Source organism: Myotis nattereri, assembly GCF_964212035.1.
Source record: "Myotis nattereri genome assembly, chromosome: 5".
NCBI classification, from domain to species: Eukaryota; Metazoa; Chordata; class Mammalia; order Chiroptera; family Vespertilionidae; genus Myotis; species Myotis nattereri.
Genome location: NC_138080.1, coordinates 66941587 through 67518302, shown reverse-complemented (window position 1 = coordinate 67518302; position 576716 = coordinate 66941587).

The window sequence follows — 576716 nt, the reverse complement described above, 5'->3', positions numbered from 1 at the left end:
ACCTGACTCTATAACGTCGGAGCAAAAGATGTTCAGAAGCCCTTAATGCAGTACATATGCTCTCAGAGAAGATGAATGTTCAAGCTACTCCTTATTAATAAATCACTTGCCAAGAGACACCCATTTTTTCCCAGGACCCTTTTGTGTATTATTTATCGCAGTACTGTCTCTGTCATCGCAGCAGTAGACTTTGGTGGACTAGTGGCTCATCTGATTGCAAATCTCTTAGTATTTACCATGAATAGGGAATGAGTCAGAGTGTAGTAGAATATGGGAGAGGAAGAAAACCCAGGGTGCATCTAAACTAAATCTTTCCTAACTTGCTATTTGTGAAAGTCAAAAGACAAGCTTTCGAAGACATGAAAACTTGGGCAACCAAGCTTCAAACCCTTGAGTAACTTGCAATAACTATAATGGTTTTTTATCTCTATTTATTAGACACTGAAGTAACTTAGCACGAATTTACTCTAAATGATTGTATAACCTACTCATACAGAAAACCTAAACATTGTGAATGTCTTCCTTCCTGTCCTTAACATTTTATTGTTTACAACAGTGACAATGCATCTTTTCTCCTTTCTGAGAAGACCATTTTCTTTTGAAGGTAATGAAGTAGAATGATCTAAATCAGTGTCTTTTCAGGCTACAGGTTGCACACTTATTAGGAAGTGGATTATGGAATCTACGTAGTATGTTATAATTAAATAAATTGAAAATATCAGAGTACATCATATTTATGAGTGCATATATTGTTTCAAGGGTTTTGCTCTTACTTTGGGTGTTGTCACAAAAGTTCAAATCCATCAGTTTTGAGTGGTTACAGAGCACTTTGGTTTTTTACAATATTATCTTTTGGATAACTAGTTAATATCCAGAAGATTCTCAATGGTCAGTGACTGGAGAAGATTTGGAGGGGAACCTCACACTCAACCATGTGTTAATGCAGCTTAAAAACCAGAAAGAAATATAACCTTTTACTTACTCTTCAAATTGATTTCATTTATAAATTGAAAAAAAACACCCATATGATAGGTAAGACTTGCATATATAGATCCTCAAAATTTAAATACATTCATTGGAAGTGGTCTCATTTCACAGTATGTAGTTCTTTTTTCAGTCTATAAATTAGGATGATTTGAGTTACAAGTAAAAGTAAGCTCAACTGAAACCAGATGAAGCAATAAAAGGAGGCAGAGGAATTCTGTAAGTTTGATGTAGAACTTGTTAATCTCCCTGTGTCATCAGATTTCCAACTCCATTTCTATATGACTTTCTTTCCCTGCCATCTTCTAGATCATCTTTATCCAAAGACAGCTTCCGCTTTATATACAGAATGAGTGTTGGAGGGAGTTACAGGCCTCAGAACCATAAACCACAAAATCCAGCACAAGAGAAAATGCTTAATGATTTATGACACTATTCTAGATATTTTCCTCATATTTTAGAAAATTACATACTTTTTTTTTGATAATTGTATTCCCATGCTTTCATCTGTCTTCTGTATTTTCCGTGCATTACATCTAAAAGCTTGATTACATTTAGGTTCAACTTTTGGTAAGAATATGTCATAGATGGTGTTGTATTCTTCTATTGGGAGATGCATAATGTCTGGTTCTCTCCTTTTTGTGGTGTTAGGAGCCATTGATGAGCATTGCCTAAATCCATGAATTCAATATGTCAATAATGCAATTTTGTCCTTCCAGATTTCTTAGCTGGAATACTTGTATAAATCATCCCAATTCAACTATTTTGATACCAAGAAGCACTGTTTTTACAGGATAAATTCTTTTATTTAGCAGTTACCCTTTTTCCTTCTTTATTCACAGTAATTTGAAACTTTTTATAATGTGTTGATGGAAGCATTTAACTTGAGTATATAATTTTTCTAAGGCCAAATTCACTGTGTTCTCTGGCCAATCCATTTTTATAAATATTGTACCTATTGGAAGATTTAATTCAGCTTCTCAAAATATTTTCCCATCCTTGGGGGGGGGGTGTCACTGTTTACATAAATCTTGCTTTTTATTAATTGTATAACTAAACTTAAAAATCCTTTGCTAGACCATGTACCTCTTGAAGAGATATTTGGCCTTGGCTGTGTAGCTCAGTTGTCTCAGTACACCATGGTTGTGAGGTTTGATCCCTAGTCAGGGCACATGCAAAAATCAATCAATGAATGCATAAGTTAGTGGAACAACAAATCTCTCTCTCTCTCTCTCTCTCTCTCTCTTTCTCTCTCTCTCTCTCATCAATCAATAGAAGAGTTTAAAGTGATGTTTGACATACCACATATCAGTCAATATTACAGGAAGGATCATTCTATCCCTTCCCAACAGAAATGACTTCTCATATACCACACTTGCTATTGCAGGGGAGGTGATTAGATTCTATTTTTCAACAAATTCTGGGTCTCATCTGGTTTGTTCCAGATGTTTTAGTACAGTTTTTAACAGGTGTCATTAGGTAACATCTACCCTGCTTGGGAAGACACAGGTTGTTACTGTATCTGAAACTACATACCTGCTGGTTTCAAGAACCCAGGTAGCTGGCTCAGGAATCTGATTAAGGTATCTGTTTCAGCATTCCAATCTCCTTTCTGATCTGGAAACTAGATTTTTTTTCTGTGTGTGTGAATATCCACATGATCTGCTTTAATTTTTCTTAATTCTCAATGAGTTTTCCTTGAGTGCCACATAAGGGCCATTCTCTATTGTCTAGTGATCTAGGACCCATTTGCTCTTGACTACAGCCCAAAGTCTGTAAATATCTAAATGCTCCTCTGAGATCAGGAGCATAATTCTTCTCCCACTGCTAAATTAGCAGCTCTCAACTCTGCCAATTTGCAGACTTACCTGTTCTTTCTCTCCTCAACGTTTTTTCTCCCAGTAAGGCACATACATAGCTGCCAATTTCCAAGCAGGAGAATGGCCCTCAAGCCAGGAACTACCATCACAGAACCAGGCAGCTGCTTTGTCTTGGCTGGGAAAGAATCACAGGGCTTGGACCACAGGGCAGTGTGGGGAAGAGGGGGTCCTTGCAGGGCTCTCTCAGTGCCTCCATGAGCAGCTTGCCCCTGGCTGCTGCACTCTTCCCCTGCACTTCCTACCTGACAGCATCTTCCATGCAGCATTTTCTCTTGTGCTGACCCTTCCCTATTCAATGTCTTTCTGACATCATCCAAGGCATGATTGATATCTCAGCCTCTGAATTATTTGATGCCCTTCTATGGTGCAGCAGTTTTAATCAACTTCTGGGAACAAGCTAACAACTGTCGTTAAATGGGCTTTAATGAGCAGCTGCCTTAGTTTTCAAGTCCAAAATCCAAGGGGTCTTTGCAGAGTAGCCCTATTTGAGTCCTCCCAGAGGCTTCAAGTCTGCATATATTCTAGGAGCAGATATTGTATAATGTGAGCAGTTGGATCATGAGTTCTCAGTGGGGCTCCCTGTACCACCATCCTTTATAAATCTTTTAAGGCATCTCTGCTAAGGATCACAGTTACAATAAGATTTATTTTTGATGAGTTTGTGATTGAGGCTAGCAATATTCTCATAGGTGCAATGTGATTTTGCCAAAACTCAAACTTCCCTCTTAACTATGAGTTTCTTGCATGTTGGAAGGTGTCTGTGAGAGAAAATAACTTAATTCTCACAGTTTGAGGACTGTCTTTGGTTGCTCCAGGAGCTTCTCAGATTGGCGTGGATTTAATTTTAAGCTAGATTTGTCAACTATCCTCTATTCATCATAAAGGAGATTATAGAATCAGCCAATTCCAAAGGTTCTCATTTATGTTTTTAGCTACATGGACTTAACCCCAAAGGGGCTATATTTTAGTCAGTAAACAGCTCCATTTTATAGTCAGATAATTACGTTGCTTATGTGGCATTTTCTAAGGACCCATATCCCATCCATCCAAATCTAGTTTTGTTTTGTTTTTTATCATAAGCAATCTTAAACCAACAAAAACATCCTGTTCAAAGCTTTTCATAGATAAGGAATCTTCTGTTAACAAACATCCTTAGTTTGCAGGATTTGTCATGATTTGGTTTACAAGGGGATTTGACTGGTTCACTTTTTTTGCTAGGGCATCTCCACATAAAAGAAGAAAATAGGTTGCTAGTCTGCTGTTTAATTATTTTCGTCACAAAGACTTTTGTATTTTTGCCAGGATATCCTTGGTTTATATTCCTGCTGCAAAATCTTGCTCTTGCCCATATCTCTAGAATACACATTCTCCTAATTCCCTCAAATATACCCCTGTTCTCTAAATATGTTTATATATAAAAAACTTAACCATTTTATAGACTCACTCCAACCCAGATTCACATGGAGACAGGAAAATTGATTGGTGCTTTGGAATGACTTCCCTCCTCCCCCCCCCCCCCCCCCCATTCTTTGAGCTCCTGGCTCATACAAAACATAGGCTACAACACTTATCTAGAAATTGATGACAACTTCTATTCTTTAGGGATTAGAAGTTTTTAATGATCATTTTATCTTCCCTTTTGTTCCTTAACATTTTATTTTTGATAATCATATACATATTTTTTAAAATTTATATGTTTTGAATTTTTTTCCATCAATCTTTAGCATTTCAGCTAAGGTTTTCTAAGAACCACCAAAAAGCATGACACAAATATTGAGCTAATTGTAACTGTAATTGCTTATTGGCTACCCAAAGACTTGAAGGCATTGTTTACAAAATATTTGAAAGTTGTTTAAAAAAATCACCATGCCTATTTCCAAAGGTAAACTATGATAAAAAAAAAATTGCACCAAAGGGAGTGCTCTTAACTTTATTTTATAAACAAATGTAAATAAGTGTTAGATGCCATACTATATGCAGGATAATATGCTACAAAATTCTTGGTATATGTTAGGTACCCTATACACAGTAATGTTTCATCTCTATTAAATAGTTACTATTTGCCAGCACTTTATGTGTATTTTCTCATTTAGTTCCTGATAAAAACCTTATTAGATGGGCATCATCATTACTTCTGTCATACAGATCAGGGAACTGAGGCCCAAAGAAGTTACATGATTTGCCCAAGGTGCAAGAAGCTCATACAAATAATGAATAAAATATTAATGCTGGTGACTACATATATAGCTTGCCTGCAGTTTGCTTCTCAGGAACTGAGCTTGTCTATCGCAAAAGAAAATGTTAAATGCTAAGGTCTCCAGTTTTAGCAAAACCACATTATACCATGATACAAGGGACCTACGCATTTCAATCGCCTATAATGTGGGCAAGCATGATTGTGAAGTCAGTGAAATGAGTAGTGCCAGGCTAGGTTCCAACCACAGGAGCCAGTAGCCCTGATGGCCAGATACCATCACCATTTTGGCTCCAGCTGGCGCCATATGGTAACAACTGTTTGTATCAATTTGATTACTGAGGATAAGGCTTCAGGTCTTGTGGCTGATATCTAAACAATGCAATGGCTTCAGCAGTCTCCCCATCCTTTCCTGGCTAGATCCAGGGAGACTAGCCATGAGAATCCTGGATAAATGACAATCACTTCTGCCTTGCCGGTTTCCCAGATGGAGTTGTCCAATGAGCCCATCTCCTTTGTTTCAACCTCTCCTCTATGTCATTGCCCCATTTCCCCACCTTCTCTCCATTTGTAGCAGAACATACATTTTTAGGCTAGTCCAACCTCACATATTAGGGATAAGCTTTGGCCTTGGAGAGTGTGGAGAATGCACAACTATGCCATGTGTTGCATGTTATTTTTCATTGATGCCTTTGAAGCAGCTCTAATAATGTCAAGCAGATGATTGTACCTCCTTTAAATGTTGCCTCTTTCCCCCCTTTCAATTGACTCCATGCTTCAGGTTATAAAGTATTTCACTTCCTATTTTTGAAAAATTATTTTAACTGGTATTCCAGTGTGATAGACCAATTTCAGTGGCTCTTAATTTTATCTTTTGAAACCTATAATAGCACAGTAGTCCTGGACCTATAGTTGAGGAAATAATGAAATTCTAAATAGTTATCTAACAATTTGGTTCAGAAACATAATTATGCATACACAAACAGTTTCACCCTGTTTTAATGTGGAGTGATATATACCTTTATATATGTAGCAGAAGTCTTTGTTAAAAATGTGCTAATACATATATGAATTTAAATAATATTGATAGTTATCCCAGCTGAATGCTGTCAATTTGCTAAAATACTTATTGTTTAAAGAAATAATGTAAACCTTGGATGTTGGACTCTTACCATCAGTAATTCCTAAAATGGCATTTAGAACCATTTGACCCTGGTGTTTTTCTAGGACATTGTATCTTACTGCTTTTTGCCACTAGATGGAAGAAGCAGGTTAACAAAATGATATTTTTGGTGCTTCACTCAACTCTACCCAGAAACAACCACAAGGCTGTGTTTAACATAATGACAGTCTCAACATTCTTTTATTTTTGTATTTTTACTGAAGCACTTCTTTTCATATGAATCCTAGATCTAAATACTGTATTTTTCTTGGTATTTTTTGGTAGAGATTAATTTATTATTATTATTATTTCAAAGTACTGGGATTTTCAAAAGTAACCAAGAAAGAAATCACCTGCCAGCTGGAAAAAGTGAAGTAAGAATTACATAAAGGTATTGGTAACAGGCATGCTGCAGAGTAACTCTTCCAGTGAGTTATTGTCCAAAGAAGCATACACCTGCATAAACATCACCTCATTAATTTGATTATTCCTCCATGCTTCCTGAGCAACTGGCACATCAAAGACTAGGTGCTGAGAAACATACAAAGGATGACTCAGAGACAGCAACCATTTATGAGAACTTTACATTCTGCAACAGAGCTAAACAAGAGGTAAACCGTATGCCTTTATGCATACATCTAGGATAAGATAGAAATGGGTGTCAGAAATATAGATGTAATATTTTGGACAAACAGGGTAGATGGGGAGAATGTGTTTGGGGTATGACTTTTCATCTGAGGAATCAAAGATCTCTTCATGTAGAAACTGGAATTAAAATGAATTCTTGAATTGGGAGGGACAGAGAATGATGTTCTAGTGACAGAGGCAGACTGAACAAAGGCACAGAGGCAGGAAAAGCAATTTTAAAAAATGTTTAAATATGAAAGGACAATACAGTTCGAAGAGCAGTTAAAAATGTGCATAGATAGGACATTGTAATTTGTATTTTTTCATGTTATTCATCTTTTCTTTTTGCTTTTCTCTTAACTTTTATTTTTAAATTTACAGTTGACATTCAGTATTAGTTTATATTAGTTTCAGGTGTATAGCATAGTGGTTATGTATTTATACAATTTAGGAAGTGACCCTCCTGATAAGTCTAGTACCCACATGGCACCACGCATAATTATTACAATATTATTGACTGTGTTCCCTATGCTGTACTTCATATCCCTGTGACTATTTTGCAATTACCAATTTGTACTACTAAATCTCTTCATCTTTTTCACCCAGTCCCCCAATTCCCCTCTTATCTGCAACCATCAGTTTGTTCTCTGTATCTATGAGCCTGTTTGTTTCATTTGTTCATTTATTTTTGTTCTTTAGATTCCACATATAACTGATATCACATAGTATTTGTCGTGCTCTGTCTGATTTATTTCACTTAGCATTAATACCATCTAGGTCCACCCATGTTGTCACAAATGGTAAGATTTCATTCTTTTTTTATGGCTGAGTAATATTCCATTGTATATGCATACCACATCTTCTTTATCCAATTGTCCATTGATGGGCACTTAGGTTACTTTCATATCTTGGTTATTGTAAACGATGCTTCAGTGAACATAGTGGTGCATATATCTTTTTGAATTTGTGTTTTGGATTTCTTCAGATAAATATCCAAAAATGGAATTGCTGGATCACAAGGTAGTTCTATTTCTAATTTTTTGATGAACCTTCATACTCTTTTCCATAGTGGCTGTACCAGTTTGCAGTCCCACCAATAATGCATGAAGGCTCCATATTTCCACATTCATTTTTTTGTTGTTCTTGATTTACTGATAGCCATTCTGATAGGTATGAGGCAATATTTCCTTGTGGTTTAAATTTGCCTTTCTCTGTTGATTAGTGGCATTGAGCATTGTTTCATATGTCTGTTGGCCATCTGGAAAAAAATGTTCACCAATGATATATCCGATAATGGGTTAATATCCAAAATTCATAAAGAACTCATACAATTTAACAGCAAAAAACACCAAACAACCAATTAAAAAATGGACAGAGGACCTAAATAAACATTTCTCCAAAGAAGACATATAGATGGCAATAGACATGTAATTTGAATTTTTAAAAGAGATGATAGAAACGGGAAGTATTTTCACAAGTTAAAGTACCATGTGGACATTCTGGAAAATGGAAGCTTCAGCTTGGAAACAGAAGATCACTCAAGATAAAATAACCTGGAAATGGGAATTCCAGCATCCATCAGATGCCAGTGTAGGCTTACTGTGCATGTGGGCCTGTAAATGTATGAGAAGACTTCAGAAGAGAATGATAAATTCTAATTCTTAAGGCAGCTGCTATGGCTTCTATGCTCCTTCATCACTCTGATTCATGTTAGAAAGGAGACTAACATGGTAAACGTTGTCATTTGACTCCAAAGAACCAATACTTAACCTTTGAGAAAACACGTACCACCTATCTTCAGACCTAGTAGTCTACTGATATGAATGATCAGGTAATTCTATTCCAGCTGCTGAAGGCAATGAGCTTGAACACTGATATTATGAGTGCTATAAAATTATCCATCTTTTAAATCCTACCACAAAATTTGATTTTATGACCTCCTATGGAACTGTAGCTACAGGTTAACGAAAGGTTATGAAGTAATATTTCCTTTTTATGGTTCTGAATTCACTGCCTTGTAATTTCAGAGATCACCTTGTTCTATAGTGGGACAAGCTTTATAGCATTATAATTTTGTACAGTTCAATGAGGATCTTGTAGTTTTCTTTTTAAACTCAGATATTATTTGTATCTAGGTCATCAATCATTACTTTAATTGCTGAAATGTATATAGGAGATTTTATATGATGTTAAGCCTTATTTTCCTATTTTGTTCTGTGCCTTGCTTACAAAGGAGCTATAATTATAATAAAATTAAGTATTATTTTCTATCTTAATGGGGGTAAAATGCTATGCGTCAAATCCTACTTAAATGTGATATAATAGTACAAAGGATTACTAGATCATGTAGAATATATATGTATATATACTTTTATATAACTTCAAATGAATACATTCTGATTATAAATATCCCACATTTTTATTCTACAAAGAAACAGTATTAATAGCTACATGCTAGTATATGCTGGTTTCCCTTAATTCAAAATAGTAACTCCAGTGATTTTAATCCTATATAATAAAAGGCTAATATGCAAATAGGGCAAACAGTGGAACAACCGGAACAACCAAACAACCAAACAACCAGTCGCTATGATGTGCGCTGACCACCAGGGGGCGTGCGTGGAACATGGCAGGTATTGACCGTGGTGGGATGGTGGAGCAGGTGAGTGGGGGTGCCAGACCAAGGCAGGGCTCTGGTGGCTGCCACTGGGGCGAGCCTCTGGTGGTTACTGAAAATTCTTTGCTCCCACACACTGCAGTCCTGCCTGGCGATTGCACCTGCTGCCAGCACTGGCCCCACTCGCACCTACTGCCAGTGCCGGCCCTGCTTGCACCTGCAGCTGGCGCTGGTCCTGATCGCTCAGGGGTTCTCCATCGCCCCCTGCTTCTGAGAGGGGACTGGGGGCTGCAATGGGAGGGGCCAGGCGGGGGTGTGGAGGATGGGCCAAGACCCGCACCTGTGTCTACCACAGCCTTGCGGCCTACAGTTCCTTTCAAGGTGCACGAATTCGTGCACTGGGCCCCTAGAGTGTGTGTGTGTGTGTGTGTGTGTGTGTGTGTGTATAAAATGTTAGTCATGTTTACATCTCATTAGATAAAACTAATGATTTTATCTTTCTGACTCCTCTTCATATACTTTATAAAACAAAAGGTAATCTCCCTACAAGGAGAATGACATCAGTTTCATTTTATAACTTTTCTGCCCATCTGTAATTAAAATCTTTTAAAAATATTGTGCATGACTCAGTAGTAGTATTATATATGAAAAAAATGTAACTTCAAATGTGTTTGTCAGAAGGATAAAAAAAAGTCCTAGAAGCCTACATAAATTATCGGCTTTCTTTTAGGGCTGTGTCCCCATAGGCAAAGTAGGGAATAGAGGTATTTATTTGAAAAGAGCTGGGCAAAAATGTGAAGTTCTGTAAATGAAGAAATGATATAGCATGAAGTTTTTAGTTAGTTACCCAGACTCTGTATTACATTGATTCTATTGACTTGATAAAATTACATAATTGTAACTCTTTATCCTTATAAATGCAGGTAGAAAACTCTAGAAATAAAATTCTCTAATTTGAACAACTTAGCCCTAACTTCAATGCCACTTGGTTTCCTATTGTTGTCACTTGAAAAAATCATTGGTAATTTTCCTATAGAGACTTTTACAAAAGAAGTCTATCAAGAAAAGTTTATAAAAGCTAAACAAAACATATCTACCAAGAGTGTTGTCTGCGCTTTTATTGGCTTTTAGAAGTTTATTTCTTCCAGTTTAGAAAATTTTAGTTTTGCCTCTCAGGAGTCATAGCACTTTCGGCCAAATAACATCTCTCTGTTACTACAGGTGATATAATGTTTCTTTGTGGAAACATGATGAAAATGAACAAAATAAAACTCATCAGGCCAAATTCTGTTCTATTTAGTGCTAGCATCAAATAAGCATTTCCCAAGCTTAACAGAAAGCAGACTTTAAGTGGCTGAGAGTTTGATAAACATCAAGTTGTTTCGGAAAGAAGTCGACATCATTTTTACCTCAGACTTGAGCACAATGATGTCTAAAACTGTTGTGTTTAGTGTTAATGGGTTTTTAGTTTAGTTTTTCCATTTAAGTTTTTCCTTATATACAAAGTAGGTTTCATAGTATAGCTAGCTAGCTTAAGAAGTTTCATACCAGAGAACATTTGAATACTAGAATAAAAAATATGTGCTTCTTGTCCACATATGTTAGTGCAATTTTGTTCCATAAATTTTCAGGTTTGCATTTGCTATTTCTAAACTATATAACAAAACAAGTAAAATTTCCCATAAAATTAAGATTATTTTGACATTCTGAATTTTAACTAAAGGTGATATTTTGACATTTACAGGTTGGCAGAAGAATTCCTTTGACCATTTGGGGATATTAGAAAGATTATAATCTATTTATAAAGAAAGGGTAAAAACCCTCTACTTTATACATTGAAAAAATTATTCCAACTCTTTTTCTAAGCAAAAGTCAATCAGAGCTAAACATAACTTGAGACTATTTAGTGGCAAAAGAGCAATCATACTACTGCATACGTGGAGTTTTAAACTTTTGTGCAGATAAATTTCTTTTGCTTTTATGATGGAACTAGGGGCCCAGTGCACGAAATTCGTGTACTGGGGGTGGGGGTCCCTCAGCCCAGCCTGCCCCCTCTCACATACTGGGAGCCCTCAGGGGATGTCCTACTGATGGTATAGGCCCGCTCCCTGCTCCCCTTGGGGAGCGGGCCTAAGCCGCAGTCTGGCTTCCCTTTGTGGGAGGCGACCGGGCTGATCAGGGGAAGGCACCAGCCCCATCACCCCGCTGCTGCAGCCACTGCCAGTCACTGCAGCCACTAAGGTTTTTTCATCAACACGGACTCCAGTCCCTTCACCATGAAAAAATGACAACTTTCTTTAGGCATTTTCAAGATGTGTCTTTCATAGGATATGACATTTATTTATTTTTTTTTTTTATCCTCACCTGAGGATATGTTTCCATTGATTTTTAGAAAATGTGGAAGAGAAAGGGAAAGACAGAGAGAAACATCAAAGGGAGAGGAACACTTTGATTGGTTGCCTCCTGCATGAGCCCTGACCTGGGCCCCGGCCAGGGAGGAGCCTGCAACCTAGGTACATGCCCTTGGTCAGAATTGAACCCAGACCCTGCGGTGGGCAGGCCGAGGCATTATCCACTGAGCCAAACCAGCTAGGGCAGGATATTACATTTCTTAGCCCTCCAGCAGTGGACCTTTGTTTTTTTCACAGGAGTGAGGGGGAAAAACCCTAGATCACCTTTTTGGATTCTTATTACCCAAGTTACTAAGAATATTACCAGTGGCATACAGGGAGCTTAGCCAATGAGCGGTCAGAAAAGGTGTTTCCTCTGTAGTTCACACCAATCACCGGCTCGACCCCCCACCCAGGCCTGATGCCTCAGCCAGAGGCATCGACCCCCATCACCCTCTGATCGATGGCTCCGCCCCTTGCCCAGGCCTGACGCCTCTGGCCCAGGGATCAGGCCTGGGCAGGGGACCCCCAGACCCCTCCGATCCCCGGCTCTTCCCCCCGCCCAGGCCTAACGCCTCTGGCCGAGGCTTTAGACTTGGGCAGGGGCCCCCTGCAGATCCGATGGCCGGCTCTGCCCCTGCCCAGGAGCCCCCTGGCTCAGGCCCTTCCTACACTGCTCAGGGCTCACACGGGGCCTACCTTGGAGTGACCTAGGTGCTGATGATGTTCCCGGGACCCAGGCCGCTGGGTGCCTATGTATACAAATTAACCGCCATCTTTGTTGGGTTAATTTGCATACTCATCCGATTGGCTGGTGAGCATAGCAAAGTGACACTAATTTGCATGTTTCTCTTTTATTACTGTAGATAGTTGTCTAAATGGCAGTTTAAACCTATAGCATTAAGAGCCTACAGTAATTTATTCTTGGCTCTAAATTTTTTTTTCTTGAAGATCCTTTTCTCCTACAGACATTTCACAAGAGTCATTTGAAATTAAGGCTATAACTTTGCAAATAAAAGCACCCTAGTGTAGTTCCAGGAAATTGGGATAGAAAAGTAAATCTTGAATAAGACTTCACATTTCTTGGAGTATATTTGTTTTTCTATACATTCTCCAGAGTGGTAAACCTCATCAATAAGTTCTCTGCTTAAAACCCTTCAGTGGTTGCACTTGGCTTTAGTACACACACTAGTGTTAGCCTGCAGGGTCCTTACCTTTTCTACAACCAGGACCTCTCTCCCCACCCTGCACCTCCCACCATGAACACTGCTCTCAGTTTATGTCTGCTCTCCCCTCTCCCTTCAGCTCACACATGGCTCCATGCTTTTGTTCATACCTTTTCTTCCATTATAGTACACTCCCTTCCGTTCCTGTTCTGTTCCTATATGTCTGACAGCTGTAAGTTCTGTGAAGTCTTTGCATGCTGTCCACTCCTCCAGCTCCCACCCTCAGAACCACAGGTTCCCTGCTCAGTGCCTGCAGGAGCACTTGTCACAGCTTCCTCCTGTGTTGTGTACGGGTGTCTTTTCCACTAGGTTGTGAGTCACCTGAAGGCAAGGGGAATGTCTTGTTTTTATAGTTCTAGCATCCAGAACAGAAAAGGTGGATTGTGGTGCATGCAATTTTTTTTCTTAATTTTTACAAATTTGTTATTGATTTTTGGAGAGAGAGAAGAGAGAGAGAGAGAGAGAGAAAGAAACATCGGTGTGAAAGTGAAACCGAGTCTGAAACCTGGGCATGTGCCCTCACTGGGAATCGAACCAGCAACCTTTTGGTGCACATGACGATGCCCATCCAACTGAGCCACACTGGCCAGGGCAATAATTTTAAAAATAATAACAAAATTCTTATGTATGTGTGTCTTCTTGATGAGATATATATTTTTTCATGAGATAATAAATTATTTTAATATATTCACTACATTCTAGTGTGGTTTATTGCACAGCATTATTGTGGTGAATAGATAACTGATACAAATCTGCAAATCAACCCCGCTACTTTTATTTTTTTGTTTGTTTTTCCCTTTTGACCCTTGTTACCCTAAATAGTAAGGGGTTAACACTTAATAAGCATTTAATATATACCTAGGTAAGAAAACATTATAATACATTTTGGGGACTTAGGGGGAATACATACAAGTCAGCAGCTAACATGGATTGTGAACAATAAATGCTGACAGATTAATGTTGTTATTTTCAGTTCTAAAGCTTGAAATTAAAGTTGGCAAAATAAACACCTAAAATAAACTATCCAAAACACTTATATTTAACATATGTGTTCTCCTTTCTTATGTAGCTCAAGTACCTGGAGATATTTTCTGATGATCCAACCCATATTTTTCTTCATGTTACTATTAGTTTTTTGTGTTATCCAATCAGGTTCTAAGCCTTTGCTTCATTGAATTGCTCATTAATTTGTAAATGTGTGTTTTGTCTTTCCTTCTGCTTATAAAGATTAAATGTTCTTTTAGGGCAGGAATTACATCTATTTCTTTCAATTTTCTCTGCAGGACCTAGTGAGGATCTGCACACATATTTTGTCCTCAAAAGTTCTTTGTGGAATGAATGAAAGAAAATTCCCACCATTAAACATGGTAAATACTACACAAATAAATGTACCTGTGTATTAAGTCACAAAAACAAATTTTTTGAATATTTGCTTGTAGAAATTTTGCTATGGGTGAATATTACACAAAAGTGTTTTGCTGCAATCAATAGAATTCCCTAAAACGTAGTGGGGCATTGATTGCCTTGAGGATATCAGTAAAAAATGTTATTTCATTTTAATTTGATCAAGACCAGGGAGCAAGAAACACATTGCTTTACTTATATCATGGTATTTTCTCTTCTGTCTCATTTTGATTGTTGGAGTCTGGAATTCCCACAACACAGAACAGTTTGCCAGTGCTGCCTGGGCCTGTGACTGTCAAGGTTAGACCTGGGGTTCAAGGACTTACAGATGGAAGTGAATGCTCCTTCCTTTGATGGTCCCCCAGCACCACCAGGGGAGGCAGAACAGACTTTTCATAGGCTCTAAGTATGAAGGTATATGAAGGTGAGAAACTTTCTATTTTGAATGCCAACACTGAGAGAAAGAGTAGTACATGTTATGATATATGGCAATTTTCTCTTACAATATCAATTTATCCTCTCACTGCTTCCAAATACCTCATGCTACTCATGCTGAGAATCTCAAAAGTCAATGACATAGAAAGCTCAGGTAAAAAATTATGGGACCTGGAATTGAAAGTTTGGGGAGTTAACAGTCTATATCTGATAGGCACTTCAGATAATTATTTATGGAACAGTATTAATTGGGAATCTATGTGAAAATGTTAATCCGCCGAAACCGGTTTGGCTCAGTGGATAGAGCGTCAGCCTGCGGACTGAAAGGTCCCAGGTTCGATTCCGGTCAAGGGCGTGTACCTGGGTTGCGGGCACATCCCCAGTAGGAGGTGTGCAGGAGGCGGCTGATCGATGTTTCTCTCTCATCGATGTTTCTGACTCTCTATCTCTCTCCCTTCCTCTCTGTAAAAAAATCAATAAAATATATTTAAAAAAAGAAAAAAAAGAAAATGTTAATCCAAGTAACAGATATGGGTAATTGTTTTAAGTATTTTTTTTTATTGATTTCAGAGAGGAAGGCAGAGGGAGAGAGAGAGAAACATCAATGTTGAGAAAGAGTCATTGATCAGCTGCCTCATGCACACTCCACACTGGGAACTGAGTGGGCATGTGCTCTGACCAGGAATCTAACTGTGACCTCAACCACTAAGCTACACCGGATGGGCTGTATTTACAATTTTGAATTTAAGTGCTTATATTCAGAGTGCTTCTTATAGTTACAGTGCATGTCTGGTCCTCTGTATATCTGAGCACGAGATCTCTACAATCACAACACATCTTTTTTTGGGAGCATGTTATCATATCATGGGAGAAAATAAGAAAAAACAATCAGCATTAGATTCTTTCAGCTTCAATTCCCAAATTTCCAGTCAGATAATTTGCTTTCCATCCCATCCCTCTCCCTGAGAAGAAGGGGTAAGTGGCAGAGGAAACCACCATGCTATTCTTGGTGTTAGCACCAGTAATGTTGCTAAAATGCTTCATTGATTTGGCATGCACACCTGAAGTTTCATGCAGCTAACAGGAAAATCTGATCTTCATTTCTTTCATTGAAGCGAAGTGTGAGATGATGAAATAATCCAACCAATGAGGTGTTTGAAAGCATTCTATTGTTGTTGCCAAGTCACGCTAGGGAAACTAGGATCTGCTTATGGCAACGTCGGTTGTGTTATGTAACAACAGCAATGATAGTGATGAACACTAATGTCATCATGCTTACATGGTGTCAGATACTATTCTGAGTACTTTTTTCACATTTCAAATCCATAATCCATTTTATAGGCAAGGGAACATATCTCTGTTGTCTTACTTGACCAACATCTCACAGCTTGTAAGTGGCAGTTCCTACTCTGAACCCCAGCTCTCTGGTTTTAGAATCCATGCTCTTTGACCCTTGCCTTTGTCGCTAACTTAATAAGTATATTAACTTGAGTTGCTAAGGTAAAAACTTCAGAATGAATCAGTTGTTTTCTGTTCTCTTATTGTGTTGATATTCACACCTCAAAGCAAAGGATAGTTTCAATGAGTGAAACTCAAATGTTTTGCAGTTTTAATCATATAAAATGCACAAACATTAAAAGCAGAAAAAATAGTGCTTCTAGTTTAAAATATTGAATATCCATGACTTGAAATATTTTTATTTATAAACTTATATTGTAGCTCTAGATATTTTGTAACTAAGTAAAATTGAAACTCTCCTTTATTATTTTTTTTCATTATAAGTGAAAGAAGTACAACTCAAGGAAATTTGAATGGAGAGAGAATTATTGGCTTAGATACTAAAGATCAGAGGTGGACTAGCTGGCCTGTCTGAGTTTGCCTCAATCCAAAGATTCAAGTGATGTCAATGGGTATTTATCTCTTGCTCTTTTCTCATACCTCCATATCCTACTCCACCATCATCTCTGCATCTCTTCCACATCTCAGTGTGTCTGTCTTCTTTATTCCTCCTGTAGAGAGAGGCTTCCTTTATGAGGTGGTAGTGAAGAAGAAGACTCAGGCAGCCAAAAATGTGCACCACTCCCAGCTTAGCCACCTAAGAGGAAACAGAGTTTATACATAATATAACAGATTTCCTCTTTCCAGTTCAGTATGTAAGGAGGCCGAGATAATGTAATTGGCAGCCCTACCAGCATCACAAAGTAATTGGAAAGAATCACAATTCTCCAAAGGCAATGAGGATTCTGAGAAAAATGGGGAAGAAAAATCTGGCGGAGAGAAGCAATTGGTGTCCATGACATCCCCACATCTCTAGGACACTCATTACCTAAGTCTTAAATGTAAATCCTGTGGGTTCCTCGTGCTTTCTTCTATTCCTTCTGGAACCTTACCTTTTGGCAAATTTTCTGGAGTACTAAATGGGAAACCAGTGTTCAGAAGCTATTTTGCCAGGCACCAGGAATTACTAAAATATGTTGTTGGGAGATAAGATTGAAATTATTAGCAATTTTAGTTTCTTCTGTTAAAAACATTTGTCTTGTGTAGTCCCAAGATTAATAAGAAAATTGAATTTATCATTTTGGGTTTTTCAAGTTTTTATGTGGTAAAATTTTTTTGAGTGTCTAACGGATATGCTTAATTAACTCACCACCTTTATTGCCAATTTGAAGATTTTATTATTTATACATAGAAGTAGGCATTTTACAGTAAGTCGTTATTGCCTATGTAATATAATTTCTGAAGCAGGATGCTGGAAGGAACTAGATTATCTTGATATGTTAGAATCTTGCTTCATTTAATCTTGCTAGAGCATTCTTCCCTGTCATCTGTAATTTTCAAAATAAATGTTTATAATAGAGAAAATGAAATTATGTAAAAATGTCTTGATTCATTTATTAAACACTTTTCTTTTGAGTGCTTACTGTATTAGGCACTGGAGTTACAATAATAAAAAAAGCAAAAGTCTGCTGAGAGAACTTTATTTAATGAATTATAATACATAGATGATAATATGAATGGTTGTATTATTGCCATTATTTTATAAATATTATGTGATTGACTTATAAACAACATTTATTGAGGATTTACTATGTGACAGGCTGTGATAAGCACATTACACATATGATCTTTTCAATCTTTACCTGGGAAGGAAGTATTATTATTTATTATTATTTTGCCCATTTTATAGGTGAGGAAACAGGTATAAGAAACTGAGGTATACTAAATGGAAGAGCAGGGATTCGGACACAGATTCAATTGACCTGGAAGCCCCCACTCTTAGCCACGGCACTGTTTTGCTTACAGTACTCAGAGCATTGGCAGGTACACAGTAGGACCTCAATAAACAATCATTGACTCAATGTACTTTTGAGCCCCACTTACAACAGTGACATTGTGTTAGGTACTAGAGACAATGCAAAGATGAGCATGACATAGTCTTTTACCTTATTTGCTTTAATTAAACATATTAATAAATTGGAAGAAAAATTAATTAACAGGTTGGTAAAGTGACAGAATCTCAAGAAGATATAAATATAAGTATGGCAAAAGGCAACAGATATCATGTTGTAAATTAGGATAGTAAATTACTCCAGGATTGTAACATAAATCAATCAAGCAGTCTGAACTGGCTATTATAAATGATGAATGAAAGGAATTTTCAATCCCAATCAAATGAGACATAATTTTATTCCTTATGAGACATAATTTTATTCCTATATGCTGAATCTGGAGCTTGCCTTTTAGATTTTTGAACATATTTGTTTAAAAGATGTGGTTATTTTTTTAAAGGTTAGTGACATGTGAAACTTGGTATTATATAAAAATGATAATTAAAGCACATTTCCCTCTAGTGAGTCAGATTTATTTCCCTATAATTTACTTGGTTATAAGTTACTTAGTTGAGAAGGTTGCCTTTTCTTTACTTCTTCCTCTTCTTTGCCTCATTCTCTCCTGCTCTTTTGTCTTGCCTCCCCCTTTCTTCTTCTTCTCCAAACTTTCATTTTCCTACCTGTCATAAAGTACCAGGGCTGGAGAGACTTTAAGGGCCATCTATTTCAAACTTTTATTCAGTTCAGAAATCTCTCCTTCCATCCTGTTGCTGGAGCATATTATCTAGCCTTTGTTTGAAAAGAAGACAAAGTAGTGGAAGTGCCATAGCTTCTAAAGCATGCCATGGTGAAAAAACAACTTGTTATATTTAATGACACTCATTTTTATATACTTGCTAAATGTGTTTCCTAGTTTTGCCTTTTAGATGAACAAAAACACATTTTATTCCTCATCTATGTGATGAGTTTGGCCAAAACCTAATCACAGGGCCACATCTGGCTGTGAGGGAGGCTGGGGAATGCCACCTCTAGCCAGGCAGTCGTAGGCTGGCTAAGCCCAATGGTATTTATTGCTAAAAGGTAGCGGGGGAGAATAGCTACTGCTGGACCATCAGCAGTAAAGCTGCACGCAGGGAACAGGAAAACAAGTAGAACATAAGTATGTCTTGTGTTCTTTTGTGTGCTGGTCAGTCAGGTGCGGTCACAAGGGGAGACACAAGAGAGACACAGGAAACAAACTATATTATAGTCCTGGGTCCTTGAAACAGGAGGCACGGCCACCACCTTTACTCGAGTTTCTGAGAGAAAGGTAAGGCAGGGCAGGCTCAACAGTTTAGAATTGGATAATTTGAATAATTTTGGCAGGCTCTAAATTCTAAGGGTAGTCCCTCATTGCCTGGTGGTACCAGGCCCTGGGATGATTAAGGTAAAGGAATATTGCCTCCAGGCTGATATGTGGAGGTGGAGGGGATGTGGCTCTAGAATTGCTAGATTACGGATCAAAGGCATGTTCTAGGCCACCCTATGTCTTTTGATGGGAGTATTTAATCCATTTATATCTCTAAGAGTTGCCTAACCCAGGGAGGAGCAGTCTTTTTTTAGCCTGAAAGATATCAAAACATTGTAATACATAGAAAATAAAATATAAATAATACATATTACTATAAGAAATGAAAAATTTTAGAGCAGTGCTAATTTTTTTTAACCACATCCCACTACTTTTCATTTTATTTATTTTAAAATATTATTTTTTTTCAATTACAGTTGACATATAATATTATATTAGTTTCAAGTGTACAACATAGTGATCAGACATTTATATAGTTTATGAACTGACCACAAAGATGTGTCTAGTACCCATATGACACCATGCATAGTCATTACAATATTATTGACTGTATTCTCTACTAGTGGCCTGGTGCATGAAATTCATGCATGGGTGTGTGTGTGTGTGTGGCGGGGGGGGGGGGGGGGTGACTCCCTCAGCCCAGCCTGCACCCTCTCCAATCTGGAATCCCTCTCGCAATTCAGAACCACTGGCTCCTAAGCACTCACCTGCCTGCCTGCCTGATGCCCCTAACTGTTCCCCTGCTGGCCCTAACTGCTCTCCCCTCCTTGTCTGATCCCCCTAACTGCCTATCTGCTCCCCCTAACTGCCTATCTGCACTTCCCTCCTGGCCTAAACCCCTTAACTGCCTATGTGCTCTCCCTTCCTCTCCGCGCCTTCAGACCCCAGTGCAGGGGTGCTGAGAGCTCTCCACTGAGGCCCCGCCCCTGTCCTGTCACCCCCCTCCAGGCTGGGTGGCACTGCAGGTACACGCTTCTGCAGAGGGGACCGCTGTGACCTGTCCTGACTCCCCCCACCAGGCCAGGTGGCGCTGGGGGGGGGGCTGCCGTGGCCCATCCTGATGTCGCCCTCTGGGCCGAGTGGCACCGTGGACCTGCATGCGCTTCTGCCGGGGGGAGGGAGAACTCTGAGGTCTGTTCTGACGCCCCCTTCCAGACTGGGCGGTGCTGGGGGGGGCCACCAAGGCCCATTCTGATGCCCCCCTCTGGGCCGGGCAGCCCTGCAGGCCAGTGTGTGCTTCCACTGGGGGAGCCGCTGTGGGCCATCCTGATGCCCCCCTCCGGGCCAGGTGGCACCATGGGCCTACACGTGCTTCCGCTTGGGGGCCACCCCCGGCAGCAGCCTCATGTCCTGGTGGCACAAGTTCCTGCCCCTATCCTCCCCCCCTAGCTCCTGTGTGTGCACACCTTTGGACTGGTCATGACTTGGACACCATTAAGACCAATTAGCATATTCCCTTTTTATTATATAGGATGCTATACTTTACATACCTGTGACTATTTTTGTAATTCCCAATTTGCACATCTTAATCTCTTCCCTTTTTTACCCATTTCTCCTTCCATCTGGTAACCATCAGAATATTCTCTGGATCTATGAGTTTGTTTCTGTTTTGTTTGCTTATTTTGTTTTGTAGATTGCACATATAAATGAATTCATATAGTATTTGTGTTTCTCTGTCTGACCTATTTCACTTAGCATGGTCCATTCATATTGTAGCAGGTGGCAATATTTCATTATTTTTATGGCTCAGTAATATTCCACTGTATATATGTAGCACCTCTACTTTATCCATTAATCTAGCAATGGACACTTACGTTGCTTTCATATCTTAGCCACTGTTAACACTGATGCAGTAAACATAAGAATGCATATGTCTTCTTGAATTAAAGTTCTGGGTTTCTTCAGATAAATACCCAGGAGTGGAACTGCTGTGTCCTTCTTTGTCTCTTGTTATAGCCTTTGTTTTAAAGTCTATTTTGTCTGATGTAAATATTGCTACCCCAGCTTTCTCTTTCATCTCCATTTGTGTAAAATAATTTTTTATCTACCTTTACTTTCTATTTGTATCTTTTGATCTGAAGTGGGTCTCTTATAGATAGCATATGTATGACTCTTGTTTTTTTTTTATCCATTTAGCCACCCTATGTCTTTTGATGGGAGTATTTAATCCATTTGCTTTTAAAGTAATTATTGAGCCTGGCTGATATTACTCAGTGGTTGAGCATCAACCTATGAACCAAAAGGTCACAGTTCAATTCCCGGTCAGGGCACATGCTCGGTTGTGGGCTCGATCCACAGTAGGGATGTGCAAGAGGCAAGCTGATCAGTGATTCTCTCTAGTCATTGATGTTTCTATCTCTCTCTTCCTCTCCCATCCTATCTGAAATAAAAAATATATATTTAAGAAAATAAAGTAATTATTGATAAGTATGTAGTATTTTAGTAATTGCCATTTTATTATTCATATTTCTTCTTCTTAAAGAAGTTCTTCTAGCATTTTTTTATAATTCTGGTTTGGTTGATGATGGAATTATGAATAAGATTAAATAAAAATTGGATGACATTTTAATTTGAAAATGTCTGAACTTTCCTCTAATTTCCACTCTATCGTCATTCTCTTTTTGTGCTTAGGCAAGGACAGCATCCTGTACTCCTACTGTTTTCCAATGGGGATGCATTTGCAGTGAGTACTACAAGTTTTTACTCAATCTAATCAACCTATGTTGTACAATTACTATATTGTTTAATGTAGGTTAAACTTATTTTGGAAATTTGAATATTTATATCCTTGGTGTTTAAACTTTTATTTTCTTCTCCAAAGTTATGGGTAAAGAAGCAAAATAAGAGAGTGAAAGGGCATGAGTAGGGCTGATGTGCACAAGGCTAATTTTTAAAATGGTTTTGCAGGTTTATGGGTGGGTCATTAATAAGGCTTGCTGTTCTACATGTGCTCTTGAACATTAGTTTTAGTAATGATAACCATGCTTCTGGGGATAGAGTTTCTACTGAGTTCTGTAAAAGGAGCAGCAGAGAATAGTGTGTACTTGGTTGGAATATATCTTACAACTGAGGGCACTTTCAACAGTCAAAAAGCAGATTTTTTTAAGTGAAATATTTCAATGCAGCAAAAAAGTACAGAAAATAATGGACACCACCACCTAGATTTAACATTCACCACTTAGACTTGCCAGGTATTAAAAAATAACTCCTTAGAGACACACCCAGTGCCCATCTCTTGTCCCTTTCTCTTCCTTCTCTCATTTTCTCTTCCCATCTTTACCAGTTTTTTCAACTTTCACTATTGTAAAATTTATCTGTATCATTTCCATAGAAGTTTTTTTGTTTTTGCAACATGTATATATCCATAAAAACTGATATAGTGTATTTTAAATGTTTATGAAATGATATATTCTTCTTAATAAATTAGAAAGAGCTATGAATTAAGATGATTTATAAATGATGGAATCTAAAGACATACTTCTAACTTAATATCATCAACGAGTGTGTATATATACTTATTGATACATAATATTATTATATTTTATAAGAAAGAATGTATCTATTAAAGTCAAGTCTAGAAGATGTGGGTATCATAATATTAAAGAAAATTAAGGAATAATCTCCAATTGTGGCAGTCTTATGCACATTTATGTTATCTATCAATAAAAATTAACTCAGAATAATTAGAATATAGCGAGAACAGAACAGAGGAGGAGATTCATTAAAACAACTCATGGGTCTCCTGGGAGACAGGATAAAAGTGTGAAGAGAGGAGAGAAGAAGGAACAATTCTTGAATTCTATTCCTTTGCATCAGGATGAAACAGAATTGACAGATGCCTCCTTTCACTAATGAGAATTTGTTTTGTGTAGTATTCCGACAATGAAAATGTATTCATTGACAATTGACATACTTACAAAGTAAGATTAAAGGATTGAGATAGAATTTTCCACAAGATAGATGATGAATATTGGAGTCAAATGGATGTGGGTTCAAACTCCAGCTCTGGTGCTAACTTGCTGTGTGCCTTTGGACGAGTGAGCTAACTTTTCGGACACTGAGTTTCCTTGTCTGTGAATTAGAGAGAATAAAAATATTCACTTCAAAGGTTTTTGGAGATGATAAAATGAGATAATGAAGGTCAGGCACTATATTAATGTAAAATACATAAAGTAAGCCCTCAAATGGTGGTTAACATGAACTATTAATGAGAATATTTATAGCTTAGAAGAAACAGAGCATTTCAAATTCCATGTGGTGCATGTCAAGTATGGTGATGAAAATATGACTTAGAAAATGCTAATGAAAGGGAGATACTATCCAGATACAATGAATGAAGCTATGGAAAATCCAAAGGGAAAGTGTGAAATTTGTGAATTTTAAGTAAGGAGGTTATTAAGGAAGCTGTGAACATTTTATTATAATTTAAAATCTTAGGAAGGTGATTGAAATGGAGAAATGATGCTTAAAAAATGAATATACATGGAATGGGAATAAAACCCGAGTTGATGGCAAGTAGAAATGGAGAAAGAGCTTGGTTGTTGAATGCCCAAATGCTCTTAGGCCTTCTGGGGACTAGTCAAAGCTACAATCATCCATCCTGGTTACTGAAGTCCTATATACAAAAGCAATAAGCTCCATAAAAGACTTAGCTGAAGGCTTTTTCCCATTGTAATATCCCAGTCATGAAAGAAGAAAATTGTAAGCAGTGGCAAGAAATCAAAAATCGATAAGATGCTTACATATGCTTCATATCTACTACTGTATTTAAAAAGTCTCTCTTGATCCATCTCCAGTGTTCTCCCAAAAGATTTTCCTATTTGCTTTCTGTTCAGAAAACTCTACACCTGCAGCTCATTTTTCTTAAGTGTGTTTATTTCTTAAACTCTTGTATTTTGGGTTTTACCTGTTGAAGTTTATCTTGGTGAACAGATTTAATGCAGTCTTCTCATTCTTTGCTATTTCTCTGCAGCATGTGTGAGACATTGATAATTATTCCTTTTTCTTGAGATTCTTTTCAGGATTCTCCTACTTCTCCAATGAGCCTTTTTTGATATTACTCCTTTCTCTTCTCCTGGTCCTCCAAACAGGTCTGTCTCCTCTTTGTTTTTGCTACCAAAAACATTCTCCACAATGGCCACCTGATCCTCGCCCATGCCTTCAGCCGCCCTTCATGTTCACATTTCCCCCACATTTATTTATCTGGGCCCAAGTTCTCTCTAGGGTGTTGGTCCTACATTCCCAATAATATTTTCAAGTATCTGCTCCTAGGTGTCCTGCCAGCAACTCAAGCTTAACATTTCTGAAACTAAAATCAATTCCCAGATTTTGGTTGGGCCTTCCCTATAATGGCACCATTATTTTCTAAATTGGACAGATAAGAAACTTCTGCCATGTTCGATTGTTCCATCTCTCTTGCCTCCCATATACAGTCAGTTGCTATGTCTTGTGACTTTTTAGAATTTGGCTCTAAAGCAGTCTGTGAAGTAGTGTGAGTGACCACTGCATGGCATTCCTGTTTATTAAATCAAACTTAGCAAATATTCATTAGGAAGTCTATTAGAACTCTACACAGTTCCTGATAGTAGGTCAGTCGTGCAAGGGGGTGAGGATTGGAAATAAAGTGAGGCTGGACTGTTAGAGTAGGATGTGGTGAAAGAAAGAGAGAGGACTGGACCATGCCTCTCCTTGACAGCCACAGGGTTTGAGGCATGGCTCTCAGAGTCATCTCGGTATGGCTTTGTTAGAATTCTTGGATAGAAACATCTCTAAACATCTTTGAATGTCTTAGCAGACTACATTTTAGTGTTATTTAGATATGAACGGGACAAGAGAAAAAACATTTACTTATACATTGCAGATACAATTTATTTAATTTGATTTTTCCCCCTGCTATAAAGAATTTTAAAAATATAATAAAAGAAGTGATTTGAAGAGCAAATTGGGCCTCGTGACTGCCCCAGAACAATGTGTCCTGTACTGTTGTGTTTTGTCACCTCCTTGCCATAGATAACTAGAGGCTACATATTGTCAGCTGCTCTCCTAAGCCATGCTTCCTGGCATCTCAAGGTTAAGTTCTGGTCATTTGTTTTTTTGAAATCCTTCCTCTTTCCCAGTGGATTTATGACAATCTAGTAAAGGCCCATTAATACAGCATCGTTTTTTTAAAGTAAAGCAAATGGATTTTTGCATCTTTCCTTTACTGACAAGTTTGCAAATTGCCAATCTTTGCTCTTTTCTCTCCTTCCCAATTTTTCATGGTGATAATTAAGGACTGTAAATTTCACTTTATCATTTGTGTTAGGAAAGTAGCATAAATCATAGTAATAGCACCATTTATTTCAGTAATGCCAGCCTGCCTGCAAATCACTTGTAAATTGGTTCCATGGATGTACCTCTATCAAATCAAAAAAACCACCTGCATACATTTCCTGAGTTTATTCCAAAGGCTTAGTAACAGGGAAGAAGAAAGACCACTGCTGACCTTTTCATCTTTATTTATCTGTAAGTTCTGAATGGATCATGCATAAATTTTCATTTTGAACTCTGGCCACATCTAACTGAGCTTTTTATGTAGTGCTTTCTTTTTAAATCCAGGTAGGGATTTGTGCCCCAAATAATATGCCTGCCACATGGTCCTACTCTGATCCACACAGAGTAATAACAATGTTTGATTGGATATAAAATTATATACCACTTAAGAATTTATGAGAAACTAGAGGCCTGGTGCACAAATTCATGCATGGGTGGAGTCCGGCTGGCCCGCCCGGATCAGGGCTGATCAGGCTGGGCTGGCTTGGGGGAAGGGATGTGGGTGGGGCTGGTGGGAGGGGGAAGGGGCCCCAGGTGGTTGGCAGGTTTCCCCCACCCCTGGTCAAACTCCAGTCAGACTCCCGGTCCAGGGAACAATTTGCATATTACCCTTGTATTATATAGGATAATGCTTTTGTGCTGAAAAAAAAAAAAAAAGATTTCTCAAGTGAGCATAACAGTTTTCAATATTGGAAAGTTATGCAACAGTCACTTTTGTTTGTCTCCTTGTACCCAGAAAGGTGATAAGAATGTGTCATTCTGAATCTGGAGGAAAGGAGAGAATCTTCCTGTATATGCCCACTGGTGCTACCTGGAGTATAGCTAAGACAACTCCAGTTCATGTGTGCTGCTCCAGTGTACTGTGTATGTAACATGTTGAGTTCTGCAGGTGGTGTCTCCTTTTGGGTACTTCCTGATTTGTAACACTTGGGTCCAGCCTACCTATTACTTATTTGGCCATACACTAAGAGGAGAAAGGGGAATTTAAGTTTAGTAATGACTTACTCTTAGTCTTACCCTGAGTGAACCATTATTAAGGGAAAATATTGCAGGCCATTTATTTTAATTTTACATTTGAAATTGCAAAAATAAGGCAAAATCAAGTTCTAGGGATCAGAAAATAAAAATATAATAAACACAATATATGACTTTATATTTGTATATATACTTTTTTTCTAGTTCTGTTTCTGGAATACAAACTTGCTTTTTGAGAAACTATTATTTGTATGTGGATTAAATATTTAAGTGGATATTATTCATTGTAGAATTTTCAAGGTTAGTACAACAAATCAGAAATACTAGTATGTAGAGGAGGCATAACTTTTATAAACAGCCTGCTTTTGCATCTAATTAAGAAGATAATGAGCCCTAACCGGTTTGGGTTTGGCTCAGTGGATAGAGCATTGGCCTGCGGACTGAAGGGTCCCAGGTTCGATTCCCGTCAAGGGCATGTACCTTGGTTGCGGGCACATCCCCAGTAGGGGGTGTGCAGGAGGCAGCTGATCGATGTTTCTCTTACATTGATGTTTCTAACTCTCTATCCCTCTCCCTTCCTCTCTGTAAAAAATCAATAATTTTTTTTTTAAAAAGAAGATAATGAAAATTTCCCTTTAACTTTTAATAATTATATATGGTTTTTGTCTTTTATATTCTACATGCTAGTCTCTCTACTATTTAATGGTCTATATCAAAGACTTCACACTTGGGATTTCAGAATAGTTTTTTAAAAAAATCCACTCACTATTCTTTCTCTTCCTCTCCCTGGATGAACTTGTAAGTAATTGGCAGTAACTTACTTTGAAGAATTTCTTTTATTAGAAAAAAAAGAGACAAGAGCAATAGATTGCCTTGAATCTTGCTATTCTCTAAAGAAATTAGGCTAAATAGTTTATTTCTATGTAGCAAAATTTGAGTGCCCCAGAGTGAGTTTGATACCTTTTGAAATATTGTTGAATAATTGTTTCAGTAACCATTTTATAATTTAGTCCTAAGTATATCTTCAATAATTCTCTCAGGGAGAAAGAGCTTTGGAAAGCAATGAATTAAAGTGTCAGGTGTTAGGCAGAGGTTTTACAGAATGACAATTGGGATTATTTTGCAGTATTCCATGTGTGGAAGAAGCTCGTTTTAAAAATGTCTGAAAGGACACCCACAGTTTAAATAAATATTGGTTTATACTAGTATATAGATTCATGTATGAGCAAATGTATGTGTAGACATATCTAGGTTAAAGCATGCTTTTATTGTCTAGTGTTGCAGTTATCCATTTTACCAAATTTTTGTGGGAAAGCATAAATTAAAATTAGTTTAGCTACAGGAAAATTTTTTAGCCTATTTGCAGTGGTTTACTATTCACAAGACTTTAAAATATCTCTGTGTTATTCTTAAATAAAAATAAAAACAATAAAATTAAATGTTGAAAGCCATCACATTTTATTTAAAAATAAACTTATGATTAACTGATATGCAAGTTCTCCAAGTTGGTAGAATAAATAATCTTTCTATTCTCTTCACCTGTACCCTCTTCTAAAACAAATCATTTCCAGACTGTCAACAGCCTGAAAAATTTCTAGCTAAAGATCCTTCTTTCTATAAGGCTTCAGAAAGAAGGGCCCAGGGTGAAAAGTGCCATAAGTACAATTGTAAGTGCATTCTACCAATAATAAATAAAAATTGCAAAGCCCGACAGTGAAGAATAGAGAGAGGAATTCAAGTGACTAAAGGATTATCCTTGTGTGTGAGGAATCCATGCAGTAAGAAATTGATCTAGGAGCCTCTGCCTACAAAAGTGGCCGGATAGATTTTGAGCCACAGAGAAATTGCAGCTGAGGCCAGTCATCCTAACAGGGCAGTGATCTGGGAGCAGGTCTACAGGCTCTAGCAATGGACACCTGTCTTGGCCTTTTTTCTGTATAGTTACTAGGCTTTGAATTTATTTATCCAGATAGCAGCTGTCCTAAATCAATGACACTTGATCTATCAGGAAAGGAAATTTGGTAGACTATGTTTTTACAGCTCTATTAACTTTACCATTTGACTTTCTACTTTGTAAAAGGGGGAAAATGAAAATTGAGAACTGTGAATATATTGTTTGTTAAGTGGGTGCCAACAAGATTAAAATCCCATCAACAGCAATGGAGGTAGCAAGAACAAAGTGACAGATTTAATGCTGTTGTCTATTTAGGTGTCAGATAGACAAGATAAGAAGGCTGCTGAATCTTGGACTGGTTTGCTCCATTGTACGTAGTGTCTAGCAGAGTCCACTCTGAAAATTAGAGCAGTTTGTCTTAATTTGTGGAAAAAGTATGTATACTTGAGTATCAAGCAAATTGATATGTTAAAAATGGGTTTTATTAATAAAAACACAATTAGTTATTTATATAAATTTATTAGGCAGAAATAAATTCATTCATTCATTCATTCTTTTATTCTTTCATTTATTCATTTATCAAAGTTTCCTTGAGTACCTTTTATAGGCCTGGCTCTGTGTTAGGGGCAGAGGGTACAGACAGAGTCTAATAATAAGATGTGGTTTCTGCCCTCCTGGAGCTTCTGCAATGGAATGTATTCACCTTTCAAAATGTTTTGTTAATTTAGTTAATATTCATTGGATTTCTTACAAACACGGTTCCTCCAAAATTTTTTGTATATATGTTCTTTATATATACTTATTTACATAAAAAAGAAAAAATTGATTTCTAAATAAGAGGCGTTATAATCTTCCCCAAATTGTCAATATTATTGTTTGAAAAAAGGAAATAGACAGGCTATTAAAATGCACTGAAGACCTTATTTTCAATTTTCAACTTTTCTGGCTCAGCTTTATCTATGTGTAATATGGTAAGTTCTACTCTGATTTAACCTGTTGGTGCTGTATGTGGGGTTTGACAAATATAAGGGTTCGCAGACTGATTCATTTATCCAGCAAATATTTTGTCAGCATTTACCATGGAGGGAATTGTTCTTGTGGCTGGGGTTATATGCATGAACATGAATGATAGTCAAAGCTCCTATCTTCAAGGAATTAATATTCCAGGGAAAATCCAGACTTGCATATTGTAGATGGAGAGAATCCTAGTGATTCTGTCCCACGAAATGAACTATCTGTCTTGAGGAAATGCAACATTGCAGTATGAAACTCAATAACTCATACATTGACTCTTTTAACCGAAACTTAGTGTGTGCCTACTGTGCTGCAAGACCCTGTCCAGGCATTGAATTTTCCCTTATCATTCAGACTCAAGAGATCTTGAATGGATCCCAGGTGTTTATATTTTTATAAGTACCTTGTGTGAATTCATAATCAGACAGTTTTTTTTATGCGACCGCTTTAAACAATTCCTTTTGAATTTAAATGATTTTACCTGAGTTTATCATAAGAACTGTGTGGCAGGAAATTTACAGTGGGAAACAACAGCTAACACACTGTGATGATGCCTTCTAGTATGTGTAGCTGATTGACAGAAGACTGTTGTGACCTTACTCAGGAAAACTGATGGCCAGGATGGTATTTCAGGGGGACACGGAAGAACCTCACTTATATCTTTGCTGGAATGAAAACTCCACCCACTGTAAAGGAAGCTGTGCAGGTAGAGCCAGAGCTTTCCTCAGAAAAGCAATTCTGGTCCCCCTCAAATTCTTAAATAAACACTTGTTTGAAATTACAGAATAGTCACCATAAGCCTTGAAGAGATTGGCCTGGAATATTTATGAAGCCAGATTTTGTTGTTGTTGTTAATCCTCACCCAAGGATATTTTTCCCATTGATTTTTAGAGAGAGGGGAAGGGAGGGGGAGAGAGAGAGTGAAAAATATCCATGTGAGGGAGACACATTTGATTGGTTGCCTTCCGAATGTCCCCCAACCGATTTGAATGCACGACCCTTCAGTCTGCAAGCCTGTGCTCTACCCACTGAGCCAAACCAGCTATGGTGTGAAGCCAGATTTTTAATTAAACTTTTGAAACATGCTTATGTTTTCCAGTTTCAAATGTATGCAATCTAGTAGGAGACACTGGAGGAGGGCTTGGGGATGGTGGGTAGCATGCTGATGATGCTGCCGTTGGGGAAACAAGGAGCTATCCTTTGTGATCATACATAAATGGCACATCGGTTCCCTCCTGCAGTTACTACATGGTGCTTTTTCCTCATCAATCAGAGCAAAATTCAAAGAATTTAGCAGCAGAATATCCAAATGTTGGGAGGAGTAAGGGATGGGGGACAAAGGGCACAGAAATAGCTACTTCAATCTGCTACTAGTGCACTTACACTTTTTCTTAGGAACTTGCCTGCTGCCTAATATACTAGAAGGTCACTTGACAGAGCAGAGTCACTTTGGGAAGCAAGAAGGATGATACTGTGAGAAATTAAGGGTGTTAAATTAACCACTGTTATAGAGTTCCCAGTGAATCGATACTTTAATGATATTCATTTATTCATTCATTACTTGGCCTGTTGCTCATTAGTCATTCACAAATGTGAAGTATGCTAGACAGTGAGACATCATCTGTACAGACATGGTGTACAGTCAGACATCATCCTTGACCTCTTAGAACTATATCCTTCTCAAGCAGGAAGAAATAGCAGATGAAAAAATTTAAAAAGGCTATTCAACTGGATTAGTCATTTTTTTGGGCAGCATTTTCAGCAAATCAAATATGTTCTTCTCTTGGTAAATGAGTAAAGGAATTTCAGGTGCTGACAATCAAAAGTCTCTTCTCTGAATGTAACTAGAATATAAGCTCCATGAAGGCAAGGAATTTTTGTTGATCACATATGCCCAGTTCTTTGAAAAGGGTCTACTACATGGCAAGCACTTGATAAATACTTGGTAAGCCTGGCCATTGTGGGTCAGTGGTTGAGCATAGACCTATGAGCCAGGAGGACATGGTTTGATTCATGGTCAGGGTACATGCCCAGGTTATGGGCTCAGTCCCTAGTAGGGGGTGTGCAGGGGGCAGCTGATCAATGTTTCTCTCTCATCATTGATTTTTCTGTCTCTCTTTCCCTCTCCCTTCCTCTCTGAAATCAATAAAAAATATATTTTAAAATATACTTGTTAAGTGACAATCCAGAGCTTGATAAAGTCAGGAATTAATTTAGGTTTGTTGATACAGAAGCAAGTAGAATGAGAAAAATAATGGTGCTCCCATTGGATCCTATCATTTGTTGGAATTTGAAGATCTTAAATCTTGATAAAAAATTTTTTGTGTGAAAACTGTTTTTGGAGAAATGACATCACAAACAATTAATGCTTGGTTCCTATGATTATCTATATATATAAAAGGCTAATTTGCTAAATGTCCATCTGGGTAATTACGTCATGTAGCAACTCCTGGCTTCCTCTCCCCAGTGACTGGCCTCCTTGGAGTTTCTTCAGTCCAGTAACACCCAGGTGGAAACATTTTACACTATAACCAAATATTTGTGAAATGTTTTCCCATGGCTCATCTTACTTGATCCTCACTGAAGTTCTGGAGTAGGTAGATAGGAGACTCAGTGAAATCCTATTTTCTTTTCATTAACCGGAAAATGGAGATTTAGAAAGCTTAGAGATTTGACCTGACTGAAAAGAAGTAAGAAATGGTGGACCTTGAAAATGACTTCAGGTTTTCTCACTGCACAGAATATAGTCAAACATTGCTGCAGTTAAATATTTTACCCTTTGTTCTCCCTGTGTGATCTATAATAATAATCTGATTCATGTTGATATTTCCTGCTGTGTTGCTGACAACTACCTGAAAGAGAAGTTGGAGTGCTTCACTGGGCTGGAAAAAGTTTAGCTAAATCAGAAAGCAGGTCTAATTGAGCAAGTTTACTCTATATCTATAAAAAGCTAAGTTGACTCATGCATATGTGATACTTATAAAGCTCTTGCTGATGCCAATCACACGCGTGTGTTTCCATCTGTCATTGTTGATCGTGAGTTTAGTTGACACTTCTATTATAGAGAAAGGGCGAATAGTGATATTAAAATATTTCTTCTAATTAATTTCCTCTCAATGTGCATGAATTTGTGCACTGGGCCACTAGTCTTAACACATTGTTTGTGGGTAGTTTTTATCGCGTGCTAACAGGTGGCGCGGGCCATTTTTGCTAGTTTTTTGCACAAATGGCAACGTTCAGTAAAATTACGATAACTTTAGTTTTACATATTTTTTTCAATGAAACTTTTTGTGATTTACTATAAAATGTATACTGAATTATTTTTCTTAGAATCGCACTGAATGTGTGGCGAGGCAGAGAATTGTGTGAAGGGATGACTCTATGCAGTTGAATAGATTACCGTTATACCTGGAAGTACATACATAATTCACCATTGTATGTGTTAGAGACCTAAATTTTGTCCTTTGGAATTTGTATATCTGCATGTTAGCATCCCTTTAGAGCAATAAAAAAGTATAAAAACAAACGTATTTATACGTTACCCGCATTCTACCGCTAGTCTATAAAAAACGTATTAATACGTGTCCCGCGCTCTACTACCAGTCAACGTAAAACGTATAAATACGTTTCCCGCATACAATGTGTTAAATAAACTGAGAAGTTCTAGCCATAATGGAGAACTCTGGTGAGTGCCAATTTCAAAAGGATGCCAAGCAACTTACTCAAGTTGGTCCTGGCAGCAGAATAGTAAGTAGGGTTTCAATTATTTGGTGATGGATCCTCTATTTAAAAGCTTTTCTTTAAAAAAAAATTCTGAAAGGGAGACAACTATTGGCAGCTCTGTGGAATTATACCAGAGTGAGCTCCAGAGCTGTCCTGGATCAATTTCCTCATAGACCTTCTTCTCTGGATACAGAATAGACTATTAGGGGAAATGACGAGGATCTGTGGATTGTGCTTATAAGAGATCACAGATTTTAGTTTATGGGTCTCTTCATAAAAGTGTCAACTGACCTGTGAATAACATAGTCACAGTAGTCCTCTAATAGTTTTTTAAATTAAGTAGCCTTGATCTATAAGGGAATGAAATTGAAAGAGCAGAGAAGGTAATTTGGCTCTCGATCACCACTGTTTCCCAAATGGGTACTGTTTAGAATGAGATTGTCAATGATTCTGGCTGGCTTCAGTTAATATTAGATCCTTCTTTAGAGTTGACAGGATCTGCTCTGGGGGAAGGGGAAGAAAGTCTATGGGGGAGACAATCTGAATAAAAGAGGAATCCAATATTCTCTGTTTGGTACATGATGGTTTCTAAAACATATCTCTCTTATGCCTTATCCCTGTTAAAATATTACATTGATAAGCATAAGAAGATGAACAGTTTAAAAAGGTAGAAGTTGATATTAGCAAAAAATTTATTTAAAAATACATGTGATAAAATAGTAAATAAGACCAATATAATAAATAGGACCAGCTTCTGAAATATTGAGAAAGGACAAAAAGATTTATTCAAGCAGGTAAGTGCATATAGGGTCCATTAGAAATTATCTCTGTGATTCAGGTCAAGTTCCTTGGGCTAAGGTGGCTGGGTTTGCTGCGAGGGATCATCATGGATATTCACAGCTATAATAAAGTTTGGGATAATCAGCAAACAAAGTATTTCAGTTTCTTTTCGTTAGAGCTCCAAGCCTGAAGAACTAATGCCTAGATGAGCGGTATCATTATGCCTTCTAAAAGTTTACCATTTGCACAAATTGAATCTGACATTTTCACATGTTTTGTAGCAGACCACAAATACTTTTAACTTTTACTAAATAATACAACTGTGAATGGGGTGAATACTCAGTAGGATTACTAATGGATTTTCAACTCAGGAACCATAACTGATGAACTTGCCTCACAAAGCAATTATATAATTTTTATTTAATTTAAACCTTGGTTCTATTTGCCTAACACATAAAATTCACCAATTTAAACTTATGCTGTTTTGATTAATTCTTCCTAACTATGAAAGAAAGAGCCAAGTTTACAACTGAAAGTCAGCATTACCTGAACCAGTGGGCTGGGATTGGATCTCTTCCTCAGGAATATTGCCCACCTGGTATTGAGAAAATAAATTTATATACAGCTCATGGATTGGGGATTAGAAGAATTTATGTAGGCCTTTGTTCAATACCACTCGAAGAGTTTGAGAAGGAACAAGGGCCTAAATTGTGAGCATGCAACAATAATTTGAGTGCACAGTTATTTTCAGCTTTTAGTTGCAATGAGTTTTGAGAGGGAGATAAGAGTTTTTAACAAATCTTTAAGGTGTTTTTTGTTTTGTTTTTTTAATATCCAAGAAAGATCTTCATTGTATTTCTGCTAATAATAAATGGCTCTATTCACAAATGAGATTTTTACAAAATTAATTCTAAAACATTTTCTGCTTATACTGAATGAACTAATAGAAACTGAAAGCCAAAGAACAATTGTAAATTATTTAAGCTTTTAAAATTGTAGAATTAAATCTATCACGTAATCTTTCTTTTTTTTTTTTTTTTTAAATTAAATCTTTATTGTTCAGATTATTACATTTGTTCCTCTTTTTTCCCCCCCATAACTCCCCTCCTTCCAGTTCCCGCCCCACCCTCCGCCCTCACTCCCCACCCACTGTCCTCATCCATAGGTGCACGATTTTTGTCCAGTCTCTTCCCGCATCTCCCACACCCCTTTCCCCCCCAAGAATAGTCAGTCCATTCCCTTTCTATGTCCCTGATTCTATTATAATCAACAGTTCATTCTGTTCATCGGATTATTTATTCACTTGATTCTTAGATTCACTTGTTGATAGATGCATATTTGTTGTTCATAATTTGTATCTTTACCTTTTTCTTCCTCTTCCTCTTCTTAAAGGATACCTTTCAGCATTTCATATAATCCTGGTTTGGTGGTGATGAACTCCTTTAGCTTTTCCTTATCTGTGAAGCTCTTTATCTGACCTTCAATTCTGAATGATAGCTTTGCTGGATAAAGTAATCTTGGTTGTAGGTTCTTGGTATTCATCACTTTGAATATTTCTTGCCACTCCCTTCTGGCCTGCAAAGTTTCTGTTGAGAAATCAGCTGACAGTCGTATGGGTATTCCCTTGTAGGTAACTGAGTTTCTTTCTCTTGCTGTTTTTAAGATTCTCTCTTTATCTTTTGCTCTTGGCATTTTAATTATGATGTGTCTTGGTGTGGTCCTCTTTGGGTTCCTTTTGTTTGGGGTTCTCCGCGCTTCTTGGACCTGTAAGTCCATTTCTTTCACCAGGTGAGGGAAGTTTTCTGTCATTATTTCTTCAAATAGGTTTTCAATATCTTGCTCTCTCTCATCTTCTGGCACCCCTATAATTCTGATGTTGGTACGCTTGAAGCTGTCCCAGAGGCTCCTTACACTATCCTCGCATTTTTGGATTCTTTTTTCATTTTGCTTTTCCGGTTGGGTGTTTTTTGCTTCCTCGCATTTCAAATCATTGACTTGATTCTTGCGCTCCTCTGTTCTGCTGTCGGGAGTCTGTATAATATTCTTTATTTCAGTCAGTGTATGCTTAATTTCTAGTTGGTTCCCCAATATAACATCGAGGGTCTCATTAGTTTTCTTGTAGATCTCATTAAGTTTATCGGCGGCTTCTAAACAGTTCTTGAGAGACCTTAACAGTGTGGTTCTGAACTCTATATCTTCCATTGACAATTGTGTCCTGTTTCTTTGTCTCCGCATTTTGTTATGCTTCCTTGGTGCACCCCCTAGTGGTCTTTGTGCGCAGTCTTATAGTTAAATCTTGTAGCTAATTCCAGGGAGGGTTTGACCTCCAGGCCCAGTGGCTATGAGAATCAGCTGTGTCAGCAGTGAGAGAACTTCTGTCCTCTAGGGAGGTGCTAATCTGGCGTTTGCCTGAGGCTATCCGGCAACTGCCTCTGTGCAGGGCTTGGGCGGGGCGGGTCGCACAGGATCAATAGGGTGGGCCGGAGAGAGCAGTGATGGCGGCTCTCAGTCCTGTCCCCAGGGGCTCTGCCTCTCTGAGTCCCAGCACCCGCTGCAAAACTTGGAGAGAAAGCTGCACTCGCTCTGACCGAAGCCAGGCAGTCCCGCTTCTCCCGTTTGAGTCTGGGTCCCTAAAGACTCGCCCGGATCTGGAGCTCAGAGTCTGCGACTCCCTCCCGATTGAAAACGCCAACCGCGCCCTCCGCCGCCAGCCCGCTCCGCGCGCGCACTCCGCACCTCAGAATTTGACTTCAGCACTGCGCCTCCTCTGAGTGTCCGTATGCGTTTCTCTTTCCTCCTAGTTGTAGGACTTCCACTCAGCCAGCGTTCCAGTGGTTCTGGGTGATGTCCCTCCGTCTTTTAGTTTCACTTTTGAAGTAGTTGTTCAAAGCAGCAAACTCCGGCGTTAACCTATGCCGCCATCTTGGTTCTCTCCCATCTTTCTTATTTATTTACATTATTTTCTCAGCTCTTCATAATTCATAAAAAAACTGAGATATGGTTTGCCTTTTAGAAATATCCCCTATCCTTTCTAATAAAGAGGGAATATGCTAATTGACCCTCATGCTGTCGCAAAGATGGCAGTGCCCATAGCCAATAAGGAGGGAATAGGCTAATTGACTGCCATGCCCTCAAAGATGGCGGCGCCCACAGCCACAAGATGGTCAGCAGGGGAGAGCAGCTGGGGGCGACTGGGTTGGCAGGGGAGGGCAGTTGGGGGTGACTGGGCTGGCAGGGGAGGGCAGTTGGGGGTGATAGGGCTGGCAGGGGAGGGCACTTGGGGGCAATCGGGTCAGCAGGGGAGCAGTTAAGCATCGATCAGGCTGTCAGGGGAGTGGTTAGGGGGTGATCAGGTTTGCAGGCAGAAGTGGGTAGGGGTAATCAGGCAGGCAGGCAGACAGGCAAGCAGTTGGGAGCCAGCAGTCCTGGATTGTGAGAGGGATATCCAACTGCCAGTAAAGGGTCACAGCAAAGCTCCCTCCACAACTCTGAGACTGGCTGCTCCCAGTTGTCTCCCAATATCGATTCAGATACAAAGATTCAAAAGTTTAAAATACAGCAATGCTTCAGGACACATTGGAAAAAATAAAATTTTAAATATTCAACACATAGCCATGTTTTTGTTTATTCATTAAGTATAAGAAAAATGTAAACAAAAAATATATTATGTGTGTGCTTTATTACATTACAAAGTATGCTGAATATTTTAAATGATCTATACTGATAATAAGGTAATATGCAAATTGGTTGGGACACTGTCACATAACAACTGATCAGCAGGAGGCCAGGGCAGAGAGCTACAAGCGGCAGAGAACTGCAGGAGGACGGGGCAGTGAGCTACTTGCGGTGGAGAGCTACGTGCGGCAGTGGGTGGGGTGGCCAGCTGAGGCAAGCAGCAGTGAGCTGCTTGCGCACTGATTCATGCGCAGGGCCATTAGTATTTGTATAATTTGTAAATTACATGTGTAATTTTTCTATGTATACCTGTTTAGGCCTTGCCACAATATTCACTGAAGAGTGAGAAACCTTTCTTTCTATGCTAATGATTCTCTCTATATATAAAATCCAAGTGACTGGAACGCAGGAACGACCAGAATGACCGGTAGCTTTGATGTGCACTGCAGCCCTGATCGGCTCCTCCCACCCCGATCAGGGGTGGGGCCAGACGATCGATGGCCCACAGCCTCTCCCCGCAGCTGGCCTGGCACCAGTTGGGGTGGGGGAGCGATCAGGGATGGGGATGGCTGGCCAACCTCCCACATCCCCTCCCCGCAGCTGGCCCGACCCCAGTCAGCCCCAATTGGGGCAGACCAGCTGCACCCCACCCATGCATGAATTCATGCACTGAGCCTCTAGTGTATACATAACTATGTACGTCTTTTTATACATGTATCTCTTAATTCAATCACACCTAAAAAGGTTTATATAAGCAGTATGCTGAGTTCACATCTGAAGACATGTCAAGATGGTCTAAATCTAAGGTTCCCCATGTAGAAATGAAGGTAACCTCACATGGCTTACTAATGGTTTCTGTGAGTCCCTAATTACTAAACACAGTGGCTCAATTCACACAGAAATATAGTATAGTATAGGTTAAGTTCCAACAGCTTTTCTCATTTTATGTAGGCCAGTAGAGCTAGGAAAAGCATGAAACCATGATTCTGGTCAGTTTAAATTCTTTTGTCATTTCCAATGTCCTGTTGACAAGTTTAGGAGCTGTCTATTGAAAGAGGAGAAAAGATAAAGTGAGAGAGCAAGAGAGAGAGAGAGAGAGAGCCTTCCTCTGAGTCCTTTTCTTTCTTTTTTTAAATTGGGGTAGGAAGTATATTTTTTATATGTTTTATTGAATTGGTTGGGGTGATATTGGTTAGTAAAATTACTAGTATATAGTTTTCAGGGATACAATTCTATAATACATCATCTGTATATTGTATTGTGTGTTCACCAACCCAAGTCAAGTCTTCTCCTATCACCATTTATCCCTCCTATGCCCTCTTCTATCTTCTCCACCCCCCTTTCCCTCTGGTAATCACCATACTCTTATTTGTCTACAAGGTTTTGTTTTTGTTTTTTTTGCTTAATTCCTTCACCTATTTCACCAGCTATCCTACTCCCTCCCCTCTGAGAGCTGTCAGTCTGTTCTCTGTCTCTCTGACTCTATTTCTATTGTGTGTTAGTTTATTTTGTTCTAATAAGACTCTACCTTGAATCTTATTCCTCTAGATCTGTTCTATCCAATAGGATAGTAATTAGCAATATGTGGCTATTTTAATTCAATAAAATTAAGTAAAGTTAAAAATTCAGTTCTTCAGTGTCACTAGCTATCTTAGAAGTACTTAAAAGCAACATGTGGCTAGTGACTGCTGTATTGGTGGGACATTTCTTTTTTTTAAAATATATTTTATTGATTTTTTACAGAGAGGAAGGGAGAGGGATAGAGAGTTAGAAACATCGATGAGAGAGAAACATCAATCAGCCGCCTCCTGCACACTCCCCACTGGGGATGTGCCTGCAACCAAGGTACATGCCCTTGACCAGAATTGAACCTGGGCCCCTTCAATCCGCAGGCCAATGCTCTATCCACTGAGCCAAACCGGCCAGGGCTGGTGGGACATTTCCATCATTGCAGGAGATCTATTGGACAGTGCTGCCCAGACTATGGAGAACAGCCTCTGCTTCCAAAATTGTGTGGGTTCTCAAGCAACAACAATCCCATTTTATACTAACACTAATTAAGTCCTTCCATTCACTCAATGCTCTTGTAATATGAGCTTTCACTACCAGCAGTGATGTTACTACTACTACTACTACAAATAGAAATCATGCCATGCTGTACAGTGCCTAGTACAGTTTGAGAGAAATGGATTCAAACTAACTGCTGTGTAGATTTACTTCAAATTAGGTGGAAGTTGATCCAAATGATAGAGTTATCTATAATAATAAAAGTATAACATGCTAATTAGACCAGACGTCCTTCCAGACAAAGCTGGGGCCATGAGGGAAGCCCGGGTCCCAGGTGCCTGCCAGCAGCTGGAGTGAAGCCTGGGCCCCAGGTGCTAGAGGGAAGCCGGTGCCAGCAGCCAGGGGAAGGAAGGCCTACTCTTGCACAATTTTTGTGCATCGGGCCTCTAGTTAAAGTATAAAAGTATAAAAAGTAGTTCAAACAAACATGCTGAAAAAAATTCACCTGTGCTATACATAAATAATACAAAAACTATATTTATAAAATTTATACACTTGTATACTTATAGTTTTATATAAATGTATATTCTTTTAGATTTTAGGCACTGTGAAAAAATGATGACTGCTTAAAGTATCTTCCAAAAACATGTGCACTATCTGCAATGTGCAGCTATCAAACTAAAAAACTCAAATATTCATAAAATATAATATACTAGATGCCCAGTGCACAAAATTCATGCAAGGGGAGGGGGCTTGTCCCTCAGCCCAGCCTGCACCATCCCCAATCTGGGACCTATCCTCTTGTTTGCCTCTCTGAAAACAGTTTAGATTATTTGTAAATTGAATCCTTGCTTAGTTAAAACTTGCTATAAATTACACAATGTAGTTCTAATCTTGTGGCAACATCATAATCAGTTCTGGGCATTGCAAATAGGGAATATTTTTAACAAAACAAATAAGCAATGACAATAGCAAGCAAACAAAAAAACTCAAGAGAATTTATTGAATAACAGCTTCATTTAGAAACTCATATGAAGTACCCAAGTCCTGAAAGAATGAATAGAAAAATATTCCATTATTTCTGAGCACTTATTATGACCACCCAGTATTATAAATCTTAAAATTACCAACACTTCAGATGGAAGTTTGAAGGCATACTATAGTTTAAATATATGGTTCAGTGAAATTTAAATGTGAAATCATCCCCTCCAGGCTACCAGCCTTCCTAGTTGGAGTGAAAAAAGTGTATTCTTATATCCTGATTCATCAAAGTCCAGTTTTTAGGTCTCTGGTGATGATTAAATCTGTCTGACAAGAGGCAATCAATTTCATACAAAGGTTTTTCCGTAGGGCTGACTTGTCATACACTTCTGTAAATGTGAGTTTGGGAACTTTAAATGAAAGAGTGTATAAAGTTTTCTTTGCTGAGTGTGATTAACTGAGGGACCCTGGATTAATTTAGCAGCCAGGTTTGTTCTCTCAGCCATAAGCCATGCTGTCAGAGAAACTTAATTACACTTTAAGTGGGATGCAAATGAGTTGTGACACTACATCATTTCACATGAAAGGTTCATTACTTACATTAACTTGCACAATGCTTTCTCCTAAACCTAGACCTCATTACAGTATTCCTGGGATTATTATTTTTTTAAACATAGCTAAATGCAAGTAGGGTTTTAACTTTTAATAGCCTGTTTCTTTCTTAATATTTAAGACTACAAATGTTCACTTTATTAAATGATTATGAATTGAACTACTGGGTATGTGAATGTATTAAGGCTGGCAGGAAAAAAAGTGTTCTACCATGTGTCTGCTCAATAGCGTATTCTCAGATTATTCTTTAAAGTAACTTTATCTGAATAACTTCTTTAGCATTCCTGTGACTTGAAACAGGAAATTTAATAAGCTTTAAAATAAAAAGTCTAAGCCTTTATCCCAGGGATTAATGGATTTTTCTGAGCATCAGTTGGTTGAAGAAATACATAAATGTAAACATACATGTTTTGTATTGGTAAAGCAAAACATTGAGTGATAGGGATAAAGCAGTCATGACTATCGGGCAAGGTGTTAGAACAAATATAAAACATACAGTTGGTCCTATTTTGAAGAAATAGTTAAATAGTCCTGGAATTCTAAGGGTAGGGAGTTCACTTTAGATTTATTCCTCTAGTCTTTAATGAGAGAGTTTTAGAAAAAAAGATTGGTTGTTTCTTCTTTATATAACTAGTCACCATAATTCATCAAGAGTGTTGGATATAAGTAGAAGGGAATTTTCCCTACAATGGTGAACTTTTGTTTTACTTCTATTAGCTCATTTAATACACAGAAAACTCCTATGAGGCAGGAACTCAGTCCCCATTTTACAGATGACAAAACCAAGAAAGAGAGGAGGTTAAGCAAGTTGCCCAAAATGCCCAATAAGTGTGAGAATCAGTATACAAACCTAGTTGGTTTATTTTTAAAGTCCATACACTTAACCACTATGCATACTGCCTAAGTCACATAAAGGATTTTTATATTTATTAAATATAATAGGAAAAAAATTCTGTTAATTGAGGAACATGATGGATTAATGCTTATTGTCTGTTTATTCAAGTAAATTCCTAGAGATTTGAGTCAAAGGTTTTTATCTCATACTAACCACTAGATGCTGTTTCATTTTGTTACCAGTTTATATATTTTTCCCCAAAGAGTAACTCGTGGTATTTATTAAAAATAGAATTTAATATCAAACTGGAACAGATTTGGGACAATGAAATATATTTTCTACGTGGAACCGACAGGTGTCAGAGGGGATGGGGGATGAGAGGCTGGATGAAAGAAGGTGAAGGGATTAGTCAAAGAACATATATGCATAACCTATAGACAATAGTGTGATGGTCAGAGGGAAGGGGGGTGAGAGGCGGGTGAAGGTTGGCAAAGGGGGTGCAGAATGAGGACATCTGTAATAGTGTCAACAATAAAAATAAAGTCACAAAAAGAAAAATTATAGAATAAGTTAAAATCATATAATGCACTGAGATGCTCCCCTAAAATTTAATTCCCTGAAATTTTAGTTTATTAACTAAAACTTTGATGTTTAAAAGAATTATACAGTTTTTAAAATCCAAATTTACATCCTCATATCATAACATGACCATCCATCTTTTACATTTTAGAAAATCTGCTCCTGGATTAAGGATATAATGAATGCAATGAAATTTATATTACTCATTATGCCACCTATCAATTTCATGCCCTCTCAGCTTCAAACCATTCTTCATTGCCTGCTCTGTAGTAATGGAGCTGAATTCTGTATCATTTCTAATTTTCAACACAACACATGTTAAGCAAAGACAATAGAGGGCAGTGGAGAGACATCTTAGGAGGAAGTTTTTCTTTCTGTTTTCCATGTTTTCTGTTTGGCTTTTATTTCCTTCTACTGCTTGGCTTCCAGCAATGCGTGGAGAGCCGGGAACCTTGAGTTGCACTGTACCCTAGCTGTGCTCCCACAGCACAGTTCCTTGGTGAACCTGAGTTTCTAACCATGACCAGTTGACCACCTCACTGCCAATGTGAACACTATGCCCCTTGACTGAAATATACATGAAAATGTATATGAAGTTGGTGAAAAATATTAGCATATTGATGATAGAAGAAACCTTAGGAGTCTATGTGTTGTCGCACCTTTTATGTAGCATGTAACATTTTAAAACCTTCCTTTTCAGGGTTTATATTTTAAATAATAAGACATATAATTTTTAAAATAAACAATTTTAATTGTAAAGAAGCTTTTTACTGAAATTCAGTGAGTATTGACTTTCTACAAATTCTCAAAGTGTTTCATGGAATATAAGAATAAAAAAGATAAGAGACTCATATTTTCTAAGCTTAAACAAAATTTAAATCCTGATTAAGTAATAAATCAAGTTAGAATATGATAAGGACCACAAGAGTTATGCTGAGACTGGAGGTCATATCTGGGGCAATAAAGAGTGCTTTCATGAAGATGACAGGCATATAAAGAGGCCTTGAAGAATGTATAGGGTTTGAGAGTTGGGCTTGAGGAATGAGGAATAAAGACATGGATATTTAAAGTAAAAGCAAAGTTCTCGTTGGTGTGGCAAAGTTGGCTGAGTGTTGTCCCATGCACTGAGAGATCACCAGTTTGATTCCAATCAGGGCACATGATCAGATTTAGGCTGGATCCCCAGTAGGGGTGCATATGGGAGGCAGTATATGGGAGACAGCTGATCAATGCTTCTGTTTCTCCCCCACCCTCTCTTTCTAAAATCAATAAAAACATTTAAAAAATTATAAAGTAAAAGCAAAGGTTCAGAGGCAGGAAAATGTTCCATATCTGGAGGGAAAATGCCCTCCAGTTTGCTTTCCTGTGGGATAGGCTAGATATGGGAAATAGTGGAAAACTGGGCAAAATAATTGACTGACATATTGAATTCTAATAGATCCTGATACATGGATCAAGAAAATGTTAGATGAGATGAGTTGAGTAAATGAGTTAATCATAATTTAAATTCCTATAAATTCAAATACATTAATAAATTACATGAGTTAAAAAATAGAGCTTTGAAAGCAATCAAATTTTTCATCTTTGGCCTCTGAAAAAGAGTTTTTAAAAAGAGCTAAAACCATTACAAATGTGACACTAATATAAAGATTTTTCACTGAATCTTATATGTCAGATATGGTTTCATTTTTAGTAATCCTAAAATTATCTTCTCCATTATTGAATTGGATATTAAACCTAATATCCAATATTGATTTATATTAAACTAACTTAAAGGGCTTAGTATTTCTGGATAGTGATGATTAGAACAACCCAAACTGCCCCCAGTTTTTAAAAAACTAAAAATACTAGATAAAACATAAAAACTATTCATTAAAATGCTCACAAGAGAATTTGGAAAATCCCAAAGGATATTAATGATGAAGAAATGAAAGCTTTGTGGCAGGTATCTTGGGAGGTGGGAATGGTTGTGAAGGTTGGTACCATCTCCAAGTTATCAAGAATTGGAATGTAATGCTCTATGAGGACAGAATATGATGCTGTGGATCCATATGAGCCAGGGAGTTGAAAATGAAATAGAAAATGAAATGAAAAACTATCAAATAATTGAAACACCAGTGAATAGGTCAAGGGTGAATTGGAAAGATATCTATCCACTGGCAGAGAACACCAACTAAGCAACTTATCTGTCTCAGCCTGAGCTGGGAGTTAGGGTAGCAGAATTTTCCTCTGAAAATTTACAAATAGAGACCCACCTTCACACTCATTTGCAGCTCAACTTTACACTATCTACGTGGTTTATATATTGAGAAGTTAACCTGAAGCATGATTTCAGAGGGTAATATCTCTGAAAACACTGGGTTGAAGCAACCATAAATAACTAGGAGCCAGGCTTCATAGAACTTGGAGCATTTTATTGTTAGGTAGGATTTTTTATTTTTTATTTTTGGAAGGAGGGTAGAGATACACATTAACTTCAGACTTTAAATCAATTGTTTTATTTATATGTAAACAAAAATGAGTCCATAGATTATAACATGAACAAAAATCAATTCCAGATGGGTTAGAGACCCAAACGTAAAATGCAAAACTAAACTCCTTTCAGAAGAAAATACAGACAAAAATATTTTGACCTTTTATGTTATGAATAGATTTCTTAAATGAGACCCAGAAAGCATAGAAAAGATTGATTAATTTAAATAAATTTTCTGTGCATCAAAAGACACTAAACATTGTTGGTGAGAGTATAATTTAGTACAGCTACTTTGGAGAGCAATAGGAGATATAAACTTGAAGATGTGTATAACTGTAGAACTCAATAATTTCATTCCTACATGTATAATCTAGAGATACTTCCTTATATATGTATAAGATATATAAATGTTTATTGAAGCATTTTTTTAAAAATTGAAACAACTTACGTAATTATGCATAGGAGAATGAATAAGCAAATTAATCACATTAATTTATTACAATAGAACAATTAAAATTATGAGTTATAACCTAATTATCAATGTAGATATTCTCAAAAATATAACTTTGCATATATGTGGTATAAGTATAGTATGCTACTATTTTATGAAACATAGAAACATGCAAGATAACACTTCATGTATACATACTAGTATATAGAGTCCATATGATAAAATTATAAGAACATGATTGGAAATGATAAACACCAAATTTAGGATAACCACTATTCTGAGAGACACAGGGAGACAAATGGATTTTTTTTCTTAAAGTGGGTGTGTTAAAAATGATTTAAAAAGACAATTTAGATATACAAACAAACTTTAACACTGCATGAAGTAGTTTCCAGTTAGAGAACTGCAAAGTAGGGCTGACACAAGAAGCTTTTATAGGATAAAGAATAAAGAAAAAAGAAGAGAAAAATAGAAAATATCTGAATGCCTGGCACCACGTAGTCAACCTTATTTGGGGTGAGAAGGAACAAAAAAATTAGTTCAGGAATCCTCCTTTTATCTATGGTTTTGTTTTGCTTTCTGTGAGTTTAGTTCCTGAGATCAACCAAGGTCCAAAAATATTAAATAAAAATTCCAGAAATAAACAATTCATAAGTTTTAAATTGTGTGCCATTCTGAGAAATTGGTGAAATCTCCCGAGTCCAACCCTGTTCTACCTGGGACATGACCCATCCCTTTGTCCAGCATCTCCCCGCTGTAGAATGACCCCCAAACTGGCAATTTGGCTATGTCAAAGAGAAGCCAGAAAATGCTTCCTTTAAGTAAAAGTGAGTACCATACAATAAAATATTTTGAGAGACAGAAAAAGAGAGAGAGAGACCACAATCACATAGCTTTGACCACAGAATTGTTATATTTTATTATTAGTTATTGTTGCTAATTGTTTACTGGGCATAATTTATAAATTAAACTTTATCATAGGTGCATCTGCATAGGGAAAACATAGTATATCTGGGGTTTGGTACTGTGGCTTTAGGCATCCACTGGTGGTGTTGGAAGGTACCCCCCATGAATATGAGGGGACACCTATATAGACCACAGAACTGGCTTGGTGTTTGGGGATTGGCTGACTGAATACACTTTTTTGGTCAAGTGGAGCATTTACAGGGACAGGAAAGTTATCTTACATTTCAGTTTGCTGATATGGCATCTCAGGCAGGAGCAGCTCCATCTTGGGCCTGGAAAGTTATTTCAACAGGTAATTGATGCTTAGTATATCTATACTTTTTAATATGGCTGAAATATTTTATAATGTTAATTAAAACACTAATGACAGGTTCTTAATTAATATACTAATTTTAATATCAAATAAATATTTTTCACACTGGCTTGCACACAAAAAATTTTCTTAATATCCTTCATGGGTGTGATTTTTAATCTATGTAAATCCAAATATTAATATTAAAAGTAAACAGATAAAATTATAAAAAAGGCATAGATTAAAATCTTTGAATATTTAGATAATATTATAGATTAATATTCTATGAAAATTATATTTTGAATGTAAAAGGAAACTTTTTTTTTACTTAGAGTTTTAGAATTGATGTCTCTTTTCACTTTTTTTGACAGATGATAAAACCCTAGATGCACACAGATTAATTTACTGAGGCCATTCAGGAAAATAGAATCCAGTTCTCTATTCCCTTATCTAAGATATCAAAACTTTAGACTTTTCTCTTGATAGAACTTGAAACTATATTGATTGTTATCACATCCTTCCTTTAATGTTTTTCTTCATTTTATGCATATGTGGTTCTAAAGTTGAGTATGTAACAAAATTACAAAGGGCAATCAATAATGGAAAATGCACTAGAGTGGCAGTCTTTAGTCTTTTGGAACTTTAATTTTATACATCTACAGAACACAGATAGCAATGGCTCATTAACCATGAAATCTGGGCAATTTGTCAAAAAGATACCAATGTTGCAAAGCACCATTTGACTCAGCATCCAATGCTACCCACCAACTCCCTACCTGAAAACTAAATAATAATCTGCTGCTCTATCAGGATCTGAAGTACAGGCTTTTTCTCTCCATTGGAGATGAACATTAGGAGGAAGGTTTCTTAAATGTTTTGTTCTTATTTCAGAACCTCAGCAAAACCACTTTTCTGATAGATTATCCTAAGACCAACAATCTTGCCTCCCTTGAGGGATAGGAAAACATACATCAGCATATCAGGCCTGAAAAATGGCATATAGGTAATCACCGCAGTCCCATTGTCAGCCTTAAATCTGCTGCCTGCATCCTATCCTAAAACAAGATTTTAGAAAGCAGATTTTTGGGGAAATGTTCGTAGGAATTTCCTAAGCCTGTGGTTACTTTTAGACAAGGCTACTAAAAAGTCTGCCTAAATAGAGGCTGCTTTGTCACCCAACAAGGCAAACCTCCACTGGTGGAGGGAGTAGCATTAACAAAGTGAGGCTCTCTAGAGCTAAGGATGTTGTTGTTTCTTTCTAAATGACTGCAGAAATATTTACAGCCCCAAAACATGCAGTAAGATGAAAAATCAGTGCAATTGGAGAAAAAACAGTGGCTTAAAACAGTTTGGAAGAAAAGAAAGTATCCCAATAAATCACTTGTCATTGTTGGTAATAGAATACTGCATCATCTTCTATCAGCTAGAATAAAGGTTAAAACACTGCGCTTGCTCTCTAAACTCTATGATTTCACTGGCATATTCAGTAGTGCCTTCCATCATTATTGCCTGTTTGGTATTGGAAACACTTTTCTTTCCTGTAATTGTTTATAATTCCTGAAAACCCTTAGGGAATGTCATCTGCTTTAATAAGTAATAAATTCTCTGCAGAATGTGTTCAGAGATAGCAGTAATAGGAAGAGAGAAGGAAATTTCTTTTCCTTGTAGCATAAAATACTGACAGAATGCTTCACAAATTATTTAAAACATTTTGCATTAAAAAAAGTTTCGAAAAGAAAGCTTGCCTTGCTCTGAAAAATGATAAGTTTCAAATGCAAGGCTATGACATTGAAAACTTAATTTGAAAGCCTTGAGATATTCCATTTAGACCATGATCAGCAACAACCCATCACTCAATCCAACCATTAGTCCCTCTGAAATTCATCTCCTGACTGAACACCTCTTAATCTCTTTTGCACCACTCCCATCCTCTTTCTGAAAAAGAAAAAGAAAATTAAAGATATTATTTAAATAAAAATTGTGAATACACACCATTTAAGAAGTTGAAATATTATCCCAGGTTTACTACAAAATCATCAGTCTCCAGATATGCTTCCCATCATTCCCTCTACCCAGAAGGACCCCTTTCACTCCTTAGCTGATTATTTAACCCCTTTCATATTTCTATTGTAGTTGGCTAGATATTTAGTGATTGCATGACTACAACCCTGCAAATGCTATTCAAGGAGCCAAGTTAGGGAATAAACTATGTTTATGTAATTTTCCCATATAATTTATGGTTTTTCTGGAAAAAGTAATTGTCTTATTCTTCTTGCTCTTCTATGTAGCTTTCACTAATCAAACCTAATTGCCTAAATCTCCTCTCTAGATGTTCAGATGTACTAGGCATTTATCAAATTTTATTATTTTTGGAGTCATTTCCCCCAGAGCTTATTCCAATCTGGGCTGTTTTCCCTGGGACATTCTGGGATTTATTTATTATTTTTTAATCCTCACCCAAGGATTTTTTTTCCATTGATTTTTAGGGAGAGTGGAAGAGAGAGGGAGAGAGAGAAATACCAATGTGAGAGAGATACATCCATTGGTTGCCTCCCGCATGCCCCCAGCCAGGGCCAGGAGCTTGCGACCAATGTATGTGCCCTTGACCAGAATTGAACTCGGGACCCTTCAGTCTGCAGGCTGATGCTCTATCCACCGAGCCAAACTGGCTAGGGCCATTCTGGGATTTATTAATGATGATACTGGGGTCCCTTCACCTTCTCTCCTTGGTTTGTTCTATTTTTTCTATCCCTGGTCTTCCTCTTTGTTGGTTTACTCTCTCATTTGTGCAACCTTGGCTAGCTTTCACAGAAAGCACAGTTTGTGACTTCACATGTCTAAAAATGTTTATATTCTACCATGAAATATCAGTTAAGCCTTTTTAATTTTATTGAGGTAAAATTGATATAGAGTAAGTTGCACACGTCTTAAATGTAGTTTGATGACTTTTTACATATGTATATACCTGTGTGCTCCACACAAATTATTTAATCAATGGTGCAGTAGGTTGAGTGATGTTCTCCTTAACCCCTGCCTCCCAAGATGTTCATGTCCTAATCTCTGGAATCTGTGAATGTTACCATAAATGGGACTTTGCAGATGTGATCAAGTTAAGCATCTTGAGATAGGAAGATTATTCTGAATTATCTGGATAGGCCGGATGTAATCATAATGATTCTTATACAGAAGAAATCAGAGTCAGAGAGAAGGCCACATGAAGACAGAAGCCAAGATAGGAGTAATGTACTTTGAAGATAGAGGAAGGGAACCATATGCCAAGGATTAGCAATGGTTTCTACAAACCAGAAAAGGCAAAGAAATGCATTCTTTTCTAGCACCTCCCAAAGAAACCAGTCCTGCCAACACCTTTACGTTAGCCCAATGAAACCAATTTTAGTATTCTGGCCTCTAGAATGGTAAGATAAAATTAGTATATTTGTGCTATTTTAATTTTGTGGTACTTTGTTACAGAGGCCATAGGAAAATAATACAAATGGTTTTCTCTTTTTCCTCTTCTCTATGGAACTCCTATTTTATTATAACTTCTTGAGAACAATAACAATTTTAATGTTTATTTAATCTTTTTCTCCTTGTGCCCAACTTTCTAGAATATTTCCTAAATTTCTCTTTTCAAATTTTTAGTTTCTACTAAAAGTTATAATTTTTCAGAAATTTATCCTTCTTTTTTTCTCAGGATGTTCTTTCTTGGTTTTTTAAGGGTGTCCTGTTCTCATTCATGGTTGCAGTGTTTTATTTCTTTTATCCCTAAGGGTCTAGTAATTTTCTTTGGAGTTTTATTCTCCCTAAAAAACCATTCTCCTCCAACTTTTATTTAGCTGTCTGTTTTGATTTTTGTATTTCACAGTAGAAACTCTCTTTTGTTGCTTTGTAATACTTGGTTGTCTGCTCATACTTAAAAGTTGACAACTAGAAATAAAATGGAAGCACTGAACATGTGGGTAGAGCTTTAACCCAACTTTCTGAAGTATGTAGCACTGTCCATTCTTACTGAGCCTTTTGGGATGATGTTACAAAATTGGCTTGCTTCTTGGCCACCCTCAATACTGGGTAAGATTCTGGCGTGTGTGCGTGTGTGTGTGTGTGTGTGTGTGTGTGTGTGTGTGTGTCCAGCTTGCTAAATTGTTTATCATTTGTCCAACTGTTTTTTTACCTTCTAAAGTTGTGTGCTTTTTTCTTCTCTTCTTGTTGTACTCCTGTTCTGCCTGTCCTTATGTGTTATACTTTTATATATATATATATATGGTTTATGAATAGACTATATTTTTTTTAGTATGGTTTATGAATAGACTGAAAGTAGATGGATGTGTTCAATCTGCCACTTTTGGCAGAAATACTATGGCTTCCATTTTTTAACCTAATCCTTAAAATTGATGCTCTTCAGGTATCACCCTCATCATTTTTCCTTTTCATTCTGCATACTCTTGGTTCTTAATTTTATCCATTCCTATGACTTCAAATATCATCAATAGGCCAATTATTTTCAACTTTGTATCTTTATTTCCTACCTTTCCCTCGCATTTTCAGAGCTTTACTTCTCATAGGAGGTACTCAATCAGTAGTTAGGTCTTCTACATTTTCCTCAACATGTTTTCAGACTTGACCTCATTATTCCTCTGCAACCTTATTGTACTTTCCCTACCACAAGCTTGCTGCTTTTTGTGTGTTTCCTTTTTATGGGTGTCACTAACCCTCTAATATTTGAAACTGGAACTCATTCTTAGCTCTCTCTGTGCCTTTACCTCCTACATCTAATTAGTTATCAAGTCCTGCTAAATTTACTTGCTTAATACTTTCACTATACTTCATTTATCCCTCATACATTATCAGTCCTCTTGCCTTATTTCAGGGTTTTTTTTTAATTCTTTATTAGTTAAGGTATTACAAATGTGTCCTCATCCCCCCCATTAAACCCCCATCCTCCCCCCCCCCACTCATGCTCTCATCCCCCTGTTGTCCATGTTCATTGGTTTGGCTTATATGCATGCATACAAGTCCTTTGGTTGATCTCGTCCTCTTGCCCCCTCCTTCCCCTACTTTCCCTTTGGGGATTAATAGTCTGATCACTGTTTCTCTGTCTTTGGATCTATCTCTGTTCATCAGTCTATGTTGATCTCTATATTCCACAAATGAGTGAAATCATGAGGTATTTATCTTTCTCTGACTGGCTTATTTCACTTAGCATAATGCTCTCAAGTTCCATCCATGCAAAAGGCAAGAGTTCCTTCTTTTTTACCACAGCGTAGTATTCCATTGTGTAGATGTACCACAGTTTTTTAATCCACTCATCTGTTGATGGGCACTTAAGCTGTTTTCAAATTTTAGCTATGGTGAATTGTGCTGCTATGAACATAGGAGTGCATATATCCTTTCTGATTGGTGTTTTTAGTTTCTTGGGATATATTCTTAGAAGTGGGATCACTGGGTCAAATGGGAGTTACATTTTTCGTTTTTTGGGGAAGCTCCATACTGTTCTCCACAGTGGCTGCACCAGTCTGCATTCCCACCAGCAGTGCAGAAGGGTTCCTTTTTCTCCACATCCTCTCCAACACTTGTTGTTTGTTGATTTGTTGATGATAGCCATTCTGACAGGTGTGAGATGATACCGCATTGTCGTTTTGATTTGCATCTCTCGTACAATTAGTGACTTTGAGCATGTTTTCATATATCTTTTGGCCTTCTGTATGTCCTCTTTCGAAAAGTGTCTATCTAGGTCTGTTGCCCATTTTTTGATTGGATTGTTTATCTTTCTATTGTTAAGTTTCATGAGTTCCCTGTAAATGTTGGAGATTAAACCCTTATTGGTGATAACATTGGCAAATATGTTCTCCCATGCAGTGGGTCTTCCTGTTGTTTTGTTGATGGTTTTATTTCAGGTTTTTAACATCTACTATAGACTATCACAGTAACCTAACTCGACACCTTCCTCTGATCTCTCTAAAGCTCCAATATCTGTATTATAAAAAGCCAGTGACCATAATGCCGTAACGACCAAATGACCAGTCACCAGGAGGTGCATTAATGGATCTCACGGCGCAGTTGGTCTGGGTCCTACTGTGTGGCGGGTCTGGGTCCCGTGGTGCAGCAGGTCTGAGAGTCTCATGATTTCACGTGCTGGGCCTCTAGTATTGATATAAATTAATCATTCAACAAACACCTATGGACTACCTAAATCTGTGCCAGGTATGGTATTCCCTAGAGATAATGGGAAGAGACATGGGTTTTCTTTTTGCTAGTGGAGAAATTATTTTGCTGGGAAAATTTCACATTAATGGGAAATTACAAAACAGAGTGCTAAGTCTTAGGATAGGAGAACTACAGGGCACTAGTGAGCGATATAGAAAAGCAATCTAACTTGTATTTGAGGACACTTGGAAAGACTTACTAGAAAAAGATTATGTATATAAAGACCACAAAATTACGGAATATATTTCATACAGAAGATAGCCCCTGCCAAAGGCTCTGAGGTGGTTGGCACATTTGATGGACTAAGAGAAGTTTAATGACTAAAGTGAAGAGTGAGTAGAAAATGTAGTGAGTAAAGCTGGAGAAGTAATGAAGAGTTATATCCCTCAGTGCCTTCTAAACCAATTTTAGGAAGGAGATTGGGAATTTCTCCTAAGAAAAGAAGGAAACAAACTGGAAACTTTATGATTTGCACTGCATTTTAGAAAAATAGTATTTTCCTATGGGGAATGGGTTGAAAATGATCAAGTTTGCAGAAGGAGACCAGTTGTAATAATCTAAGTGGCAGATGGTGATAGCTTGAAATAGAGTTAGGAAAGTGGAGAGTAAGAAGAGGATATGAGGAGGTAGGTTTGAGAGGATAAAAAGAGGAGGAGGAATTAAGAAACATAGAAATGGTAGGTTTGAAGGAATGGTTCAATGATCAGTTAAACTGTGATATTGAATTTGAAATGCTTACAGGACATCCAAGTGATAATACAGAAAACTATTCATATATTTTCTTCCTAGTGTGTTCAAAAAAACCCAAAGCCCTTTGCATGTACACAGAGTCCATTCCATTCCATAGTACGTCTTTCTGGCTTCATCTCTTAACAGCAGCTCTTAGACTTCTTCACATATTTATTCACACTATTTCATGCCTCCTTGTCTCTAACTGTATTGTTATACCTAGACCCACATTACATCAATACGTTTGTGAAATTTAGCTTCATTGTGATTTGAAACACCAATCTCTCACCTCAGGTATTTGTGAGAATGGTAGCCTTGACTGAGGATCATGGAAGTTAACAGGGAGAGATCACATCACATTACATAGCACACAGGCTTCTACCATCTCATTGGTCACTTCCCCTTCTTTTACCTACTAGAACTGTGCTGTCCAGTATATTAACCATTGGTCATCTGTGGTGCCTCTTGGACACCTGAAATGGAGCTAGTTTGAGATCAGATGTGCTGTAAGTGTAAAATGCACACCAAATTTTGAAGACTTTAAAAAAAAAGAACATAAAATATCTTGGTAATAAATTTTAAACTATTGATATGTTGAAATGACAATGTTTTGGATATATTAAGTAAATTATTAAAATTAATTTCATTTAAAAAATTATGCTCTTCTTTAAAGAATATTTTTATTGATTTCAGAGAGGAAGGGAGAGGGAGAGAGAGATAGAAACATCAGTGATGAGAGAGAATCATTGATTGGCTGCCACCTGCATGCCTCCTACTGGTGATGGAACCCACAACCCAGGCATGTGCCCCAACAGAGTCGAGTCTGGGACTCTTCAGGCTGCAAGCCAGTACTCTATCCACTCAGCCAAATCAGCTAGGGCTAAAATTTTTGCTTTTTAAAAACTATGACTACCAAATACTTAAAAATTATATATGTGGTTCACATTATATTTCTACTCTACCTCAATCCTTAGACCTCAATACTACATTGTCAATTCTTTTTCCTTTATTTTGCAAAACAATTTAACTCTTAAAGTTCAGTCTAACCTAATCTACCCAATTTCATTCCGGACTTTAATTTTATAAGCTCTCCTTAGTAGGAAGTTATTATTGATATCAAAAACAAAAAATTAAAAATCTAAAACATTCATATTCCTACTTCACTCCATTTTGTATTGTTATTTAAAAAAATGTCTATGTGAACAAAAAGCTTGCCTTACTCCTCTTTTCTTCCTTGACGTGGCAAGCACATAGTAGGTACTGAGAAGTGTTTGTTAAATGGCAGGATCGGGTTCTTTATTATCAGAAAAGGAAATACTAGCTGAATTTGAGAATTACATTCATGGCCATCGGTTTGGTATAATTAAGAATGGCAGTAAGTATGTCCTGATAGTCTTATATCCCTCTATTTTCCCTTGACCCTACAAATTGATCCTGGAGCGATCACTTTAAGCTGTTCATTGTGTCTTTGTCACAATGTCTGTGCTAATATCATTCTCCTCTAGACATGTAAGTGGAAGCAGAGAAAGAATTTAAATCAATGCAGCTAACAAATAAATAACAAGCTGGAGAAGTGGAACCTGTCACTCAAGAACATAAGGGGTGAAGGGCATATTGACAGTTTCTGGTTACTAAGTAGACTGAATATTGATAGCAGAAGTCACTATGAAATGAACACTTACGTGAGATCATGTTTGCATAAAACTGTTATGTAATATTATAGCAAGTAGGTATTACTTGAGCATTGTCCTTGAGCCCATGAGGCCAAGGCTTATGTTGCACTGCAATTACTGGCTGCAGATATAATTCCTTTAATGCATATTTTAAAGTTTGAAATGTACTTGCTGACTTCACACAACACTAGACCCCTAACGACAGAAACTTTGCCTGTACTTCAGAAGAAAATTTCCAGAGAGACCAAGCATAACGTGATATGGTGAAAAATGATAATACCAATTGAGCAAGATTTCCCCAGTGGTTTAGGTACACCTTGACTTTAAATTTAAAAGTTTTGGAAATTGCCTTTACCATGTAAGGCCACACATTCAGTAGTCTCAAGAGGTGTCTTATAATTTCTGTGCATAAGAGACTCTAGGTTCTAAGGGAATACATATGGATAAGAAGAGTGAGGTGGATATTAGTTTACATTTTTGGCAATTAATATGTGAATGTCATCCTGAAACCCTCTGATATTTCAGATAGAGTGTGTGTATCTTTTTTGCAGAATCAAGAGTACACGCTTAGCATGCAGTAGTCATGCTGCAGGTGAATGGATGACATGATGTGCTTGGGAATTATTGTAGGCCATGGCACAGGAGCTGCTGGGGTAGCAGGCAGGCTTCACAGTGTGCCTGCGTGTCTACATTTTCTCTTCCTGAAACTTAGTCTCTAAAAGGAGCAGCAATCTTGAACCATGGCATCCTTTCACCACCTCCCATCCCTGCATATTTTAAGCATGCTAAAGAAAAATATAAATAAAAAATTTAAAAACTAACCGTTTATAATGCCTCTGTTTCCATAAGTACCTTAGCAACAAACCCTTTGGGTTTCACCAAAAACAGTAAATTTGCCAGAAACAAAAGTAAAGACGTGTGTACTATATTTTATCTCCTCCCCCATCCTCCCAGTGGTCCCAAAGCATCAAAAAGCCAGCCAAGGAATGGAACTTCTCAGCAGTTTAGAGAAGTCTTTGCATATGATGAGATGCATGGAGAATTTATTTCATTGTTACCTTTTAGTATAATATTAAACTAAAGTTCAGAAAGTGAAGTTTGCCATAATAAAATTTTCTAAAAGTAAAAAAATCAGCAACCCTTTCACTCACTTTTTAGGAAGTCTTCTCATAAGGGATAAGTTGTACCACAGCACAATGGCTCCTTGACTGATTTAGAGGATGAAAAAGTATTACCATTACTACCCGTATTTATCATTCATTCCTAGAGATCCCAAATCTAAACAGGTTTCAACTAAAGTCAGTTTACTCAGGGGAAAGACTATTGAGAACATGGGAAAATATCTATAATAATAAAAGTGTAATATGCTTATTAGACCAGATGTCCTTCTGGACAAGTTTCCGGATTAAGCTGGGGCTTCAAGGGAAGTCTGGGTCCCAGGTGCCAGAGGGAAGCCAGTGCCGGCAGCCGGAGGAAGGAAGGCCTACTCTTGCATGAATTTTGTGCATCGGGCCTCTAGTTTAAATATATATATATGTGTGTGTGTGTGTGTGTGTGTGTGTGTGTGTGTGTGTGTGTAAAACTATTCATTTAATCTACTGGTAGTCTGTCTTTTGTTTTGTTTTTTATGTGAATAAGTAGAACTAAGCAACTAATTTATTGCCTGTCAACTGAAAGTTTTTCATATTTCTCTGCTGGTTTGGCCAGCACATTTATATGTTGCCTTTTAAATAGTAATATGGCAATGAATATCCAAGTTTCAAATTGCAGGGTAGCTCAAAAAATTTCTATATTGCATGAGGAGGGAGAGAGAGGGAGGGGGAAAGGGAGAGAACGAAGGAGAGGAAGGAAAAATAGTGAACAGGCTGTTTAAATGATAAGCTGACTTTGAATAGTAATGACCGCCAGAAAAATACCTAAAAAAATGGAAATTGACCAGCGCAACAAACCTGAGTCTCATTTATCATGCAGTGAGAAAGCAGAGTAGGAGGGAATAGTAATTTCACTGTAATGCTTCTCTAACTCAAAGCCATTTTCCTTTAAGGAAAGTTTTTAGGTATTCACAATATTCATTCTTCCTAAAATTAATGAACTTTCTTAAACTTTTTAATTTTCTCTGTTCTAGTTGATCACTTTTGTGGTTATGATCAGAAAAGCCCAGAGTAGACATTTCTTCCAAAGTATTTATCTGTATTCATATTAGAGTAAAAAACAGAGCAACTGGTAGACTAAGCGTGACCATAGGAGCCAGAAGCATTACTGGTTTTCCAGAGTAATTCACATAATCCTCTCCACTCCTTGAACAGTATTTACCTCTAGTGCCATACTCTCAATTTAAACTGAATGGTGACAGTTTAGGATTATTTCTCCTTTATAGATCTTAACTGAACCTTTTTGATTTAAATAATGTGATTCAGTCTTTTTGTGCAATCCTCATGTTTTGTGTAGTGCTGCAGTGCAATGTTGCACACTGATTAATATTCATAAAAGTCTCAAGATTTAGGATTAGAAATAGAAAATCAGATGAGCAAAGTATAACTCCTCAAGATGGTGATAAGGATAAGTAGAATTACAGCTTCAGTCCCTGTGGGTAAGAAGTTGAGATCAGAGGACCAACTCTCCATGAAGTTCAAAGCAACTGTACCAGAAGCAACCAGCTGAACATCAATTAAGGTGTCAGCCTGAAAAGGATCACATTTCAGAAACACAGGCATTTAAATGGCTTGAGCCATGCTGATGGACTTTGTGGAGAGGATGGAAATTGGTATGAAGTAACTGGTTTTGGCTAAGAATAATGTAATTATGTTAAAATAAAACTTGCATTAACTGCAATGTCTTCAAGTAAAGTGAAAGACACCAACAATTTTGTTTAAAAAAACAACAAAATCTTTATTTATCCTCCCTCTCCTATCTCCCTCCACCTCCCTTTCCCTCTGATAATCACCGCACTGTTGTCTTGTCTATGAGAGTTGTTTTTTGGTTTGTTTTTGCTTAATCCCTTCACCTTTTCACCCAGCTCCCAATCCCCCTTCCCTGTGACAGCGGTCATTCTGTTCTGTGTCTCTATGAGGTCTATTTTATTTGTTAGTTTATTTTGTTCATTAGCTTGCACATATAAGTGAAATCATATGGTACTTGTCTTTCTCTGATTGGCTTATTTCACTTAGCATAATACTCTCCAGGTCTAACTGTGCTGTTGCAAAATGTAAGATTCTTCCTTTCTTTCTTTTTTTTCCTTTTTTTTTACACCAGAGCAGTATTCCATTGTAATAAATAATGCACTACAGCTTTTTAAATTTTTTATCCACTCATTCACTGTGGACACTTGGGCTGCTTCCAAATTTTGGCAATTGTAAATAATGCTGCAGTGAACATAAGGGTGCATATATTCTTTTGAATTAGTGTTTCAGGATTGTTCGGATATGTTCCCAGAAGTGGAATCACTGTGTCATAAGGCAGTTCCATTTTTAATTTTTTGAGGAAACTCCATAATTTTTCCACAGTGGCTGCATCAATCTGTATTCTCACCAACAGTGCACGAGGGATCCCATTTTTCCACACTTTCACCAACACTTGTTGTTTGTTGATTTATTGATGATAGCCATTCTGACAGGTGTGAGGTGGTATGTCATTGTAGTTTTAATTTGCATTTCTTTGATGATTAGTGATGTTAAGCATCTTTTCATATATCTATTGGCCATCTGTATATCCTCTTTTTAAAAAAATATATTTTATTGATTTTTTACAGAGAGGAAGGAAGAGGGATAGAGAGTTAGAAACATTGATGGGAGAGAAACATCGATCAGCTGCCTCCTGCACACCCCCTACTGGGGATGTGCCCACAACCAAGGTACATGCCCTTGACTGGAATCAAACCTGGGATCCTTCAGTCCGCAGGCCGATGCTCTATCCACTGAGCCAAACCGGGTAGGGCTGTATATCCTCTTTGGAGAAGTGTCTATTCAGGTCCTTTGCACATTTTTAAATTGGATTGTTTATCTTCCTTTTGTTGAGTTGTATGAATTCTTTATATATTTTGGAAATTAACCTCTTATCAGATGTATCATTGGCAAATATGTTCTTTTATTCAGTGGGTTTTTTTTTCCATTTTGTTGATGGTTTTCTTTGCTATGCACACCAACAATATTATTTTAATGGCAACTCAGATTATTCTCACATAAGGTAGGTATAGTTTTCTTGTTTATTTTTTAGCCTCTGGCATATTTTTCAGTTATCTTTTTAGGGAAAAAAGAACTAAATAGAAAAGACAAAAGACCTGATCCATCCTCATAGAAAAAAATGTCAGTGATGAGCTCAGCAAAGAAGTTTAGTCTGTTATCCAGAAGAGGTCCTACCAAACTCAAGGAACCTCACTTGACTGCTTTCCAGACTAGAATGCATCTATAATAATAAAAGCATAATATGCTAATTAGACCAGATGTCCTTCCGGATGTCCTTCTGGACGATCTTCCGGATGAAGCTGGGGCTATGAGGGAAGCCTTGGTCCTGGGTGCCAGAGGGAAGCCTGTGCCGCAGCCAGGGGAAGGAAGGCCTACTCTTGCACTAATTTTGTTCAAATATAAGTCTCTAAAGAGAAAGGCAATCTTTGTATCAGTTGTTTTATGATCATTAAATCCAAGGAACTAAGAGAGGTATCAGGAGGTAAGGAATCTAGATGAGTGTCCAGTATCAGTGTGCTGAGGCCACTAGCATGTGAGACAAAGGAGACACTGATCTGCCACATAATCCGGGTAGGAGGGAGAGAGATCAGCCAGAGTTAGAGGCATATTCAGGAGGTCCGAAGATATTCTGGCCTGATCTATAGCTAGTGGATGTCACCGCTATACAAAACAGTAACCCTTCTCCCCTGAATCTGGTATTCATTCTCCCTTCATCTTGTTTTATTATTTCCTGATAGCACTAATCTCCATTTAGCACCATCTACAATTACTTGCTTGTTGGTTTACTGGCTTTCTCTGAATGCCAGGATGTGAGTTCAGTGAGGGCAAGGACTTTGTCTTATCACTGCTGCATCTCCTGCACGTGTTGGTTAAATGTTTGTTAAATAAGTAAATCAGTTATGTTTGGCTTATTGGGATGGATATTTTGAAAAATAGATATCATTGTCTTAATAGTTATTCTTCATAAACAGATATGAGAACTTATAGTTGGAGGTTAGGCACTGCCTAATGATAGTATCCAAGTATGAAAATTTAAGGTTATTTTGTAGAGAATATTAAAGTGAAATTGCAAATAGGTTGGGACATGGGATGTCTCACACTTTAAACCACTTTAGTCACAGAGAATAGCGAATCCTATTTCTAAGCAAATGGCTCCAATTATAAACTACTGTATATTGCACTGTTTTACCTTTAGTCGGAGCCCATGGATTATGAAGACTAAGGAAGTACACCTGAAGAGTGAAGTTTATGTATTTGCTGTGACTCTGTTTTTGGCAAAAAGAATCACAATGATGGCTTAGGTACCTCATTCAACTTGCTTTGGGTACATAAAATAAATGTTTCAGAAATCTGTTTGAAAAGAAAAAAGTATAATCATTTTCAATTCTCTTTATCATAATGAACCAGGATCCAGGTTATAATAAGAGTGTCAAATGGAACACAGATAGCAATTTTTAAATAGAAGTTATTCTCTAGAAAGCACATTATAAGTGAGTTTTATCAAATTAAATAAAAGCAGTTCTTCTTGATCAAACCATTTTGTGGTATAATTCAGATGATTATACCATATCATTAAACTTGCTAATAAAAACGTATGATAACTTTAAAGCAATATATATATATATATATATATATATATATGTATATATATATATATATATATATATATATATTTGCATGGGATGAAAAAATAAAATACATAGCGATATCTTTGGGAATCTCTCCAGTAACAAATTGTAAATAGGTAAAAGGCAAGTTGTAGCCATAGGCAAATTGTTTATTCTATTTTATAAAGAGGTGAGTGAAGCACTGAAGTGTTAAACTACCAGTCATTACTGATGTCATAAGTACAATTCAACTGCTTTGACTTTCCAAGCAACTTGTAAACATTTCAAAAGATTAATTAACCCTTTTGTATATTTAATTTCCTTCCTACCAGCTACTTGAGGGCCATTGATATAGGTTAGTTACTAAGAGACTGGAAAGCAGGATGGCTTCAGAGAGAGTAATACATTTCTGAGCAGAAGATTCTTGAGGTTATACCAGACAAATTGGTATCAGCTCACAGGATGGGATAAAAGTGGGAGGCAAAGCAAAAGGGTAGGAGTTGAAAAAAATACAGTGACAATTTGGAGATAAGTGGTGCAAATGAAGACTGTGGGAACGGAGTCTAGGAAGTTGGTTACCAATAGGGCTTATTCTTAAAGATGCTGGTCTCATAGTGCATAAATAAGTATTGAATTAAATATGGGTACAAATTCTAGGTTTTGGGTTTTGAGCCAGATGCTGTGATTGGAAGATATTTTTTTTAGGTCTTAAAAAGGTGTGGTGAACAGCACATTCAAGGAATGTAGATAATTGTGACCAGACATGGACTGTAGGGATGAAGTGTATTTCCCCACCCCTTGAATCTGGGTGGGCCTGATTCTCCGGGAAGTACCCCATAGCAACTCAGGAGAGGTGGTCATATTTACCCTTCTGCTATCCCCTAATTTGTAATAAATCTTTTTTTAAAGCTTCAGCTTTGTTTGAGTTGAACCATGGAAGGTAAGAGTGGGTTTTGTGCTCATGATTTTTGCCATTTCCCAACTCTAAGAACCTGAACCTTAGTTTTCTTGTTTTTCAAAACAGGGATAACACATGACTCAAAGTTACTATGCATACCAAATGAAATAATTTGCCCCAGAATACTCTGAAACTCCGAAGGACCATGAAAGTAGAAAAAAATTACAGTAAATGCTTATACTAGGTTGTAGTCCTTACAAATTCCTGATTCTGACCACGCCTTTTTTTGAAACTGCATTTTATGCAGTAGAAGTTTATTCTTATATTAAAAATAAAACCCATGAATTAGAACTTAGAATCAGATAGTCTATAATAAAGCTGGTCGTAGTACAACTTTAACTCGGAAAGCTGAGGGGAGAGAAGAGTAAAATTATGGTAGCAATTGTGCTTCTCCACAATCAAAATTCTTTTGGGAAAAGGAGGGAATTCTTAAATAGAGTAATGCAGCCAGAGAAAACTGTTTGACCAAGGTTTTGTCTCTAAGAATCTGTCATTAACAACAGAGGAACCCAAAGATAGCCCCTTTTCTGAAAAAGAATGGTCAAACCCTCAGATTAATTGAGTAGCACAAAATTAATACATGTGCTGGCACTCTCCAAAGACCCATAGAAAGTCTGAGTCCTGTCAGATTTTGAATAGTAATGATGTATTTTGGGGATAAGTCATTAGAGAACCTAATTTATGTCTTAATCAAGTAAATATGTCTTAATCCCTTGTTTTAGTCAGTTGGGGCCGCTATAACAAAACCCCAAGTCCAGGTAGCCACTGCCTCTTCTCATGTCTTGTGCTTAATGGGATGAAGGCTAATAATCAAACTGGAACAGGACTGGCCACTTCCCTCATTTATTCAACATGGGCCCATTTCTGGAATCCTATGTGGCTGACAGAGCTACGGGAAAAGTTGTTCTTTGGACAGCTGACAGCTAAGAATCCAACTACATTTTAGACTAATTTATAGTGAAGGGAACTGACATCCATATCTTTGGTCCAGTCTAAAGACAAAGGATAGAAAAAATAGTATGGACCTTAAGAATTGCTAATTGTCCGTCTGTTTGGGTGATGTAAACCATTATGTTTATAAAGTAAATTTGACTTTGATGTTTATGGCAAACCCAGTTTGTACAGTTTTCAAATTTATGAGCCATCAGTCTTTTATTCTTAAAAAAGTACTGAAGCCTTGTGGTAAAGTTGTCTTTCTTTTGGGTATTCTCTAATTCATGTGCACAGTAGAGTCATTAACTCCTATTTGTATATTCCTATTGTATATTGTCTGTTCTGGAATGGCATCTCTTACCTTATTCTACCTGGTTTATTTTCTGGGTCTTGGGAAATAAAAGGATCTTTAATTGGCTGACTTATTCTTCCTGTTTATTTTTTCTTATGGTGGTTTAATTTTAACCTTTATTCTTTTCAAGTAAATTGAGTCAATTGTTAGATATTTTTCAATATTTTAATTAATTAATTAGGATAGAGATGAAAGTGTCAAAAATTTAATTAACATTCAGTTTTTAAAGCTTTATAAAACTTCTAACATTAATTTTGTACTACCCTCACATTGATTTTCACGTTGGCAGTGGTTTAATTTCCATGCTGTTTGCTAACTTTTCTCCAAAGGTATAGCAATATGCTTCAAAAATGATGACAGTCATCCCAAGAATTAGAAAATGTTATTTTATAAATTTTATAAACCATCATCAATGAATAACCTTTTAAAAATATGTTTTTATTGATTTCAGAGAGAGAAGGGAGAGGGAGATAGAGATAGAAACATCAATGATGAGAGATAATCATAGGTCAGCTGCTTCCTGCATGTCCCCTGCTGGGGATCAAGCCTGAAACCCGGGCATGAGCCCTGACCGGAATTAAAGCATGACCTTCTGGTTCATGGGTTGACACTCAACCACTGAGCCACACCAACTGGGCTGAATAACCTTTAGGGACATATTTATTATATTCAGTTCAGTTCAGCAAACAATTGAAGGTTGTCTATGGTGCTGTACTATTTGCTAGGAATAAAAGTTACAGATAAATAAGACACCGTTCCTGGTGTAAATGATACTGCATGCAGTTCAGCAGGATGAAAGATGATAGAAATTGGAATCTTGAGCATGGACTATTGGACTTCACATGTTAAGAATTCATCGAATATATACAAAGGATCTATCCTTTTCTATTGGGCATTTAGGATATATCTTTTATCAGAGTGTCTAAGGATTGGTGTATGGTCTTTTGTTTATCTTAAATTTTGATATGCATTGTTCATACATCAGATGTTATAAATAGAATAAGGAATTATGCAATTATTTATAATATTGCATATTCCTGATCAAGCAGAGTAAATCAAGGTCAGCATGTTATCAGCTGTGTCCTTGCTGTTCAGTACCCTGACACTGTGAACAGAGCTGTGCCTTGTTGTACATGACACCGAACCTCAGTGCACTTGCTGTGTGTTTGTTGCTGGGAAGTATCCTGAACCTTCCCTGAGGGCCATACGAATTGTTTTCTCTTTTCTTTACCTGCAGCCAAGGGGGTCTGTTCCAGTCGTAACGACCCTAGTGGCAGAAGTTTTGCAAATTTAAGAGCCTTAGAACTCCCCTGACCCTGGATTTAGGATGTTTTCTAGGAAAAATATAAATCCCTGCCTTCAGATTTTTTATGACCCTCTTTTATAGTCACTCACAAATGGAATTTCAGTGTGTGCTGTCTTTTTTAAAGAACTCATTTGCTAAAAAGGGATTTGAATTTATAGTTATTCAACATATTCAGAGCAGAGCAGTTTGCCATTAATTCTTTGGATTGTTATAGCAATAAAGATATTCACGACAAACTATTTTTTTCTATTATCTTTAACTGTGGAAATTAGATGTGCTACTTTAATGGGATTTATTCTGAATTTGGCATTTTGCTAATGAAACTCTCCTTTTAAAGTGTGACTTTTATTTCCAAATAAATAACCAATAGATAATTGTATTTGTGATCTAATAGTTATCGGTAGCTGCAAACGTTTTGAATTTCCAAAGGTTTTTCTGTTAAAGATGCTTCCACATACAGACAATCACTTTGGAAAATCCTAGAACATTTTTCTAGGGCAATAACAACCGATCAGGTTGGGCTGCTCTCGTCATCACAGCTTCCTGGAGATGGCAGCAAAGTACACAGAAGCAAGAGGACCATCCATAGCACATAAACAAGGAGAGATTAATGGCATTGTGTACTTCTGGGGATGCCTGGAGAAATGTATCGGTCTTTTCTGCTCTCAAAAGACAGGGCAGGTAAATAGAGAGCTGATGTATATATTAATTTGATTTTCAATTATGTTGGATAGCTTCCTGTACAAACTCCTAGTTTTTATTCCGTATACGTGGTCAAGTAATTGATGTAGTAATTGGCTTGTCCTGTCTCCTTTCTTGTTTGCTGCCTTTGTTTCTTTTATGGTAAAAGTATTGAGAGATCTCTAGAACAAACATTTTACGAAGCCTTTATTTTATGTACCAATCTACAGCATTTGGTTTCTTTACTTCATTTTCATGTAGCTATTTCTAATCTTGTAGCACACTGCATTTCAATCCCTCTAGGTTGTCAGATTTTCAGAATCTATAATGGGATGATTAACTGGCAAGGCGATGCAGAGGCTAATAACAGATTGCAAAGGACATCATATTAGACATTGTAAAAGCCCTCTTTATTCCAAAGTATACATCCAATAATGCCCAAGCAGACATGAGTAATGAACATTGGACCCAGAATAACAGGCACCCTATCGTTTTGGAATTTGTGCAGAAATGTTATTAAAATGAAAAAGAGAGAACTTTCTACGGAATTGCAGCTGTTGGTTTCAATGCTAAACTTGTTTGTCAAAATGCTGTTGCTGGGAATCAGTGAAAGCTTATATAAGATCAAAATATTTCACAAGTTGGTTGAGTACTATAAGAAATTTTGCTTTGCGGCAAGCTCAATGAAAAAACTCTAAGTTTAAAGATCCAGTGTTTTTCAGATAAAAACGAATAGTTATCTTTTGTGAGGATTTTTGAAGTAAATTTTACTTTTAAGAAAAGAGAAAAAAGAACACCCTTCATGATGATTTCTATTATCAGTTTTAAAAAGTTAACTTTTCTTAACAAACTTAAAAAAAACAGGAGGATGTTTACTTTCTCAGAAAATATATAAATAAAGTGAATTGATTAAATTGTTGTTTTTGGTCAGATTGTTTCGTTAGTACAATATATTTTGGTGCAGTGAAAACTTGGCTCTTTAACTGGAAATATACAAGAAGCATTATTCTGTAGTCATACACCATAAAAACTTCTGAAGCACTCATTTATAATTAAACACTTGATGAGCTAAATACAGATCATTTCCATCTATTCACCTGGGGAGACTACTTGGAACAGGTAAAGGAGCCCTAAGAAGAAAGGCCTGGAGGCTTGGCTTCAAATTTGGGTGCTCTTTTTCTGTGCAGGCATTTAATTCAGAGATGCTTTTTTTGGTAGGTGAGGGCTTGTTCACATGACACCTGAACATTTTTGAATTTTATGTTTCTTCATTATGATGTCATCAAGCGAACAAAGAGATTTGAATAGACATAAATGATGAATTATTTAAAAAAACAACACTAGTATCTCCTTTCGCTATTCGTCCTCTGTGGAAAAAAGTAGTAATTGTCTTTCTTTCAGAAGCTATTGACTTAAAAATAAAAAGTAAATTAAAAGAAACACAGGCGAAGGATCTCTCTGCCTCCAATTTTAAATTAAAAAGAGGCCTTGTGAAACAGTGGGCCTTCAACGATGCTGACTGTTTTTTTTTTCCATGCAGTAAACATTAATATTTCAAGAAAAACAGTCTAGTGGTCTCCCCTTTCAGTCCTTGGGTGTCAGGGTTCTCTCCTGTGAGTTTTCCGTTGATTATTCAGAAAATTTTTCTGTATTTTAGTTGTAATACCAGTTTGTTTCTGGGAGCATGTCCGTGCAGCATCCACTTATTCTGCCGCCATTTTTAATCTGTCAATGATGCTGACCTTTAACAGATAGGCAGGCAGCTATGTCTCCAGCAAAATGAGATTATTTGAGAACAAAGAATTGCAATTCAGGACATGTGATCTATTGGTGAACCACCTGCTAGTCCAGAGAAAGAAAGAGGAGGAACACTTTTTTTTTTTATGAACATAGGAGGGGCTATTGTAAAAAGAGGGCCCATTGGAGGAAACTGAAAGTTCAAAGTATAGTGGCTTTTCATTGGCTGAGTTATGGCAGTCTCCCATCGGCTTAGCTGTTACTGGGCAGGGAAGAATCTTTCTTCCTCCTGTTGAGTATTAAAGTAGTCTCACTGCCTGTTGGAGATGCAGGTACATCACTTCCTGTTGGGCTCAGTAGTGTGTGTTGAGTGAGAGGGGCCTGAGAGTTCTATCTTCTAGCCTCCTGACGCCATTTTAAATGAAGTTTTTGTTTATTGATTTTCACCATGTCCGTTTTCTAATCTCTAGAACCTGTTTGTTACCTTACTTGGCAAAATGGACTTTGCAGTGTAATTAAGAGGGAGATTATCTGGGATTACCTGGATGAGCCCAATGTAATCACCAGGGTCTATGGAGCATGAGGCAGGATGGTTGGAGGAGATGCAGAGGTGGGGGAGGTGAGGCCATGAGCCAGTGATGGGCGTCTTTTAGAAGCTGGAAAGGCAAGGTAGCAAAGTCTCCCCCAGAACTTCAGGAGGAATGGAGCTCTCTTGACCCAGTTTAGACTTCTGACCTTCGTGACTGTAAAGTAATGAATTTGAATTGTTTTAAGCCACCAATATTGTGGTAACTTGTTAACAGCAGCAGTAGGAAACTCATACAGATCCTGAAAGCAGAACTTTAGAATTGTTGAGTGATTCAATCCAGATAATTTTCCGGGTTTTAGTTGTGTTTTCCTTCTGTAAGGTTTTCATAGACTTAATAGAGCAAATACTATAGCTCTTCTGATTGGTGGTACCAAGTAGCATGACACCGATAATCATCTGAATTTACAAAGTACCTTTTACTCCTAGAATAAATGGAATATATTAGATACATTTTTTGAGTGACTGTAAAGTCTTTATTCAATGGGTGTCTATTTAACCTCTGTCCAGGTGGTTGATAAATGAATAAATAAGCAGTATAGTCTGCCAATTAGATTTCCATGCATTTAAAATGCATGAAGTAAAAAGACAGACAGTAGGTTTCTTTCAAGTCTTACACTTTTCAGAACGTTTAAAGTACCAATCTTTTGGGCCTCATTCTTGTGATAAAGAGGGTAGCAAAACCAGGAACAATGGAGCTGTTTGAATCCGTTTTTGAGTCAGGGAGTGGAATAAGAATGGACAAACAGTATGAGACCTCTGTACTATTTTTACAAGTCATTCTCATTAAAGTCTGAAGACTGTAAAGCTATTGGGCTCCTTCTAGGATAATGTCCCCCCTACTGTTATATTTCTTCCAATGAAACCCATCTGTGAGCTTTTTGCAGAATGTTCATGACATGCATTTCAATTGCCTGTTGTGTTTCTGAAACCCCTTCTTCCTGCAAACAAGTGGTGACCCCTCTGCTCTGTGATCATCCAAGGGACAGACACTGTACATCATCCCAGGCAGGCAGCCAAATGTGGCCACATCCTGTTCAATGCAAAAATACACATTTTCATTAAACCAAGATAATTAGAAAAAGTAGCATAGAGGAATATGAGTAATTCCATCAGTAATTACAGCAATTATGCCCTTAATTACCATGCCACCTCCAGTGTCACATTATATATATGTTCTAGCATTTTACAGAGAAAACACTCATATGTTTTGTATTAAAGATATACCTGGTTACATCAGATACTTCTAGTGGTAAGCAGATAATTGAGGTAGTATCGTTTCATTCCTGCAGTAATCAAAGCAGAATGCACTGCGTTGTTCTCATTATTGTCATCATTGAGTGCTTTTTGAAGACATGAATTTCTATGTAGTCAAGAAACACAGAGAAATAAAAAAAAATATACTAGAAACCATCATTTCTTAGTCCCCCCCGCCCAAACTGGTAAAAGCAGTTTCTCTAATTTTCTAATACCTGCCATTTGATGTATTTTTTTCAATTCTATTCCTAGAGCATATGTAATAGCCTATTAATATTTAAAATATTTACCTATGGATTTGACTTCCCAGTCTACCAGTTCTCTACTAGTGTATAAGAAATAAATCTAAAGTAAAAAAGTAATCCTTACATTCCCCCAGTTTTTTTTTTTTTTTTTTTTTTTTTTCCAGCAAGAAAGCTGAGCAAGGCTGTCCTCTGCCTACTGAGCTGATACCCCTTCCTCGGCTGCAGCCTAGTGTAAACGGTGAGGAAAAGACGTAAGTTCATCTGTCCTCTTGCTCAGCTACTAGGGGTGATCTGGGGCTTGGTCCCTTGCTGCCAAGCTTCCTGGGAAATGCCAGCCCTCAGAGATGTGATAACAGTTCATCCCTGGGAGGCAGGGGCAGAGCTGAGCTACCTGGGGAACATCACCCGTTTTGTATCCCACGAAGGCAGACTTTTGTAGCATTTGCTTTTTTGATTCAAAATTGTGTGTTTGGGATGATTCCATAATCTCACAACGAAAGGCACTCTCGTGTTCATCTTTGTTCCCTGCATCTCCCTCTCCTCACCCCACTGAGTGGCCTCCAGCTGCCTCCGTGGTAGCAAGGCCAGGGGGAGAGTCCTGGCAGCCGCATGTCCAAACTGTCCAGTTGCCCCACAGGGAGCAAGTGCTTTCCTGTTTCCTCCACCTGGGGTTTCACTTCCTGCAGCACAGATCCTAGTAAAACAAGTGAAGTTGCCCTGACTGGTTTGGCTCAGTGGATAGAGCGTCGGCCTGTGGACACAAGGGCCCCGGGTTCGATTCCCATCAAGGGCATGTACCTTGGTTGCGGGCACATCCGCAGTGGGGGGTGTGCAGGAGGCAGCTGATCGATATTTCTCTCTCATCGATGTTTCTAACTCTCTATCCCTCTCCCTTCCTCTCTGTAAAAAATCAATAAAATATATTTGGAAAAACAAACAAGTGAAGTTACACAAAATCACGGATATCTAGTTGCTTTACATTAAAGCCTAAGGCCATGTCAGTTTGAGTTACAGAGACTCCATGGTACCTCAGAAGTCCTCCCAGGCAGAGAGAATTCAATCACAGTGTACAACTGAGACCAGCCTCTTGTGGGAGCATCCTTTATTCTATGCACGAATCCCTCCCAGGCATTTGTACGACCTTCCCTGAAGGTGAATGCAGCTGGAGCTTGTGTACTTACTCTCTCCCTGCTTACTCTCGCTTCACTTTGCTTGTGGCTTTTTTCAGTATGACACTCTTAACATAGCTAACTTTCAACTGTGTTCTTGGGAGATAACATCTCATTTTGAATTTTCAGGAATGCAGGCATCCTGCAGATTCCTTCTCTTTATTTTTTTCTTGTCTTCTCCAGTAAGTAGCTGATGTTTGCTACTTACCTGCTGTGTATCTCAACCAAATGACGGAAACTCTCCCTGCCTCAGTTTCCTCTTCTGTAACAAAACCAGCTTCATAGAGTTATTGCGAGGATTTAATGAATTAAGTATTTTGGTGATATCTGTAATATAGTTAGTTAGTGCTCATTAGATCTTAGCTATTCTTCTCATCATGACTTACCCTAAATTCACTAAACTTATACATGCTCTTTTTCTTAATCCTTTCACCTCTTAGAGACAATATATCTTTTTCTGGTCAAGATTTCTCATCAATTTAAGCATAGGTATTAAACTAATGTAAAGCCCTAGAAGAGTGCTTTTCAGATCATCTTCAGATATTAAATATTGAAAAGGAAAATGGGGTGTGCAGGGGCTTGCAACCTAGTTCAATATCTGGTTAAAACTGTCGTCTTACTTCCCGACTCTGACTGACTTGGGCAGAGCTGCAGAGCCTAACCCCAGGGCCCTGCCTCAGCTGACTTGGGCAGAGCTTCGGTGCATGCCCCCAAAGCCCCGCCAAGACTGACTTGTCTGAGCTGTGGGGACCCTCAGGGACCCGCCACAGGAGGAGATACAGAGGCCAGAGCCTCCTCCACGAGTTCAGTTCAGGCTTTGGATCCGGAATTCCCCTGGACTAGCAGATCTGCTAAATAAAGGTTAAACTTTCCTCCCTCAGAGTGCTGGCTGATCTTTCTCCTGTGCATTCTGCCACAACAATGTAAGAGCTTAGCTTTTATAGATAGGTACAAATTTGTCTTTATCTATTAGCTCTGTGATCCTGAGCAAATTACTTAATCTCTCTGAGCCTCAGTTTCCTCATATGTAAAGTTGGGGATGGGGTGGTGATAAAAAATGTGCCTTTATATGATTATCATGAGGATAAAATGAGAAAAAAACCCTTAAATATGCTTACCCAAAAAGGTTCCTAGTATATAGGAAGTCTTCAGTGAGTAATTATGTTATTAATTAGAAATTATATTATAGATGCCACTTTATGTTTTGGGGCATGGACAATAAGAATTGAGCCTGATTTTCTATGTGATTATTTTTCTTTTCTTCTCTTTTTATTGAGGTCCATACATACAGCAAAATACACAAATCTTGCCAAAACCGGTTTGGCTCAGTGGATGGAGCGTCGGCTTGCGGACTGAAGGGTCCCAGGTTCGATTCCGGTCAGGGGCATGTGCCTGGGTTGCGGGCACGGTCCCCGGTGGGAGATGTGCAGGAGGCAGCTGAGCGATGTTTCTCTCTCATCGATGTTTCTGACTCTCTATCTCTCTCCCTTCCTCTCTGTAAAAAATCAATAAAATATATTTAAAAAAAAAAATACACAAATCTTAAAGGCATAGGTCAATGAGTTTAGACAAATGTGACTATCATTTGGTCATGTGACCATCAACTTAAACAAGAGATAGAGTGTTTCCACCATTTCAGAAAGTTCTATTGAGTCTCCTTCTAGTTAATCCCTGCTTCTTTCTTTTTTTTTTTTTTAAATATATTTTATTGAGTTTTTACAGAGAGGAAAGGAGAGAGATAGAGAGTTAGAAACATCGATGAGAGAGAAACATCGACCAGCTGCCTCCTGCACACTCCCCACTGGGGATGTGCCCGCAACCCAGGTACATGCCCTTGACCAGAATCGAACCTGGGACCTTTCAGTCCGCAGGCCGACGCTCTATCCACTGAGCCAAACCGGTTTCGGCTAATCCCTGCTTCTTGATAGGCAACCACTGCACTGATTTCTAGCACCAGAGATTAGTGTTGTCTGGTTTTCCCATCCTATGTAATGAAAGCCTAATATGCAAATTGTTCGACCAGGAGTTTGACCGGGAGTTTGACCGCTTGCTATGATGTGCGCTGACCACCAGGGGACAGCGTGGAACATGGCAGGTATCAGAGACGTGGTGCTCTCAGTGGGTGGCAGTGGAGGTGCTGCCAGCCCTGATCGGCCCTGATGAGAGCGGGGCTGCAGCGGGATGGTGGAGCAGGCAAGTGGGCAGCACCAGGCCAAGGTAGATGCAAGCGGGTGCCTGATTGCACCGCTGTCCCACAGACAGCGACAAGCAGTGGCAGAGTGGGCGAGGCCACTCTCCAGCTCCCAGGTGCTGAGGGAACCAGGCTGGCTCCTATCCATCGCCCCGCAGGTGGGATGGTGAAGCAGGTGAGGGGGCGGTGCCAGGCCACAGCAGAGTGCCAGGTGGGGCTGTGGGGCTTCGAGGTTGGGGGCTCGAGCTGGGGCTGCAAGCCTAGGGTTTCGAGCTGGGGCCCAATCCCTGCAGGCTACCCCGAGGGACCCAATCCGTGCACGAATTTGTGCACCGGGCCTCTAGTGATAGAATAATAGAGTAGGTACTCTTTTGTGTCTAACTTCTTTCACTCAACATGATGTTTTTGAGGACATTTCATGTTTTGCATGGGTCAGTAGTTAATTATGTGATATGTCACATTTTTGTTTATTTGTTTTTCTGTTGCTAGTCTGTGGGTTTTTTTAAAATACTTTTTGGCCATTATTAATAAAGCTGCATTATATATTTCTGAACAAGTCTTTGTGTGGACATGTTTTCATTTCTTTGGTAAATACTTTAGAATGGAATAGATGATGATGTAGGTGTACATTTAACTTAAGACACTGCCATTCAGTTTTCCAATGAGGTTGTGCTATTGTATACCCCTATTACCATTTTCTGAGAGTCTTTTTCATTTAGCTCTTCTAGTGCATATGAAGTAGCACCTCATTCTGGTTTTAATTTGCAAACCCTGATGACTAAGGATGTTGAGCATCCTTTCATGTGCTTATTTGCCATGCTGTATCTCCTTTGTAAAGTGTGAATTCCAAAATTTTTCCATTAAAATTTTTTTTTTTATCAATGAGTTCTTTATATATTTAGGATCTAAACCTTTGTCAAGTAGGAGCTTTGTAAGTATTGTCTTCCAGTCTGTAGCTTTCTATTTCATTTTCTTAATGGTATCTTTGGATGAGTTTTAAAGTTTGATAAAGTTAGTACTTGTATTCTCTAAAAAATATTTTTCTGCCTCAAGTCATATAAATATTCTTCAATTTTTTTTTCTTCTAAAGCCTTTAGGATTTTAGTTTTAAGTTCAGGTCTGTATTCATCTCAAATCAAATTTGTACATGGTGAGGAAAGGGTCAAAATTTTATTTTTGTTTTTTCATGTATTTACACAGATTTTCCAGTGCTATTTGTTGAAAAGACCTTTCTTTCTCCATTGATTTGTCTTGGATTGTTGTTTAAAACATATTCACCAGATACGCACAGGTCTCTTTTTGAACATTCAATTCTTTTCTATTAGTCAATTTTTTTTTTCATCTCCACACTGTGTATTTATTATAAGCCCTTTTAGCAAGGGATTTTGTTTCCTTCAGGGTTTTTTTTTTGTTTGTTTTTTCTGTAGCATCAAATACAGTGACTAACAACCAATAATTCTGAAAAATCATTAGACTATTTATCACATGTCAGAACTTTTCTGGACCTGTACTTTTTCTTTCTTTTAGTCTATTTGTTCATAGTTATTTTAAAACCACACTGTTTTGATATTCAATACCATTGTAAATAGTATTGATTTTTACATTACCTTTTCCAATTATTTGTTACTAGTATGTAGAAATACAGTAATTTTTTTGTAGGTTGACTTTATAAACTTCACTAAATTTACTTTGTAGTTTTAGTAGTAGCTTTTTTGTGTATTTCTTATGATTTTCTGCATTCACAATAACTTAGTATGCAAATAAAAAGTTTTACTTCTTTCTCTCTAATCTTGATGCCTTTCTCCATTTAATTCAATTAATGATTTTTATGATAAACTGAATTCATTTTACCAGAGAAAAGGAAATGTTGAAAATCTGATTATTTCTATTGCTTATCTATCTTAAAAGTATTTTGGAGGCATGCCTGTTTAGAATGCACTACAGAAATCATCTTCAGGAATATTTTGTTGAAAAAATATTAAGGTTGTGAAAATCTAGAAAGATGAGTTCTATCGATGCTGCTCTTAACTAGTTACCCAGGGTGTTTGTGAGTAACCATTTGTTCTGTGGACAGTTGGGAGTAGAGAGATCTTATCAGTCTGTTTTCCAATGTTAAGATTTCATGTTCCTACAAAACTGTTGAACTTCACAACTTTTCGTATCATTAGGATCCCTGTCTGTCTACAGGTGTTGTTAACCTCAATGCAGACTGAAGAAAATTTGGCAGGACATATTGAAATAAGTCAGCAGCACTGTAAAGAAAAACATTTTCTATTCTGGGCTACTCTCTCTTTTACCAGATACTGTGGGTTATCTAAATTAATCTGAATGATGACTCTTCCCCACAGGAAAAAAAATTAAAACTTTAAATCAACCCATCATGTTTCTGCCTGTGTGCTTAGGCTCCAGTGGAGAAGGTTTCTTGGATGCACTTTCATTATCTTAGGCAAATAAGCAGCAGGGGCTTCTGTGTAAATATGCAAATGAACATACTGAATTAAGGCGTATTGTTTGCTCAGTTAATATGTGCTTTGGAGGAGGCATTATTTGCTTATAAAGCTCTGAAATCCCTTTGTAGATACATCATCTTGGGCTGACAGCTTTGGGAGGTGGAAGTTGATGGAGGACTTACTCCAGCAGTCCTGCTTGAAGTGCCATTGGCACGGCTGGCGGGGAGGGGGTGCTGATGGGTGATGCTTCTTTCTGTCACCCTAGCAATGGCACAACCAGAAATAGCAGACAGCACGTGAAGATGATAGAGTATGAGGAACACACAGAATGAAAATTACCCGAAATACAGCAGGCCTTCTCCCTGAATAGCTGAGACTTGGCGAATAGTCACTCGCAGAGAGGCACAAAGTGGGGATGGTTCTATGGGCATGCTTACAGGAATTACTCCCCATATTCAGCAGGAGGTGAAGGGGACATCTATTACTTCCTGTATGTCTCCACCCAGCTCACAGTTTTGAAAGAATGACAGGGAAGAGAGCATTGTTGTGTTTTTTTGCTGAGTTATGACCATCTGCTATTATAAGTATAGACAATTAGAGATAATCACAACTCCTTTTCTCCTCTCTTCCGGAAGTTGGCATGCTGAAATTTGGGCTTGTGGCCTTGTATTCAGAAGCCCAGCAGGTGTATTCTGGGTCCTTCCATGTAAAGAAATGTAACCTCAGAATAGCACTGCAGATACTCAACCCAGATTGATGATCACTAGCTACTAAAAAATTTGGGGTTCTACATGGTGGTTAAATGTCATCTTTACCTAAGTCAGGAGCACTAGATTTTTATTGTAATGACAGGAGAACTTTAAACCAAGAAGTGCTTGGACAGAAAAGCACCATTGTGTGTCATCTCTTGTGGATGTGTAGCTTATGGCTGATGGTGCCCTTAAGTGAGTGGTGCAAACATACCTTTTATTCTCAAGCTTCTTTTACTTCTTCCTCTGGTGAGTGTTCAAGAATACAGAGATTATCATAACAAGGCAGAATAGTTTGAATAAAAAATTAAGGGTAAAAAAGAGCGAGCTTACTCATTTTGATGAATTTACTAGGAAAAGTATATCTGCCTGTGGCACTTTTTTTTTCCTGGCCAATTTGTTTGAGAAGAAGTTATAGAGTCAAAAGTTTTAAAAAGTGTGACACACCAAGTGAATTCATAAGCCAGCTTCTTCTATGAAACAAAGCTTCAAGGCACAAAAGCACAAAGAAAGGTTTTTGCCCGTGCCACAGACTCACTCCCTTGAAGTCATCCTATTGCTTTTATAAGCTAAATTGCAGCATAGCCAATGGGCAGGTTGAAGCAGATAGGGTCCCACTGTGGCCATAGTCCATCTGCAGGCCATTAGGAACCCGCTCCAGCTGTCCTGTGTCGTTCTTATTAAACACTGATCAAAAGGCTGGGGCTCATCTTTTTTGCAATTCTCCCCATTTCTTTTAATGCACCTACAAATAACACGAAATGGGCCTAATAGACTGAGGCTTTGACTGATTCTCATAGCTCTGCTGCACGGTCACTAGTTGCTTCTCGTGGTAATTTACAAGGTTTCCTGCTGTATGATAAAACACAGGTGCTCAGGCTGTCATCCAGAGCAATGATTTATTAGCGTTAGTGGTACCACAGACCTCAGGCAGCAGGCACTAAATCAAGAGAAAATATACTGAAATAATATGTTTTCCAGTGATGACCCATGGCGACTCTTTAGCTGTTCATGCCCTTTACCCACTGCTGTTGGCTTTGCCATTTCTCCTCATTATTTTAAAGCCCACAGGATTTACTTCCGTCTTAATTTCTCACCTGCCAGGATGGCCTCACCAACAGCTTTATTGCTATAGATTTCCACTTGATCCCTCACACTACCAAAGAGTTCCAGCTAATGAGTAGGAGAAAGGGAACCTCAGGGGATTTTTTTTTAGGCCTCAGGGATACTTAGAATTCCTATTCTGGGCTTTACTTTGACATGGTTGCTAGACAATAAAAGCTCACATTATCCTTTTTAAAAACACTTCTTTGAGGTTAACTCTGCCTGGACATTCATTTGGGACATTTCATCTACTGAATATTTCTTCATGAAAATTTGTTAAGAAGACCGGCCTTCCTACTTTTGTGACAGTGACTATCAATCAAAGTGACTTCTTGTTGATTATCAGAGAACCCTATGAACAGATCAGAGAAATTTCTAATTACCATTAAATGCCTGCCAGACATGGGCACAGGGAAGAATCACTCAGTCAATCAGAGCGAAGCCTGCTGTGAACTCTGAATTTTAATGAAGGACAGATTAGAGATGGAGAGGGAGTCCTAATAGGTAAGAAAAGGAATATAGGGAGTAAAGTGTCCAAAATCATTCTGAAAACAGAAAAAAGCAGAACACAAAAAGCAAGGCTAGAACAGAGAAGGCAATGATGGAAAATAGTGAGATAAAAATGAACATTGATTATGCACAACAGATTTTTAAAATCCAGAACTTTTTCCTAATGAGGCTGAAATAGGGAGATCCGAAGCTTTGACCAAAGCCATGGAGAGTCAGCGGTTGCCTGGCCTGTGTGGCTGCAGGATGACAGGTGCAGAACAGGAATGACAGAGCAGTGGAAGTCAGGAGGTGTGAGAAGGTTCTCAACTGAGAGTCCTGGGATTTGCCAACACCCGAGTGAGGTAGCCAAGTGGTGAAGATGGTGAGGAGATTTCTGAGTACCCTCAAAGGCAATGGATACCCAATTTGTTAAAAGGAAGAAGTGAAATATATATCGTTCCCAAGGTGATATTAAAAATGTTCAGCAGTGGTGAGGCATGGCCCTCACTCTTCAGAATGGATGACAGCCATGCCCTGGAGCAGGCTCCTGGATGCCTCTGCGGGGACAGGCATCAAACCTAAAATGGCTGTGTCCTGGGGAGGTCATGAGTCCTGGGAGGGGTCTGGGCAGCCAGGGCTGGGAGGGGTTTTGGGGGGTTTCCAGCCACAAAGAAAATATTTCAATATGTTGACTTCCTTTTCACCAGGGCATACTGTTTGATTTTTAGTACTGTCAAATTTCTCTTTAATGAACATGAATTCATGATGCTGCAGAAAATCTCCCCTTTATTGATTCCGCTTAAACTATGTAATGGGAGAAAGAAATAACTGAGATTTTTGAGTTTGCAGGCCGATGCTCTATCCACTGAGCCAAACCGTTTAGGGCTAATAACTGAGATTTTTAAAGAGCAAATCAACACTGTGAGGCAATGACTTTCCTCTTCCAACTCCCTAAATTCCCAGCAAAAAAGGAACATGAATACTGTGGTAACAGTAAGAAATAACCCTTGGGCATTCCTAACCAACTCCATTACTAATCTTTCACATAAACCCGTGACTGTTCTGCCTTGCTCTTTTCTGTTGGTTTTTAGGCTGAAGATTAATTCTGCTGTTTTACCAGATATGTTAACTTTTCATTTTCCTAAATACTAACAAACACCATGTTCACGGTATTCAAGGAAGGAAATTGACTAAAAGAGCTAGAGGGGAACTTGAGAAGCTATTTACACAATTTTCTAATGGGCATTGTACAGAATAGGCACTCAAAACTACTTGTTGAGTAAGTAAATGGGTAAATTATTGCAGTGAAATGATGTTTAAGTTATACAACCAAAGAGCATTTATCTGTCATCATCTATCTTATGTTATTCTTGGTATTGTAAAGTCAATACAAACAAGTGATAACAAGTATAAGAAACATAGAAATGTCTTTTTTTTCTTTACTGCATTGTTTTCCATAGAGCAGAAAAAATATGATTTACTAGTATATACCTGCTTCTTATTGATAGACATTTCAATTATATCTAATTTCCTACCTTCTCAACAATGCTATAATGTTTATTTTTTGGGAACTTGTTCAAGTATTTCTATAAGACAAATTCTGGGAGGGGAATTAATGTGAGAAAGGTATACACATGTAAGATTGTAAACATATTGTCAAATCATTCTCAAAATTTTATAATTTATACTTTAACCAGAAATTTATGAAAGTACTTGTTTCTCCACATTCTCAACAAATTCTCAAAAAATTATAGAAGTTTATAATTTTCATGTTGTTAAATTTACCATTTTTTTCTCCATGGCTTTTGTGTCATGTTTAAAAAATCTTTAAAAAATATTTCCTCCCTACAAAATCACTATAAAATATGACTATACATTTTTTCTAGTCCTTCTATGTTTTCATGATTTTACATTTAAGCATTTAATCTATCTAGACTTGTCTAATTTATATTTAAAGACTTCAGAGAAAGATATTCTGTAGCCTTTCTGGTTATACATTTAATCATTAGCCCTAGATACTTAGAAGAATCTATCTTAGAAACATAAAATTTTAAAGCTAAAGAAACTATCTGTGTTATTTAAAAAAAAGTAACTGTGATCTTGAGAGGTTAATAAGCATGACAACTTAGGGGCACAGCAGAGTAGACCCCATTTCTCTGATTTCCAGTTTAGGAACCTCTTCCCTGTGTCGTGCTGGCCTTTAAAAGAATATATAAAACTTTCAGCCCAAAACTCAAATGCTTGCTCATTGTTTTTTGTCTTCAGTGGGAACATTTTATTCTTTGTGTGTCCACAGTAGCCATGACTATATTAATTTCTGTTCAGCCATTTTCATCCCCACATCTGAAAACTACATAAAAGTGTGAGGAAAGAGATCGTAGTGGATAAAACTTAGAATCTCAGGAGTGTTTGGTCATGACCACTATTACTGACATCTGACTGAGACAATTTAGTTTCGGGAAATACCTGTCATCCCTTAAGAAGCAGCTGAAAATGTTCTCAGACTAATGTTTGAACCATTGGTCATTTGAGAAAGAAGCAAATGGCCAGTAGTGTTTGTGTTTACTAAATAGTATACAGTCACTTCCCTTATTGGGGTTTCAATTACCCATGGTCAACCACAGTCCCATAATATTAAATGGAAAATCCAAGAAATAAATACTTTATAGTTTTAAATTACCCACATTCTGAGTAGCATGATGAAATCTCGAGGTTCCCCTGCATCCCGCCTGAGGAGGGGACATGACCCATTCCTTTGTCCAGCACCTCCACCTGTAGCTGCTCCTGCCCAGTAGCCACTCAGAAGCCATATGGTTCTCAGATGGACTGTCAGGTATCATAGGGCTTGTGTTCACGTCTTCCTTGTTTCACTTCATAACGGCCCCAAAGTGCAAGAGCAGTGAGGCCAGGGATTTGGAAATGCCGTAAAGAAGCTGTAAATGCTGTCTTTAGTAAAAGGTGCAAGTTCTCCACTTAAGGAATAAAGTCGTATGCTGAGGCTGCTAAGATCTATGGTAAGAATTAATCTTTTACTGTGAAACTGTGAAGAAGGAAAAATAAATTCTTGCTAGTTTACTGGGAGAAAGAGAGAGAGAGATACCATACAGTATCCTATCTAATAATAGACAAACATAGTAATTGACCATACCTTCGCTATGCCTCCCATTGGCTAATAAGCAAGATATGCAAATTAGCCGCCAACAAAGGTGGCTTGAAGGCGGCTCTAGCCGGAACAGCGAAGGCTTGAAGGTGGCTAGCAGTGAAGGCTTGAAGGCGGCTCCGGCCGGAGCGAAGGCCTAGGTCCCAGGTGCCGGAGGAAAACTGGTGCCGGCAGCCTGGGGAAGGGAAGGCCTATTGCACGAATCTTTTTGTGCAACAGGCCTCTAGTCCTATATAATAAAAGGCTTATATGCAAATAGACCGAACAGCAGACCAACCGAACAACCAGTCAAAGCATAATATGCTAATGATATGCTAAGGCTGCTCAACTGCTTGCTATGATGTGCACTCACCACCAGGAAGAAGCCAACTGGTCGTCATAGCCAGTTGCTATGATGTGCACTGACCACCAGGGGGCAGATGCTCTGACTGGTAGGTTAGCTTGCTGCTGGGGTCCGGCTGATTGGGACTGAGATGGGCCGGACACACCCTGGAGTCCTCCTGCAGTTTCTCCCTGGCCTGATCTTGCACTGGTGGGGTCCTTCAGTCTGGCCTGTGCCCTCTCGCAATCAGGAACCGCTCGGGGGATTGTCAGAGAGCTGGTTTCAGCCCAATCCCGCAGGCCACCCCTTGGGAGGGCGCCAGGCGCAGGGCTCAGGGCTGGCAAGCACTGCTGCAGCAGTGCGAGCATCTCCTGATTGGGACTGATTGGGTGCGAGCCTGTGGCAGGCACAGTGGGGCCGGGATGAGCAGGGGCAGCAGGTAGGAGCTGCAGGCAGCATTGGACTGCGAGTTTTGGTCCGATCCCTGCAGGCCACCTAGAGGGACCCTACCTGTGCACGAATTCATGCACTGGGCCTCTAGTCTGCATTATAAAAAGCCAGGGGCTGTCATGACCTAAATGACCAGACGGACAACCAGTCACCAGAAAGTGCAAGGAGCACCTCTCGGTGCCTCTCCCATGGCCCACAGGTTCCTATCACAGCAAGGCTGGCAGCCGGCAGGTGGGCGGGGCAGCAGGGGGGTGGATGGGGTGAGGCGAGCTCAGTGAGGTCATTAGCCTCTGGCCCAGGGCCAGGCCGGAGACCTAACGACCTTGACACTGCCATGGTGGCTGCGGATCAGGCCCAGAGAGAGGCCCGGAGAAAGAGGCAGGGCCTGATCTGCAGCTGCCGCAGCTGCTGGCAAGGCCCAGCGAGAGAGAAAGGTGGGGCCTGATCTGCAGTTGCCATGGAGGCTGCAGATCAGGCCTTGAGAAAGGCCAGGAGAGAGAGAGGCAGGGCCTGATCTGATCTGCAGCTCCCACGGCAGCATCAATGCCTGGAGATAGGCCTGGAGATGCTGATTGGCATAGAAACCGACCAATCAGAACCAAATCTGGGTGAACTGCAAGGAGCCAATGGCTGCCTAGGAGGCGGAGCTTTTGACGCTGACTGGCATAGAAACCGACCAATCAGAACCTAATCTGGGTGTACTGCGAAGGCGGGGTTTTAAGGGCAACAGCTGTTTGTTGTAAGGTGTAAGAAAGTGGTTCAGTTTTTTTTTAATATATATATTTTATTGATGTTTTACAGAGAGGAAGGGAGAGGGGATAGAAAGTTAGAAACATTGATGACAGAGAAACATCGATCAGCTGCCTCCTGCACACCCCCTACTGGGGATATGCTCACAACCAAGGTACATACCCTTGACCGAAATCGAACCTGGGACCCTTCAGTTCACAGGCTGATGCTCTATCCACTGAGCCAAACTGGTTAGGGCAATGGTTCAGTTTTTTAATGACCAGTTTGGCAGCATAGCGTATATGGCTGGCTATCAGTCTAGATATAGGGATTATGTATTTTTGTCTGCCAAGAGCATCTCCTCTTACTGAAAAAGGCCTCCTCTCCCCGCATTTAAGCAATCCTTTCCTGTATAATCTATCTATACTAATAAAAGGGTAATATGCTAATTAGACCAGGTCAACCGGCCATCTTCTAGACATCTGACTTCCTTCCAGACAAAGCCATGGTGGTGGGGGCTGAGGCAGAGGCAGTTAGGGGTGATCAGGCTGGCAGGGGAGGGCAGTTGGGGGCAATCAGGCAGGCAGGCAGAGTGGTTCGGGCGATCAGGCAGGCAGGCAGGTGAGTGATTAGGAGCCAGCGGTCCCAGATTGCGAGAGGGATGTCCGACTGCCCAAGGGGTCCCTGGTTGGAGAGGCTGCAGGCTGGGCTGAAGGAACTCCCCCTCCCCCCGCCGTGCACAAGTTTCATGCATTGGGCCTTTAGTATTGTTATAATCATGCTATTTTATGAGTTGTTGTTAATCTCTACTGTGCCAAATTTATAAATTTAACTTTATTATAGGTGTGTATGTTTAGGAAAAAAACATAGTATATATGGGTTTGATACTATTCACTGTTTCAGGCATTCACTGGGGGTCTTGGAACGTACCTTGGTGGGTAAGGAGTGGGTAACGAGGGACTACTGTATTCACTTACATAAAAAGAGAAACTCCAGAATTCAGTGTTAATGGGTGATGTAGTTAGAATCAGTATTCAGTTTCTGCTACTTTTGCTCATAAACAGGCACAAGTACGTCAAAAATTTGTACATGCCTATAAATCTGTTTTCTCAACCCATTCTGCCCTCTCCCTTCACTCTCTGTGGAACTCCTGCACCTCCCTTGTGTGTCCAGGGCTTCCGCCACCTGCTTTCCTTTGCTCTGTGATAGTTATGCCATCAGTTTTTGGCCTGCCGGCTTGATTTCTGACCTGTGCCTGCCTGATTTCTGGGAGCTGGGAGGTTCTGCATCTGCCTGATTTCTAACTCGAGGCTCCTGTTTGCCCTCTGATGTGCAGTCCTTCTGGACTCCTGCCTGCCTATGGCCGACTCACCATTTAGTCAGAATTCAGCTGGCGTGGGATTCCTGGCTCTCAATCTCACTACCCTATCTCGACATTTCTATTATGGTCTGCAATTCTGGCATTAATGCCTAGGATTCAAGACCACTTTCTTTTTCTTTTATCTAGTTCAGAGGAGAATAGATGGCAAAACTATAACTTCACTGACCCCACGAAGGCACCAGGACATTGTGGAGTGGGGGACAAGTCACACACAAGTTAGATAAATCACAGGAACACTTTCAAGGTGTTTCTTTAGTTAGGCATAGACTTGAGATGCATCAGTATGGTTCTTTGTGGTTTCCTTTGCTTACCATGTCACCTAACTCTTGAAAGAATTATCCTTTGAGAAAAAAATTTTTATCCTAATTTCTCCTGAACTCTCAGGATGGCTGATTTCTGTAGATAGTATTCCTAGAGAAGTCCTCTTGTTACCAAGTCAAAACGGTTCTTTTTTGAATCCATCTGACTGATGCCTCCATCACTGACATGCACATTCTGCCCATAAAATAATCTCCGCAGAGTCAGTCTCCTCTGCATCTCTCAGCAACCCGAGGGGCAACCTTAAGTCCTACTCATATGTGCTGTCTCGTCTCAGCTCTCCTTTCATCCCTTTTTGAACTCACGAGTCTTTGAAGACTCCAGGCTTCCTTATAAACCTGGAGTTCCTGATAAAGCTGTTCGTCACAGCATTATGAACTTCCTAGATAAGATGGAGGGTCAAGATCTCCAAGCATTGCAGCTAACAGAAAACCTTTCTTTGTTCCCCACATGCCACATATAGTTTGTTAGGGTGTTACTCACCTTTCTTCATCTATAATTTGACAACAACAACAATAATGTCAAGCATGTACCAAGAAGTCAGTAGATACTAGCTTTTATTACGTTTGCTGTCTCCATGATTATTTTAAAAAGAATTGAGCAAAAACTGAAAAAAGGTGTTTGTTTTGGATAACTTGTCTTTTCCTGAGTCAAGCAGTCCATTCAAATGAATTATATGATGGCATAAAAAAACTGCAGAGGAGGGAAAACAGAAATTAAAACATAAAATTATTATGAATAAGGTACTGTAAATGGACGGTCATTGTAAGTGCCCATTATTGCTAATTTTAGATGTATAATATGCCACTGTGACCCTATTTGTTTGTGTGCTGGGTTTGTTTTTTGTTTCTGTGAATGTAAAGGCGATGGGTTCCCTCATAACTGTAACCTCCTCAATCAGATTTCCTTTAAGGTTTAAGTTTTCCGGCCCCTGAAAAGGTAGAATGTCTCTGACAGCTCAGGGAAGACTGTGTCCTCGCTCCTTTAGAATTGTTTTAGAATCTCAGCACCTTCTGGAAGTAAATTGCTAGCCACAGGGATTTTCAGGGTCATCCAGTGTAATTCAGAGACCAGTCTGTGATTGAAATGGTGTGGGAAGCGGAGTCTAGTCTGGGCCCTGGAGGAGCAAGGCCTGGAAGGGGATCAGGGCCACAGCCCCACTCAACAGCTCGGGCCTCCATTATTGATCCCAGAGGAAAACTGGATAAAAGCCAAGGAAGAAGTCAAGTCAGGCAGATCTGTTTAAACACTGCACATAAAGAGAGTGAAATAGAGTGATTGCAGCCCTGGAAACTAGATTCATTCCAGGCCGATTTACTGGGAAAGGGACAGTAACCTATATCCATACGCTCACCTAGACTGGAGCTCACTGGTTCAAGTCTGTGAGGCACAGAGCAAAGTTCTTCAGAGCTGGGTTTCAATCTTTTTGGACAAGCATTTTCACTGTGCTTCAATGTTCTAACCTATATAATGAGAACAACCTTACTTATCGTATAGGAAGTTAAATTCCATAACATTGCAATTAAATTTGGTAATGTGTGATAAATACTTAGGACAGTGACTGGCACATAGTAAGTACTCAGCAAAAGGCACACACTGTTATTATTGTTGTCATCATTGTCAACTGTTATTTTTACTGCTACGTAAGGCTGAAGCTGAGGATCAGACAGAGGCAAGCAAGAAGCGGCATGCAGTAACTTCTAGGAGTAGGGAGCAGAGAGGAGAGAGAGGAGGAAAGCTTTGCAGAACCCTTAATTGGCTTGGGCTTTGTAGACACTGTGGCTAACTCCCTTGTACCTAGGATGATGTGTGTGAACAGATTATGGCCATTACATGCCCTTTGTCAGGGATTAGCTCAGAGGTGGATAGGCCCATGATCCTTTGGATTGATAAGATGGGTAAAGTGTGGTTGGGCTTTGGGAAAGAAGTGACTCTACTATTGGGTGGGAAGAGGAAACATTAGCCACACTTGCTTCTGGCAGTACTGCTGCTGCCACAAGGAAAAGCAGTCTTCCCATGAAGCCATAGCTCAGGAGAGGCGAGTGGAGGGTGGAAAGAGCCTGCCTTCCTGCTGACAAGGATGTGGAAGGGCTTATACATGGAGCTATAGAAATTCTGTATAACTATGAGCAAAAACATGAAGGGGAGAAAGTCTGAAATATGTGTGGAAAATAGCCACAAGTTCACTAACAATCCTCTCCCCACCCTTCTGTCCTGCATCTGAAGTCAGTGTACAATAATTTTTTAAAAAGTGTTTCGTTATTTTAACTTTCAGAGTGTGTTTTGTTTTTGAGCTTTATACAGTTGAACATGCCAGGAGAACTCAATGTTTGGTGGTTGATCACTTTCTTTAATGGCCACTTAATTTGTGGGTTTTAAGGAATTGCTGTATCAGCAGTTTTGTTTGCGTTTCCATCACAGTCTCTTTGCCAACCACTTTCTGCCAGGTGTGTTTTGGGAGGAGCTTTAGAAACAGTTACCTGAGGCTTTGAGTCTGACTTTTGGTTGTGTGATAGGTAACTTTTAAACTGCATTTTCTTCTACTGTACCTTAATAATCTTTTTTTTTTTGTTAAAATAAATGAAATCCTGCTCATGTTCTAATGTTAATGTGTAGTCCCTGGAATCAAGACTTGACCTATTAGTTTAGGTTGTTACTGGAACAGTGGCCCCTCTTCCAGGGCTTTCAGGGAGAAATGGCTCTGAGAAAAGTGTCTTTTATGTCACAGGATGACGGCCTTGTTCTTTTTGGTGCTCAGGCCAAATTCCATTTGGTATGTCGTACTCTGTCACACTAAAATTCATACAGTTAAAAAATTAACCATTACCAGGTAGTTGTAGATAATTTTTTCTCACTTCTTGTTCCTTGTTTTACTGAATGGTTTTTAGCTGGCTAGAATGTAAGCTCAATAAATAGAGGAACTTTTTCAGGGTTTTGTTCACTTTGGCATAACTAATTCTCTGAAGAGTGCTTGAAGCATAGTCAGCTCTCAGTAAATGTTTGCTTATGAATAAATTAACTACTCAGCACTATTATACTCCACAGGAGAGCTAGTTTATTTTCATGTTGGGAACAGTGATTTCTCCATCACTCTATCTTATTAATTGAATTTAATTGGTGCTTGTTGGAAATTTATTTTCTAGATGTTAAACAGTTATATAAAGCATTTAAAGTTAAACTATGCAAGTATTTGTTTACCAAATTTTAAAATAAACATAGATTTTGAAAACATTATAATCCATACACACAGAATATTTCCTTTGTTAAGAAGATGTAGATGAATAGCTTAGTTTAAGTAATACTCTCCATTTTGTTGAGGTTTTTGTTGTAAAATTGCTTAATTCTGCTTCCTATTCAGATGTATACTTAATCTCATTGGCTGCTGTTGTAACCCTAATATTTAGATTCAAAGTATTAAAGATGAAGAAAATGTCCGTTTTGCAAAATGAAGACTCTCTTCCACTTGTCCCACCAACTGGAAAACAAACAAAGAAACAAACAAGAAAAAAAATTAACAAGAAAAAATTACAAATTCTCCAATGGCGTGTTAACTGAAACGAAATATTTGAAGTAACAAATGTCTCCAGATACCTGGATTTACACTTTGTGTGCCTTGCTGTAAATGAATGGCTGCTATAAGTAAGAGCTGGTGATAATGGTGGTGACTGCCCTGTATGTATAGTGAAGGCATATGTCTTGATGGGGAACAAGGGACTAGGAACATAATGAGATTCAACTGAGGGATTTGGGACTTAACTCTTCCTCAAGTTGGAGTGAAAGCAGATTCATAGCAGTAGAAGGACTCCATAAACATAATTCACTGAAATGAGAGGGTGATAAAAGGCGCTCTTTTTTTGCCTTTTGCAGGGATAAATTATATCCGAAGCCACAGAAATGTTCCTCTCCAGCTTCAGATTAAGTGTGCTTGTATAATAAACATTTCCGTAACATTCGGCTTCTTTAACCTAGACAGCTCAATTAGGGCTGTGCGATAAAATACTGCCTCCACGCACTTTGTGAGCACTTAATGTGACTGAGGGCCTGTTAGCAAGAAATCTCGTGGAAAATAGGTCTTGTTGAGTGTTTAAGGAAATTGAATTGGCACTGTGTTTAACAAATATCTATGCATATGTATTCTTTTAGATTCTGTGTAATTTAATTATATTGACGTATTTTAGTCTCCTTTCTGTGTGAATATCTCTTATTATCTCTCTTGTTTGCTGAAATGCTGTGGGGAGCCCTGGAGGATTGTTACATGTAGGCAGCCATGTTTAAAGAGGTTTGAAGTCTGAAAACTCACAAAGAGGTTTGAGAAAGTCTTACTCCCAAACTTGGAATAGTCATGAGTGGAAGGTAAAGCCAGTGAGTGATCCCCTTGACCTGGAGTTGGATTCTTGGTTAATTTGCATGACTCTATTCTGGAGGAACAGGAATATCAGGCCTCTTGTAGGAGTTGTTGACACCTCAGGATGGTGAGTGGTGTGTGGGTACCATCGGGTACTGGAGACTTTTGACAGTCAGCCCAACTCACTTATCTGCACGTTAGCATTACAAGCTCCTTCCAGACTGTAATTCTAGCCTTGGCATGGCACTATTACAGTGTCATAAATATTGTCATGATTACCTACCAGGTAAAGCTTCAGTTTCTTAGACTGGCTTTCAGGGACCTCCGCGTCAGGCCTTACTGTCATTTATCCCACCTTATATTCAGATTTCTAGTTGCTTATGTGTGTAGAGTCCCTGTGCCAAGCCAGTGGCTTTCATGCGACTCATCTATTTAATTGGAACTTACTTTCTACCACACGATGTCATGCCTCTGACTTTCATGACAAACCTCTGTCCTTACTGACCGGCGTCTCTGCACCTTTCTGCTGTCCTTCCCTCAGAGTCCTCTGCCTGGCAAGGCTCTGCTCCTCGAGCTGGTTAAAGCCCTTTTGCTGCATTCTCTCAGGGGATTTCCATGCGATCCCTCCCTGGTTGAGCCAGGAAGAGTCTCCCCTCAAACTCCTTGATTGTTTCATTTTTACTTCTCCAATGACACATCAATTTCTACTTGTATTATTGTTATTTTTGTACCTGTCTCCTCTCCCTTGAGGGCAGAGCTGGTGATGGATTCTCTGTCAAGCATGGCGCTAGTGCTGTATATTCAACTCCATTTTTCTACTTATATTGAGCATATTTATAAACAGGTCTGCTTTTTGAGAACACTGGCAATAGTTTCTGAATATACATAAGTACCATATATACACGTAATTCAAGGGCCCATAATAACGTTGTAGGCAGGACCTGAGTGATCATGAATAGAATACAGAAACACAGTCCCACTTGTAGCGGAATAGGATCATAGTGTCTTCGTGACAAATTTGAGACTTCTATCTTAGAAGAGAAATCTTACAGACTACACAGACAGGGAAAGTTTGGGGGGAAAATCAAAGGTAAAAGATTGATTTTTTAATGTTGCACGATGTCTCTGAAAGGAGATAATTCAGATGTCAGTTGCACCTTTTCTTTACTAGTTTGGTTTATCATCATGGTGTGAGGGAGAGGGAAGCAAACGCCTGAGCTTTTCAAAGAGCTTGTTTACCAGTGTTCCAATCACACAAGATAAGTGGGACATTAGGGAGTTCTTTATTTGTACTTCTAATTGTTTCCTTAAATGTATCCATAAAAATTCATTCAGAAAATTGCAGCAGATTTAAGGAGATAAAATAAGACCTCAGATGGCTGTTAGGAACACAAATAACTTAGATTGTTTTGCAAATTGCATGTCAGCCACAATTAACAATATGATGTTTATTTTGATGTGGATGGATATCCTCAGTAAGCAGTCTCTTCCAGCATGTCGGCAGTTCTTTTATGATGTCGTCATAATTGGAGCATTTTGTTTGCATAAGACAGATGGGCATGCAGCAAGTGTTGACGGCCATCTATTATGGTAGAGCTTGCAGGCACCAGCTTCACCTTGTCCTGTGAGCGATGGCTGTCCCCCTTGGTGCAGGGATCCACACAGACATCCGGGCTTAGGCCACAGTCACCTCACACTACCAGTTCTGCCAGTTCGAAGCAGTTTGGCATTGCCTAATTCGCAGGCATGTGAGGAGATTTTGGACAAATATTGATTGGTGAGAAGCCGATAAGTGTCATGGTTACCATTTTCACTATTCTCGTTTCTCATTCTGTAAAAATTGTCTAACCTCTTGAGAAGAAGTAAATAAGATATGGAAATGTTGCTCTACTGCATGAGAAGCTAGACAAATATTTTCTTTTCCACTGCAGAATGTGTTCGGGTGCTTGTCAAAATGTCTTGTGGGCTCTGTGAATCTACACTCATATGCCACGGCAGTGCTTGCTTTGTGAGAGTGCTGGGCTTGCGCTTGGCATCAGTAAAAGCAATATTTGGAGGCTTATTGAATTGAATTTAAAAGCCAGTCCATTAGTCTGGTAATTGATCTGCCAACCCTCTCCTCTTGCCCCACCATTGCAGTGCTCACTGTAGACTGGGACCAAACCAGCAACAGCCCTTTCCTGATAGGGGTTGGCTTAGTGATAACTGTTTTATCTCCTCTAGGGTTGCTTTGGTGCATATACTCAATCATCTGGATGGCTTTGTTTTTACCATAAACATCTATTGGGAACATTATATAAAAATTAACCACATTTTATTGTGTCTGACAATTATGGAGACAGTGCTGTCATGGAAATGGACTGCTTCCCGGACATAAGACGTAAACAGAGATGCTGCTTTCATCACTTAAGAGGGTGCTTGGCTGCAAATAATAGAAACCCCACTACATACAGTGTTTGAACACTCTCTGTCATTCCTAGCGTGTAGCATGGCAGAAATTTTGGTTGCAAGCTGAGTGCTGCACCTCCAGAATCCTGTCTGGGTCTGAGGCAGGAAGAAGGAAGGCAGAAGTGGAGGGTCCAGTGTCTGCATCAGGAAATCACAACTTCCTGGAATTCTCAGCTTACACCTCATTAACCAATTAGGGAACCTTTTGCTGTGGTGGGTTCTGGGGACTGCTGCACCAAGTCTGACCTGGAGTCTGCATCAGGTGAAAAGAGGATAATGAGAATGAGTCCACTAATAGTGTGCTGTATGGCTTACCTAGGGTCTAAGATAAAGGAGTGGGATGCTTGCTGACAGTTGCTTTTCTATGTTGTAGTATCTCACTCTGCTGGGCTGAATATTTATGAAGAGAAGGCTCGCTTGGGAAGAGTTGGCGAAAACTAGAAAACTGGCACAGATTGATGCTTTTAGTTCCCAGGTTGTTTTGGCTTAGAAACCAAAGAAACAGAGAGAAAAATCCTCTCGTCATTGAAATGTGACTCCTTATTTTCATCCTTCTTTCCCCTTTATGCACTCTAGCCTTATCCTTGATATGGGGAAGTGTATAAAAATTGCCATTTCATTGCTCATGACCTGCCCTATGAAGACAAATATTTGACAAGATAGATAGTGTTCAGGTAAGAAAATCCTAGACTAACACCTCCTGTGTGAGAAAGAAAAGGAAAGGAGAATATAAGGAGGAAAAACATGAAATGCTGGCAAAAATGACCTGCCAGGAAATTTGTTTGTAAACATTTGCCTGGTTTTAATTTCAATATTTATGATTTTGTTATATTACAGAGCCTTTGACATTATTGTTATCTTGAGTAGCTTCCCAGGGAAAGGCAGGTAAGTGATCAGTTGCTTTAGGGAAAAGTCATTTATTGGTGTCAAATAAGATTTTCACAGTTAATATTATATTCTGGCAATTACATAAATTAATCCAGCAAATCCAGCAAAGCTTATCAAGATTTTTCTGGATTTGTCATGAACATTAAAAGGTCATCAGCATATATGGTAATTTGTACTGCCTACAATTAACGGTAATCCCTTTCGTCTCCTGTGAGAATCTAATAACCAGAGCTAATGGCTTTAATGCTAAAACAAACAGCAAAAGATCTGAGCATTCTCTCTTCCTTGTGGCTTTTGAAAGTTAGTTACCTGGTGTGTGTAGAATAATTTCATGGTGCACATTTTTTGGGGGGAAGAATATAACTGTTTATTCCTATTCCAACTAAGTATCTCAATACATCATAGAATATGTTATTTGATTAGGTTAGTTACACATGTTGTGTTTTACTAGTATATGGTAAATATTTAGAATGCTCACAACTCCTCAAATTAATCCATAACTGTAATCTTTACACATAATGTCTTAAGCTACTACTAATTAAATCACTAGTTCTGTCACTATAACATGGAGATAACAATAGTGACAGGGCTACCACTAGCTCTTACAAGCCCATGTGTGAAATTCAAAAACAAAACAAAAACCTTTTCCAAGGTAGATGGGGCTTGTGGCAAATAGGTTGGCAAGCCAAACATGGGCTACCTTTTAGTCCCTGGCTTGCCCCCTCAGCTAGGTACCTGTGTGCAGAGCACAGCCTGCTCATGATTAGAATCCACTGTGATAGTAAGAGTCTACTTAATGAATTGAAAGGCACCTCTACAAGAGTTCCTATTAGGTGCCAATACATCTGAATAACCACGCTGATGAGAGACTATCATGTTGCAAAAATCAATACATTATCTGTTTATTTGCTAAGTAAAAACCATACAGATATTTTGATGTTTCAAAGGCTGTGCAAGTTCTTTTTCTTTTTTTGAACAATACCCAAAAAATATTAATTCCTATCAGTCATATGCTAGGAACTTTCTATATACACAACCTCATTTATCTCATGCAACAAACCTCATTGTATGAATAATGAAAAGTAAGCTTAGGTAAATGTGCAGGGAAGTGCTCACCAGTGGGCCTGGGCTGCTCGAATTCTGCCCATCCCCTCAGCCTCCAGTGCTGGCTATTGGATCCTGGGAGGTGACTTCTGAGCCTTTGGGGAATCCAACCTACAAGAGTGTCTCTGCAGGCTTGAGGCCTTTGGCCACACCAGATAGTTTATGCCAATGAATAATTTTTGGCGAATACCTGCTTTTGTATGTCTGAAGATTTGGGCCACTTTATATCAGTTCGGGAGGTTGGGAGGCTATGAGTAGCTGAGGTTAGTCATATAGGTGTCTACTCTGACACCTCCTATGTGATTAATCTCCAATTACTAGTAAAACTCTGAATACAGGGTTGGGTGAGTTTCCCTAGTTGACAATACTGCACATGTTTTGTCACACATTATGGTTGGGAGAATTAAGCACTGTCCATGTGACTCCTTTGGGGACAAATGGAAGTTTGTGCCTCGTTTTTCTTAGACTCCTCTCTTTGAAGTTTTCCCTTTGCTGATTTTAGTCTGTTTTCTTTCCCTGTAATCAACCATATATGAGTATAATAGCTTTTATGGGTTTTCTGAGTCTTTCAGGAAATCATGGAGCTTGAGGGTGGTCTTGGGAATCCCTGACACAGGAGGTTATGTGAGTAGTTTGGTCATGCAGATAATTGTGGCACATCTGGCAGTAGTTGAAGAGAAGTGAAATGGAAAGATTGGGCATCACTACAGATTCTTTCCTTTATAATAGTAGCCTAATATGCAAATCGACTGAACTGCGGAACAGCCAGTGGAACGACCAGTCGCTGTGATGCGCACTGACAACCAGGGAGCAGACACTCAATGCAGGAGCTTCCTGCAGCCCACAGGCCCCAGGCCAGCCAAGGTGGGCATCAGTGGGGGCCCCCATCACCCTATCAGTCACCCCGCAGAGGGAGGTGACCAGCGGTGGGGGTGGGTGGTGGGGCCAGCAAGTGCCCCATAGATTGGCCCTGATCACTGGCCAGGCCTAGGGACCCTACCTTTACATGAATTTTGTGCACTGGGCCTCTAGTAGAATATAAAAGGATAATAAGGGAATGTTATGAATATCTTTATGCCAGTAAATTAAATAATCCAATAAATTCTGTGAGAAAAACTCAGGTACTAAATTATCTCAAGAGGAAATAGAAACTCTAACAGTCCTCTATTAAAAATTAAATTCATAGTTAAAATATTTTCCACTAAAGAAAACTCATGAATTAGGTGGATTTAAGAGTAATTCTATCAAACATCTGTAGAAGAAATAAAACAAGTCTTACACCAATTCTTTCAGAAAATAGGAGAGGAAATGCCTTCCAGTTCAATTTATGATACCAATATTAACCTAGTACAAAAAACCAAACACATTTTTATAAGAAAATAAAATTAAGGATTAATATTCTCTATGAATATAGATACAAAAATGCCCAATCAAATAATAATGTCTCTCATTCATTCCACACCTATGCCTCATGAAATATATCCTATTAATATCTGACTGAGAAAGAAGAAAAATTAGGCTTTTATAGAGATGATTTTGCATAATATACAGGCACCAGCCAGAATTCAATGATGTAGCATCATAGTCTAACTTAGGAATGGTTAAGAAGGACAGTGGGGAAAAAAATCCTCCCATTTGGCAGAATATCAAGCAGTATATCTTGTCCTGTTTGTCTGGAAAGAAATATGGACAAAAGAAAAGATTCACAGGGATTTAAGGGAAATAGCTAACAGTTTATCCAAATAATCAAGACCTGGAAATCACACCATTAGGAAATCAGTGACAAGGGACTATGGGGAGAGATATGTGACTGGAACTTTGAAATGGCCACAGAGTGTAAGGATATTTGTGACCCATGAGAATGCTCAGCAGAGCACACCCACTGCAGAGGGGCTTTCTGTAACCAGGTGGATGAGGTGACCTGCACTGTGGATGGGATCATGAATAACGTGGACATATGACATGGAAGGAGATTATGCATGCTCAAAAAGAGGAAATTTTCCATTCTGAGGCAGATCTGGCCACTTGTGCTACTAAGTGTATAGTATGGCAACACCAGTGTTAAGTCCCAGATGTGACATCATTCCTCATGAAACCAGCTAGCCACACTGTGGCAGGTTGTTTATACTGGCTTTCTTCCATCATTGAAGGATCAGTAATTTATCCTCCCTGAGCTATTATATTCGTTGTCTATAATGCTTTTGGTATTATCACTCATGGAGATGCGCTGTATACGTTGAACCAGTGACTAATGTGTAGGGCTGTTTCCCCCACAGCCAGAGCACATGGACATGGAAATCAAGGTGTGGAAGTGAGTGTGCCTCCATTCACTATTAACTCTTATAATTCACATGACAAATTAATCTCCCTATCTCCATGTACATGGGCTCTATTGGTTGAGAGGCCTTAGTTCTCAAAGGAGAAATGTTTCTGCAGGAAATACACTCCTTCCACTGACCTAGAATTTATTTAAGATTTCCCTAGTTACCCTGGGATCCCACTGCCAAACAACTAAAAAGAAATGAAGGTTGTCACTACACTGACTGGATAACTGATCCTGATTAAAGAGTTGCATGTTGGAACCTATTGACTCAGCATTTCAGCTGTTTGGGGTTCTTAAACCCTTAGGGCAACCTAAACCTTTTACTCCTGAAGTACATCAGTCATTAGTGGTCCTATCTAAATTGAATTGCTTTACTCTTTATTACGCTTTACCACGGGCTAAAGTCTATTGGGGAAGAGAAAAGTCATACAAGTACAAAATAAATACATAATTACATGAATACATAATTATAAAATATGTTAAGTATTATAAGAAGAACCTAACAGGGAGACCAAATTTAGATCAAGGGATCAGGAAAGAACTCTGGAAAGATCTTGATGATATGCTTGGGCTAGCAGGGGGGAAAGCAGAAAGACCATTCCAAGCAGAATGAAATGCTGTAGAAATTTTTCCTTGGCCGAGGAATTGTGTGAGGATTGATGTGCCAGGGTGACAGTGGTAGTAGATGGGGCTGGAGAAGTAGGTCAAAACCAGGGCATAGGAGGAGTTGCATATGATAGTATGGAGTTTGGACCTTTTTTATTAGCTATGAGAAGACATTGAGAGGTTTAAAGTAAATGAATGATGTGATTATGTTTTATAAAGATATTTACTGCTAAGGACATTGATTGCATTAGAGGTGGCATGAATAGATAACATGAGGTTGATTATGAGGTTACTGTAATAATCCAACTAGGAGTTAATAGTAGTGGCAGATGGAGAAAAGTACAATGGATGGCTCAGAAATATGCAGTGAGAGTGAAGAAGACTTGTACTATGAATTGGAAATGAGGAAGAAGGAGGAATCTATGATAGTTTCAAGGCTTATGGCATGAAAATCTGGGTAAATGGGAGGACCATTTACTGAGATGTGGGGACAGGAATTCAAGTAGGTTTCAATTGGGTTAACTTTTGGATATATTATTTTATTATTATTTTTCTAATCCTCACCCAAGGATATTTTCTACATTGATTTCTAGAGAGTAGAAGGGACAGAAAGATGGGGAGAGACACACTCAGGAAAGAGAGAGAGAGCAGAGAGAGAGAAAATGCCTCTTGCACATACCCGGACCACCAGGGATGGAACCTGCAATCCAAGTACGTGCATTTGACTGGGAATTGAACCCACAACCCTTTGGTATGTGGGCCCAATACCCTAACTAGCCACATAGGGGCGGGATATGTTTTTTGTTTTGTTAATCGTCACCAGAGTATACCCTCTCCATTGATTTTCAGAGAGAATTTGTGTGTGGGGCGGGGGGAGAGAAACATCAATGTGAGAGAGATACATGGACTGGTTGCCTCCCACACAGGCCCCTACTAGAGGCAGGGAGCGAACCTGCAACTCTTGGGTCCCGGAGCCGTTGCTGAGCACACTGGCCAGGGTTGGACATGATATTTTTGATATGTTTGATGAGATATCAAGGGGAGATACCCAGTGGACATTTGGACCTATGAATTCTAGTCTGAGGTAGTGATTGTGAGTCCCTGGCAAAAATGATTTTTGAATCTCTGAAAATAAAAGAGGTCAGCTAGGGAGACAGAGAAGGAAAAGAAGGTAAGTGAACCTAGGACAGGTTGTGGAACTCTAACACTGTGAAGAGGGGAAAAGACAACAGAATAGTAACTCCATGTTCATATTATACTAGAGGCCCAGTGCATGGATTTGTGCCCTGGTGGGGTCCCTCTGCCTGACCTGTGGGGATCAGTGGACCTCCGTGCCGCCACAGCCCAGCCTTACCCACCAGCTTGTCAACGGGCTCCAGCCTGCTGTCTGCGTTGGCCCCACACAGCACAAAGTAATATAGGAAGTGGTAGGTGGTCCAGGAGGAGCTCAAGTCGGGGCTGGGCGCCAAGCTGCTCCCGCTCATCCTGGCCCCACTATGCATGCCACCACCACTTGGTAGGCTCACTGCTGCTCTGCTGTGGTCTCTGCGTGCCCACAGAGGGTGATACTGGTGCACCCATTACTGCGCGGACACTGCTTGTCATTGCAAGCCTCGCTCCTCACATGGTGCGGGAGAAGCAGCTACAGGCTGGCGCCCAGTCAGTCTGGATGCTGGTCCGATCCCAGTCTGGTTCGGATGGGGGAGGGCAGGAGTCCATGGGAGAGGTTCGTGCGCTGCAGCTGTGCTCGCCAGCCATGAGCCCGCCTCTGGCACTCATTGGTCAGCTGAGCATGCTCCCGCTGTGGGAGCATACTCACCACCACGGGGCAACTCCTGCATTGAGTGTCTACCCCCTGGTGGTCAGTGTGGGTCATAGCTACCGGTCGACTGGTCAACAAGTTGCTTAGGCTTTTACATATATAGATAGCTTATGCTAGTAAATGATAATTATATAGCATCTATTATCATAGTTTTATAATAAATAATTACATAATTGCATTTAAGATGCTACTGTTGTTTCAGATGAATATATTACATGTGATAGATGTGCTTGCTAGTGTAATTGTTTCTTTAAGAGTTAAGCATTCTAGCCGAAACCGGTTTGGCTCAGTGGATAGAGCGTCGGCCTGCGGACTGAGGGGTCCCGGGTTCGATTCTGGTCAAGGGCATGTACCTGGGTTGCAGGCACATCCCCAGTGGGAGATGTGCAGGAGGCAGCTGATCGATGTTTCTCTCTCATCGATGTTTCTAGCTCTCTATCTCTCTCCCTTCCTCTCTGTAAAAAATCAATAAAATATATTAAAAAAAAAAAGAGTTAAGCATTCTGATGTAGAGTCAGAAACTTGAGTTAAAATTCCACCTCTGCCACTTAGTAGCTTATGTGAGCTTGCAAGCTGGCTAACCTTTTAAAACCCCAGTTTTATTGTATGTAAAATAGGTATACCAATATGTCATATAACCATTAAAAGAGTTACTACCTAACAGGTATAAATCACGTTGGCAGGTACATAACAAGTACTTTAAAAATGGCTTATTGTTGTGTGGTTAGTGTTGTCCCAGTTGTTATCTTTAGAATCTAGTGGTTGCTGGCCTTTCTCTTCCATTCCCAGGGAGTCACGGGGCTGGTGCCTGCTTCTCGGGAGTGACGTCTTTGTCTGGACTCCAGCACTAGCAGGTCTGCCACATCCCTGCTGTCTCTTTCTTTTTATCCTCTGCACAGCAACCTTCTTAAAATATATATTGAATCACTTTAATGCTCTCTTTACACATTTTCAATGGCTCCTGTATTTACTTAGGATAAAATTTAAACTCCTTAACATGGCCCAGAAGGCCTCACATAATGTAGTTCCTATGCATTTCTCACAACACATTTTATGCCACTTTCATCCTTGCTCACCACTCAGTAGCCACACGACATCTTCCCCCAAGCTCCCTCTTGCACCAGGGCTTTTAATCTTGCCCTTCTCTGTGTCTGGAGCATAGTTTCCCTTTGTGTGACAGACTAGACTCCTTTTAATCCTTCTGTCTTAGCTCAGAAGTCATCCCTTGGCGTGAACTCTGCCCAGTCTAAAGTATCCTCTCTTACCCCTTGAATTACTCTCTATCTCATCGTCTTAATTACTAACAACATGAGTTCCATTAGGGCACTTCTATATCTCCATATTTAGCATAATGCCTGGCACATATTAGGAGCTTAATAAATACGTGCTGCATACGAGAATGATTATTGCCATCCCTTGGAATCGCTGAGGGCATAGACTCTGCTTTGTTAACCACTGTATTGCTAGCATCTAGCACATTGACCAGCACATTGTAACTACTCACACATATCTGTTGAATGAAACAATGCATGCATACGTGAGTGAATTAATTAATCACAAGTGATTTTCCAGTGTTAGCATCTCGGATAGCTAAGACTACATCCTTCATCACAAAATATGAGCATGTTAGCACATTGGAAAAGAAAAGCAATGCCAGCAGTACTTATAATCATCATGTAAACTATGAAATCAGCATGTCCTAACTGTGAGCTCTTTGATAGCAGAAAAGCTTTTCCCTTTCCATCACTGCATTTCAGCTCTTGGTACACAATCACATGTAGAATTTCCCTCTCCTGCTGATCTACAAATAAAGGGGACATATAACTGTTATTACAGCACAACTTTAGACATGTTTACTCCACAAATGCCTTTGAGCCAGTTGCTTCTGAGCAATCAGGGAATATATTGACCCATGTTTCTGGGCAGTGAATTTTCTTCCTTCTCACCTGTGACTGTCATTCAAATTATATGATTCTTCCGCAGACTGGGCAAACTGAAAAGGGGAGTGAATAAAAAACTTTCAGCTGGAACATTGGACCTGCTACACATATTCCCATAGCTAATGCAGATTAGGTTGTTTTAAAAATAAATTGCTAGTGTGAAAGAAAAAGTTCAAATTAAGAGACACACAAGTGTATAGATCTAGATCATATCCCTTACTGATTTGTCCTTCCTGACATCTATTGGGGCTGTTGTAACCCATGTTTCTTGTTTGATTTAATAGAAGGGCAAAATCTCATGTTTGAGAATTTATATTACATTCCTCTCGGGTGCACAGTTTCTTTCCTCTCAAAGCTAAATTCAGGTGTACTCCGGGATTTCTTTGACTTAAAGGACATTCTTTTTTTTTCTTCCTGATTTTTAATTAATTAATGTTTTTAATTTAAATTCTTTATTGCTTAAAGTATTACATAAGTCTCCTCCCCGCCCCTGCCATTGACTTCTCCCTGGCCATCCCCACCCCCAGCACATGCCCTCACCCACCACTGTCTGTGTCCATTGGTTATGCTCATATGCATGGATACAAGTTCTTTGGTTGATTTCTTAAAGGACATTCTTGACTTGATTGTGTTAGAACTTTATAGTTACTGCTAGAATTTTATGATTCTCTGAGATTTAATGCTCTGATTCTGGACCCCACCTCTAAGAATTTTCTCCTTGTTAGAACACCTAGTCCTAGACCTACCTACACTGACATTTATATTCTGAGGATTAAGCCTAATGTTTAAAAAATACAGAGTTCTTTAGAAGAAATATGCTATTTTGGTTCAACACATTAGTGATCCAGCAGAATCTTTTCAGTTATAAAAATCAAATCAAATGTGTTTACCAGAACAGTGCTTCCAATGTGAATGCCACCCACACGTTTTTATATGTCGAGCATATGCATAACTTATTAAAATATCTTACAGATGCAGTTGGATGAAAATGATGCACTTGAAATTTAATAACATTTAATTTACCAAGTACTTCTTCACAGTTCTGGCATAAAAGACCTCACATTCTGTTTGGTAGATTTAGCAATAGAACTGTAGTAATAGAACTGAATCTTTTGGATAATTTAGTCCTCTCATATCACTCTGTCATCCTGGTAGAAATTGCATCTTTCATTGAGAAGTTTTCTACTTGACTTTAAGACCAATCTATATGATAATAACTGCCTGAAGTCCTCAACTTGACATACACTTTCTGTGTCTCACCTGTGTTCTTTTAATTTATTCTGTTGGTGTCTTCTAAGTTGATCTGATTGTGTTTCAAATGTACCACAGAAGATTGTGTTTCTTTTTTTTAAAATATATTTTATTGATTTTTTACAGAGAGGAAGGGAGAGGGATAGAAAGTTAGAAACATCGATGAGAGAGAAACATCAATCAGCTGCCTCCTGCACACCCCCCACTGGGGATGTGCCCGCATCCAAGGCACATGCCCCCGACTGGAATCGAGCCTGGGACCCCCGAGTCCGCAGGCCGATGCTCTATCCACTGAGCCAAACCGGTCAGGGCCAAGATTGTGTTTCTTTAGACTCAGAAAATCAAGTCATTTTTTTTTATGTTTAGCACAGCACCATGTATGCAAACAGGGAAGTTATTAGTATCTTACAGATGACAAATTAAGCACAGCTAGAGACTGTATCAATTTCCTTAGGCTAATTAAAATAGTGAAGCAATAATTTACTAATAGTGTTGAACTTTGCCCACTATTGAATAGGCAAGGAGTAGAATGATCTGAGCCTTTTTCTTTATATTCTACTAGAGGCCTGGTGTATGAATTCATGTGCCAGTGGGGTCCCTCGGCCTGGCCTGTGGGATTGGGCTGAAACCAGCTCTCCGACATCCCCTGAGGGGTCCAGGATTGTGGGAGGGTTCAGGCCAGGCCAAGGGACCCCACCCGTACACAATCAGGGCTAGGGAGGCATGCGGGAGGTTGGCCAGTTGGGGAAGGATCACAGGAGGGCTCCAGGGCATGTCCTGCCCATCTTGCTCAGTCCTATTCGGCCGGACCCCAGCAGCAAGCTAACCTACTGGTCAGAGTGTCTGCCCCCTGGTGCTCAGTGCACGTCATAGCAACCGGTCATTCTGCTGCTCTGTCGATTTGCATATTGGCCTTTTATTATATAGGATTATCAAGGATATATTTTCTTACATAATGTTTGGCACATAGTAAAATCATTAAACAAATAATACTTAAATTCATTAAATTATATTGAATAAAAGTAATTTTTAATATAAAAGCTAGCACTAAGGAAGTTTAAAGCTAAATGGAAACAACATATCTAAAATTAAAATCTGGCCAATCTATTTATTTTAGAGCACATGTTATTGAGAATAGTTGTATTTTGAACCCAGATATTACTTTTTTTTCTATGACTTCAGTCTTATAGGTCAACTTAACAGATGCTTGGAGACTGAATTTAGGACCTTGAGTTAGGCTCCTGGATCCACAACCACAGTACCTGTCTTAATAGTTGTAGTCCTACTGAGTTGCTCCAATAAAAAAAAAGATTCTGTATCCAAATACGTTTGGGCAGTGCTGTCTATAATAGCTATCTCCTGATAAATTATAATGCATATTAGTATAGTAAAGCTCTGCGGGTATATATATATATATATATATATATATATATATAATACAACATTTTAAAAATTATATTTGACCATGTGAGCCTTTTTTCAAGTAAGTTCCATTAATATCCCAAAGATATAATGTTCTCTTCAACATATTTTGGGCAATGCTATCTTAAGGAGCCATTAATAATTTACATTAATTGTGAAAGCAAGATGAAGAAAAAGTAAACATGAATATTTTTAGCATTAGAAAAAATTTTAAGGGGTGCCCTTGAAGGAGGAAAAAAAAGCAAAGCATGGATCTATGGGGGAGATGGAGACCAACTTGACAATTCATCAAGTAGTAGTCTGACTGCGACTTCATAATTACTGACAAGTACTGTGTGTACATGTAGGGGATCTCATTTTATTCAGGAACTATTGTCCATGGTGGTTCAGAAATAAAATTAATTTCTTACCAGGGGGTAAGAAATTTAGGATAGTTTAATTTGTAATATAATAGAATCTAAATGGAGATGAAAACATTAAAGGAAAATCAAAATCACAACATTGGAGAAGGCCTTGAAAGATCCTAGTCCATTTTGGAAGTTATTTAAAACAAAACACACCCAATTACTTTGTTGGTAAATTCTCCTAATTTTCATAACTGTTATGTCACTAAATTCTTTATAATATCGAATCCAAATCACTTCTCTTAAACTTAACCCTCATGTCTTGCCTTGGTGTGCATATTGATTTACTGTCACTTAACGGAATTTTGTCATTTTTAAATCTGAAAAATTAAGCCTTCCTTGTCCTTACAACAGAGGGATTTAAAATGTATTCTGAAGCTAGATTTCTGTCACAGAGAAAATGGCAGCAATGCCTTCTTCATCAGTGTGTTCAGAGCCTCCCGCACAAAGCAAGAGACAACTATACAGAAGTGCCTACTTGCTGGGAAGGCCACGAAGAGGTTTTCAGTACTGTATTTGAGAAAGAGTTGGGATTTCTCTACATTTGGCACCTGAAACACAAAAGAAGTTTGTATGCGAATAAGTTACTGACTTAATCGTTGCCCAGGTAAATAAAGTTAGGCAGCATGTGGATTTGTCAATTCTCTTTCAAGTCAAGTCTGATAAGAAAAGAAGGACTTTGTTGGCTTCAGGTGCTTCAAGGGCAGGAAGAGTGCAGACGCAGGTGCTCAAAAGGGATCCTGGACAGAGGCTCTGCTCCCAGAGTGCTTTTGAACACCACGAAGAATGCCTTCCTATCCCTTCAGTTCAATAATTAATGTCACTATTCCTGCAGCTTCTCCTTGAGTTGCACAGGCAACTCAAGGCTTTCAAAGGATTTCACTTAAGATGCTTCATTTCATGCCATATTTTGGTCTTGATGGGTATATTGTTATACCTCAGAGTGACACAAAGTGGAGATAATTTTTGAAAAATAAAGGCTATTTTGATGAAGTCAAAATAAGAGTCAGTGAACTGTTTGACAGAGTATTTTACTAAATCTTTATCATAAAGAGGAGATCAAAGCAATCACATGATTGGTGCAGCACTATGGAATTGGGCTCTAATTGGAAGCCACAGGATTATTTGCACTTGACATGGAAGGTGACTTTGCCTCAAAATCTACAATATCTACACAGGTTGGCGCTCTCAAAAGGGATTTCAGTCCAGAGTCTCAAATGAATTCTAAGGGAATGCTGAAATGGAAGCCACTTCATGGAGAAAAGAAAACACACACACACACACACACACACACAGTCACACACTCAGTCGGCCTCTCTTTCCTGGGCTTTGAAGAACATGATGCTGTGGCTGTAATCATGGAGGGGAGAGCTGTCCTCTGTATTTTCCCTAGGGTTCTATTTCTGTGAGTCTCTGGTTCAGAGTCTTACATGTGCTTCTAACAGAATCACGCATGTGCTCTCCTTTATCTAGAAAAGCTATTTTATTTCATATGTAAAGGCTACAGTCATCAGATGTGGCACATGCTGGACATGATTTTCTACCACTTATCGTGTTTTCTGCTAAGTATTCTCAAAGTTATGTCTCATATTTTATATATTAAAATTAGTTTTAGCACTATAATTATACTTGTAACTTGATTTTTTGATTTTTTATTTTTTCAACCTGTTATTCATTGATACCCAGGTTTTAGTTCTAAGAGAGACCTTTGTGATCACATGCTCTAAAGCACCATTTTCATCAGTCTGGTACATTTATTTATTTGCCTCAGGTCACATGATCGCTTATTAAAAGAGTGGAAATTAGAATATAGACAACTTGAAGTCATCTGCAATCACAAACTCTTGGAATGCTTATTGTGAACTTAAGAAACAGTTTTGAAATTAGCTGCTTTTCATACTCCAGCAGTCTTGGGCACATATTGAGTTCTCTCTCAATATTTGTAGACTGAATGCATAAATAATAGATGTTGAATAATAGCTGACTTAAATCATGATTTCTGTGCACTTGTTTGTTTTATTTAATATTCTAAATCAGCCTTTATCCATTTATTTCTTCTGCATAAATTAATAAACTCACTTTATGCATAGATTCATAAATTTAATCTCTTCATAATTATAAACTTAGCCTCTTTTGCATGGAGACAAAGTGTTAGCCACAGTCTTTTCTTGATTTAAGTAAATTGTTTCTCATATGTTCATCATACCTATGCTGGCCCACTTGGCAAGACATACCCAGCCTTCTTTGAGTTGGGAGATAATATCCTCTACAACATTTGGAAGTGCCTAATGTGAATGAAAAGATAAAAAGTAACCCAAGTGCCAGTGAGTTCTTCTTTGATACTTGAAATGTTGTCTTGGTTCATATCAACCTTTTTACATATATCTCAAATCAAGATAATAAGAAAGCCAATCTTTAATCAGAAGTTTATTTTGTTCAAAAAAGTTATTTATAAAGGCGTGTTTTTTTTTTCTGTTCAGCTATTATAGTTTAACATTAATATGTCAAAGTCACCAGAAGGAGAACAATGACATCTGTGATTTAGACAGGCCTCTTTGGTAGTTAACCATGAGATGTTATGCAAAATGGAAAGGTTTCTTTTGCTTGTCTATTTGCATAGGTGCTCTATATATCCATCAGGGATATAGCACTTACAGTTTAAGTAAGATATATCTGAACTGACATAAGTAAGAGGTTGGAATCATCTATCTTTGTATTAGTGTCTATATGAAGACATTTATACATGCAGTAATAGATATGGATAATTAAATGTATATTGATTTCAGTAATATTTTTAAGGAATGTAATCAATCTTTCAAACTTTATATCATTTCCGATTCTTAAAAGTCTTGGTTCTAAGTATCAGGATTATTCATTAAATGATCCACTTCTATTCCTCTTTGCTTTTACATTCTGAAAATGCCACAATTAATTTTTTTCTCAAAGCTATATATATTGTCTCTCAGATTGCTTCTTTATGACATCCTCAGCATCATCAATTTCAAACCTGAGATGCACCATCTTATGTTTAATTACCTAGTACTCAGTGGTTATGAACACTGTTACTGCTTTTACTCTTTTCTGCCTTGCTCTGCTGTCCTCTCTCATTTTCACATAAACTGGTGCGCGAACTGAAATAGGTCCTGTGGTGTGGAGCTGATGAACTTCACACTCTGGTCTAGTAAGGTGCTGTCCTTGAATAGGTTTTATAGGCAATGCCAGTTAAGTTTCTCACTTTATCCCAGTAAACTCCTCCAGTCCAACAACCTATTGAGCATTTGGAAATCTTTCCTGATTTTCTATATATGGCTTCTTAGTCTAGCTTTCCAAACTTCCATGGTGTAAATTTAAATCTTAAATGTACTTGAGATTTTCCTGAAAAGTGTTCTTAATATAGACAGTGTTTAATTGAAGATGGTACTGCAACTGTAGTTTAAATACATTCTTCTGAATTGTCATCAGGTGTCTAAAACAGCAGCCAGTAACGTATCTTCTTTTCAGCTAAGCACCTATTAAAGCTACTGGCTGTATTTGTTGGAATGAAGCCATTCCAGACTGGCTTATCAATCAGATATATAGTTTTGACGTACCCTCTCCATGTAGTCATATCACTGCAGTTTCCTTTTAAAAATGAGCCAACACATCTACTTTTAACCCTCAAGTTTCTTGCACCTCTCTAATGTACTTCGTGAACAAAAGTATAGAATAACACAGTTCCTAATTTATAGAGACACTAGAAGCCCGGTGCATGGATTCATGCACTGGTGGGGTCCCTCAGCCTGGCCTGTGCCCTCTCACAATCCGGGACCCCTTTGGGGGATGTCAGGCTGCCGGTTTTGGCCAGGCCTGTGGGGATCGGGCTGAAACTGGTAGTTGGACATCCCCTGAGAGATGTAATAGTAGGCAAAGCGGCAGGCAGCTAGGGAGGAGCCTGAGCCCAGACTGGGCGTGCAGCTCCTGCTCATCTGGCTCCACTGGGCCTGCCACCGCTACCACTTGGTAAGCTTGCTGAATGGTGCTCCCACTATGAGAGCGCACTGACCACTAGGGGGCAGCTCCTGCATTGCGTGTCTTCCCCCTGGTGGTCAGTGCACACCATAGCGACCAGTTGACAGGTTGTTCGGTTGTTCAGTCATTCTGTCACTTAGGCTTTAAATACATAGATTATATTCTCAAAGGACAGTTGTAAGCTAGGTGTTTGAAATGACATTGTTTTTCCCCAAAACAGTGCTGCACTGTTGTTGCTTAGTTTCCTTCAGTAGCCTTCAAATTTTTATCCGTATACTTTACCCTAGTACCTGCCTGGTATATAGTAGGTACTAAATAAAATTTGTGGAATGGATGACTGAATGTAATGCTAACACTGTAAAACTTAATCACAATGTAGAAAACCATTGCTATAAGCAAATGTTTTCAAATTCTACTTTGGGATGATGCCAGACTTTTCTGAGATACGCTAGAGTTAAGAACTCTTACTCATGCCCCCACTTGAGAATAGAAACTCCTCTGGCTCAAGTCTGCCTTCCTGGGAGCCCTTAAAGTTCTGCATGGCTTACTCTCCTCCCTTCTTTCTTCTGCTGGTTCAATGATTTGGTTTCCTGCTTCCTGGTCCTTTATGTGTTTTTTGCATATTTTTACTTAAACTGTTATTTCTTAAATAAGGAGAAAAATTTTATTTCTAGAAGGGGTGTCTCTCTTTTTTTTTCCTTCCTTCCTTGTCCTAATAATAAGTAAAGTATACCACAAATTTAAAAATAAAGAAAACATCACAAAGAAACCCTAAACTGCCTTCTATATTTACTCTTTGTATTTTCTTTTCTGGTTGTTTACAATAACAATATAGAATTTTATATAAATTCTAGATGACAGAGGTATTTTTACTCTCAAAGGACAGTTAAAAGAATTTTCTATTTAGAGTGTCTGTGGTTAGGCTGTCCTGGGCCAGAGTCCAACAGTGGAAAGATTAAGTCTTCATGGGTCTTAAACAGAGTGTATCAGTCAACTTTGGCCAAATTGATACTGATTAAAAACCACTCTGAAACTCAGTGACAGGCAACAATAAACAATTTTTCCCCCTTGTTCCTACATCTGATATTTGGCTGGGGCTCAGCTAATGGAGACTGGACTTGGCAGCAAATTTCAATTGAGGTTTAGATCTGCTTCACATGTTTCTCACTCTTCCGGGATCTCTGGGCTACTCAGGGCATGCTTTTCTCATGCCTGTGGCAGAGCAGAAGAGGACAAACCTAGATGCATAAGCACACCTCCAGCCTCTGCTTGTTAATCTCCTGTTGGCTAAAGAAAGTCATATGGCCCAGCCCCAAGTCAAGACGGAGACTTCAACTCCCCATCTTGCAGGAGGAATGGCCAAATCACATGGCAAAGGGAGCAGACAAGGAAAGGAATGGACTTGAGAACAACAATGCAGTCTCTCCCCCCGGACGAGTGGAGATTATGTGAATGCCTCAGAACAGCTAATAATTTGGCACAGTTTAAAACCGATGCTCTTTAAATAGTTGTTTAGTATTTATGTAGTGGAGGGGGAGAGAAATGAATGTCTATTGGAATAAACTGTGCAAAGAAATATTTACTCAGTAACTTCCTTTTGCTGTTCAAACCAGGGTTACTATTTTGAAGAAAAAAGAGACAAAAATAGTGAAATAGTTAAGAATGCAGGTTCTGAACCAGGTTGCCTGGCGTTAAGCACCAGCGTTGCCCCTTACTGCCTGAGTGATGTAAGTCAAATCATTTAATCTCAAGTTAGATATAATTATTATTAATATGGTTGCTGTTTTCTCTCTGGATTTATTTTTCTATATGCCAAGGCAGCAAACTTATTAAGAGGCAAAGAATTGAAAATTTTTAAGCAATAAAAGAAATTTCACTTCAGTGAACTTGCATCAGTCAAATTTTGGAATTTCAGCTGATTGCAACTGACTTTTATCTGCCTACAACAGCAAATGTTCATTAAAAATATACTCAGGAGAGCTAGGTCTTTAGTAGATAGGGGTGCTTACTTGAGGGCATTATAAGCTTTCAACTTAGGACGAATTTAAAATATGACAATTTATTTCAGTGTTACTTTAGCACCCTTACAGATTGACCCCTAATGCAGCTGTTCCATGACTTTCCTCTCCATCTTGCTATGGTTCTCCTGGTCCCAGATAAGGGAAGAGAGCAGATTTAGTCAGGGTGGATACTGACTGCTGATCCCTGAGAGGTTTTGAAACATCACTGGTCATATAAGGACATGTGCTCTATTGAGTTGGAAGGGGTACATTTGTAAGTTACTTGGAGAGGGAGGTGCGATTGCAAAAGGCATATTTGAATAATAAAGCTAAGTTATTCTTTAAGGAAAGAGAGTTGGCTAACAGAGGGACTTTAATTTGTGTGTGTGTGTGTGTGTGTGTGTGTGTGTGTGTGTGTGTCATGAAAATTTGGGACCAGGGTTGAATTGCAATAGAAGAAGCTGACCTTGCCCTCAGTGGAGGGTAGAGGAGGACCATGATGACTGCAATGTTCTCTCCTCTACCAGATAGTTAAATACTTAAATAGATTTTGTTGAAAGCAACACCAATTTTTAAAGCTGTTTTCAATCATCCATGTGTCTTTGTTTATCTCTGCTATGTGACATAGTTTTCTTATTTTCAAGTCTGTCCTGCTGATTTGGTCTTGGGCCAAGGAGAAAATTAAGCTATGGCGGGTACATTATCAAACATTTATTAAATGGCTATTATGTTCTAGACATTCCTGTATATACTAAAGAGGAAAAAAGAACTTGCTATTTTTAACAAACTAATAGTTTAACAGTAGAGTTTATCATGTAAACCAATTACTCCATGCAGCCCGACAAATTAATCATTGATTGAAGACAGCTCCTGGCTAAAATACTCACCTCTACTACGACTCCTGTTAGGGAAGGGCATCAAGAAGATGTGATCTCAGGTTTGACCTGAGGGCTGGACCTGGGCAGTTGGAGGCTCCCCACTCCCTCCTGGGTGCTTGGAATGTACACTCCGCTTGCCTGCCCTGCGCTAGAAGCTGCCCACGCACACAGCCTTGAGATGGGAAGGTGGTGATGAGTCTGGGTTAAGTGACTGAACCCTGTTAAGGTCTCTAGATAAACTTTCAGTATTCTGGCGGGCAGGTGTGGAAAGCTACTTGTCTTGTGTCTGCTCAAGACAAGCCACATAAATCAGTTCCCTTGCTCATGGAACCTGCCACCTACCAATCTAGAGTGGTCTGCCTTTTTTTTCAGTCTCTCCCTGCCCTCCACTTATTGGGGCTGGTTTCAACTTATATTTGGAAAGTTTCCAAGGAGTTTGCAAAGCAACAACTTCTTTTTGATTTTGATAATAACAGCTTAGACAATCACCCACACTCTGGCCAGTAAGTACCCTGGCTTCCTCACTTCCTCTGATCTTGACCTCCTCATACCCACTTTCAGGGTTATACCCTAAGCCCTGTCTATGGTAGTAGTGGTCTCACCATTAAAATATCAATTTCAAGCATCCTGTGTGAAACCATCACATCCTATCTTTTAGCTCATGTTCCCTGGTATTCCAACTTCATTTGTCCTTCACTCTGTCAGGACCTTCAATCCATAGGTCCTCCCCCACTTCCACACCACTTTTCTCAGTTCTCCCTTCCCACCCTCACCCATGTCCCCACTTCCCTCCTTATCTAGCTTCAAAGTCAATAGCCTTTAATCACTCTCTTGCATACACCGAAAATCATTTGCTTTTCTCTTACCTGACAAAACTTTTACCCTATTAAATATAATTCGGCTTCATTTTTGACTGCAATCAATTAGCAGAATGTGACTGAGGGAAATACCCAACTGGTCTCTGTCTCTCTGTCTCTCTCTCTTTTGGAGGCCTAACTTTGCAAATTTATTTATTTAAAAAAATATTTATTGTTAAAAGTATTACATATGTCTCCTTTTCCTCCCTCCCCCACATTGAGCCCCTTCAGCTCACCCCACCCCCTTGCCCCAGGCCTTCACCACCCTATTGTCTGTGTCTATGGGTTATGCATTATATGCATACAAGCTCTTTAGTTGATCACCTCCCACCCACCTACCCTTCTTCAACTTTCTTCAGAGATTCTGCACTCTGTTCCGTACTCCCATGACCACAGGTCTCTGGTGAGTACTCAGCCCTGCAGGGCAATCTTACTACATTTCTCTAGTAAGTTTATTTTCCTTCTCTCTGAGGTGATGAAACTTTTCTCACTCTTTTTAAACTTCTATTACTTTTTATCCTTCCTTATTTTCAGCTGATGACAGAAGCACCATCACCAAACCTGCCTCCATCTTTGCTCCTTTCTGCTTCTTCTCTAGTTTCCGTAGATGAACAAATGCTCCCTGCTTCTCCCTGAAGCCAGGCTCCTTCCTTTGGGCACTGGCTCCTCCATTCCCTCTTATTTCCTGGCATTCTCTGGGACTGCAATGTCCCATCTGCTTAATCAGTATTTTTCTTTTTGACTGTACCATTCCCATCAGCTTATAAATATGGAACAATAGGTTTTTGTTTTGTTTTTTAATATTTTTTAATTGATATTTTACAGAGAGGAAGGGAGAGGGATAGAGAGTCAGAAACATCGATGAGAGAGAAACATCGATCAGCCGCCTCCCGCACACGTCCCACTGGGGATGTGCCCGCAACCAAGGTACATGCCCTTGACCGGATTCGAACCTGGGACCCTCCAGTCCACAGGCTGACTCTCCATTTACTGAGCCAAACCAGTCAGGGCAGGTACAATAGTTTTTATCTTTAAAAGAAAAACCCATTCTTGACTTATTTTCCCTTCCTGTTATCACTCTATTTTTATGCCTTCTTTTTTATTATTATTTTTTTTTATTGTTTTATTGCTTAAAGTATTACAAAGGGTATTACATATGTGTCCTTCCCCCCCCTCCCCCGCCCTTGACAATCCCCTGGCCTCCCCTATCCCCCAGTGTCTTATGTCCATTGGTTATGCTTATATGCATGCATACAAGTCCTTCGGTTGATCTCTCACCCCCCTCCCTCCTGCCCCCCAACCCTCCCCGGCCTTCCCGCTGCAGTTTGACAATCTGTTTGAGGCAGCTCTGCCTCTGTATCTATTATTGTTCATAAGTTTATAATGGTCTCTATTATCCATGAATGAGTGAGATCATGTGGTATTTTTCCTTCACTGACTGGCTTATTTCACTTAGCATAATGCTCTCCAGTTCTATCCATTTATGCCTTCTTGACAGTAAAATTCCTTGAAAAAAAGTTGCCTAGAGTTTGTGTGTCTATCTCATTTATTTTTAAAAAGGGTACTTTAATCACTATTTTCTTTTATATTTTAAATTTTATTTATATTTCAATTATATTTAAAATTAATTATATGTTTAATATACTAGTATGTACCCTAATTTTTACAAATCTCTTAACAATATATTTTTAACTAATCAAATATAGCTTAACTTAATAAAAAGAATTTTTCTTTTATATCTGTAATTCCAACTTGCTTGGGAGAAGGGCATTTCCTGAACGAGTCATTTGATCCATCTCTTTGAAAATAGCTATGTTAATATTTCATTGTGTGCATTTGCCATGTGGATCCTTTTCCTTTTGGCATTTTGGTTGTTTCTACATTTAAAAAAATAAACAATAAGGTTATTATGAATGTCTTTGTGCAAATTGTAGTTTTATGTGTAATCAGTGGGTCAAAGACTATATTACATTTACAAAAATTTATCTTTATTGTTGAGAGTAATACAGACATACCCCTTTTTTCCCATTGACCCCTTGTAGCCCGCTCCCTCCCCCCCACGCCAGGCCTTCACCACACTATTGTTGTCTGTATCCTTGGGTTATGCATATATGCATATAAATTCTTTGGTTAATCTCTTCCCATGCACCCATCCACGCCTGACTTACCTTAGAGATTCATCAGTCTGGTCCATGTTTCTCTGTCTCTGGATCTGTTTTGTTCATCAGTTTATTTTATTGTTTAGATTACACATATGAGTGAGATCATGTGATATTTGTCCTTCTCTGACTGGCTTATTTCACTTAGCATAATTTTAAAGCCTTTCCATATATATTTCTGTGGCTTTGTTTAAAAGCCTTATAGAAAAGGATTGGTCTAAGTTGAAGGGTCAATATGAGAACAGAAAATTGTGGGCTGCTCTGAATCCTCCCTACTCTTGCATCAGTGCTCTTTGGAGAGAAGGCCATGATGTGAGTGAAGCGCATTACAAAGATTTTTTATAGGACCCTGGGAGGAAAAGGCTCGACTTTATAGCCTTATTACATTGGTGAAGTGAGGAAACTGTGGAAGCATGGAACAGAGAAGCAGCGTGGGTCCCTGCATTGTTCAGTAGCAAGAGCATTATCAGCTTAGTTTAGGATTAGGACTTGGGCCAATAGATCCTCTTGTCAGTGTCCAGACAAGGCAGGAGAGAGTGACTGGTGATGATTACCTGTCAGGAAGATTATATAGAATTGGGTCCTTGTTTAGTTGAACAGAACTGGAGACCATAATTGGTGAGATGGGTACCTGTGAGCTGAAGTCGATCTCTACAATAAAGAGCCTTTCTAGGTAGGGCAATGGAGGGAAGAGGGGTGAGCTGGATTGGAAGGGGCCATGAGAGAGACAATGGCGAAGTTTTTGTGTTTATGAAAGTTCCAGGAGAGATGGAGAAAAAAGATTATACGTTTTTCCATATCTTGTGAATGTTCCTAAGAGCCTGCAATACATATCTAAATTCCTTTAATTGTTTTTCAGTTGTTAGCCTTTTTTTTTGCGGGGGGCGGGTGGGGTGGTAAGACATCATACTATGGCTTGCTTCCAGGTAGAGTAAGTTGGCCTGGATTAATATAGCATTATGATCAGGAATATTTATCTTGGCAACTTTGAAAAGGGCAGAAGGTCAAGCAGTGGCTATTCCGTTATTGTCATTGGTACCTAATTGTGTCTTTGGGTTGATGGGACCTAGGGAAACGGGGTTACACTTACAATTGCTAACATTTACAAACTGTTAAAGGAGGTGTGGATATAATATGAATAAATTAAAATATTCTGTGTTTTCATTTTTTAATTGATTTCAAAGAGGAAGGGAGAGGGATAGAGAGATAGAAACATCAATGATGAGAGAGAATCATTGATCAGCTGCCTCCTGCATGCACCCTACTGGGGATCAAGCCTGCAACCCAGACATGTGCCCTTGGCCAGAATAGTACCTGGGACCCTTCAGTCTGCAGGCCAATGCTCTATCCACTGAGCCAAACTGGCTAGGGCTATTCTGTGTTTTCAAGTTACATTATGTCACAAGCCACACTGTTTTTTAAATTGCACATCTTATCCATTTTGATGAATATATGTATTTATGAATGCCAAGAACAATAGGAGTCATTTTGTAACAGGTTTTAGTTAAAAGTCAGCTAATAGCACAATATTGAGAATTATGATCTACTTGACCAGGTAGAGTTCTGAAAGCTTGAGAAAAAATTATTCTGTTTAAAAAATAACTGTGGATAAACAGGCTGAGCCAAAAACTCTCTGTTACTTTACTGATGATGGCAATTAATTGTACTTACATACTTATTTAATTTGTCTTCATGGGAATAAGACTTTCCTTTTAAGTAGGAATGCAAATATATTAAATACCGTAAGTGGCATAGTGCATCATGCTTTGATAGCAAATTAACATTCAAAAGTGGGCATTTTGGAATTTCTTAAATATATCCTATTTACTGTGCCCCAGTGACATTAAATGTATCCGCAATGATGTGACGCAAATAAATCCAAGGCATGATTAGAGTTTTAAACCCCAAATTGCAGACCAGGGTGACTTGTTTTTTTCTAATATTCAAATGAGGAGAGCAAGCCCTTAGGCCCTCCATCACCTTGTGTATCAAAATCCGCGGAATGAGTGTGAAGAGTCCGCTTTTAATACCGTGGAACAACTGGTGTCTGAAATGTCACATTTGGGAGATTTTATGGTGTCACTTAATGTGAAATAAAACATGAAGGGATTTCAGGGGAAGCTTGTCTGGATGTGCCAGCAGGCCTCTCAGCTGTGTGGTAGGTGAAGGCCTAGGGCCTTCATGGTCCACCTTGTCATGTAGTCCTTGTCAGCCACTCTCTCTTGTTCTCTCAGAAGTGCAGGCTCCTGAATTTTCACCTTTTGTTAAAGTCAACAGGTATTTTTTATTGCTTTAAATTCTGCTTGGAAAGAGACAGAGCATTAAATATATCAATTTATTTCAAAAGTATATTTGAGATTCTACAGAGGATACTAATAAAATCAGGTGCATGGGCCAGCCATCCAGGAATGCAAAATTAATTGGGAGACAAGATCTGGAAATATAAAAGAGTCAAATAATAAAAAAAATTATGTGGTTGGGTGGGAAAATGAATGTTACTAACAGAGGTGGGAAAATGTGTTCTGGTAGGAAGTAGTGAGGAAATGTTGCTATGTCACTTGAGTGCTAAAGCCTGGGCAGGATTTCTGTCAGAAGTGAGGAAGGGGAGTGGGTTTGTAGAGACGAGGCGCAGTATATGAGTAGAGATAAGAAAGCAGGGGTCTTTGGATGCACAGTAGCAGCAGCTAATGACATAAATACATGTGTGTTAATGTGATGCGCTTCTGAGATGATTCACGACAGGTGTTGTTTATCCAATAGTAATCATAGGGTGGGAATGTCATACCTGAAGGAAAGGGAGGCAGTGAAGAGCAGTTTCCTGGAGATTAGGAGGTCTGAGTATTCGGCCCCATGCAGTTGTGTCCAAGTGACTTAAGAAGTGTCATTTTACTTTCTCCTCATTTATAAGATGAAGTAGTTGGGTAGGATACTTTTGAGGTCCCTTCCAACTCAGGGATTTTTTTTGAGTTGGCTTATGGTAAGCTGGGGAAAGGAGTTTCTGGACAAAAGAAACTTTAGGCACCTTTTAATTTGTGCTGTTCAGATGCCCTATTATTACATGTGAGATGGAAGCATTTATCCTACACGCTAGAAAGACAGTAGATGTTCTACAGGCTGTTGCATTTTGCCCTTTTAGACTAACTAGACTGTGAAGTTTAGCAGCTGATGTAAGATTTCCCTTTTGGTTATTCTGCAAGAAGAACAAGGTTACTTTACTCTTTATAAGAGAACCCTTTGAGAATAAATGGCTTTAATGTTTCATAGGGTCAAACAATTTTGAACAGCCGGAGTGCATTATTCTTATCTTGGCTTAGCAGGTGTCCCTGAGTCAGAAAATTCTCTAAATATTTAATGGGAAGCTTGCGAGGATTGGTCTGTTTTTTCCTTTGGACCAGTCACATCCTTAGTATTTATTAAGAAATGTCTATATATTCAGATTTATAAAACTTTATTATCTAAATTTGGTTCTACTGTCAGCATCCACTAACATTTATTGAACACCCACTGTTTCTCTGCCATTGCATTATGTATTAGGACGCTGCATATTAAGGTCTTTTTTTCTCAATGACTCTGAAATCATTCTTTTTAGGTTAGAAATAGGAATTGAAACTGGGTATAATAGTAAAATCCAGTGACCCAATAAATCATCGCAAGGTTTATATTCCTTTATCATAGTTTGATATACTGTATTCATCTATATATAAATTATCTTATTATATATTACATTTATTCTCCTGTTATTTAAATATAGCAGGTGTAACTAATTTGGATATCAACCATCTGCTGTGTTGTACACATCTCTATAAAACTTTATTCTACAATCTGGGATATATCTAAAAATATTCAGAAGTAACTATATCATCAGTAACCTGTCATAAATAGTGACAGTCCCAGAGAAATAAAAAATAGAAGCAAACTAATGAATGGTGAGATAGAAGCCCGAAAGTAGCCCCTAATTTGACATTTGATTTCGAAGGTCTGTGTGGAGGCAGGGCAGCATCACAGGAAGAAGCTGGGTGTAATTTCTCTTGCATAAGTTGTGTGGCCACACAATGTGCAGTGTTGTGATGAAATTGTTTCCTATTAGTCAGTAGCTTCCAACAGAAGGAAGACAAACATCTAGGATTCTTCTCCTTCATCCATGGAAGTTATAGTGTGGAAATTAATGAGTCACATATCGTCTGTGCATATAAGAACTATAACTATATAGTTCTAAGACTATCTTTAAAACTAGTGATATTAGAATTTAAAAATATGTCTCCTATGGGTCCGTGATGAGCATCCCATCAGTCAGATTCAATTGCCTTTTATTTTTGACAGTTCTGATCCTTATTGAAATCACTGTTTTTGAGACTTTCAACAATGTTGGCCATTCTTCCCTTTTAAGACAAAATTTCCTCCTTTCTTAAAGTAAACAAACCCTTATTAATAACACTAGAAAGTACAATTGAAAAAAATAAAAGGAGATACTCACCTGTAATGTACCAGTGAAAGAAAGTGCCACTTTAAAAAAATTTTTTTCTCACTTTATTATTTTTTCTTTTTTAAAAAATATATTTTTATTGATTTCAGAGAGGAAAGGAGAGGGAGAGAGAGATAGAAACTACAATGATGTGAGAGAATCGTTGATCAGCTGCCTTTTGCACAGTCCTTACTAGGGTTTGAGCCCACAACCCAGGCATGTGCCCTGATCAGGAATCTAACTGAGACCTCCTGGTTCATAGGAACACCAGAAAATGCCACTCTTAACAATATAGTATATAACCAAATCTTTTCTTTCCTAACATATATATTTAAACAATGGAATCATCTTTGCATATGGTTCTAAAACTACTTTTCTCATTAAACATTTTATTTACCATTTCTCACGTGAGCAAATATTTATAATAGGTATGAACAGCTACAGATCAGATCAGTGCAAAAATTGGAAGTATTTCATAACTGCATGTGTTCTCCTTGATTCTAATCCTCACTCTCTTGCCTCACCCTAGTCCTGGCTCTGCCAGAGACTTCGTTAGTCCATTTTGAACTTCATTTCCCTGTGGGCATCAGGCTCATCTTACTTCTATTGCTAGTAGCCCCAAGGCTCAGTCTCCTGAAACTTCCTTAATTCATTTAGGTTCCTGCCTCAGTGCAGCAATCTCAAGTTCAGTTCTCCTCTTAAGCAAGGGGCCTAAAAGCTGTTTCCTGATGCCGGTGACATACAAACATTTATCAGAGGTCCTCAAACTTTATAAACAGGGGGCCAGTTCACTGTCCCTCAGACATTCCACACATGCGCGCTGCGGGCCTGGGACAAGTTGGCTGCTAAGCAGGATAGGCAGCTGCGGCAAAAACACCCGGCGGGCCAGATAAATGTTTTTGGCGGGCCGCATGTGGCCCACGGGCAAGAGTTTGAGGACCCCTGATTTATATTCTTAGGCAACATGGCCTTTGGATTGTTTATAGTTCATTTCCATTCAGCCTAATGTTCTTTTTTGGTTCTTTGTTTGAGATTCCCCTTACGTTTTCATAAAACATCAATGCATTGAAAAATATGTTACTTCCCTAGGACTTACTAGTAATCTACATAATAAAAGCTTAAGTGACCGTTATGGCAGAATGACCAGAATGACTGGTCGCTATGATGTGCACTGACCACGAGGGGGCAGATGCTTAATGCAGGAGCTGCTCCATGGTGGTCAGTGCACTTACACAGGGGGAGTGCTGCTCAGCCAGAAGTTGGGCTCATGGCTGGCAAGCCCAGTGGTGGTGGCGGGAGCCTCTCCCACTTCTGCAGCAGTGCTAAGGAGCAGAGAGCCAAGTGGTAAGGAGCAATGAGCAGGGGGGTGGTAAAGAGCAAGGGGTCCCGGACTGTGAGAGGGATGTCAGACTGCCAGCTTAGGCCCAATCGCTAAGCCAGCAGGCAGACATCCTCTGAGGGGTCCGGGACCCCTTGCTCCTTACCTCTTGGCTTGCTGCTCTGATCTGGCCTAAGCCAGCAGGCGGGCATCCCCTGAGGGCTCCCGGACTGCGAGAGGGCACAGGCCGTGCTGAAGGACACTCCCGCCTCCCTCCACGCCCCGCCCCCATGCATGAATTTCATGCACCAGGCCTCTAGTTTTATTATGAGAGAAGCTCTCAAAATATGTAGTCAAAGTATATTTGAAATAGTGACAGCTAATTTTTTTAAAGACTATTATTTTTATATTTCATTCAACTAGAAAAATATAACTTACCATTAAAAAAAAAGCAGAACTCATTTTTTTCCAGAATGATTAGTAGATTAAAAGTGTAGACCAGCAGTTCTCAACCTGTGGGTCGCGACCCCTTTGGGGGTCGAATGACCCTTTCACAGGGGTTGCCTAAATACATCCTACATATCAGATATTTACATTATGATTCATAACAGTAGCAAAATTACAGTTATGAAGTAGCAACAAAAATAATTTTATGGTTGGGGGTCACCACAACATGAGGAACTGTATTAAAGGGTCATGGCATTAGGAAGGTTGAGAACTACTGGTATAGACAATAGGCTGAGCAATAAATATTTTCCAACTGATTGGTTTGACCTTAAATAATAGAAAAAATTTTATTTTGACTCATTCATCAGTCCTTAAAATAGTACAGCTAAGTGCTTGGTGATTTTCTTCCTTGACTGTGATTAAGCCCCTGCTAAGGCGGTGAGCCTGACCATGTTCACAGAATGCTGATTTGCTTTCTTAAGGTACTTTGCTCACAAGCAGGGTTTCTGGATGTGGTATATGCTCTGAAGCGCAAGAAAAATAAAAAGTGAAGCCTTCCCTGTAAGGTAGAACAAAGTTACAATTTCACCCTAAACCTATGGTGAATAAATACTCTAATTATTAAACGTTCTACTTCTGTGACAATAAAAATGAAAAACAGTTGATTTAATTAAGAAACTAAAGAATTTTCTTCCCTGAAATATCTAAGCTGTTGTTAGAGAATAATAGGAGAAAGAAACCTAAAATAATTTTATTTTATTTTATTTAAGGAACAAAAGCAGGCTTAATGGGCCCATGGTCCAGTTCCTTTTAGTAACATAGGCTCTCTCTGGGCTCTGGTGCCTTTCCTGTAGAACAGTGGTTCTCAACTTTCCTAATGCCGTGACCCTTTAATACAGTTCCTCATGTTGTGGTGACCCCCAACCATAACATTATTTTTGTTGCTACTTCATAACTGTAATTTTGCTACTGTTATGAATCATAATGTAAATATCTGATATGCAGGATGTATTTTCATTGTTACAAATTGAACATAATTAAAGCATAGTGATGAATCACAAAAAACAATATGTAATTGTATATGTGTTTTCCGATGGTCTTAGGCAACCCCTGTGAAAGGGTTGTTTGACCCCAAAGGGGTCGCGACCCACAGGTTGAGAACTACTGCTGTAGAAGAAGGCATTGGATGGGAGGGTATCTAAGGTGACCAGCTGGGCAACATAAAGCAGTACTCATAGCCGGAAACAGACAGGCCTGGCTGCAAAGTTCGGCACTTTAGCCTCCACATAAGAAAATGAATATAGCCCTGACCAGTTTGGCTCAGTGGATAGAGTGTGGGCCTGTGGACTGAAGGGTCTCAGGTTCTATTCCAGTCAATGGCATGTACCTTGGTTGTGGGCACATCCCCAATAGGGAGTGTGCAGGAGGCAGCTGATGGATGTTTTACTCTCATCGATGTTTCTAACTCTCTATCCCTCTCCCTTCCTCTCTGTAAAAATCAATAAAATATATTTAAAAAAAAAATGAAGATAATAACAGCCTTACCTTATTAGAGTGCTTTGAGGATTAAGTGAAATATTGCATGAAAAGTGCTTGGTACAAAGTAGATGTTGAATAAATATAGTCAATACTAGAGGCCCGGTGCACAAAAATTTGTGCACTCGGGGGGAAGTGGGTATCCCTCAGCTTGGCCTGTGCCCTCTCGCAGTCTGGGACCCCTCGGGAGATAACGACCTGCTGGCTTAGGCCTGCTCCTGGGTGGCAGAGGGCAGGCCCAATCCCTAGGTGCAGCCCCTGGTCGGGCTCAGAGCAGGGCCGATTGGGGAGCTGAGGCGTCGCCCCCTGTCATGCACAGAGCAGGGCGGATCGGGAGGTTGCGATGCCACCCCCAGTCACGCTCAGGGTAGGGCCGATTGGGGGGTTGGGGCACTGCCCCCTGTCACACTCAAGGCAGGGTCAATGGGGAGGTTGTGGTGCCACCCCCTGTCACACACAGAGCAGGGCCCATCAGGGGGTTGAGGAGCTCCCCCCTGTCACTCACAGAGCAGGGCCCATCAGGGGGTTGGGACACCACCACTCGCACACTCAGGGCAGGGCCAATGGGGAGGTTATGGCTCTACCCCATCACACACAGAGCAGGGCCCGTGGGAGGGATGGGGGTTGTGGCACCACCCTCTATCACCCACAGAGCAGGGCCAATCAGGGGGTTGGGGCGCCGCCACTCTCACACTCAGGGCAGGGCCGATGGGGAGGTTATGGCTCTACCCTGTCACACACAGAGCAGGGCCGATCAGGGGGTTGGGGCGCCTTCCCCTGTCACACACAGATCAAGGCCGATCAGGGGGTTGGGGCGCCTTCCCCTGTCACAAACAGAGCAGGGCGGATAGGGAGGTTGTGGCCCCACCCCCTGTCACACACAGAGCCGAAGGGCGATCAGGGGTTTGGGCGCTGCCCCCTGTCACGCTGATCCCAGTGCCAGGAGGCCTCGTGGCTCCGCTGATCCCGGTGCTTGGAGGCATATTACCCTTTTACTATATAGGATAGAGGCCTGGTGCATGGGTGGGGCTGGCTGGTTTTCCCTGAAGGGTGTCCTGGATCAGGGTGGGGGTCCCCACTGGGGTGCCTGGCCAGCCTGGGTGAGGGGATGATGGCTGTTTGCAGCTGGTCACACACCATTCAGGGTTGGGGTCCCCACTGGGGTGCCTGGCCAGCCTGGGTGAGGGGCTGAGGGCTGTTTGCAGCTGGTCACACACCCTTCAGGTTGGGGGTCCCCACTGGGGTGCCTGGCCAGTCTGGGTGAGGGGCTGAGGGCTGTTTTCAGGCTGGCAGGTGATGGAAGCTCCCAACCGCTCCTTTTTTTCTTTTCTTTTTCTTTTTTAATTCTGGGCCAGCTTTAGCTCTGAGGCTCCAGCTCTTAGGCCTCCGCTGCTGAAAGTAGGTAATCGAAACAATGTATAACTCCAGCTCTGACCCCAGCTCTGACTCCAGCTCTGAGATCCCAGCTCGGTGAAAGCTGGTTTCTGGGTTTTTTTTTTTTAGCTTCTATATTTGTTAAAATGTTTCAAACTGTAGGCTCAGAGGCCTGCAGCGGCAGGCGGGGAACGTTGGAGTCCTCAGTCACTGAAGCAAGCAAGCCTCATGTTCGTTTCAAGCTGCCTGGCTGCCGGCCGCCATCTTGGCTGACAGTTAATTTGCATATCTCCCTGATTAGCCAATGGCAAGGGTAGCGGTCGTACGCCAATTACCATGTTTCTCTTTTATTAGATTAGATTATTGTTGTTCTCCTCTTGGTTCAGGGAACTTGTGCCAAATCAGTTATAAGGCTGGACCTTTTGGCTTCCTTTGAGATAGTGCTCTATATCTCATAATAGAATGAGAGAAATAAGACACCTTAGAAAAGTTTCTGAAGAAGCTGGAATTTGAATATTTCATTAATGAATGTTATGTTGCAACCACCATATTGAGGAGTAGTTTCCATAGCTTAATTCTAGTGAGCTTTATATACCATGAGAACTAAACCAACTTCTTGTAATTCAGAGGGAAAATTTAAACATTTAAGCTAATCAACTCTATTCTAATCATATTCTTCATCTTATTAAAATGAAAAATTACTGTACATCTCATTATACTCTCCTGATTTTTTGTAGGCCTATGACCAGTATAATGTGATTCAGGCCTTCTGTTCATCGCCCAACTCCACTTAGTGGCTGCAGGAGAGTAATTAGCTTAGTTCAGTGTCTTATGTTCATTTCAGATCTCCATGAGGCTTGATAGAAACATTTCAGAAAAATGTAATGACAGGAAAAGGTTTAGAATGCTAATTTTGGTATCTCTTGAGACTTGGATGTAGAGTGGTTCTCTCCTAAAGGGGCTGGTAAATGCAAAATATATTTTTATATGTAAAATTCATATAGTATCTATCTCTACATATAAAAAGCCAGAAACCGGAATGCCATAATGACTAGAACAACTGGTCGCTATGACGCTCCCTGGGGCCAGAGAACCAGCCCAATCAGGGGTGGGGCTGACTGGCCAACCTCTCGTGGCCCCTCCCCCCAGCCAGCACCACCCCTGAATGACCTCTCCCACCCCGATTTAGGGCAGGGCAGTGGCCAACCTCCCCATGGTCCTTCCCCCTGGCTGGTCCCACCCCCGATTGAGCCCCCACCCCAATTGGGGGTGGACCCACCAGCCAATCACCCATGGCCCCTCCCCCCAGCCAGGCCGGGCTGCCCAGCCAACCTCCTGCCATCTCCTCCTCCCAACAGGCCCGGCCCCGATCTGCTCCGATTGGGGCCAGGCCAGCCAGACCCCACCCATGCACTAATTCATGCACTAGGCCTCTAGTCCTATATAATAAAAGAGGAACATGTAAATTGACCATCCCTTCGCTACGCTTACCAGCCAATCAGGAGAGTATGCAAATTAACCTGATAAAGATGGCAGGTTAATTTGCATACACAGGTGCCCAGTGGCCTGGGTCTGGGGAACATCCTCAGGATCCAGGCCGCTCCTAGCCTGTAGGCCCATGCATAGGCCCTGAGCTGCCAGGGTCCCAGAACTCCCCGGCCACTCCGGGCCTATGGGTGCAGGCACCAAGAGGATGTTCCCACCCTACGGCTGCTTCTGCCTGCGCCGGTGCCAAGCGGCACCTGGGTCCATGCCCCCAGCCCAGCACCCATCACAGGGCGAACAGGCCAGGCCAGACCTCCCTGAAATTGATCACGGGGGAACAGGCCAGGCCTCCTTGCCATCGATTGCAGGGCAAACAGGACAGGACAGGCCTTCCCGATCAATCATGGGGCAAACAGAACAGGCCAGGTCCCCCCGCAATTGATAGCGGGGCTAACAGGCCAGGCCACGCCTCCCCGCCATCCCAGGCGAAGAAGTCGTTCAGCTGACCAGCATGTGCTATGGACCTGTTTGGGTGGGTGGCGTGGAGTCCGGAGTCCAGGACCTCTAGCCTGCAGCCACAGGAAGTCTCCCTCTCCCCAGAGTTAGGAGCACCAGCCCAGGTCCACCCAGCGCCCGGTCCTGACTGCAGGAGTGAGTTCCTGCAGGCTGGGGTTTGATCCCTAGGCATTAGCAGTAGGAGACCAGTGCCTTTGTGTCCAGGTTTTAATTGGACAAATGCCCGGCGGTCCTGGGTGCCAGCTTAGAAAAATCTTTTAGGAGGAGAATTCTGTCTGGGTTTCCTCAAATTCCCTCAGCCACTACTCACCCCTCTGTAAAGACACAGAACAAGTGAGGCCCCGTAAATAAAAACCAGAGGTCTCCAGCAACGGTGGGCCTCTCTCATCACAGTCATTTGGACTGGGTGGCATTTGAGTATTTATCTAGGCACCATGACAGGGAACACACAAGCTCAAGTCATGATCTCCGCTCTTAAATAATTCACAATCTTATTAGAGCGAGTGGATGATAAAAGTGCTGTAATAACATCAGAATGTAAGGCAACAATATAGAGAGGAACAGAGGCCATTGCTAGGATGATTTTCCAACAATTAGTACAAAGAGTATGTGCTGTGAATTAAATAAAAAAAATATGTGTGGAAGTAGCTGCTTCATGAGTATGGGATCCCTTCCTATTTTAAAGGAAATTGAGTTCCATGTGAACTGTGTAATATGCTATGATATCTGAGGCACAGGAAAAGGGAGGCCCTAAGTGTACTATGCTTTGATATTTGAGTCATTCTTTATTGTTCAATGTGACTTATTTCTGCACGCCTCAGTTTTGTAATAGTTAAATTACTAGAATAATACATCTTGCTATAAAATATTACTAGAAGAGCAAATGATCAGGTGACATTTATTGTTATTTTCTATAAGTGAACACAATCTCTGGTATGCTAAAGTGGTAGGTATTATAGAAATATTCAGATAGGGAGACCTACAAGCTTAATTACAAGTGAGGCTTACTATTACAACCCAAATTTATTGCTTAGAAAAAAAAAAAAGCAGGGAGCCAACTAGAAACTGAACCAAATATAAGCCCTTGAAGGGCAAATGTAAATTGGATAAGCTTTGCTATTACAAGAGCAAGAAGAAAAAATTCAGATGCAAGAATGAGAAGCACATTGCATCCATTCTAAGTTGCTGTTAAAGAAAAAGAATGATATACTATGAAAATACTTAATACAGATTATAGAGATTTGTTCAAAGAGGATTACCTAGAGTAGGTAGTATTTCAGTTAATTTTTTAAAAATGTGAACAGGTTACCTAGATAAGAAAAAGGTGTAGGGGGTCCCAAATTTCAGAGGGTGCAGGTGGGGCTGAGGGACCCCCCACACCCCCATGCACTAATTTTGTGCACCGGGCCTCTAGTCCTATCTGATAAAAGAGAAACATGGTAATTAGCCGTACCTCAGCTACCCTTCCCATTGGCTAATCAGGGCGATATGCAAATTAACTGCCAGCCAAGATGGCGGCCGGCAGCCAGGCAGCTTGAAGCGAACATGAGGCTTGCTTGCTTCAGTGATGGAGGACTGCAACGTTCCCTGCCTGCCGCTGCCAGCCTCTGAGCTTGCAGTTTGAAACACTGTTACAAATATAGAAGCTAAACAAAACCCCAGAAACCTGCTTTCAGCCAGCCGGGATCTCAGAGCTGGAGTTGAAACAGTGTTTCGATTATAGAACCCAAACAAACCAGATACCTGCTTTCAGCAGTGGAGGCCTAAGAGCAGGAGCCAAGCTTCAGAGCTAAAGCGGGCCCAGAATAAAAAGAAAAAAAGGAGCGGTTGGGAGCTTCAGTCATCCACCAGCCTGAAAACAGCCCTCAGCCCCTCACCCAGACTGGTCAGGCACCCCAGTGGGGACCCCCACCCTGATCCAGGACACCCTTCAGGGCAAACCAGCCGGCCCCCACCCATGCACCAGGCCTCTATCCTATATAGTAAAAGGGTAATAGGCCTCCCAGCACCAGGATCAGCAGAGCAGCGAGGCCTCCCGGCACCGGGATCAGCGTGACGGGGCAGCGCTTAAACTCCCTGATCGCCCTGCAGCTCTGTGTGTGACAGGGGGCGGGGCCACAACCTCCCTATCCGCCCTGCTCTGTTCATGACAGGGGAAGGCTCCCCAACCCCCTGATCAGCCCTGCTCTGTGCCTGATAGGGGAGAGCTCCCCAACCCCCTGATCGCCCTGAGACTCTGTGTGTGACAGGCTGCGGTGCCCCAACCCCCTGATTGTCCCTGCTCTGTGTGTGACAGGGGGTGGCGCCGCAACCTTGCCATTGACCCTGCCTTGAGTGTGACAGGGGGCGGTGCCCCAACCCCCCAATCGGCCCTACCCTGAGCGTGACTGGGGGTGGCATTGCAACCTCCCGATCCGCCCTGCTCTGTGCATGACAGGGGGCGGCTCCTCAACTCCCCAATCAGCCCTGCTCTGAGCCCGACCAGGGGCTACACCTAGGGATTGGGCCTGCCCTCTGCCACCCGGGAGCAGGCCTAAGCCAGCAGGTTGTTATCTCCTGAGGGGTCCCAGACTGCGAGAGGGTACAGGCCGGGCTGAGGGACCCCCTTTCCCCCCCCCCGAGTGCACAAATTTTTGTGCACCAGGCCACTAGTATATATATAAAAGCCTAAGCAACTCTTACGACTGGTCAACCGATCAACCGGTTGACCGGTCACTATGATGTGCACCGACCACCAAGTGGCAGACGCTCAATGCAGGAGCTGCCCCCTGATGGTCAGTGCACTCCTCAGCCAATCTCCCACACTGGCCAACCTCCTGCGGTCCCTCCCCCTGCAGTACCTCCTCCAGGCAAGGCGGCCCCAATTGGCATGATTGCCAGCCAGGCCAACGGACCCCACCCATGCACAAATTCGTGCACTGGGCCTCTAGTATATAAAATGTATATTAATATGTATATTGAATATAAATATATAAAATTATATATAAATCTATTGTGTTATATTACACTAGTAGCCCTGTGCACAAATCTGTGTGCCAGTAACTCACTGCCAACCTCTAGTAGCTCTCTGCCAGTTGCCCCTCCCTCCTGTAGTTCCCTCCCCCTGTCCCCCCTCATAGCTTGTTGCCCTGCCCTCTCCTGTAGCTCTCTGACACCCGCTTGTAGCTCGCTGCCCCACCCTCCTGCTGATCTGTGATCTGGTCGTTATGCAGTTGGTCATTACACTTCACAGCATAATGACCATTTGCATTTTACATCTTTATTATATAGGATTATATTATATCTATCTATCTATCTATCTATCATCTATCTATCTATCATCTATCTATCCATCCATCCATCTATCATATTACTGGCATAGGAAACTGTTTTTGGAACGATAAGCTTGAAGTTATTGAGAGCCTTGTGATTACCAAGTAATTGACTTCATTTATGGGCCAGGCCAAATTGCATTAATTGAGTTGATCACAAATAATAGTCCCAAGCACCACTGCATCATGTGAATAATGACCTCAGGTACACAATACTATAATTAAGACTCTAGTTCTAAGTCATACTTAACCAATTTGTTCTTGCTTCTTGCTAAGTGAGGCATTTCAAGTGGCTTAACCTTAGCAGCTAACATGGTGGGGTTGTTACTGTAGGGCTGAAAAGAGGAAACAGGCTGATGGCCCATAGAATGATTATAGAGTATAGTCTGAAAAGATAGGCAGATCAAGCACCATAGTGATGTGCAGAATGAGGCATAGATAGAAGGTAACACTGAACCCTGCAACTAAGCAGACTCTGAAGCCAATTCCTAAAAAATACCATGAGCTTCTATTTTCACCTCAAATTCTGATAGCTTTTGAAACATCTAGTTGGATGTTGAACAATTTTGCATACAGACTCCAATGATTTTTTCAATTAAAAAAGAGATCTGTTCCCTGGTGGGGGTTCTCTTATGGCTTCTCGCCCTATGTTCACAGCATGTGGCTGACCAGATGGTGCCCTGGATTCCAGTCAGAGGAGCTGGGGTTGTTACTGACCAGCTAAGTGATGTGGGAAAGCAATATAGACCTTCTGAATATTGGTTCCTTATGTGGAAAAGGGATTATAAGGATGATTTCTTCTAAAAATAAATGAGGTAATTGGTATTAGCATGAGAACAGTATAAATAATTAATGTGAAATGTTTTATACAAATAACATTTTTTAAATACTACCATAATTTTATCTGTTTGTCTACTTAATTTACTTCCCTACCCACTCCCAGGCTACTCATTCCTTTGACTTTGGCTCTTTTTATATGCTTTCAATTACATTATCTCTCTCCATGGATCCTATTGTATTTATCATGTAGTTATTTGATGTTTTCCCTTCTAATGTGTAGGATCTATGCTCAAGGACCTGTGTCTGTTTTGTTCACCACTGTATCACACAATCTCTATTGGGATACAAAGCACAAATTGGCTCTCAATAAAATTTGTTTAATGAATGAATGCAAAGAAAAAAACTTTGTACTTATTTGTCTGATTACATTTGTGTACTATATCTGATTCACTATATATGATTACTAGCATATAGAAAAATCACAATATTACACAATCAGGCTAGTCCAAAGGTTATAACAGGAAAATATAATAAACTGTGTCAGAGTCTTCCATCCTCTAAACTAACTTCTGGTTTCAGTCAGTTCTCTCTCTCCCTAGCCGAGCTCTTCAATCTTTACTCATCTCTTTCTGATGTTTTATAACTCTTGGTTGGGTTGGGTTGGAAGTTATGAAATAGTGGAAAGAACTCCCACTATTTGGAAACTTCTGCCAGGTATTTCTTGACAAATTTTAAGGCCTTTGTTCTCTTTAGACACAATTCAATTTTCATTCTTTATAATATGGAAATTTCTCCCTTTAAGGCTTAGTATATGCTACTATCTACTGAATAGCTAAAACACACAGGCACTGACACTAATAAATTCCACTTACTAGCTATGTGACCTTTATCAAGTTTCCAATCCCTTCTACAATTTTCCCACCTATAAAATGATGTGAATGATAGCACCTACTACATAGAGTATAAAGTGCTTAAAAGAATGTCTGACACTTACTAAATACTTAATAAATGCTAGGTTACATTGAAAATCTGGGTCTCTAGTTAGTTTCTCTTGCCATACTTCACAGCCTTCACTCCCAAAATTATAGGACCTGATTGTCACTTAATTGAACAGATCTGACATCTTGGGGGATAGGAATCCATAGCTTGATCCCTCAATTAGATTATACATTTCCTAAAAGTAGGAACCATGCCCTGTCACAGTGCCTAGTATATAAAGAGTACTTAATATATATTTGTTAATGGACTTTCTTTAAAAATATTATTTAATTTCTACCTTCCATTCAAACTTTCCCTCAATAAGTTTAATTTAGTGTATTTCTTCTATCCCATCAGAAACCCCCAAATTAGTTTGCATTACAGTAGACATGTCAGGGGTCATACCTTTTTAATTATCACTAATTAAGGCAATTAGTTACCATTAATAAGCAAGAAAAACATGGATGACTCTGGACCTGTGATTTCTTTAAAGTCTTCTGGCTGCTGGGCCTTGCTGAAAGTCCACTTATTAAAATGTTTAAAATATCATGAGACTGCCTTGCTATTAAAGTAAGACCAAACCAAACAAAAAGAGACATGGAAAAAAGAGTGTCTGCTTCAAATAGGACAACCAGCTGTTATGGATACCTTTCAATCAGTCGGAATTATGGACCAATCACACAGCATATAGCAGTTGACTAGAGGTGAACAAAAATTAGGTCAGTCTTTGAACTATTTTAACAGGCTCAGAGTGCAGAAGAAAAAAAAAGAACTTAACTTGGTGTACTAGCATCTGTGGGACAGGAAGCTGTAGTCAAGTGTGCTTTTTTGTCATTAAATTGATCCACTTTTGACAAATTTGGAAATTTTCTGTCTGTCTCTAATTGGTTGGTGTGATCCAGATAGGACCTACCTTACATTTATTGCCACTTTTCACTCCTCACCCCAGCTGGAAGCACTCACAGCTGAAGCTGGAAACAGGAATAATAAAGAGGCGTTGTTGCTTGGTTCTCTGTAGTCTCTGCATCTTTAGTTCTCCATAGGGGAACAGTGCTGATTGAGAAAGAAAGGGACTTATGGAGTTAAGGAAAGGGACTTTGGCGACTGTCCAGAACCACATGTCCTTAGCTTGCTTTAATTAGGGTGGAGAGCTTGTGGGGGAGGAAAATATTTTATTCTACACTTCTAGGTTTTCTGGCTGGTCTAATAATTAAATTAGTGAGACATATTAATAAGAAAAAATAATCAAATTTAATTACATACGTACCTATGGCAACCTCACACACGAAAGAATCAGAGACCCCACATACATGAGAAGTTCAGAGACAGGAAAGGAAAATGGGGTATATATGTCATCCTGAGCTAAGGAATGAGGCAAGGCACCCTGGGGCTTCAGAGGAGAGGAGACTAATTTGCAGAATGATAAGAGCAGATGTTCAGCAATTAGATGTTTGCCCTGCCATATAGATAGATCACACAAAATTATTTCTGGTAAAAACTCTTATGGGCAAGACCCCTACTGTCAATTTTTTAAGGTAGAGGGGAAAGATTTTTGAGCCTGCAGGGTCTCTGTTGCCTTCAGCTCAAAATAATCCACAGTGGCACATCTTGGGGAGGCCTGCCTAAACCCCTTCAACTCATGGGAGATGAGAACAATTTTCCACCTTCTGTTTTCCCTTATATAGTATTATCATGTTTTGATTCTGAAATAAAGAAAAAATTCAGATTTTCCTTTGTAATTCAAATCTGAAATTTTTTATTTTTTAAAATTTTCTTCAACTCTCTTTTTATGACTTACATTAGTTGTGTTCTTTAAAAAAAACTCTACATTCCCCATCCCCATGGCCATTTAATTTTCTCTTCCACTCTATTTAAATATATTTCAGAGAATGTGATAAGGATGGTAAAAAAGTAGATACTTGTAATCCCCAACTTCAAGTAAATCATGGAAGATTAACTTTATCTTTCTATAAAAAATGGAATAGTGTGTGAAATGGGCAATTTGAATATTTTCAGGAAAAGAGGATTCTTGCCTTACTTGATTGCTTTAAACCAATTGGAGAGATAAAAAACATCGAACACTTGCTCCTCCCTCCCCCCAGCTCTTCTCCTACCAGGCACTCTCTCCTTTCTAAAGCACACATTGACAACATAATGAACACACAGCACAGCTGTCAAAGGAAATGTTTGAGCCCTTGTGAAATTACAGGCTGCTGCAGAAATGACTTAAGCATGCCATTAACTCTTGCTGCATTTAGAACAAATAAGCCACCTGCCCTTTAGGTATTATCTGATCTGTTTGAATAGTCTGCTATATAGACCCACATAGAAGGCTGCAAACATTCTCCAATTCTGCTCAAAGAACTGCAGCTTCAGCACCTCACACGTCCTTTTCTCAAAGCTTTCTTCTCTACTTCAGCCTTTGCATATATTATAGAAACAGTCACAGGTCTGTCTCCTGTGTTAACGGAAACCTCATTTTTGTGATTGTTGTTACCTAGTCCTGGGCTGCTGTATCTTTGAGCTATGCTAGTCTGACTTTAAACCTTCGTGCCCTCATTCCTATAAAACAAATTGTTTGGACATGAATCCACATCATGACTAAAAGCCCTTTGCTATCAGACATGGGTACAATTGCATCAACAATCTGAAGTGGCTAAATTAACTGATACCACGCTGCATTCCCATAGCTATTATCTCTCTAGCAAGGAGGTCCCTGTTAGGTATGTGCCCTCAGGAGCACTACCCTTACCTTTCTGTGCTCTTGGTCAAACTCTAATTTAAGGGCAATAAGTACTGCTTGCACCAGTCAGGTTCCTGGCAAGTAACCAAGGACACACTGGAAATGTGTAGGTGGAGGAAAATTTGATAAAGTGTTTCTTTGCTAAGGTATGGGAAAGCACCAGGGACCATGTGAAACCTGAGGGATATTGGAGTGGCTACTGCTACCACCCCGAGGTCTGAAGAGATAAGGCAAGAAAAGCTCCTGAACCTCAGAGAGAGAGAAAGAGAGAGAGAGAGAGAGAGAGAGAGAGAGAGAGAGAGAGAGAGAGAGAGAGAAGGCATGGAGTGGGCCACTGGACAGGAGCTGTGATCTTCCATCAGAACAGGGCATGGCCAGCCTGAGGTAACCTTGGGGGGGGGGGGGGGGCGAGCTGAGGAAATACAGGGTGGGAAAAAGTAGATTTACAGTTGTTCTTATGGAAATAATTACAATAATTAATAAATAATAATATAAATATAAACTGTCTCCTGCACTTACAGCTATAAACCTACTTTTGCCCACCCTGTTACAACTCAAGCTCACTCTCCTGCTTCCCCCAGATCTCTGTGGGTCCTTGCCACTGGCTGAACTTACTAGGAAATCTAGAGGGGGAGGGAGTCAGTGGGGCAGTCTCAGGTGAGAGAGCAGGTGGAGAATATGAAGTGTTCCTGAGGGCAAATGGAGGACATCCAGCTCACTTTCTGAGAAGAAGAACTATACATGGTTCTAGTGTTTTCCAATAGTTTGTTCCTTAGTCTCCTCCCCCGATTCCAATTTATCCTTTAAACTGCAGCCAAAGTATTATTCTCAAAGCAAAGCTGATTCTATCACATTCTTACGGAAAGATCTTTCATGGCTCATTCCATAGGGCATAAAGTCCAAGTTCTTTATCATTCAAGGCCACACAAATCTCCTTTCCAACTATGTTTTGACCCTTTGCCAACCACCTCCCTTTTACCCAAGTTGATTTCTTTAACCTGACAGTGTCCCAAAATTTCCCTCCCACCCCATTTCTTTATTGCCTCTCTTCCATTCCTCTAGATAGCTCTTAACTCTTGATAACTTCCTTCATCTTAAGATAAATTACAAACATCACATTTCCATGAAGCTGCCTTCTGTCATCCTAGTCAGAAATAATCCTTCTCGCCAATATGCTGCCATGGCATTTTTGTTTGTTTGTTTTCTTATAACATTATAACACATTCTGTCTTATGATTAATTGTGGATATGTCTGCACATGTCTCTTGGTAGACTACGAACTGTACCATATTCATGTTGAAGCTCGGGGTCTGATGAGAAATAATTCCTTTCACATGGAAATAATAGCCCTGGGTTGAGATATGCCTGGAGTGGCCAGAGATGGTGGAATTCATGGGTGAATCCAGGTTGTGTCTGAGTAGGTAGAAAGAGGGTATAGATGCGCCATGTTAGTCTGAGGAGTGAATGAAGATCTGAACACAGGAAAGCAAAACCAGAAGGGAATCAGCTGTTGGAATGGTTCTGGAAACAGTGAGTGAAAGAATACACGGATAATGTGAACGAGTGAAACTCGCTGACCGTGAACCAAGCTGTGAAGTACAACTATGCTTAGGGTTTCTGGTCATCTGAGCATCATCTGCGTGGCTACCTGTAATGAAAAGAGTGGGGTTAGGCCATGAACACGAGTGCTTTGAAAGCAGGGCCATGTTTTATTCATCTTTGTAATTATCTCTCTCTCTCCTCCACCTACACCCCCTTAACATCGTGTCTGGAGTTTAGCAGGTGCACTAAATATGTTTGTTGAATTGACTGGAAGTCTGCAGATTTTATTTATATAAAAATATTGTACGGAATGTGAAAAGATATGTGTGTACATAATGATGATATTTTAAGAACAGCTAAAGATAACCTGTTGTAAATAATTTTCAGAAGTGCATCTTTTGTGTAGGCTGTTATACCCACCTCAGGTAAACTTGCCTTCAATGTGTCTGTGTAATTGAGGGATGTTGGTATCAGATATCTGTACCCATCAAGTGCTTATGTGGAGTCCAAGTTATGGAGGTAGGGTGGCAATAAGAAAGTGAATTCAACCACTGTGGTCCTGGACATGTGGATGGTGTGGGAAACCTTTGCCTATTTCTCAGATGCCTTCCCTCCATGGCATGTTGGAGTGGTGCGAAAGAATAAGAATTTCATAGTTCAATGCTGCCTGAATAAAGATTGCCTGCCTTTTGAGGATCAAAATAATGTACACCTCAGAGGGTTGTTCTCAGGATTCACATAAGTTAATAGAAATAACTTAATATAAAAAAATAGTCTAACAGAGTCTGTCATGCAGTACGGGATCCATAATTGTTAGCCATTTTTGTCATCAATAATTATAGGAAAGAACTATGGTTTCCAAACACAGTAACAAGAAGATCTGGCATGGTAAAAGCATGTCAAAAGGACCAGAGGTTGCACATATTTTTGTGAGACTCGGTGGTCAGAAATAGGAACAGGGAGTGGCTGTTGTTGGGATTTTGATAAGGTCATTACACAGAAGATTTTAACAACTTGAGTTCTCTACATTAGGAATGAATGGTTGCATAAGGTATGAATTCTCAGTTCTGGAAATATTTCAAAACAAGTTGGTTGTAAAGGGTAGTGATTTGGACTATAAATACAGTTGATAAACCCTGAAAATGATTTTTAAATTCTAAAAGCACCAAAGTCCAATTACTTATTATTATCCTAATTACCTCTTAGATCTAGCTCTTAGAGTCCGGAGTCCTGTGGTTTTTCTTTTTGTTATTGGAAACCATTTTGATTGCTTTTTTGCAAATCTTGTGCGAGGAAGTGGTTAAGAGGAATCACTAAAGGATGAAAATGTGTAGATGGCTTTAAGGCTGCCATTTATTATGAAATGTACCTGTAGCCAGGTTTGAACTAATATAAGGATGGAGGTTGCATAAGATATATGCCAAAGGCTGCTCAGAAAATTTAGTCTCTTAGGAATAAAGTTTTTAGTGTAATGATATATTTTCAACATAATATTCAAAGAACAAAATTCAATTATATGGCAATAAACCACCCTATCTGATTTAATTAAATAATGTATTAATGCAGCCTCCTGTGGGTCCTTGCTCTTGGAGCCCTGGATTTCACCACTGTTTCTTTATCTCAAGTCCTAAATACAAGCAGAGTTTCATTAGACCTTGAGTTTTGTTTGAAAAGGATGGATAGAGTAACAGGAAAAAGTAAATGGGAATAAAGTTGAGTGTGTGTGTGCATGTGTGTGACTTTATGAATGCACGAAATTCGTGCAAGAGTAGGCCTTCCTTCCCCCGGCTGCTGGCAACCGCTTCCCTCCGACACCCAGGACCCTGGCTTCCCTCGCAGCCCCAGCTTCCTCCAGAAGGACATCTGGTCTAATTAGCATATTATGCTTTTATTCTTATAGATTATTGCTGTGGATTGAATTGCATATCCTCAGAATTCTAATGTTGAAGCCCCAATTCCTGATGTGATGGTATTTTAGAGATAGGGCCTTTGGAAGGTAATTAGGATTAGGTAATATTTTTAGGGTGGGGCCCTTTTATGGGATTAGTGCCTGTTGGTTTGTGGATTGGCTCCTGTACATGGAGGGCAAGGGGAGACCAAAGAAAGAGGCAGACCACTCTAGTTGGTAGGTGACAGGTTTAACAAGAAGGGAACTTATAGCCGAAACCAGTTTGGCTCAGTGGATAGAGCGTCGGCCTGCGGACTGAAAGGTTTCAGGTTCGATTCCGGTCAGGGGCATGTACCTGGGTTGCGGGCACATCCCCAGTGCGGAGTGTGCAGGAGGCAGCTGGTCGATGTTTCTCTCTCATCGATGTTTCTAACTCTATCTCTCTCCTTTCCTCTCTGTAAAAACTCAATAAAATATATTTAAAAAAAAAAAAAAAGAAGAAGGGAACTTATATACAGGGTGGGGCAAAAGTAGGGTTACAGTTATGCATACACAAAACAGCTTATTCTTGTATTATTAATGATTAATTATTGTAATATTTTCTAAATGAACAACTGTAGAGCTACTTTGCCCCACCCTGTATAAGACTTTTCTTGGGTGGCCACAAGGGAAGAAGATCCCTGCACCTACCCACCAGAATCTAATCTAATAAAAGAGAAACATGGTAATTGGCATACGACCGCTACCCTTCCCATTGGCTAATCAGGGAGATAGGCAAATTAACTGTCAGCCAAGATGGCAGCTGGCAGCCAGGCAGCTTGAAACTAACATGTGGCTTGCTTGCTTCAGTGACGGAGGACTCCAACGTTCCCCGCCTGCCGCTGCAGGCCTTTGAGCCTGCAGTTTAAAAAACATTGTAACGAATATAGAAGGTAAACAAAACCCTAGAAACCAGCTTTCAGCAAGCTGGGATCTCAGAGCTGGAGTCAGAGCTGGAGTTATACATTGTTTCGAACTGAAACAAACCAGATACCGACTTTCAGGAGCGGAGGCCTAAGAGCTAGAGCAGGGGTGGGCAAACTTTTTGACTCGAGGGCCCCAATGGGTTCTTAAACTGGACCGGAGGGCCGGAACAAAATCATGGATAGAGTGTTTGTGTGAACTAATATAAATTCAAAGTAAACATCATAACATAAAAGGGTACAGTCTTTTTTTTTTTTTTTAGTTTTATTCATTTCAAACGGGCCGGATCCGGCCCGCGGGCCGTAGTTTGCCCACGGCTAAGCTAGAGCCTCAGAGCTAAAGCTGGCCCAGAATTAAAAAAGAAAAAGAAAAAAAGGAGCGGTTGGGAGCTTCCGTCACCCACCAGCCTGAAAACAGCCCTCAGCCCCTAACCCAGACTGGCCAGGCACCCCAGTGGGGACCCCCATCCTGAAGGGTGTGTGACCAGCTACAAACAGCCCTCCGCCCCTCACCCAGGCTGGCCAGGCACCCCAGTGGGTACCCCCACCCTGAAGGGTGTGTGACCAGCTGCAAACAGCCCTCATCCCCTCACCCAGGCTGGCCAGGCACCCCAGTGGGGACCCCCACCCTGATCCAGGACACCCTTCAGGGAAAACCAGCCAGCCCCACCCATGCACCCGGCCTCTATCCTATATAGTAAAAGGGTAATATGCCTCCAAGCACCGGGATCAGCGGAGCCACGAGGCCTCCTGGCACCGGGATCAGCGTGACAGGGGGCAGCGCCCAAACCCCCTGATCGCCCTGCGGCTCTGTGTGTGACGGGGTGGGGCCACAACCTCCCTATCCGCCCTGCTCTGTTCATGACAGGGGAAGGCGCCCCAACCTCCTGATCAGCCCTGCTCTGTGCCTGATACGGGGGGAGCTCCCCAACCTCCTGATCGCCCTGCGGCTCTGTGTGTGACAGGGTGCGGCGCCCCAACCCCCTGATTGGCCCTGCTCTGTGTATTACACGGTGCAGCACCCCAACCCCCCCCCAACCCCCCCACAGGCCCTGCTCTGTGTGTGATGGGGTAGAGCCATAACCTTCCCATCGGCCCTGCCCTGAGTGTGAGAGTGGTGGCGTCCCAACCCCCTGATCGGCCCTGCTCTGTGGGTGACAGGGGGCGGTGCCACAACTCCCCTATTGGCCCTACTCTGTGAGTGACAGGGGGAGCTCCTCAACCCCCTGATGGGCCCTGCTCTGTGCGTGACAGGGGGCAGTGGCTCAACCCCCTGATTGGCCCTGCTCTGTGCGTGACAGGGGGTGGCACCGCAACCGCCCCATCAACCCTGCCTTGAGTGTGACAGGGGGCGGTGCCCCAACCCCGCAATTGGCCCTACCCTGAGCGTGACTGGGGGTGGCATCGCAACCTCCCGATCCGCCCTGGTCTGTGCATGACAGGGGGCGGTGCCCCAACTCCCCAATCGGCCCTGCTCTGAGCCCAACCAGGGGCTGCACCTAGGGATTAGGCCTGCCCTCTGCCACCCGGGAGCAGGCCTAAGCCATCAGGTCGTTATCTCCTGAGGGGTCCCATACTGTGAGAGGGCACAGGCCGGGCTGAGGGTCCCCCCCCCTCTTCCCCCCGATTGCACAAATTTTTGTGCACTGGGCCTCTAGTATTAAATGTTTACATAAAGGCCCTAACTGGGTTCCGTCCCGTATACCGTCCAGGTGGTCTCAATCCCACATTACTCTCTCAAGGTTGCATGCTTGAAACCAGTTCCTATTCTGGGAACTGGGCAGAACCTGATGAGCTTCAGTTGGGAAGGCTGAAATGTGTATAATGGAAGCTGGTGTCAGAATGGAGGTTGGAAAAGGGAAGTTAGGGAAAACTTGCAGGAACAGAGGTGTTTCTCATGTTCTCTTGGCCACTTCTGCGGAGTCGGCTGCCCCTTTCCTGGACACCCAGGGCAGTGTGGCATTCTTCTAACGGCACTCTCCACGGTGTTCTTTCTCTGCCTTGTCTGTTTCGCCAGCTAGACTGTGAGTACCTTGCATTGAGAGAGGAGCACTTTTTTTGTAGTTCTAGGGTTAAGATGGTGCCTGGCATATGCAATTTGCTTAATAGTTGCTGAATGGTGGATAAAATAAATGAGATGACATACCTGAAATTGTGCAAAACAAAAATATGTGACCAATGATACTACTATGGAGTTGGAGTAGTTAATTTGGGGGACTTGAGAGATTGCAGAACATGGATTAAGGCTGCAGGTAAACATTAAATTGACTTAGTATTTTTCAAGATAAAGAGCACATGCTGTGAGAGGGAGGAAGATCGTTAGCAAATATGTGTTCTCACGGTCTAAATAGGGAGCAAGCAGGATGAAAATGATGAGCACACGGTCAACACTCAACACTGGTGTTTGATGAAATATAATGGAGAATCATGTGTAAGATACAACTTTACAGCACCAAGAATAATTGAAAAATATCATCACTACCTCATGGAAACTTGATACATACTTTTCTAATCAACTTCCCATTTTCTTAACCAGTCTCAGCTGAGGATCAGGAGATGCTCTGAAGGTAAGGACCAGCCTTGAGAGTTGGGAAGTGCTCACTTAGCCACCAGCCACTAGTTTTGTGAGGGGCTCCAGGGGGCCCATACCCATTTGTATGTATATTGCAACCCTTCAAGGATACTGATGGACCGAAGTTTTAGTTCAATGAAAAGGGCTTGTCCTGCTACTGAGTGATGGGCTTTCTTCTGTCGGCTGTTACTGTATCATATCCCACGCTGTTCTGTCAGTTGCCATTTTCCAATTACTTCCTAGCACTTTATTCCCTCAGTATCTGTTGAGACAAAATCAAAATTAAAAAAAAAAAAACCATGCAGAATTCATAACTCATAGTAAAAAAGACTGTGAAATGCTGAGAACTTGAGGCTTTCATCTGTCTTGTCAAGAAAAAACTCTCCATTTCTAATTTGAATTAGGCCAGACATGCCCAGGATAATTTGAGGAGCTGCTGGTTAATAAGCTGCGGTTTACAGATTGGGCCTCTGCAGGCTTCCTCGAGAGCACATCGCACGTTAAGCGGTACACTCTCATTATAACCTCGGCCCAAGGAGCAGCCCGTTTGGAGGCGGTGTAATGATGTGATGTTATATATCATAAGAGAGAGAGAGAGAGAGAGAGAGAGAGAGAGAGAGAGAGAGAGAGAAGACAAGAATTAGTAGGTTATGGTAACTCTTCCCTGCCAGGGCAGGCTGGTTCCCTGCAATGTTTCTTTGAGTGCTTTTGTCCAGGCCTGTTTTAAATTTCCCGGGCAACGGAGCCCATGCCTCTTCCCTGGAGAGGCCGTTTGGCTGTCGAATGGGCTTCGCTGTCAGCAGACTCCCCCTTAACATTCAGCCTAAATTTTCCTTTGATTTCATCTCATTACTGCTATGATCCTGCTTTTGTGCACCCCAAACAATCCCTCTGTCTCCTTCACATTTACCCTGCCCCTTTGCTTGTGAATGTCTCCCTGCACCTCTCAGGCATTGTTGGGACCACAGAATGTTTGCCACAGTCTTTCAAAACTTTCCGCTCTTCCTCCATCCACCTTGGTGCCTCCCCTGTGAGTTCTTCCCTCTTTGTTCAAACTTTGCTGATTTGTCAGGGCCGGGAACAGCACACCGTATTTCACAGGACATGACGCTCCTAGGGGCGTTCTTCTCCTTCTCTGTGATGGATGCGTTTATGGACACAGCCTAAAATTGCATCGCTTCTCTTTGCTGCCAAACCACACTAAGTTGAGGCCTGATGTACTGTCTACGGGGGCTCACACTCTGTTAAACGGGAGAAAAGAGTTACTCACTGGGCATCGGCGATTGGGCATGTGCATTTGGCCATTTTTCTTTTCAAAAGTCTGCTTTAGACTCTTTGACTGGATTACAGTTTGATTAAGGACTGAAGAGAAAAACAAATTGCCCAAATAACAACATTGAAAATAATAATACCTTGTCCTCTGAAGCAGAGCATTTATTTATTTTTTTACCCTATAATTGCAGTGTGATGATGATAAAGTGAATAAGCTCTAACTTTACCTGTTCACCTTCCTGAAAAAAATGAAGCACATGGTTTTGGAATAGATATTCTTTCCTAAAACACTTTGCAGTTTTCCAGTTTGAAAGGACTGGCAAGTTAGAGTAAAAGAGAAATGAGAAGTTATTAAAACACCTTCCTTTTGCTCATCAAAGATGAGTTCACCCATGTGTACAGGCCAGATTCCAACTGAAAAGATTCTCAGAAATATTTTGTTGAACTTAAGTTACATGGAGTACAAATACACGAATTTTGTGCACCGGGCTACTAGTTAAGATATAATGAAGCAAAAGCTATTTTTTATTTATTGCTACTTGGGATTCTACCTCTTTGCCTTGGCATATGGTTGACCTCATTTGTTCACTCTGAGTTCACTTTTTGGGGGGTTGTATCTAGATTGATTCATCCATAATTCCATCCCTTGAAACAGTGGTCAGGATAAATCTTATACTCCCTCCCTCACCCCCTAGATTTACTTAGCTTACCATGCAGGTAGGTGACTATTGGGTTGGGACTTTAGTCCTCTGCAGAATGATTTTATAGTAAGAAAAGCTGCAGCCAAGGAAGTTTGATGATGACAGCTGATATCTGTGTGCCAGCCTTTAATTTTTGATCTTTAGTAAAAAAAAATCACTGATAATATGATTGAAGTATGACGCTAGGTCATGTTGCTATGTTGACCAATCATACGATGTTGATGTTCACTGGTACTGTGCTGGTCACTCTTGGGTTCTTCCGAAAAGGATAATCTCTAAGCTTGATCCACAAAGTGATTCAAATTTCTTGTTAGAGGCAAGAGTAATACATGGAAAATTAGAAAACTGTCAATGGTAGTAAACCGAATGTTCTATAAATTCATAACATTTATATGTTAAGTGGTTCAGGAAAGTCTGGCAGTTCAGTTGTTGGTAAGGAAGGGAGCGATCTTGGGACACAGACCTAAAAGCCATAATGAGCATTTATTGAAGACTTGCTATTTGAGAGGGATGGTGCTAAGGTGTTCCATCTATCGTACTGATAATTTATTATCTAAATTCCCCATCTTTACTGATGAGTCTCAGAGAGGATAAGTCACTTGACTCAATTCATCCAGGTATTAATAATGAAGTTTAGATTCATACACGGGGTTTTTCCCATGCAGAGCTTCTGCTATTCATTGCTGTAAGAGAAGGATTGGAACTGGCCTTGAAGTGTGGAGATTCTTACAGTTTGAATGAGGATTTTTTGGTATTATTTGCCATCTGACCAAGGAATCTCATCATGCTTGACTTTTTCCTTAAGCCCACAGCAACTTTTTTCTCAAGGAGAGAAATAATGGCCAAGAAATAATGGCACATGGCAAATGAGACATCATCCTGCCAACAGCTAGGGCTCTGCATGTGGCTCAGCACAATGGGGCTCTTCCTCCATCTGTTTCCATATCTTAACTCCACCTGGACACAAAGAATGTCAGATTACCTGACAGCACTTGTGGAAAGAAGTAAGACAAATATGGCAAGGTTTATCCCAGAGTACAGGTCCTGGCTCAGCCCAGTGATGTGGGGCACAGGGCACTGGAGAGTGCCAGAGAGAGAAGCTACTCCCACATATGTGAGCCACTAGTGTCCTGTCACTCCAAATAACCATTGTGGCCCAACTATAATCATGAAATTTGATTCCACTCAGAGTAATGTATTCAAGAGTGAGAGAAGGAGCACAGAAACACTTTGTCTCCTCATTAGACATGTGATGATGAAGAAGGAGAGAAGGAACCAGGCATGCCCTGCTAGGGAAGTGTGAGCATCAACTACATTAGAGAGAGAATCTGCAGATCTTGAAGGCCACTGAGTCACCGGTGTGGAGACATCCCATATAGATGGTGACTGGGTCTGCATAGTTGAGGAGCCAGGGCTTGAGGTGCAGGTTAGGAAGTCTTTTGCACAGAGATCCCAGGAGAGAGCAGAGAGCAAAGAGACTAAATAGTCAAGAAAATTCACTAGAAAGTGGTCATTGGCAGGAAGACAATCCATTAGAAAGAATATAAGAAAGATGGTAGTATATGCTGAAACCTAACTCCTAGTGTGATGGTATCAGGAGGTGGGGCCTTTGGGTCATGAGGGGAGAGACCGCATAAGTGAGATTCCTGACCTCATTAGGGGCCTCTGAGCGCTCTCTTGCTCCTTCCGCCTGTGAGGACACAAGGAGAAAGAACTAGGAAGCTGGTCTTCGCCAGACTCCCAGTCTGCCCATGCCCTGGCCGCTGGCTTTCCAGGCTCCAGAACGGTGAGGAGAAACACTCGCTGCTGAAGCTGCCCAGTCTCGTGGTGGTTTTGTTGTGGCAGAGAGAGTGGACTGAGACAGGGAAATGGAATGTTTGGAGATGGGCACTTGGACTCGCTGCTTAATTCATCTCCTCCAACGCTATCTCATACACATGAGACAGCAAATCCCTTTGTCTGGTGTGGTGGATTGCATTTTGTGTGCGAGCAGCTTCCATCTGGGGAAATTTGTGCCCAGTATTTGATGAGTTATCTTGCTTTTTAGTCCACTTTTCCCCATCTTCTCTGCTTCACCAGGTCTGGGCAGGACCCAGACTGCCTTAGATTCTGACTTCCTCTTCCTGCTATGTGGTGCCTGCATAAATCTACCAGGGCTTTCCAGAGAGTTTTAAGATGGTAACTTTTCCATTGGACACCGTCTTCCTGTGAAGCTTCCCAACCTTCTTGGTCTTGCTGGAGAGGAAGGGACCTGGATTTTCCCAGGGAGAGGGATTTGGCGATAGGAAGCAAGGAAGGGCTAGGAGGGAGGGGGTCAAGGAAAGGATGATTGGGAACATTAGTCTGCAGTGAAAAAGGCAACAGGGCACAACCAACGTGTCCAGCTGACAGACGAGGCTTAATGGGCATTAGGGTTAGTGGCATGGTTGAGAGATTTGGTCAGGAAATGTTTTATGAAGAACAGTGGAGAGAAAAGCTCTGAAGGGCACTTTGCTGAATAGGTGAGCATGATGGAATGGTCAGGTACACTGAAGGAAGACAGGAGGAAGGATCTAACCTTAGCCAGGTGCTCACAGGTAGACACTCAACATACGATTTCTGATCTCATCTGAACTTCAGCTGTGTGGGCTAGTTGTAATCCCCATTTACCCATGAGGAAAATTAGATGCATAAAGTCAAATGTCAGACTTGCCTAGTGTTATAGAGCTGTAAATTGACTTTCAACTCAAGCTGAACTTATCCCAAGTCCCTTGTGTTTTTCTCTGCACATTCATACTTTGCAAAGAATAAGGAAGCATTTGGAGGAGAAGGAAATCAAAGTGATAGGAGATGTGTATGGGCAGCGCGTGCTTAGATTGTAATACAAGCTGGGACGGAAGTCTGAAAGAGGCAGATGGAGTCATTAGAGATGCTGTTACTTCTCCTACCAGGTGTCTGTAACTCACTGCTCCTTCACGTGAGATACAGGGTTGTTTTTTTTTTTTTTTGTGTGTGTTTTTTTTTAAATAAAAACAACTGTATTCCTGTATTATAGTAACACAATATAGCGGCCCTCTAAACAGGGTGCCAATAATGTAACAATGCATTGCACCACATCTTTGCTTCTGGATATTTTTATTGTGGTATCCCGCTAGGAGTGAACTTTATTTGAACTGCAATGAGCAAAGTGTTTGGGAAACAGGTCGTTTTCCTATATAGTGCATAAGAATAAACTTTTCTCAGCGTCAACTTGTAGTATCACATAAGCCAAGAGATTGTCTTGTTGCTAAGGATGCTATGTAGCCTTTGGACAGACAGAGGTCAAAGAGGAAGGTTGTCAGGGCCAGCCTGACAGGGTTGAGCTGGGCTGAGGCAGGGAGGTGGGAATTGAGAAAAGAAAGAAAGACAGGAAAGCGGGGTCGGGAGGACCCCAGTTCTCTCGATGAACTGAAGCGAGTTTATTAGCCACACAATCCTATTTATACACAACACACTGAATAGGAGGTCTGTCAAGAGGAATGTATTCTTTGTTCCTCTTAATCTCTAAGGGAGAGACACAGCAGAAAGACAAGTTCTCAGTACAGCATATCTCAGTAAATAGTTACAGACTTCTTGGTAAGCTATGAAAGGCTGTTCTTATTCTACAAATGTTGCTCTCATTCTACTGATAATCGCCAACCAAACAAGTTTGGAAAAATTGTGTGGGTAAGGGTCCCAGCCTTGCTAGCCCTTCATGTGCAAGGACCTTGCCAGCTTACATCTGGCCCCCAACAGAAGGTGTCGGTCCATGGAAACAGAAGACACTGTCTGGAAATACTTGAAAAATAAAGATACAATGTTTAGTACTTCCAGAGGAGATGTAGCCATTTGCTGTTTCTGAAAAAGCAAGCAATTTAAAATTTAGCGCTGAGATTTTTTTCTCATCTGATTAATTTTGCAAAAAAGTAGCATATTTCCCAAGTCAGATTCCACTATTTCTATGTTAATCCTCGATCAGAAGAGCAGATCTTAGTAAAAATAAAAAGAAATGTTATTCTTTCTATATTTTACTTTTACTTTGAAATCAACAGTTAAAAAGTTAAGGAAATCAAAATAAATATTTTGAGAATGAGCATTTTGTATAATGAGTCAAATTAATAAGTCCAGTTTGTCAAAAATGCTTCAAGTAATATCATTCATTTATTAAGCACAGTAAATATCAGTAGAGTAAAACTTCAGCCATGCAAAGCTTTTCTTGCACATCTATGTGATAGAAGGACCAACAATTTAATGCTGTCAAGTGATCTTGTGTGTGTGTGTGTGTGTGTGTGTGTGCAGGTCTGTATTGTTTCCTCATTAGGTACCCTGGGCAAATCTAAATATCACAACAGAAAAACAGATTTTCTGCTTTTATTTCTTCTGGGGTGAACATTTGGCTCTCCTATTCATTTATCTTTCTTACGTATTTGTTTGTTTATATGTCCAATAACTGAGAGTATAGAAAAAAACAATATTTTCAGCTCTTTGCAATTTTTCTAGGATGCCAGGTTCTGTGAGAGACCTGGCTTATTAATGTACCTGACTTTTCCAGCATTTATCACAAATGTAAATGAACAGTCAGCCGTGTAGCCTGTTTCCAGGATTGCTCTGATGATCATGTTGCTATGGTGATGACAGAGCATCCAGGTTCATGAGACAGTATTAGTAATGCAGCAGCTTGAAACTTAATCAGCACACCGCGACTTCTCCCCCATATTTCAATATCACTTCGGCAAATTGAATTCCAGGCAGTTGTCAGTCCAATGTATTCCCTGTGGTTTCTCCTCTGCAGAATTGCCTCTTTATTCTATACACTGATGATCATGGAGTAATTGAAATCTGCAGCTGTTTGTCATGCTATTTATACAACTCTGCCTTGTAGTCAGGGACCTTTGTGTGGTGTGCACTGCAGGTGACAATTAGATCTAGAAACCTTTTTTTGCTTGAACAAGTGAGTGATTGTTTTCCCCAAATATGCCTGATTTTGGGTACTTTATGTGATACCTTGTTTTGTGGGGGGACAGTTCAGCCAAGGTTTAATCACAGCCTATTACGGCAGCGTGGCAGGGCTCTGCATTCTTAGCTTCCAAGGGTGGTGAGACAATGAGAGTGTTGAGAAAAAGGGCTCACTCCTCAGGGAAGGTGCCCCTGGTCCCCCAACAATCTGCTCTCCAGCCGTGCCAGAAACCGGGCTCTCCAGCCCCCTGTGGCCCTGAAACATTTACAACAATAGATGTGGAAACACAATTCAGTGTGCAGAAGAAAGCAGGACCCGGGCCTGTGGCATGGCTGGGGCGCGGAACAATGCTTTCTCTTCGAACTGCTTTTGTAACCTGGGAACTTAAGCCCTTTGCTCTCTTCCAGTGAACTGTTCCATTATCCAGTCTCCCCATAGCCCTTTGGCCTTGTTTTGAGGGTCACTACATGACTTTCTTTCTCTGACTCTGCACTCCAAGGGAACATAAACTGTTTCATTTGGAACCCAGCCGTGCCCCTTCTCTCCTCCTCTCTGTAATGTGGGCTGACATAATTGGGAAGCTGTTGCCTTCCCCTCCCAGGTGAAGGCAGGTGATTTTATTTTCTGGGTCCCCCCCCCCATCAAAAAAGTGGGCATGATAGCATGAGATGGGAATGGAGGATTTCTGTTTTCATAAAGTAAAATAGTGACCAGAGAGTTGCGGGGTCTTTAGAGACTCAGGAGGGATTGGTCCTCTTGTCACCCCACGACCCATCATAGTCTTCCTACCACACTGTCCTTGCCCGGCGTTGACTGAGGACCACAATGACCTGTTCCAGCTGAGCCCCTCCCCTGCTGTGTGCATTCTTCTCTTCCCTCAGCTGCCTCCCCCCTCCCTTCCTCTTGCTGTTGTATTCAGACATTGACATTGTCTAGGGGTTCTTTGTACAGTTGAAAAGTTACTGAAGGTCAGTTTGTGAACAACCCTTTTGTTGTGCTGTGGAATACCAACTGGCTACAGAAAAGAAAAGAAAAGTTGCTAGAAAGCTCTTAATGGGATAATCAGCAACAAACACGGATTGTATCTCCCCACTGCACAGCCAGGCAAATGTGAGAGCTAAGTTCTGCACTGTTTTGCTACAGTGTTGCTTCCCCTCCCCCATGATTTATTAAGACAGTTGTCCAGCAATTTGACAGTGTTCTTACTTCGCTAGCTCTTGCCTTCTGGCCAATAGGTATGCCCTGCAATACTTCTCTCTTCACAACAGGTGGCTTTGCATGTTCATAGAAGAGCTGATGGCAAAGCTGAAATTTAGTGGATTGATGGTAGTTGTTGATCCTGGAAGTATCTCTTTAGCATCAATTAGATTTATCTTTTATTTCCTTAACGATTTCACAAGTATCCCTCCTCCCCCTCCTCGATCCCTTTCAATAATACTTTAGTTCAAATGCCAGTGGAACAAATGTCAAGGGCAGAGCTGTAACTAGGGTGGAGGGCATGGAAATTCAGAGGATACCCAAATAGAAAATAATGTTTGAAAAGATTGCTACATTTACATGTTTATAGCATAGGCCCTCCTTCAGCACTGCAGAAGCAGCTGATCTTAATACCTACTTAGCAAGAGCGAGTGGCTCAGCCCTAGCCAGTTTGGGTCAGTGGATAGGAGTGTCGGCCTGCGGACTAAAGGGTCCCAGATTCGATTCCAGTCAAGGTACTGAGCCGCACTGGAATGGTAGTTGGTGATCCTGGAAGTATCTCACACTGGGCCAGGATTATACATTGATGATATTAGATAATCTGGAGGATTATGACCTTGTATTTGTGGATTTTGGTTTTTGATGACCCCAGGTAATCCTTTCTATACGCAGAAAAAAATCACGTGTAATTCCACTTAAAAGTGGTTCTCCAAGTATGAGACTATCCTCGGTTCCAGTCTGAAGGGTTTCCAGGGTTTTGTGATAATCTACTAAACCCCCCAGGAAATCCTGCAGGAACAGGTCCTCTTTAGACCACTCCTTGGAATTCTTAGGAGAAAAATAGAGAAGGGATGGAGGTATGAAATAGGATAGAAAGGAAATTATTAGAGTATATCACAAGGAATAAGGACAGGTGTGGCTTTGGGAATTGTTCTTTTCAGTTATATATTATATATTCATACAAATTACATATATAGAGAGGTTTGTTTGTACTGAGTTACATTTCTTCTTAATTTAAAGCAAGTTCAAAAAGATTGGAAGAGCCCTAGCCGGATTGGCTTAGTGGGTAGAGCTTCAGCCTATGGACCAAAGGGGCCCAGGTTCAATTCCGGTCCAGGGCACATGCCTGGGCTGCAAGCTCAATCCCCAGAAGGGGGCATGCAGGAGGCAGCCAATCAATGATTCTCTCTCATCATTGGTATTTCTATCTCCTCCTCTCCCTTCCTCTCTGAAATCAATAAAAATATATTTTAAAAAAGTTTGGAAGATACTCTAGGGTTTATTCATGGGTGTGAGTAGCTGAGGATAAGGCAATTGGAGGAGTTTGCATGTCCTAAATAATCTAGAAAAAGCCAGCCAGTTCCTGAGCCTGTTGTGTGTGGGGAAAGTTAAACCACAGCACACTCAGAGCAGACAGTGACACACTTATGAGGCTTCTGTTTTAAATTTCCAAGTCTTCTTCACAACTAAATACCTTTAAAGCTAGTTTTTTTTTCCTGCATCTTCCAAATACAAGTTTCTTTGAAAAATAAATAAAAAGCTAACCCTTTTTATTGAAACTTTTATACTCACTGAATATATAGTCAGTAACTTTTACACACAAACACACACACAGGCACACACACACCACCCTGATTTCCTTCAAGCCCAAACAAAATTTCCCAGTTGTATGTTTATTTTCATAGTCAAAATAGCATCATTTGTAAAATATGTGAACTTATTGAGATTAAAAATAAAGACACCTCCAAGACAAAACTTAATGACATTAAAAACAGTACACCTCAGCCAAATGGGTATATCCTAGTTAAACAGATTATGTTTCAAAAGTTCATATTTTATGAAAATTATTTAAAGTTTAAAACCATGTCTCCATGCTATCATTTGATAGTTAGCTTTTCAAGCAAGTCTGTGGGATCCAATGCACGTGTAATATGAGTGAAACAAACCCATAATTACTTCTGAGTACCTTTGACCCCTGGGAAACGGAAGTGGTTGTTGGCGAGGTTAGTTTTAGGCCAGGATAAGCCTCTGGTAGGTGGCGGGGCCTGGGGCGGGGGTGTGTGTGTGTGTGTGTGTGTGTGTGTGTGTGTGTGAGGGGGGAGGAATAGTTTCCTAGGCTTCTGTAATAAAGCACCACAAACTAGGAGGGCTTAAAACAACAGACATTTATTTTTGCACCATGCTAGAAGCTGGAAATCCAAAACCACGGTGTCAACAGGGGCATTCTCCTCCTGTGAGAGGTGGAAGCGTTCCTTGTCTCTGAGCTTCTGGTGGTGGCTCTGAATGCTTTGTGTTCCCGGGACTGCAGTGCATAACTCCGCCTCGGCCTCGGCGGTCACATGGCCTCTCCCACTGTGCCTACATTTTATAAGCACGCTAGGCATATAGGATTAAGGGCTCATTTTAACACGGGATGATCTACTCTTAATGAACTACATCTGCAATGATCCTATTTCCAAATAAGGTTGCATTCTGAAACATGTGGAGTTAGGACTTTAACATCTCTTTGAGGAACACAATGGAACCCCGAATCATGAGCCTTTCTTTCTTCTTTTTTTTTCCTGATTGATTTGAGAGAGAGAGAGAGAGAGAGAGAGAGAGAGAGAGAGAGAGAGATTGATTTGTTGTTCCACTTATTTATGCTTTCATTGGTTGCTTCAATAAGGGTTAGGCCAAAAGTGAGGTGCATTATGTAACACCTGGTGAACTATAGAAAGAGGTGAACAAAGACTGTTGATTGTGAGTCAAAATCTACTCTTAGCACTCAGCTCCTAAGCAATGGACAGCAGTATAGAGTGGTGAGAGCAGGGGCAAGAACTTTGTAGCAAATTATTTTTTCTACAAATATTCTTTTTTTTCTCCAGGCTCACTTCAGTGTAGATGGCTCTCCTGAAAAAAGTGAATTTCAAGGACCAATTTCTAATCTTGGATCCATTCTATAGATGCTGTGCTAGTCATGGTCAGCAGCAAACTGTGGGGCCAGAAGACACTAAGGATTATGGTTCAGACAGGGGAGCACGGGAATTAACGTTAAGGCAGATTTTATTCTCCATTGGTGTCTCAGAGAATTGTTTTTTAATGTAACAGGATCCTGAGATCCCATTTTATTTCTTCCTTATCCTTTCACAGGTACACTATTAAACTGATTTAAAATCTGAAGTAATATCACATCTCTACAACACACTGTTATTTTTAGCAGGCTTCTTATTTAATATGTGAAGGGAAAAAATGAAAGCAGGAGAAAGTATAGACTGGAAAGTCAGTCTCCTTCTCAGCCCAACAGTACATGTTCTTGTTTTATCTTTATAAGAAATATGGAAAAATATTTCTTCCAGTGTTACCTTCTTTCGTAAAGTTGCCCTTCCTGGTTCCTACCCAGTAGCTCTGGTGTGATGAGTTGCTTTTCCAGGATAAGAAAATAGTTTGCTGATAACCAGATTCTTTCTCCGTTAGTGGCCACTATAAAGAGTTTAAAAGATGGTGGTCAGGGTGACCAGCAGAGTCCATAACCAGGCCACCTCTGGCTTCCATGTGTTGGACCTAGAAACTCCTGAGAACCCTATGCAGGAAAGCACACCCAAACTGCAGTTGGAAGGAAAGGATTATCTGGGATATGAGGTTTATTGTTCTCATTAGAAAAAAGTAAGAATGGGCTTCAGTGGTGATCTTTATTTGGATGGGAACTTAAAAAGCCAGGGATGCCGATAGTCCTCATTAAAACGCCACCTGTGTGCTTCAGTCCTCCTGGGAAACCACCCACAGGAGGTAGGGTCTAGTGTGCTCAGGAAATCCCAACCACATCACTTACTGCCATGCAACCCATAATCCAGTTTCTGGTTTAAAACATTAAAATTTGCTAAAGGTGTTTTGCCTTTGACTTGTGGACTCCAATGAAAGGGCATTATTATAAAAGGTGATTGCAGCCAGGTTTATGAAAGCCCTCTCGATTGAGAGGGAAGAAAATGCAAGTAGACATTATAAAAGGTTACTTTCTGTGCCGCTAAAGAGCACTTTTGGTTTCAGTTTTCCTGAATGCTCAGGAAAGAACCAGAGAATTTGTTGCAAAGGAATAATTGCCCCGTACATTACACAGCACAGTAGGGTTATAATGAGTACTAGAGGCCCTGTGCATGAAATTCATGCACTCGGCAGGGGGGTCCCTCAGCCCAGCCTGCAGCCTCTCGCAGTCCAGGAGCCCTCGGGGGATGTCCGACTGATGGCTTAGGCCTGCGACCCCTGGGAGTCAGACATCCTTAATGCTGCCATGGAGAGGTGGGAGAGGCTCCCACCACTGCGCTCGCCAGCCCTGAGCCCAGCTTCCGGCTGAGTGGTGCTTCCCCTGTGGGAGCGCACTGAACACCAGGGGGCAGCTCCTGCATTGAGCACCTGCCCCCTGGTGGCCAGTGCGCATCATAGCAACTGGTCGTTCTGCCATTTGGTCTATTTGCATATTAGCCGTTTATTATATAGGATGAGGAAGTACAATATCGAGCCAACCCTTTGCTTTATGGTAATAGCTTGCCTCAACTTATGCAGAATGCTGAGCAACCAGATAGTTTTGTCCAAAGGATAGGACTGCAATTGTTTTGAAAGTTTCTTGGGGGAAATGCAATTAGACACACAATTTAATAATGCCAAAGCAACTGAATGTGATGAGAGGAACCCACCATTCTTTTGTTCTTTCTATGTAATGTAAGGAAATAGCAAGAAAACGATTGCATTATAACTAAATGAATTAAACAAAGCTCCAAAACATAAATTAGAATTTAACTACGCCATTAAAAACTAATTTAATTTGCAAGCCATCATTACTAGATAATAAAGACCCACTGCAAAATGTGCAACAATGTCTTGTGAACATGTGAAAAAAACAACAACAACTAATAAATCTCACTGAGCAGATGAGTTTCTGTTACATTAGCAGATAAAAATGCTGAATGGGTGTTTCAGTATAATGAAAACTAGTAAGTAATGGAACAATTGGTTTACTTATTTTATTTATTTATTTAGCCATAAATGGTTTTATAGTTAAAGGAAGGCCTCAGGAAAAGTTAGAGAAGTACATAGTGTATGGATCTGCTGGAATAAAACCTGCTTTCAAACCAAGATAAAGAAAAGGCATTTAAATGTTTTGTTTATCCACATATGAAATATAGTCTATTTCATTCAAGTGCCAGCAATATCTCATTTTAGCTAATTGAAAACCTGATGGCAAACACAGCCTTTTTCCTATAGTGTATCTTATTAATTTGTGCTGAGAATAACAAGGTATACATAAAAATTCCAAGAGATGTGTGAATGAAAAATGTGTTTAGTTCCAGGGTTACCATTTTGAAACTTACTAAGAAAATATCATTAACATTTCCTGGTATGATTGGAACACAATACAAAAAGGTTTGAAAATGAGTTTTAAATGTATGTTCTCTAATAAAATAGCTAATAATAACTACCTTCCTCCACCTGTGGTGTTATTGCTGGCAGAGCCAAGCCTGCAGGTAGAATTCAGTACCCTCACTGACGGTCATCATGAGTGCTGCCAGCAGATGGCAGTAAAACCCTGCCATTCTGATCTGGCCTGCTCCAGCATTTACAATTATTACCATTTTTATGGCATCACAGCATTAATATAGGGTGGAGATAAAAGCCTATGTACTTCCCCTGGTTGTGTCATCCCCTTTGAGGCTGTGCGGTGACTATGTAGTGATCTGCCTCAGACAGAATGGACTGACTCTTCCACATGTTGACGCTCCCATGGAGATTTTCACAGTCACATGCTGAATTATTGCGGTCATGATTTTATTAAATTGCTAGCTGATTTGATACGGTTGGACATGCTCACTGTTGTGGACGGAATGTTTGTGTCTCTCCCACTTCACCTCCTCCCATTCACATATTTGAGCCCTATTCTCAATGTGACGGTGTTAGGAGCTGAGGGCTTGGGAGGTAATTAGGTTGGCATGAGGTGATGAGGTGGAGCCCCAGTGATGGGATTACAAATGCTCTTGAAAGAAGAGGAAGAGACACCAGAGTTTATCTCTCTACCCTCCGAGCAAGAAGTGGTCATCTGCACCTTGATCTTAGACTTATAGTCTCTGGAACCAGGAGAAATAAGTATCTGTGGTTTAAGCCCCTCAGTCTATGGCATTTGGTTATAGCACCCCAAACTGACCAAGACATTCATTTATGTGTTATATTCCATTATGAAATCTTCATGTTAAGAAAGGTTAACATTTCGCCTAAGCGTCCTTCCCTAAATCACCCCATTGGACTGACCCTCCGTGCCCCTTTTGTTACTCACAGGCTGGGAGTCACACTGCTTTATCTTGAGACTTTCCATGTGTCTATCTGCTTTCTCACTATCATAAGGACAAGTGTTCTATTTTATTTTATTTATATCTAAATATATTTTTATTGATTTCAGAGAGGAAGGAGAGGGGAGAAAGAGATAGAAATATCAATGATGATAGAGAATCATTGATCAGCTGCCTCCTGAACACCCGTCACTGGGGATTGAGCCCGCAACCCGGGCAAGTGCCCTTGACCAGAATGGAACCCGGGACCCTTCAGTCCACAGGCTAATGCTCTATCCACTGAGCCAAACTAGCTGGGGCAAATGTTCTATTTTCGTTCTCCGATCCCTGGCACTCTGCCCAGGGTTGGGCAGTTTGTAGTTACTCAAAAATTCTTGTTGCATTGACTCAAGTCTGTGTGAAGGCTCAAAGGAAGTAAGCTTTTCTATATTGCTCCATTTTACAGAGCAGCTAAAAGATGTCTTTCAGTAGAAGCCAGAAATTCTTGCTTTACAAAAGGAAGCCAAAAACTCCTAACTTTAATTTTGCTGAGCATACAAACAAGAAACTTTACTGATTGTAGTAATTAATAAAAATATAATATATTGAGTTGCATTGCCCAACTATGAAATGGGGCCATGTTCTAATAGCAACTTTCTTACAGTTCATTCCAAAGAATGAAAAATTTTAAATCGAATGAAATGGCATGGGAGACAGAATATCAATACTAAGGTGAAATGAACCTTTAAATGCAGAATTATCAATAAATGTGTAATTGATTTGGGGAGAGTAGTCATAGATATAGTCATTTATTTGTGAAACCACTTACTTTTTGTTAATGATTTATTGCAGAAGAAGTGAGGAAAGACTCTTGCATTTCAAAATTCTGGATGCAAAGTGATGAAATAATTATCCAAACACCACTTATATTACTTTCCATGTCACACAACATTCTTTATTATGTTATATACTAAACGACAGCTTAAAATGTCTAGCTTGAAAGACTCCACCTATAAACTATTATTAATATGAAAACCTTTACTGAGCCCTCGGGGACTTTCAGCTGGAGAACATTTCCCCCCACAACTCAACTCGACTTGTCTTCACAGCTAGATTTACTGGTTTCGTGTGGCAAGGAGGGATTTCAGTGCTGCGCCTGCCCCATCCCTCACTGCAATGGCCTCTTGCTAGGACCCATTCTGGGACCCTCTTGTCTTTTGAGGAGATGGATTCTTCCTGGTGGAGGATTTTGCTATCAACACTTGGGCAGACAGGGAGGATTGCAGGGCCCGGGTGCATGTGCTCTGCTGTGTGGTGGTTATTTAGTGCTTGGGCAGTGCACTCGCTCACACACTCCTAGGTTTCCACCTTGGCAGGTCTTCTTTTGACAGCCTTCATTCCAATGAATCCATACAAGAAAGGAATAGGCTGCTGAATGAGAAACACAGACGGCCTCATCCTTCGGTATCTGAAAAGCGTCTTCCAATTATTTCCATGATGGGGGATGAACACAGGCCAGTGACAAGTTAAAGCTTTGTAATGCCCTGTTTTATAGTGAGGAAAATGGAGGTACCTAGAGAGTTTCATATCAGTGGTCTGTTTATAGTAGAAACGAGGAAGAAAATTATCTACTTCTCTGTGTTTTTTTCTCTAAGGGGCAAATGAAAAATGGAAATTTAAAAAAGTGCTTTGAATATGAGTATGAGTGTTCACCGTATAATTGTATTGTTAACAATTGTGAGACCAGGCCTTGGGAGCAGATAAATCAAATTCCGTGTCAGTCATAGGCCTCATGATGTGAGGAACAGTGATCCTAGTGAGTTGCAACTCATGTCATTATGTCATCAATGGGCCAACATCCCCTGGTTCCTCTGCCTTTTACAGAGATTCAAATAACATCATACTTCAATAAAAACCAGAGTGATAGGCCCATCTTCAGAGACCTCTCTCCCACTGCTGCTCCTCTTCTCTGTTCAGGAGATTGAGCGTGGGTGGGTGCGGGTGGTATTTTATGTTGGAAATAATTTTCTCTTGTTCTGGGCTTTTTAGTGACATAGGTCATCATCAGCAGGGAGTGCTTGTTAATCTAGCGACTCCTGCTTATCTTTGTCATCACATTAATTTTCACTAAACAGCCAACGTGGCATTCCTTTGTTCCTGGGGCGGAGGTTGGATTCCACATTCAGGTGGTGGCATTTAGCAGCAGGTTCTGCTATTTCTTCTTCATCCCGGTGGTACATTGGTGTTGCTCCTCACAGAGTTAAATTGTAGTAGGGAAACACGCAAAGAAAGCTCAAAGATGCTGTCTTGCATGGAACATAATGCACTGTTACAATAAACTGAGCTTGATACAATACCAGCAGTAGGGAGCACAGTTATTTATTGCTTCAAGGGAAAATCAAGCAAAATAGCTACAAATTGTTTAAAGTACACTTCCCCCCATCTTTCTCCCCATCAGTCTCTTTGGCTACGAAACAGAAAAGACCTTTGTTATTTCCTGAGCCAAGATTTTCATTCCTTGGTGTGCAGTGCTCGCCTTGGCTCCCTGCAAAGGAGCGAACTCAGCGCAAACTCTGAGAGCAGTTGCCTCCGAACCATTGCACACACGTGTGGAAAGCCAAGCGTGTGCTCCAGGTGGCTATGCCTCCTGTAGCCTCAGCCTGGGAGCTGTGGTTTGGGAGCTATCTCGTTACAATGCCAAATCACATTCCTGCTTTCCATCATGCCTTGGGACATCAGCCAGAATCCTGGGGTGGACACTATTTTTTTTTAAATATATCTTTATTTCAGAGAGGAAGGGAGATGAAGAGATAGATAGAAACATCAATGATGAGAGAAAATCATTTATTGGCTGCCTCCTGCACATCCCCTACTGGGGATCAAGCCTGCAACCCAGGCATGTGCCCCTGACAGGAATCAAACCTGGGACCCTTCAGTCTGCAGGCTGATGCTCTATCCACTGAGCCAAACCAGAAAGGGCGGGTGGACACTATTTTAAAGTGGTAGAGGAGTTGAGTACTGAGTCAAGGAGAACACATGGAGAATCTTGAATTACTATGTTTCCCATCATTTCTGATCCACATCGCATCATTACATTATCATACAAGACAGTGACAGGCTAACACACAGGCATGACCCCCTGGCAGAGAACTTTGCACCCCGTAAGTTGTCACTGATGTGGACAATGTCAAAACTCTCGGGTAACTGAGAGGCAGGTTGTCTCTATTAGGCTGAAGGGGTCACCATGAGGTTGAGAAAGTGTGTGGAAATGTCCAAGTTCAGTGACTGCAGCACGGGACCTCAGCTTGTCATTGAAACAGCATGGATTGCTTTGGCAATGTATTCTATCATCTTTACTCTGTCCTCAGGTCTCTTAGAGTTTAATTATTGAAAGTAGTGAATAAAGGAAAATCTGGTTAATGATAGGAACTGGCAATCTATGGAGACCAGGAAAGTAACTGAACACAAAATCTGTATGTCCACAGGATGCTATGGATTATATCAGTAGACATAGCATGCTGCTGATATTGTACATTTGCAATTAAATCTCAAGTAAATGTTAAGAATCAGAAAAGCAAAAACCCAGAAATTCTACCCAGGTCCAACTTAGAGACCAACTGCTATAAAATGGACTGGGCTTGAGACACAGATGCTGCTATTTAGCAAAAAGTCAGCAATGCAAACATTGGTTTGTTTGGCTTTCTTAAGTAGAAACAGGATAAAATACTTTGCAGAAATGAATGAGTAAGAATGTGATGATAACCCTTATCAAAACATTGAGAATGATGGCCTAAAATAACACATCTAGTAAATGGCACAGGAGTTAAGGCAGATGCAGACATTGAGTATTACTCAGCTAAAGCCAGTTATGATGTTTCAGAGCAACATTTTCTTCACATGAATTAACTGGTTGGATATTATTTCAATCTGGACATGCATTGGTATCAGTTAGGAATGCAGTGTCTCTTTGTGGTTACTACTGTGTTTTTGTTAGTAGGGTCCGTCCATCTGTTGTTATAGAAATTGCTCACAGATTATTCTTTCATTAATCCCACAAGAATTAATTGAATATATGCTTGGGATTGCTGGGATTACAAACATCTTTAGGACTTAGTCCCTGTACTCAAGGAATTTATAGCTTAGTAGAAATATAAAAAAGTGGCTTATAACATAACAAATAATTCAAAGAAGTGCATAATTAGTGCCAAAAGTTAGATCCTGTGGACTTTGGGCAGCTCCCTTTAAAACAAAGCCATGGACTAGATGGTCAGCTGCCTGCCAGTGGTTTGACCTTCATATGTTGCATAACTTTTCTCAGCCAAATTTTATATATTTACAATGGATATTATACTTCTTTACTGAGTACCCAATAATATGCTAAATGAAAAAGTGCTTTGTAAGCACTTTGCTATGTTCTGGACTATAGTTAGGATTCAGATGAGGGCAATGTTGCCTCAAATAAGTAGAATGATACAGCATTTGGCCTTTTATGCCTGACTTATTTTAGTTAGCATAATGTCTTCAAGGTCATCTATGTTGTCTGGTGTGTCAGAATTTCCTTACTTTTAAAGGCCAATTAATATTCTATTGTGTATCCATTTATCTTGGTCCTTGCTGCACACTTGGGTTGCTCTATACCTTTGACTATTGTGAATAATGCTGCTATGAACATGGCTGGATAAATGTCACTTCGAGATCCTGCTTCTGTGTTATTGAGTTGGAGGAGTTCTTTATATATTCTGAATACTAAGCCCTTATCAGATATATAATTTGCAAATATTTCTCCCATTCCACAGGTTGCCTTTCACTCTGTTGATGTCAAGTCCTTTACTGCATAAAACATTTAAATATTTATGTATTCTTTTGTTGCCTGTGCGTTTGGTGTTATAACCAAAAAATCATTGCTTAATCCATCATCATTAAGTATTTTTCTCTTTTCTTGTAACAGTTTTACAGTTTCAGCTCTTTTTTTTAAAATATATTTTATTGATTTTTTACAGAGAGGAAGGGAGAGAGATAGAGAGTTAGAAAGATCGATGAGAGAGAAACATCGATCAGCTGCCTCCTGCACATCTCCTACTGGGGATATGCCCGCAACCCAGGTACATGCCCTTGCCCGGAATCGAACCTGGGACCTTTCAGTCTGCAGGCCGACGCACTATCCACTGAGCCAAACCGGTTTCGGCCAGTTTCAGCTCTTAATGTTTAGATCTTTGATTTAATTTTGTGTATGCTGTAAGGTAAGGGTATAACTTTATTCTTTTTGCATATGGGTATCCAGTTTCTACAACACCAATATTTGAAAACACTCCTTTCCCCAATGAATGAAATGTTTTGAAGAATGGAACACACATAGAGTAACTAAGGATCTAGTCAAAGAGCAACTGACAGGTTTGTCTGTGGTCTCATTCTAGGCTGAACATTGAGTTTGGTAGTTTGGACTTAATTTAGGAGAGAGTAAGATGCCATTGATTAGGGCTGTAGCTTAGGAAAACAAACTTTTGGCCAATGTAGGAAGCAAAAGAGAAAACTGTAGAAACGTTTTTTTTTTCCCTTTGTTAACACCCATCATATCTAGTATAGAAACTCTTACAAATGGTATTGACGGATACTTTTACATTTTTATCACCTATAAAGCCTTTTTACGAATTTTTTAATGTGAATTATTTTTCTCATCAAAAATTTTATTGCTCATAATTCAGAACTTGGAAAATACAGAGTGGCATGAAGAAAAAACCCAAATCACCATTAATTCTATAATCCAGATGTCACTACTGCTAATATTGGCTGCCTGCAAGTCCAATTTTATAAACATATGCATTTTATGTAACTAAGACTAATATTGAATGTGAAGTTTTCCATCCTTGCTTTCCTTTTTATTTCACTTGGCATTGTTCTATGAGCACATTTCCTTGCCATTTTAATGAGTTTTAAAGTGTGCTTAAGTAATAAGTATTGCAAAGGGAGGCTGGAGAACTGCCTCTAATCTCCATAATACACAGACTTGCTCTGGGACCTTTACCCAGATATTCAGCCAATCAAAACCTCACTTTCAGTGCCTGCAAAATTGGATAATACTTGCTTCCTATTCCCTGGGGACGTGATGCAGAGCAATGAGGTAATGCCTGGGGATTGCTTTTCTTCCCTATCAGCAAGGTGCTATGCGTGTACATATGTCTTATTATATCTGGCCCTTGCTGAGCCAATGGTGGAGTGAGGAGGAGCCACTTTCTTTCCTTCTCCACCATCAGCCCCTGCATCCTCTCTCGGTGAGCTTGTGGGTCCGCCTTCTGTGTGAGGGGCTTATCACAGAAACACACAGCTGCATTGTGTTTCTGCAGCTACAGAAAATATTTATGGCCTGGAAAGCAGTCACTCTCGATGATTTTATTAGTGTGTTATGAACACACAGACAGTAGCAGGAGCACCCAGTAGCATCTCAGTATTCCAATTTCATCTGTCCCTCTAGTTATATTTATCGTTGTTCTGTAAATCGGAGGTGCTGCTGCTGCCTCTGCTGACAGTGTTTCTATCTGTGCAAGTACGTGTGGCTGTGACCTGTTGTCCTTGCCACACTGTGTGTGCCATTTCTCTGCCCATTGCAGGGCCGGCATCTGTTAGCGTATCTTCCTTTTGCCACATAATGGAATGGACAAGATGATTGTTTCATGCCTTTCTTCTGATTACAGAGTTCCAGGATGACCTATCACCATTGCCCACATACCATGCCTATAATGATAGGATTCTCAAGTGTTCATAGAATGGATTTCTTTTGGGGAAGTTGACTACATTATTCATTTTGTGAGACCATGGTTTATGTGTTTTCTGCAAACTTCTTTTCACTCTGAATCCACTCAGTTTTCCATAGGTGGTAATTGCATGATTTCTCCGTAGTCCTCATGACAGTAAAAGGCACTAGATAGCCGACCTCCTTTTAACAGCCTCTTACACCGAGTGCTTGCAGTCGACAGCATCTTTAGAGTCCTCCTTTGTCATCCTCCAAACAGCCTGTGGCATAGGATCACACGTGTATTTTAAAGATGAGGGTACATAGGTTTCACATACCAGAGACTTACCTTATGTAATCAGCCAAATCAGGATGCTCACTCAGGGCTCCCAGCGCTAGCCCAGTTCTCTACCCACTGCCAAAGGAGAAGACATGAATGATTTACCAAGTAGAGCAACTGGAAATAAGAAATCAAAGTAGGAATTTTGGACGGCCATATGTTAACTCAGCGCTCTTGTCTTAACTTGCTGGTGCTGGTGGCGCAGGTCAGCAGAGAATCTCCATTGCCTTTGCAGTGGGCACACTCTGCAGCACCTGAAATAGCACCCTGGACAGGCATCAAGGGCCTGAGGTCTCATTCTGCTGTCCAGACCAAAGAGTGAGCTGTTTGCTTTTGCTGCAGAGAGAGGCCTTTAAACACCCTATGTATGTGAACAAAGCCTCCAGCATCCTGAGAAATCTGTCCAAGTTATCAAGAGCACTTAAAAGTGCATTTCTGAATAGCAGTCTTTACACTTTATTCCATTACCCCTCATCTGTGCATCTTGAAATGCATTCCCAGCCCAGTTTTGTTAATCCTTCCACCTCTAATATGAGGAGGGAAGCGCCACTTTTATATCCATTTTATGGAGGTGCAGACCAAGTGGCAACCCATGCCCAGGGAGGCGTTAGGCGTTCTGACTTACAGGGTCTGGTGAGGACAGCGCTGATCCCCTTGTGCCCTCCCGCTCCCTGTGATTTTCAATTTGCTTTGTCGTCTGGAGAGAACATTTTCATTTTTTATATTTGGATGATAGTTTCCAGTTTCATTTGCGCCGTCAGTCTTGTAAATGTGTTTGTTCTGTAGAAGGCCTGGTCAGGGTGACATGTCTCTCATTTTTGGTGGGGGGAAGCAGGGATAATCTAGTAGATAGGAAGACCTGCGCCAAAATGAATCATTTTCTTTGCTTCTTAACTCTGCTGAGTTTATCATATGCTGAGGGCTTAGATTTAGATTTAAAAGGACTGGCAATAATGTCCATGACAATGATATTTAAAGTTGTAATACAATACCTAACTTATTTTTATCTCCTAGTGCTGCTTATAAATGTATAAATATAGATAGACCAATCTTAGAAAATTAAGTGGAAATCAGAAAATATATTCACTAAGTTTTTTCTTTTCTTCTTTTCTTTTTTAGTTATGCTCAAGGAAACTGACAATGACCATTTTTCATTACAAAGCTTCGGTTAGTATTACAAACTGGTTCTTGCTGGCCATTATGTTATGAAGTGCGGTTTTTGTCTATTTTAATTTTTTTAAAATATATTTTTATTTATTTCAGAGAGGAAAGGAGAGGGAGAGATAGAAACATCAATGATGAGAGAGAATCATTGATTGGCTGCTTCCTGCATACCCCACACTGGGGATTGAGCTGGCAACCCAGGCATATGCCCTGACCAGGAAATGAACCTGACCTCCTGGTTCATAGGTCGACACTCAACCACTTAGCCATGCTGGCCGGGCTATTTTAATTTTTTTGAAAATGAAGGATAATTAGAGCTTAATAGAAACTGTGCAATGTGCTTGATGACCCAACAGCAGAGAGGTCCTATCTGCTAGTTCTGTTTAGTGACTGATCAGCGCATGCTGAAGGGATTAATGAGTGAGTGAGTAGCTAATAGAGAAAAGAGAGCTAATAGAAATAAACTGGACATTGGAGGGCAATTCATGCCATCCGGATAGAGATCAATAGGAACAACCACCAAGACTGTATTAACTGACCTCAGGAAAGTCCGGTGGGAAAAGCTGTAAATGAGGAGATCTAAGAGTAAGTTTTCATTGAGGGAAAATAATCCAGAGGAATGGTAAAGGCATTGAGCCCAGCAGGGCAGGCACAACTCTCCCAGATTCATTTCCTTAAAGAACAAATGTGTGCTGACGGTTCTGTGCCAGGCCCGGCGCTAGTAGTTGAGCCTACGAAAGTCACTCCAGTTATGGCTTCTGTCTTCAGCTCAATTCAAATGGAGGACGCAGACTGAAAATCTGATATCAGCATAATATATCATTATTGATATAGTAGAAATAAATACCTATAAGATTAATTAAAGTATATAGAAAGGGGGTGGCCAATTTTGCTTGGTAGAGTTACAGAAGGTTTTACAGAGAAAGGAACAGGAAAGCTTTTTGTTTTTGTTTCATTTTAAAGTTTTCTATTCAGCCTACCATGAGGAACTAAGGATGGGTTCTTTACATCCAGCATCTTTAACCTCATGGCTCTGCTATTCCCACTTTATAAATAAGACAACCGAGGTCCCAGGAGCCAAGTAAGGTGTCCAAGATTGGCCAACTAATGAGTGCATCCAACCCACTTCTGTGCAGCTGCAAAGCACATGCTCCTTCCTGCCACCAGCTCTGCAGGCTTAGGAGGAGCTCAGCAGGCAGGTACAGGGCAGGGAGGGCTCTGCAGGCTTAGGAGGAGCTCAGCAGGCAGGTACAGGGCAGGGAGAGGGAATTCTCGGCAGCAGGGCAGCACCTTAAAGTGAGGGAGGCAATAGAGAGCGTGGAAGCTTGGAGGGACTGGGCATCTCCTTGGATTAGGAGGGAGGGGCTGTGTCTGGGCAGCGCTGTCTGAGAAGCAATAAAGGGATTCTTAATGTCCTTTCTAGCCTGGAGGCTTTATCACAGGTAAGAAATTACCACTAGCCTCAAGGGGCTTATTAAATCCTTCGCTACTTTGCCAAATATTATTAAGTACTTACTATTTGCTGCCAGGCTCTGTTCAGGTGCTGGTGATACAGCAGTAAGTAGTATAGAAAAAGTCCCCGCTGTTAGGGAGCTTGCAATAGAGGGTAACAGAAGCCAAACAAACACACATCGTTAGATAGTGAGAATGGCTGTGACACCAAAAAGTAGAGAAAGAGGATAGAAACAAATGGTGTGGGTTACATGGAAAAGTCATCTACAATAAGTTGATATTTGAGCAATATTCTCTAGTAGGGGAAATCAAATATATATATATATTTATATGTATGCACATATATGAGACAACAGAGAGTGAGTATAGTGACTGAATGAGACAGTATGTGATAAAGACTGAAAAAAATACTGGAAGGGACAGAAAATAATTTTTAAAAAGAAATGAACACTTATTGAATATGCTGATGTGTTGGAGAACCCTCACAATATGCCTAAAGGCCATCATCTGTCCTAATTTTACACATAAAAAGCTTATAATTAAAGAGGTAGATAACTTTTCTTAATGGCATAGATCCTGGATCCAAACTCAGATCTGTCTGAAACCATAGCCTGTGCTGTGCCTCACTCAGGATTGTAAGGACTTTCTCCTGGGACAAAAATGGGAAGCTTAAAGGAGGATTTCTTGGTAGAGGGGGTGGTGTCGGGCTTCAGAGGATGGGTGGTATTTTGATATGAGAACATGAGAAAGATGAATGGGAATGGAACACCCAAAGCAACAGATAGCAGAAGGGTGAAATTCAGGGTTTGCCTAAGAGCAAGTGGGGTTAAGCCCAGGCTAAGAGTGGACCCACAGGGAGAGATGAGACTAGAAATGGAACCAGATTTCAGAACAAAACAGAAGTAGGAACAGACCCCCAGGACATGGATGGCCCTGCAGATGAGTCTGACGTTTAGGAGGTCATGGGGAGCCGCTGAAGGTGCTCCCAAGGGAGAGCTGCTCATCTGTCAGCTAGATAAGCCCTTTGGGGAGCTCTTATAGTTCTCTGTTTCTCTGATTATTTTATTAAACTCAGCAGATTGAGCAGCTGATTGGCATGAATATTATCCACACTTGCTCACTTCTGGGTTAGATCTAGCATTAATTTGATGCAATGTTACATCAAAGAAAGGTATTTGGACATAGCTTTGCATGAAAAGCTTCAGGTGGGCCATTCTCAACTGACTCCTTGAGAAACAGCATCACTCCAGATATCACATTGCTAAATGTGTAATTCTTGGATGAACTCCACTTGGCTGATGCAACCCCCAACACACCAACAGGATGCTGACAGGATGAGGAGGTAGAGGCTAGAAGTGTTGGCATTACAGTAAGCATCCAGGGGGATGCTATTCATGAGAGAAGAAAGATCACAACTCAATTCACCTTTGCTCCCAGTTGGAGAGCAGATTACATTCTTTACAGTAACGTGATGACTCAAGCCACCTGCCGAGGAGGGAAAATAGACTGGGGCCAGTTCTTTAAGGAAGAACTCAGTGGTATCATGAGAAACCGATATATGCCAACTTGATGCCATGCAGGGTCAGACTCCCAGAGTGTCCCTGAGGCATTTTTGGTGGCTATTATGTAATCTGCCCTTTTTGTGTTTTCTGTCTTTTTCCCCTTGTGTATTGTATATCCCAGCCTATGTATATCAAGCTGCTGTATGCCAAAGGCGACAGCCAACATGTTTTTGAAAATCATCTTTCAGGTAAAATTTTCATTCTGAGACATGGTTTCATAATACACTGTAATGAGAAGGTTCAATATATGAATGGGCTTTGAAGAGAGGTTTGTGTATTCTTGTAATTGTTTGTAAATTTTTATATTTATATGCATTTTCAGGGGACTAGTCATGAAACTTTAAAAGATTCTATTACCCTGTTAAGGTCAAAACCCCTTTACTTCTCTTGGAATTTCTCTTGAAGAAATAGTGAATCCCAATGACAAATGTCCACTCTCAGTTCCCTTTCTCTGGCTTTACTCACCCTCCCGCCTGCCGCATGGTGAGAGTTCAAAAAATCTTTGGTGTTATTATTACTGTACTTGCTGCTCTATTCTTCCATGCCGCAAAAGTGGGAAGATGAGAAATATCCAAGTCATGCTATGGGGTGATTGAGAGGGTTCAAGACCCTGTGCCTCCTCCCCCACCCCAATTACAAGGTGCTTCTCCTGACACGCAACTGTGAGAGGAAGATGCACCTCCCCTTTCTTCATTCAGTGTGGGCTACGTTTTATGCAATAGATTGTACACAACATTTCATGCTTGGTCCCCTTAACTGGACCCCTACACACATTTGAAAAGAAACATGAGATAATAGTTTCAATTAAAACTGCTCAATCATTACTTTTCTTAAAGAGCTATTATCCACTACACAGAACACAGTATCCTGAAGAAAAAAATTTTGAATGAAGATTTCAACTTTTTTTTAAATAGCTAAATAATATGTGTGGCTTTAGATACCCAAGTTCCTCAGGAATTACTGTAAGACAATTCTGATGATGGGACAGTTCTGAAAAAAAAATAGCTCTTCAAACAAGGGTGACTTTAAGAGATGTGCAGGACTGGATCTGCTTGTAATCAAATCACAGCCAACCTGAAGACATCAGATTTAGAGGCCATGTGACACAAATTCATCCATCCTTTCCTCCTCACACATTGTATTTCATATTTCTTCCAACACTTCTTACTATTCTTTAATGGTCTGAATCCTCTGTGTGGAAATAGGAACATTCAAGGTTGCCATGGACTTATCAGTGGAGATTTTTTTTTGTTTCAGTCTTTGTTTATAATTGTAAGTGTGAGACAGTTTGAAATCTTTTTCTCCTCCATATATGTTCTGGCAGTGGAAATATTTTCCATGGTGTTACATATTAATTGGATCCATAATAGCAATTTTATAATCCTCAGGAGTTAATCTAGCTTGCCTGACTCAACCTTTTAAAAAACATATATATTTTTATTGATTTCAGAGTGGAAGGGAGAGGGAGAGCGAGATAGAAACATCAGTGATGAGAAAGAATAATTGATCAGCTGCCTACTGCATGCCCCACACTGGGGATCGAGTCCACAACCCAGGCATGTGCCCTGACCAGGAATCTATCTCTTGGTTCATAGATCAACACTCAACTACTGACCTGGGGCTGACTCAAACTTTTTATAGTTTCTTTTATATTTCTAAAGAGTGTATAGTCAACATATTATCTCCCCAAATTACCAATATTTTATGTCATTTGTTCCCTTGCATGGAATTATCTGATGTTACAAGTTTTCTGTTTCTAAATATCTGAAACAATTTGATAACTATGGCCCATCAAAGGTTCAGTTTCTTTTTCTTCAGTATTGCACTTTATTTAGACTTTCCCAAAATTGAATAGCACACGGCACTTTCCAGCCCATAATTCTAGCCCACCTAGGTCATTGTTAGTTTTATTGCTTTCCTACCATGTATTGGCTAACTATTTCTACTTTGTATCATCAGCACATTTCATCACCTTACAGTATTTTCCTTCTTTTAGGTCAGCAAAGTAACCAAAATCAATACTAATGCTGATCCTTATGACATACCACAAGTCACTTCCCTCCATTTGGCTCTATTTCCATTCACAAACACCTTTGGCTTCAATATCCTACCCAGGTCATTACCCACTTCAGCAACTTGTTTCTTCTAGTTCACAGTACATCTCCCCACAGAACATGTCTCTCAAAGGAGAGCATGCTTCTTTTTAAAGAGACTCTCATGTCTGTTATCAGAGATCCCTTTAAACCAAATATAAGTACCTTTTGAGAAAGCAGTGGCCATACGATAGCATGTCACTTCTCAAGGAAAAAAAGAACTCAATTATACTTCAATAGGATGGTGAATATTTATTAGGTAAAATTCAGGAATGGGAGACAAGTTATGCAGATACTAGAATAGTTTCTGATTCACCCTTTGCCACTGGTGATCTCAGAAAAACCACTTAACCATTATGTTTGATTTTATCTTTACACTGGAATTCCCATTAAGATTGCATTAGGTTGCTGTTCAATATCGATGCAATAATAATACATTGAGAGCATCACTGTAAAGAGAGGGATTTAATGCCTACTATCAGAGAGTGAGAAAGAACTTATTCCTTCCTTGGAAAAGGGGGTTCATGGACCTTTATTATAAAGTATCACTATATTTAAGATTTGAGGAAGCCTAACCATTTAATTTAGACCCAGGAATTTTATAATAACGATTCTGAAGCTAACTCAAGAGCTCAATTAATTGTCTCACAGGTCATAACTAATGAAAAGAAACTTAAAATATTTGCTTACATTATTTTTTCTATTTTTGTATATGTCTTTAAAGAGTTTAAGAATAAAATACCCAAGAGTTTCCAGGGATGCCTCACCACCCCACCATGTTACTGATAATATTGTGGATTTTCAATACTCTGTGCTCTAGATTTAATGATTTTTAAATGCAATCCATTTTCTTGTGATATTTTCAATGTAGTTCATGATAAATACAACCTGGCACACTTCATTTGCTATAAAGATCAATGCCCATTGTGCAAAATTATATCATGTCTATAAATCACCACTTTGCTGTAATTTCATCAAAATCAAAGGGTTGGTTGACTAACTACTTCTGTATTTAAAAAAATCACAGTGGTCTCTGTAAATTTAGCCTGAAATCTTGTAGCTGACAGATAATTTTATAGCATGTGTACAATATTGACTAAATCAAATTCTTAGGTTAATTCTGATTTAAAAAAGATACCACATGAATTCTGAAGGCAGTGAATTAGAAACATAAACACAAAAAAGTGATTGAAGGATCTGAGGAGAACAAAGGTAATATTGATGTAACTTGCAGGGACATCATGCTACACTTCTTCCCTTTGGTTAGACATGGGCTAGATTAGGGTCTGTCTACCTCTAATCATTTTAGCTGTTGTTGTAATGAATGTCAAATTATCACAGTCTCCTAAGATTTCAGTTAGGAAGACCTTCTGCTGAATCTTTTACCTTGTTTCCTTGCAGTGCAGCAGGAATTATAATGAAGAAATTAAATTGTTCTTCATAGACAATAGGAATACAGTCCCAAAAGCTTTTACGATTTGATGTCCTCTTGGCAACAGCATTTATTGAATTTCAGATTTGTATTTTGGAAGATTGCTTTTTTTTTTCAGGACAAAAATAAGTGTCTGAAATAACAATATCCTTAAAGTGAATGCAAATACCTATGTCTTTGTATTACTCAATAATTTATGACTCAATCCCATAGAAATACCTAGGCACAGTGGAACCTTTGTTTACAGTTAAGAAAAAGCTAAAAGATACTTAATTTCATATAAAAATATTCAATGAGTGCCTATTATGTTGCAGGGATTGTGGTAAGTTCCAGGTGTATAATTGAAAAGGATAAATATACCTGCTTTTAAAAAGCCTGTGTTGTAGTGGGGGATTCAGAAATACAAACAAGGTGACAGAAGCTGTGAAAGGGAATGAGGTATAAGGCTCCATGGGAGGACCAAGGAAAGGCACAACTTAACCTGGATTTGGAGAAGTCTCCCTGCAGGAGGAGACAGATAAACTGAAACTGGAAGGAAGGCTAGGAGAACAGTACTCTAGCAATGAACACGGGAAAAGGTTTAAGAGACTGCATGGAACAGAAATAGTGGCTCAGTAGAACTGAATGATGATGATGATGATGGGAATGGTGTTGGTGGCAGAGAAAAGGGAGGGTAGAGAGGCGGACCTGATCTACCCATGTTGTAAGACACGGTAGACTGAATTGTATCTGATGCAAGGGACTGATATTGGAAGGTTTCAAGGGGGACAGTGGTCTAATTACATTTACCAGTATTTAGAAAGATCAGAGAAATCATTAAGCAACATGTAGCAAGAAGCTGAGCTTTTAGTATCTGGAGTCATGGAGAACACAATGCATGCACTGTAGATTTTTTTATTAGATTCAATATAAATAAACTTCTGCTTTTAGGAGTCAGGTAGTCTGGATTTTTTGACAGATCTTCTGGCTAAAAACAATAGAAAACATTGATGTTCTGGTAAAGAATTAAGAAATTCTCATAGGCAAAACCTAAGCAAAAGTGAGAACTTGGACAGGGAACTGGAGCAATGTGAACAGCTAGCTTTCACTCTGAGAGTATTGCCAAGTCTAGGAGACCTAATCTTTATGTCCCCACAGGGCATAGAAAATGTGAGAAAAAGTCTAGGTCCTGCTTAATATTGGGATTAAAATAAAAGACCTTATATGAAAATGGGACTTCAAAGCCCTGTACCCTTGGTGCAAAGATGAAATAAAAACTTGAAATAATAATATTCGCCTTGCCACTCTTATCACAGCAAAGGAAATCACTTCTCTCAAAGTTTGGGATTAATTTGAAGGAAAGGGATCTCTTTTAAATTTCTAGCTTCAGAGTGCTCATCAGGTAGGTTGAAGTGGTGTGAGATTGATGTGTTTTAGGAAGAAGCAAATACTGTAAGATCTGAAGGAATCCATCTTTAAGTCAATTCTCAACGAATTCCCATGGATACTCTATGGAATATGAGCTCATAGCCCGAATCCCAAAACACAAAAGAAACAAAATAAAAAAGTGAGAGCTATCAGCTACCATCTGGTAGTATCAAGTCCCTTCATATATTGGTAGTATTAGAGAAAGCACAGAAAATAAGCTTGTTTAGTTTATTTATAGAAATAAAATATATTTTAAAATGATTAAGGAACAAGCTAATAAAAATGACTAAGTAAATATGAAAAAATAGATTTCTAGAAATGGAAAATTTGTTTTTTTAAAATTAAAAACTCAGTGAGCATGTTTAATACAGATTGGAAACAGCTAAAGAGAAAATTAGTGATTTGGAAGACACAGCTGAAGAAATTATGCAGGATGAGGTTCCAAGAGACAAAGAGATGGGAAACATGAGACTTCAGGATCATAGAACAGAGAGTGAGAAGGTGTAGCCTATATCTATCAAAGTTCCAGAAGGAGAGAACACAGAAAGTGAGGAGATAAAATATTTCAAAAAATTACGGCTGTAAATTTCTTAGAATTGATAAGAGATACTATTGCTCAAATTATGGAAGCCTAGTAATCCATTCATGAAAGGTAAAACAAGAAAATCTGTCTCTAGATTCATCATCATAAAATTACAGAATAAAAAAAACAAGGATATTTTAATTCAATATAGAAAAGTTTGTTAGGATAAATTTTATCCATATTAACATCATAATTTATTACATATAGAGGTTTTCCCATATTAACATAGTACTTAATTATAACTAATCAGAGAACATCTTGGGTGAAACTTTGGCTCTATACTACTTATTTATTAATCATTTTATTTTAGATTGTACCTAGTTTTTAACCACATGATTATATCGTAATATAACTAGGACTCCTAGAGTGAAAAGAGATTATAAAGGTCATTTATTCCATTTCTGACTTTTTTTTTTCAATGAGGAAATAGAATTACTGCTTTCCTGTATCATAGAGCCAGTTAATAGTTGCAGAAACATGTTTCAAATAAAATGTAATCCTAAATGATAATGACTGGTTAGTGCTATTCCCTTTTTTTAGTCTGATGAAGGGAAACTCTAGTTTCAATTATATCACGGATAAGACTCATGTGGTAGGTAACTATTCTTTGCTGAAACATTGTTGAGAAAATAGACAAAAAATTGGAATCTTTTTTTTAAAGGTATATTTTATTAATTTTTTACAGAGAGGAAGGGAGAGGGATAGAGAGTTAGAAACATCGATGAGAGAGAAAGATCGATCAGCTGCCTCCTGCACACCCCCTACTGGGGAAGTGCTTGCAACCAAGGTACATGCCCTTGACTGGAATCGAACCTGGGACCCTTCAGTCCGCAGGCTGATGCTCTATCCACTGAGCCAAGCCGGTTAGGGCAAAAAATTGGAATCTTTTAAAATAGGATTTTCATGGGCACAGTGGGAATAAATATTGTTTTTTGGCTCAAAGTCACAAATAGAATTTTAATTAACCACAAAATAATAAAATTAAATGTAGGGATTGGAATTACAAGTCACAGATACTCCTTTCCTCAAGATACTGAGAATAGTACAAAGGCACTTTGCCTTCCAGTGTTGCATGTGGGTACATTCTATTTCTAAATGAAACCTACGTTCTAACTTAAACAATTGTATGTCCAAAGCAATTAATAACATCCTATATAATAAAAGTATAGTATGCAAATTGTACTCTCAACTGGGAGTTTGACCAGGGGGTAGGGCCGGCCGGGGGAAGGGAGGAAGGCCCCGGCTGGCAGCTGTGGCGGCGGCAGCAGGTGGCTGGGGGAAGGGAGAGAGTACCCGGTCAGCAGCTGGCAGCTGCTAGGGACCCTTCCAGTGCACAAATTTTGTGCACTGGGCCTCTAGTATCATAACAATTACTGTTCTCTTGCTGTACCTAGCCTGTATATTGATGGAAACATCAACACCCCTATTTTCTTAGCCCCTCATCCCCATAAGCTCTATAGGTTTCATAATGTCTCCACTTTTGGCTTCTTTTTATAGCTATAGTTATTCCTGTTTTCATAATTTTCTAGGATATTTTAAGTTCATATATACTGAACATCACCACGATTTCATTTAGGTGAATGGCAAAACATTTTTTAAAAAAGGAAATGGTTAAATTATGCTGTAAAGAAGAACTATCAGAAAGGCGTGGAAAGAAATAGATGCACCGATTTGGGGTCCAGTGGTGTAAGGGCAACCCACATGTGATCCTGTGAGTGTCAATGACAGGGGCATGCACACCAACTCTTGTGTGTCTGTCTGTACTGAGGGAAGCTTCTTGCTAGGAGAGAACCACTTTTCATGAAATCCGTTTGTCCTCACCAAGACCATGTTTTTGTTAGAACAAAGGGTGAATAAAGGTGGTGTCTTCACACCAGATGAAGGGAAAATGAGTGGCTGGGCAGGAGGAGAATGAAACTCATTCCCTGCTTGCTCAGTCCCTCTCTGGTTCCTACCACTGCTCCCTCTAGATGGCAGCAGCACTCTTTCATTCCAAGACTGTTTTATCTTTTGAAAAAGAAAAAAATATCTGTTCTGTCTCACTCTCTTGCATAGTTCTCAGATCTGCTGGGCCATGATTTAAACAGCGCTTTGATGCTGCAGGATGTTGGCGTTCACAAATCAGGTCTATCCTTTCCTTTTGTCTAAAAAGATAATATACTGCCTTTTCAAAGTCAATTAACACTAGGGCAAGTGCAATGGGGAAAGCAAAAGGCCACTTTCTAAAGGGTTGCCTTGAAACCTTTTGATATCCTTCAGTTTTCATCCAGGAATTGCAAATCATTGGGAAAAGAAAGGAAATAATAATGAGTTCATTTTGTTTCTTGATAACACCCAATAAGATGGCTTAATATGGCTCTTCTGCTTTATTTCCTAGTGATGCCCAGGGTGTGTGCAGAGTGCTGGCTGGTAATTTCTATGTGTCTTGAAGTCACAAAGGCAATGGAAATGCTTTTGGGCCAATTTATGTACCGGGAGAGGGCAGTTGGAGAGAATCTCTAAAATGTCTGCATTGCACTGTGGCTAAATATGTTTTTTTTATAAAAGAAAGTGGCCCAGTTTGTGGCATGGCAGAAGATAGGGAGGTGATAGTAGAAATGGCAAAAATTATAGGACTCCCTCCTACAGGCTAGCCAGGATCAACTCCTCCCCCAAAACAGTGCCGCCTGGCCTAGGCTCTAGAGTTGGTAAAAGAGGCATAAACAGGGGGCAATTCCTGTTCCCACCAGGGAAGGACTCTGAAATCATGGCTTCAGCATCAAGATGGTTCTCAAATCAGCATCTCAGAATGTTACAGCTCAAGGGTGTAAAACCTTATTTGAATTTCATTTAGAAAACAAGCCTGGACACTCCAAAACAATAAGCAGAAATTTAAAAATAACCAAACACGTTGCAAATGAGATTATTAACAAATTCACTTTTAAATTGACTGCTGGCACTAATCCAGTCAGGACATGTGGACCTGGAGCCGTGCGTGGCTCACACCCCACGCCACATGCTGCCTGGGCAAGACTGCAGGCACAGTTCTTTCTTGTTTTTATTTTTTTGCTTTAATATAGAAAAGACCTTCAGTTGGTTTAATAACCTTTCTTTCTTGAATAAGGAGTTCCTGTTTGCAATCACATGAATAGAAAAAGACCTGCTCTAGAAACTCTGGGAGATGATTTCATGCTTAGCTACAAAAATAAGGTTTTGAAAGAGCAGAAGGGATGGAATAATGACATAATGAGCAATTTCTTGTGAGGTAAATTATTACTCAGGATTTTTTAACGATCTTTAAAAAAAGCAAATAATAATAATTACAATCCTGCAAATACTGTTGCCTGGTGGGAGGCAGCAGTAGCTTTGCTGGAAATACTGCCAGGTGCCTGCACTTCCTCCTACCACACTGAAGCCTGAAACATTATAGACCCAGGAAAAGTCCGGTGCTCACCAACCGGCAGTGTCTCCTTGCTTTGATTCTCCTGCACTCCCAGCGGTACAGGGAAGGACAGACACCGTGGCGAGTTTCTTTCCCCCGTCTGGGTCAGAGTAAAGTTTGAGACCTCAGGTCAATTATAAGCTAGCAAGAGCTGGTACAAATGTTGCTATTGGGGTGCAGGTGTCATCCGAATACCCATGGTCTACCCACAATTGGGTAATTGAAATTAGTTGGAGGAGCAAAGGAGAGGGTGCATGCAACCTGAATTCACAGGTCAGCCTCTCCTCCTCGTCCTGGTGTTCCCATTAGACTCTGCTTCACCGAGCTCGTGCTTTTGATCTTCTCCACCACTTCACAGCGACTGGGACCCATTTGATTCCCATTCTCCAAAGCTTTACTAATGACAGATATCTCTCTTTGCATTCAGTTGAAGATTTTGGCTGCGCTTTGGGAGAGAGTTGGTGAGAGCAGTTAGGAAGGTCTAGGAAGAGGGAAAGCACAAGGAGGAATGATTCTCTACCCGCATCAGAAACTCTCAGCCAGGAGGAGGCAGCTGATCTGAGGCAGCCGCTTACAGTGCTCTTGACTATTCCTGGTCTGATTGCGCTCTCTCTCCCACTGCTGTCAGGAAGGAGTCCTGTGTCTGTCTTCCTCTCAGCTCCTATGTCAGCACATTCAGTACATGTGACACAAGATTGTCACCAGAATCAGCCTGGGCCTCCCCTTGTCAAAAGGACCATCAGCGCCTGACCCTGCTCTTCCCAAGTGACTCAGGCTCTGGCAGGTGCTGCGAGTTAAAATTGAGTTGTGTGGCAGCTGGTCTTGGAACCCCTGTGACAGACCAGCATGCCTGGAATGGGGACAGTGCAGAAGCTGCCCTCGTGGTCTGCGCCTACACCACTCCTCCTTCTGGACAATATTGCTGCTTTCAAAAAAAAAAAAAAAAAGCTGTTTTATCTTAAATGAAAAAAAAGTGTTTTCTTTTCTTGCTTGTTTACCCAGTGCTCACCATTTTAAAATCATGCAGCATCTTCATTAAGGCGTAAACTTAAACAAAACATTACTCCTACTTACATTTTTCTCCATGTACCAACACACACCTCAGCAAGCTCACAGACAACAGTCACCTGGCAACAGTTTTTCATACATTCAATGATTTCAAACTCACATTTCCCTCCAGCAGAGCTATATATTTCACCTTTTCTCTCCCTCTTATGGCTCAAGAAAAAAGCAGCCGAGAAAGGGAAAGTATATTCTGTTTTATCAGTTATAAATGATTAGAGCCCTGGTGCACAGATTCGCACACTGGCGGGGGGTGTGGCCTGTGGGGATTGGCCCACTGTGGACCTGTCCTTTGAGCGGCTGCTCCCACTGTGGGAGCAAATTGACCACCAGGGGGCAGCTCCTGTGTTGAGCGTCTGCCCCCTGGTGGTCAGCGCGCGTTGTAGTCATTTTGGTCATTCTGCTGTTTGGTCACTGGGCTTTTATATATATATTAGAGGCCCGGTGCACAAAAATTTGTGCACTCGGTGGGAAGAGGGGGTCCCTCAGCCCGGCCTGTGCCCTCTCGCAGTCTGGGACTCCTCGGGAGATAACAACCTGCTGGCTTAGGCCTGCTCCCGGGTGGCAGAGGGCAGGCCCAATCCCTAGGTGTAGCCCCTGGTCAGGCTCAGAGCAGGGCCGATTGGGGAGTTGGGGCGCTGCCCCTGTCATGCACAGAGCAGGGCGGATCAGGAGGTTGCGATGCCACCCTCAGTCACGCTCAGGGTAGGGCCGATTGGGGGGTTGGGGCACCGCCCCCTGTCACACTCAAGGCAGGTTTGATGGGGAGGTTGCGGTGCCACCCCCTGTCACTCACAGAGCAGGGCCCATCAGGAGGGTTGGGGCTCTGTACCCTGTCACGCACAGAGCAGGGTGGATCAGGGGTTTGGGGCACCGCACCCTGTCACACTCAGGGCAGGGCCGATGGGGAGGTTATGGCTCTACCCCGTCACACACAGAGCAGGGTCCATGGGGGGGGGGGGGGTTGGGGCACCGCACCCTGTCACACACAGAGCAGGGCCAATCAGGGGGTTGGGGCACCGCAGCCTGTCACACACAGAGCCACAGGGCAATCAGGGCGTTGGGGAGCTCCGCCCTATCAGGCACAGAGCAGGGCTGATCAGGGGGTTGGGGCGCCTTCCCCTGTCATGAACAGAGCAGGGCGGATAGGGAGGTTATGGCCCCGCCCCCTGTCACACACAGAGCCGCAGGGCGATCAGAGGGTTTGGGCGCTGCCCCCTGTCACGCTGATCCCGGTGCTGGGAGCATATTACCCTTTTACTATATAGAGGCCTGGTGCACGGGTGGGGGCCGGCTTGTTTGCCCTGAAGGGTGTCCTGGATCAGGATGGGGGTCCCCACTGGGGTTCCTGGCCAGCCTGGATGAGGGAATAATGGCTGTTTGCAGCTGGTCACACACCCTTCATGGTGGGGGTCCTCACTGGACTTCCTGGCCAGTCTGGTGAGGGGCTGAGGGCTGTTTTCAGGCTGGCGGGTGACTGAAGCTCCCAACCGCTCCTTTTTTTCTTTTTTTTGTTTTTTTATTCTGGGCCAGCTTTAGCTCTGAGGCTCCAGCTCTTAGGCCTCCGCTGCTGAAAGCAGGTTTCTGGCCTTTGTTTACCTTCTGTATTTGAAACAATGTTGCGATCCTGCTGGCTGAAGCCCGGCGACTAAAGCAGGTTTCTGGGGTTTTGTTTAGCTTCTATATTTGTAACATAGTTGCTTAGAGTTGCAGCTGAGAGGCCGGCAGCGGCAGGCGGGGAACGTTGGAGTCCTCTGTCACTGAAGCAAGCAAGCCTTATGTTCGCTTCCAGCTGCCTGGCTGCCGGCCGCCATCTTGGCTGGCAGTTAATTTGCATATCACCCTGATTAGCCAATGGGAAGGGTAGCGGTCATATGCTAATTACCATGTTTCTCTTTTATTAGATAGGATATATTTGTGGCCTGGTGCATGAAATTTGTGCACATTAAAAGGGGATTAATTAGAGGAAATATTTTAATATTGCTATTTGCCCTTTATAATAGAAGTGTCAGAGATGAAAGAAAATTAGTAAAATGTATATGAAAATCTTCCTCCTGTCAGAGTCTGGGGTGCACCATGGGACCTAGAGTCAAGTCTCTGCCCACCCACGTGCGCCTCGAAATCACGTGAGACCCAGATCCAGCCGGCCCCACCCCCATTGAGCTAGATCCAGACCTGGCTGGTCTCACCCTTGTCAAGCCCCACTGGGCGGGGTCGCAGCCTCAGCTCCCCTGGCCCGGTGCTGGGTGGAGGGCACAGCCTTAGGTCCCCCGTCAAGCCCCACCAGGCGATGGGCATGGCCTGAGTTACCCCATCAAGCTCCGCCTGTCGGGGAGTGTGACCTGAGGTCCCCCAGCCCGGTGCCGGGGTGGGGGGTGCGTCCTGGGGTCCCCCAGCCTGGGCTGGGTTCGGGAGTACAGCCTGAGGTCCCCCCTTCCAGCACTGGGGTGGAGGGGAACACTTTGAGTCCCCCATCAATCTCTGCCTGGCAGGGGGTGCAGCCTGAGGTCCCCCGTCAAGCCCTGCCAGGTGTGGGGGCGTGGCCTGAGTTACCCCGGCCTGGCACCAGGGTGGGGGGAGCTGCCTGAGGTCCCATGTCAAGCTTTGAGGGGGGGAGTACTGGGGGGGCCACAACCTCAGGTTCCTGCTGATTGCTAGTTAAGGCTCATTATGTGAACTTGGCCTCTGCTGTGGGTGTAGCCATCTTGTGTTATGGAAACCCCATCTCCACTGTGGGTGCTGTCATCTTTGTGGCAGAGTGATGGTCAATTTGCATATTTTCTCTTTATTATATAGGACTAGAGGCAGGATGCGTGAAATTTGTGCAAGGGGCTCAGCCCTCGCAGCCCTGGCTGTCTTGACTGGCCCTTGCAGTTCCTCACAGTCCCTCGCAGCCTCGGCTGGCCCTTGCAGCCTTGGCCAGCTCTCAGCGCTGGCTTCGTCCAGAAGTTCATCCAAAAGGACATTTGGAAGGTCATTTAGCTGTTTGGTCTAATTAGCATATGAGCTTTTTATTATATAAGAAGATAGATTGCTTTAACTGTGTAAATATTTTCTGTAATAGTTTACTAATCCATGTGTGACTTTTTCTCTAAGTGACCAGGTATTATTAGAATTAGGTTCCATTGCAAGTGACAGAAAGGCCTAAATGGAGTGATTTAAACAGAGAAGAATGGACATGCAGGCTATCCTGGGCTGGCCCAGCAGTGCCCAGCTCCCTGGGAATCCAGGTTCATCATTTCTGATTTATCTACCATCCTCATCTGTTCCTTTGTCTGAGGTGGCTGTTGATGGTCCATTTGTATTCTCATTTCAGATACCAGGAAGAAGAGAGGAGAAATAAAAAGCTTACTCCTTCACTTCAAGGTTACTTCCTAGGACAGTGGTCGGCAAACTCATTAGTCAACAGAGCCATATCAACAGTACAACAGTTGAAATTTCTTTTGAGAGCCAAATCTTTTAAACTTAAACTATATAGGTAGGTACATTGTTATTAACTTAATTAGGGTACTCCTAAGCTGGCCTTTGCTAAAAACGTCCTCAATCTGATTGAGGTACATTCGCTGAGGTCGACCCCTTCCAACTCTCCCATCCACACTCGTCTTGTATACTTGTTTCAGATAGACGAGTGTGGATGGGAGCGTTAGAAGGGGTCGACTTCAGCGAACGTACCTCAAAACAATGTACCTCCTCCATGCTGCATATCCCACGGCCTACCTGCGCTGTGTCGCCCGACCGACCGACATCCCCCACTTCTTCTAATGCCACTTCTTTAAAATAGACTCGCCCAGGCCAAAAACCGACTTCTGCGCATGGGCCACGAAGTTTCAATCGCACTGTACATGCGTGCCCGCACGTGGTATTTTGTGGAAGAGCCACACTCAAGGGGCCAAAGAGCCGCATGTGGCTCGTGAGCCATGGTTTGTCGACCACTGTCCTAGGAGTTTCAAAACACATTTCTGGTTATATTCCATTGGCCAGAACTTGGTTATAAGGCCACACAGAACTTCAGTGCAGTCTTTATTTTGTGCCTTCATGTGGCCAGCTGACATTCAGGGGTTCTGTCACTGAGGAGAGAGGAGGATGGATATTGAAGAACACCTAATAGTCTCTGCTATAGGTCAAATATTAAAATTTAGATAAACTGCAGAATTCATATTCATCTCTAGGTCTTTTGTTCTACTAGATGAAATACTTTCTTTTCTTTTCTTGAGAGGAATAGACGACAGAGACAAACATGCAAACTTGACGTGAGTTGCAGTTGTTAGCAGGTTTTGAAAACTTCCTGGTGGATTGCACAGAGGCTTAGACACTATTGATAAACAATATTGGAACTTGACTGTGCTCCCTGTCACCCTGAGGAATTCAGAGTGAGGTCTATCTTGGTGCCCACCCAAGGGCATTTTCATTAAGTATTTCATGAAAAGAATTTCCTGTGAACCGCAGGTCACAGCATGGAGACAAGGTTATAGATTACCAGCTATTGAAACAAAACATAGCTTGTAGCTGAAAAGTATCTGGCATTTTAAGGAAAGGTTGAAGATGCTTAGTAATGCCCTTGGGTTTAAAGACAGCGAGGGTTTAAAGCTTCCTTACAGAATGGGGCTTGGCATCTAGGTCTTCACCAGCTGCCGGTTTTCTGGGCCAGCAGGACCATCCCATCATTGGTTGAATATTTTCCAGTGGTTACATCTACACAATTAAAACGTATTAGTATATAGATGCCTATTCCTCACCCCCGGGATGCTAATTTATTGGCCTGGAATAGGGCCAGACAGTGGTATTTTTTTAAGTTCCCCAGATAATTCTGGCACTCAACTAGGCTTGAGAACTAATAGATTAAATGCCTCCAAACCAGACACGTATGAACTCATACAGGAATCACATGGGGAGTACCATCAAACCAAGAGTAAGTCCATGAATAACTTTCATCTTTGGGAGGTGGTTTAGTCCATACATTCAGTAATTTATTACTTTGCGTTTATATTTTTGAAGATTCAGTAATAGTTAAAAGCAAAGACTTGGAGTCAAGTTTGTGTGTATCCAAAACTCAGTTCTACCAATTAACAGCTGTGCAATTGGGAACAGTCATTTAATGTTTATATGGTTTCCTTTCCTTACCTGAAATGGGGTTTGTGGGATTCTATGAAAATAATTTTTTATTATTCCATAATTATATTTTATAGTATGTCTTTAACATTGTTAGGACAGATATCATTAGTATACTTTGGTGACTAAATACTTACAGGGAAGTTAAGTACTTTACTCTGGGTAATTTCATTAATCATATTTGTGCATCTCTCCAATGTGTAATTCCTGACTGGTTTAGACCCTCTGAGAACATAAAGTGTATATGTACTATCTGGGGGAATTAGGCAGCCAAGTCATGTGTATAGAAGGGACAAAGTAGAAATATAGACAGTATATTATAGTGGAGGTTGCATATTAACTACTGAATTTATTTTCACTGTGGTCCATTTTTTTGCAGAATAGAGTACTTCTAAATTCCCCTTGTGGGCTTTGTGGTCAGGTGACTTAATTCTTGCAATTGGAATGTGAGTAAAAATGTCATGTGTCACTTCTGGGTCTGGACCTTAATTTCCCACTGGGTGGTACCTATATGTGGCAGACTATGTAGAAAATACTGCCCTAAAGAGCAGTGGAACAATAAAATTGAAGAATTCCATGTGCTGCAGGAAAATCCTGATGTGAAATGCCCTAGGTCAGTGGTCGGCAAACTGCGGCTTGCGAGCCACATGTGGCCCTTTGGCCCTTTGAGTGTGGCTCTTCCACAAAATACCGACTTCTGTGCATGGGCCACGAAGTTTCAATCGCACTGTCCGTGCGTGCCCGCACGTGGTACTTTATGGAAGAGCCACACTCAAGGGGCCAAAGAGTCGCATGTGGCTCGTGAGCCGCAGTTTGCCGACCACGGCCCTACGTTGTTGTACAAGAGGTAAATTAACTTTGTTCTTTAAGTGGCTCAGTTGTTGTGTTTATTTGATAGGGATGCGTAGCATAGCCTTGCCCTGACAATACTATTTACTAAGCTTCCAATTAGTTGGACATTCTACAGACAGTGATTCTGCAGAATAGCAGCAGCAGCAAGTAGCACCCATGAATTTATTAGAAATGGGAATTTATTAGGATCTCAGGCCCCACTCCAGATCTTCTGAATCAAAAACTTGGGTGTGAGGCTCAGGAGTCAGTGTTTTGACACATTCTTCATATTACTCTAAAACAGACTGAAGTTTGAGAACCACCGTTATGGGGGGAGAAGAGGTTAGGGAAGGGTAGGAGAGTAGAGTAGACTTGAAGTGCTTTAAGAAATGAACTTGCAAATTGAATTCCAGGGTTTGAATCCTGGCTCTGCCACTTGCTCTCCGGGTGACCTTGGGCATGTCAGTCTGTTTCTCAGTTTATTTATCTATATGGTGGGATAATAATTGTACTAGGATGATAATAATGGAATTGTTGTGAGGATTAAATTAGTCAATATGTATAGTGCATTTAGAACAGAGCTTGGCATGCGATGAATATTATAACAGTTTTTTACGCAATGAAGTTGTGTTGCTGAGTGAAAATTGATCTGTATGAACAAAAGGTGTAGAGGTGGGTCACATAGCCTGTCTATAGGAAACAGTGGATCTAAGATTTATCTAATAATTGAATACACATGTATTCCCTTGCGTGGACACTACAAGAACATAACTCAAGAATTCTGTTGTTATTGAGCTCTTCCTGACATTGAGTCTCCTTCTTCTAGTCCCAACTCTGCAAAGTTGCATAGAATAAATTTGATTCTTTTTCTACATTGACAGTCATTCTTCTGGAGTGATAGTGGCAGTGATTACTCCAGAGGAATCTGTCTATTTATAAAAACAACACTCTGGTCTCATTAAAAACAACAACATTTCAACATAATAGCTACAACTTCCCCCTCTTGCTGCCATTCCTCCACACTCAATCAGCTTTGTGATTTCTCCCTTCCCTCTAGATCTCAAAGCCTGGTCACATTATCCAACTATGCCCCCAAGGCAGGAGGGAGCCTTCAGGGGTCTATAAGCTAGATTTTAGCACTGAGGTTCTGGGGCGGAAGGGCCACATTGCCTCTAATACCTTTGAAGAGTAGGTAACAGAGTCATTATCCTTCAGGGGTCGCCTTGCGAGCTCTTTGTTTCCTCGGTCCGCTGCCCTCCTGTAGACAGCTGTCAGGTCAAAGCCACGCTCTCCAGTGTGGACTCATTGCTTTGCATTATCAAGGGGCCATACTGCACAACACAGTTGTAGTTGTGCTGGAACCAAGTCATAGGATATTGTATCAATACTCTATCATAGGTCCCCTTTAACTCCCAGGTAATAGTAGTACAGGCTCTCTTGTCTCTTCCTTCATATCACACCCAAGTCCTAGTTGGTATCATTCCATTTCAAGATGCCTCCCATGCATTAAACACACACAAAAACAGCACCGTCCCTTGACCCCCAATCCTTCCTCCAGCTACCACTCCCCTACATTAGCAAAACGTCTTCAAAGAACTTTTTGTATATGCTGTCTCTACTCCTTCATCTCATATTCTTTTGGTGTAAAAATACATATTTATTGAGCATTAGCTCTTTGCAAGAGACTATATTAGGTGCTGGGGTAAGTACAAAGAAAAAAACACACAGATAAGATATTAAGGGCTTTAAACATGGGTTTTTCTGACTCCTAACTCTGACTTAGACTCCACTCTGTCTTGAAATGATCTAATATCTGTAATTCTAGCCAATTTCTAGTCAGTTTCAAATGTGGTTCTCAATCATTCCCGTATTCATCAGAAGACCCTCCGGGGGGCCAGAGTTACAAAGCACCAAGGCATTTAACAGCTTATCTGTCTGATTTTAATGTTCTATAAAAGCTACTTTTTATCGAAAAACCTGGGCTTTTACATCAAGTGATTTGACATTAATGCATATACCTCTTTAGAAGTAATCAAAGAACTGAGGTTTTCTATCAAAGTACCTGATTGCACTTTAAACTTTATTTTTCTATGAAATGGCATGAACTGAGAACACTTCTTATGATTTAGGAACGATTATACTCCTCTCTATTCCACCCTATCTTATATATAGTAAATAATAAGTTCAGGCTTACAATCATAGAAGAGAAATTCCAAGGTTTGGTATAAACACAGTTTATTATTGCTGCTGGGAGGGTATATATTTCAACATTAAAAAGACCTTGCTAGTTTATTTTAGACTAAAATACCAGCAAATGTACACACAAGAATCCTTACAATTTTCATTTCCTAAGCAACATTTAGTCAAGTATTAGAATCTTAGCTCTGCTCTGATATTGCTTTCAGAACCAGGAGATACTGCTTTCCTAGGAGACTCATGCTTCTTCTTATTAGAAGCTCAACATCTGTTTCTCTGCGGCCGAAAGAGAATGTGGCTAATGAATAATAATAATAAAAAAAGGAGAAAACCTGAAATCAGCAGCAACTTCAAATCTCAGCAATTAGAATGCAGGGCTCTGTGACTTGGCATCCTTCGGAAATATATTGTGAAATAGGGTAAGAGCAAAAAAGACTTAGGTTGAATATCAGAAAAAATTCAGGAGAGCAACACATATTCAAAAGAAATACGTCTTCTGAGCAGTAAGGGACACACTTGGAATCAGACTAGACCCAGTGTAGAAAAATATACTGAAGAAGTACTCTTGACCAGTAGAAAATGCATGCAGTGACCAAAAGATGATTTTCCCGTTATTAATATGAGGATTTCTAAGTAGTTTTTATAAATCTAAAAATATATCTAGTTTGAGATGCATGTAATTAGTCTGAGAAAATGTGGGTACTTACTATAAGCATTCACTGTTGCTCTTTTCTTTTTTGTGTGCTAAAAAACCACATACACACACACACACACACACACACAAAGTATTTTTAATCTTTTTCTTTTTCTCCACCTTGAGGCATGATGAATAAGTGAGTTGTTATTTGTAATACATACTATGGAATGAAGATTAAATGTTCGTCTTTGTGGAGAAGAAATTTCTTGCAACCAGATATGTTATGGCTTCCTTCTAGAAATGCGTTGTAGTTTCACATGATGAGAAAAGTATCGATTATCTAAGTATATGCAGGCATACATGAGGCACTGAGCAGACAGATTTGCACAGTTACAGCTAATCTGGCGTCTTGGCAATCTCTCTCACTCTCAGAGCGATTCAGGTGAAATTCCCTAATGTTTAGTAGGAAGCCCAGTTGCCTCTGGGCTGATCTGTTCTGAGTGATGGCTCTGAGGAATAACATTGCAAGCTCCTGAATTTGGTTGATGCAGGCTTTGCTTTTCAATTAATCTAGGATTTCAGGGACAGTGTAATTCCAGTATTAATAGCTCAGTGTTACCAATCAAAATCAAAACCTCTCCCGATACCCGGCGAGTTCACAAAGTTGAGAACACAAAGAATTATGACTGACGTCTGTGTACATTCTCAGCCAGATGCGAAGGTCCTTAAAACATCGCCCATGCTAGCCAGCATTAGGCTCACCACCTTCTGTTTAGGACTGCTTGTGGCCCAGTTCTTACCAAAATGGGAGTAATCACGCAGGGGTTTTGAGCTCAGCCTGGTCTCTGCTTCTGCAGTGGCTTCCTTACTGCCTGTTAAAATTCTACCCCCATCACGGTCCACTCCCAAGGCCACCTTCTCCACGAAGCCGCTCCGGACCCTGACTACCGCAAGCCACCTGGTCTGCATGGTCTCCATTGCCCCTCCCATTGTCTGTTGCTTCCTCATTGCCTTTCCCACAGTCTCCTTTTCGTATTTACTTGAGTCTTTCCCTTCTCCCCAGCAGGCTATACCTGAGCCAGAAACCGGTACTTAGTCATACTTCCCATGGCACCTAGTGTGGTGTCGTGCATAAACTGTGTGTCTGACGTGAAACCCATTCTCTAGTAACAGTGAGCACAGGCTTTATATCAGGCACTGGGTGGACACGATGACAGGCTGTAAATTGGTATCCTCAAAAATGATCAAATTGGTGCATAGTTAAGACTTGTGAAAAGATAACTATTTTATAAGGAAGAAAATAAAAGAAGTCAAATGAGAGGTAATAAACACAAAATGGGAACATCAGTATGTATGTGGTATAGGACAGCATGGAGTAGGCATGAGTGCCAAAGAAAACTTTACAAAGAAAATGCCAGCTAGTCCACGAAGGATACTAGGGACAAAGATAGGAATCCATAGAGGAGCCAGAATCCCATGCAGAAAAGAATAAAGGAGCAAAAAGGTCAACCTGGATGACCAGGTATATGCCAAGTTCTTAAAGGCTTAGGGAAAAGCTTATTCAGTGCCAGTCAGAAACCATTGCAAGACACTGTCTCAGGAAAATTCATCTGTGTTCGTGTGTAAAATGTTTTCAAGGGAGTTCTTCTAACACACATTCAAGGCAATTCTCCATGTAAAGAATGACAATCATCTATGCTTGTACCGTAGACATGTTCACAAGATATTCATTGCTTTACATGGTGAGCATAAAATTATTTTTGTTCAACTTTTATAAAACTCGGAAATATCACTAGCATGTAACACAAGATAAATGTGCACGCTGCATTCGTGCACAATGTAGTTCTGGTTCATAAGGAAGAGTGTCCTGAGACAATGTGCTTGCACCATTTTATTTAGCTTTTAAGACTTTCTCAGAGACTAACCTTCAAAGATCTCAAAAGTAAATATTCTAGCTGAATAGAAATAGACAAAGTGCAGAAACTTAAAACTCACAGATTTTTTCTTGAAAAAAATGTTGCAATGACTTCTAAACTTCCTTGAGACATGAGAGATTCACAAGGCCCACTCAGCCATCTGTTTTAGTTGATTTCAGACCATTTCCATCTTTTCCAAAGACACAGAGACAAAGTGTGTGAGAGCAAGTGTGCGCGCGCACGCACACACACACACACACACACACACACACACACACAACAGTGTTCTCCATATCAAGTTTTAGAAACTGTTCTTTTCTTGGTTTTATTTAACCAGTTATTTAGCAATAATATTTGCTTTTATAAAGTTATGGTTATTTTTAAAATAACAGAAACTTTTTTATACCTTTTTTTCTCTTTTAGCAGCAAAAAAGCAACTTGGACGATTATAGCAAACTTTAAAAGTCAATGTTACTAAGTGTCCCTTCCATGGTCACGGGATTATTTAGTTTGTATTTTTATACAGTATTTAGAAGCTTTTGGGGGATGCTGTGGAAAGTGTTCTTGTTAAGAATTATGAGATGCACATCTAAATATGTATTATGAGAGTGTTATGGTTTGAATCATGTGTCCCCAAAGGATATTTTGAAGTTCTAGCCTCCTGGTACTCAGGATGTGACCTAATTTGGAAACAGAGTTTTTGTAGAAGTAATGTGGTCTTTAGAGTGTCACTATGAAGAGGGATGAGGAGGCTCAGACAGAGGCACAGAGAGAAGGAAGCCATATGAAGAAGCAGGGAGAGGCCATGTGAAATCAGAGGCAGAGATTAGAGTGATGCATCTACAAGCCAAAGGATGCAGAGGTTTGCCAGCAACCATCAAAGAACGTATCCCTAGACTCTTCAGAGAGATCATGGCCTTGCCAACACCTTGATTTTGAACTTCTAATCTCCAAAACTGTCTCAGAATAAATCTCTGTGGGTTGAGCTATTCTAGTACTTTGATATAGCAGCCCTAGCACCTACAGAGAGCCATTACAGTGCAGCTCTGAAAGCAGATGAATTCGAGAATGCCACAGCGGATGGCATTTTTACTCAAACAATTGAGAAGAGCACAAGTAGGCTTTCCCCTTAAGGACCTCGCACACCACTGATGCTTTTGCCATGATCTAAGGCAAAGAAATGTTGTCAAAAAGTATCAATACCAGCTATCATTGAGGGCTTCAGTGCCAAGTCCTGTTCTAAGCACTTTCTATGTGTCATCTGGTTTATTCCTACAATTACTTGTATGAGATAGATATTATTATTCCCTTTTACAAGTAGAAGGACAGAGGTTAAATAACTTGCCCAAAGTTACAGAGGTGGTAGAGCTATGGTTGGAACCAAGACAGTTTAGCTCCTGAGCTTGCCCTCCTGCCAGTGTTCACTTCCTTTTTACTTTCCCCAGAATCCCATGGCATTATGCCCTGTTGGAGAAGTGGAATCAGAAAGAAGGGAATCAGTGTTTACAGAGCTCCTAAGTGAGTGACATACTTGGATATGTTATCCTGTTTTATTATTTAATACTCATAACAAATCTTCAAGGCAGTTGTTATTTGTATAGCTTACAGATAAAGCATATGTGTCATATAGTTTGTAAATGGTGCCAGGATTTGAAGCTGAATCTAATAAATGATATTTGTTCAGTGCCTACTCTGTGCTAGGTACTTTGTTTCTTTTCCCTTTGATCTTTACAGCAATCTCATCAGGGAGTTGTCTTTGGGAGTCATGCAAATGAGGTACCAGGAATGAACAGCAAATCTCGAGTAAGTTTCAGCCTGTGGAAGCAGGCTTGCTCTGGGTTGCTGTGCTATATTGTCTATGAGATGTGTAGGCTATAGATCATACAGAACTTCTTGTGGTTAAGAGAGAAGGTGTGAAACAAGTGAGAGAAAGGGCATTGGCTTTAGGCTGTGCTACATGCATAAATACTAGTAGGTGTGGAGCTTTCTAAAGTTGGGACAAATGCATCAGTGGAAAGGAAACATGGCATGTGAGGTTAAGCTAGTTTCTGGCTGTGGAGAAGGTAGTTCCCCATGGATACATATGGGACTGAAAGCTTGATCCTGAGGTAGGAACCATTGGCTTTTTTTACAGTCCCATCATGTGTCTAGGTTAGATTAGCCGTTGTCTGAGCCAGGTGGCAGGTGCCCATGCATGACTTACTTGATGTCTAGCCAGTATTCTTTTTTTGTTAATCCTCACTTGAGGATATTTTTCCCATTGATTTTTTTTTTTTTTTTTTGGAGAGAGTGGAAGGGAGGGAGAGAGAGGGGGAGAGAGAGAAACATAGATGTGAGAGAGACACATCGATTGGTTGCCTCCTGCACACGTCCCGACCAGGACCGGGGATTGACCCTGCAACCAAGGTATGTGCCCTTGAGTGGAACTGAACCCATGACCCTTCAGTCTGCGGGCCAACACTCTAACCACTGAGAAAAACCGATGAGGGCAAGCCAGTGTTCTTGACTGTAAAATGTCCTCAGATTCTGTGAGTCAGATTGGCTTCTGCCTATGTTTAAATTACTCCAGGAAACCTTCGTGTATAGCTGTTGAAAAGGTTCCAGGTATCAAGCACAGGTATAATTCCCATTTTCCTGATAAGGATCTGATACTTAGAGAGATAAAGTACCTTGTCCAAGGTTAGATAGCTAATAAATGAATAGCCAGGATTTGAAGTGTGGTCTATTGATGATTACGACATATATCAGAGTATAGCAACATATTCTCTTGCAGAATTTGTCACCTGTCTTGCTTGTATAATTTTTATTTCAGCAGTTTCTCCTGTTATTCAAACTTTATGTGAAGCTATTCCAGCAAGCATGTGTAATAGAGAATAGCATCAAATCTTGGACAGTCTATATTTAGAAACTATTTTGGATGCCACTCATCCTTAAACTATTGCTGAATTTTTCTACACATTCCCCACTCCTCAGCATTCTTTGCTTCACAGAAAATTGTCAGGAAAAACTTATTAAAAATGGATCACTAAAACCTGTAGTGGCTCACCTTTCCAATAATAAGTGCTTCTAGCTTCTGTGCCATGCGACTCAGCTTTGGAACATTTTAAACACACAGGTGTTCATGTCTTGCCCTGGACAGATGCTTTTAGGCTGGGTACTGAGCAAATAGGTCAGTGATGGCGAACCTATGACACACGTGTCAGAGGTGACACACGAACTCATTTTTTTTGGTTGATTTTTCTTTGTTAAATGGCATTTCAATATATAAAATAAATATCAAAAATATTAATCTTTGTTTTACTATGGTTGCAAATATCAAAAAATTTCTATATGTGACACGGCACCAAGTTAAGTTAGGGTTTTTCAAAATGCTGACACGCTGAGCTCAAAAGGTTCGCCATCACTAAAATAGGTTATGTATACAAAAGTAATTTTTTAATTATGAAGGGTTATATGTCCATAATAATCTTTCCATCCCCCACAAAAAAATCCCAGCATGAAAATAAAAAGTCTATATCTTACCTTCAAAGTCATTTCCAGCTTCAGGAACAACTTCTTACTGGTACAACTTTGGTTCCTTTTAGAACTGGTTCCTAATGCCAGGTAATAGCTTTCATAAGAAAATGCTTCATGGGTGGATCTGACTCACACCAAATATTGCCACATACTGATTATAGGATGAGAAGCAAGCTCATTGAGCTGACATCCAAAGTTCCTCATCTTCTTACTCTAATTCCATCTTTCTCTGGTCTGATGTTCTAGGCACAGGCATTTTCCAGATTCCAATGTATTATTTCACGTTGTTCTCTCAGAGTGGTATGTCCTAACCTCCATTCTCTACCTATGATTTTTATTATTACGATGAACTCACTTCAAATGAAATTCCTCTATGAAAGTGTCATTTCATCTATTTTTAAACTGTTTTTTTGGGGGGTCATTTTCCCTGATACTTCCAGAACACTTATTTTATTCTACTAAGAACTATGTGATGACATTGCACGCTATGCTTATTTAACTCACCAGAATCGAACTGCAGACCTTCACAGGAGAGTAAAAGCAAGAGATGATGAGTAGAAATCTGTTGTTCCCACAGTTGGAATCAGTTCTCCAGGTGCTTTTTAAGGTGTTGATCCATGTGAAACTGTTAAAGTTGGACTCTACTCAATTTTCATGTTACATTCTAACTTTGGAACCCCACTTCCCCAGCCAGATACTAGTCCCAGTAATTGTTTGCATGTGTTTGTGCAACCCTCTCATATACTCACTAGAAGCCAGGTGCACGAAATTCATGCACTGGGGGAGGGGGGGGGGGTTGTTCCTCAGCCCACCCTGCACCCTCTTCAATCTGGGACTCCTCAAGGTATGTCCGACTGCCCATTTAGGCCGGATCCCTGTAGGAAGTTAGACTTCCCTCTCACAATCCAGGACTGCTGGCTCCCAACCACTCGCCTGCCTGCCTACCTGATTGCCCCTAACTGCTTCTGCCTGCCAGCCTGATCACCCCCTAACTGCTCCCCTGCCAGCCTGATCGACGCCTAACTGTTCCCCTGCCAGCTGGATCACCCCCAACTGCCCTGCCGTACAGGCCCGGTTGCCCCCAACTGCCCTGCCCTGCCGGCCCCATCACCCCAAACTGCCCTCCCCTGCAGACCCGGTTGCCCTCAATTGCCGTCCCCTGCCGGCCCAGTCACCCCCAACTGCCCCCCTGCCTGCCCAGTCACTCCTAACTGCCCTCCCCTGCTGGCCATCTTATGGTGGCCATCTTTGACCACAAGGGAGCGACCATCTTGTGTGTTTGAGTGATGGCCAATTCGCATAGTGTTTGTGACTAATTAGCATATCAGGGCTAATTAGCATACCCCTCTCATTATTGTGTTGGAGTGATGGTCAATTTGCATACTGGTTGTGAATAATTAGCATATCTGCCGTGACTAATTAGCATACCTGGGCTAATTAGCATATCCCTCTCTTATTAGATATTTGACTACTTGTACACCAAGCACTAGTTGAGTACTCCCCTATTTCTTAGTTTCTTGAAAAAGGAAGTAACTGCTAAGCAGAGCTTAGTGGTTAAAGTTCTGGGCTTCGGGGTTACTCTGCTAGGATTTGAATCTCACCTGTACCTCATCCTTGGGTGAATGACACATATTCTAGTTTATCTAGGATGGTCCCTTTTTGTACTGACTGTCTTGGCATCCTATGTAGTTAGTGCCTCCTTTACTCTAAAAATGTTCTGGTTTAGATGAAAAACTATATAATCACCCTTCTTTGGCATATCTGACTTATTTTCTTTAAGCCTCAGCCTTTTGGGCCTTAGAATGATATCTACTTAGACTTATGTCTAAAGCATGAAGAACAGAACCCTGCACATGGTGAACTTATGTTATCCATTAGCCATATTTCTTTAATGTTTTGTTTACACGTGGAGTTGTTTAAGTCACACAGTTGAGAACTCACTCACCAATAGTCAGGGCTGTGGCTTCCTCCCACAATAACACTCCCTCACAGTATTTACTTTCAACTCTCAGAAAATTATTTTGATAATACAAATTTTGTTAAACCATGACATTTCATTACCACATAAAAAATTGTCATTATATTTACATATATATATATATATATATATATATATATATATATATGTATCTAGCTAGTCTGTTTATAGATATATAGACACACGTACAAAGATAGGTTCATAAAGCCTTAATGTGAACATGCCCTGCCCTCCCTGATAGGATGCTCTGATGTACTACAAAGCATGTATGACATCTACAATATTCCAATAATCTGAAGAATATGGATAATAAGACATAATCTTTTATGGCTTTATGAGCTCAACTTTCAAATGTTTTTAAGAGCTAAAGGAATTGAAGAAATCAGGAGTCAAAATGACTTCCACCTAATGACATACTAACCAGCTTTTGGGTTTTATAGAGTTAGGGTTGAAAAGCTCTTTTAGAAATACCCTTAAGTTAAAAAGGCAGAGAAAAAGGCAATGATTAATTAGGTCACAAGTTTGTTAACATAAAACTTTGTAGAAGATTTATAGCTTTCTAAGCTACTTATTACTAAGACCTCAGTAAGTGGTTGAGAATCTGACATGTAAAATACGAAACTCACTTAAATAAACAACTACCAAGATCAGAATAAATGGTCTTTGCTTTATAAACCTTGCTCTTTTAGTTGCGAGAGAAGCCATCTAGAATGCAGTCTCATTCCCAGGGTTCTGAGAAACATGCCATTACTCCTTCCACTTTGAGAGAGGAGCCTGCCAATCAAGCAAGCTTATTTTGCAGGTCCTGCAGGGGAGGAATAACCCATTAAGTTTTACTCTCTCTTATTCTTGGTAGCACTTTATCTGAAGTGCCCATTTACCAGCACGCTCTCTAACTGGGCTGAGTTATGATGAAAGTGCTCTCAGAGAAGTCCAGGGCATCTGCTGCAGCCTTTGCCTTACAAGAATGAGTCTCTATTTACAACCAACATAGGTGCAGTGCCCTCTCTAGGATCTACACAGAGCCTACCCCCATGAAGGATCAAAGGAGATTCCATTGTTTTCTGGTTCTCTCACGTCACCTGCTCTACCTTAGAAGTCTGTGGGCTTCTTTTCACCCTTTATAATGACAGATGTAACAGTTCCTCTTGAGATTCAGATCTTAATTTTTCAGTTTTTTTTCATGTCATGATAAAAAATTCTGGGGAATATATAGTGTCAGCTTCCTTTCAGATTCATCATTTCCATATTTTCATCTGCTACAACTGTTTAATTAGGAGAGGCTTCTTTTGGTAGGCTCCTTTTGTATAACTTTAATGAAACTGAAGAGCATGAAATGTGGTTTCCCTGCTTTTAAATGAAGCTACTTTTATAGAAATAAGATGAGAAATGGAGAAATTGTTGGAGTCACAGTGCATGAAATTAAGGGAGCCCAACTGTATTGCCAATAGTGCTTTTCTCTCCTTAAGTTGATGTTTTGAGGACCAAGGTTGTGGTTGATAACAAACAGGGCTGATGCTGCTTTCTTTTTAACATTTTTTTTCAAGTCCATAGTCTTCTGAAAGACATGCCCTTAAAGATTTAATTTGTTGTTGTTTAGGAAAATTGTATGAAGCAAACTCTGTGAGGGGGTGGGCTATTTTCAAACAGCACAAGAACAAATTAACGATGACATCTAGTTATGAGATAAAACCTGAAATTGTGCTGGGTTTCATGTAAAGCAGGATTCAAACATGTAGAATTAGAAAAGGATAATTACAGAAGATTTCAAACAACTTGTACTATAATCAGAAGCCATGTAGTAGGAGGCCCCACCAAACAAATAGGGTATTAGTTTTGCGGGTATTCTAGTCATCATCAACTTTTCTATCATACATTTCTGTCTCTACAAATACAAAGGAAAGGGATGAAGCAACAATTTTCTTATGCATTAATTAATGTAACAACCACTTTGGAAATTCAGGTATCAAATTCAGATGGTCTGCATTGCCTCACTATATAACTTAGACTAATGTCTAATAGGCAGTTTTTTGTGGGGGACAAAAGGGGTAGATTTAAAAACTGGTTATAAGTGCCAGTTCCAAATTATGAAGCTATTGAGACATTTTTTTTTCTGTTGACCTAGAATATTAGGTGTGATTAATACTCTTAGAACAAAGAGACATTAAGTAACCCCAAGTTTAAGGAGAGAAGTTCCAAGAACTAGCAACAGTTGGGGCCAGAAACCTCCCTCAGTGATTATTAGCTCATGAGCCTCAACCTTCACTGCAGCACCCGCGCACTCCATGCAAGATTATAACATAGCATTGAGGAGGCGAAGACAAGAGAAGTTCATGTGCTCATGTCTCAGTGCTGCAACATTTCCCTTTTCTCCTCAAGGGCAGCTGGGTGTTTGTCTACTTCATTCCCACCCATCATGTAATATGGGGAGTTAGGAGCTGAGGGGTTTGGAGGGTCTGACCAGACCTATTTTCTGTTGTCAGAGGGCTGAGAAGTGTGGACACTTCTTAGAGCCTCCTGATAAACTCAGAAACAACCCTCAGTCAGCACTTGGACTTCTGACCTTCAGGGAGCACAGGTTGGTCATTAAGTGTTAGCCAGGAGATCATGGACCAGCAACCAGGAGGAGGAGGCCACAGTCAGGAACAGTCAAGAACTCTGCATCTTTTTTCCATCTTTCCTCCCACCTACTCTAACTCCAGAGAAGTAAAGTCTTGAAAAGTTAGTCTGCAGTCCCTCATCCACTCAAAGGTCTCAGCCTCACAGAGCTGTCCTGGCCCTGCTCTCTACCTCAAGCTTCTGGAGCCCCAGACCTGGCCTGGGCTGGGGGAGGGGAAGCAAGAGATAAGATTTAAATGAACCGAAACCGGTTTGGCTCAGTGGATAGAGCGTAGGCCTGCGGACTGAAGGGTCCCAGGTTCGATTCCGGTCAAGGGCATGTACCTGGGTTGCGGGCACTTCCCCAGTGGGAAATGTGCAGGAGGCAGCTGATCGATGTTTCTCTCTCATCGATGTTTCTAGCTCTCTATTCCTCTCCCTTCCTCTCTGTAAAAAATCAATAAAATATATTTAAAAAAAAAGATTTAAATGAAATAGGAGAGTAATTTTAAACTGGAGCATGCTCTAATAATTGGGAGTGAACTGGAATGCAAAAGGCTTGCTAAAATGTTGGGTAAAACAAGATTGAAAGCAGTGGTTGGGCAAAAGAAGCAGATTCTACCCAGCAATTCAGTTAAATCAGTTTCCATTTAGTTGTTTTGTTGACTTTTGATCTCTTTTTATAATTTTTTTTTTTACTTTAGGGCAAAATCACTGAAACAATCCCTCTTTAATTGACTACAATTAGGCAAATAAAAGCAACAAATGCTGACTTTTTTTTCAAATCAAAAATCTCTGATGTTTAATGTTACATTAAAAATACTCTGCAAGAGAAGAGACTTCTGTGAAAAAACAACAAAAACATAAAGAACAAGAAATCTATGAAACTCACAAAATTGCTCTGCCTTCTCCATTCTTACCATTTTTTAAACAGTGCAATCAGGTAAATAATGTTATAATTAGTTATTTTTCAGGAATGGTTAATTTTCTATTTTTGCTCTGGGTAATACTTTTTCTATCCTGCTATCCCTCTGTTTCAGTTGGGTGTTTGAGGAGACTGGTGTGTACGGGGGTTTATTGGAGAGTGCTGTTTGCATCACACTTGTGAGGGAATGAAGGTGGCAGGGAGAAGTCAGTTGTGATACAGTCATAACAAAGAGTTGTCCTGAAGTGCCACTTGGGACTGGGACTTTGTCACTTTCTGCATTGACCATTCTTGGATGCAGGATACCCTCAGGAAGGGAATGTGACCTGACTCAACTGAGAGTTTCAGCTGCCAATACTCCCAGCAGTGTGAGCTGGTAAACCACCTAACTGGAAAAAGGAAAACTCAAAACCCCAAACCCAGAACTTCACAGAACCCTCATTTGTAGTGTTTGCCTATTTCCATAGTGTAAATAGTCCCATCATGGCTGATTTCAAACTACTGAATGAGAATTGGGGAGAGATCCCGCACGTCACTGATTCAGTCTTTGGCGGAAGGGTTTTAGCAGTCCCCATGACATCTACCTCAGTTACCTCTTTTCAGGTACAGTAATACTATCAAAAATTTAAACATTTTCAGTTACATTGGGTACACCATATGAATAGTTGCAAGTTTCAATTCAGTGAAATTAAATCACCCAGAGTGAGAAAGTCATTTATATCCCATGATATCCCAATAGCCTATTCTTTTGGCAGTCTCATGCTCTGAACCAACAACAACATCTGCTGGCAATTTATTTGCTATTATTTTCTGCCTCTTTCTTAACCTACCAGATCAGAACATCCTATGTTCACTGTTCCCTATTCACCTATAAGGTAAAGTATTTACTTGTAAAATGTAAATGTAACTTTTGAAATTTTTTCATATTCTGATTGGGATGTCTTTATAAAGACTTCAAACACATAATAATCAATTTCTGCAATCCGCTGCTACCTTTGGCCAATTTTAAATTTATTTCTCTATGACTTCAGCCCTACTGATTTTCTGAAGACTTAGGAAGGGCAGACAGTATAAAAGGACCAGTGAGAACTGAATGGAGAAGTGCCGAATGATGGCGCACGCTGTGGCTATGTTGCCTTTCTGGAACCCATAGTGATTGCTGATCTCAGAGCCTTATCTGCTTTTCTCACACATCATCAGAGATGGGCCTGTCTCCTATTAAAGACTCTCTCTTCCCTTGTCTACTGTGGAATTGAATGTAGTAACCTAACTTCTCTCATTCTTGTCCCTAATATAAGGAAAAATTGTGTGCTTGTAATGTATAAGATGCACACAATATTGTTTTATTAGATGAGACTGTATTACTTGAAAAACTAAAAGAAAGCAGACAGGGCCCATGAAATAAGACACAAGTGGAATTTTCAAAACAATAAGTTATTTTCATTCTTTGTAATAATAGCTATCATGTGTGTCATTGGAGTGTAAAATAGATCCCAATTTTATTTCTCATCTACTTAATTTCTTTGTGAATTGGTGGTTTTCTTTATTTCTGGAGATGGCTTTCTCGAATTACCTACCTTACTTAGACAAGAAAGCTCCAAAGTCATTAAGAAGGGGCATAAATATGCATGATATGTTAGTTATGGCAAAGGCTAAGCTGCCGTAATAAAGGGAACCAGATACAAAATGGCTCAGTAAGATAGAGGTTACTTTTGGTAACAACCAAGCCTGTACAGGTCCAGGTGATAGGGACGGCTGTGCTTCACAAAGGACACGGCCCTTGAGGAGCTCATATGTATTCTGCCTTGCTCCGCCATAGTCACCACCCTCTAGATTGCTGTTCTAATTGGCGAGGCCCCTGATGGGATCTGGAATGCTAGCAGGCTGTCTTCAAGTTCATGGGAAGGGGAAAAGTCCAGAGCAGGAGGTTTCTCTTTAACAAAGTGACAATGAAATTTTAAAATGCAGATGTCACTTCTACTCACATCACTGCAGGCTGGACAATGTTTCTAGCTGGATGGCATGAAAGTATGTGAGGGCAGATTTTGGGGGAGAGCTAGCAGTCTGCCACTCTGGCCCCTAAATATTCATGTATAGATTTCTTACCATCTTCTTGGTCCCAGGAGAGAGTGCCTAAACCCTGATCTATTATGCCATCAGATAGATCAAAGTTTAGGAACTCCAGGTGTGATGGACACTTTTCTTTAACAGGTCCAGGTAAAGTTCTTCATGATCTGGTGACTATAGAGCAATAGACAAATTGTAAACCTAAAATATGCAATTCAAAACTGTCACACAGAGACAGACAAATACCATATGATTTTACTTATATGTGGGATCTAAAGAATAAAATAAACAAAGAAACAAAATAGTAATAGACTCATAAATAGAGAACAGACTGATGTTTGCCACAGATGAGTGGGATAGGGGGACTGTGTAAAAAGGTGAAGGGATTCAGAAGTACAGGTTGGTGGTTACAAAACAGGCACAGGGTCGTAAAGTATAGCATAGGGAACATAGTCAATAATATTGTATTAACTATGTATGGTGCCAGGGGGTACTTGAAATATTGGGGGGATCATATTGTAAAGTATAGATTGTCTAACCACTATGCTGTACACCTGAAACTAATACAAAATAATGTTGAATATAAACTAATTAAAAATAAAACCTCCCACTCAAAAAATGAAAGAATTGGAAAAGTTCTGAGTTATTACAAAAAATTCTGCCCTAGCACTGGAGCAGCGGAGTATGGTCAGTATAGCCCGTTTAACAAACCTCTTTTCTGCTTTTTTAAAAAAATATCCTCACCAGAGGATATGTTGTTATTGATTTTAGACAGAGAGAGAGAAACATTGATCAGTTTCTTCCCATACTCATCCTGTCTGGGGATTGAATCCTCAACCTAAGTATGTGCCCTGACTGGGAATCGAACCCATAACCTTTTGGTGCATGGGATGATGCTCCAACTAACCGAGCCACCCGGCCAGGGCTCAGTTTTGCTTTCTGGAAGAGCTCCCATGTCCATTTTCCTCTGTGGACCCCAGCTCTATCCTTTGCAAGCATCTCACTTGTCAGTTTTTCTCTATCTGAAGTAGGTATTGAAAAGTTTTTGCCATCTGCTCTGGCTAAAGCTGGCCTGAGGCCTAGAGTTTCACCAGACTTGTGATTTCTTTGGTAATCCAATTTCCTAAAAAGGGACATAGACCTTCGATCTATTTGCTTCCAGCCATCCTATTGACAGATAACCTTAAATAAATATTTTTTTTCTAGACGGAGTCCCATGTCTGCTGATCCTCTTTTATTTGCTGGCATCTCTGCCCAGTCCATCCCCAGTTCTTTGGATAGGCTTGGGCTGGAAGACTACACTCTCCCACTGACTTCTGTACTAGATGCATTTCATGCTAAGACACTTTTACAGGAGGTGTTTGACAGGGACCCCAGGTAATAGACTTATGTCCTACTCTTCTCAGGTGTAGATCAGCTTGAGTTTCCAGTTCTGTGAGTCCCGTTTCCAGGTTCTCAGGTGATTTAGATAGCAGACTACAGACAGAGAGCTTCATTGAACAGATGTGTAGTTCTTCCAGGTCTGCCTTCCAACTGGGAAATTCATGCCTGAGTTTTTCTCTTTCTTATGTATCTTATTTAAAGTGACAAGGAACAACTAAGCCCTAAATTTCTGGTTGTTACCCACCACTTTCTCTAGAGTTAAAGCTCCTGGGGCCCGCTTTCTGACTTAACACTGGTGAGAGTTTTGCTAAATGCTTTATCAGCCACAACAAGGGGTACAGAAGGCTAGTGGGCGATCTGGCTCTTCACTGCCTATGACCACCTAATTTCTAAACCAGTTGACAAATATATTTTAGGTTTTGTTACTTAGTGTCCTGCTTCCAGGTGATGATTTTTGTATTAGTCAGGCTAAGGCAAGGAAAAGATTATGCTGCTCTAACAAAACAATCCCCAAATATGACATATATATGAAGTACCAGTCTGGCTGGTCTAGGTCTTAGGATAGTTCTGCTACTCAAGATCACTGGTAGACCTGGATTTCTTCTGTTGTGTTGTTTCACCAGTCCCCACCAATATTTCAAGATAAATTAATATCTTATAAATTACACTATGCTATTACTATAATTTTCCTCCTGTTTCACAAATAGTAAGGATCTAAAGCCTTTTTGCACAAATGCCTTTTTGACTGGAATTGTTAAATTAACCATTGTCTCTTCATTGGAGGCAGTCCAGCCCCCTTAGCAGGCATTTGTGGGGATGTACAGGGCAGTTGAAATGTCTGGTGACTGCTATAAGTATTTAATGACCAAGAGGCCTGAATTTAAGGTGAGGGACATGATTGCAAAATAAGCATTGTCCCACCCAAAGAGTGTGAAAAATTAAGTTTCCTATTCTCGGCCCTCATTTTCAGGTCATTAGTTTCAGAACTGAGACAAGAATATAGATTTTCTGACTATTTGCTAGGCTCAATTTCTAAAAACCAATTCATGAAGAACAGTCTTGAGGGAAGTTATAATTTTTTAAAATTTTTGCTGTGCTCTTGTTTCCTACCTGTTCTATAGCAGCAGAAACTTACCTGCATAATTCTGGTTTTTTCTTGCTGTATTAGAAGAGTGAAACATCTCTTAAAAATAGAATGACAGTTGTAGGGACAGGAAATAAACATCTACACACAGTATCTCTATATGCATATATAAATAGGAATACAAACAGACAAATATAGACTGACGAGTGCAGAAGTGAGCGGGCAGGAGGCTTGTATCCAACCAAGTGCTTAGAAAAGAAGCAGGTGGCACCAGGAAAAAGAGGTCTCAACGCTGAATAACACGGTGCAGCCAAGTCTACCTTGTATGTTTCCTGCTGCAAACCATGTAACAGCAACAACAAAACGAAGTAGAAACAAAACATAGTAAGAACAATAATAATAAGCACTGTGACAGGGCTCCCAGGGAAAGCCAACATGTTGCGTGGGAGAATGAAATCAGGGGTAGTAGATATGTCGTCTTGACCCAGGCACGAAAGGTCAGTAGAAGAGCAAACTGTGACATCATCTGAGCCAGTTGTCTGAGCAAAACAGCGTGTTGTGACTGCAGATCCAGCAATGCCCCTGAAGAGGGACATTATACTGTTTGGCCTAGTATTTTTGTGTCCTTCCCTTTCAGGTATAGTTTAAACAATGAAAAAATCTGTTATGAATAGAGATGACAGGTTTTGGAGAAGAGACTATAAAACTAAATCCAGTTTGTGAGTATGCTGAAATAGGACTATAAGCACAGACTATGGAAGAAGCTACAGTAGGAAGACTGTGCCACCGATGACAGAGTCTGCTCTGAGAGTGGGTCTTTGCTCTGTTTAGAGTCTCAAACTGTCAGGTTCTGGAGCTCCCCTGAGTTCCCCATAATGTTCTGATTTCAAGTAGTTTCATATATGGCTAACAAGGGAGTGTAACTTATTATTTGCCTCCTTCGAAACCTGTCCCATCTTTATTTCTCTTCAGCTTGCACTAACTGGCATTTTCAAATTTCAAATCTGGTACCAAGGAAGGTCACCTTATGGAGTTTTTTTTACCTACTCCTTTTCTCAGAACTCCTAGCTCAGTAGGATTTTGTCTTTTCTCAGTGAATGGCACCCTCCCATTCCCAGGCGTATAGAATTTTACTTTTTTTTTTTTTTAAAGATAGCTTCAGTTTAGCAACTTAGTGGACATGGCTGAAAGATGAGCTGGCTAGCCACTTCCAAGTCCACATGCCAAACCTCTCCTTGCTTGGTACTGTCTAATCTGGAGTTCCAGAGTTTAGAATGGGAGGGTGTGGGAGATATGCAATGCAAGATCGTTCTTTTCTTTCCCCCATTGCTGAGAGTTCTTGCTGCTCTGAACTGCACGGCCACAGTTGCCCCATGACAGCGAGGGTGGCAATAGCATGTCACTAAAGTGTTTCTTGTCCATCTCATTCTTGAGTCTTCCGTGCCATAGCTGCCCAGATCATCCAGGTGTCTCTTTGCCTTCTCCCATCTGGATTCCAGCCTGCACTGTGTCAAGTGGTCTCTCTGGCTGCGTGGAGAGAATCAAGAGAGAGAATCTTGGACAGTTAGAGCTGTAAGGGAACTCATGGACCATGTGCTTCAGCTCCCCTTTTGCAGAGCGGGGAAAAAAATGAAACACTAGCCGGGAAGTTAATGAGGGCAGCGCTCGTCCTGGAACCCAGGTCTCTTCTGGCCTGTTTGCAGGAGGCCATGACTGTTTCCTTGCCATCGATGGAGACTGCACAGTGCTATCCAAGTATTTTCTCTATAAATAGACATTTCTCAGGGTGCTTTATTCTTCATGTTCTGTATAATAACACTGTCACCAGCAGCAACTTACTTCCACCACACAGTTAGCAAACTGAAGAATGAAAAATCCCACTCCCCTCCTTTTCTTTCCCTTTCTGTATTGTGACTCTTCTCCAAGGAAGACCTGGATTGGATAGAAAGAGGAGGGGTATTTGAACCCCTCTTCTTTGCCCTGTGTAATTTCTGTATTTTAGGACAAAAATTGTATCTTTGTTCCAATTGCCTAAGAAGATGGTAGGTTCCTCTGCCCCCATGAGAAATCTCCTTCTTTTCCCGTCATATCAGATTTGATCTTGAAGTGCTACATGTTGTCTGATGGCCTTGCCTAAGATGTCAGGTAGCTCCATGCCACTGTAACTGGAGTCATGGTAATCACTCCTCCCAGTTGGCTGCATCCCCTTCTCTCTGTGATGGTGTCTTGACTGACGTGTGTTCAGGTGTGTTCCCTGATGGGTACTCGGGCTCGTGACTGCCATGTGGTGTCAAGACCGACATGAGCATCACTGTCTTCTGGGCGATAAGTCTCTGAAAAAGCATTTGTTAGGGATTTGTGGGAACCCTGGAAGTCTGGGTGTGCAACTATAGTGTGATAAGCTCTTTAGTAGTCCATTTATTTGTGTTTTTTTCCCATTTAGCAGCTTTTTACTGAGTTCCTATTCTGGGCTGGCTGCTGGGGTTACTTCACTCACAGGGACACAATCACTGCTCTCCAGGAGCTCAGAGTCCAGTTGGGGAGATGGAAGAAATGTGAATCCTATATATAATAAAGAGCTAATATGCTAATTAGATGGAAAGCTGAACGACCATCTGGACAACCGTCCAGATGACCTTCCTCATGAAGCCGGGGTTGTGAGGGCTGGCCAAGCCTGCAAGGGGCTGCAAGGGTTAGCCAGGGCTGTGAGGGGCTGCAAGGCTGAGCCCCTTGCATGAATTTCGTGCATCAGGCTCTATTTATTACATAAACTAATCTGATAAGCACTGTGAAAAAAGGCATATTGAAAGCATTATAGAGGAAGCACAAAGAGATTGAATTTCACTTGATCCAAGAAGGCAGAGATGTCTCCTGGGTGTGGTGATGCTTGAGTGAGTGTGTAAGGACAGGTAGCCATGGGGACCAGGTAGTCAAGCAGAGGGCAGAGCCCATGCAGCAGCACAGAGCAGTGAGTAGACATGTCTTCTTGGGAAATCACAATATTTTGGTAAGGCAGGGGGGCTACATGAGAAATAGAAAGGCAGTTGAAGGCTCAGATCACAGTGGGCCTTTTTAGTTAAACTTGGATGTTGAACTTTACTGCAAATTTAATGGAAGCTGTTGAGGCATAATGTTACCAGATTTATGGATGGGAAAACTGACCCAGGCAATAGGGTCAGGGGTAGGTTGTGAAACTGAAGGCAAAGAGATGGGTTAAGAACCAACCATAGTTGTTTACACAGAAATGTTGGCTTGAAATAAGGCTGTAGTAGTTGGGGATTGACAGCTGGGTCCCAGAGCTGTTGTAGTCTTAGAATTGTTGGGACTTGGAGCTTGCTGAACATGGAGAAGGAAACAGACTAGGATATTAGCAACTGAACTGGTACCAATTACTGAGATAGGAAGAGAAAAGGCAGGTTCTCTGATGGGGTGAGGTTGGGGTGGGGAACATGGAGTGACATGCCCGTGGCCCATGTGAGTGGACCTGTCTAAGAGGCAGTGGAACACACAGGTCTGTAGCTCAGCAGAAATACCAGATGAGAGATAGGGAGTTGGTCAGTGGCAAATTTATGGTGGCTAAACATTTACATATGGACAGGGTACCCAGGAAGAGAAGTGGTATGAATAAAAGAGTGGGTATGAATCACTGTACCACTGGCTGTACCACTCCTGGGCTGTGTTACTCTGGGCATTACACCTCCCTCTCTAAACCTTGTATTTTTAATTGTAAAATGAAAAATGGCAACCACCTCATGCATGATGTGAAGTCTTTAGTCAAGTGCCTGGCACATTGTAAATGCCAATCAATATTGGCCACTATTATTGATATTATTAAATTGAGAGTCCAAGATGGGAGCTGCCCAGAGAATTTCAGAGATGGGCTATTTAACATTTCAGAAGAAGCAAAGTGAGAAATAGCAGGAGAGTTGGGGTTAGCCATGAGCAACTTAGAACTGGGGGGGAGAATATATTTAGAAGTGAGTGGCCACCAAAGTCAAATATGACTGTGAGTTCCAGAAGGAGTAGGTCTGACAAACACATTAGATGGTGAAAGCAGAAGGCAGTGTACTTGAAAGTAAATGGACGATGAAGATGAGTGTAGAATACTGTTTTAATAAGTTTGGCTATGAAATAAAGAGAATGTCAGTATCTAGAGGAGGTTTTGAAAAAGAGAAAGGACTTTTCTGAGTTGGCAGGAAGCTGGCATGTTCATAAACTGAAGGGAAATAAATTGTGGGATGGTGAGAACCAGTTTAAAACTCAGTGCTGATCTTTTCTTCCTATGCTAGATAAAGTGTATTACATCCTGAAGGCCAAGGTCAAGAGAGAAAAGAGAGCCAGCTTTAGCTGATTTCTAGGCATTGTGTAACATGCTTTTCATTCACTTATGTATTCAGTCTTCCTGGAGACTTGGCAAGAGAGTTGCCCACTAATAATTATTTTTAAAAATATATTTTTATTGATTTCAGAGAGGAAGGGAGAGGGACAGAGAGATAGAAACGTCAATGAGGAGAGAGAAACATTGATTGGCTGCCTCCTGCACACACACCCCCCCTCCGCCCCCCACCAGGGATTGAGCCTGTAACCCGGGCATGTGCCCCCAACCAGAATTGAACCCAGGACCCCTCAGTCTGAAGGCCAACGCTCTATCCACTGAACAAAACCAGCCAGAGCCCATTAATACTTATTTCCACCCAAAGAAACTAAGACTTATAGAGAGTAGGTAATTCACCCAAGGTCACAAATAAAGGTTGGGATTTGACCATGCTCTGTTGCTTTCCAAGCTTGTGTGGTGTCTTCTGAGCTATCCAGTGGTTTCATTTGCAGGATAGATTTTTGGAGAGTGGATATTTATTATGATGGATGGGTGTAGCAGACAACTTCAGCTCTGCCCACATTCCCTTGGGTCCCTTCAGATTTTCTCTGCACATTGGCTCACATTGCTTTCTTTTTCTGTAGCCAGTACCTGCACCTTTTCATTGGAAGGCTGTCCTTAGGCTGTAAGAATGTGAATGTGCTTTCCTGTGTAGAAAGTAGGAAATTCCTGGAATAATAGGTTCTCTAACACTTCCCTATACTCCTATTCTTTAAGCAATGCTCAATGGATGCCATGGGGTAATACCCAACACTCTAGCCGCTGATAAAACTGAAGTGTGACTTACACTGTCACCAGATTCCCTCCAGGGAATCTGCTAATTACCCTCAATGGCAGCGATTTTCAACTGGTGTGCCACAAAAATGTTTAAAACATGCAATACTTGACTACTTAGTCTGGGCCACTGACCTCTTTTCCCTTCGATTGCCAGATAAAAAAAATAACAGTTAACACAACAATAGCTGTCCGGTGTGAATGAATCAAAATTGTACCAATTTTTTTATCAGATCGGCAAAAAATATATATATATATATTTTTGGTGTGCTCAGAATTTCTGTAACTAGTTTATTAAATTTCATCTCATGTGTGCCATGAGATGAAAAAGGTTGAAAATCACCGCTCTCTGGTTCTTTGCTAAGTATCACATCTTCACTTGTATTTCTGTATGAGTTACCTATTATAGTTGTAACAATGTCACAATTTTAGTGATTAAAAACTAATAAAAAATAAAACAACAAAAATTTTTCATTGTTCTGCAGAAGTCCTGTTGGGGGTCTCACTAGGCTGGCTAGCGGGACAGCTTCTTTCTGTAGACTCCATGGGAGAATTCAGTTCCATGTGATTGAGGCTCTGTTTCCTTGATGGCTGTCAACTAGTTCCACCCTTATCTCCTAGGGGCCTCTCTCTGGTCCTTGTCCATGGCCCCCAACATCTAAGAGCCAGCACAAGGCATCAGACCCTTCTCATGCTGCCATCTCCCTGATCTACTCTCCTGCCAACCCTTTCATATTTAAGGCCTCTTGTGATTAGATTGGGCCCGGCCGTCCATATAACTCAGGATAGTCTCCCTATTTTATGATCAGCTGACTAGTAACCTTAATTCTATTTCAAACATCACTGGAGGCAAAGATGACAAAACAGAACTGTCCTTCTTTGGGCAAATCTTGAGAAGACACATTTGTTGGAAAAGACAGTAATGCTGAGAGAAACAGAAGGCAGCAGGAAAAGAGGAAGACCAAACATGAGATGGGTGGGCTCCATAAAAGAAGCCATGGGCATGATCTACAGGAGCTGAGCAGGGCTGCTGACGGCAGGACACTGTGGGCATCACCCATTCATAGGATCACCAGGAGTCAGAGCTGACTCAGCAGCGTGTAACAACCTTACTTCTCTTTTGCTGTATAAGGCAACATGTTCATAGTGTCTGGGTACTAGAAGGTAGACATCTTGGAGAGGGCAGCATTGTTCTGCCTACTATAATCTCTTTGTAGTCCCATACCCCCTCTGTTTTTTTTTTGTTTTTTGTTTTTCTGGAAACAGTTCCTAATAAATATTTTCACAGGGATCTTTGTCTTACGGTCTGCTTTGAGGGAATTCAACCCAAGACAATGATGAATGCTCTGAATTCAAGAACTGTTTTGGTTAGTGAATTGGGAATAGCTGTGAGGAGCTTAGGTCAGCATTCTAAGTACAGGCAAAAAACAACCATTGCTGGGCCTGCCTCCGTACTTGCTGGGCTCCCTGGCTCTCCGGCAGTCAGACAGGAAGAACAGGGGAGACGCTGCTAATGAGATTCTCCCCACTCACCTGAAATCGTCTGCACATCATCAGCGGCCTTGCCCACCAGCGAGTCTCTGTGCATGGCATTTATAAACACAAACATGCAGCTTTCCGCAACTGTCAAAGGTGGCAGCTCATTAGCTAGCAGCAGATACCAGCCAAGGCTGGCCCAGCCCTGATTCTCGGTGGTGAGGCATAGAAAATGAACATGTCACCCAGTTCAGGGTCGATATGCAAAACAAGAAAGGAGGAAAATGGAAGCTTGACAACCTGTCACGAGGATTACGAGCCGCCTTCCAGAATCCTGTGGGCTCCAAGCTCCATGTACACACTTAGCCAGTCAGTGATCTATCACAGTTCTTTATCTGCTTGGCTCTGTGCATCACTTGGGTCTGTGTCATCAGGTGCCCAGTTCCTTGTCCTCTAGTAACACAGACACTCCCGTTATGTCCCCTGCAGGAGAGTCGCCAGTGTTCATCTCTACCACTAGTGCACACATTGAAACCTGGGACCTTTTCGGGTGTGTTAGCCAGGTTAATCACAGGCTCTGCCAGGTGACAAAAGGAGGAGGGGGCTCTGAGCAGCCCTGCTGAGCAGAGCTTATATCTGATCCTTGAAAACAGCACTTCAGAAAGCATTAGTTAGAAGGCTGTGCCTGAAGGAGGCCTGTGTTCATGGCTGTGATATGTGCCCCAGGCCTGCTTTTCCTTTGCCTCCACTCCCTTTCTTTCACCAGCCTAAAGCTTCAATTTATACTTCCACTTTCCTTTACAACATAATCCTCACTCCCTGAAATTTACACCTACATTCCAGACTCCACATGACGGCTACGTTCAGAATGCCACGCATGAAAAGGCTTTTATGATGTTGAATTTTATACTTCTCAACAGTTTTTTACCACTCCTTTCAAAATATACATTCTTAATATCCCAACAAAGGGGAGCAGATTAAAAAGAGAAATACCATAAAGTAATTCAGTGAAGAACTAATAAAAGATGCAATCAATCAAGTGAGTGACAGGAGAAGTTTCTCTTACCATCAAACCTAATGGTCTCTTTTTCTAGTATAAAAGTGCTCCATTAACAGTGTGAGTCTTTTATTTCGGTAATTCACACAAGTGGTTGCCAGATGTAGTTTATTTTCAGGAGGGCACACTTACAGAAGCAGCACACTGAGTGGAGACAGAGTTATCTCTATCTATCGTACTCTCTGGTGACCTTTCAGAGTGGAAATAGCAGTGAAATCCTAAAACCCAACCTCTCAAAATCAGATCCAAGGAGCACTTCACATTTAAAATGATGGTCGGATGTCAGGGCTGGTCTATAGAGAAATGAGGAGTGATTCTTTGCCTCACCATCAATCGACATTACACAGCCTTGGTTTGCTGGGGGCTCCCCCTCCACTGCTGCACCTGCCAGCTCCCTCAACCCGCCTGCCTCTGCTGCCAGCTTGGTATCTGCTCTGACTCCCTCACTGCAATCAAAGCTCACCTGTTTGAGCCCTCTTTCCCTCAAATGCTTCTTTTCTACAAGGTAATCCAATCAACTAATGTTTGCTAATATATTCACCCTGTGATCAATAAGTTTCTACTCTGAATGTCCCTTAGTAAAGGGCACTTTCTGAAGATGCTGCCTTTCACCCAGGGATGGGTGTCAAGTAGAAGGGGAAGTAGATGGTTTCAGAGACATGGGTTGGGATTCAAACGTGTAATGCATTTGCTAGTGCCTCTGGATAAGTTATCCATGTCCTATGTTGATGAAAGTGTGTATAATAGTGCCTGAATTTTATTCCTTAATTCTAAAGTATATATTGAGTACTCTGTTGGATGATTAAATGAGAAGAGGTGGATTAAAATATTTAATACAATGTCCATCTAAAAGTAATTTTTCTAAAAAGTTTTTAAAAATCTAGTGAAAATTTCTGGGAAGATAGTTTTCAGTTGTATAATTTTTCTTCCCCTTCAGTTCATATCATAAGTTGGCTGCTTAGTCCATGGACCAAAGTGGGCCTGGTTTTGGGTGTCGTATATCAAAGGTGCTTTAGGAGATGTTTGGGGACATGGAAATCTAATCCTAGTGAAATATGGTAGACAGTTCTACCCCAGGAAAAGTCCATCTATCGTTGAGAAGATAGGCAAGTACGTGAAATTAAAGACTTTTTATGAGTAGATGAATGAATAGCTTCTTCGGTTAATAACCTTGGGGACATGGATTTAGGGGTAGAATGGGTGTGTTAGTTAATAATTACATGCCCTAAGAAAAATAATTTAAACTGTCCATACCTTAATTGAAAATTAAATAAAATTGTAGCCCTGGCTGGGTGGCTCAATTGATTGGAGAGTCGTCCCATGCACCAAAAGGCTGCAGGTTCCATTCCAGGTCAGGGTGCATACAGGAAGCAACTGATCGATGTTTATCCTTGGGTCAGGATTAAAAAAAGAAAATCTATTTGAGATGTAGCAGGTTATCTCTAAGATTGTTTCTGGGTCTATAAATCTCTGCAAATTGTATTCTTGTGAATTCCTCAAATATCACATTATAGGAGCTGCCATTGTACAGATGATATTTGGATCAAGCCTTGATAAAACCCCTGTACGCACTTCAATTTCTTTCTACATTTCATTGGGCTGACCCTTCCCTTTTTTTTTTCTTCTTTTACCTTCTCTCAGTTTTTCTATTAAATCTCCTGTGATGGGTAAGTTAAGGTATGGATAGAATTTACTTTATACAGGGCTTGCTAGACAATCACATCCTTGAGGGATTCAATAAGCCACTTTTTAGTATAAAGGCAAAGAGAAAAACAATTCAGACAAATGAGTGGGATGCATTACAAGAATGGGGAAGGAAGAATTTATAAATAATCAACAGTTTTAGGATAGGACAAAATATTTTGCTGAAGGTAAGCAGAAGAAAGAAAAGCAGATCAAAGCTCTGTGGCTGTACAATAGGGCCGAGGAGTAAAGGCTAATGTTTACTGAGTTTTCTCCATGCAGAAGGGACTGGGCTAAGGGCTTTACTAAAACCTTAAAAAGAGGATACTTTTAATAATCAGGCAAAGATGAGGAAACCAAGGTCCAGAAAACTTAATTTTATTACCCCAAAGCAGATGGGAAGTGGCATAGTCAGCAAATAGATTCAACCCATTTGGCTCCAAAGCCAGGACTGTTGGTTACTATAGTGTATGGCTTTCCAGAACCTGAAAATAGGAGTTTGGACAGAAATGATGTATAAGCCCTATAGGTGTTCACATGAACATGACAGATAGGCACTGAGCAGATTAAAAGCTAAGTTGAGTTAGATTGGAAGGATATTTCTTTCTATTATTATAAATGCCTTTGGGGTGGGGTGGAGATAGGGGAGGTTGCTTTATCTTCGGCTTATATTCAATGGGGACATTGGATATACCTTAACATCTATAGGTTTCCTGAAGTTAGTTAGTCATAGTTAGCATGGAAAAACATAAGGTAGCATAGGTACATTTTAAAATGAAAAAGAGTGTATATGTGTTTGTGTGTGTGTATTTGCTGAAGTGTTATTTGGATGACTCACTGAAAAGATAGGTTAATGCATTAACTGAATCTTTCAGTTGTTTAAAGACTTATCTACTCTCTTGCTTTATGCCAGACTAAAAGGGCTTCCTATACAGTTACATAAAAAAATGAAATAAAATATACCAAAAGGTGTTGTCCTTGAACCTCTCCCAATACACTTGTTTAAAATAAATATACATAAATAGAATAACCCACCTATTGGAGTCACCCAGTGGCTTCGAGCTGTATATATTATACATATTAATAAACTAGGGAATGTGGTTCCTGCCACACTCATTTTGTTTTCACCCTCCTGATGGGGCTCTTGCTGTCAGAGGCTTCCTCTCAGATAATGAAAGGCAATTCGAGACACACATATTCTTTCCTTCCTCCTCCCAATCCTCTGTCCTGTCATCTCTGAGCAGCAGAACCTTCCATAACTGTTCATTCCAATAAACCAATTTCTTTGGGTTTATAAGTGACAACTTTTAAATTAGCGGGGATCCATGCCAGTGTTTCAAAGGGGGGTATCTCCATGTTACTCTCTCACAATTAGGTTTTAATTAGCAAGGTCATTGCTAATTTAAGAGAGTGCAGCAGGGCACTTTTTCTCTCCCCTTACCCCCACTTCAGTAATGTCTGGTTGATAATTAGATGGTATGTTTCATCAGGACGCACCTAGATGAGGTCAATAATGTCAACAAGCAAGTAAGCCAGACTAATCCCTACAGTACTTACCCATAGATTTCCTCTTTCATTATAACTTTGCCCTGTTTGTCTGTCCTGCTTCTGTGACTTATGGGTGAGATTTAGCAAAATTATGTGCTTTTTAAAAAATGTGCTAAAAAATGTTCACTCCCTTTAAATAGTTTAGAATTGTTCAGAAAGAAAAAATAAAGCTTGATATTAAGTTTGGGCAAAAGTTGCAGGGGGTTTAAAAGCCAGGCTTATTTAATGAAGACAGGCCATTTTCAACTGGGGACTCAGTAAGAGGGTAAGTCAAACCAACATGCTGGGGGAGCGAGCGTTGGCCATTTAAGTTCTTTCCCTAGATTCAAGGGTGAGTGGGATCAATGAAGTATGCTTTTGTCTGCTATGGCCCATGTGTCATTTGGTCCTCCCAGCTGATTGCAGAACATCTGAACATCAATATCTTTACACCACATGTGCTATCATTGGTGAACTCTCCAAATCTCATTGTCCACAGCCCCACATCATGTGGAAAAAGCTTCAGCATTGTATGCTCATACCGAGCTGTGGGGATGGCATATATCATTATAAACCCCCTTTCTGAAAGCTCAACTGCACCTAGTAAGGGCAGGCCAGCTGCTCAAACCAACCAAGCAAAACTAAAAGTTCCCAAGTTTATTTCTCTCTCATATAGCAGTCCAGGGAGGTGTTCCCAATTTCATGCATCTTTCAGAATCATCCCATAAAACCAGCTTCATGTTGTTCTGAAAGAGTAACTATGTTGAAAAGAACCAGCCTTTTCCAGTCTTGTACCATACATACCCTCTTCTTTGAAACTCCACAAAACACTTTGATGTAAGATGTTTGAAGTTAATTGCTGTGTTGTTGTGTTGTATAAACAAAACTGAAGCTTCAGTTTGACTTAAGGTCCATCACCGTGGGCTGCTGTGAGGCAGTGGTGGCAGACAGGGTGGTCTGCAATCCAGCCCCCAGAAACGTGCATTTTAGGGCTGGAAGTGATCCCACAGATCTTCTCCTCTTGGAGGACTAGATGAGGAGTGAATATTACTAAAAGCACATTTATGAATGCAAATTAGAGAATCACTCTGAGATCAGAGTAAATTTTCTATTGGTTTTTAATGCTTCGAGTGTAATCATTGTTACTAAGGTAATTCTTGAAAATGTGTGAAAAAGCAGTGTATAGTTAGATTTAGCAGGATGAGTGATAATTCCTGTGTCAGTGTCATTGAGATGACCAGCTGTTGAAGAGATTTGTCAACAAGTTATTTCTTATTAAGGTCTTCTGTGGCTCATATAGCAGTCCAGGGGTCTGCTGTGGCTCCTTCTGGCTGTATAACTCAGAGGAAGTACAAAGGTGATAATGAGTTGTTAGAAAAAAAAAAGACAGCCTAGAATTTCAACTCCAAACCAGCAACTTCCATTTTGATAGTGTCATTCAGCCTTCACGGCAAACTCTCTAATTAACTCCAGCTCCAATGAGGTCTGACTTGTGTTATTTGGATCCTGTTTATGGTTAATTATTGTGCTTTTCGGATCAATATTGTTCAAATATCTAGTGCATATTTGTAAGTAACGTTGGCATCTTTTCTTTTTTGATGACTGCTAATATTCTTTCCCAGGGTAAGAAGCCACATCTTGCTATTCTTAAGGAAGGCTATCATTTTCTCCAAAGAAGGACTGACTGCTATTATAGAACCTGACTGAAAGCGTTGGCAGGTAAAAGTGTGTGGAAAGCAGAAAGCAAAAACCCTGCTTCTCTCACCGTGGGCTTTCACAATGCTCCCACAGAGTTACTGAATTCCTGAAATGGATCAATTTTATCTGTAAAATAGGTGAAAAATGTATCCCAGCAAGATAAACCCTGAACTTCTTCTGAGTTAAAAAAGCAATAAGGATGAGTAGGGCTTTTGCTTGAAGGAACAGACACACATGAGACAGTATCCGGTGACAAAGCTGAACTCTAACATGGATTGAACTCCAACGTCAGATCTGTCGAGAAGGCACTTCATATTGTCATCTACACCAAATGAGTCTATGTTGTATAAGGCAGTTTGGGGAGCTGAAAGTTTACCCCTATACAGCCTTACAAAGGTCTCTGTGGCAGTGGATAATTCAAGTCAACAAATGTTTATTGACCAACTATTATGAGAACATCACTGTGTAAGATTCTCCAAGGTTAAAAAAAATAAGCAAGACATAAACCATGGTATCAAGGTATTATAAACCTAACAAGGATAAGACAGGTAAGCAAAATAGCATAAGGCATAATATGACATGTCCTTAGACTCTATACATGCATATACTGTTGGACATTGAAAGGGAATCATGAAAAGTATTTTATACAGTTAAATGGAACATCAACTCCTAAAGGGCAAAGGCTATGCTTTAGGTCCTGTATAACATAAAATACTCAACATACGTAACATATTTTGTAAGTTTTTCAAATCGCTGCGGCTGTATTCATTAACAACTGTTGACCAAGAAATAAGTGAAAGCAAAAAACGTCCCATTTAAAACATTGGATTTGTTCCTGTGAAGGAGGCCTCTAGCCATTTATTTCCCAGATTTAGTTCTAAGGTCATTTTAGATACTTAAAATATCTCAAAGGAATTATAAGAGAGTCACTTATGTTTAGGGATCTTGATCATTTTCTTATGAAGATTACAGTGGACTGAATTTCAGGAGCAAATATGGAGTCAAATTAGAATTCTTGAGTCCTTTGAAATAGTGACATCCCCAGGACTGGGTGAATCTTAAAGAAACGGCAAGAGTGGGATAGTCTTTCCTAACATTAATCTGTCCGCAAATAGAGATCCTAGTGCATGATTTTTCCCAAAGTAATCTTTGTTGGGCCTTCAGAACCATGGAGATTTGGGTTACATCTATTTTTTCAATTATTCTAGTTACTCCCCATATAATTTATATTTTTCGTTCTGAATGAATCTCTACAGTTATACTGGAAATCTGTGTCTTGCGAGGGCACTGGAGCTAACCTTTTGAAGTACTCAGAAGGGGTGGGTGGAGGTTGTCATACTTTAGCTTTAAGACTGTATGTTATTTGAGTTCGAGGACTGGACTTTATATCCTATTAATATCCTCAACATAATTCAGTAAATATTCATGTGGACTCAAAGTGTCAAAGAAAGGGGCATTTCTACTTTCAATATCAAGTCTAAGAAATGTCATCACTTAGCTCCAATTCTTAATTGAACTTTTTGTTTATTTTAATTTAAATTTGTACTACTAAAACAGCCTGTAGATTTTGTCTTTGATGGGATCACTGTATCACATCAGACAAACTTTGGACTATGTGTAAGTCTATTTTCCTCACACAATATGTCCCATCAAGCTAGTGAGAAAGGGAGACAACACAATGGTATAATAGGGCATTGAGTTCAAATTATAGAATTCAAATTGATATTATTATAATAAATATGAGGCTGAATCAGGCTGTGCTGATGGGTTGCTTAATAAATCACATTTTCCCACTTGCTGCTCTGATTTTAAAAAGTAGCAATCAGAAATTAGGGGCTTAAGTGAAAAGGCTTGAAATGAATTTTAAGGACTAATCTAGTTCATTTTTCTACCATTGGCAGATTTTGGCTAAATTCTTCCATAGAGGGATGAATCTTTCCTATTTGAAAACACCTGCTGGGAAGGAAATTCTAGCTTTCCCCATAATATCATTTAGGATCAGTGAAAACAACTTGTTTCCTTCAAAAAATTAATTCTCAGTTATTTTGTTTCTGGCAATGCTCATTTCAGGAATAATAAATTGCAGTGTGTCACTTTTTAGCAAAGGGTTTTAGTAGAATACATTAGATGGAGAGAAATATGTATTCAACAGCGAAGAAAGTTTTTTCTTCCAGATCAAGGTTAATTCTAATAAGAAAATAAAGGTCCATTACTAATGCCTTTGCATTAAGGCTCACTTCCTCTTGAGTGAGCCTGAAGGATGTTCCTGAATATCAATGTTGTAAGAAATGCTTTCATTATCTTTGCAGTTTTGTTTATTCAAATATTATTCCCACATGTGATTTTTTCATGTACAAACTAAATAGATGCAAATACATGTCTTTTAAGAAGTCTGTAAATCTTTCATTAATGAAGGTGCCCTTCAGTGCAACGGGCCTATTTGGGGACTGTTCAAAGATAGGTTTATTCTCATTAATGTTATTTTTTTATTTTTTTAAGTTTAATCAGAGATGATAAAGTACAGATCAAATAGAAAGAAAATTTTCTCTTTTTTGATATGATTCAAGTCTCTTCATCTTCCTGGTGTTCCAGATAGTGGATTGTTCTCAACACAGCAGGATTTAGGCCTTTATGGAAGAAAGGGTTAGCTTCACCTGATCCTGGTGACCAAGGAGAACCGCTTGAGTTAAGCAGAGAAAATAATTGTTATTTGGTTAGTTGACTGTATAATTTAAATCATTAACCATATAAACACAGCAATGTACTGTGACTAAAAAGCAAATAACTCACCCTTATCAAAAAAACTGTAGGCCCCCCTACTCCCCCGCTGTGAAATTAACTATCAATTCACATGCAATCCCTGATAAAAAATGGTGGTGAACCAGATGCATGGGTGCATAAGAATGGAAGTAATTGTTTGTGGTTTTCATGAGAAGATTGCCAGTTTGCAGCATTTAAATTACACACAAACTGCTTTTTACATCTCTAATTGTGGCTCTGTTGTTTTCAGGGAGGATTGAATTGACATTGACAAACATAGACTTAGAAAGAACACAAAGACATGAAAACAGCACTAAATTTGCCCCAAAAATGATTCAATGAATAATTCTGCAGCCTTCTATGTATTCTTTGATATGCCAAAATTTCCTTTATTTTTTTCTCCCTAAGGGGCAATGCTGACTTTGGTTAGGTAATGAGGGTAGTAACTGCAGAGATGTTGAAAAAATCAAGCACATGACTTTCATGAATGATTGTATGCCTGCTCCTTTTCAGAATTACTTAAATTTAATGTCGTCCTTTGCCTGTTCCTTTTCCTTAGCTCTTCAAACCCTCCATTTACTTTCAGCATTTAATTCATCTGCACCACCTTTTCCTTATTCAAATCTCTCTATATTTCAGTTCTGGGAAGGGTAGAAACAGGGTCCTATTAATATTCTACTCATCACTTTTTGCTTTAATCCTTGACTTCTCTGTAAAATAAGGCCACTAACCTCTTGTGCCTAAAGAATGAAAAGCTGGCTTATCAGAGGCACAAAACCATGAAACAAAGAGGTAATTTAGATTTTGAATTTGTAAAGCCAACTGAATGTGCAGTACTAATTCTAGTGCACAATACAACAAAAGAACCGATCTCCAAATCTACAATTCAGTATTGGTTTCTTTTGAAAATTTGTGGTTCCTAAAGGGTCACACTGAGTTAAAAATGTGGTAGTGAAGATAAACAATAGCTTAGCCAGAGGGAATTCAAGGTACCTATGTTGGGCAAAAAGACCATGTTAAAGCAGAAAACAAATGGGGGAAAAAATAAAAACCTACATTTGGGCAATAATATAAGAAAAATTGCTCACGTTTTGCATGGCACAGCCTATGGAAGTGCATGCGGTGAGAATAATTAGCAGAGGTGGTGTACAGTGTGCGTTTCCAGAAGGGCTGGCCCCATGCAGCTCGCAGAGAGGACTGAGGTAGGCCTTCCCTTGACACTCAAAGGAAAGCAAGGAGCCCTGCATCCCATAATGTTCAGGAGCTCTTGAGGAAGAAGAGATGTGGGACACTTTTGTTTTATATGCCTCTTATATCTTTAATTTTGCATTAGCTTTTTGCAACAAAGCTTTCCATGAAGCTATTTGGAATTTGAAGCCTGTGGAAGCTCCTGGATGCCACTTAACCCTTTGAGTGCCAACCAATATCCTAGGAACTATGCTAAAATTGCCAAGGCATTTTTGCTGATTTTACAGCAGTTTAGGGGAAAAATTATGAATCACAAGTAAATGAAGATACATATTCAAAAATATTCCACAATATCTTCCACAAAATCATCATCTTCACAGCAAGAATTGACATATTTAGCAATAGCATCATCACTGATAAAAGCAGACTTAGAACTGGACACCATTTCGAAGCTTTAGGGATACAAAATCTGAGTAAACTTCATAAAATCGTAGTACCTGTAAAAAATTAGGCAGATAAATGCCAGTGGTCAATTTTAGAACTACAAACATTCGGCATCATAAGTAATCTGTACTTAGGTGCCAATTGTCAATAAAGAGTGAACTACTAGCATCTAATAGTGACACTGCAGGAGGAGCGCGATTCTGCTCCCTGGCACTCTAGGGATTAAAATCGGTACCCCTTTCTGTTAGTTTAATTTGTAAAACCTTACCTTTCAGTGCACTATTTGGTAATTTTCTCTATCTAGAATGTTCCTTTTAATGGCAATTGTCATTTCCCTGAGGGCTGGCACTCTTTGGTAGGACCCTTAGCTGCCAATGAAGCTCAACCCACTTTTCTGTCTGACCATATCTGGCTAAAAATAAGGTGCAACCCACCTGCCTTTCTGGCCACATTTTGAGGTCCCCGACCTGATGGTGAATCAGTTAAGCTTTCAGGATATGAAACAAGCTTAGTAAGATTTTTATAAATATTTATAACTTACTGGAACTTAGTTCTTCTATGTAAAATAAGCAGGTGTACTAGAGGGTGGCATGCTTGACTTTTTTTGAAATTGAAGATCTCATCTCCTTTAGCTAACCTTTACTACACAACACATGGCACACATATGCACCATAACACTCCTGCAGTGACCAGTTACTTCGGCTTGATCAAAAAAGGTTCTGTGGGACCTGGGATGGGGAAGAGGATTGAACCAGCAGACCTCAAATAGGGGCTGCAGGCTAATTCTAAACAAATGGGGGAGAGCAGCTGCCCACAGTTCCCAACATGGTTGGCAAACTGCGGCTCGCGAGCCACATGCGGCTCTTTGGCCCTTTGAGTGTGGCTCTTCTGAAGCCTTAGAAGTACCCTAATTAAGTTAATAATAATGTACCTACCTAGATAGTTTAAGTTTAAAAAAATTGGCTCTCAAAAGAAATTTCAGTCGTTGTACGGTTGATATTTGGCTCTGTTGACTAATGAGTTTGCCGACCACTGGTTAGGCTAACTCAGAAGGGCCTGCACATTACAGCACAAAAATTTAATTTGGAAATTATCCCACCTGCAATTATTATGGCATCTTTGGTTACCTGAAAACTCACTCTCTCCATCCCCAGTAGAAAACTTCCCAAGACTGTCTTATTTTTAAATTATGTTCTGTGAGGAAGGGAGAGAGGGAGAGAGTGATAGAAACATCATTGATGAGAGAGAATTGTTGATCAGCTACCTCCTGCACTCCCCGCACTGGGGATCAACCTGGGCATGTGTCCTACCAGGAACTGAATTGTGACCTCCTGGTTCATAGGTTGACGCTCACCCACTGAGCCACTGTCTTTTTTCAGACACAATGATAAATCTACTAACCCCTGACTGGAAAGAAGGTGACCTCATTTATTTTTCAGAAGCCCATGCCCTTTGTTGTTATTATTTGACTTCTATTTTTATGTGAAAAATTTGGGCTGAGTGACCTAAACTCTTGTTGTATGTCTCTTTGTGGCTAGTAATACATGTGATAAGGGAATATTTTTAAACATTAATATTTGTGCTTTCTCCATTTCTTTTCAAGACCTTCCTTTAGTCAGACACAGATATCCACTTTGCTTCTGGGGAAAAGTAGGATTTTTTTGGGGGAAATAAGAAGAAGCAATTAGTTCTTTTTAAAATTTTTTCCCCAAATGAGCTTTTGAGAATGAAGAATAAGCCATGAAGGTAGCAAGTTAAAGGGTTTGTTTCATAACAATGGCTTTGAAGAAATAGAAAGAACCATTCAATCTTCCCCTCTGCCTACAGTGACCTAGAAGGACAGCTATATAGCTAGATAGGGGCTGGGAGGAAAGAGGAGTGGGTATGACCTGAGAGGCGGTCTGTAGTAGGAGCTGAGAGGATTGGGGGATACTTTTTGGAGAGGAGCAGGCCTGTTTAGAAGACTATGAACCAACCTTGGAAGTCAAACAGGATCCCTACCACTGAGCTTCATTGTTAAGGCAATTATAAAGGCCACTCAGGTTTAAGAGGAGGGGACCCACAGAGGTGGGCAAAAGTAGGTGTACAGTTGTGAGTACTCAAAACAGAGAGTTTATTCTAGTATTATTGTTTATTAATTATTGCATTATTTGTATTACAACTGTACACCTACTTTTGCCCACCACCATAGACCTCACCTCTTAATGGAGGAATGTCAATGTCAATTGTAAAGGCGTATGGAGCAGGATGTAGGTTATTATTACAGTGTTCTATGACAGACGCCACAGCGGCTTAGTGTATACAGAGTGCTCCAGATCCTGAGAGAACACAGTGGATTCTAACAGTGCGAAACTCCCAAAGAAAGACAACCAACAGCTAAAAGCTCTTCGGTGTTCTGTTATAAACTTTTTGGCTATTTTGGATAAAGTGACATTCTCCTGAATTAAAAAGAAACTTCCATAAAAATCGACTTTCCATTTCATAGACATGTAATTAATTTGTCTTGTAATAGAGATATTACACATTGCCATGATTTATATCTACCAATTTTATTTCAAGATACTTTGTTATATTTTTCCACTTTTCCTATTTATCTCATCTATATGAATACTTTTTGATATCTGGGATGAGAGCATATGCTGAAACTTTTAAGTAAAATTCTTAGGCTGTAAAGTCAGATTCATGTTTTATATATTGAATTTTAATGTCTGCAGGACAAATACATAACTGCTTAAACTGTAATATATTGAAATTACCTCAGTGGAAGAAAAATAACTATTTTTATCTTGATTCTCTCTCTTTTTCTGGATTAGTTAGGCTGCTTTAGGCTACACACCTTCATAATGGCTTAACCAATGTGGACATCTGTTACCTTACTAATAAGTATTCAAGAAAGTGGACTTCTCAGGTCAGGGCTGTGGCTCTGCTTCTCTGGGGAGCTCTCAGCTCTGCCCAGTAGTAGCATGGCTGTGGCAGTTCTAGGCTTTGCATCTGCTGACAATAATGAACAGCACAAATGAGAAACATTTTCCAGACCTCCTCTCCCTCATATTTCTTTGGCTACAACTGAGTCACATGCCCACCTCAAACAACTACTGGCTAAAACATAGGATCAGCTTGATGGGTGTCTACCAAAAAAGATTGAACTCTGAGAGCTGGCATAGGGTCATGCTTCCTATATCAAGATTTGGCAAAGTATAGCTGTGGGTCATATCCAGACTTTTGCCTATTTTTGTAAATGAAGTCTTATTAAGTTACAGCTATATACATTCATTTGCTTATTGTCTATGGCTGCTTTCACACTAAAACTGTTGAGTTGAGTAGTTGTAACAGGCACCGTGTCACCTGCAAAGCAGAAAATATTCACTAGCTGGTCCTTTATAGAAGAAGTTTGCTAACTCTTATCTTAAATCGTAGAAGAAAATTGGGGAAAAAGAGAAGATAAGACATTCAGTAGACAATAGGTCTTACTAAATTTCCCACTTAATTTTCCAAAAAGCACCTTATGCTAATTTCCACAAACTCATAGATATTATTACATTCATACTGTGACATTTTATGCTGTGACTTTATGTCGGTTGTTCTGTTAGGTTATTAAGGTTATTATACAGCTGTATGTAATTTAAAGGTTTTTCCATGCTCTGGATCTCAGGATATAATCAGCTGTACTAGGTTAAGATTGTCTTTCTCTCTTTGCTTTCCAGAGTGGCCGCAAAGCCCTACTGACCTCTAATCCTATCAGCAACAAAATCACATTTTCTTCTCAATATTCTACTTAGCCAAAATGCACAGAAATGAATAACTAGAATGAAACTTCATGAAGGATCTAGTCTATTTAAATATTATTTTTTTATTTTAATTTTATAGCGGTTTTAAATTAATAATAACATTTAGAGAAAGATGACAGAGAATTCCAATATACTCCCTGCTCCCAAACATGTAAAGCCTCCCCCATTATCAACATCACTCACCAGAATAGTACATTTTTAATCAAAGGTGAACCTACATTGACACATCATAATAATCAGAAGTCCATAGTTTACCTGTGGGTTCACTTTTGGTGTACATTTCATGGGTTTGGACAAATGTATAATGAATGACATATAGTTTTCACTATAGTATCACACAGAGTATTTTCACTGATCTAAAAATTTTCATTGCTCTGCCCATTCATCTCCCCCATTTTCTACCCCTAATAGCCACTGATATTTTTACTGTTTCCATAATTTTGCCTTTTCCAGAATGTTTTGTAGTTGGAATCATACAGTATGAAGACCGTTTAGATTGGTTTCTTTCATTTAGTAATATGGATTCAAAGTTCTTTCATGTATTTTCATGGCGCGGTAGGTCATTTCTTTTCAGGGCTGAATAGTATTTTATTGTCTGGATTTACCACAGTTTATTTATCCATTCTGCTATGTAAGGACACCCTGTATGCTTTTAAGTTTTGGAAGTTGTGAATGAAGCTATATAACATCTCTGTGCTGGCTTTGCATGGACATAAGTTTTTAATGATTTGGTTAAATACCAAGGAGTGAGATTGCTGGATCATATGGTAAGAATATGTTTAGTTTTGTATGTTTAGTTTTCTTTTGTACTCTGTTGACATGATGGATTAAATAAATTGACTTTTGAATGTTTAACAAGCCTTACATACCTGGGATAAGTCTACTTGGTCATGGTATATAATTATTTAAATTCCTTTTGGGTTCAATTTGCTAATATTTTGCTGAGGATATTCATGGGGATATTGGTTTATAGTTTTCTTGTAGTGTTTCTGTCTTGTTTTGGTATTAGGGTAATGCTGGGTTGAAATGATGAGTTAGGAAGTATTTTTCTCTACTTTTATTCTCCTAAAGAGATTGTAGAGAATTGGTATAATTTCTTCCTTAAATGACTGGTAGAATTTCCAGTGAACCTCCCTGGGCCTGGTTCTTTCTATTTTGGAGGGTTATTAATTATTGATTCAATTTCTTTAATATATATATAGGCTTACCCAGATTGTCTATTTCTTCTCATGTGAGTTTTATTTTTTAATTTTTATTTTTTAAAACACATTTTTATTGATTTCAGAGAGGAAGGGAGAGGGAAAGACAGAAACATCAATGATGAGAGAGAATCACTGATTGGCTGTCTTCCACACGCCCCCCCACTGGGGACTGAGCCCACAATCAGGACATGTGCCCACGACTGGAATCAAACCTGGGACCCCCTCAGTCTGAAGGCCGATGCTCTATGCACTGAGCCAAACCATCCAGGGCCTCATGTGAGTTTTAGTGGTTTGTGTCTTTCAAGGAATTGGTCCATTTTATCTAGGTTATCAAACTTGTGGACATAGAGTTGTTCATTACAGTCCTTTATTATATTTTTTAATGTTCATGGGATCTGTAGTGATGTCCCCGCTTTCATTTCTGATATTAGCAATTTATGTTTTCTCCCTCTTTTTTTCTTAACTAACCTGATTTATCAATTTTATTGATATTTTGAAAGAATCATTTGATTTTCCTCTATTGACTTTCTGTATTTAATTTCATTGATTTCTGCTCAGCTTCTTATTATTAATTTTCTTCTGCTTACTTTGGATTTAATTTGATCTTCTTTTTCTAATTTTCCAAGGTGGAAGCAGATTATGGATTTTAGGTGTTTCTTCTTTTCCAGTGTATGCATTCAATGCTATAAATTCCCTCTAAACTCTGCTTTCAATGCATCTCACAAATTTTGATAATTTGTGTTTTTATTATCATTTAGTTAAAATATTTAATTTCCCTTCAGATTTCTTTCTTGACTCATATGTTATTTAGAGGAGTATAGTTTAATCTCCATGGTTTTGGGATTTTCCAGTTATCTTTATGTGACTGATTTTTAGTTTAATTCCTTTGTGGTCTGAGAGCAGAAAATTTGTAATTTCTCTTCTTTTAAGTTTGGTAAGGTGTGTTTTATGGCCCAGAATGTGTTAATTTGGTTTTTATTTTTATTAGCAGGTCAATTTCAATCTAAGCAGAGATCAATGCAGATGAATCATAACTATTTTCTGAGAAAGCCTGGGTGCCTGGGCGCACCTAAAATCCACTACTAGGGTATGGAGATAGAAGGGGCATTGATTTAGCATGTGTTCCAATTAGTACTTTTTAGAATAGCAAATGTGAACCTACATTTTACTCAAGGATGAACTAAGTTATAAGCAATTTAGAAAACCTATTTACTGGATAACATTTCCTTGAAGACCTTGGTCTAAAAGTTTAATTATGAGAAACAATATTACATGCTGGAAGATATGTGGTTCCGTTATGTCTTCCTAGGAAGACAGATATTTAAAATTACATCCTTCACTTACCTGAATATCTGCACATTATATGCTTGGGTTGTATTATTTACACTCTTCTCACAGTTGTTGTTACCAAAGCATTCTTTGTCATTATGTCCTCACTTGGTACCGAGAACTGTTAGAAATAGCCATGTGCAAATCCCCCTTGCACAAACTATAGAGATGTTGTTGAAAGTATGTCTGCTCTACCACTCTGATAGCTGTATCAATTTTAGCATGAAATTCAGCATGAAAACAACTTCATCTTTTCTCAGTACCTGGAGTGTTTTTAAACTCATGGCTGATGAGAATTTTTTCCAGTATTATACTTTCATATATAATTATGTATAGACTTCATGTAAAACATGCCAGACCAACAGGAAATCTGTGATTGAAACAGAGATAATAGCTGGGTATACCCACTGCACCTGTCATGGAGAGACCTGAGATGGTTTTTGGGGAAATCTCAGGTTCTGCTTAGTTTACTGGACTCTACCCACATACCTATATTGCATTCCCACTTGGCTTCACTCACCAAGAAGCCTAGAGTCATGTTGGTAGTCCAGCTTTACATTTTCAAACTTACATTACTTGACCTAATTATTCTGTCCCCACTTTATCTTTCCTCTGTATTCTGTATCTTTAACAACAGCCACAAAATATTTTTGTATAATAAAAATATTTATTTCTAGAAAATACTTCAAATCCCTTTTTAAGAAAAGGTAAAGTATAATTTGATAGTTACAAATATTTCTGGGTTTGTGACCAATAATTTCATGAAGAATCTATAGTAAGCTCATATAATTGTTTTATGCAACATAACAAGTGCCCTCTGTCATATCCTTCCATTAATATTCTAAACTACAGGTGAACACACAGATTAGCACCTATATTTTTAAAGTGTTTGCTGGCCTCCCTGTCACCTGAAGGCACAGCTGATAAAGGTGAGAACTGTAGGTGGAGGCTTCACCTTATAAAAGTTGCTCTTATTTCTTGCAGGGAGTATTTTTCTTTCCCCCTTGAGATTCAAAAATTATATTCATTTTTGCTTCCCCCATTCTGATGAAGCTAGCTGAAATCTTAGCTGGTGATATGCTCCATCCTTCCCTCTGTTAGCTTTTATCACAATAGAGTGGCAGACCTTTCAAGGGGTTTTCTCAAAACCTCTCTAGGGTTTTGCTCCTGCTCTTTTAAAGACTTAACTTTATGAAAGCATTTGGAGCCTGTACCATGCAAACCACCAGACATAAAGTCTTTGACACTCTTCAGTGTGGCATTTCTCTAAAGCTGACATCTGTAAAAACCCAGGTCTCTTTGGAATCAATTGAAAATCTGAAATATTTTTAAAGCCTTTTGTATAGAAGAGCAATATGCAGATAGCTTAGCAAATTCAGCTGTCTCTGCAGTAGGCAGAGGAGGAGGTTCGGATAAGTTGTCTCACTGGTATCCTTACCTCCTGGCAGACACCTGCTTTACCTTAAGGACCAGGCATTCATTCCACTGGGATGCAGAAATAGTTTTAGAAATAGTTGGTAGAATTACCTCATATCTGCCTCTGGTACAGGTGGCTTCAATATTTCTGGGTGCAAAAATGAAATAATGAAAATAGGCTCTTCATTCCTAGATTTGATATTCTGTCTAATTGAGCGCCTGTATTAAAGAGTGATAGTTAATAGATATATTGAACCTGGGCAGATAGCTAATATGAAGGCTAATAGAATCCAGAACACTTTCATTTCAACACATTCCCAGAATAGCTACACTATCTGAATAAAAAATAATGGCAGGATTATCTGTTTTAATAGAGACAGTGATAAACCAGAAAGTGTCTAAAGAATAGAGTTCAGGATGGGAAAATATTTTAGGAAAATATTATATGAGGAAAAGGTGGAAGAATCATTTTTACCCCCGTAACAGAAAATGGTGTGTGTGTCTGTGGGGTATGTGAGGCATGTGTATGTGTGGTTGCGCACACGTGTGTTTATGTGTGTGTAGTGTGTATTAAAATGCAGGGGTGTGGGAGAGACAATTTTGAGGGCTAGCATATAGAAAAAGTAGAAAGGTATCAGACGTAAACTATGTGGCTTCAGAGGTTGCCATTATCTATCATCTCTCCACCCTTCCATCCATCTATCATTTACCTACCTACCTATGTCTGTAATTTTTTTAGCAGTTAGTTGATAGCAAGTGGAAAGTGATGAATTTACAGTCACTGATGATTTTCGATAATTGTTGGATCCCTCTTAGAGGGGCTGTGGAAGGCATCCAGCCTCCAACTTGGTTTAGAGAATTCAAACCGAAAGTGCAATCTGAGCTCTCACATTTCTCCGGTTTTAGTTCAGCCCGACGTCTTTGTTCCTAATTTCATCTGGCTGGCGTTGTGCAGGCTCCAAAATAGGCATGCCTATGATTTTCTGCCTTGTGGAGTCTTAGAGGTTGCTATAGAGTTATGGCTGTTTTTTGTCTTTTTGGAGACCAGAGGTGTTTCGGACAGCTGGGGCCTTCCTTCTTTCATCAGAGAAGGACGAACCATCTCTGCCTGTGGCCCCGCCTTCAGGAAGGTGGGTCTCTGTTCTCTCCGCGTGCAGTTCTCGGTAAGTCACGATGCACAGCAGAGCGGCTTCCTGGGGTCTGTAGAACATTCACTGTTTCCCTAACCGTCTAAGTTGCTTCCACCGGAGTGGTTCAGGGAATAGAGAAGACAAGATCTGACACACGGTAAAGTGACTATTATTGGCAATTTCTCAGAAAGGATGGACATTTCCTTCTGTCTCTTATACTTTATGAAGTCACCCATTGGTGCCACATTGCCTGGTTTCTTAAGGGATACATGCTGAAAGACACGCTTTTGGCAAATGTACACTGTTATTTAAGACATCCAACCATGTGTCCGGGTAGCTCCCAGATGGCCCATTCAAATTAGGATAATTCAAAGAGGGTTTAATACAGATACTTTTTGATACTTTTTGCAAAAGTGTGGGATGGGTATAAGGAAAGTCAAAGGATAGCCACAACTCAGAGACTAGTACAGTAGACCTTGGACTGCCAGTAGATCTCATGGGAGGAGAGAGGAGGCTATTACTTTGACCTGAGAGGGGGGAGCCATGTAGATAGATATTTTGACAGGAACTTTGACCTCAGGTTGAAGCTGAGAGCCAGTTTGAGAACAAGCAGAAAATGTGAGAACAAATATCCAACTCAGTGATCTGATCTCTCCTGTCTCCTGTAAGACCACCCACTCCCTTTTTATTTATTGTAGCCTCTTCAGCCCCAGGTAGAGTTTGCATCTAATGATAACTCTTCTACTTCCATAGGATGGCCCTCAACATTCTCCTTTTGATGTAGTCTTTGCCATCGAGCTTCTGGAGCCCAGAAGACTCTGGTGAAGGGTGGAGCGTAGACCCAAGGGGGTGAATGACATGTCTCTGGCACCCAGCATTTGCCTGCTCTCACAGCATGGAAAGGCCTTGATTATATCTTTACTAGAGGCCCAGTGCACAAAAATTTGTGCACTCGGGGGGCAGGGGGGGAGTCCTTCAGCCCGGTCTGTGCTCTCTCGCAGTCTGGGACCCCTCGGAAGATAATGACCTGCTGGCTTAGGCCTGCTCCTGGGTGGCAGAGGGCAGGCCTAATCCCTAGGTGCAGCCCCTGGTCGGGCATGCACAGAGCAGGGCAGATTGGGAGGTTGCGATGCCACCCTCAGTCACGCTCAGGGTAGGGCCAATTGGGGGGTTGGGGCACCGTTCCCTGTCACACTCAGGGCAGGGCCGATGGGGGAGGTTATGGCTCTACCCCTTCACACACAGAGTAGGGCCCGTGGGATGGGGGGGTTGGGGCGCCGCACCCTGTCACACACAGAGCCGCAGAGCGATCAGGGGGTTGGGGAGCTCCCCCCTATCAGGCACAGAGCAGGGCCGATCAGGGGGTAGGGGCGCTTTCCCCTGTCAGGAACAGAGCAGGGCCGATAGGGAGGTTGTGGCCCCGCCCCCTGTCACACACAGAGCCGCAGGGCGATCAGGGGGTTTGCACGCTGCCCCATCACACTGATCCCGGTGCCGGGAGGCCTCGTGGCCCCGCTGATCCTGGTGCTGGGAGGCATATTACCCTTTTACTGTATAGAATAGAGGCCTGGTGCATGGGTGGGGGCTGGCTGGTTTGCCCTGAATCAGGTGTCCTGGTGTCCTGGATCAGGGTGGGGGTCCCCATTGGGGTGCATGGCCAGCCTGGATGAGGGGATGATAGCTGTTTGCAGCTGGTCACACACCCTTCAGGGTGGGGGTCCCCACTGGGGTGCCTGGCCAGTCTGGGTGAGGGGCTGAGGGCTGTTTTCAGTCTGGGACTGAAGCTCCCAACTGCTCCTTTTTTTTTTTTTTTTTTTTAAATTCTGGGCCAGCTTTAGCTCTGAGGCTTGGCTCCAGCTCTGAGGCCTCAGCTGCTGAAAGTAGGTATCTGGTTTGTTTAGGTTCTATAATCGAAACTCTGTATCAACTCCAGCTCTGAGATCCAGGCTGGCTGAAAGCTGGTTTCTGGGGTTTTGTTTAGCTTCTATATTTGTTACAATGTTCAAACTGCAGGCTCAGAGGCCAGCAAGGCAGGCAGGGAACGTTGGAGTCCTCCGTCACTGAAGCAAGCAAGCCTCATGTTCAGTTTAAGCTGCCTGGCTGTCGGCCGCCATCTTGGCTGGCAGTTAATTTGCATATTGCCCTGATTAGCCAATGGGAAGGGTAGCGGTCGTACGCTAATTACCATGTTTCTCTTTTATTAGATAGGATTATTCTCCATGAATACCTAGAGCAGACTATTTGCAACCCCATCCTCCTTGAACCTCTTGTTTTAAATGCTTTTTGAGAGAATATTGCATGAATAATATGCAGGGAAAGGACTTGGAGGAAGGAGATTACTTTAGTCTTTACCCTTCTCACACCAACAATCCTCTCTCCAGTATAATGACCCTGAGCAGCACTTGTGGTTTCCTTGTTGACTTCTGTTGTGACAGTGTCACATTTCCTAGGGGTAAAATCGAAGGCCATCTTCAGTGTTTCTCTTGATTTTGGATTGAAGAAATTCAAGATACCACAACCATCCTGAAATTCTCAGAAAACCCCACACTGTCCTGAAATTGTGCTAATAGGCCTGAAAACAGTGCTACAGCATGAACACACATCTACTTCTATGGACGTAAATGCCATATTGTTTCTCATGGAGAATTAGCCTTGTCTTCTTCCTCTTGTATTCTTGTTAGAGGATAAGTATTGTGAAGATGCTTTGGCTAACATCACAACCTGTGTTTGACGTTTGCTTCTTTCTTACGTGTTGCCGAGTGAGAAGTCATAATTCTCCTGTCGGCAAACCCTGGGCAAGAATTTGATTTGTAATGTCACATAAAGCACATACGACCAGAGTTTTAAAAAATAGAATTTGTAGCATATATTTGGTAGATCTGAGAGAAACCATGACTGGTTTTGAGATCTTGACGGGAATTAGTTGTTTTTAAAGCAAATGTAAGGTAGTAGTCTGGGAAAGGTAATTGATAAAAGCACATCACAGGTGGCATAGAGCAAATAAGCACCACTCTCTTCTGTTAGCCTTACTCAGCCTAACCAGAAAATTAATGTTCTAAGGATGACACAAAGATTCCCTTTTGGTTTTGGTAGAGTTAGATGAAAGTAATAATAATTTGCATGCATTAATGTGCATGTTATTGGTAAAAGAAAATCAGAGGTTGCATGATATTGTACCCTGCAACATGATGCAGGAAAAATAATCATGCTTAATTTTATATTTTAAATAGGTCTCTGGCAAACAATTTTTCTACTTTTTAACCTAAATCTAGGGTTGGCAAACTTTTACATAAACGGAAGATAGTAACTATTTAAACTTTGCAGTCCAGGTGGTCTCTGTTGTATCTACTCAGCTCTGTCAGTGTAGCTCAGAGGCCACCATATTCAGTACAAATAAATGCACAAGGCTTTGTTCCACCAAAACTTTATTTACAATATAGGCATGAGCTGTACTCGGCCTGCAAGCTGTAATTTTGAATGCTTGACCTAGTTCTAACCATTTATGTGTCTACCATTTTTAAATGTTATATATTAATACTGTTGGTGATATTGGACTAAAATTAGATATTTCAACAAACTGGAATTATGAGATACTTTACCAGAATTCAGAATGTTAGGAGATAGTAATATCCCTAGCAGTAGCCACAAGAGGATAACACTCAGTAGGTACTGTCACATTTTAAAGCAGGGGTGGGCAAACTTTTTGACTCGAGGGCCACAATGGGTTCTTAAACTGGACCGGAGGGCCGGAACAAAAGCATGGATGGAGTGTTTGTGTGAACTAATATAAATTCAAAGTAAACATCATTACATAAAAGGGTATGGTCTTTTTTTTTTTTTTTAGTTTTATTCATTTTAAATGGGCCGGATCTGGCCCACGGGCCGTAGTTTGCCCACGGCTGTTTTAAAGGTACCATGAGCATCTTATGATTTTTGTGATTTCAAAACGAAATGTTAAGTAACGTTATCACTCACATAAACAAAATAATCTTATCTAATAAAAGAGAAACATGCAAATTGACTGTGCCTTCACTACACTCACAAGCCACGTCCACCAGCCAATCAGAGCAGCTATAGGCAAATTAACCCAACCAAGATGGCAGCCGGCAGCCACGGAGCTAGAGCAAGCAGGAGGCTTGGTTGCCCCGGTGATGGAGGAAGCCAAGCTTCCCACCTGCCCTGGCTGGCTGTGGGCTCTGCTAAAGGCAACAAAGTTTCAATTATAGAAGATAAATAAATATCAGATACCTGCTTCAAGCCAGCCTTCACTGGGAGCTTGTGTGGCTAGGGGTTTGGCCAGCCTGCAAATAGCCATCACCCCCCACCCAGACTGGCCAGGCACCCCAGAAGGGACCCCCACCCTGAAGGGGCTGTGGTCAGCCTGCAAACAGCCATCAGCCCCTCACCTAGGCTGGCCAGGTACCCCAGCAGGACCCCCCTCCCTGAAGGGGGTGTGGCCAGCCTGAAAACTCCCCTTAGCCCCTCACCCAGGCTGGCCAGGCACTCCAGCGGGGACCCCCACCCTGACCCGGGACACCCTTCAGGGCAAACCAGCCGGCTCCCACCTGTGCACCAGGCCTCTATCCTAAATAATAATAGGGTAATATGCAAATTGACCCTAACAGCAGACCAACTGGGAATGACTGGTCACTATGACACACACTGACCACGAGGGGGCAGACGCTCAATGCTGGAGCTTCCCCCTGGTGGTCAGTGTGCTCCCACAGGGGGAGCTCTGCTCAGCCACAAGCAAGGCTGACGGCTGCCAGTACAGCGGTGGTGGCGGGAGCCTCTCCCGCCTCCTCAGCAGTGCTAAGGATATCCGAATGCAGCTTAGGCCTGAACCCTGCTGGCAAGTGGACATCCCCCAAGGGCTCCCGGGCTGCCAGAGGGATATCTGACTGCCAGCTTAGGCCCAATCCTCGAGGGAGTGGGCCAAAGCCAGCAGGTGGACATCCCCCGAGGGACTGCGAGAGGGCACAGGCTGGGCTAAGGGACCCCCCTGAGTGCACAAATTTTTGTGCACCGGGCCTCTAGTAATAATAAATAAAGAGGGTTGGAGGAAACTCTTAGAAGTGACAGATGTTTATGGTGCAGACTTCAATGATACTTTCATAGACACATACTTATCTCCAAAGTGTTTTCAGCTTTTCGTTTCAACAGTACCTCAATAAACTGGTTAAAAAGAAAAAGAGTCCTCAGGACTGGTTCCAGACAAGCGAGAACAAATAAACATCCCCAATATGCTCTTGCAAATAATGTATCAATGTGATCCAGCTATTGAGCACATAAAGACATTAATTTCATTGTATTTCATATGGATCCCTCAAAAACCCAGAAGCTGTACCAAATATTCATAGGGGATTTTTTCCTAATTTGAGAAGATTGGTTTTAGTCAATCATGAGTTGAAAACAAAATCTCTCGTTTTTTTTCTTGCCTTTGTCAATACCCTCAGCCATAGATTACCAGGAACACATCTGTAGTTGAAAAAGTTGGGTTTATACCTGATTGAAACTAGAGACAACAAACACACATCATGGGCACTGACCAAGACAACTCTAGTAATTCCCTCAACTTGACCTAACTTTAGGTAGGTTTCTTTCTGAATACCTCTAACCTTTTACCTCTCTCTCCTTAGATCACTTACTCTTCCTCTACCCTTTGTGATATAAATCTCCCAGTCTTTTGCTAGCTTTATAACCAGAAATGTCTTTCTCAAAGACCTGATTCCCTATCTGGTAGGAGTCTCACTTTGATAGGCACTAATTAGTAAACATAGTTGGTATAGTGACATTGATCAATCTCATACTAATGCCCTCAAGTACTTTTCCATTAGCTTATCCTAAACTTAAAAACTCACTCACTTTTTGTTTTAGTGGAGCTGAGTTGAATCTCTCTCTTATTGCATTATTCTTGAATAAAGTCTTCCTTATCTATTTTAACTCCATCTGGCACAATTTTTCTTTGATAGGAACTATGAGTGTCTCAATAAAGGGCAATTAGGACTTATAGGATTTGAATTTTGGTGGGGTATTTTTGGGGAAGCTCTAAGGAGGTAGGAATCTCATTCTGTCAGGAAGCAGGGAAATTCTATGAATGAGAAGTTCAATAAATTTTATTCATAGGGAGGGCAGACTAGAGTGAGGGCAATGCTGTAATTGGTAAAGAAGTAACAGTCACATATTTAATGGGGGGATATTTTGTGGATTGCATAGTGACCTGGCTTTTGTCTCACTTTATCATAATATCAGGGTGACCTTGCCTGATATCATGTTCTGATGTTCTCTGAGACTGTTTTTGTCCAACAGAAGAACAAAATGACCTGATTGTGAGTGTCAGACCCACTTGTAATAACATTGAGGCCTAAGTGTGAGGTGTGAACAGCTCCCATATGTGGAGAGCGGCTTCTTTTTCTTTTCTTTTTCTTTTCTTTTTCAAGTTGTTAGCCAAAAGGGGAAATATTACTGCTGCGAATATTTCTGCTTTTAAATGACTAGAACAAAATCATGATTTTGGAATTCATATTTTCAGAAAACCAGAGGGTCCATTCAAACATTTACATTCTCTCTAATTCTTATAACAGTAATGTTATCTGATTAATGTTGGTCTTGAGGAACCTTAAGTAACAGTATGAATAAAATGCCCCCCCAGAACTTACAAAATCGGGACTATTATCTATGCTTACCATGTACTCTTAATCAATTAGTGTTCTTTAAGGTTGATTACTGACAAATTTAGGATTTGTTTTATCTTGGAATGAAGGTTCTATAATAAATATCCCATGAGCTCATCTGTTTTTGTTTAAGTAAACAATCATTTCTACAAGCAAGGTCTTTGCCAGAAGCGAGCTGAAGTTTCTCATTAAATGATGTGCCAGACACTGGATTGTGAGCTGATCATATTGAACCTGCAAGGCTCTTTGTTGTTTGGTGAGAATTAATTTGGTCAATTGACTTCAATAGTTTCATTTTTATCATGGTAGAATTTTTTTCTTAGCCTACTGATGTTCCATTTATTGTGTAAAAGACACCACAGTGAATGGAAGATCTTCATTTAAATGAATAAGATTCACTTATTCACACAAAAATATTTACTGAGCATCTCTTACATTATAGACATTGTCCTTCCTGGAGACTGGTAAACATGAATGAGTTAACAAAACAGACTGTCATGGATCTTAGCATTTATGGAGACAGGTGATAAACAAATCAATAAACAATGTGTCAGTGTTGTGAATGAAAACAGAATTGGAAATAATATATTGGATGGGGGGTATATAGAATAAGTTCTCTCTGTGAAGCTAAATTTAAGTTGAGTCTTTAAAGTTGAGAAAAGATTAGTTACACAAAAATGGAGGTGAAGAAGGAGTTCCTTTCTTTCACTCTCCTTCTTCATTTATCCATCGACATAGCTTTAACTAATAGCCTGATGCCGTTGTTTTATTTTATTTATACAACATTCGTTTGTTTGGCTGGATCTTCAACCCTCATTAAATTTTTTTATATTGCATTTACACTTACAGTTTTTATTAATATAGATACTGTTACAGTTTGAGTCATAATGTCTCACAGAAAAATATTGCCTTTAAGTTGTGGAGGTAGGATACCTAACCTGTCTTGCTTTTGGAATTCAGTTAGTTTTGTATGGTGTGAAGGACAGTTTTCTTTTCATCAGTTTCTGACAGTGAGAAGTGCCAGCTTGTGTTTGTAGGTTTGATATATAGAGAGACGTCATCTGAGTCCTTTTCTCTATTGCATTCTCTATAAGTGGCATGGACATTTTTGACAATAAGTAATGTTCCTGAGTAAATGAATGCAGGGAAAGCAAATGTACCTGTTATCATTGGTGCCCGGAGGGGTTCAGTGAACACTGTGAGGTCCCAATCCTTTTTTTTATGTCCAAGTTTTGGAAATCACTGTGGGAAAAGAGGAGACAAACATACAAATGAACTGGAGGAATGTCAAAGGTTTAATTTTGTATTATTGTTAATGTTAATCCTCTTCAGGCTGTGTAAACTTTGTTCAGTTAAGCAAATACTCTGGAAGACAAAGATTTTATATTTGCTGGGAAATTCACAGTTGCAAATGCCTGTGAGTTCTCAGTGTCCTTAGGAACCTTAGCAAATAACTAACAGATTTGCATTTTTCTCCCACCTAGAGTGAAAGGTCTCTAGGTCCCTTACTGATCAATGACATTAAATAAATACTTCGAATACAGGCACAGAGTTGGCAGAAGGGCTTTGGGTTGATCTTTGATTTTGGAATAGATTACTCACAGATACCGTAGCCCAGTAAAGAGAACAGAATTAAAATTACATTTATAATTATATTTGGATTGACTCCATATGCACTGTTAACATAAGGTTTTATACGTCATGACTTTTATATATCAGGTGGGTCATGTAATTTTCAAACAAATATTCAATTCAAAGAGAAGCAAACTCACGTAGTGGGAAGCCCCCACATGCCTGACCTATAACCACTGATAACTTAAAAAATTTACATTGGAAAATTCATGCATAGTATTTTACCACAAAATCATCCAATTTTTATGGCATAAGTTTAGGGAACAGGAATGCTAAATTCATCAAACTAACCTAATTTTTGATGCTTCATAAATAAATAATGAAAGAAAGTAGATAAGTCCAAATCTCCTTTCCACATATTTATTTATATAAACGTATGCTGTCAAGGATTTCCATAATAATTTATACGGGGAAATGCTTGACAGGGTTGTTGTTTTTTTTTATCAATCCTTGTCAGAGCACTTTGACTTTCGTCAAATTTATGAATTCCATTTTGCATATGGCTAAAATGGAAGGGAGATGGTGAGTTCCTAAAAGTCACAAATCAAGATACTGAAAACTTGAGTGAAAAAACATTGATTTTCACCTGAAAAGAGTTATTAGAAGCCAGGGGATGTTATCAGTAAGAGTGGTGCAGGGAAGGAGGTGATGTGGTCCATGGGCTCCTGGGATAAGACACAGATGTGGGGGGAGTTCAATGAAAGGATGGTCTAGTAATAGTTTATAGCCTGTGCTCCATGGAACTAATATTTTTTGCCGATTTCTGCTTTTTAATGAGCTTTTAGTCATTTTGTTGTTTTACCTGTATGTTTTGGTAATAAAAAGTAAGGATACAATTTCTGACTTTCTTTTTTATTCATTAAAATAAGTTACCCAATCTTGGGATATCAAAGCCATTCCTTTTTTGTTCCCCAATAAGAGGCATCTGCAGCCAAGCCTGAAAGATGAAGAAAACTCTTGACTGTGTTCTTAAAAGTCTAGTTAAGAAGTAGCTCTAGCCTCAAATGCAGGGAGTAAGAATGTCACCACAGGTAGCCACAGAGCACTCGTCCTAATTACATAGGAAGTTAAAGAGCAGGAAGCCTTTGAGATTCCCTTAATATGGGAGCCTGCAGGCCCAGTGGTCATCCGGCTGAAGAATCCTCCTGGCTGGAAGCCACCGAGTTTGCCTGAGTAAAGCTGAGTAATTGTACTCACTGGAATACTATTCTCCCGGAAGCGTAGTGAGTCTCCGAGGGACACACTGGGCTCCTTGGAGAGCTCATGGAGCATTGCACAATTTCCTAGTGAACTTGTGTAGTCTTGGCCCACTTTAGAAAATAATACAGTATATTTTTGCCTCTAAATACACATCTGATTTTCATTTCTTCGACCCAGATCCTGGAACTAGGTGACAATTTGCAGCAGCAAGGGTCCTCTGTTTCCTTTTATGCATTGCTTCTTTTTGAAAGAGGCAAAATCACTTTGCTGACAAAGTAATTTCTAAAACTTGTCTAAACTGCAACCAGGTTATTCTTTTCTTTTAAAATTTTCTGACTCTACTCTCAGTATTAAATAATTTCTTTCCTTTATAACCCTCCTCTAGCCTGCATGCTTTATATTATCAGCATTATCCCAAGCTTCTTCTTTTTGGTCCATTTGTCTAATCCTTTAAACTTACATTAAATGTCTTCTTTGCTATTTATTTATCTAAATTGAGTGATTTCTCATTCTTTATAGACACAAATCTTCCAAGAAGTCTAGCTTCCTTAGTTAAAACAAAGAGCCCTCATTCAATCAACTACAGTTCACCACCTTGATCAATTTCTCAGCATGACTCTATTTACCTCCAGGAAACATTTTCACTCAGGTTTCTTAGACATTTTTTTTTAATCTGGGAAGAAAAAAAGTAAAAAGTCTCAGTTTTGAGTATAAGTTTAGTGCTGTACCTGTAAGGGTGGATGAAAGGGGCAGGACAGACATTATTGAACATCTTACACTGACTGGCCAAGCACACACAGGGAATTCAGACTAATGGTCCTTTAACTCAGTGTTAACCAGGGTAGAGAAAGTGGGGTCTATGTGGGAGATCCAGAATAACCCTCTCTATTCTTTAACACCTCCCCATTTCTTAGAGTATAAGGGTCCTTCAATCTCACTTTTCAGGGTGGGTTGGAAACTCATTTATTTTCATTAACCACAGTTCTCTTTTCTTTGTCTTCTGTAGTACTAGATTGTCCACGACTAAAATTTCTCTGATTCCTCTATAGATGAGCCCAGAGATGTGGGGGATGAGCTTGGACCACAATGACTTGAGGGTACTGAAGATAATTAGAATGTTTATACTGTCATATTGCTTACTTCTCAACAGATCCCAGTGTACAAATGAAGCAACAGTTCTCTCTCTCATTTTCACTACTTGACTAGTTTTCGTACATTACCTTTGATTTTAATATATGCCCAGCTTCAAAAAGGGCGAGGGGAAAATAAAGAGATCCTCTTTGTAACACTTTTGTCCTGTAAAGACACCGTTTGAGCCCTTGAAAGTAGGACTGGCCATTTTCATATTAATGGGTAGAGAAACATGCTGAATTGGGTATTCAGGGATAAATTTAAGGAATATGTATTATCACTTCCCTGTTCAAAAACCTCTGGTGGTTTCCTGTTCCACAGACGATGAAATCTAGTCTTTACCAAACACTGTCTTATCCCTGACTTCCTCCCCAATCTCATTTCTCACCACATTTCCTTGAACATTCTTTTCAGGCTCTGTTAGCCATTCCTTGAATACATCACATGTGATCTCTTTCCAGAATTTCTATACTTGTGATTCCCTCTGCTTGAAACACTTTTCTTCCTAATGTTTATCTTACCTCTCTAGTCAACTGTTACCTCCTAGGAGAGGCATCTCTGACTACTCTATTTAAAGGAGCATTATAAACTGTTGAACAAAAATAGATAGAGGCAAAGAAGCATCGAACAGACTGTCAAACTACAGGGGGAAGGTAGGGGAGGGGTGGGGGGGTGGGAAGAGATCAACCGAAGGACTTGTCTGCATGCATATAAGCACAACCAATAGATGTAAGACACTGGGGGGGGGGTGTGGTGAGGGCATATGCTGGGGTGCAGGGGGTAGGGGAGGCTGCGGAGAGGTCAATGGGGAAAAAAGGAGACATATGTACTACTATTTGTAATACCTTAAACAATAAATACATAAGTAAATTTTAAAAAATAAAGGTGCATGCTCATATAGCTTTTCTTTCCCCATAGTCCTTATCATTAGCTGGGATTAAATTATATAAATTGTCTATGTAGGGGCTTTATTCACATTCCCCAGCAATGCCTGGCTCATAGGAATCAGTCAATAATTATTAACTAATTTTTTAAAAAAATATATTTTATTGATTTTTTTACAGAGAGGAAGGGAAAGGGATAGAGAGTTAGAAACATCGATGAGGGAGACACATCGATCAGCTGCCTCCTGCACACCTCCTACTGGGGATGTGCCCACAACCAAGGTACATGCCCTTGACTGGAATCGAACCTGGGACCTTTCAGTCCACAGGCCGACACTCTATCCACTGAGCCAGACAGGTTAGGGCAATTATTAACTAATTTTGATTTTATTAATGGGTCACTGTATTGGTTACTACTTGCCTCATCAATGGGCTATGGTTGCAGTTGGTACTGCTTTAGAAATGCCAAACTTTATTCCTTGAGAGTGATGATGGGATGATGGCTGGAATACCTATAGAGGATGCAAAGAGTAGATTTTACTAGAGCATGGCTCTACAGTTCAAGATGGTAGAGAATATCAAGACAAAACATAACACATGGGCTTAATTTATTCAGGAAAAACTGTCAATGTGACACATTGTCAGTCAGTTGTGACCTGGGATCCAATGAATTAAGTTTGAATTGATATTTTGTCTTTAATAACAAAGTCATCTAAAATGTGGGTGACATATCAGTGACAGATTTATTTACCTCCTCTAGTCAGGAATGAGTAATTCCTAGGATGAGTGATTTTTCCATCCTAGAATGATGTTACAGGAAAAAAAAATTGGTTTATTTCTTTGGGGGTCTTCCTGCCTTCATCCATTTACAGACAGATTTAAGAGTCAGTTACCTTGCCAAATATTCTAATTACTGAGGATCACAATTTTAAGACCACTACACATCGTCCTCAAATGGACCCACAACCAGAGGAATTTAATATATTAATTTAAAAATGGACAGCAATGTTTGTGGTAAAAAATAACCTTGTAAAACTGGCACATGGGTTTCCTTGTCCATACATACAGTGACTTCCCTTTCTTCCTGTTTCAGTGGAAGGTGTAAGTGTCTATTAACATCTAGTTTGGGGTAAGGGAAAAAGAGGGCAGTCAGGGATGGCTGGTATAAACATAATACCCCCATAGAAAATAGGTTCTCCTAGCCAGCAAACATGCTAGGAATTGCAGACTGGATATTGCTTTGTCAAGACTGACCTCCTATCTTCTCTCTCTCTTCCAATTTTTTTTTGGGGGGAGGCAACCAAATATTTGGTGGCCTTGTTAAAAAAAAAAAAAAAGACTGACCTCTTGTTGGCATATTTCCTCTGCATGATTATACTTACAGAGTCTCTGTCTTTTTCTTTGTCTTGAGTTGCAGTAGCACTTGCTTCTTCTGGCACCACAGCCATGCACTTGCAATGATAGCAGGTAGAAAAGGAAATGCTGTCTTTGCACCACAAAATTTCCCATGGATTTAACCATCTCAAAATTTCTTCTGGGATTCTGATACAAAGTTAATTTAGTTAAATATAAATTACAAATACTAAAACTGACTTGAAAAGAAATATTGTAAGTCGTATCCCTTTCATTGTAAGAAATTTCTTCTTTGACCGTGAACTTCATCTCAATAACTACATTATTAAACTGCTGCATGTAGATTTCAATTAGATCCTAATTTAGACTAATAAGTATGGCTTTTTATATATTTGAGTAAAAAATCTTTTATTTCTGTGAATTACAATTTGCACTGCATCCCAGCAGGTCCAACATTGTTGTGGTCTTTTTCCTTCAGTGCAACTGTAATCCGTATTCTTAAGGTTAAGAACACAAAGCTTGCAATCAGCTCATTAGTGGATTTGGTCATTATGTTCACATTGCACATTAATTTTATCTGAATTACTTGTAGCTAAGGAACAAAAAAATTTCCTTAATATCTGCTGCCTTAAAGGTTATTGAATTCAATCATATTGAGATAATAGTTTTAAATTAACATTTATTGAACTTTACAGATATGCAGTTCTTTAAATTATTGAAACCGGTTACTCAAATCATAGAAATGGCATCTGGGCTGGATCTGCTTGACTCCAGCCTCTCTCTTTCGCTGGTCATCAGCTTCTCTAAGTCACAGATTGGGTTACGTGTCTTCCTGTTTATAAACTTGAGATGCTTGATTTAGTTTACAGAATTAAGTTCAAATTCCTTTGCTTATTGGTCAAGGCTATTTATAATCTCAAATCAATTTACCTTTATAACCTCATCTTTTGCATGCACTGAGATTCTTCCACACCTACCTTCCATACACTGACCTTAACCAACAAGCCATAGTTTTCTAGTCATACACACACTCTCATGTCTCTGGAATTGTGCTCACACTTTTTGTTCTTTCTGAAATGAGCTTCCTCCCTCCTTCATTTGGTTAAACCCAATGCAACCAATATTTCATCTCCTCTATTCAGCTTACTCCAACTTCCTAGTTATAATGGTCTCCTCCAACATTTAGCATAAAGGAAGGGTTTTACTGAAAAGTAATAATAAAGTACTGATTACCAGTTAAGCTCTTAGACCTACTATATTTTAGGGTATTCTATTTATTTTAAAATGAAACACCTTCATTGAATGACTTGTGTGGAAAAACTTTGCTTTGTTATTTATGTTGTAGAACACTACAAACAAGATTGCTTATGTCAGCTGGGGTATTAGCCTGTGAATCACATAAACTGCAATCCCTACCAGCTCATAAAGAGGGAATTCACACAGAATACTGAAGGCCTATTGCTAGGCTGGGTCTGGCTGCCCTGACTTACTCAGGAAAGGACCCTGACCATACCCCTGTTCTCACATCTGCCCATCTGCCAATGTAGAGGAGATTACATGTTATATGCTATGATGATAGAGGAAACAATAAGGTACGGTGGGATGATTTTAGAGAATGAAGGAAAGTTTCTAGAAGGAAGTATCATTAACTAGAGACTTGATGTAGGGGTCAGTCAGAGTAAAAGTAGCAATAGGAAGAAGTGAGTCTCAGAGAGATGAAGGAAGCCTGGAAGTAAAAGACCAGAGAAGTAAAAGTAATTCAGGATGGCTGGAGCACTGACAGTGCCCCTGTGTGTACATGTGTGTGCATGCATGTACTGCACGTGTGGGTACATGAGTGTACATGTGTGCACTCTTGCATGTGCACATGTATGCTTGTGTGTGCATGTGCATGTGTGTGTATGTGTAGTGGAGGCATTTCGTTGAGAAAAGAACAAGAACAGTAGAGGCCGAATGTTCTAAGGAAGTGTAGTACAATAGTCAAACACTTAAAAAAATAAAAGTAGCTTTTAAACATTAATTTTTTCTTACCTGGTTATTTTTAGAGTTCTGTCAAACAATTAGCATTTAATGAATGCCTACTATGTGCAAATCGCATTGTGTTGTGGAGAACAAAAAAAAATATTGAGATCTTATAGTAGTATGAGAGATAAAACCTGCATACAAAATAATTATAATACAAGGTAGAAAGTGATATGTGCCATATGAGAGATAAAAATAAAATGCAAAGAGTTCAGAAAGGGAGAATTCACACATTTATGTGTGGCTGACCTATTTTTACTAACACTGACAGTCTTAGCTCTATGGCTCATCTCACCCATGGGGATGTTAATTTTGCAACTACTTTGACCTTCCATAGGGCACAGTCTTTATAAAAATATCCCATCTATGAAACAAACTTGGAAAATAGGAAGAAAAGATATGACACAAACTTGGACCAATCTGTAGGCTGACAGTCTAATGGCATCAATGCTGGAGAGTTTCCTGGTTACAGCTCTAGATGCATGGGGGCAACAGAAGTGGAGGCTTATCATTCATTAAATATGGGAGCAGTACCTGCTAAGTGTGCACCAGTGTGGAATTTTCATTGCTGATAATAGGCAAAGAGATAAATGAAGAGGTAATAAAAATTATTGGTGGTAGGCTTTCACATTGTGTTGTGGTCAGCCTCTGCTTACCCAGGCATCTACAGGCTCAGCTCCACTAGTTGGTGATCCCAAATTTGCTAGGTCTGGTAAATGGGAGTTCCAATGCATTGAATGAAGAGAACATAGTTCTGCTCGATGTCTAGCTTTGTGCTCATTGAATTGTGATAATTTCTTCTAAGCCCTGATGAAATTGCCTGGACGTTAAGACTGAGTTTCACATCTTTTTATCTTTAAGCTGACCGTGCTGTTCTGTAGGAAGTAATGATTACTTTCCATCCCCCCAAAGTAGAGTGGTCAGAGGCAAGAACTTGTGCTGAAATCTGAGCCATCAACACACATCTCTAAAAGGCAAATGCTGCAATGCAACAGTAATGGGAACACACTAAACTTAGAGTTGGAATCCTGATTCAGGAGCTTAGTAGTTATGTTACTAGGGCCAATAGATGAATCTCCTTAAGCTTCTCTTTAATCCTTTGCAAAACGGGTAGTTCTGGAATTAAATGTGAAATATAAACACAAGGCTAAGTCTTATGCTGTATGAGGTAAGGTATTATTTAGTAAAGATCGATGGCTCTTTGGTATTAAGAAATGCTTTTGCTTTTTCCCATAAATTTATACATATGGACATTTATTATAGCCAGTCAATCCATATATCAGTAGGTCTGTTCTTCCAGATGTGCCATTGGAGACACCTTCACAAAGTGGAGATGAGTGTGATTTTATCTACCTTTTCAAGGGTAAGTACTTGCAAGCTCACTAAAGAAGTGGTCATCTTGCAAAATTCCATCAACTGAAAGTGAACTGTGTGTGATATTATTCCATCAACTTCATTTTCATACATTTCACGTAGCCTGTAAGCATCTAAATGAAAGAACATCTCAGAGAGGAAGAAAGAGGACAGGATAGTAATTACAACCAAACTTTCCTTGTGCTGACAGCAGCCAACTCATTTATTAAGTCAATGTAGTCAAGTAACACAGCAACATCACACTTGATTGAAATCTTGGCCAAGTCTGACAGATGTTCTCTCCTCATTGTCAATCTCAAGTATGTTTTAATGAGTTTCAAGTGGCTGGAGCTCCCTCCACAGATGCCTCTGTTGCAGAGATTGTGAGCAGATTCTTCAGGGCAATGGGTTTTGTATTTAATAAGTGGTGCAGGGTAGGTAACGGGGAGAAACCTTTGCTGGAAATGCACTCACAGTTCTGGAAGCAGCCGCTCTCAGCCTGGAGTTGATGAGCCCCCTTCAAATCAGATGCATTCAGAATAGTGCCCCAAAGCTAGTCTGTGTGCTTAACACCTCCGATCTTAAAAGTTGATAAGAGTATTTCTAAACCTCAATCTCTTTGGAGATTTAAGAGGGTTCCCACTTTTGGAGACCCACTAAAAGCCATGGAAACATTTTAAAAATTGCCTTTTTTTTTTTTTACACCATTGTTCCTCAGTGAAATTGCAATGTCTAAAGGGAACAAAGTTTACAAAGTGATTCCAGTTTTACTTGTATGTATTTTAAGTAGGTTCAGGATAAGATTTTAGATGCTTTTAAAAAAACAGTTTTCAGATAAATAGCTTGATAGTCCTACTGCTTTATAGATCTGCTCTTTTCACTTTAAATATTAAAAATTACTGCTTGTGTAGAGAAAAACCACGAGGATAATATTTTCTTTGATCAATCTCTATCTCAAACAAAATGGCTTATATATTTTGTATACTATGCCATAAAAATGAGTATTGCTTAGCTGCTCTCGTGTATTAGTTTTTTCCACACCAGGGTGAATCGACTTCCTATTACTAGTCTGTATCTCCAGTTTAATGTCATAGTTCATTTCTTTTTTCCTTATTCTTTTTTATACATCAGACCTAAACCATTTAATGATACAAAGTGTCGTTACCTAGTGGTCTGAGGTGAACAACAAATTTCTGAGGAATTACTATGGTCTTATATGCAGGGATTGTTTAAGAGGAAAGAAACTCTTGAGAAAGCTGCAAACTTCACTATAAGTCAGAGGAGATGTGTTGAAGTCCTAATTTTATTTATCCAATGCATTGTCTAAAGTAAATGGAACTTGCAGATATTAAAGGAGTGCTCTGTCAGACTGTTGATATTTACAACTTCTCATACTTCATGCTTGATTTGAAACCCCTAGTCTGCCCGGTAGCCAGATGTTAAGTAAGGACATCTCTGATACATTAATATTAGCTACTGCAAGGTAGAAAAAGATCTTGCTTCTGGGAAGGTATAGGGTGGAGCAGAACACCCCTCCTCCACATGTGGACTGGGGAGTGTGAAAAGATTTTAAGAAAAAGAATATTATCCGTTAGGTTTCTATAGCTCCCTGCCCTGGAAGTTTCCAGAGCCTGGCTGCTGCATATAGCAATTAGCTGATGCCAGAGAGAAAATGAGCAGTGAGAGCACTCTCCGGACTGAAGTGTGGTGTGCGACAAACACAGTGGAGTCTGAAAGAGCTGCTTGTTAGTTAGAAACTAGTCATGGGCTGGCCCCAGGGTCTGAGTAGTAACTGTAGATTATTCATTCTCATCTTTCTTTGGGCAGCCTTGCCCTCCTCAGGCATGCCATGCCCTCTGGGAAGTTGTTAAGGGCATTGCCAAAAAGTACACAACATTCAAGGGGAACACCAACTGAGGAGAGAATTCTTTGGAGACTTGGAAAGGCAATCAATAAGGTAGGCATGGAGGCTGGGAAGGAAGCTTTCTTCTTTCCCAAAGAGAAAGGCAGCAAGGGGCGAGGTCCCTAGCTGTGGGCTGATTCCCCAGGGCCAAGATGGTGGGCTGATTGAAGGTGTGTAAATAGACCACAGCGTCTATTAATCTAGAGAGCATATTTGCATGTGCTCATTCAAATGTAAAGCTGAAAGGTGGCTCAGATCAACAGCAATACTTGAAGTTATTATTTACCAAAGCAGCATTCCAGCGTCCTTGGCATTCTTATCACTTTGTGGGCAGGATACATGGGCTGAAAAGCTCAACCTCTGAAAAAGGGCAGCTCTGAAGCCGTAAAAAGCCACTAACTGCCTTAGCTGATTACAGAGCAGGCTCTTCAGACCGCCAATTTCTCGGCAGGCATTCCTGCCTCACATTTTCCTACTTATTTTTCTGAAACTCTACCATGAATTTTAAGCTACAAAAACACAAGCATTTGTTTAAGAAGAATCTGGAACCTCTCTGAGACACCGGTGTGCCGGCTTATTGTCTGACACCAGCTGTAACCACTTCAGCAGGTGAGCACTTTGTACTCATCTTGAAGGCAGTAATTGGTAAGTACATTTTCTGCCTGTAATCAATAGCTTTTATATTCAACATAATATTTCTAAACAAAAAGGAATATTAAATTGACTATACAAGCTACTGATCACAGGGAGCAAACGTCTTTTCCACATGCCACTCCACATGACTGAGTAATGCCAGAATGCTACAGTGCGACCAGTGTGACAAGCGCCTCTATCATTAACCGATTCTTCAGTCTTTGAGAACCAAAGAAGAAAATAAATTTCGTTACCAAATCCCCAATGAAAACATACCTTGTATATAAAAATAATGTCCTCGTTGTGATATAAACCTAAAAGTATGGTTTGAAGTAGTGATCAGTTTCTGTGTGTGTGTGTGTGTGTGTGTGTGTGTGTGTGTGTGTTTAAACATGAACACAAAACTTTGATTTTCACTGAAACACACATCTTTGGTCTTCTCCATGACTGATAAGAATTGAACTTCCCCTTTATATTTCTCTCTCTCTCTCTCTCTATCTCTCTCTCTCTTTCATCTCTGTCTCTGTCTCTATCTCTATCTCTCTCTCATCTCTGTCTCTCTCTCTCTCTCCTCTCTCTCGCTCTCTCTCTCTCCATCTAATCTGTATCTAATCTATGTTTATGTCTGTAGTAGATTCTCCACTTATCCTTGGGGGACATGTTGCAAGCCCCGCAGTGAATGCCTGGAGTAATGGATAGTACCAAAGCACATATATACAATGTATTTTTCTACTCGTACATACCCAGGATAAAGTTTAATTTATAAATTGGGCACAGTAAGAGATTAACAACAATAACTGGATAACATTATAATTAACCAAGTTATTAATGAAAGGAGCAAAGGACAGGGCAGATTTTATAGGTATGTCACCTGGGCAGCTTTGCCAGAAGCTGCAGTTTAATTCTCCCCAGGGAGCCACCTGGTCTATTCCCTGTGATCACTCAGGGCAGTGACTGGACAGGGGAGAATAGACGCATGCCCGGTAAAATCTGGGTGACATAGGGAAGGCACTTGTTTGTCAGTCACGCCTGGGAACAGGTCATTGGCACTGCACGAATGGGAAGATTTGGACATTTAATCTCCTAAACAAAGAAGCTTGCTCTCTTGTATTTTGGGAACTCTTGGGACTCTTGTAGGCATTGCGCTCTCTTGGCTCCCCTGCATTTTCTTACATGGCTCTCACAATGGACTAATGGATAGCAACTAGACTAATGCTGTACCAGACCCAATTCCATTGGGGAACGGAAACTCCAGACTTTGGCTTTGCTTCTAGCTCTACTGAGTCTCCAGCTGCCCTTCTTCTGGGACTGGATTAAGGGAAATGGGACTTTGGAAAACCCAGGGATGTAATTCCATGCAAGTCAAGATCACTCATCCTCCTGTGCGAGTCTCAGGAAATTCTTTTTCTTGAGATATCATAAGGACCTCACTCCCAGCACCCAATGGGGAAGGGGATACTCCACTGATAACAATACTATAACAGAACAATTATAACAGTATACTGAAATAAATGTGTGAATGTGGTTTCTCTCTCTCTCTCTCTCTCTCTCTCTCTCTCTCTCTCTCTCTCAACATCTTATTATACTGTACTCACCTTTACAGTTTCTCCTCGGCATATCTGAATTGCTAGCACCATTGCCCTCCCACTTTGGGGCCATTATTAGTAAAACAAGGGTACTTTGAACAAAAGCACTGTGATATTTCACCTTGCTCTGATAATCCAGATAGCTACCCAGTTACTAATGGGTGGAAGAGTATACAGTGTGGAGACTCTGGATAAAGGGATGATTCACGTTCCAGGCAGGACAGAATGAGATTTCATCACACTACTCAGACAGCACACAGTTTAAAATGCACAGATTGTTTCTTTCTGGAATTTTCCATTTGATATTTTTAGACTGAGATTGACTGTGGGTACCTGAAACCTCAGAAAGTGAAACCTGGAACAAGGTGGCACTCCTGTGCACAAACATGAACATATATACTGATATTTACACACACCCTTATATTTGTCCTGATTTACACTCCTTGATCGCTCCGTCTTTCACATGACTAAGGGTAAACCTGTCCTGACTTTTGTTTGCAGTATGGTCTCTGTGCTGTGTTCAGGTTTTCCTGTGTCAAAGCAAACCCCTCAGGCGACAGCATCACTGGTGTATGGGTACATTTGGGGCACCTGACTGAGTTGGTAAATATGCAGTGTACTTTTTGCTTGTGGAGCTTAAAGCTACTGCTACACTCTTTTGTATCTGTGTGAAGATGCCCTCTGCTATCCAGCCCAGGTGAAGGTGTGTTTCCATAAAAGGGGCACTTTTTTTTTCTTTCTGATTTTCATAGCATTGTTGCATGGGCTAGCAGGGACCTTGTGTGCACCATTTCCTATGAACTTAGCTGATGAATTAAGCACTAGTATTTTTCATATAAATTCATAAAAACAGATAGTTTGTGGGTGATCAAGAATCAGACAAAATGGACTCTTTCGAAATTGAGACTATACTGCAAAGATGTGAAACTTTGTAACATGTTGCCAAGCGAATCAGAGGTGGAATTCAGACATCACCAAGGAGAAATGGAGTAACTAAGAATCTTTGAATTCAAAATTTAAAATATAATGTAGCCAATCTTATATCATAGACTCCACCTTCACACTGACCACTCCATAAATAATAAAAGAAGTCCTTATAGAAATTTATTTCTTCATATTTGGTACTTTGGAAGGGTACTCTGAAATGCAAATATGTAGAAGTCAGGCAGAGTAGCATGGGGATTTTTTCCTGCTGTTACAAATAGACCAAATTTAAGTTAACAGTAAAGTTACATACAGTAAGCTAACAGACTTTTTTAAATGGCTCTAAACCAATATTTATTCTGTGCTATTTAGTCTCAATACACAAAGTACTGTGAAAAACTTATACAGGTAGCTTTGATTTTGTGCTTTAATATGGAGTCCTGAAGTACTTGAAGTCTCTGTACTGCTAACAGCTTATGGGTGATGCACTGGCCATCCTGAAAACTTCCCCATGAACAGGATCTTTATCTTTGGTTCAGTCTCAAAGGCAGGTTCAGTGGAGTCACTAAGGGCCCAGTAAGAATATATAATAAACTAGAGGCCTGGTGCACTAAATTTGTGCACTTGGGGGGTGGGGAACCCTCAGCCCAGCCTGTGCCATCTTGCAGTCTGGGAGCCCTTGGGGGATGTCTGAGTGACGGCTTAGGCCCACTCCTCATGGGGACCGGGCCTAAGCCAGCAATCAGACATTCTTAGTGCTGCTGTGGAGGCGTGAGAGGCTCCAGCTACTGCCACTGCGCTCACCAGCTGTGAGCCTGGCTTCTGGCTAAGCAACGCTCCCCCTGTGGGACCGCACTGACCACCAGGGGGCAGCTCCTGCATTGAGCATTGCCCTCTGCTGGTCATTGCGCATCATAGTGACCGGTTGTTCCAGGGTCAGGCTGAAACCAGCTCTCTGACATCCTCTGAGAGGTCCAGGAATGCGAGAGGGTGCAGGGTCCCCCAGGAGGGACCCCCAAGCTGAGGGACCCCACTGGTGCACAATCAGGGCCAGGGAGGGACGTGGGAGGTTGGCCAGTCATGGAGGGACCGTCGGAGGGCTCCAGGGCATGTTCAGCCTGACTTGCTCAGTCCCTATAGGCCAGCCAGACCCCAGCAACAAGCTAACCTACCGGTTGGAGCGTCTGCCCCTGGTGGTCAGTGCACATCATGTTGAGCGGCCTTAGCATATTATTAGTATATTACACTTTGATTGGTTGAACAGATGACAGGACAACCAGACACTTAGCATATTAGGCTTTTATTATATAGGTTATCTCCCGCCACTGAAAGCAGGTCCCTCTTGTAGGGTCTATGGATGAGAGAAGACAGCTCTCTGACTGAGCACATAAAAAGAAAAATTCAAGCTACCCTTTAGGGGTGCTAAGTAAAAATGCAAAAATGTAAAAGTTCAACAAATAAGATACTCTAAATAGGGTAGGGAAAATATTAGTAATTTACTTTCAGAGTAGACAAGTAGACTGTACTGGTTGCTTTTAAAAATACACACCCACAGGCAGAGAAACATTTGCCCAAATTGTACAGGGATGTGACAGCTCTAGGTAATGCTTTTCACTTATAACGAGGTATTGTTAAAAACATTCCTGCTTTTGTGCATGTGTCCAAGGGTCTGTGGCTTCATTCACTCATCAGAAAGATGAGCTGCTTTTTCATGCTTGTGTGTTGGAGGGAAATTCATTTCCTTCGTAGTGTTTTATTCCCTGGGGGAAGCCACACAAGGAGAGCTGTTTGTTGTATGGCGGAGTGTTTTAGACAGCATTAGATCCAGGAGTTTGTCATTTTGGGGACAGAGTCACATTTTAGAGCAAGACCAGTATGCACCTTAGTGTATTCTGCCCTTTTCCTGCAGAAGCATCCTGTAGAGATCGCCAAATAGCAATTTCCTTAAGTCATAGTACCAGAAAGTATCTCATTCTCAGCAGAGAGACATTTTTCCCAAAATGCACTCTGAGCTATAAGATTCCACTGTAAATCTTACCTCTCCTAAGGCTCAGGGATCATTCTGAGGGGGTTTGTTGATGTTAAGTGGAAGACCCAATAAAAGTTGTAGATTAAATGTTTTTTAAAAATGTTATACTTAAAACATTTTAATTTTAAGTTTTTTGCAGAGTTTAGGACACACACCTATTCATGGATCCAGGTACTAATATGTATATACTAGAGACCTGGTGCACAAAAATTTGTGCACTCGGGGGGTCCCTTAGCCCGGCCTGTGCCCTCTCCCAGTCTGGGACCCCTTGGAGGATGTCCACCTGCTGGCTGAGCCTGCTCCCCAGGGGATTGGGCCTAAGATGGCAGTCAGACATCCCTCTGGCAGCCCAGAAGCCCTCAGGGGATGTCCACTTGCCAGCGGGGACCAGGCCTAAACTGAAGTCAGACATCCTTAGCGCTGCTGAGGAGGCGGGAGAGGCTCCCACCATCACTGCTGTGCTGGCAGCTGGCAGCCTGGCTTGTGGCTGAGCAGAGCTACCCCTGTGGGAGTGCACTGACCACCAGGGGGAAGCTCCTGCATTGAGCGTCTGCCCCCTGGTGGTCAGTGTGCGTCATAGTGACCAGTCATTCCCAGTCGGTCTGCTGTTAGGGTCAATTTGCATATTACCCTTTTATTATATGCCTGGTGCAAGGGTGGGGACTGGCTGGTTTGCCCTGAAGGGTGTCCCAGGTCAGGTTGGGGGTCCTGCTGGGGTGCCTGGCCAGCCTGGGTGAGGGGCTGAGGGCCATTTTCAGTCTGGCCACACCCCCTTCAGGTTGGGGGTCCCTGCTGGAGTGCCTGGCCAGCCTGGGTGAGGGGCTGAGGGCTGTTTGCAGACTGGCCACAGCCCCTTCAGGGTGGGAGTCCCTTCTGGGATGCCTGGCCAGCCTGGGTGAGGGGCTGATGACGGTTTGCAAGCTTGCCAAGGCCCCCAGCCACCCAACATCCCAGTGGAGGCTGGCTGGAAGCAGGTATCTGGGATTTATTTATCTTCTATAATTGACACTTTGTTGCCTTTAGCTGAAGCCACAGCTGGCCAGTGTAGGTGGGAAGCTTGGCTTCCTCCATTGCCTGGGCAACCAAGCCTCCTGCTTGCTCCAGCTCCATGGCTGCTGGCCGCCATCTTGGTTGGGTTAATTTGCATATAGTCGCTCTGATTGGCTGGTGGGTGTGGCTTGGAGCATAGTGAAGGTAAGGTCAATTTGCATGTTTCTCTTTTATTAGATTAGATAATAAACCATAAATTCCCATATTCCAAAATAATAATCCTAATACATTACTTGGATCAGCAGAATAGAAAGAAAATCAATAAGCCTATTAATTAATGAACTGGTTGAATTCATAATTTCTTGTGCAGACATAATCTGGCATGGATATTTTGGCCACAGCAAAAACTTTATAACTACCAACCTCATCACAACACCCATGGTGTCTTTTACATTTCTGGAATTTTCAGGTTTTGTACTTCTTAATCTAATTCAAACTATGCAAATAGCAAAGCTTTTGCAAGCACTTTAGGGACTTAATTCAATCCTCATGGCCAGTGGAACATGATGCTTTAAAAACAAATGACACTTTCAATTTGAATAAATATATTCTTTTGAATACTTAAAGCTAAAAACTCTGACTTGCAATACACTATTAGTGGTTACTTGGATTGTCATATCTGAGGATGAAATATACTTAACATATTAGATGTGCCTAAAATGAAGACTCTACTTTTTCTTTTCTGTAGAAAATGGTTCTAAGTCATCAGGCAAAATGATTCCACATGCTGTCGGCTGACTCAAAATGTTTCCCATATTATGTTCTTTGTCTAAAGTAGGGACCTGATTTGCATCTGAATATATGTAGTCAACTAACATGCACTGATGTTAGAAATGAGAATTAATGGCTTTTATAAGCACAGTTGAGAAAGCATGTCATGTAAACTGCTGAAAACTCTGGTTTAGTATATGAAAATGAAGCAGCCAAAGGAAGACCTAGTATGTTCTAGGCTTCAGGCTGCAGCCTTACATAAGAAAGGTGAGATGACAGACAGCAGATGGATTTATCTTTTTACTTTGCTGAAAAACTACAAATCAGTTTCCTATAAACAGATCTCTTGGCCAAATACAGCTTGACAGTAATTCTATAAGAGTCATTGAGGCAAGAAAACTGATTATGTCTGATGACATGAAATAATGTTAAGTCGGATAGGTCACATGATTTATATATATTAGGCTAGGGAATCCATTAAATATAACCTGTTTAATGAAAATGTTTTTCTGTGTACCAATGATTTCAGCATTCATTTGCTCTTTAGGATGTTAAATAATTCTTATACTTTTTAAATTTTTACCCAGAATAATCTGAAAGTATTCCTGAAACAGTTTTTAGATAGCAAGCAATATTAGATGTTTAAAAATTTTAAAGAACCTCAGGTCAGTGTAAGGGTTTAAAATTATTTTTTTACTTAGACTAACATTGAAAATGCATATAGGATTTAGGTAATGAAATTTCTCATAAGAGAAGACACAAGACGTGATGTGCATAAAGCACTTAATCAATTATAGTTTAAAGCTTCTTTTATTTCCCTGTAATGTTTGGAGGCAGACCCAAACCAGCTCCAGAACAGTGATGGAGAGAGATTCTGAGCATTACAGCAAGGCTCTCAGGCTGCACTTAATTCTCGTGTAATGACATCTGGCAAACATTCTAAGATGAAATTTTCAATAAATGCTGGCAACTAACACAATTCATTATGGTTTCTCCTGATAAAGGATGTGGGCAAAATTGCTTTGGCTCTAAAAGAGCTTTCACTTCATTATGAGACTGGATCAATCACCATCAGCAGAAGATACTCATTGGGCTACTTCTTCGAGGCTGTTATGCACTTTGTTATCAGGGCCTGTTGAAGGGACTAAGAAATTGTTTCTATTAGGCAGGCATTATTGCTAGACTTCTCTAAGCTAAATTTGCTTTTAAGTGTATTTTTTAGTAAAGAGATGGAACAATCAGTCTGAACTGAGACCATTCTGAGATCAACTGCTTATCCCTATAAAAGCATTGCATTTAGATGACATTTTATTTGTATCTCTGTACAAAAAGAGGTGAAAATATATATTTTTTTCACTAATCTGAGAAAAGGAATCAAGTTACTCCCTGATTGCTATGCATCTGGGATGAGTGGAGAGGTTAAATTTCACATCCAGCATCTGTCTCCTCTTTATAACATTTTTTTTCTCGTAATGAAAATTTATTTATTTATTTAAAAATTATCTTGTTGGGGAGAACCAAGATGGCAGCATAGGTTAACGCCGGAGTTTGCTGCTTTGAACAACTACTTTAAAAGTGAAACCAAAAAACGGAAGGGACATCACCCAGAACCACAGGAACGCTGGCTGAGTGGAAGTCCTACAACTAGGAGGAAAGAGAAACGCATACGGACACTCAGAGGAGGCGCAGTGCTGAAGTCAAATTCTGAGGTGCGGAGTGTGCGGAGCAGGCTGGCGGCGGAGGGCGCGGTTGGTGTTTTCAATCGGGAGGGAGTCGCAGACTCTGAGCTCCAGATACAGGCGAGTCTTTAGGGACCCAGACTCAAACGGGAGAAGCGGGACTGTCTGGCTTCGGTCAGAGCGAGTGCAGCTTTCTCTCCGAGCTTTGCAGCCGTTGCTGGGACTCAGAGAGGCAGAGCCCCTGGGGACAGGACTGAGAGCGGCCATAACTGCTCTCTCCGGCCCACCCTGTTGATCCTGTGCGACCCGCCCCGCCCAAGCCCTGCACAGAGGCATTTGCCGGATAGCCTCAGGCAAACGCCAGATTAGCACCTCCCTAGAGGACAGAAGTTCTCTCACTGCAGACACAGCTGATTCTCATAGCCACTTGGCCTGGAGGTCAAACCCTCCCTGGAATTAGCTACAACAATCAAGATTTAACTATAAGACTGCGAACAAAGACCACTAGGGGGTGCACCAAGAAAGCATAACAAAATGTGGAGACAAAGAAACAGGACAAAATTGTCAATGGAAGATATAGAGTTCAGAACCACACTTTTAAGGTCTCTCAAGAACTGTTTAGAAGCCGCCGATAAACTTAATGAGATCTACAAGAAAACTAATGAGACCCTCGATCTTATATTGGGGAACCAACTAGAAATTAAGCATACACGGACTGAAATAAAGGATAATATACAGACTCCCGACAGCAGACCAGAGGAGCGCAAGAATCAAGTTAATGATTTGAAATGTGAGGAAGCAAAAAACACCCAACCGGAAAAGCAAAATGAAAAAAGAATCCAAAAATGCGAGGATAGTGTAAGGAGCCTCTGGGACAGCTTCGAGCGTACCAACACCAGAATTATAGGGGTGCCAGAAGATGAGAGAGAGCAAGATATTGAAAACCTATTTGAAGAAATAATGACAGAAAACTTCCCCCACCTGGTGAAAGAAATGGACTTACAGGTCCAAGAAGCGCGGAGAACCCCAAACAAAAGGAATCCAAAGAGGACCACACCAAGACACATCATAATTAAAATGCCAAGAGCAAAAGATAAAGAGAGAATCTTAAAAACAGCAAGAGAAAGAAACTCAGTTACCTACAAGGGACTACCCATACGACTGTCAGCTGATTTCTCAACAGAAACTTTGCAGGCCAGAAGGGAATGGCAAGAAATATTCAAAGTGATGAATACCAAGAACCTACAACCAAGATTACTTTATCCAGCAAAGCTATCATTCAGAATTGAAGGTCAGATAAAGAGCTTCACAGATAAGGAAAAGCTAAAGGAGTTCATCACCACCAAACCAGGATTATATGAAATGCTGAAAGGTATCCTTTAAGAAGAGGAAGAGGAAGAAAAAGGTAAAGATACAAATTATGAACAACAAATATGCATCTATCAACAAGTGAATCTAAGAATCAAGTGAATAAATAATATGATGAACAGAATGAACTGGTGATTATAATAGAATCAGGGACATAGAAAGGGAATGGACTGACTATTCTTGGGGGGGAAAGGGGTGTGGGAGATGCGGGAAGAGACTGGACAAAAATCGTGCACCTATGGATGAGGACAGTGGGTGGGGAGTGAGGGCGGAGGGTGGGGCGGGAACTGGGAGGAGGGGAGTTATGGGGGCGAAAAAAGAGGAACAAATGTAATAATCTGAACAATAAAGATTTAATTAAAAAAAATAAAAAAAAATAAAAATAAAATAAAAATTATCTTGTTGACAGTATTATAGCTGTCCCTTTTTCCCCTCCCTATCGACCCCCTCTACCTCACCTCTGCCCCTTCCCCAGGCCTTCCTGGCAATATTGTCTGTCCATGGGTTATGCATATATGCATACAAATTCTTTGGTTAATCTCTTCTGGAGCTGCCCCTTCCCTCTGAAGCTTGTCAGTCTGTTGGATGCTTCAGTGTCTGTGCTGCTATCGGTTGAGGTTGTAATATAAACTAAAGCTCAAGGACAGATCTACCTGCTTCATCATTTCATGTCTGTTCTGGTGATGCCAAGGAAACTATCTGTTCATATGTAAAATAGACCTTAAAGGCTATTAATTGCTAAATAACAAATTTTTTTTACCTAAAGAATTTTCCACCAGCTTTTAAAGCAATGCTCCCCTCCCCCCATCCTGAAGCTCATACAACACTAAGCTTATAGATGTAGGCTTAAAGACAGATATCTTGGAATGAACATACAGGGGGGGCCTGAACACAGAGAGAAGAAATCAGATAAAGAAATTAAGACGATAATGTCCATGTCTGGGTTTCAGTAGAGACATGAAATATATACGGGTATCATTCCCAACACTGTAATACCTCCTTTGTCTACTTTCCATGTGCAGACGATCTCCTGGTTTTCAGACTTTCTTTGCATTATTGAACCCTTTGAATAATGCACTGTGGTAAACAGAGGGGTGGGTGGATCCTCAAATATTTTAAGCAGGAATCCTGACCAGACTGTTTAAAAAAGAAAAACTCCTTCTGATATATAACACGTATGATTTTTATGACCCCACCATGCTCACATTTCTTACTCTGTTATCACTCTCCTGGCTCTCCATCTGATTTCCATAATGTATGTTCATCGTGCACATGTTTATTACAGCAGATTGCTAAGTTAACATCATGGCTTTTCTGCATTTATAGTTTCTTCCGACTTAAAATTTTAAGAGACACCAAGGCAAATATGACAGTTACCTAATAAAGCTGAAATTCTGTCTACGATCGGAGTACCTTGGGACTTCGACTGCATGTGTGCTTGTGTTGCGTTGATCAGAATGAGTCTGCCTGCAGTGAGCCCTGGGCATGCTTTGGGCCGTGAAACTTAAGGGGATTGAGGGACAGTGTAATCATTGGGAGAGCAGCTTAGATGCGATTGATCGATGCTCATGACACTCACAATGGACGTCTCTCTAGAGGGGCATATTGCAGTTGTGAAGTCAAGCAAGCATAAGTGTGATGGGGTGAAACTTCAGTTTTTCTCCAAGCAAAGAAACTGGTTCAGAGGTCACAGCTGATGAATGATTAACTGCTCCATTCTTTGGGGTGTCTGCAAAGATGGGCTAGTATTTACTAAAAACTATTGCTAATTCTATACACATTTGCTCTGGGCAATTACAGAAAGGAATTAATTTAAAAGAGCTCTGGCTTGCTGCAATCAAGTGTTGGGAATAATTGCACTAAAAAATCTCTGCTGAAAGTGAAATGCTGATGGCCCAATGGGTTTGGGTAGAAGGAATCTTTAGAAGTTACGCAGTATAGCTTCTCCCGTAGCTTGAATGACTGCTAGTGGTCATTTCAGTGTATGGGTAGGTTGCTACAGTGATGAGAAGCTTCCCTTCTTGCAAGACCATTGCTGTTTTATTTACTTGGAAATTTTACTTAAATTTGTCTTTCTATTACTTATAGTTTTAGTTTTGACATTTGAAGCACTGCACAGTTCATTCTAATTTTTTGAAGTCTTTAAAATAGTTGAATGAAGCTTTTAAGTTCCTTCTGTGCTTTCACATTTCCAGTCCTTGTAATTCTAATATTCATCACATGACAAAATTTGTAGAACCTTTATTGTTTTTGTTGATATCTTCTGGATAACTCCAGTGTGTCAACATCTTATCAAAATGTGGAGCCCAGAACAAAATACAATGTTCTGGATTTGGAGGGAAAAGTTTACAGTACAATGGGGTATACCTTATCTTTTTGGATATTATTTACCTACAACTTAAGGTCATATGAGCTGCTTAAGCAGCCACATCTTATTATCTTATGATGGGCATTTAAAAAAATTAGAACTGCTCTTATATTAGGCCCATCTCACTCTGAAATTGTATAGTTGACTTTTGAGCATTACTTAATCTTTTTTTTTTGTTAGTTTCTTCAAAGATTTTTTTTATTGATTTTTAGAGAGAAGAGGAAAGGAGAGGAAGAGAGAAAGAGAAACATTGATTGATTGGCTACCTTCTGCATGCCCCCTACCAGGGATCAAGCCCAGAACCCAGGTATGTGCCCTGACCAGGAATTGAACCAGCAACCTTATTCATTTTTCTGAGTCTTATCTCATTGTCTAGATATTTTTCAATAGCCGTTCCGCAATTGCACTGATGTTCACTGCACTGGCATACATTCCATCTGTGCTTGAGACTTAAAGGTAATTGAAAGCAACTTGGCTATCTTTCATCATATTTTGTGTGTGTGTCTACTTTAGACTTTTGTTCCCTGGTAACCAAGTTTGTTCTATCATTTCCAATTTGAGGATCACTGTTTTTATTAAAGAAGTGGAAGTAAATATAAATTGAGTAGCTTTGCTTTTTCTCTGCCTCTGGTTATCATTGGAGCATATATCTACTACTCTGAGGCTGTCTCTTCCCTTTTCCAAGCACTTAAATAAAGTGCATGCTCATTGTGTGCTAACTCTGTAGTAGATATGGAGCTAACAGTTTTATTTACATTATCCAATCATCAAAAATCCAGTGCAGAAGTATTGTTATTCTCATTTTACAAGTGCAGAACCATAAGAGGAACTGGGTAAATTTGCCAAGACTACACAGTTAATGAAGCAACATAGCCGGCTTTAGAATCAGGTCTATCTGTCTTAAAATCTTACTCTCATAAGCAACAGAATCTGTGATGTCATTTTAGAATATTTGGCATTTTATTTTAAAGCCTCAATGTAGTGTTTTTGCCATCCTAATAATATTCTTAGTCTCTCCCCACCCCTAGGTTTGTGTTAATGTGTTTTGTCTGGTTTTGGCTATGAGACCTTTCCTTCCATATTTTATACTTGCCTTTTAAAAAGTCCAGGTTCATTACATTGGTCTATCTATAGCTACATTGGTTCCTTTTGATAATTCTTGGTATTCCTTTATTTAGATTGTATTTTCAGGATGATTTTTTTTAAAAAAGCTCATTCTACTTGTGCCATATATCTAAACTTTAGGAATTAATAACCTTCGTAAATGAGTTTAGGTTGCCTAAACAAATCTCTGCTCAGCTATGGCCATTCCCCACGGGTCCACTCTAGTGGCTTCATCACCAGGATGCTGCATGGGTATGGAGGCCATTCTAAACGCATCAAGCAGGCAATGCAGGGCCTGTGACTGATCCCCTCAAAGACGGCAGACCTCGTTTTCCGTGGTCACATACAGTGCAGCACACCTCTACCCACACTTGTTGGTCAGAGTCACCTATTTGCATGTATAGGTTACACTATCCTCTGTGGTTGGTGCCAGTGTAGTGAACTGAGAATTATCTGGCTAATTCTGAGCCTGATAGTTTTAGTTAGGAGGGAATAGTTTAGAGGGGTGACAGATTGTCCTTTATTTTTTAGTTTTCAGTTTTGAATTGGTTGCTACCGGACTATTATTCAGACCTCATTTTCAGACTTGTCTAACCATATTACCTAGGCAGAATTTAGGTTCCTTGGGAATCTAACCATTGAAAAAATGTAAAATCCCATAAATTTTCCATTTTTCAGAAGAGAATATGACTCTCAAAATTATATATTTTTCATTTATTTAAAGTTTTGTAATGGGAAGAGAATACAATTTTGCAATATAATTAATAGATATACTCATTTGCTACTTGAATTTTTTGGTTTAAATTTAAAGGTACAGTTTTTACCTCTGTCCCCTTTTTATAAAAAGGCTGCAGTAGTTAATAATTAGACATAAATATATAATATTCATATTTTCCCACCATTGTCCTGACAGTAACTCCATGGGAAGCCCTGAAACGTGGACACTTTAATTCCTTCAAATTCAAATGTGGCCTCAGACATAGAAAAAGGCCCTATGTAAAACTCCTGCCTAGCACAGAAACCTGACCATCTGGCTCCATGCTGTGAGACAGGAATAGTGATACTACTTCTTCCAGTTTGGTGAGGGGTATCTGAGAACTCCTTACAGATGGTAAAACAATTAAGACATTAGTTATCTAAAATTTGGCCTTGGATTCTGAGCACTCCTGACTGCCACTTCAGTCCCATGAAAGTTGTCCTGTATCGTTTTCACATCTCACATCCCGTTGCTGCAAATCCCTTGCTCTGATGCGATTCAGTAGAGAGCATCGTCTTCCCAGTCAGATTCAGGGAGTCCTGCATTGAAAGAGTGTGTCTCCTTTGTAAACCAGCACATCTTGTTCATTAACACAGCTCAGGATAATCAGGCCGCAGAGCCAAGAGCCTGTTGGAGCAGGTCCAGAATGCTCCAAATCCACATAGACAGGAAGCAGATTGGGATCTGTCTGGAAACCAGAGTTTGCCCACTAAATACTACCTGCTTGCCCTGCAATCGCTGATTAGGAAAACAACAACAACATACCCAGTCACTGGCCCTAACCCCCACAGAGCACTCCTGGAGGAATTAGACCAACCTTCCCCCCCCCCGCCCCCACCCCATCCCCCAGCTTTATATAGATACTAGGGACACTCTCAGATAACCAATGCTTCATGCTATTTACTTCCTCTTTCCCTCTGTTCTTCTGAATGACACCACTTGGCAGGAGGTTTTGCCACTTTCATGCGGTTCAGGGCCTGAGTGGGTAGGAGGCTGCCTAGGTGGAGATTTATCATGTGGAATAATTCATTGGGCCATATGTTCCAATGAATATATACAGAATGTAAATACATCCACTGAATTTCTCATTTGCTACCGGAGGGAATCCATCTTTCACATTTTCCAGCAGAGCACTTGACTGCAGATGTTAGAAAATATTTTGCTTTAAGTTCTGTTCTGACTGTTCCCTCTGGTCTGATTTACCTGGTTTTCATTTTCTGCTAAAGTCTTAAGCTCCGTGTGAATATTTAATTTAGAAATGCCATCAGCACCCTTGGGTATTCTCAGACTGATTATTTCCACCGGGATAATCTCTCCTGGCATTTGCCTATCTTAATGCACTGACAGTGTCTCCCACGCCACCTGTTTAGGCACTTACTTGTACTGATGCGATGCAGGAAAGGATTTTATTTTAACCTCTGATTCAAGCAGCATAACAAGATGGGATTCTCATTGTTAGAGGCCCTGCAGACACATTCAGTGCTGCTCAGATAGCCCAGTTCGTGTGCCCTTTCTGTTCCCACCTTCCAAGCCAAGCCAGTGTTCATTCCTCTGAATGACATTACCGTGAATTGCTTTAGCTAAATTTCAAATCAGTGTTGGCTGAGCTCAAACTCAGTGTCAAAATGTGGATTAGTGACCATGAGGAGAGGGAGTTAATACCGGAGTATGGGTACTTTTAAGTGAGCTTGTCCTTAGATAGGGTTTGGAGGCATGCATAATAAAAAATAATCTGGAGCGGGGGAGAAATAGAGTTAAGAAGGAGGTAGGAAGGACCAAGGAATAACCGTGTCTGCCTGTGTTTTGGACGGGATCTTGAAGATAATTTGTAAGTCACTGAAGATGGTTTCTTACTGCCTTTTTCATGTGTTTACAGTGAGTTGTCAAAGTATGAATTTGATGTCCAGACTATTTTGAGACCTTAAAAATGGAAAACCTTGGTTGTTTCCTATTAAAAGTTATTCTGATCTCTCCCCTTCTACAACTTGCTAAATTGAGCAAATGCTACTCCATGTGCCATTCAGAATAGTAAAGGGCAAATGGAGAAAGATAAAAGAGAATGAAAAACTATTCATGAATACCACAGAGGAAATAAGTCAGCTATCTTCTTTTCCACTTTTACTGTGGAACCTCAGAGATCTCTTAAAACTTACTGACCTTCTTCAAGTGCCAAGAGCTAGCCATGCTTTGGATGAGATAGATTCACGCTCTGAAAGCAGAGACGGCAGACAGTGGGGGTGGAGTATAAATGGGTTGTGGTTGGAATGATAGCAACTTGCATGTGACACATAATATAGGCATTTGACTATTCATATTTCATTTCCACCTGTGAGCATGCAGTGAAAACTAACAACAGAATTAGGAATAAATTGCTGTCAAGTAGATAACAGTTATAATTTTCTATATAGTTGATAAAATATACCTTTTAATTTTTCTCTTTACCTGCTTTCTCCAGTTGTCTAATGAAGAAGCATTCCCTCTCATTTCTATGTCCCCGGCGGTGACCTGTTAATATAATAACCCAGGCAAAATAATAAATAAATAAACCTACACAAAAACAAAAACACTTGCCATTGGTTTACTACGATTGTGTGAAAGAAGCGCGTGAGAGCAGACACAGCTGCTACCCAAAAGACAGCTTGTTGGCAGCCTGACAGCTGTTGACTGTTTGAGTCTTTAAGTGCCAGGGCCCTGAATGCCCTGCAGTAATCCTATAGAAATACTGGAAACTTTCCAAGTGTAAGACACCAAGGATATAACTGTCACGCCTGCTCGTGCCTTCTTTTATCAAATGTAGCTTTATGTTATCAAGTTAATGTCATTTCTGAGCCAGAAAACAAGAACAAGAAAGAATATGCCTTCCAGAAAACCAAATTCAAAATGGCATCTGGCTCTCTGGTACCATGATTGTGGATTCGGTTAAGTTGCAATTAATGATACAAGATCAGGAACTTGGAATTAGTGTTTAAAATTCGGCTGCTTCTATTATTTAAGCCAGTGGTAAATGTGCTTTGACCTCCATCTCAAAAATGCCCAGTGCTCAGCATCATAAAAATCAAATAAAAACCATTGTAAAACTTGCTTTACCTTAGGATTTCACAGATATTCAGTAGAGAAATGTTAGATTATTAAATAAGAAATTTTATAATTTGCCAAGTTGTGAGAAAAATAAGTAAAGATGAGATTCTGTGTTAGAGTTTGAGACCTAACATGAAAGAATTTATAGATGTGTCTATAGCTCTGTCTATACTTACGTAGAATAATTGGAAGTAATATATGTGCATGTCTGTAATGTGAGACTGGTTTACTGATCCTTTGTCACTAGATTATAAGGAAAATCTTTAGCCAGGAGTTACTAGAATAATATATTGGTTCTGATTCTGCATCATCTTTTAGTTTCTTGTTGTATGTCGCTGGAATCAGGCTTTTTTATGTTGTGCTGGTCTCTTGTAGAACGGAATGCTATGATAATTGAGAAAAATTTTTAGTTGATTTGTATGCAGTTGTTTAATGTTCATTCTCTAGGACGCACCAAGTTCCACTGCACTATCTATTTTTGTGTCTATTTGTTACTACACATAATTGTACGGTGCTGGAGAGACAGTTCTTTATGTGCTCTTCAAAATGCATGCAAATGCTTCCAGAAAAAAAAAAAATGTTTACTGCAGCTGCAATGGGAGGGATTTTTTTTCCAGTCTCCCTGATGTTAGGAGAAAATAAGAAAACTTCTGATTAGATTTCTACCTGGGAGACTTTATTTCATTATCAAAAGTTTGCCTCTCTGATGGTTTCCCACAATCAAACATCACATGGCCTCTCCATGTAGGAGTTGGGGCAAAGAGAGGTTTTATTGTTGCATCTTCAGAGTTTTGATGTCTAATATACCATATTTTTATGTGTATAACATGCCCACCACCCAATCCCACCCTTCCAACTCAAAATTAAGAAATCAGTATTTTAAACATTTTGCTGGTTTTCCTCTTAAGGCCTTCTTCCTTTTTGGTATCTTAAAGAGCTGTTCTTCCTGCTTTCTCCACTATCTGATCATACACTTAGTGGGAGGAGGTTCAAATTGTCTCTCTGCAGCTCTATTTCCATGCTCTTTTGCATAGTTGATGACATTCAGTTTGAATTTTGCAGAGTAAGACAAATGCTTACCGGTATTTATCTTTTTATTTTTTGACATCTTTATGGGCTCAGAATGTTCCGGTCCCTGTTGCATCTGCACACTCTCCACCTCCACCTCCAATTATGGCATCAGCTGATGTCAGTAACAATAAGGCCCATGATTAGAGGAAGCATGTTTGACAAGGTATGGGCAGTTATGCACCTGCATGGCTCCCTCTTCAGCTGACTTCCATATATAAGACACCCCTCTATTTTCAGTCTAACAATTTTAGAAAAAAATAGTGTCTTATACACGGAAAAACATGGTAATCCCTGTTGCATGTGAGCTACATGGAGAATGCTATCAAGCATTGCTGGGTAGCCCAGGAGCTAGTTCTTGAAGCATTATCAGGATTTAAAGAGGTTGGAGTGTTAAAAAGAGGAATTATAAGCCCATGAAACCTTTCCAGTAAAAGCTCATAGGAGATAAATATGGGAGAAGATTGTTAAATGGTGGTCAAACCTGTGTTGGCTGGAGTATTTGTACTTGACAGGGATGTAAAGGAAAAGGGTAGGAAGCTGGATGGGCCTGTGTCATGAAGGGTCTGATTTTGATTTCATTCAGTGGGTTGGGGATCCATTCAGAGCTTTGTTTAAGAAGATTCATTTGGTAGTGTTGTAAGCAATGGATTTGGCTCCTGTCCTTGCTCCCAGGGAAGGAGCTATCAGTTAGAGGTTTCTGTAAATTAGGTGATGTGACAGGAGCCTAATGCAGGATGGTGACACTAGGGATAGAAGGTAGGAGATAAATGTAAGAGGATATAAGGAGGACTCATTTATAAAAATTTGACCATTTACCCATATTCAGTTTCTAGCATCAGTGATGAAGAATATAAATATAACCCTGAAGTTCTCCACTTGTATTATTGTGGTGGAGTTATTTCCAAAAAATAGGCAAGAAAATAGTGTAGGACAGAGTGTATATTTTAGAGTTACTTTGTAATGTTTTCATATGAATATAGATAAATTTGGAAATTAAAATATAAAATAGATGATGGAATGTTTGATAACTACCTAATATTCACTACATTCCATCATTTAAATCCCCCAAATTGTTGAAAAGCATGAGGTATATTGTAAAAGAAACTTTCAGGTACTCAGAAATTAATGTGTTCTTAAAAAGTATTTTCTTTTTCTTTAGCTTTGTGGAAGTATAACTGACAAATGAAATTGTACATATTTAAAGGGTATAACATGATGATTTAATATATGTATACTTTGTAAAATGATTACTGCATCAGTTTGATTAACACATCCATCACCTCACATAAGCAACATTCTTTTTGTGTGTGGTGAGAATGCTTAAGATCTCTTATCTTAGCAAATTTCTTATTTATAACACAATGTTTTTAACTATAGTCACTGTGCTGTATGGTAGATTTCCAGAACATACTCATAACTAAATCTTATACCCTTTGACCAGAATTTCCCCATTTTCTCCACCACTCAACCCCTGGTAACTACCATTCTACTCTCTGTTTCTGTAAGTTTGACTTTTTTTTTTTTAAGATTCTTCAAGTAAGAGAGATCATACAGTATTTGTTTTCTCTGTCTGGCTTATTTTACTTAACATAATGCCCTCAAGATTCATCCATGTTGTTGCAAATAGCAGTTTCTTTCCCCCCCGCCCCCCATGGCTAAATAATATTTCATCTTCTTTAAGCATTCATCTGTTGGTAGACACTTAAGTTATTTCCATGTCTTGGCTGTTGTGAATAATGCTGCAATGAACATGGCAGAGATTTCCCTTTGAGATACTGATTTTGTTTCCTTTGGATATGTACCCAGAAGTGGGATTGCTGGATCATGGTAGTTCTATTTTAAGTTTTTTAAGCCTCTGTACCGTTTTTCATAGTGGTTGCACAAAATTATTTTCCTGCCAACATTGTATAGAAATTCTCTTTTCTCACATACTTGTTGTTATCTCTCATCTTTTTGATAAAAAACAATCTAACGGGTGTAAGGTTGGCAATACTTTACTTTTAATTTTCAGACCTTGTTGGGGCTTGATTTAAGAAGACAAATCCATGTTTTCTCATTTCAGGAGAGGCAAACCTGTGCAAGACACAACTTTTTAAAATAACTGACTTTGTAGAGCTACTCACTATAAAAGCAACATTCTGTCTAAACTTTTGCAGTTAAATAGCAGGAATTAAATATAGCCAGAGTGGCATTTCTGTATTTAGCCACTAAACTAAATTGAGATGTGAGGCTTCATAAATGGTCAAAACAAAACAAAGAAAATAATCCCATTCCTTATCCCAAAACTTTGTCTTATTTTTGATACTTGGAAAAAAATATCTGAGCTTTTTGGAAATTAACACTCTGGCTTATTTTCTCGCCTAAGCAAGTGCCTGTGGGATGAACATGTGTGTTTCGTACTGAATACACAGGCCCACTGTTGGGTATCTGTTCTTGTCTGTTGACATATGCTTAGCAACCCACTTATATTTAGTGGCATGTAACATCCTCAAGGGAAATTTTGATTGCTTGAAGAAGAGGAAGGAATGATAATTGTGTAAGCTAAAATCTTTTCAAAGGCTCTGAGTTGAAGTTACATGTACAGTCTTAGGGGTTGTGACATATTGATGTGAACCACTTATGTAAGTAATATTATGTCCCCTGATCTAGTTGATTTATAAGTGTCCTTATAAGTTTCTACTCAACTTTCTATTGCATTTCTATGTTCATGGAAAGTTGCTTTTAAAAAGACTTACAACACAAACCATGCTTTGCACCCCTGAATCATCTGAGATGTACACAAACGTTATCAAGTGGCTTCACAAATAGGCTCTTGAACAAAAGCCCTATTTTAAGCAGGATTACTGACAGGAAAGCTCACTCAATACTGGGGCTCCCTGGGCTTTTATTTTTCTACTATAATATCCATAACCAGAAACTCTCAAACATATAAAATAGCAGTTATTCAGAGATATTAAGAATAGCATAATTAATTCAAATGGTTTTTGATGGGATAATTTTAATTTTATTACATTTCTATCCTGGACTATTTGGCATCTACCTAATGCATCGATGAAAATAGGCATCACCACTATATAAATTATGAATTGTCTATGTTTCATTCTTTGATACCCTTTATAAGGGAGGGAAAGCATATGTTTATATCTTCAGAAATCATTCAGGATTCAATGTAATGAGTACAGACTTTTGCATTATTTAATGGAAAAGTTTTCCACTTTCTGCACTTGTATCTGAAAGGAACTAAGTAGAAAATACAATATTACACATTAGGAACTTTGCTAATAATACCTTTACTCATGCTGCATTATTGACTTGCCAATATTTAAAATAATACTATGCTCAACCATGTTTGAATTACTAATGTCTGTAGCAAAGTAAAAGACAAGAATTTACCATTTTATTCTGCAGTACTATTAGTTTTTCAAATTCTCTCTGCTATTAATAGGTCTGTGGTTAATCCTGAAATACATTACATTTCAACTTTTCAGTATTTTGAATTAACCAACATAATCTGTTGGGTTTGTGGCAAAAAGTTTATGCTTCATACTTTCTTACATGCTATTTAAAACTCACTGGGCTTAGCTTGGCTTACCAGAAAACAAGGAATGAGACATGAAAAAAAGCTAAGGGGAACAACACAGATGCATTATGGGCTTGGCTACAGTGGGGCGACATTGCTCTAATCCCATAGGACTTTCTGAGGGGCCTATGACATGTGTCTGATAACTCTCTGTCTAAGGAATCAAAGGGAAAAGCAGTTATTGATTGGTTCCTATTCCCTATTAGTCAAGGGGTGAGTTCATGGACACAGGTTAATTCCCTCGAATTTCTGGATTGGACAGATGTGAGTGCCAGTGGGTTCCCATGGTTTTTCTGAGGTTTGGCATCAAAAGAGCCTTGGGGCCCTAGCTGGTTTGGCTCAGTAGATGGAGCGTTGGCCTGCAGACTGAAGGGTCCCAGGTTCAATTCCGGTAGGGGGTTGCGGGCTTGATCCCCAGTGGGGGGCATGCAGAAGGCAGCTGATCAGTGATTCTCTCTCATCATTGATGTTTCTCTCTCTCCCCTCTCCCTTCCTCTTTGAAGTCAATTAAAAAAAGAGCCTTGGGGCAGGAGACAAGGTGTACTTCAGGTTGCAGAGGTAGGGAGCCGGTGTATGTCTGCTCTGAACTGACCTCTAAGGCAAGGGGCTGGACTATAAGGTAAAGCCAATACAATTTCGTGGTATATAAGAGGTGTTTAATACAGCTGTGTGGATCCTATATCTGATACTGTGACTTCATACCCTTTTTGAGTGCATATATAAAAATCTAATGAAAATGTATACATTAACCATTTTACCATAGTGTCTTTTTTGTCTCCTCCCTAAATGTGAACAATTTCTGCACCTGACCATTGTCTTCTGTTTATGGAATTGGCCTAGATATAAATCTGGGAGTCATTAATCCAACTATTCACCAAGTCTTGAAGATTTAATGTGCAAAATCTTACCCAAATCTATCCTGTTCAAGCCACCTCTGGTAATATGGCTTTCATTAGTGGCTGATTATTTGGGGCATCTTTTTTTTTTTCTTTGTTTATAATGGTCTCGGGCAATTAGCCATATAAAATCATTTATACTCTCTTAGCAAGCCTTGACAACTCACCATGATTAGTGGGGAAAGTAAAACCTGTTATGACAATTTAAAGGAATAATATGATTATTAGAATATGAAGCAATATTTTGTGTATGGAGAATCAGTAGGGTGTGAAAGGGGAGTGAAGCAAAGGACATGGAAGAAGATTCTTATCACAGTTTTTCAAAAGAGTTACAGAGGGATTCACTTCATATTTATCTCCTCCAGTGAAACCAGGGGCCCTATATTTTCTATATGAGAAGTTTGTATTTCAATGTATTGGTTATCAAACACTCAAACAGATGGCAAACGATTTTTGAGGACTAAGATATTTAGAGCATATGAAGAGATCAATATGAAAATTATAGTGTTTACAAAGTGCATTTTGAGTAAATCACATGTAAATATGTGCAAAATTTAAAGAAAAATTCTGCATATGTTATTGGGCATAAAATAGTGCCCATTTTATAGGGTTATTCTGAGGCTTAAAATATTAAAAAGTACCTAGAATAGTACATAGTACATATTATTGTATTATTTTTACCAAGTTTTATTTCAATGCTCAAGAACATAAATTTTAAAACTAACTGTGTGAATCTTGAGAAGATCTTTTCTTCTTTCCTTCAAATATGTAACTTGCCTAGAGTAAGTAGTCCTTTGCTTTATGTGTGTTGTGTGTGTGGAGGGGGGTGGGGTGGGGAAGGGTTTATGGGGTTGCTCACAGAACTATCCACTATTTAATTAACAAAATTATAGAGGAATTATTTCTACTTTTTGTATTTTAGAACCTACAATTGTTAGCAGTAGCAAGCACTAAATCCACTGTGGTCATCCTAATGACCAAATTATGAAATAAGGTTCTTAATTGAGGAAACATAGATGTTACTTTTTGTCTATATCTTTTTAAGTGGAATATGGTATTCCCAAGTTGTGGTCTTTCTAATTTAGTGATACTGTAATTTTCTATAGTATTTTCTAATTTATTGATACTGTAATTTTCTGATTAAACATAATAACACTGTTTGAATCAGCAAATGAACATCAATTCCAAAAGAACTTCATTAACATTTTGTAGAAAGAATTTTGTGGTAGCTGCAATAGAAAGAAGGGAACCATCTAATTCATCAGGGCAGTCATTTTCATTAAGACCAAGAACTCTGAGGACAAAGTTCCAGTCATCCATTCTATTCAAGGTGAGCTGCTTTCAGTTTCCTTTGGCTGGAAGACTCAGAGCGGGGTCATCATCATGGTTGTTGATCAGTACAACTTCTGGGGCCTTTTCACTGGCACAAGAACCTATTACAAGGGAGACGTCAATTAATGCCCATCACAGTTCAAAAAGCTTCCCTTGAAAATCAGATAATAGCAAATGCTTCAGTCTAGCAGGCTTCTATACTTACCAGCAGACTGCAAGGGTTGATCACCAGGGTTTTGTAAAATGAAAAGCCTCACGCCCTTGATGTATCCAGGCAGGGGATAATTCTGAAGTAGATTTTAGCAGAAACCATATGAAATATCACAAAAGGCTGTAAGATGCCACACAGGTTGCACCAGGGAACATAATGTGTCACTCACCACTGACTGTGTCACCTCCTGCCTGTCCAATCTGCACAGGAGCCCAAACAAATAAATTTGTGCTTTTCTGAGAGAAAGAGATTTCTGTTTTCCTCTTTTCTAAATTATACATTATCAGTAAAGAATGAGTAATTGCTAGGAGAAAAATGTGAAATAAAATTAGTTGCCATTAGCACATTTCTGATAATGACATTAACTTAAAAACTTTCAATAATAATTTGGAGCATTTCAGGGCAGAGTAGCTCCGCAGTGACTGGGGACTCCTCACCTTGGTCCCATTACTGTTAACAGGATTCGTGAGTGTTATTCCATACAAAGTATTTTGACAATCCACCCCTCTGTGTCTTGCACACTGTGGAAACAGGAGGCCACTGGTAAAACAGAAATGGAAGTTAACATGAAGAAATCCATATTGCAATGGGGAAGCCATTTGGGAGCAAAATAATATTCCAAGCTCTAGTCATGTGCATGATAAAATGGATCCTTGAGCTCTTAAATATCTTGGGCTTGAGCATTATCAGTCAGTGTTTGATGTTGTCCACCAGAGTGAGGGGTGGGCCCTGGGGAGAAAAAAACAGAAACAAAGACTAGCATCTCATCTCTTTTTGAGATGCAGGATAACATAAGAAGAACATGCTAGACTGATTAAGATTTAAATTGAAGAGTATATATATATATATATATATATATATATATATATATATGGAGTGGTTATATATATATATATATCAGAGAGAGAAACATTTCAAATTAAATTTTAGATTTCTCAAAATATATTTGAGGCTTTAACCAAGACTTAAAAATAATCTTCCAATTATATTATTTACTGAATCAGTATTTAGTTTCTAAGTACTCATTAAGATATTGGACTCTTCCTCCTGATATATCTAATGTTCTCTTTGTAATCCCTACATTTCTATGTAAGGGCTTATATGTCTCCTGAATCAATGGGTTTTTTTTTGACAAAAATAATATGTACTGGGTTGAATAGTGCCCCCTTCAATTAATGTTGACCAGGCACCTGTAAATGTGCATTTGTTTGGAAATAGGGTCTTTGCTGTTGGAATCAATTTAAAATGAGGTCATACAGGAATAGGATGGTTCCTAAATCCAAAATCACTAGTGTCTCTAAAAGAAGACAGATACTTGGATACAGAAACACAGATGCACAAAGAGGAGAAAGCCCTATGAAGACAGACACCTTAGCAGTGGTTCTCAACCTTCCTAATGCCGTGACCCTTTAATACAGTTCCTCATGTTGTGGTGACCCCCAATTTCATTGTTACAAATTGAACATAACTAAAGCATAGTGATTAATCACAAAAACAATATGTAATTATATATGTGTTTTCCAATGGTTTTAGGCAACCCCTATGAAAGGGTCATTCGCCCCCCAGAGGGGTCGCGACCCACAGGTTGAGAACCGCTGGCTTACAGAGATGCATACATAAGACAAGGATCACCGAGGATTGCTGACATCCACCAGAAGCTAGGAGGAGACATGGGCTAAATTCTCTCTCAGTCCCTTTCAAAAGCAACTGCCCTGCCTACACTTAAAACCAGATTTTCAGCCTCCAGGAATACATATCTGTTATTTTAAGCCACCCATTTTGTGGTTCTTTGTTATGGGAGCCCTAGAAAACGAATACATAATCATAGTTTGCAACTTAATGGGGGAAGTTTGTGCCTTCTATCATTTTCTTCTTATTGAAAATTTTCAATTTAAACTGTGACTGCTGACATGGTCTACTTTAGTTCTCTGATTTGGATTTCAATATAATTCCTGTGCTAAAATTAGTGAGAGAAATTAGTACTACTTCTTTCCTCAAGGACTATTATAAAATGAGCAAAGAGTGAAACACACATCTTAAGTTTAACAAGAGGTTGAGAAGAGTAAAAAAGAGAAGTAGGGACCACACAACCTTGACTTCAGGCACTGAGAGGAAGAGAAGCTTTCATTAGGCCCTCACACCCCTGTTCCTGCTGCCTGCGACCTCCCTCTGCCCCACAGTCTTCAGCATGAAGGTTCAGTGCCATCACCATTTGACCTAATCTGAGACCAATGGATCCTTTTTACTATTTACCTTTTTAGTTCATGCAACAGAAGTAAGAGTAGAGAAATAGTGAAAACTACTTTGTGTGAAACTTTAATTACTATTTAAACAGAAGAAACCTAAATGTTTATTTCCTATATTCTAGTTTTGGAATGTACATAAGCCTGAGATGGGTACTGCTCTCTGAATGAGACTAATGCTTATCAATCGTCACACATGTACCTGGAACATATTTATCTTGTAAATACTGATTTCAGATTTTAAATAAGTGTCCAGTAGATCCCAGCTTATTCATTGTATCTGGTTCTTCTTACACTTGCATCACCAAAATGTATTACGTGAAGAACTTTTTGAAATTTTGACAGTGTATAGTTTTGCTGAAGATGGCCATCTTCTGTGTTCACTAATTGCCTAACATGTTCATCTTTAGATTTATGAACAAAGATGGTAATGATCAATCCATTTTTTTTTTCATTTTACATCACTTACTTTCTTGTATTTATTTTGTATACATATGTTGTCAGCATTTTTCTACCTACAAATCATAAGACCACAAAAGATGAAAGAATATTGTTACCTGCTCTTTTAGCAAAATGAGATTGTCCAGGTACTTATCCCAAAATATTACATGATTAAGTCCTTCTGTCTGTTAAATGATTAAATGAATAAGAACACTCTATATTTCTCTTTTGTCTTTAAAAGTATTATTCACTCATTGATCTTGAATTTGAGAATATTCATATAGGATATCGTCATCTGAAGAAAGACTCACAGTCTGAGATTTATTTCACTTATACCATTAGTCTCATCATCATCATTCTAGTCTAGAGCTGTTGTTTGTCACTTTACATTCATCTTCTGAGTCATCCAATAATTGTGAATCATCGTCCTCTGTCAATTTTCTTCTCTTGTCAGGATGAGGAGAAAATAAAATTTTTGCATTCTCAACTGAGTTCAATGAAAGCTAAAAACAGACAACAAAGATTGCATCTCCAGTCTGTTCTCTTTTCTCAAAAGATAATGATATAACACTTTGGTCAAGTCAATATGAAAATCTAAGGATGATACAATAGTGGTTATTTGTTTTTCTATTTCATGATCTTTCTAGATAATTCCATCATTTTTCTGTTTTATTATTTTAATATTTCTTAGCATTGTTAAAAATAATCAGTGAAAATTGATACAATTCTTAGAATGCTGAAATTACAAATCATTTCAACGTAAAAAGTATCTTAGATTTATAGAAAGGTTGAATGGGCTCATTATATACTTATGAGACAGAATGGGTTTTATTCAATTAAAAAATGAATTTTTTCTTTGTTCTTTGCAAGACCTTTAATCAAAAATAAAATAGTATCATGGAATATCAATCCTTACAGCTAGTTAGAACTTCTTATCAAGAAAAGCTCAAAACTAAAGCTGTTTAGCATACAGATCCTCCATTCATTTTGCTTTTCTGTCCCTTCTCCTCCTCTGTGTCCTTTGTCATTTTCTAATTTTGGCATTACTTTTTCCTTTTATATTGTTACTAGAGGCCCGGTGCATGAAATTCATGCACTGGGGGTGGGGGTGGGGGGGCCAGGAGAGGGTGGTCCCTCAGCCCAACCTGCACCCTCTCCAATCTGGGACCCCTCAGGGGATGTCCAACTGCTGGCAGTTGGACATCCCTCTCACAATCCGGAACTGCTGGCTCCTAACCACTCGTCTGCCTGCCTGCCTGATTGCCCCTAACCGCTTCTGCCTTCCAGCCCGATCGTCCCCTAACTGCTCCCCTGATGGCCTGATCTCCCCCAACTGCACTCCCCTGATGGCCTGATGGCCCCCAACTGCCCTCCCCTGCTGGCCTGATTACCCACAACGTCCCTCCCCTGCCGGTCATCTTGTGACAACATGGGGGTGGCCATCTTGTGGCGATGTGAGGGCATGAGGGCCACCTAGGCTTTTATTAGTATAGATATTCAGAATACAGCTTAAATTTCCTTTCTTTTGTTCTTAGAATGTTTCTTTAAACCTAAGCTCAGTTAGTTATAGTCTAAGTTAGCTTTTTATTGCTGTTGTAACAAATTACTACAAACTTTGTGGCTTAAAATAAGACAAGTTTAAAATTGTATTGTTCTGTAGTTTAAAAGTCCAACATGGACCTCACTGGGCTTAGAAGAAGGTATTTTTGGTGTTTTTTGGTGAGCATCGTTATCTTTTTCAGCTTCTTGAGGCACCCACATTTTCTGCTCCTTTACTCAATCTTCAAAGCCAACAATGGCAGACTGAGTGCTATCCACATCACACTTGACTTCTGTAGTCACATATCACTGTGACCACACTGGGAAAGGTTCTCTACCTTTAACACTGTGTGCTTAGATTGGGTCCACCTTGATAATCCTGGATACTATCTCCATCTCAATTTAATCACCTCTGTAAATTCCTTTTGCCATGTCAGGTTCACATTAGCACAGATTCTAGGGATCAGATGTGGAAATCTTTGGAGATCATTATTCTGCCTGTCACATAGTCTAACCAACAGGTCTGCACTTCTGTCTTTGTTATGCCTGTACTTCCTTTTGTGTATTATTTAAATATCTGATCATATAGAAGAGCAACTTGTAAAGATTTAATGGGATTATTAAAGTGCCTTCAGCTTTTATGCATAGTTGAACTAACATGTTCTTATTTAATTAAAATTTTGTTTTAGAGTCTCTTGAACTTTTCCCAAATATCTTTCCATTTAAAATCTCTGTCCATCTGTCCTAATATTTTTGGAAGTATTTGTAGTCTCAGTTGTAGAATTCTCAGAAATCTAGAGATAATATTTCCCCCTCTTCCCTACCTAAATATAGTCAACCTTGAAAAACAAATTCTCCAGGTTCGCTCCTGTTGTGCTTAAACTAATTGGGAATGTACAATTTTCTTTTTACATGCTTTTCTGAACAAATATGTGGAGTGGTAATATATGCAGTGGTAAGAAATGTGTGTAGAATAGAGATATTTTGATCTTTCTCTTTGCATATGGTGAAAACTTGTGAATAGACTTCAAGCCATGTGGTCAGATTTTTAACAGTTCTTATCTTGGCCTCACTCAGCTCAGTTGTCTGCTTATTAAAGGACATTATCCTACAGGCTTCTCTGCAGACCCAAAATGTTAGTTCACCCTTTTTGTGCATATGCCATTGATTTCAATGTCTCCAAATATTATGGATACATTGTTATTTTTTTAATACAGGGTGTCCCAAAAATATAAATGCACTTTGTCAATAGCTCAATTTTAAAATGAAATGTATTTTAATAAAAACTGCCTTTATCATTATTAAAAGTGTATACATTTTTTTGGATACCCTCTATACATCATTAAATCCCATATCTCAAAGAAAAATTTATCTGGAGTCCATTTCAGTTTCATCCATCCCTCTTTTTGAATTTTCTGTACTTCCTTTTCATATACCTTAAATTAGTTCGGATCTTTTTATATATTCACATCACATTTTGCAAGGTAGATAAAAGAAATTGCTCTCAAGTGATGGGATTTTTACTTGCTGTGTTTCAGCTTAAAATATACTTACCCCCCCAAAAAAAACTAGTTTCATAAACATTTGCGAAGCTGGTTGCATAAAGGAAATTGCTGACACAGCTGAACGGCATCTATAATCGTGCAAATGATATGACTGCGTGGGGAGAGTGAAAAAGATAGAAGCAAAAATTGGGCTATATTTTCCAGTTAAGTCTCAGTATGAAAAAAAAGACTAATACCACTTAGTTATAATTTGGAGTATTTGGAATATTTCTACTTTGTAGATACTTGGCCAGAGTGCTCCAAATGGAGCTATGTTCTTATGGACCAAATGTGTTATATGCTAGTGGATTAAGGATCTCTGATGATTTGAGAAGAACATGATGTGCTCTGGAAAAATTCACCTAACCTTCAGGTTATTTTCTTTCTTCTTCTTTTTTTAATATAGAAGGAATATTACAGAGCTTTCTCTGTGGTGCCAAATGGCTAATTATGATGTCTGAAAATTATGTATATTTTAGAATACTATATTAGTCTATTAGATCTGCATTTGTCAGATCTCTTTCCTCTGTTTCAGTACAAATTCTATGAACACAACTTCTGAACCTCCAGATATTAATCTATATTTTTGCAATTTCCTTAAGTTAGGATCACAGTTCCTTTGAGTAGCCTTTTAAATCATATATTTTTGTTTACTAAATTACTGCCCTAGTGTATAATATTGCCTCTTTCCCACTAGTATATGTCTGGGAGGCTTTTGTGGTTTGTTGGATCTGTAGTCCTGCTTAGATAGAACCCCGACCTAACCTCAGTCTTGCCTGTTTCCACTTAGCATTTGCGTGATTTTGAAAAAGTCATTTTTCACTTCTAAACTTTAGTTTTTAGGTCTCCAAAGTAATGAGGTAAAATCCTATTACCTCTAAACTAGCCTAACCTCCCAAGGAACTAGCTATGGGTCACACAGCTTGGGAGTGGCAGAAATCTGGTTCCAGAGCTCACTTGCCTACTGCCTACATCAGGAGGTCTTTTTTTTCTTTTCTCCTTTTTGTTTTTTTGGTAGATAGGTGCTCTTCCTGTTGCAGCCAACTACAGACAAATCACACTGTAGATCTGTTACTTCTCCAAAGGTCATTCCCTTCCTTCCCTGAGTTTTTCAAGTGCCTCATGCACTCCCTCCTGTCCAGAGCTTATTACTCTGAAATGTCCATTTCAATTTTAAGTGACAATATCTTTGTAAAAAGCCCAAAGGGGCACTTTTATTAAACTTATTTGACTAAACTAAGACCTAACAGGGGTTCTAGTATGTGTTTTTTTTCAAGTGGACATATGTTTAGTCCTTGAGCCTTGCTAATTGCAAGCTCAGTGAAACACAGTATTAATTTTAAAAATCTTGCAAAAGAATTTGATTTACACCCTCTTGTTTTGCCAAGTTTATGGCGAGATTATCTTTGAGAAACAATTGTGAACTATTTGAACAAGCTTACTTTGAGATCATGTAGAAATAATTTATTTATGTGTGATTATACCACACTATTTTCTGTTCCTCTGCTCTTTATTTTTATAGAGGATTATAGCAAATGCTTTAGACTTTGTGAGAAAGGTCAGGTTGTTCTCTAATCTCTATTGGCATTAGGAAGAATACCAATGAGAAGCTATTTGTTATACTACATTTAGACAGTTGCATTTATACACTTGAAAATTGAGTTTACTTTGAGACAGTTATGGATGAAGTAATGGCAGCATTACTTAAACTGTGAAGAGTAAAAGCTCTTAATTCACAGTAGAAATATAAACTGAAGTGCTTCTTTAGTACCTTGTGCTCAAGGTCGATTTTGGCACTATTCAGAATACACATGCTGCCCATCTCCTTGTCTGTCTCTTCCTCGCACTGGGAGCTCTTCCAGGCAGGGAATATCTACCATTCTAAGCACAAAACTCCAGCAAGGTACTCATTCACTGTTTTTTTTGAATGGATGAACAAATAAATGAATGAATTTTTGGTCATTCCAATAAGCAAGTCACATTTTTTGGCAAACCATAGTTACCACACCATGGGTGGGCAGAAAGAATGCAAGAAATATTAACAGTCTGAGTATATGTGTGTTGTGTAGAAGTAAAGCATAAACATTGAGAAGGATGGTGGTATTATATATTATGATCAAATCCAATATAATACACATACATGTACTATAATACTATAATAAATATGTTATAGATTTGGGTGGAGGGAGCGCCTATTTAAGTTGTAATTTTCTAAGAAGTTAGAAAGTTAGGGCAAGATTTCATATGAACCAGTAAAGACTTACTTTAGCCTAAAAAAAGACTTTGAAGCTATAGCAAGAAATCAACACCAAGTAACTTCGAAGATGTGGTTCCAGTGGATCTGTCGTAGTAAAGATGCTCAGGAAGAAAGGCGTCGAGGGACTGGCAACTCACTAACACATCCACACGTTGGAATTTCTGTCTTTGGCTTACCCTAACTTAGTCTATTTGGACTAAGCCTTTCCAAAGTCTTCCAGTTTAAATACTCCCAATGCATTCCAACTCTCCTTTATAATAGTATTTAACATATTGTGTTACAATTGCCAGGCTGTTCAATAGGCCTTCTCTCATGCAGGGACATCTGCTAAATTCCTAGGGTTGAAGAAGATAGGTGCACCTGTCTTCTGAAGATGCCAGAAACCTGGCTCCAAGGTTATCTTGCTTTCCTAACATTCCTCTAATCCTCATGATTATCCCACTACCTCCTAACCAACTTATGTGAAGAGGAGTATAGATATCACAGAGGAATTGGTAGAACAGGAAAGATAATGACAGTGTGACAGGGACCCAGAGGAAGTGCTTTGGACTTTTATCTCTTATTTCAGAGAGAGGAAAAGGGGCAGCCTTGCTCTCTTTAAGCCAAAAAAGAGGGTGTGATGGTTGAGTTTCCATTTCAATGTGGCTGGTTATAGTGCCTAGATATGTGGTCAAACATTACTCTGGATGTTTTTCTGAGGGTGTTTTTGGATGAAATTAGCATTTAAATGGGGGAATTTTGGCTCTTACCTTCTGTCATCTGTACTTAATTGTCTAATTTCAGAATTTAGCCTTGACAGACTGGCTTCTTTGACTTAACAATGTATATTTAAGAGTGCTCCCTCTTCATATATTTTATTATACACAATGGAAATTTCTAGAGATTTCCCATCTGTATTTAAGGAGAAATTTTATCATGCGGACTATAAATTAGCTTAAAGAAATGTAAACTGCTATAAAATTCAATCTATGCCTAATATCTTGTTTGCCCTTGCAAATCTACTTTCCATGTCTCCCACCCGCATTCCAGTCCTGGAAGGCTGACTTGTAGGGAATTCATTGACGGGCTTCTTTGCCCTCTGATCTTGATGAGATTAAGTCAATGGTTGGGCCTATGGAAGAAGAGAGGAAAGGCAGAGAGTGAGCCTATGCTTTTACTCTCCGTGTTCCCTCTCTGCCTAGTGTCCTGCTTGCATGTGTTCTTCTCAAGGTGGATCTCATTACAGAATTTATCATTTTGGTTTTTAGTCATCCTCCCATCCCCTTTCTTCTGGGACCTGATGGTGGTAAGAGGATAGCAGTATTGCACTACACCTTCTGGTTTCCCTAAACTAGGCCCTCCCATTTGTAAACGGATCCTTTATTAAGCCCTTGTTGAATTATCCTACTTTGAGTGTACCAAACCTCTACTGTTGGGGTCCTGACTAATATATAACCTGATCAGGCTTTGCTTCACAAATACCCAGACTTACTTCATAAAAAAATAACTCCTGAAAAAATATGGAAGGATAACTTGTTTTAGCCCACACATCTGTGAACTCCACTCCCCTCTCCCTGCACTCAGAGATCCAGGATCAGGACCAACTCCTGGGAAAGGTATCAGTTTATGAGAGAGCCTAGAATACTAATTCTATCTCAAGCTTCTCCTTGAAGCACCTTAGCTAAGGTGAGTCACTAGTTTTTCTCGTCATTGTTTTCTATTATGTTTTTTAATAAGAAAGATGATTTTGTATAAGAGGCATATTATAACTCCTCAGGCCTGAGTATTGTGCATAGCTCTCATCTTTGCTCTAATGGCCCTGCTGTTCATTGCAGGGGTTGAGAGTACACCAGAGGAGAGAGCTCCATGTGGACTTTGCCAGGGAGAGCTTCCTTTGCAGGGGACGTTTTCTCCATAGCATTAACACAAGGCACACAGATCTTGGTATTTCGTGTTCACTTCTATCGTATACATCATCCCTAAGACTCCTTACCCATGATTTTTAGCCTTATTTTTCTCAAACTCCTAATTAACTGGTCAAGCCATTCACCACTGCCCAGGATTCAATGTATATTTATACCTCTGGCTATTTTTTTTGCATTTTAAATTAATATCCAAATGTCTGACTTGCAACTTGGTCCATAGGAGAATTTTTATATATTAAAAGACTTTCTACATAACATCCTTATAGACCAAGAACACGTGTAGTACCACTTGATTCACTAGGCTGTATGTTCTGAATCAGGGTAGCCTGTTTAGACCAAAGAGTCCTCCATTACTGTAAAAACCACTTTCGTTTTTTTGCCTTCAAATATAAATGGTTGAAGCAAGAGTCCCTCCAAAATCAAAAGTAATGCTGCCTCCAAAATCCAAGATGCCTACCCTATGCTATGCTCCTTTGAGTTGTGGGAAGTTTGAAGTATATTAACTTACTTTTGACTTTAGATACAACAGATGCACCAGATCATTGGAATTCTAGTACTTAACTAATATGTTAGGTGCCTGAAGGTTTGTGGGGTTGATTTTCTACTCTTCAGCTACCTATGTCTTACTAGGACAGAACCATTGGCATGGTGTCAATATAGTGTGTGGATTTAAAAGACCAAGTTCCTGCAGATTATATTAGGACAAAGAACCTAAGAGTTACATAGCTCTAAGGCATTTCTGTGAATCTGTGCTGCCATCCTTTCCATGAAAATATAAATTTGTTCCAATTTTCCTTGGTGCTGTGTTTAAGGAAAAGACAAACATTGACCACATTGATATCTCCACACAAAGGACCAGATGTCATGATGGCATGCTCCACATGAGATTCACATCTGGCAAAGCAGTTATAATTGAGGCCACCAATTTGTTAAGAATATAATAAATAATCCACCATTATTAACTATGACTTTTATTTTATTTTATTTGTAGAGTCTCACAGACTAACTGACTAGTTCTATGATGGGTGTCATTACCCTACTTCCTCAAGCCTTTAGTGAGGGCCCTCATTTCTGCAGTCCCTTACTGTATGAGAATTGTTTCTAATTTACTATCTTGGCTATTGGGGGTGAGTTTCAGGAATTTCTATTTCATTCTTTCTAATAAAATTGGCTTCTACTCTACAAAGCTAAGTAAAACAAACAAACAAAACAAAACAAAACAAAACAAAACAAAAAATAATGTGCTTTCTGCCTGCTTCTAAGTATATCTGTCTCATACTAGGTACATATGTTTAGTGACTGGGAAATAATTTCAGGGTGAATTATTTGTCCATTGTGTTCTCTGTAAGACTTAGAGCCAAACTCCATTTTTCACCTGGCCTTCATAAGCTCCCACTCTAACCCAAGGACAACATTGGCATTTGGATCTCTTGGGATTAGTGTCACCTCAGACGTCAGAAGGTATTTAGCCTTATTTGTAACATTTGGATATTCTCTCTTCCACAGTTCCTTGTTAGCATGGCAAATGGAAGGATCAGAAGAATAGACTTGTAGTAATAGCGCAAAAACTTTCCTCAAAGGAAATGGACCTTCCTTTTAATCAATAGATTCTGAATCTGCAAACTGACTTAGTTCTGGAACTGGTTGAGGGACTAAAATTTTAATTGTGGTGGTTGCTTTGAGCCTTCTGATGACTAGATCTTGATTTCCATGCTCATAAAATTAAGCAGCACCCATTAAGATGTCAAGCTCTTCCCTCTGGGGCACCATGATATATTAGCTGCTACTACACATATCTTAGGTGGAGATATTCTAATTGCTCCCTCACATTAATGCCACTTTGGTAATTATGCCCACTTTGCTTCAAATGGTTAGGTTCTACCAGCACTGAGATTTAGGAATCTTATCATTGCTACTAGTTATAAGGAGCTAATTTTTTAAAACTTTCTTAGATTTTTAATTATTTTATACAAAAGTTATCATGGTTTTCAAAATAGAGATGTATGCTTGAAGTAGTGTAAAAATGTGTTGTGACCACATAGTTATCTTTATTAACCCATTAATTAAACAGGTACCACACTATTAATGATTGATTTATTATATTAAAGTATTTTAATTATCAGTCTTTTATAGGAAGTACTTGCTTTCCTTCCATTATTATTATTTTAGCAATTAAATAGCTTTTAGTAAGTTCATGATGAATTGCGTGGTTCTAAATAGATAGTGCATAGTGTTACGTCACCATAGCATCTTTTTCTTTGGTCATTAGTGTCTACGGTTATTAAACTAAGAATGAAATGGAATTTCAATACAATTTGTAGGAAATGGACCTCTGTGATCCATCTCCAGCATGGTCAGCTTTTGATGGAATTTGCTGAATTTCCCCAGGGCAAACAGAATGCAGGGAGGAGAAAAGAGGATATAGGAACAAAGAACTGTGCATATGGGCCAGCAAGGTACCCCGCACTACCCCCCTCCCCCCGCCCCCAGGTGCCTGCCTCAACTAGATAAAGGGGAGGGAGAGGCAACTAGAAAGGTCCCAGCCCAATTTTTTTAAATGGCCCAATGGGAGACCTCAAGACCTAGGAGACCTATGAGGAAACAGGTGATCCCATAGTTCTCAGCCAATGAGGAACTGGAGGAGGGACTGAATAAATAGGGTATGTTCCCTGCCCCAGGTGTGCCTGTACAATGGGATGGACACCCACTCTCCAGAACTTATTAAAAGTCTCGTTTTTGCCATACTTCTATCTCCAGGTCAGTTATTTGAATTCAGACAGGTGAGCATTTCTCACAAGTTCAAGCATAAGCACATTTTTAGGGAGAGAAGAAATAGATGTTTCACATTAGTTGGAAAGAAAGAAGCTGTTTTTTTTCAAATAGAATGGGAAGATTTGGTCAAGAACATAAATGCTAATAATATTTACATGTTTGTACACTAAATAGCTTAAACTTTTAAACTACAATAGTTACTTATTTCCAGTTTTTAAAGCTCGTTATCTTGTTAGGGCCTTGCTTGGTCTCTGTGACGTAGAGCGGTTGCCTCGTCTATAATGAAGGGGGCTCACTTCCACGTGTTTCCCACCAAATGCCAGCCTGCATAGGACAACTACCACTCAATATGCCAGGGCCTCCCTCCCCTGTGAGTTCGTATTGCCTTCATTAAGGAAGTGTCTTCTGGGTCTTCTTAGAGAACATAGTCCAGTGCTTGATTTCCAGATCTTACTTAATATATCCATTCTAACAATCCCACTTCCTTGTGCTTTCTCATCCTTTCTTTCCACCTCTGTTAAAGAAGTTCCAGAATCCACAACTTGTTTCAAGTTAAGGCAAGAGGGGATCCATCTCAGCAAGCAATTAGGATCTACTCGAAAGATGCAGACAAGAGAGGAACCTTTTCTCTAGTAAGTGGAAAGGGGCTGCTTTTGTTGGCCAGGCAACTTTGAGGTTTGAGATTCAAGATTCTCAAAATTCTCCACCCAAATGTTCTCATCCTAACATCCATTATTTTTCTTCAGAGCCCACAATTTGACACAGGAGATCGTTGAGGTATACTTTTAGTTTCCTTTGCAGCTTTGTCACTTTTATAATTAGATCCCAAGCCTGACTTCCTGTGCAGTGTGCCCTGAAGCTACCGAAGACAAGAATTTTTGTGAAGTTTCACAGAGACCTATTGATTTTTATGATATTCCTTTAGCTGGCAATTAGCTGTCCTGAGCCTGTCATTTTTTCTTTAGAAATACTTCCAGTGCCATATAGATCGGATGCCCTTTACCACAATTCTTCCAATTATTGTTGTTCCCATATCAATCACATGAAGCTTTGTTATTTGTGATACCACTCATTCTAGTGGCAGCAATGGGGTCTCTAAGACGCCCTTAATACAGAGCAATTATCTATTCCATCATTCCACCTTGAAGATCAGCTTTCTAGGGCCACTCTTCTTACCAATAATCTTAGCTGGGATTTTATAGTAAAACTAGAGGCCTAATGCACGAAATCGTGCAAGGGGCTCGGTCCCTGCCCCAGTGGTGGCTGCCTCTGCCTCGGCCCCCTCTGCAGCTTCGTCCAGAAGGTCATCCAGTCTAATTAGCATATTATGCTTTTATTATTATAGATAGCCTGAGGCAAAGCACTCAGAGTTAAACATCTATAGAGTTAAACATCTATCTGTCTATCTATCTATCTATCTATCTATCTATCTATCTATCTATCTATCATCTATCTATATCTATCTATCATCTATCTATCTATCTATCATCTATCTATATCTATCATCTATCTATCTATCTATCTATCTATCTATCTATCTATCTATCATCTATTCATCTATCTATCCATCTATCTTTTTAATCCAAGGGCAGTAAGAGAGGGGGAAAAAGAAGTAAGACAAAAAAGAGAAAAAGAAAAATTAAATACAAGCTATTGAGTGACAGAGCTGACCATATCTTTTATAAGAAAACATACTCACCCAGTGCCTTGGTCACACTGAAATGGGAACATTGGCCTGGAACCCATGGTGTTCCTCTGGGCAGGATGGTTCCTGGATTCTTGTTAGGTGGAGTTGAAGAATGAAACCACTGATGAAAGGTGGTATAGTAAAAGGTGGAGATTTATTGAAAAACAAGCACAGACTCCCATATGGGGAGGGGAAAGAGTCCACTAAGTCCCTTTTCCCTATGGTTTATAAAGACTGAAGTTTTTTTGTGCCTTGATATCCCTTCTGATTGGTCACTATCCCCTCTGATTTGGTCACTATTGCAACTTCAGAGCTCCCTCCTTCTTTTCCCTTATTGTTTCCCTATTCCTTCTGGGCTTTCCTCTTCCCTCTCTAAATGAGGAGCTTTCTTCCCTTTATTCTGTAAATGTACACCTTCTACAGCTCCTAGCTCCCTTATTCTATGGAAATGCACCTTCTGCTATTCCAACCTCCCCTTTTCTATGGAAATGTACCCTTGGCAGCTCTGTAGCCTTGTGCTTTCTTCATGGACCCCTTAATTCCTAAAATTTCCTAAACCTGCCTATTTCACCCCTAAAAACGCCTTTCAACATGTGTGGTATGGAGAGGTAGTATGACCCTAGTGCAATTTGCAGAGGTTCATGGTGAAGCTGGAAGTCTGTAAACTTCATCTACTGGTTCCTCCTTGAATTTTGTCTCTCAATGATCAAAGTTTACCTTATAGGGTAATAATTCCTTTATATGTCTAAATTATGTTTCCCATCCCCTTTAGGAAATCAGAGAGCCTCAATGCCATATGTTAGGGCTCTTCAATTGAGCCTAGGAGTGGTAGGAGCAAATAAATTCTCCTTGTGTTCATTCCTATTGGACTTGGACACTGCAGCTGCTCTGCTTCCTGCCTGAGGCGGTAGGGGGAGGGGAATGTGGGGGTGGGTAGAGGAGGGGGTAATGGTGGGGGCTGGAGGGAGAAGCAGGCCTGGCCAGAACCCAGCTCAAGTTACTCCACTCTCTATCTCCTGATATGGTAGCTAGGCTTTCTGTTGAGCAAAATATCAGAGGGTATAGATTGCAGGTAGAGATGAAGAAATCTCTGAAGATACATAAGTAGACCTTATAGAATACTGAAATAGAAGACTATAAAGACAATGAATCAATACAGAAACTACAGAAATAACAAATTTTGTTTCCTTTCCATCTTTTTTAATATTGAGTTTTTTCTAAATTATAGCATTTGCTATTTATTACATACTTATTGTATACCAGGTATATAGTATCCTAAACCTTTTACATATTGTTTCATTTTTATAACATTGTAAGGCAGCCCCTACTATTGCCCCCTTTCTAAATGGAATGAAATGATGACTTAGGGGTGAAGGGACTTGCCCAAAGTTAGAGAGCTAGGAAACAATGGAGCTAAGGAAATTCAAACTAGCTAGTGGACCTTAGGTAGTCTTTACGGTGCAGACATGAGCAGTGCACTGTGGTTCTTATAGATCTTGTTCACCTTTTGCAATTTTCATCTTGTCTTGATATAAGAACCTACCTAATTTATAGCAAGGTAAAATTAAGATAACAACATTACTTACATCATAAGGTTGTGGCGATTAAATAAATTAAGCCAAGAGAATAGCTTAATTTATTTTTGGTAGATAGTAAGAACTGAATACCAGTTAGTTATTACTACTATTATTATGGACATTATTATAACTATTACAGTTGGCCATTCCTTATATAAAAATTCTAACTGCAGTATATTGGATGTAATAAATAAAAACCCTTCAGAAAGATGAATGCTTCTTCCATTTAGTGATTGATAAAAGTAAGTTATAGATATTCCAGTCTTAGTAGAGGGCATCATAGTGACCTGCCTGTTCTCTTCCTAGTCACCCCAAACCTGCCTCTATTTACCTGAATCTTGAACTTTCTTGACTCTATTTCACAGAGTTCTGCCCGCTGTCTTTGGACTTTGTTTCTGTTTCCACCGAGGATCTGCTTTCTGGGCTCCTAATGTTTGAATGAACTTGGGGACTCCAACCTGACCAATTTGGCCCATCAGAACATAACCCTAGTTTGTACTGGCTCTTTGGTTGGCCTTCATCTTCCTTCCTTCCTTCCTTCCTTCCTCCCTTCCTTCCTCCCTTCCTTCCTCCTTTCCTTCCTCCCTTCCTTCCTTCCTTCCTTCCTTCCTTCCTTCCTTCCTTCCTTCCTTCCTTCCTTCCTTCCTTCCTTCTATTTTACTTTTAATCCTTATCTGAAGATATTTCCACATAGATTTTTAGAGAGTGGAAGGGAAAGGGAAAGACAGAGAGAAATATCAATGTAAGAGAAACACATCAATTGGTTGTTTCCTGTACAAACCCGGACCAGGGCTCCAGGCCCTGGAGGAGCATGCCCTTGACCTGAATCGAACCTGGGACCCTTCGGTCCACAGGCTGATGCTCTATCCATTGAGTCAAATCAGTTAGGGCTGGCCTTCATCTCTTGAGGTTTCCTTCTGTGCATTCAGTAACCTTACATACTGCTTTTTTCCTGTATAATCCTGACATCAGCACAGGGAGGGTCACTCAATCATTCCAGGCACCTACTGTACATCTAAATTTTGACCAGCAGCTTCTGGATTTTGGATCTTGTGCTAAGCATTTCAGAGGAGTCCTTCTATTTTGTGAAGTGAGTAAACCTATTTAGGAAACAACAAAAACAAAAACAAAAAAACCCCCAAACTGTAGTTCTTGCAAGGAGTCTTTAGTTTAGACCTACACAGTTCCTACTTGATGATCCCTGAAAGCAGAGAACTTTATCTAGCAACACACCGTGGGCTAGAGTTGTCAGACTTAGGAATAAAAATAAAAGACTCACACTCAAATTTGATTTTCAGATAAATGAGAATTTTTAAAAACTATAAACTATGTCCCAAATATTGTTTAAGACCTATTTACACTAAGAAATTATTTGTTGTTTATCTGAAATTCAAATTAACTGGAGCCCTGTATTTTATCTGGCAACCTTACTGCAGAATGGCACCTCCTGGCACATTTATCACTAGAGCCAATCATCTAGTTCTCTGTTACCTGACAGCTATTGAGAAATAGTCATCCCTCCTATAACTTCTTATCCTGATCTCAACGTTCTATTTCCGTAGGGTGAAAATATCTTTGGGTTACCTTACATCTTGTTTTGTGTGGGTTAGTATCACTTTATTTGTTTTGTCTTGACATAAGTGCTAACAAGTCTCACTTTTAGGGGTGTCTTGGTTTGTATAATAAATTATGACATTCCCTCCTTGATTTCCTGCTGACCCTATTAGTAAGTAAATTGGCAGCTTCTTTCCCTCAGAGCCACACTCTAAATTTCCTAAGGTGCCACCATGTTGACGAACTTACTTCATTTTGGACCCTTCATTTTTGCAAACCACCAGGTGACACCATGCTGCCTAAGTTCACACAGACAAATATTAATCTCCTGAACAACCACCATTAGTTGCAGTAACTTTCTGCACTTATTAGTATGAGTACAGAGTACAAGAGAACTGGGCAAATACTTGATGAATTCAGTAAACATGAGTGATTAACACAGATAAGTCAGGTACAAAATATGCAAATGACATTTGTTTGAAAGTATTTAGGTAATTTACACTTCCTTTCTAAAGCTGTGGTGAGGATGGTGTCTGCTACATGTGATATATAGCAATCATTGATTAGATTACATTTTTTAGTGATTGTGCTGAAGTAAAATAATTTTCTTTATATTGCCTCAGGTCACTATTTCCATTTTACAGTTTCTACCAAATACAATTCTGGTATCAAACAAGAAAATGTTTAGTCAAAGAATAAAGTTGCAATTTGATTCCCATGAAATGTCAAATAACTTGAACAATTGCTTTCTCCCCTTGATTTACCCAGTTCTGTTTTATATTTAGGTGTGTGTGTGTGTGTGTGTTTGAGGCATGGGCTTTTGTGCACACTCATAGCAGTATGTTGCTCAGTCAGAGAGCATCTGTATTCTTCCTTTCATAAGCATTGCATAAATAGAGTCAGATAACTTCTCTATCTTTAACAGAATAATGAGGGATAAATGCCACTCTTAGTTAACCTGATACATATATGATTATTTTTATTACATATATGATTATATATAAGCCAATATATTAAGAGTATTCAAAACAGGAGAAAGAAAATCTCTCAGTAAAAAAACATATTGTAAGAATATTTATATCTAAATGTGTTTTTCACTTAAATGTTAAAAAAGTTACTTAGAACTTATTAGAGGAAAACAAATATGTCATTATATTTCCTTTATGTTAACTCATCCAATATATAATGAAATGCATTATTATATCTTAGCAACTATAATTGGATTTTATTTTTAGATAGTAAAATAATAGTTGTCTTATTAAACCTAAATCAAAGGCTTTTTTGGAAAGCTTAATTTGAAATAATGCTGCTAATTTAATCAGTATTTTAATGGCCTCTAAGGAAAATGGGGAATGTTTTATGAATGTTTAGAAATGATGTAAATATTTCAAGAAGAAAAATGGAAATAAAAAGTGTTAAGTAATACATAGCTACTTAATTATGTAGAGAAGACATCAAAAAGAAAATTCCAGGTGACCTTAAAATGATCTTATGAGGAGCTCACATTAAGATCACTCAGAGGGAAGGCAGGGGAGGGTAGGTGGGTGGGAAGAGATCAACCAATGAACTTGTATGCATATATGCATAACCTATGGACACAGGCAATAGGGTGATGCATCCCTGGGGTGGGGGTAGACTGGGAGAGGTCAATGAGGGAAAAAGGGGACATACGTAATACTTTCAACAATAAAGATTTTTTTAAAAAGAAGATCACTTTGACTATAATGTGGAGGATAGATAGGTGGGGTTCAGAGGTAGGAGTGGAGAGATCCAATTATAAACATTAATTATGTCCAGTCTTTTTATATATCAGTTATATTCAATAAAGCTATTCAAAGAAACATTAAAAAGAAGGTCATTGTTGTAATTCTAGTGAGACATAATTTTTGTCTTGAATTAGAATAATTGTGGGAATGAAGATAGAATAATTAGATTAGAGAAATATCTTAGAGGTGGAATTTATAGGTGGTGTTGAATGATTGGGTAAGGTTGGGGGAAAGTATAAAGAATGCTGAAGAACTAAAAATGACTTTTAGATTTCTGGAATGAGCAATAAAAGGATGTGAGCACCATTTATGTAGAAAAGGAAGCCTATAGGAGGAATACATTTCTGGGGGAGAAATTGAGAGCTCACTTTAGGCATGGTAGATTTGCCATATCTCTCATATAGCCATCAGAGTTTATTGGTTGGCCTGAAGACACATTTGGAAGTCACCAGCATGTACATGGTTTTTGACATCATGGGGACTGGTGAGATCACCTGGAGAGGGAATACAGAGAGAGAAGAGCAGAGAGCCAAAGCCCAATTCTGAGGAGGGCAGTATTTAGATGTTGTTAGAATAGGAGAGATGAATAAAGGAGAAAGGAAACCCTAGAGAGTGTGATTAAAAGAGAGAAGTCAAGAGGTTGGAGGGTTTTAAAATCCAGAAATCCATTTAGGATGTCTTGTAAAGATAAAGAAGGGAGATGTGTATTCTTTGGATTCAGGAATTTCAAGATATTGGTGAATGTGTGGACAGGTTTGGCTAGCAGACGAGTTGAAGAGGTGGAGTATGGATTTGAGGAGAGGAGAAAAGGTTTGGGCGTGTATGAAGCATGGTAAGTTTGTTGGGCTCTATGCCAGCAACAGGAGAGGGCCTGATAATTTGTGGGAGGCTGCATAGCAGAGATGACAGATATGTCCTGTATCTCTTATCTGTGGCCACATGTGTGTATACATGTGGGTATGCGTGTGTGTGTGTGTGTGTGTGTGTGAGAGAGAGAGAGAGAGAGAGAAAGAGAGAGAGAGAGAGAGAGAGAGAGAGAGAGAGAGAGAGAGACTGGGAGAGATAGAGGGGGAAATACAAACTAGGATTCAAATCCAGGTTTATCAGCCTCTGAAACACATGCCCTTTTCACTATGCCACTCCAAACTCTAACTAGTAGTGAGATTGATTCAATACATATTTTTTTATTACCTTCTAAAGTAACACATGACAGTTAACATGTATAAAATGCATACTTATATGGGCAGGTAATGGTTTAAGCACTTCACATTTATTATCTCATTTAACCCTTACAGCAGTCATATGAGATCCCATTTTACAGATGGGGCAACTGAGACCCGGGACGTTTATGTAAATGTTTAGAGGTTCAACAACTAGGGTGGATGCACTCAGGTTTCCAACCAGGCAATCTGGATCCAAGGCTCTTACTCTAGGACACTTCTGAAAAGGAAATTTTGACAGGCAGAGGGAAAAAAGAAATACAAAAAGACAGTCATTATTTCTGGAGCTTGGTAAGCTGGGAGAGGCTGCAATTGGCATTTTATCATTGGCTCTTTGAGCCCGTTCAGTTTGGAGTTTAATCCTAACAATGGCAGTACCTTGACAAATTCTGAACAGTCAGGATGAGACGTGCTTCTAATCTGTAGTTGGCACTGAGTATGAAAAGCGAGCAGGCTCTGTAGAAATAGAATGTGCTTTGTAATAACGACTACAGACACAGAGGCTTTTCCTGCCCTTGTCTCATTTCTTAGGCGCTCTCACTGTATAAGGTCCCCGCTAAAGTGATAATTGTGACTGCAACCATACCAAGTGAAGCTACAAACTCAAAATCAGTTAAAATGATAATCAGAAACTTGAAGGAAGAAAAGCAAAATAAATCCCCACACAAAGCCAGCCAAAGTCATATTGTAAAGTTTTTGTTTTCTTTTTAAAATTCCTATTAGGTTCTAAAATAAATGTTTTATGAATGTGTTCAATTGCAAATTCTTTGGTTAAACCTTAACTCCCCATTCAGCATTAGTTACTACATGCTGTATTTTAGCATATCAATCTACTGGACTTCTATTGAACCAATCATATCCTAAATTATCATTGATCTGTTTAGGTGTATATCACAGTTTGTTTAAATTTGGTTCAGCAAAGATTTATGTCGCACTTTCAGTGAAGTAGTTTCTATGCTAAGCATCCCGACATCATATGCTGAGTGACTTAGAGACCTATAATAAACACTGAGTTATTGTAAAGGGGAGACTCAAATCTTTTAAATTTGTTATCTAGCAAGACCAAACTAGATATATCTGAGAAAACCAAACTCTTTATCATCCTTATTTGTTGCATACCTAAAATATATGTAATGCAGTATTTTAGCTTATCTTATTTAGTGGTAAAATCTTGAGTTAATTCCAGAGCCAATGTTTATAAAGACAATATATTTATAAATAAATGCATATTTAATAAAAGTATTTCTTGATCTTTAAAAGAGCAAATTCCTAAATTCTAAAAAGAAAGACAAGTTTAAACAATATATTTTATCAGAGAGATATTGCCTGTCAATAAACTTATTGTCAAATAAGCCCTCTACCGTTACACATTTAGCAAGAAAGAAAAAAATGTGTCTGTCGAGTTGATTGGCTTCTACTAGAGGTGTAATTACACTTCTGACTGTGAGCCAGGTGGAAGTTCTGACCATCTGATGATAACAGTCAGTTAAGAAGGGACTTGTTTACTTACAAAATTAAATTGGAGCATATTGATTATTCAGTTACAAGTCTTGACATTTCTTTTCAAATGTAGGTTTAAAAAATATTTATAGGATAAGTAATACGAGGATAGGAATTTCTTTTTTTTAATATATTTTATTGATTTTTCACAGAGAGGAAGGGAGAGAGATAGAGAGTCAGAAACATCGATGAGAGAGAAACATCGATCAGCTGCCTCCTGCACATCTTCCACTGGGGATGTGCCCGCAACCCAGGTACATGCCCTTGACCGGAATCGAACCTGGGACCCTTCAGTCCGCAGGCTGACGCTCTATCCACTGAGCCAAACCGGTTTTGGCAGGAATTTCTTAATAAAAGGATAATTATTATAGAATAAACAGGGATGGAGTAGTGGCCAATTTGCCAGTGGTTCTAAAGAGTGATTAATCTGAAGTAAAAAAATTAATCCTAGATACATAGAATCAACTCCTGTTGTCATAGAACAATTATACCATTGCCACATTTATTCAGAAATAACTCAACAGAGAGAGAAGAAACTGAATGGTTATAATACTGATTTTTAAATTTTAGTTGTATTCAGTTGTCTCATAAAAGTATGGTCTGTGTAAAGTATGAGAATCATCTTCTGTGGCATGGAACTTTGTTTCAGATCATGGGTGGGGAGTTTTTATTTTAGGGGGAATTCTTGAGATTGGAATTTTGGACTCTAATTGAATCTACATGGTTTTATATTATGGATATTAATGATATAACATAGATTTTTTACATAATTATTCTGTTATAGAAGTGACTTTTAAACTTGTACCTTAGTGCACACTTTTCACATAAATGGATAAATTTTATTGTTAACTGAAGCTTAAATTTTAAACTTCCCAAGCTTATAAATTTTAAATAATATTGATTGAAATAGATTTAAATATTTTGATTTTGTTTTTTCAGTTTTACATGGAGGCCTCTAAATATAATGGCTTTTAGAAATGATTCAGAAACATTGTTGGGAGCATTCACTATCATGCTGGGTTATAATACTCAGCAAAATTCATGGCATGGTTTTCAACTTTTCAGTCTCCCCATTGCCTTGCCCATATTTCCCTCTTTCATCTGTTCTCCTCTAGAAGAATAGCATTTCTTTTTCATTTTAGTCTCATAAGTCCCCTGATACCTAGCTACCGGAGAGTCCAAAGTGTGAGAATTTTGTCTTAAGAGAAAATGACTGAGTGGGAGGTCAGGATTCTGCTATTAGATAGCACTGAGCAAGGGACTTTTTTGTGATTCTCGGGCTTGTGATACTGTCTTCGTGTTTTTAGATTTCTTACCCCACTATATTCTAGAGGTTTGAGATCTGGAAGCCAGCTTTCTGGTATTCAGAGTATTATGAAATAGTTAATAAAAATTAGATGGCCAAAATTAATGTGAGGGGCATTTTACACCTCTTCCAATTGAAAAGGCAAGTGAAACAGGTGGCTTTGAAAGACTACATTTTTCTATTTTAACATTTCTGGGATATTGATTAGATGTTTGAAAAATACTAGGAAAAATAATACAGGTTTGGCAGATTTCTATGTGAAGTTTCATAAGCAATGAACAAAAACCATAGCCAATTTCACCCATCTATGTGCAGATGGCAAATGGCAACAGCAGAGATTTCAAATATAGATGTAGACATATATATTGCAAACAGCTGTAATAGCTGAAATACATGCCAGAAGCCTTAATCATTCTGGATTTTTTCCTAATACATGCTAGCATTCAAAAATAGACGTCTCTCTCCTACAATTGCTGTAGAATTCTTTGAAATAGGCAAGTGCATCGATGATATAGGAACTTTGCTGTGTGCTGATTAGGCTACATTTTCAAGGCTCCTTGACAACTGGTTGATTAGCAAGATTCTCATTGCTGATGATTTTGTGTGCATAACTCATGACTGATGCAACTTCTTGTTTTTGCTACTGAGTTGGCTGAATCAACTGTTTTGTTGGGTGTAGACTTGCCAATACCAAGTATCTGGATGAAAACAAAGAAGCTGAATTAACTGCACATTTTATATTTGTTTACAGATGCTCCTCGACTTAGGTTGGGGTTGCATCCAGACAAGCCCATCTTGAATTAAATAGATCATAAGTTTGACATGCATTTAACATACCTAACCTACTGAATGTCCTAGGTTAACCTAGCCTATCTTGAACGTGCTCAGAGCACAGTGTACAAGAACTCTGGCAATGCAGTGACTGTACAGTTTCAGTTGTTTACCCTCGAGAATGCATGGCTGACCGGGAGATGTGCTCACTGTTGCTGCCAGCATTACAAGAGAGTGTTGTATTACACATTGTTAGCCTGAGAAAAGATCAAAATTCAAAATTCGAAGTACAGTTTCTACTGAATGTGTATTGCTTTCCCACCATTGAAAAGTAGAAAAATTCTAAGTAAACCATCATGAGTCAGGGACCACTTGTATCTGTCATTAATTAGGTAGAAAGGACAGCTAAGATTTTAGGGCTATCTCTCTCTCTCTCTCTCTCTCTCTCTCTCTCTCTCTCTCTCTCTTACTGAAGGAGTTCTTACGTTATAATTTGAGCATTTAAAAAAATTCTGAGAATGTGTCTGTTAGTTGAAATAATCGTTTTGTTTGTAATGAAAAAAAAAATAACAATGAGTTTCTTAGCAGAGAAAGAGAAAATGTTATCTATATTACTTAAAAAAATCACCAACAGAGTCACCACTAAAGTTCTTAGACACTAGTTATTGTTAGCTTTCCAGGAGTCTTCTTTATAACTTAGTTATAATTGAAGAGGGCTTGTAGTAGTAGATCCACTGATATCCCTTTGGCCGCAGAGTGAGGGATGGCACATGGGTTGGAGTCTGTGGCTCTGGGTTGCTTCTGTCTCACATATATGACCCTGTGTGAACTTCACCAAGTATCCTCATCAGTGAATTGAGGATGATGATAATATTATCTACTCAGGAAGGATGAAAGATGATTATGGGTGTCAAATGAACTTCATAAACTCTAAAGTGATATTTAAATGCTAGCTTACATGTTACATAGAGGATGTGAATCACCATCATTTCTCATTTCTCACAGTTTTCTGGCATTTCACCTAGTTAAGAACTCTGGCTATATATTGTTGACATCCTCTTTCCTGAGTGTGACAAATAATTTCTTCTTATTCTACCCATTTCAGGACTATTGCTTTTCTCTCTACATTCTTCTTTCTTATATCTCCTCTCTATACCCCAGGCATTACATGATCAGAATCATCATTGTATCAACAACCTCAAGACTTTAGGATAGCCTTATGTGGCTCTTACTCATGAAAATTTAAGAACACATCTCAGAAGGTAAAGGGTCAAACATTAATAAGAATAGATTCTGGATGTTCTTTTTTTTGGAAAATTTACTAACCAAGACTTTTATTTCATAAAAACTGTTTCCTAGGTGGGCATTACCCCTCATTAAACTGCTAATAAAATATGTGATATATAAGCATACATTTAAAACATGGGAAGACAACCAATATGTTAAGGTACAAGAAGCTAAATTTGGAGACAAATGTGTCCAACAGAACTAAAAGGAGCTAGACCAGGGGTGGGCAAACTTTTTGACTCGAGGTCCACAATGGGTTCTTAAACTGGACCGGAGGGCCGGAACAAAAGCATGGATGGAGTGTTTGTGTGAACTAATATAAATTCAAAGTAAACATCATTACATAAAAGGGTACGGTCTTTTTTTTCAATAGTTTTATTCATATCAAACGGGCCGGATCCGGCCCGCGGGCCGTAGTTTGCCCACGGCTGAGCTAGACTCTACTTACCCAGCATTTGGAAGCCTATATTTCATGTCTCCTACAGATGCAAATTAAATGTTATGAAGTAATTATTACTTAAATAACACAGCATTACTGGGTCATATTGCCTTAAATTGATAAATGACTTAATAATCCATCAGGACAGAGCTAAAGGTAATAGTGCTGAAAAAAAGGAAATTATTGAATATATTGGTATTTTAAAATTAGCATCATTTCTCTTATAGTGTGAATTTCTATAGTAGTATGTGTGTTCTTAAAAATAGCTATATTATGGAATTTCATGGAATAAAGATATGGTATGAAGCTCAAATCTTATACAGTCTTATAAGAACTAGACTTACTACAGTAAAAACATACAATCCTAACCTCATCTTACTTTAAGCATCTTAGTTGGATTCCAAATATATGCAGTAATATTACAGTAAATATAGATAAGCATTGCAGTATATTTTGAAAAAAGACATTGCTTGCTTGGTATGGATAAATATGGTGAAATGTGACATTTGAAGTATCTTGAAGAAATAAAATAAAGGACATTATTATTATTTTTTTATACTTTAAAATATGTTTTTATATTTAGAGAGAGATGAAGAGAGGGGTAGAGAGATAGAAATATCGATGAGAGAGTAACATCACTGATTGACTGCCTCCTGCATGGCCCCCACCAGGGATAGAGCCCACAACCCAGACTGGTACCCTAAGCAAAAATTAAATCAGTGACCTCTTTATTCCTGAGTGTATGCTCAACCACTGAGCAACACTGGCTGGGCTAGGACACCATTAGTATTAAGGCAAAATTGTGTCATTTGAGTTGACACACGGATGCTGGGTAGTGAGAGCTGTTCTGTGGCAGCTCTGTGCCCTGCACCCTCTGCAGCCATCCTCATGGGACAGAGGCCTGTGGGGCCTGCCTCCTTTCTGCTATTCTAGCACTCTTGTCTCTGTGGTGCACACCACACCATATATGCTCTGAGGCCTTTTCCTCTGGAGCCATGATGTGCTCTTTCATTTCTTTTAAGAAGATTTTATTACTTTAACTTCTCAATATCTCTGGTTTTCAGATATTTATGATATTTGAATTGCTTTATTTGATAGTTTGAACAGGAAAAGTATATAAACCCAGAAGTATAGCGTAATGTGTATGGGTAAATATATTAAAAAAGAAGATGAGGTATCTGAGTGTTTTGTGTATTCCTCGGCAGGTCACTATGTTCAACTGGGTAGTGTTTTTCTCTTTTATGTAGTATTTTGTGGCGCAGAAAGCATAGCTGTCTTGTGAAAAATCAGTATAAGTTAACATGGTTTTCTGTTTTTATTCTCCTGTTTATCCTCAGTATATAAACAAGTCCAACCCTTATAAATAAGGATTAAAACAGAGAGCAAAACAGCACTGTTTTCTAAAGTTTAAGATTTCCTAAGCTAAATGTGATTGGTTGTGTAGAAAGCCTATGCATTATTTAAGAAATTGGACTAAAATATTGCATTTGATAATTTATTCATTGTTACTTATGAACACCCCCACCCCCACAGAAGAGATACAAATCCTCTCTAGGTAAGACAAGAAGATAAGAAAGTAGACATGGCCCTGGAAGGCATGCTCAATGGTTAGAGCATTCTCCTGCGCACCGGAGGGCTGCAGGTTCGATTCCAGGTCAAGGGCACATACCTGGGTTGCAGGTTCAATCCCTGGCCCAGGTCTGTGTGTGTGTCTCTCTCACATGGATGTTTCTACCTCTCTTTTTTCTCACCCCTTACCCCCTCCCTTCTACTCTCTCTAAAAATAAATAGAAAAAATATCCTTGGTGAGAATTAACATAAAAAAAATTTAAAAAGTTAGATATGGTTGAGGGTTCTAAGAAAAGCTGTGCCCTGATACTTCCTTGTCCACTTCCTGGTAAACTCTTGAGAAGAGAGAAAGTGATTACCCCACTACACCTGTCAATGATGAACCTGTGTTCCAGTTTCCATTTAGAAATCTATAGGCACATGGCATGGGATCAAGGAGACAGATTGCTTGAAGGCAACCCAGGCAGCGCCATTAAACTCTGGGACCCACATAGTCACAGAAGAACACCTAAATAGGCATGTGCTCCTGGGAAGGGGAAACAGAGTGTGAGGCAGTAGACCTGAAGTGGACACATGGCTATGATGAGGTCTTGGTGGTGCCTTGTCCTATGGACCCTACGTCCAGTGAGTAGATGGGGATGAAGGTATCTCAGTGGAGGAAATGGTGGATGGGGGCGGGTGGTCCATAGCAGACATCCAGATGTGACAATGTGTATACTTAATTGGATGCCCTGCAGAAAATGACAGGGCATGAGCTGCCTCCATCTATTGTTATTTATTTATTAAAAAATATTTATTGAATACCTACCATATTCTAGACACTGTCCTAGCCACTGTCAGAAAGTGTCTGGATTTACCTAAGTCTTCAGATGCCATCCTAGAGAGAAAGAATTACCTTTCAGTCAATACCATATTATATTTTTTGCATATTTATTTTATATTATCTGTGTTCTTTCAACTAGAATATGTTCTACAAGATGTAGGAATTTGTAGCATTTATATTGCTTATAACAAATCTAGCACATAGCAGATGGCCAATAAATACTCACTGGAACAAATGATAACTCAGGAATAATGAGATTATACTGAAATAGAAATGATAGAAAATTCAAAACATGTTTTTTTTTTTATATCTGAATGGATGACTGGAAAATCACTATCTGCTGTAGAGTCCATTAAGTCATGAAACTATCTTTATGTATCTAAAGTAATGCAGGGCCAGCGACTGAAGGCAGAAAACTTTTCTATATCTATGTTCACCTAATGTTGGGAAACAATATGCCTCATAAAATTCATGAAGAGATAGTAATAATAATAACAAATAATAACAATAGCTTTTCAAAGTTAACTAAATACCTTATACATACAGAAATCTCTGGGATGATATTGCTGGTGCTGGAGGTGGGAAGAATGTGTGTGTGTGTGTAATAAGTCAATGAGGAGGAAGCATAATTAGTATATGTGCTCTTGACTTTGATTTAGATCTCTGCTGTTCATTATAATTAATATTAGCCACATATAGCTATCAAGTACATTCCAGGTAGCTAACCAGATGGATTTCAAAGACATACTACAAAATGTAAAATATCTCAATAATTTTTACATGTTAAATTAGAGTATTTTAGATATATTGGTCTAAGTAAATATATTGTTAAAATTAATTTTATCTGTTTCTATTTCTGACTACTAGAAAATATGAGATTGTGTATGTGGCTTGCATTATATTTCTGCTGGACATTGAACAGTACTGGTTAGACCTTTTTGCTCAGACATATTCACTGCTATTATCCTCATACCTTGGACAGCAATATCATCCTGTCACTTGTCCTGCTGCTCCAGTAACCACCTACCTCCCATTTGACCTCCTTCCTCCCTCCCTTCCTTCCTCTCTCCCTTTCTCTCTCTCTCTCTCTCTCTCTCTCTCTCTCTCTCTCTCTCTCTCTCTCATCTATCATTTCTAAATCACAGTTCAGAGACAAAAATGAATTTGATGACTAAGACTTCATTTTATGGCTAGGAATTACATATGGTTCTTTATTCTTTGAGTTTCTTATTTTCCCTCTGCTACGAGACATGCATTCTCTATCACTGCATTAAACATAAAGTTAGCAATGAGCTCATAAAAAGATGGGTGCTTGCTTTTACCTTAGGCACTTTTTTACAAATAAAACTTAGGGAATCATACATGGATTTTTTATATGATTAACCATAAAAAATATTTGCTTCCACATGGTATCAATGGTAACAATAAGTGGGTTGGGGCTGGGTGTAAAGATAGGACTATAGATAGCACAGAACATATAAACAATCCAGACATTTATAAAAGGAAAATATTTATAACCATTGTTGGCAGGGGAGAGGCTTAACTTCTTGAATGGCTTAACTGCTCTGTGTCTGATGCTGTCTATGGAGACTTAGCTGAAAGGATAATTTCAAGAATTACATAGCTAGCACAGACATATAAAAATTCTATTTAGAAAAAAGTACTTGTGTTCACCCAGGACACCTAGACAGGCTGACTATACTAATCAGATCACTTGGATGATTACTGTAATTTCCACATCTCTGAATTTATATAGTGAAAGTTGTATAAGAAAAAAAAGTATATTTGGAAAGAATTACCTGGTGTAACATGTTCATTTTCCAAATGTGAAATCTAAAGAGGTGATGTTCAATGTTGCACAAGAACTAAATGGAAACCTAGATTAAAACTGAGGTTTTCTGGTTTTTAGATTATTCCTCAATAGAAACTGAAGGCAGGAAGAAAGTTCCAAATGTGTTCTAACAATCTCTACTGCTCCAAGGACTAATGTTAGAAAAATTGATTTCTTATTCATTCTTATTTTTCTCTTTGGCTGACAATATGATGGCATCTATAATGAGAAACGTTCCTAAAATTTTTAAGTATTTTATTTTGTAAGGAGTGTCTCTATTCATTGTACCTCCCATTAGCTCAGGCCTCCATTGCAAGAAATTTGGGAAACAGATTGGTGTTGCACAGATGTGATGAAATCATTTTTTTCAAAGTCTATGATGAAATTGCAGAACCCAAACAAGTTTTGAAATCTGGATTTCATTAGCAATATTCATGTGGTTGACTGTGCCATTTTTTGTCTTCTTAACCAATCAACACTTTCTCTGTAATAGAGATTGCTTTCATATTGCTTCATAAATAATTTTCAGTTATCCTTTGATACACACAGTAACTTTACACTTTTTTAAAGTAATTGAAATGACTGATAACGGCTATTATTGCTCTGCTTGTCCATTTGTGAACTTGTTTTAGTTCTTAGGATTTGAACTATTCATATTTTCTCATAGAGCTTTCTTCTTAGTTTTCTATTTTTCGTAGTTTTTTTCTTCTTTTTTTCTTCTCTGCCCCTGGGAGTCAGTGTATTTGTTGTCATTGTCACTGGAATTAGGAGAGGGGAAAAATAGAATCTCCTGAATTTACCTTAATGATTGCTCCAAGAATCAGGTAATTTATATTTAGGTGTTTGTTTTTTTTTTACCAAATCTACAAAGTGTCCATTATGTGCAGGAGACTGTGTTTGGTTGTGGAAAGGTATGGATGTGAATGATGATATCAGAAACTACAGACATATGATGAAAATAACACAATGTCTTTTCCTTGCAGAGGCTGATAATCTTTAAGTCTCGTATTTCCATTCTTTTTTGTAGATGTTCATGACAGTCTCTTAGAATCCAAAGTGAACAGCATTCTGACTTTAAAAATTATCTTAGATTCTCTGTTCATTATTACCTAAAATTTCTTTAATACACACACACACACACACACACACACACACACACTCCCATTCTGTTTTTGAACTTCCCATTGGTAAAGAATGCTGATCACCCTAGCCAGTTTTCTCAGTGGATAGAGCATTGACCTGAGAACTGAAGGATCCCGGGTTCGATTCTGGTCAAGGGCATGTACCTTGGTTGGAAGCTCCTCCCTGGCCCAGGCCCTGGTCAGGGCTCATGCAGGAGGTAACTAATCGATGTATTTCTCTCTCATCAATGTTTCTCTCTATCTTTCTCTCTCTCTTCCACTCTCTCTAAAAATTAATGGAAAAATATCCTTGGGTGAGGATTAAAAAAAAAGAATGCTGATCATTCCAATAACTTACACTAAGACAAACTAATGCACCTGAATATTCATCTTATATTTTATAAAGCAAGCAAGAATAAATAAAGAAAGCATGGTGATTGAAGGTAACACTTTAAAATGTGAGATTTATATTAAGAAGTCACCACAAAGACTGAACAAGCTATTCAGGAATTATTAAATACTTTCAAAAAGTAATTTTCTCTTTTTAAATAGGAGAAGAAATTTTAATTTGCAACCAGATCTAAACTTTTTTTTTGTAAATCACCACCATTTCCTTCAGAAGAGGGGAAGAGTAATTTTTATGATGCTTCTTTTTCTAAGTGAAGGTTGCATTGAAGCAGCTTAGTAACGGTGCTCATATGTGGAGTGGAATTTTTTTTTTAATGTGTTTTATTGATTTCAGAGAGAGGAAAGGAGAGGGAGAGAGAGAGAGATAGAAACATCAATGATGATAGCCAATCATCTATTGGCTGCCCCCTGCACATCCCCTACTGGAGATCAAGCCCGCAACCTGGGCATGTACCCTTAACCAGGAATCAAACCGTGATCTTCTGGTTCATGTCTTGACATCAACCACTAAGTCATACTGGCTGGGCTGGAGTGGAATTTTTTCACCTATATTCTGAATTTCCATTTTACCCTTGTTAAGTGAAACCATAATTGTATTGAGTTATCAATAACTAAAAATTGCAATGAGTTTCATAGTTTTGTGTCTATATATATATCACATATATTAGATAAATTATATATAATTTCATCCCAAAAGTAATTTTCTTTTTTTAAATTGGAGGAGACATTTTAATTTGCAACCAGATAATTTTAATTTGTAACTAGATAAATTATACATAATTTATCTAATAATAATGATTGAAATGTTAGCTTTTAGATGAGATATTACATAATTAATACATATAAATTTTGGCTGGGGCTGTGTGTGTTCAGATGGCATGAAATGGAGAACTAAGACACATAGCATTTTCTTAGTAATAAGCAATAATAAACAGCTAAATGGTAATAGCCACAGTGTCTGCTTATAGGTTATAGTTTATACTGACTACTCAGCAGGGACGTTTCATACTTCTCCACAGCTAGTGTACTGGAGTCTGTGATTCATCCCTGCAAAGAATGTGTTTTTGTTCAGACTTCATTTAGGAGTATGTGGACCCAAAATATTACATTTCCCTCTTAACCTACAGGGCAAAATGAGTAACACACATTTCACTACGAAAAGTTGGGAGGAAATACAGAATGTCTAATGTAGGCAGGAAAGCTACACAATCACTAATTGGTCACAAATAACTAGTAGCAGTCATTTTAAGAATAGAAAGAAGAAAACTGAAGTCTCCTTAGAAATACATTTGGTAAAAATTAGGAACCTAAAGTGAAATATAAGCAATTGTCTTTAGAAAAGAAAGAACATTTTAAAGTAATAAAGTTAGGGATATACAAGTCATATGACATAGTACTGGTGTAGATAAAGGTGTGAAAAAAATTATTGACAAACAAAATAACAATTTAAACGTCTTACACTGGAACAATTCAGACTAAGCCAAAAGAAAGACTTCTTTAGCTGAACTGAATTATGCTGAAGTTAAGTGGTTAACTGTATGATAAACTATAATCTTACCTCATAATAGCCAAACATGGTAATTGACCATACCTTCGCTATGCCTCCCATTGGCTAATCAGCGAGATATGCAAATTAACTTCCAACAAAGATGGCGGCCGGCAGCCATGGAGCTGGAAAGAGCAGGAGGCTTGCTTGCTCCAGTGATGGAGGAAGCCAAGGTTCCCCACCTGCTGTGGCCTGCTCTAAGCTACACTCAAAGCAACAAAGTTTCAATTATAGAAGGTAAATAAACCCCAGATACCTGCGTTCAGCCGGCTGTGGCCACGGAGCTGGAGTGCAGGAGGCTTTCCCTCCCACCCACCCTGGCCGGCTCTGAGCTTCACTCAGGCAACAAAGTTTCAATTATAGAAGGTAAATAAACCCCAGATACCTGCTCTCAGCCAGCCATGGCCACGGAGCTGGAGCCTTGGGTTGCCCCTGGCAATGGAGGATGCCAAGCCCTGGCCAGCTCTGAGCTCCACTCCAGGCTACAAAGTTTCAATTATAGAAGGTAAATAAATCCCAGAAAAAAAAAAGAAAAAAAGGAGAGGCTGGGAGCTTCTGTCACTGGGGAGGCTTGGCCAGCCTGAAAATGGCCCTCAGCCCCTCACCCAGACTGGCCAGGCACCCCAGTGGGTACCCCCCACCCTAAAGGTGGTGTGGTCAGCCTGAAAACAGCCATCAGCCCCTCACCCAGGCTGGCCAGGCACCCCAGTGGCACCCCAGTGGGGACCTCCACCCTGAAGGGTAAACCAGCCGGCCCCCACTCATGCACCAGGCCTCTATCCTATATAATAGAAGGGTAATATGCAAACTGCCCCTAACAGCAGAAAGACTGGGAATGACTGGTCACTATGACACACACTGACCACTAGGGGGCAGACGCTCAATGCAGGAGCTGCCCCCTGGTGGTCAGTGCGCTCCCACAGGGGGAGCTCTGCTCAGCCACAAGCCAGGCTGACGGCTGCCAGTACAGTGGTGGTGGTGTGAGCCTCTCCCTCTTCCTCAGCAGCACTAAGGATGTCAGACTGCAGCTTAGGCCTGCTCTCCACTGGCAAATGGACATCCCCCGAGGGCTCCCTGGCTGCCAACAGGATGTCTGATTGCCAGCTAAGGCCCAAATCCCCGGGGAGTGGGCCTAAGCCAGCAGTTGGTCATCCCCCGAGGGGTCCCAGGCTGCGAGAGGGCACAGTCTGGGCTGAGGGCCCCTCTCCCCCCCGTGCACAAATTTTTGTGCACCAGGCCTCTAGTTTTTATTAATAAAAGGATTTCAATGATTCCTGTACCTCCATAAAATCCTGAATCAAGCCACCCTCCAGAGATGGAGTGGGCCCAAATAGCAGTAGCAATTTCCAATAGATGGCTACTTAGCTTGGAGTTACTGAGAGAACTTACAGCATTTAGTACTAAATCTGTTTATTATTTCCTCTGACCTTTATGGAGCCAATTTAATTAAATATGTGACACAGGGGCCCTAAAGCAGAGACCATTTATTGGATGACAGCAGTCAAAGCAGGAAAGGGAAGAGAGCCCTTCTGCTTCCAGAGATATGGTGCCTCTTAGAGCAGGAAAGGTCTCCAGGGTCAATACAAGGAAACAGCCAAAAATTGGAACAAGTTTCTCTTTCACTAATTGTGGTTGCCTGGCCAGCCTGGGTTTCTATTTCCAGGAGAAAATATGTGAATAGAAAAGTATCTCATATCGAGGGAACCCCCCCCCCCCCCGTCTGTTTTGTTTTGTGGGGTTAGCCTCACCTGGGCCCTATGTACAGAATGGAGCAAAGTGTCAAATTGGCCTCTTCATTCTTTTATCCATGCATGAAAGCCTCTAACTGCATCCATTGGCACTTTGTTCTTGCTTTATGTTTGTCCGATGAAATTACCTCCCCTTCTTCATGTTGCCCTAATGTGGACCCTTTTATTTTTTCCCTTCCTCTCCAACACAATTTTACCCAAACAGGACTCTTTGACTTTTATTATATACAGGAAGCACCTCTGGGCTGTCTTTGTCTCCTTCAAGTCCATTTAGCTAATAAATACTTGTAATGTTTGCTTGACCAACATTTGACCAACAAAATTATGTAATTCATTTTTTTCTGTTCAAATTAATTCATAAGCAATGTACAAATTTCAAAAGGCAGAAAAATGTGTGCTCTGAAAACACCTTTTTCTCATTCCCACAACTAAATTGACCATATTTTCCCTACAAGAGCAGGTTCTGTTATAGACTGGTATGTCATTAACAACAGCTTCATATGTAATTTTCTAGTGATTCTCTTTTTTATCTATCGTCTATCTATCTATCTATCTATCTATCTATCTATCTATCTATCATCTATCTATCTATCTATCTATCTATCTATCTATCATCTATGGTAGCGTTCTCTACATATTGATCTGCAACTTACTTTTGCTTAACTTAGCATTATGTCTTGGAAATTATTCCCTATCAGTTTCTGAAGTGGCCTCATTCTTTTAAAGCACCTAGTATTCTCTTTTATAGATATGCTTTATTTATCCAGATTCTTATTGATGTTCATCCGTGTTGGGACCAACATTATAAATAGTGCAATACTGAATATTTTTGTATATGTGTCTTATAGCTTTTGTACCTTTAGCTGTGAAATGAGGGAGTTAGTATATTTATACTGCCTTCTACCTTCTTTTATCTTCTCCCAGCATTTGTTATGTATGATACTTTCCGATACTAGATTAATAGTATTTACACTCTTTTCTATAATAATAACCTCCTGTTCTAATGCTAGTGTCATATTTAAGCAGACTTGGTGCTTACTATCAGTCCTTTTGCCATTGTTTCTTTGCTCACTCCATAGTTGGCTAAAGTTGGCCCTTTAATAGTTTTTCTTATGAAGGCATCTTGAGAGCTACTATATTCTCTGAGGTATTGTATATGTAGTGCCATGTATTTACTATCTTTATATTTGAACAGTGTGAATGGTAATTATCCTTTTTATTATTTTCTTAATCCATACCTTTCATGTCTTTTACTGTTTTTAGAATATACTTTCTGCTACTCCCAAAGTGGCCTTCAATTCTGTGATAAGCTTAGTTTTTCCACTTGCCTAAATTGTGCCAGCTTATGTATTTTTCTCTTCAGTTGTCTTGCCACTCCTATATTCAATCAAAAATATATCTAGCCCTGGCTGGTGTGGCTCAGTTCCTTGGGTATCATCCTGTGCACCAAAATGTGGCTGGTTTGATTCCCTGGCAGGGTACATGCTTAGATTGCAGGTTTGATCCCCAGTAGGGGGCATGCGGAGGCAGCTGATTAATGTTCCACCCTCACATCCATGTTTCTCTTCCTCTCCCTTTCTCTTTCTTTAAAATCAATAAAAATATATATATTTTTAATGTATCGATGGCACTTAGTGTGTGCCAAGCACTATTCTAGGGACTACTAATAGAGCAGTTAAACACACACACACACACACACACACACACACACACAAAATGTCTCCTTTCAGAGCTTACAGTATAGCTAGACATTATATATCTGTGATTATGTTTATATAAGTGATTAACTGATTGAACTTTCACAAAATTCAATCCAATATTTTTATCTGATCAATGAAAACTGATTCTTTGAATATAATTTTTTTTATTGGCTCCCCTCCCCCCATTTTTTCCTTGTGGTATTATAATCTTATGCAGATGTTTTATGGGTCATTTTTTTACTCATCCTTTGATAACACTATTTCCTTTTAGACCAATTATTTACATGACTTTTTTGGTGGGGGGACATGAGAGAGAGATCAGGTCCATATTCTAATCCAGGGGTTAGCAAACTATAGCTTGTGGCTGTACTATGGATCATACCCTTGTTTAGTACAAGCTGTGAACTAAGAGGGCTTTATATTTTTAATGGAAGGAGAAGGAGTGCCAGGGCTGACCAGCAGACCCTGAATGACTGATGAATGGATTAGTATGACACAACGTTTGCTGTGAAAGAGAGAGCTAAGGGATTGCCTGGCTAAAGGAACCAGACAGCCTTGATCACTTGCCTTCCTAGGCTTTTATTGTAACAGCAGTTTAAGATAAGTTTATCTTTTAGATACAATCAGTAGGGTAAGTAAACTTTGGAGGACACATGTGTTTGCAGTGTCCTTTAATCAAGGACACCCAAAGATTAAGCATAAGGATTCCAGTAAATACCGGGGTGGAGGGGGTGTCTGCGCGTGCACAGACTTGTTTGGAAAGGTCAAGGAATAATCAGGGGCACTGCCTTTGGCACTCCCCTAAGTTGGAATTCTGATAAACAGGGCAGGCCGCCATCAGCACTCTTCCCTTATCTCGAAATGTCCTCCTTACAAACTTTCCAACCAAGTCTCCTGTGCTCCCCAACATAGGAGGAGGAGTAGAATGAGGTGGAGGTTACAGAAATTGTATGGAGCCCACAAAGTTTAAAATATTAATTATTTGGTTCTTTACAGAAAAATTTCCTCAATCTCTGTTTCATGCTAACAGCAATCTTAAAAGAAAATAATGTGTTAGAAATAAAACAAAATAATGTGTTAATGAGTTTGTTAATCTTTATTCCAGGAAACTGAGATTAACAATGCAAAATAGTTCTCACCAATCTCCTTTAGCTTGCCTCAGAAACAGTCTGCTTCCTTCAAGTATGGCTGTGTGTGTGTGTGTGTGTGTGTGTGTGTCTGTATGTGAGTGTGTGTCTGATTTATCACTTTGCTCTCTATTTCCTGATTCTAGAAACAATGCCAATCTTGGTTCAGGAAACACTCTGCTACCACCATGTACAGGATTTTCATTTATGCAAGTGAAGGATTGCTGGTTTTCTCATAAGTATATGTCTCTTCTTTGGAGAATAATGCTCGGATGCCTGCCTCTGAGACCAGCAGCTGAGGGTGTATTCTCATGGACTTTCCTACACTTCTTTTCTAATTTTTTCCCTACATTTTGCAGCTTTTCCTCACATATTGTATTTGACTTACAGGTGATATTTAGTTCCATCAAAGGTGGACATTGGGTTCCTACTTCCTTTTCTCTTAGTTGTATTTATATAGTTTCTCAAAGCAAAAGAGGAAAACATCTACATTAGTCCCATATTGAAAAATGAATTGTCTATTTTAAAATAAACATACTTTACTTTTTAATTTTGGAATATGTTGCCAGAAAACTTTGAGGAACAAAAACAGTTATGTAAAATAGTAAAGATGATAAAATTGCAAGCACAAGTTGTCACTACTGTGCATGAACAGTAAGTTCCTATCAGACCGCCTCATAATGAAGTACAGGGCACTATTGTAATTGCACACCATGGCTAATCCCTCAGAGCCTGTGTGGTTGATCGATTGCACTCTGCCTCATAATTTAAGCATCCAGAAGGACAACTTAAGAAGTATGGGAACAACGTGAATATTGTAAAGATTCGACAGAGAGAGAATTGTTCAATAAGTCAGTGACATTAGTGCTTCCTCTGTACCACTTTACTCTGAGTATCAAGTAGATCATTACATTCTACTTTACAAAGGCAAGAGAAAGGTTTCTTTTGGAGATATCGCTGATGTAAAATAAATCAGTTAAAATGAGAAGTTAAAGGAAAATATATATACAGGAGAACTGGTTGCTTGACATAATGTGGTCCAAAGAACAAGTAGGTTAGTGACAGTGTCCTGACCATTAACTTTGTTTCTAAGACCCTTGTCATGTAGGGAGAGATTTTAGGATAACTAGATGAGTCCCATTTGAAAGTATAAATGAAAAAGGAGATTAAGTTCATATTGGAGTTATTTATTTTAGTTGTTCTTCACACATATTAACCTATAAGTGAAGTTTAAATCCTTTAAATTTCACATTGTGGATCTTATCTAAAATCATCTGGCCTTAGCTTAATTTCCAACACTTTGCATTTGCCACGTGTTTGCAATATAATTAAAAAGTAAGTTTGTTCTGTGTGCTCTCTCCCACCCTCATTTCCACCCAGGACATGAATTCCTAAAAAATTTGCATAGTAACATTTACTTTCTTTTCTGCTCCATGAAGGAATATAATTAAAAGGGTAAAAGGCATTGAGCTGATGGCTCATAATGCACTAATTCATAATAGTGTATTAGCATTCTGATTAAAATAAAATACCTAATGGAACTGGAGAAAGATTTCACTCTCGCCCTCATTATATGTATGGGGAGCTCTGCGATGCGGGCGAGGGTGCAGCACGGAGGCTACCGTAGTGAGTGCTGCTTAGGAAGCTATTCAACGGGAGTTTCTAAACAGCTGTTCCCAAGCTTCATTAAGACTCATTATGAGTTGTCATGTAATGGAGAACTTATATTTTTTGATGATCTCTGCATACCAGTAAAGATAAAAGTATGTCTTAAGGCAGCACTAAAAAGAACAGAAGTTGGTACATATTAAAAATAGATTACTAAAATGCCCTAGTTAGCTGGCACAGACCTTAAAAGCTTGGTACAATCATTCAGATTTAAAGGGAAAGATAAAAAGTGACTAAACTCACTGAGCTTTTAATACATCAACTGTTATATTTTAGGGGAAAAAACCCTCTATTCTGTCATATGAAAGCTACCTGGCGGCCCCAAAGATTGATCTGTACCTCTCATCATGGGAATTCAGAGAGCTGGTGTGGTCACACCTGAGCAAGGCATCCTGATGGCTTTTCAATTGTTAACTTTAAGTGCAGGTAGAATCACATCTCCCCTGCGTGCATCACACTCCAGACACCTTTCTCACACCACACGGAGTGAAAGGTTGTCTCAATTCTTGGTCAAAGTATGAAGATCTCTGATACACTGTTCTGTATCAACAGAGACCTGCAGAGTGAATAGATACACAGAATGGACTTGGCAGGATTTATTTGGGAGAGCAGAGGATTAGGAGAATTGGTTTTAAGTGTTGGGACTGTTTTTACAGAGCAAGCACACTGGCTTTTACTTAGATCAATGGTTCTCAACCTTGGCTGCACATTAGAATCACCTGGGAATCTTTTTAAAATCCTGATTTCTGGGCCTCATCCTCCGGAAATTCTGTTTCTTTGTTATGGGGTGAGGCCACAACATTAGTAACAAAGAAACAGAATTTCCGGAGGATGAGGCCCAGAAATCAGGATTTTAAAGATTCCCAGGTGATTCTAATGTGCAGCCAAGGTTGAGAACCACTGACTTAGATTGTCAATAAAGTAGCAAAGATTTTTAAAGGATGCCTTTATTTACACTTTACGAAAGCTAAGAAAATATCACATCTGTATCAAACATTAATATTGCTATTAATTAGAGTGTTATCTTGGGGAAGATGGAGATGAATGATGGTGACTTTAGCATCCCCAACTGTTGGGTTCCCATAGGTGTGGACAGAGTCAGCAAAGAATGAAGGAGACGGAGACAGCATTCAGTTGATCAGCATAGCGAGTTTCTATATTTATTCTCCTATTACATCTGTATTTATACCAGTTGATTTTAATCCTATCCATTCTGTTCCAAAGGTTAGGGTGTTTTTTATCTCCATTCCAAGGTCACTACTCTATTGTTCTGTTAAACTACAAGGAAGTAACTGAAGGAGATTATCCTAAGTAAAGATTATGTAGCTTAATCGTGATTGTTCATAGTTGAAGTGATTAACTACCCGCCTGGCACTTAGTTAAGGGGTTTTACTGATTCATTCTCTTCCCTAGTCCTGCTAATCCCTAACTCCAGGGAAAAATCCCTACCTGGGAAAACAACCTTTCTTGGGGAGGTGGCCCTGTTTAAAACACATAGCGCTAAGAAGGGGAGCAAACCATATGCCATATATGCCAGGTCCCTTGAAACATAAGCTGTGCAGATGTTTCTTCCCTGCAGCGACTGTGTCAAGCAGCAAGGGTGGACCGGCTTCTGGCAAATTCCCCCATCTTTATTTTTTAAATGACAGCGCGTGTAAGTCAGCGGCCACCTCTGGGATTGGGTTGTTTAAGACTCGGAAGACCTGTTTGTGACTTTGCCAACAGGTCAGTCCGAGGCTTAAACCTATATTGGCTCTCCACATCCAGCCAGCCAAGAGCTGTCACTCTTCCAGCACATGTAACACTTTCTCACTATGCATTTCCTGTCACCACAGCCCTCATCCCCAAACCTAGTCACACTCATCCAAAACTCTGTATGCCTTAGAAAAATTGAGAAAATGCCAAGCAATTTTCCTGTTGACCAGTTGTTTTGTTTTGTGGAGAGGAAACCATGTGTTGTTGGTACATTGTACATTTGCTGGGGGCAAACAGAAGAGCAGATTGCCATGAATTCAAGACAACTTGGAGCTTCTTGGAGAAAACGTTTTTCTAACAGAGAGCCAGATGTGAACGTGATTACAGAGGAGTGGGCTTTGGGAGCAAACAAATGCAGGCTCGTGGAGCTACAAATGCTGCCGAAAGCTGAGAATGAGGGGCACCATTGAATAAGGTGTGCAGGGAAGAGCAAGAGAAAACCAGACCTTTGTGCACAGCGATTTATGAAAAGTGTAACATCTCTTTTACTTGAGATTAGTGTAAAAGGGAAAAAGTTGGCATTAGGTGGGGAAAGAGTTGGTATTAGTATTACATGGTATGGAAAAGAGAAAAGTAAATAAAGGCAGAATGGGTTAAAGGAGAACATTTTGCCTGTTCTTGAAATGTGCCTAGATTATTATCATTTCGATTCTAAGATTCCCCGCCCCCCGCCTCCCACCCCCCACCCGCCCCCAAGATACCTCATTAGTTTTGTCAGTCAGTTGTTGCAAACCAGACTATTGGACAGTTTCAAAGTTGATAGAATGTAAACCAAGGTCTTGATATTGCCAGCAGGTGTGTTAACAATTTGGAGACACGAGGAGAATTTAAGGAACATTTATTATGTTGGTTGCCTATATCCTGAAGAGATACCCAGGTAGAATATGATCTTCCTGTTGGAAAGTTCTGATTGCTATTAAGTCTGCTCACGGATTAATTTGAAATGGCCAAAGGTAGCATCATCGCTGAGGACATCCTGTCTAACTCCAGGGCAGCAAGTCTAATGTTCTCCCTCACACTGGCTTGCTCCTCTTCCTACCTATCCTCTCATCATCACAGACATTTGCATAGTAGCTGCAGTTTCAGAAGAGGTTTTCTTCCCTATTATTCCACAGCCCTGTCAGGAAGACAGGACCAGAATTACAATCCTCATTTCAGAGAGGAGGCTGCTGGAACTGGGCAGGCCATGCAGCTACTTAGCAGCTGCCCTGGGACTTCAACAAAGGTACCCTGAGATCTCAGCTGCAAGCATGTCCTCTCCTTGAGAACACGCGGCCACATACCCAGTTACAGAACAGGAGTGTCCTAAGGAAGAGGTGACTATTTTTGGTCAGCCCATTTCCTAGAATTCCTGGGAAGATTTTGAAATCAAACTTACACGGATGGTGACTATTTTTGCCAATTGAACAGACATTTTGGAGGTTTCCGCAGCTTTTATTTTTGGTCTGTGATTTCTTTTTTAGAATTACTTATATTTTAAAGAAATTGCCTGTTCAATATACAAAGCTTTTAATGTAAAGCCTGAAGGATAACTCATTAGGTGGAAAGATGACAGGCAATTCAGCTGGGCCATATGGACTCTGGTCCTGTCTTATAATGGATAGAGCCACCTTAGTTTTATGCTGAGTTTCTCAAGGCCCCTAAGGGCTTAACAAACTGTGCAGGGCTGTGTGAACGACCCGCTCTCCCCATGAAGACAGTGAGCATGCTGTGCTGGCAGCACCATGCAATCAGTTCTCAAGATGGATCCTCTCAATTCCCGGTGCAGCTGCTAAAATAAGAACGGAATAATACAGAAAGGGCTTCTCTAAGGTAGGGCGGAACTCAGATGCTAAGAGGTCATGGTCTTCCATTTTGTATTTTTGCAAGCTTATTTCTAGAGGTTAACACACAGGATTTTTGCTGCTTTACATAAACAGCCATTGAAATGACTTGACTTTCTTATGTATCATGCCATGTTTCCTCTGATGAAAGTGAGCAATTATTTTGCCATGCTTTCCCATGCAATCTGTATTTCTCCATATGACAGGTTCTTTCACTTATTTCCCATGTAATTCAGACTTTCATTTTGATAATTCTCAAGGTCAGAAGGAGTTGGGGTTCAGATAAATATCATTTAAATATAGTCAGTCACGGGCCATTCGCTGGAATAGGTTTTATTTCCTCACTATCAAAGGTGCAATGTATTCTTTCTGTGTGTTTTTTTCCCCTTCGATTCAGTGTATTCTCAGTATTGCATGGTATGTTAATTTGAAATATGAGCTCTATAGAGTATGGCAGGAATACGGAAGTTAAGGTGAATGAATTTTGTTTTTCAGGCCCATGAGTCAGACCAGCCTTTGCCAAGATGTGTTCAGTGGAACATTAACCCTGTGTTGTGAAGAGGGCGTGTGAGTGTGGGCAAGAGGGAGGATATTTGAGAAATGCTGTATGTTTCTCTGAATTTGTAATGCACATTAGAATCTCAATGTCCTTGAGAATTCCCACAATAGATTTTTTAAAAAAACTTTCTTTTATCTAATATTTCTTAAATTCACAAGTATTTTATTGAACTGGTCAAGGCCAAGATTTTTTCAAGGAAAAAAAAGTAAAAATCCTTGCCCCTATGGAACTCACTTAGAGTGGAGGACACAGGCAATAAGCAAATTAACAGTGAGTCAAATGGTGCAAAGTGCTATGGAAATGAAAAAAAGAGACAGAGAGCAAAGGAATGGGGGTAGAGGTGGAGAAGTCGAATATTTATTTGACCACAGAGTCTGTATTGCACATGAGTAATCATTCTTAAGGCCCACGGAACTAGCATTTTCTACAGAAAACACTTTGGGAACCACTGAGTTGGACCCTGAGTCAGGGACCTTGGACAGCTCACGTTCTACATTCATGCTCTGTGTTTACAGAAGATGATTTCTTTTGAAAGTACCCTACATTACAAATGGATTTTTCTGTATTTGACTAATAATAACTATGATATGTGAGCTAGTGCCTATACAGTACTTAAAATTTTTAAGACTAGCTTTACCCTTAAAGGGAATTAAATAGATAACAAAAAATCAGATTAAGAACCACTAGATATTGGTGTTATCATTGGGTAACAGAGATTATCTTAAATCTCCTTAGCAGGCTTGGTAACCTAGATAATTTGCTGCATAACTGGATATTAACAAATACTTTTCCAGTTTATTAAAGTATAGCTGCTTAACTTTCATCAGCAGTTCCTGGATGATAGAGACAAATATAATTTGGAATAAGATTTAAATAAACATAAGAATGTAGGCTGATATACCTATTAATCAATCTGAATAATTCACAAAACACATCTATGGTAGTTCCCCTATGTTAGTTAAGAAATCTCTATTGAGTAACAATTTGTCAAGTACTTGACCAGGCACCCAAAGGGCAAGATTAATAATGTCCCTCCAACAAGGGTAGTTAGCAATATCATGTGGTAAGGTCAATATATTTTCAGAAACACATAAGGCAGAGGGAGGAGGCGAGGTGGACGAGTGACATAACCAGCCTTACAGGGTCAATAGGGAGGCCTGGGCTGCAGAGGACAAGACTGGGGACGTGAAGCTTAGGAGACTTGCAACAGTTCAGGAAGAGAGAAAGAGGTTGGCAGGTATTTACGCTGACTTCCTTCAAAGAAAAAGGAGAATCCATCAGAGTCACTCCTTCAATTTCTACTATCAAATCTGCAAAACTATCTGCATATGGACTAATTTTTTCCTCTTTCCTCTCCTTTTACTCTTTCTTCTATGTAAGTAGGGCTACTGTGTGTACCTGTCCTCCAGCACCCATACCCGCCCTCCCGGCAAAGGGCCTGTGGCTTTGAGTATTCTGATTCTTCACTGTGTCCCTCTTTCTCAAGTTCCTTCCTGTCAGATTTTACATATGCTCTGTTACAATATTTTTAAAAAAGAACTCACCAACCCACCAATACACCAACCAGTGAACATCACTGTTCTCACAAAACTCTGACAATTGTCACTCTGAAACTGATTACACTTGCCACTCACCCCGTCCTCAACGGGCAGCAATCCCCTCTTTCCACACTGCATTCACCATGGTTACCGAAGACCTTCCCATCCCCAAACTCAATGGGCACTTTCATCTTTGCTTTGTTTTGACGGTTTCATAGCACCTGTCACTGTTGAACATTTACTGCTATTGGAAACATCCTCTTCCCACAACACCACATTTTCCTAGTTTGTCTCTCTGTCTATTACCACTGTTTGTCATACATTTCTCCTCCTCTCAGCTGTTGATTTGGCTTAGGTTTTCCCTGTACTTTCCACAGGTAATGATAATCTACTTTCATGGTTCGCTATTTTTATTTAAATGCCAAAGACTCTGAAGGGTTAGCTTCCTATTGAGTTCTCCCTCATTTTTCTCCCAGCATCTTTAATTCCAAAATAGCAAATATTAACATCATTTTTATCCTAATACGTCTTCACTAATGAATTCTAATTTTTCTGTTGCTTAAACTGAACTGGAAAGTTTGGCAACATCTCTGATTATTCTTTCTTCTTCTGTGACTACATCCAATAAATTTAACAAACTTAAATTTATTTATTGAGTGTCTACTATGTGCCCAATGCTTGCAGTATGATCGTAAATAAAACATGTAAATTCCTAACTTCATAGAGCTTACAGTTGAGTTGGAGAAGTGGACCATAACTATAACAATAAATCATATATAACCAGTTGTGATAGACATTTCAAAAGCTAAGCTGTAAATAAAAGTATTGAGGGTCTAGCATTAAACATGGTGTTCAGGAAAGTAATATCTGACCTGAGACCTTGAGCATGGTAGTAAGTCAGTGACGTGACACTTGGGGAGAGAGTGTGAGGTAGAGAGAAAACATCCTATAAAGGCATCAAGGTGGGAGAGAGTTCGCCAGAGGCCAGTATTAAAACAGAAATGTGTTTGCATCCCGAGCTCCTTAAGTCTCTAAATGCTTAATGTGGTTAATAAAACTCTTCAGGATTGTGCCCCTGACTCTCCTGACCCCACCTCTTTCTCTGGCACTTTGATCTTTTTATTTGTTTTGCCTGGGACTGACTTCCTTCCCCCCCCCCCCCCCAATATGGGGAGCTTTCTTTAATTTGGAATACAAGCTCTTCCCTTTGCTGCCAAGAGTGACCTCACTGAACTTTCTCCTTTCCCTGGCCAGTCCAGACTCATTCTTCAGGCCTTCTCAAGGGGCCTCTTCTTGGCTGGCAGCCACACCCTCACCTGTGGCAAGAGATGGGTTCACATAAGCCCCTGTGCTCTTCTTTCATGACTAGCTTTGCTCTTATTGAGCGTCAGTTGTCCCTGCTAGACGGTAGATTTATGAGGACAGGGACCCCTCTGTATTTCTTCACTCTTTACCCTCAGTGCCTAGTACTATTTCTGTCATACTGTAAGCACTCCATAAAAATGGGCTGCCTGAACTAATGAAATGAATGAATGATTGAATATTGAAAGAGAGGTAAACATCAGGGTCATAGCCAGATGTTTTAACATGGCTCAGTCCTTCTTTTCAGTCTCTGTTCAAATGTTGCTTTATAGGAGTGCAAAGGCATGAACACCTCATCAAAAATAGAATCTCCTATGACTCTCTGTCTCACCTTAACTTTATAGCACTATTCTCACTTGTTATTATATATTCCTTTCTTTATTGTAGAGAGAAGCCACATAATAGGCACATAAGTGAATGTAATAAGAATTATAACTAGAATTTAGACCAGCCGTGGGCAAACTACGGCCCGCGGGCCTGAAATAAATAAAACTGAAAAAAAAAAAAAAAAAAAAAAGACCGTACCCTTTTATGTAATGATGTTTACTTTGAATTTATATTAGTTCACACAAACACTCCATCCATGCTTTTGTTCCGGCCCTCCGGTCCAGTTTAAGAACCCATTGTGGCCCTCGAGTCAAAAAGTTTGCCCACCCCTGATTTAGACTTACGGTTCCTATTCAGAAGACCTGTCCTGTTTCCTTTTACTTAACTCAGAAAAAGCAAAAACTAAAAAGTGTTTTAATGATTTGTGTCCTTTTCTTCAGATGTTGACCTCTAAGGATAACTACTTATATGATAGAATTATGTGGTTCCTCTTTTTGCTGAAAACAGAATCATTTTTCCATGTCGGTTGCCCTGTTTTTTTCCCTAGGTTACCCTGATTATTCATACTTATTTAACCTAGTGGATTCATTCCTCTTACTCTTTCAGCTCAAAGCTGCCTTAAAATTTACTCTGCATAAAAAAACAGTGACACTGTCAGTAACTTACTTTTCTAAGTCTGATTCTTGTGGAAAAATTCTAAAAGGGTTTACCTTCGTCTTTTAACATCATAACATTTTCAAAACAACATAACATAGCAAAAATAATTTGTAGAGAGTTCCACAGTGATTTCCCAGCACCTCTCAGCACCCTGTGCCAGCTGGTGCTCTCGGGGTGAATGGCTGGATGATGGCTCAGTTCCCAGGGAGGAGGAAATGAATATCTAAGCAAGTTTTTTGTTTTGTTTTTAAGTGCAGTTAAATTCCCTTAAGGCAGGCACTGTTTTGTTCAAAGTTGTTTTCCCTGGGCCTAGGTTTGTGCCTTGCATTTTGTGAATATACTGAAAATAAATGTGCTGAATTAAATAAGTGAATAAATGAATACAAAGAAGCCAAAGGAGTTCACATAAATAGAGAACTAAGGTAGTTTTTTTGGAAGGAGCATTAGACATGATGTGTAAGATATGGGTTTTAATCTCTGATCAGGATAAGCAAGCCACAGACTGTTCAGGCATTCATACAACAGGGATACTGAGGCCACGGATGACTATTGTGAGGATGAGACGAAATAACGTGAAATATGTAGCACAGGCCGGATATTAGGTAAAAGTTAAGTGTTTCATCCATCCCCACTGAACCCTCCTTTCCTTTACTTCTTTGAGCCATTAATTGATTTGCAAATGAACGGGAATAACTGTTTTCTTGGGCATTTTTTTTTTTTTTTTTGGTTTCTTCATAGTTGCTAGACCTCAGCACTACTGACATATGGAGCCAGATAATTCTTCGTTGGGGTTGGGATTTTCTTTTGCATCATAAGATATTTAGCAGTATCCTTAGCCTCTACAGCAGCCGTGGGCAAACTACGGCCTGAGGCCTGAATCCGGCCCCTTTGAAATGAATAAAACTAAAAAAAAAAAAAAAAAAAGACCGTACCCTTTTATGTAATGATGTTTACTTTGAATTTATATTAGTTCACACAAACACTCCATCCATGCTTTTGTTCCAGCCCTTCGGTCCAGTTTAAGAACCCATTGTGGCCCTGGAGTCAAAAAGTTTGCCCACCCCTGCTCTACAGTCAGATGCCCATAGCACCTACCTGGTTGTGACAAGCAAAGATGTCTTCAGATATTGCCAGTTATCCCTGGGTGGGATTGGGGCAGTGGCTTAAGTAGCTCCCAGTTGAGAACACTGACTTACAGGATGACTAGGGTGGGCTAAAGAGAGTTTCCCAATTAACGGGTTTCCTCCCAGCCTTAAAAGATCAAGATGCTTTATTCCAGACCCCAGGGGAAGGTAAGTAAGGATAGGGCTATCTAACATTAACTAATTTTCTCTCACTTACTCTTCCTCACTGGCAATCAATTCACTGTAGGCTTAGGATGGGGGGACTTTGCTTCCAGCTTCCTGAAGCTGCCACAGTTTACATTTGATCCTGGTATAAATATTAATAACAGTCCCATTTATTTTTAAAAGTGTCCCTATTTGGACAGTAAGCTATATGATTACCTTAGCCTATGTAGTGACCACTATTCTAGATGCTGGAATTTCAGTGGTAAAAAGATGCAAAGTCCATCCTTCCCCATTTGGAGATGACCTTACAGGTAGGGAGGAAGAAGATAAATAACTATATGTATGTAATGCTAGTTAGTTACAAGTGTCATAGCGTATGCAAAGAAGGAGCTAGGGAGTGACAGGTGGGAGCTAGGATCATCCTTTCAATGATGTAATTGGGCATACTTCTTTCAATATACTGCATGGATATTGTACAGACTTCTCATGGCTCTCTCTAACCTCCATTTAAGTTCAAGGAGCAAAACCTTCAGTTTGATTTTGTTTTCATATCATACATATGAATCTCTTTGGCAAATCTAGGTTTTGTGTGGCTTTAAGATTATACAATAGTGCCTGGCCAGCATGGCTCAGTGATTGAGCGTTGACCTATGAACCAGGAGGTCAGGGTTCGATTCCTGGTCAGGGCACATGCCTGGGTTGCAGGTTCGATCCCCAGTGTGGGGTGTGCAGAAGGCAGCTGATCAATGATTCTCATCATTGATGCCTCTATCTCTCTCTCGCTTCCTCTTTGAAATCAATAAAATATTTTAAAAATTGTTTTAAAAAAGATTAGAATATAGGGTGTGTGTCATCTATTAAAATAATATAAAATTATGAAAAACAGTTAGATGAGAGGCCCTAAAGCTCAAGCTTTATTAGTGTCGTGATTAATCCACGCCTGGGGTCAGAGGTGATCAAGGGCTCAGGGTAGAGCCCTGGCTGGAAAAGAAGAGTGAGAACTTTCCTGGAGGGTTTATATCTCCCCCAGGAATCAGTGAGATTCAGAGAGTGGACGAGCCTGAGATTTCATTAGAAGCCCAAGCCACACATTTTTTTCATAACGTTGAGTGCATACAACAAATGGTGGCTGGGTTACCTTCAGCATTTTATTGTAGGTCAGTGATTGGATGCCATTTGTGAGATAGTTCACAAAGGGAGCTTTGAGGTATAGGTGATTTTTCAAGTGCCATTCATGTTCCTAATGATAGCTGGCTCAAGCAATGAAGACTGTTTAGTGAAAGTAAAGGATGCCTGACTTTATAAGAAGGGTGTGGGTTTCATGCAGTTTATTTCATTAAGTAAGCTGCTCCATTGCAAGCAGATTCGGTAGCTCTTTGTTCTTTCTCTTAAACCCCAGAGCTTCAAATTGTGGTCCTATTTGAAATATGTCAGCTGAGGTTTTAGCCATAACACCAGTCTTATCTTTTCAAAAGGATTGGATCAAAGTAGCTTAGTTTTCTTCTGAGTTTAACAGGGAAAATGGCCTGTGGCTGTCACTCTGTAATGAGAACTTTCCCAAGCGGCCAACACCAAAGAAATACAGTGATGTGTTGACTTCATGTTTATCATCAGAAATTCCAGTCCTTATATACATATGTATATCTCACAGCTCTTTGGAGAAGGGCTGTACGGGTGGTAATTCACTATTTTACCTATGAAAAGACCTTAATGAGAACTGAGTATTTCTTTAATCTGGGTCAAAATCAAGGATAGTGACTGGTGTCAAATATCCTTAAACATCAAACCCTGCTCCAAAAGGGAATGCGTTATGGAAACAGACAGTTTGCATTCATGATAGGCTGGACACTATATACTAAATTGGGAAAAAGAAAACCCACATTTAGGCATTTGTACAAAGCTTAAATAATGGAATTTTTTCTGTGAGCACAAATATTTCCGCTACTAAACCAGAACTATATTCTCTCTTTACATATTAATTATTTTAATTATATTATCAACAAGAGTAAAAAATAGTTTTTATTTTTTAAACTATATTTTTATTGACTTCTGAGAGGAAGGGAGGAGAGAGAGAGAGATAGAAACATCAATGATGAGAGAGAATCACTGATAGGCTGCCTCCTGCACCCCCCCCCCCACACACACACATACACACCACACTGGGAATTGAGCCCTCAACCCAGGCATGTACCCCAACAGGGAATCGAACCATGAACTCCTGGTATATAGGTTGACTCTCAACCACTGAGCCATGATGGCCAGACAAATAGCAGTTTTTGATGTGAGCTTTTCCCTAGTGGAAGTATGTCCTTTAATAAGCAAGGGAGGTGAGGTGGTTTGTGCTTGCCTTCTTTCTGTTCAAAGCCTAGAGAAGCTGTTTTTTCTATTTTTCCTCGACAGATTATTTTGCTCTGATGTTTCAGTTACTATTTGTTTTTCTCTATCTTCTAATATAACAACATGTAGACTTTTGGAAATATCTTACACTAGTGCAAGCACTGGTTTCATTATTACACTGTGCACGTATATCTGAGTGAGAAATGGCTCTGAAAATTGGATGTGATTAGAAAAGTCACTTGTAGTGTCAATCAGTCTGCCTAAATGGGGAAAAACGTTTGAGATTTCTTTAAAAAATGTTTTTAAAAAATTGTGATCAAAACTAATATATATGTATATAGGGTGTCCCCCCAAAATATAATAGCCTGCAGGGGAGGGCAGTTGGGAGGGATAAGGCCTGTAGGGGAAGGCAGTTGGGGTGACCAGGCCTGCAGGGGAGGGCAGTTGGGGGTGACCAGGCTGGCAAGGGAGGGCAGTTAGGGGCAATCCGGCCAGCAGGAGAGCATTTAGGCATTGATCAGGCTGGCAGGGGAGTGGTTTGGGGGTGATCAGGATGGCAGGCAGAAGCATTTAGGGGCACAAAATTTTGTGCACCAGGCCTCTAGAGTATAGACACACACACACACACACACACACACACACACAAACACTGAGTGGCCAGATTATTATGACCACCTGATGTTTGTAGGCAAATTAGCTATAATTTCCCGCTGAAGTTGCTAGAGGGCCAGACCATTTTAAATAGGGAAGAAGGTTGTTTACCACGACAGTAGAGGTGATGTTTTTCTGAAGATATAGGTAAACAATGCAATTTAACAGCCTTTGAATGTGGGATGATTGTTGGCGCTCAGAGCCATGGAGCGAGTATCAGCAAAACAGCCGAAGGCCTGTTCGAACACCTTTGCTGTCTGCAGTTACCAAAATAAAACATCTCCAATTCGCACAGGAACACAAGGATTGGACAGTCAAGCATTGGAAAAAAGTCATGTGGTTCGATGAATCACGTTTCCAGTTGCATCATGCAGATGGCAGAGTGAGAATTTGGCGGAAACAGCATGAAAGCATGCACCCCACATGCATGAGTACAACCCTTCAAGCTGGTGGGGGCAGTGTTATGGTTTGGGGCATGTTTTCCTGGCATGATTTGGGCTCTTTAATTCGTGTGGAACAACATCTGAATAGCACAATATACCTAAGTGTTGTTGCTAATCAAGTTCTTCCTATCATGTTGATGGCGTATCCCAACGGAGATGGCTTCTTCCAACAAGACAATGCACCATGCCATGGTGCTCGTATTGTGCAGGAGTGTTTTCAAGAACATGAGGGAGACTTTACCTTGCTTAGGTGTCCCCCACAATCACCAGATCTCAATCCAATTGAGCATTTGTGGGACGAAGTTAAAAGAGCCATCAGGCAGCTGGTTCCACAACCATCAAATCTCACAGAACTGGACAGTGCTATTCATCAGGCATGGTATCAGATTCCTTGCATCGTCTTTCAACATCTCGTGGAGTCATGCCAAGAGGAATCGCCGCCATATTGAAGACAAAAGGTGGCCCAACGAAGTACTGATGGGGTGGTCATAATAATCTGGCCACTCACTTTCAAATATATCCCACGTTCAAAGGCTGTTAAATCGCATTGTTTATCCATATCTTCAGAAAAAAATCACCTCTACTGTCGTGGTAAACAACCTTCTTCCCTATTTAAAATGGTCTGGCCCTCTAGCTACTTCAGCGTGAAATTATAGCTAATTTGCCTACAAACATCAGGTGGTCATAATAATCTGGCCACTCAGTATATATAAACAAAATATTAAAAGAAAGCAACACATTAAAAAAAGGGCTTTTATTAAGTAAATTAATCCTCTCACATAAAACTTTTTGAGGTACAGGCTTACGTCCTTTCCTATATCTATTCTTCCCTTTCTCTTTGTAACACGATCCCAGATATTAAGTGGACACAGGGACAAGCTCAAAAGACTGTATTTCCCAGACTCCCTTAAAACTGTTATAAGCACAAAACACTGCATGTCCCTTGCATATTAAAGGACATATTTCCATTAGAGAAAGCCTCAAATAAAAGTTACTAATATTTTTACCTCTGGTGATAATAAAATATATGATAAAAATATATGTAAAAAAAGACTGTAGTTCTGGTTAAGTAGCTGAAATATTAGCGATCATAGAAAAAATTGCCGAGTTATAAACAAAATGCCAATTGGTGCTTCTAGAAAGTTTTCTTAGAAAGGAGAAATTATGCCTCTTTTCTGCCCTTTGATCAACTCATTCTCTGGCATATAATTATGATGATTGAAGTTATCAGAGCCATCGTGGCTGAAGGCCACATCTCAGAAATGGCCAAGAAGTTATTCAGTTAATTCAGGCTTTGATTTAATACTCCCCCTTCCCCCCCAATAGCATAGTGTAACAGAGTAATTGTGACAGACTAATGAGAAAAGAATAGAGTCATATTTGATCTAAGAATAATGTCTTTAAGCTAGAGGAAGTCAAAAGAGTTCCACAAAGAGCTCCAGGAAGAGTTTTACAAAAGAAGGTTTCACATTCGTTTGAACAGTGAGATGCAGTGAAAGAATGACTAGAGAAGTATTAGTTATGCTGAGCTCACAAGATCTGTGCCTTAGCATTTAGTACTATATTTGCATTGCATGAATTCTGTCTGTGGGTACTGACTTGTATAGTGGTTCATCAGCAGTAAGTGTAATAGTACATTCTCAATGAAAAGTTTTTGAGATAAAAATTTTGAAAATAATTTTATGGTATAAATTTTGCTATACATTCTCTGATTGATTCATCATGATATTGGATTAGTCTATAAAATAAGCTCTTACTTAGTTTCAGGAAAACAATGTTGTCCAAAATATTAAATTAGTGCTATTAAATTTCATGAGATGCATTATTATGTATTTGACTTTCATATTTTAATCTTTCAACTTTAAACAGTAGAAATATATTGCTGACACTATGGCTAAATTCATTTAGGAATATTACAATACAAATAACAAGTTAATACTGGCCACCTGCCAGCATTTTTACCTTTAAAGGGGGCATGCATTTGCACATGAACTAGGATATAGTGGAATGAACTAGGATACAGTGAGGGAATATTTTCCCTGTGACTTTCATGTTTTTGTAAAGTTAATTTGTCTTTGGAAATCACATGAACTTGTTCATCTAGAGTCACATTGTATGATTTTTAGAAGGAAGACTAAGTTATCACAATATGAAAATAGATATGCAATTATATATATATATATATATATATATATATATATATATATATATACAAAAGGACTAGGATTTCAACCAATCAATATATGATTAAAAGGCTCATCTGTGATAAAAGGCATAAGGTACTTGATGAAGTACTTCTTTGCATTTAGAAGTGGCATTCTAAGAGAATCAATAGTACACTCGATTTTTAATTTTGCATTTAAATTATTTGGACAAAAGGTTTCTCCCAACCTATTAGCCATTCTAAAAGTCTTGGAATGGGCTTAAACTATTTTGAACAGATCTAGATTGTGAAACAGGTCTTTAGTTTTTGCAGCCGAAAATAAAAAATTGAGGCCAAAGGGTAAAGGACAGCATGGTTTAGTCTTTAAATGGAAAGAGAACATAGACAAAGAGAAAATGATCTGGTATTATGTGCTCACATCAATGGCAGTAATTAAGCTTTGCAGTATCATTAGATATGATAACAATAATTTATGGCCTTTCATGGTATTTCACATGCTAAGCATACAGAAGCACATGATAGCAGGGCCCTTAATATTTCTCATTGTTCTTTTTTTTTGCTAAGGAAATAATTATATTCAATTGTCAGGAATTAGAGAAATACACAACACAAATTTGGATTTTTATGTCCAAAAGAGAAAAGATCCTGTGTTTTGTGCCTTTTAACCATCTGCAAAATGTATGGTAGCAGTAAAATGCTAACAAGATATTGAGGTGAGTATTTCTGAGAGTACAATATCTAAATTTATAAAAGTTAATTTGGCATTATATTAAGCACAGAGTTAATGTTCCTACCAGCCTAACAACTGAACTATGACATATTATACCATAGTGTTAAATTGAACCAAGGTATTCTGGGTTTGGATTGTGAGAAACCAGTCATTAATCCATTTAAATTGTCTCACGCTGTGGTTAGTGTAGAGAAAACCCCTGTATGTACCCTTTGGAAATACAATCTCCATGACAGGAACTGAAAAATGCCTTAAATAGTTAAATACTGCATTTATATCAACATGATGTGATCAGCCTTAATGGATAACTGTGTTTATTTTCTCATTTGTACATTAAATTAAAAGGAAGATCTATTTTTTATTTCATTTTCAAGGCATATTTATAGGGATCATCATAATAATTAAATTAGAATTTTTTTCTTGATTTTGAGCTGATTCTCCAACTGCCCAATTTGATCAGAGCAGCAAGGCAATTGCAGTTCTAAACCTGATTTTTGAATTCCAGTGTCAGTTTGAAGACATTTTTTTAAATACAGTGCTATGTGATTTTGAAAATTTATCAGACACCAGTTTTTGAGGCATTGTTTTAGAGAAAGTTGACTCACTCATCTCAAAGGACATGAAACAAAGGTTATAGTCTTGCATAGTCACAGGATTTAAATATATTATGAAAGTTATCAAAGGCAATGTAGCTAATCTTATCTTTCTTAATAGATAGCTACAGTACAACCTACCCTGTGTTATGTCTCGGTGAGGTTTTTGATGATTCATCTGTTTTTTTGTTTTCTGGCGATACTTCTAATTCAGACAATCTTGTCTTGAAGTTGAAGCCAGAAAACTAGCACAGAAGCAGAAGAGATGCTCTGTGGCATCTGGTTCTTAGGATAATAATATAAACACTACTTTTAGCCACATTTCAAGGTCCCTCTCTACTTACATCGATAACATGTTATTAAGTGTCATAAAATCCCCTTTTCCCAGTTGCTAACTGAGCTGACAACTTGACTCTTCTTTCAAAATAAAGCTTTAACTTCACAGAAGTTACCCATAAACACATCTAGTTCGTCCATTAGAGGCTTTTCACTGAGGAATGTAAGCCCAAGAGCTGCACATGAACCTACTAAATAAGAAGATAGATTAAAAATGTAAAACAAAACCCAGAAATAGATATTTACTTATGTCTATCTGACTGGGACTTCCAGACTTTGTAAAATAAAATCCTTACTCCTCAAATCGCTTCGCCCCACAGACATATTTCATCCCCACTTCTGACACTATGCAATCTGATGCATTCCAGCTAATTCTTGATATCTCAGGAAACTAAGCATAGAAGGTGCATAGTAGCCATGAATAAGGATGCTTCAATATAGCAATATCAATTAATGTGATACAACATATTAACAGAATGAAGGACAAAAAACAAGTGATCTTTCTCAATAGAAGCTGAAAAGCCATTTGACAAAACCCAACATATTAAATAATTTTGTATTTAATTTTAAATTGAAAACAAATTTTCTATAATATCTGAATATGACCAACTTATAGCACTTCATTGTCAGTTCTTGACAGCCTGAGAACTCTGAGGGCCAAGATCTCAGCAGCATTCTCAAATGTAAAATAAAAATAATATTTACATCATGGTGCTGTAAATAGTAGTAGCTATTATAACTAAAGAGACCACAGTGTAAGGATGTAGCTTGCCATGTATCAGGGGCTCAAATATGGTGGATAATAATAGGATGAGAATGATGATGATGATTTGCTCTTTGTAATCTCAAGGCTTCAGCAATTCTCAATGATTTAGTGGACTTGAATGGTGGAATTCAAATATAATTGATACATGAGATTGATCATTGTAATCTATTCATTATCAGAAATACACTGGAGTTGTGATATAACCTAGGTACTTGAGATATTAACATTATTTAAGGCTTTTGATTACAGAGCTAAAGATTTATACCTTTTTTCCTCTACTGACTTTCCCACATTGGTGAGTTTTTTTTGTTTTGTTTTGTTTTTCATTTTTTAGGCAAGCTGCCCCTTCAATTAACTCCAGAAATAGGATTCAAATGAATGCTACTGAAAAAGTAGACAGAAGTAAAGGCATAGCTCAAAAAGTCAGTATTCCTATCTGAAGTCATCTTACAAGGGAGTGAAAAGGGAACTCTTGAGCCATTTCTGTAACATTATTTTCCTTCCAAACTGGCAGCTTGTGTTATTTGTAGATCTAGCTACATAATGGTCAATTTATATTTGAACAAAAGAAAAAAATGAAAGAAAAAGAAAGCATCTAGGAAACACCAAAGTATTAGGTGTGTTTGTTTTCAATTTCAGGTAATTAAAACTGTGCTTGTGTATTTACATGTGTGTTTTTCTCCTTAGTTATTAGTGAGGATTCTCACCATTTCTCAGATTGTATAAATTAGCACATGAAGTCTTGGGGGTTGACTCTTCCTCAAGTCATTTATTATAGTATGATGTGCTTGCAGTGCTATTTAAATTGAAAAAAAAAATATTTTAAAAATATGCAAGGCAATCCTATCTAATAAGAGGTAATGTGCTAATTGACCCTCACGCTGTCGCAAAGATGGTAGCACCCACAGCCAATAAGGAGGGACTATGCTAATTGACTGTCCCACCCTCAAAGATGGCAGTGCCCACATCCAGTAAGGAGGGAATATGCTAATTGACTGCCACACCCACAAATATGGTGGCACCCAGTCCCCTCAGCCCCACTGGGGCAGCAGGCATGTGGCAAGGCCGGGCCCACCCCCAGGCAGGCCCAGCCACTCCTTGCACCTGCCTCCAGAGTCCCCAAGTCCCCTCAGCCCCCCAGCCACCCAGGGCCACCCGAGACTCAGGTAACCAGGGCCAGCCCAGGCTTGCGCTGCAGGCAGTGGCAGCAGCAGAGGTGTGATGGTGCGTCACCTTTCCCTGATCGCCGGGTCGCCTCCTGCCCCTGAGGGCTCCTGGACTGTGAGAGGGGGCAGGCCAGGCTGAGGGACCCCCCTGCCCCCACTTCCAGTGCATGAATTTTCATGCACCGGGCCTCTAATTTAACATAAAAAGGAAAACCTTTTAGAAAACTTACCGCCAATTTAAACTCCAAGTGTCTCTTGAAAAATATCTGTTAGGCCACGTTTTTATTGGACATGAGTGCCAATGAATCTGCCTCTGTATCTGGGGTGTTAAAATTAGAAAAATAATTGAATTCAATTTTCCTTGATAGCTTTGGAGGGATAAATATGTTAAAAGTATTTTTGCAATGAAGAATATTCTTTGACAAAGAGCATTTACCTTGTATGGTTTTATAATTACTGGTGGAAATGAGGAGGAAAGGAAGAGAGTGTATTGCTCAGACTGTATTCTGGGTCTGTGGTCCCCAGACTCTCCTGGAAGAGGTTGCTTATGAAAACTTATATTTGCCCTGGTGGATCTGCTATTATAGCCACTGAACACAAGCCTCAGGCACTCTGTTGTTAACTAAACTGAGGAAATGCCACTGTAATTCTAACTGTAACCACTGGAATATGGAGCAACATGAACTGCAGCCAATTCAGGATGAGCCATACGAAAAAGCAATTTGTGCAAAGAAGAGGCCTGCTGAGGTTTAGCGTGTGATGCATGTTCCCACACACGGTGGAGGAGGCGATCCCCAGTCCCATCTAAAAAGAATGGAATATGGTTCTGAAACCGGGTTCATCAACCACATTCCTGTGTACCACAGACCACATCAACCTCAGCCTCGGCTGGCTAGGTAAATTGTTCCTTGTTAAACCACACAGAATATGCATTATTCCTTAGAAAAAAAGATAGGCAGACATGTTCTTAACCTATTATGCTGATAGGCTTTTCAAACATGAGGACAACTTTTGCCTAGCAAATCACTGATACACTTAGCACATGCATGATATTTGGAAAGATCCTTTTTCTTTCTACTTGTTAATTTTTATGCCGCTGTATCTCCTCACTGGACACACACACACACACACACAGTAGCAGTAACTTCTAACCTTAAAAGTATATGTTTGGAATGGTAGAGAAAGAGCATACCCAGGAGATCGTCAGTGTTGCTAGCCTGGAGGTTTTGTGTAACTCTTGACAATGTTTAGAAGAAATATGAGCATGTGGCTTCAACATGGAAGTGTGCTGGTTGTGTGTGCCAAGTGTATCTATTTATTTTCACATCATTTAAAAAGCTGTGGCAGATTTGAGATCCTCTCTGTGACCTTTCCAAGGTCTACGGGGTTCACTTGGTTTCTTTGTAGAACTCAGCTGAGATTTAGCAACTTGACCCTCTAATGCCGAGGTTCTCAACCTGTGGGTCGCGACCCATTTGGGGGTCGAATGACCCTTTCACAGGGGTCGCCTAAGACCATCGGAAAACACATATATAATTACATATTGGTTTTGTGATTAATCACTATGCTTTAATTATGTTCAATTTGTAACAATGAAATTGGGGGTCACCACAACATGAGGAACTGTATTAAAGGGTCACGGCATTAGGAAGGTTGAGAACCACTGCTAATGAATGAAGCATGAAGTAGTGACAATACAGAAAATACTTAAAAACTCTATGAATGGGAAAGTTTATCCCACTTTATGATCTCTAAAAAAAACAACAACAACAAAAAACCAACCAACCAACCGAATTCAACTTCTGGTTTTTCTTTTTAAAATGCTTTATTGGCTGCACAGTGTTCTTTAAATAAACTCCAAACTCTTAGCTTTATCCTCCAAAGCCAGATCCTTGCCCTGGTCAGCAACCTTGTGTACTGTGGATCCCTCCTTACATATTATTTCTTCAGATGCAATGCTCTTGTATTAGTCAATTCGGCTGTCATAACAAAATACCATCGGTTGGGATTATGTAAATAACAGGTCTTTATTTTCCCACGGCTCTGGAGGGTGGGAATATGAGAATAGGGTGACCAGCATGGGTTTTGGTCAGAGCTTTCTTCCTGGCTTGCAGACAGCTATTATCTCAGTGTGTTCACACAAGGCAAAGAGAGGATATGAAGGACACAATACTATAGGATGAGGGCCTCATCCTCATGACTTCATTTAAACTTAATTGCCTCCTAAAGACCCTATCGCCAGATATAGTCCCATTAAGTTAGGGCTTTCACATATGGATTTGGGGGGGAAATAATTCAGTCCATAGCATTCTGCCTCTGGCCCCCCTCAAAATTCATACCCTTGTCAGATATAAATTACATTCACTCCTTCCTAACAGCCCCCAAAGCCTTAACTCATTTCAGCATGAACTCTAAAGTCTAAAGTCTCATGTAAAGATCATCTAAATATGACCTGGGTAGACTAGATGTATGATATATCCAGAGATAAAAGTCCTCTCCCACTATGAACCTGAGAACGCAGGCACATTGTGTGCCTACAGTGTACAGTGATGAAACAGGCACAGGGAAGACGCTGCCATTCCAGTAGGAAGAGATTGGAGGAAGAAAGGAGGACATGGCCCAAACAAGTCCAAACACTAGCAAGACAGCTCTTTGGCCGGAAGTTCTGCCATCCATGCCCACTGGAGTGTCAGTGTCACCCTCATAGCTCTGCAAGGGCCCTGCCCACACTGCTCTCTGCAGGTCAGCCTCACTCCTGAGGCACTGGGCAAGGTCATTCTGGCCCCGCAGGAAACCTGAGCCGTGGCCCACCCTTTGAAACTGAGGGAGGGGAAACAACCCTGCACACTGAGCCTCTGGTGGGAGTGGCAGCTCTGATGATCTCTGAATTGCCCTGGAAATCCTTTTCACTTTCCTTGAAGAATAATATATGTTTATAGTCTAAAAGCACTATGATCTGGCCCTGTAGAATCCAAGAAGTCTGCCAGCCTTCCTTCATTCCATTCTGCATCCTGTGTCCCCGTTAGTGTCTTTCCTGGTATAACTTCCTCTCCCTCCCTGGTTTCTGCTGAGATGGTTGATGAAGTCCACGGGTTGCACTCCTGATTGCTTCATCGAATGGTTGCTCAGCCACACCTTTAGTGTTCTCTTCAGAATAACCTTTCTAATTGTTTTGTGATATGAAGAGTAAGAATTTTCTGGCTTCAAGTTCTGATTCTCCCTCCCACCTCCCCTAACTATAGTTCCTCAATCTCAATCTCTCTCTCTCTCTTTCTCTCTCTCCTTGCTGTAAGCAGTCAGGAGGAACCAAGTCACTTCTTCAACACTTTGCTTAAAAATCTGCTCAGCTAAATACCCAATTCCATTGCTCACAAGTTTTCCTTCCTCAAAGCACTAGAACAGTTGAATTGAGTTTTTTTGCGGCTTTATAACAAGGATTACCTTTACTCCAGTTTCCAATAACATGTTTTTCATTTCCATCTGAGTCTTCACCAAATTCACCTTAAATATTGATATATAGGGCATGAGACTCAAAACTTCCAGCCTCTACCCATTATGCAGTTGCAAAGTCTCTTCCACATATTTAGGTATTTATTATATCAGCACTTTACTTCTTGGAATCAAAATCGGCATTAATCAGCTCAGACTGCCATAACAAAATATAGGACACTAAGTGGCTTAAGCAACATACATTCATTTTCTCACAGTCTGGAGGCTGGAGGCCGAGATCAGAGTGCTAGCATGGCCAGGATCTGCAGAGACCCCTCTTCCCGGGTTGCATACAGCCCGCTGCTCACTGCGTTCTCTGATGGCGGAGAGAGAGATCTCTGATGTCCCTTCCTCTTCTTAAAAGGCCACCAGTCCTATTGGATTAGAACCCCATGCTTATTTAACCTCGTTTAACCTCAGTTACCTCTTACAGACCCCATTTCCACATTCAGTCACATTGGGAGGACAGAAGCTAGTTCATAGTGGCCTCTTTAAGTTCCCCACTTTGGGCCTTTGACACCTACTCTTTATTCTACCTGGAACACTATTGCCCCAGAGCTTAGGTGGTCAGGGGAGCCCTTTCTGGGAGGATGACTTCGGGCTAGAACTCCAGCTTCATAGATATTGGGGGTCCTGGCTATGGGGAAGTGCCCTCAGCAAAGGGATAAATTTAGCGAAAAACAAACAAACAAAAACAAATACTGAGGCAGAAACGAGTTTGGTGGATATATTTGGTGGGTATATCAGTTAGGAATGTCTAGTCTGCAAGTAACAAAAAACTAGACTACGTAGCTTAATCACACCTAAGTTTATTTTTGACATAACACAAAGTTTGGAGTAGACAGATTTTAGCAGGCGTGCTAAAAGTCATCAGTACCATGTCCTAAATTTTCAGGAATTTGTGAACTGGTTGTAAAGCAGGTATTTTTAAAAATTAAAAATTTTGAACAATTAAATTATTTTTAAAAAGGTTATAAATACTCCGTCTAAACTCATCACTTTCTAATTATTTTACTACATTTCACTTAATATTATTTATTTAAACTGTGGTAAAGATATATATCGCTAATACATATATATTATTGCACATATAGTCTTAACTTGATATTAAGTGATGTTACATTGCTGCCTTTAAAATGAACATGGTATTTGCATAAGGAAGTCAGCAAATGCAACATATGAGGTTCCTTATCCCACCCACCATCTCCTGCATGGAAAGCTGCTTGCTAAACAATTAATAACACATGATTGCTCTTGAGGCGGTTTCTTTATAGTAGCAAGATGTCTGTTGCAGCTCCAATTCTAACTTCCAAAAGGTCAAAGAAAAGATGAAGGGCTGGGGTGGGGGTGGGGGTGATGAGTGAGAAATGGTGGGGAAATGTGATTCCTCTTAATTAGAAAAGCAAAATCAGAAATGTCATAGGCCACTTCCAGCTTGATATTATTAGGGAGACGGGGACTGGAACGGGGGGCCGGGCGGGGGGGGGGGGGGGCGGGGGGCTGGCTAGGCCATTCAGGGGCCACCTAGTGTTTAAGGAACATGGACTCTGAAGTGTTGGGAATTAAGAAATAATGGTAGAATGATGCAGATGAAGAGGTAAGACCAATGTGATTAGAGACTAGATGACATTTTATAACCTTCCCTCCCACTTTATATATGGCAATCTTTTTATGTTATTAGTGTTCTACAACACAATTTCTAAGACTTCAGAGTATTCCATCAGTGAATTCTTTCCCTAAAGGAAATTCAGTTAATGACTTACAGCATCTGAATATTATTTAGTGCGCAGTGTTTATCACTCACGGTCAACAACCCAGACCACATTTACTTGTGTTTTATGGGGAAAAGCAAGGGACAGGGGATAATCTGCTTAATGTAGAATCAGAAGTTTGTCAGGGGAAAAATTGCCATTTTCACGTTTTGATTATGGTATTCACTTGGAGAAATAAAAGAAAAAAAATTAGGAAATAAAAGACAATTTTGGCACCTTAGCCTTAAGCTTTCTGCATTAAAATAAGGGGAAAATAATGTTCATATATCAAGGGAAATAGGTTACAAGCTGAAGCCTGCAAACCTCTTCACACAATCAAATGTACTGCCAAAAGGAAATTAATGGTATTCTACTTATTTTCATTGAAATAAGGTTAGAGACTCCAGCTCTGGTAAAAATGAAGCAACTGAATGCCCAATTGAATTAATTGAACTCCCTGGGAAGGAGAATTCTAGTTATTGCTTTTCTATTTTTCCAAACTTGTTGCTATTAAGTTACAATGGGCAGTTACAGCCCGTGGTAGCATTGGCTATGGCACTGAGGGTCCCCTGGCTGCCAGTTCCCCCCTGAGCAGCCTGGGAGGAAAGTCTCCCATTTCGCTGTATTGAAAAGTTGGAGACTCCATCTGTTTTAGAGCTCTTAGTTTCCAAAGAAGCATGAAAATAAAGGAAGGTTTTAACGTGAAAAATATGGGGCCTTTTTGTTTCAGAGCACACTCCCCCCTACACTTTCCTACAAGATTCATTTAAGAATTAAGGGCTGACAATCCTGTTGGGGGACCAAAGACAATTTGTAGCCTAAAGGTAGACTGATCTTAAATGCAAACCAGGGGAATAATGGGGCATCAGAAATCAAAATGAAGGGAAATGTTACTAATCTCTTTCCATTAAAAAGGAGTACAATTTAAATTAATAAATTTTTTCTCTCTCCTTTCAATTATAGTAGAGATAGAGCAAGCTCTTTGTACCAGACAAAAAAAAAATTTGTGCTGGAGTCAAGATATTCTCCCCTGCTGTTACCAACAAGTAGCCCGAAATAAATACTCTATTTTAAAAAGAAATTTGACTGATAGCTCCTGTTTGCCTTTCAGGTTATCATTTCATTTTTATTTGCTATAGTTCAGCATTTTCATTCAGAGACCTACATTTCTGGTCAGAAAGGGAAACAAAGTGGAATCAAACAGTAAACGAAGGATAGGGAAAGTTCTTCTGTATATAGTTCACTCCAAATGCCAGAATTACAGATGGTGTGTTAACCTGTGACATGCAATTCTGTTCTTACGTGTGTGGTGTTTTGGTTTTTTTTTTTTTTTTTGGATAAGAATTCGAAAACTAATAAAAGTGTGAAAAACATAGACACTGTTTCCTGAGAGAGCCCCTTTCCATCTACTGTTGCACTCCAAACAACATGGGGAACCCAGAAGCTGCTGCCTTTTTGAAAAAGCATCTTGACATTTCTCTTAAAAGGAAAAGATGGGCTGCGTTTTGAGTTCTGTACATGGCTTCTCTAGATAATGTACTGGGTGCTTACCATGTGTCAGTAATTCTTCCAGCTCTCTGTCAGCGCTGTCGTGTTTAATCTTCCCAATAACAGCATGGGGTGGTAATAGCATCTCCTTTTTATAGATGCAGAAATTAGGGCTTGAAGACATTTAGTGACGCTGCACAGCCAATAAGCAGTGGCATGATGGGAAAGCCCATTTCATTCATCCTTACAAGGAATTGTTTCCCAGTGCAAAACACGGGCAAAAAGATAGTGAAAAGACAGCTGTGCTACAATACGTAGAATATTTATTATCCCTCACCTTCTGAGACCTTTATTCATAATACGGTCGGAAGAGGCAGAGGTGGGGATGGGTGGAGCCGGGTGTCCAAGCTGTGGATTTGTGTATTCTTCCTCGTGGTAGACTAGAGAATATGCAAACCTGACACAGAAAGAAAAAATGGGGAGGAAAACCAGAAAAAATAATGGACTGCATGAGGTTTAATAGCTATAAGCATTTGAAACTACCTATAGATAAGTTTCAAAATGCCTATATCCCTGAGGGACAATAATTATGAGTAGGTGTTATCTATGGATGCTGGTATCTAGAACGATAAAAACCACTCATCACTCATTTTAGATTCCAAACATCCTAGGGATCCTGCTCTAAGAAATAAGATGACTCCAGCATGTTTGGATTTCCTATAACCTTAGAAGTTGTTGTGCATTTTGAATTGGTTTCATCAGAGTCAAACATAACGCATATTCTTGAGGAACTTTTACATGCTGGAGTATATCCATGGAAATAACTCCTTGAATTCTGAAACAGACTAGAGACCAACCACTTTTCAGATTAGGAAGTGTTGCCAGAGGAATTAATGGGTCAGACTTCCCAGATACAAGTGGGACTGAGGCTCTTGAGATATCTTCAGAAAATGAATTTTCTAAGACTCGCATGGAAGGATGGGGTGTGGGAGTAGGCTTTGTTTGTGTAAAGTTGTATTCCTCCCATTCCAAAGTGCCCTGCCCCATAAGCCAGTCCCGAAAGAGTGGCAGCTGGGAGTTCAGCAAAGTCAGGAACAGGGACGGCGTCCAGAGTTTCTGTTCCTGGCTGCAGTCAGGGGTAGTTTAGTATTCCAGCCAGATTCAAGTCCCTTAGTCCATGCGTGGAGCCCACACGGCATGAACCACGTGGGGTGCAGGGGAGCATGCCCCTGAGGCAGGAGTCCCAGGAGGGCCTGGCACCCTGGAGCCAAGAGAGAGAGGAAGGGGAGAACTTTCTCTGTTTGGAAGTTTATATAGTTAGATTTCATACCCTGTAGTGGCCAAGCCCATCCTGGCCACTGACTCGTTTTCAGGCGTGATTGACGTACAATTAGCTTCCCACATCATTCAGACCTTACTGGGCATGTGTATAAATTGCCTTTGTCTAGTCTCTTCCCCCCATTAATTAGCAGGGAACAGACTTGGAGAATGGTAAATGCACCCTTTTGGCAAAGCTGTATTAGTGGCATGCTTATATTTAGTTTTCCCTTTCACTCCGTCCCTGTTAAATAATAACCAGGTTATTACAGTGGTATCAGAAGAAAGGACCAGAAAGGCAAATTAGGGTAGGGTTACCTGAGGAAATAATATACAACAGAGCAGATGAGTTGAGATAGTTCTCACCTGCTTTTGGAGATGGTTGTTGTGAAAGGAGATGTGGCAATTCCTTGGGGAACATCCTGTGGCAGGGTAATGAGCAGGCCTGTGACAGCACACTCCCCTCAAAAATGCCACCATGCTTTTAAACACGTGTTTAATGGTCTAGGTTTTTAAATATTTGATCTACTTACATTAATGTATGGCTTTACTCACAGGAACTAAAGCTCCTTTACCAGTAAAAGCAGTAAAACGATAGATTAATTATATTTACTATGGGAACTTGCTAGAAGTGGATATATATTTATATTTATATTTATATTTATATTTATATTTATATATATTTATTTATTTAACCCTCTACCTCCAAAATAAAACTCACATTGAAAAACATTATTTAAATTGATTAATGAGAAGGTTCACAGCATATACCAGGTTTCTAAAGGAAAAGTAGAGTTTTCTAAGGGGAAAAATGACGAAGAAATAACTATGAGAATTTCACAGGAGAAAGGAGGTACTGGCTGTTTTACCTATAGAGCAACTTCTCACTACTTGCATAGATGCAGTTAGTAGAGTCAAATTGAAGGAGATGAACTCCACTGTTGGATATATTCTGGTGTCTTGTGTCACCTGAAACCAGGAAGTAGATAAACAACTATTTTATGAAATCAGTCATGAAATATTTATGAACATTAAAAAAAATAAAGTGGACTTAAATGGCAACCAATATATAAAAAGTTGTATTGTTTTTAGTATTAATCTTTGTGGAAAGTTTATCATCTTTTTATTGTAAATGCAATACTTCTAGTAATACCATATTCCTCTACTTTTTTAAAATCTGCAGAAAAATTCTTTAATTGTTAAATGCATCTTATTGATTTGCATGTAGTCACATCTAAAAATTTAATAGAGAAATTTTGAAATGGCGAAACACAAAGTATGAATAAAATTTTATTTTAAGCAAAATAATTGAAAGTTTATAAATCTCTCAATTTAAAAAGTTTTAAAAATTCATAATTTGAAAGTTTCCATTCTGAGTAAATTGCAAAACTGTGCTTATGTTTTTGCCACTGGCAGAAATATTTTCAAATTGCATTTATGTGTATTAAGATGTCTTTGAGTGTCTTTGATAAATACTGGCTGTTTTTTAAGAGAAACCTATTACAATTTAAAAGCATTTTTAAAATATGCTATGTAGTCAAGTCATAAAGTAGTCATTAAATGATGGTATAAGCCTAAGTGCTGACATTTTTTTCTGAAAAAAATCAATAACTTTAGAATATAAATGACATGGTGAAATATTATTATTGTGAACATATAATTTATTGATATATTATGCTTTAAAAGTTAAAAGCAAAAATACATTATAATGGCTGCAAATTTGTGATCCTTATACTATCTTACCACTTTATATTTATTCTTTTGGGAAAATATGCAGGGACTAATTATGAATTTAAGTGACCATTCACATGAAATGCAACCGATTTAAGTGATTTAAACCAAAGACTAATACTATAATGTATACAACTCTGGGCATTTAGGGTGTGCACAGTTGTAATCTAAGGTAAAATCCTGAAATTTCATTAAAATTATATTTAAAAGGCTCTAAAACCTTTGTTGCTCTATGATGAGGATAAATGTTTAATCAATCCCCGGGAAGGTAAATGGGTCAGCCATAGTTGAATTATATCAACTATAATTCATTCTAGGCTTGGGTTGGCACCTTTCTCCCTTGAAATACACAGGCAAATGGAAAAAAGTAGATAGAGTTCTTTTTGAGAGGGAAAATAGAATCTGAGTGAACAACAAGCAGTATCTGTGGAAAAGAGTATGAGAAAGAAAAAATAAAAGTGTATGTGCTATTGTGGTTGTGGAGAAATTGCTTAATGCTAAAGTGCTCTCGTTCTCTCTCCTCTCTCACACACACAAACACATACACACACATAAGGTTTATGCATGTTGTGCACATTTACAAAAGATAATCTTTTTCCATAATTTTTTTTCAATTACAATTTACATTCAGTACTATTTTGTGTTAGTTTCAGGTGGGCAGCATAGTGGTTAGACAACCACATACTTTATAATAAGTCTTCCCCCTGATATTTCCAGTACCCAACCGCACCAGGCTTAGTTATTACAATATTATTGACTATATTACCTATGCCAAACTTTACATCACCATGACTATTTTGTAAATACCTATCTGTACTATGTTGTTCTTTAAGCAGGTGCATGCGTTCATTATTGTTCTTAACTATACTGAGACTAGAGGACCAGTGCACAAATTCGTGCACCAGTGGGGTCCTTCAGCCTGGCCTGTGTGATTAGTCCGAAACTGGCTCTCTGATATCCCCTGAGGGGTCCTGGATTGCGAGAGGGCATAGGCCAGGCTGAGGGACCCCCACTGGTACACAATCTGGGCTGGGGAGAAATAAAGGAGGTTGGCCAGCCAGGGAAGAACTGAGGGAGGGCTCCAGGGTGTGTTCAGCCCATCTCGCCCAGTCCTGATCAGCCAGACCCCAGCAGCAAGCTAACCAACCGGTTGGAGCGTCTGCCCTCTGGTGGTCAGTGCACATCATAGCGACTGGTCAACTGTCTGCCCCTTGTTGGTCAGTGCACGTCACAGCGCGCGGTTGAGCGGCCTTAGCATTTCATTAGCATATTATGCTTTGATTGGTTGAATGGATGACCAGGCACTTAGCATATTAAGCTTTTATTATATAGGATGACCAAGTTTGGGATTTATTCAATGATGGACTATCTGTGCAAGGTCTGCTTCCTCAATAGTGAGAGAACTCTTGTCCTTTAATGGTGTTATGACTCTTTCCCAACTCCAAACATCTATGTAAGGTGAATATAAAGATAAAAAGATTATATTTTAGAAAAATATCTGACTTTTCATCTGCATCCATCTGTTCTGATTAGACCTCACTAGATGCATTTCACTCCAAAGCACTGTTAAAATCGTGTCACATTTACTTCATGCTTCACATACCTGACTTTATTTTATAGGTGAATTTTTCTCTAGAATGATTGAACTATACTTTGGAGTCATACAGGGTAAAATTCCAGACCCATGCTGCCCCGTGTGCTTGCGCCTCCATTAGGGACAATCACGCTGCGCCATAATTTCGACTAACATTGTTGGTTTGATGCATGCAGCCTTACTTTTCTGTCTTATTAGACCTGGAGAGGGGGGATGAGAAGCAATTTTTTGTTTGATGAGGTGCCTAGCTGACACTTAGGCCTGGATTTCTAAAATGTCCTGAAGCTAAATTCAGAAGAAATGGAGTTGATTTTTGGTAGGTCCCTGCTGCCTTTTGAATGACACTATCCACTTCTATTGGTTTTGATAGGACTATTATATAACCTGTTATTATTAAGTTCTATAACCTTGGGCTATCTGCGATTGTGAACTTTGTCTTGGTAACTGGTTCAGGTGCTTTGCACTATTTTGGTTCTGGGGCAGACTCAAGATAATACTATCTGTAAGGTTCTACTTTATCAATTTTCACTAATTGCTCTGAATTGCAATTAAAAGTTATTTGGACTTGGGAGAGGCATGCACATTCTTAACTGTCCAGTTAGGACCATTTATTAATGGTTAAAATGTCATAGGATGCCAAGTGCAAACAAGAGGAAGATGAATACCTCTTCTCCTGGTAACATTTTCTTCACCTTCCTGTCCTATCATATAGATTAATGTGTTGTTTTGGGAAAGGGCTGAAATTGGCTAATACTCTGAAACGCTGCATTGAGAAGAAAGGGCTTCTTGGAATCCATACGTCTTCATAAAAAAATGTTGACTTTTGAGACAGGCTGAGATGGAACATTGTCTGTTTTGCGGATGGCTCCTAGGCTGCAGAGGACAAATCATTTTCCAAGGTTACTCCAATCCATATTGATCTTTGTTTTCATCTATGTTGCCCTAGAATCATAACTGCACAGACATTGGTAATAGAAGTATCACGGTACAATATGAAAAATAGAGTCCAAATCATAACCAGCTTAGTTACAAGTTAAAGAAAGTTATCTAAATATGAAGCAATAAAATGCTCTTGCTTTGTTAGTGAAGGTCTTAGAGTAGGTGGGAAGTGAGATAAGTCTTACTATGTACAATGGTAGCCTGACAATGTTTGTTACAAGTGAGTTACAGATTAACAATGTACTAGAAAACTGGGAAACACATGGAATAATACCAATGAAATTAGTGCATGGGGTGAGGGGGTCCTTCAGCCCGGCCTGCACCCTCTCCAATCCAGGACCCTTGGGGGGATGCTGGTTTAGGCCCGATCCTGCAGGCATCCCCCTCGCAATTCAGGATCGCTGCCTCCCAACCGCTCACCTGACTGCCTGCCTGATTGCTCCTAACCACCTCTACCTGCCTGCCTGATCACCCCTAACCACCTTTGCCTGCCTGATCGCCCCTAATCCCTCTGCTTGTCTGCCTGCCTAATTGCCCATAACTGCCTCTGCCTGCCTGCCTGATGCCCCTAACTGCTCCCCTGCAGGCCTGATCGCCCCTAACCACCTCTGCCTTGGCCCCTGCCACCATGGCTTTGTCTGAAAGGACATCTGGTCTATCTGGTCTAATTAGCATATTGCCCTTTTATTAGTATAGATATTATTGTGTGTTTTTTAAAATATATTTTATTGATTTTTTACAGAGAGGAAGGGAGAGAGATAGAGAGTTAGAAACATCGATGAGAGAGAAACATCGATCAGATGCCTCCAGCACATCTCCTACTGGGAATGTGCCCACAACCCAGGTACATGCCCTTGACCGGAATCGAACCTGGGACCTTTCAGTCCGCAAGCCGATGCTCTATCCACTGAGCCAAACCGGTTTCGGCAGATATTATTGTTCTTTAAAGATCCAAGTTTACTATGGTGATTATTAATTTGTCAGTAAAGTAAAAATTGTTACTCATGTTTCTTTCTTGCATGTCAAAATGTATTGCTAATTTATAAGCATCAAACTAATGTAATGTGTTTTCCCACCTCCACAGTGTCAATATAATTTTGTATCTGGCCTGGCCAGTGGAAAACAGCTTCACTAATTGGCTGGATGAAATGGCAGCTCTAATACCTCAGGTATTCAGTCAATCTTCTTTCACTAAAGGTCAGGCATATGTACACAATGCAAACATGTTGTTGTTTTTCTCATGTTGGGATGTGATATGATGTGGTAGTTAGAAATGTTGAAAATTGACAGTTTCATAAAAAAGTTACTAGTAAATATTTCATATGCCCTTCAAACAATAGCCATATTAACAGGGTTTAAGGCAGTGATTAATGTCTTCATAGTCCATTTTATCATCTTTAATGTAGTTGCTCGTAAAGAAATGGGAACTTTAGGAAAAAAAACAGCTATATGTATTTCACTGCCTATGTGGACATGTACCAAATTTAATTTTTGGTTTTATTTCTTTAACTTGACTTCTTCATTGACTTTTAAATTGACAAATAATCTTAATATTTACCTGAAACTAATCAATGATAACCTCACCGAGTATGGGTGGCTCAGAAACAACCATAGTGGAGGGGAGTACTGACTCCCAATCTTCATGTTGCTTTAACCATTTATTTATTAGTGTGGAAGTTTCTGAAGTGATTATGCAGTGCTATGTATTTGCTTTCTTCAGAGGTTTAGTGCTGCGTATTTCAACACATTAGTTCACATACTAGAAATCCTGTCTTTTATAACAGATGATTCAGCATCTTGAGGCCTGTAAAGACCAAGCCTCACATTTCAGAGATCATGAACCTTGTTGCTTCTTCACTCAGCCCTTCTGATGTGTCTACCCAAGTAGACAGTGCTACCCACAGTACATGGGGCAGAGGGAGCATTCTTTCTGGAGCCCTGCAGGCAATTAGTTTCTGTCCTGAAGCATGATATTTGGTTGCTCCTATTATTTGAACTTCCATAACTAAAACAGCTGTTAGTGGCCACAAAATCAGCCAGACTTTGTAAACCCATAGCTCTAGAATTGTATTGGTAACCTCTAGTTACAGCAAAATTCATACACCATCTTTACTCTTTTCAAGATGACATTAAACAAGTCCAGAATTTTATGAACTGAGATCTGGCATTTAGAGATGGCAATGCTCCTTCCTCAGAAATTAAATAGAACTTAAAAACCATTCTAGATAAAAATTCTAGATAAGGTTTCAAAAAGTCCCCAGATCTTAAGGCAAGACAAAGATATTATTAGCCTGATTTAATAGATTCACTTCTCCTTCTTTCCTCATGTTCCTTTTAAACATGTAAAAGCTGATCTACCAAAGACCTCCACATTTCCAAATCATCAAACTGCCTTCACACATAAGCTCCCCTTTCTCCACCAACTAAAAACAAAAACAAAAACAAAAAAAAGCTCTATCAGTGACCTCCATATTGCTAAATCAAATGTTTTGTGCTATGTTCTCATCCTATATGACCTCTCAGCAGCACTCAGCACAGCTATCCACAAATCCAATTTGGAACACTAGCCTCTCTCTCTCGGTTTTCTCTGCATTGTACCATCCTTATTTTTCCTAGCGTTTTGCTGACTGCTCATTCCCCATTTTCTTCTCTTATTCTATCCCTAATTTAAAAGTATACAGTTCCTCAAGTTCCTCAGGTTCATGTCTATTTTGCATAAATTCTTCACATAAAGTCATCCCATTTTTATGTTGATGACTCTTAAAATGTATAATTCCAGCCCAAATCTTTCACCTAGTTCCCAGTCTGATTGTCCACCTGACATCGTCACATCCAGGTGTATTTTAAGTATTTAAAATTTAACATACCTAAAACTAAACCCTTGATTTCTCCCCCATACCTACCACAATGTCAATTCTACCCCCTACTTGTTCCTATCTGGAAAGTTTACTATGTGCCTGGTACAGTCTTGGGAATTAACAATGAATAAGATGGACATCATCCTCCCCCACAGAAATCCATATTCTAAAGGGGAGGCAAACTGAACAAAACATGGGAAGATAAAATAACTATAATTAATAATAACTGCGATAATAGTTAACCTCCATTGAGTATTGTTTAACAATGGGGAAGGCTTCTTCACCTCTAAATTTTTTTTTCTATTGTGTAACTCCAGGCCTCTTTCTATCCGTCCTCACTCCTGAGTGATGGCTGAGTATGGCCAGAGATTGTAGAGCTCAGCTCCTTCCTCTCTCCTTCCCTCTTGGATATGTACTTGACTGTGCAAGCAAGAGCTTGTGCCCTGAGTCTTTAGAACCCAGGTTCTGCCCCCACAGGGAAACCTGAAGTTATTTTATCCACATTCTCCCATCCATTCCTTTTAAAATACTACTTGTCTATGGAAAGCATGTTCTTTTGGTAGCTCACTCCTTCCCTTTAAGTCTAAAGGTAACTGATCCTTCTAGGGTCTGGGAAGGGTTTCAGAGTTTTTTGTGATCCTCACCTGAGGATATGTTTTTTTATTTTTATTTTGAGAGAGAGAGGAGAGAGAGAGAGAGAGAGAGAGAGAGAGAGAGAGAGAGAGAGAGAGAGGTGTGAGAGAACTATCGGTTGCTTGCCTTGCGTATGCACTCGACTGGGAATTGAACCCATAACTAGGTACTCTCTGACTGGGAATTGAACTCTCAACTGTTTTTTGTTTTTTGTTTTTTTTTAAATATATTTTATTGATTTTTTACAGAGAAGAAGGGAGAGAGAGAGAGAGTTAGAAACATCGATGAGAGAGAAACATCGATCAGCTGCCTTCTGCACATCTCCTACTGGGGATGTGCCCGCAACCCAGGTACATGCCCTTGACTGGAATCGAACCTGGGACCTTTCAGTCCGCAGGCCGACGCTCTATCCACTGAGCCAAACCGGTTTCGGCAAACCCTCAACTGTTTTGGTTTACGGGGATGATACTCCAACCAACTGAGACACCTGGCTAGTGTAAGTCTTTATATTGTGTAACTCCAGGCCCCTTTCTATCCTTCCTCACTCCTGAGTGATTGCTCAGAGCTTGTACAGCTCGGCTCCTTCCTCTCTCCTTCCCTCTTGGATATGTACTTGACTGTGCAAGCAAGAGCTTGTGCCCTGAGTCTTTAGAACCCAGGTTCTGCCCCCACAGGGAAACCTGCTAATCTAGAACTTGGAGCCAGGAATCTGGAGAAATAAGCTGGTAATAACATTTTAGAATAAAAATATACATATGGATAAATTCAGGCTTCTGCTAAAGCTGAGGTGGATGACTGTGAACATTGGTGATGTTTTATTAAATATAAACCATGCTCATTCTGACACTGCTTTTAGAAACTTTTATTGGCTAATGCAGCCATTTTTTTTTTTTTACAGAAATAAATTTAGCTTTTACCTCTTGACAAGAGATCAAATGAGCCTTAGATTACATGGCATTTGTTATGTTTGAAGGTCACAGAAATTTACAGTTTTGTTTTTTCATAGAGAAGTAGTTGTTTATATAAAGGAGAGACCTGATCCCCATCAAAGATTCAGAACTCAAAAGGAGTTTGGTCCTCAGTGAAGTAGTAAGTTTCAAAAACTGCTTTGGTAACAAAGTGCTTTAACAGAATGCCACAAGGGCAGAGCTCATCTTAGTGGAGGCATGCACCTTTGAAAAGCTATAGGCCACATACCTTGAGAGGCAAGAAAAATCTCAAATGAACAATTTAACCCTGCACCTAAAAGAACTCCAAAAGAATAACAAACAAAGCCCAGAATAAGTAGAAGGAAGGAAATAATAAAGAGCTAAAATAAATGACATAGAAACTAAAAAAGATACAAAAGATCAATGAAACCAAGAGCTGCTTCTTTGAAAAGACAAATAAGATTGACAAGCCTTTAACCAGATACATCAAGAAAAAAGAGAGATGACCCAAATAAATAAAATCAGAAATGAAAGAGGAGAAGTAAACACAGAAATACAAAGGGATGCTAGAAAATATTATGAACAAGTATCTGCCAACAAATTGGACAATATGGGTGAAATGGATAAATTTCTAGAAACATACAATCTTCTAAGATAGAATCAGAAAATCTGAATAGAACAATTAAAACTAATGAAACCAAAAGCAGTAATAACAAACTAATAAACAAACAAAAAACTCACAGCAAACAAAAGCCCTGGACTGGATGGCTTCACAGGAAAATTTTACTAAACATTCAAAGAAGAACTAATACCTATCTTCTCAAACTATTTTTTTAAAATATATTTTATTGATTTTTTACAGAGAGGAAGGGAGTAGGATAGAGAGTTAGAAACATTGATGAGAGAGAAACATTGACCAGCTGCCTCCTGCACACTCCCTACTGGGGCTGTGCCCGCAACCAAGGTACATGCCCTTGACCGGAATCGAACCTGGGACTCTTAAGCCCACAGGCCGACACTTTATCCACTGAGCCAAACCGGTTTGGCATCAAACTATTAAAAAAAATTCAAAAGGAGGGAAGATTTTCAAGCTCATTTTACAAGGCCAGCATTATCCTAATTCCAGAACCAGATAAAGACACCACAAAGAAAATTATAGGCCAATATACCTGATGAACATAGATGCTAAAATCCTCAACAAAATATTAGCAAACCAGGTCCAGCAATACACTGAAAAGATAATGATTAAGTGGGATTTATTAATTTACAATATTTGCAAATGAATAAACATGATACATCACATAAACTAAAGGACAGGGTGCGCCAGCTAAGCAGCGGAGACTGCGCCATCTTGGGTGGTTGTTGCAGGCATCCAGAGACCAGCTACTAACCTGGAAACAAGGGATCTCAAGCAGCGTGACTGCGTGAACTCAGACGAGCACTGCTTCTTCTCACGGAAAGGTTGGACATCCCCTAAAGGTGCGGTTTGCAGTTCGGGTTGGAGGGAGGACCGAGCTCGCGCACGCGGGGCAGAATCTGCGCCCCACAGAGTCCGCAGCCGTTGGGACCAGCGTGACCCGCGAGTGGGGAAGGGGCCCCACAGGGCTGCTGGCAGAAGGGAACGCGAAAAATGAGCCCATAGCTGGACTGGATGTAAAGGAGCAGCCTTGGACTTTGCCAATCTGCTGGCTGCTTGGTGCCAGGGGCAAGTGGGCGCGCGGAGACTGCGCGCGGAGACTGTGCGCAGACCTGGAAGGTGGAGGCTTGCGAATTTGCACAACTATCAGGCTCTTGTTACAGTTCCCCTTAGATCCGTGCATTTGATTATTAAACCCAGCGCATGGGATTCCCCAGTTGGGGTCATTCGCAGAGCCTGTAGGGGAAAGTTCTTTTTGGGGAGCCTGGGAAACAGCGGACAGTGGCAAGGAACCAGCTCTGGGCAGTGGTCTTTCCCGAATCAGTTCCAAATACCATAGAGGACAAAACCCTACTGATAGAGAGGACTTAGAGCCTCGGAGGTAAATCCAGACACACTGCCACCCAGAGGCAGAGCCACGAACTGTCTCTTTTGCGATCACAAATAAAGGCAGTCTGGTAAAAAAATACAACCTGCCTTAAAATCAGGTCTGTGGTTTACTGCACGGAGGGACAGTGTATCGCAGGGAAGTTCAACACTCCCCTGAATGCCTGGCAGGACTGAGGCATGCCAAAAAGAAGAGTGGAAGATCTGAAGCACCTTCACTTCCGAATATTTTTATATATATATTTTTTTAATTCTTTTTTCACCATTTCATTAAGAACCTATTTTATTTATTTTTTTATTTTTTATTTTTTTCATCACCTGATTTTACCTTTTTAATTACTACATTTTTTAACCAGTATTATTGCTATCCTTTTACCATTTTTTCAAGGGTCATTTTATTTTTTATTATTTTTTTTATTTTTCTTTATTTTATTTTGGGATTAGTGTTCTACACTCTATTTTCATCGTTCCTTTAGCATCATTTCTCTCTATCTCACATTTACCCTTAAGCCAAAACTCTCTTCCTCACTTTTCCCCTTTTGTTGTCCTGTTTCTCTTACCCTATTCCTGCTTTGGATTTTACCTATTCCTTCTTTCTACCCACTGTCTAAATTTCACCCTACTTATATATCTAATTTCCAATCCCTCACTCTCCCCATACAAATAGCCTCTTCCCCACCTCTATTTCATTCTCTTAATTTTTTTTTGTTTTTGTTGTTGTTGGGTTTTTTTGTTTTTTTTTTTTTTGGTCTTTTTGTGTTTTTTTTTTCTCTCCCTTTTCCCAATCTCATTTCGGCACTCCTTTTTGTTTTTTATTTTTCTCTCTAATATTTTTCTCTTTTTTCTTCTTTATCCCCTAATTCTCTTTGCTCGGGGGGGGTCACCTTTATTTGGGGTTATTAATATCATGAATGCATTTTGTTCGGTGCCTTGTACTTTGTGCCTTGTTGTGTTGTATTTTGTGCCTTTGAATCAGCGCAACAGAGAGAGATCTACATAACCAAACACCTTGAGAAGAGAAATCATGGTGAAACAAAGAACCAACCCAAATATGAAAGAAAAACAGGCATCATCAGAAAAGGAAGTAAACGAAATAGAGGCAATGGAGGCAAGCAACCTGTCAGAGAAAGAATTCAGAGTAATGGTCATAAGGTGGATGAAAAGAATGGAAGACCAATTCAACAATATGTGTAGGAACCAAGAGGAAATGAAGAAGAACCAAGAGGAAATGAAGAGAAACCAAGAAGAAATGAAAAACGACATCACTGCCATAAAGAACTCAATAGAAAGCATCAACAGTAGACTAGAAGAAGCAGAAGACCGTATCAGCGAGCTAGAAGACAAGGTAGAAAAAAATACCCAAACAGAACAGCTTCTAGAAAAAAAAATTAAAAAGCAGGAAGAGAGCCTAAGAGAACTCTGGGACAATGCTAAATGAAACAACATCCGAATAATAGGGGTGCCAGAAGGAGAGGAAACTGAGCAAGGAATAGAAAACCTGTTTGAAAAAATAGTAACAAAATTTCCCTGATATAGGGAGGAAAAAACTCACACAAATCCAAGAAGCTCACAGAGTCCCAAACAAAATGGACCCGAAAAGACCAACACCAAGGCACATAATAATTAAATTGGCAAACACCAATGACAAAGCAAGAATCTTAAAAGCAGCCAGAGAGAGACAAAAAGTTACCTACAAAGGATCCCCCATCAGACTAGCGACCGATTTCTCAACAGAAACACATCAGGCAAGAAGGGAATGGAATGAAATATACAAAGTCATGCAAAGGAAGGGTCTGAATCCAAGAATACTATACCCAGCGAGGCTATCAATCAAAATTGAGGGTCAAATCAGGAGCTTCACAGACAAAAATGGTCTACGGGAGTTTATTACAACCAAACCAGCAATGCAAGAAATGCTAAAGGGTCTGCTGTAAATAGAAAAAACAGGAAACAAAGAAGGAACACAGAGGTAAAGAACAAAAATGGCGACTAACAAGTTTCTATCAATAATAACTTTAAATGTAAATGGATTAAATTCCCCAGTCAAAAGGCATAGGGTAAATGAGTGGATAAGAAAACATGACCCATATATCTGCTGTCTACAGGAAACCCACCTCAGAAAAAAAGACGCACATAGACTGATGGTGAAGGGATGGAAAAAGGTTTTTCAGGCCAATGGAAGTGAAAAAAAAGCCGGGGTAGCAATACTTATATCTGACAAATTAGATCTCAAAGTGAAGGACATAAAAAGAGATCAAGAAGGCCACTTCATAATACTAAAGGGAGCAGTCCAACAAGAAGAAATAACTCTGGTAAATATATATGCACCCAATATAGGAGCACCCAAATACGTAAGAAATCTTCTGGAGAAGATCAAGGGAGAGATTGACAGCAATACAATCATAGTAGGGGACCTTAACACCCCATTATCGCCACTGGACAAATCCTCTAAACAGAAACTCAGCAAAGAAACATCAATCCTAAATGACTCACTAGATCAGATGGAATTAATTGACATCTTCAGAACATTTCACCCCAAAGCCACAGAATATACATTCTCCTCAGGTGCACATTTGTCATCTTCAAAGATAGACCATATATTGGGTCACAGACAAAGTCTCTTCAAATTCAAGAAAATTGAAATCATATCAAGTATCTTCTCAGACCACAAAGGCATAAAACTGGAAATCAACTACAACAAAAACAATCCAAAAAAATCAAACACATGGAGACTAAATAGCATGCTATTAAACAATGACTGGGTCACCAGTGAGATCAAAGAAGAAATAAAAAACATCATGGCAACGAATGACAATGAAAACACAACAATCCAAAACCTATGGGACACAGCAAAAGCAGTCTTGAGAGGGAAGTTCATAGCTCTACAAGCCTACTGCAAGAAACAAGAAACAATGAGAATAAATGACCTAACTCTACAACTCGAAGAATTAGAAAGAGAGCAACAAAAAAAGCCCACTGTAAGCAGAAGGAAGGAAATAACAAAGATCAGAGCGGAGATAAACGACATAGACACCAAAAAAACAGTACAAAAGATCAACAAAACCAAGAGCTGGTTCTTTGAAAGGATAAACAAGATTGATACACCTCTAGCCAGGCTCACCAAGAAACAAAGAGAGAGGACCCAAATAAACAAAATCAGAAATGAAAGAGGAGAAATAACAACAGACCCCATAGAAATACAAAGGATTGTTAGAAAATACTATGAACAACTCTACTCCAACACACTAGACAACCTGGAGGAAATGGACATATTCCTAGATAAATACAACCTTCCAAAACTTAACCAGGAAGAATCTAAAAATCTCAATAGGCCAATAACTATGGAGGAAATCGAAGCAGTAATCAAAAAGCTTCCAGCAAACAAAAGCCCGGGGCCAGATGGCACAGGGGAGTTTTACCAAACATTCAAGGAAGACCTAAAACCTATCCTCCTCAGACTATGTCGAAAGATCCAAGAGGAAGGAACACTTCCCAGCTCATTCTATGAAGCCAACATCACCCTAATCCCAAAACCAGATAAAGACAATACAAAGAAAGAGAATTATAGGCCAATATCCCTCATGAACATAGATGCCAAAATCCTCAACAAAATCCTAGCAAATCGGATCCAGCAGTACATCAAAAAGATCATACACCATGACCAAGTAGGATTTATCCCAGGGATGCAAGGATGGTACAATATCCGCAAATCAATAAACGTGATACATCACATAAACAAATTGAGAGAAAAAAACCACATAGTCATATCAATTGATGCGGAAAAAGCATTTGACAAAATCCAACACCCTTTCTTGATAAAAACTCTCAGCAAGATAGGAATTGAGGGATCATACCTCAACATAATAAAAGCCATATATGACAAACCCACAGCCAACATCATAATCAATGGGCAAAAACTAAAACCATTCCCCCTAAAAACAGGAACAAGACAGGGATGCCCCCTCTCACCACTCCTGCTCAACATAGTACTGGAAGTACTAGCCATTGCGATCAGACACGAAGAAGAAATAAAAGGCATCCAGATTGGAAAAGAAGAAGTAAAACTGTCCTTATTTGCAGATGACATGATACTGTACATACAGAACCCTAAAGACTCCATCAAAAAATTATTAGACTTAATAAATGAATTCGGCAATGTAGCAGGATACAAAATTAATGCTAAGAAATCCATGGCATTTCTTTACACCAATAGTGAACTTACAGAAAGTGAAACTACAGAAGCAATCCCATTTACCATTGCACCAAAAAAACTAAAATACCTAGGAATAAACTTAACTAAGGAGGTAAAAGACTTATATGCTGAAAACTACAGGACACTGAAAAAAGAGATAGAGGAAGACATAAACAGATGGAAGAATATACCGTGTTCATGGACTGGTAGAATCAACATCATCAAAATGTCCATACTACCCAAAGCAATTTATAGATTCAATGCAATCCCCATTAAATTACCAACGGCATATTTCACAAATCTAGAACGAACGTTCCAAAAATTCATCTGGAATAAAAAAAGACCCCGAATAGCTGCAGCAATCCTGAGAAAACACAAAGTAGGTGGGATCTCAATACCAGATATCAAACTGTATTACAAAGCCACTGTTCTTAAAACAGCTTGGTACTGGCACAAGAACAGACATATAGATCAATGGAATAGAATAGAGACCCCAGAAATCGACCCAAACCACTATGCCCAATTAATATTCGACAAAGGAGGCAAGAGCATACAATGGAGTCAAGACAGTCTTTTCAATAAATGGTGTTGGGAAAATTGGACAGATACATGCAAAAGGATGAAACTAGATCACCAACTCACACCATACACAAAAATAAACTCAAAATGGATAAAAGACTTAAACGTAAGACGGGAAACCATAAAAATACTAGAGGAATCCACAGGCAGCGAAATCGCAAACATATGCCGAAGAAATTTCTTCTCTGATAATGCTCCTAGGGCAATGGAAACTAAAGAGAAAATAAACAAATGGGACTACATCAAAATAAAGAGCTTTTGCACAGCAAAGGAAACCATCAAAAAAACAACAAGAAGACCCACTACATGGGAGAACATATTTACCAATGATACCACTGATAAGGGTTTAATTTCCAACATATACAGGGATCTCATGAAACTTAACAAAAGGAAGATAAACAATCCAATAAAAAAATGGGCAACGGACCTAGATAGACACTTTTCGAAAGAGGACATACAGAAGGCAGAAAGACATATGAAAACCTGCTCAAAGTCACTAATTATACAAGAGATGCAAATCAAAATGACAATGCGTTATCATCTCACACCTGTCAGAATGGCTATCATCAACAAATCAACAAACAACAAGTGTTGGAGAGGATGTGGAGAAAAAGGAACCCTTCTGCACTGCTGGTGGGAATGCAGACTGGTGCAGCCACTGTGGAGAACAGTATGGAGCTACCTCAGAAGACTAAAAATGGAACTCCCATTTGACCCTGTGATCCCACTCCTAGGAATATATCCCAAGAAACCAGAAACGCCAATTAGAAAGGATATATGCACCCCTATGTTCATAGCAGCACAATTCACCATAGCTAAGATTTGGAAACAGCCTAAGTGCCCATCAGCAGATGAGTGGATTAGAAAACTGTGGTACATATACACAATGGAATACTATGCTGCGGTAAAAAAAAAAGGAACTCTTGCCTTTTGCAACAGCATGGATGGAACTGGAGAGCATTATGCTGAGTGAAATAAGCCAGTCAGAGAAAGATAAATACCATATGATCTCACTCATTTGTGGATTATAGAGAACAACATAGACTGATGAAAAAGGACAGACCCAAAGACTGAGAAACAGCGATCAGGCTATCAATCCCCAGAAGGAAAGTAGGGGAGGGCGGGGGTAAGGGGAAGAGATCAACAGAAGGACTTGTATACATGTATATAAGCCAAACCAATGGACATGGACAACGGGGGGATGGGAGCATGAGTTTGTGTGTGAGGGGGGAGTTTGGGGGTTAAAGGGGGGGATGAGGACACATTTGTAATACCTTAACTAATAATAAAAAAAACAAAACAAAAAAAAACTAAAGGACAAAAATCACATGATCATATAAATTGATGCAGAAAAAAAACATTTTACAAATATTTTTAAAAGCACCACCCATTTATAATAAAAACTCTCATCAAAGAGGTATAGAGGGATCACACCTCAACATAATAAAGGCTATATGTGACAAATCCACAGTCAATACAATATTCAATGGGTAAAAACTAAAACCATTTTCCTTAAAAACACAAACAAAACAGGGATGTCCATTTTGCCAAACTAATTCAACATAGTTTTGGAAGTTCTAGCTACAGAAATCAGACAAGAAGAAGAAATAAAGTCATCCAATTTGGAAAGGAGGAAGGAAAACCGTCATTATTTCAGGTGACATGACTATATATAGAAAACCCTAAAGACTCCACCAAAAAACTATTAGCATGGATAAATAAATTCAGTAGAGTAGCAGGATACAAAATTAATATTCAGAAATCAGTGTCATTTTTAAAATGTTTTCTTTATTATTGAAAGTATTACAGATGTCCCATTTTTAAAACCCACTGACCCCTTCGACCCCATTCCCGCCCCTCTGAGGTCTTCAGCACACTATTGTCTGTGTCCATGGGCTATGCATATATGCATATATGTTCCCCAGTGAATCACTCTCCACCCACTCCCTCAACCCTACCTTTCTACTGAGATTCATCAATCTGTTCCATGCTTCTATGTCTCTGGATCTATTTTGTTCATCTGTTTATTTTGTTTATTAGATAGCAACCAGAGAGAATATATGTACCCTATGTTCTAGCAATGCAATTTACAATAGCTAAGATCTGGAAATAGCCAAAGTGCCCATCAGTAGATGAATGGATAAAAAAAAGCTGTTGTACATTTACACCACAGAATACTATGCAGCAGTAAAAAGTAAGTATCTTTATCATTTGAGACAGCATGGAGGGACCTGGAGAGTATTATGCTAAGTGAAATAAACCAGTCAGAGAAAGATAAGTATCATGAAATCACTCATATGTGGAATCAGTGGCATTTTTATATACCAGTAATGAACTATCAGAAAGAGACATTAAGAAAAAATCCCATTTATCATTGCTATATGTAGGATTAAATTTAAACGAGGTAAAAGACCTATACTTAGAAAATTATAGGATACTGAAGAAAGAAATTGAGGAAGATACAAATAAATGGAAGCATATACTGTGCTCATGGATAGGAAGAATTAACAATAAAATGTCTATAATACCCAAAGCAATCTACAGATACAACACAGTTACTAAAATATGAGTGGCATATCTCACAGATCTAGAACAATTATTCCACAAATATATATGGAAACAAAAAGACCTTGAATAGCCTTACCAATCTTGAGAAAGTAGAACAAAGTTACAGGTATCACACTACCTGATATCAAACTATACTACAGGGCTAAAGTAATCAATACAGTATGGTACTGGCATAAGAACAGGTATACAGATCAATGTAACAGAATAGAGAGGACAGAAACAAATGCAGGCCTTTATAGTCAATATTTGATAGAGGAGGAAAGAACATACAAAGGGGAAATGGCAATTAAAATGCCTGAAATGTTGATTCTACCAATCCATGAACACCGTATATCCTTCCATTTGTTTATGTCTTCCTCTACCCCTTTTTCAGTATGTTGTAGTTTTCTGAGTACAGGTCTTTTACCTCCTTAGTTAAGGTTATTCCTAGGTATCTTAATTTCTTTTGGTGCAATGGTAAATGGGATTTTTTGTTGTTGTTGTTTTTCTTTCTGTGAGTTAATTATTTGTGTATAAAAAAGCCATAGATTTCTGTGTGTTAATTTTGTATCCTGCTACATTGCCGAATTTATTTATTAAATCTAGTAGTTTTCTGATGGAGCCTTTAGGGTTTTCTATGTACAATACCATCTCATCTACAAATAATGACAGTTTTACTTCTTTTCCAATTTGGATTCCTTTTATTCTTCTTGTCTGATCACAATGGCTAGCACTTCTAGTACTATGTCAAACAGGAGTGGTGAGATTGGGCATCCCTTTCTTGTTCCTGTTCTTAGGGGAAATGGTTTTAGTTTTTGCTCATTGAGTAGATGTTGGCTGTAGGTTTGTCATATAAGGCTTTTATTCTGTTGAGATATAATCCTCTATTCCCACTTTGCTGAGAGTTTTTATCAATAAAGGGTGTTGGATTTTGTCAGATACTTTTTCTGCATCAATTGATATGATTATGTGATTTTTGTCTCCAATTTGTTTATGTGATATATCACATTTATTGATTTGACCCAGTAATCCCACGTGTAGGAATATATTCCAAGAAATCAGAAACACCAATCAGAAAGGATATATGCACCCCTATGTTCATAGCAGCACAATTTGCCATAACTAAGATTTGGAAACAGCCTAAGTGCCCATCAGAAGATGAGTGGATTAAAAAACCCTGGTACATCTACACAATGGAAACTATGCTGCTGTAAAAAAGAAAGAACTCTTACTATTTGCAACAGCGTGGATGCAAGTGGACAGCATTATGGTAAACGAAATAAGCCAGCTGGATAAAGATAAATATCACATGATCTCACTCATTTGTGGAATATAATAAACAACATAAACTGATGAACATAAATAGATCCAGAGACAGAGAAGCATCAAACAGACCGTCAAACTTCAGAGGGAAGGCAGGAGAGGAAGGGAGGGTAGGATATCAACCAAAGGACTTTTATGCATGCATATAAGCATAACCAATGGACACAGACACTGCGGGGGTGAGGGAATGTGTGGGTGGGGAGATGGGGGTGGCTGGGGAGAGGTCAAGGGGGCAAAAAGACATATGTAATACTATATGTAATACTTTAAACAATAAAGAATTTTTTTAAAAAAGGTAAAAAAAAAATGCCTGAAATAAAATGAATGACAAAGGTGCCTCAGATAAGATCTGATGACTAGAGCTGCTATCACAGCAAATTTCTAAGCTTCCAAAGAATGAAGTATTATGTCTTTATTGCATTCTCCCCAACCCCACATACATTTTTGGAAGAGTTTGAAGAGATGTGTATTTTCTAATTTTGGAAGAGACATAGTGCCAAATTTAACCCTTTGTGGCAATTTTTTCTATTTGAGTTTAAATTCCTAGGTCAGAGAGGTCATAGATTATGGACAATGGCATCTTGATGAGGCTGAAACAAAGATATTCTTTTCTCTCCTCTGCTTAGATAGCACTGAGTTTCTGAGGATTTTGGCAGTCCTAAGCCCTGGAATCATGAATATCATTCCATTTGGAATAAATGTTTTAGGACTTGGGGATTGGCTTATTGACTCAATTTGGTGGCTATGGATTTTCATGAACTCTCAGGTTCTTTAACTAGGCTTAAGACTCTCTTGAACTAACTGGACCTCTGAGGTCTTCCTTTATTTTTTAAAATTTAAAATAAATTTAATTTTTAATTAATCTTTATTGTTGAAAGTATTACAGATGTTCCCTTTGCTTGTTTGTTTATTTGTTTTCCCCATTTACCCTATCCACCCTGCACCTGCCCTTCCCAGACCACTCCACTGTCTGTGTCTATGGGCTATTCATATATGCATATAAGTTTTCTGGTTAATAAATAAAGACTCCATAAACAATACTATATCTAATAAATGACTTCGGCAATGTAGCAGGATACAAAATTAACACCCAGAAATCAATGGCATTTTTATACACCAATAATGAATTCTCAGAAAGAGAAACTAAATAAACAATCCCATTTACCTCTGCAACAACAACAAAAAATTAAGATACTTGGGAATAAACTTAACCAAAGAGATAAAAGACCTGTACTCGGGAAACTACAGGATACTGAAAAAAGAGATAGAAGAAAATATAATTAAGTGGAAGACTATACCATGTTCATGGATTGGTAGAACCAACATCATTAAAATGTCCATACTACGCAAAACAATCTATAGACACAATGCAATCTCCATTAAAATACCAATGGCATATTTCACAGATCTAGAACAAACACTACAAAAATTTATATGGAACTAAAAAAGCCCCAAATAGCCATGGCAATCTTGAGAAAGAGAACAAAGTTGGAGGAATCACAATACCAGATATCAAGCTATACTATAAAGCCACTGTACTCAAAACAGCCTGGTACTGGCACAAGAACAGGCATGTAGATCAGTGGAACAGAACAGAGAACCCCCAGATTGATCCAAGTCATTATCCTCAATTAATATTTGACAAAGGAGGCAAGAGCATACAATGGAGTAAAGACAGTCTCTTTAATAAATGGTGTTGGGAAAATTGGACAGGTATATGCCAAAAAATGAAACTAGACCACCAACTTACACCACACACAAGAATAAACTCAAAATGGACAAAATACTTAAGTCATGAAACTATAAAAATCCTAGAAGAAACTATAGGTAGCAAAATCTCAGATATCTCTCATAGCAATATGTTTGCGAAGACCTCTCATAGGGCAAAGGAATCTAAGGAGAAAATAAATAAATGGGACTACATCAAAATAAAAAGCTGCTGTACAGCAAAAGAAACCATCAACAAAGTGAAAAGGGAGCCTACTGCATGGGAGAACATACCTTCCTCCCTTCTTAGGGATAAGCAGCTTGACATGTGAAATTCAGTGATAATTAAATGCTCCCATTTTGGAAGGCACTCCTGGCTTACTCAGTGGCTATCTCTGTATCTAGGTTAGGTTTCCTTTCTTCACTCCTTTTTCCAGCTTCAGCTTTTTTTGTTTCTTTCAATATTTTTATCCCTAAGATTCCTTTTTTTGTGAGACTAGAATGCATTAAAATTTACTTTATCCATATTTTATACTATGTGAGTGTATTCTATGTGTTTTACCTAGTATATTACCTCAAATAAAAGTTCCCTCTGTTTTCTTTACAATTCCAACAGAGAAATATTTTTAAAGCAAATGCTGAATATTTTGATCTTTTTAGAAGTCCTATAATAATATTTTAGTTCTCTTTAAATAAAATCCATATTCCTTAATGAGCCATGTTAAAGCTGTTCTCTACCTGCTTCTCCAAACTCAGACTTCATACTCTGCCCGTGACCATCACTATCTGGGTACACTGGCCTCATTTTATTGTTCACTCCCTGCTTGTTCCTTTAGGTATTTCAGGTCTGGGCTCACATGGTACTCTCAATGCCTTCCCTAAGCACTACATCTGGACAGGTCTTCTCACCTTTGCTTTGTGCTAGAGCACTTACCATAATTTGCAACTATATATTTATGCTTGCACTTTCTTAATATTTATCTTTTCCAGTCAACTGCAACTTCCTTTAAGTCATGACCACCTTTAAAAAATGTTTAAGATAATCATCACTTTGTATGACTTGTGACTAGAATTCAATAAATTCAGAAAGTTTTTTGAATGAACGAATGAACATCTGAAAACTGAATTATCACAGATGGCTTTCTTCAAGATTCTTCAAGACTCAAACACAAAACAAAATCTAAGAACTTAGTATATTTAGATTCAAAATTTTTCTAAAGAGATTTGATAGTTTTTAAGTTGTCTAACAGTGATAATAACAAAAGCATTAATTAGATTTCTATTGTATTTCTGAGCAATATGCAAAATGATTTGGTGTAGTTTCTGATCACAGAGAAATGATGACTGATGACACTGAGGAATATATAATAAAGGTTTTAAAGAAGAGTTCTATCTATTACACTCATTCAAGCATGTGCTCTAATGATGCAATGATTCTTTTTTCTCTAGTTCCTTTTTTTAAAAAATTATCTTTATTGTTTAAAGTATTACAGATGCCCTCCCTTTTCCCAGCCTTGACCCCTCCACCCCACACCCTATCCCCTGGCCTTTACCACACTATTATCTGTTTCCACAACCCTGTTTTTGTTTTGTTTTTTTAAATAACACATCCCAGCACTGTGGTCTGAGTACAAATTTCTCTAGGACATGAAAATGCATTTAGACTCAACCTAGTTATTATATTCTAGAATTCTTAAAATGAAGGGAGAGGAACAAGGAAAGGAGAAGAACCATTTAAAAGTAAGACACTGTTGGTGGAAATGCAGACTGGTGCAGCCACTATAGAAAACAGTATGGAGTTTCCTCAAAAAAGTAACTGCCATTTGACCCAGTGATCCCACTTCTAGGAATATATCCTAAGAATCCAAAATCACCAATCAGAAAAGATATATGCACCCCCATGATCAGAGCACCACAATTTACAAAACCTAAGATCTGGAAACAGCCAAAGTGCCCATCAGTAGATAAATGGATAAAAAGCTATGGTATATTTACACCATGGAATACTCTGCAGCTGTAAAAAAGAAGGCTCTCTTATCCTTTGAGACAGCATGGAGGGTTGCGGGGGGCCAGACCCAGTGGGCCAGGGGTTCCCAAAGGTGTGGATGAAGTCGGGGAAGAATGATTTACACGGAGACAGCTTTAGTCTCCGTGGATCTTCCTGTGCCTGGCTGAGGCCACAGAGAAAATGCAGAGGCAAGCTGAGCCTTTATTTTATAGTCAGAGGTAAACAAGGTAGTGGTTACCACAGTTACACTGTTCTTGTGAGTTTCACTTGTTTTGGCCACTTCCTGCACCTCCCTCAGCCCATTAGCTTCCCAGATAAGATCTAGGGAACTTTATAAGGTCAAGCCTAATTACGCTAAGAGGACTGTGCCCTCTAAGCTGGGACTTGTTTATGACTTTGCCAACAGGTCAGTCCCAGGCTTAACCCTATACCTGTGCCCCACAGAGGGGCCTGGAGAGGATTATGCTAAGTGAAATAAGCCAGTCAGAGAAAAACAAGTATCACATGATCTCACTTATATTTGGAATCTACTGAACAAAACAAACTGATGAACAAAATAGAATTCTAAGATTTGTGAGAAGCCACTTAAATCAGAGCACGGGTCAGTGTACAGTTTCTAAGGGAATCTATTCCCAGTCAGAATCAGACTTTTTTCCTGATAACGTGCAATTACCTTCCTCTTATCCAACTGCTATTTTCAGCTGCCATCATGCTGCCCAACCCCCCAGGGCATTGAGGTCAGTTTCAAGCCTCTTTCAATTTTCCATGATTTAATTAAACAAAACAACCTAGTTATATCAGAAAGTTACTTTTTTCTAAATTTTCAACATAATAATATCAGTGAATATTTAGATTTCTTTGACACCTTTTTAGGGAGCTTCCTGGATAGTAAATGAGCTGCCAGATTTTTCTGTCACATAATTCCTCAGAATTACACTATTACTTCATCAAAAAACTTCTGGCTGCCCAAATATTATCTTTAAAAAAGCATTAGTTTCATTATTTATTAAAATGTAATCTCTTGACTCTCTTTTAGATGTCTTAGATTAGTGGTCTTCAAATATTTGTTGCTCACATAGTAGTTAAGAAGATTGTGAAAAATAGTATATTTCTTGCACATTTTTAAAGTTAACTAATATTCTATATTATAACAGCAATTTCAAAATATACAATCTTCAATATAACTTACATATTTATATTTTTAAATAAAATGATTAAATTATTCTTTAAAATATCTCCAGTGGACTCTAAATATCATAGTGATTTGATATGACATCATTTATGTGAAAATACATGAACAAGCTGTTCTTATATAATCGAATATTTACATCATTTCTTATTTTCCTTTACCTTTATTTTATGCCATTTATCTCAAAATTTGTCCTAATGTATAAAGACACAGTTATTAAATGATAGCAATACCGACTCAAGAAGAGGCACATTGATTAATGAAGCAGAATTGAGTTGAGAAGCAGATCCATGTATATGTGGGAATTTAATGATTAATAATTGTGGCAATTTGAATGAGGAGCAGTGATGCAAAGTGCGTTTGATACAAGTTATATCTCCTACTTCAAACCATACATAAAATTGTTAAGTAGATTAAATAGTTATGTGTACAAAATTTGTAGAGTAAAACTATGAAAGATAGTATTTTTTACAAATTTAGGGAGAGGGAAAATTTCCTAATTAAATTATCAAGGAGATTACTAAAAAGGCTGTCTAGAAAGCTTTAATTTTATCTAAATAAACAATGTAAAAATTTAAAAGGTGTTTTTGGAAGAATTACTGCTGGGGTCCAACCCCAGCAGGTCCAGGGGTCCCCAAAGGTGTGGACGGAGTCGGCGAGGAAGGAACGACACAGAGGCAGCATTCAGTTGATCAGCAGCCTAGCGAGGATCTCCAGCCAGGATCTCCAGCCAAGTTCTGGTCTGGATCTCCAGCGAAGTTCTGGTTAGGATCTCCAGCCAGGTTCTATGGCCATGTTCCCTCGCTAGGTTCTCCAGCGAAGTTCTGGTTAGGATCTCCAGCCAGGTTCAGTCACCAGGTTCTAGTCAGGTTCTCTTGCCAATTTCTGTAGTCAGGTTCAGTCCAGGATCTTTTGCCATGTTCTCTCCAGCAAAGTTCTTCTGTCTCTAGGTTCTGTCTTCTTGGTTTTGTCTTCTAAGTACTGTGTCTTGCTGTCTTATTACATCTGTATTTATACCAGTTGATTCAATCCTATCAATCTCTATTACAAAGGTTAGGGCATTTCTTATCTCCATTCCAGGGAGTAAAGATTATGTAGCTTAGGCATGATTGTTCATAGTTAAAGTGATTAATTACCCGCCTGGCACTTAGTTGAGGGGTTTTATTCCCTCCCTAACTTCAGGGGAAAATCCCTACCTGGGGAAACAACCTTTCTCAGAGAGGAGACCTTGGTTAAAACACATAGTGCCAAGAAGGTGAGCAAACATATCAAGAACAGTATGCCATATATGCCAGGTCCCTTGAAACAGCAAGCATGGACCAGCTCCCGGCAAATTCCCCCTTTTTTATTTTTTAAAAGCAGGCATTAAAAAGAAAAACCCGAAATGCTCTCTTGTATCCATTTTAAGAGTAGGATTGGCACTTTCCGCTATTACCTGAGTCCTGATCTATCACACCAGGGAGAGCTTGCCAATCCTGCACTTTCCCAGGGTGGAAAGGCTGCAGTGGGGTTAAGGATAAGGCTCCTTGGGCCTACCTCCTCCCATGCCTTTACATTTACCTTTCCTTCCTCAGAAAAGCATGGACATACTTCTTGTATAAAACGTTCCGTCTGACTGGGAGTAACCTTAATTCCTCTTCTAGCAAGCATATGTGTTAAAAGATCAATACAGAGTCTTATTTCTTTAGACTCAGTATGGCACATCTTCTCAATCTAAAGATCAATACAGAGTCTTCTTTCTTTGGACTCAGTATGGCCCATCTTCTCAATCTAAGTTCTGTACTATCCACCTTCTTACCCTACTTATCCTCTATAGGGGGGTCTGTAGCACCCTGGTGGAGTCCTATCCGTCCCGAGTGTGGGGGTTCTCAAGGGGGGGGGCTTACCTAGGGGAATCCTGTTCCAGGGCTTCCCAAAGGTGTGGACGGAGTTGGCGAAGACTATCCACCCTCTTCCTACGGTGGAGTCCTATCCGTCCCGAGTGCGGGGCGCTTACCTAGGGGTCCCTGTTCGGGTGCCAGATGCCGGGGTCCAACCCCAGCAGGTCCAGGGGTTCCCAAAGGTGTGGAAGGAGTCGGCGAGGAAGGAATGACACGGAGACAGCATTCAGTTGATCAGCAGCCTAGCCAGGATCTCCAGCCAGGATCTCCAGCCAAGTTCTGGTCTGAATCTCCAGAGAGGTTCTGCTCTGGATCTCCAGCGAAGTTCTGGTTAGGATCGCCAGCCAGATTCTGTCCAGGTTCTCCAGCCAGGTTCAGTCACCAGGTTCTAGTCAGGTTCTCTTGCCATGTTCTATAGTCAGGTTCAGTCCAGGATCTTTTGCCATGTTCTCTCGCTAGGTTCTGTCTCTAGGTTCTGAGGCCAGTTTCTGTCTAGGATCTTTTGCCATGTTCTGTCTCTAGGTTCTTCTCTAGGTTCTGTGTCTAAGTTCTGTTCTCAATGGGCGGGGGGGGGGGGGGGGAGGGGGGAGGAGGTGGTCTTACCCAGGGGAATCCTATTCCAGGGGTTCCCAAAGGTGTGAACGGAGTCGGCGAAGACTATCCACCCTCTTCCTACGGTGGAGTCCTATCCATCCCGAGAGTGGGGCTTACCTAGGGGTCCCTGTTCGGGCGCCAGATGCTGGGGTCCAACCCCAGCAGGTCCAGGGGTCCCCAAGGGTGTGGACGGAGTCGGCGAGAAAGGAACGACACAGAGGCAGCGTTCAGTTGATCAGCAGCCTAGCCAGGATCTCCAGCCAAGTTCTGGTCAGGATCTTCAGCAAAGTTCTGGTTAGGATCTCCAGCCAGGTTCTGTGTCCATGTTCTCTTGCTAGGTTCTCCAGCCAGGTTCTGTCCAGGTTCTCCAGCCAGGTTCAGTCACCAGGTTCTAGTCAGGTTCTCTTGCCATGTTCTAGCTAGGTTCTGTAGCCAGGTTCTGTCTCTAGGTTCTTCAGCCAGGTTCTCTTGCTAGGTTTTGTCTCTAGGTTCTGTTGCCAGTTTCTGTCCAGGATCTTTTGCCATGTTCTCTCCAGCAAAGTTCTTCTGTCTCTAGGTTCTGTGTAGGTTCTGTCTTCTAAGTTCTGTCTTCTAAGTTCTGTCTCTTTCTGTCTTGTTACATTGTATTTATACCAGTTGATTCAATCCTATCAATCTCTATTACAAAGGTTAGGGTGTTTCTTATCTCCATTCCAGGGAGTAAAGATTATGTAGCTTAGGCATGATTGTTCATAGTTAAAGTGATTAATTACCCGCCTGGCACTTAGTTGAGGGGTTTTATTCCCTCCCTAACTTCAGGGGAAAATCCCTACCTGGGGAAACAACCTTTCTCAGAGAGGTGACCTTGGTTAAAACACATAGTGCCAAGAAGGTGAGCAAACATATTAAGAACAGTATGCCATATATGCCAGGTCCCTTGAAACAGCAAGCATGGACCGGCTCCCGGCAAATTACCATTTGCTATATAGAGTTCAGGCAAAGGATTTTTTTTTTTTTTTGCATTGCTGTTAAAAGTTCTCCAGTACCTTATTTGTTAAATGAAAAAAGCAGTTCTTAAAATAGCAGCAATAGTGTTGACTATGTAAACATTACACATTTGCCATATAAAAAAACACCAAACTACAAGTTGGCTATATATCCACAAAAACAGATCCATCTCTGACCAGTTTGGCTCAGTGGATAGAGCGTCGGCCTGCGGACTGAAAGGTCCCAGGTTTGATTCCGGTCAAGGGCATGTACCTTGGTTGCGGGCACATCCCCAGTAGGAGGTGTGCAGGAGGCAGCTGATCAATGTTTCTCTCTCATCGATGTCTCTAACTATCTTTCTCCCTTCCTCTCTGTAAAAAATCAATAAAATATAAAAAAACAAAAACAAACAAAACAGATCCAGAGTCAGATAAGCATCAATCAGACAGTCAAACCTCAGAGGGAAGGCAGGGGAGGGTGGGGGTGAGGGTGAGGGTGAGAGATCAACCAAAGGACTTGTATGCATGCATATAAGCATAACCAATGGACACAGACAACAGGGGGGTGAGGGCATGAGTGGGGGTGGGGGTGGGGAAGCAATGGGGAGATCAGGACACATATGTAATACCTTAATCAATAAAGAAAAAAATCTCATGTCTCTATTAGAAAATGGTGACAAGGCTGGCTTTCACTTTTAGTCTACATAGTTCTGCATTTTTTAGTATTGTAAGAAAGTATTTATGTATTACTTTAGAAAAAAAATTTAAAAAATCTGGCAGGATAAAATCTTTTCTGTCAGGATTGCTTCACTTGCAGTGAGTGTCGCATTCTTTTCAGCCCTGATCAGCTAAGGTGCTGGTACTCTGAACAGCACCTGCAACTATTTTGGTGAAGAGGGGTTGTGTGTCAGCAGTTTTCATTCACCTGTAGTGCCTCCAGTACTCACTTGCCTCAGATGAGCCCTGAGAATTGCTGTGCTTGTCGAATTCCTACTTTCTGAAAACCCTTTTTCATATACTTTTCCCAACACCTTTACATCGGTAGCTTCTCCCATTAGCAGTTGTTTCCTGTCAGCCTGGTCCCCTGTCCCCGTGCCTGGTGTGCGGGCATCATTCTGTCTGCCCCGGGAGTGGCGCGGTGGGATTTGCTTTCTTCCCAGGTGCTTTCATCACGTGCGTTAAATACCAATCTCAGGGCCACGGGCTCCTCTGCGTCCTGCGCCTGTTGGGTTGAAGGTCTGAGCCAAGTGAAGGGAGCTCTGGGTTGCCGGAAGCTTTCAGACAAGGTACACACTCATTGCCTGGCTGTTGGGTGGGCTGCGACCCCCAACCCTCTGGGAGTTCGTTTTCCCTGCTTCTGTCTAGTCCCCAAACTCTGGCGCTTCCCTGCCAGTCCATTCCCAGCTGTCTTCATTTTTCTTTCCGTCCATTTGTGTCCGAAGAGGCCGACTGTGTAGCCTTGGGGTGATCAGAGGGTTGGAGGAAAGAAAGTTAAGAATATTTATTCCCCTGCTGGTTTCTCCCGATAAAGCCAATTTTTTTTTTCTTCTCTTTACTGGAGCTACCAGTCTCACAGGCTTCTAGAAACTCCCCCTCCTCCCCACTTTATCTCTTAAAGCCTAGAGATAGTAACTATTGCTTGTTCGGGGGTTTTAACGATTTCTTTAAAGTGTCTGTAATACAGACATGTTGCCCATGCCTTTGTTAATAGGCCCTTTTTTAAGTTTCTTCAGCCACTGTTTTCACTGTGCCCTCTGTTCCGCCACGACTCTGATGTAAACGAGCCATGTGAATGGAGCTGGTATGGCCCAGCTTACTTAGGTGCTTTTCAATTATGGCCCTTAAAATAGCAGGGACACTGGCTGGTCCTTTGGCTTTGATTTTAAAAATCTCTTTACTGTTAAAGACAAACTTTATTCATAATGTAAGTAACGCACCAATTCTTCTCGGATCACCATTATTACAGAAATACTAAAGACACCAGAGGCTTCTTTAGCCCTTGGTTGAAGAACACAGTGGTATTTTAGGATGGATATCCATGCTGATCAAGTGGGTTTTAAATCTAATTACACCTATAAAACTAGTGTTGACTGTTGTGAAGTTAGAAAACTCTTAAGTTCATGCTTAATCTATTCAGCCTTAAATTTCTCTCTTTTTAATTATTTCATTCCCTGCTAAGTGCTAAGCCATATTATTTTAGTGTCTTCTCTCATAAGATCATAATTCCTTTTTGGGTATGTTTATCATAGCACTTTGTCCATTGTCTGTGTTCAATTGATTGGTTAATAATTTGATTAAAAGGCAGAGTCATATTTAAGGTAATTGAAGCTGTGTGGTTCAATGTAACTGATTTGGCAGTGGACAAGAATTTCTTCAGCAAATATTTATTGAATGTTTATTATGTGCTAGGCACATTTTAGGGACAAGGTTTTCATGTAGCAAAATTTTATAGTGTAGTAAAGCTAAAGTAATTTTTATTGAAAAACACACACACAAAAGTGCAAAGTGTGTCTTTTTAAAGAGTTGCTATCCATTGCCTTTTAATGCATAGCAAAGTACACTTTATTATACCATTTCTATGGAAAAAAGCATTCTAAGTATTAACCAACTTTTAAGTGGATTCTTGGCTTTCAGTCTGTTTAAATTGAAAACTCTTTCTATGTGATCCCTTTTAACATTTAGAAGAGGATGCACTGAAGGCTTATAAATCTAGGTTAAAAATCAGAACTATAAAAAAGTTAATTTAATCCTTGCTTTAAATCATTTTTGGCATTTCTCCTTGCAAATGATAAGGAAAAACAAATGTTGATTTAGAAATTAATTAAACATAGACCAATATACTAAACAAAGGTTTGACCGTTACCCTAAATTTCAAATCAGAAAGAACTAATTACATTGAATGACATCTATCTGGTATTGAGGCAAGACTACATGGATGGGTGCTTATTGACTTGTCTAATTTGGGAGTTGACTGGCCTGGGAAGGTGATAGTAAATCTGCTATAACTGGTGGTCACACATTATTACATCAATTGGAGATCATCAGTTCCCCAAAATGCTGTCCATCTGTCTTGAAATATGTTCAGTGCATCACTCATCCCACAAAAACCTTCTTTTCAGGCTCTTTAATTTGGCAGCTGTATCCATTTTTAAGTTTAGCTGGGTAAAGGGTTTCTTTTCTTGTAAGATGAGTCATTTATCAAATCCTAGTGCAGCTTTTGTCATAAAAGTTTAAATGTAATTCTCAACATGATAATGATGCCTTCTCATTAGTTGTTTTAATTGTTCAAGCCTCCTTCACCTTTATTATTCTATTTTAAACTAGAGTTACAAGTCCTATAGTAATTTGAGATTTTTTTTTGCATCTAGTCTTCTCAAAGACTTAAGAAGTGTCATTTTAGTCACTTCTAGTGGAAGAATGATAGAGTGATCCAGTGAGTCTTTTTCCAACTCTGTAAACTTCATATTCCCAAGGGGAATGGTGTAGCACTTGGCCATTTGCTCTGCCATGTTTCTAACATTTATCATTGTCATTTAGAAGCCTCACCTTCCACCCCATGAGGGTACGAGTGGTACTTCTTGAAAAGTTGTCACGCTGATTGTTCTTATTTTTAGGTCTAGAGTGTATTTGTTTCTATTTGTCTGACAGCAAATAGCATGGTAATAGATTTTTCAACCAGACTTCATTCATGGGATTTGCCATTCCTCTGTTTGTGTTAATGCTAGAAAATATCTCCTGTGCATAAAAATACTTGCACTGTAGGTAAGACTATACCTGGGAACTATGCTTTAAGACTCAGCTTTCAAAACAGCCTCTTGGGGCATTATTTACAATGAATCAATATTTTTAGAGCTCCTATGCTCAGGATGCCTTTAGCGATAAATTATTGTGTTAGTTGATTCTTAGATTGTTTGTTGTACATTTATTTGTTCCTAATAGGCACCTATAAATCTCAGAAAATACGTTCTGTTGGATAGCTAGTACATCTGATTTGCAACTATTTGGGTCACAAAGTGAAACTTCAATTTAGAAAAGAAACAATCCATAGAATAATTTTCCACACACATCTCAGAGTAATTAGTTTTCTATATACATCTCTGCTACTAGACCTTGAGCCTGCCTGAAACTCCTCTGTTTTGGAAAATGTGATCATCTTACAAACATCTATTTTACTCCTTGCCCAATGTGAAGCCCGCTGTGTAGTAGTTATGTGATTTAGATGAAATTAACTTAACCCTGATCCATAATCCATGTCTCCTGACACAGGCATTAGTTCAGTGACGGGCATGTGACCCAGTTCAAAGCCAAAGAGTGCCTAGAGGGCTTCATTCAAGGATGGAACAATTAGCACTAACCTCAGGCTGTGTTCTGTAGGTATGGGCAGCAATGTATTGTCCCCTCTAGGACTGCTGTTACATGACATGCATAAATAGGCTACATTAAAAAATGTATTTTTTATTGATTTCAGAGAGGAAGGGAGGAGAGAGAGAGAGATAAAAACATCAATAGTCAGCTGCCTCTTGCACCCCCCACTGCTGGGGATCGAGCCCACAAACTAGACATGTGTCCTGATGGGGAATAAAACCATGACCTCCTGGTTCATAGATCAACCACTGAACTACACCAGCGGAGCTAGGCTACATTTTGAATGGTGCCTCTTAGTTATGTGTAAAAGGAGCAGTGTAATACTCTAAGACAGTCCTGATTGAGTTCAGCTTAATCGGGCAGTCTTGTGCTGTGAGGGAAGCCAGCCTGAGGACAAAGCTGATATGAGAGTAGAGCTTAGAGAATTACAGGACAAGGGAGTTGCATGTGCAGACAATTAATTTTGTAATAATGGCACAATGGTATTACATTTGATATGTATGGAATTTTATTTAATACATAAATTATACAAAATTTTATTTAATACAGATAAAGAACTTGAAGAGAAGCTAATTTCAGATAAAACTTTCACCATGAAGAGTATTGGTCATTTAAAAAATACCATTAAATTAAGGAAATTATGAAAACAATTAAGAATTTAGCACCAACATATTTTCTCCTAATTAAATGCTCCAATTTGAGAGAGTATTCCTGTGACGGAGAAAGAAATTAGCATTGTATACTTTCTTCTCCTCTCCTTACATTTTTTTGTTTGAGAAGACTCATGACATTTATGGTTTTCTGCACAATAACTTCCCTTTTTTGGAGGGGTCTTAGTTCTACACATAAATGGATTTACTGCTCATTCATTCCCTTCCCATGGCTTCTCCATCCTGGCCGCTTTGAGCCTTCTTGTGCTCAGCTGCAGCTCACTCTTGAGCCCTGTTTTTATGATGGAGGCTTCATGAGGATTGTATTTCCTCACTTTCACTGTAGAGACTACATGCTCTTATTTTTGTAATTAAGTGGCAACCTAACTACATATACTTTTCTTGATACCACTTCCTTTCCCTTGGAATCTCATAAACACTACTTCAGTTTTTTACTGGCATTAAATATTACTAGGAAGTCTCAGGCTAACCTCATTTTTCTCCCCTTATAGATGACTGTTTTTATTTATTTATTTTTTAAAATATATTTCTTTATTGTTTTCAGAGAGGAAGGGAGAAGGAGAGAGATAGAAACATGAATGATGAGAGAGAATCATTGATTGGCTGCCTCCTGCACACCCGACACTGGAGATGGGGCCCGCAACCCAGGCATGTGCCCTTGGCCAGAATCGAACCTGGGCCCCTTCAGTCCGCAGGCCGATGCTCTATCCACTGAGCCAAGCTGGCTAGGGCTAGATGACTGTTTTTAATTGAATGGAGGAAGAATTCTTCCTTTATTTCTGAATTTCTGTAATTTAACTATGATTCATTTCTACCTCAGTCACTCTGAATCAGATTTTCAAAGTAAAGCATATTTCTTTCAGTTTGCAGATTTAAGTTTCTACACTTTAGTGTCATTTTCCTTTATTGTAACTATGAATGCCTATCTATTCTTTTGTTTGTTTGGCATCTCTACTTTAGGAAGACAAATGACTTTTATGCTGTTTTTTTCCTTGCTCTCCCTTCTTATTCATCATCATAGCTCTAGTTGTAATTTTGCTGCCTCTATTTCTATGTTCATTTGATTATCTCAAACTTTTCATACAACATTAATTTTATATTATTTTAGCCATGTTTGTTCTGATTCTTGCTATTTAGAATTTTCTTACTATATCAGAAATTGTGTGTTTTGCTTCTCAATTTATTTTCTTAGCTCTGCCATGGTCCCTTGCTTTGTATTTTGTTGTTATAGCATTTTATCTTTGAGCTATCATTGTTCCTCTTATCTTTAAACACTTAATTGAATTTCTTTACTAAGGTCTTTATAGTGCAGAATGTTGGTAGGAAATCAGCCAGTGCTTCCTGGATTACATGTTCTACTGAAATTATTTTTCTGAACTGTATAGTATTACATCACTTCTTTCATCTTGCTCATGACTGATTTAAAAAGCTCCATTCAGATGCTATTGTTCTGATACAGTACAAGCTAATTCTTTTTGATACCTAATGTACTTCTGACACAAATTAGTTTATCTTTCAGCACACTTATACTCTCTCCCTGGCTTCATGAGAGGAGAATAATTACCTTCCTTATTGATTTTGTACTTCCCATGTGACACTGATTTTGGACTTCATATTTCAAGGCCAATAGAATGTGAGCAAAATGTCATGGAGAGGCTTTGAATGTGTTTGCATGATGAGTTAGACTCCTGAACTTCCACCTTCTGCCATGAGAGGAACATGTTCTGATTAGTTGCTAGTCCCAGAACGAAGAGCTATGTGGAGCAGAATTAAATCCAATCCCAATCCTTGAGCTAATCCATGAGTCTTCCAGCTAAGCCCGGGAGTATTACAACTATTCTGTTGACTCATGAGTAAGAAAAAGAAATGTCTTTTGTATTCTCTAAATCATGGGGTTGTTTGTTATTCAGCCTTACTGCTACATAAATGGATTAATACATATCTCCCCACTTTATATGGATATTGTTTCTTCCTCTCAAATTGATTGTTTTCAGTGTACTGAAGACAGGGAAGGGGTTAGTGTAGCTGAGGCTAAGACAAACCTAGGTAAGAGAAAGCCCCTTACATGTCCTTATGAGGGTGATATTTCATTCCTATGGCTTTGACAATTTCTCTCTTTTAGTTAATACCATGGAAGATGCTAATTCTTCTACTGACCTGCATCCTAGCTTTGGTATTTTGGGGCTTTTACCTCTGAGTTTTCTCTAACCTTTTTCAGAGCTGTTTAATCATTGCCTTAATCAGCTTACCCTCAAATTGGAGAATATCAATACAAATTCTTAGACTATTACTGAGATACACTTTCCTTCCTTGCCACTAGCTCTAGGGAAAGAGGAATTCATTTATGTATCGTGTAGAAATGCCACATGGAATACTTAAATAAGCCATAGACACAAGTTCAGATGTATTTTTGTACAGGAAGTACATTGCCTATTTAAAAAAAATCTAGCTGAGAAGAATTTTTTCTAAAATTATGTTCTAGTATATATCTCAAGTATATATTGCTTCAAATTTAAATAATACTCATTTTAGTACTGCAGAAAATATCTAGGGGAACTCAGCTCTTATAAATGTAGAAGGATTAAATATCAACACTAAGGTGGACAGATGAAGACTTGCAAACATTACCATGCTATGGTTGTTTTTTTAAGATTTCATACTGTATATGCCATATATTGACTACTAGGAAGTCAATTGAAAGTCAGTAAAATGAGATATTTCTTTAGCATCTTATACTATACCTAAAAATGAATATTTAAATTTGCTCATGCCACTTTATGTACAGGAGTCCACTAATTTATACATCCTTATGCCAGCTAACTTGTGATATTATGAGTATGTTATTTTTGCTTGATTTAAACCTGACCTAATTTATTGAGGTGAGCTGGTGCATGACCTAGGAGTTTTCAAATACTCCATTAGGAATGGATTTAAGTATTTTTTATTATTATTTAATGCATCAGCAAATAGAGAAAATGGCTTAGCAGAATCATCTTTCATCTAAAACTGGTAAAGGGATCTGTATCAATATTTGCTGGAATTAGCATGTAGTAGATTAGGTTATGAATTATACAACAATAATATTTATTTTAGAAATTGGCCTTCTTTGCAAAGGCCAGCTTTATTGGGAAGTAAGGGAGGAAGGAGAAATGATTTTAATGCATATCAATTTTAACAGTTCTCTTATATTATACCAAAGAATTTATACCTTAAAAAAAGACTAAAATGTATTCAGCGAAATGTAGGCAATGAAACCAAATGGCGTTGGTCTGTGTAGCAAGTTATCCTGCTAATAAAGTGGAATGGAAGCAAATTATCATGAATTGAGGAAAACCATCTCTTGTTGGCTGGCATAGGGTCATTTAGAATTTAAATCAACTTTAATTACTGGTAAGCTGAATTGTTCATTAATGGTTTGTCTGTAGCAACAAAGATAGCAAATTTAACAGTGTTGTGAAAATACTACAGTACAGCACCTTCAGTCATGGGCATTGCCTGGAAATGCAATTAAAGTTGATTTACCCAAGATCATTTATTAAATCAATGGCAACAAAGCTTTCAAAATCCTAACTTCTGTTTTTGTGTGAGTGTGTGTGTGTGTGTGTGTGTGTGTGTGTGTGTGTGTGTTTCTTGTGGCTTCTACTTTTTGAAGTATGCTCTCTTAAAACTAATTAACCATAGATTTTTGTGATTTCTTAATTAGCAATAGGGAAGGTGGTATGTTTGTGTTGTAAGTATGGAGTTGCTTGCTAGGATTGATAGAGAGCAACTACCATCAGCAAATTCTCCAGTGGGTTATTCTGATTCACGTGAATTGGGTTCATATGTATTCCTTTCAGGCCAAATGGAGAATACTGTATGAATTATTCTAGAGTTCAAAAAAATTTCAAATTATTGATATATCTGTTACAAAAAATTAGAAGTATATGTCTTATTTCAAGACTTCCTAAACACAACGTTTGACCCAAGTTTGAGGCATAACTCGGGAGTGAAAATAAACCTCTACTTAAAAGCTGACCTGTCTTTTCTTAGCAGACAGTCAGAGGGGTGCTCACAGAGCAGAGCTGTCATGGCATTGGGTTAACTGTGACATTTTGAAATGATTGTGGCTGTAGAACTTCCTGCAGGCAGTTACTGCTTGCTTTGTTAAATTGTACGCATTTTTCAGTCAAACATTTTCCTGGCTGCATCAAAGGTGTTGAGTAACTGTGTTAACCTTGGTGTGTTTTGGCAATAGAAGATCAAGTAGAAGTCAATAAATGTCTCCCACAGCCCTGATAAACTCCCTGGGCACAAACGGAGGTGTTTATGAGCTGTGGGGGACAATTTGGTCAAGTATACCTTTTCCTTCAAATTGCTTATTGCCATTTTAGTGTTAGCAGAACATATTTCAAGTCACTTCTTTGACAGAACATATTGGGTGGCACTGGGTGCGTAAGCTTCTGTGTTTTTATGAGAAAGATGTCAGTTACCCATTTTTGTGCACTGTTATCTTTTAGCTTTAAGTATCCACTGACTGGTAAGCTGGACTTTGATCTAATATTGTTTTTCTTCATTTTGAGCACATCTACCTAATCACATCTCTTTACAAAAAAACATTATGATGGGTGCCCTTAGAATTATAACATTAAATGCTGTAGGGAGGAAAATACTTTAGAAATGAATTCAAATTTGTAATTAGAGTTGCTTTACTTGAGTTGACTGTTTACAGTGTTCTTCTGCTTTAAATTTATGTTCTAAGGATAATCATCATTTTTACAAAAACAAGTACATTCTAACTAGAAGAAAAAAACAAAACAGATGTCCTTTTAGTTTTTCAGAAGTAAAAAACTGAAAATATGACTTAGGATTTTACTTATATTCATATCTCTCTCCTAAAAAGTTTGTTATCTTATATCATCCTATCTAATAATAGAGAAACATGGTAATTAACCGTAACTTTGCTACCCTTCCTATCGGCTAATCAGTGAGATATGCAAATTAACTGCCAACCAAGATAGCGGCCAGCAGCCAGGCAGCCGAAGCGAACATGAGGCTTGCTTGCCTCAGTGAAGGAGGAAGCCAACGTTCCCCGCCTGCCACTGCTGGACTCTGAGTTGCAGTCAAAGAAACAATGTTGCAATTATAGAAGCTAAACAATCCCCAGAAACCTGCTTTCAGCCAGCCAGCCTCAGAGCTGGAGTTGCAACAGTGTTTCAATTATAGAAGTGAAACAAACCCAGAGACTTGCTTTCAGCAGCTGAGGTCTCAGAGCTGGAGCCGAGCCTCAGAGCTAAAGCCAGCTCTCAGTTCCAGTGACAGCCATAGAAGGTAAATAAATCCCAGAATAAAAAAAAAACAGAAAAAAAAGGAGAGGTTGGGAGCTTCAGTCACCCGCCAGCCTGAAAACGGCCCTCAGCCCCTCACCCAGACTGGCCAGGCACCCCAGTGGGGACCCCCACCCTGAAGGGGGTGTGACCAGCTACAAACAGCCATCATCCCCTCATCCAGGCTGGCCAGGCACTCAAGCGGGATCCCCACCCTGATCCGGGACACCCTTCAGGGCAAACCAGCCAGCCCCCACCCGTGCACCAGGCCTCTATCCTATATAGTAAAATGGGAATATGCCTCCCAGCACCGGGATCAGCGGAGCCATGAGGTCTCCTGGCACCAGGATCAGCAGAGGTGTGAGGCCTCCTGGCCCCAGGATCAGCGGAGCAGTGAGGCCTCACTGCCCCTGTGTCAAGGGGAACCACGAGGCCTCCCAGCACTGGGATCAGCGGAGCAGCAAGGCCTCCTAGCACCGGGATCAGCTGAGCAGCGAGGCCTCACTGCCCCGGTGTCAAGCGGAGCTGCGAGGCCTCCCATCACTGGGATCAGCGGAGCCACGAGGCCTCCTGGCCCCTGGAGCAGCGTGACAGGGGGCAGCGCCCAACCCCCCCCCCCCCATCACTCTGCGGCTGTGTGTGTGACAGGGGGTGGGGCCATACCTCCCTATCCGCCCGGCTCTGTTTCGTGACAGGGGAAGGCACCCCAACCCCCTGATTGGCCCTGCTCTGTGCCTGATAGGGGGGAGCTCCCCAACCCCCTGATCGGCCCTGCTCTGTGTGTGACGGGGTGGAGCTGCAACCTCCCCTTCGTCCCTGCCCTGAGTGTGAAAGGGGGGAGTGCCCCAGCGCCCTGATTGGTACTGCTCTGTGGGTGACGGGGCGGCGCCCCAACCCCCTGATCCGCCCTGCTCTGTGTGTGACAGGGGGCGGTGCCCCAACTCCCCTATCAGCCCTGCTCTGTGTGTGACAGGAGGTGGCGCTGCAACCTCCCCATCGACCCTGCCTTGAGTGTGACGGGGGCGGTGCCCCAACCCCCCAATTGGCCCTACCCTGAGCGTGACTGGGGGTGGCATTGCAACCTCCTGATCAGCCCTGCTCTGTGCATGACAGGGGGCAGTGGCCCATATCCCTAATCGGCCCTGCTCTGAGCCCAACCAGAGGCTGCACCTAGGGATTGGGCCTGCCCTCTGCCACCCGGGAGCAGGCCTAAGCCAGCAGGTTGTTATCTCCTGAGGGGTCCCAGACTGTGAGAGGGCACAAGTGGGGCTAAGGGACACACACCCCCTGCCAGTGCACAAATTTTTGTGCAGCGGGCCTCTAGTAGAGAATATAAATTTCTTAAAAACTCTAATATTTTAAAATTTAAATGTTGGTCAAAATATATTTTTTTTGAAATGAAAGTTAAAAATCTATTATCCTTTGTGGTAAATATTCAAGCTGGCATATTTTAAAATGAAGTAAATGTAAAAGGTTAAAAAATTCATGATTCAACTTTTTCTCTCAATTTCTTCTAACACAAAGGAAAAAAATGATTTTGCTTAAATTTTGGCATACTTTATACTTTGACTCTAGAGACAGATATGTAATAAGTAACTATTTGGGCAGAACAAAAGAAACATTATTTAACTTATTGAAATATATTTAAAGTAAGGTTATTATTTAATTTATTTAGTGATTCTGGAGGATATTTAAATTTTTCCTTGGACTTCTGATAGGTACAAATTACAATGTAATCTGACATTATTTTTTTCTAAAATGTAGCGTATATGTAATAATAAAGTTTAGTGCCTATGTGATAAACTAACCACTGCTTTTAGAAAGGGTAATGAAGGTTTTACAGTCTGGTTTTTAGGCAAGATTATATCCAGCTGGCCTGGAATTCCTGGTGATCTTTACTGTAGACTTCATAGCTTCTAATAGTGCCCTGATCAATTTCCTAGGAAACTTCATAAGTTCCTCCTTGAATGTAGCTCAGGACAGTTTCAGCTCTGCATTTTCTACCACCACTGCCTGCATTCATTCACAGCCACTTCCTAATCTGTTCTATTATCTTTTGATTGTTGTAATATTGTACTATTTTACTAAAGTCACAAATAACTACCTATTGGCCCAAACAAATGACTTCTTTCTGCATCTTATCCTTTTATGTCCTTGCCCCCTGTGAGGCCATTGACAATTTCTTTCTTCCCTTCCCTCCTCCTTTGACCACAGTGACACTGGTGTTCCCTGCTAGGACTGCTCTTTTTCAGTCTGCTCATGGGATTTCTCATTCATCACCACAATTCCAACTCTCACTATAGGCTGCTGACTCCAGAATTTTTCTCTATTGCTGACATCTCTTGACTTTCAGATCTTTAGTTCCAATGCTAGTTGATGGACATGGGCTCTGTACTTATGTTCTTGCCTAATTTGCCATTTCAGTATCCTTCACCTTTGCTTCAGACACTCATTATCCCCCTCCTCCAACACTTTTACCTACCTCCTCTCCCCTAACAGTATTGCCTACGATCAATTAGTCATCAAGTCTATCAGAAATGTTTTCAAACATTTCTTAAATTGGCCTTTTCTTTTCCTTTTATTTTTGCAATTGCCGTTCCCTCTTGGTTGTTATAACTGCTGGATAATTGATTTCTCTGCTTTCTATATTTCTCCTCCTCTAATTTAAACTCTACAATAACTCAAATGTTACTATTTAGAAGGATCCAATTCAATTGTGTCACTTTCCTGATCACAAACGTTGTTCACGCCTTCTTTTCAAGTAAAAGTACACACTCTATCTTCCTGGTATTCGAGGCCCTCCACAATCTGTCTTTACACATTTTAGCGACGTTTATTTCCTATATATCCTTTTCTAAACTCCATGTCTCATCTCCAATTTTTATACAAACATTGTGTTTTAAACATTTCACCCACAATATTTTGTTCAACTAGTTTATTGGGAAGTCACAATTCATTGAGTTTTAAATATGGCATAGCTTTATTCCCCCCCTCCCCCAGTCATGCTCTTACTTTTCCTGAAATAAATCATCCTTGCTCTGGGAGTGTCGTCACTTCTTTTCATGACATTAGCTGGCTTCAGTTTTGTGACAGTCTTATTTCAAGGCTCAGTCCTGATTCAAAGTCTTTCATCTTCCCAGTATAAGGTAGGGCCTTGGCTCTTGTGACTTGCAGGGGGAGTTGAGGATTGGTTTGTGGTCTGCTTTTCATACACCGCTCCCTCTCCGCACTAGCTCCTCCAGTGGCGATTGAAAGTGCAAGAGGAAAAATGCAGATGTCCTAAGTTACTCGCCTCTTCTTGTTTGGCTCATTGGAATGCTGGTGGCAGGTGGTGGCTTCAGCCTGCCCATCAGTGAGGGTCTTAGAAGAGCTCTTTATGCTTTCACAGCTCCTTGGAAGGTTTGGCCAAATTGTTTGGTTGACTTCCAGCTATTGGCATCATCATGACACATTCTTCTGATAGATGAGAGGTTTTTTTTCTTTCACTACTCTGATGATCTCAATACAACCTGCCCACCTGGGGCAATTCTCAGGCTTGTGGGCATCTGTGGGATCCAGGGTTTCAAGGAAGAATGGCCTGACCCATTTATAGTTTGGCAGTCTTCCCCTCTCTCCATTTATTTCTTCTCCTGCTTGAGTAGTAGAGGGAGATTGGCTTGTAGCCCGGATGTTCCCCAGATGGCTAATAAAGGAACAAAAAGCTGTTTCTATATCTTATGTGGTCAGGGGAAAATTGGCAAAGTCACTTGTAAAACCAGTGTTCATGAGCAGAGCTCCATTTTCTAGCCCTTTGATAGCCTGTTTTCACAAGCATTAGTACCACTCCCCTAAAAGGGGGCCTCTTTCCTAATCTTGTGCTGTCTATTATGGTAGCCACCAGCTGCATGTGGCTACTGAGTTCTTGAAATCTGACTGGTATTGATTAATACATATTGTATGTGTAAAACACTTTAGATTTCATAGACAGAATGATAAAGAATATAAATTTCCTGATTTTCAAAATACTTATATATTAAAATATGTTATTTTAGGTACTATGTTATTAAAATTAATTTCATCTGTTGTTTTACCTTTATTGTAACAATGAGAAAATTTTTAATTATATATGTGGCTCAGATTATATTTCTATTGGATAATGTTGCTATGAGGGACAAGAAATGTCAAATAAACTCTACATAAAAATTTGTTTTACTTTATAGAATCCATTAAAAAGTTTTCCTTGCCCTAGCTGGTTTGGCCCAGTAGATAGAGCATTGGCCTGTGGACTCAAGAGTCCCGGGTTCGATTCCAATCAAGGGCACATGTGTGGGTTGTAGGCTCGTTCCCCAGTAGGGGGCATGCAGGAGGCAGCCGATCAATGGTTCTCTATCATCATTGATGTTTCTATCTCTCTTTCCCTCTCCCTTCCTCGCTGAAATTTTATATATATAAAGTTTTTCTCTATTTATGCTGTCCATTTCTAAAAGCATGGAACAGAATTTATTTGACCTGTATATTGGACCAACTGGTCATTCCACCTGGATTATAAGTATTAGATGAAAGTCAAGATATTTTTTAATCTGTAAACTTAATAAACATTATACAGGAAAATGTACAGCCCTATAAAAACCAACCAATGTTAAGGCATGACATCAATAAAATGGTGCAAGTTGTTTAAGTTCTGGTCTGGATCTCCAGCGAAGTTCTGTTTAGGATCTCCAGCCAGGTTCTGTGTCCATGGTCTCTTGCTAGGTTCTCCAGCCAGGTTCTCCAGGTTCTCCAGCCAGGTTCTGTAGCCATGTTCCCTCGCTAGGTTCTCCAGCCAGGTTCTGTAGCCATGTTCCCTCGCTAGGTTCTCCAGCCAGGTTCTGTCCAGGTTCTCCAGCCAGGTTCAGTCACCAGGTTCTAGTCAGGTTCTCTTGCCAATTTCTGTAGTCAGGTTCAGTCCAGGATCTTTTGCCATGTTCTCTCGCTAGGTTCTGTCTCTAGGTTCTGAGGCCAGTTTCTGTCCAGGATCTTTTGCCATGTTCTCTCCAGCGAAGTTCTTCTGTCTCTAGAGAACGTTCTGTGTAGGTTCTGTGCCAATTTCTGTCTCTCCCTCAATCTCTTGCTGTCTTGTTACATCTGTATTTATACCAGTTGATTCAATCCTATCAATCTCTATTACAAAGGTTAGGGCGTTTCTTATCTCCGTTCCAGGGAGTAAAGATTATGTAGCTTAAGCATGATTGTTCGTAGTTAAAGTGATTAATTACCCGCCTGGCACTTAGTTGAGGGGTTTTAATCCCTCCCTAACTTCAGGGGAAAATCCCTACCTGGGGAAACAACCTTTCTCAGAGAGGAGACCTTGGCTAAAACACACAGTGCCAAGAAGGTGAGCAAACATATCAAGAACAGTATGCCATATATGCCAGGTCCCTTGAAACAGCAAGGATGGACCGGCTCCCGGCAAATTCCCCCTTTTTTATTTTTTAAAAGCAGGCATTAAAAAGAAAAAAAAAACCCCAAATGCTCTCTTGTATCCATTTTAAGAGTAGGATTGACGCTTTCCGCTATTACCTGAGGCCTGATCTATCACCCCAGGGAGAGCTTGCCAATCCTGCACTTTCCCGCGGTGGAAAGGCTGCAGTGGGGTTAAGGATAAGGCTCCTTGGGCCTACCTCCTCCCATGCCTTTACATTTACCTTTCCTTCCTCAGAAAAGCATGGACATACTTCTTGTATAAAACGTTCTGTCTGACTAGGAGTAACCTTAATTCCTCTGCTAGCAAGCATATGTGTTAAAAGATCAATACAGAGTCTTATTTCTTTAGACTCAGTATGGCATATCTTCTTAATCTAAAGATCAATACAGAGTCTTCTTTCTTTGGACTCAGTATGGCACATCTTCTCAATTTAAGTTCTGTACTATCCACCTTCTTACCCTTCTTATTCTTTATAGGGGGGTCTGTAGCACCCTGGTGGAGTCCTATCCGTCCCAAATATGGGGGTTCTCAATGGGGGGGGGCTTACCTATGGGAATCCTGTTCCAGGGGTTCCCAAAGGTGTGGACGGAGTCGGCGAAGACTATCCACCCTCTTCCTACGGTGGAGTCCTATCTGTCCCGAGTGTGGGGTTCTCAATGGGGAGGGCTTACATAGGGGAATCCTGTTCCAGGGGTTCCCAAAGGTGTGGACGGAGTCGGCGAAGACTATCCACCCTCTTCCTATGGTGGAGTCCGATCCGTCCCGAGTGCGGGGCGCTTACCTAGGGGTCCCTGTTCGGGCGCCATGTTAGTATTACCAAAATATTGCAATTATTTTTGAAAACTAATCTAAAAATGCATCCTTTCCCACAATTGAAGTCTGACTTTAGGTTGAACACTCCTTACTGAACTAAAACACATTGTTTATATCTACTTATGTGAGCAGGGGGACATAGGTTATATTATTAAATGAAATGCACATTTGCTTTTTTTAAATTTAAAATGATAACATTCTAAACATTTATGAATATAAATCATCATTAACTATAGAATTACATGAATGTATCTCCTTGGAAAGCCATAGAGAATTGTTATAAGAACAGTAGACTCTATCAAGGTAACCTCTATTTTCTTATTACAGTCATTATGAACTATTTGAAAACTTACTTAAAATGAAGTTGTCCTTTTCCTTCTTCCTAGATGTCATATCTTCTTGGTGAAAGAAATGTATAAAAATATTCCCCTTTGATATCTGATTAAAGGTATAGTGTGCAATAATTGGTATTCTGATTGCACTCAGATTCCTCATCATCCCCATTTTTTGTTTCAATACTGTCATTATCACAGTTTTACATTATCATACTTACAGCATTTATGAGGTATGCAGAGAAGTTGTAAAAGATGAGAATTGTAGTTGTGGAACTTAGAAAAAAATATACATGAAGGATTCTGAGAAAGACATTTAATGGTGAAGTAATAAACATGAAAATAAGTAACAGTAAGTAAATGGCACCCAAACAAGGTATGTGACAGTGCTCTTCTAAATCCAAATGGAAAAGTTTGAAATTTCAATACCGTTGACCTAATCTATGTTACCTGTTTGACACTAGTAGAAATCTATTCTGTTTTCAAATTTCAGCTAGATTTTAGGTAGGCAGTATGAAGAGAAATAAAATGTTCAGATTTTGTTTTGTGTTTTGTCCGGGATTTATGCTGTAATGGGAAATTCTTTGAAAGTATAAAGCACATGACTGTGGCAGTGCTTTCATTCCTTTTGAGCTGCTATTTTGAGCTGCTAGTGCTGACCACATTTCTACTTAAAATGAATAGTTCTAAAAATGCTAAAATCACTTTACTATATGTGTAATTAAAAATGTAAGTACGTAGATTTTATTCAAAATAATGCATATAGAATATATATATATATATATATATATATATATATATATATACACACACACACACACACATACACACACACACACACACACATACACATATACTAGAGGCCCGGTGCACAAAAATTTGTGCACTCGGGTGGCAGAGGTGGGGGGGGGTCCCTCAGCCTGGCCTGTGCCCTCTTGCAGTCTGGGACCCCTCAGGGGATGACCACCTGCTGGCTTAGGCCCGCTTCCCAGGGGATTGGGCCTAAGATGGCAATCAGACATCCCTCTGGCAGCCCGGCAACCCTCGGGGTATGTCCACTTGCCAGCGGGGAGCAGGCCTAAACTGTAGTCGGACATCCTTAGCGCTGCTGAGGAGGCAGGAGAGGCTCCCACCACTACCGCTGTACTGGCAGCCATCAGCCTGGCTTGTGGCTGAGCAGAGCTCCTCCCATGTGAGAGCGCACTGACCACCAGAGGGCAGCTCCTGCATTGAGCGTCTGCCCCCTGGTGGTCAGTGTGTGTCATAGTGACCAGTCATTCACAGGCTTTCTGCTGTTAGGGTCAGTTTGCATATTACCCTTCTACTATATAGGATAGAGGCCTGGTGCACAGGTGGGGGCTGGCTGGTTTGCCCTGAAGGCTGTCCCGGATCAGGGTGGGGGTCTTTCTTGGGTGCCTGACCAGCCTGGATGAGGGGCTGATGGCTGTTTGCAGCTGGTCACACCCCCTTCAGGGTGGGGGTCCCCACTGGGGTGCCTGGCTAGCCTGGGTGAGGGGCTGAGGGCCGTTTTCAGGCTGGCGGGTGACTGAAGCTCCCAACGTCTCCTTTTTTTCTTTTTTTTTTTTTATTCTGGGATTCATTTACCTTCTATGGCTGTCACTGGAACTGAGAGCTAGCTTTAGCTCTGAGGCTCGGCTCCAGCTCTGAGACCTCGGCTGCTGAAAGCAGGTATCTGGGTTTGTTTGGCTTCTATAATTGAAACACTGTTGCAGCTCCAGCTCTGAGGCCTGGCTGGCTGAAAGCAGGTTTCTGGGGATTGTTTAGCTTCTATAATTGCAACATTGCTTCTTAGTGTAAAGCTCAGAGGCTGGCAGTGGCAGGCAGGGAACCTTGGCTTCCTCCATCACTGGAGCAAGCAAGCTTCCTGTTCGCTTCAGCTGCATGGCTGCTGGCCGCCATCTTGGTTGGCAGTTAATTTGCATATCGCTCTGATTAGCCAATGGGAGGCATGTCAGAGGTACAGTTAATTACCATGTTTGTCTATTATTAGATAGGATATAGATAATAACTTTTGTATTTAAAGAGAGATCAGCCTGGCCAGTGTGGTTCAGTATTTGAATGTTGACCGTGAACCAGGAGGTCATGGTACTCCCAGTTCAATTCTAGTTCAGGGGATATGCCTGGGTTTTCGGGGTTGATCCCCAATAGCGGGATGCAGGAGACACTCAATGAACAATTTTCTGTCATCATTGATATTTCTATTTCTCCTGCTCCCTAAGAAACCTCCCCTACCTCTAATATTACATTAGTTATTATAGTTGATTCACAAACTGCCTTCATAGGGGATGTTGGGGAAAAGGGACTGATCCCTTTGCTGAATAAAGAGTCAACCTTTATAGTTTGGTATCATAAACCTTAATAATATGAGTTCAATTAACCTTGTTAGACTCATGTCTAAACATTTAAGTTTCCCAATGCAGCAGGCTTAATTAGTGTCCATACTTTTATTCACATTGTTCCTGCTGTCTAGTGTGCTTTTCTTTATAGTTTCTTTTTGCTCAGATTTACAATAACCAACTGAAATGCTATATATTCTGTGAAAATGTTTTCTCATTCTACCTACCACAAAGAGCTTTCTTCTTGCTCCTATAAAGTAATTTGAAAAAACATTAAGTTATATGTATTACATGATCTAGAACTGAACATCTTAGGTACATAAAAATAAGACAGAAATTTTATAGATGTCATGACATTCACTATGCCTTAAGATTAGGCAACACTGTTGTCTAAGTCTAGTTTGAAGAAGTTAATTTCACAAAAATTTATTCACAATGTTACAAAAGTCTCTACTCTTCTCCCAGTTTCATACTTCCTCCAAATAACTGTATCTAATACAGTTATTTGCAAGGGAGACTTAAGGTAAATCAATTTCTATTTGTATTTTTCTAGATGTTGTCATCTTCCTTGCCATTCCCTAACTTTCATGCAAATTAGTGTATGATGATTGAAATACCTATTTTGCATATGGTTCAGGGAAAGTTCTCTCTAGTTTTACATCAGAAGGGACTAAACTTTATAGACCAAATGGAGACCATAGCCAAGCTGGTATGACTCAGTGGTTGAGCATCAACCTATGAACCAGGAGGCCAGGGTTCGATTCCCAGTCAGGGCATATGCCTGGGTTGTGGGTTCGATCCCCAGTGTGGGGGAGGCACACTGATTCTCTGTCATCATTGATGTTTCTATCTCTCTCTCCCTCTCCCATCCTATATAATAAAAGCCTAATATCCTGGGTGGATGTCAGAAAGTTGGTTTTGGCCCTATGGCAAAACAATTGGTCCCTATGATGTACACTGACCACCAGGGGCAGACACTCAATGCAGGAGCTGCACCCTGGTGGTCACTGTGCTCCCACAGAGGGGGCTCCGCTCAGCCAGACGCTGGGCTCAAGGCTGGCGAGCACAGCGGGGGTGGTGGGAGTCTCTCACGCCGCCTCTGTGGTAGTTGGACATTCCCTGAGGGTCCCCAGATTACAAGAGGGTGCAGGCTGGGCTGAGGGACCCCCCTGCCCTGTGCACGAATTTTGTACACCGGATCTCTAGTTACATACTATTATTATATGCCTTCATTCCTCCAATTATACCAGAAACCACAGAAGAGTGCTCCTGTGGTCGGGCAGCAGTGACACATACTCTCATCAGCCACTGCTCAGGTGTAGGAGCAGTGCCCAGTACTGGCGAGAGGCTAATTAAATTAATTCCAGTGGAAAGTGACAAGATGACTGAGCACAATTTGAGTGCCCCAAAGCCCTTCCCTTCCTCTCTATTTTCAGCATTGCACAGTCTCTTCTCTTTTGCATCTCATTCACAAACTTAATAACTGCCGGGTGATACCTGGTTCGTTTTGGTCTTCTTGTTCAAGCTGCAGTGTGAATATTTGGCTTGTTCTGTGACTGATGAGTACAGCAGGAGAGAGATGTAATTGCTTTGATTCCACGGAAGTAAATGGATACTCCCCTTGGAAACTCAACTTGCTTCATTCAGACTCAAACACGTCAGGCAGATGCAGGTGATCAATTCACAGCATATGATACAAGTGAATATCTTTCTCTTTTATGTTCTGGTTTTAATGGAATAGCAAACTAACATCTGCTGTTCTGAGCATCACAGATCTGTTCTTTTTGAGGTAAAGGTTTGCTGAGCATCGATATTTTGCTAAGAATGGAGTGTTTTGTGGCAATTAGACTATACCATATTTTGATGTTAAATTCAAATGTTCTTGGAAAGGTAATTTTATGTGTGTGTGTGTGACCTATTGAGCATGAGCTATGATAGATATAGTTACAAAGAAAAGGTACTTAATTGATAACGTTCTGGGAGTGGATAAAAGAATAGAGAAGAGAGATTTTTAAAGGATAATTCCCTATTGTCAATAGCATATCAGACATTCTTTGAGACTGGTCTCTATAGAGCACTTTTGTTCCAGATAAGGAATGATATTCAACACTGTACTCATGAGTATTTGCTGTGGTATTATTTGGTGTGTCTGAGAGCAATTTCTACCTATCAAGATAGACCGGCCTAAGGAAAGTAATAGTAACAGAACCTTTCTCTGAACCCTGAAATAATAGGGTTGCAAGCTTCCTAAGTGCAGTAGAGAAATATTAGAATGGCTAAGTATTAGAATGGCTAAATCAAGAGTTTAAATTTTTTCACTTTAACATGACTGATATTTTTAAGGGTAAGTTAGTTCATACATTTAGACAGTGGTATATCTAAGATTACATAAGTTACACCTGTTAATTTATTTTTCTGATGGAATAATCTAGGTTGCAATGCAGATCTTTATGTCTTGCTGGCATAACATTGGTAGTTGCAAAAAGGACATGGTGAAGCAGTGTAACTAAGGTTGCATAGCATCACATTTATAAAATGCAACCCAACATGCATCTTCTGCCTCATTCACACGCTATCTTAAAACACACACAAAATAATAGACAAAACCCAAACACCCCTGATTATAAAACAAAACAATAATAATAATTCTATTATTCTTGGCTCTCATACTTTATTTTACCTGAAAACTCTCAAAATTTCAAGCCCATTTAAGGCTGAACATTATTTTTAAAGGCACAACAGAAATACATTTTTTATTTATGAGAAAAACCATTTCTCAATAAAAATTAAAAAAACAACAAGCAGGATTTCTCAGTAGTTATAATGGTGGCTTTGGGCATTATGTCCTGTTGTCAATCAATTTTTCCACCCTACAATCCAATATATTTTTGCTAAAAATTTACTTTTACTTAATAGCTTATGTGTAGGCTGCTCATAAGTGTTCATAGTCACATACTCAGGAGAACTGTAAATTATATACTATTTTATAAAGAATTTGGAGAGTTAAACTAAACATAAAAAAGTTGAAAGATTGGAAATTTCATTTTTTGATTTAATCAATAAAAATGAAGCACCTGTTTTGCCATAGTATAAAATAATAATAATAAAAAGTCAGGAATATGGCACCGTATTACTGCGGTTTCTAAAGTTATCAAGCATTCCTGTTGAGAGTGATTGGACCTATCAAGATATAAAAGAGCAGCTGGGGACATTTGAAGTGGCAATTTATATTTTGTGCAACCCTAGCCAGAGACATGAGCAGCAGCATGAAATGGTAAAAGTATGTTTAAATCAGGCCAAGATGCTCAAAAATCTTATCAAAAAGACAAATTAATATAAAATGGGCATCTTAATACAATTAAAGATACAAATATTTGGTTGAGATATTTATAATTTCAATTAATAGTTACTCAGAGCACTAGAAATAAACTGAATATTTAGATTACTTTTATTTACATTACTTTTAAAATATGGGATTCGTGATTACTACATTTATGTTTTAAAGATGACCTACAGTTGAAAATAGAAACCAGCATTGTATCAATTAATGTTTATTCAATTGGCAAGTACTCTTTAAGCAGAAGATTATCAGGGGTAAATAATTGATAAGGGAGAGGAGCAAGTAAGGGAGCCGGCAAGCTCAGTTTTAAATTTATTTTATCTATGAATAGTGGCAAAGATTAATGCTCATATTGGTAATTCAGTGTGAAGACTATATCAAGTTTCTTACAAATTATCTCTGTGCATTCTTTTAAAGATGCAAAACCAAATTTAGCAAAATAGCAGAAAAATAGTTTTCATTAGGGAACCCAAACTCTTCTCTTTCTACTCTGTATTTAAATATTTGACATATTAACAATTCAAGTTGCTGTCTAAAACTTATATGATCATTTACTAAGTATTCCCATAGCTACTTTGAAATGTTGTACAGTTCTTTTTCTTCAATGCAAGCAAAATATTTTGTATAAATAATTATATTAGCTCTAACTCTGCTTTTCTAAATGACAAACAAAAAAGTAGGTGATTGAGAACTTTCCCAAAACATCAAATTATGTGCAATTAATATCTGATTTGTCAAAATTTCAGCTATGGTGTATTTAATAATGGGGCTTTATATACCTGATTTCAAAGTGGAGGAAATCCTTAATTACCTTGAATGGATCAGGCTTAGAATTGTTTCTTCTATTACTCAGAGCTTATTGGTATTATTATGGAGTAATTGTGTAAAGGTGTAATTATTTTGCAACTATTCAGTAGAAATATCAATTAAAGTGGCTTTTTAATTTTTCAAGATTCTGTTTTCTTCTGTTGTCTGCATTGAAATCTGAAAGCATTCTAGGCTGTTTGTATCATTCTGTAGTTCAGAGGTTTTTAACCTGTTGCTCACGATCACATATCATAGAATAGGCCTGACTGATGAATTTGTAAACTGAGGGCAATTCTCTAGGGCAGAACCTATGCCATTTTTCCCCCATTAAAGAACACAAATTGAATGCAACCAAGGGAAGGTGATGTGGAAGGATAACCTTGAGCCATGCGAAAACAATGTTTGATAGTAAAGTAAATTATCTCACAAATTTGGCTCTCAGCATTATTAGGGACAGATTGTTTAGAGTGTACCATTGAATTTTGACCCTCAGTGAGGAGTTCTGATAAAGTGGTCCATATTTTTTTCTTTCAACATTCTTAAGTGACTTTTGGTTCTTGGCTGCCAGGGTTTGACAGTGGGATATCTTCTAATTTAAAATGATGGTCAGACAAACACTTGAAACAGCCTGGTCAGCCAGAATATACTCTCAGAATACATCACCTGGAAGATTCCTTTTTATTGTCCACTGAGGCAACATTTAATTCACTGTGGCTTTTCCTTCCTGGAGCTTGCCCAAGATATCTCTTAAAGTGAACATACATCTCAAAGATCTATTATGCACAGAGAGAATTTAAATACTACCAAATTTTTAGAGTAACTGCAAGCACGTTGAATAAATTCTGAGTTCCTGACCTTGGGAGAGTCATAGTCTATTGTAAGTAAGCATAATAACAGGCATGACATGAGTGTGTGTTGAAGGAGGTCACTGAGAGGATGTGGGTGCTGGTTGACCCCCAGGTGGGGCCAGGCAATCAGAGGCTCCTGCTCCCTCCCCGTACTTGGAATGTGCATTCTGCCCACCATTCCTATATCCTGCCAGCTGTTTCAAGGAGATAGGCTTGAGAGAATGAGGTGTTGTTGAGACCATCTGGCCTGAATATGTGACAACCCCATTAAGGCCTCTCTATAACCTTGAAGATTCTGGTGGGTTGGTGCAAAGGTCTCCTTATGTTGCAGGCACCTAGGACAAGCCTCATATATAAGTTCCTTCACTTAGTGAACCTGCCATCCACCCATCTGCAGTGGGCTGCCTTTTCCTTCAGTCTGTCCTTGCCCTTCAAGTCTAGAGTCCAGTTTCAGATTTCACCCAGGGAACTCTAGAAGTTGTCAGTTACAGTGAGCTGCAGGACCGCAGATAATTTTATATTTAATAACTAGGGGCCCGGTGCACGAAATTCGTGCACTGGGTGGGGGGGGGGGTTGTCCCTCAGCCCAGCCTGCCCCCTCTCACATACTGGGAGCCCTCAGGGGATGTCCTAGTGATGGCTTAGGCCCGCTCCCTGCTCCCCTTGGGGAGCGGGCCTAAGCCACAGTCTGGGCTCCCTTTGTGGGAGGCGACCGGGCTGATCAGGGGAAGGCACCAGCCCCATCACCTCGCTGCTGCAGGCACTGCCAGTCACCACAGCCACCAAGGTTTTTTCATCAACACGGACTCCAGTCACTTCACCATGAAAAAATGACAACTTTCTTTAGGCATTTTCAAGATTTGTCTTTCATATGATATGACATTTATTTATAATTTTTTTTTATCCTCACCTGCGAATGTGTTTTCATTTATTTTTAGAGAATGTGGAAGAGAAAGGGAAAGACAGAGAGAAACATCAAAGTGAGAGGAAAACTTTGATTGGTTGCCTCATGCATGAGCCCTGACCTGGGCCCCAGCCAGGGAGGAGCCTGCAACCTAGGTACATGCCCTTGGTCAGAATTGAACCCAGACTCTGCAGTAGGCAGGCCGAGGCATTATCCACTGAGCCAAACCAGCTAGGGCAGGATATTACATTTCTTAGCCCTCCAGCAGCAGACTTTCATTTTATTCTCCAGGAGAGTGGTGAAAAACCCTAGATCACCTTTTTGGATTCTTATTACCCAAGCTACTAAGAATATTACCAGTGGCATACAGGGAGCTTAGCCAATGAGTGGTCAGAAAAGGTGTTTCCTCTGTAGTTCACACCAGTCTCCGGCTTGGCCCCTCACACAGGCCTGACACCTCAGCCAGAGGCGTCGACCCACATCACCCTCTGATCGCTGGATCGGCCCCTTGCCCAGGCCTGACGCTTCCACCAGAGGTGGCCTGGGCAGGGGACCCCCATCTTCCCCCAATCACCGGCTCCAACCCCCACCCAGGCCTGATGCCTCTGGCCCAGGCATCAGGCCTGGGCAGGGGACCCCCAGACCCCTTTGATTGTTGGCTCCACCTCCCGCCCAGGCCTGATGCCTCGGCCAGAGGTATCAGGCCTGGGCAGGGGACCCCCATCTCCCCTGATCACTGGCTTCTGGGTGGCTTCTGGGGCCGGCCTGAGGCCAGGGATGGCCGCTTGCACTGGCGGCTGCGCTGTCCTGCCCTGCCTGCAGTATGCAAATTAGCCGCAATCTTTATTGGCAGTTAATTTGCATATCACACTGATTAGTCCATGGGAGGCGTAGCGAAGGTACGGCCAATTACCATGTTTGTCTATTATTAGATAGGATTGTTTTTCTCTTATTAATTTTCTACAAATTTGAATGAAATCTAAAGTTAATGAGCAAATACTATTTTTCTTCATAAAATAACACCCCCTTCTTTACATTTACTGTTAGAAAGAACAGCTTTTTTTTTCCCTGAGAGGATAAGCGACCTTGATATTGGCTTTCCCATGGTGGGGGTGGGGTGGGTGTCTTCCTACAATTACCTCTTTCTCTATTATTGAGCAGCATTAGAGTTGATGAGTGAAGGAAGTGCAAGTGAGAATATGAGAGTGAAGGGGCCAGTTACTCTTCCTTTATTCATATTTACATTAACAAAGAGGATGCTAAAGCTGAAAGAATTAGCTTATATTTATTGTTTAATGTAGCCCAACTGCCCTACTCTACATACGTGATTTCATTTTATCCATATAACAATCTAAAGGGTTGGGCATTGTGATTATTTTCTGTTTTACAAATAAGGAAAATTAGAGAGTTGACTTAATTTTCCCAACATCGCAAAGGTAGATCTAAATAGCCAAACTAAAATTTGAACTCTAATTGCAATTGACCAAAATTTTTAATGATATATCTGTAATGTAGAGGATTGGGCAAAAGTATGTTTACAGTTGTGCATATATGAAATACAGAGTTTATTCATGAAAACCTTTTGCTTCTCTAGGAAGTATTTTAAATACACATAGAATGTATCCAATACATTTTAATAAGGCCAGGGATTAAGTAACGTTCAAGAATTATTTGGGATCATAACAATATTATTGATCACTATGTTCCCAGTTTTAAACAGGATGTCTGTTGCATACAGAAGCTTAATTATTTATGGAACAAATTATTTAAATGAGTGAACTAGAAACAGACGGCTTATTTCAAAAAAAGTGGTATTAATAGCGAAGTGCTTTTTAAGGAGTCTTTCAATAGCATGCAAGCCAAAATGGAACCCACTCTAAAAAACTTTTTTTAAAATTTTATTGATTTCAGAGAGGAAGGTAGAAGAAGAGGGAGTTAGAAACATCAATGATGAGAGAGAATCACTGATCAGCCAATTCCCTCATAATTGAACCCACAACCCTGGGCATGTGCCCTGACCAGGTATCGAACCGTGACCTTTTCGTTCATAGGTTGATGCTCAACCACTGAGCAATCCTGGCTGGGCTCTAAATAACATTTTTAACCATTAGAAAAGGGCGTGTCTACCTTATACTCCTGAAGATCAGAGTAAATGCATGTGCCTCTAGTAGTTACCTAATTTTTATATTAAGAACTGAGCTCAAGTCAACCACATTAGGAGCATCTGGAGTTGGAGTTATCTGTATCTCCTAGTGAAGATACAGAATTTTCCAAAACATGCTGAATAGGCACACCTTAGTTGTAATCAATAACAACTAACTCTGGAGGTCTTAAAGTAATTTACTTTTATTTACGTTGTATGTGAGCTCTTAGAATCTGGGGGAATGATGAGATAGACTGTAACACAGAGAGTGATTATGGGAATCTGAAGGGCCAGGCAGCAGAAATCAGAGCAAGCATATCATAGTGCAAGAACAGGCAGAGTTCTTGCTACCTCTACTGATGGCCCTGAATCTGACTACTAACTTTTTTCAAGCCTTGTCTCACACTTTCATCATTAAACATTTCTCTTACCTGCAAGGGGACAGTGAGATGGAGAATCTGACTTCTGCAATAGTGAGAGGTGGCCATTTCCTCCCACTTGTGCCATAAGGAAAATCAGGGAAGGAGGGTGCTGGGTACTAAACAGCCACACAGAGAAGTATCTCACCCAAAAGGAGATGACCACATGTGGAATCCATCAATAAGACCATCTTCTCTTTTCAAACCTCAAGTCTAGTTGAAATGTCAGGAAATAATAATGGTATTTCAAAAAGGAATCCAACTGTGTTCCTAAAAGGATAGTGGGACACCTGTTGACAATATGGTATGTTTCCTTTTTGGATTAGATGGGAACATCAAAGCTGTGAGTGTGAGGATGCAGGGATATACTTTTTATAAAATGTACTAGTAAGACTCGGGTAACTACAATTCCCAAATCTTTTGTGCTAAAAGCTTGACATACCACCTACTACTAAATAGAATTGTGTCTCTCTTAGGTATAAAAACTTAGTCAAATTAGGAATTTTTAAAAGATTGTTAAAAATAAAAAGAAACCTTCAAGAGAGGCACTGAGGAGGGCTTGGATTTCCTGGGTATGTATGGTGGGAGTAGCAGTGCTGATTTACCTGAACCAGTTATTGCAGTGTTACCTACCTGCAGCAGGCTGGAGACAGGTGTTGAACTTAATTTTGCATATACTTCTTGTATCCAACAATTTGCAAGAAGACAGAGCAGAGGGAAAAGAAACATTTTCCTAATTATTGTTTTCCAATGAGCATTTCCTAGATATTTAATAAGCTGAATCCAGAACTTGTAATTTGTAGAATTTTTTGGTACCTTTGGAATGAAAGAAATGGGCGCGGTGAAATCTCAGTATACAGCCTATATATATATATGTATGTATATATATATATATATATATATATGTATGTATATATATATATATATATATATATTTACACACACACACACATATGTATATATATAGATGTGTATATATATGTATATATATTTGGTATATGAATAATACATGGTGGAAAACATGGCAAACGAGCAAGTAACTATCAAGAGAAATGTGCCCAAGTTATTTCAGAGCCCTTTAGGAGATATCAAGGATTAATAGAATTATAAGGTACTTTGAACAGCACATATGAATGGGCTATGGAATCATTACCCGATTCTTAAATACATCTACCTTCCAGTATGCAATAATGAAAATGATTGGTGAAATTTCAATGGGCGTTATTTTGTATATCTTCAGTTATGAGACTAAGACTAATATATAGAGCAGAAAACTTCCTATGATTAGAGTGTCAGAGTGTCAGATTGGTCTAGGGGTATTACCATATAACGGTGCTGATAGAGGTAAGCAAGAAATTACTTTTGTCAGTGTCTAGAGATTATATCATTTTGATAGTATGTTTCACAGTGATTTCTGAAGTCCTTGCTAACTTTCATGCTAAATGGAGAAGATGGTCTGTGATATGATGTGCCTAGAGCTACTAGCATATTGGTTGATGATATTATTTTGGCATAATTGTATTAACACAAGATATGCGCTCCTTGAGATCTTAGGCCTGATGTTGGTGAAATTATACCCTAGACAAATGATCATTATGCATCAGTAGACAAAATATACAGTACCATTCAGAGCATATTAGACTTAGAACAAGTGGTTTTGTTAATTTTAAAATTTATTTTTATCACATGGTAGATTCTGTGAAATGTATAACAGAATAACATCTTGCAATCTGGTGTAAATATTAACAACCTGTGTTGTCATCCCAGGAGGTTGGAATTGGGTGTATGGGGGTAGAAATATTAATTTTACCTGCATTATATTTTCATTAATATTTTACAAATGTAATTTCAAACAGTACTTCTTAAAATTTATAGATTCACAAAATTGTATTTTAATTTCACCATCCCTTTGCTCTTGATGCTTATTATATTTATTTGAAGACAGTGGTCATCACCATATCAACTGGAACTTAAAGGAAATAAGAATATTTCTTTAGCAGGTTTATTGAGTCTGAAAGATTTTATCTATATTCAATTCATCAAGTCTCATTTTTAAAGCTGTGATTGGAAGAAAATACTGTTCTTGCTACCTTAGTTGTGAATCAGTGATAAGTCTTTTGAAGCAAAAAACTGATTAGTAGTTATTCTGTGGTTGGATATAAGAAAACTTTTATATTAAAAAATAAACACCCCCGTCCAAAAAAACCCACAAACAAACAAAAAATAAAGGTTAGTGCACAATTAGCCAATAATACTAGATTTTTCCTTTGGCTTAGGTAGTTTCTGATCATGGTCTCAACCCATACTGGAATTAAATTTATTTCTGTGTGCATTTTTACTTCTTTAGACATCAGTAACCCTGAACTGGAGGATTGTGAAGGTTCATGGAAAGTACCAGTCATGGTCCAGAGGAATAACTGAAACAGATGCCTAGGAGACAGCGTGCTTTTCTCTGCCAAAGGTATGCCAGTGTTCTGTTGTGTTGTGTTTTTTTTTTTTCAATTTAAAAAAAGTTATGATGGACAAATATAGAAACAACCTCGTTTCAGAGGCAATAGTTCGCTATTTTGAAAAATGAAATTTGATAAGACAATTAGTATGATGCCTGTGAGTAGATTTATAAACACAAATCATGTATAGCTATTTTTCTAACACACGATAGATAGAAAACATATTTTGTATATTGGTAAGGCAACTTATGCTTCCAGTGACAAAGTATTACTAAGTCCAAGAATTTCTTACCCATAATGTATCTTACCTAACAGAAGCAGGTGTCTTCACACAAAGCATATGAATGGAAGCTATGTTCTCAATCATATACAGTGTGTCCCCAAAACAGCATATATAATTTGAGTAATGATAAGGGCAGTATTTATTAAAATACATTTCATTTTCAAAATGTAATAGAATTATCCCAGACCTCATGGCTCAGGGTTGAGTGTCTACTTAGGAACCAGGAGGTTATGGTTCAATTCTGGTCAGGGCATATGCCGGGGTTGTGGGCTCCATCCCCAATGTGGGGCATGCAGGAGGCAGCTGATCAATGATGCTCTCTCATCATTGATGTTTCTCTCTCTCTCTCTCTCTCCCTTCCTCTCTGAAATCAACAAAAATATATTTTTACAAAAGTAATGGAATCAGCTATTAAAGTGTATGCATATTTTGGGACACTCTGTATATGCTACAAAGAAGTTACTCAAAGTGCAACAAATATCACATCATTGGATTTTAAGATATTTTAACTTTAAAAGGTAATGGAATTTCTGTATTTTCTGTGGCAAATTAACAATGCCATATACCACCTTGAGTGCAATATTGATTATATCACTTTATAAAATCTACTCGAGGTTTAAGTTACTGAATTTAGCATCTTATTGGTCTGATAATTGCATTTCAGTTTGCTTTGGGAAACCGTGCCTGGATTAATTGAGTCATTATAGTTAAAGTTGGTAATAAACAATAATAGGAAATATTTTTCTGTTTAAGTGCTGTTATTGCCTTTAACCATTTTGAATTATTAAACTATCCAAATCAATACTGCTCACTTATTTTTAATGATGAGTTCAATGACATAAAAGAAAACAGTTTTAGGAAATGACTTTCTTTTTGAAGCTCAGCACATGATGCTATGTATGTAGAGGGCAGAGTGAACTTGCAGCAGCTTTTGGCAGTTTTAAAATTATTGTTAATTAACTTTTCTGCTCAAATTCCTGCAAGCTCAACTGTAGTTGATGAGTTATCGTGCAAGAGCCAATAAATCCTGAAGTAATTTCATAAACATAGTTATTTAACCTAAATTGGATTCTCCATCAATTGAGACAATCAATTTTTAAATGCCATATTATTGTGAGTTTTAATAATACTGCTTTATGCTTATATTGGTTTACACTTAAAGAACTTAACATTTGTGCATTTTAATATTTCTCTGGGCAAAGTACTAAACTAGGAATATAACTCATAGTAATGTGTATGAAATGTATATTTAAAATATATTTATTTGCCAAATCTGATATGTAGCAAAGATGCCATGGTTTTTGATGCAAAGAAGAGAATTATGAATCAGTAGCTCTCAGCTGTAGTTTCAACCTTACCAACTATAATTTACATGAACTTCAACAAGATTTCCTGATACTCAGTTTATGCCTTGGCAAATGGAAATGATGCACCAAATTCTTGTAAAGGTATAGAGTTAATGTATCAGAAATGTCTTGAAAGTCTTTTACAAACACAGAGGATTATTTTTATCTATTTTTCATGAATTCAGGTTTGTTAAAATCACATTCTATATTTCTATATAGCTATTTTTATATTATGAAAATTGTTTCAAATTTGTTTCCTAAATTAATATGGAATATATCTATGTGTGTGTGTGTGTGTGTGTGTGTGTGTGTGTGTGTGTGTGTGTGTGTGTATTTTTTCTTAATTTAAGATTCAATATGCTTGCTTTAGAGGATTCTACATTGACAAATAAGATGGAAAAATGATCTCTTAGATAGTACAATATGCAAAGGAGATCCTGGGTTAAAACTGGAATATTTATTTGATTTTGAAAGAATTTTAGGAGTGGCGATGCATTTGTTTAAGCAACATGTAAACAAGTTTTTGTTTAAAAGAATATGTGCTTGTAATACATGTTACAGTGAGATAGAGTAAGATTCTACCAGAAGCCTAGATTACTCCTTTTCTGAAAACAAAATGAAATGGGGATGCAAATGAGATTGATTTGTTTCTGGATAGCTATTGTGTTAAGCAAGACTAGTTCATGCATTCATTCATTCAGATACTCTGTATGACTGTGTCTTGTATGTTCATTGATAGGTGCTGACTCAGCAAGGGTAGGAAAGAATGGTTCTGGTTTTAGATACTCCCACCATAGTGGGGGATGAAGACAACAATGTGCCATAATAGGCACCTTGTCTTCTGTTTTATTCTCCCATTTTATTCCAATGGAAGAGATTTCAGCATTACACTTTATTTATCTAAATCCATATTACTATTTTCAATATTCTGCCTATATTATCTCATAGAATTTTAGGTGATGCAAAGATCCTCTAGTTTCATATTATCAGTTTACAGAGAGTTACACAGATTCCATAGCCCCAGAGTTGTTTCTGGAAGATGGAGAGCCAGACAATGGGTATTCCAAGTTTCAGATTATGTTCTTAATTCATTTTAAATTCAGAAAACAGCCAGGCTGGTGTGTCTCAGTGGTTGAGTGTCGACCAATGAACCAGGAAGTCACAGTTCGATTCTTGGTCAGGACACATGCCTGGGTTGCAGGCTCGATCTCCCAGTGTGTCCCCCCCAAAATTGTACATGGCCTTTAGTCAATTTGCTTGTTTTGTAGTGATTTATTAACTAACATGGGTGTGCAGAAGGCAGCTGATCTATGATTCTCTCTCATCATTGATGTTTCTATCTCTCCCTTTCCCTTCCTCTCTGAAATCAATAAAAATATATTTTAAAAAATTCAGAAAACATATGAAAGTCCTAGATGTAGATAATATGTTTTTATTTATGTCTTTGTTATTTGTATCTAGCTACACATCTACTTATGGTGACCATAAGTTGATGAAGGGTATCCAGAGAGAGGGGTAAGGAGAATGAAGAAGGGATATGGATGGTCCAGGAATGGGAAGGAAAGAGAGGAAGGGGGAGGAGAGAAAAAGAAAACACATTTATATTATCCACTATAGATAACAAAGCAATTCAATGGATGCAGAATGAGAACACATTTATATTATCCACTATAGATAACAAAGCAATTCAATGGATGCAGAATATTAAAAATTATGTGATTATACAGGGAAACATGATTCGTGTAGTCAGATTTGTAAAGATTGCTCATGATCACAATGATTTCAATACATCACAAAGCTTCTAATGTCTACTCAGAACAAATGAATATGATTACATTTCTGATGTCTTAAAGAGACAGATCTGTGAAATATGAAACATTAAATTAAAGTGTGAAATTTTGATGCTGGTGAAAACTACCAGTAGTTTAAGATATATACTAGTTCTTTTGTGTCCCAATTCTTGCTTTTTCCAGAGACCATCCACCTGTCTGCCCCGATGACACTTCCCACTGATTTTTGAGGTCAGTGTAAGAGCAGATTCCTTTTATGCCCTGGGTTCTTTATTTAACTGCAGTTATACTTGGCCATTGAATAATGCTGCAGTTGAAGGAAAAAGTCAGCTTTTAATTAAGTCTGTGCATCTTGTCGAGCTGCAATAAGGAGCTCTTGAAGCCCAGCTGGGAAATGACTGGGTAACCATTATTAGCTCCTACTCAATGGGGTTTCCAGGCTTTGCTTTTAGTCCTTTTGCCTGCCTTTCAGCAGGTAATATTCTACCTTAAGGTGACAATTTTAGGTCATAAAAATATCAATATTTAGCCATTATGGTCTTTTTTTAGTTTGTTTTATTCTCTTGTAAGTGGTGAGGTACAGTGGCTCAACCAATGGACTTTGATTCAAATGCCAGTTTTTTTCCTCCAGATAAAATTAATAATTCCTAGGTCTTTCTATTGTGAGTTTTCTTTTGAAATCATTATTGCTAGACAATCCATGTTCACTGGTGATAATTATAGATTTACCTCTTTAAAAGTAAAGTTGGTTCTCTGCTGTTTTAAAATGAGTGCCAAATTTCACTAGGATAGCTTTACACATGTCAGGTTTTTTGTGTTATTTTTGCTGGTTATTTCCTACCTAGACTCAGTACTCTCCACATGAATTTTTCTTATTTTCCATGTCAATTGTTAAGACTAATATTTTTTCCTATAATATAACATACCAAGTAAATATTGAGTCAATTTGCCTGTTTTATGTTGGAAAGGATATGCTAATAACTTTCACTATGGATTGGTTATATTGAGTTTGTATTGAGTTATTAATTAACATGAAGCAAATGGTGAGACAATCCTCTCATATGTTCTATCATCCATTCTATCATCCATATTGCTAATCCAATTCTTCCATACATTTTTGGTCACTTGATGAATTAATAGTTAAGATTAATTAAGCATTATTTTCTCCCTGTTAGACCTATTCCTTTTCCATGCATTATCTCATTTAATTCCCATAAAAACCTATAATAATAAAAGCATCATATGCTAATTAGACCAGACAGCCCGACGACCTTCTGGACGAAGCCAGGGTTTCAAGGGCTGAGGTAAGCCTCCGTGACTGAGAGGGCCGAGCCCCTGGCACAAAATTTGTGCATCATGCCCTGACCGGTTTGGCTCAGTGGATGGAGCGTCGGCCTGTGGACTCAAGGGTCCCAGGTTTGATTCCAGTCAAGGGCATGTACCTGGGTTGCAGGCACATACCCAGTGGGGAGTGTGCAGGAGGCAGCTGATCGATGTTTCTCTCTCATTGATGTTTTTAGCTCTCTGTCCCTCTCCCTTCCTCTCTGTAAAAGATCAATAAAATATCTTTTTTTAAAAAAAATTGTGCATCGGACCTCTAGTTTATAGATAAGAAACAGAGGCAGAATGAGGTTAAATAATTTGTCCAGTGTCATTGGCTGGCTGGTAGGTTGTGGACACAGAGTTTTAACTGAGAAGTTTAACTATAGGATTGGTCTCTTCACTTTTCTCTATACTCTACATCAGCAGAGAAAAAGTCCATGTGCAAAAGTAGACTAAAAGAGGTGTGTTCTAATATGTATCTTTAGTGTATACATAAAGTAAAATGATTATATATTATACATGCTGCTTGAAGTATGTTTTTATTCTCAGAAATATATCTAAATATTTTTTCTGCATTAGAATAAATAATATTCTCTAACATGATATAATAATTATATCAAAGAATATCATAATATGAATAAAACATAATTTACTATTCTCTACTTTTGAATATTTATTTTATTTTTAATTTCACCATCTATGTTGATGCATAAATGTGTTAGTCAGCTTATAATACCACTAGAGGCCCATTGCACAAATTCATGCATGGGCAGGGTCCCTCGGCCTGGCCAATGATCGGAGCCGATTGGGACCCTCTCTCCCAGTCCCCATTGGGAACGATCATGGCTGGCCAACCAAGGGGAGGGACCACCAGAGGTTGGCTGTATGCAGGAGGTTGGCTATGGAAGTGCACTGACCACCAGGGGGCAGCTCCTGCATTGAGCGTCTACCCCCTGGTGATCAGTGTGCATCATAGCGACCGATCGTAAAGGTCGCTTAGGCTTTTATATATATAGATAAACTGTGTTAAGAGATGGCTTATAAATTGCAGAAATTAATTTCTCACAGTTTCAGAGACTGTAAGTCCAAGATTAGAGTGCCAGCATAGTCAGGGTCTGCTGAAAAACCCTCTTCTGGTTTACAGATTGCTGACTTCTCATTGTATCCTCACACAGGGAGCAGAGAGAAGAAGCAAGTTCTCTCATGACTCTTTTAAGGGCAGTAATCTCATTTATAAAGGATCTACCCTTTATAATCCTAATTCTAGTCATTTTCCAAAGGCGCCACCTCTTAATACTATCACATCAGGGGATGGGTTTCAACATGTGAACTTAGGAGAAAAACCAACCAGTCTATAGCCATAAGTAATTGTTTTGTCAGATAAATTTTTAGATAGAGAATTTTGGGACCAAGGAATTTAAGCATGTTCTCTGATGAGTCACTTAGCACTTCAGTGAAGGAAGCACTCTATGGTGGCTCCCTGCCCACTAATAAGTTGCATCCTTGAATAATCTTTTCTTAACTACAAGAGGAAAACTGTGACATGTTCTAGGCAATAAAATATTAGAAGGGTGGTTCTGGTCAGTGTGACTCTGTTGGAGTGTTGCCCCATACACTGAAAGGTCCTGGGTTAGATTCCTGGTCAAGGCACATATCTAGGTTGCGGGTTTGATCCTAGAAGGTGTGTTAATGAGAGTCAACCAATGAATGTTTCTCTCTCTCTCTCTCTCTCTCTCTCTCTCTCTCTCTCTCTCTCCCCCTCTCTCCCTCCCTCCCCTCCCTCCCTCCCTCCCTCCCTCCCTCCCTCCCTCCCTCTCCCCTCCTCTGTCTCTAAATCAATAAAAAAACATATCCTCAGGTGAGGATTGAAAATATATATATATATATATATGGCAAGGGCGATTGGAATTCACTCCATTGATTAGGTTACCTTATATGGTAAAATGATTTTTCCTCCTGATTTATGTCCCAAATTGGTTGCTTTTGAGTGGGTCTGACTTAATCCAGTGAAAGCTCTTAAAAGAGGATATTAGGCCCTTACTGTGTTCAGAGATGTTTTCCTGTTGACCTTGGTTAAGAAAGCCAATGTGTTCTATAGCTGCAAGAAAAGGACTCTGCCAATGAGCTTGGTAGCAGATTCTTCCCCAGTCAAGCGTCCAGGTAACAGCATAGTCCAGCCAACAGCTAGACTGCAGCCTTGAAAGACGCAGAGCCAAAGACTCATGCCTGGCCCCCTGACCCATGGGAAATGTGAGATAAGTTTGTGGTTTTGTTTTTGTTTTTTGTTTTTTTGCCATTAAGTCTGTGGAGCCTATGGTATAAGTCCCAGTCAGAGTAAACATCTGGGAACTAGAAGATCTGATTGTGTAATTCCTGGTCTGAGTGCAGAAGACCAAAGTTCCAGTTCAGTCAGCATGGAAGAGAGTGAATTCTTCTCCCACCTTTTTGTTCTATTCAGATCCTTCATGGTTTGGATGATGACCACCTCACCCACATTGGGAGGGCAATCTGCTTTATTCAGTCTTTTAATTCAGATGGTAATTGCATCCTGAAACATCCTTCAGACACCCCCCAAATAATATTTAGTCAAATATCCAGCCAAATATCCGGCACCTTGTATCCCAGTCAAATTGACACATTAAATTAACCATCACAGCCCTAACCGGTTTGGCTCAGTGGATAGAGTGTTGGCCTGCGGACTGTAGGGTCCCAGGTTCGATTCTGGTCAAGGGCATGTACCTTGGTTGCGGGCACGTCCCCAGTAGGGAGTGTGCAGGAGGCAGCTGATCAATGTTTCTCTCTCATCGATGTTTCTAACTCTCTATCCTTATGCCCTGCTCTCTGTAAAAAAATAAATAAAATATATTTGAACAAATTAACTATCACAGAACAAATAAAAAAATGCTGCAAGATAAGTGCTCAAGAGGTGCAAAGTTCTTCAGAACAGGGCAGGGAAACAGAGGGAGAAAAAATAAACTTGTTGATGGTAAAGGGATATTCAGCAAGGATTTTTTCAAATGAGATACTTCAGCTTTATAAACTCTCACCAATATAATCTTTAATACAGTTCACACTGTTCTCTCATCATCCTATATAATAAAGAGGTAATATGCAAATTGACCCTCATGCCCTTGCGTCATCAGAAGATTGCTGCCCCCATGTCATCACAAGATGGCTGCCACAAGATGGCCTCCCCCATGTTGTCTCAAGATGGCCGGCAGGGGAGGGCAGTTGGGGGGACCAGGCCTGCAGGGGAGGGCAGTTGGGGGCCACTGGGTCAGCAGGTAAGGGCAGTTGGGGGCAATCAGGCCAGCATGGGAGCAATTAGGTGTCAATCAGACCAGCAGGGGAGTGGTTAGGGGGTGATCATGCTGGCAGGCAGAAGCAGTTAGGGGCAATCAGGCAGGCGAGTGGTTAGGAGCCAGCAGTCCCGGATTGTGAGGGGTCACAGATTAGAGAGGGTGCAGGCTGGGCTGAGGGACAACCTCCCCCCCGCCCCCCCTCCCACCACCAGTGCATGAATTTCGTGCACCAGGCCTCTAGTTTTAGAATAATTGTAACCTTTGTACTAAGTCGAAGTGATGTAGAAGGTTTGTTCAAATATGGCATGTGATCACACTGAAACAACCAATAAATGGATTATATACTCAATATTATATTAATCATTTTCATAGTTTCATAAGGTTGATTCTTGTTCTGGCCAGCTCTGTATCAATTTGGTTAAGTTGGGGCTCATGTTCCCTGAATCTCCTTTCCTGTATAGTTTTGGGCTAGAGTTGGCAGAAAGAGGAAAGCAGGTAGGATTTGGTGGACAGAAGTGTAGAAAGCAGTCATTACTCACGTAATTGTCATGATCAGATATTGTTATGATCAGAAACAGAAATGTCTTGTGGGTCCCACCTTGTTTCTTTTTCCTGCTTATCTTCTGGGTAGATAGCCCTGCTGGGCAACAGTAGCAACAGATCCAGGGCAGACATGTGATGATGGGCACACAGAGGTAGTGGCTGCTACACCGAGGCCATGGCTTCTCAGAAACCTCTCCAGAAAATGCCCCTGTGCAGCTCTACTGTGATGGTTGAACGGGCTTGGCTTCTTAAAATTGTTAGCAAGCTCTGACTTGTGCACAGAGTCAGTGCTTTCAACGGACTAAGTAGAGACTTTCTCTGATCCTTTCACTCCCCCTTCCAGATGTCTATTTACCCAGACTGCCCACCACCCAGACCCAAGATTGTGTAAGGGTTTTGTTGCAACTAGGTTCTAGTTGCTCTGCTTTTCTGAACAAGCACTGACCGATAGACACAGTTATATTACTCTTTTTTGTACTGCAGCTCAAAGACGCTGATTGCTTTGACTAGGGTTTTACAGCGTATACCTGGCCAAACTGGGATTTGACCTAGTTGATCTGACTATAAAGCAGGGATCCTGAATTAAAATGGTCTCAGAGGACAGACTGGTTAGGTAAGGTAAAAGTGCAAGAAATATTTACAAGCCTAGAGTAAGAAATATTTCTCAGAAAGAAATTATTGGAATCTTCCAGCATATGACTCTATAAAGTTATGTACTCAAGTTTCATCGAGAACTGTAGTCTTTAATTACCAACCTAAACAACTTGATTTTAGTTTAAGTCAATGCATTCAGCTTTTCCTAGTAAAAAAATAAGTGAATATGTTATACTTAAATAACTAAAGGATCCTCAAGACAATTTTTGCACCAAAGGAGACTGCTCAAAAATTAAAACCAACCCTCTTTTATTGATTAATCATCCTGCCATGTATAAGTCAGACCTATGTTTAGCTCTAGATGATTGCTAATATGTAGAATTTCTGGTTTAGTGTGATCTGATTTTCTGATATTTCAAAAGATGTCGACAGGTTGAATTTTCAAATAAAATTTCCCAAATTGAATTTTTTTGTTAAAAAAAAGTACAGAGATAGAAGACCCTTCCACACAGTTTGGGTCATTTATGATAGGGAATGTGCTATACTGTAATGTCCCTATCATTCTTAACACCGTTAATACACACTGAGTATATGCTTGTGGCTGAGCATTTCTAAGTCTGATGATATATAGGAACTTGGTACGTGTTAACTAGATAACGTTTTTTGGATAAAATATTCTCGTATATGAAAGCTAAAAGTCATAAACTAGCTGAATCATTTGTACTGAGTTTTTCTATATGTTAATTAGGTAACTTACAGGCCAAGGAATGAGGAAATGGAATAAAAATTCTCCACACCACTCAATTCATTATCCACTGTCATCACCATTGTAATGTGTCTTGATTTATCCCTGCTATTAGTCCCAAGTGTATATTACTCATGGATCAATTATGATATTTTTCTTTTTCTTATAATCACACACTAAAAAATATAGTACTTAATCAATTAGTATCATAATTCCATCTCAAATAATCATCAATGCATCATGAAAACCTTTATAATGGAACTAGCATTTTTATTCCCTTTCAATACGATAATTAATTTCAATTAGCGATTACTAAAGATGTAAATATTTTAAAAATAGCCTTGATAGAGACATAGAATTACTTTAGAGATACAGACTTACATTAGGAATAATTTTTATAAAGTGTTTTCTTTAAAAGTGCTAATACGACAATGACTGAAAGCAACCACTGGTGCACATTTATCATCAATTTCATTTTACGCTGACTTCACAAAAAGTTAAAAATTCTTCCTCTTCTCTATTTTGGGAATGACCGATATGAAGCCGATGTGATAGTGACCATGGTAGCTGTCTTTATCCCTCAGGAGGCATTGGAAAGGAATACACGAGTCCAGTTGGAAGTGGTTTGTAAGCAATTTTTAGAGCAGATAGCTTTTTTTTTTTCTGTGTATGATTTCACATTACTAGCATCATAAGATTGCAAAACCCAAAGGCAGGTTTTTTTTTGTTTGTTTGATTCTGAGGTCAATTTTTAAAATTTAATTTTCAAACTTTTTGGCATCAAAATTTCACATTCAGACTTCAGATTTCAGTTCTGACATGTAAAGAGCTTGCGAGCTGTCATTCTTATCTTTAAAGTTAAAGAAATTGAAAATCAGTGGTTTTTCTTGGACCCACAAGAGGACTGAATTTTCAGGACAAGCTATCACCCTGAAATATGAAGAGGCAGGCAAGTACAATAATGAAAATGGCCTTTCTAGCAAAGGCATCACTTTGTGACATTTTCAAAGCATTTACATATTCTTAAGGAAAAATAATAGTTTACAGCTTTCAAATTCTGCTGTCCAGGGAACAACCAATGTTATCTTTTTATCCATGTATAAGGCATACCTTGCCTCTAGAAGAAATAGATCTCCATATAAGGGAGAATGGTAATTGGTAACTCCCCTGAGGTGTTTACTGGGAAACGGGTGCTTCCTCGCTCATGCAGATTAGCTCACTTCAAAGCATGATAGGAACTATCAGCATATTTTACAGATAAGGAGAAATTTAATAATTTGGCTAAATTACACAGCTAGTTGCTCATAGCACTGGGACTTGAACCCAGGCCATCTGGTAGTGAGAGGCATTAACTTAACTATTAGATATACTGCTTACCTATGGTATGAGTGCTGGCCTAATTCATATACCAGAATCAGTTAGTTATCCATTGGAGTTATATTTTTCGTTTTTCCCTTCCTTATTTCATAAATGAAGTGTGATCTCTGCAAAAACTAGAAAACATGGAAAAGTTATAGAAAAAAAAAAGAAAATAATCTGGAATCCTACCACTTGGAGATAGTCACTGTAGAAATATATGCAGATTTATATGTATGTATGTATGTATGTATGCATGTGTGTGCCTATGTGTGTATTTCGTGTATGTAATGCTCAATATGTAACATTTTGAAATCTTCATTTTCACTGATATCATTTTAAGCTTGCAGTAATTAGTTTTATATGTCTAGCTTTTAACACAAAGAATGCAATTAATAAAATTTAAAAGTACCATCAGTTATTTAGCTAAACCTCTGTTATTGGATTTTTTTTCCTCTCATAAACAAAATCTGGAGGGTAAATGTCTGGCTTTTCTTTGTTTGGATAAATATTTAGAAGTAGAATTATTGGAGAAAGATTGGAGTAGAATTAAGTGAAAAATTTCAGAAAAGATTTTGATCCATATTGCTAAATTATCCTCCAGTAAGGTTTTATTTACCAATGATATACACATGTTCCAACAGTCTCTTAGCCAATTAATCACAGATATTAATGTTATTCTTAATTTTTTCCAATCTGAGAGATAATGTATTATCTCAGGATATGAATTGTTTTCACTGGATTTTCCTAGTAACGAAATAATTTCTATTATTTCTGGAATTTCTGCTCACCTGTGGTATGCTTACTCTATATAAAATTTTATTGATTTCAGAGAGGAAGGGAGAGGGAGAGAGATAGAAGCATCAATGATGAGAAAGAATCATTGATTGACTGCCTCCTGCACACCCCTCAGTGTGGATTGAGCTCACAATCCAGGTGAGTGCCCTGCCTGGGAATTGAACCATGACCTCCTGGTTCATAGGTCAATGCTCAACTATTGAGCCAAGCAGATGGGCTCTATGTTTTCTTTTTAAATGGATATGTTCTAACCGTTTGTGTCTGTCTTTTGCGTATTTAGTGCTCAGTTACATATGTCTAGCTTTTAACACAAAGAATGCAATTAATAAAACATAAAAGTACATCAGTTATTTAGCTAAACCTCTGTTGTTTTATTATTTTCTTTCATAAACAAAATCTGGAGAGAAAATGTCTGTAACAGTTTGTAAGAAAGATTATTTTGTTGCTGCTGTTGTCATTGTTTAGAATTCAAAAAATCTAAAGCTAATTAACTATTACCTTTTTACTTCTTTTAGCCAGGATTTTGTGAAGTCTTTATGTTACCAAAATGACAGTACAATATCAATGTTAGTCACTATATCAGTCCATTTCCTTATTAAATTTATACAACCAACCACCAATTGGCAAGTGAGTTTTAAAAATACCAGATCCACTATTCTATAAACGATATAGTTGCCTGTGTAAACTTATTCTTTTTACCCAATTGGGGAAGATTTGAAATAATGAAAGCTTTGTTCATAAAATGATTGTGTGTTTTTCTCTTGTGATCACACTAACGTATTCATTCATTACTGGGTTTTATCCATTTTATCAAAATATGTTCAAAATGCTCCCAATTTCCTTAGTGAAAAGAAATAGCTATATGAAATTTTATTTTATTCTAAAATGCATTGCTAAACATCCTGTGGATTGTTTAAAATTATGCAGACATTATGATAGACCCTCAAATACTGATTACAATAACAGCAATAAGTACACACTAAAAATATGCTCACTTTCCAAACAAAAACAAAAAAATATTAATAAGTTGCCTTAAATTTCTAGCCACAATCCTCTTACCTGAGTGAGACACCTCAATATGCTATCTGGTAGATTTTCATTTTTATTAGACAAGATCAAACTCTCTGCCTCTGCCTTCATATCTAAAAGAGAAAAAAAAAGACAAGAAATAAAGGACAGCAGAGCCATGTAACCACTGCTCTCTAATAGCCTGCCTCCCACCCACTGTCTTTTCCCCATCAGAACTGTGATGGCCCTTTAGGAGGCATCATTTGCACTCAAGAGTCCTGCCTCCCCCGTTAGTCGCTCAATACTCCTTCACCTTTTGTGGCCGTAACTCTGGCTGATGTACAATTTTCAAGATGAATAGTAGCCATTGTAGGACGAAATCACCCCCCACTTCTGTCCAATATGAAGTCATCTTTCTGGTGTTTTATCAGCTCTTCAGTCAAAGACCCGACCTTGCCCGCAGTCCTCGCTGCCTTTCAGACAGTATCCATGAAGCTTCCCAGACAGTCCACATCAAATTTAGGGTAAAGCATTAAACAAACCTAATGGTTTTCTTATATAGTTGTATATCTTTAACAAACATTTAAAAAAGGAAAACATTTTGTGCTTCTTTAAAACACTTCTTTCTTTGCCTAAAGCCAGTAAAATTTGTGACAGGGATGAGAATTAGTAGAACCTATAAAAGTCTGTTGATGTTACTTATAAACAGAATTACAGAAGAATAACAAAATCTTTATACCCAGGTGAGGGCTAATTTGCTTCTTTGTGGTCCGACATGAGTCCACAATTAGACCATAATTTATCAGCCCAAATATTCATGTATCTTCTCATTTTAGCTGTGGCGTGCTTTGACTAGTCTATATCCCTGGCTAAAGGAAAACTAAAGATAGGAAGAGTTATTTAGAGATAGGGTTTATTTTTTTATTTGATATGATCATTTTTAATACATATAGGTGAATGCTTTAATCTAGTCATATCAGAACAAAATAATATCATTAGTGAGGTAGCGGAATATTAAAATGATATTTGTGATATTGTTATGGTTTCTTGGTACAAAAAGAATGCTGGCCCTGTTGCATTCAATTGGACAGAATGATCATGTCTCATAAAGTTGTCAAGTTAATCTTTTTATGGATGTTTGACAGGCAAATAAAGATGAAAATCATTGTTCCAAAAATTGGGGATTATAGAGCTCCTACAGAAATATACATGTTCAATTTAATAGTGATAATCCTTCAATTTAGAAGGGCAGCATTACCGGCCTTGATAATATTTTTTAATATCAAGGTCAGAATTTTATCTCCCACATCAAAGATACTTTGAAAAATTATTACTTGGGGACCCGATGCACACTGTAAAATTGAAAGTAGTGATCTAACAGGTCTTAGTTGCTTTTTTTTTAGAGAGAGATATGAAAGTGGAATTAGAAACTGTGTGTTTATAGGTTAAAAATAATTTCTTGAAGGTTATTTTCAATCAAATTTTATAGCATATTTAAACTACTTTGTCTCTCTTAAGGGAATTTATCACTATGGTTATTTGTCCACCAAACTTGTCCTATTAAATCTCTAAAAGAAGTTGAAGAGCACATTAATACATTAAGAATGTTTACTGAAGGTATTTTTTAGGAAGCTTTGACCTTTATATGCAGCTTTCATATGTGGCCTTGTGACTGTTGCATTTCATGTCATAACAAGAAAACATATAAAGAAAAGTTTTGAGCAAATATAATCAAATATACTACACCATTATTTTAGTCAGTTTTGCTAAGAGCCTTTATTTTTATATTTTTATGATACAATTAAATCATTTTATATAAGTGTAATATGAGGGATCCAGTATGGATTTCTTTATCAGTGAGCATCTTTCTCTTTTTTAACAGAGACAATTAATTTTGATTTGTTCAGCTTAAGGTTAGAATTTCCTTAAAAAAGAAAGAGAGAATAAGTGAAGAAAGAAAAGAGGGAAGAAAGGAAAAAAAGGAAGGAGAGATCTTCATGTGCTTAGCCAACTTTAATTACAGGATCCAGTGTGTCATATTGTGAGCTTGAAATTATTCCACAAGGGTGAGGACAGGTGGCTCTTAATATGCAGAGGCAATGCCTACAGCCCACTCACTTTAGGTTACTATCCTGCCTAACTGGTAGCATTAAAGTTTGTATAGAAATCTTATATCAACAATAAGGAATGATCAGTGAGAACCATAGAAAAATTGCGGTCACAGAGGCAGAGTGACTACTTCTTTAACAGTGCCAGAGGAAATGGGAAAGATTACACACTTATTCTACATTTCTCCTTTTTTCTTAGAGAGCTGATTAAGTGTTCATGTAATATGAATAGCTATTGTATAGTAAAAAAACAAAAAAACAAAAACAAAAGTAGTGCTTGTAGTTGCCTTTAGCAATAACTGCAAAAATACATTAATATATTTAATGAAAGTAATTAATGTTCTTTCATAGAAAAACTATCAAATCAAATCAATATCCTTATGGAGATACTTTAAGGGAATGAATCAAGCACATGATCTTTAAAATTGTCAAATTCTAAAATTTTAAAGGCATAATTTAAATAATCAACAAAGCAACTTTAAAATTTTTTATTTTATTCTAGTAAGAATACTTAACATGAGCTCTAACTCCTTAACAAAATTATAGGTTTGCAATACAGTATTGTTAACTATAGGTACAGGTTGTAGAGCAGATCATTAGAACTTATTCATCTTGCATAATTGAGACTTTATGCCCATTAATTACCACCTCCACATTTTTCACTTTTGCCATCCCCAGGCATCTAACACTCCATTCTCTGATTCTGTGATTTTGACTATTTTAAATAATTCATATAATTGAAATTAAGCTGTATTTTTCCTTCTCTGACAGGCTTATTTTACTTAGTAGAATGTCTTTAAGGTTCATTCATGTTGTATGTTTTGGAATATCCTTTTTGAAGGATGAATAGTATCACATTGCATGTAGAGAACACATTTTCTTTAACTACCCATATTTGAATGGAAATTAATCTTGTTTCCATATCTTAATATTATGAATGATGCTGCAAAGAACACAAGAGTGCAGATACCTTTTTGAGATCACAACTTCAATGATTTTGTATATATACCCAGGAGTCGGATTTCAGGATCAGGTGTTAGTTCTATTTTTAATCTTTGAGAAAACTTTATACTGTTTAACAAAGTGACTGCACCATTTTTGTTGTTTGTTTTTTGCTGTTGAGAAGTTGGGGTTCTTTAGATAGTTTGGATGTTAATGCTTTATCAGCTATATGGTTTGCAAATACTTTCTCTTATTTAGCAGGTTGCCTTTTCACTCTTGCGATTGTTTCCTTTGCAGAGCAGAAGCGTTTATAGTTCGATGTAGTCCCACTTGTCTGTTTTTCTTTTGTTACCTGTGCTTTTGTTGTTATATCCATAGAATCATTGCCAAGACCAATGTCATAAAGGTTTTTCCCTATGTTTTCTTCTAGGATATCTATACTTTGGCGTCTTAAATTTAAATATTAAATTTATTTTGAGTTGAATTTGTGTATGATGTAACATAAGGGTACAGTTTCTTTTCTTTCTTTCTTTTTTTGGCATGTAGCTATCCAATTTTGTCAACATCATTTGCTGAAAACACTTTCCTTTCCCCAGTGCATATTCCTGGCCTTATTGAGTCGCAACCTTCACTAGAGCCTCCCAGGTATAATCTGAAACTGGCCCCCATACTTGGAAGACAGGAAGGAACCTAAGAAAAAAGGCAGACCACTCCAGATTGGCAGGTGAAAGGTTTAATAAAGAAGGGGACTTCCTTGAGGCTTGTCTTGGGTAGCTGCAAGGCAAGTAATTTTCTCTGTCTACCCACCCAATCTTAAAGTTTATACAAAATCCTTAAATGGAGTCAGTCATATACACAGGGAGCCTTAACAGGGTTCAGTCATGTACCTGGATTAGATAGTTCCTTACTATATTTCTGTCTTAAGACTGTGTCGTTGGGAAGCTTCTAGAGTGGGGGTGGCAAGCAGAGTCCACATTCCATGCCTGGGAAGGAAGTGGAAGACTCCAATTGCCTGGGTCCTGCTAGTGGGTCAAACCGGAGCTCATGTCTTCTTGACGACCTTCCCCACAAGGACCCTTATAAAAAATTAGTTGACCTTATATGTGTAGGTTTAATTCTAAGTTATTTTATTTTGCTGGTCTATATATATTTTTATCACAGAACCATACTATTTTGATTACTGTAGCTTTGTAAAATATCTTGAAATCAGGAAGTGTAAGGCCTCCAGTTTTTTCTTTCATTCTCAAGATTGTTTTGGCTACTCAAGGTCTCATGTGGTTTCATATTAACTTTATCATTGTTTTTCCTATTTCCATAAAAATTGCCAGAGAGATATTTAATAGAGATTGCATTGATCCTTAGATTCCCGTGATTAAGATAAACATTTAAACAATATTATGTCTTCCAATTCATAAACACAGGATGTATTACTATTTCTTTGTGTATTCTTTAACTTTTTCATCTGTTTTTTATAGTTTTCAGTGTATAATACTTTCACCTCCAAGTTAAAGTCCTTGTTACTTTTGCTGGGGATCCTTGTATTTATTTGTTCTTCATAAGGAAAAATGTGTTGTATACTGTGTTTCAATTCTTTTGGGTGTTGGCAAGATACATTTTGTTCCTAAGTAAAAAAAAAGTTGAATTTCTAAGTCGTTTTGCTTCATTTTGTACCCTATATTTTTCACGTATACATACCTATCACTGTTGCTCAGGATGACCTTAATGGTACCCTAAGCTTAACTAAACTTTACATAGGTTTTTTTCCCCCCTTTGAATTTAGGCCCATGAACTCCCTTTACAGAGAACATTGACTCTAGAAAACTTTTAATTGTTAATGTTTCTTCTGTCTTTTAAAAAGCCTCTTGTCAATATTGCCGCCCAAGACTGTCTTTCTCATGGATCTAAGAATCATCTCTTTGAAATGTCATTAAAGGAGATAGTACTTCCATCGCCCAGTCTTCCTTTGAGAGTAGAAGCCTAAGTTTGGTAGGTGTCTCGATCCAACCTAGTCCAGAAGGTCAGAATTTTTCCTTTTTCTTTGGGTAAAGCCAGTTAGCAACACAGATGGGTCTATGATCTCCCTCTCACTGCAGCCTTTTAGAAACATTGTTGCCCTTACTTTCAGTATAGTTGAGTTTAGGTTTAAATTTGGTGACTCTTGTCTATGAAAGTAGCCAGGAAGAAAGTTTTCTATGTCTGTTTAACATTTTCTGTTGCTTTTCTTTTTTTTTTCTTTCTTCTTTCTTTTCCTTTTTTTTTTTTTTTTTTTTTGCTTTAACACCATGTCTGTAAAAACAAACAAACAAATAAACAAACAAAAAACTCATGCTAAAATCACGGCTAATTTGTTGACGTTAGACATTAGACCTCAATCTTTCTGAGGTCTTAATCCTTTACAAACATTCAAAATTGCAGAACTTTGGTGAAGAGCATGTTTATTGTTTATATATATATATATATTTTTTTTAAAGAAATTGGCTCTCAAAGCACACTTTGGTGGGCTTGTGTTTAACATTGAATGGAAAAACCAATTCTGGAGAAGAAAGTACGTTTCCCACAGGGCTGAGAAGTTAAAGACATGAAGATATGTATGTGTGTAACCATATATATTTTTGAGGTGTGGGGACTAGGGGAATTACAACATAGGAGGATATAAACCAGCCGAAGTTAAGAAGGTGAAAGAACATATATGCATAACCCATAGACACAGACAACACTAAGGTGTTGGCCAGAGGGAAGGGGGGATGGTCCAGGGCTAAGTGGGGTTGGGCAAGGGGCGGGAGTGGGTGTGGGTGGGGGGTGGAGAGTGGGGGGACATCTGTAATAGTGTCAACAATAAAACCACAAAACTATTAAAAAAAACAAACAAAAACAATACCCCAAAACCTGCACTCTGTCCGGTTTGGCTCAATGAATAGAGCATCAGCCTGCGGACTGAAGGGTCCCGGGTTCAATTCCTGTCAAAGGCACATGCCTGGGTTGAAGGCTCAATGTCCAATAGGGGGCATGCACAAAGCAGCCAATCATTGATTCTCTCTCATCATTGATGTTTCAATCTTTCTCTCCCTCTCCTTTTCTCTCTGAAATCAATATAAATATATTTAAAAAAAAATAAACCTGTGTTCAAAAGATATTAAAAGGTATTTATTTTAGTCATATACTTCCTTAGGCAATGGCATTTGATCCACCTACATGTTGGGAAGGAAGAACCAACAGGAGGACCAGATAGGTAGCTGAGGGAATTACTGTTGTTTATAACTGCCTATGGTAATTTACATGTTTTTACTGTAACCACAAGAGAGATCTTTAGCTATTGTGATTGCTGCTTTTATTCTATTGGAAAATTCTCCAGGAGTTTTCATTGAAGATAGACTGGAAATAAGTTTATTTTTAAAATTTTCCCTTTGGACGTTTTCAGTTATACTCAGTATTTGCCTGCATTTTCCTAAGGATCTGAGATGTTATTCCTTCACAGATAAAAAGGGCAGTATGTGAAACTAGGGCACATTTTATCTTTTCCTCCAATGTTAAAACAGCAACAAAATATTTGCATATTTTTCAAATTGCTTTGTGTACTTTCTGAAGCAGTGCTAAGCAAATCAGCATATTTGTCTAAGTAGGAAATAATATCCTAAAGTACACTGAGAAACCTAACTTATTAAAAAGCTTTTTAGTGTTCGTGTGCTTCTAACATGAAAAAAAAAAGAACAAAACAAACCAAAAATCTACAACATATAAAAAGACCATAAATCTATTAATCACATTAATGGCTTTCTTGAGGGCACTTGAGCAAACTTTAAAAATGCATTTAAGTATAAAATTTAAAAGTTAAATTCTATGGAAAGAAAACATGTCATTTGAGCAGAATGTTAACTGATTTGGAGGAAAAAAATATACCAGGAAATTCAGCCTACTATATTTGATGAAATGTTCTTTATGTGTCATTTCACTGGGGATAAATTTTAAGCAAAACTTTGATTGTTTCTGTATAATTTCCATTAATTCCAAAAACAATTTGGCTTTATTTTTTTCAACCCAGAAATAGTCCCTTTCCAAGTTATATTGATCAAAGTTACATGAAATATGGTTTAAAATACAATATCTAAGTACCATGAGTTGGCTACTTTTGATCAGTCATTTTGGTTCCCGATTCTGAAATTGCTGAGTAGAAAACATAGTAAGAATGTGTTATGTCTTCCATTAATTTTGGTACCATACCATAGGTACTTGTTAATTCAAAGTAGGTATTTTATATGAAAAAAAAAATAGACTTCTTTTGGAGAAAAGTCCTTTCAATCCTCTCAGCATTTTACATGTGGGCACTTTCTACAGCTTCTACCTGAAAGCGGCACTCAGTGATTCTCTGCCAGAGCCAGCCCCGCCGGAGGCACGATCAAAAGCATCCACATCAACAGATTTCTCCTCATGCCAACTCTGTATGACAGTTCAGATTAGAAATATGTACCAACTGTTCTATTTCCTACCTTTCTTGTTTTTGGTAAAGTGACAAATAAAACAAATAAAAGATTTATCAACTTTTTTCTATAGCTAAAATGTCAAAGCTAGCTTTCGAAATACAACAAAAACAACAGCAGCAACAACAAAACCTGTAGCTTCTAAAAAATGTCAGGACTTGAAGCATACTGCACTTGATTTTTTAATAATGAGACCACACACAAAATTAAACTGAAATATAAGCTATTTTCCTTTTGGATGAGTATAAGAAGAGAAAAAGAATATATAGTGCCTCTTGTGAAAATTGCAGAACAATGGAATTATGTCTAGAAAAAGGAGAAACAAAAAGAAAAGCCCAGCTCATGACTCTTTTGTAGATGACATATAACTTGACAGGCTCAGGGGCTGATGGGAAATAGGAAAAGGCATTTATTGACTGTTACTCAATCTACTTCCTGTGTGATTTGAGCCATTTCCTATAACCTCTATGGTCTTTTATTTCCTATTTTTAAAATAAAGTTAATACTTGCCATTTCCATCTGAACGGGTTCAAAGGAGGAATGAAAAAGCTTTGCATATTGTAAAGCATTGTGTGAATGTGAAAGAGTGCTACTGTTTGAACCCGTCTGTAAGTTACAGACTGATTATTAAAACTTTTAAAATATATTCTGTTCTTTCAAAACACTTAACATGGGTTGTGGAGCTTAGTTGAGTTCAATGGAGTCTTGATTTGGTCCATGTCGTTAGCTGATTATAACAGGTTTTGGTTATAGTTCCTGACTCACTCACCACCCTTTCCTAATCTTTCTCTTCCTAGTTCATGGCAAGCAGTGACCAAGTGCCAGACACTGAGGGACCATCTGTCTTTCCAACCAAGATGTGATGGAGAGATCTGAATTAGGGTCTCGTTGTGCATCAGTACCAAGGGATGAAGAATGAGGAGAAGGGAGATGGTTAAATATTTATGCTGATCATACATTGGGTCTTGCCTCTTCTTGACAATGGAAAAATATCTCTGCAGGTGACATTAGCCTACAGCAGTGATGGCGAACCTTTTGAGCTCGGCGTGTCAGCATTTTGAAAAACCGTAACTTAACTCTGGTGCCGTGTCACATATAGAAATTTTTTGATCTTTGCAACCATAGTAAAACAAAGATTTATATTTTTGATATTTATTTTATATATTTAAATGCCATTTAACAAAGAAAAATCAACCAAAAAAATGAGTTTGCGTGTCACCTCTGACACACGTGTCATAGGTTTGCCATCACCGGCCTACAGGCTGCTCTTAAGAACAACATTTCTCTGGATAGGTGCCTATGCCTTAGAACCATTATTTATTCTAAGAATGTACCTGAGGAGATCTGTAATGCTGTGAATAAGTTTTCATTCAGAGGCATGCCCATGCTGACGCCTTCCGTCATGCCTGTAGTTGGAAGGTGGTGTTTGGGTTGTGGCTTTGAGTGGTAGCTTGTAGTATCTTAGGCATGTTAAGAAAACTTCTCCAGAAAATGCAAGGAGGTGTAGTCACTGTATCAGAAATGTGGTTAATTCTAATGTGCCAGGCAGGCTGCTATATTCACCACCAGGCACCATAACTGTCTGAGTGTTTCTGCCCCTTTACCTCTGCCCCAATCTAGACCAGGCCCCTTATTCCTTACAACAGAAAAGACACAGCTAATATGTGCTTAGAGAGGAGTGGTTGGATCCTTCAGCAGAATGCGTTTCCTACTCTATTATTCCTGGACCCAGTTGTATTGACATGGTGTGTTATGGTGAGCATGGTCAGGTAGAAGCGGCCCAGGTTTCTTTAAGAGACTCAATTATGCATTTTTCAGAGGCACAGAAGCAAATCTTTTCTCACTGAGAGAAGCCATTGCAGATCTGGAAGGCAAAAGTCCCCTCCCACACTTTTCTACCCCCCATTAGTCTTCAGGAAACTTTTCTATGGAGCATCCCTGCATTAAGATGACATTCTAAAGGTCTGGGACAAGAATTCAGGAAGACTATTTCAATCATCTTAATGAACCCTGAATTATTCCAGTTATCTAACCAACCCCTCAAATAAGACAGTACTTCCAGAAGGTACAGACACATTAATCAGATATGAGGCTTTAGTCAAAAATCTTCTAAAGCAAGCAGTAATCTCTTAAAACAGCACCATTGGCAAACAGTATCTGGACTTGAACACACACAGTACCAGGGAGGGCACCTGTTCACAGGGCTTTTTGGTGTGGGAGAAAGCACCCAGCTTTGGGGGTAAAAAAAAAAAAAGTCTGGTGTCCTGCTCTGCCCATTACTGTGTGGATCCAGGCTAGATATTTTTCCTTTGGCTTCCTAATGTATTTATAATGGAAGAGAAAAACGATATCTTTTTCATTGTGCTCATCTGAGCATGAGGTACGAGGATGTAAATAAAGAATCAAAGAACACGCTTAATAATTGGCAGTTTTCTTCCAAGCCTTTTCATGGTCAGAATCTGCTTTCTGCCTTATTCAAGTACTGCCACAGACAATGTGACCTCGAGAAAAGTACTTAACCTCCCTGGGCCTCAACTTCTTTGAATGTAAAATGAGTACCTTGGACTGATTGACTCTAAGGGCATATTTCATTAAAATATGAAACATCTTGGTAGATTTTTGAAGACATCACCTTCGCTTTTGTTCCCTTATAGCCATCTGTTATCTTAGGCTTGGCTGGGCTAGACATAATTACTTTTTCCCTATGGAGTCAAGAAACAAACTAAATGGCAGTGTCCTTGAATAATTTATTTGACTCCTAGAATTAGTACATTATCATTGTTGCTATGGAAGAAGTCATTTACATTTTGAAAGGGTATTTTGCTTCTTTTATCTCTGAATGTATTTTAATCCTTTTACTACTTCGAAGACATGACTCTATTATTTTATGTCAATACTGCCCATATCCTGTGATTTGGGTGGGGTCACTTATTATCGTCAGTGTCTGCTGAGGTTAATGCACTGGACTCTGAGTGCCTGCATTCAGTTAATGAATTTGAAGCAGAGTTTCTGGAGTGTGCATACCGGCCGGTACCTTATCAGCCCCTAAGCTTGTTTGCTTTCTGTTGTGTGATCCTATAGAATAATAGTTTATAGATACACAGAGTTTAATAATAAAAAGTAGGTGTCAGATTTGGGACTATGCAGTGCTATGGAAAGAATATATTTTCTGTGATCAGACATAGAATCAAATCTATATTTTATCATTTATTAGCACTTGACCCTGGCTAGTCACTACACTTAACTTGAATTGCTCTTTCTTCTCCTATAAAATGAGGACACCATTGACCTTAAAGTTGGTTGTGATATTGAATGAGGAATTATTTGTCAAAATACCTTCTAAGTATTTTCTTATACTAATGCAATGCATTAGTTTGATTAGTAAGATTATTTGGTTGCTATCTATCAATTCCAGCTAACATTATCTTGGAAAGGTTTCTAAAGCAAGAGAAGATGAATAATATGTAGTATAGGAGAATCACTGAGAAGGAACACCAGTAGCTGGAGCTAGTTAGAATAAATGCCTTGGAATTAGTGTGATGGCAAAGAGAGCACAAGACAGGAGAAGAGGAAATCCTGAGAGTGGGTGTGGGAAACTAATTTTTATTCATTTGAATCCTTAATGGTAGTAAATATATGTGGTCAATATGATTATTTACCAATATTTTGGTTCTCTTTATTCTAGAAATATTGTAGAGTTGCATTTACCTGCTCCTTTGAAGTCAGATGTGGCCATGTGACTTGCTATAGCTAATAAGGTGCATAGAGTTGTGACATGTGTTTAGGTACCAGGTGGTCACTCCCTCAGCCTACCCCTCAAATAAGGACATGGTGGAGCAGGGTCCCTAGCTGACCAATGAAAGTTTTGAAAAATGAGCAGGGAACAAATTTGTGTTGTCTTAAAACATCTTTCTGGGGTTTGGTTAGTTCAATATAAACTGGAATCTCCTGACATATAGAATGTTATGATAATTAACTCATCCAGAGCTTTAAGAGAATCTTTGCTCTTTGCTTCAGGTGAGAAGCCAAATGCCAGGGTTGGGTGGCTCTTAATCAGGGGAGTGTGAGCATGAGGCAGAGTTGTCCTCTCACAAGAGGGGCCAGGGACTGGCTGTGCTGTTTAAGGCCCATAGCCCAGGTTGTGCCTATTGCCTAGTGACTACTTGACCACTGCTATTTCTACTGTCCCCTGTCTGTCCCATCACAGGTTTAATAAGAGTAGTTATTATACATGTTGATATGATTAAGAAGAACCGCACAATCCTTCACTACACTTATTACATAGCAAGAATGTATTAAGAAACACAGAGTTGCCTGACCAGCGTGGCTCAGTAGTTGAGTGTCAACCTATCAACTAGTTCAATTCCTGGTCAGGGCACATGCCTGGGTTGTGGGCTCCATCCCCAGAGTGGGGCATGTAGGAGGCAGCCTATCAGTGTTTCTCTCACAGTGATGTTTCTATCTCTCTCTCCTCCCTTTCTCTCTGAAATCAATAAAAATATATTTTTAAAAAAGAAGCAAAAAGTTGTTACCTTTAGGTGCATTTACATTGGATAGACAGAAGCTCACAGTAGCAATGCATACAATGGGGAAAGGGGTAACTTTCATTTATTGTCTTCTTGTGCACTTACTTCAAGACCTTTCCATCCTACATTATTCTGTCTCATTATCTCTCAGTCTCATCCCAATGCTCACCTTTGTTTTGTACTGTTTGTCACCCAGTGAACTCCAGGGAATCCTTGTAATATCAGCTCAATTGTCAAGATGCAATCCTTGACCTCTCTGACTATGTAATATAATCAGATTATCTACTGATCTGATTGAATGCCTCTTTCTTTTGTAGCACTTACCATGATTATAATTTTTACATTTAATTTTGTAATTGACTTACTAGTGGCTGTTTTTCTCATAAGTCTATAAACCAAATCTGTGTTCAGTCACCATTGTATAATCAGACACTAGCACAGTGCTTCACACATGGTAACATTCAACAGATAATCGTTAAGGGAATAATGAATGCAAGTCACTGTGATGTTATCTAACATACTCATCTTTTTTCAACCAATCAAAACCTGGGAGATAGGTAGCTAAGTCTTCATTTTCAAAATGAGGATTGGTTTAGAGAACACTTGTTGATCAGGGAGCTGGATTTTGAATCCATGGTTATCTGACTTCAAAGCCGTGGTCTTTCCATTACATGCTTCTGCCTTGCCAGAGACTAAAAGAAATGCTTTAATTTTGAGGGAGTTAATAATGCATGGGACTCGAATTGAATATAATTTGATGCTGTTCTGCTCTGGAAGAATTTTTTATTATCCAGCTGTAGCTTTGAGCCTTCATCTCTTATCAAAAAGAGGTAATTATCTTTATTAGCAGGCAAGCTCATTTACTCCCACATAACTTTGATGCAGTTGGTAAAAGTATATTTTCTTTACTCCTTGCTCACTATGAACTGCCATATTCCAAAGCTGTCAAAGTTTGCAACCAGATGGCCAACTATTATTCACTCTTTAAGTTCCTCTGCAGCAATGCATCATCAGGTCCCAGCAAACAGTAACATAGGAAAACATATTGTCTCGTCGTTAGTGTCTCCAAATGGAGCTTTCACATTTGTTATTCCACACTTGTTCCTAATTAAAGAAAGCTCATTTCCAATTCTCCTGACGGATATCTACCATTTCAATAATGCCCTTTATGTGTGTCCTAGGGTATTCATCATTGTCTTGTTAACACAGTTGTTTTCAAATAAAATGTTAACTAAGAAATTTTTTTCTTGACTTTTCTATAAGTCTGATTATTTATTTCTATTCGGCATCCTTTTCAACTTGATGCTATCATTCCACCATGGCCTCATACCCAGTGACATCTGCCATCTGAAACCTGATATGGGCGCTTTGCCTTTTTAAGCTCTTTATCACACATTATCCCCTCTACTCCCCCTGCCTGTCTGGTATCTTTCCAGCAGTTCCCAGTCGCTGTCCCCTTTTCTATCTTACTTCCCTGGGTTGTTTATCTCACACACTCAGCCTGCCCCACTCTTTGCTCCAGTTTGCGGAGGTCTAATACCTCTCATGTCATTCATTTTACTATCATATTCATTGAGCTTCTTAAGAAGATCAGCTTGTCTCTGTGACTTAATATCTAGTTCTTAATTTTATACCTAAAAGATAATACTCAAAGAAAATTATTCTTACCATCTCAGCTCTATGTTTGAAAGGCATCTGATCCTATCGTAGTGATATTGATTTGCATTGTGACTTTGTTGGCATTTAAAATAAATTAAAATTTTGTCTTAGCTTATAATCAGATTACAGTAGCAGCATGAGTCCATCTGACTTTAAAAATCTAGAGAGAGCCATTTGCTTGATTACTAGGTCAACTAAAATTATACACCTTGAATGTATATTATAGGGCTAGAACTGGTATTTCTGTGATAATGACACTGCTTGTAAAAATTAAAGCATTTGACCAAAAGAAAATTTCTTTTAATAGGAACATTAAATTATAGGGAGCATTTGCCTTTTTAAAAAAAAAAAAAAAAAGAGTGGGTGGCAAGAAGTGGGATGTACTTGCTTTTAGTGCTCAGAAAATGCGATAGGAGGTGAAGGACAAAGTACCAGAATCCTTTGATTATTACTCCCACAGGTTTGGGTTGTTTGTGAGGGAATTAGTGTCATAATATGGGACATTTAAAAATCTGGTAACAGTGTCCTATTAAAGTCACAAACATTAACCTGACTGAATTATCACATACAAGTTAAGTTTCTGTAATAGTATGAAACCAGATAAAAAATGGATTCAGGTTAGCACTACTGAGAAAGAGGAGATGGACCTAAATATATTTTACCTATCAGTTCTATGCAGAATTTTAGTGGAAAGCTTATTTCTAGAAAGAATAACTATATTTGCTTGGGATATTTATGAAATAGAAAGTATGATGAAGCAAGCAGAGATGAGGTGATCTTGTTAAATATGTTTGGTCAAAACAGACTTAGCAGAATAATATTTTTGGACTTTTAAGTAGCAAAGTAGTAACATACTGGATTATATCAATAAATTATATTAATAAGGAACACTGTGTTAGCTTTCTGTGTTTGTCAACACAAGGTAAAATACAATCACAAATACAAAACCAATGTGCATTCCACATTTCAAAATTGGACAATGACAAAGTAAAAATTCAAAGAGAGATGGTCAACATGGTATAGAATTTAGAAAGCATATTATGACTATTTATTCATTCATGTGATAAATTCATCTAGCTCCCTGGCAGGTGCTGGAGATACAATGATAAATAGGACAAACATGGCCCCTACCTTATAGAAGAGAAGACAGACAATTGAAATCACAACGAGGTGATTAATGATGAGGGGGGCAGGGAGCAGAGAAAATGAGGATATATAGAAAGAAGTTTAAGAAAGTTTAGGATCAGAAGAGATGGTGTGTGGAAGTTCCAGGAGTGAAAAATAAAGGACTAAATTGTTCTCCATACAATGCTTGGTGGATCAATGAAAACATGATGCTAAGAGGAATTGAGAGTAAGTCAGGAAGTTTGGTGAGTAATTTCAAGGGAGAAAGGGAGGAAAGATAAAGCAGAAAGATTTTGGGCCAGGTACTGAGTATTCTATAAGCCAGGCACTGGAACTTGCATTGAATTCTGGGAACAATGGAGCAGTTCTTGACACTGCACATCTCCAGTGAGTGGTTTTCCTGTTGGAGTCTATATACGAACCTACAGAGCTATACAGGGCACAAACTCTGCACCTGTTGGCACTGGCCCCAAATGGCAGGTCTTCTCATAGTTGTAAGCAGAAAACACATGAAAATATATATATCCCGGTGAACGAAATTTGTGCACTGGGGTGGGGGGGGGGGTGTCCCTCAGCTGAGCCTGCACCCTCTCCAATCTGGGACCCCCTCGGGGGATTGGGCCTAAACCGGCAGTCAGACATCCCCCTCACAATCCGGGACTGCTGGCTCCCAACCACTCGCCTGCCTGCCTACCTGCCTGATTGCCCCTAATTGCTTCTGCCTGCCAGCCTAATCACCCCCCTAACCACTCCCCTGTCAGCCTGATAACCCCTAACTGCCCTCCCCTGCTGGCCCAATCACCCCCTACTGCCCTCCCCTGCCAGCCCGGTTGCCCCCAACTGCCCTCCCTTGCAGGCCTGGTCCCCCCCAACTGCCCTCCCTACCCTGCAGGCCCGGTTGCCCCCAACTGCCCTTCCCTGCTAGCCTGATCACCCCTAACTGCCCTCCCTTGCTAGCCTGATCCCTCTAACTGCTCTCCTCTGCCAGCCTGATCCCCCTAACTGCCTAACTGCTCTCCCCTCCTGGCCTGATCGCCCTAACTGCCTAATTGCCACCTTCTCCCTTCTCCCGCGGCGCTGGCCTTCTCCCTTCTGTCTTCTCCCTTCTGCTTTCCCCTGCGGCCTCTACAAAAAGGGCCATGGCACTGGACCGGCCCTCACAGCTGCCGTGACTGCAGGCCTTCGGCCATTGCAGATGCTGTGGCTTTGTCTGGAAAGACATCCGGAAGGACCCAGAAGATGTCCAGTCTAATTAGCATATTACCCTTTTATTAATATAGGTTATGTGACAAAAAATTGTCCTTATTATTGGATCCGGCAGTTAGTAAGATAGTCAAGGTCTCTATAATCGTGAAGCTTCCATTCTAGTATGGGGGATATAGAAAAAGAATTATCACTAAGTAAAGAAAATCATTTCAAATCCTGATAAGTGTTATGTGCAAAAAGAGATGACATTTGAGCTTAAGTTTCAAAGATGCAAAGGAATTAGACATGTGACTACCTGGAGGCACAGGACATTGGGAACAGCAAGCACAAAGACATAGGCAGGAATGGGTATTCTGGGTATATTCTAGGTTCAAGGAACAAGAAGCAGATGAGTGTGACAGAGCACAGCATGTGCCAGCGAAAGTGAACGAGAGGAAATCAAAATGGTTAGTAAGGACCAACCACATAGGGTCTTGTAGAAATAGTTGAAAGAAGTGGATGTGTGGATATGCATGAGAGAAAACAAATTGAAATCAGAATAAATTAATACCCCATGTATTTAAACATGGGGTATTAATTCACTGTTAAAAGGAAATTAAAGCTAATTCTATGTTGCTGCTCTAAACCAAATTAGGTGGAATGGGTAGTTGTGAAGAGAGGGAAGATTTTGGTTCCACAAACTGTCCAAACGTGAATGGAGCTGCCTGTCTCCTGAGATGCTCATGCAGTCAGTAGAAGGAACTTATATGAGGCAGGGCCAGCTGGCCTCTATAGTCTCTTTCCTCTGCAAATGCTTTTAGTTCATTTGTGGAAAATAAGGTACATGAAGATTTCCTAAGTCCAATAACAGGTGCTTTTGTCAACTATGTTTATTGACACTTGTAGTAACCGTGTACAGAGGAGAAAATAGATAATGAGGAGGGCCTATTTCTTGTTCTGAAGCCCCATCTTTTTAAACAAATGGGCTGCAGGCTTTGCCTTATCCTTGCTTCCAGGTGACATAATTCTATCATGTTTTCATAGGCCAGAGATAGAAAAATGTAACATTTCCCAACAAAAATACTATTCTAAATAGGATCGTCACACTTTAGAAAAGAAATTAAGTCAGCCCATTTTCCACATTCCAAATAAAAGCACTGAGCAATTTTTATCTTTTCTTTTGTATTTTGAAGCATATATATATATATATATATATATATATATATATATATATATTAGTAGCCCGGTGCATGAAATTTGTGCACATTAAAAGGGAATTAATTGCCCTCAATGGTCCCAGGTTTGATTCCGCTCAAGGGCATGTACCTTGGTTGCGGGCACACCCCCAGTGGGGAGTGTGCAGGAGGCAGCTGATTGATGTTTCTAACTCTCTATCCCTCTCCCTTCCTCTCTGTAAAAAATCAATAAAATATATTTTTTAAAAAAGGAAATTAATTAGCAGAGATATTTTAATATTGCTATTGGCCCTTTCTCTATAATAGAAGTGTGAGAGATGAAAGGAAATTAGTAAAATGTATATGAAAATAATATATAAATTTATTAATAAATAAACAGTAACAAAGGATATAACAACAGCAGAGGCATGATATAAAAACAACAAAAACATGATATAAAAATGACAAAAACATGATATGAAAACAGCAGTGATGCAAACAATGGTTGATAAAGTGATTAAACTTATTCTAATATCTCCCTGTACACCACATTAAGAGTGAAAATACTTTCAGAGTGCTTGACTAATTTCCCTTGTGATGAAGTACTTAGAACTTTAACTGTAACATCACATGCTCTTCAAACTCGAGAGAAAGCAACATATAACTGACCGTGTGCAAAAACGGTCAGGTAGGAATATGCCTACTTTGTCTAGAGTTTGTCCTTGTGATTTATTAATAGTCATCACAAATGCTGGCATCACGGGAAACCGTCATTGAATCAATTTAACTGGGAGGCCAGTGTCAGATGGGGATAAATTAATTCTTGGAATCAGAACAGCCTCTCCCTCTGCAGATCTTGTTAATACTTCTGCTTCGATAATGTTAAGTCGTAATCTTTTGATAATAAATCTGGTACCATTACAAAGACCCCATTTACTATTGATATTTCTCAATAGCATGATGATTGCACCCACTCTCAATTTTAATTTATGACAAGGCATTCCCGAAGGAGTAATACTATTAAGAAATACTATGGGAAAATTTTCCCTTTCAGCATCATCTGTGGAATCAGTGGAATCATAGCAGTGGTTCTCAACCGTGGCTGCACATTAGAATCACCTGGGAATCTTTTTAAAATCCTCCAGAAATTGTTTCTTTGTTATGGGGTAGGGCCACAACATTAGTAACGAAGAAACAGAATTAAAACTTTACTGTGGGGAGCCGCTTCAGCATTTTGGATAGTTTCAAGCCTTGGACTGATGAGAGGACACAGTCCCTTCATTGCCATGTGTAAGTCCCAGCTTGGAGGGCAGGGCCTTCCCAGCACAATTATAGCCAACAGCTGTAGTTGTAAGCTTGAACCTATGGTCCAAACACGTGGCCTCATGTGCCTGAGTGATGTAGGCTTGATAGAGTTCAGGTGCATGTAGTTGAGTAGGATTGAAACCCAGGAGAATGTTGTAAACATCTTGGTCACGCCCTTACTTTGCCTCATGGCATCTGCTATAAAATAAAGGCATGGCTGTGGGCATGGTCGCTGTCTCTCAGAGAAGCAGCGTCCCACTGAGACCCGGCTTTCATTCTCTTGTCTGTCTTTTCTAAGCCTTTTAGCCGTCCCTACTCAGGTTCACCCCTGGCCATGCTGGCGCTCAGCACACTTTAGAAAGATCTGCCTCCACGCTCAGAGGGCGGGTTCCTGCCTCAAACCCTGCCCTTACAGGAAACAGCTCTGGGAAACAGCTTGGGGGAGGGCACAGCCGTTGCCAAGACAACCCCTGCAGGACTGACTTCCTTCCTGTTGGTCGCTAGCCAGACCCCGGTCATGATGAGCACCACCCATGGTTTTTATATAAGTAGATATATATTTTTATCTACTTTTTGAGATTACATACAACATCTTTACACCTGTTGATATGGTCAAGAGGGGCATCATAATCTTCCTAATATTACATTTATTGTGCAGCTAGTAATCTGTCATTTAGAGTTACATGGGAATTATATCTGGGTATTATTACATGGGGTGGCCTATTTCAAGCAGTGGGTTTAAATGGAGGAGAATTAGCTCGTGTTCACTGAGGGTCTCCTTATGGGCAGACATCATCACCTTTCCACTGATCAGGATACAGACAATAGTTTTCATCTTGGCTTAAAAATCGCACTTGCATTTGAGCCCATGGTCTCTCTAGCATTTGCTCTGAGAATAAAGTAAATAAATTATCAATTGTAGATTAGTTGACTTACTTGTTTACTTTACATTTATACATTAATATATGTACTTGATGTTTTTGATAAGAATTTTCTAGAATATACAGATCTAAAATTTAAATCTCTTAATTTATCTTTCTGTCTTAAGTGTAGCAAATAACAGAGGTGGACTATCTTCATCTCCATTGATTACAAAACCTTCAGGATCCTGAGGCACGGGGACAGGGGATTCATAGATAGGCTGCCTTTGCCTGAAGATTTTAAAAGGGACATTTGTCAGTGCTTTAATGTGGTGCTCTGAAAAGTTATGCTTTTCCCACTTGAAATAGTGTCTTATATAAAATGGCATTTATATAGGAAACACTGAATTTTGACTTGCTGCCCAAATAGTTCCTCAGATGAACAGGCTCCTTAGGAATGTGGACAGAATTTCCTTAGGACTGATGGGTTGCTTTTAATCATTTTAGTTTTCTGCTTTTGTGATTCCTGCTGTTCCATTTTTTAAGAATTCATTTGGTTTTACATTAGCCCATGACCATTTAGTACAAGATGAGAATAACATTCTTTTGCCAGATCATCAACTTTTAAAGGATTCATCTTCACTAATAAAACAACTTCGAGGATTATGTCAATTAGCCAAATCCTTGGAGCAAAGGCTGAACTTTTCTCTGTGCCTTTTTAAAGGGCGTTCTGAGCGGGACCGCCATGTTGCATTAGAACTGTGGCAGTGGGCTCATGGCTTTGGTAAAACACATTTTATATTTCCTTTTACTGGGGGACAGTGGTCGTGAGAACCTCCTCATACTTCAGTGAAATATTTCTGTAAAAGGAACAGAGTTGACCCTGTACATTGAACTGAGCTAAAGTTAACAAATACTGAAACACAATAGTAAAACAAACTCTTGAAAACAATCCTTTTATAGATATAAATAATGGCAAATATATAAGATTTAAATACTTAGCTTGATTTCTTGATCTTGACATTCAGATTTTAATGTCTTAAGCTTTCTCAAAATAGTGCTGATTGCACTGATGTTTTAGCTGCATGTGCTATTATCTATGCATTTTACTTCCTTTTTTTGTTGCTTTGGTTTTTTTTTAGATTGTAATATAAAAAAGGGCACGGTTCATGCCTTTTGTATGATGCAGAGCTTGATGATATGAATTGGCTATTGATAACAACTATAACTATATTTTTTAAAACTTCCTTGAACAGTTGGGACTTGAATATAATCTCCATTGTCCTTGAGAAAGTTTTCAAACGGATTTTTATCCCTGTAAAGGGAATAAGAGTCTGTATTTCCCCATAAAACTCTTATCTTTGTGACAATTTTCAGCTTTAAAAAATTAAATCATGGAAGAAGTTTGCATAGATTCATGCTCCCTGTGCTAAAATTACATTAGAAAGGAAAAGTGCCTGAAAACAGAGATAATACAATGCAAATTGGTCTTTGCATGTCATTAACCTGACATCTATGATGTGCCTTGCTCAATTTCAATATTTAATAAGTGTCCAATTTCCTAAGTGTGAATAAAAATTAGAAACAATAACAAGTAAGTTACTTTTCAATAAATAGACATGTCCTCACTGATTTAAGAATAGTAATTGGGTGTAGCATATTAACTGAATGGCCTAGAGCAATTTTATAATAATCTTCTAAGAGCTTAGGGGGAAAAAAACCCAACACTTTATTACTTTTAACACACTGCAGTTACTGCTTCTCTTAACTCATTTTCGTGAGCTGTCAATAAATTTCACTCCATTAGATGCTGAATTTAATTAGCTTCAGGGTCACAATTTATGTGATTTCTAAGTTGTGTGCTATTTACAACGTTTCTTAAACATTACCTATGGCAACATAAATATATTTAATCTATAGCCAGCAGTGGACAATTATTCTTCATCCCTTGGATATTAAGCACTCAGTAGTGCTGTTTCTGGTTATTTTCCAGACTCCTTTGCTATGTTATATGGGACCAGGACTGGCTACATAATTTGTGATTCTCAATGCAAAATGAAAACACGGGGTTCAAATCTTTGAAGATGGCAACAGTGGAGCAGGAGAGCACGGCCCTTTAGAGCGTGGTGTCTGTGGGCTGCCAGGTTATACACCCTTCGAATCAGCCCTTTGTATGAGTGTAAAATTTTCAGACTTAACACCTTCTCTAATGTGTAAAAATTATATTCCTGGTACATATTATGGCTGAATAAATAAGGGGAACAAGAGAATGGCCCACCTTGTATACAGGCAGGGACTTTGCATTGTCTTTGACTTCAGCAAAGTTGAATTAGGCTCATAAAGTAACTAGAATAGTCTTTAGGAAAAGATAAATTACCCTCTGATCAAATGTTTGATGAGAAGATCTATATCCCAAACTAGATGATTCCAATAGCAAGCATTATTTTTGAGTTCCCACGTCCTGTTCTGAATTAAGGGTCTCTTCATGATAATGAGCTTTTCTTTAGAACTGAGATGTGGTGAGGAATTCTGGTTGTCTGCCTGCTCCCCATTCTCCTGTCCTTTTCTGGTTATCGGAATACTGGCAAGGTGCTGTACTGAAAAGCTACCTTTACATCCTCCTTGAACACACATGTGACCAACACATTTTAAGTAAAATTCCTGTGCTATCTTCTTTTCCCTGTCTGTAATGACTGTGAAGGCTGAAGTTTCAGCAGTTATCTTTGAATGGCACAGCAACCTTGAGAATAATAGACAAAACTTATGGTGAAATAGAAAGACAAAACAATCCTGCTTTCTTGATGACATTAAAGAAATGGTTAACCAGTCCAGGGTTGCCTTCATGAATGAATAAGACTCTAATTTATTGAAATCTCTGCAAAACAGTTTGTTGGTTGTGGCACAGTTTTGACTGATACTTCCTTTTTTGTATTTTGTTTTATTCCATACCTACATTTGCTGTGGTAATAACAGGTTAATTTAGAACATCTAAATAATAACACAAAACAGAGAAAAGTTATTAAAGACAAAACAAATAAAACTCCACTTAATTTTGTTAGAATGGCTTTAAATATCTGACCAATTGTTTCTTTTGGTTGTTCTCTACAGTTGATTGGGCTTTTATTAGTTTTTGTTGTTGTTATTGTGCTTGGCCGTCTATTTTCTTGGTTTCTTGCAACCTGTTACAAATTACTTTCATATTTATTAATCATATTTCTTCATTCATCTAAGCATTATGCCATACTAATGACACAAAATAATAAGATATGACATATTTCCTTAAAGGATTCATAGCTTAATGAGAGAGAAAACATAAAAATATAATTTAAAATATAACCTGGTAAGTGATAAAATAGAAGGAAAAATAATATGGGTTTTCAAATCCACTAAAGCAAATATCTGCCTAGAAAATTTAGGAAGGCCAGCATATATCCACCCTGAAAGAAATACCTTTCAGAGTTGATGATGCTTAGCCCACTGCTAAATAGATAAAACATTGTTCTTTGACTTTTTCCACCTTTAAAAATAAGAATGTTCAATTGAATTCATATACTATTCCTCCTTATAATATCTAAGGATAAGATGTGATTAAAAAAATAAACTCTATTTTTTAAAAGTAGAATTGCTTTATTTCAAGAAATGTATTAGGATCCATTCTATAGGTAGCATGCATTTTTTTTTTCATTGATTTTATAGAGATAGGGAGATAGAGAGAAACATCAATGTGAGAGAGAAATAATCGGTTGCCTCCCATATGAACGCCAACTGGGGATCGAACCCACAATCTGGGTATGTGTCCTGATCAGGAATCGAATCCACAACCCTTTGGTATATGGTACAATGCTCCAACCAACTAAGCCACAGGCACCTGGGCAACATGCATTTTCTTGAGTAAAACCTACATAGTCCATCTGCCAGAAGGTGACATTAAATTCTAAGTCACTGTTGCCTAGGGAGTATTTGGTTACACTCTAAATTTCATACTTAGTGTTTCTGCTATTTATTAATTTTCAATATTTTAGTGGAGTTGTGTCCAGCTGAGATAATACATTTCTTTCTCAACAGGATTCTGTCTACTTTTAGTAGACAGCTGAAAAGTATAATTTCACATATGTATGATAAAAAAAGGAAGGCAAAGCTGCAGTTGATAAGAGATTAGACTAGGGCAGGCTTCTACATAGATAGAGGATGTAGCCTTTATCAGTAGATAAAACTTCAATAACTACTACCCTCTTAATTTGAAAAAGCAGATTTCCAATTTCAAAACACTTCTAGATATATGAAATATCTAAAAGCAAGTCAAATAATGCAACCTACTCAGAGCTTCAAACTCAAAAAATACAGCAGAAAAACTAAAATCACATATATCTTAACCTACTCTGAATACCTAAAGTGTTATAAAACTTTTTTGTGATTAAATCTATGTAGACACATATACATGCAGTCAAATACTTTATACACATACTAGAAAATTTGAAAACACAACAAGAGACAAGAAGATATATTGTTTTGAATAATCTACCATTTTTAAAGGATTGCTATGAATACATTTTTATAAATATAAGTATGTATATTTACAACATTATCATCTAGTTCTATATTGCTTAATACTAACATAAGTGGCATAATTCAGTTTTTTAAAAATTTTATCTTGCCCTAGCCGGCTTGGCTCAGTGGATAGAGCATCAGCCTGCGGACTGAAGGGTCCCAGGTTTGATTCCGGCCAAGGGCACATGCCTGGGTTTCGGATCGATCCCCAGTGGGGGGTGTGCAGGAGGCAGCCCATCAATGATTCTCTCTCATCATTGATGTTTCTGTCTCTCTCTCCTTCTCTCTTCCTCTCTGAAATCAATAAAGAAATATATTAAAAAAAATTTTATCTTAACATTTTGGCAGAGTTCTGGAAACAAATAGAGCATATGCAATCTGAACATATACCCTTTTCTTCTCTACTCCAAGCCCTAATCAGTTTGCTTCCCCTGAGCCTCATGGTAGTTTGTGCCCTCAGGCAAATGAGTGTAGACAAGTGAGTGTAGGCAAGTGAGATCTTGATTTTGTTGGAGTTACATGGAAAGAACTGGCAACTGGAAGCGTTAAGAATAGTGTGGAATATAGAGCATCATGGGACATTATTGTTTTGGAGAATTATAAAAACTGTAGCAACATTAACCTTGTTTGAATATATCTGGTTTCTCTGGGCACAAAGCCAATGGATATCTAGGCCAAGCCTCCCCAAACTCAAGGCATAGATGATTTAGGGAGTCCAGAATGAATTCTTTGGAGGGGTTCAGGAAAGCCTGACAACCTCCTTTTTACTCACTGTTGCCCATAAGAGAAGTGGTTATTTTGTCTCCCAACCCCTGTGTGATTCCTGTTGCTTAGGAATAACAATCAGATCTGAGCCCCAGGAGCTCAGCTTGATGAACTATGACAGATCTAACCCAACCAGCCTGCAGAGTGATCAGTCTGGTGAAAATAATATTCATCCAGCAAATCATAGCTGTTACATGAGATGGACAGCCACTTGAATAAAATGTAATAACAGAAGCACAAAAGGGAAATAAAGTTCCACACTGAAAATAAAATAAAATAGAATGAAAAAAAATTAGAATGAAAAATGTGATTTGTCATCAAAACAATTTACTAGATTATTTGAAGATTTGATACTCACCTGAGATCTGAACCAATGGTCTATTAAATGATGTACACCAAATAGTTCAAAAATAAAGGCAAATTATATAAACATAGAAATCACACCAAAAAAAAAAAAAAAACGCAAAAAAAAAATGACAGAAGAAAGAGCCTGGTAACCTAACAAGTGAATAACAACATAGTTTCAGAGAAAAGGAATAAATGTCAGAAGTAATAACAAAGAAACAATAGAAGAAAAATTTTCTGAGGTAAAGTGAGCTCTGAGAATCAATAGTTGAAAAAGTTCACTTACTTCCAGACTGGGCTGGAGAGAAACAGTATGCACTTATATATAACCTGACTTTTTGTTTTCTAATGAGAAAGAAATCAATTTTGAACTTTCAGGCAAATAGAAAAATTACTCAGACTGGCATTGGACTTCTCGTTTGCAACTATGGAAAATACAGTATTAAGAAAAGAGTATCTATGGACTGTTCTAACAAGGAATCCTTACATATTAATTTGCCAGGTAAAAACAATTAAATACGTTTAATAGCTCAGAAAATACAAGCATCTAACTCCTCTGAATAAACCATTCAAGGAAGAAGGTTTGGACTAACTTTAAAAAAATGTGAATGAGAACAAAGGCCTCAAGATAGAAGAGATAACAGAGTGAGTAATTAAATCTTTTTTTTCCACCTTCTTTTAATAATTAATACTAAGTATAATAATTAATACTAAGTAAATAGGGTTCACTAAGAATACATAATACAGGGGTGAGCAAAAGTAGGTTTACAGCTGTTCACATGGAAAATAATACATAATTAATAAATAATACGAGAATAAACTGTGTTTTGCATGCCTAATCCTGTTTCTGCCCTAAATTGAACTCAAAGGGATATACAGTAAGGTACCTTCCAATAATGGAATATGCCTTAAAGTACTAAACTATCGCACCAAACTTATGCATTGGGAATGGCTTACAGCTCAGGGAGGGGAGTGATAAAAACACTCTACCCCTTTTCCAGAGGTGAGACTTGGGGGGAAAAAAGCAGAAGAGAGAAAAGGTAAAAATAGTTAAGGGTTTTATCACAATATGGTGAGAAGAAAAAGGAAGGTTTTGTGGGCAAAACAATCTATTTTGATGGGATAAATTTTTTTAACTTAATGAACAATTTTAAAATATATGTTTTGCTATTATGTCAGGGAGAAATGATTTTAAAAATAAGGGTAAAATTATCATTTCAGAGCCAATGATAATATTTAAAATGGATGGATTTCCCCCACCATTAGCATTCAACGCCCTTGAAAGAAGTTTTTTCTAATTTTTTATGATTTTAAGTCTTAGATTTGAAATTCACCACCCAAACATCACCTGTGGAAATGCAAATAGATTTATGGTATTAACCTAAAATGCTTATTAAAAGAAATGGAATATAAGCAATTTCTTTCTGAACACAAACACTGTTCTGTTCACAACAAGCAGAGTACGTTTTCTAAAGATTTATCCTTCCCAAACAATGCACACTGGAGTAAATCAAATATCTTCTCTACCTTAGACACTGATCTGAGGAGCAAAAGATTTTAAAGATTTTTAACTGCTAATCTTCAAAAGAAGATAGGAAGGTATTAGATGATGTGGCTACAGATTCTGCCCTGAGAACCTATAAATGTTTCAGGAATTAAAAGAAAAAATAATCCACCTCTACCTTCAGTAGCATAGCATTTTTAGAGCAAATTTTTGCCCAATATTAAATGAAAAACTGAAATCCAGAGTGTGTTAGACACTGAGGGCATATAAATACATATAGCTTCTATGAAACAGATAAGCACAGTGGCATTTAAAGTCAGACTTTATGTGGGTTGGAAATGAAGGAATGTAAATACTCTGTGTTCTAATTTGCATCCATTTAGAAATCAGAACTGGAACCTCATAAATTTCATATTGAATGATATATAAATATCATAGTTTAGAGGACACATTTTCAATGCAGTGTTATGCTCCCAAAGTGAAATTCACTGAAGTGAATAAAATGAATAGAGTTGAATGCCCCGGGTATTAAACTGGAAATATAATCTGTAGGTATTTAAAGTGGACTCTAAATAGCCCCTGATATTTTATGCAGACTGTGTAAGCAAGTTTCTAAATTTGGCAGCACTATTAAGCTCACATAATTGTCTTCTGAGTTTCAAACAGGCTTCCAGAGTTAGGTGGGTTTTGCATTTTTCTAGAAATGTCAATCATTTTCTGAGAGTCACTAATTCCTCGAGAATGTCAGCCATAGCCACACTTCAGTGTCTTTTTTTCTGCCCCCACTTCAGCCACTGGAATTATGTCAGAGAAGATTTGATTAATAACCAAATCAGTTGCCCCTGGGCACTCTCAGGTTCAGCTAGGGATAGAGTTGTATTATTTTTAATATTACTAGTTAAATATCACTGTATTCATCATGTCCACTGTCCTGACGGGGCACAAAATGGAGAGATGGCCTGAATGGAGTGGGCCACCTCAGCCCTGCTCATGGGACCTGTGCATTTCCACCACCCCATTCACCTGACAGTATCGCACAATCTGCACGTATTAAACAGTATTAGACCAGGATAGAGATTACAGACTGACCTGTTCCATGCAGAGTTGTATGACCACTTTCAAGTGATATTCTTCTTCTTCTCTTGGTCCCTTCTTTCATTTCTATCATTCTCCTCATACACTCTTCATTGTCTATTGTCTTCTCCTCAAAATGCCTTTCTTTAGGCCTCAGATCAGATCGAAAGGCCACTGCCACCTGGGGGCGGCACAGGGTGCCTAGTTTCTCCTGTCACAATACCATTCTGAATTTTTTTTTTTTATCAGACCCTGCTTCTTACCTGTGTTAGCATCATTAAGAAAAGTACCTTTGAGATTTGCTATAATGCTTTCCTCACAACCCCCATGCTCTGTCTTAAGGTGAAGCTATTTTATAAAGAAATCCTTTCAATTCTTCAGTTACAAAACCATCTATTAAATGGAGCTCAGACCTTTTTTTATTTGAATTCAATTCTATAATAAAGAAAGTTAGTTTCATTTTTTTAAAAGTGGAGAGTAAGTCCCAGTGGGAAAAAATCCTCTCATTTGGTTGAAGACAGATAAATAATAGAGAAAAAGATAACTGGATTGTGAAAATGTGACTGCATGGAGAAGATAATTTCAGCTGGAGAGCTGTCAGCACAGAGCATAGGAAGAATGATAAAATGGGACCAGAGATACTCCAGGCAAAGTCCGTTTTGAATGAGCATCTAATAATACTGAACAACCTGTGGACATTTGGAGAACATTAAGAAGACAGTAACTAAAAGCATCATTCTTTATACTTTGTATTCTGTGGTATCTGAATATAGTACTAAAATCACAGTAATTTATATGGATGCTAACATTTTCTTCATGCATCACTTAAATGATACAAAATATTTAAATAGACCAAATGACTGGAAAGAGACCCACAAATGCAAATAATTATTTTTATGTTGTATGAAATTTATATATAAGCGAATAATTTTACATATAAATGATATGATGTCATACATACTTTTAAAGTCTTTGTTTGTATTTTCTTTTTCAATCTTTTCCCTCTCTCTTCCCTTCTCACCCACATCACTTTTCCCAGAAGCATGTCAACAAGATATTGTGTATTTGTAACATATAGTTGTAAGGTCATAGTTTTCTTTGCAAGATTTTTATTGTTCACTTTTTACATTGAAGCTAAAATCCGTCAATTCTTTTTCTTTCTTCATTCTTTAAGATAAAAATCCAGTTTTATTTTTCTCCAGATAGAACTAATATTAGTTTAATTCTGTAGTCTGTTTGCCATTTCACTTTTCACAATAAATGGAATGGCCACCTTGGACAAATACCCAATTCTTATATAAACTAGGATCTATTTCTACTTATGTTCCAGTGACCTGCTCTCTCTTCCTCTTCCAACATCACTTTAAGCTAATTATCATAGCACATTGATTTTCTATTGCTTCTCTATCAAATTACCAGAAACTTGGTGAATTAAACAATTTAAATATATTATCTCATAGTTCTATAGGGCAAAAGTCTGACATGGATCTCACTGGGGTAAAGTCAAAGTGTTGGCAGGGCTGTGTTCCTTTCTGGAAGCCCCGGGGGTAATCTGTGTCCTTGACTTTTCCTGCTTCTAGAAGCTGCCTACTTTCCTTGGCTCATTCAGTTTTTTCCTGCATCTCCAAGCCAGCGGCAATGGCTCTCATCATTCTTATGCTGCCATCTCTCTGATTCTCTGAAGTCTGAAAGTTTCTCCAGTCCATTTAAGAGATGATGTTAAGGGCTTTATTATTAGATTGGGTCCACCTGGGAAGTCCAGGATAATCTTTCCATATCAAGACTCTTAACTATAATTACACCCTTTTGCCATGTAGTCAGACATATTCACTGGATCTGCAGCTTAGGGCATGACCATCTGTGGGGGCCATTATTCTGCCTAATAAATGACTTTGTGTTAAGTTCTGCTACCAGATAAGGCTAATATTTGACCTGCCCCTATCACTGTTCTTTTTTATACTTGTCTTGCTATTAGTCAGAATTTATTCTCTACCTTATACTTTAGGAATGTTTAACAAATCTAGAAAAAATCAATTATAGTTTTAGAATTACATGAACTATTGGAAACTTATCAAGATTTTCAGACAACATAAAACTCCCTGTTTATGTATCTTTGACCCTGGTAATGATAAGCAGAGGGACATTTTCTTAGGATTCCAAGTCAATTGAGAAATAATAAAGAAGGGGGAAAATTTGTGTAACTGTAATCTTAAATTTTCATTAAAATGCAGCATACCTTTTTTTTTTGGTAAATCCTCGAGGTCTTTATACCATAATTTCTGGGCTAAAAGTGGAGAATGTAACAATGCACACAAAACACTCTACAGCAAGCATGTTAAACTCATGGCCCGCGGGCCGCATGCCTTGTTTATTTGGCCTGGGTTAGCCTTTGAGTTTGACATGCTTGCTCTACAGCCTACATATACTTTAAAAAAACAACAACAAAAAACAAGCCTTGCTGATATCATGCCACAGCTAACTTTGTGTGTGTGTTGTGTATAGATGGTATTGGACTGTCACTGAAAATTCTGTCCAACTATGAGGAGTACATTTATTTATTGATCGAAAAAGTTCAAATAGGGTGATATTCTTGCCAAGATTAGGACGGAAAAAAACTAGTCCAAAATAGGCTGGTACTATTTGTACACACACACACACACACACACACACACAATACATATTGAAGTGGGATCTTTTTAAATCCAAGTTGACAAGAATCCAGAGCCAGGTTAGGAAGTATATTGGTTAACTCTCTGTACAGCTGCAGACCCGTCATCTATCTCTTCTTCCAGGCACAACTGCAGGGACTAGCTCTGTGTGGACTCTGACAGCTTGGTTCAGGTGCAGCCTGGTTTCAAGCTTGTATCTCTCAGTGGCATTTGTGCAACCTCCAAATTCAGGGGAATTAACACTTTGGGGGAGAAGGAGCTGCTAACTGTTTCTCCTCACTCACCTGAGATGTCCTTTTTGATGAGAGCCTCCAGGCTACTCCATGGGCCTTTAATGCTCTCATCTTCTTTACACCTGACACATCTTCCTGGATAAAACCTTTGGATTTTTACCAGAGCATTGTTGCCTAAATATGACTTGCTCTGCATTCCTAGGCTTGCATTAATCAAAATCACTTTGAGCAATGTCTTCTATTGAGGCATTGTGAGACGCAACTCTTAACATTTTTCTAGAACATACTGCCTAAGGACAGAGTCTCCCGGAGGCCTGCCTGCCCCCTGCAAATTCACCAAAATGTTCATAAGACAGAACATGTATAGAAAGCTAACTGAAAGGTTTATGGGAATGCTTTTCAAAGCCCACAGGAGATGAGTTACACATTTCTGAACCTTTTTTGAAAACAAAATCCGGAGAGTTTATGGATTCTAAACTAAGCTCCCAAGATATGTACTCTAAAACCAATATGTAAAATGTTATCCAGTACTTGGTCTTCAGAAGTGTTATTTTCTCTCATGTAAAACTCCTGATGTCAAATATAGTCTCCCAGAGTCTCTCATCATTATTTGCCTTCTGGTAGATGTAATTTCCTCAGGTTTCTGAATCATTTCTAACCACTAAGTGAAGTCTTTAGGTAGGTCTTCCCTTAGGTCCTAAGGCTTAGGACATAATCAGGCCATTGAATGCATTACCAGTTACTGCTTTAAACTGTTTCCTCTGAGCCAACAGCATGACTGCCTTGCAGAGCACTTACCTGGGAGTGTCACAGCACTCGTTATTCATGAAACGCTGAGCACATGTGTATTTAATGTGGATTCCTTATTATTATTATTTTTTTTGCATCTGAAAAAAAATCAAGTATCCAGAATCATTTTGTTATTCCTAGCATTTGTAAATAGTTTAAATTCTAGAGTAAATTTGCATAATTACTTATCATCACGGTCTGCCAACTATTGCTGTGTATTCACAAGGAGACATTTTATAGGCATTAATTGGGTTTCAGAGATTTGCTTAGACATGCCCTCAAGGAGCTCACAGTCTCATGAAGGAGTTTACAGTCTATGAAATTGCCTTTTTCAATTGCCTGGAAACATGAGGTTATTTGATTTCTAATTCCTCCATTTAATGTAGGCTTAAAATACATCAAAAGAAGAAAATAAGATCTTTAGGATATTTGGAAATTCAGAAAAATTGTAGCTTGTATAAAGTAAGTCATTTGAAGTTTTTGACAAGATGAAATGTCTAATTCCCAGTAGATTTTGGACAATACTCATTGCTTTAAGAGTTCTACATTGCTTATTTTGGGGGAGTGGGATTTAACATACAAATATAAATTAATTTTTGCATTAATAATTTCTACACATGCACCTACTTGTTCAGTTATGTAGCAAATATTTAACCAGCTTCCACTATGGACCAGATATTTTGAAAAATGCCAAGGATACAAGAGTGAACAAGACAGAAGTCCCTGCTTTCATGGAGCTTTCTTTCTATTGGTGGAAAATCACAATAAATAGGTAAACAAACCTGAAAAATAATTCTAATTTATGTAAAGCAAGTAAAGGGGTGATGTATTAGGAACTATATGTGGCCATATTTTAGATCAGGTGTTTGGGAGTTCTTTAGGAAGGTGACATTGAAGCTTCAAAAGATAGGTAAGTCAGAAAGAGAAGGCCAGCATCCCGAGGAAACATTTCAGGAGAGGCAGGGGAACACGAAGTGACTTGTGGGACTTCTCCAACCTGCAATGCCGGTGGTGGGATGGGACCAGTGTTTAGAAATGACGCTGGACATGGAAGCAGAGGCCACATCATGCAGCACCTCGAGGCCATGATGAGTTTTCATTTTATTTAAATGCAATGGGAAGCCAATGAAGAATTCTGAGCAGAACTGGACCAGTATAAATCTCTGTTTTAAAAGTATGAAGGTAGCAATTATAAGTTTTAAGAAGATTGCTGTGATAGACCAATGCTTGTCCAATAGCAGAAAGATCAGTAGGTAATGAAACCAGTTGGGATCACGTGACTCTGGGTCTGGGGACATGGACCCAGTCTGGAGGAAAGTCCTAAAGAAATACTGGAAACCCTATCCTTGAATCAAGGAGAAGCTGATGGGATTTCATTTAGTTGATTAAAGCTTTTGCATCTGAGATGAAGAAAATAATTATTGGTAAAATAGAAAAACTGAGAAAGAAGAAGTTTTTAAAAGACTAGTTATAAAAAGAGTGTACTCCAAGTTGGCCCGTGAGTGAAGTAGGGTGATAGTAAGAAAATCCAAGTGCACTTGAGAGGGGTGAAAGACAACAAAATGATACCTATCCCCATAGAATTTGCAGTCTGAGAATCCTTGCATTGCCTTATGATATCTCTTTCAATCAAGTTGTGTGAAAGAATTGAAAATATAATGCGAAGAATGTGTAGAAAAAAGGGAGCATTCATACTCCATTCCCAAGGTTGCAGCCTAGAACTCTGGGGAAGTAGGATTGCATGAACCAGGAAAACTTCTGTGTAAAGATACTTCTGAAGTGTTTTTTTTAATTTTATTTATTTTTATTTTTTTATGGATACACTGGCCTAAAAAAAGAGGCTGTTGTAGTGACTTGTTTATGTGCATCAAGAACCCATCAAAATCAAAATCCATCAAAATCATTTATTGTCTCTTCAAGTAACAAGCAAACAAGTGAAGGCAAGAAAACCAGTGCCTGGAAATGCAGGCCCTGGGAGGAAATGAAGAAAATGTAAAGAAAAAAAAAATAAAGAGGTCATTCCAAGATAGTAAAATTGAAAATTAATACAGAAAAACATAGACACATCCCAAATGTAGGAAGATCTATGCAAGTGATTATGCAAATGAAGTGAAAGGGGCTAAGGGTTGAGGTTTCTTACAAGTGAAAATGCCCAAAGGATTTATCTATGTCAGTCTGAGGTTCATTACTGGAAAATGATTAGAATCAATGCTACGAAATCAAGCAGTACCCTAATGGAGAATTTGGCTTATAAAAAACAATAACAGAATTAATGAAGGGGCTTTAACCTTTAAGTTCAATACATATTTAATTCTGTTTGTCTGGGCAAAACTTAAATATAAGGGAAGACATTTATTGTTAAAGCCATGTAAAGTGCAATGATTATTATGCTAATAAGACTGGATAAGTAAAATCTCTTTCTTTATAAATGTCATAGATTAAAAATGGATCATACTAATAACTAGAGCAATGACGATTTCATGATTTTAACACATCATTTTACTCTAGCTTTGTCTTTTTTAATTTAGTAATTTTATTTTTAATTATGGGGATCATAATTATTTGAATTTCATAAAATTATTCACATGTACTGCAGTTTGAAGCTTTATGCTAGATATTTAAAATACATGAATCTTTTCATGATGCCAGTTGAAGGTTTTTCTAAAGGAATGAACAGCTTAAAATTACATAAGAGCACTTTAAAAGAGAACAGTTTGCTTTAACAGTTGCTGCTTTTGGTGTTCTAGCTTGAAATAAAGGCTGTTCATGCATAAGTGGCTCTCATATTTTGAATCAATTATCTTTGCAATTAGTGAACTTTTTAGTTGCTCTCAAGTCTGAAATGTTCAGATTAAATAAAAGAATTGAACTCATTTATGACCTTTAACATAAATATTGTGTATTTCTAAGGTTTCACAGATAATCTTTCAAAGTACTGCAATTTTATAAGTAAACTGGTTCAGAGAGTTGAGTTGTTTGTGTAGTATTTTGGGGGAGATGAATATTTTATAATAGATAAAAATCCTCCTAATTTTACTGCTGAAATATTTTACAAATCATCTCCCCTTACTCACACTTCCTTCATCCATACTTCAGCTCTCCTCATGTAAGGCCCTGATCATTTTTCACATATTAACCCTCTGCTTTCAATTTTTCTGGTCCATATTTATTTGCCTGTGTGTTACTTACTTGTCCATTAATAGCCAACAGGGTTATAACTTCTTCCAGTATGCCTTCCTAAACTATCTTTCCTTTTTGTGTATATTTCCACCAATGAAATCCTATTTTGGTCATGTTACCCAACCTTCAGATAAGGTGAAGATTGGCTCATCTTTAATATAAGTTTGATCAGCTGTACCGTGCCAATGATTACTTTAGAAGAGACACGTGATGCCTTGTGGCCAATGAAACATGAAGAAAAGCCTCCTGGGGCACTTTCTAAGGGCAGGTGTTTTTGGATAGCAAGAGAGAATGAATAGAAAAGAACTACCCTTTTCCCAGTGCCAGGCTTATCATTTCTAGATGTGATTACTGGATCTGCTGCAGGATTAAACCAACTTAGAGAAGGAAATTGCTGAAAGAATCACAAAGAAGCTGAGCTGGTGTTTTAGTCTGCATAGCCTGGAGCCTCCTCTACTGATAAGCTTCTTGGCATTTGACATAGTCAATCTCCTTTTTATTTAAGCCATTTTGAGTTATTTAAATCACTTCTAACTGCTAAACATAGAACTGGGTACAGCTGAAATAGGTGAAATGCCTGATGACAGAAATTTGGGACATGGAATATGTTCTGCTTCCTTTTCTATAAACCATTGTCCATACTTCCACCAAAAAAGACAGTTATAGGTAAAGAGAGTATAATAGATTTGATGGAAGTCTACCCAAATAAGAGAGGAATGCAACAGTGGAGGTTATGGGTAACTGAAAAAGAAGAAAAAAAAAGTGGTTTTTTTCCTATTTCCTGATTTTTCAAAATGTGACTTGGAAAAAATGAGTGTATTAGTTTTCCATTGTTGTTAACAAATTACCACACACTTAATGGCTTAAAACAACACGTTTATTATCTCGTTTCTGTGGGCCAAAATTCTGGGCATGGCTCACCTGGCCTTCTGGTCAGGGTCTCCCAAGGCTACATTAAGGTGCTGGGCAAGTCTGTGTTTTCATCTGGAGTCTCACTGGGCAGAATCTGTTTCCAAGCTTATTCAGGTTGTTGGCACATTGTTTTCATGCGGCTCTGTGACTGATGGCACTGGCTTCTCTGGCTCTTGCTGGAGGATGCCCTCAGGTCCTGCAGGTGACATGCAGTTCCCTGCCACATGGCCCATTTTCATGGGCAGTTCACATAATAGCAGCTTACTTCTTCAAGGCCAGCAAGCGAGTCTTGTGTGGATTAGTGAGACAGAGTCTTATAAACATGTCATAACCTTGAGGGCATTACATTCACTGAAACAAGCCAGAGAGAAAGACAAATACTACATGGTGTTACACGTGGAATCTGAAAAAAAAAAAGTCAAATTCATAGAAACAGAGAGCAGAAAAGTGATTTCCAGGTTGGGTGGGGGAAATGCAGAGAAATTGATAAAATGATAAAGCTTTCAACTATAAGATGAATAAGGTGTAAGGGTCTAATGCAGTGGTTCTCAACCTATCTGCCCTTTAAATACAGATCCTCATGTTGTGACCCAAGCATAAAATTATTTTTGTTCTACTTCATAACTGTAATGTTGCTACTGTTATGAATCGCAATATAGATATCTGATATGCAGGATGGTCTTCGGTGATCCCTGTGAAAGGGTCGTTCGACCACCAAAGGGGTCGCGACCCACAGGTTGAGAACTGCTGGTCTAATGTGTAATGTGGTGATTCTAATTTATAATGCTGTATTGTAAAATTGGCATTTTCTAAGAGGGTAGAACTTAAATGTTCTCACAATGAACCAACAAATAAGTATATAAAGTGATGGATATGATAATTAACTAGATGTGGGATTCTTTCACAATGTATATACATATCAATAAATCACAACTTATGCATTAAATAGCTTCCAATTTTATTTATTATTTTTAAGTATATTTTTATTGATTTCAGAGAGGATGAGAAAGAGAGCTAGAAACATCAATGATGAGAACCATTGATCGGTTGCCTCCTGTACACGTGCTACTGGGGATCAAGCCTGCTACCTGGATATGTGCCCTGACTGGGAATTGAACCATGACCTCCTCAACTACTGAGCCACACCAATTAGTCTCCAATTTTATTTCTAAATTAACATCAGTGAAGCTAAAAATATCATAAACTAATCATGAGACTCGGGGCATAGTCTGTGAGAAGCAAGTTACTGGTCTCACTCATTCTCAAGAAGAGGGAATGTTGAGGGTGTAACATTTTATAGCTCTGTTTTCATGAGAAAAACCAGCAGATTAGTGAATAGTATTTGTACTATTGGCTGGAATCAAATTGGATGTCATTCTATAGCATTGGGAACTAGATTAGAGTAATGGGGAGAAAACTGCTTTATGTGACTATTCTTTACATGCATTGCACAATTTCACTAATAAAAGTAATAAAAAACTGTGCCTTTAGGGGAAAAGTTGAATGCAATAGCAATAAATCATTTTACTGATATTTATATTTTATAAATATGTATTTGTATCTATCAAAAAATTCAAAGAAAACAGCTCCATCTCTAAAATTTCTAAAAGATGAACTTTGCTGTTGTGCTGACCTAATTCTGTCTCCTTTAGCCTCTTTCCCTAATAAAACATTTATTTATAACTTGATATTCAGTGAGGGAATGTCTTTCTATTGAGACTTTGATATTATAGCAAAGAGAATATTTTGAAATGGTTGAGATTGAGACAAAGTATAATGCAAACTGTGGACCTAACACCACTTTATCTGTGTACCATTCAGAAACTGAGTTTGTAAATGGCAGAGAGAATCTATAGAAGCAGTTTCTAGTACTTTTCATGAACCATCTTATCTAGCTAGCAATAAGCCCATGTTAACTAACAGACCTTAATATGAACATTTATAGGTATCATATCTAAGAGAATGAACCCAGATACACAGAATGTTTTTCTTTGTTTTAAAAAATTTAACTTTATTGTTGGAAGTATTACAGATACACCCCTTTCCCCCTACTGACCCTGTCCACTCTGCACCTCCACCAGGCCTTCACTGCACTATTGCCCATGTCATGGGTTATGTTTATATGCATGTAAGTTCTTTGGTTAATCTCTCCCCATCCCTCACCCCCCTTCCTCTGATATTCCGCAGAATGTCTTTTTCTTTTTTTAAAGATTTTTCTATTGTTTTTTTTTTAAGAGAGAAAGGGAGAGGGAGAGAGAAAAATATCAGTGTGAGAGTGATCACATCCATGATCTGCTTCCTGCACAACTCCCACTGGGGATGGAACCCACAACTTGGGCATGTGCCCTCCTGATTGGGAATCAAACCAGCGACTCCAGTACAGGGGACTATGCCCAACCAATTGAGTCACACAGGCCAGGGCTACAGAATGTTTTTGAATATAACCTTTTCCCTCAAGTGTGGACCAGCTTTTTATTTCCACAATAACTTATCTTTGTTAAATGGTCTTTGAGGAACTGTGATTATCCCAAGGTTAGTAATAAATAAATAAATAAATAAATAAATAAATAAATAAAATCAAGAAACAAAGCAAAACAACATCAACAAAAATTATGTAATACTTATTAAGCCTGAGCTCCAATTTTGTGCTGGAAAGTCTGGGATCTAATAAGAAAGCTGTGTGTAATTTTATTTAGCCCTCATCTTAACTCTATAAGGTAGGTTCTATTCCCATCCCAGTATTTGGATGAATAAATAGAAGACAATAGGATAACCCACCCCAAGAAACATATTATTGTCACATTCCAGTCCAACCGGGCAGCCTTGACTCTAAAGATCTCAAGCTGAACTACTGTGCAACTGTGTCTTATATCCACTGTGTAAAAGGGACAAATTAATATAAACATGAGGGCATCTGTTCCTTTAGCTGGTAGATGAAACACTTTAGTAACTTGGAATATTTTATATAGAGAGCACCAGGGGTATATTGTTTATAATCCTGAAGTATTTTACTAGTAAAAGAAAGGAAAAATGTACATCAGGAATTTTTCTGTTGCTGTATTAATGGAGATCTTGTGTTCCTTATGCCCATGTTGATGAAAAGGGATGTTAATGATGCAAGCAGATTGATGAATAATGAAGAGGATAGTCAGTGTTAAGTGGTCTAATTTAGATTATACTTTTGAAAGTTTCCCTGGTTTATAATTGGGCTTGTGCATTGACTAGTGCTATGGAGTGAAAGAAAGATACCATGAAACAAAATGAATAACTTTGTGAGCCAAGTTTTCTCTCTTTCGTCTATACTTTTGAAAGATTAATCACATGCCAATTAAGAGGGACTCTTATTGACAGCATTAAATTACATATTTCCAAAACTGAAGTTGAATAGGAAAATCTTCCAAAGAAAGTATTCTGTATGGTTTAGAGCAGCAATTTCAACCATGTGCCACAAGAATTTTTAAAACATGGAATACCTGACTACTTAGTCAGGAGCACTGACCTCTTTTGTTATAGTTTGTCAAAAAAATAAAATAAAAAAGACTACAATCAATGCAATAATAGCTGGCAGTGTGAATGAATCGAAATTATACCTACTTTTTTGTCAGATTGACAAAAATATGATATACTGTTTGGTACGCTGCAGAATTTCAGTACTAATTAATTTACCTGTGCCATGAGTTAAAAAAAGTTTGAAAATCGCTGGTTTAGAGTAAATTTCCTTTTGGGTAAATTTTTTACTTTTTATTGGATTGCCTTTTCATAATGTAGACACAGTTTACAAGTGAAAATGAAAATGCATTAAGTGACCTCTGAAGGGTGTTGGGAAAATGCACTACCATTTTGTAAATGGCTTTCAATATGAAATGTGATAGGTACTTTGGAATTGTCCAAAAAGCAATCTTGAAGCTTCAAGCAAGGTTAAAAAAATGTCCAAACTATTTGAGGGTGTCCTCCAAACTATAGGAAACTGACAGTTTCTATACAGTTTTGCTGGCTAGAAAAAAAAGTCAATGCAAATAAGGAAATTTTCCCACTAGTAGAGGCATATAAGGACATAGGGTGAGGGATATATATATATATCTACTGAAGGTCATGTACTGAATCTTTATACTCAATTTTAAGTATTTTCTGTTTATTTTCAAAATCTTTGTAACTGACTTTGTTTTGTTAATAAATCTAAATTTAAGAATTAGGCTATTTGATTACTGAAATATGGCCCTTAAGTTTTCATATGCAAAAGGAACTTATTTAAGTAGGCTAACCAGTGCAAATTGTTCTTTAATGTATGTTGATGAATCTATTAGAAAGGGCTGGCAAAGTAGGTTTATATTTAATGGTATTTTTTCATCCATGGCCATTTAGTATTGACAAATAAAGGTGCTGTCTATTTGTGTTGAAGGGAGGTAAAATAAACATTGTCAATTTTACTTTCCTAAACTGAGTACCAAAGTGCTGCCTCCTCACAAGGCTATTTGTTATATAATTGGTGGCATGGGTTTATCACGGGTTCTCTCTTAACTCAAATAAAGCTATTTCAACTTCTGAATAAATATAATCCTTCCCCTTTTAATATGAGAAAAAAAATCTTTTAAGGACAGGCTCAGTATTTTTCCTTTGGTGTTGAAAGTGTACAATTATTGGAATAAACAAAGGCATGAACAATATCAGTTGATTAAGCGAGTTTCCCTTTTTAAGTTATGGAATCTGTCTCTATTGAGGGACATCTGAAAGAAATAAAGAGCTTTTGAATAAAAGAAAAGCAAATTCTCTCTCATGACATAATTAGGTCAGTGGAGACTTTACTCTTTGTTTAGGAGATCCTGTGGATTCTGGGGTACATTGATCATGATGGAAAATTTGTCTTGAGCTAATGGAAATAGAGATCTATTTTTTATATTGAGAATAAGTTCAAGCTACATTTTAACTTTATGGATGGTAATTAAACAAATTAGTCTGCATATACTAACAGTTACACAATATCATCAGGAAAAGTTGCATTTATTAACAACCAATTGTTGTATTTCTCAATTTTCCTCTTCAATAGCTAGTGTTAGAATCAAAGGAATTTCAGTATAATCGAGTGTATTTTAAAGAGAAAATGCTTTGCCTAAAGTTTATTTAATGAAAGTATCCTTTGTTCTTTTTACTTCTCTCTTTGAGATCTTAATAATTCTGTATTATTTATATTCAGTATTTTCTAATGAATTTACTGCTTCATAATTTCTGGACTTCCTTAATTTCTAGTTTTCTCCTATCTTACTAATGTGTTTCAGCCACTCACAAGCATAGTTCCTCCCCAAGTCTGTCAGTATTGCACAGGGATTCATGTACCTGACCTCAAACTTTGAAATCCTCAGGGTAGAACCAGACTTATTGCATTGTAGGAGCAGAAGGAGAGTAAGTATGGCTAAAACTTAGTGCGCCAGGGGTAGAGTGTCAAGGAGGTTTGCAATGTCGATAGATCTGAGATCAAGCAACATATTTTGAGTCTTATTAGCAGTGTTTTAGGCAAAGAGGTAGCATGCCATCATTTATGCTTTTGAAAGATGACTCCGAGTTCTGATACGGAGAATGGAGTACAAGCTAACAAAAAAAAGCTATGAGGCTTTAGAGGCAGCCCAATTGCTAGTGATTGTGGCTTGCTTAGACTGGTTATTATGGAGATGAATTTGCATATATTTTGGAGTTAGTGTTAACAGACTTTAATGATTCATGAGGAAGAAGAACTTGTGGAATGCACTCAATGATGGTGACTTTTACTGAGATGAGGAGGACTAGGGAAGCAAAGAGTATGGGTATTAAGAGTTCAATTTTTAGATGATTATTAGCTATGAATAACTTATTACTATATAGGCAGTTGACTGTTTGGGTCTGGAACTCAGTGGAATGTTCAAGCATAAGAAGGAGGGAAGTGTGGTGCCAAAAAAACCAAAAGAACAGCATTTCCTGTGATTCCAATGTGCTGGTAACAAGTCAAGTAACTTAAGTATAGACGTATATTGAATCATTGTATTGAAGAACATAAAGGTGAAATGCTACTCTCCTGTTTCAGTAGACTGGTGACCATAGATGCTTAATTGGAGTGAGTAAAGAAAGTAGAGACTACGGATTTTATACCAAAATGGCTCTGCATCAGCTTTCCCCTCAGCATTTCTTCTGCTCTGATTAATGCCCTATTGCTTATCATTTGAATCTTTGAAATAATCTCAGGACTACTTTCTGCTTATGTAGGTTATGTCTCTCCTCTACAGAACGGCTCTTCATTGATTGGAGCCATCTTATTAAACATGGCAGACTATCAAATGTCCAGTGGATATTTGACAATGTTCTGTGAGTACAAAAAGATGAAACCTTTGTTCTTATACATTTTATGCATTTGAAATTTGAAATTAACTGTTTTTCATGGAAATTCTATTACACCCATAATAACTAGTTAAGTTTTTGATAATGGACTGTAAGTACTATGCTGGACAGTTGATCTAAGCTAGCATTCATTTAACAGGGAGTAATTTGTCTTGACTAAGGTATTTTCATATAAATTGTATTTCATTAATTAAATTTGCTACATTTGCATTTTTATTGTAACTGGGATTTTGCTTTATTGTATCCCCAGCTCACAGAAAGGATCAATAGCTTAAAAGTCACTCACCAGAGCATGAAGGTAGCGATAAAATAGGATCATAAATATTACAGCACAGAATAAGGTCGTAAATATAAATATTGACTAGGACTCATGTTAAAATAAAGAATGTGAATTTGCTTGTTCTGAGAGCAAATCTTCTGAGCATGTAATGATTTCTTAAAGGCAGTAGCAAAAGAAAATTGCAAACAGGAATACCAAAGGAGATCATCTTAGATTTGTTAAGCCGGTAACCATTTATACCAAGTTTCAATGTCTCAAGTGTTTTGAACTTTGACAGATGGTTGCATGGAGGCTTCACAGTTTATGTGTCAATTTAATATTCAGCGACCTCTGTAGTAACAACGATTGGATTTTACCCACATGGGAGGAAAATCACCATTTTCTATGGAAAATTATTTACTTCAAATAGGAGAGAAAAAACAAAACTGAGTTTATCATTCCAACCCATCCGTCTTCAAGATTTAAACCAGCTACAGCATCCTTTACCTTTTCATTTATCCACTGACATCCTGGATCAGACAATTCAGATTCTACTCAGCACACCTTGGATTCTCCAAGATGTACATATCTCATTAACCCTATATAATAAAAGGCTAATATGCAAATTGTCCCCTTGACTGGGAGTTCTACCAGGGGTTGGGCCGGTCGGCCAACCTCCTGTGGCCCCTCCCTCTGGCTGGACCTGCCCCTGACCACCCCCCACCGCCAATCGGGGATGGGGGCTGGCTGGCCAACCAACACCCGCGGCCCCTTCCCCAGGCCAGCCTGGCCCAATCACCCCAATTTGGGTGGGCTGGCCAGAGCCCACTTATGCATGAATTGGGGCACCAGGCCTCTAGTATATTTATATAATAAAAGCCTAAGCAACTGTTAAGTGGAACAATCAGAACCACTGGTCGCTATGATGTGCACTGACCATAAGGGGGCAGCCGCTCAATGCAGGAGCTGCCCCCTGGTGGTCAGTGCACTCCCACAGGGGGAGTGCCACTCAGCAAGAAGCCGGGCTCACGGCTGGCAAGTGCAGTGGTGGTGGTGGGAGTCTCTCTTGCCTCCATGGCAGTCCTAAGGAGCAGTGAGCTAAGTGGTAAAAAGCAGGGAGCAGTGGGCAGTAAGGAGCGAGGGGTTCCAGACTGTGAGAGGGCGCAGCTGGGCTGAGGGGACCTCCCTTCCCAGTCCAGTATTTTTGTGTACCGGGCCTCTAGTTTATATACATATATATGCCTAATTGCTATAAAATACCTAAGTGTACCTCTATGCTCTCTTCAGAGGTAGCTTCATTCTCAGGCAATCTTCACCCCTGTTGTGGCAGAGAGATCAGGCCAGTGCTAGCGCTGAGCTTTCATATACTTAAGTCAACGCTCCTCCCAAAAGAACCCTAAAGTCCGGGGGAAGACTCTGGTGTCCTGACATGTCTGCACCTTTTGTAAAAAATATATTTCTTTATTGATTTCAGAGAGGATGAGAGAGGGAGAAATAGATAGAAACATCAATGATGAGAGAGAATCATTGATGGGCTGCCTCCTGCATGCCCCCTACTGGGCTTGAGCCTGAAACCAGGGCACATGCCCTTGGCCAGATTGAACCCGGGATCTTTCAGTCCGCAGGCCAATGCTCTGTCCACTGAGCCAAACCAGCTTGGGCATGTCTGCACCTCTTAACCATCACTAGGGCCAGGGAGATGGGACTGTCTGATAGTTTAAATCCTGGCTCATCTGCCTGGCCTTGTGTTGATGATGAAAAGATTTCCCATGTGGAAAAACTGCTCAGTTAGCCAAAGAAAGGTGAAAGCAAAGTGCAAAGGGATGCCAGCAATCCCTGCTGCTTAGAAGATAAAGGGTATGCATGTGAAGGTGAATAATTGAAATGGGAATTTTGGACTAATTTAGTAGAGTGCATCTTCATCAGAGTTTAATATGAGCAAACAAAAGCATACACAACCTTTTCAGCAGTTTTGCTCTGTATACTTAGTGAGAAGCTCTCGTTCCGGTATATTTGGGCATATAATATAATCAAACCTCATTTATTTCTCCTAAAGCTAATTGAAAAAGAGATATACATCATCATTATGACACCTATAGGTAATTTCTATATTGCACTATTGATTAAATTTTCTGAATCCGCTTTTACACCTTAAATCCGAATGCAAAGATGATCCTGACAACAATGGTGATGAAATCATTTTAAAGCAATCTCACAGAGTCTCATCTATTGTTTATTGTAATGGGCTTCTGTTAATATCAATATATTTCTGTAAATTGCCTTCTCAGTTCACACTAATGAAGGCAAATACAGTCCCCCAGTAGTTAATTAGTACATAAAAAATTGTATTTGAGAACAAAAGGAGATAAAGAGATATGCTATTTTCGTACTATTTCCATTCCTTTGGGCTCTGCAAACTTGTTGGATATTACACACATTGCCAGATTAACATCATTTCATGCATCTCTGATACAGTGGATTAATAAAAATACTAGTTATACACATAAACCTAGACTTCTCTTATGGTACACTGTTAACATGTATACTTGTGTGCACACAGAGAGACACACACATTTTCCATGCATGTGTTGAATGTTAGCACCCATTCTCCACCCAGGATACTGGGGTAGGAGGCCTATGGTATCCTTACCAGTGAGCACTACAGTCCTGTGCAGCTGATGTTCTCATCCAAGTAGCCCTCTCCAGCCACTGAACAGAATGTATCCTTTGCATTTTTTTTCAACTGCAGCTCTCTGCCATTTATTTTGTTCTCTAAAATATGCCCCTGTCCCCAAAGGACAGTACTTAAAGAAATAAAATAAAATATAAATGTCACAGTGCAAATCTGTCTAGAGATGCAAAGGAAACATTTGAGTGAAGTTTAACCTGAAAGAGATACTGTAACCTACTGAGGAAGAAATGTGGGGCGGGTCAATTAGTGTTTGATGGCCATCAGCTGGCACTATAAAAAAATCATAAATATCATTCTAGATTGATGAATAGAATAACAGTTACTTGTTTGTAGACGGGAGAAATGCCAGAGACATGTAGTGCTCTCAAGGTATTGGGAGAAGCTTAAAAAAGTATTTCTAATACCTAAGAGATGCCACCACAAGAAAATCAAGGATGCTACAGCATTGAATCAAGTATTTCCAGGAAAGCATACTTCTATCAGCTCAAACAAAGCAGGCCTTCAGATGGAATTTCTCTGAGTGTCCAGCTTTCTGCGAGTGAAGGAATAAGGAAACCTGGAGAATGATTGTTTCTATGGGTCAAAATATATAACCACAATTGTGAATACTCTTTCTTGCTTATAACAAATATAAATTGTTAGAATATACTTTACATCACATATGCAGTGTCTTATACTATTACTAAATATATCATTGTTGTGAGCCTCTTGACTTTCTCAGAACATTAAAGCAGAATTCTTTTTACAGAAATGCTATTTGTGAATGCCTTGTTAAAATGACCATTTGCCTCATTTTTCTTTAACATATTCAATACAGAAGTGTAGCTAAAAGCAAACTAAACCTATAAATACTATGTTACTTTTTAACTAATAGTATTAATTATAGTCACATTCCATCTTGGCTTAATTCAGCTACAGTGGCAGCAAAAGAGGAAAGAAGTGACAACAAGGGCTTTGTAGTCTCCATTTCCTTTTCCTCCTTTCAGTTTTTTATTAAAAGAAAATATCACTTTAATCATAACTTTATTATTTATCCTTAAACACAACTGTAATTTCCAATTATTATTCATCTTGACAATTAATGAAATTATATTAGACGAGTTTCTATAATATATATAATTCGCTCTCAAACTGTCTAATATTATTACTAATTAAAAAAGATCCACAATGAATGGTACTTCACCAGTTTTTGAGTTAATGTTCACACTGGGAGGATGCTGCGGATCATTGGCATTAACTAATGATGACCTGAGATCAAAGACAGAGCCCTTCTGAACTCCAGCTTTCAAGGTAGCATAATAAGTCTGAAATGTCAAATAAAATCTTCCAAAAACGAAATTTAAACTATAGTAATGGCCCATCAAAACTGTCAAGCTAGCTATCCAAGTGATATGTATAAAATTGATGATTTAAAATGCTCTAGGAAAGAGAAATAGTTCTAGCCAAATGTCCAAAAGCAAATACTTACGCCCAATTACAAAAGAGTAAACTTTGCTAAAACTGTCATGTACTGTGGCTGACCTCCTGCCAGTGCCAACAACACACAAAGTAACTGACCGCAACAAAAACGAAACAAACGAGAGAAAAAAAAATCAGTGAACAAAATTAATAGACTTCCAAATGGCAATTTTAATCAAGACACACTATTTCTCCTGTTGTCTGTACATGCTTCCTTCTGAAGCTCTAAAAATCTTGGTGTCTAGAACACACAGCTGTTGAAAGTGCAAAAGCACAAGGCTGGGGTTTGGCAATCTGGAAGAGAATGACAGCTCCTAAGAGCACACAAAGTGGCTTTGATAGCAAATCCCTGATTATGTAAAATTAATTACTATCCTTCTGATCAGAACACTCTTTTCTCTGTAACGGTTGTTGGAATTAACGATAATAAGATAAAAAATCCTTCACGTGTGACTCCAACTCCACTGCAAGCATTAAAAATAGAGCTGTGAAATCTTCATGAAGCCTGTGAGTTGAGCATCTACCACTTCCCTTCTGAGAGAGAGAGAAGGCAAAAGACAGACTTATGGAGGATATTTAATTAAAGTCGGAATGAACATTAAAGTAGAAAAATTAATTCAAAAATCTCTTTTCATTTCCACTAAATCAGAAGCAATTTAAACCCTGAAGTGGAAACTGGAAGAAAAGAAAGAAATAAAAAAACAACAACACCTGCCTTAATTAATCTGGACTTTTCCACTGTGCTTATGGGATTCTAGCTCCAGTATTCAATTGAACCTGTTTGTTTCAATTATTTGTCTATTCTTTCATTCACACATTCATTCAAGTATTGATTGATATATGCTTTCAATCATACATTTATTTATTAACATTTTCTATTTGTTAGTCGCTGGGTTATATATGGAATATGAAAAAATATATATGGCATGATGCTTGCTGCTATAGTACTTAAATGGACAGACCAATGTGTTAATCAGCCTGTGTAACACAATGCTCACAATTTAAGATGGTAAAGCAGAGGAGGCAGGATTAATGCTTCCTGTGCTAGTGTGGCGGGTGTGGTCAAGTGAGCTTTCAAAGAGGTGATGTTATTTGAGCTGTTTCTGACAGTAGTTTAAAATTTACCAGAGAATCCACAAAATCTATACTTAAACAGGAAGAATATTTTGAGGAGCATTGACATTTGCAGATAATTAGAAATGACAAATTTGAGACTTATTTCCTATTATGTTTCACATAATTGCATATTTCAAGCAATAGGTAGTCAGATTTATATGTAATGAACAAGTAGAACTAGCAAATGGAATAATAATTCTTGGGGAAACTGTGATTATATTTCAAATTATGTCAGTTATGACCACAAGGCCAACAATATGAGTGAGGTAGGTTACTAAAGGGCATCAAACTTCCCTCCGTAGTTATTTAATAATTACTAAGCAGGATGTGTTAAATGAGAGGGTCATCATCTCTGACTTATTAATGTAACTGAGATAGGTTTATTTCTTCTAAGTATGCTTAGCATACTTAAATGGGACCAAATCCTGAGTGGAAATTCTGAGAAGAGGGTTTTCTGCTAGAGGAGATTCTACAACTTAATGATGATCTAGGACAGTGGTCGGCAAACTGCGGCTCGCGAGCCACATGAGGCTCTTTGGCCCCTTGAGTATGGCTCTTCCACAAATTACCACGTGCGGGTGCGCACATTCAGTGCGATTGAAACTTCATGGCCCATGCGCAGAAGTTGGTATTTTGTGGAAGAGCCACACTCAAGGGGCCAAAGAGCCGCATGTGGCTCGCGAGCCGCAGTTTGCTGACCACCGATCTAGGAGATGTCACCATATGGTTTTATTGAGATGGTATGAAATCGAATTTATGGGACAAATGTTTCTGTTAAGGACAGAAAATTTGTGCAAAATTCTCAGGCACTAGGAAATATTAGATTCTTGACCACTTTTCTTCAGACTTGATATGGAGAAGAATATTAAAATCTTAAAATATTTTTTCTGGTTCATTGAACACTTTTACTTTTTACTTTATTATCATATATTTTTCTGGCACCCAGTAGAAGCTTAATGTAACCAATGAGTCCATTTTATTGTTGATCCACTGTAATATCAACACATTATTTGTTCTTCATTTAAAATACAGAAGCAAAAATTTGTATGAGAATGTTCATATGTCAAAGATGAATTTTACATCTGTAGCTCTTGCTCTATAAATTTATACCTTCCATGGCACTGGCTCAGTTTTCATTAGCAGGAAACAGGTCACATTTGGATGAGTGTGATAGGAATATATTTATATTTTTAGGCAAAAAGTCTGGTTTAATATTTTATTAGCCTGGGTTTCCCTTAAAGCAGAGACTAAAGCAAAGTTTTATCCCAGGGAATAAAGACAGGGTAAAGCCAGGAAGGGAGAAAGCCAAACAGAGATGGGCATCAAGTTGTCTACTCTAATAGGCTCCCTGGGCTCCTTGTGAGAAGCCTTACACAGTGTCTCAGAACTTTCCACCAAGGCCAAAAAAAGAAAATGTAGACATGTCTGTTTATTGGCCTTCATCACTAATTTTCCAGTAGCAGTGCTGTACATTACTGAGTGGGGCACCTGTGTGAGTGCAAAGTGGGGTGCTATGGGCATCCATGCTGTGGCTCAGAATGCCCGGGAGGGAAGAGGGGTGTATGTGGTGCAGATCTGAGTCAAGGCTGTTGGTACCTGGGTGAGATAGTTGAAGGCTGTGCAGGACTGAGGATGACAACACTAGGTGTAATGAGAAGAATGGTCAAGATGTTTTGAATTGGAACCCAAGAGGTGCCTAAAACAAATGTTGTGTGCTCCTTAACACAGAGGGAAACTTGTTTACAAATCTGAATGGACAAATTGAGAAGACAGATTTTGTAGTGAAACATAGCCGATAAATATGCAGAGCTCTAAACTGTGGCCATATCCCCTCATTTTCAATAAATTTCAGTGACGGCTTCCTTCTCACCCTGTCCTTAGGGAGGAAACCGCAAACCTGGAAATCTATGTTTCCAGGAAGCCCTCTCTCTATTGGATCATTCCCATTATTGTATAAGCTTGCTTTATTTCTCCAAATTGTGAAGTACCCTTCTTGATTCCATTTATCTCCAGCTAATACCCTATAATTAACAATAATGCTCCTCCAGTTTCCTGATCTTTCCATTCTCTAGTGGACCCTCCATTTTTTTTTTTTTTTTTTTTGGTAGATGTCACTTTACTGAAAGAACTTAATCAAGGTTACCAGTAACCACTGTATTTCTGAATACAATGACCAATTCTCACTCTTCATCTTATTTCAATGTAATCAACATTTGACCTAGTTAATCACTCTCTCCTTGAAAAACCATCCTCTTTGTTTTCATTCTTCTCCTACTTTGCTGGCTATTGGTTTTCAATCTTTGCAAATTCTCGAGGGTTCTGTTCATGGATATTTCTCCTCTAGCAATACTTGTTTTTGTTTTTTTTTGTTGTTGTTGTTGATCTTATCATTTCCTATCCCATCTCTGAACCCATGAATCCAGAATACATATCTCTATCACTACTGCTCCTGAAAGGTAACTGCATAGTATTGTTTGCTGATAATCAGCTCTTGACGGGATTAAGGCATATGACATCATTGCATTATATTTTCTTTCACCTATAGTTTAGAGACATGGTTACTAATGCACTGTTGTTATTTTTCCCCTTTTGACTCCAGGACACTGATGACTGTTTTTTATTTTTTTCTGAGAAATATGATTGAGGGAAGATAAGAGATAGTGGTGGGAAAGCACAAGAGGAAGCAAAGGAAAGAGAAAGAAAAGAAAACCCGTGGTTAAGTTTAGAAACTGAATACTTGCCCTGGTATAAGATGAGAGATGCTTGAACTTTTTTTGAGCAAGGACTTTATATGGTCACAGTTACCAGGGAGAAAATATCCACAGAAGATTCTAAAAGGATACAAAATTATGAAATTTCAACATTACTTAACATAATTACGCGGATAGTTTTGCTAAACACCAAATGGGGTAGAGATCATTTGATTATGATAAACTGATTATATCTTTTACTTAATTATACATTACAAAGTTATAAAGCTCTACAATATCTTATATTCTTATTAAAAACATATATTAGTTTATGTTCTCACCTTTTCTATAGCTGGTATTATGGCCTTTGGACAGTTCTGTCATAATTCTGATGACAATTTTAATTTCCTTTTTGAGAGAGGGACCTGTTAGTGAATAGGATCACTCTCTAGGCTGCTCCCCTCCCCTATTTGCTCTGTTTTTGGTGACAAGTTGAATTGCCCCAGCCTCCCTAGACTTCTGTCAGAGACTGCCACTCCTGCAACCAGTGAGCCTCTCCTGGGGCTTTTCCTGCCATCTCCACCAGATAGCTCTCAGTACCACTGTGCCAGCAACCATGCTAATTCCAAAATGGTAGCCTCACCAACTGCTGCCCTGGCTAGGTGTCACTCATGCTACCAGTGGATTCCTCACAGATTCCTGTGATCTGAGAAACAAGGGATCCCATGGCATACCTCTTCTGTTCTCCTCACCGTTGCTCTCCTGTGAGTGAGAAAGGGCTGAAATTGGTAAATAACCGATTTCCCCAAACAAGTCCTTGACTGTCATACTCATAATTTTCATCCTAGAAGAGAGGGGATAAACTGGATCACCCTATGAAGACTCCAAGCTATTCTTTAGTCACTCTTTAAATACTAGACGTTTTGCTTAACTCCTCTCACTACTAAAGTCTTTCCTTGAACTCATTTTTTTTTATGCTTACCCTGGCTTTGCAGCCCCAGTTTCCCTTGGCACATACTCATTACCTACATTATTCCTCCAAGTATCCCAATGTCCAGTGCATATCTGGACATCATGTTTGTTTTAAAAAGTAGTAAAATACCTTCACAGTCTGAGCATATAAAACATATATTGAGTTTAGATTCAAAGAAATATGACTGTATTCCAGCTGTACTGTTTACTAGCAGATTATATTTGAGCAACTTTTAAAGATTCTATGACATTCATTTCAGTATCAGCAAATTATCCTCCAAAGTGGATATTAAGACCATTCTTATAGAAATGTAAGGATTACAAATAAATCATATAGCTGGGACTCAGAAAATGGTATTAATTATAATAATTTATTTTGAAACAAAGTAAAGTGACATAATAATAAAATTAATTGTTACAAAATCATTAAGTATTTTAAAAGTAGGTATTTTCCTTCATTCAGACTTGATTCTGCAGTTTTTGTCCAGTGAACCTGATTTTATCCAACTTTCTCTTGTTAGATGTTTTACTTGGTTTCTTTTTCCTCTGTTTCAGGATAGTAAGATATCTTTTTTTGGTGTTACTAATAAAAATCTAGGTCAGGGACATAATATTTGTACACTTAATATTGATGCTTGTTATTTTCTCATGCAGGAAAATTTTTCATATTCATAAGTAGGATGTTAATTGTAACACATTTTATGTTTCTAAAAGAAATGAACATTTTTGCAGAAATTTTAAAAATTACATAAATGCACAAAAAACAATCACAAATGAACTAAACAGAGGCAATCAGTTATAATTTTGAATAGACATCCGTTAAGAATGTGTATATATCTAATCAAAATATGAGCCTACTACACATACAATTTTGGAACCACTCCCTTTTTATCAAACTTGTTAATAAAGGGTGATATATCATGTTAGGAATAAACTTCCACAGCATCATCATAATAAATACATGATATTCATAAAATGGATTTACTCTATTTAGCCACATTCTTATATTGCAGATTGGCTATTTTCTATTTTATTACAATAAACAATGCTACAATGAGCATTATAAACATAAATCTTTATGCACATCCTTAATCATTTCTTTTAGGATAAATTACTAGAAACAAAATTGCTGTGTCAAAGCATATGCATATTTTATTTATTCATCGTAACCTAGTTTTTAATCATAAAGCAATAAATGCACTTTGGAAAAAGAAAATGGCTTCACCTCATGCCCGAGAGTTCCATCCTACTCTTCCTGATAGCATGGCCCAGATTTCGAACTTGCCTAACCAGCCCTCACAGTCAACCACTATCTTATAAATACTCTCTTAATATAGAAGGTGGGGCAAAGTAGGCTATGGAATACATGAAGAACCAAACCATATATATGCCTTAGAATAATTATGTCTAATAGCACACTGACTTTTGGATGAGTCCTAACTCTAAACAGCTTGTGCTTCATCCTAATATCTCTCAAGGAACTCTGAACAATTGATAGAACAACTAGACAATCAGACAGCGAGTACACAGAAGGACTAATCAAAACTAGTAACCAGCAGGATCTAATCAATATTTTTAAACCACTCCACCCCACAACAGCAGAATATACATTTTTCACAAGGAACATATATTAAAAATAGACCATATCCTGGGGCATAAAACAAGCCTCTATTATTTAATGGTATTGAAAACATACACAAAGGTCTTCTTCTAACTACTATGAAATCAAACTAGCAATTACATAGATACGGGGAACATTTTCATATACTTTTAAATTAAGCAACACCATGATTTAAAGAGGATGTCTCAAGAAAATTTTTGTCAAAAAATTACAAAAACACATCGAAGTGAATGATAACCTAACATATCAAAATAGAACTATGACAGTATTAAGAGGGAAGTTAACAGTACAGGTTTCCCCCACTATTCAGAAGTGGAGCATTCTTATAAAGTCTTCGTAAGGCTAAAGGGCATAAAGCAATGACACAATTGCCACTAATTTCTATGGAAAATTTTTGAGTATTTCAGACACAAAATTCAATACATGCACAATATCTTTATTTTATTCATCATGATCAAAACACTTAATCACAGACAGTTTTATGATAAGTGTAACATGCCCTGATCAATGCTTCTAGGCCTTTCTGAAACCTTATGACACACCTTGCTAATGGAAGAACAAAATACATTGAGCTAAAACACAGATGCTCACAGACACAGTTCAAAGCTCTGGTGACCTGATGCGCACTCATAGATACTGAGTGTGGTTTTCTGGGGAGGGCCTTCTTACTGTCTGGGGTGTGTGCTGCTTCATAAGCTGGCTGCAAAGTAAAGGCTGAAGGCTATTTTCGCATTTTACCTTTTTTTTTGTAAAAACAAAAATCCTTTTTGGATTTCTTTTGGTTAGTGAAAATAGGTACTAATGTGGTCCTTCATAAGAGCAAAATGATGTAACACAAACTTTTGAAAGACAGGATACCTGTACAAGATGCCTACATTAGAAAAGAAGAAAAGTCATGCCACATATAGAGACCACAATAGAGGAAAGAAAAGGCCCCAGAGAGCACAGCAAAGGAAACCATCAACAAAATGAAAAGATACCCCACTGAATGGGAGAATATATTTGCTAATGATACATCTGATAAGATGTTAATATCCAAAATTTATAAAGAACTTTTACAACTGAACACCAAAAGAACACAAAGAATGAAATTAAAAAATGGACAAAGGACCTGAATAGACACTTCTCCAAAGAGGACGTACAGACGGTCAATGGACATAAGAAAAGATGTTCAACATCAAGAATCATCAGAAAGTGGCAAATGAAAACCACAATGAGATATCACCTCACACCTGTCACAATGGTTATCATCATTAAATCAACAAACAACAAATGTTGGCAAGGATGTGGAGTCAAGGGAACCTTGTTCACTGTTGGTGGGAATGAAGATTGGTGCTGCCACTGTGGAAAGCTCTGGAGTTTACTCAAAAAATTAAAAATGGAACTGCCTTGGGACACAGCAATATATTCTGGGAATATATCTGAAGAAACCTGAAACATTAATTCAAAAGGATATATGTGCCTCTATGTTCATTGCAGTGTTATATACAACTAGAGGCTCAGTGCACGAATTTGTGCACAGGTGGGGTCCCTCCACCTGGCCGGCAATTGAGTCAATCAGGACCGTCTTACCCAGTCCTGATCGGGGCTGAGAGGGCTAGCCAGTCCAGCGAGGGACCACGGGAGGGCTCCAGGGCATGTCCGGCCCTCTCATCTAGTCCCAATCGGCTGGCTGGACCCCAGCAGCAACTTAACCTACCGGTCTGAGTGTCTGCACATCATAGCGACTGGTCGAGCAATCGACCTATTGGTCAGACACTTAGCATATTATGCTTTTATTATATAGGATAGTCAAGTGGAAGCAGCCCAAGTGCCCACCAGTAGATGAGTGGATAAAAAATTTGTGGTACAGTTACACAATGGAATACTACTTGACTGTAAAAAGAAAAAAGAAGGAAAGCTTACCTTTTGTAACAGCATGTTTGGACCTGGAAAGTCTTATGCTAAGTGAAACAGGCCAGTCAGAGAAAGACAACTACCACATGATTTCACTTATATATGGAATGTAATGAACAAAATAAATTAACAAACACAATGGAAACAGACTAATAGATACAGAGAACAGACTGACAGATGTCAAAGGGGAGAGAAGTTAGAGGTCTGAGTGGAAAAAGTGAATGAATTAAGCGAAACAAACAAACAAACAAAACTAAAAACCTTATACACAATACACACAAAGAACAGTATGATAATTACAAGAAGTAAAGGGGATAATGGGGGTAAAGGGGTTATAAATGGTGATGGAAAGAGACCACTTGGGGTGGTGAACACACAAAACAATAGACACGTGATGTGCTGTAGAATTGTACATTTGCAACCTATATAATTTTATTAACAAATGTCACCCCAATAAATTCAATAAAAACAATGTAAATAAATGGAGAGATACACTGTATTTATGGATCAGAATACTCAATATAGCAAATATGTCAATTCTCCCCCAAATTATATATTGTTTTAATATAATTCCTATGAAAATCCCAGCAAGATATTTTCTACATATAGACAAGTTTATTTAAAAACTAGAGGCCCGGTGCACAAAAATTTGTGCACTCAGGGGAGGGGGGGGTTCCTCAGCCCAACCTGTGCCCTCTCCCAGTCTGGGACCCCTCAGGAGATAACGAACTGCTGGCTTAGGCCTGCTCCCGGGTGGCAGAGGGCAGGCCCAATCTCTAGGTACAGCCCCTGGTCGGGCTCAGAGCAGGGCTGATTGGGGAGTTGGGGCGCCACCCCCTGTCATGCACAGAGCAGGGCGGATTGGGAGGTTGCGATGCCACCCTCAGTCACGCTCAGGGTAGGGCCGATTGGGGGGTTGGGGCACCGCCCCCTGTCACACTCAAGGCAGGGTCGATGGGGAGGTTGCGGCGCCACCCCCTGTCACGCACAGAGCAGGGCCAATCAAGGGGTTGGGGCGCTGCCCCCGTCACTCACAGAGTAGGGCCCATCAGGGGGGTTGGGGCTCCGTACCCTGTCATGCACAGAGCAGGGTCGATCAGGGGGTTGGGGAGCTCCCCCTTGTCATGCACAGAGCAGGGCCCATCAGGGGGTTGGGGAGCTCCCCCCCTGTCACGCACAGAGCAGTGCCGATCAGGGGGTTGAGGAGCTCCCCCCTGTCACTCACAGAGTAGGGCCGATAGGGGAGTTGGGGCACCGCCCCCTGTCACACACAGAGCAGGGCTGATCAGGGGGTTGGGGCGCCACACCCTGTCACACTCAGGGCAGGGCCGATTGGGAGGTTATGGCTCTAACCCGTCACACACAGAGCAGGGCCCATGGGTGGGGGGGTTGGAACACCACCCTCTATTACCCACAGAGCAGGGCCAATCAGGGGGTTGGGGCGCCGCCACTGTCACACTCAGGGCAGGGCCGATGGGGAGGTTATGGCTCTACCCTGTCACACAAAGAGCAGGGCCCGTGGGGGGAGGTTGGGGTGCCGCACCCTGTCACACACAGAGCAGGGCCGATCAGGGGGTTGGGGCGCCTTCCCCTGTCACAAACAGAGCAGGGCGGATAGGGAGGTTGTGGCCCCGCCCCCTGTCACACACAGAACCACAGGGCAATCAGGGGTTTTGGGCGCTGCCCCCTGTCACGCTGATCCCGGTGTTGGGAGGCATATTACCCTTTTACTATATAGGATAGAGGCCTGGTGCACGAGTAGGGGCCGGTTTGTTTGCCCTGAAGGGTGTCTTGGATCAGGGTGGGGGTCCCCACTGGGGTGCCTGGCCAGTCTGGGTGAGGGGCTGAGGGCTGTTTTCAGGCTGGCGGGTGACTGAAGCTCCCAACCGCTCATTTTTTTCTTTTTTTATTCTGGGCCAGCTTTAGCTCTGAGGCTTGGCTCCAGCTCTTAGGCCTCCTCTGCTGAAAGCAGGTATCTGGTTTGTTTGGGTTCTATAATCGAAACACTGTTTCAACTCCAGCTCTGCAATCCCGGCTGGCTGAAAGCAGGTTTCTGGGGTTTTGTTTAGCTTCTATATTTGTAACAATGTTTCAAACTGCAAGCTCAGAGGCCGGCAGCACCGCCATCTTGGCTGGCAGTTAATTTGCATATCGCCCTGATTAGCCAATGGGAAGGGTAGTGGACGTACGGCTAATTACCATGTTTCTCTTTTATTAAATAGGATTTACATAGTAGAACAAGAATAGCTAAAAAAAGTTTTAAAAATTATAAGATGGGAGAAATCTGTCTTGCTGATTTCACAACTTACTGTATAACTAATCAATACTGTTGATATTGGCAGAGAGATAGAAATGTAGGTCAATGCCAGCCAATAGAGAACCCAAATAAATCTGTAGAAATAACTTAAGTGATTTTTGACAAAGGTGCAAATGCAATGTAATAGAGGAAAGATATCCCTTTGAAAACACAGTATTAAAGCCTGGGCATCTAAAGTTAAAAAAATAACAAATAAAATCTAACATATTATACAAAAAAATTAACTCAAAATGGATCATGAACTTAAAAAATAAAATGTGAAATTGTACAACTTAAAAAAAACCAGAAAAATCTTTGGAATCTAGGTCTAGGCACTTGTTATCAAAAACATGATTCATAAAGGAAATAGTAAATTTCACTGCAAAATTAAAAAACTTTTTATCTGTAAAAGGCCATAGTATGAGCAGGAGAGACAATGAAAAGACAAGCTATGCACTGTGAGAGAATATTCGCAAACCACATATTCAACAAAGGACTGGTATCCAGACTATATCAAGAACTCTCAAAACTCAACCGTTAAAAATCAAACAACCTAAGTAGAAAATGGGCAGAGATAAACATTTCACTGTAGAGGACATACAGTTTGAAAATTAACACAATATTTTTAACATCATTAGCTATTAGGGAGATTGAATTTAAAGTCACATATCAGAATGGCTAAAAGGAAAGAAAAATGATGACAATATCAAGTACTGGTAAGCAAGTGGAGATACTGGATCATCACTCAACCTTACTGGTGAGAATGTGAAGTGAAATAGCCACTCTGGAAACCAGCTAAGTTGTTTGTTTGTTTTTTAATCTTTTAAAAAAATATATACTTTTATTGATTTCAGAGAGGAAGGGAGAGGGAGATAGAGATAGAAACATCAATGATGAGAGAGAATCATTGATTGGCTGCCTCCTGCACGCCCCCTACTGGGTATCAAATGTGCGACCCAAGCATGTGCCCTTGACTGGAATTGAACGTGGGACCCTCCAGTCCACAGGCCAACACTCTACCCACTGAACCAAACCAGCTAGGGCTAAGGTGTGTGTGTGTGTGTGTGTGTGTGTGTGTGTGTGTGTTTTAACTAATCATATAACTTCCATGTATATAATCCAGCAATTTCATTTCTAGGCATTTATCCCAGATAATAAAAACTTATTGTCTGACATAAACCTCTGAAAAAATGATCAGGGTAACTTTATTCATAATAACCCCAAACTAGAAACAACTCTAATGTCCTCCAGTGGGTGAATAGTTAATTGGACCAGGAATACCTGGAATATTCGTCATTAACAAACAGGAAGGCGCTATCAATAGATTGCAACATCAATGAATCTTCAGAGAAGTTTGCTGAATGAAATAGGCTAGTTCCTAAAGGTTATATAATGATTATGTCTATACAGCTCTTGAGAATTACAAAATTATAGAAATAGAGAACACTTTAGTGGTTGCCAGGAGTTAATGAGACTGGGGGTGGGGGCGCTGTGGGCAGGGAAGGTGTGCTTGATGAGAAAGAAATGGGTGTGACTATAGAAGGGCAACAGGAGAGATACCTGTGTTGATGGAAATGCTCTGTGTCTTGACTGTTTCAATGTCAATACCCTGGTTATGACATTGTACTACAGTTTTGTAAGATGATAGCATTGAGGGTAAATGAATAAAGGTAAGTGGAATCTCTCTGTGTTATTCCTTAGAACTGCATGGGGATTTATAGTTATGTCAAAATAAAAACATTTGAATTTTATAAAAACTAAATCTACAACATTAACAAAGTATATAGTATCTCTTCTAAATACACTCAATTTTTATGAGTGGTGAAAATACTAGTTTTTGCAAATACATGTGTAGATTTGTCTCTGTTTAAGCATATCCATTAGTAATGAGCATTTGAATATGGCACTACCATTTTCTGCCTATTGAACTCGCCCATTAGTCTGTTAAATATTGTTTCACCATTCCCATTCCTTCCTACAATAGACGTTAACTTTATCATGCAGTATTATTATTCCTCATTATTATTTTTCAAAACTAAATTATGTTAAGTATATGCTTCTCTTGAATATATTTTTGAAGTTCCTTAATTATAATACAGACAACAAAATAATAGCAGGTATAATCTATGAGCCATTAAAATGATTTTGCTCATGAATAGTAGTATAAGGAAAGTATAATATATTAAACACACCTCAACCAATTTTTAATATGAAAACAAGATTAAAATACTTTGAACAAATGGCCATTGTGAATGTCGAATGGAATGCTCCATGAGTACTTCTGATGACTTTGGTAGTTTGTCAAACTATTTTAATTAAAGTAATTTCCTTGTGGGGCAATCATGTCGCTCATTAAAAAATCTGAAATATGTATTAAAGGCATCCTAGGCATATACTAATTCAAGCTTTTCATGTGAGAATGACAAAAGGTGTAATCAACTAGTAGCAGTTACAGTATCATTGTGGGTAAAAGGAAGTTTGCCTACAGTTTTCACAGAAATAGTCACATGAACTTTGGCAAATATTATTTTGCAAATGCCACTCTTAAGAGCAGTACCACTGGCAGTAACCTGACATTTACAAGTTTTCTAAATAATGCAACAAAAGCATTTTCAAGGTTCATGTGCGTCTTTCCTTATGCAGACTTGGCAGTTCCCTTCAATAATTTAGCTTGTTTGGACACATCTTACTGAATCATGCTTTTTGAATTGAAAATATACATTATCTTGAGAGTCAGTCACGCACTTGCAGAAAATCTTCCTGTTGATTCTCTGCTTCAGATGACCCTCTTTGGTTTTATTTGGCCTCTCATGCTCTTCTTGATTAGATGGTAGATCTGTGGCAGGTAAAATGTATGTGGACTGCATTTGTTCACTAGATATCTGCTCAATTAACCGAAGTGTATATAATTTTTTTGGTAAACTGGCTGAGCATCCAGACTCTTAAAAGTTTGACTAGCAATATTTTGGATTATTTCCCTAAATAATCTAGTTTCTTTCTTGGAACCCTAATTCTAATTACTGTGTTCCTGATTCACTTTACCGTGAATCACACAGTTTCTCATCCTCTTCTTGTTTGATCCACTCTGCTCATTAATTTCCATCCTAAGCATATACTAATTCTTACGGTAGCCTGATTCACATTGTCTAACAATACTGAAGACTGAAACCTTAATAGGTAAAATATGGGGAATACAGTCATGTGACATAATGGATCACTATTAAAATTTCTGACTAAATAATTATTAATGTATCAAAAGTATATTTTTCTGTGTTAAATAGACATATTATCCTGGTTAAAATTTAATAAAACTCGTGTGTGTGTGAACTTATTTAAAACAAAATTTATAGACAAAGTCAGTACTTACGTGGTACTTATTTTCATAAAGGTAAAATTTGGAGTCAGAGAGACTGGAAATGCATAGCCCCACTCATTTAATAAATTCAGCAATTTAAGCAAATGTCATAACCTTTCACATGGAGTAATAATGTACTTAAGCCTATGATAAGCATATAGCGAATATTCAATAAATGATAGTTCTTACTATTGCTATTATTATCACTGCCTTTACTACCACTACTATTACCACTAGTACTCTATCCACTACTACTGTGACTAGAGGAAAAAGAAAGAATAAAAATATAGAAATGCAAATTATCATTGATGAACATTGATAGTTTAATGGTGGGAGGGGTTATTTACTTGTACCTTCTATCTTATTAATATTTTATGTCTCAAAATATTAAAATGCTCTTTTATATTGTTAGTCTTTTAGAGCACTTTTATTTTCCCAGCTCAGAACTCCTGGTAGATATGTTTTTCCTCGGCTGTGACAGTTCAAATAGTTAGCAGTTAACTTTTGGTCACCATAAAAGGAAAAAATTCCTTTCATTTGGAATGTCATTAGTTTAGTTGATAGTATCATTCTTAAATGTGAATTAATGTGGAAACTTTTTTATTTTATCCCAATTTGCTTGAATGGAAAAATTTCACCTGCTTAAAAATGACTATGTTTGGAAAGAGCAGTAGCATTAAAATTAACAGAAAAAGAAAGTGGATGTTTGCAATAAATAAAATGTTAATTCTTATCAAAAATTACAAATATTCTTGAATATTTGAGTGTGTAATTACAAATGAACTTTGATTCCTGGATATATCCAGTGTCTAAGGCAGGGGTGGGCAAACTTTTTGACTCGAGGGCCACAATGGGTTCTTAAACTGGACCGGAGGGCCGGAACAAAAGCATGGATGGAGTGTTTGTGTGAACTAATATAAATTCATCCTATCATGTTGATGGTGTCTCCCAATGGAGATGGCTTCTTCTAACAAGACAATGCGCCATGCCACGGTGCTCGTATTGTGCAGGATTGGTTTCAAGAACATGAGGGAGACTTTACCTTGCTTAGGTGGCCCCCACAATCACCAGATCTCAATCCAATTGAGCATTTGTGGGACGAAGTTAAAAGAGCCATCAGGCAGCTGGTTCCACAACCATCAAATCTCACAGAACTGGACAGTGCTATTCATCAGGCATGGTGTCAGATTCCTCGCAAAAACTTTCAACATCTCGTGGAGTCAATGCCAAGAAGAATCGCCGCTGTATTGAAGACAAAAGGTGGCCCAACGAAGTACTGATGGGGTGGTCATAATAATCTGGCCACTCAGTGTATATATTTATATATCCCACATTCAAAAGGCTATTAAATCACGTTGTTTACCCACATCTTCAGAAAAACAATCACTTCTACTGTCGTGGTAAACAACCTGCTTCCCTATTTATAATGGTCTGGCCCTCTAGCAACTTCAGCGCAAAATTATAGCTAATTTGCCTACAAACGTCAGGTGGTCAAAATAATCTGGCCACTCACTATGTATGTATATAATTTTTCCACATTTTCTGAAAGTTAGAAGTTAAACCATTCCAAAAATAAAATTTTGGGAAACATATTTTGCATGTGATGGTAAGAGATGACTACAGTTCTATAAAGGGATTGATGTGGCTTTATTCACCAAATAGAAGGTTTGACTACCAAGTTTGCTGAAGGCTGTAGCACCTTCATGGTGTATTTGCCTCCCAGCTGCACTTTAGTGCTCAAAAAGAAGCCACAAATAACCAGAAACATGGCTATCAGGGTGTGAAATGTTAAAATAAATTTCACAATTGACTCAATAATTTCTACATGTCTAGGGAAGGAGAATTCAAGAGCTAAGCAACAGGGAATTTTATATGCCTGGAAATAATCTGTTTCAGTTTTGCAAAACAAGTATACTTTCCTAGGCAATTTAAACATTGAAGAAAAATTAAATATTTAGAAAGCATGTTTGTACAGATTTATATCAATTTTTAGAAGATTGTATATATCAATTTAAGAAACATTTTTAGATTCTCTCCATGGGTATAATTAATTAAAATATGGCATTCATAATTATAATATCTAAATCTTTTTTTAATTGAAGAAAATGTTGAAATTTAATGCAACATAAATATGTGCGATAGCTTAGAAGAGATAACATAAGCAGTTGGATAGTTGAAATAACAATAACAGATAAAAGGCTATATGGTGAGGAATGTTTGTCATCAAGAAATATAATTAAAATCATATTTTATGGAGATTTTAAAATGTAAGAGTATGTTTATGTCTAATAAATCACTCAATTTAAGAGTCTACAAATGTCAAAAGTCTAATGCCAATTATAACGTAATGAACATATTGTCAATGAGGAGCTAACCTAATTGTTAATCCTCATGTGAGGATATTTTTTCCATTATTTTTCAGCGAGAGTGGAAAGAAGGGAGGGAAGGGGGGAGAGACAGAGGAAAGAAATAAAAACATCAATGTGAGAGAGACACATCAATTGGTTGCCTCCCACACGCACCCTGACATAGGTCAGGTATGGGCCCTTGACTGAGAGTAGAATCTGCAATCCATTGGTACATGGCTTGACACTTTAAACTCTGAACCACACTGATCAAGGCTAATTTTCTAATCTAGTCCAAATATTTTGCTACCTGGATCAGTGTTTTTTCAGACATTATTATGTATAAGGATAACTTAGAAAGTTTGTTTAGAAGCAAATGCCTAGATCCAGTCCCAAAAATTATTGCTAATTTAGTGAAGACCAGAAACCTGCTTAAATGGACACTTGAAGAAATTCAGAGGAAGTTGACCAAAGTGAAAGTCTTTTATTTTTCATTTATCTTTATTGTTGAAAGTGTTATAGATATCCCCTTGCCCTCCCCCATTGACCCCCTTCAATCCTGCTCCTGCCGCCTCCCCAAGACTTCATTGCACTATTGTATGTGTCCATGGGTTATATGCATAGACGTTCTTTAGTTAATCTCTTCCAGCCCCTCCCTCCCTTTTGTCTGAGATTTTTCAGTCTGTTGTATGCTTCCATATCTCTGGATCTATTTTGTTCATTAGTTTATTTTGTTCATTAGATTCCACATATAAGTGAGATCATGCGATACTTGTCTTTATCTGACTGGCTTATTTCACATAGTATAATACTCTTCAGGTGTATCCATGCTCTCTCATAGGATAAGAGATCCTTCTTTTTTATAGCTGCATAGTATTCCATTGTGTAAATGCACCCTATGTTTTTATCTACTCATCTACTAATGGACACTTTGACTGTTTCCGGATACTAGCTATTGTAAAAAGCACTGCTATGAACATAGGGGTGCATATATTCTTTCTGATTGATGTTTTGGGATTCTTAGGATATATTCCTAGAAGTCGGATCATTGAGTCAAATGGCAACTTTCCTTTTTTAATTTTTGAGGAAACTCCATATAGTTTTCCATAATGGCTGCACCAGTATGAATTCCCACCAGCAGTGTACTAGGGTTTCCTTTTCTCCACATTCTAGGCAGCACTTATTGTTTATTGATTTATTGATGGTAGCCATTCTAGAAGATACCTCATTGTTGTTTTAATTTGCATCTCTCTGATGATTAGTGACTTTGAGCATTTTTTTCATATATTTCTCGGCCATCTGTATGTTCTCTTTGGAGAAATGTCTATTTATGTCTTCTGCCCATTTTTAATTGGGTTGTATGTCTTGCCTTTGTTAAGTTGTAAGAGTTCTTTATATATTTTGGAAATTAACCCCTAAAAAATCCCATTTACCATTGCAACAAGAACAAAAAAGAATAAGATACCTTGGAAGATACCAAGGAGGTAAAATACCTGTACTCAGAAAAGTTCAGGACACTGAAAAAGAATTAGAAGACTATATAAACAAATGGAAGAATAAACCATGTTCATAGATTTGAAGAATTAACATCATTAAAATGTCCATACTACCCAAAGCAATCTATAAATTCACTGAAATCCCCATTGAAATACTAATGGCACAGAGGTAGAACAAATACTCCAAAAATTTATATGGAACCCCCAAAGACTCGGAATAGCCAGAGCAATCTTGAGAAAGAAAAACAAAGTAGGAGGCATCAAAATACTAGATATTAAATTATACTACAAAGCCTGGTACTGGCACAAAGACAGGCATATAGATCAATGGAATAGAATAGAAAACCCAGAAATTGAACCAAGCCATTATGCTCAATTAATATTTGACAAAGGAGGCAAGAGCATACAATGGAGTCAAGACAGTCTCTTCAATAAACAGTGTTGGAAAAAATGGACAGATACAAGCAAAAAAATGAAACTAGACCATCAACTTACACCATATACAAGAATAAACTCAAAATGAATAAAAGATTTAAATCTAAGTTGTGAAAGCATAAAAATCCCAGAAGAAACCATAGGCAGTAAAATCTCAGACATCTCTGGTAGCATTATGCTTATGGATACATCTCCTAAAATAAGGGAAACTAAGTAGAAAATAAACTAATGGACTACATCAAAACAAAAAGCTTCTGCACAGCAAAGCAACCATTAACAAAATGAAAATGGATCCCACTGTATGGGAGAAATATTTGCCAAGCGAGAGTATTTTAGACTATACCTTGAATACAGTATACTTCAGTATCTAATATACCATCAATTTTTAGATGTATCTTATAGTACCATAAGGAAAAAAAAGTCAATTATATAATCTCATTGATTGTAAGATACATCTTAATTTTAGAGAAGTTAAAATGTGTTAGTCTTGGCATTGCTGTAATACCATATCACTTATCTCTACCAAGCTTATCACTTTAGCAAAATAGCAGTCAATTCAAAATCAAACTCTCTAATTAATCTCTGATTCAATCAGTCTTATTTTACTTTATACTTTGTGACAAGAGTGTTGATATGAATTTGTTCCTGTTATTTTTTGCTGCATAAGGAAACCATCACCAAATTTAGGATGTTTAAGTTATGATTTATGAATATTTGACTTGTTTCTGTGACATGTCTGGGCTCAGCTAGGTAATTCTTACTAGGTAATTCTTACTTACTTTCCAGTCAAATGCTGGCTTATGTTGCAGTCAAAATGAGGCTGAATTTAGCTGAACTTCCAAAATTGCTCATTCACAATACTGGCAGTGGCTGCTGGCTATTGGCTTAAAACTCTGTGGGGGATTTTCATTTGGGTGCCTTCTTGGCCCCTGCATGTGGCTCGGGTTTCATTGCATGGATCTAGTTTTCTGAGAGGGAGCACCCTGAGAGTGAATGTGCCAGGAGGCTCCGTCTGAAGCTGCAAGGCTTCTTCTGACCCAGCCTCTGGTCACTATGACCAGAATATCGCCTCCTCTGCATTCTGTTGGTCAGGATGAGTCACAGTCAGCCTAGAGTCAAAGGGATGGGACTACCTAAGGGCATGGCCACCAGAGGTCTGATAGGGCACCACCTTTGGAGACACAGAAGCTTTACATAATGTCTAATTTAATCTTCATTACAAATGCCAGAAGGTACTGCATTAGCCACGTAGAGCTGGTTCTTTGGATAGCTCATAGAAATGGACACATTTTAAGAACAGCAAGTTCTTCCTATAGTCTTTTGGTGTAGTCACTGACAAATTAGTTATTTAAAAGGTTTCCCATTCTATAGTTACCTGCTTAAAGGAAGACATTTGCTATTTCAAGTTCATTAGGTCAGTGAAATACCTTTGACTGCAGAACAGTCATTATGGGCTCCCCACAATTTCTCCGTTGTCATGCTACATATTATTCTCATTCCTTCTGGACTGCTTCCTCTCCTTCCTTTCTATCCATACAGCAAGGACACACAAAAAAATAAAGGGTTAATTTTGAAAGAAATTAGCATGCTTGATTGGGAAACCATAAAAAAAGCCCACACTGAATATCAACCAATTATTGCTGAGCTGCTGTGTGCCAATACTCTGCTAAGTGTTTTATGTTTCCTATCTAATTAAATTCCCACAAAAAAGAAAGTGATGCAGACATTATTACACTCATTTCCATGAAGAAATTGAGGTTAAGAGAGGCAAGTGACTCTCCCAAAACTAAAAATGTGCTAAAGAATTATGTGTCTACAAGGAAATACCTGTACATCTATCTCATGATGGGTATTTGAGTTTTGCCTCAATTGATACTGAACTATTCTTTCTCCCAGTAATTACTCAACACTTCAAGTTGCTTTCTAAGGCAGTTCCTAATTTATGATAATAAGTTTGTATTGTCAGATTAGAGGAGGAGACCTGTCTTCCCACTGCCGCTGTGGCAAAGAAAATGTATGCCGCTCCCTCAATGCTGTGTCAGGTTGTCTCCATAATCTTAAAAGAGGAGGCAGAATTTTGCTGTTGTGTGCTGCTTAAGAACAAATTTTGATGTGCTAATATTCCATCCTACTGTTCTGATGCTGCTAGAAATATAATGTTACCGTCTTGTAAGCACTATTATATGTCAATATGATGGGATTTATGGTGAAATCTAAGAGCTTGTCCCAAAGGTAGTGCTATGGAGAAAATAAAAGACTAATCGGTAAACGAATGCCACAGATTCTTATACTATGTTTTTCTGGGTTTCTCCTACATTTGTTTGCTTCTCATGCAGCTTTGGCAGTTTTTGCAGGTGTAAGACAAAGGATGTTGAGATTGGATGGAATATCCTGCAGAGTTGGGTGTGTGAGTTTAGGGTAAGAAAGAGTCCACTTTGTAAAGCAAATTGCCGTGAGTGAGCTCAGTCCCTGCCTGATCAGTGTTGGTTTGTCCTAGAAGTTGCTTTGTCCCCAGTTTCTGTCTGATCATTGTTGGTCTGTCCTACAAGTATTTTTACACATTGGTCAATACAGGTAAATGAGAGATTAGCCATGATTCTCTCTCTGTCTCTGCTAACCTGTAATACCTTATCACATTCCCAGTATTGTTTTCGGTCTGAAGGAAAAATATATCCAGTCCCAATCTTAAAAGGAACTGCCTATGAACAGCTGAGTTAGAATTATGTGATATTTCCTTCCATGTTTTCATTTAGCAAATACTGTACCTATGTGCAGCCATCGTGTGCAACAATGATCATGCCTGCCATCATAGGTCTTGCCGTCTAGGGGAAATACAGACATGCAAGCAATTAAGTGATGGGAGGGTAAGTACTATGATATGGAAAGTAGAAAACACTAGAGAAACACAAAGCAAGGGGATCTTCCCCCAAATTTGAGGTCTGGAGAAGCCTTCTCAGAGGAAGTTACTTCCAAAGCATAAGAAAAGTAAGAATTTATCCAGGAAAAGGGGCTTAGTTAGCCACAGGAACCAATTTGTGCAAAGACACAGCCGTGAGTGAGTAAGACCATGGTGGGCCAGAAGAACTGCCAGATGGTGGCCTGGCTGTGACACACAAGGTGTAGGGTGAAAGTGGGAGTTCATCTGGCAGTTTTAGCAGCGGCCACACTGTGAGGCTATGCTAAGTATTTTAAAATTTATAGCGAAGACAAGGATTGCCAATGAAGCTCTTTAAAGTGAGGGAAGAACAAAAGGACCTTTGCAATGAATAAATAAATGAGTCCCTCACAAGGTAACTTGGAGAGTAGACTGGTAGATGGGGAGAAAGATAATGACTGAAGACAAGGTGGCCTTGGAAAGTGCTTTCTGACCATTTAAGTGATGACCCAACTGAGTGATTAAGGAGCAGCACTATTCTTTCATTGGTAAATCCAACAGAAATTTATCCTGTATCTACTGCCTGCCAAGTTCTTGTTAAGTCCTTAGGAGAAAAAGACATGGACACACCAGACACCATCTTTCCCAAGAAGTTTATGTATATACACTAATACTAGTAGCCCAGTGCACGAAATTCGTGCACATCAAAAGGGAATTAATTGTCCTAACCGGTTTGGCTTAGTGGATAGAGCATCGGCCTGTGGACTCAAGGATCCCGGGTTTGATTCCAGTCAAGGGCATGTACCTTGGTTGCAGGTACATCCCCCGTGGGGAGTGTGCAGGAGGCAGCTGAGTGATGTTTCTCTCTCATCGATGTTTCTAACTCTCTATCCCTCTCCCTTCCTCTCTGTAAAAAAATCAATAAAATATACTTTTTTAAAAAAGGGAATTAATTAGCAGAGATATTTTAATATTGCTATTTGCCCTTTCTCTATAATAGAAGTGTGAGAAATGAAAGGAAATTAGTAAAATGTATATGAAAATAATATATAAATTTATTAATAAATAAACAGTAACAAAAAGATATAACAACAACAGAGGCATGATATAAAAATGACAAAAACATGATATGAAAACAACAAAAACATGATATAAAAACAACAGTGATGCAAACAGTGACTGATAAATTGATTAAACTTATTCTATCTCTCCCTGTACACCATATTAAGAGTGAAAACACTTTCAGAGTGCTTGAATTGGTCATTTATATTGGGAATGAAAGGTTCTTCCACCTAGAAGTAAATTTGCAACAATTCCTGTAGATGCTGTGGCTAAAACAGTACCACCACAACCTCGAATATAATGTATTAAAACTTTATTGTGGGGAGCTGATACAGTGTTTTGGACAGGTTCAAGCCTTGAACTGATGAGAGGGCACAGTCCTCTCATTGCCACGTGAAAGTCCCAGCTTGGAGGGCAGGGCCCTCCCAGCATAATTATAGCCAACAGCTATAGTTGTAAGCTTGAACCTATGGTCCAAACACGTGGCCCCATATGCCTGAGTGATGTAGGCTTGATATAGTTCAGGTGCATGTAGTTGAGTAGGATTGAAACCCAGGAGAATGTTGTAAACCTCTTGGTCACACCCTTACTTTGCCTCGTGGCATCTGCTATAAAATAAAGACACAGCTGTGGGCATGGTCACTGTCTCTCAGAGAAGCAGCATCCCACCGAGACCCAGATTTCATTCTCTTGTCTGTCTTTTCTAAGCCTTTCAGCCGCCCCCACTCAGGTTCACCCTTGGCCATGCTGGTGTGGCACACATTATAAAGATATGCCTCCACGTGCTGAGGGCGGGTTCCTGCCTCAAACCCTGTCCTTACAGGAAACAGCTCCAGGTAATGGCTGGGGGCTGGGGGGAGGGTGCAGCCATTTCCAAGACAACCCCTGCAGGACTGACTTCCTTCTGCTTGGTCGCGCTTCTGGCCATGATGTTACTCCCAGGGTTTTTATATAAGTAGATAGTATTTTCAAAGGTAGCTTCAATAATAGATCCATTACAAATCATTTCACTTCCACGCTCCACTCCAAGGGCGGGTTCCTGCCTGAAACCTCACCCTCCAGGAAACAGCTGGGGGAGGGTGCAGCCGTTTCCAAGATAGCTCTGCAAGACTGACTTCCTTCCGGTTGGTCGCAGTTCTCGCCCTGATGTTACACCCAGGGTTTTTATATAAGTACTAGAGGCCCGGTGCACAAAAATTTGTGCACTCAGGGGAGGGGGGGGTCCCTCAGCCCGGCCTGGGCCCTCTCCCAGTCTGGGACCCCTCGGGAGATAATGCCCTGCTGGCTTAGGCCTGCTCCCAGGAGGCAGAGGGCAGGCCTGCTCCCAATCCGTAGGTGCAGCCTCTGGTCGGGCTCAGAGCAGTGCGATTGGGGAGTTGGGGCGCCGCCCCCTGTCATGCACAGAGCAGGGCGATTGGGAGGTTGTGATGCCACCCTCAGTCACGCTCAGGGTAGGGCCGATTGGGGGGTTGAGGTACCGTCCCGTCACACTCAAGGCAGGGTTGATGGGGAGGTAGCGGCGCCACCCCCTGTCACGCACAGAGCAGGGCCAATCAGGGGTGTTGGGGCTCTGTACCCTGTCATGCACAGAGCAGGGCTGATCAGGGGGTTGGGGCGCCGCCACTGTCACACTCAGGGCAGGGCCAATGGGGAGGTTATGGCTCTACCACGTCACACACAGAGCAGGGCCCGGGGGGGGGGGAGTTGGGGCACCGCACCCTGTCACACACAGAGCAGGGCCAATCAGGGGGTTGGGGCACCGCACCCTGTCACACACAGAGCCGCAGGGCGATCAGGGGGTTGGGGAGCTCCCCCCTATCAGGCACAGAGCAGGGCTGATCAAGGGGTTGGGGCGCCTTCCCCTGTCACAAACAGATCAGGGTGGATAGGGAGGTTGTGGCCCCGCCCCCTGTCACACACGGAGCCACAGGGCGATCAGGGGGTTTGGGCTCTGCCCCCTGTCATGCTGATCCCAGTGCTGGGAGGCATATTACCCTTTTACTATATAGGGTAGAGGCCTGGTGCACGGGTGGGTGCTGGCTGGTTTGCCCTGAAGGGTGTCCTGGATCAGGGTGGGCATCCCCACTGGGGTGCCTGGCCAGCCTGGGTGAGGAAATGATAGCTGTTTGCAGCTGGTCACACATCCTTCAGGATGGGGGTCCCCACTGGGGTGCCTGGCCAGCCTGGGTGAGGGGATGATGGCTGTTTGCAACTGGTCACACACCCTTCAGGGTGGGGGGCCCCACTGGGGTGCCTGGCCAGTCCGGGTGAGGGGCTGAGGGCTGTTTTCAGGCTGGGGGTGACTGAAGCTCCCAACCGCTCCATTTTTTCTTTTTTTTTTGTTATCATGGGCCAGCTTTAGCTATGAGGCTTGGCTCCAGCTCTGCTGCTGAAAGTAGGTTTCTGGCCTTTGCTTACAATATTGCGATCCTGCTGGCTGAAGCCCGGTGGACTAAAGCTGGTTTCTGGGGTTTTGTTTAGCTTCTATATTTGTTACATAGTTGCCTAGCAGTGCAGCTCAGAGGCCTGCAGCAGCAGGCGGTGAACATTGGAGTCCTCCATCACTGAAGCAAGCAAACCTCATGTTAGTTTCAAGCTGCCTGGCTGCCGGCCGCTATCTTGGCTGGCAGTTAATTTGCATGTTGCCCTGATTAGCCAATGGGAAGGGTAGTGGTCGTACGCTAATTACCATGTTTCTCTTTTATTATATAGGATGTATGTCAGGTAATACTTATTGTATGGAAAATCAAACATGATAAGGAGATTGAGAATGCGGGGACAAAGGTGTCCCTGTTTTACATGGGGTGGTGAGACAAATGTACATATCCTAGTCATCTCTTTTCTCCGGATGCTTTTTATCTGAGACAATGAAAATTGTACTGTTTATCCATTCATTCAATATTCATATGGTGCCTCACTGGATATCCACTCTGAGGCTCTGGGTGTCATGGCAGGGGTAGAGGCAGGAAAGATCAATCAAGCAGTACTTAGTAGATCATGTTAAAGGTTAAAGGTTTGGATGTTTTTCCTGTGGATAACAAAAGGCATTGTACTGTTTTAATTAATAATTCCATGTGATCAGATTTGTATTTTTAAAAGAGCCTTCTGGCTGTAGGGAGAATGAATTGATTAACAGGTCAGAATGAGTTCTCTTCAACTGAAAGTAAAAGAATAGATTTTTGCCTTGCTTAATTATTAGTAACTGGAGGCCTGGTGCATGAATTCATGCACCAGTGGAGTCCCTCAGCCTGGCCTGTGGGATCAGGCCAAAACTGGCTCTCTGACATCCCCCAAGAGGTCCCAGATTGCGAGAGGATGCAGGCCAGGCTGAGGGACCCAACCTGTGCACTATCAGGGCCGGGGAGGAACACAGGAGGTTGGCCAGCCTGGGAGGGACCGCGGGAGGGCTCCAGGGTGTGTCTGGCCTGTCTCACTCAGTCCCAATCGGCTGGACCTCAGCAGCAAACTAACCTACAGGTCAGAGTGTCTGCCCCCTGGTGGTCAGTGCACATCATAGCGAGCACTTGCGCTGCCTTAGCATATCATTAGCATATTACGCTTTGATTTCTTGAACAGATGACAGGACGACCAGACACTTAGCATATTAGGCTTTTATTTTATAAAATAATGGATAAATTTCTTTCCATTCAAGGACAAGTAATTTTTTTACTATGAATGAAGGGTTTTCTTTTCCCAAGTAGGATAAAAAGTTGCTTGGGTTAAAACAGAATCTCATATTTTTAAAAAATGTGTTATCATCCAATTCTTTGAATTCCTGGCATTTGTTTTCAGACCCATAAACAAATTTCTTACGAGTATACTGTTTCCTCTTTAGTGCTGAACTTACTCTTTTGTGAAGTCTAAGATGTGAATGTGTGAATCAAGTGAACTTACAAAAATCACCAAGAAACCCTAAAGTGTCTCTACCTATTGATTGGGGACCTTTTTATCTCTAAGAGAGAATAATGTTGTTTTTTTAATATATTTTATTGTTTTTTTACAGAGAGGAAGGGAGAGGGATAGAGAGTTAGAAACATCAATGAGAGAGAAACATCAATCAGCTGCCTCCTGCACGCCCCCCACTGGGGATGTGCCTGCAACCAAGGTACATGCCCTTGACAGGAACTGAACCCGGGACCCTTGAGTCTGCAGGCCGACACTCTATCCACTGAGTCAAACCGGTCAGGGCAAGAGTAATGTTTTTATCTATGACATTTGATTGACAGACAACACTCATTCTATTAAGACAACACAGCAGATATATTTTTGTTTCCATTCCTAAACATCGGTTTTATTCACATTTTATACAAGTGCAGTGTTAAAATATTTGTGTATCTAATGCTATGTAAGAAAGTATCTGGATACAGCTTTTGGCCATATTAAAAATGTCTCCTGTGCCATGTTGCTCAGATGGCATGTTTATGAATAAGGTTTCAAAGCTCCATATGCACAAATATGAAATATGAAGTCTTTCTCCAAATACTAAGAATACAGCTCATTCTACATTTGCTGCTTTATAGTGCTAACATTTATCTGCATCTCCATATCCCAAGATTTGCAAATGAGATGAATTCTGTTGCAGTCTGCCGCCAAATATAAACAGCTGGCGCTCTTTGGCAAGCCGATTCATCTGAACATTTAATGCAGCCCTTCCTCTAGGAGCCTTTTATCATCAAAATTTAGGGAGGGACAGTTTCTTGGCATGTTTCAAAGGTACTATTCTCTAAAGTCTTACAGCCCAAGGATTCTCTTGATAACTATAATAATAAGAGACTTGGAAAGGACAAGATATTAATATTAAAAGCATTGTGAATGAAATCTTATGAACTTATAAGAGGGTGTTTCAGGGAAATGTTCTGAAATTTTAACTAGTCCGTTTAATAATGTAAAATTATTTTAAATTACTTCTAAATGGAATAAAATTTGGTCAGTGAAGTTTTGAGTAGACACACTATATCGAGGTACATAGTAGGGATGAGAAAGAGTTTAACTATCAACATGAGATAAAAGAAATATATTTCTCTGGAGAGCCATCCATATGTGGAGCATGCTTCTATCATTTCTCCTCATGTGTAAATCACATTTATAAAGTTATAAACAACAACACAGTAAATAAGAAATCAGGACAAATTTTTGGATGGAAATTATATCAATAACTATAAAAACAAGAAGAGAAGCCAGTGTTGACTACCCCTCTTGTATGCTGGGCATGGTGTGTATCGCTAGCCTTTAGGCTTTGCTCATCCCTTTGTTCTTGGCCAGTGCTGACCAGTAGAACTTTCTGTGATGTTGGAAATGTTCTCTAGGTGTGCTGTCCAATTTGGCAGCTGCTAGCTCTCTGTGGCTGTTGAGCACATGAAATGTGGCTACTGCAACTGAGGAAATGCATTTCAAATTTTATTTCATTTAAATCAATTGAAACATGTAGCCATCACATGTGTAGACCATGGGAAGGATCTCTCTCTCTCTCTCTTTAACTATAGGACATAGGACAGCCATCCCACCCACACTTCCCAGGGGGCTGGGATCTGCACAAAGAAGTAGTTCCGGACTTCACTGTCTATCATCTCAGCATGGGGGACCAACTGACTGGGAAGACTCCAGCAAACTAGCAGTCATTCTAACAGCTCATTCAGAAGTCCTGGTAGCCTAGGTGAGGAGGATATTTTTAGCCACCCACGTGAGTGGTAATCATTATCTTAACTGAAAACCAAATGTGTCACAGGGAAGCTATGGCTAGAGGCCAGAAATGTACTATTGATGTTATAGGAATTTATGATGTTTCAAAATGTTTGTTTTTATGCTAGCAATCATAAATTATTTATCTTACCTCAAAGACACTAATAGTTTTGAACCACTTACATTTATTTTAATTATAAAGGGTAAACACAAATGGTAAAGATTTTATTATTATTATTTTAAGAGTTTATGTCACTGCAAAGGAATTTAAATGGAAATTTATTATCTGCAATATATATATGTTAAGAACCCCCCCCCACACACACACACACAAGTCAAGAAACAGTAGAAACTAAAAACTGTAATAGGGGAGATAAGATTCTCTTAGAAATCATAATTGTTGAAACATACTTAAGATATTTATCAGTAATAAAACTAAACATAGAAGTTAATATGTACTCGCTATATCCTGCATGGCTGACACTCTAAGTGGTTTATGTGACTTATATCCTTTAATAAATCTCCAAAATGAGTGCTATCATTTCCATTTTATAGATAAACATGCTGGGATCTGGAGATATGAAGTAATGCTCCTTAATTCTCATAGCATGCAAGCAGAGTGGCCAGAATCTGGATCTTTTTTACACAAATTCATTTTTTACCAACTGGATGAAAACTTCAGAAGCTCTAAAATTACTTCGTTTGGCATTATAGATCGTTGGAATAAAAATTTTCTGTAGACAAAGAATGTCTTTTCCAAAGAAAACAAATTGGTGACAGAAAACCTAAACTCAAATACATATACATTTACACATATTATTAGGCATGTTAATGTTAAGATATCTGTTTTTTGGCATGTGTACTTTGAGCATAACACACCAAGTCTGTGACGATGAAATCAATTACATCCTGCAGTTGTGACACTAGACAATCTGAAGGATACAGGAGAGTGTTGGGGCTGCTGCTGTCGTGTAGGGTCTGATTGGCCTTATAGAGCTGGAGGGTATTGTGTCCACTCGCCAGCTTGGCCAGGTGCATGACCACATCTCTGAAATCAATGTAGAACTATTTCCAGAGGAAATGAAAAAATGTTTCCTCTATTCTTTTTGACAAGATGTCATTACCAGTAGCCTTTGGGGGAGCATAGCCAAAGCTTCATGAAAAGTATGAGGCCATTATTTACTTTTGATACTCCAAGCCTAGGTCTGAAGCAACAGATAATAAGACATTTTGTTAGTGAAGAGTAAGTCTCATTGTGACTCTCAGCCAATTTTAAAAATATAGAACTGAGCTCAGAACATGGGTTTCATTGTAGATGCCCTCATTTTTCATCTGCTTGGGGTTTTTATTCGGCTGCTAACATGGGTCTTAGTATAATACACACATAATATGACCATTGAAATACCTTCCTTTTTACTTTATTATTATTCCAGTGAGGGTTCATTGCTGGTTATTTCATGATTAGAAGTTAACATTAGAAGGATTTTGAGCATTATATATTGGAAACAGAGTTATAGAGAAGAACTATGAATCAATTTCTTTTCTATATGAACATATATACAACACATTTTAAAATAACTTTTCTTTCTGATGAAGGGAGGCAAGTGACATTAGTATTGATAATGATATACTAGGTGTACCAGTTAATAAAACGGATTTTTTTCAATAGATGGAGTTACACATATGTTGATATATATGCGATTTGATATATATGTTATTTTGTTGTATTGACAGAAAGCTTTAAAACTTCATATGTCAAATTTGTTGAAGGTGTTAACATCATAGATATTTTTACACTTAAAATGTCAAATTTCATGCCAAAAAAAAGAGCATTTGCGGGAAGTTTTAATTCATTACTTTATTCTGAGGAAAAAGTTATCCTATACTTCATGAAGCATATGGTGAACATGCTCCATCTCAAGATACTTGTGAACGCTGGTTTAAACGCTTTAAAAGTGATGATTTCAATGTGAAAGACAAAGAACGTCCAGGTAAAACGAAAAAGTTTGAAGACCAACAATTACAAGCATTATTGGATGAAGATGCGTGTCAAACTCAAAAACAACTTGCAGAAAGATTAAACGTTGCTCAGCAAATAATTTTCGATCGTTTACAAGCAATGGGAAAGGTTTTAAAGGAAGAAAATGGGTGCCACATCAACTGAACGAAAGACAAATAGAAAACCGAAAAGTCATCAGTAAAATGTTGCTTCAAAGGCATGACAGAAAGTCTTTTTTTGCATTAAATTGTGACTGGCGATGAAAAGTGGATTTATTTTGAGAATCCCAAATGCACAAAATCATGGGTTGATCCAGGTCAACCATCAACATCGACTGCAAGGCCAAATCACTTCGGAAAGAAGACAATGCTCTGCGTTTGGTGGAATCAGGATGGTGTGGTGTATTATGAGCTCCTAAAACCAGGTGAAATCATTAATACTGATCGCTACCAACAACAAAAAATCAATTTGAACCATGCTTTGATCGTGAAAGGACCAGAATGTGACAGAAGACACGGCAAAGCAGTTTTGCTTCATGATGACGCACCATCACACACTTCAAAACCAGTTAAAGTCACGTTAAAAGACCTTGCCTGGGAAGTATTACCCCACCCACCATATTCACCAGACCTTGCTCCTTCAGATTACCATTTGTTTTGATCAATGGCACACGCACTTTCTGAGCAGCACTTCAAAACGTATGAAGAAGTGGAAAATTGGTTCTCTGAGTAGTTTCCCTCATAACAAGAAAAATTCTATTGGGACAGTATCCACAGATTACCTAAAAGATGGGGGAAGTGTGTAGCTAGCGATGGACATTACTTTGAATAAAGCACTTTCGATGTTTCTCTTGAAATTTCAAGTTTTCATTGATTACAAAATTCACCATTATTAACTGGTACACCTAGTATTGAAAATTGCTCTAGCCCAGCTTGTGTGGCTCTGTGGTTGAGCTTCAACATATGAAGCAGGAGGTCATGGTTTGATTCCCTGTCAGGGCACAGGCCCAGGCTGTGGGCTCAATCCCCAAGTGTGGGGCATGCAGGAGGCAGTTGATCAATGATTCTCTCTCATCATTGATGTTTCTATCTCTCTCTCCCTCTCTCTTCCTCTCTGAAATCAATAAAAATATATTTATGTATATATAATCCACTCATCTGCTGATGGGCACTTAGGCTGTTTCCAAATCTTAGCTATGGTTTGGAAATGGCTATTTATTTTTTAAAAAGAAAATTGCTCTAGATTTTGATTCAGTTTACATGACTCTGGCTTTTAGTCTTAAGTTTGAGTCTGCTACCTAGCTGAATCATTTTGAGTAAATTACTTAATCTCTGTGATTGTATTTTTTAACCTCCCTATAAATAGGGGCAAATACCCAATGAAACACTAGATTTGAAAGTAACTGTAGAAGCATAGATGTGAAATAGTGTTATTATTTTATTATTTAGTGATATGAGAGTAGTGTCAAAATTTCATGAAGAAATGTTTACATTTAGTGTTTTTGTTTAAAAATTTTAATTTTAGTTCTTACCACTGAGCATGTGAACTTCCCTGTCTGTCTAACTTCTTCAATTCTGAAAACATTTACAGCAGATATTGAGAGAAGTATAAGAATGTCATTTAACATGCTGATTTATTTCAACAGTTGAGGTACCACGAAATTTTGAGAAAAATTCAAACTGAAACTGGCTTTACCCAGATTATTATACAAAAGTATAATTTGGTTGGTATGAGATGTCATTTGTGATTTTATACATGATCTTTGTCTAAAGGATTAGTGAGGGAGAAGGTTGCTAACATCTGTAGATTTGCATCGATATTTATTTCACTTTTCCTTATTGGTTTAATACACATTCCAAATACAGGGACTAATCCTATCAATGTCACACATAAAGATGTTCAGCGAGTGTCTTTAGCATTACAAGTAGGAATGTAGAGGTTCTCAAAAGGCTATAAAGGAGCTTGAAAAACTTCCATCTGCTTACCGTATTTTTCTGTGTATAGACGCCCCCATGTATAATACACCCCCCACTTTTTCAACCCCAAATTAAGAAATCAATATTTTAAACATAAAACAAAACACATTTTTATTTAGTAATTATCACCTTGATAGAATTTGAATAGATTACAGTAGGTAGGCAGAGGAGGGACTAGGTAGCTCTCTTTGGGGGAGGAAAAGAATAGGGAATCATTTCTCAAAAGGAGGTGATACTGGAGTTCAAAATTGAAGGTTGACATGTTGTCTTTTGAGAAGTGGTTGTCATTGTGAGAAGGGTAGGCGCAATGTTGAGAATATAGGTTGTCAATAACAATGTGGTCAATGGTAAATAATGATCTCCCATGTTCAGGGAACAGCATGAGGAAAAGCAGCTTGATGTTTTTAAGAACTGTAATTACTGCATTATAGCTGGAGCACAGAGCATGAGGTCATTCTCACCAAAGCTAAGAGGGAGGTGGGGACCAGACCATGAGAGGCTGAGCATTCCATGAAAAACAAAATTCATTTTGTCACTTTGTCTGAAAATTCTCTGTATCATCTTTAATTTTTCCTTTTATGTCTTCCATCTTCTATTGACTTAATAAAGTCTGTTTTAACATGCTTTGTGATATTTCTTTCTTTCTCCCTTATTTTTTCTGTTACCATTACTACTGTCATTCACTTATTCTCTAATTCAACCACTATATTTTTAATGCTAGTGCTAAGTACTATTCTAGGCTATAGGGAAATAAATCATGAACAAGAGCAACAAAACAGCAGCCTCCATTAAGCTTGTAGAAAATGAATACACAATTCATCTGTTAAATTTATCTTATGTCAAGAAGTGATAAGACCTGTGAATAAAGTAAATTGTGGTCCAGGGATATTGAGTTATGGAGGTTGCCTTGCTGGGTAGGAACATTAGGCAGTCTGAGGAGATTCCAGATGAGACTTGGATGAATTCCTGAACCAGACATGTGCAGGCTAGGGAAAAGAAGATGCAGAAAGAGTAGAGCAAAGGTGCTGTGGTGGAGATGAGCATGGTTATGTAAGGATGAACATGAGTATCTCTCACAATTATTTCAAGTCGAATTAATACCTTATTTGGTGGTAATGATAGTGGTTCTGCTTCCTTGTTCAAACACTGGAAGGTACAGGTATAAGTGACTGGAGTAGACCAAGTGAGAAAGAGTGAAGAGAGTAGTGTATACATATCTGTCACTCTCGCACTGGAGTAAAACACAAGAACATTGTATTAGATATTCTTCTAATACGTCTCTCTATATAAAAGCCTAAGTGACTGAATGACTGGCCTACCATTTGCTGTGATGCACCCTGACCACCAGGGGACAGATGCTCAATGCACAAGATTGGGCTCCCTCCTGTCTGGATTGGGCCTGTGGGGATCGGGCCTGTGGGGATCAAGCCAAAACTGGCTATCTAACATCCCCCGAGGGGTCCCGGATTGCGAGAGGGCACAGGCCAGGCCGAGGGACCCCACCGGTGCGCAAATCTGTGCACTGGGCCTCTAGTCTATATATATAATCTATCTATATATAAAGAGGTAATATGCAAATTGTTTGGGAAGCCATAACATCATGACCACTCAGGAGGAGGCTACGCATGCAGGTGGGTGGGAGGGGACTGCATGTGTGATGAGGCAAGCCACTGATGGCTCAGGCCAGGAGAGAAGAGGCTCTTCCAGCCGCCACAGCTATGGGGAGGCCCCGAGAGAACAGGGCCTTCCAGCCACAGCACACTGGCAGTCCCGCCTCTGCGCATGAGCTCAGAGGAAACACCGTTTCTGACTGCTCATTGGCTAAGCTCCTAGTACGCCACTCACAGTAGTCTTGGTAACTTGTTTAATAAGAATCCAAGAAGGTGATCTAGGGTTTTTCCACCTCACTCCTGGAGGAAAAAATGAAGGTCCACTACTTGAGGGGCTAAGAAATGTCATATCCTGTCCTAGCCAGTTTGGCTTAGTGGATAGAGCCTTGGCCTGTGGACCGCAAGGTTCGGGTTCGATTCTGGTCAGGGGCATGTACCTAGGTTGCAGGCTCCTCCCTGCCTTGCAGGAGGCAACCGATTGAAGTGTCCCTCTCACATTGATGTTTCTCTCTGTCTTGCCCTCTCTCTTCCTCCCTCTCTAAAAATCAATGGAAAAATACCCTCAGGGTCAAGCTCATCAAAGACAGAAAGAAAGAAAGAAAGAGTGAGAGAGTGAAGAAAGAAAGAAAGAAAGAAAGAAAGAAAGAAAGAAAGAAAGAAAGAAAGAAAGAAAAAAGAAAAGAAAAGAAAGAAAAAAAGAAAGAAAGAAAGAAAGAAAGAAAGAAAAAAGAAAAGAAAAGAAAAGAAAAGAAAAGAAAAGAAAAGAAAAAGAAAGATGTCATATCCTATGAAAGAGACATCTTGAAGATACCTAAAGAAAGTTGTCCTTTTTTCGTGGTGAAGGGACTGGACTCCGTGTTAATGAAAACACCTTGGCTGCCATGGCGGCCAGCAGTGGCAGCAGCAGCGGGGTGATTGGGACAGCGCCTTCTCCTGAGCAGCCGGGTCACCTCTCGCAGATGACATCCTCTGAGGGCTCCCCGACTGTGAGAGGGGGCAGGCTGGGCTGAGGGACCCGCCCCCCCTCCCCCCACAGTGCATGAATTTTCGTGCTCTGGGCCTCTAGTTTAGTATAAATACAAAGCATCTTTTTTTTAAATATATATTTTATTGATTTTCCACAGAGAGGAGGGGAGAGAGATAGAGAGTTAGAAACATCGATGAGAAAGAAACATCGACCAGCTGCCTCCTGCACATCCGCCACTGGGGACATGCCCGCAACCCAGGTACATGCCCTTGACCGGAATCGAACCCGGGACCTTTCAGTCCGCAGGCCGACGCTGTATCCACTGAGCCAAACCGGTTTCGGCACAAAGCATCTTAAGAAATGTGAGACTAAATATAATATTTAGTCCTACCATTTACATAATTCAGCTAATTGACATCTCATAGAATATAATGTGATACTGTCCTGATTAAAAAAGCATTTCTTCACTTGTATGTATTTGAAATATAGTTAGCCATCGTTAACATTGTATTGTGTAATATGGAATACTGTGGGTTAAATTTCTTGAGGCATCTCTAGAAGTGAAATATTTTTATCTACATTAAATTCAGGCTTCATTCAGTATTAGGAGTATTAAATAAAGCTTTATGAAAATACCTTAGCCCTTAAAGGGATGACTCACTGTTATCTTCAGAACTGCTCTTTTATTAATTTGAGAAAGGCATACAATTTCACCCATGCATTGTTTTCCACTTTGGAATGTGATCTCGTTTCTATTAACACAACCATATTTTTAGACTGGCAGCTGTAAATATTTTTAAAATTCATTTCTGAAAATTGCATCTGTCATGGTAAGGACTAGTTCCTTCTTAAGATTCAGCAACCCATAGTGCAAATGATACAGTATTTCTTAAGAACTTCACCTTATCAAACATTGTTAAAATGTAAATAAAATAAATACAATGGGATTTGGACCCATGGGGTGCCTCTAATAGCTTTTTCTCCTTGACATGGAGCTAATATGAACTGCATCTAACCAGTTGATTTTTATAAGATTGCAGAAACTGACAGTTATTTTCCACTGCTGCTTGCCACTGTTCTATCTCATTTTAATTCCAGAATCAATAGACAATACCAATACCTATGAATTACATGTAAAAAGGAATTTATGAATTATGGATGAATGGGGACAGTTATTGATATTTAAAAGCATCATATTTCATGTTGAATATTAATAGGAATGAAAGACCAGAGGAATATAGATACTGAGAAAATACAATATTTCAAAACAGGGTAGATTCTTTAAACCAGGGGATATAAGAGTAGCTATTAAATGAACTTATAGTGAATTCATTTAGAGACAATTTCTATAACAGACTAGAGATGAAAATTTATGATTGAAGGACTATTATAATTAGAAAAAATCTAACCTAGACATTAACTAAAAAGGTAGTGCAAAAAATTGTCCTATATTGTCATAGTGTCTATTGTGTCATTGTTTGGTAATATACGACTGCTAAAAGGAAGACTACATGACCATATGAAATGTAATAAAATATAATTAAAAACTTTAATTTTAAGGTTTCAAGTCATTTTTAAGAAAACAGGAAAATATTTGTATTCAAAACTTGTGAGATGACATCATAAATTATTACTTTTATAAACTTTGCTGGCTAAATTGATGCAAAATGAGGGTGACTGGGCCTGTGCCTTTGGAGATTAGGATTCTACTTTCTTAATTTAGATAATCCAGAAAAAGAATTTATCTGTTCCCTTCAACTGTAAGGAATTGGGTCAAGCTCATCAACCCACAAGAAACTAACAAACCAAAATATTAACATGCAGTCATGGATTACTGTATAATGAAAAATAAAAGAGAAATACCAAGATGACTGGAAGGTGTGCTGAGTGAAAAACATGTTGCATTTCCAATAGGAATGTCATTTATTATTTATTCATCAAACATGTATTGATGTCTGAGTTTTACCAGACTTTTTGCTAGACACTGAGATGAAAATTCAAATAGGTCATAGTGTCTACCATTAAAGAGCTTATTGACTAGTTAAATGAAAGCCAAGTAAAAACAATGATAGCCCATGAAGGGGAGGAGCTTTGAAATTCAAGTAAGGATCAGAAAGGGCCTCCATGAGAAGTGAAAGGAGGTGAAATAAAAAGGAGAAGTTCGCTAAGGGAAGAAAATCATGTGTTCCTGTGGGAGGACATGGTAACAAATCAGGGTGAGATTCAAGCATGAAAGCAGGTATGGCTGCTCTTCTTCTAACCATAAACTTCTCTCTACATTAAATCCTATCCATCATCATGCAACTGAGTTCTAGTTTATACCCTATATTTACTTATTCATTCAACTAAGAAATTCTTTGAGTAACAACCGTGTGCAGGGAACAGTACTAGGCACTGAATATTGAGTAATGAACAAAATGACATCATTGACCATCAGAGGGCTTAGAATCCATTTTTTAAAAATACCTTTCCTGATGCATGTACCAAGTTACCTTCCCATGTTCTCTTTCAAAGTTACTGATCTTTCTACAGAATTTCTATGCCTAGTTTCTCATTCTTTACCAATTTACTTGAAATCTTTCCACTTCACTTCGCACTCTACTCTTGATGATATCATAACAATCTCCATGTGTTCTCCATGATATCATAACAATCTCCAATGGTCACATGTTATTCAAACTCTCAGCAGAATTAGACACTATTGCCTGTTCCTTTCTCTATAATACTCTTTAATCTTTTGGCTACAAAGACAGATTCTCCTATATTTCTTTTACATCACCAGTTCCTTCTCATCTCCTTTACTGGTCTTGTCTTGTCTGACCTCCAAATATTATAGTGTCTCAGGTTCATCCCGGATTCACCCTTTATCTTTTCTCCTCTCCACCCTCTCTTCTTTTCCTTCTCTTGTCTCAGGAATGTGAAATCCTTAACTTTTTTTTTTTTTTGAAAGTCATTGATATAGGGATACAGAAGACAGTTTAAGAGGGAGAATATCAGGATTAGATTTATATTTTAAAATAATATTTAGCAATCTCCTAAATGGTCTTCTTAGTGTGTATTTGTGATTAGACAGAGTAAAGATAGTTGAATGATCATACTCATGAAAATCCTATATAACAAAAGGCCAATATGCAAATCAACCAAACAGCAGAATGACCGGTCACTATGATGCACACTGACCACCAGGGGGCAGACACTCAAGGCAGAAGCTGCCCCCTGGTGGTCATTGCGTTTCTACAGGGGGAGTGCTGCTCAGCCAGAAGCGGGGCTCACTGCTGGCGAGTGCAGAAGTGGTGGCGGGAGCTTCTCCTGCCTCTGCGGCAGCGCTAAGGGTGTCTGACTGATGGCTTAGCCATCAGTTGGACATCCCCCAAGGGCTTCTGGACTGTGAGAGTGTGCAGGCCAGGATGAGGGACTCCTGCAAGTGCACTGATTTTATGCACTGGGCCTCTAGTAGGATATAAGCTCCAAGAGTCTGGGATATTCTTGCTTCCTGCTCTGGGAACTCTTCTCTTTGGGACATGTGCAAATTAAATTGACATCATTTTTCTTGGGTTTCTTTCTTCTATACTTTATACATTATACACTTTTATGTTAAAATGAGACTATATTAATAACTTTATAGCATACCTTGGTCTGTCTATATTCTATTCATGATGTTGATGCTAAGGCATCTTGGTTTCTGTGAGGTGGGCATAGAAATAGTATAGTCCCAGTATAGAATTTCAAGACTTCTTATTGAGTGATGATTTATTAAAATGTAAACTTAATTGTGAAGTGTTATTTTCCAGTCTCTTAAAAGATACTGAGATTATTTGGGGAATGCTTATCAGCCTATGCACAACTTATTATCTAAACTTAATGTTCTGGTAGCATAATGCTAATTTGGAATTATCCACACTGTTGTCAGTGTGCCAAATCAGGGTACATGGTAGCTTTTCTTGAGCTTCTCGACAGAAATTTCCTATAAATAGTGGCCTCTTTATTATAAGTTGGAACAAAAAGCAAATAATTTTTGAGCATTGAATTGTTCTAAGTATTTTGCTTATATGGATTAGCTGAACCCTCACAAGAACCTTATAGGAAAGTTAAACAACGTGATTATGCCACAAAGCTAGCAAGACCTGCAGCTGATCTCTAGAACCTGTGCTCTTTATCATCAGGGTACACCGTAAAGGCAGACGTATGCCATTAGATCAGCTCTAAGTCTATGCCATTGGGAATGAACATGTTGTTGTGGTCATGTTTTATTAGTATCATGACTAAAGGCTAAATATGTTTCTGAGGCAGGCAGGCCTGACAGTAGGAAATCTCTACTTCCTCAGCCACCTATCTGCAGTCTTTCTCAGCTCATTGTACCCAGCCACTTGTCATGCTGGGCCATCCCTGGATATTAAAATGTGGACACTTGAAGATGATACATAGGCTGTATTCAACAATACAATTACAGAAGATAAAATATAAGTACCCTTGGGTGAATCTGATCAATATTTATGGCTTAAATTTGATAATTAAACCCCTCCCAAATAAGCGCACATCAAGAAGATTCTACTTATGCAATATTTGGATACTTATTTCAGCCCTACTATTAAAAATGTCTTTATGTAAAGGGACATAAACATTGGGAGTAGAAACAATGAACTAGAGTATCAGAATCTTAGCTATCTTCAATAAGGAAAATAAGTTATTACAATACTAAATTAACTAATTGTAGCTTTGTCACTATGACAGTGCCGCATCGAACATTTAGGAGTCAATTATATATTCTTCCTTGCTTTTGCAGACAACAACAGTGTCTTCCTGGTTAGGACTATAAAAGTGTTCCTTGCTTAGATCTCCATCCTCTGGTTCCATTGCAGCATGTCTTATAGTCTCCGTTTGGGTTTTTTATTACAATTTGCTGAAGCACATGTTAGAGTCTGTCACTGTTCATTTGTCTTGCTGTAGGGTTCACATGTGTGTTTTGCCAGTAATAATAATGAGATGATAACCCAAGCACATGGTTTACAGGAGCTGGTGAGAGGAAATGGAACACTAACCTCTTATGTGGGAAGGGAATGGTGGGTGAATGTGTTATAGTTGTGATTAGCTGGTTTATTAATATTAATAATAGCAAGAGAGCCAAGGGGAGGCCAGACATTGTAAGCATAGTCACCTGGTCAGCTTCACCAGGAAGCTACAGCTTCATGCTCCCCAGGGAACCACCAGTCAGTTCCTTGCACATGACTGTGGGAACAGGATTGAACAAAGGGGGAGATGGGCATATGCTCAGTATAAGTAGGGGTGATGTAGGGAAGATGTTTGCCTGTCAGTCATCAGAGGAGTACAACATCTTGGAAAGTTAAAACACCCAAAGATTTCCTGATTTCCTTCTCTCTCTCTCTCTCTCTCTCTCTCTCTCTCTCTCTCTCTCTCTCTCTCCCTCTCCCTCTTCCTCTCCCCCTCCCCCTCCCTCCCTCCCTCCCTCCTCTCTGGCTCAGTGATTAGTCTTTGTTCTGGTCTCACAGACTTCACAATTAACTAAGGGATATGACTTTCTCACCTCACACCATATTGTGAGGTCATTTCACCTGCAGCATGTTATTTTCTAAGATGTCATAGTAGAGCTGTATTTATCACTGAAGTGGGATTTAATGAAAGATATAACAGGGGCCATTAGTTATTTTGAAAGCTCTGAAGGACCTTAGCTACTCCTTTTATGATGGCTATTCCTCCTTCCTTATCCCCCAAAGATTATTTGTTTCAGATAAAGTTTTCCTACCTATAGTTATTAGTTAGCTCCTTCCCCTCTCTTTGTCCTTTTTCGTTTTAATTATTAGGAGGGGTGAAGGGTGAAGTGAAGTTTAGCAGGCTAGTGGCCCAGAGATGTGGCATGCAGAGACTGCAGCTGTAATTACAGAGTCACTGTGTGGAGCCTTATAAGAGGATGTCTTCACTGTGCAGCCTTCTGTTTTGTCAATACTTTTACATCAATACTTGGCAGTCAGTTTTGCTGCTTTAGGGTTTCAGCCTATGAAACAAAGTCACTAATATCAAATTGAAGCTATTTTGCATTTGTAGTTGACAAATCCTATTTCAGAAATATGCATGAGCCCAAGGATTAGATCAAGCTTTTAACATTTACATTTTTTTCCTGTGGGGAAGTCTCTGATCCTCTCCTAATTTACCTGTTGTTGATTTCCTGAATCTTTTTAAATCCCTTACAACTGAGGATGGTCTCTCCATCAGAGAAGCAATTAACCAAATCCCTGACTGGAGTGTATGTGGCATCTGTTATAAAAGTATAAAAGGTTAACTGAAATCCCAGCACACAAAGGCGATGTCAGCCCAGAACAAGTCAGCACGGAGACTCTCCTGCAGGGGACACGAGGTTAAGGTGGGGCGTGTGCACAGCTAAGAAGATGCTTATGAGTAGCTGAATTTGTTTTGTAGACTGCAAAATCTGGAAGGTTAGAAATGACATGTCTATTATAAATCAACATAATTCATGTTCTGCAGCTTTTACCTGACAAAAGAAATTGGACTTAGTTTTTCTCTGTGCAGCTCCATATCCAAACAATGAGTTGTAGATGTGTTAACTTTCATCACACATAAGTGCTTAGGTACCTTTTTTGGGGTTTTTTTTGTGTGTTTTTTTTAAAGAAAAAGAAGACAAATTTTAAAAGATTACGCATTGCCTAAGGTAGATGTAAGCAGTTAACAAAGAACTAATTTGTTGTTACGGATAAGCTGGCCTCCTTTAACCAATTATTGTAGGATGGAATAATAAAAATTATTAAAGTATTATAAAGAGAAAACTAATAATTATTAATTAAATGGGCTGGAGTATAAAATTTTAGATGGAATAATGTCTTAGGTTAGAGATGGCCGTAAGTTCTCTGACACTCCTCACAGTGAGAGGAGGGTTCTAGGTCTCCTCCACTTGGATCTTGGCGAGCTCAGTAAGTGTGTGTCCGTGGGCTATGGCAGAAGTGATGTGCCCATTTCTGGGCAAAGACCTTAGTTAGTTTCCATTTCCTATCTCCTGGAATTCTCCCTGTTAAAGCCCTAAACTGCAGTGTAAATCCAGCTATTCTCCTAAAAAAGCTATGTGGCTAAATCAATCCCTGGCAGACATGAGTTTCCATACTTATTTCCCACCCATATGTCTCTGTGAGTAAAGGGAGAAAGAAGGAAGGACATTTTTAGTTACGTATGGTTCCAGGATTGGATTAAGAAGTCAGGCTCAGGTGAGTCCAGTATCTCACTCAGTGTTAACCTTTGCTAATGATGTTAAGATTATGACAACTGGGAGCCTCAGATGAAGAAAAGAAGGCTCTGGGACCTTGAGAGTTGTTCCCCAAGTCCTTTCTTCTCATCTGAGACACGTATCTTTGGCCTAGAATAATAAAGGGGATTTCCAAGAGAGACTTTGTGAGTTATTACCTCACACAGCTGCAAGAGTGATCCAGCTATGAACATTTCCATTCTATACCCCTGACTGTTGTGTAGCTTACATGACATTCTCCAGGAGTCAGGCCTAATACATCCATATATCCTTGGTTTATTTACTAAAAACAACTCTGAAACTGGAATTTTCTGCTAATGGCTTTCTATATAAAAGAACCATTTCTTCTAGAAAATATCATCTGTCTGTTTACCTAGAGGTGTAGTTGACAGGAAGAATAAACAAGATCACCTGTCTTTTTTCCTTCTCTGGAAGAAAGTAACTGCTGAAGGGAGGAACTTGATCATAGGCCCACAACTTTAATCAATCTCTCTCTCTCTCTCTCTCTCTCTCTCTCTCTTTCTCTCTCACACACACACACACACACACACCACCACCACCACCACCACCAACAACAACAACAACCACCTCTCTTCTTTTTATCATTTTCCCTCTTTCTCTCTCACTTAAAAGTACATGTGTACCTTACTTTATTTCCTATGACTCTCATTAGTGTCCATGAGCTTTTTACTCACAACTCTGTTAAATATAAAAGGTAGATATTATTATTTATACTTTTAAGATGAGCAGATATTTGTGGTTTGAGGAATTCTATTATATTTTTCTAACTGACAGCAACTTAATAGGCAGTCACTGCACACCTCAGTGTATCAGGCACTCTCTGGATACCAGGGATTTAAACAGAGCTGAAATCTTACTGGGATGTCCCAGTACTCCTGTATCCATTATTAAAGTGTTACAAGGTTTGTTTATTGATTTTCCTCCTTTTCTCTTTGTCAGTTGCTCTCTGGGTCTACCTCTACTGTGACTTAGCAACTAAAGTTTAATACCTGGCTCAGGTGGCTCCCATGACCCTGCTTCACATCAGAAATTAGATTCTATCCATTCAAAAAACAGTTAATACCCCTTTTGCAAATCTTGCCTCCTGGCCACCTTCCTTAGGAAGTGTCCCAACTTATAGGGCTAACCAGTGCCTTGCCTAAAACCACTTCTTGGGCCAACAGGGGGACCTCCCTTCCAGGCTACCACAGCTTGTATACACAGCACTCTGACCAGAACTGCACAAACCACAGCTCTAGTAGCAGTGCAGCCTCTAAGACAGCGGTTCTCAACCTGTGGGTCGTGGCCCATTTGGCGATCAAACGACCCTTTCACAAGGGTCGCCTAAGACCATCCTGCATATCAGATATTTACGTTACGATTCATAACAGTAGCACATTATAGTTATGAAGTAGCAACGAAAATAATTTTATGGTTGGGTCACAACATGAGGAACTGTATTTAAAGGGCCAGAAGGTTGAGAACCACTGCAAAGGACCACTGTTCCTTGACCATCAGTGACTGCCTCCCATTGAGTTAGGGGCCTTCTGTTTCCTCCTGCCTTACTTTCAGTTGCCTTTATATGGATACCTGAAGGAGCTATAGCTTTTGTAGCATTTAGACCCAGAGTTCCAAAGAAAAGCCTATAGAGAAGATAGGCAGGTAACAATGGGGACACATCAGGCTCTGGTCTAGTGCTTAACCACAGGAGCATGGCTGACACTTCTGGGATTTGGGAAGAATAATGGGACTTTGATGAGTGATTAGGGACTTGCTATTCCCAGGATGTGGGTTCCATTTTCCACCATCTTGTTGAGATTTACCTTTACTTAATGGGGAGGAGGTCATTAAAATTAACCAAATGGCTGCTGGTCACTTCATTAACATGATTCAAAAAAGAGCAGGTACATATGATAGGGCAACCTTGGAAGGGCCTGTTCAAAGTATAGCTGAAATAATTTGAGTACTCGATTTACTGTTATCATTCTTATTTTATAGATGAAGAAACTAAGGCATTGAGATATTATCTAAAGCTTAAGTGGCAAAGCAAGGATTTGATCCCAGCAAAGTGGGTAACAAAATCCACACTACTAACATACTACATCTTCACATTATATGTCCTCTCATCTTACCTAGGCAAATTGCTTTACCTCCACGAAAACTGACACTTCGATGAAATTGAGCATTGAAGGAATAATACATTTTTGAAATTTATGTAGTGTGCTGCATTATTCTGAGGTCTTCATTTTTCCTTATTACAGAATTAAACAACCCTTATTTTCAATATGCGACATTTCAGTAGCTTCCAGTGGAAAGAGTGGAATATATGTTTCTACCCCATTAATGTTACACTTGCCCATGTGACTTGCTTTGGCTGGTGAAATGTAAGTTAAAGTGGCAGTGTCATGGTTACAAAAGAGGTCTTAAAAAGCATTAGGCATTTCTGCTTGCCACTTTTCTGTATTGCTGTCATTGAAATGAGATTTCCTGGGTTAGTGCTGTCTCCAGACTGATGTCAAATACATGTAGCAGATCTGAATCCAGCCTTCATCTTGGAACCAAGTCCCAATACTGTGTAACATTCAGGTGCAACTAAAACAGAGGTACCCATATCATCCAAAACCACAGTGGACCTGAAGACCCAGAAGCAAAGGAGTAAATGCTTATTTTTGTAGGATATTGAGTTTGCGAGTCCTTGGTTTTGCAATATTATTGAAGCAGTATATGACAAATACCTTCAATAAGAGATAAAATATAGGATAGTCTAAGAGCTATAAAAACCATTAACAAAATTGCCATTTGTTACACATACACACACACACACACACACACACACACACCAAAAACAAAAAAATCTTTGTAATCATGAATAATATTGTTGATATTAAGAGAAATTGAGAATATAAATCACCTAGTGCCTATCAATTTAATTAGAAAGTATTGGAAATTTTCATGTTTTTCCTTTATGTCAAACCATGATGCTGATAGTCATTTCAAACAAATCTAGTACTAACAATTTCTAAAATTAACAAATTTTTTGACAATCATTAGAGGAATTCAATAAAAAATCAGCACTGTAATTTATATATATATATATATATATATATATATATATATATATATATATATACACTAATGGCCTGGTACTCTAAATTCGTGCACTTGGGAGGTCCCTCAGCCTGGCCTGCGCCCTGTCGCAGTCCAGGAGCCCTTGGGGGATGTCCGAATGACAGCTTAGGCCCGCAGTCGGACATCCTTAGTGCTGCCAGGGGGGTGGGAGAGGTTCCCACCACCGCCGCTGCACTCGCCAGCCGGGAGCCCGGCTTCTGGCACACTCACCACCAGGGGCAGCTCCTACATTGAGCATCTGCCCCCTGGTGGTCAGTGTGCATCATAGTGACCAGTTGTTCCATTGTTCCGTCAATTTGCATATTGGCCTTTTATTTTGTGTGTGTGTGTGTGTGTGTGTGTGTATATATATATATATGTTCACCTTGACAATGTTGGCAAATATCCTATATAATAAAGATGTAATATGCAAATGGTCGTTACTCCATGAAGCGTAACAACTGACCACATAACGACCAGATCACGGATCAGCAGGAGGGTGGGGCAGCGAGGTATAAGTGGGCCGCGGAGAGCTACAGGAGGGGGCAGGGCAGCAAACCATGGGGGGGTCGGGGGGGCGCGGAGGGAGCTACAAGAGGGCAGGGCAGTGGGTGGAGAGCTACAGGAAGGCACAGCGACCTACTGGCTATAGGCGGGTGGTGGAGAGCTACAGGAGGGGGCAGGGCAGCAAGCTATGAAGGGGATGTCGGGGGAGCTACAGGAGGGCGGGACAGTGGGCAGCTAGCTACTGGCGAGCTACTGGCACAGGGATTCGTGCGCAGAGCTACTAGTAGTTTAATGTTATTTAGAGTATATAGTTTTTAAGTTTTTGATTTCTATAAAAATTTATGTTACTGGTTGTTAAAAAATTTGAATATTCCCCATCTTAGTACCATTTCCATGTTTACCTGTCTGATTGGCAGGAGTGGATAGAGTGTTTTTGGAGTCAGAAGCTTATAAATTGGGGGATTCTTCTTAAGAAAAAGTACATAAATTTATGAGTGTAAAATCAGTTTAAAAATGAGTATATTTAAAACAGAAAATAAATTATAGCAAATTATTGCAGTTTTGGAACTTCTGGTCTCTTTGGCAATCTACCATAAATTCTCACATCAGAGCTTGCCAATTGTACTCTGCCATAATTGCCCTTCTAGAATTCCTGACAATTTCAGCAAGTCTCACCATTCTCAAGGGCTATGCAAGGGGAATGAAAATGAGTTTCATAGTAAATCTCCCTCTGTTGATTGGTGACACTCTTTCTTAAATGTTTATTTAATTCCCATGTGCATTTTTAAATTTAAAGTTATTTTTCACCTGTACTACCTTCACACTGAAACCTCCTATGTTTATTAAATGCTTTAAGTACAATAATTAATACTACATTAGAACTACATCTGATATACCTCCTGCACTCAAGAAGTTTATTATCTGAGCTTAGGTGGTGTGGCTCAGTTGGTTGGGTATAGTCCTGTGTACTGAAGGGTTGCCAGTTTGATTCCCAGTAGGGGGTGTGTAGGAGGCAGCCAATCAATGTCCTGCTCTCACATCTATATTTCTCTCTCTCTCCTCTCTCTAAAAATCAATAAAAAAGCTTTAAGAAAGAAGTTTATTATCTAAGGGAAACTGCCATAGTAGTAACAAATTCTAATATAAATAGCATTATAGTAAAACTTATTTTGTGCACAGCAACTAGGAACACAAAGGAAGCAATAGACGATATGTTTGGGGAAGCAGGAAAGCCATTGTGGAAGTGATGAAGCTTCTACTAAATTGTGAATCATGGGGAAGTTATTGGTAGGTGGAGAGAGAGTGGCAGCATTTGAGACAGTGCTATGGCTCCAACATAAAAAAGTGATAAAAGGCACAGAAACAAAACACAGTTTTATTTATTTGTTTATTTATTTTGTTTTGGTCAGTCCTCACCAGAGGATATTATTCCATTGATTTTTAGAGAGAGTATAAGGAAGGAGGAGAGACATAGAGAGAGAAACATCAATTGATTGCCTCCCACACAGGCCCCAACCAGACCAGGGCTGGGGATCATGCCCTTGACCAGAATCAAACCTGGGACGCTTCAGTCCATAGGCTGAGTCTCTATCCACTGAGCCAATCAGCTAGGGCCAGAACACACTTTTAGATACCGATAAAAAAATAGTTACCAGCATGATTGGAATGAAGTATATGAGAGGGGCCTTATGATGGAAAGCTGTGATGCCGCCTTAAGGAGCCTGCAAGTGTGGAAATGTAACCTGTTATAAACAGAAGCTTGGCATGATCAAATTATCTTTTAGAAAAACAATTTCGGCAGTGATAGGAAGGAGAATTTGTAAAATGAGGTTTGAAAAAGGGAGTAGAAAAACAGTTTAGAAGACTGTTTTGTAGTTAAAAGTTTTTTATACTAATCAGTTGTGATACTGCTGCTTGATTTAAAACAAAAGAACCATAAAAGGAAAATGATCTGCTAGGATATATGTTGTTTTGTAATATCAAATGGCTTTAAAACTATTCTTTAAGTAAAGCAAAACCATCTTTATTTTATCTTTTGACTAATATTCAAAAGTGACAGGAAACTGTTCACAAACAAAATCTGGACATGAAAAAGATTTTTATAGTGATGGTTTTTTGTTTTTTTTTAAAGTTAAATTTTTTTGAAACTGACCAATGTCCATGAGGCTTACATGATTTTGGAAACATAGTCACATTGAGAGGCCATGTTGCTTTCCGGTGTAAACAGAGATGAATTTTATTCTTTGCATGAAGGAACCAGGAAGGTAAAAAACATAATATATGAGGGAGGGAGCTAGGGAAAGACCAGGAAGACCAGAGGAGGAAGGATTGTGGCTCAACACAAGCTCAATAGAAATATTCAGAACAAGTACCCAGTAGGGATTCAATGGCTTAAAAAAAAAGGGAGGGGGAGTTAATAGGTGATTGTGAGGGACATGAAACACTAAAAGAGCAGAGGAATATAGTGTTAGAAAAATGCTGGAGAAGGCAAAAGTTCCATCATTTAAAAGGTGGAAGTAAAATCAGTGAGCCTTTTCATGTTCAATGGTGAAATATCTGGCTGTGAAGAGCAGATCATGCATGGTTTCCCGTGACATGCTTTTTAAACATTTATTCAATGCAAATTTATTATCTTGAAGCTTTTTAAAAATTATACCAATCTACCCAAGGAAACAAACACTTAAAGCAATGTTTAAATCCTCTGAGAATTATTGGACTAGTGTCTAAAATTGATCAAGGCAATTCCCACTTCCATTCTCTTTGATTCCTGCTCTATCACAAATCCCAGCTCCAAATATCTACTTTAAAATGATATACTGGCTCTTCACAACTCCGATGACACATTTTCAACTTATCTTTTTGCTTGATATGCGTGCTTTCTTCTGGAAAGGCTTCTTATCTTTAATCATTTGGTCTCAACCTACATTCTGCTCCTGCTTTACTGGGCTGACCAGTTATTCAACACATTCAGGTAAGGTCAGTAAATATAATCCACAGATAGAGAGGAACTTACTGAGGTCAGAAGTCAGGAGAAAATCAGAGAAATTTTCAGAAAGAAAGAACAAACAAGATGGCTCCTGCACCTGAGTGGAGGATATGTGTGACTAACATTAGACAATGTAAACGTGGCAGAATGTGAAAATATTGAATGCTTTCTGAACTCTGACCTGGTATATTAATTTTTGTAGTAAGAAGGACCTCAGTTGCATTGCAGAGGCATAGATGTGTTTTCTCAAATCTGGATTTAAGGAAGAGGGTTAGATGGGGGGGGGGGGGCAGGGGGAAGGGGGAGGGCGGCATAGCTAAGTGCCGATCCAGCAAAATGGTTGCAAGGAGAACATACTCTTTACTCTAAAGGAAGACATGACCTTTATGTTCCTTGTGTCTCATACAACAAGACATTAGAGCATGCTATGGTGTCATGGAAAAAGCAAAGATTGGTTTCAAGATCTGTAGCTTATTCTGTGAAGTTGAGTAAACCATTTATTTAACTGTTCTGAAACTCAGATATTTTTTAATCTAAAAAAAGAAATTTTAATAACTATTGGGATAAATGTGATGTGCTAATGTATATTAGCATGTAGGAGGGTGGAATAAATGAACAAACAGGTCTTATCTTCCTATCAAAATAGGGCATTTGCAAATAACTGGTACATATATTCTTCACACGAGGATAAGGTTTTGTCAACACTAAGAGAGGCAAATTTTATAACAATGCTCTTATGTTATCAACTAGTCTCCTATTAATCTGACTCCATTAGGTACGGACATAACTTCAATTTGGATAAGTGACTGGGTGGGCTTCATGGAAATGAAATTTTATTTGAAATGCTGTAACTATTGAGTCAGTTATTTTACTGTCCTTCTTCACATCAACTAAGGTGACTGATACCTATATTTTTACATTATATTTTGGATGTCATACTTTTAAATATTTTCTCTTTGTGGTAGACAATATTTATCCTCTTCTTATCAAAATATTCCCAATTAAATTTGAGAAAGTTCTATAATATACTTATACAATCAAGTATGTTGCCATAATAGAGCAGTCTTCTCTAGATAGAGCATTTGGGTAATTAGTTGCTTTAAAGAAAGTTAACATAGAACCACATGTTCACAGTGAGTATTTCCATAAGACAGGATCATGGACAATGGTTTTACTTTCTTTCTGCGTGTTTGAATGTGTGAATTTTGTTTTATACAAGCAATTTAAAAATTATATAATATTAAACATTCTAAATAACTGTTGGTTAATTGAATACAAATAATGTTCCTAAATATCCTTATTTAACAATCTTATTTAGCGTATGGAGAAGGAAGGAGCTAGGTGTTGGAATATTCTTTCTGGTGTGCCTGATATTTGGCTATAAAATGCTATATGTTTCTCTCACTCAGAGTTCTACAAAATAAATAAAAGAGTTTGTTGAGACACTGACTCCAGAGGATGAAATGGAAAATATATGTAGTTTACTCTGCATGAAATTAGCTAACACATTGAGCAGAGAACGTACTAGGGATTTTACATCTGTTATTTTATCTTCACAAAGGCTCATAGGTAGGTGTTATTCCTTATTCCTATTATAGCACTAAACTTAGGGAGCTTGAGCTATTAGATTCTCTGGTCATGTGTATCCAGGATCTAGAGGTCTAGACAAAGGAGCATTCTACTGACTTGGCTTCAAATATAAAGACATTTATGCATCTCTTGCTTCATTTGTCCATTTTTACCTACATCTGACTCTCAAATCTGTTCCCAAATTATTTCGGAACATAAGCCATTTAAGTCACATCAACCTCCTACTTAAAAGTCTCTGGTGGTTTCCCATTACATTAGAATTAAACTCCTGCTTGGTCAGTGTGGCTCAGTGCGTAAGCATTGACCTTATGAGGCCAGGAGGTCACCATTCAATTCAAGTCAGGGCAGACGCTCAACTTGTGCCTCCATCCCCAGCGTGGGGTGCGCAAGAGGCAGCCGATCAATGATTCTCTCTCATCATTGATGTCTCTCTCTCTCTCTCTCTCTCTCTCTCTCTCTCTCTCTCTCTCCCTCCCTCCCTCCCTCCCTCCCTCCCTTTCCCTATCTCTCTGAAATAAAATATATTTTTAAAAAAACACTCCTTCACATAGACTACAAGACTGCTGCATCTATTGCCTTACAGCCCTTCTCTCCAACTTCAACGTGACCATTCTCTTTCTTGTCTCAGTGGCCTTCCTTTAAATACTCACCACTCGCTGAAACCGGTTTGGCTCAGTGGATAGAGCGTCGGCCTGCGGACTGAGAGGTCCCAGGTTCGATTCCAGTCAAGGGCATGTACCTGGGTTGCGGGCACATCCCCAGTAGGAGATGTGCAGGAGGCAGCTGATCGATGATTCTCTCTCATCGATGTTTCTAACTATCTCTCTCCCTTCCTCTCTGTAAAAAATCAATAAAATATATATTTTTTAAAAAAAATACTCACCACTCATTCCTATTACAGGACCTTTACAGTTGCTATTCTCTTTTCTGTTCATGACTGTTGTAGTTGCTCACTGGTTTTGACCATTCAGTTCTTTGTTGGAAAATCTCCACAGAGAGGGTGTAAGACATCCATTCCTTACATTCTTAGCCAAAGTAAACTCTCCTCCCCTCCATCCTAATGCTCTCTGTCCCCTATATTATTAAATTTTTATTTTTAGTATCTATCACTATTAAAATTATCTTATTTACTTGTTCATATGTTTATTCCTTTTTCATTTTCAGCTTTATTAGGCCAGGGGTTGTATCTGTTTTGTTACTGATTTTCACACCAGTTCCTAGAACTGTGTCTCAGACTATATATATATATATATATATATATATATATATATATATATATAAAGAGAGAGAGAGAGAGAGAGAGAGAGAGAGAGAGGGAGAGAGAGAGAGAGAGAATGAATTGATAAAATTTGATATGATACTAAATAAATGTTTAGAAATAGCTTAAATATTGGACTCACATGGCCATAGTATCGAAATATTCCTGAAAGACTTGCCTAGTTTAGAAAACTTTTTGAGGTTAGATGCTTCATATTACATGCTCATGAAACTCATATCTGAGCACTTCCAGGAGTTAAAAATGCATTAACTCCCAATATAAACCATACAATCTACACTGATACACAATATCTTGAGTTTTATCTTAATGTCAATGGGAAATCACCACAGATTTTTAAATTCTTCCTTGGGCTAAGTTGAAAGGTGAATGCCTGTTTAGCCCATTTCCATAAATGAGACCACCTACTAGGGCCATTGAAGTCTTAAAGTTTGTAATATACGTTGTGAATCTTATCTTTTGTAGGCTAAGACATCGTAAGTACATTTATTTTATTTTTTATGTCCTTCCGATGTTTTTTATGTTTCTTTATGAACATTTCCCATTTTTACTGTATGTCTTCTGCATTGTGGGACATGGAGTTTGTGGAACACATAATTCATTGTTCTATGGCCTGCTGGTAAATGCTGAACAATGGGGCTCTATAAGGATAGTTCTGACATGAATGTTGGCTGATATACTGGTTTACTCTAATGAGTAAGATGAAAGTAAAACAACAAAGTCCTAAGTCTTTATTCTTTCATCAATGACATGAATGATTTCTTTGCTGAATTGGATAATGGATTTCAAACATTAGAAATATATTGCTCACATTTTTGAGTTATTCAGAATGTCTGTAGACACAGACATACTTTTAAGTTTAACCACAGTTCAATAGCGAAGGACAAGGCAACCTTTAAGTTTAATATGTTTTATAGGACAGGATTTGTATGTATAATTTTCTGACTTCTGTGGATAAATTCTCCCATGATTAATATTATAGGGACCAATATGTCCTCACTGAACACAAAGTTGGGAAGAGGTCCACAGAAGCACACTGTTTATATAGTATTTCTACTATAAAGATGGGATTGAAATAACCTCAAGAGTGTAGATAATAGAATGTATATACAGACGGGGTGACCACTTACTGACCCCACCTGTAAGCACCCTCACATTAAGAACCTCCCCCATGTGACAGGCAGTCCTGCTCTCCTTTTTCACACATGCTACAGGAAAATACGCAATTTAAAAGAGAGTTTATTACTTTGAAGCAGGATCCAAAAATACAAGATGTAAAGAGAAAGCAGGCTATCGAAAGAGAAAAGCACATTTATCGCTGAAAGTTAACATCTAAAGACTGTACACCTTGATTCCTTGGCATCACATGGTGTGCTTGACCCAGAGGGTGACTTGTGTTTGAGGTGGGAGAAGATGGGAGCAAGAAAGCTGTGAGATTAACAGTGGGGAAAATACATGCAGCGCAAAACAATGTTCTCCCTGTTTTTTAATTTTGAAAAAGCTAAGCCTTTGCATGGTTAAAAAAAAACCCTAGTTATAAACATGCATTGCTTTATTGCTTACATCTTTCCTTGGGGCACATTCTGTTCTTCATTTCCCTGACTTGTTCTCTGGTCTGCAGTTTTGAACAGCAATTCACTACAGAGATCCCTGGGTTAATTAGTGAAGAAAATCATTCTGGCTTAAGCAAGCTAAGTTTGGATGAGAGCACAGAATTCTAAAAGAAATTGAAACTTACATTGTGCTTAATTGGCTTTAACCCTTCAGCATATTGTGTAGAAGTACACTGGGTAATAATATACGCTGTTGCAATGTGCAGATGCGAAAGTGTAAAATCCTTTAAATGCAAGCAGCACTTGTCACTCCATCAACTATTCAAATTGTCATAGATGTATCAGCCTACCCTAACTACCCTCTGCAGGCAATCTGGAGCCAGCCTGCTGTTTAATAACCAGCCTTTAACAAGAAATAACATGTAGATGTAGTGTGTGGTTTAAAACATTGTGTTAAGCGTCATTAAAACCCAGTCTCCTAAGAGCCTTATTAAGAGTCCTTTCCTCACCATAATAAAACATTTCTCTGTGAGTGTTTCGATCTAGCTGCTAACAATACAAACAAAATGCCTCTTAATTTAGCATCCCACTAGAGGGCCATTGTGGTTGTAGAACTGTAAAGGCAGGAAGGAAAAAACAGCCCTCAACTACCCTTTCCAAATCCCACCTAATCAGTGATGCTGAAGCAGTAGGAGCCTTTGATTTTAGAATTTATTTTTACAGGGTTTTTCCTTTCCTTTTATTTATGTGTGGTGATTATTTGGAGCTCTGCCTTTGTTCAGGACGGGGAGGAAAGGTTGCTGATGAGTAAGAAGTGGGCCCTGCATCGTGGGGTCAGCAATCTGAGTCATTGGATGGGCTGATACAGCTTTCAAGACAGTACATACATGAAACTTCGCCTGTAAGAATTCGCATGCTCTTGATTCCACTATTTATTTGAAAAGAAAACAAAAGTTTCCTACTCTACAATCAAGATGAAGTCCCCCATCCTTTTATTACAATAGAAAGTACATGCACAGTTATTAATTAGTAGCTATATAATTCAAATGTTCTATGACATAAACGTAGAAGAATCAATTCTGTTTCAGGAATCCCTCCCAATTTTCTCTGTACACCTACCCCCACTGCTTCACGAGTACTTTACCAAAAAATTGACAGGTCACAATAATGTTGACAAATCACAATAATAATATGCTAAAAATTAGATTTAGGAAAAGATTCCATTCTAATAATTTGGGTCTACTGAAAAACTCTTCTAACCTGCAGTATTTATTTATTTAAAAAAATAACCTGCAGTATTTAAAGTGATTCAAGTGGAAATATAAAGGATTGTAAGTGGTCAGTTGATTGAAATTGACCTTTGCTTTCCTTCGAAACGACAACCAAGAAGGAGAAAATGTTTTATCTCATTTCTAGTTAATCTTACCTCCAAGGCTGAGACAGGATGCCAAGCACAATTCTTTTATTTTCACTCAGGTTGTTTATCCAAATGCTGCAGGAAGAAGTATGTTTCCCAGGTTCTCTAAGGTTCCCTGAAACATACAGTTCCTGGTCTTTGTCACTTAAATATATTGAGGCTCAGGAGTATAGTATTTGAAATTCCGTAAAACATATTAATCACACTTTTAGTGAATGAAGTATAATTTACCTTTAAAATATAGTTGAACAATTGGAAATATTTAATATTACTCAAAAACGTTGTTTTCTCTAATTAGGATGTGTACTTGGTTTTTTTTAATGCAATTTTAGTAACATGATCCATAAATATTTTTCTGAATATAAGTTGGTAGACCAGACAGACCAGTGTTATTATTCTTATTGTAAATTTTTTCTGGAAACTCTCAGGTTAAATGATATGAAATTGCCATTTTAGAATCCAAAAATGTTCAACAATTCGCAATTTTATATGATTGAATTGTTTCCTTCTGATAAGAGCGAATTTCAAATCTGCTTTTTAAAATATATTTTTATTGATTTCAGAGAGGAAGGGAGAGAAATATCAATGATGAGAATCATTGATTGGCTGCCTCCTGCACACCCCCTACTGGGGGTCGAGTCCACAAACAGGGTATGTGCCCTTGACAGAAATTAAACCCAGGACCCTTCAGTCCGCAGGGTGATGCTCAATCCACTGAGTCAAACCAGATAGGACTCAAATCAGTTTTAATATTTTCTCTGAATATAAAGTTCAAACAGCCCTTTTTTTATGAAAGAATGACTCTAGCACATATGTATGTCCTTAATACAGTCTTCTGGAAAACTCAGGGAAGAGGACCAATACAAGCTTTATCAGTGTGCCAAGCGTTTCCTTAAACTGGTTCAATTTAAAAGTGCACACTGATTGTGAAGAAGGAGAGAGGTAGGAGATTGAATTACTTACTTGTAAGGGTACCATATCAAGAATGTGTCCAAATGACCATTAGAGGAGAATATTGTTTTCTCATTCTCTTCCTTAACTCCAGATAGGTAGTGCTGTGACTTCACTATCTTTTCACCCCATTAAAATTCACTTAGGGCTTAATGAAATCTGCCAGGTGATTCCTAGGAGGCCCCTTGGGGAGTGAGCTATTAGTAAAGTGCACAATATAACAAGAATGGTAGACGATGAAATCCATTCACACCAGTATGATATGATATATTATCTACACTCAACTTTGGTTTGCTTTTGAAATCTCTCCATAGTGTGTTTATATGTGGCATTTTTTTGTATACCATTTCCTCTTTTCAGATACACTAAGTGTTTCAGCAATTTAAAGAAATTACACAATATTTTATTTTAATAGAATGTATCTCATCTGAAGTTAATCCATAAAAAAGATCTTATGGAATTAACAGTTTTAATATAAATTACATCATTATGTTTTAACTCTTACAAATAAAATGTTATATAGAGATTATGATAATTTTCCAGAAATTGTGAAGCTGACATTATAACTTGTTATGCTATCAGGTATTGCTGTGCAATTAAAAGAAATCCATGCTAAAATGTGAATATTCATTTTGCAAAACCAAGTTTTTAAATGCCTACTTATAGGTTATATTAGGCATTGTGGATGCCCAAATGCAAATAGATAGGCCTGGCCTTTAAATTACTTATATAGTGGGTGCACTGGAAAACAAACATAAGCACCAGCAAGAAGAGTAAAGGGCATTGAGACCCTAAGAGAAGTACCTGTGTTTAGTCAGAAAATGTTTTCTACTTGTGGAGACTTGAGGACTGGGAATGTATCTTCCAAGCAGAATAGGCAATGTGAGTAGCAATCATGCAATTACAGAGATTTGAAGGAGCTTGGAATGTTCGGGTAAGTTGTGAGGTCTAGATCATTAGAGCAGTGCTGTGCAAAGAAGTGTAAATTTCATCCTTCATGAGAATGAGAGGCAGTGGGAGATTTTGAGCAGATGAGGAATATGGTGAATTTAATTTTGTGATCGATCTCTCTCATAGCAGCGTGTAGATAAGTAGATTGAACAGGGGTGAGACTAAGGAGTGAGGTGTGACTCTCATAGCCCAGAAGAGAGTTGATAAATATCCACACCAGTGCACCTGAAGTCTGATGAAGGTAAGAGGATGGATTAAAGTGGTATTTAGGGAATGGAATTGATTGGACTTAATAACTGGTAGAATATAAAATGTAAAGAGGATAGGAAAAAGTATTTAGGATTATGTCTGGCTGAATCTCACATTTGTTTCAATTATCATTTATATTCTGAAACCACCTAATATATTTCCTCAGCTCATCCGACTAAATTCTCCCTTTTGGTTTCTAATATTTAGTCTAAACTCATCATGACCAATTGCTCTCTTGCTCCCAGAGATGCTCCCCTTTAACTTACCTTACCTCAACATATAACACCATCATTTATTTATGGCTCAAGCCATAAAACTGCTTGGAAGGCCTATATCTCATTTTCTTTCACTACTCGTATCCAATAAATAACCAGTCCCATTGATTTTTTCCTATAAAAATTTTCTCAAATCTTATCTCTACTCTTTATTCCCACTGCCACAACTTCCTACCACCACTTTCTGCTAGAAATCTAAGCTACCAAAATTCCTTCTCTATTTTACTGAAATAGATTTTTGTTTCCCCAATATTACCTTTCTTCTCTCTTGCTTTCCAATTCATACCGAAGCCAAGTGATCTTACTGAAACCAACTAGGTGTATCCAAAATCCTTAACATTGCCTATTTGACTTTGGTCTCTGCCATCATCTAAGCCAAATCTCAGACCATTTACTACCTCCTACATCCATACAACTTCTGTGACTCAACTATACTGTCCTCTTTTTTTGCTTCAGCAAATCAATATATTTTTCTATCTTCCTGAAACGTTCTTCTTTTTCTCTTACCTCTTAACATGAGAACTCAAGTTTCTCAAGTCAGCTCAGGTATTTTCTCCAGACTAGGGTAAGATCGTAGTAATAAGTTTCCTTAATGCTTTAAATCATTTTGTGATTGTATTATTTCACAAATACTCTTCACAAGGAATAATGCAAGAGTATGAAATTGGAGTATAATGTTTTAGACTTGGGATGGTCATAAGTGAAGGGATAAAGTTGAATAGGGAGAAGGATAATATCTTTTAAGAGATAAAGGATCTGGGGGTTAATGTGTTTATCTATGTCAGATACAAGACAATTAAATGACTTCAGGATAACAGTAAGCATTGGAATGTTGAACAGTTTGATACCACAGGCATCAATGTCAGTAATGCATGTGTAGGAATTCAATAGAGAGTTGCATATGCTGATTGCAAGGATGTTAAGAAAGGAATGATTTTTGAGGAACAGTATGGTGCAATGACTTGGAAACAGCAGTGGGCTGCTAGGACAATGGAGGAGGTTATTGGCCTTGTGGAATTTATTCAGTATTAGGAAAAGTGTTCACATCAAGATGGGAAAATAAGATAGGGTCCTAGATGCATGGACTAATGTGAGGATGAAAGTGATAGAGAGGAAAAATAAAAGATGGTTATACTTGGCGAATGGCAATGAATAAAAGGAGAAAAATAATTTTTCTTTCAATGTTCCTGAACAGAATTTAGATTAAAATTATTCTGATGAAAAAAACTGACACAGCCTCCATGTGGTTGGAGAGGTAATATGTATATCCTGCTGTTGAATCTCATTTGCACTGGAAGGATGAAAGTTAGACAGGTCTCTGTGTCTAACAAGTAGACAGTAAGATAGGTGGCATAAAATAAGACAGGTGGCATGAAATAGCACTTGGAGAAGGCATCTTCAAACTATTGCTTGTGGGCTGAACCTGGCCCTGTGGCTGTTTCTATATGGACCCAGAGCTAAGAATGGTTTTATATTTTTATATGGTTGAAAAATATCAGGAAAAAAATGGCATTCATATGAAATACTTTATAATATGCCATGCATTCTTCTAAATCTTGGCATTTATTAGCTCATTTAATCTTTAGAGCAACTCTGTGAGGTTGGTACCATAACTCATTTGTAGGTGGGAGAATTGAAACTTTGAGACAGTACCTAAGTAGTCACAGGTAACAGAGCCAATGAGTAGTTGAGCTGGAAATGAAACTTAGAGAGTTATAACGGAGAGCCTGTGTTACAACCAGCTTTCCTGTATGAAAAGTCACCACACTGTGAGGGAAGTGTAAGTGCAAATAAGAGAGAGGCAGGAAACACATCCTTGTGTTTTCCCAGCATGAAGTTTCAGGGAAGCAAGGAAGACTTTGTAGGAGATAACACCATGTTTCCACCACAGTGACAGAGAACTCACTTAGAATTCTAATTAATCAAAATGTTTTCCCTCCCCAAGAAGGAATTTCATTATCTTCATTAATAGAGTTTATTTATAAAAATTTAACTCAATTGTTATTATTAGTAGTATATTTTGAATCTCATCAACTGAAAATTTGTGGAAGTTGGTTGCTCTCTCTTATTTTTAAGTAATTCTTAGTATTCTTGATTTTGCCTTTTGACTCACAAAACCTAACATATTTACTATCTGATTCTTTTTTTCAAAAATATATTTTATTGATTTTTTACAGAGAGGAAGGGAGAGGGATAGAGAGTTAGAAACGTCGATGAGAGAGGAACATTGATCAGCTGCCTCCTGCACAGTCCCCACTGGGGATGTGCCTGCCACCAAGGTACATGCCCTTGACCGGAATCGAACCTGGGACTCTTGAGTCTGCAGGCCGACGCTCTATCCGCTGAGCCAAACTGGTCAGGGCTATCTGATTCTTTATAGAAAAATTTTAACAACTTTGACTTAGAGTATTAATCTGTAAGTTAATTCACACCAGATTGAAAATAGGGATAAGTCTGGACTATATAAGATCATGTCTATCATGATATCTGATAAGACCAGTTGAACTTTTTGCATCCTTTCATATTTAGACATTGATTATCAGTCTTTGATCCATTTTCCTATTCCTCCTAGTTTCTCACTAACTAGAGGAACCAAACTAGACTGTTTCCCAATGCATGGAGTCTGCTTTCTCCAAAGGGGATTTTGGCAATGGAAAGTACATCTGTTCTTACTGTTTGAGATTTCTTTGTTAGATTGTTCCTCCCTCACAGACAATATCAGTTGTCCCTTGTGCATATACTTATGTCATTTCTGCCAAAATTTACCAGATGTTAGTTATATTACTGAAAAAGGAAGATGGACAAATTCCAAAACCCCAGATCAGTTATCTCCTGCCAATGCTCACCTTAAATGCTAGGGGATAAGTTATACAGCAAATTCTCTGTGTAAATCATCTCACATAGACAATTTGTGTCAATCAAATTTTATCCTAGTGTGTGCCTGCTGTTATATTTGCATATAATAAGGAGGCCTAACATAATATTGTTTTTGTTTCCAAAACCAGGATTATATTATTGCATTAGTCTTAGTTTAATTTTCTATTTTCTACATATCTATATATCTAAGAGAAAATGAACTTGATGTTACTGATATAAATGGCAAACACCATCAAATCTAGACCATTAATTCCTAGTTCAAAAAGCCATAATGCCAAGGAGAGAAAGTTGTATAGAACCCATCGTCTTTAAGAAGACCAGTCAAGGGACACAGCCAGCCAGAGGCAAGCTCCCAGGAGAGAAACAAGAGAATACATTTTCTCAAATAATTCTCCTTTTTTTTTCCAAATTGTCCTCCACAGATCTCCATTGATTGACCCCATAGTCAGAGGGTTGCATGTAGAACTCAGGATAGAAAATGGTGGGGAGTAAATTTGGAGAGACCAATAGAAGATATTTCTCATTACTTCCCTTATGCAGTCAATAAATACTCACCAGTACTTATGTACCTATCATTGTACTAGACCTGGATATAGTACAGTAAATGAAGCTCACTCATGGTGTATCCAGGAGTCATTATGGTGGGTAAGGTAGTGTTATGGAGGGAAAGAGTTAGTTCAAGCAGTGCTAATAATTAAGGGTACAAACCAGATGTGGATTAAATAAACAGTTAAGAACCATAAGTGAAACATTGCTCTCTTTTGTTCAGAGACTCCTAACAAGCATTCTCTGTTTACCTGTTAGCTCAGTTGCTATAAAGCTACTTGCTCTGCACTATTTTTTGCAGACCTGCCACTTTTGATTCCAGGCTGCTCATGAAACTTCCACTGGCTCTCGATTTGATTTCCTAAAGTGATAGCTCATGCCTTCCCACTTTTGTACAGTTTTATTTCCTGTGAGTCCTAATATGAAGCTGAGCTTGGCCAGAACCCTTGAAATGGAGTAGAAGGGATGTTTCAATAAGAAACTCGGTCTTTTCACTCAGTGATCTTACTGAGCCTCAGAGTAGGTTTGGAGGCATCTCTCTTTCCCTGCCCATCTTTTATTAAGTCCCATAAGTTTTTACCTCTGCAACACATGTTGGAGGTTCTAGGTCAATACTATCTGGGCTTAACTAGGAATACCGTTGCCTGTTGCAAACATCCATAACGGTTTGCCTCTGTGCCAAATTTGCTATCTCTCATGGAATGGGAGTGGTTAAAAGTATCTGCTGTTCTATTTGTACACATTCACACATATGACAACAATGTGTTATTGTGTATGGTGTGACTAAAAGCCTCATCCTAGCTAGCAGCCACCACACAGAGAACACAACAGATGAATTCGTTTTGATTTCAAAAATTATATACATTCTTAATATAAATTATTTGTTTAATTAACACCTTCTGCCTTAACAAGAGAGGTGTTAGCATATGGATGCATCTGTTGAGCCTGGCCTCCTGATGTGAAAGGCAAGATTTATGAAATTGAAACATTTGCAAAGATATATGAACACATTCAATGGCTATAATTGGCATAGCTCTCATTTAACCAAATGGTTTTGTGGATAAAAGTGTAAAAAAGATTCACAGTTCATGGTAAGATAAGCCCTCATTCAGCATAAACATCGTCTTTAGCTCCAGTATATATGAGCTATTTTGGTCACCACAATAAATGCAGTTTGTTAGACATTGGGATTAACCAGAGGAATTAGCATTAATTAGAGAAAGCTTTGGGGGGAAAAAGTGACTTTGTAAAAGTAGGTAAGAGAACTTAGAGGGGAAGAGAAAGGGATGAGCTCTGTACTTGCGAGTCCGAATTTGATTGTCTCAGGATTGTGATGCCCCTTCTAAGGTACATGTAGGAAAAGAAACAATTCTAATATAGAAAATATATAAATCAAAAGGTATTTTTGAGGGAGGTTAGGGTAAATCAACTTAGTGTCCATGATTGGAGCTTCAGTTCAGTTTGAAAGGTAAGTAGGAATCAGTGCTGGGCTCAGAGTGAATGAATGGATTTTAGTAGATACATAAATAGTGCGAGAAGTCAACTATAGTCCAGCAGCTTCCGCAATAGTTTATCATAGAGTGTTTATGAGGAAAACCAAATATATGATCTAAAGAAATGAATAGGCACGAGAAATATATGAGTGAGAAAAGGTTGAAATAAATGAGTCACTGTTTTAATCCTTTGAAACTGTGAACACTTTATCAGTATTAATAATGGAAAAGGTTTTAAGAACAGAGTTTTGTCATTGGGAATGAGCAAATAATTTCTGTATAGAAATACTAGATTTTAGATATTGATGTGCAAGTAGAAATATTTTTAAGGGGCCAAAAAGAAAACAAAATTGATACAAAACAAGGTCACATTTCCATCGGTAGAAATGTTCAGAAAATGTGAAATTATTGGCTGACCAGCAGATGGAACAGATGCTGCAAATTTAGCTTTTCATCTGTTTGACTTTTCCAGGTTTATTGTTAGCATAGTCTCCCTTTAAGCATTCCTGGTGTGTGTGTGTGTGTGTGTGTGTGTGTGTGTGTGTGTGAGCATGCGCATGCGCGCCTGTGTGCGCTCTCTCTCTCTCTCTCTCTCTCTCTCTCTCTCTCTCACACACACACACACACACACACACACACACACACATATGCTTTTCCTGCTGTCTTGCTGCTCTTTGTTTGGCAGTGCTGAGCATCAGCATTAGAAAACAGGCAACAGCAGGTTGAGTGCTAAATGAAAGTGTAAAAATAGCAGTAGCAGACTCAATGATGTGGTGAGATGTCTAAGACTAGGGGATTAAGGGAAAAGAGCAATGGCTCTTTTCCAGTTTTTGCTTTAAAAACATGTAATGGAGTAAGATATAACCATTTCCATATAATTAAGATAAAAAAATAACCACCAATCTTAGAAAAATTGCTAGGCCTAGTTAACAACCCCATGACACCTAACCCGCTCCCTCTAAAGTCCTAGTGGGATAATGACAGCTCAGCCTAAAGGAGAAGTAGGCTCAGACACTGCCGGTGGGAACATTCTCAGATGAATCATGATAATTTCTAAGAGCAAGTAGAAACAGAGAGAGAGAAAATGAGTAAATGACTTAACGATCTCAGATGCTTACAAAAATACATATCTGAAATGTCTGTAGGTGAAAATGTTATGTTTAAAAAATGGCAATTTTTGCCACTCAGGTTTTACCATAAATACAATTTATTTTATATGTCACACTGAAGGATCACACAGGAGGATGCAGGCTTTTTAGAAGTGAAAGGATAAAGAAGAGCTCAGTACCTGAAAGTCTGTGCTCTGTAAAAACATGTTGTAGATTCAGGAGAGCCACCTTAACCCTAATTACATAATAGAAACATTAACTAGAGAAAGCAGTTGTACCCCTTTCCAGAAAGCCCCAAATAAGAGGTAATTATCCAAGTTCATTATTTTTCTTTGTTTTAGTGCTGTTTCCTGTATCCTGATTCCATATAAACAAAGTAATTCATAACAATTTAGATAACTCATTTTCCTCCATTTTGTGCATTTTGTGATAATTATCCCTCCTTCAGAGAGCCCTCTGTTCTCTTATCCACAGCCTCTTTTCAGCTTCCTATTTTTTAAAAAAGACATTGACTTGTGTTTCCTTTAGCACAGTTTCATTTTCACTTTGATATTTGCTACTTGATCAATAATAATCCTGTGAAATAATTTCCTAAGGGCAAGCTGGACCACTCCTGAATGAGTCAGCTTCCAGATGACTAACGGGAACCAGAGGCCCTTCTTAGTGTCTGCACAATATTTCCCTCTTCTTCCTGGAAACTTCCCCAAGATCAGGTCTCCTTTCAGACCCCCTCCATCCTTCCAACTTCCCTGCCCTCCTTTTACTTTAGAGAAATGCTTCTTTCTCCTTTCTGCTTTCCTTCAGAGGAACTCTCACTTTCATTTTTTCTCTCTATCATAATAGTCTTGAAGGCTCCTCAAACCCCATTTGAAGCATTAGCAATTGAATAGGGCTTCAACTTTCTTTGTAAATTTCAAGATTAAATTTCAGGAAGTGAAGAAAGCATTTTCATCTCTCTTAGTATGACAAAGAAAATAACTTTCAATATTAGAGCAATCCAAACAATTGTAATTCTGCCACACGGTCAATAAGAAATGTTTATCAAGAGGTTAATCGATGTAGCTGAAGGCTCATACCTTGTCACTTTCCACCTCAGAGGATAGAAAACCCTTCCTGCACTCTGACCTGTCACCTGCCTGCATCACTTTACCTTTCTGAAATTTAATGGCCTTAATTGTAAAGGGTAATAATAATCGCTATTTAGTACTGTGATATTGTCTTTGTCTCTTTTAAACTTAAATAAATAAAGCAACAAAACTTTTCTCTGACAATACCTTATTCTCTCTAACAAATAAATACTAATTCCCTCATAGAATCTTTAAAAATTAACTAGGTGTATGCTTCAAATCAACCTTCCTCCATCTCAGAATAATTTAAAAACTTTGGACGAATGCTACTGTTTTATACTTGTATTTATTACAAATATTTTTGTCTCATTCTCTCTGTGTCACCTATGGCTTCAGTTATTTGAGAAAAAGAGAACGCATTGGCCATTCTGTTGATGAACTTTCTAGCTTGTTGATTAACTAAGATAGAATTCTTGATCTCCTGTCATTCTCATCTAGGTTATACCTGCTTGATCTGTGTTTTTCACATACTTAAAGAATAAAATAAGTAGCCATGTTTTCTTTTTCAAGTGGGCTTCTATGCATGGTGTGGTAGACCCTTTGACAATCAGATTCACTGGTAGGAAAAGAAAAGTGGGCCCAGGAATGATGATGCAGCCACAGTTCTGCAGCCTGCCTCATGGTCCTCAGCCCAGCTCTGATTTTATCTGTAACTACAGTAGATGGTTCTTTATCAACTCAGATGCACCTCACACTGACCCATCTAAAGGTGGCCGTGTGTCTGTCCATCCTCTGCCATGGAGAGTTCTCTGACAAAACAGGAAACTACTTAACCTACTCTGGCATCTTTTAAGGGAACAATTCTAGATGTCTTATTTTTTATGCTTCTAAGAAGGTTTCAAAAGGTCAAGCCAACCTATCTCATGGATAGGTAGTAACCTCAGTGTACATTCTTACCTAGGTTTTTCTTTCTTCTATGTCCAGTGTACCTCCTCCTTTACTCCTGCCTCGTGATATCACCTATCAGATAAACTACTTTCACCCAAATGGTCTCATGGACAATGACCAATAGACACAGTAAACCTAGGTATGGGGAAGACAAATATAATCATAGAAAGAAATGAGGGTGATGCCGTTTTTGTTCTGGATAGTAAGCTCATCCATAGTGGGACCCAGCTGACAACTGACAGAACAATATACTTGGTAAGGAGTAAGGAGTTGAGGTCCAGCCAGCAGAGGGCTCCTGGCCCTCCCATCAGAGGACTGAATTTATGGGATTAGAGGGCCCGAGTCAGAAACCCAAATGTGACACTGGTTTAACATGTCAAGTAAAGTAAATGAATGCTGCGAATCAGAGGTTACATGGACACCCCAAACTCATTCACAGAACATGTAGTACTATGCCTCAGAAATAAGATAATTCCAAACATTTTGGGCTGGTTGCCCAAGGTTATATGACTACTTTTGTTTCTGTTTCCAAGTGAAGGGCATTTTTCATTTTTTTTTTTTTTTACTTTATCCTCTTGTCTGAAGAAAGTAGGAACTGATGAAAATATTTTCCTATTGTATTTGATATTAATGTAATGGAGGTGCTTGGTGGATAGAGACTTGGAAGAAGGAAGGAGGAATACCTGCCTCCTCCCTCTGACCTCAGAGCATCTGAGTAATTTCCATGGAACTTCTCAAGTTCTTCTGATAAGTTAGTTTTTGTTGAGATGGGACCCTTGTCTTATTTGACTTTGTGTTCTCCATAGTGTCTGTTTGGTAAAAAATTTTGATACTTAATCAACTGTCACAATAACTTGTCTATTGATAAGATAAAATGGATAATTCATAAAGGGATGCTTGTATTTCTGAAGCAGTTAGAGCAAAGTAGAGAACAGGTGGTACCTTTAAGTTCTAGAGACAACATCCAACCAGTAACTAGATAAACAATAACCATTGAGATGATTTAACTGTGTTTTTCTTTTCCTGGAAAACAAAGTTGTCCTGTGGCATAGTTTGGGTTATTATAGTGGGTGTCAGGTGAAAGTTTTGTCATAGGAGCTGATGGAGTCTTATGAGTCATAAGATTTGTGTTAAAATTTGAACACAATCACTTGATGACCATATAACTTTGGGCAAGTTCCCTGGTCCCCCTGTTTCCCTTGCTGCTAAGTGAGTGGTTAGCTTGAAGTATCTCTAAGGCCTCTTCAAGTTCCAGTGATTGTATTCTAGTCCACAACAGCTCACATGTTCATAAAATATTATGGAATTGACAGTAAATGAGTAATCAAATTCTTAAGTGAAAAAACGGAGTCATTTTTGGATATTTATACTAAACATTTAATGATCATTTTATTCCTCTCAAAATGCATATTTATTTTTAGTTTAGACATTGAGGTGTAGATTGAAGCGTTGTTGGCATTAATGTTCTGGTCATTTTAATGAAGGACTAAAACTCTTGGGAGATTAAAGATTCTAAGATGCAAAAAACCTGGGAAATTTAAGCTACATTTTTGTGAACCAACTGATTTTTCAGTTGTCAAATGCATTTATATTCATATTCACAATAGATTTAATTAGAGATTCTTAGCATATTTTAACCATATGATTAAATCCTTTATAATGTTTGAAGACATTGTTCCTAAAGGAACAAATGCAATAGAAACAGATGTAGAAATCAAATAAGATAATATATATGAAAAAATCTATATATTTAAGCCTAATCAACCATTCTACCATTTGACCTTTCAACTGGTAACTACGCTGTGTACTGACCACCAGGGGGCAGATGCTCAATGCACAGGCATGGAAACATGGAACAGACTTATGAATCTCAGAGGGAAGGGGTGAGGGGGGAGGGCAGAAAGAGATTAACCAAAGATCTTATATGCATACTAGAGGTCCGGCGCATGGATTCATGCAGCAGTGGGGTCCCTTGGCTTGGCCTGGCCTGCGGGGATTGGGCCAAAACTGGCAGTCTGACATCCCCTGAGGGGTCCTGGATTGTGAGAGGGCACAGGCCATGCCAAGGAACCCCACTGTTGCACGCGTGCACCAGACCTCTAGTTTAATTATAAAGTGCTACACACATATAAAAAACTATTACAATTAGTGTGATATAGTTACTAAAATTGTTTCCACATAATTAGAAAAGTCAAACTGACCAGTTTTGTTTTGTTTTGTTTTGTTTTGTTTTAAATATATTTTATTGATTTTTTTACAGAGAGGAAGGGAGAGGGACAGAGAGTCAGAAAGATCGATGAGAAACATCGATCAGCTGCCTCCCGCACACTCCCCACCGGGGATGTGCCCGCAACCAAGGCACATGCCCTTGACCAGAATCAAACCTGGGACCCTTGAGTCCGCAGGCCGATGCTCCATCCACTAAGCCAAACCGGTCAGGGCCAAACTGACCAGTTTGATGTAATATTCTTATTTTTATTCTTTTTTTTTGTTTACCTAATTACTGGTTGGATGTTGTATCTAGAACTTAAATGTACCACCAGTTTTTCTTATAGCTGCTGATTTTAGTAATATGTTGATCTGGGCTAAAGGATACCAAGGTGAACCACTTTGTGTGTGTGTGTGGAGGGGGTGTGTGTGTGGTGTAAGATTTTGTGGGTTTTCCAAGCCATTTCTCAGTGAAGCCTTACTTTATGTAGGATAATGATATTTATGAGCCAACAAGAGTGTCATAGGCAGAAGTGGATATTGAACTTGCACTCTAAGGGTAATGGAATAAGGGGATAGCACTGTCAAATTACAGTCATTTAATTGAGTCAGACTCACTGATGGTAGAGACTGAGTCCTCTTCTGCTATGTTGGGACAGGCTGGTTGAGTTAGCGTGAGAGCCTTCAATCCGCAGATTTATTAGCTTGCCCCATAAGGACTATAGACTGCTCATAGCAGCATTCTTTTCATTCTAGGTGAATGTATAAAGGGGCTCTTCAGATCTCCTCGGGCCACAACCCTCCAGTTACCTCTTTTGTGAAGACTAAGCCTTCAGAGTGCCAAGAAGAAAAGGTCAGCATAATGAGAATACAATTAATTATTCCTTGTGATGAGTACATAAGTTAATTTCAATGTGCAGTGAACAATGCATTTCCCAGCCTAATAGACGTTGAGCCCCTAATATGCATACCCTATAGAGGAAAAATAAAATGAGTAAATTATAATAGTGAAATTAGAATAAAGAATATGTTTTCTAGATGAGTTCTTATGTTCAAAGTTGTTATTTTATGTTCTTATCCCAGTTATTTGCACAGGAAAATACTTTACTGTATCTGTGAAAGAATCAAGCACCCTCTCTGGCACATCATTCCAGGCTCATTTGAAGCATTTTTGGGTTGTGGGCAGCAGCCTTTATACTGTTTGCATGGCTGAGGGGTTAGGATGTAGGGTAAGCTGTACCTGACAAATTACATTTTCCCCCTGCAATTCTGATGATATAATTATGTGCTTCATGTCAGCCTGCTCCCTATGCACAGAGGGCAGAATTAGACTCACTGAGGCAATAGAAAAATCAGCATTAGAATACAGATTCCCTAGAGTTATACTCAGTTAGTTGGTTCACTTGGTTGCTTCTGAGGTGATTCTAAATCGGTCCTAGTGTCTTGCAGGTATTTTAGACATCTGCCAAACATGCCTATAAATGTGGTTTATGTGGACATAGCCTTACACAGTCTGAACTTTCACGTTTTAAAACCAGATAAAATTTTAAAATAATGTAATAAGCATTACAAAATATGAACTTGATAATTCCCTATAAAAACTAATCTCATAACAAAGAAATAAAAGGGATGGGCAAGATATGCCATGTATAGGACCTGAAGTTTATAGTCTGATTTTCATTGGGACTATTGTCTGATTACCTTTGGCCTATGCAGAATTTCTGTCTTTGCATTGGGTTATCTTTATGTTGATGTGAGTGGCTTTTATTAGAGAAAGTATTAATAGAATGTTTACCCTATTGGCTTTCATATTCAGAATCCTTTCCAAATAAACACATTTTAAAATAGAAATAGCCGTTCACTCTATTTCAGTCACATACAACCTTGAAAATTTATAGAGGACTAAACGCTGCTTACAGCACTCTTCCTTCTGCTGTTCAATGCCATTGACTTTAGAAAATATCTGAAAGCAGACATCTCAGTTCATTGCAGCTTTTTCCCAATTTCCCCACAAAGTTCTCTTTCCTAATTTCATTAAAACCAATTAGGTATATTGCTCTGGTGGAGATTAATGCTGCTAAATGTCAATGATGTGTCTGCTTTGAAAAAACTATTGAGCTGAAGAGTAAATAGCAATACAATAAAAATGCCCTGACGCCTTCCTGCAGGAGAGCAGAGAACTGCACGATGGCAGGAAGAAGAAAGAAGCGGCTAATAATGGTTGATCACTACATTGATCTCAGTGGTTTATGTGTCCAGAAAATGAACTGAATATACACACTTAAAACAAAGAAAATACAAAGGAAAAATCATAGCTGGTCATAGCAGGTGGGTCATAGCTAGTGGGTGCAACCTTTGACACAAGTGAACACTGTTGACACTGTTCTCAAGAATGTGTTGAAAATAAAAGTCACCTTTCCTCTTGTTGATGGCACAGATTTTCATTAATTAGAAGCATTCTTGAAAAGCCTTGTTGTCCTCCAGGCATATGAATTGTGTTGTTCATCTCTGAAATTTAGTTTCTATAAGACAGTTCACTGTGCAGAAAAACACCAGACATAAGAAATACTTTTCTTAGTTGGAAAGCAATGTAATGGCTACATCAGTGACCAGCAAGCGACAGCTACGGCACCAAATCTGACAGATCGCCTGTGTTGTAAGGACTTTGTGTGCCAAGAATGATTTATTTACATATGTAAATGGCTGGGAAAAATCCAAAGTAAAATAATGTTCTGTGTTTTGTATAAAAATTATAATGCAAATGTTTTTTATTTAATATATATATATATTTATTTATTGTTTAAAGTTTTACATATATCTCCTTTTTCCCCACTTGTCCTACCCCCCAAGCCATTCCCACCCTGGGCAAGCCCCCACCGCCCCAGTGTCTGTGTCCATTGGTTATGCTAATATGCATGCAAACAAGTCCTTTGGTTGCTCTCTAACTGCCCCCATCCCCATTTGTCTATTCTTGTTCATCAAATTATGTTGATCATTATATCCCACATATGAGTGAGATCATGTGATATTTATCTTTCTCTGACTGGCTTATTTTGCTTAGCATAATGCTCTCCATTTCCACTCATGCTGTTGCAAGTGATAAAAGTTTCTTCTTTTTTTATAGCAGAGTAGTTTTCCATTGTGTAGATGTACAAAAGTTTTTTAATCCACTCATCTGCTGATGGGCACTTAGGTTGTTTCCAAATCTTAGCTATTGTAAATTGTGCTGCTATGAACATAGGGTTGCAAAAACCCTTTCTGATTAGTGTTTCTGGTTTCTTGGGATATAGTCTTAGAAGTGGTATTACTGGGTCAAATGGGAGTTTCATTTTTAACTTTTTGAGGAAACTCCATACTGTTCTCCACAGTGGCTGTACCAGTCTGCATTCCCACCAGCAGTGCAGGAGGGTTCCTTTTTCTCCACATCCTCACCAGCACTTGTTGTTTTTGATTTATTGATGATAGCCATTCTGAGAGGTGTGAGATGGTACCGCATTGTCGTTTTGATTTGCATCTCTCGGAAGATTAGTGACTTTGAGCATGTCTCTCAGCCTTTTGTATGTCCTCTTTCAAAAAGTGTCTATTTAGGTTCTTTGCCCATTTTTTGATTGGATTGTTTATCTTCCTTTTGTTAAGTTGTATGAGTTCTCTGTAAATTTTGGAGATTAAACCCTTATCTGAAACATCATTGGCAAATATGTTCTCCCATGCAGTGGGCTTTCTTGTTGTTTTGTTGATTGTTTATTTTGCTGTGCAGAAGCTTTTTATTTTGATGTAGTCCCATTTGTTTATTTTTTTCTTAGTCTCCATTGCCCTAGGACAGTGGTTGGCAAACTGGCCCCTTGAGTGTGGCTCTTCCACAAAATACCACGTGCAGGCACGCACGCACGTACAGTGTGATTGAAACTTCATGGCCCATGCCATGGGGCCAAAGAGACACATGTGACTTGCGAGCCACGGTTTGCCGACCACTGCCCTAGGAGCTGTGTCTGTAAAGATATTGCTACGACATATGTCTGCTATTTTTCTGCCTATGGAGTCTTGCAGGATTTTTATGGTTTCCTGTCTTACATTCAAGTCCTTCAGCCATTTTGAGTTTATTTTTGTGTATGGTATAAGTTGGTGATCTAGTTTCATTTTTTTGCATGTATCTGACCAAATTTCCCAGCACCCTTTATTGAAGAGACTGTCTTGACTCCATTGTATGCTCTTGCCTCCTTTGTCAAATATTAATTGAGCATAATGGCTTGGGTCAATTTCTGGGTTCTCTGTTCTGTTCCATTGGTCTGTATGTCTTCTTGTGCCAGTATCAGGTAGTTTTGAGAACCATGGCTTGGAAATATAGCTTGATATCTGGTATTGTGATCCCTCCAATTTTGTTCTTCTTTCTCAGGATAGCTGTGGCTATTCAGGGTCTTTTTTAATTCCAGATGAATTTTTGGAGAGTTTGTTCATCTTTGAAGTATGCCATTGGTATTTTAGTGGGGATTGCATTGAATTTGCAGATTTCTTTGGGTAGTATGGACATTTTAATGATGTTGATTCTACCAATCCATTAACATGGTGTGTTCTTCCATTTGTTTATGTCTTCCTCTATCTCTTTTTTCAATGTCCTGTAGTTTTCCGAGTAGAGGTCTTTTATGTCCTTAATTAAGTTTATTCCTAGGTATCTTAATTTTTTTGTTGCAATGGTAAATGGGATTGGTTGTTTTGTGTGTTTTTTTCTCTTTCTGTGAGTTCATTATTGTTGTATAAATAAGCCATAGATTTCTGGGTGTTAATTTTGTATCCTGCTACATTACTGAATTCATTTATTAGGTCTAGTAGTTTTTGATGGAGATTTGGGGGTTTTCTATATATAATATCATGTCATCTGCAAATAAGGACAGTTTTACTTCTTCTTTTCCAATTTGGATATCTTTTATTTCTTCTTCTTGTCTGATTGCTCTGGTTAGCACTTCCAGTACTATATCGAATAGGAGTGGTGAAAGTGGACATCCCTGTCTTGTTCCCGTTCTCAGAGGAAATGCGTTTAGATTTACCCATTGAATATGATGTTGGCTGTAGGTTTGTCATTTAAAGCTTTTATTATGTTGAGGTATGATCCCTCTATTCCAACTTTGCTGAGAGTTTTTAATCAAGGAAGGATATTGGATTTTGTCAAATGATTTTTCTGCATCGATTAATATGATTATGTGATTTTTGTCTCTCAATTTGTTTATGTGATGTATTATATTTATTGATTTGCAGATATTCTACCATCCTTGCATCCCCCGGAATAAATCCCACTTGGTCATGGTGTATGATCTTTCTAATGTAATGCTGAATCCTATTTGCAAGAATTTTGTTGAGGATTTTAGCATCTGTGTTTATCAAGGATATTGGCCTGTAGTTCTATTCTTTGTGGTGTCTTTATCTGGTTTTGGAATTAGGGTAATGGTGGCTTCATAGAAAGAGCTTGGAAGTCTTCCTTCCTCTTGAATTTTTTGGAATAGTTCGAGGAGGATAGGTTTTAGTTCTTCTTTGAATGCTTGGTAGAACTCCCCTATAAAGCATCGGACAAGGGCTTTTGTTTGCTGGAAGATTTTGATCACTGCTTCAATTTCTTTGGTAGTTATTGGCCTATCCAGGTTTCTTTTTTATTCTTCCTGATTGAGTTTTGGGAGCCTGTGTTTTTCTAAGAATATGTCCATTTCATCTAGGTTGTCCATTTTGTTTGAATAGAGTTGTTCATAGTATTTTTTCATAATTGTTTGTATTTCTGTGGGATCAGTTGTTACGTAATCTCTTTCTTTCTTTTTTTTTTTAAATTTCTTTATTGATTAAGGTATTACATATGTGTTCTCATCCCCCTGTTACCCCCCCAACCCCCCACACTCATGCCCTCACCACCCTGTTGTCTGTGTCCATTGGTTAGGCTTATATGCATGCATACAAGTCCTTTGGTTGATCTCTCCCCCTTACCCCCCACCCTCCCCTACCTTCCCTCTGAGGTTTGACAGTTTGATCAATGATTCTCTGTCTCTGGATCTGTTTTTGTTCATCAGTTTATGTTGTTCCTTATATTCCATAAGTGAGTGAGATCATGTTATATTTATCTTTCTCTGACTGGCTTATTTTGCTTAGCAAAATGCTCTCCAGTTCCATCCATGATGTTGCAAATGGTAAGAATTCCTTCTTTTTCACCGCAGTGTAGTATTCCATTATGTAGATATGCCACAGTGTTTTAATCCACTCATTTGCTGATGGGCACTTAGACTGTTTCCAAATCTTTAAATCTTTGATTTTCCTTTGGTCTTACCCATCTTATCATTTGATACATAAGCTCTTCCCACTCTTTGCTGGTAAGTGTTTATTTAACAACCAGCCTCCTGGAGTAGGGAAGCTAAAAAGCCTTGACTTGTAGTACTTGCCAATAATCTAAATGCGCCCTTCCCCACCCTCAACCCCCTCATAGCTGAGTCCAAGTTCCCAAAGTGAAGTCAGGAAACCCAGGGTTTGGAATTTCACAGTCAGCTCCTGTGGGCTGGTGTAAGCTGGCTCTAGCACACAACTGGATCTTTCCCTTGACCTTCTCTATTGTTTAACTCTTGTTTTGCTTTTGCTTGTGATTTACTACGAATTCGTATGGTCAACCTCAATTTGTGCTTTAGTTTCCTCATTGGTAACATGGAGATAGTTATAAATTTATCCTACGGCGTTGTTTTGAATACTAGATAAGATAATGTAGACTACCTTGTGTATAATAAGTGCTCAGACCACACTATCCCAGGCAGAATGCTTAATTTCAACATCAGCCTGGAAGCTCGCCCAGAGGGTGTCTGCGGAAGGGCCATGCAGCAGAACTCCAGACCCACAGAGGGGTCTGAGCAGATCACCCAGCAGTGAATCTGAGGGTCGGATTATTCTCTGAAAGAACTTTCAGCAGAGAGCAGGTTGGGGGCCAGACAGTGTGCCCTAGGAAAGAGGCGCCACCCTTCCCACCTCCCACAAAGAGGAGGCGCCCCTTCCCCCACTTTTTTTTTTTAAATATGAAAAAGTAACTTTATTTTTTTTTTGTCTTTTCAAAAAATATATTTTTATTGATTATTTTTTTTTAGTTGATCTCTTACCCCCCTACCTCCTGCCCCCCAACCCTCCCTGGCCTTCCCGCTGCAGTTTGACAATCTGTTTGAGGCAGCTCTGCCTCTGTATCTATTATTGTTCAAAAGTTTATAATGGTCTCTATTATCCATGAATGAGTGAGATCATGTGGTATTTTTCCTTCATTGACTGGCTTATTTCACTTAGCATAATGGTCTCCAGTTCCATCCATGACGTTGCAAATGGTAAGAGTTCCTTCCTTTTTAGAGCAGCATAGTATTCCATCGTGTAGATGTACCACAGTTTTCTAATCCATTCATCTACTGATGGGCACTTAGGCTGTTTCCAGATCTTAGCTATGGTGAATTGTGCTGCTATGAACATAGGGGTGCATATATCCTTTCTGATTGGTGTTTCTGGTTTCTTGGGATATATTCCTAGAAGTGGGATCACAGGGTCAAATGGGAGTTCCATTTTCAGTTTTTTAAGGAAACTCCATACTGTCTTCCATAGTGGCTGCACCAGTCTGCATTCCCACCAGCAGTGCACAAGTGTTCCTTTTTCTCCACATCCTCTCCAGCACTTGTCGTTTGTTGATTTGTTGATGATAGCCAGTCTGACAGGTGTGAGATGGTACCTCATTGTTGTTTTGATTTGCATCTCTCGGATGATTAGTGACTTTGAGCATGTTTTCATATGTCTCTTGGCTTTCTGAATGTCCTCTTTTGAAAGGTGTCTATTTAGGTCCTTTGCCCATTTTTTGATTGGATTGTTTATCTTCCTTTTGTTAAGTTGTATGAGTTCCCTATAAATTTTGGAGATTAGGCCCTTATCAGATATGACATTGGCAAATATGTTTTCCCACACAGTGGGTTTTCTCGTTGTTTTGTTGATGGTTTCTTTTGCTGTGCAGAAGCTTTTTATTTTGATGTAGTCCCATTTGTTCATTTTCTCTTTAGTTTCAAGTGCCCTAGGAGCTGTATCAGTGAAGAAATTGCTTCAGCATATGTCTGAGATTTTGTTGCCTTTGGATTCTTCTAGAATTTTTATGGTTTCCTGTCGTACATTTAAGTCCTTTATCCATTTTGAGTTTATTTTTGTGTATGGTGTAAGTTGGTGGTCTAGTTTCATTTTCTTGCATATATCTGTCCAATTTTCCCAACACCATTTATTTAAGAGACTACCTTGGCTCCATTGAATGTTCTTGCCTCCTTTGTCAAATATTAATTGAGCATATTGGTTCGGGCCGATTTCTGGGCTCTCTATTCTATTCCATTGATCTATATGCCTATTCTTGTGCCAGTACCAGGCTGTTTTGAGAACAGTGGCTTTGTAATACAACTTGATATCTGGTATTGAGATCCCACCTACTTTGTTCTTTTTCAGGATTGCTGCAGCTATTCGGGGTCTTTTTTTATTCCAGATGAATTTTTGGAGAGTTCGTTCTAGATCTCTGAAGTATGCTGTTGGTATTTTAATGGGAAGTGCGTTGAATTTATAGATTGCTTTGGGTAGTATGGACATTTTAATGATGTTGATTCTACCAATCCATGAACACGGTATATTCTTCCATCTGTTTATGTCTTCCTCTATATCTTTTTTCAACGTCCTGTAGTTTTCTGAGTAGAGGTCTTTTACCTCTTTAGTTAAGTTTATTCCTAGGTAGCTTAATTTTTTTGGTGCGATGGTAAACGGGATTGTTTTTATAATCTCTCTTTCTGAAAGTTCACTATTGGTGTATAGAAATGCCTCAGATTTCTTGGGGTTAATTTTGTATCCTGCTACATTGCCAAATTCATGTATTAAGTCTAGTAGCTTTTTGATGGAGTCTCTAGGGTTTTGTATGTATAATATCATGTCATCTGCAAATAAGGACAGTTTTACTTCCTCTTTTCCAATTTGGATGCCTTTTATTTCTTCTTCTTGCCGAATTGCAATGGCTAACACTTCCAGTACTATGTTGAACAGGAGTGGTGAGAGGGGGCATCCCTGTCTTGTTCCTGTTCTTAGGGGAAATGGTGTTAGTTTTTGTCCATTGAGTATGATGTTGGCTGTGGGCCTGTCATATATGGCTTTTATTATGTTGAGGTATGATCCATCTACTCCCACCTTGCTGAGAGTTTTTATCAAAAATGGGTGTTGAATTTTGTCAAATGCTTTTTCTGCATCAATTGATATGACCATGTGGTTTTTTTCTTTCAGTTTGTTTATGTGATGTATCACGTTTATTGATTTGCGGATATTGTACCATCCTTGCATCCCTGGGATAAATCCTACTTGGTCATGGTGTATGATCTTTCTGATGTACTGCTGGATCCGATTTGCTAAGATTTTGTTGAGGATTTTGGCATCTATGTTCATGAGGGATATTGGCCTGTAATTCTCTTTCATTGTGTTGTCTTTACCTGGTTTTGGTATTAGGGTGATGCTGGCTTCATAGAATGAGCTTGGAAGTGTTCCTTCCTCTTGAATTTTTTTTAGTAGTCTGAGGAGGATAGGTTTTAGTTCTTCCTTGAATGTTTGGTAAAACTCCCCTGTGAAGCCGTCTGGTCCTGGGCTTTTGTTTGATGGAAGCTTTTTGATGACTGCTTCAATTTCTTCCATAGTTATTGGCCTGTTGAGATTTTTAGATTCTTCCTGATTGAGTTTTGGAATGTTGTATTTTTCTAGGAATTTGTCCATTTCCTCCAGGTTGTCTAGTTTGTTGGAGTAGAGCTGACCATAGTATTTTTTAACAATCATTTGTATTTCTGCGGGGTCTGTTGTTATTTCGCCTCTATCGTTTCTGATTTTGTTTATTTGGGTCCTCTCTCTTTGCTTCTTGGTGAGCCTGGCTAAAGGTTCATCAATCTTGTTTATCCTTTCAAAGAACCAGCTCTAGGTTTTGTTGATCTTTTGTTTTTTTGTGAGTTTTTTTTGTCTTGATGTCATTTATTTCTGCTCTGATCTTTATTATTTCCTTCCTTCTGCTTATGCTGGGTTTTTCTGGTTGCTCTCTTTCTAACTCTTTGAGTTGTAGGGTTAGATAATTTATTACCATTTTTTCTTGTTTTTTGAGGTAGGCCTGTAGAGCTATGAACTTCCCTCTCACGACTGCTTTCACTGTGTCCCATAGATTTTGGATTGTTGTGTTTTCATTGTCATTTGTTGCCGTGATGCTTTTTATTTCTTCTTTGATCTCTTTAATAACCCAATCATTGTTTAATAGCATGCTATTTAGCCTCCAGGTGTTTGATTTTTTCCATTGTTTTTATTGTAGTTGATTTCTGATTTTATGCCATTGTGATCTGAGAAGATGCTTGATATGATTCCTATCTTCTTGAATTTGAAGAAATGTTGCCTGTGTCCTAATATGTCGTCTGTCTTTGAAAATGACCTATGTGCACTTGAGAAGAATGTATATTCTGTCGCTTTGGGGTGAAATGTTCTGAAGATGTCAATTAATTCCATCTGATCTAGTGAGTCATATGGGGTTGATGTTTCTTTGCTGATTTTTTGTTTAGAGGATTTATCCAGTGGTGTTAGTGGGGTATTAAAGTCCTCTACTATGACTGTATTGCTGTCAATCTCTCCCTTGATATCCTCTAGAAGTTTGTTTTTTGTTTTTGTTTTTTTTTTATGTATTTGGGTGCTCCTGTATTGGGTGCATATATGTTTACCAGAGTTATATATTTTTATTGAATTGCTCCCTTTAGTATTATAAAGTGGCCTTCCTTATCTCTTGCTATGGCCTTCATTGTGAGGTCTAATTTGTCAGATATAAGTATTGCTACTCCAGCTTTTGCAAATGTTTAAAAGAAAGTTTCAATCTGGACTCAACCAGGTATACTTGATCATGTTAAAAATAGTATCTTTGTTATTAAAGTTTTGAATGCATAAAAAAAGAGAAAGTCTTGTTGGCACACAGCCACACCCATCCATTTTTGTATTGTCTGTCTATAGCTGCTCTTGCAGAACTTCAAGGGAGCACTGAGTAATGCCACAGATACCAATTGGACCACAAAGCCTAGAGTATTTACTAAAGAAAAGGATTGCAACAGACAGTTATCTAAGAATACTTTGGAATCTTGAGGTTTAATTTCTAACCTTTTATCTTTCTGTATCTATCAATTTATAACCAAAAGGAGAGGAAGAAAACTTTGGTAAGGGGACAAGAGGAAAGAAAGCTGCAAAATTTTTAGTTTTATTTAAGAATTAAAATTTACTTTATTAATATTAGGGTTTTTCTAGAAAAACAGAACCAATATGATATATATATTTTATTAATATTTCTAATTATATATATATATATATATCCCATTTAAATAAACAAGCATATTGCTTTTTTTTTATTACCAGTGACTTCAATAAATATACTTTAATTTGTCTTAGTTTTGTATATAATTAAAGGCCTGGTGCATGAAATTCATGCGGGGGGGGGGGGGGGAGGGAGGCGGTCCCTCAGCCTGGCCTGCACCCTCTCCAATCTGGGACCCCTCAGGAATGTCCAACTGCCTCTTGCAATACGAGACCCCTGGCTCCTAACTTGCCTGCCTGCCTGATCACCCCTAACCCCTCTGCTTGCCTGCCTGATTGCCCCTAACTGCTCCCCTACCGACCTGATCACCCCTAACTGCTCCCCTGCTGGCCTGATCAACCCTAACTGCCTCTTCCTTGCCCCATACCTGGAGCCCAGGATTCTCTCCTCCGCCATAGTCATAGGGGACTTGGGCTTCCCTCCCTCTGACCAGCGCAGGCACCCAGGACCCAGGCCAGCTTTGCCCAAGCCGGCTGCAGATGCCTGGGACCACAGGGCGGGCAGCTTGTTCCTCTCCCAGGCTGCAGCCACAGGCACTGGCACCTGGGACCATGGGGTGGCGGCTTGTCCCTCTCCTGGCTGCAGCCTGGCTAGTCCCCATACCTCTGTTGCGAGCTCATTTGTGCTTGGCTGGTCCCCATTCCTCTCACATGAGCTCATTTGTGCCTGGCTAGTCCCCATTCCTCTCTTGTGAGCTCATTTGTGCCTGTCTGGTCCCCATTCCTTTCTCCCCAGTGATGAGGGTCTGAACCATTACAGCTTGATGGCGTCACGACATTTGCTTATTAGCTTTTTATTATATAGGATACTAGAGGCCCGGTGCACGAAATTCCCTCAACCCAGCCTGCACCCTCTCGCAGTCCAGGAACCATCGGGGAATGTCCAACTGATGGCTCTCTTGTGGGGAGCAGTCCTAAGTCATCAGTTGGACATCTTTAGCTCTGCTGCAGAGGCAAGAGAGACTCCAGCCACTGCCACTGCACTTGCCAGCTATGAGCCGGGCTTCTGGCTGAGCAGCTCTCCCCTTGTGGGAGTGCAGTGACCACCAGGGGGCAGCATATGCATTGAGCATCTGCCCCTTGGTGGCCAGAGTGTTTGGTATAGCGATTGGTCCTTCCACCATTTGGTCGATTTGTAGGTTAGCCTTTTATTATATGGGATTGTACGTTATGAATTGCATTGTGCACTTATGGACTTTTACATATACATACTACATAGTTCCAAACTCAAAATGCAAATTGTTATTACCATTATTGAGAACTATAAACTTTGGATCTTTGGTGATGTGTCCTTCTCCTCTACAAGCCATTATGGGTTCTATTGAACGATGAACTACATCAGTACATATACACATGTAAATCAACACAATAAAAGATTATCAATTTTCTAGACTAAGATTTTTGAAAACACTGGAAAGGGAGTAGAAATACTTTTCTTGTGGATTGTCTGGGATTTAGAACTCATGTTTTTTTTATTCCTACTTTTAAATTCCCAGGGCCTTTTTGAGAGCTAGGTCAGTCCCAGGAGCTTGATTTCTCTTTTATCTCCTACATCTAATTATTCTAACTTCTTTCTTTTTGTTTTTTTTTTGTTTTTTTTTTTTTGAAGGAAGAAAATAAGATTTAAAATTTTTATTTAGATCAGAAGTTAGTCAGTAGAACTACTATATTTATAAATTGATACACCATTCTGCATTGTATAAATGATATCCAAGACAGATTTTTTTTAATATTTTTTTATTGATTAAGATATTACATATGTGTACCCTCTACCACCCCCCCCCCGCTCATCCCCTCACCCCCCCCGTTGTCCGTGTCCATTGGTTAGTCCTATATGCTTGCATATAAGTCCTTTGGTTGATCCTTCCCCCTTGCCCCCACCCTCCCCTACCTTCCCTCCAAGGCCCGACAGTCCAATCAAAGCCTCTCCGTCTCTGGATCAGTCCTTGTTCATCAGTTTATGTTGTTCATTATATTCCACAAATAAGTGAGATCTTGTGGTATTTATCTGCTCTCCAGTTCCATCGATGCTGTGGCAAATGGTAAGAGTTCCTTTTTCATCTTCCTCTTCTTAAAGAATACCTTTCAGCATTTCATATAATGCTGGTTTGGTGGTGATGAACTCCTTTAGCTTTTTCTTATCCGTGAAGCTCTTTATCTGACCTTCCATTCTGAATGATAGCTTTGCTGGATAAAGTAATCTTGGTTGCAGGCTCTTGCTATTCATCTCTTTGAATATTTCTTGCCACTCTCTTCTGGCCTGCATGGTTTCTGTTGAGAAATCAGCTGACAGTCGGATGGGTACTCCCTTGTAGGTAACTGACTGTCTTTCTCTTGCTGCTTTTAAGATTCTCTCTTTATCTTTTGCTCTTGGCATTTTAATTATGATGTGTCTTGGTGTGGTCCTCTTTGGATTCCTTTTGTTTGGGGTTCTCTGCGCTTCCTGGACTTGTAGGTCCATTTCTTTCACCAGGTGGGGGAAGTTTTCTGTCACTATTTCTTCAAAAAGGTTTTCAATATCTTGCCCTCTCTCTGCTTCTGGTACCCCTATAATTCTGATGTTGGTACGCTTGAAGTTGTCCCAGAGGTTCCTTACACTATCTTCATATTTTTTGAATCTCTTTTCTTTTTTCTTTTTCGGTTGGGTATTTTTTGTTTCTTTGTATTTCAAATCTTTGACTTGATTCTTGGGATCCTCTTGTCTGCTGTTGGATCTCTGTAAAATATTCTTTATTTCAGTCAGTGTATGCTTAATTTCTAGTTGGTCCTTTTTCATGTCCTCCATGGTCTCACTATACTCCTTGAGGGATTCATTAAATTTATCGGCGGTTTCCATAAAATTCTTGACAAACCTTATAAACGTGGCCTTGAACTCTATATCCAGTCGTCTGTCCTCCTCCGTTTCTGACAATTGTGACCTGTTTCTCTGTCTCCGCATTTTGGCTGCTTCCCTGTGTTGATAGAGTGGCCCTGCGCGCCAGGTGTCCTGTAGGGCCCAGTGGCTCAGCCTCCCCAGTTACCTGGGGTGGACACTCTTGGTGCACTCTTGGTGCCTTGGTTGATGTAGGATCACTGGGAGGAATTGACCTCCAGGCCAATTGGCTGTGGGAAGCAGCTGTGTCTGACGTGGGAGAATGGTCCCCCTCTGACCACTGGGTACAGTGGCTCCTGGATCTAAGGAGGTGCTAATTCAGCCCCTGCCTGAGGCCACAGAGCAGGAACCACGAAGAGGCTCAGCTGTGAAGCAATGCAAGCCGCGCTGCGGGGCCTTGGGCCTTCTCTTGGAAGTTCCGGGTCTGCCTGGCCTGGCTGCAGTTAGGTAATTATCAGGTTGCAAAGGGCCGGGGCATTCACATGCAAAAGCCTCTGCCGCAGCCTGGGTGGGGCGGGGTCTCAGGGAGTCAAAAGGCTGGAGAAAGAAGCAATGGCTGATTCTCCGCGCCTGGAGTCGCGCATCTCAGTGTCCCGGTAATGGCTGCAAGCACCTCTGAGGGAAATCCGCCCTCAAGTTCGCCCGCTGCCGCCTGAGAGAGCAGCCTCTCCCCGTATGTGTCCTGGGTCCCCAGAGACTTCCCGGAACCGGAGTTCAGAGCAGTCGGGAGCTTGTGATTCAAAAAGACAGCCGCGTCCTCAGGTGCCACCCCCTTTCCGCACGCGCGAGCAGCCGCTGTACCTCTGCACTCGCCTCCGCAGCTCCTCTGGCTCTCAGCGTGCTTTTCTTGTCTTCTAGTTGTAGAAATTACACTCAGCCAGCCTTCCTGTTTTTCTGGACGATGTTTGCTCCGTCCTTTGGGATAATTTTCAATTGCTGTGGGAGGCGACTATTTCCCGGTGTTTATCTATGCCGCCATCTTAGTTTCTCCCCTAACTTCTTTCAAAACTGCTGCTGTCTACTCTCTTCTTGGGGATCCCTTTCCTTGATGACTGACTATAGAGTGGGTGACTAATTTTCCAAGGAATTGATAACTATCTTGTTAAGTTAATGCATATTTTTTTATTTAAAAAATGTTAACCTTTAAAAAAAAATGTGGGAATCCTCAAATCAGAGATGTAAGGCAGTCAAAAAGAGAAGCTTTTAAAGTTTCTACTGTTGTTGACCTCAGGCATGTAGTTATTACATCCCTTGTGAAATGGAGTAGTGCTCTAGGATTTAATATATGAGGCTTCAAGCATGTAGAAGTTACTCAGAGGTTCGTGACATATAGTAATTTTTTTTTTTTTACATTTGGAGACATGATTTTTTACTGGAAGCTTGCTTTATAAGCAAAACTTATAAACAGAAAACTCAGGTAAGACAGGCTGTGACTTTTCACATTCCAAACCTTCTTTGCTGGATCTATGATATATTCCAGGTTTTGTCTCCTTGCCTGTCTAGACACAAGACAAATAGTCAAACTCTTTCTTGAAAAAGCATCACTGCAGGGTTCATAATAGCGCAGACTCTGAAGATAGATACCTGGGCTCACACTCTGTTTTTTTGCTTCCCTTAAAAAAATATATATATTTATTGGTTTATATAAATTATTTCAGCCATTTCTCTTGTTAGCTTTCTCTGGATGGCTCTGCTCTCTGCTCGGGCTCCACAGGATAGATCTAGGCATTTCCCTTGTGGTTATAGGAGTTGCAATCCTCACATACTCATAAAAAGTCAATCAGAGGAAGGGTCTCATGTTCCTACTAAAGCTGAGAAAGTATTAATATTCTTCTCTCTGAGCCAAAAGGTGTGTGGGCAAAAGATATGATTAGGGTGATGTGCACAACTCATGGTCCTCTCCTGGAAATTGGAGTTAAAGTAAACCATCCAAAATATACACAAGGTTGATGGTGTGTGGGAATACCTGAGGAAAATTTGATGCCCTGTTCAAAGGAAGAGGTAGATTAGCTGCAGGGCAGCAAATAGAGTCTCACATGAGGGCAGAGAGCGTCAGGTTGTGACTGTTTCCAGCAGATGGCCTGCATCCACACTGCAAGCCAGCTCCATGCCCCCACTCATCTCCAAGCATGCAGTGCTTCTTGTTAAGTAATAGAAACTCTTTTCTGGTGGAATATGACCCTAAAAAAAGCCAAATACCTGTGCTAGTGTGCTAGGCAGGATGTTAAAAAACAGCAAAAGAGACCAGCCAAGTAAAGGAGCTCACCCATTTGGAAATAAGTACCTCAGAATTCTGTGATGAATATCAAGCACCAGCCCTGTTATCTTCCTTTATTTCTCTAGTTGAAAGCATCTTATTTCCTCAACCTCCTTTAAACCCAAAAGGTGTGTAGACAGCTTTCTAGCAAAAGCAGTTAGGAGAAATAGCCCAAGCCCTCTTTTCTCCAGAGGGCTTCTGTCTTTCCAAAAATATTTGAACAGGGTTAAGACTTGAATAGAGTTACACTACGTCTTTGATTTTGTGCTTGCTGATTTTATTTTATTTTAGGTGGTGTAACAAAATAGCTCTCAAATATGTTTTGATCTAACCCTTCGGTCAAGTACTAGCCAAGCTTTATACAACAGTTTCCCAATTTACTACTTGAGAATCCACCTCCCCAAGCCATTCTTTAGAATGCTACCAAAATTATCTTTACAGATATTTGAAACATATGTCCAATAAGAAAATATAAAATCTTTAGTTTGGTTGCCAAACTTCACTCTATTCTTCTGGGTTCCTTTTTAATGTATTAGGCACCCTAAATTTCATTACTTAGTCACTATGTTCTCCACCTGCTTTGATATTTATGCCTCCACAAATCTAATCATGCCATTTACTTAGTTTGAAATACTCCTTTTCTTCCTCCACTTCCATCTGCCTTTTGTGACTAGTTAACCAGTGATCTACTTGAGGTGGTTTTTTAAAAAATATATTTTTTATTGATTTCAGAGAGAAAGGGGGAGGGAGAGAGAGATAGAAACATCAATGATGAGAGAGAATCACTGATTGGCTGCCTCCCATATGCCCCAAACTGGGGATTGAGCCGGAAACCTGGGCATGTGCCCTTGATCGGAATTGAAACCAAGACCCTTCAGTCCGCAGGCCAACGCTCTATCCACTGAGCCAAACCGGCTAGGGGGAGGTGTTGTTTTTTGTTTTTCGTTTCTTTTTTTTAAATATCCTGGTCAGAAGTCATTTCCTCCTGGAAGCTCACTCTGTACCTCTGTTATGGAAAGCATGACATTGGCGTGGTGTCAAAGTCAGCCTCCCCATTAGATAACTAGGGAATCTGAAACTCATGTGCCACATTCTAACTTTGGCACTAACTAGTTGTGTGACCTAAGGTAAATCAACTTAAATGTTTAGTTTCTCCATCTGTACAGGGCATGGCACAGTGCTTTGGGGGTTGGCTCACATTATCCGCTATCACCTTCTTTCAAACCCTTTATACCAAATTCACAGAACATGAATTTCACACCATGCCTACCAAGACACGTTAAAAAACTATAGACCAATTGTTTTTGGAGGGAGGGACAGGGGGAATACAATGATCAAAAGGAGAGAATGTGATTAGCAATGGATGTGACATTGCAAACTTTCTTTCGGGGACTGTCCTTGATGGATACCTTTTTGCTTTTTCTTAGGTTGAGAGTTGTGGAGGTTATTAGTAGCCATATTATTTATCCCCAAAACGCAGGCATATTTGAGAGTGAGACCATATCTATATTCATTACTGTATCCCCAAAACAGCTCAGTGTCTGCCTCATAGAAGGAGCTCAGTAAATATTTGTTGAATTATTCAATGGGTATATTTGTTTCATTAAAGTAACTTGAATATAAGAGGATGGCAATATTATTACTTCCCCTCTGTAGAACACATGAGTGGATTTGTTTAGGGTATGAAGCTAAAGAAAACCCATTTGACTCTGTCCTCTTAGCACCAGAAGAGAAGAGCAGACCCTGGCCTTATATTCTCTGATAGTTTGTGAAAGGGTCAAGTGGTTACATAAGGTTTTTGGTGTTTTGAAACCAAATGTAAATGAACAAGGTACTAAAATTCAAGCGAGTAAGTATTGTATACAAACTTTTATAAGTAGTATAGTTTGAATAAACACATCACTAGATTGGTGGATTGATAGCAAAACAAAATTTCTGAACAATTAAAGAAAGGGATTCAGGAGAAGATTTGTCTTAGCGGGCTTTTAATACACATAAATTTGATTTATTTTGGAAGAAGATGCTCTTTAGAAGACTTATTTATTGTAATTTAAACCACATATTTAATTCTAGTTTATCACCTTCTCCATAGCCCCCTAGTATTCCAAATGATAATTCTGTGTATCATCTTCCTTTTGCTAAGTAATATAAATCTCTTAATTGGAAGTTGTGTATGTGCTTGTATATCTATGTAAGAGAGGTGTTCTGCTTCATGATTTAACATATGCATAATTAGCTCTGATCAGTTCCCAGAATGTAATGATCAAACTCCCCATCTATAGGTAAAAGTAGATTTACTCTTGGAATCTGTCTTGTTCTTCACATTGGCTATAACTTACATTCCCAAAAATGTAAGGGATCTCCTGCCTTATTTAGATATATCTTAAATTCAAAGCATATATTTTTGCATGAGTCTATTTCTGGTCACTGCCTATATCAATAACAGACTGACTGCTGGTCCAAACTGAGCACCAGATATACCATACAAGCAATGGGGACATTTATGCTACAGTAGTATCCCGGATGCTGGGGCAGCAATTGCACCAGAAGTAGTGAGCTTGAGAAGGTAAGCAAACCCTCTGTCCATATTAGGCTCAGTGAAGGGGACTTTAGCCCTATTGCTCAAAGATGCTGGCCAAAAATATTTAGGTTAAAATAATTTTGATTTTCTCACTCAGTCACCTCCACAACATGTTAGGTCCCTCTAAGATGGCCAGCAAAAGACATGATTTGAGTCAATACAAGATGGTAGAGATTCAGATTTCAGTAAAACACTGCCATCGGCAGCACACTGCTTATACAGTAAAGTAAATCAAGATCTTAGTGGTCATTGAGTCTCTCCAACTGAATGTACACTTTGCAAGTGCGTGAATTTTGGCTTAAGAGATGGTTTATCTCAGAATCACATATGTTTGTTAAGACATGAAGCGCTTTCAATAGAGTGTATTATAGTATTTTAAATACATCCTCTGCCTATTGGGACCAAGAATAACTAACTCTTTTAAAAAAATGTTTTTAATTGATTTCATAGAGAGGAAGAGAGAGGGAGAGCATCATAGAAACATCAGTGATGAGAAATAATCATTGATCGGCTGCCTCCTGCACACCCCACACTGGGGATTGAGCCCAAAATCTGGGCATGTGCCATGACCGGGAATTGAACCATAACCTCCTGATTCATGGGGCAAATCACAACCACTGAGCCACACCAGCCAGTCAAGAATAACTAACTTATTTAATAGGCCTTGGACTTAATTGGCACAATGCTTAGTGATAGGTTCTTTTAATTTACAACTCAGTCACCTCCCAGAATGAAGTTAATCCCAAGCAGGATGGGTCACATGATCACATATTTTCCTTTCTTTTGACTCAGGTCTAGAACAGGCCAATACTTTTATTTATTTATTTTATTTTTTTGTTTTTATCTTACCTGATTTGGGCCTTGATGCATGGCCACCCTATTTCATTGCAAATGATTTCTTCGTTGCTGCATTCCAGAAAGAAGGAATGGATATGTCTTGGTTTCTTCCCTTTCAGAAGAATTGATACATTCCTTCACTACCAGTTCTACATATGAAGAGGTGAAATAACTTTGGCAAACACGATATGCAGACAGACGGATAGTCAAGTAAAATATCACTACATTCTTGGTCCAGGAAAATAGGAACTTACCCACTTATATTTGACAAATTAGCAGAACCTCTATAAAAACAATCCCTTGTAGGGCAAAGATCTGTTTCTGCTAATTAAAACACAATACCATGCATGATAAAAAGTAACAACTACACATGTTTATGGGCCTAATAAAAAAGCCTCAAAACACATGAATTAAAGTAAAATATAGACACTTCTACAAAGTAGTAAAAGATTTTAACAGCATTCTTTCAGCACTCAGAGAACAAATCTCAAGACAGCATGGTATTGGTGTAAAGAAAGACAAATAGATCAATCAAACTAGATAAAGAGTCTAGAAAAAAAGCCCACGTATATATGGTAAATTGATTTTTGACAAAAGTGTAAGGCAATTCAGTGGGTAAACTTGAAAGTCCATCACATGGTGCTGCCGGACACACTCCTGGGAGACCAGAGAAGGAAACATTAACACATCTTACATCAAACACAAAAAATTAACTTGAAAGGAATATCGACCTAAATATAAAGACTAAATGATAAAACTTCTAGAATAAAACATAGAAGAAAGTATTTGCCTTGGGATAGGCAATGACTTCTTAGATAGGACAAAAAATATGAACAATAAAAGAAAATAGGTATATTGGACTTAATAAAAATTCAAAAATTTTGCTCCTTGGATGCCAACATTAAGAAACTAAAAATCAAGCTATAGACTTGAAGATATTGCATGAATATATCTCCCAAACCTGACAAAGGATATGTTTGTAGAGTATATAAAGAACACTCAGAATTCAACAATAAGAATACAAGTCTACAGAACCCAAATATTTGAATTGACACTTCATTAAGAATATATATATTCAACAAGCAGATAAAAAAAAACCCTCAACATTATTAGTCATCAGGAAAATGCAATAATTTAGAAGAAACCACTCTATGTACATTGGAAATTAAAGAGACTAAAAAACACAAGTGCTGATATGAACGTGGAGCAACCAGAACTCTCATATTCTACTGATGAAAAAAGCTGAAAAAAATTGTTTGACTTTTCCTTAAAAATGTGGAAACACAAGACCTGCCAGATAAAACAGCCATCCAGTTCCTAGGTATTTACTCAAGAGAAATGGATATATATGTCCACACGAAGACTCATACTCAGATGGTGATAGTAGCTTTACTAGTAATAGCCAAAAACTGTAAATACCTCAAATGTCCATCAACAGGTAAAATGCATGTGGGTATATGCAAGCTGGAATACCACTCAGCAATAAAAAGGATCAAAATACTGATAACTGCAGCAAAAGTGATAGGTCTGAATTTACTCTGCTGTGTGTCAGAAGTCAGACACAAAAGAAACCATACTATTTTATTCCATATACACACATACAATTTTAGAAAATACAGATGTGTTTAAAAATGAACTTAGGCTAATTAATTGTTGCCTTTGAACATGGACAGAAGAGAATTAAGAATGGACTGCAAAAGAACATGCTCTCTTTTTGGAAATGTTGGGAATTTTCTGTATTTTTATTGTGCATATGGTTTCAGAGATGTAGTCACCAAAACGTATCTAATTGTATTCTCAGATAGGTGCAGATTACTGTATGTAATCTATGCCTCAATAAAGTTGATTCACAGGTAGCAATGCTGGGATTTAAATTAATAATTTTCTGGATCCAAAACAACCTTGTTACCCAGTATATATATTTTTTTCTCTTAGTATGTTTATACAGTTTAACAATTCAAGCTAAGAGCTTTGCTGATGTGGCACAACCATACTGGATACACTCATGCCCACTGTGGCCACGAAAGAACTACCTCTGCAGAATCTTGGTAGTCATCATTGTTCTGTGAAAGTGTGAACTATTACTTTATGACAATATGTGAGGTCACTATCATCCCACGCTCCACACTCTATTTTTGTTTTCATCATTGTGTACCAACCAATAAGCCATTCAAGATTCCATGATGAGGTGGAAATGGAAAGAAGCTAATTTCAGCGGACATTGTCATTTTCTCTATGTGCTCTCTATCCCTATTATCCCAAGGCTGTTACATCTTATGCTAATAGGGCCTCACTATATTCCTTGTTCTTATTGTATAAAGCATTTTTTACATAGGATAGTCCTGTATTATAGTGTGGTTGGATATAATTATTTTGAATCATGCCAGAGCTAATAGATCCTTGAACTTGTCGGAAGTTATTGATGTGTTTGTTGGTTGTACATGTATTTTTAGGTTTGCCCTTTAAAGTAAAATGTTGGGTTGGTTTTCTCTCAATTACCTGTTTGTCTTATGATTTAAAAATGCAAAAGGTAATAATTTGATTTTAGTCATTGGAACTAGGTATAATTATTCAGCAATTCTTCCTTCCCTTTCACAGAAAAATGAATCAATAGAGTTTTTCATGTGGCTAAAGAAGACAGAGCACAAACAGGGTTATGCCCATTACCCTGGCAACACAGCATTTGTATTAAGTCATTTATAGAATTTTCCACCAGATATTTTCAACATAGAATATTAAAAAATGTTGTGGTTTTCTTTCTTGGTTTTATTTATATCATATTTGCCTGTGTTTAAATTTAACTCTGTGTTTTTCCATAGAGGACTGAATTGCTCTCTTTTTTTTTACTATTAAAAATTATTTTGAGGATTGTAGTCCATTTTTGTGTTGCAAATCTTACAACTTCCTTAAACAGTACATCTGGGTAGGGTTTTTCTTATTACTTGATTTTGTAAGGGTGTGTAAACTTAGAATTCTAAACTAAAATTCCTAAATATTGTGTTTTTTCTCACCTCTTCTTTCCTTATTGCTTGATTTTAATTTCTAAAACCATTTTTCACAGCTTCAGTTCTGATTTTGATTTGATTTTGACTTGATTTTGTTTTCTGCTTGACCAAGTTTGTATCCACCCTGTTTTGGGGGGCTGGAAGGCACTCAAATGTAATGAATGAAAAAGCATCTTGAACTCACAAGGAAGTGAACATGTAACCTAGTTGTACTACTGCATAGTTGCGACCATAAGTGAGCTATTTAATTCCTGTGGGTAAAATAACAGGGTGGTAACAACTGGTTTCCTGTGCTGGTGCTATATTCTTCCCCTCTACTCTGGCCCTGCAGCCCATTCCTGGCATCTTCATTCAACCATTCTTAGTGATTCAAAAGCCCTTTCTGATTTCTGGCTGACTTTTAGATATTAGAATGTTCTCAGTTCTTACATTGCAATTACTTTGCTGTCCTGAATTTTCCTGTGCCAATTATTTTATTATTCACAATGTGAAGCTGACCTGAGTGAGGGTCATAGTCCTGCTCTTATCTTTCTTTTTTTTCCAGATGTAGTAATCAAGTGTTCCACAGTGAACTTCCAGAATTTAATTCATGTGACAGAGTCATTATTCACTTTCAGTTTTATTTGTTTAAACGATAGAAAATGGAGTTAGAAATCAAGAGAATAAAATTAAAAATATTGGTTAAGAAGTTCTTCAAAGAACATCATGAATTTCCCCATGCTGTATTTATTCCTGAGCTATTAAGATTTTAAGTTTAATAATTATCATTGCTATGCTATAAAGAATATTTGGAAATAAATGTAACAAAAGAGACTCAGAATAAACTCAGTTCAGTTATATGAAGCAGTATTCTCTCAGAGTTTTTATAATTATTTCATTTAATATTATTTGTTACTGTTAAATATATTTTTAATTAAATTTATTGGAATGGCATTGGTTAATGAAATTATATAGAATTTGCCCTGGCTGAGTGGCTCAGTTGGTTGGAGCATGGTCATGTACACCAAAATGTTGTGGGTTTAATACCTGGTCAGGGTACATACCTAGGTTATGGGTTCCATCCCCAGTTAGGGCATGTACATGAGGCAACTCATTGATGTCTCTCTCGCTCTTTCTCTCTCTCTCTCTCTCTCTCTCTCTCTCTCTCTCTCTCTCTCAAACTGTCTCTATCATTCTCCCTCCTTTTCTCTAAACATACCCTTGAGTAAGGATTTAAAAAATTATATAGGTTTCAATTATTGTTAAATATATTTAATAACTTTAATTTTCATGGTAGTTCCTAGTTTCATTATAAATATTTAATAAAACAAGTAAGAGTTTATTTTTTAAATATATTTTTATTGATTTCAGAAAGGAAGGGAGAGGGAGAGAGAGTTAGAAACATCAATGATGAGAGAGAATCATTGATTGGCTGCCTCCTGCACGACCCCCACTGGGGATCGAGCCTGCAACCTGGGCATGTGTTCTTGACTGGAATCAAACCTGAGATCTTTCAGTCTGCAGGCTGACACTCTATCCACTGAGCCAAACCAGCTAGGGCAATAAAGCAAGCAAGACTTTAGACACAAATTCAAACAAAAAATTCTGAAACATTTATTTGAAGTATACCTCCACCCTTGACATAGTATTTCTTAATTAATGCTCTAGCCAGCATCTTTAAAATAAAAAAAAACACAAAAAGCACTCGTAGTTGAAATTTTGGGACTGCATGAATTGCTGTTTATGAGACCTGATTTTCATGCAAAGCACCTAAGATAATGCAAAATAAAATTCTTTTCAACAGTGATAGTGAAGAGTCATCTCAAAATTTTTCCAATCCCAGTGCACCTTGTAGGGATAGACTTACTTGCCTGTTTTGTTTGGGAATTAAAAAACAAACAAACAAACATCAAAAGGAAAGGAGGCCAGATGAATACTTTTGCAGCAATTAGAAGTGCTGCATGTAGTGAACTGCTAAGTATCCATGACTAATCGAGATAGACAGGGCTGTCCGTTGCTAATCACAAAAGATATTGGCCTGTCCATAGGAGAGAGGCGTGGTTACATCAAAAAGGGCAGTCAACTACTACCAGGGCAAACTCTGTCTGGAGTGTCTGCGGATGATAAGACAAAAGGACTGAGATAAAATAAAAAGCAGTATTAACAATCTCTAAATAAGAATAATTATTTTGTGCTCATGTATGATATGAAAAGATGCTTTCTTTTGTTATCTTTTACAAGGTATATATTTAAAAAAAAACACTATTAAGTCATGAAATTCACTGTCATAAAAAGTTAGTCATGCATAATAATTGTTCCTTTTAATATTATAAAAGACTTAAAACTTTATAATTTTTGTATATTTCCTAAATAACCTGTAAATGCTAATTATATCCCAGTATCAGATCAAGTGCAGCACCCAGGATGAAACCAAATGGAACAGGTGGCTTGAACTTCTGTGGATGGTAACGCAGTTCTGTTTGTTTCTGGCATACCATTATTTATGTAAACATGCAATTAAGTCTTAGCTTATACTTCATAAATGATTCTTTTCTGCCAAACAGAAAGGGTTAGCTTTCTGTTTAGTTCTGTTGTTGTTGAGGCTTCTGTTTGGATACCACCTCTGGATTCTAGCAAATACCCTTTTTTTTTCAGAATTGGTAGTTGGAAATCTCTTTTTTTATGTGTTGTCACTGAATCATCTCTGTTCTCTGATTATTAGACTCTTTGGAAATGCCCTACTTTTCCATATCATTGCATAAGTCCACTTATCAAAGAATAACACAAAAACTGTCAAAGTTCAGAGGTTTATAAAAATGTATTTTTAAAATTTCAGAACTCTAAAAATTGAATATAATTAGAAAATTATGCTACAGTGAGTAAAATACTCAACAGAATTTTGAGGAAATGTTTTTTATTCCTTTCTATAAAATGCAACTACAATAACTTAGTTAAACAAAGAATACTATGAGCTAGGCTCACAGCTGGTAAGTGCAGTGGCAGTGGCGGGAGCCTCTCCTGCCTCCATAGCAGTGCTAAGGAGCAGCAAGCTAAGTGGTAAGGGGCAGTGAGCAGGCAAACAGTAAGGAAAGAGGGGTCCGGGACTGTGAGAGGGTGCAGGCCCAGTTGAGGGACAACCCCCCAATGCACGAATTCTGTGCACTGGGCCTCTAGTTTTACATAAGTGGGAACAGAGACATGGGAATTCAAGTACTTTCTTAAGATCACACAGCCATTTGATTTAGCAAGAATTTGAAGCTGTATGATTTGGCTCCAAAGTTCTTAACTTTCATTATCATAGTATTTTTTCCTTGTGGGGCAGAAGAGTGACAAAGTTCTTTGGCCAGAACTTTGACTTAGTAGGATAGGGTAAGCTTGACTTAGATTGCTATGGAATAAATGTAAGTATGGGTGTATTTTTAGTTTTGCTTTTGTTCTTTCAATGATTGCTGATACTCAGTTCCAGAGAGAGGACTCTGGAGACCAGGTATAGATTTTTGGTTGCCTGAAACAACTTTAAGTCTTATTAAGCCATGAAGAGATTAATATAAAGTAATGGCCTCAACTAGCTCACACCAAAATTCCTTTGAGTATTTACTTAACTGCCTTAGTACATTTATTCAATTCTAGGACACCATTAATTTTAGAATTTCTGGGTATACAGGAGGTTTAACTAAAATACTAGGAACTCATTGAATGTAAGATACCAGAAAATCTTGGAAATTTGAAAGCACATTGCTGTTAATCAATAACACATATCACTATAGTGTGTCTTTGTAGGTGATTTGCTGACTCTCAGGGGGTTGTCCATGACTGAACAAAAATATTTTGGAGAGGGCAGGACACAGATAATTAGCATAAACTTTCCTGAGATTGGCTGCTGAGAGCTTGATCTCATGAAAGTCTAATTTTATGATTTTTTTTTTCATCCTTAAAGGGTTGTTTTCCTCCTCAGCCTGAAGAAATCTTACCCCGTTCTCTTAACTGTCCAGACATGGACTGGTTATTACAGATCCTGGAAGCTTTGTGCTTTGGACGATGTTTTTACCTTGCCTTTCAGACCTGAACCAGTGACCATAGCCTTCCTCAAAATGTTCTTCTAGAGGCAACATTGCATTGACCTCTGAGAGTCCCAAATGAGCACATCCTTCAAGTGAAGTCTCCTAATTCTGGTGTTTGAGCCCGAAACCCGAGCATGTGCCCTGACCAGGAATGGAACATGACCTCCTGGTTCATAGGTCAGCACTCAACCACTGACCCACGCTGGTCGGCGCTGCATGCAGTTCTTTTCTTCCTACATAAATGTGAGACATTTTAACCTATTGAACAAAGCCAATGATGAGTTATTTCTTGCACATTTATTTTTTAAATGGTGCTATTGACCTCCAAACATTTAATCATTTCTACTCCAATTTGGGCTATAGGTGCCCTAGGTATTTCATTGCTCTTGGAGGTACCTTAGTACATAAAGAAGCCTGTTGTACATGGTCTTCACCAGGCTTTGCTATCTTAATCACATGTAAAGTCAGGATTTCCTAGATTTTGGGTGACATTTCATTTGACCTTCAGATGGTTTTTCTTATTATTAATCTACTTCTATGAAGAATATTATCTTTTATAGCTGAGGCATGATTCTAAGAAATTTTATGTATTAATTTAGTGTTTTTAACATTTTAACAGTTAACCTAAGAGGTTAAAGAACTTACTCATAGTAATCAGTTTGCAGTAAAGCCAGGTTTTAAGTTCGGGCAGTTTAGGTAGAGTTTGTGCACTCAATCGCCATGCTTTACTGCTGTGAAAAAGGAAGGTGGTTTTAGAGTTGGGGTCAGAGAATTAAGGTATTTCATGTCTCATAATCTCAGTATCCTCTATGATTCACATGTATCAAAAGGTCCACTAGAATTGAGAGTTGTGAAGCAGATGTGAAGGGGGTGGCAAAAGTTTGGTCAGAGATCTCCCGTAGGTATGATTTTTTCCTATCAACACTCAGATAATCACAGACTATGTTATAGAATGAGAGGGAACCAGGGTGTTGAGGACAATGAGAGAGGGTGATCAGGTAAGCAGACATCAGGATGAGTAAAGACGAGAAGCTTCCAGATGACTGTTCATATGGAATGTCAAAGAATGATAATTTTCTCAGTATGTGAAAGATGCCATTTTGTTATATTTCACTAGAGGCCTGGTGCATGAATTCATGCACGGGTGGGGTCCAGCCGGCCCTGGCCCTGATCGGGGTGGGGGGGGGGGCAATTAGGGGCGGGACTGGTGGGGTGAAGGGGCTGCAGGTGGTTGGCTGCCTGGCCCTGCCCCCTGATTGAATTCTGGGTCGAACTCCTGGTCAAGGGGACAATTTGCATATTAGCCTTTTATTATATAGGGTTAGTGAGATATGTACATCTCTACGGTGTGCTGAGTAGAATCTGAGTTTTCTGATCCAGGATGTCTGTGGATAAGTGAAAAGGTAAAGGATGCTGTAGCTGGTTTGAATCTTAAAGAAGCATAGGTTGGTGAGAGGAAGAGTAATTTGTGGTGTAGACATCATATGCTCAGAAAGCAGGATTTGACCAAAAGTTTCAAGCCAGAATATGGTCCCAGAACAGCTAGTTAATGGGGTGCCTTGGATATGTTGGTCAGGGACAGAATGATAATTCTACCACTGTGATAGAAGTGGCTTCTGCCAGAAGGACCATTCAGACTTTCCATTTGAAGTGACTTATCAACTAATTCTCTCTGATTTAGTTGTAGGCATATTTGATAAGGCTGTTCTTGTTTATAACTTGAAGTAGATTGGAAAACTGCAATGATTTCTCTGACAAGATTTTAAACATAGAAAAAATTGCCAAGATCAGCCTAATATATAGTTCTTTTATTGCACATAAATTCTTCTGCCAAAATCAAGGAGCAAAAGAGGGGTTTTGTCCTGTTTTGACTTTTATTACTTCAACAACATTTTAAACTATTTTTTTATAGCTTAGAACCTCTCTGAACATATTGTAAGGAGTCACTGGGCACAAGCTGTATAAAAGAGTTATGCAAAATAATCACAAAGTCTAGGATGCTCCCAGGTTTAGTGCATTTATTTCACTATCAACAGACTCATTTTGGTACGAAGCAGAATTTTGGTCTTCTACTCCTGTGTCCTAAATATACCTCAAAACCTTCTCTTTCTCCCCATTCCCATTGTTATCCCCTTGACTCAGGTCACCATCAACTCTGCCTGGAATGCTGCACAGATTCCTAACTGGTCTCCCTATTTTTCATCTTAGCCGCCCTCCTGCTCTTTCTCCACATCGCAGCTAATGCCATCTTTCTAATGCAGAAATGCAGTACCTCTATTTAAAGACTTTCCATTCTCCATATTTTGCTTAGTTAAAAAGTCCAGGGCCTTTTCTCGATCAGTTTATCTCTCTAGTCTTCTCTCTTAACTAGAGGCCCGGTGCACAAAAATTTGTGCACTCGGTGGGGGAGGTCCCTCAGCCCGGCCTTTGCCCTCTCATAGTCTGGGACCCCTCAGGGGATGACCACCTGCTGGCTTAGGCCTGCTCCCCGGGGGATTGGGCCTAAGCTGGAAATCAGACATCCCTCTGGCAGCCCAGCAGCCCTCAGGGGATGTCCACTTGCCAGCGGGGAGCAGGCCTAGCTGCAGTTGGACATTCTTAGCGCTGCTGAGGAGGCAGGAGAGGCTCCAACCACCACCACTGTACTGGCAGCCGTCAGCCTGGCTTGTGGCTGAACAGAGCCCCCCCATGTGGGAGCACACTGACCACCAGGGGGCAGCTCCTGCATTGAACATCTGCCCCCTGGTGGTCAGTGTGTGTGTCATAGTGACCAATCATTCCTAGTCTTTCTGCTGTTAGGGTCAGTTTGCATATTACCCTTTTACTATATAGGATAGAGGCCTGGTGCCTGGCCAGGGTGCCTGGCCAGCCTGGATGAGGGGCTGATGGCTGTTTTCAGGCTGGCCACACTCCCTTTAGGGTGGGGGTCCCCACTAGGGTGCCTGGCCAGTCTGGATGAGGGGCTGAGGGTTTTCAGGCTGGTCAAGCTTGCCGGCGACTGAAGCTCCCAGCCTCTCCTTTTTTTCTTTTTTCTTTTTAATCTGGGATTTATTTACCTTCTATAATTGAAACTTTGTTGCTGTTCCAGCTCTGAGGCTACGGCCTGCTGAAAGCAGGTATCTGGGGTTCGTTTAACTTCTATAATTGCAACTTTGTTGCTTAGAGTAGAGCTCAGAGCCTGGCTGCATTCCTCCATTACTGGAGCAAGCAAGCCTCCTGCTCGCTTCAGCTGCGTGGGTGCTGGCCGCCATCTTTGTTGGCAGTTAATTTGCATATCTCACTGATTAGCCAATGGGAAGCATAGCGGAAGTACAGTTAATTTCAATCTTTGTCTATTATTAGATAGGATGTCTAGGACTTGATTAGAAAACTCCCCTCATCTCTATCCTGTTTCCTTTCTCCTACCCAATTCCTGATTCCCCCTTCAAGTTTCAGTTTGGATGCTTTTTCCTGTAAGAAGACTTATTATTCCTTTTAGACTAGTTTAGATATTCCTTCTTTGTGTTCCCAAGCACCCTGTACTTATTACTTTCTCATTAAAATGTTCAACAGATCTTGAAATCACTTGCTTCTTCAAATAGAGTATACACCCTTTGAAGTCAATGTCCACATCATGTTCATTATTGCATTTCCAGTGTTGAGCACAATGTCTGGTATCCAGTAGGTGATCATATGTCATTGATATATTGAACGTGATTTGACATTACTCCACTGCAATATTTCTCAGTTCTCTTGGGTAAAGAGTACACAGTATCAGTTTTAGATGATTTTTTAAGACATAAAGCTTGGCTTTATCATGAAACTAGAGGCCTGATGCACAAAATTCGTGCAAGGGGCTCGGCCCTCACAGACCCAGCTGCCTTGCGGCCCTGTGGCCTCACAGCTCCACCCACTGGTCATTCTGGAAGGTTGTTCAGGAAGATTGTTCCAGAAGGTCGTTCTGCCATCTGGTCTAATTAGCATATTATCTCTTTATTATATAGGATAATCTGGAAGTGTCTAATGTATTAAGCTGATTACTCTGTCCCCCTGAATCAGAAAAGTTCCAGTTCCCACTCTTCAGAGGCAGTCTTCCAATTTTAACTGTGTTTCTCTCTCACTCAGAAATGTTCCTGGGCCAGCTCTCCAGAGATTCCAGCCTGTCTTTATTTATTTATTTATTTATTGGCTTGTCTTTAAACCATCTTTCTCTTGCTTTTAGCTCCCATTATCCTTGGATTTCACCTCTGACTCATCAAGCTTTCCTCTTACTCACATATCCACATCCATATGGCATGAAAATTTTTCTCTAAATAGTGCTTTGTGTTTTGGTCAAAATCTGGGCCATCAAAATTCCACATATAAATCCCATTAGGTAACATATAAACAAACAGATATAAAGCCAAAGAGTTTATGCAAATACACGTGTCTGGGGAGAAATTTGTAATCCAGGATTGGCAAGGATAGGCTAGGCTGCATGTGATTAAGAAGCAGGCGTTGCAGGTGGGACACAAAAGTCTGTAGCTGCCATTTCAGGATACCTGAAAATACAACAGGTATTCCAAAGTATAAATGCATTTTTTTCCAAAAGCAGGTCAAATTCAAAGTAAATGATTGCAAATTCTCAAATGTCTTTGAATTGTATTTTTATTTTAAACACTAGCCTTAGTGTGGTGATCACAGTATAAGGTATATAAATGTGAAAGCACTATCTTGTACACCTGAAGCTAATAGAATGCTGACTACCAACCATACTTAAATAAAAAAGAAAATAAACACTGATTTTATAAGGTTTTTTTTAATGACATTATGTAGCTCTGTATACACTGATTTATAGGCAGATCTTATACTGACACAGTTATAAATGAGCCAAATAGGAAGTATGGTTATAATTTTATACAGACAGATTTTTTTTTCATCTATAGCGTTGGTATCATCTTTATTTTCCCCAAGATAGCCCTTGGTTAAGTGATATTTTAAGAAGCCACCAAGAGACAGATAACAGCATCTGATTACTTTAGGGTTAATCATTAGCAACATGATTGTGCTAGTGACATTGTTTATAGTGTTCAATTAAATGCCAATTTAATGACACTCCACATTTAAACAGCACTGCTGAGCTTTATGTAGTTCCAGGCCAGAGGATTGACCAGCTGTCCACCCTTGCTGACCCACCGCATGCCTTTCCTTCTATCTTACAAGGATGCAGGTAATTGCTAGTCCTGAAGGAAACTCAGACAAGCTATTGTCTGGCTGTGTCCACAATGCCTTTCTTAATAGGAAATGAATTGGCGCTCTTCGCAGTGCCAGCTATCCAACAGAAACCTGGGCTTGAGTGTCATTACCCTAGGACTTCTGTTTCATGAAGCCTTGGCTGCATACTCGACATTTGCAGCTCTTTATTACACCTTGCATTCTGAGAGGAATAATGGTTGCATTACCACTGACTAAGCAGCTCAGGTTATCTCTCCACCCAACCAGCTCACTTGGGCTTTTGGAAATTGGGTTTCCATACCTGAAAAGTATTTCCATTCCAAGAGTGAGAGCACACAAACTGACCAAATGCTAATATTCAGCTACTGATAATTTTAACTGCCAGCCCTTGGTAATTTGCATTTAGGAAACCATTTTGAACCAAAGTGCAACTAATGAAATGCATCTTTTACTAATAGAGTTCTATAAATATGCAATGTTTTGCTTATTCAAATATCCTTATGTGGAAGACAACAAACGTGAGGTCATTTTTGCCCCATAGTCTCACTAGCTACTTGTTCAGATATATTTTACAGAAGACCTTAGATTAAAATTCTGGAATGTTACTGTATCTTGAAGGTATCAATCCCATCCCCCTCCTGATTTTTTTAATGAAGTCAAGCTGGTTATTTTTCCTGTTAAAGAAGATACGTGAGATACAGTCTCTGTCAGAGGAGATCAATCTAGTAAAAAAGAGAGAGGGAGGGAGGGAGGGAGGGAGAGAGAGAGAGAGAGAGAGAGAGAGAGAGAGAGAGAGAGAGAGAGAAATAAACAGAAACAAATAATGCAGTGTAAATAGGATGATAACGAAAGTGATATTAAACTGGGCAATACAAAGGAGAGAGGCATTCTTGTCAAAACAACACAGGAAAAAAGAAAGGAAAGACGTACAGAAAAAAAATGGGTTGAATTGCCAATATGAGGTTATTTAGCTCTTGGTTCATAAAGCTATATAGTCAGAATCTAGAGTATAAGTTTTTAATTGTACTACACATCACCTATGAGCAAAATCTGTGAAAAAGAATTGCAACAACTTGAGTAATGTGAGAATAAAGGTCTCAATTGAATTCCTAATATAATATATAATATACAGCAAAATCTGACATATAGCAATTACAAACATTTTATATAATTAGTAATTATTCTTATGGAAGGTAACCAAATGTTTTCTATTGAGAGTATATTTTTATTAAAAAACATCTACCTCCATCTCTCTATCTCTAATTGTATCTCTATCTATATTTATCTATCTCTACCTCTACCTATCACTCTATCTCTCTATCTCTATCTCTATCTCTATCTCTATCTCTATCTCTATCTCTATCTCTATCTCTCTATCACTACCTATCTCTCTCTCTACTCTATCCATATCCATATCCATATCCATATCCATATCCATATCTATATCCATATCTATGTACTCTATTTGGAGAAACAGAGAGAGTGTCATATATTATATACCAGATATTAATTCTATAGGAGATCTATCAAGGAACCCTATTTTATGGCAAACTACATTTTGAGAAATTCTATTTTAACTAAGTTATAAGAAGAGACAAACTATACTTTAATACACTGGTTTACGATGGGTACACCTTTTTTATCACTTCTAGCTATTCAAGTGAGAATTTAATTAAATGTTTCTTACTTGAATAAATAATCTAATAAAATGAGACGAGTGATGTCTAGTGACTGGAGGGGACTGTCTTTGGTGATTGATGGCTCTGTGAATGCAATGCTGAATCTTATTTTACACTGCATTTCGACCTTTAAGTAGTGTTTGATCTCAATCAAAGCCAGTCCGAATCAGAATATTGAATCAGTATTCGTGGGGTGGAACATAGTAATCTGGTTATTTTTCCTCTAGGATTTTAGATCAATTATTAGAATTAATAACATTTATTTTTTAAATATATTTTTATTGATTTCAGAGAGGAAGGGAGAAGGAGAAAGCGAGAGATCGAAACATCAATGATGAGAGAGAATCATTGATTGGCTGCCTCATGCACATCCCCTGCTGGGGATTGAGCCCATAACCCACGCATGTTTCCTTGACTGGATCGAACCTGGGACCCTTCAGTCCACAGGCCGATGCTCTATCCACTGAGCCAAACCAGCTAGGGCAATACCATTTCTTAATTTGTGAAACATTATCATTATAACTCCATGTAAAATTTCTTCCTTGTGTAATTATATTTTATTCCAATTCCTATATTTTATCCCTTTTTTTTGGTAACCATCTACCACTCCCTTCTTACCCTTACCCATCCCTCAGCCTCTTTTCTTCTTAGGCTGTTTCTGTCTTCAAAGAAGCCCTATCACACAGAATCAAAGATAGTCCCATGCTGGCTCCACAGTCTGGTCCATGGGAAACAATCCTGTGTTCTTTGCCCCAACAGTCTCTGTCTCCTCACACTGCACATCTTCGCATCCTGCTTCAAAGCACACAGGTAGCCCACCTTTGCTCCATGTATTTCCAGGCAAAAGTCAGAAACTAGACTTCTGTGTCCACCACTGTGAGGTGAGTTTTAAGTTCTCCTAATGGCAAAGAATGAAGCACCCTCCCCAACTCCTCCTATGGACTAGGACTCATGAGAAAACCAATCCCTTGATACATACAGAAAATTCCCTCTCCAGTATTTATATCATCAATGTTGGTAAATGGTGTTAGAAATTACATGGTGTTTCCTATAATCTTTGAAAGATGTTTATCCTGAACTGGAAATTCACCTAAATTCTGTTTTGATTATCTTAGTACTTTATCCAAAACATCCATAAGAAATGAGGAAATAAAATATTTTTGCAAACCTGGATATATTCAGCATAGCATCTTCTGGTCTCTGTATGGTAAATAAGAGATGTAACATCTATAGTGGTTCTGCCTCTGCTAATATCCTGGTACACTTAGTCATCTATTTAAAAGGGCATCAAATGTTTTATCCAGTTTTGTTTGAATTTTTCTTGTGAGAACAAACTATCAGTTTGGTGTACTCTAACACATAAGTGTATATTAAGAATAGTTGTGTCAAGTATTTTGAATAACATGATTATTGGGATCTATCTATCTATCTATCTATCTATCTATCATCTATCTACAAACTTAAGATCCATGTTTAGAAATATCAAGCATAAGGGTCAAGAAGCTAAAAGAAAATAAATTGAAACTCAGCAGCCATAAACAATGAAAAGAAGGGTGTAGGAAAAGAAGACTGGATTACAGGTAACATGAGAAGATAATTTCTACCCCTCAAAATTTAGGATCCATTACTTCTATGAGAGAAACTGTAAATATAGTTGCTTTGCAAATTATTTATTTAATATTTTTATAGGTGAATAATAAACTTCAAATCATTACATAGTATAAATTAGAAATAGTTTAAAAAACGTATTTTCCTAGAAGGAAAAGCTGTACATTTTTAAACTGCAGTGATTCTTTCTAGCGTGTTCTACTTGGTAGGTTAAGCATAGGATAGATGAAATCTCATTTTTTTAAATACCAATTTTGTGTTATGTTTAGAATAGCTGCCAGTTTTAGTAATAGTAGAGCTCTGTTGGGAATTTCTTCTTTCAAATTAATATCTTAGCATTAAGGTTAAAAAATAATAATAATTCAGATTCAGGGCCTGAATGGATCAGGTAAATATGTTACAGGTTTAAAACTTACTACTTGTTTATAAAGGTGCTATGATTCTGAGTCTGATGGAGACCTTTAACATAGTTAACAACCTCTGGTGACATCTGTTCCCTGCAATCTATGTACCACTAATGAATCCTATTTTGCCTAAGTCATGCTTATACTGTGCTAAAGGACTTTTTTTTAAAAAAAGTTTTTCCAATCCTAATGTCTGATGGGCTGTTAGAGAAATGAAAATCTTTAACAAAATCAAGAAAATCAAGTCTGGCACCTGTTTAAATGGTTATTTCACAATATGTTGAAAAAATCAAGCTTAATCGTCCATGAATGCATTTCTGAGTCTCACATTGGTCCTTGGGTGCATATAACACAATACAGAGATATGCAAGTGATACACCTGCTGGCTTATTTGAGACAGTTCTCTCTGTTAATGTTATGAATGATTTTATAGTGGCATTTGGATGAGTATAACTGATAAATCCCAGTCCACTTGCTTTCCAAGTTCACTACTTAGCATTCTTTAATTCACTGGTCTTAAAGCATTTTGAAATTTAAGGATAAAGTTAAAGGATTGAGATTTTAAAGTTCAACTATGAAATGAGACCTGGAGAACAGGTTAATTTGGGGCTAGCTTAAGATCATTTATCATTTTACAGGAAAAAAATTGAGGTGATGCAGATAGAACTGATAGGTGATTGATGTCAAGATAACTGGTTGTGAGAGCATCACTGGAACACAAACTCCTCACCCTCCTCCCATCCACAGCTCTGTCTACAAAACTGAATCCAGCTATTTAGAGATGAGAGAAATATACTTCCAGTCTTAAATCATCAGACATTTACTTAAAACAAGCATAAACTAATAAGTTGTACTGCCTTAGGTCTGCGACTTTCATTCTTATTCATAAATAACACTTCACACATACTAAATGGTTGATAAATATTTGTTGAAATGAATTAAATTTATTCAAGGATAAATATAGTATAACTTAACTTTCCAAGGCTTCACTACATTAATATTAATTCATGAAATTCACTAGCTCTGAGGTTCTACCTACTCAGGAATGGTATCTGTCCTTTACTTAAAAACTGTTGATTCTGAGAGACCCCAAAGCAAGTGGTCTCCAATGTGTTCAAGAAAATGTCATCTCATGCTGTTTTGCTTTGAATCAAGTAGCCTCATTTGTATCTCTGCTCTCTGAACCTGTCATTTTAATACTGCCCCACAGGGCAGTGACATCCTGCTATCGTGGCCACCATGCCCTACCAAATGCCGAAGGAGTTCTATTATTAGGGATGCAGGTGGGAGAATGACTCTCCCCACATTTCTGTGATTCTTCTCTCCCCCCAGCACTGCTAGGTCACACAAGCTAGTGAGTGGAGGAGCTAATGTTTAAAGTTAGTCTGGCTTTAGTCTCTGAGCACCTACCCTAAACTGGAGTGTGGCAATGACATTCTTTCTTCCACATTCTCCTCCAGTCTCTGGGGATCAGGCACAAACATACCTTTCTTCCATTTTCAGCCAAACAAACATTTGCTTTTAAATTTATTGAATAGGTCCTTTGTAGGAGAATGAACTGGAATGGGCTTCCTCTAGTTTCATTTTCTATAAATATCCAGCTCTGCTCCAACTTCTAACCCAACTCATTGCAATAAAACAGCAAGCTCTTTTATTTTGTGATATTATTTTATACTTATCTTTGTATTTTTATAATGACTTATTGATATGAGAAACACAGTCTTATTTTGAAAAGCCAAATAGCACTATTCAATTGTTTGTTATTCTATGATACATATCTTTTTATGATGCTGCTGCATTAACAATAACTAACATTTAAGTGACTTAAAATGCTATTTATAGCTCATGGGTGTGCAGGTCAGCCAAGGCAAGTCACATGACTTAGCTCAGAGCTAGCAGGGAAGGATGGATATCCCCCTAGTCCAGCGGTTCTCATCCTGTGGGTCACGACGCCTTTGGGGGTCGAATGACCCTTTCACAGGGGTCGCCTAAGACCATCAGAAAACACATATATAATTACATATTGTTTTTGTGATTAATCACTATGCTTTAATTATGTTCAATTTGTAACAATGAAATTGGGGGTCACCACAACATGAGGAACTGTATTAAAGGGTCACAGCATTAGGAAGGTTGAGAACCACTGCCCTAGTGTATTAGGAGGTACCACAGAGTTAGGATGCAAAAGGTTTGGGTGTAATCCTGTTACAGGGACAGGATGAAAAGGTAGAACAATAATCCATTTTACCACAGTTGAGAATAATGGCAATGACAATAGTGATGATGATGATGATGATGATGATGATGATGATTAGGATATAAGCAACATTAAGCTATATTCACCCTGAAATTTTTATTCTTAATGTTAAAGACCTAATAATGCTTACACAAGCTGTTTTCATGAAAGCTGGTGTGTTTGCAGGAATCAAAGCTTATACTGTTGCTATTATTATTATTATTATTATTATTACCATTTATTCACATATTTGTGTTTTTCTACCTTTAATGATGCGATAGAATACTGAGCTCTGACAGTTCTTTTGTCCGTGCAAAGAATATTTTCACCCAGCTCAATGTCCTCTGCTTAGATTAAGATAAAGAAAACACATTGGTTCTATCTTATGGAAACAAGGATGAATGATAGCTTATTGGATCAATAAAAAATTGTTGCCATTTGGAAAAGAATATGCACAATGGACAACAATTTGCTTGACACTTTTAAGTTTTTATGTTTCCGTCGTATACTGCATAAGTGTTGCATTTATTCATTGCTATCAAGATAGAAGAAAATAAAAGTTACCCCATTAGTACCATAGAATTGTATTCCAATATGTTTCATTACCTGAGGGACATTCCACAAGCTATGAAATTCTCAATAAAATTGGAAACCTCATTGAATTGTCTCACACTGAGTTGAACACCAATAAAACTACAATTTCATTGGCAAGTGCTGGCCAGCAAAAATTGGAATCACATTGATTTATATTATCATAGTTTAATATCTTTTAACAGACATTGTCCCTAGGTTCACCCCTCAAATAACTTTCTTCTATCTTTAAACCTACCGCTTCTGTGGGACTTCTTTCCTTAGGAATCTCATCTATTCTCATGCTTTAAGCACCAATGAATCCTGAAATTGTACCTCTAGACCAACATTTCAGTCTCCTTGACAATCTGTCTTACATATCCTACAAGGAACTGAAACTTGGCAGGTTAAAAAACAAATCCATTCATATCCTCTCCTCAATATTTCCCAAAATGTGCAATTCCTCTTGACTTTTTCATTTCTGTAAATAGGTCTAGTGTATTAAACTTGGAGCTCTTATCCTCCCCACATCTCTTTATATTTAATCAATGCAAATTCTGTGTCTACAGCGCATAAATATTTTATCTCCACATTTTTATTTTTAGTGCAATTCTTCTACTGCAGAACCTTCTAATTCTCAAATTCTTTGAAAAATCTTTCCAGGTGTAGTTCTCAGGTTTACTTCTCTTGCTTTCTTAATTCATCTGTAACATCCCACTGTTGATTAAGCTTCCTAAGGTGCATTTCTTCTGCTACTCCAAATTTTATCTATCTGTGGGGTCTACTTCAAGTGTCATTAACTTGGATATGACTTTTTCTAGTGTCATAACCATATATAATGTCTTGTTCTTATGAATTTCCTTGTGAATTTTATCATTCACATATTGCCACCCAGGATTGATCATTTTTCAAATGTGATCAATTTTGTGTTTGTGCCTCCATTTTCCCCTACTAGCACAAGATTGTCTCCTGATGCCGAAAAGAATGCCACTTATCTTTCTATCCTATTATTTGCACATAAAAGATGAACTTTCTTACTAGATTTAATCAGCATCTCAATTCAGGCCCTGTGAATTCACACTTTATTTCTAGAAAAACCAGTATCCTTATTTTTCTCCCAATGCTTATGCAATTGAGAAATTACCTAGAGTCACAGCAATACACAGAACATAAGTGCTTGCAAGTAACTATTAAAATTCTTTTGCTTTGATTTATTGGAAAGCATTTTTCCCCCAAACCGTGGAAGACATTAATGTCCTCTGTTGGGATAAAGTGCCCATTAAAAATATTGGAGGTTGTTCTCTCTGAAGAGCTGGGGTATTGGATCAGAGGCTCCTGTCATTGACAGACTTGATATAAGTACCTTCCACAGAGTAGATGTTACATATCTTTTGCATGAATTTACTTGGATGGCATTGATTTTAAAAGTGGTGTGTTTTTGGTAAAAGTAAATGAGGCATCCCACTTTGTCTTAAAATTTGGTAAAACCTTGATTTGCAGGAGAAAAACAGGGAGATATATAATTTATATGCCCATTAATTCTTTAGCTAAGTATCCTCCACAGTTGCTGTTTTCTGTTTCTCTTTATTACCCAATCTAAACCAGCATGAACTGTTTCTCCCATGAGACTTAGAGTTGAACATGTGCTGAATCTTGCAAGCATATTTGCTATGAAAATAAAAATAAGTACGGCTCATTTGAGATGATCTCTTATTTTCTTGGCTGTTTTTTGGGTTGCCTGATTCTGATAGTACATGCTCTCCCTCAGCTTCTAGTTCATGAATTGACAGTAAATAAACCATGATTCTCTGGTGCGAAAATGGACAATTCAGCAATTAAAGACACAGAAAATGGAGATAGTATATTTACTTTAACACTGCCTCCATTATTCTAAATCCCTTAACAACAGTAATAAAATATTTTAAAAGAGCTCTCAGATGCAGTAGAAATTTAATTTTCTTCTCAGAAAGGGGAATGTGTTCATAACTCACCAGAGAAGACAGAGCTTATAAGTTATTCAGTTCTTCTTATTGTGATAAAATTGGGGTACAGAGTTATTCATTTTTTCTTTCAACGCGGTTGATACACATAAAGATAAATAATTGAAGTAAAAATTAATGCATGATTTACAAACTGTTACTTTGGGAAATATAAAGTCTTGGTGGTTTTAATATTATAGATCAGAATCTCTCTCTCCCTGTTTTCATCCTCATCCTACAAAAGGCTTTACTGATGCTCAGATGTGAGAGTGCAGTGTCTGGAGGGGTATGCCAGATAACAGGAAGCAGCTTTTATCTAAGCTACATTCACACCGGTCGTGAAGCTAAGCACCCACTCACCTGTGGGATGAGCTTTTCAGATAGTCACTCTTCATCTTTGCTTTACTTGCTGTATAAGCCACTGAGTGCTTCCTGGTACAGGAGATTTGGGAGGAATGGGCCACATTATCCTTAAAGAACTGTTTTTGGCCAGTGTTGTCTAATGTCAGTCACAGCATTGCAACAGATATTCAGGAAACATCATCTCTAAACAATGCCATTTCCATTGACATCAAGTTTAAGTGTGAGAGATGTTGATGTTTATGTAGAGTTTAAGTATGTTTTTAAATATACCCTTTTTCTTATTATAAAAGTAATTTGTGGATTTAGAACCCTGGGAGAATTTTACAAATACTTAGAAGGAAACAGCATTTCCCATACCATCGATAACATTGCCATGTGTTTTATTTCATTTATTTTACTATGCATGCACATAGATATATGTCTATGACCATATATGTGTGCATTGAATATTACATTTCAGTATATGTATGTATACATATGTATGTACACATGTATAAATGTATGTATTTGAAGATTGCATTTTCCTTTTATATTGTTGTTAGAAATATTCTCATGTCATTAATTGTGAAAAATATTACACAAATGGCTGTATAACAGTCCAATGACAGATATACTCTGATTAAGCTATCCATTCTTCTATTATAAAACATTGATTTTTTTGTCTGTTTTTATTATAACATGTGCTATAGTGAATTAACTTCTAAGGAAAGTTAATTTTATATAGTGAACTATCTTCTTTCAAAGTTTACCATATTCTAACTAGGTTACAGTTTCCATAGTAAAGACAGTTCTTTTTATTAAAAACATACCAAAATATTCCTTGTGATACATGATACAGGTGAAATTATTTGGCACTTTAAAAACTGTAGGTCCCTTTCTCACATTAATTAGTCCTTTTTTTATCTGGCTGTCTTTTTCTGACTCTGTTTAATAACTCCTGTCTGAAACTGCTTCCTTCTAGAACTCTGTAAGACTATGCTATATAGGTTGATCTCTTGTCTGTATGAACAATTTTTGTTTTCTTCTGCTCATATTTCAAGTAACACCCACCATGTAGTACTCCGTCTTCTTTCTGGAGGAGCTTCATTCTGAAGACACCAATAACCAATGCCATATGAATTAAACCTATCTTTGTTTACACACATCTCTTACTATTAGGAAAGACCCTGAGTCGTAGAATACACTACAATTTTCCCTCTTTCTATATACTGAACACAATACTATTAGCTCTGCTACTACTGATAATAGCAATGCTCAGGGGCCATTTACAATATATGCCAAGTATTGTGCAAAGTACTTTCTTTTTATTCATCTAAATTAGCCTTCAAAAAATTCCATGAGAGGGGTATGGTTATTCTTATTTCACAAATAAGGGATATGATTCCCAGGGTGCTATTTGGCCAAGGCCTATATGACCCTAAAGAGCAGATATAACCTATTACACTATCCAGGTGCATCATAATCCATACATTGCGCAGAGAGCATTGCCATATTCAAAAATAGCTCCTTTGTAAATCAGGTATTTTTTTTCTTAATAACTAATACAAAACTCAATACAGAGCTTAACCATGGACTCCAACAACGATCCAGAGAGAAAGTAATTCAGAATTTGAACATGAAATGTGAGAGGATAGATCGTCTCCTTATTAAACTTCATTAGCTCCTTAGTCCCATACTTGAGTGCATCCCTTTCCAATGCACAAGACATGCTTTCATTATCCCATTCCACTCATTCTTGTCCTCCTCAGCCAGTGGGGCCTGGATGCTGGATGTGGGCTGGGCATGTTGATGAATGAACAACGCAGACCTGCAGATGTGTAGAGCTGTGGGGCTCAGCTTTGCTGGTAGTATGAGTCCATTCCAGGAAAAATGTCCTGTTTTGGGCTATGTGGCTCCCCGTTCACCTCCTTTGTTTACTTCTTATGGCTCCAGAATCCCTCGCTTTCTCCTTCCACATCTGTTGTTACTTTTGACTAATATTTCTCTCCTGCAGAATGTAGTCTCACTATCATTCATTCTTCTGATTAAGAAAGAACCTGATGACTCTCTTGCAGTTTTCCTTCTAGGAAGGTTACTTTATCTGTTAGCAACAAAGAAACAACACAAATTTAATTTTTAAAAAGATGTGGCCAAAATTCTGTTGGAGTGAGGAAGCCCTAAGCATACAGTCCCCATAGCAAAGGGGTCTAATTGTTAAAAGCATCAGCTGGGAGTGTAGACCTGGACTTGGTCCCAGCTCCCTCACCTGCTCAAGTCTGTCAGAGGCTCAATGCCCACATGTTTAACATGGAAAAGCTGTGAAATTTAGCTGTATTTCATAGTATAGATTGCAATTAATGTCTTCTTTGTTTTGTAGCAATGAGCAAAGAGGGAAAGTGGAAAAGGAAGCCCTGATAGTAACGGAATGGAGTACTGCTCAATACTCAGCTAGCTGGGGTGCTGTAGGGAACCCTACAAGGTCAGTAATTGCTTCCTAGTTAACTGTCAGTAAATACATGCAGTCTGATTGAATTTGGGTCTACTAGCCAAAGATAATTATTGCATTTTAAAGTGTATTAAAATTGTCCTTCACCTTGTCAAATTGCTAAATTTGAAAAATGCTAGTATGATTTTCACTTCAGGTTATTTCCTTGATCCCTCCTCACATTCATTCTCTTCCTTGCTGGCTGCTGAACTTCATGTTACCTCTTTAATTTTGCATCTTTGTTTCCTAGCATACGCTCATTTGCATTTCTAAAATCAGATGTTCCTTTCGTATAACACAGTATCCTAATTAAAATATTAAAAGCTGCTTTTTGAATGAAGAGAATTTACATTGCAATGAAAAATGCTCCGAGTGATACAGGATGTTTTCTTTCTATATTTCAGTGACACTTTCTCTCTAAATTATTTCAAGTCAGGAAGTTAACCCTCTCAGCCCTTAGAGAGATTAAAAGTCTGGGGGAGAAATAAGCAACCAAAAGAACTGTGGCAAAAGAAAAATGTTGTTGAATTCACAGTAAAATTTTGTAAAAAAAAAAATAAAATATTTTAATGTACTTGTTTTCTAATTAACTCCTACCAACGTGTCATGTTTTCTCTAATGATTGATTGATTAACTCATTTGGCCTTTATGTGCAGAGTAGATTTATCACGTTATTTGGCTCATTCTTCTCTTTACTCGGTGGAAATCCTTTCTCTTGTTTCCTTTTCCTTTTCCTTCCCAACCCACCCCCGCGCCCCCCGCCATCTCCATTCTCATCCCACTCATGCTTGCTGAGATGCTTGAGTAAATCCTTAAAATTTCCTGTAAGTATCTATGCATCTATATGTTTTTTATGTTAACTAAATGATGCCTTATTCTGTTTCCTACTCTCCTTACCCAAGGACCTGGAACTGAACCCAGCAAGGCTGGGCCAGCTTCCTCACTCTAGAATGCTTTCTCACCACTTCCTCAGAAGCATGTAATGCCATTCTCCTCTTGAATTTTGCGATTGCAATGGGAATAAGTGATAGGTCATCAGGCTTTGTTTCCTAAGAGTATTTGATGCAGCCCAGAACCTCATTGTCCTGAGGGACAAACACGGAAGAAGGGGTCAGGAGAGTCAGGGTGCTGCATGAGGCCAGTTTGAGTCAAAAGAAAAGAAAGGAGAAAAGGTCATATTAAAGAAATGAAGTTTCTGAGTGCTTATACCTAGAATAGTGTATTTACATGGTGAAGTACCTTGGTGATGTTAAATCTTTATTGCATTCCTGAAAATCACGGAACGTACATTGTATCATTTTTCATAAATTAAGGGATTCACTTTTTCTGGTCTTTTTTCTTTACTACAGTTGTACAAATCTAGAAAATCATCTGATGCCAAAATTTCTGATTCGGGTCCGAGTTCCTTGTCTTACGAAATCGAAGAATGAGTTCACGGACAAAGACGGTAAGTGGACTCAAAGTTTATCGAGAGATAGATGGGCTTCCTGCCGCAAGGAGCAGCAGGGAGGGGGCCCAAAGCAGGCTACCAGTGACGCCTCTTTGTCTCAGGTTCCAATGTCCCTTGAGCCAGTCCTGGAAAACCTCTTGCTATGTCTGTGTAGTTGTCCGCATTTATTCAGCTTCCCACCCTAACGAGGCTGTAGGCTCTAAAAAAGCAAAGGCTCTTTTCTACCTTACCTATGACTGTATTCCAAGCCACTAGTAAAGCACTGTGCACATAGTAGGGTTAATAAATATTTGTTCCATATATGAAGAGTGATCATAAAAGTGGATGTTCTCCTTGTGCAATTAACATAATAGCATGAGTATTTCTCTATGTTACAGTATTTACTTTTAAGGATTTTTATATGGTTTACCATCTGTTCGTTGCATAAAAATCAACTGCAAGATTGTTGGACTCTGACTTATGTTTATCACCACTATAAACAAAGGTTTTTAGCAGTGCAATCTCCCTCATCGGTTCTTACTATATCCTACTTTCCCTGCACTTCTATAAACTACAGCTAAATCTTTGTTTAAAAAAGACAGGAACAAAATCCTAATTCAAAGACTAATGAGCATGGCACAGCTAATGAGAACCATCCTAAAACTTTCTCTGTGGTTCTTTATGCCTGCTGGCTGACTTTGTAGTTTAATGACATCACAGAAGCATGAAAGACCTCCCTCCCCTTTCAAGAGTATGGCCTCTGTTATTCTAGTGAAATTTAAAATTCACTTTCTTACTCTAATCACCAATTTTACATAAAAGTATTGAAGACATTGTCTATCTTTAAATTTGTTAACTTTGTTATTTGATAGCTAGTGATAATCATTTATTCATTAACTAATATTATTATGATTAGCTACAATATTATGTGAGGTTCTGAGGCCCAGTTAAGTGGGATTAGCAACCATATAAACCAAATTTATGACACACTTCAAGATCAGAGATATTAACAGAAATATGTAAAGTATATTGTGATAAGGGATGTTTCTCTTCCGTATCTTTTTTACACACTGGTATCTGGGAAGCTGCAGCAGTAAGAGCTGTGGCCTGAGACTTAGATAAAAAGTTGCTTGTCGGGTAAGGGAAAATTTATCATATTTTTAAAATAATTGTTATGGTTGAAATACATAGCAGGGGACAATATCCTGACTTTTCTGAAAGCAATTCAAAACATTCAAGTAAGTTCACTTTCTATATTTTGAACGGGAGGTAATTTGAATATACAATTAGAAATCTATATCCTTAATATATAAAATATAAGTAATCAGCATGAAAACTATCAAGCAAATCTATAAAGTCTCGCCTTTTAAATCATTTTCAAAAAGTTGTTTGGTAACTTAATCAATTGCCAAGCAGCAATCAGTTACAGATCAGAAAGAGACTTCTTTACTTCTTAGAGAAGATTAAAGCTAGATTGTCGTTATTGTCTGAGAAACATGAATCAATTTTAAATATAGGTTTTTTTGGGGTACTGGAATAATAGCTTTTTCAATTGAGAGTTCTGGGCCCTTTATGCAAATATTGTTACCTGAGTATATCTGAAATTTCCTTTTGAAATCATCTTCAAAGTAAGGACAGATCAAAGTACAGAATCCTAAATCAAAACAAGCAATCGTAAAAAAAAAACAACAAAAACGTTTTATTTTTGCTCTAGTTAAAAGCACATTAATAAATACTGTCTCCTCAACGTCATTACAGAGAAGCAAATTTCACATTGGCCCTCTCAAATGCTTACCCTAAAGAGCAAGAGGGCCTGGTAAAAACTAGGAATGTAGGAAACTGTTGTTTTATACACTGAGGAATAGCAGCAAATAGTAACTGTAAAAAATAAATAAAGGTATGCAATGGAAACATGTATAAAACTTTGTGCATAACTTTGCCTTACCACTTTGGATTGTTGTGATATGCTTATATTTCTTTTCTGTTACATAAAGATCTAAAGGATAATACCATGTCCCATTTATCTTTGTTTCATTAACACTTAGAACAAATATCTGCCTCACAATAGCCCCTTAATAAGTGTTTAAAGAACTGGAAAAAAAAAAAGTCCCTTTAATAATGGGATGTTTTTGAATAACTATGTCATGGACAAGATAGAAATTTGCCCCACTGTTAATTTTGTCATATGTATAACCTAAAAGAACTTATAAATGGACTAATCAAATAATATTTCCTCTGGGTTATTTTTCTATCCATTTAAACAATTGCATATATTTTACCTTAAAGTATAAAAGCAACTTGAAATACCATCATAGTAAAGCTATGAAGCTTTCTTTAACCTTTAGTTTCCTTTAAAAATATAGTAATTTTTCACTACAATGAGAAAATTCATAAGTTGAAATTAGTTATTTACAAGAGGTTAAATAACACAAGGCTCTAAATAAATCAGAAGTCCCAGAATGAACATGCATTCCATTTTACCTTATTTTTCAATAACTTAAACAAAATAACTGAGTTATGGATGTTTCATATGGAATAAAATAAATTTTTAGATTTGCTCTATAAAAATCTGCTGCATATTTAAAACAATATCAACATTTAATAAGAATAATTATAAACAACCCAATCAAAAAATGGGCAAAGGACCTAAATAGACACCTTTCAAAAGAGGACATTCAGAAAGCCAAGAGACATATGAAAACATGCTCAAAGTCACTAATCATCCGAGAGATGCAAATCAAAACAACAATGAGGTACCATCTCACACCTGTCAGACTGGCTATCATCAACAAATCAACAAACGACAAGTGCTGGAGAGGATGTGGAGAAAAAGGAACACTTGTGCACTGCTGGTGGGAATGCAGACTGGTGCAGCCACTATGGAAGACAGTATGGAGTTTCCTTAAAAAACTGAAAATGGAACTCCCATTTGACCCTGTGATCCCACTTCTAGGAATATATCCCAAGAAACCAGAAACACCAATCAGAAAGGATATATGCACCCCTATGTTCATAGCAGCACAATTCACCATAGCTAAGATCTGGAAACAGCCTAAGTGCCCATCAGTAGATGAATGGATTAGAAAACTGTGGTACATCTACACGATGGAATACTATGCTGCTCTAAAAAGGAAGGAACTCTTACCATTTGCAACGTCATGGATGGAACTGGAGACCATTATGCTAAGTGAAATAAGCCAGTCAATGAAGGAAAAATACCACATGATCTCACTCATTCATGGATAATAGAGACCACTATAAACTTTTGAACAATAATAGATACAGAGGCAGAGCTGCCTCAAACAGATTGTCAAACTGCAGCGGGAAGGCCGGGGAGGGTTGGGGGGCAGGAGGTAGGGGGGTAAGAGATCAACTAAAGGACTTGTATGCATGTATATAAGCATAACCAATGGACATAAGACACTGGGGGATAGGGGAGGCTAGGGGACTGTCTAGGGCGGGGTGATAAAATGGACACATATGTAATACCCTTTGTAATACTTTAAGCAATAAATAAAAAAAAGAATAATTATAAACAAACATATTACACAGGGATGTTCTTTGAAAAATATTCTATAGACTTTTAATAAAGCTTAAATATTGGTTTCAAATAAGATTGTCTCGTGAGATGTCCTTTGGAAATAAAATAAAAAAACAATTAAAGAAAACTAGAACTCAGTGGTATGATTAATACTCAAGTGGTTATAACTTACTTATTACTTGTCTAATCTGTGGATAATTGAGAGTTGATGTTACAGAATTACAGTGGTGTGCAAGGAAGTTTCTGCATTGAAATTGTTACCTTGTGCCCAGCCAGTGTTGCTCAGTGGTTGAGCATTGACCTATGAATCAGTAGATCAGGGTTCAATTTCCATTCAGGGCATATGCTCGAGTTGCAGGCTTGATTCACAGTAAGGGACATGCAGAAGGCAGCAGATTGATGATTATCGCTCTCATTATTAATGTTTCTATCTCTCCTTTCCGAAATCAAAAATATACATATTTTTAAAAATGAACTTGCTCTTTTCCTTATAAGATAGAATAGAATAGAACCTAGTCCTGAAATTAGATTATATTGGTCTGAGAATATTGTTTCGATCTCTCTCTCTCTATATATAAAAGCCTAGTGACCAGAACAACTGGTGGCTATGACTCGCACTGCTGCAGCCAATGAGCCTGATCCGGGCACAAATCAGCCCCCAACACCCCAATCGGGGGTGGGATCGGCTGTCCAACTGCCCAAGGCCCTTCCCCCCATCTGGCCCTCCACCTATGCATGAATTCGTGCACTGGGCCTCTAGTTCATTATAAGTTAAATGCTGCTTCTATTTAGTTAACATGTCAACAACAGCAGAAAATATTTTATTTGATTTCCATTAATAAAAAGCAATCATAGTTTCCATTTTATGAGTAAGTCCATATAAATGTATTAGAGATCACAGGTCAGCTTATTCCCAGATATATACTTATATCTACATTGATATTGATACCTTTTGTATTTATATCTAAATTATTGGCATACACATTTATATACACCTGTATCTCAAAGGAGTTTCCTGAGTCCTTATGAGTCCAGAGCCATGTTAACAGCAAGAAGTACAATTTACCTGACTCCTGAATCCACCCACACAATGTGGGAACTCAGCCTTCTTTAAAAATACTTCAATTGTTTCTGGGATTCCCCACAGTGTCTCAAAGGTATATACAGTCTCTTCATGTTCTCCTGCTCAAGCTGTTCCCTCCCCGGTTGTTCTCTGCATAGCTCACTGAAGGCAGTATCCTTCCAATACACCAACCATCAGCACTCTCTGAAGAAGGTCAAGGTCTAGTCAAGAGAGCAGGTTCTTTGTGCTCCCAGAGCCGCAAAACCTCAAATAAGGAAAAGAAAAATACTGTTACCTAAGAAAATAATTATAAGACTGATTCCAAAACAACTTTAAGTTGTCAAAGTATACAAAGTACATTTTATTGCATATGCTCATTAATTAAAATAGTGTCTGAGTTTACAATATTCATATCACTCTAAATTCAGAAATTCAAGAAACATGAGATAGAAGGATATGAAAAAGTCAGAATTATAGAAATCATGTCTCAGTAAGTGTTGAGTAAAAGAAAATCTATTATATGACCTCCAAAATAAATAGGTATTTAGGAGTCTTTGTGAAGCTCTTGGAGAAAATGAAAATGTGTTTGTAAGATCTGTGGTTTGAGGTTACTGGGGACTCAGGAGCAGGAGAGAATGTGGGCATACAGGATTGAGCAAAAGAGCTTAGATGGTAAACAAAAACTTATTAAGTACCTGCTGTGATGCATTAGTTAGAAAATTAGCTCTATTGGTTATGGCATTATGCTAATGAGTCCAAGGTTGAATATTCCCCATTGACTTCAGGGTCAGTTAGGTGTGCTCTTCTGTGGCCTCTAATTACAAGGAAGGCTTGGTAGGCTCTTCACATGCACTGCTAGGGTTCAGGGTGCAAAGCAGTCATGAGAACTGTGGGGCTAAAAAAATAATTTTTTCACATTTTCTACATTCTTCTACCTAGGCTAATAATCAGATTAACAGAGACAAATAAACAGGAGAAAATGTCCAAAGTTTATGATGGATGGACATGAGAAAATGTCCAAAGTTTATGATGGATGGACATGCCAAGGGGTGTCATAAGATATAAGATTCCCAAAATGCTTTGGGCAGTTGAGGTTTATATGTCATTATGGACAAAGGAAAAATGGGGCAGGGGTCTAAGATTTCAAAGGAAACATGCAATTTACAGGTAGTTGTGGAAAAGCTGAACACACATGACAGGCAAATTCTTGCTAGGCAACCCAGAAACAGTGGGTCATGGGAGCTGACCCAGGTAACAGGCCCCTGCTTGGAGCCTCCTATCTACCATGCTTAATTCAAATGAGGCTGGGGTGACAATGCTAATATTTCCTTCCTGGAACAGGTCTTTCCATCTGAATCTCTTGGGCAGGAAAGGAAGAGGGTTAAATGTTATTTCCAAGTCTTTTATTCCTTAACTAGTGGCCCAGTGCACGGATTCATGCAATTGAAGAAAATTGGGAACCCACGCCTGCGTGCCCAGGGAGTTTCCACATCCCCATGAGCCACTGGGAAGTCATGTGGGGAGTCTGTCCTCCTCCCTGCAGCTTCCTGAAAAAATATTTCCAAATGTCCCTTCTGCGGCCAGGGTTGTGCCTTGCTGGCCAGGAGGTCCTCAGTGGATGCCTTGGGTTGTGCTGGATGCTTTCCACTGCTCAGAACCAGATAAGAGATTCTCTTAGGTGAACAATACAAAGTTGGAGGTTTGGGGGGGCAAGGGTGCTCTATTGCCCACACCCCCACCCTTCAGATTCATCTCTCTGACTTTTATCCTGATTGTCAGTTGCCACTTTGTGGCCACTGTTATATTGCTGCCTTCTTCTGTAGCTCGGGGGCAATTGGTAAGGGATGAGGTTTGATCTTGATACTTGAGGCAGAGTTCCAGGAGCCCAGCAGCTACATCAGGCTCCTCCTGGTCTTGGTTACTCTGAGTGTCCGTGCTTCAACCATTCTCTGGAAATTGTAACTGCAGGCTTATGGGGTACGAGAGATGTAGCAGTGTAATAAGTGACAGGCGGCCAGGGAGGAGCCCAAGCTGGGGCCGGGCACTGAGCCACTCCAGCTCAGCCCAGCCCCACTGTGCCTGCTCTCCACGGCAGAGGCAGGAGAGGCTCCCGCTGCCATAGCTGTACTTGCCAGCCATGAGCCCAGCTTCTGGCTGAGTGGTGCTCCCACTGTGGGAGCACACTGACCACCAGGGGGCAGCTCCTGCATTGAGCATCTGGCGCATCATAGCAACTGGTCAACTGGTCAGTCCAGTCGCTTAGGCTTTTATATATATATATATATATATATATATATATATATATATATATATATATATATATCTTAAAATCAATATCCCAAAAGACATATTTTGGGATGGCAAAACTTTAGTCTCCTTTAGAACTCTATATATCCATCATGTCCACTGGATGCATACTCTCCAGCCATATATACTCCAGTGCTTATCACAGCAACATCTGCGATATATGTATATGAAAAAATATAGTCATGAACAGAAACAAAACTAATTTTCTTAATAATTATTTTATTTATATTTTTCTTTTATGTTAGCATTAGAGAATGTTGAGGTGAGATTCAATGAAGCATTTTGGTATTGTGTACAAAAAGTCATACAAATATTCATATACTTTAACTTAAGAATCTCTCTTGAAAATTTAACTTGGAAATAATCTGGTAACAAGAAAATGTTATATATATATATGTATAAATTTATTGTAGAGTTGTTTATGTCAGGCAAAAATTGAATGCAAGCTAAATGAAATGTCAAATCATAGAAGAGTGCCTTTTTCAGTTTTAGAACATTACTGTATGGAATGTTATGCATGAACAAAATGAAATATAATTATGGCAATTGAAGGGGAATATAGAAAAACTCATGAGAGAATACTAGAAGAAAAAAAGTGTTAAATGTTAAGTATGTTATGAACGTGACTTTTGAATTTTTTATATGAATACAGCTATTTGAATACACACATACAATACACAAAGAGAGGAACAAAAATATGTAAGAACTTTATGAAAGAAAATAATTTGCTTCAAGTGGTGGCAGACAGTGAATTCTGTAGATTAGGGCTCAAATATGTAGGTTCTATAGTCACACAGACATGGTTTTGAATTTTGCCTCCTCTTTTTACTAGCTATGTGACCATAAGTAAGTTACTTTAACATTCTGTACTTCAGTCTGTTCATCTGTAATTCTGGGATAAAAAGGATTGTTAATCTAAGAAATCATTCTATTATCCTAATTCTATTTATAAGGATTATTAGCCATTACCCTAAGAGATAATTCTAGCCTCAGAAGGATGTTTGATCATTGAATAAAATTATTCATGCAAAGACCCTGATCCTAAACTAGTATACAATATATAGTTGTTGTTATTGGAGCAATGAGAATAGTAATTATCAATATTTTCATCATTAGTGATTTTGTATTTTCCTAGTTTTCATTCTTTAACTTTAATGATATCAGCAAATATCTAAATACTTACTCTTAGGCAGGGGTCAAAAGCATACACTTCAGAATCAGCCATTCCTGGGTTTCAGCCCAGCTCTGTCAGGTTGGGTAGATATCACTCTTAGACATCTGTGCTATCTACCCAACTTGATATTGAATACTTCGCTGCTCAACTGTTCCTTCCCAGCCCAGGAGTGGACTGCTCAGGAATTGCTCATGCCTCCCTCCTCCTGAGGGCCTGGGAGTTCGGAAAAACACTGCTTGAGGACACTCCACTACTAACTAGCATGGTGGGCAGAAGGAGAGACAATTTCACTACCTGTCCCTGCAAGTTGACTCTGTATATATACTTTAAAAAAAAGATAAAATAAATAGCAGCCCTTTGTAAGGTGGCATAAGAAGACACATGACATTTAAGTCAAAATGTTGTTAGTGTCTTAGCATGTTTCAATAAATGTTAAGCAGAAGTATATTTATTCATATATTTTCTCTTCTCATATATTTTGAATCCAGTCAAATGTTTTTTCCTTATATTCAGACTCCGTACCTTTTTCCGTTTTAAAAACACGTCAATCAGCCTTACAGCCGAAGGCAGTGACGTGCTGACGGAAGCTGAGCACTACACGATCTGGTTTCCAATTCAACCAGCATTTTGCTGCTCTCAAAGTTTGGATAAATTATTTTCTTTTAAAATGGAGAGTGAAAGCTTCATAAAGATTAATCTCAGTTAATAATATGGGGGGGGGCGGGGGGGGGGGACAGGCTGCCAAGGATGATCGTGACATCTTAACTTGAGCAGGAAAAGTTTTCGTATTTGAGGTGATGGCTGTGTCTTTGGTGTTAGTGAACCTGTTTTTGGAATTTTCTTTCCTCCCATGATTTTATGAACCAAAATGTAATGAGTTTTCATTTCACTTTAATCCATGAAATGTTTCTCTTTTCTTTTCTGCTCATAATTTTCTGTTCTGTTTCTTAATTATTTGGCTCCCACTTCTGTTTCTAAGTTATATTCCCTCCACTGTAAAGTTCATAGCTATAAAAATATGCAAGCCTTCATTCCTATCTCAGAATTCTCCCTTAAGGGACAATGGCAAATCTCCAAATACCTACCAGAGAGCACTTGATTGCCTTATTGTCACCTGACATTTAACATTGCCAAAACAAAATTAATTAATTTCACTCCACACCAACTCTCTTGATATTTCTGTATCATGTTTCTACCCATAGATGCAAACTCTATATATCTTCTTAGTTCATATTTCTTCATCAAATTCAATAAATTATTGATGCTCTTTTTTTGGTTTATACTGTCTTTGAGATTTTCATCTTTCTCCTAGAATACTTGGAAAATTATATTTAACAAGTGAAAATAGTAATGTCACAAACTTATGTTTGAATGATGTGATAGCCAGCTCCCAAGTAGGTCCCCAATTATTTCCACCTTCTAATATTCATGTCCTTGTGTAATTTGTTCCCACATTCTATTGGGCAAGTCTGAGAGGTTAATAGAGCTCAATGAAATTGATAACATGGCACTTTTGAGTTTCTGATTTAAAATATACTGTAGTTCCCATCTTGGCCATGCCTTCTCTCTTGCTCTTTTCTCTTGGTTTACTTCTGCCATGTAATAAGGAGCCCTGTAGAGAAATCCATATGGCAGGGAACTGAGTCCCACTGCCAACAGTTAAATGAGTGAGCTGGAAATAGGTCCCTCGGCCCGAGTTAAGACTTTTGATCATTTCAGCCCTAGCAGTTTGTAGCCTTGTAAGAGACTCATCATCAGAGACATGTAGTTAAGCTTCTTTCAAATTCCTGACCTACAGGAACTGTGTGAGTTTTAATAATAAATGTTGGTTTAAGATAAGACTCGAGAAAAATTGTTATTTATCAATAGATAACTAATACAATGACTTTCTAACATAAATAGGCTATGTATATGATTATATTATTTTGAAAAATTAGAGAATGAAGAGGCATCCAGCAGAGCTGTGTTGGAGTCACGCAGTCCTGTGGAGAGGACTCTGCCCTGAATGGAGAGAGGGCTCAATGGCCCTGGGAACATGAGGATCTCCACCCATAAGGCTCTGTTAAAAGAATTAAGGATTAGAGGCAGAAGAGATGTTAAAAGTATCTAAGTTAACTCGAAGCAAGCATTTCTTCGGCAATCTTTTGACAAGTGACTGAAAGTATCTAAAAGGAAAAGAAGAAATTGACTTAAAATATTTGAAAGTTATGTTAATGGCTATGGTAAGGACCCAAATAGCAGTTCAAGCTCTGATGAGAATGACAAAGAACTTGCTTCTTTACCTTTTAATCTCACAACTATCAAACGTTAATTGGCAGGCCCGTGCCTATGTGGATGATAAATCTGATGAAGCTCCTGGCGCACTGTGTGGAATAGTTGGTGTACAGATGTTTTTCCCTCTAAAGACAAAGTGTTCTTGCAGTGTTTCGTGTTCAAGAATATATTTATCAAACTCCAAGGGTTTTGGCCAGATTTCAGATAACAGGTAAGCATCTATCCAAGAAAGAGAGAGTTCCTCAGAAACAGACTTAGTTGCTAAGCTAGCAGCATATGCTCAATATCTTGCCACCTTGCAGGATCAAGGGAAGACACAGCAGCATTAGTGTCCATGGAAGTCTGGATGAGGTAACGTCTTTAGCAGTGGTTTCATGAAGTTACTTACAGGCTTTAGTTAAACACCCATTCAACTGTTGGGGTAATAGCTCAGGAGACGTGAGAATCAATGTCCCCATGTAGATTTGGGGCTATCTATCCCAGTTTTCTGAACTGTGAGTCTGCAATTATGAAATTAGCAAATTGTAACGCTCTATTAAGCTATTAACCATTAGAAATGAACAGAAGTCTGGAATTCTGATACAATATACGTGGTTCTGACTTTCTTTTTAAAAAATATATTTTTATTGATTTCAGGGAGCAAGGGAGAGGGAGAGAGAGAAATAAAACATTAATGAGAGAGAATCATTGCTTGGCTATTTCCTGCATGCACCTTCCCTCCCTTTCTCCCTCCCCTCCACAACTGTGGATGGAGCCTGCAACCTGGGCATGTGCCCTGACTGGGAATAGAACCGTGACCTCCTGGTTCATAGGTCAGTGCACAACCGCTGAACCACATGAGCCTGGTGATGTGGTTCTGACTTTCATCATGCTCGTTGATGTGATGACAATAGAGTTGTAAATATATAGGAACTGCAGATTCAAATGAAACTTTTAGGTACAGTTTAAATACTTGGAGGTTTTAGAAGGTATATCTGTAGTGTTCTTTCCTGTAGAAATATGCGACAATATTGTCATGGTTAGTTCATCACCTGATTATAGACGCCATAATTAATTCTGAGTTTGGTAGCATTTAAAAATTTTACCTAAATATTTTTATTCTCTGAAAATTTTATTTGAAATCCTCTATGAAATGGTAAAGCACTATATACTATTAGGTTATATATATTTTAGTTAGAGCATTGTCCAGATACACCAAGGTTGTGGATTCCTTCCTCAGTCAGAGCACATACAAAAAGCAACCCAGGCCCTGGCTGGCATGGCTCAGCTGCTTGGGCATCATCCTGTACACCAGAAGGTTCTGGTTCCGTTCCCGTCAGAGCACACACCCAGGTTGTAGGCTCTATCCCCAATGGGGGTTGTACAGGAGGCAGCTGATCAATGTTCCGCTTTCATATTGATGCTCTTTCTCTCTCTTTCTTTAAAATTTAATAATTTTTTTAAAAAAGAAGCAACCAATTTGCCCCAACTGGTTTGGCTTAGTGGCTAGAGCATCCGCTTGCAGACTGAAGGGTCCTGGGATCCATTCTAGTCACGGGCACATGCCTGGGTTACTGTCTCGATCCCCAGCAGGGAGCATGCAGGAGGCAGCCAATCAATGATTCTCTCACATCATTGATGTTTCTCTCTCTCCCTCTCCCTTACTCTCTGAAATCAATAAAAATATATATTTAAAAATTTTTTAAAAGAAGCAACCAAGGAATGCATAAATGAGTGGGACAATAAATCAATTTCTCTCCCCTCTCTCTCTCTCTCATCAATTTTTAAATAAAAAATAAAAACCCAAAGAAATTAATATTATCCTATGTTGATTTTTTTTTTTTTTTACTAAAAATATGCTCCACTCAGAATGGAATTCTTTTGTTTTCTGGCATTTCCTCCAGTTTCTCAGATAATGCTTGGTATACTACATCTCAAAACTGACGTTCTGAATTATAAAGAGTTTCAAATTGCAAGTTGTTTAAAGGCAAATTAATTTCAGATTTAAAAACCATTCAAGCTCTACTTTAAATATCACAAATTTACTTGAAAACTAAACTTCAAGTGAAATTATTTTCTTAAAATTCTACACATATGGTAGAGATTGACTACATTGTATTTGGTAATAATTTTAACAATAATTTCCTACTTGGGGGATTTTAAATGCCATCTTCCAAAAAGGTAAAAAATAAAAAGGGAATGTAGGCAAGTAATGAAATGTTTACTTTCTCTATTTCAAATAGAACTTTCTAATGAGTTGTGACTGAATAAGAAAGCTTTAGCCTATTCCAGTGAGGCCCATAAACTGAATTGTCAGAAATTAACTGCATATGTCCTAGAAGTGCTGCTGCTGGATCACAGCCTGGCCTCTTCAAATGGCAGTATTGATCATTTCCTCTGAAATACAGGTAGAGCTAATTATAAATTAATCAAAATGATTAACCTCTGCATTTCTTCAGCTAATTAATCACTTTAAAAGATGTCAAAGGAAAGCCCCAGGAGACCATTTTAGCTAAGGTTTTTGTTTGAAGTTAAAAATGCACAAGAAGTTAAAAACTAGTAATTTACTAATCTAAACTATTGCCTTATTTGGGATGGTACCATAGAATTGGTAATATTCACAGGTTTACTTCATTTTATGCGGAAGGCATTAAAAACATCAACTTCCTACTTTATTCTATAATGTAAGAGTATATGGAACCATGTGTTTCTTTGGGGAAGACCAATGCAATAGACTTTTGATTAGTGGAATCCCTGGTTCTTTGAACACCACCAAAATAGACAGTACCATGCTCTCATCTGCTTTCTGACTCAAAGAGCCAGATGAAATTGCCATTTTGTAGGCCTCAAATAGTCAAATACGACAGTTCTATGTGGACCCAACAAATGAAAGCTCTACTGATAGAATGTATATTGAGATACACAAAGCCATGTTTAGTGTCATTCCTCACAAAATGTATCTTTTCCTCAGTAGTAAGAAGATATTAAGTAAAACTCCAAATTAGTTGGCATTCAATTTCATCATGGTGTAATCTCTCAAGTTGAATGATTCCTGGATACAGAATCAACATTTCCACTCCTCTATATCTCTGTGATTTTGTTGCTAACAATAATTTAGAGTTTTTTGAAGATGATTTATTTCCTGTAATCAAAGCCTGTGACATTCTCAACAGTTTTTACTAGCTCACTACTGATCCACCTTCAGATTGCTTCTCAAACTTAATTCAAACCTGAGAGGAGGATGGGAAAGCAAACAGAGGGAAGAATATTGTGTTTAATATAAAGATTCATCTTGAAAAGAATGTTTTAGTGAGAATCATTATAAGGCGCTGAGAGTCTGTCAAGCTTTGGAATAGATCCCCACCAGACAAGCTAGCTGGAGACGTGGGACTTTCACTTATTAGTACAAGTATCTTAATTTCTTTCCACATTAGGTTTTGTGCTTATATATGATATCAGTCATAATATTGTTTCCTTCAATTCATTGTAGAGCTGTTGTTGTAATTTTATTTTAATGAAATGATGCCTGGAATATAGACACAAGATATCTGGTACAAAGTAGCTTGGAGAAAATGTTAACTAATGAAGTTCTCTCCTTACATCTCAATGTTATTTTATTATGAATATGCAGCTTAGAAGTAGAGAATAAATATTAAAATTAATATTTCTTCAAAATTTTATTGTACACTTGTCTATCTTTCAAATGTTCTACTAAATAGAAACAAATGATGCTCCATCGTAAACGTTTCATAATTGATTATTCTGAAAAACTAAAAATTTCAAATTCTGATATTTTATTCAATAGAGGCATTCCATTTAAAAATATTATTTGTATTCCACCAAGGGAGTTTGTACATAGATCATGAATCTATCCCAGGATAGCAACTACCTAGTAAATAGGTCCAGATGTTTAGGATAACAGCTTTCCACCTGCATGTCTTTAGGACTCCTTTGGTTTCTCCCTCTTTGCCTCCCACCAAGTTCCCTTCTGTCATATTTTATTTAATGGAGCAGATGTGAAATAACTAGAGACATACCGAGCTTTTAAAAAATTGAACAATTACAGATTTTATCAGCATGGCAATAAAAAGTTATCTTCCAAACTCAAAACACCATTGGGTGCTGGAAACTATATAAATAAGTTTATAATGCTCACATTAAGATTCACTGATTTTTCAAAAATAGTTAATATGACAGCCGTAAAAAAAAGCTTTTGTGAGGGGAGATGGATTTTTTCTTATAAAAAACATACTCCAATCTACACATAATTTGAATCCAAGTAGAGTTAGAGAGATGGGGAGGTTTAGTTTCCTAAGCGAGTGGCATAAAGACAACAATTACAAGGGGTGAGTCCTTAGGGAAACCTGCCCTGTCTGGATAAAGGGAGCTCCAGTGATATGTTGGGTGGGCCCTAGGATGGGTATATTCTTATGCAGATACAGCAGCCATGATTCTGTCGGGCAGGTGCCCTCCCATCCATGATCCTGGCTCCTGTGACAAGCTACTGAGGGGCAGAACAATGATTACACTATATGTCCAATTGATTCTGCCTCTCTTGTGAAGTGTGTCAAATAAATTGCATTTTTCCTGAGCCCATTTAGATGGAGTATTATCCTGCTGTGTTCTTTTGGATCCTGTACAGATTTCTGATTGCCGAATTGCAACACCAATCATAATAATTATCTATGTAATAAGTTCACAATATGAATTGTTACAGATGGTCACATTTTCTATCACAGAGCAATCAAGCTTATTTGTACAATCTACTTGCTCCTAGATAAAACAAAAGGCAACATGTAAGTTTCTGTGTGTTCATCACACATTATAAGTGGCAATTTAGGCCCCGTATATCAGAGAAAATGAGAGATGATAAGAGAGAGTGCTAAAGAACTTTTCCATAAAAGCATATTTGGATTTTGTTATTAGCTT